Source organism: Hyla sarda, chromosome 7 (assembly GCF_029499605.1).
Source record: "Hyla sarda isolate aHylSar1 chromosome 7, aHylSar1.hap1, whole genome shotgun sequence".
Taxonomy (NCBI): domain Eukaryota; kingdom Metazoa; phylum Chordata; class Amphibia; order Anura; family Hylidae; genus Hyla; species Hyla sarda.
The window spans coordinates 75,411,694-75,897,590 of NC_079195.1; the positions used below are offsets into that span (position 1 = coordinate 75,411,694).

At 43.6% G+C, this 485,897-nt stretch overlaps 2 protein-coding genes, 1 long non-coding RNA gene, 1 other non-coding gene and 1 pseudogene across 7 annotated transcripts; 1 reads left to right on the forward strand and 4 right to left on the reverse strand.

Annotated features, from left to right (window-relative positions):
- Positions 1 to 70,198: 70,198 nt before the first annotated feature.
- CALHM3 (calcium homeostasis modulator 3) lies at positions 70,199 to 76,340 on the reverse strand. The gene is made up of 3 exons (XM_056532336.1): positions 76,054 to 76,340; positions 73,619 to 73,874; positions 70,199 to 70,630 (listed from the first exon to the last, which is right to left on the reverse strand). Exons 1-3 carry the CDS (start codon positions 76,338 to 76,340, stop codon positions 70,199 to 70,201), a joined length of 975 nt encoding a protein of 324 aa, XP_056388311.1.
- Positions 76,341 to 158,779: 82,439 nt separating this feature from the next.
- NEURL1 (neuralized E3 ubiquitin protein ligase 1) lies at positions 158,780 to 472,803 on the forward strand. 4 transcript variants are annotated; one of them, XM_056529693.1, is made up of 6 exons: positions 158,780 to 159,199; positions 408,761 to 409,002; positions 415,158 to 415,479; positions 456,358 to 457,038; positions 462,394 to 462,540; positions 467,307 to 472,803. In XM_056529693.1, the coding sequence occupies exons 1-6, from the start codon at positions 159,109 to 159,111 to the stop codon at positions 467,546 to 467,548; spliced, it is 1,725 nt and encodes a 574-aa protein (XP_056385668.1). In that variant the 5' UTR covers positions 158,780 to 159,108; the 3' UTR covers positions 467,549 to 472,803. The 4 variants fall into 4 exon arrangements, with proteins under 4 accessions (XP_056385668.1, XP_056385671.1, XP_056385669.1 ...); XM_056529696.1 differs by lacking the exon at positions 158,780 to 159,199 and adding an exon at positions 229,145 to 229,196; XM_056529694.1 differs by lacking the exon at positions 158,780 to 159,199 and adding an exon at positions 355,283 to 355,445.
- Positions 159,614 to 192,912, reverse strand: LOC130281931 (uncharacterized). The gene is made up of 3 exons (XR_008846168.1): positions 192,799 to 192,912; positions 185,360 to 185,502; positions 159,614 to 159,740 (listed from the first exon to the last, which is right to left on the reverse strand). It is a non-coding gene; the product is annotated as an uncharacterized LOC130281931 (long non-coding RNA).
- LOC130283539 (U2 spliceosomal RNA) lies at positions 351,195 to 351,328 on the reverse strand (annotated as a pseudogene).
- On the reverse strand, positions 352,475 to 352,664 carry LOC130283591 (U2 spliceosomal RNA). Its single transcript, XR_008846745.1, has one exon. It is a non-coding gene; the product is annotated as a U2 spliceosomal RNA (small nuclear RNA).
- Positions 472,804 to 485,897: the final 13,094 nt, after the last annotated feature.

The window sequence follows — 485,897 nt, forward strand, 5'->3', positions numbered from 1 at the left end:
AAAGAAGAAGTAGACAGAGGGGTCTGGGTGAGAGAGAGGGGTTAGGGGTCAAAGGATTGTGAAGAAGGAGGGGTCTGTGGAAGGACAGAAGAGTGCCAAGGAGTGGGGGCAGAGGGGTCTCTGAAGGGGCAAAGGAGTGTACAGGAGGAGGGGACAGAGGGGTCTGGGGGTGACAGAGGGGCAGAGGAGTGTGAAAGGGGAGGGGACAGAGGGGTCTGGGGGAAGCACAGAGCAGTGTGGAGAATGTGCTTCCCCCAGACCCCTTTGTCCCCTCCTCTTTGGAGGAGAAGGGGGACAGAGCAGTCTGAGGGGGACTTAGGGGTCTAAAGGGGGACTTAGGGGTCTGGAGAGCAGAGGGGTCTAAACGAGGAGTTAGGGGTCTGGAGGAGGCAGATGTGTCTGGGGGGATTTAAGGATCTGAAGAAAGAGGGTAGGGCTCATCCACACTGTGGACATTCCGCCAGCAAAATTCTGCTTGCAGCAGAGTCCCATTGTTTTATATGGGATACTTATGCACTGTGCACATTGCGGAATTACTACAGGGCAATTCTGCCATTGGAATGGATGTCCACCCAACCATAAGCATGTTCATTCTTTTGGCAGAATTCACCAAGAATGCATTGCCAGCAGCACCTGCAGAAAGTGGACATTCCACCGGCTGAATGTCCGCAGTGTGGACAAGCCCTTAGGGGTCTGTAGGAGGAGGGGAAAGATGGGTCTGGGTGAGGAAAGTACAGGGGTGGGATTCTGCCATACAGATGAAACAATGTGTGGCAGTATTATATTCAGGAGGTACAGTGTGTGGTCATATTATATTCTAGACTTGTTCAATTCGTTTCGGCACGTGTGCATACAGACTAAGTACAGGGGAGGGACGGCAGCCTCTATCTCTCTCTCTCCTGTGTCTCTCTGCACTAAAAGGTCAATGCTGAGAACCAGGGGTGGTGGGAGCAATTACAGAGGCAGTAATTAAGATGAATGTCGGGGGGGGGGGGGGGGCACAGAGCAGGGAGCGCAGTGAGATAATACAATGTATAAGATAACTTGTGGTGAGGGGCAGGGAGAACACAGGGGAAGGGGAGGTGACTGGCCTCTGTTATTTGAGAGGCATGTGCAGGCTTGTAGCTCACAGTGAGCTGAGAGTACTGAACTTCCTGTGGAAGGACCAGTGCCCTTTCAGCATTAGTCCTAAAAGCTGTACACTTACTATGAAAAGCATAGGAAGCAGCCTGCAGACCAGGCATAGAAGAGAGACCCCTAGTGGCCAAAAGTATAAAATGAAAAAACTGGTATAAATATTAATATTTTTTAATGAAGATATATTACAATATGTCTTCATTAATGATTATGAACAACATATTAAAAGTTTTTGTTGATGACAGGTACTCTTTAAATATCCCTCACTCTTTTCTGAACTGGGTTAGTATAGGTCAATGAAATGCATAGTATTTGCTGTGGGAAAAAATTTTATTCATAAAACTGCAGACTTAATTGGATAATTGCCTTTTAGAACGTTTGGGGTCCCAACGTTCTACACGGCAATTATCCAATTAAGTCTGCAGTTTTATGAATGAAAAATTTTCCCACGGCAATTACTATGCATGTCATTGACCTACTAATCCATTTCTGAAAAATGCGAGCGGAATTTGAAAATGAATTAAAAAGCTTTGCGCTTGTTTGCCAAAGTGTGCCTCCAGCTGTTGCAACACTGCAACTCCCAGCATGCCCAGACAGCCTTTGGCTGTCAGGGCATGCTGGGTGGGTGTTGTAGTTTTGCAACAGCTGGAGGCACCCTGGTAACAGTAACAGTGTTAGCATAAGTGACATGACATGTTATACATAAATCACCCGACAATCAAACACATTGATCAAACACATCAATCATTCATACAGCATTCATTCATTCATTCATTCATTTACTCATTCATTCAACATTACATTATGTATTAATAATAAATCACAAAAAATTATATTATCTTACCTGTCTTCCAATGTTCCGATCTCTGTGGCTGCCCTCTTTTCCTGCACACACACGCTCCCGATAATTGTCCTGCTTAAAAAAGATTTTCCCGAATGTTCCCGAATATCAAATGTATCCGAAAGAAAATAAAAACCGAATCCCGAATGTATCCGAAAAATCAAACCGGTAGGAGATATCTATAAAAAAGAAGAGATGCGGAGTTGTAGCTTTACAACAGCTGGAGAACAACTTGGACCAAGGTGATTTTGGACTATGCAGCCCATTTTATTTTGGTGGGGGTCCGACTGTTGGAACCCCCCCACCAAAAAATAAATGGGCTGCATAGTCTAGTATGCCCGGGCCTATTTTTGGTCCCAGTCTGGCCCTGTGACTGTGCGCAGGGGAAAGACCTACAAAAAAGATGGCGACTGAATAGAGGATTTGTTTTTTAAGTAAGTGTCCCTGCATATACATATTTGTGTGAGAATGGTTGGCACCAGGCCAATTAGGGATAGGGGCCACGGACTGTGGATATGGGGAGAGGTAGACATGGAAGGAAAGGTTTGCAGCAACACTATTGATAGGGAGCGCAAACCTTTTAATGACAAGGTTCCTGACTGACGGCCTTGGGTCACTAAATCGGTGGGTAATTGGCTGCAGGCATTTGCTGTCCTGGGCAGCATTATGGGTGAGAAGCATCTCGAGCACTGTTTGGAACTCTTCATTTGTATGGATTCCGTGTAGAACACCTTTAAGTCCCACAGTGGGAATGCGTGGTGGAGGTACAATGAAGAGTTCCGAATGCGCCTGGCGTTGCAGCCTGAGGTGGGTTGGGGTTGTAAGGCCACGGATGTCTGGCTTAGGCTTATGATGGCGGAATAGCAGAATCCCTTTCCCAGCAGGGCTGCTACCTCATCTACTGGTCAGCAGGAGTCAGTGGCCACGCGACAACCTGGTTTGTGTTGGCTCTTCAATGAAAGCCATTGTAAATTTTTTGGATTGTGCAAATTTAAGCATGGGTGCTCCTCCTGCGGGGGCACCCATGCTGCAGTCCGGTGTTCCCAATCTGCAAACCTGGTAGCAAAGGCACAGCGTCGGGCGCAACATCCTATGATGGGAAAGATCCTGGTGAGCGTGGCCGCGATGTTGCCATGGGTAGAACTTTACCACAATAGATCTGAGGGTGAAAAATTGCGCATTGGTTTTTTATATGTTTTTTTTTCATACCTTTTGTCCCTTCTGTTCCACCTCAGTTAGCGGACAACTTGCAATCGGCCAGGCTTTATACACAGGCTCTCCGGGAGAAGGTTGGTAAGGAGGTCAATCTCGGGAGGAGTTTTCTTCCCCCCCCCCCCTCTTTCTGATTTACATATTTCCCCCCTGGGGGTTGTTCCCAAGAAATACAGTGGTAAGTTCTGCTTGATTCACCACCTGTCCTATCCCAGGGGCGCATCGGTTAACGACGACATCTCGAAAGAGGAGGCGCTGGTTTCCTATGTATCCTTTGATAGAGCGGTTGTGTTGTTTAGGAAGGCATGTGGCAGAGCGTTCATGGCGAAGTAGGACATTGAATCCGCTTTCAGGCTATTGCCGGTCCATCTGGACTGTTATTACCTTCTGGGTTGCGGTGTTCATGGTCTGTATTATTTTGACAGCTGTCTGCCCATGGGCTATTCCATATCGTGCCACTATTTCGAGATGTTCAGCACATTCTTGGAATGGGTGGTGTGCTATGAAATGGGCTGTCAATCAATAATTCATTATTTGGATTATTTTTTGTTTGTTGCCCCGGGCGGGTCCCCCCTGCTGTCAATTTCTGTTGGACTAATTTTGTTCCTTAATGAGCAGATTTGGTGTCCCTATTTCCGTTGAGAAGATGGATGTTCCGGTCACTACGCTATCCTTCCTGGGAATCGAAATTGATTCTGTTCAGATGGTTTTCAGGTTGCCTTCCGCCAAATTAGAGACATTTTTGGGATTGATTGAAGGTTTTTGTTGGGCATCGAAGGTTACCCTACGTCAGTTGCAGTCCCTTTTGGGTCTTTTGGTGTTTGCCTGTCGTATTATGCCGATGGGTCAGGTTTTTTCCCGGCGGCTTTCATTGGCCACTAAGGGCACCAAGAGACCCGAGCTCCGGATTCGCTTGACATCCTCCCTTAAGGCGCACCTGTTGCGTGAATTTTTGCACCACTACAATGGTCGCACTTGTTTTCAGTCCCCTGAAGTCAGTAACTAAGTGTTGTCTCTGTTCACTGATGCTGCTGGATCAGTGGGCTATGGGGCCATTCTGGGTTGTGAGTGGAGTGCGGAAGCTTGGCAGCAGCGTTGTTGGGATGTTGGGTTATGTCGTAACCTTACCCTCCTTGAGCTTTTTCCCATAGTGGTGGAGTTGTGGGGGCCTAAGCTCAGGGACCGGAAAGTTTGTTTTTGGACGGATAACATAAGTGTTGTCCATTGTATTACTGCCCTTTCTTCAGCCTCCCTTCCGTTTTTAACTCTGCTTCGACACTTAGTTCTCAGATGTTTAGAGTATAACATGTGGTTTAAGTACCGCCACGTTCCTGGAGGTCAAAAATGTGCATGATTTATTGTCTCGTTTACGTTTTCAGGAGTTTGGCACATTGTATCCGGGGGCGGCCCTGGTGGGCCTGTCTTGCCCGTCGTACCTGTGGACCCTGGTGTCGTGAATTTGATTCCCTTGAATGCCTCCTCTGTGGCTACTTGGTCCGGTCATGGTAAGGCCTGGAGGGACTGGTTGTTAGCAGCAGATGACAGGGATTTTGCCTCTAGTAATTTGTTCTCTCCTTATGAGGGGCTTTTGTTTTCTACAGCTTTCTGTCTTGCCTTTTTTGGGGCCTTGCAGGTGGGGGAACTGGTGCCGGCCTTGGCTGGGGTTCCTGGGGGTCTTTTCCAGGATGATATTCTCCAAGCTACTAGGGTTGTCCAATTGAGGATTGAAAACTGATCACTTGGGCGAAGGTTGTTGGTTGCACCTGGGGGGCAGTTGGGGCTTCGGCTTGTCCTGTCTTTTTAGCGTCCGAATTCTTGAAGGTTAGGTCTGCCGGGGAGAAGTTTTTTGTTCACTTTTCTGGGGTTCCTCTTACTCAGTATCAGTTTAGTTCTGTTTTTAAGCACTGTTTGGTGTTGGTGGGGGTTCCTGATTATGGAACACACTGCTGTGGTGCTGCCACTGAGGTGGCTAGGGCCGGATTTCCAGCTAGTGATATCCAAAGGACTGGTAGGTGGAAATCCGGGTGTTATGCTGGTTATGTGTGGCCTAAGCTGCTTCTTTAATGTGTTTCTTTTCTGGTCCTCGCTCTCCGGTGGTACACATTATTGGTCACTCGTACATTTATCAGGCTGCTCAACGGGCTATCTGCGGCCAGGTGATAGGTCCCGGTAATTTCAGGTGGAAGTACATTGGCGCAGAATTGGTGGTCTCGCCTGGTCTCGTGTGTTGACGGAGTCCATCCAAATTGCTGGTATGTCCCGGTCCCCAGTAATCCTGGTTGTTGACACAGGGGGGACCACCTTTGTTCTCTGCGTGTTCCAGAGCTCATTGTTCTTATGTGGGTGGACTTGGAGAGGATAGTGTCTTTTTTCTCTGAAGTTTTGATCATGTGGTCTGAAATTGTCTACAGGGTCACATAACAGGGTTCCCGAGATGCAGCTGTAGTTGAGCAAGCATGTAGGACTGTTAATTCTCGTATGGCTCATTTTGTGCGTGCTAGATCTGTGGTAGTTGTCAGACACAGGCAACTTGAGGGGTATAACAGGTGGCTCATGAGCCAGGATGGTTTGCATCTTAACGATATTGGCTTGGATATATTTTTGTCGGGCCTACAGGATGGGATAGAGCAAGCCCTATGTATCTTGAGTGGGGGTCGTAGCTCAGTATGAGGATGCTGAGCTCCTCCTATGGCGGTACAGGAGAGGTATTCAATGGAAAATCATAGGTGGAAGGCTGATAGGCCCATCCACTGTGCCAAGTGCTGTACAAAGTGTGTATGTAATACAGGGGGTACTACTGTATACAGGGGGTACTACTGTATACAGGGGGGACTACTGTATATAGGGTAGATTACTGTAAACAGGGTGGGCTACTGAATACAGGGGGGGGGGGGCGCGCTAATGTATACAGGGAGAGCTACTTACTCTCTGCAGGGGGGGGGGGCTACTGTATAATGGGGGAACTGCTACAATATGCAGAGGGGGCAACCAGAGTGCCTCCAGCTGTTGCAAAACTACTACAACTCCCAGCATGCCTGGACAGCCTTTTTGCTGGGAGTTGTAGTTTTGCAATAGCTGGAGGCATCCTAGTTGGGAAATACTGGTATACAATATAGACACTAATGTAAACCCATGTACAGGGTAAGTAATGTACTCCACAGCTGTACTCACTATTCTGCTGGTGAGGTCACTGTGTACATACATTACATTACTTATCCTGTACTGATCCTGAGTTATATCCTGTATTATACTACACATCTCTACTAACTATTCTGCTGGTGAGGTCACTGGGGGACATGTATCAAAGATTTTACCCCTGGTTTGTGTGTATTTTTTTGCGACAAATTTTGCGCAAGCCCTTTTTTTTGCGCATTTTTTTTGCGCACGTTTTGGTAAAGCATGTCCTCCAGATGTGGCTGAATCGGGGTACCTTGGAGTGACATCTAAATTACACATGGATTTATTAACTGCGTACTTTTCCTTTACACCAAAAATTTTGCCGCAAGAGCTGTTTTTTTTCCGCAAATATAAGCCATCTTGCACTTAACGCAGCAAGATGCTCTAAATCATCAATTCTATTTTCCAAAGAGTGGATTGAGGAGATGACTATATTTACCCGCAATTTATGAAGCTCATTGCGCTTGATTGATAAATTTAGCGCTTCTGCACATAATTTAGAATTCGGGAAAAGGGGTAAACTGCTTCTACCATACACAAATAATGATACATGTCCCCCACTGTGTACATACATTACTTGTGGTCAGGGCAACTATCAGAAAGCCTCAAGCCTACCTACCTCTATACTACAATACAGCATAAATTGGGACCTGAGGTTGACCAAGCATGATCACTGAGTAAGATTTACCTTATTTATACAATAAGTGGTTTGAATTGTGCTCTAGCCACCAAATGAAAGTACGCCTATAAAGTGGGCATATCCTGTAAAAGGTAGGTATAAAAGAATAAATAAAAAAGGGTGGGTCGGGTGGGGCAAGCCGTGATGACGTCAGTGTAGAAGACAACCTGAGTGCTTTAAGTAGGGACAGTAGCCCCTCCAACAACAGGTGTGAAAGCCTAACACACCAGTGACACATTAGACATAATTGAAGATGATGTTGACTACTGCCTGTGAGTGCGGTGTGAATGAGTTGCCTTTCCCACAAATATGGCTAATTTAGCCTAATCAGAAAGCCTCAAGCCTAACTACCTCTTTACTACAATTCTCTAAAGTGAACGCCTGTTGCACCTCAAATAGCCTAAAATCTAAGTGGCAAAATACAACAGAGCGGGTAGGTGAACTGAATGCTTATATGAACACACGGTAACATCCTGAAATAGTGGCAACAATGACAGCATGAATTTGTGTTAAACAGATACCCTCCCAATTAATCTCAGTATACCCTGGAAGAAAGTAATACTCATACTACTCGATGAATGCTCTGTGAATCAGACTCTGATTAAGTATACATGCAGTCAGGATAGACTGCTTCAAACTCAACATGACCAATGGTAGCTGTATACATGACATATCTTTGTATAACGATTGAGCGTGTGGAAGTGGAAATCTTAACGTTAGCATTGTGCCTATACCATTGAGTAATCATCCTTCCTGTAGTTGTGACAGGGCCTTACTTACTATGGTGCCTGTGACAGGACATAGTGTAACCATCGTCTCTGCAGTCGTGACAAGACATTGCAAAACCATCGTGCCTGTAGTCGTGACACATTTTATTGCTATATGTCTTTTATAGCCTTACCTATGTTTTATCATCTTTACTGACTTCCGTCTCGCCCTCTGACATGTGGATCACATCCGCCCTTCTTCCTGGAGCTCCCGGTCTCATGGCGTGACGTAAGTCAATGCATGCTATACTGCCGTACTAGCGGTACCGCTATCTCCTTATCTGCGCCTGATGAGTCCCTTGTGCACTGTAGTCGTGACAGGACATTGCATAACCATTGTGCCTGTAGTCATGACAGGGCATTACTTACCATCCTGCCTGTAGTCATGACAGGGTATTACTTACCATCATGCATGTAGTCATGACCGGAGAATGGGTAACCATCATACCTGTAGTTGTGACAAGGCATTACTTACCATCTTGCCGGTAGTCGTGACCGAACAATGCGTAACCCTCATGCCTGTAGTCGTGACAGGACATAGCATGACCAACATGACTGTAGTCATGACAGCTCTTTGGAAAAACCATTGTGCCTGACAGGTCTTCACTTAAACATTGTGCCTGTAGGCGAAACAGACCTGAACAAATGAGACACGTAACAGTAATGACATCCCTGACAATCAAGTCAAGTGAAGACAAGACCCAACCAAAAGCTGTTATGACAGCCTAAAGACAACAGGCCTGAGTACCAGAACAACCACCATATGCAGCAGCCTAAACAAAATCGATCTGAAAACATAAATACAACAGAAATGCTAAAACAACCTCTAAAAATCATGGTGAACCTATGTGTAAAACAATGCCTGGTTGCTCTAACATGGACAGCTTAAGCCAGTGGACCTTGTCACGATTCGGCTGGCTGGAGGTGGATCCTCTGTGCCAGAGAGGGATTGGCGTGGACCGTGTCGGTGGACCGGTTCTAAGTTGCTACTGGTATTCACCAGAGCCCGCCGCAAAGCGGGATGGTCTTGCAGCGGCGGTAGCAACCAGGTCGTATCCACCGGCAACGGCTCAACCTCTCTGACTGCTGAGATAAGCGCAGTACAAGGGAGTAGACAAGAGCAAGGTCGGACGTAGCAGAAGGTCAGGGTAGGCAGCAAGGATCGTAGTCAGGGGCAACGGCAGGAGGTCTGGAACACAGGCTAGGAACACACAAGGAAACGCTTTCACTGGCACAATGGCAACAAGATCCGGCGAGGGAGTGCAGGGGAAGTGAGGTATAAGTAGGGAAGTGCACAGGTGAAGGTACTGATTAAAACTTAATGCGCCAATCAGTGGCGCACCGGCCCTTTAAATCGCAAAGACCCGGCGCGCGCGCGCCCTAAGGAGCGGGGCCGCGCGCGCCGGGACAGCACAGACGGGGAACGGGTCTGGTAAGGGAATCGAGATGCGCATCGCGAGCGGGCGCGTCCCGCATCGCGAATCGCATCCCGGCTGGGAACATTATCGCAGCGCACCCGGTCGGCAGGTCTGACCGGGGCGCTGTGAATAAGAGAACGCTGTGAGCGCTCCGGGGAGGAGCGGGGACCCGGAGCGCTCGGCGTAACAGACCTGAATATGAGAAAACAGTAATGATGCTACAAAGAGAGCTTAGAAAACGAGCAAGGCCTGAGTGTATCATATCTGAAAAGTACTGCGAATACCCACATCCTTGCACTCACACAGGTACCTACACAGTTTACGTGTGAATTGGTGGTGTGTACTTTATGAATTATGCGTAATGCAGTAACATGCATTCTAAGCACACAGCATTATAGTAAAACAACTGTGACAGCTTGAACTTAGACTAAGATACCTGAACAGACACAAAGCTATCGCGATAGTCTAGGCTTGACTGTTCTAAGAACATGAGAACCGTTAAAATTAAGCTAACGTAACATCCTGTTGTGGTGAGGAACTGTGTGGAAAAGCCGTGTGGGGTGTAGGTTAGTTGGGGTGTTGCTGTTCTAGATACTGAAAGGGCGCTGTTAACCCTTGTCACTCGTGACGCCAGGGTGACAAGGGTTAAATTCTGTAATGTTGCTGGGCCTATCGCCACCCTCCCCAAAAGCGATAGGTGTGTGCGTAATAATTAGATTGTCCACAACCACTGTTGAACTTAAAACTTGCAGGAACTTTTACTGAAGAATTTATAAAGCAGGCAATATCAATAACAGTCCAGATAACAAAGTCCATTTATAACTGGGCAGCAATTGACAGTTGTTTGGGATCAGATGAGCTCAATGTAGCTTCTCATAGATTCTGTAGCATAGATCCGCTGGATTTAGGGGTGCGTTTAGGTTCAGTGATCTTGCAGAGATAACGGGGAATTGTAAAATCTAATAGTCTCTAGAACAGGCCGCGGCCGCAAGGCTTTGGGCCTAGTTCTTGTTTTTGGAAGTTGCAGAGGTCCTGCCTCATCCATAGTCAGCAACCCAAGAGAGAGAATAATGCCAGCCGCTCCCTTATATGGGCAGGGGCTGGCCGATTTGGATTGGTCCATAACAACTGTCACTCACCGTTACATTGCATTGTGGGTGAACACGTGACATGAGAACCACCAAAGGTCCTTCAGCAAACCATAGAGTTCTGAAATAAGTCACATGACCCGCAGGTCCTGCGACGCGAACAAGGTAGGAATCTTTAATAGCCATATTTACATGTTTATTTACATAAATATTAACTAACTAAGGGGTGACAAGGGGCTAGCTAAGGTAGAGGACCCCCACTGTTCTAGGGACTCTGTCTTTGGGGACCTCACCACAAGGTAACGTATGAAATGCGGTACCGGGACACCACACTGTGTACATGAAAAACAGTGATACAAATATTATAGCCTGAAGATGTACTATACCTTATGGCTATACCTAGCTGAAAACATGACAGCAAATCTATTGTAACAGGCAAACAACAAGACGAATGAACAAAATAATCGTACTGACTGTAATGGCAGCCTGAATAGTGTGACAGACCTATAAGTGTGCCTAAAACCCAACCTTAGTACATGAGAATATTGGCGTAGATACTATCGGGGCAAGCTGAAACATGACTGACCCTAAGGATAGCAAACCTACACACAGGATAATGCAATAGCATTAAAATCATAGCCCCCTAAGAAAACAACCAGCACTGAATACATGAGTAATGTAGAAAGAAACACCAGCACTGCTATTCTACCCAGAGAGAGCAGCTTTGCATAAAAGCCGGCTCGGAAAAGTATACATGCCGAATAAACAGACGCATCCACTCATCCGGTGCTCAGTGAGTGCAGTGAAGTGCTCAGTCCCAAATAATAGTGACAGAAGGAAACTCACGGAACTCAGGCAGGATGCAGTCAAAAATCTTTAAAGGGGTACTCCGGTGCTTAGACATCTTATCCCCTATCCAAAGGATAGGGGATAAGATGCCTGATCGCGGGAGTCCCGCCGCTGGGGACCCCCGTGATCTTGCACGCGGCACCCCATTTGTAATCAGTCCCCGGAGCGTGTTCGCTCCGGGTCTGATTACCAGCGACTACAGGGCGGGCGGAGTGTGACGTCACGCCTCCGCCCCCGTGTGATGTCACACTCCGCCCCTCAATGCAAGTCTATGGGAGGGGGCGTGACAGCTATCACGCCCCCTCCCGTCCATCGGGCTATGCTCAAAATAAAAAATAAAACGTTTATCCTGAGAAGCTGTACTGCCCCGCTATGTCTTCCTTTTTACCAAAAGTTTATTTCGATCTTCTTATAAGCTTGCTGCAGCATGGCTTCCAGAAAATTTTTCTGCCGCAACCTTTCTGTTATGATTCGGCAAGCTGGAGGTGGATCCTCTGTGTCAGAGAGGGATTGGCGGACCGTGCCAGCGGACCGGTTCTAAGTTGCTACTGGTATTCACCAGAGCCCGCCGCAAAGCGGGATGGTCTTGCAGCGGCGGTAGCAACCAGGTCGTATCCACCGGCAACGGCTCAACCTCTCTGACTGCTGAGATAGGCGCGGTACAAAAGGACAAGGCAAGAGCAAGGTCGGACGTAGCAGAAGGTCAGGGCAGGCAGCAAGGGTCGTAGGCAGGGTCAATAGCAGAAGGTCTGGAACACAGGCTTTGGACATACACTAAACGCTTTCTCTGGCACAAGGCAACAAGATCCGGCAAGGAAGGGAAGGGGAAGTGAGGTTATATAGACAGGGAGCAGGTGGAAGCTAGTTAGACTGATTGGGCCAGGCACCAATCATTGGTGCACTGGCCCTTTAAATCTTAGAGAGCTGGCGCGCGCGCGTCCTAGAGAGCGGAGCCGCGCACGCCAGAACGTGACAGCCGGGGACCGGGATGGGTAAGTGGCTTGGGATGCGATTCGCGAGTGGGCGCGTCCCGCTATGCGAATCGCATCCCCATCGTGAATGTCAGTGCAGCGCTCCCGGTCAGCGGGTCTGACCGAGCCGCTGCAGAGAGGAGAACGCCGCGAGCGCTCCGGGGAGGAGCAGGGACCCGGAGCGCTCGGCGTAACACTTTCCATGAGTTCTTCTGCCTGGGAATCAAAATTCATAATATTAGAGTTAATACGTCTCAATAGAACCATCTGGCCAAATGGCAGTGAATTTTTCACATACATAGGATGATAGCTGTTGTGATTAAGTAGTGCATTAACTGCTGTCTGTTTATGGTACCCCTTAGTTAGCAACTGATCATTGGAAATATCCAATTTAACGTCCAGAAAATGTAACTTCTTATCTCCAAAAAGCTGGTGAACCGCATATTATAATCATTCATGTTCAGATAGGCTACAAATTTCTCGAACAGCTCGTGTACCGTCCCACATTATGATCACATCATCAATATATCTGTGATAGAATTTTATATTACAGACAAAAGGGTTATTGCTGGTGTAGATTTTATTTTCTTCAAACTTGGCAAGATACAAATTAGCAAAAGTCGGGGCGACCGGAGTCCCTATCGCCGTACCCGACGATTGCTTGTACCACCGTCGGTCAAATTGGAAGGAGTTACACTTTAACACCAAGGAGAGAAGTTCACAAATTAATTCTATCATGCCAGAACCCATTTCTGGGATATAACTCAGTTGTCTGTGGATCACCTGTACACCCGCATCCTATGCTGGCAAGATGGAACGTCTCCTCCCAAGTGATGTCCTCCAATTGCCGAAGGAGGTCCCCTGTATCTTGCAGGTGCAATGGAACATTTTCCAACAGGGGCCGTAAATACCAGTCAAGGTATTTAGATATCAATTCCGTCACCGACCCCTGTCCGGCCACAATGGGTCTGCCGGGCAGGCGGTTGAGAGATTTGTGGATTTTTGGCAACCAATATCAATAAGGACATTTTGGGTATTCCACTCTCAGTTTTTCTGCAAACTTCCCTGATATAAAACCCTGCTCAACTCCCCGTCTTAAGGCAGAGCGAATCTTAGTGGTATACTCGATAGTTGGGTCCCTAGTTAGTGGGATATAAGTATCTGTGTCTGGCAATTGTCGCATAGCCTCCTCAAAATAATAACCACGGGATAAAGCACAATGTGGCCCCCCTTGTCGGACGGTTTTGGTATAATATCGTGTCGGGATTGTAGCCATTTAAGAGCTTTTAGCTCATCTCTAGATAGATTGGGTTTATCTTTTGGATATACGAGGGATAATACCTCCCGCGTGACTGCTTCCATAAATTGATCCAATACACTAACGGCCTGCAAGGGGGAATTAAATTTAGAGGGGCTCCCATCTGGAAAAATCTCATCGGACACCTCCATATCCTGCTCATAGGGTCCTGCCAATTCACATAGTGTGGTCAGTACGATCCAGTCTTGTTTGTTCAAGCTTGGACTGAGACTAAAGCCTAATGGACCTAACTAAACACATGAGGAAGTGTGACCGTAAAGTGGAAGTGACAGCCCACACTCAAAACATTTGAAACTTGACGATGCTAACCTGTACGTATTACTAACAACATCGATATAGCAGCACTGAGTGTACGCCCACTAGACTCTTTGTGCATATGTGTAAAAAGAAGCAAAGTATAATACTGTACCCGACCTCTATTTGAATGGCGAGTTAGTGACATACACATAATATATGTGTGGTGTCTCACTACTGGTACATAGTCCTGTACTACCTGTAGGCCCTGTCAGGTTGAGTCCTTCAGTGACCTGGGGGCTCCCCTGCAGGGACTCCCTGTGTTATCTTGCTAATTTATTAAATGTGGTGTATGTTACCTTAAGAGCATAGACAGGATCCTTATGTCTAGATAGTATACAGGACCTTTGGAGGACTCAAGGACCCGTGTGAGTAATCCTGTCACATGTTATGTTATACTGTTATATGATTTGTTGCAACATGTACTCCCAGAGAGCACCAGCTTTAACCTATGACCCACAGCTTGACCAATGGACTTTAGTCCAGCCCCCTCACTATATAAAGGAGCAGCCATCTTTAATTCAGTCTCTTAGCTTTAACACCTGCTGCTGAGAACAAGTCTTTGCTGAAGCTGCTACCAGAGGCCTTAGAGACAAGTGTTCAGCATCTGGAGTACCACAAAGCTACAACTCTCCAGTAAGTCAAGTCTATGTCTACTGTCATTGAAGTTAGTCAAGTCCTGCACATAGTCAAGTCCAGTCTAATAACAGTCAAGTCTAAATTACAAGTCCAAGTCATGTTTATTACAAGTATTGGTCCAGCAAGCTGCGAGGTCCTTTGGGTACTAGTCACATCTCTGGGACAATCTGGCAATAGCTGTGAAGATAATTACACCGGTCTTCTATTCAGTAAAGCCTCTGTTTACCTGCAACTGGTTGTAGACTCTTTATTCACTACAAGCCTGTGGGATAGCAGAGAATCCGGGTGTGTGGTGGTCCGGAACCCGAAAAACCACACTGGCGTCACAAACACATAGGGGTTAATACCGTCCGACCCTCAGGATTAATAACATCTTATCCCACCACGCACTGCAACACCATGGCCCTGCCACTACCCACTGGCACACCACATATGTATATTGGCACTAAGTATATATATTTAGATGCTGCATATCTAGCATATATGTGATATGGCAACATGTATATGTTATAGTAACAAGTACATGAAAATTAGCTGTGGTAATATAAAAATGGTATATCGACTATAGTTAAGGAATGTGGTGAGAAATGCTATTGTGAAGGATGTCTGAAATATACACCAGTCATGAAATAAAACATGTGCACGAATGCCCACTATAGATATGCAAACATCTATTCTACACTTATGGAAACATACGCATAAATCCATGATACGGAAATACTCATAAAATATATACATATAAAACATATGTCTATAATACAATCTTAACCTGTTAAGGACCCAGGGTGTACCTGTACGTCCTGAGTCCGCTCCCATTCTATAACGGGGGGCCACGGCATGGCCCCATGTCATAGCGGGCCGGGACCCGTGGCTAATAGCGCGCGACATTGATCGCAGTGTAGCGCGCTATTAACCCTTTAGAAGCGCCGTTCAAAGTTGAATGCTGCATCTAAAATGAAAGTGAAACCATGCCGGTTAGCTCAGGGAGCTGTTCGGGATCGCCGCGGCGAAATCGCGGCATCCCGAACAGCTTACATGACAGCCAGAGGATCCCTACCTGCCTCCTCGCTGTCCGATCGCCGAATGACTGCTCAGTGCCTGAGAAACAGGCATGAGCAGTCAAGCGGCAGAATCATCGATCAGTGGTTTCTAATGAGAAACCAGTGATCAATGTAAAAGATCAATGTGGGCAGTGTTATAGGTCCCTATCAATGCAGAAATGGTACTGATAAAAACTTCAGACCACGGCGCAAAAAATTAGCCCTCATACCGCCCCATATGCGGAAAAATAAAAAAGTTATAGGGGTCAGAAGATGACAATTTTAAACGTATTAATTTTCCTGCATATAGTTATGATTTTTTCCAGAAGTACGACAAAATCAAACCTCTATAAGTAGGATAACATTTTAACCGTATGGACCTACAGAATAAATAGAAGTTGATATTTTTACCGAAAAATTTACTGTGTAGAAACGGAAGCCCACAAAAGTTTCAAAATGGCGTTTTTTTTTTTCAGTTTTGTCTCACAATAATTTTTTTTTCCGTTTCACCGTAGATGTTTGGGTAAAATGACTGATTACTTACAAAGTAAAATTGGTGTCGCAAAAAATAAGCCATCATATGGATTTTTAGGTGAAAAATTGAAAGAGTTATGATTTTTTAAAGGTTAGGAGGAAAAAACGAAAATGCAAAAATGGAAAAACCCCGGGTCCTTAAGAGGTGAATAACACATGCAAGGAACTCACGACATGACAAATCAAGCCTGAATATACGCTATTGTGACTTATACTACGTAAAGTGTGCAGGGTATTACAACATGTTCATTATACAGTAAACTATAAATGATGCAGTCTCGTATATATATAACGTTGGCAAGGTATGAAAAGAAAGGGCAACAAATGAAAGACATAACAACGCATGAAAAACATGCCAAGGTATGAAAAAGGCATGCCAAGGTATGAAGGGCATTGCAACGTATGAAAAGCATGGCAACGTGTGAAGGGCAAGGCAAAGTATGAAGGGCATGGCAACGTATGAAGGGCATGGCAACGCATGAAAAGCATGGCAATGTATGAAGGGCAAAGCAACGTATGAAGGGCAAGGCAACGCATGAAAGGCATGGCAATGTATGAAGGGCAAAGCAACCTATGAAGGGCAAGGCAACGCATAAAGGGCATGGCAACGCATGAAAGGCATGGCAATGTATGAAGGGCAAAGCAACCTATGAAGGGCAAGGCAACGCATAAAGGGCATGGCAACGCATGAAAGGCATGGCAATGTTTGAAGGGCAAAGCAAAGTATGAAGGGCAAGGCAACGCATGAAGGGCATGGCAACCTTTGAAAGGCATGGCAACGTATATGAAAGGCATGGCAGCATATGAAGGGCATGGCAGCGTATGAAAACATACCGAACAAAAACATGGCACTATATGAAGGATGTATAACAAACACGGTGAAGAATGCATATAACATAAATGGTATATAATGTACATATAGCATGGCAACTTATAAATGGCATAATAACGTATACCAAAGTCATAAAAACAAGGCAAGGAAACCTTGAAATGGCATGGTAACGCATGAACACCATGGCGATGCATGAGTTAGCATGGTGGTGCTTATAATAGCATTGCGACACATGATATAGCACAATGACACATGTAATAGCACCGTGACACATGTAATAGCATAGTGACGCATGTAATGCACATTGAAACATGATGTAGCACAGTGACGCATGTAACAGCATAGTGACACATGTAACAGCATAGTGACACATGTAACAGCATAGTGACACATGTATTAGCATAGTGACGCATGTACCAGCACAGTGACACATGTAATAGCATAGTGATGCATGTAATACACAGTGACACATGATGTAGCATAGTGACACATGTAAGAGCATAGTGACACATGTAACAGCATAGTGATGCATTTAATAGCATAGTGGCGCATGAAACAGCATAGTGACGCATGTAATGCACAGTGACACATGATGTAGCATCAGGCAATAGAGAAATACAGCTGGCACTAATACCGCTAATGAGCAGGGCAACTGTCATACAAACCTCCGCCAGCAGACGGCCGTCAGTCACACCCAGGGCCGGCCTTAGGTGTTCAGACGCCCTGTGCGAGCTAACCTTGTGCCCCCCCCCCCTATTACCCCATAAACATACACAAAGAGGAAAAAAATATTTGTAACAAATATATATATTTTTTATATTTAATCATTCCCCTGCCCCCTTAATCAGTCCCATGTCCCCCTTAATCAGATGCAGTATAGTTCCCCCACATTAGGTGCAGTATAGCTCCCCACAGTAGGTGCAGTATAGTTCCCCACATTAGGTGCAGTATAGCTCCCCACATTAGGTGCAGTATAGCTCTCCACATTAGGTGCAGTACAGTTCCCCCACATTAGGTGCAGCACAGTTCCCCTACATTGGGTGCAGTATAGTTCCCCCACATTAGGTGCAGTATAGTTCCCCACGTTAGGTGCAGTATAGTATCCCACGTTAGGTGCAGTATAGTTCCCCACATTAGGTGCAGTATAGCTCCCCACATTAGGTGCAGTATAGTTCCCCACATCAGGTGCAGTATAGCTCCCCACATTAGGTGCAGTATAGCTCCCCACATTAGGTGCAGTATAGCTCCCCACATTAGGTGCAGTATAGTCCCCCCACATTAGGTTGGCAGTATAGCTCCCCATATCAGGTGCAGTATAGCTCCCCACATTAGGTGCAGTATAGCTCCCCACATTAGGTGCAGTATAGCTCCCCACATTAGGTGCAGTATAGTTCCCCACATTAGGTGCAGTATAGTTCCCAACATTAGGTGCAGTATAGCTCCCCACATTAGGTGCAGTATAGCTCCCCACATTAGGTGCAGTATAGCTCCCCCACATTAGGTTGGCAGTATACCTCCCACATTAGGTGCAGTATAGCCCCACATTAGGAAGAAGCAGTTTCCCCACATTAAGTAGTAGCAGGTTCCCTAAATTCGGTAGCATTGTCGTTCCCCCCACCGACTCACACACACACACACACACAGGCAACCACACATGCACACACACAGACAGACAACCACACATGCGCACACACACACACAGACAACCACACATGCACACACACACAGACACCCACACATACACATAGACAACCTTACCTGACGTGCGCTTCTCTTCTCTCCGGCGGCCCTGACGAGTGAAGTCCTGTGCGGGCCTGCGGAGGTACGTCACATGTGCGACGTCTCTCTTCAGACTCGGGCCGCCAGCCAACCGGAGATGCGGAGGAGGTCGGGGTAAGTGAAGCCTTCTGGTGTAATGAAGAAAACTGTGCCCTGAAGCGGAATGTGACCCTCCGCATAGGGACACAGTTGAGGGAGGGTAGTGGGAATGTAATGAGAGGGAGCGACCTGCAAAGCAGAAAACTATGTCCCTGTGCGGAGGGTCATATTCCGCTACAGGGCACAGTTTTCTTCACTACACCAGCATTTAGCGCTGCTTGCACGAAGCAGGGCTAAATCCCGGGCGTCAGGCAATACAAATTATATATACTTGGTGCGAGCTGTGTCGGCCGCCCGGCGCCCCTGTTGCTATGGCGTCCTGTGCGGCCGCACAGCTCGCACACCCCTAAGGCCGGCCCTGGTCACGCCCCCTTCTCTTAGACTTTCGCTGAGGGGGCGGGCGTGACGTCACGAGGGGCAGCTCTTAACACCGAAGCCCGCACACAGCGTTCAGAACAATAAACTTCCGGACGCTGGGGAGCGGAGCTTCGGAAGCAGGGCAGCGGAGTACCCCTTTAACTGTCAGTATGAATATCCGTTGGCCAAATTTGTTTTTGGATGACTAATGTGTATAGCGAGCCTTAACTCTTGCTTTGTTCTTATTAAGAGGCACAAACACTTTCTCTATAGGTCTTTATTAAAAAATTTACTTAATTTCTACAGTTTACTGGGGGAAACTCTGCACTTTGCTTCTTCTCTGTAAACTACGGTAACGTTTTGTGCTTTCCTCTCTATCTATATAAATGTTTGCCGTCCTCCATGATTTCTCCCCATTCTGTCCATACTTTGAACTGGTGTGTAACTTCCTTCTCTCCCTGCTGCTATGTCCCTGCTGAGAGAACAGAAAGTCCCTCTGACATATTTATCTGATCTTTCTCTTTGCATGTAACATGTCAGCAAACAAACCTATTGTGTCCAGAGTGTTTATCAATCAGAAACATTAAGCTAAATTGTGTATTACAAGAGATCATATAACTGAAAATAATTATCTGCCCACATAAAAGCTTCTGCTGTTTACAGTAACTGTGTTTGAAGATTTTCTTTGGGTTGCGCCCATTAACAGCAAACATGGGCATTAGTGCTTCTTTGTCCCCTGATCCACTGTGATGTAAAGTTCGCTTAGTATATCAGCATCAATGTCTCCCTAATAACTTTAGGATGCAGCCAGTTTTTTTTATTTTTTATTTTTTGTTTATTCTCATATTCCAAGAGCTGTATTATTTTATTTTCATTGACATAGTTGTATGAGGTAGAGATGAGTGAATCGAAGCTGGCGAACCTGAATTCAATAAGAATTTCAGGAAATATTCAATTAGCAATGAATGCTAATATCACCGCGATTCTATTGCGCAAATCGCTTCATTAAACTCCGTTTACTGCGGTGCAGGCTCTAGGGCATCTAAAATCAGCAGCCAGTCACCCCTGTGATGTCACAGCCCTATATAATCGGCAGCCATAATTCCAGCTCCTCACTTCATTACAATACACTGCATAATGATCATAGGACGCAGAGCCTGTGTGTTACAGCAGAGAAAAGCGCAGTCCAGCAGCGTTTAACATCCTCCTAGTCACATTAGCGTTCTTGTGGATGGAGAGCATTGTTTTTTTCACTGAAAAGGATTTTTACAGCAGCTGCAGGCATTAACCTCTTAAGGACGGAGGGCATACCTGTACACCTGGTCCCAGAATTTAAAACGGGGTCACGCCATGACCCCGCGTCATACCGGGTTGGTCCCTGCGGCTAATGATAGCCGGGACCCTGGGCTTATAGCGCGGCACAGATCGTTGTGCCGCGCACTATTAACCCTTCAGATGCGGTGATCATAGTTGATCAACGAAATTAAAAGCTTCCCGGCAGCTCAGTCAGGTAAAATCGCGATCAGGTAGGACGCGAGCGGAGGCCCCATTACCTTGCTCCGTCGCGTCCGATCGGCATTTGATTGCTCAAAGCCTGAGCTACAGGCTTGAGCAATCGAGCCCCTATTACGTTGATCCATGCAAAGCTATGGCTTTGCAGGGATCAGGGTAAAAGATCAGTGTGCGCAGTGTTATAGCCCCCTATGGGAGCTATAACACTGCAAAAAAAAAGTGAAAAAAAAAAGTTAATAAAGGTTATTTAACCCCTTCCCTAATAAAAGTTTGAATCACCCCCCTTTTCCCATAAAAAAAAATAAAAATAAACATATGTGGTATCGCCATGTGTGGAAATGTCCAAAATATAAAAATATATCATTAATTAAACCGCACAATCAATGGCGTACGCACACAAAAAGTCCAAAATAGCGTTTTTTGGTCACTTTTTTTTATCATGAAAAAATTTATAAAAAGTGATCAAAAAGTCTGATCAATACAAAAATGGTACCGATAAAAACTTCAGAACACAGCGCAAAAAAAATGAGCCCTCATACTGGCCTGTTTGCGGAAAAATAAAAAAGTTATAGGGGTCAGAAGATGAGAATTTTTTACGTATAAATTTTCCTGCATGTAGTTATGATTTTTTCCGAAGTACGACAAAATCAAACCTATATAAGTAGGGTATCATTTTAACCGTATGGACCTACAGAATAAAGATAAGGTGTCATTTGTACTGAAAAATGCACTGCATAGAAACCCAAAGACCACAAAATGTACAAAATGAAATTTTTTCTTCAATTTTGTCGCACAATGAATTTTATTTTCCGTTTCACCTTGAATTTTTTGGTAAAATGACTAATGTTTCTGCAAAGTAGAATTGGTGGTGCAAAAAATAAACCATTATATGGAATTTTATGTGCAAAATTGAAAGCGTTACCATTTTTAGAAAGTGATGGGGTAAAAATGAAAATGCAAAAACGGAAAAACGCTGAGTCCTTAAAGGAGTAGTCCAGTGGTGACTCAGTGGTGAGCAATTTATCCCCTATCCTAAGGATAGGGGATAAGTTGCAGATCGCGGGGGGTCCGACCGCTGGGGCCCCCTGCGATCTCCTGTACGGAGCCCCGACAGCCCGCGGGAAGGGGGCGTGTCGACCTCCGCACGAGGCGGCGGCCGACACGCCCCCTCAATACAACTCTATGGCAGAGCCGAAGCGCTGCCTTCGGCAATCTCCGGCTCTGCCATTGAGATGTATTGAGGGGGCGTGTCGGCCACCGCCTCGTGCCGGGGCCCCGTACAGAGAGATCGCAGGGGGCCCCAGCGGTCGGACCCCCCGCGATCTCAAACTTATCCCCTATCCTTAGGATAGGGGATACGTTTTTCACCACTGGACTACCCCTTTAAGGGGTTAACCTCCCAGTCAGTTTCTTCGGCATAGTATTACAGAGAGAGGCAGATAGCTTTGTGTTGCCTCATACATTTCAACAAGCTGCCTCAACTTCATAAACATTATCAGAGGAGGCAGAAATAATTTTTTGTTCCACAAAAAATCATCTACTGGTTATACTAGTCTGTAGACAGTATAATACCCAGCAGTCAATTCCTAATAGTCTCTGACAGAGTGCAATTTTGTGTTTAGTACACAGCTTTTTTTTGGCTGCAGCACTGTTGTGTACTGCTGGTGTTTTACAAAAATATGTTTTTTTTTTTAGGTTACTGTAGCGTGTTTTTCTGCCCTCATAAGTGCATACCGCATACGTACATCTAAGTCAGTGTTTCCCAACCTTTTTCCGGTCGGGGCACACCTCGGGAAAAAATGTTTCCGTGGGGCACCCCTACCAAGGTTGACGAGCAAAAAAAAAAAAAAGCACAATGCACTATATCTATTTATCAGTGGGTATGTAGTTTAAAGTGCTGCTTTATACAGCAACTCACAAGTGACGTCTTCTCTAATTTGCATCGTTGCCTTCTTTTGTCCATCTGGTCCAGGTCATCATCACAATTTCTTCCACACACAATTCTTCACCGTTAAACCTGCAAAACCAGCCTACTAGGCTCCGCACTTTTCTTTACATGGGTGACAGAGGGGTGTAGAAGAGTGTACATGTGTGACAGAGGGGTGTACAGAGGGGTGTAGAGGAGTGTACATGGATGAAAGAGGGGTGTAAAGGAGTGTACAGAGGGCCGGACTGGCCATCGGCCACGCTGGGCAGGGACCGCTAGCTGCAGCTTTTAATGCAGGGAGCGCTGGCCGCGGCACTTAAAGTAGCCACAGGCGGCTGCAACTCTTAAGAGCTGCGGCCGCCTGTCGCCGCTTTAAGTGCCGCGGCCAGCACTCCCTGCTTTAAAAGCTGCCGCTGGCAGTCCCTGCTTTAAGTGCTGCGGCCGGTGGTCGCACGTCAGGCACGTCTCCTTATTCATGCCCCTGAGGTCGGCCATTGAGGAGCTGAGCAGAAGGTGCCACCACTGGTAATTTAGGGAATTGGGATCAAGAGGGGGCACAAGGCTTTGGAATCCTAAGGGATCTGAAGAATGATAGAGTGGAGGGGGTGGGGGTGTTGTACAGGGATCTTGTGGGGTCTAAAAGGATCACAGGGGGGTCTAAGGGGGGGGGATAGGGATCCTGAGCTGAAGGGTCTGGAGGAGAATGGAGGAGGGGGATAGGGATCCTGAGGGGTTTGAAGGATGAATGAGGGGTGCAGGGGGCATGGGAATCCTGAGGGGTCTGGGGAGAATAGGGATCACGAGGGGTCTGGAGGAGGATGGCAGAGGGGTCTTGGGGGGAAGGATAGGGATCATGGGGGGGGTAGGGATCCTTTGTGGTCTGCAGTGGATGGCAGAGAGGTCTGGGGGGGGGATAGGGATCCTAAGGGATCTGAAGGAGGATGGCAGAGGGGTCTGGGGGAATAGGGATCCTGAGGGGTCTGGAAGAGGATGAAAGAGGGGTGCGGGGGGGGGGATAGGAATCCTGAGGGTTCTGGGGAAGGATGTCATAGGTATCTGAGGAGAATAGGGATCCTTAGGGGTCTGGAGGAGGATGAAAGAGGGGCGCAGGGGGGAAATAGGAATCCTGAGGGGTATGGGGGAGGATGGCAGAGGGTTCTTGAAGGGGGAGGGATATAGATCCCAGGGGGGGGAGGGGGGCACGGGTAGGGATCCTGAGGGGCCTGGAGGGTGGAAAAGGGGTGCGGGTGGTTATTGGAATCCTGAGGAGTCTGGGAGAGGATGCCAGGGGGGAAATAGGCATCGTGAGGGGTCAAGAGAAGGATGGCAGAGGCGTCTGAGGGATGGGATAATGGGAACCAGAGGGGTCTGGAAAAGGATAACAGAGGGGTCTGGTGGGGAGTGATAGGGATCCTGAGGGGTCTGGAGGAGGATGGCAGAGGGGTCTTGGGGGGAGGCAATCCTGAGGAGTCTGGGGAGGGGGAAAGGCATCCTGAGGGGTCTGGAGGTGGATGCCAGAGGGATCTGAGGGGAACAGGGATCCTGAGGGGTCTGGAAGAGGATGACAGAGGGGTTTGGGGTTGGGTTGTAGGGATCCTGAGGGGCCTGAAGGAGGATGGCAGAGGGATCTGGGGGGGGGGAAGGGAAGGGATACTAAGGCGTATGGAGGAGGATTGCAGAGGGATACAGTGGGGTCTGGGGAGAATAGGGATCCTAAGTGATCTGAAGGAGGATGGCAGAGGGGTCTGTGGGGGAAGGGATAGAGATCTTGAGGGGTCTGGAGGAGGATATAACATGGGTTTGGGGGTGGGGGATAGGGATCCTTAGGGGTCGGGGGGATGAAAGTGGAGGGGGGGTAGGATGGGGCAGAGAGGTCTAGGAGGACAGGGAGGTCTGGAGGAGGAGGATGACAGAGGGGTGTGAAGAAGGAGGACATAGGAGTCTGGAGGAGGAGGACAGGGGAGTCTAAAGGAGGAGGAGGGTAGAGGAGTCTGGCGGAGGAGGAGGGCAGGAGAGTCTGCAGGAGGAGGACAGAGAGGTATGGGGGAGGAGAAGGACAGAGGGGTCTGGGGGAGGAGAACAGAGGGGTCTGGGGGAGGAAGACAGAAGGGTCTGGAGGAGGACAGAGGGGTCTGGGGGAGAAAGACAGAGGGGTCTGGGGGAGGAGGACAGAAGGGTCTGGAGGAGGACAGAGGGGTCTGTGGGAGGAGAACAGAGGGGTCTGGGGGTAGGAAGACAGAAGGGTCTGGAGGAGGACAGAGGGGTCTGGGGGAGAAAGACAGAGGGGTTTGGGGGAGGAGGACAGAAGGGTCTGAAGGAGGACAGAGGGGTCTGGGGAAGGAGAACAGAGGGGTCAGGGGGCATAGAGATCTGGAGGCAGAGAACAGGGGAATCTGGAGGAGGAGGAAGACATAGGGATCTGGAGGAGGAGGACAGAGGGGTATGGGGGAGGAGAAGGACAGAGGGGTCAGGGGGAGGAGAACAGAGGGGTCTGGGGGAGGAAGACAGAAGGGTCTGGAGGAGGACAGAGGCGTCTGGGGGAGAAAGACAGAGGGGTCTGGGGGAGGAGGACAGAAGTGTCTGGAGGAGGACAGAGGGGTCTGGGGGAGGAAAACAGAGGGGTCTGGGGGTAGGAAGACAGAAGGGTCTGGAGGAGGACATAGGGGTCTGGGGGAGAAAGACAGAGGGTTCTGGGGGAGGAGGACAGAAGGGTCTGGAGGAGGGCAGAGGGGTCTGGGGGAGGAGAACAGAGGGGTCAGGGGACATAGAGATCTGGAGGCAAAGAACAGGGGAATCTGGAGGAGGAGGAAGACATAGGGGTCTGGAGGAGGAGGACAGAGGGGTCTGGGGGAGGAGGACAGTTGGGTCTGAGGAGGAGGACAGTTGGGTCTGGAGGAGGAGGACAGAGTGGTCTGGAGGTGGAGGACAGAGGGGTCTGGAGGAGGAGGACAGAGGAGTCTGGAGGAGGAGGACAGAGGAGTCTGGAGGTGGAGGACAGAGGGGTCTGGAGGTGGAGGACAGAGGAGTCTGGAGGTGGAGGACAGAGGGGTCTGGAGGAGGAGGACAGAGGGGTCTGGAGGAGAAGGACAGAAGGGTCTGGAGGAGGAGGACAGAGGAGTCTGGAGGTGGAGGACAGAGGGGTCTGGATGAGGAGGACAGAGGGGTTTGGAGGACGTGGAGGAGTCTTAGGGGGCATAGGGGTCTGGATGAGGATATAGGTGTCTGGTAGGGAAAGAGGTGATGATGACAAGGGGTCTGGAGAAGGAAAATACAGGGGTGGCAGTATTATTTTCAGGGCACAGTGTGTGGCACGATTATAATAATTAATCTCTTTTTATAGAGCCAACACTGTCCAGGCTTCAATCTCTGCATAAGGAAGATGTAGCTCTGAAAGAAGTCCTGGTGCGTGGACAAGATGAAGACTACAGAGAAGACATCACTCAGGCCACTATATACCATTGTATAGTCTGCCCGCAAGTCATTCAATTAAAGAACGGCACGCAAGTCATTCATTTAAAGCACGGCCCGCAAGTCATTCATTAAAAGTGCAGTCCGCAAGTCATTCATTTAAAGCACCGACGCAACTCATCTGCGGCTGATAATTCATTCATTTGAGGGAGGGACGGGCCCGACTGGTATTGCAGTATGGGGAAAAATTCATATCGTGCAGGGAAAAAATGTCGGTATTCGGTATGAACCGGTATGCCGCCCAGCCCTACTGGAGAGCTGCTTTAACCAAGGTGATCAGTGAGGGTCCCAGCAGTCGGACCCCCACATAAAGTGTGTACATGGGTGACAGAGGGGTGTAGAGAAGTGTACATTGGTGACAGAGGGGTGTACAAAAGTGTACATGGGTGACAGAGGGGTGTAGAAAAGTGTACACGGGTGACAGATGGGTGTACATGGGTGACAGATGGGTATAGAGGAGTGTACATGGGTGACAGAGGGGTGTAGAGGAGTGTACATGGGTGATAGATGGGTGTACATGGGTAACAGAGGGGTGAAGAGGAGTGTACAGAGGGGTGTAGGGAGGTGTACAAGGGTGACAGATGGGTGTAGAAGAGTGAACATGGGTGATGGGGGCATAGGGGGGTGACAGAGGGGTGGACAGGGGTGACAAAGATGTGGGGTTCGGGCCAGATCCGGCTGGATCCGGCCGGATCCGGTTTTCGCCCCTCCCAACCGGATCCAGCAACCGTACACTACAAAAACAGAGGAGTGGAAAGGGTACGGTACTTTAAGCAAGCCGATCCGCACAGCTTGCAGTTCAACGGCAGGCATGGGAGTCTGGCGCAGATTCAGCTCGTTCCGCCCCAGGGCACCATTTTTGGCTCACTGCGCCGCAAGGGAGAGGGGGAAGCAGGGGACACAGGGGGACGCTGTGTGCACAGTGCGCACGCAGGCTTCCCTTCCCCCCTGCTCCATCAGTCATAAGTGCACAGGCCGGGGCGGGACATTTAAAAAAAAATAAAAAAATCACAGCAAAATCCTGTGGCACCACGGGGCACTGCGGTTGGGAATCACTGATCTAAGTAGTGTACTATTTTGTACCTGTTAATCTGTCAAGGGCCTACATACTGTGAAAGGAGAGACAAAAGTAATCACCGGCTGGTGTTTTACAAAAATATAGAGTTTTTAAGCATACTGTAGCGCATTTTCTGCCCTCATAAGTGCATACCGCATATGTACATCTAAGTAGTGTACTATCTTGTACCTGTTAATCTGTCAAGGGCCTACATACTGTGTGAAAGACAAAAGTAATCCAAATGTGCCCAGGGGAAACCACCTGGTTCGCGGCAGCCTACCTTCCCGGGAGGTAGTGGAACAGGGGTTCCTGGAGACGGTGGCAGTAGCAGTGCAGACTGTTGGTGGGAAAATCAGCTACTCGGCGGTTTGGCGGTTTTTCATCAAGCATCCGGAGGAGGTTCACATAGACACATGCAAGATATGTTGGCAGAAGGTGAAGCGTGGCCAGAGTCCCAATGTTGGCACCACGGCCCTGCGTCAACATATGCTTCTCCACCATAAAGCGGCCTGGGAGAACTGTGGCTCTGATGTAGTGGTCCATCCTGATGTATCACCCAGTGGCACACCGCTCCCTCTTTTAGCCAGCCAAGGCTCCACCACCTCAGCCGAAGGGAGCTGTGTGTCATACCCTCCTTCTGTCACTCCAGATGCTCCTGCTCCTCCTACTTTTAGTCAGCCATTCTGCCAACAATCCATCAGCGAAGCCATGTCCAAGAGACAACAGTACGCGCCCACTCATCCAGCGGAGCAGAAGCTGAATGTGCTCCTGTCTAAGTTGCTGGTGCTGCAGTCCCTTTTCAAGTGGTGGACTCTGCACCTTTCAGAGAACTGATGGCTTGTGCCGAGCCGAGGTGGAGAGTGCCAAGCCGTCATTTCTTTGCGAAGAAGGCAGTACCAGCCCTGCAGTTTTGTGGAAGAGAAGGTGGTCCAGTCCTTGAGCCTGTCTGTGTATACGAAATTGCACGGCAGCACCGACGTCTGGAGCTGTAACTACGGTCAGGGACAATGCATGTCCTTTACGGCTCACTGGGTGAATGTGGTTCCTGCACAGCCTCAACCTCAACTTGGACAGGTCACGCCTCTTCCTCCTCCACGCTCTCAGGCCATTGGTTCTGTGACAGTGTGCGACTCTGCCTCCTCATCTTCCACCGTGTCCTCAGCCTCCACTGCCCAGACAAGTCTCAGTGGCCCTTCAGCATACCATGTGTGCAGGGACGGGGGAGTCACACTGTTCTTCAGTCACACAAAGAGTCACACAGGGGAGGAACTGCTAAAAGTCATTCATAAAGAAATCAGAGCATGGCTTACTCCATGAAAACTGGAAATGGAACCATGGTGACTGACAACGGGAAGAACATCTTCCATGCACTGCGACTGGGAAGGCTGAGCCATGCGCCCTGCATGGCACACGTGTTCAATCTGGTTGTGAAGCAGTTGTGAAGTGTTCCCCCCATTGGCAAGACATTCTTACAATGGGAAGGAAACTTTGCATGCACTTCAGCCACTCGTACACCGCAAAGCACACCCTCCTTGAGCTGCAGCATCAGAACAGTTTCCCCCAATTTAGTCTGATTTGGGACGTTGCCATACATAGGAATTCCACCCTCCATATGTTAGACCAACTGTACGAACAGAGAAAAGCCATCACCAATTTCTTGATGATCCAAGCGGATAGGGGTACTCCCCTGTGTAACTTTAATGTCAACCAGTGGCAGCTCATAAGTGACACCTGCCGTTTGCTCAGGCCTTTTGAGTAAGCCACATTATTAGTAAGTCGCCAGGATTACGGGATGAACGACATCATTTTACTGCTTCATTTCTTACAACGCGTGTTGGAAACGGTGGTTGGTCAGGGCACTGGAAATATGGCACCTACATCTCACGGATACATGAGCCCTGTGGGGGCTGAACTTGAGGAGGAGGAGGAGGAGGGGGGAGGGGCACAGTGGAGCACAGTTTAGGTTTCGCCAAATGAGCGTTTTTTTCTAGTAATTTGACAGGAGAGAAGGAGCCGGAGCAGCCAGAGGAGCTAGAGGGTTATTAGGGAGGCGAGACAGAGGACCCAGACACACCGTGGCAGTATGCAGTGGAGATGGAGGCAGGGAGTCCCTCCGAGTCACTTGCACAAATGGCACGATGCCCCCTTCGCTCACTTTCCACTGCCATGGCTGCTGGGGAGGGGTGGGGTGGCAGGAGCAGTACCAGCTCTGTCAGCAGCAGCCTGAGTCTACAGTCCCTGATGAGTAGCTTTGTGAAGCAACTCATCAACAGCAGGTAAACCTGGAGCAGGACCTGAACAGCAGGTGGTGGCATACCTTGACATACCCATGCCAACACACCTTGAAGATCCGTTGGGCTTCTGGGCTGCCAAACTTGATTTGTGGCCGCAACTAGCAGAGTTTACCCTGGAAAAGCTGTCCTGCCCGGCCAGTAGTGTGCCATCAGAAGGAGTGTTTAGTGTGGCGAGGGGCCATAGTCATCCCAAGGCGAACTCATCTGTCCATGAAAAATGTGGGGAGACTGACCTTTGTGAAGATGAATCAGGCATGGATCAGCCAGGATTTCCAACCACCAATGCTTGATGCATGAGAGTAGATTGACCATGGTGCCGCACCAACACTTCACAAATATGGAGAGTGCCAAACTGATTTAAGGCACTGCTCCCCAGTTACAAACATTCCTCCGCATCAGGCCTTTTTTCACCAAACTTCGTCACCGGGTACTGGTATTGCCACCCACCGCACCACGTCACTTTCAGGATTCCTGATGCTGCTGCTGCCACCTCCAGGCTGTCTCATTCAGCCACTATACGGTCTCTTCTTATGCTTCAGCCACCTCCAGGCTGTGCCATTCAGCCACTATATGGTCTCTTCTCATGCTTCAGCCACCTCCAGGCTGTCCATTCATCCAATATATGTTTTACTGATACTTCAGCCAGCTCCAGTCTGTGTCATTCAGCAATTACATGGTTTAGTGATGCTGCTGGGCCTAGGACATAACCTATATATGTTTATGGTAGCACTAGGTACCATACAACTTCAATGGAAATTTCAAAATTCATCTATTGTCTCCTCATCTGCCGCCAACACCAGGCTGTGTCATTCAGCTACTATATGGTCTCCTCATACTGATGCCACCTCCATGCTGTCTCATTCAGCCACTATATGGTCTCATGCTTCAGCCAACTCCAGCCTGTGCCATTCAGGCACTATTTGGTCTTCTTCTACTGATGCCACTTACAGGCTCTGTCATTGTGCTGCCATGTGACATGTGACTCCTTGTTAGATTTTGTCCTTTGTACCCACACGGGAGACTAAAACTTGGGAGTTAAAAGTTCAATTTCAAAATCCTCAATTTCAGTTTAAAAATCTTACATTTCTATTTAAAATTCCTTTATTTCAATGGTCTCCTCATGCTTCTGCCAACTCTAGGCTGTGCCATTACGACACTATATGGTCTCTTCATACTGCCACAAACCCCAGGCTGTGCTATTCAGCCACTATATGGTTTCCTCCTACTGATGCCACCTCCAGGCTCTGTCATTGTGCTGTCATGTGACATGTCACTCCTTGTTAGATTTGGTCTTTTGTACCCACACGCCAGGGCCCGGGACACTAAAACTTGGGAGTTAAAAGTTCAATTTTAAAATCCTTAATTTCAATTTCAAAATCTTAAATTTCAATTTCAAAATCATAAATTTCAATGGTCTCCTCATGCTTCAGCCAACTCCAGGCTGTGTCATTCAGCCAATATATGGTATATATATATGCCAATATACTGATGCTGCTGGGCCTGGGTCTGGGAATAAAAATGTTATTATGGTAGCACTAGCTACCCAAAATCGTCAGTTTAAATTTCAGAATTCATTTCTTAATCTTAGAGATTGTGAAGCTTCTGCCAACTCCAGGCTGTGTCATTCAGGCAATATATGGTTTATTGATGCTGCTGGGCTTGGGTCTGGGCCTAAAAATTTTGTTATGGTAGCACTAGCTACCCTAAATCTTCAATTTAAATTTCAAAATGTGTCTTTTAATCTTAGGGATTGTGAAACCCTAGTGTCTTCTCATGCTGCTGCCAACTCCAGGCTGTGCTATTCAGCCAATATATTGTTTACTGTTGCTGCTGGGTCTGGGCCTAAACATTTTTCATGGTAGCACTAGCTACCATAAATCTTCAATTTAAATTTCAAAATTCATCTTTTGATATTAGGGATTGTGAAGCCCTAGTGTCTACTCATGCTTCTACCAGCTCCAGGCTGTGTCATTCAGCCACTATATGGTCTCCTCATGCTGCCAACACCTCCACACTGTGTCATTCAGCCACTATATAGTCTCCTCATGCTGCCAACACCTCCACGCTGTGTCATTTAGCCACTATATAGTCTCCTCATGCAGCCAACACCTCCACACTGTGTCATTCAGCCACTATATAGTCTCCTCATGCTGCCAACACCTCCACGCTGTGTCATCCAGCCACTGTATGGTGTCCTCATGCTTCCAACACCTCCACGCTGTGTCATCCAGCCACTATATGGTCTCCTCATACTGATGACACTTCCAGGCTCTGTTATTGTGCCACTCTGCGGCAGTGATTGTAAAAGCGATGCCTGTAATCTGCATGTCATACTGAATAACAGTATTATTTCACTACCCCAGCACACTCCATATGTGTGTTAGAACAAAGCAAAGTGTTCTACACCCCTATTGAGGCTCTCTGTAGTCAAGAAATAGTCATTTTTAATGTAGATTCACCGCGAATAGATACGGATTGAACCAAATTTTTTAGAAAAGTTCAGCGAATCGGCCGAATCGAACTTTTCAAAAGTTCGCTCATCTCTAGTATGAGGGATGTTTATTGCAGGATACGTTTTATTTATAATTGTACTCTTTATTTTACCATATACTGTAATGTACTGAGAAACAAAAAAAAAAGTCATAATAACAATAATAATATTTGAAGGGTGGCATGGAAAAAAAACAAATTTTTTTCCATTTCGTGGGAGTTTATTTTTATTAATACTATACCACATTTATTTTGTTTATATTTCACTGCTTTTCACAAATAAAATAAACCACCATATTCTGATCTGTATCCCTTTTTTTTATTATTTGATAACCATAAGATAAAACTGTTACCTATGTGATAAGATGCATTACTTACGATGTCTATTTTATGGTAACCATAGAATTTCCTAACACTGTACATGAAAATGGGTTTCCTAAACTAAAAAAAAATGTCATTAACTCTTTATGCATCTGGACAAAAGATCACACTTTCATTAGTTTCATAATGGACACAACAATAATAGCTTCATGTACCTATATGACCCCATAATTGATAGCAGGGCTTATGCTTTGCATTTATCTCAGTGCTGGACAACCTGTAATGTTGTACGGAGGATGCAAACAGATCATGCAAATGTTTCTGTTCATGGAAGATCTCCATAGGAGTGAAGGCCACAAGGAAAATCAGATTTTTGCATAATGTGTAGTTTGGAACCAAAGTGGCTCAAATATGGTAACTTTTGCATATGGCAGAATTCTTGAAGTATAAAAACATCCCTGTGTTTCACAAATACCCTTTCTCATGAACTATCCCAATGTTGTGTTTAGCAGGAGTTTAGCAGGAATTATGATCAGTTTCAGCTATCGCTTGTAAGCAATGTCATAGAAATAGACAGTAAAGTATTTGCTACTAAATCAAACTCATGAACCACTCTTAATCGTACTAACTTCTGAAATGCATTTCTATCTGCAGTTTCTACCTGAAGAGGCATTGTAGACACCTGCCTAGGGCACCATAGCTTATCTGAGGTATCAACTGCAGGCGATCATTGCCCTAGATTCCCAGGTTAGCAGGTGGGACTTTCAACTGCATGCTTGTCCTTAGATGTTCTTGCAGGTAAAAGCTGACTAACCAAAGAGCTATACAATACAAGAATTTAGGTGCACTACTGTGGTAGATGTAAATAATGACATTGGCGAACCTTCAACACTAATGTTAAAATTGAGACATTAGCCAGTATATTCTTAGATGAAGGACATACCAGAGCCCGCACACTAACGCCAAGGTTTCTCAAGTGGCACGGGACCTAACACTAACCTACCTGTGCGTGATAAGCAAAACCAGGGGCCAGTGGGCAATTACAGCAGCATTAGATCCAACTCACAGCCTGCTCCCAGTTAACCTCTAGTGTGGCTGGCCACACATACAATGGGAGGAGGGAGACAGACTATAACCCCCACCCAAGTTGGCCGATCATGCACAGGTAGGTTTAGTGTTAGGTCCCTTGCCACTTGAGAAACCTTGGCGTTGGTGTGCAGGCTCAGGTATGTCCTTCATATAAGGATATACTGGCAAATGTCTCAATTTTAACATCAGTGTTGAGGGTTAGTCAATGTCATTGTTTACATCTCCCACAGTAGTGCACCTAAATTCCTGTATTGTATTGTTCTAATTGTTACACATCTGGTGTAGGATACCATTGTGGCACTGGTAGTCTGCTGCAGGCATCCCCCATTGTATGCACAACTGCATTTGGGGTTGAGCACCTCCTGCCATTTGAGACCACATCTTTGTTGTTTAAATCTTATACTTGGAGGTGTATAAACTCCACATTTAATGCGCCTTGATCACTATTAAGGCAGCATTAAGGTCCACCTGTGAGGCTGGCAACCGTATCAGCCAACTTGGGTGGGGCTTATCTGTCTCCCTCCTCCCATTGTATGTGTGCTCAACCAAACTGGAGGTAACTGGGAGCAGGCTGTGAGTCAGACCTAATGCTGCTGTAATTGCTCACTGGCCCCTGGTTTTGCATATCATGCACAGGTAGGTTATTTTTAGTTCCTGTGCCCCTTGAGAAACCTTGGCGTTGGTGTGCAGGCTCAGGTACGTCCTTCATATAAGGATATACTGGCTAATGTCTCAATTTTAACATCAGTGTTGAGGGTTAGCCAATGTCATTGTATACATCTACCACAGTAGTGCACCTAAATTCATGTATTGTATTGTTCTAATTGTTACACATCCACACCGTTTATCTGGTGTAGGATGCCATTGTGGCACTTGTAGTCTGCTGCAGGCATCCCCCATTGTATGCATTTTTAGGCTGTGGATTGCCCTTAGCAGCAGATCACAAGGGCAGGATCTGCTCCCCCAGCATAAATGCACAACTGCATTTGGGGTTGAGCACCTCCTGCCATTTGAGACCACGTCTTTGTTGTTGTTTGAGCAAAGAGCTATCAGCATCTTTTCCTGTTGCTTACTCAAGTGGCAAGCTGCCTTAGGCCTGCAAACTACAGGAGTTACTCATCACATGCGGCCTTGTCTGGAGAAGTCCCTGTTGATATGGGAGCATGTAGTATGTAGGGAAGACCATTGTACTCTGAGGGGGGACTTATCTACCTATTGGGGGGATCTGTCTACACTTTGGGGCATCTACCCGCACTGGAGGGAAACTATCCACACTTAGGGTGCCTATCTATCTGTGATGTCCCAGTATAAGGTACACATTCCTGTACTACCTGTAGGCCCTGTCAGGTTGAGTCCCTCAGTGACCTGGTGGCTCCTCTGCAGGGACTCCCCTTGTTCTCTTGTTAATTTATTAAATATGGTATGTGTATATTTAAGAGCATAGACAGGATCCTAATGTCTAGATAGTATACAGGGCCTGTGGGAGACTCAAGCACCTGTGTGAGTAATCCTGTCACATGTTATGTTATGCAGTTATATGATTTGTTACAACATATACTCCCAGAGAGCACCAGCTTTATCCTATGACCCACAGCTTGACCAAAGGGTTTTAGTCCAGCCCCGACTATACAAAGGGGTGGCCATCTTTTTTTTAGCTCTCTTTCTTCAGACTCTTCTGAGAGTAACATCAAAGTCTTTGCTGAAGCTGCTACCAGAGAACCCAGGACAAGTGTTCAGCATCTGGAGTACCACAAAGCTACAACTCTCCAGTAAGTCAAGTCTATGTCTGCTGTCAATGAAGTTAGTCAAGTCCTGCACATAGTACCAGTCAAGTCTAAATTACAAGTCAAGTTTATTACAAGTATTGGTCCAGCAAGTTGCGAGGTCCTCTGGGTACTGGTCACCTCTCTGGGACAATCTGGCCATAGCTGTGAAGATAATTACACCTGTCTTCTATTCAGTAAAGCCTCCGTTTAGCCTAAACTGGTTGTGGACTCTTTATTCACTACCAGCCCGTGGGAGAGCAGAGAATCCGGGCATGTGGTGTTCCGGAACCCGAAAAACCACACTGGCGTCACAAACACATAGGGGTTAATACCATCCGACCCCCGGGGTTAATAACATCTGATCCCACCACTCATCATCGCAACACCCGTGGCCCTGCCACTCACCCTAGTGGCACACCACATATCTATCTTTCTATATCTATCTACTGGGTGAGACCTAAAAGTTCTATAAAAGCTATACTGTTATATATATATATATATATATATATATATATATATGTATTGAAGCACACAGTACAGGGTGTTGCATATTGTGATTAGGGATGAGCGAATCGAATCTGACGAATCCAAATTTGTTACGAATTTCATCGCTTCATTAAACTCCATTTACTGCGGTCCAGGCTCCAGGGCTTCTAAAATGGCAGATTCACATGTGAGGACATGGGGAAAGGAATCCTGGGAAAACGGGAACAAGGATAAGCGGGATGACCCTGAATCAAACGCAGCAAGTAGCCTATCAGCAGCCAGTGTTACACAGGGTGTTGCACAGAACAGCAGCGATTCACCTCAAGCCCAAATCCTGCCTAGAAGCACTGATAAGGAAGGGAGTGAGATTGAGAGTGCAATTTTGGGAGTAGTACACAGCGACTGTGTGCTGCAGCACTGGTGTGTATTGCTGGTGTTGTACACAAATACTTTTTTGAGCGTACTGGACTGCATTGTCCTCCCCTCATAAGTGCCTACCACATACGTACATCTAAGTGGTGTACTATTTTGTTCCTGTTAAAATCTTAAGGGCCTAGATACTGTGAAAGACCAGCCAAAAGAACAGACCTGCTGGTGTTGTAGACAAATACTGTTTTAAGTATACTGGAGTGCATTGTCCTCAGAGTTCCCCTCACTGCGGACTGTTGCAGAAATTTCTACAACTTAAACTGCCCCCCTTTCAAATCCACCCTTGATGACCTTGTCACTTACAATGCTACCTCTTTTTTTTATAGCACTTTTATCACAGGTTTTAGTGTTTTTTGAAGTTTGTGTTTTTCGCACTTGTATGTTCTGTAATCAGGGCTGTAGCTCTGATGAGGCAACTGAGGCGATCGCCTCAGGTGTGCTGTTGCACGCGGGCGCAAGTGTGGTCCAGCACACATTACACTGAGGCAATGGCATACCAAGGGGGGGGGGGGGCGATCCACCTCGGGTGCCACTCACAAGGGGGGGGGGTGCCATGATGGAGTCACCCCCATCTGGACTGACCAGCCGGTCCGATGGGACGTCATCTGAGGCCTGGCTGGGTTAGGGGCCCACCGCCACTGCTACTGAGGATCCCATACTCGTCCCAGATCCCCAGCGGAGCGGACAGCACTGCTTTCTCCGGTATGTGCAATACACGCACATACAGGAGAAGGCTTCCCCTCTGTCTGAGCCACATCTGTAGCTTACACAGAGGATACGTGACCTCCGCCCCCACGTAGCATGCAGAACAGGCTCCGATGATGTCACTCATTGGCCCCTGTACTGTGGAGGGGAGAAGACGCGGGCCCCTTCTGCTGAGGAGATCGCTGCGTAGGACATCAGGTGAGCATATTTTATTTTTAATTTTAAATGCTGCCTATACCTATGGGGAAGATGGGGTGGGCAACTCTGCCTATACTTATGGGGAAAGGGGAGAGGGGAAACTCTCCCTATACTTATGAAGAACGGGGGAGGGGGGAAACTCTGCCTATACCTATTTGGAAAGGGGGGGGTAACTCTGCCTATACCTATGGGGAAAGGGGGGGGGGGGTAACTCTGCCTATACCTATGTGGAAAGGGGGGGGGTAACTCTGCCTATACCTATGGGGAAGAGGGGAGTGGGGTGGGTAACTCTGCCGGGAAAGGGGCAGGGGTTGGGGGGGGGGGTAACTCTACCTGTGGGAAAAGGGGATAAAAAGTGGGGGTAACTCTACCTATGGAGAAGAGGGGGGGTAACTCTGCCTATACCTATGGGGAAGAGGGGGGGGTTAACTTTGCCTATACTTATGGTAAAAGGGGGAGGGGAGGGGGGTAACTCTGCCTATACCTATGGGAAAAGGGGAGGAAAGGAGGGGTAACTCTGCCTATACCTATGGGAAAGAGGGGGGGTAACTCTACTCTGCCTATACCTATGACGAAGAGGGGGGTAACTCTGCCTATACCTATGGGGAAGTAGGGGGGTAACTCTGCCTACACTTATTGGGTAAGGGGGAGGGGGTAACTCTGCCTATACCTATGGGGCAGAGGGGGGAGGGAAGAGTAACTCTGCCTATACCTATGGGAAAGAGGGGTGGGGTAACTCTGCCTATACCTATGGGGAAGAGGGGGGGTAACTCTGCCTATACTTATGGGGAAAGGGGGATTGGAGGGGGGTAACTCTGCCTACACCTATGGGGAAGAGGGGTGAGTGGGAAACTCTGCCTATACTTATGGGGAAGAGGATGGGTGGGTAACTTTGCCTATACCTATGGGAAAAAGGGGGTTTAACTCTGCCTATACCTATGGGGAATGGGGGGGTTAACTCTCCCTATACCTACGGGGAAAGGCGGGGGTACTCTGCTGCTTATACCTAAGGAGAAAGGGGGGTTAACTCTGTTTCTATACCTATTCGGAAGGGTGTTAACTCTGCTGCCTATACCAATGGGGAAGGGGGGTTAAGTCTGCTGCCTATACCTACGGGGAAGGGTGGTGGGCTAACTCTGCTGCCTATACTTTTGGGGAAGGGGGTTAACTCTGCTGCCTATACCTACAGGGAAGGGGGGTTAACTCTGTTGCCTATACCTGCAGGGAAGGGGGGGGGTTAACTCTACTGCCTATACCTACAGGGAAGTGGAGGCTACCTAACTTTATACCTGGATGCCTAACTACTTACCTACATACCAGGCTATCTAACTATCTACATACCCAGCTACTTAACTATGTACATACCTGGCCATCATACATGGCTGCCTAACTACCTAGCTAGCCCTCTACCTACCTGGCTTGTCACCTACCTACATATCTGGCTTCCTAATCTACCTACCTAGTTACCTATTTACCTGGCTAACTACCTACCTGCCCTAAGGAGGGCATTATTATAGTTTGTGGGCACATAGATGGAAAGATTTTGTAGAGGAGGGGAGGGCACTGGAAAAATGCAGAGTCTGACATGTTTGTCCTGCAGATGTTAAGAGATCCACATCGCGGTCTTATCCGGACGGAGTAGAAAAGGAAAGAGGACGCTGCTGATCAGAAAAGACGTAATTGTGAGTCCCAAAATTTAACTGTAATCACTTATATGGTGTATAGATCCTGTGTACAGCTGTTATCTACCACCGTATGGTCCTGTATATAATCACTTATATTGTATACAGATCCTTTATAGTATACTGCTCTGTGTATAGTGGTTTTATTCAGTACAGTATGGCGGGATTATCCGGCTGTTGTGTGGTGGTAAATATTTACTCCTTGTATACCAGTATTATTGGTCATGCAAATTTAAGGAGGGGGTGTAATTACGGGGGGGGGGGTGTAATTAGAGAAGGGGGAGGGGATAATTAAGGGGGAGGGAGGGGTGTAATTGGGGAGGGAGAGTGTGTAATTAAGGGGGGTGCAGGATTTGTTCATTTTATTGATGGGGATTTGGATTTGTTTCTATTTGGTGCAGATGGAACGTGATTTTTTTGTAAGGGGGTGCAGGGTTTAATTTTATTAAGAGGGGTTAAGGGGTTTTATTAAGGGGGGTTAAGGGGTTTTATTAAGGGGGGTTAAGGAGTTTTATTAAAGGGGTTAATGGGTTTTCTTAAGGGGGTGTGCATAGGTTTTACTTTATTAAGGGGGTGCAGGGTTTTATTTTATTAAGGGGGTGCAGGGTTTTATTAAGGGGGTGTGCTGGGTTTTATTTTATTAAAGGGGTGTGCAGGGGTTTATTTTCCTAAGGGGGGTACAGGGGATTCCAATTAATGAGGGTGTTCAGGTGTTTTTTTTTTTTTTTTTATTAAGGGGGTGTGCAGGTTTTTATGTGTAGGGGTGTATGAACTTTAAGTGATATGGTGGCAGTGCAGGGTTTTTATATGAAGGGGGAGGGTGTATGGCTTTGATGTGTAGGGTGGGTGCAGGGTTTTATGTGTGGGGGGTGTCGGAGCTGAGTTTTATGTAACAGGGGTGCAGGGTTTTTGTATAAGGGGAAAGAAAGGGCAAGGGTTTTCTAGAAAGGGGAAGACCAGGGATTTGTAGACAGGGGCGGGGCAGGAGTTTTCTAGAAGTTTTTCACCAGCCCCTTTCTACAAAACCCGTCCTGGCCCCTTTCTGCAAAACCCTTGTCCTGGCCCCCTTCTGCAAAACTCCTGGATTTGTGCAATAAATATTAATGAAAACATTGAAAAAAGTTTGTGTGTGTTTTCTTACTTTCTTGGGTTGGGGGGGATGGGTGCAAACACACGGTCCGCCCCGGGTGGGGGTGCCAAACAAAGGGTCCGCCCCGGGTGCTAAATGTTCTAGGTACGCTCCTGGACTGAGGCATTGATTCCCAACCAGGGTGCCAGGACACTATGGTGGGAAATATGACACTAACAGTTTTTTTATTTTTCTGCCCAGGCCTGCGTACCTGTTAGTCACAGACGTGCAGGCAGGAGGGAATTCTGTGTGCAGTGCAGGGACAGGTGATGCTGCAGCTCTAATCCTTGTGTATCCTCCCTCTCCTGTGGAGCAGCTCTGGACTCTGGATTGTCCCTGGTCCCTCAGCAGAATGATGTGGATGGAGGGAAGGAGCAGGGGCAGCACTGACAGAGGCCTACTTTGCTTCAGGTAGTGCACCCCCACCCTTCTTTCATGACTCTACACCTCTCTGTCACCCCTCTTCACCTCTCTGTAACCCCTCTTCACCCCTCTGTCTCCCCTATATGCCCCTCTGTCTCCCCTATATGCCCCTCTGTCACCCATGTACACCCCTCTACACCCCTATCTCCCATGTTCACCCCTCTGTCACAGTGTGGGGTAATGCAAGAGACATTGTGTGTGCTTGTGGGGGGGGGGGAGATTTCTTATTTAATTTTGCAAAGGCCTTATAAAAATGAAAGAAGCAAGCTGATTGGTTGCTATGGGCGACTGGGCAACTTTTCCTCTGCACAGGTTTTGATAAATCTCCCCCTTTATGCATTGTGGGAACGCTGGTGGCATTGTGTTTGGAGGAGGCTGGCTTAATTTGTAGGGTAAAGGGATTAATTTGTAGGGTAAAGTGCAGAGCCTAATACTTTTGTGTGTTTGTGTTGCAGGTTTCATGATGTCCTGTGCCAGATGAGGAAGAAAAGAAAAAGAGAATGATTGATTATTAGGTAAGGGTGTCCTGCTAATGTTTTTTTTTTTTTTTCAAGGGGTGCCCCAAGCCAAAATGGGGGGGGGGGGGAGGGAGGCACAATTTTCTGTTCTCGCCTCAGGAGCAAAAAGAGCTAGCTACAGCTCTGTCTGTAATGCACATCATGTAACAATGTTTAGCACTTATAAGATCACTGTTATTTTCTGTTCTTGCCTCAGGAGCAAAAAGAGCTATCTACAGCTCTGCCTGTAATGCACATCTTGTAACAATGTTTAGCACTTATAAGATCACTGTTAGGAGAGCCTTGTAGTTTGCAGACTTTGTTAAAAGACATTTTATAATTTATGAAAAGTGACTTGTAAATTTTTTTATAATATTTAATATCATTTTAATAAATAACTGCTATACATAAAAGTCAGGTAAGAAGTCCAGAATGGAAGGTAACTCTTATCACTACATTTCCGAAAGAATCTGCATGTCATACTAAATAACAGTATTATTTCACTAACCCAGCACACGTTACAGAAAGGCAAAGTGTTCTACACCCCTACACCCCTATCGAACCGAAACAAACATTTTTTGAAAATTTGGGGAATCGGTCAAATCAATTTTTCAGAAATTCGCTCATCTCTAATTATGATATCATAGCACAGAAATAATGAACACAAGACATGTCACAATGTTCACTGCAACAGGAGAAACACATTGTTTGAATGTGTTCCACATGTAGTGTGGTCAAATTTGCAATAAAAAAAAACATATAGTACAGTGTATCTTTTTCACCATGTTTTTTGTCAGTAGAACACACACCAGGACTTCCTTTGGCCAATCACATGACAGAACCAACTGCTCTCTGCTATGCCATGACATAGTGCTGGAGAAAGTGCAATGGATTGAACAGGCTGGCACTGAGCTGGGAGATGATTTACACAATACACTACTGTAGATGTAATATGATGTGGAGGAATTTATTGATGCACTAACCATGCAAGGAAAATATCACTAAAGCAGCCCTGGTCTAAGCAGTCACCTGCTGCAGTGATAATGACGAGCTAAAGTGAGAGGGAGAGGGGATAACAGCAAGGAAGGGGTTACATTTAGAAGAAGACCAGGACTAAGCAATCAATTGCTACTTCTGCTAATGATAATCTACACAAGGGACAGTTGCACAGAACTTTATGAATGATTAGAGATAATAGGGAAGCCTTGCTTTTACCTTTCAGGCACAGTGTGGACATTTTAAAAGAACCTGACAGTCTCTCTTTTAGCGGAGAAAAAAAAAAGTAAATTAAGTGATTTAAAAACATGTTAGAAATTACATAAGCTATAAAATGGAGTAAAATTGTTTGAAACAAGGCCATACAGGTTAGTACAGGTAACTATAGTAAATGGGCCTTACCAAGGCTAAATGTTTCTGCCTATTATCTGGTGTTATGCAATCCTACTCCACTCTCCTAGCATGATTAAAGGGGTACTCCAATCAAAATCAACTGGTGCCAGAAAGTTAAATAGATTTGTAAATTTCTTCTAATTAAAAATCTTAATCCTTCCAGTATTTATCAGCTGCTGTATGCTCCACAGGAACTTCTTTTCTTTTTTAATTTCTTTTCAGTCTCTGTCCATGTCATGAACTGTCCAGAGCAGGCGGAAACCCCCATAGTACACATATCCTGCTCTGAACAGTTCCTGACATAGACAGAGGTGTCAGCAGAGAGCACTGTGGTCAGACAGAAAAGGACAACTCAACTTCCTCTGTTTAACTTTCTGGCACAAGTCGATTAGAAAAAAAAAAGGGTTTTCACCGGAGTACCCCTTTAACCTCACTTATAGGCCAGATATATATAGTGCAGAGCCCAGTAGAGTCAGTTTCAGATAATCAGGGCTCCTATATCTCCAATTGTTGTTTACAAGGCTGCGGCAAATAAGAGGGATCTTGTTTTTAAAGGTTTTGTTTGGAGAAAAGCAAATGCAATATTTAATCCATGTAAATTCAGATTTCCTGTTACATAAAGCGTTGTGCACACACAACCCAGGATCTGGTAAATGTATAACAATCATTATTCTTTACATTAGTTTGGTTCCAATGGATAAATTAATTCTTAAAGGAAATGAGTCACATGTTTAATTTTAGTTTCCCTAATTATACTTAAATCTATAAGGAAAAGTAAATATTAAAGTATTTAGCCTTTTTTTTTTCCCCCTGAATATTGTAGCTACTTATTTTTATTTATGGAACCTTCCCTGGGGCAGCCATGTTATAGACTCACACTTCTTTCCTATATTTCCTGTGTAGTCAGTACAACTCTGCGATTCTACACTACCTTTCTCCCTCTAGGGGACTTGTACAGACGATCATTTCATTGCTTGTACAGTACTTAATCTATTGCCCAAACATGAAGCAGCCCTCCAGGAATAAAGAATCTGCTGTGTTTTATTCACCCAATTTGTCAATACACTGTTTAAACTTAGCAATAAGTCTTTTTTTTAAGACACTTTTGAGTTGAACTTCTGCATTGCCAAGTTGGATGAATAAAACACAGCAAATTCAATACACTGGGTTATAGTGTGGGTGAACAGGTGTCAGACGATGAGTCAATTACTAAAATTCATTCTGTAGGTCTAGAGATATGTCCCCTAAAATATCCTATTCTTTACTCCCTGAATTGCGCACATCTTAGTGCCTCCCATCGCTTGTCACGTGAGCGCTCAGTTGGCGCATGCGCTCAATGCAAAAAGCAGAATGCTCTCGTAACCAGCAACCTGTATATGGTGTAAAAAAATTGTAGCAAGAAGATAAAAAAAGGCAATGCCGCACTCACTGTTGGTAGTTGTTACGCCGAGCGCTCCGGGTCCCTGCTCCTCCCCGGAGCGCTCGCAGCATCCTCTCATTCGCAGCGCCCCGGTCAGACCTGCTGACCGGGTGCGCTGCAATATCTCTCCCAGCCGGGATGCGATTCGCGACGCGGGAGGCGCCCGCTCGCGATGCGCGTCCCGGCTCCCGTACCTGACCCGTTCCCCATCTGTCTTGTCCCGGCGCGTGCGGCCCCGCTCCTTAGGGCGCGCGCGCCGGGTCTCTGCAATTTAAAGGGCCACTGCGCCACTGATTGGCGCAGCAGGCCTAATCAGTGTTGTCACCTGTGCACTCCCTACTTATACCTCACTTCCCCTGCACTCCCTCGCCGGATCTTGTTGCCATTGTGCCAGTGAAAGCGTTCCCTTGTGTGTTCCTAGCCTGTGTTCCAGACCTCCTGCCGTTGCCCCTGACTACGATCCTTGCTGCCTGCCCTGACCTTCTGCTACGTCCGACCTTGCTCTTGTCTACTCCCTTGTACCGCGCCTATCTTCAGCAGTCAGAGAGGTTGAGCCGTTGCTGGTGGATACGACCTGGTTGCTACCGCCGCTGCAAGACCATCCCACTTTGCGGCGGGCTCTGGTGAATACCAGTAGCAACTTAGAACCGGTCCACCAACACTGTCCACGCCAATCCCTCTCTGGCACAGAGGATCCACCTCCAGCCAGCCGAATCATGACAGTAGTCAGACTTTATTAATCAACACTTAGCAGGCACTTAGGTCAGAAGAGCTGATGCTGAGGGAATGATAGGACTAAAATGGCACCGAGAGAGCTGTAGGACTGCCACTGATATAAACTGGCTAGTTCTATCAGTGTCAGTCTTACAGCTCTCTCTCTCTCAACCCCATTTAAGTCCTGTCAGTCCTTGGAGAAAAATCTGCTGTATTGTTCTGTTCAAGGACGGGAAGGCATTTGTTTGCTATATATATACAATTTCCCTTGTTGTACCTGGCCAGCACAACCAACTATGGTAAGCGACAAATCACAATTAGCATTTACCTGATTTGACATTATCACACCATGGAGAGCTTTTCATCTTCTTTGTAAAGAATATAATAAACCAACATACAAATATAAGGTTATTAGCCATAGTGCAGAGATTTTCCATAAAAGCAGAGCAATCTCCCTTGTAAGCTTTGATGTCATGTCCCAAGCTCTCAAAGTAGTCTGCTCTTTCTTTCCTCACCTTCCCCAACTGTCAGCACAGGACAAAACCAGTGATGTGACGGGAGGGGGTCATATTACTGCTCATTAGATTTTTGATTACATAAGGTAGCAATGAGCCTGTTCCGGCAGAAACTACTGTGACTGAGAACAGCTTTCTGCTGCCTCATCTAATGAGTCATCAATCTAATGAGCAATAATACTAGATCCCCCCCTTTACATCACTGGTCTTGTTCCATGCTGACAGGAGGGGAGGGGGGTGCAGGGACAGAGCAAACTGCTTTCATAGCCTGTGACATAATGTCACCGCTTTCAAGGGAGCAGCACAACTGATATGGAAGTTAGGCTATTAACATTATATTAATGAGTTTTTTTTATTTTATGTTTCAATACCATACATAGGTTGTTCCTGTGTTGCTCTACACTAGACACCTACAATACCAATGTAGTGCAGTGCATTTTAGTTTATCAAATCTCTTATTACAGCCTGCCTATAGACTACACATGAACAGCAAGTTGTTTTTCCTTTATCATCATGTGATGTGTTGTCTTAGGACATGTTTATATATATTATTTGTATAAACAACAAATTCAGATGTTAAAACCGGATATTTATACAGCGATAAATATACGTGGACGATTATCTCTTGCTGCAGAAGAAGCATGTCATAGTGCATTTATGGGAACTTCATTACCCAGACCAGTAATTTCTGTCATGTAGCCAGACAGAGCCTTTTTCTTTAAAAAGAAGTCCCTCAGCAGTTCCAGGGTATATTAAAGAACACCTGTGGCCAACCCCCTCCCAAAAATGTATGCTACTATCATTAAATAGCTTAGGGTGCCCTAATCACACACCCTTGTACAGTTAGTTGATCTGCCTTTCCTTCCCAAAATATGTGGGTTTATAGTTTGTCTGACAATTCAGGAAATCAGTCAGATGGGTGAGGACTTAATTTTAATAATAAGAGTGACTATCAGGGGATGGGCGGGATTATACAGTCAGGGGTGTGAATGTTGTACATTCAGAGCGGTAATACACACCCCTGACTGTATAACTCCACCCATCACATGATATTCTGGTCCTATTATTAAAATTGAGTTTACGCCCATCAGCCAATCTCCTAAATTGTTAGACAAACTATGAACCCACATATTTCGGGAGATGACAAATTATAAACTATTTAAAGGAGTACTCCACCCCTGGACACCTTATCCCCTATCCAAAGGATAGAATTTAAAAGGGTACTCCGCCCCTGGACACCTTATCCCCTATCCAAAGGATATGAAATAAGAAGTCTGATTGCAGGGAGTCTGACTGGTGGGACCCCCCATGATTTCTGGGCAGCACCCCGGCATTCTGAACATTTTTGTTCAGAATGCTGGGTTCGGGAAGTTGCGGTTGTGACATCACACCATACCCCTTCCATTCATGTCTTTGGGAGGGGACGGGATGAGCGACCACAGCCATCACCCCCACCTATACACATGAATGGAAGGGGCACGGCGTGACATCCTTTGGCTAGGGGATAAGAGGTCCCGGGGTGTTGTACCCCTTTAATGATAGGGAAAAAAAATTGGCTACCGGTTAGCAGGCTCCCTGCTGTGGCTGAGTTGCTCTGTGTGTCCGCTTGTAGTGGCCACTATAAGCAGACACAAAAAGCTACCCAGCCGCAGCAGGAAGCCCGCTCTTGTGACTGCCGTTGGCACATTCGCAGCGTATCTCACAATGCCTTCTGATCCTGGGACAGAAATGAAAAAAATTCCCTTTAAATTGAAATGGCAAGTTATGTGAAGATGTTATTGGTGATATGATTATATAGGTGAACTTTATGGGGGAGATTAAGCAAAACCAGTGTAGAAGGAAAGATTCCCAGTTGCCCAAAGCAACCAATCAGATGGCTTCTTTCATTTTTCAGAGGCATTTTAAAATTGAAAGAAGCGATCTGATTGGTTGCTATGGGCAGCTGGTCAACTTTTCCTCTGCACAGGTCTTGATAAATTTCCCCAATATATGTTTACCTATTGCAGACCTCTGCAGTCTGACCAGTGTTTCCTAAGAAATGTGTGTTTTTATGTTATTTTTGACTGAAAATGTCAGGTAGTAAGTACAGTAATAAGATCAGCATTAGTGGGGAATGTGAAACTCATTTCTCTAAACTGGTATGACAGCCCTACATTTAGTATCTTAGTATCTGTGAGCATTTTGTCATTTTGGACATTTTTTACACTTTCTGTTAAAAAAAACTCAGTGAACCATTCAATGTGGAAAAAGCCATAAGCCTAAAGGCAAGTTTAGTCGGGCATTTTTCTGCACTTTATTGGCCCAGATTTATCAAACTGTGTGAGAGAAAAAGTGGAGAGATTTCCCCACAGCAACCAATCACAGTTCAGCTTTCACTTTACCTCAGATCGTTAGCAGAGCTGTGATTGGTTGCTGTGGAAAAATCACTCCACTTTTTCTCTCACACACTTTGATAAATCTGGGCCATTGTCTTCAGTATTTTTTGGCAAAATAATTTCAATGAGCACTGTCAGAATCAAAAACATTTTCTATGTTGTACATCTTGGCAGCACATTAATCTTTCTAATATACTTCATAAAAAATGTATCTCCTTTTTATAGCAATCATGGCTAATTAAAGGGTACCTCTCATCAAATAAACTTTTGATATATTTTAGATTAATGAATGTTGAATAACTTTCCAATAGCATGTTAATGAAAAATATGCTTCTTTCTATTGTATTTTTCCCGCTCAGTCCTGTCAGCAAGCGTTTCTGACTCATGCTGGAGTCCTAAACACTCAGAGCTGCCAGCCTGCTTTGTTCACAGCCAAACAGGCTGTGAACAAAGCAGGCTGGCAGCTCTGAGTGTTCTCCTTTGTGAACAAAGCAGACTGGCAGCTCGTAGTGTTTAGGACTCCGGCATGAGTCTGAAATGCTTGCTGCCAGGACTGGTAGGGAGACCCCTAGTGGTAATTTCTTCAAAGTGGAAAATTAAATAGAAAGAAGCATATTTTTTAATAACATGCAATAGTAAAGTTATTCTGCATACATTAACCCCTTAACGACGCAGGACATATATTTACGTCCTGCGCCGGCTCCCGCGATATGAAGCGGGATCGCGCCGCGATCCTGCATCATATCGCTTCGGTCCCGGGACCCGCGGCTAATACCACACATCGCCGGTCGCGGCGATGTGCGGTATTAACCCTTTAGAAGCAGCGGTCAAAGCTGACCGCCGCTTCTAAAGTGAAACTGAAAGTATCCCGGCTGCTCAGTCGGGCTGTTCGGGACCGCCGCGGTAAAATCGCGGCGTCCCGAACAGCTGATCAGACACCAGGAGGGCCCTTACCTGCCTCCTCGGTGTCCGATCAACGAATGACTGCTCCGTGCCTGAGATCCAGACAGGAGCAGTCAAGCGCCGATAATGCTGATCACAGGCGTGTTAATACACGCCAGTGATCAGCATAGGAGATCAGTGTGTGCAGTGTTATAGGTCCCTATGGGACCTATAACACTGCAAAAAAAATGTAAAAAAAAAGTGTTAATAAAGATCATTTAACCCCTTCCCTAATAAAAGTTTGAATCACCCCCCTTTACCCATAAAAAAAAATAAAACAGTGTAAAAAAATAAATAAATAAACATATGTGGTATCGCCGCGTGCGTAAATGTCCGAACTATAAAAATATATCATTAATTAAACCGCACGGTCAATGGCGTACGCGTAAAAAAATTCCAAAGTCCACTTTTTATACCATTAAAAAATTGAATAAAAAGTGATCAAAAAGTCCGATCAAAACAAAAATCATACCGATAAAAACTTCAGATCACGGCGCAAAAAATGAGTCCCCATACCGCCCTGTATGTGGAAAAATAAAAAAGTTATAGGGGTCAGAAGATGACATTTTTAAACGTATAAATTTTCCTGCATGTAGTTATGATTTTTTCCAGAAGTGCGACAACATCAAACCTATATAAGTAGGGTATCATTTTAACCGTATGGACCTACAGAATAATGATAAGGTGTCTTTTTTACTGAAATATGCACTGCGTAGAAACGGAAGCCCCCAAAAGGTAACAAAATGGCGTTTTTTTCCGATTTTGTCGCACAATGATTTTTTTTTCCGTTTCGCCATGCATTTTTGGGTAAAATGACTAATGTCACTGCAAAGTAGAATTGGCGACGCAAAAAATAAGCCATAATATGGATTTTTAGGGGGAAAATTGAAAGGGTTATAATTTTTAAAAGGTAAGGAGGAAAAAACGAAAGTGCAAAAACGGAAAAACCCTGAGTCCTTAAGGGGTTAATCTATAATATATCAAAAGATTTTTTGATGAGAGGTACCCTTTAAAAAAAAGACCAGTAGGGGTCCCCATGCCATCCATAATCATGTCCAGCTGCAACCATCTTTGTCCAAGCTGAGGCACAGGCAGGGACAAAGTCAAGTAAGTGAGGGCGGGGCTAGCACTCCTCTGCGCTCACTCCTGTCCTATCAGATTACAGCATGAAAATAGAGAGAAGGAGGTTACAGAGCAGTGATTGGATGAAGAGACCCAGACCAGCACAGCAGACTCAGGGAGGAAGTGAATGCATGGTGAGTGAGGGTGGGCCCAGTGCTTCAAACAAGTGAGTGATCCAGCTCACCTTCCCTGATGTACGGTGCTCGGACCGGTGCCCGGCAAGGCATCCAATATTGATTAAAGAAAGAACGGAGGGTCCAGCACTTCGTTTCAAGCAGCTTTATTAAAGATACATCACACCATAAAAACGACAGTCAGTCAGACATGTTTTGAGCACAAACGCTCTTCCTCTGTGGGCCCAGTGCTTGCGTTGGACACATCCCTTCCTGAGCAGTGGATGTCAGAATGAATGAGCTGCAGAACAGAGGGATTTGTGAGCCAAATACAGAAGCTAGACACATTAAAAATATGTGCAAAGCATCTGTATGAGTAACAGTGAGTAACATATATAAGCCTTATATTTTTCCATAATAGAACAGGTACACTTTAAATGGAGCAAGACAGGGAATTTTTTTTTTCCAGTGGCAAATGGTACACTGCACTTTCTTATGCACTTGATTTTGGATGTTATGTAAAGATGAGCGAATCGAATCTGACAAAGTGGAATTTGTTCCGAATTTCATGAAAAATTCGATTAGGACCGAACTCGAACTTCGACTTGATTCTAAATAACAAATTTAATTAGCGACACCCCTGCGATCGTCCTGTATAATGTATAGATGGGAGCGGCTTTCTCCTGCTCTCGTGTCTCTGCAATTGATAGGAGGATCGCAGCGGGTGTCAGGAGTGATACCTGCTGTGATCTGTCCTTAACTGCAGGTACTACTACTCCCAACATGGACCACACTCTGCTCCATGCTGAGAGCTGTAGTACCTGCATTAATAGATAGATCGCAGCGAGTGTCACTTCTGACACCCAATGCGATTGTCCTGTATATAGATTCGGGCGGGCGGCCGCTCTTCTCTGGTCCCACTGTAGTAGGAGTATATGCTGTGTATATACCTATTATTCATATTTCCTGGACACAATCTGGTCAATCCCAACTCTCTGCGGGAAATATGAATAAGTGATGTGAATTCTATTCACATTACTGACCAGCCAGTGTATAGGGCAGAGATGCGAGCGCAGGAGAAAGCCGCTCCATCTCTGCAGTAGAAAGGAGAAACGCATCGGGTGTCAGGAGTGATACCTGCTGTGATCTGTCTATTAGTACAGGTTCTACAGCTCCCATTATGGAACAGTCTGTTCCGTGCTGGGAGTAGTAGTACTACCTACAAAAAAAAAAAAAGTGAAACACACACATACACACACACTTTATTAAACACAATATTAAAATACATTACTAATAAAAAAATAAAAAAATTATTATAAAAAATATATTGTTTTTACATTTAAATGGCCCCTTTGTACATTTTTATTATTGTTGACTACATTTTTAGGTCCTTGCCCGCCTACATAAATTAATCCCTGTTTAAAAATTAACATTAACCCCTTGGGGACGGAGCCCATTATGACCCTAAGGAAAGGAGCATTTTTTGCAAATCTGACCACTGTCACTTTAAGCATTAATAACTCTGGGATGCTTTTACTTATAAATTTGATTCCGATATTGTTTTTTTGTGACATATTCTAATTTATGAAAGTGGTAAATTTTCGTCGATACTTGCATCATTTCTTGGTGAAAAATTCAAAAAGTTTGTGAAAAATTTGAAAATTTAGCATTTTCTAACTTTGAAGCTCTCTGCTTGTAAGGAAAATAGACATTCCAAATAAATTATATATTGATTCACAAGTACGATATGTCTACTTTATTTTTGCATCATAAAGTTGACATGTTTTTACTTTTGGAAGACATCAGAGGGCTTTAAAGTTCAGCAGCAATTTTCCAATTTTTCACAAAATTTTCAAAATCTGAATTTTTCAGGGATCAGTTCAGTTTTGAAGTGGATTTGAAGGGCCTTCAAATTAGAAATACCCTACAAATGACCCCATTATAAAAACTGCACCCCTCAAAGTATCCAAAATGACATTCAGTAAGTTTGTTAACCCTTTAGGTGTTTCACAGGAATAGCAGCAAAGTGAAGGAGAAAATTCAAAATCGTAATTTTTTACACTCGCATGTTCTTGTAGACCCAGTTTTTTAATTTTTACAAGTGGCAATAGGAGAAAAATAAATAAAAAAATTTGTAACCCAATTTCTCTCGATTAAGGAAATACCTCATATGTGTGTGTCAAATGTTCGGTGGGCGCAGTAGAGGGCTCAGAAGGGAAGGAGCGACAATGGGATTTTGAAGAGTATACCGTATTTATCGGCGTATAACACGCACTTTTTAGGCTAAAATTTTTAGCCTAAAGTCTGTGTGCGTGTTATACGCCGATACACCCCCAGGAAAGGCAGGGGGAGAGAGGCCATCGCTGCCCGCTTCTCTCCCCCTGCCTTTCCTGGGGTCTAGAGCGCTGCTGTCGGCCCTTTTCACCCCCTGGTTATCGGCGCCGCTGCCCGTTCTGTCCCCCTGACTATCGGTGCCGGCGCCGATAGCCAGGGAGAGAGAAGCGGCGCCGACAGCCAGGGGGAGAGAAGGGGCAGCGGCACCCATTGCCGGCGCCGCTGCCCCGTTGCCTTCCCCCATCCCCGGTGGCATAATTACCTGAGTCGGGTCCGCGCTGCTCCAGGCCTCCGTCGTGCGTCCCCGGCGTCATTGCTATGCGCTGAACGGCGCGGCGCATGACGTCAGAGCGCCGCGCCGTGCATAGCAACGACGCTGGGGACGCACGACGGAGGCCTGGAGCAGCGCGGACCCGACTCAGGTAATTATGCCACCGGGGATGGGGGGAGGCAACGGGGCAGCGGCGCCGGCAATGGGTGCACCTGCCCTTTCTCTTCCCCTGGCTGTCGGCGCCGCTTCTCTCCCCCTGGCTATCGGCGCCGGCACCGATAGTCAGGGGGACAGAACGGGCAGCGGCGCCGATAACCAGGGGGTGAAAAGGGCCGACAGCAGCGCTCTAGACCCCAGGAAAGGCAGGGGGAGAGAAGCGGGCAGCGACGGCCTCTCTCCCCCTGCCTTTCCTGGGGGTATATCGGGGTATACACGCGCACACACGCACCCTCATTTTATCATGGATATTTGGGTAAAAAACTTTTTTTACCCAAATATCCTTGGTAAAATGAGGGTGCGTGTTATAGGCCGGTGCGTGGTATACCCCGATAAATACGGTATTTTACAGAAATGGTTTTTGGGGGGCATGTCACCTTTAGGAAGCCCCTATGGTGCCAGAACAGCAGAAAAACCCCACATAGCATACCATTTTGGAAACTACACCCCTCAAGGCACGTAACAAGGGGTCCAGTGAGCCTTAACACCTCCCAGGTGTTTGACGGCTTTTCGTTAAAATCAGATATGTAAATGAAAAAAAATATTTCACTGAAATGCAGATTTTTTTCCCCAAATTTACCATTTTTACAAAAGGTAATGGGAGAAAATGCCCCCCAAAATTTGTAACCCCATCTCTTCTGAGTATGGAAATACCCCATGTTAGGATGTAAAATGCTCTGCTGGTGCACTACAATGCTCAGAAGAGAAGGAGTGCCATTGGGCTTTTGGAAAGCGAATTTGTTTGGAATAGTAGTCAGGGGCCATGTGCGTTTACAAAGCCCCCCGTGGTGCCAGAACAGTGGACCCCCCACATGTGACCCCATTTTGGAAACTACACCCCTCACAGAAATTAATAACGGGTGCAGTGAGTATTTACACCCCACTGGCGTTTGACAGATCTTTGGAACGGTGGGTTGTGCAAATGAAAATAAAATTTTTCATTTTCACGGACCACTGTTCCAAAAATCTGTCAGACACCTGTGGGGCGTAAATGTTCACTGCACCCCTTAATACATTACATGAGGGGTGTAGTTTCCAAAATGGGGTCACATGTGGGGGGGTCCATTGTACTGGCACTATGGGGGCTTTGTAAACACACATGGCCTTCAATTCCAGACAAATTTTCTCTTCAATTCCCAATGGTGCTCCTTCTCTTCTGAGCATTGTAGTGCGCCCGTCGAGCACTTTACATCCACATATGGGGCATTTTCTTATTCAGAAGAAATGGGGTTACAAATTTTGGGGGGCTTTTTTTTCCTATTTTTCCTTGTGAAAATGAAAAATTTAGGGTAACACCAGCATTTTCGTGAAAACCTTTTTTTTTTCATTTTCCCATCCGAATGTAATGAAAATTTGTCAAACACCTGTGGGGTGTTAAGGCTCACTATACCCCTTGTCACGTTCAGTGAGGGGTGTAGTTTCCAAAATGGGGTCACATGTGGGTATTTATGTTTTTGCGTTTATGTCAGAACCGCTGTAAAATCAGCCACCCCTGTGCAAATCACCAATTTATGCCTCAAATGTACATGGTGCGCTCTCACTCCTTGTTGTGCGCCCACAGAGCATTTTACGCCCACATATGGGGTATTTCCGTACTCAGGAGAAATTGTGTTACAAATAAAAAACTTTTTTTTATTTTACTGCTTGTGAAAATAAAAAGTATGGGGCACCACCAGCATGCTAGTGTAAAAAAAAATTTTTTTTTACACTAACAGGCTGGTGTAGCCCCCAACTTTTCCTTTTCCTAAGGGGTAAAAGGAGAAAAAGCCCCCCAAAATTTGTAGTGCAATTTCTCCCGAGTACAGAAATACCCCATATGTGGCCCTAAACTGTTTCCTTGAAATATGACAGGGCTCTGAAGGGAGAGAGCACCATGCACATTTGAGGACTAAATTAGGGATGGCATAGAGGTGGACATAGGGGTATACTACGCCAGTGATTCCCAAACAGGGTGCCTCCAGCTGTTGCTAAATTCCTAGCATGCCTGGACAGTCAGTGGCTGTCCAGAAATGCTGGGAGTTGTTGTTTTGCAACAGCTGGAGGCTCAGTTTTGGAAACAATGCCGCACGATACGTTTTTCAGTTTTTAATTTTTATTGGGGGGGGGGACACAGTGTAAGGGGTGAATATGTAGTGTTTTACCCTTTATTACGTGTTAGTGTAGTGTTGTGTTTTTAGGGTACATTCGCACTGGCGGGTTATGGTGAGTTTCCCGCTAGGAGTTTGCGCTGCGGCGAAAAATTTACCACAGCCCAAACTTGAAGCAGGAAACTTACTGTAAATCTGCCCGTGTGAATGTACCCTGTACGTTCACATGGGGGCAAACCTCGAGCTGTTTCAAAACTACAACTCCCAGCATGTACTGACTGAGGAGTTGTACTTTTGCAACAGCTGGAGGCACACTGGTTGGAAAACCTTCAGTTAGGTTCTGTTACCTAACTCAGTATTTTCCAACCAGTGTGCCTCCAGCTGTTGCAAAACTACAACTCCCAGCATGTACTGATAGCCGAAGGGCATGCTGGGAGATGTAGTTATGCAATAGCTGGAGGTACGCAACTACAACTCCCAGTATGCCGAGACAGTTGTTTGCTCATGCTGGGATTTGCAGTTTTTCAACATCTGGAGGGCTACAGTTTATAGACCACTGCCCAGTGATCTCCAAACTGTGACCCTTCAGATGTTGCAAAACTACAAATCCCAGCATGCTCAGACAGCAAAGAGCTGTTTGGGCATGCTAGGAGTTGTAATTTTGCAAGATCTGGAGGGATACAGTTTAGAGACCACTGTATAGTGGTCTCAAACTGCAGTCCTCCAGCTGTTGTAAAACTACATATTCCAGCATGTCCAAACAGCAAATAGCTGTCTGGGCATGCTGGGAGTTGTAGTTTTGCAACATCTGGAGGGCTACAGGTTAGAGACCACTGTATAATGGTCTCAGACTGTAGTCCCCCAGATGTTGCTAGGCAACTTACCGGCTTCTGTCGCATCAAGGGAGCTGTCCTCTTCTGCCGCACGCCGATCGCCGTCACCGCCCACCGATCACCGTCGCTCCGCTGCCTCCTGACGGGTTTGTGGAAGTCGGCGCCCAATCCTCTTCATTTTCCCCGTTCTGCCCCGCCTATTGTGGGTGGGCAGGACGGGGTAAACGAAAGTAAACCCCCCCGGCCACCGATCTGCTATTGGTGGTCGCGTCTAGACCACCAATAGCAGGGATAGGATGGGTAGCACCCCTGCCATCTCACACCTATCCCTTCAGGGAGATCGTGGATGTCTTAGACAACCGCGATCCGCCTTATATTCCGGGTCACCGGGTCACCATAGACCCGTAATGACCCGGAATCGTCGCAAATCGCAAGTGTGAATTCACTTGTGATTTGTGCCGATCGCCGACATGGGGGGGTCTGATGACGCCCCTGGGCATTTGCGCGGGATGCCTGCTGATTGATATCAGCAGTCACCCCGGTCCGGTCCCCTCCCGATGCGTGGTGGGGACCGAAATTCCCACGGGCGTATGCATATGCCCTTTGTCCCCAACAGGTTAAAGGTTCGCTCACACGTCCGTCTGCCTCCGTAAGGCTGGGTTCACATATATCAGTCATCCGGCAAAGTTTCGCTCCGGCGTGCACTGGAGGGAAACTGATGCTAGAACTGATCCCATTAATTTGAATGGGACAGTTCACAATCATCCAGCGTCTCAATTTTGACGCCGGAAGGTTGGGCATGCCGGAGGGAGCCGGACAGGGGAACGCAGCTTGTCACAGCCCCTATATAATCGGCGGCCATCTTGCCTTTCTTCATTTCATCTATGCACTCAGATGGAGAGGACGGGACTGCGTGTGTGTGAATAGCTCATACCACAGCGTTACACTGCAACTGCTAGTCACATCAGCATTGGGGAAAGGCAAGGGTGCAGAGTACTTTGCTGTTACACTGAGAAGGATCATTGATTGCTAAACCTCCTATTCACGTTATTGAGCATTGCAGCAGAGAGGGGCAGATAGCTGTCAGCTGCCTCATACAGATCTCCAAGCTGTCTGAACTTTCTGAAGCATTTTATCTCCTCATTGTTCAGCACAATTGAGTTTAATTTTATTTTCTCCACAAATCTTCTGCTGCTCTGAATTGTGTGACAGAGTGCAATTTAGGGTTTAATCCCTGGATTTTTTTTTGTGGTGCTGCACTGTTGGGTCCTGCTGCTGTTCAGAAATAAGTCATATTAGTGTGGACTTTAGTGCCTTTTTACAATTTTTCACCTGTTACTCTGTCTCTGTGCTAAATTCACTGTTATACCACACGTTATACACCTGCCGGTCTTTGAAAGAAAAAAAAAAAAGTTTTTCCTGCGTACAAATACGCTTAACAGTGACCTTATCATTGCAAAGGGTCTACATACAAGCAAATAGCGTACCATATACCACCTTTTTTTCTGTCTCTGTGCTAAATTCAGTGTTATACCACACGTTATACACCTGCCGGTGTATTAAAGAAAGAAATAAGTTTTTCCTGCGTACAAATACGCATAACAGTGGCCTTATCATTGCAAAGGGCCTACATACAAGCAAATAGCGTACCATATACTAACTTTTTATCTGTCTCTTTGCTAAATTCAGTGTTATACCACACGTTATACACCTGCCGGTGTATTAATGAAAAAATAAAGTTTTTCCTGCGTACAAATACGTTTAACAGTGGCCTTATGATTGCAAAGGGCCTACATACAAGCAAATAGCGTACCATATACTACCTTTTTTTCTGTCTCTGCGCTAAATTCAGTGTTATACCACACGTTATATACCTGCCGGTGTATGAAAGAAAAAAAAGTTTTTCCTGCGTACAAATACGCTTAACAGTGGCCTTATGATTGCAAAGGGCCTACATACAACCAAGTAGTGTACTATTTAGTACCTGCATTTCTGTCTCGGTGCTAAATTCAGTGCTATTCCACACATTAGTATACACCGGCTGGTGTATACAACAAAAAAAATAGTTTTTTTCTGCGTATAAATACGCTTAACAGTGTGCTCATCATTGCAAAGGGCATACATAGAACCAAGTAGTGTACTATTTACTACCTGTTATTCTGTCTCTGCTAAATTCAGTGCTATTCCACACATTAGTATGCACCTGCTGGTGTATTTAAAAAAAAAGTGTTTTTTCTGTGTAGAAATACGCATACCAGTGCGCTCATCATTGCAAAGGGCATACATACAACAAAGGAGTGTACTATTTAGTAACTGTTATTCTGTCTAGGGCCTATATACTTTGAAAGGACAGCCATAAGTAATCGCCTGCTGCTGTTCTATACCCTCATAAACGCACTAAGTATGTCAGGCAGGGAAGTGACAGGACGTGCACAGAGAAGGGGCAGAGGCCTACATACGTCAGGCAGAGTTGGCAGCAGACTTGGGGCGAGTGGCAGCAGGAGTCGCAGCAATAGGCCTGAGCTCTCGTTAACACCCAGCAGTCGTGTCGTCGACCCATCTCTCCTCGTCAATTTGTTTGCACACTCATCCCCATCATCACAAGCGACATGTGACAACCCCAGTTAAGAGTCGGTGGGTTCCTCAGACACAACCCTCAGTTGCCATGGCCCGGGAGCAGTCCCCATAATCCCATCGCCTTTGTCCTATGCTGTTCCCTCTCCCAAAGAAGTATCTCATGATTTGGGTTCAGCTCCACTATTTACTGAGGATGATCCAATAGAGGACAGTCAGCAGCTAATGGGCAGCCAAGAATGTGAGGAGACATGCGTCGCTTGCTCCGCAAGGCGGGCAAGTAGTGATGCGGAGAGTGACGTGGGAGGCGGTGTTTCAATTGTTCAGGGTCCTGAGGCAGACACTGTTGTGGAACACGAGGAGGACATCAGTGACGTGCACACATCTTTTGATGATGATGAAGCCGATCGCAATTGGGAGCCAGGAGCAGAAGCCGGGGCTTCATCATCATCAGGAGAAGAGATTTGCTCTTTGTCTATGAGGCAGCAAGGCGGTAGCATGGTTGGCAATTAGCGTGGTGGTGGCAGTAGTGGAAATTCAGGAGCCAAACGTGCCAGGGGGAGACCACCTGCTTCGCGGCAAGCTACCATTCAGGGAGGTAGTGGAACAGGGGTTCCTGGAGACGGCGCCAATAGCAGTGAAATAGTGCAGACTGCGGGTGGGAAAATCAGCTACTGTGCGGTGTGGTTGTTCTTCATAAAGAATCTGGAGGACCTTAGCGTAGTCACATGCAAAATCTGTCGGCAGAAAGTGAAGTGTGGCCAGGGTCCCAATCTCGGCACCACGGCCCTGCGTCAACACATGATTCGCCACCATAAAGCGGCCTGGGATAACCGTGGCTCCGATGTAGTGGTAAAGCCTGCCGCATCACCCAGTGGCCATCCGCTCCCTCCGTCATCCAGCCAAGGCTCCACCACCTCAGCCGAAGGGAGCATTGTGTCAAACCCTCCTTCTTGCGCTCCTGCTTCCTCCGCTCATAGTCAGCCATTCCGCCAACAATCGATCGGTGAAGCCATGTCCAAGAGACAACAGTATGCGCCCACGGCGCAGAAGTTGAATATGCTCCTGTCCAAGTTGCTGGTGTTGCAGTCCCTCTCTTTCCAACTGGTGGACTCTGCAGCTTTCAGGGAATTGATGGCTTGTGCCGAGCCGAGGTGCAGAGTCCCAAGCCGTCATTTCTTTGCAAAGAAGGCAGTACCAACCCTGCATAAGTTTGTACAAGAGAAAGTGTTTCTGTCCTTGAGCCTGTCGGTGTGTTCAAAAGTGCACGGCAGCGCCGACGTGTGGAGCTGTAACTATGGGCAGGGACAATACATGTCTTTTACGGCCCACTGGGTAAATGTTGTTCCTGCACAGCCACAACAGCAACTTGGACAGGTCACACCGCTTCCTTCTCCACGCTCTCGCTCCCAGGCAGTTGGTCCTTTTACAGTGTGCGCCTCCTCCTCCTCACCCATGTCCTTGGCCTCCACTGCACGTCCAAATCTCGGTGGCCCTTCATCGTACCACGTGTGTAGGGCACAGCGGTGTCAAGCCGTCCTTCACATGGTTTGCCTTGGCGAACGGAGTCACACAGGGGAGGAACTGCTGAAGTTCATTAGGGAAGAAATCCGAGTATGGCTTACTCCACAAAATCTGAAAATGGGAACCATGGTGAGTGGCCACGCTGTGACAAGGAAGTGTGAACCATTCGCCCTGCATTGCACACGTGTTGAATTTGGTTGTCAAGAAGTTCATCAAGTCTTCACCCCATTTGCAAGACGTCCTGACAATGGCAAGGAAACTGTGCATGCACTTCAGCCACTCGTGCACCGCCAAGCACACTTTGCTTGAGCTGCAGCGTCAGAACGGTATCCCAAAACGTAGTCTCATTTGTGACGTTGCCACACGTTGGAATTCCACCCTCCATATGTTGGACAGACTATACGAACAAAGAAAAGCCATCACGGATTTTTTGATGATACAAGCAGATAGGAGTACTCCCCTGTGTAACTTCAATGTGAACGAGTGGCAGCTCATACGTGACGCCTGCCGTTTGCTGAGGCCCTTTGAGGAAGCCACATTTTTTGTTAGTTGCTCGAATTACGCCATGAACAACGTAATTCCACTTCTACATTTACTCCAAAAAATTATTGAAAACATGGCTGGTCACGGCAATGGAGACGTTGCGCCTACATCAGAAGGCTACATGAGTCCTGTGGGGGATGAACTGGAGGAGGATGATGAGGGGCAGAGCGGAGCACAGTTTACGGTGGATGAGATGGCCGGTGTTTCTGGTCATTGGACAGGAGAGGAGGAGCAGGAGCAGCCAGAGGAGCTGGAGGGTTATTACGAGGGAGGTGAGACAGAGGACCTAGACACACCGTGGCAGTATGCAGTGGAGATGGAGGCAGGTAGTCCCAGCGAGTCACTGTCACAAATGGCACGATGCATGTTGAGTTGCTTGCGTAGTGACCCCCGAATTGTCAAAATTCGTCAGCGCGATGACTTCTGGATCTCCACCTTATTAGACCCTCACTACCGGCCCAGAATGGGGGCCTTTTTTACACCCACTGAGAGGGAGGACAAACTGACCTACTTCAGGGAGCTTCTACGTAGTCAGTTGGCCGATGCCACACTGTCCATCCACTCGCAGGTCTGACTCGGGGGGCCCTCTGCGCTCACCTTCCACTGCCACGGCTGCTGGGGAGGGGAGGGGTGGCAGGAGCAGTACTGGCTCAAACAGCAGCCGCCTGAGTTTACAGTCGCTGATGAGTAGCTTCCTTCAGCCGCATAGTGAAGCTACTCATCAGCAGCAGGTGGACATGGAGCAGGACCTGAACCAGCAGGTGGTGGCTTACCTCGACATGACCCTGCCAACAACCGTTGAAGATCCGCTGGACTTCTGGGCAGCCAAACTCGATTTATGGCCGCAACTAGCGGAGTTTGCCCTGGAAAAACTGTCCTGCCCGACCAGTAGTGTGCCATCAGAGCGGGTGTTTAGTGCAGCCGGGGCCATAGTCACCCCAAGGCGAACTCGTCTGTCCACTAAAAATGTGGAGAGACTGACGTTTGTCAAGATGAATCAGGGATGGATCAGCCAAGATTTCAAGCCACCAATGACAGATGGGTCTGAGTAGATTGACAATGCTCCTACAACAAAATGTTCTCTATTGTGGTTGATTATGAAACCCTCTGGGGCAGACCTGGGCATTGTACGGCCCGCTTGCCGCATACGGCCCTTTGATTGGCTCTGACCGGCCCGCGCTCATTGGGGGACAACTATGCTGCCTAATCTGGGGGACAACTATGCTCCTAATCTGGGGGACATCTATGCTGTCAAATCTGGGGGACATCTATGCTGCCTAATCAGGGGGACATCTATGCTGCCTAATCTGGGTGACATCTATGCTGCCTAATCTGGGGGACAACTATGCTCCTTATCTGGGGGACAACTATGCTCCTAATCTGGGGGACAACTAAGATCCTAATCTGGTGGACATCTATGCTGCCTAATCTAGGGGACAAGTATGCTTCTAATCTGGGGGACATCCATGCTGCCTACTCTGGGGGACAAGTATTCTCCTAATCTGGGGGACATCTATGCTGCCTAATCTGGGTGACATCTATGCTGCCTAATCTGGGGGACAACTATGCTCCTAATCTGGGGGACATCTATGCTGCCTAATCTGGGGGACATCTATGCTGCCTAATCTGGGGGACATCTATGCTGCCTAATCTGGATGACATCTATGCTGCCTAATCTGGGGGACAACTATGCTCCTTATCTGGGGGACAACTATGCTCCTAATCTGGGGGACAACTAAAATCCTAATCTGGTGGACATCTATGCTGCCTAATCTGGGGGACAAGTATGCTCCTAATCTGGGGGACATCTATCCTGCCTACTCTGGGGGACAAGTATGCTCCTAATCTGGGGGACATCTGTGCTGCCTAATCTGGGGGACAAGTATGCTCCTAATCTGGGGGACATCTATGCTGCCTACTCTGGGGGACAAGTATGATCCTAATCTGGGGGACAACTATGCTTCTTGTCTGGGGGACAACTATGCTCCTAATCTGGGGGACATATATGCTGCCTAATCTGGGTGACATCTATGCTGCCTAATCTGGGGGACAACTATGCTCCTAATATGAGGAAAACTGATGCTTCTGGCCTTGGGCCTATAATTTTTTGAAGTTTAACAGTAGCTAAATACATGCTTAATGCAAATGTCAACATTGATCTTTAAATGTAAGGGGTTATGAAACCCTCTTGGGTACTGCGAATGACTGCTCCAGACTCATTCTGTGTCTTTCACAAACTACTTGACTCCCTGGTGCCTCAGGCCTTGGGCCTATAATTTTTTGAAGTTTAGCAGTAGCTAAATACATGCTTAATGCAAATGTAAACATTGATCTTTAAATGTAAAGGGTTATGAAAACCTCTTGGGTACTGCAAATGCATGATCCAGACTCATTCTGTGTCTTTCAGGAACTACTTGCCTCCCTTGTGCCTCTGGCCTTGGGCCTTACATTTTTGGATGTTTAGCAGTAGCTAAATACATGCTTAATGCAAATTTTAACAATGATCGTTAAATTCTCGGCGCTCTGCCAGGGCCTTCTCCTACCCCGCCTGGGCCGATCCGAGGACCTCACTAACCAACTCACTAACTAATCCAATAGCTTATAGCGACGGGCGGTGTGTACAAAGGGCAGGGACTTAATCAACGCCAGTTTATGACCCTCACTTACTGGTAATTCCTCGTTTTAAGGTTAGAAAATTGCAATCCCAGATCCCTATCACGAACTGGTTTCAGCGTGCAACACGCACCTGTCCTTGAAAGATAGAGATACGCTAATCCGTTCATTGGAGCGCGGCTGCGGCCCCGGAAATCTGAGGGCATAACACACCTGGTATTGCTCGATGTCGCAATTGATCGTGCAAAGGTAGGGGGTTGTTAAAGCCTCTTGGGTACTGCTGAGGCCTACTCCTGACTGCTCCTGGTGTAATGTATGTGGTAATTAAACACTCTTGGGTAGTGTTTTTTTTATTTTTATTTACTGATAATTTTATCGGTAATAAAATAGAATTTTCCAGAATGCTAATCGTTACACAACGGAACTCTTGTTGCGTGTGATTTTTTAATGAAAATGTAAAAAAAATAAAAAATACGGACAGGGATTAACTCTGCTTCATAATTTTGGGCGAAAAAAGTCCTTTGGTGATCTGATCTTTTGGAAACAGATGCGCTTACACACATATTGAATTAGTTTTTGTAAAAAAAATTTCAAACATCGTGTGGTTTATTATTTTTGAGAAGAATGTCTTTGGGTGGTCCACTGTTCTGCATTATAGAGTCTTGTGAACTGTTGGATATGCGCTTGTTCTTACACAAAGGTATTTCTTTAAAACATTTCTAAAATGTTGTTGTTTTTTGGAGGGGATTGTGAAGCCCGGGTGTGTACTGGTGCATCAGCCAACTCCAGGCTGTGTCCTTCAGGCAATATATGGGTTCCTGATGCCGCAGAGGTGGGGCCTGGGCCTGGGTCTGGAAATTTCTCATTTTTGGATAGTGGGTGCTACCTATGAGAAATCTTTGTCAAAAATGTCATATATTGTGTTTTTTTTTTTTTTTTGGGGGGGGATTGTGAAGTCCTGGTGTGTAGTGTACTAGTGCATCAGCCAACTCCACGCTGTGCCATTCAGCCACTAAATGGTCTCCTCTTGCTGCCAACATGTCCATGCTGGGTCATCCAGCCACTATATGGTGTCCTCATGCTGCCAACACCTCCACGCTGTGCGATTCAGCCACTATATGGTGTCCTCATGCTGCCAACACCTCCACGCTGTGCCATTCAGCCACTATATGGTGTCCTCATGCTGCCAACACCTCCACGCTGTGCGATTCAGCCACTATATGGTGTCCTCATGCTGCCAACACCTCCACGCTGTGCCATTCAGCCACTATATGGTGTCCTCATGCTGCCAACACCTCCACGCTGTGCCATTCAGCCACTAAATGGTCTCCTCTTGCTGCCAACATGTCCACACTGTGTCATTGAGCCACTATATGGTGTCCTCATGCTGCCAACACCTCCACGCTGTGCCATTCAGCCACTCTATGGTGTCCTCATGCTGCCAACACCTCCACGCTGTGCCATTCAGCCACTATATGGTGTCCTCATGCTGCCAACACCTCCACGCTGTGCCAGTCAGCCACTATATGGTGTCCTCATGCTACCAACACCTCCACGCTATGTCATTCAGTCACTATATGGTCTCCTGACACTGATGCCACCACCAGGCTCTGTCATTGTGCTGCTGTGCGGCAGTGATTCTAAGAGCGATGTCGGTAATCTGCATGCTATTCTGAATAACAGTATTATTTCACTACCCCAGCACACTCCATATGCGTTTTAGGACACAGCAAAGTGTTCTATACCCCTATAGAGGCTGTATGTAGGCTAGAAATAGTCTTTTTTAATATTGATTCGCCGCGAACAAATTCGGATCGAAACGAACTTTTCGGGAAAATTCGGCGAATCGGCCGAATCCAATTTTTGAAAAGTTCGCTCATCTCTAGTCTATGGCAAACAGATGAACCTTTAACCCCTTAAGGACCCGGGCTTTTTCCGTTTTTTCATTTTCAATTTTTCCTCCTTAACTTTAAAAAATCATAACTCTTATACATTTTCACCTAAAATTATATATAATGGCTTAATTTTTGCGTCACTAATTCTACTTTGTAATGACATTAGTCATTTTACCCAAAAATCAACGGTGAAACGGGAAAAAAAACCAATGTGCGACAAAATTTATGAAAAAACACTATTTTGTAAGTTTTGGGGGCTTCTGTTTTTACGCAGTACATTTTTTCTCAAAAATGATACCTTATCTTTATTCTGTAGGTCCATACGATTAAAATGATACCCTACTTGTATAGGTTTGAATTTGTATCACTTCCGAAAAAAATCATGAATACATGCAGGAAAATTTATACGTTTAAAATGGTCATCTTTTGACCCCTATAACTTTTTTTATTTTTCTGTGTTCAGGGCGCTTTGAGGACTAATTTTTTGCGCTGAAGTTTTTAGCGGTACCATTTTTGTTCTGATCAGACTTTTTGATCACTTTTTATTCACTTTTTTGTGGTATAAAAAGTTATCAAAAATGCGCTATTTTGGACTTTGGAATTTTTTTTTGCGCGTACGCCATTGAACGAGTGGTTTAAAAAGCGGTATATTTTTATAATTCGGACATTTCCGCACGCGGCCATACCACATATGTTTATTTTTATTATTATTTACATAATGTTTTTTTTATTTTTGGAAATGCCGGGTGATTCAAACTTTTATTAGGGGAAGGGATAATTGAAAGGGTTAATGATTATTTTTACACTTTTCCTATGCAATATTATAGCTCCTATAGGGGGCTATAACATTGCATTTACTGATCTTTTACACTGATCCATCTCCATAGGAATGGATCAATCAGTGTTTTCGGCGATTGAATGCTCAAGCCTGGATCTCAGGCTTGAAGCATTCATTCGGCGATCGGACAGCACAGGAGAAGGTAAGAAGACCTCCTCCTGTGCTATAGCTATTCGGGATGCCGCGATTATACCGCGGCGATCCCGAGCAGCTCCCTGAGCTAACCGGCACATTTTACTTTCATTTTTAGTCACGCGGCTCAGCTTTGAGCGCGCGGCTAAAGGGTTAATAGCGCGCGGCACAGCGATCAGTGCCGCGCGCTATTAGAGGCGGGTCCCGGCTTCACTCTGACGCCGGGCCCGCCGCGATATGATGCGGGGTCACCGTGTGACCCCGCGTTATATCGCAGGACCGGGACCCATGAGGTACCCATACGTCCTGGGTCCTTAAGAGGTTAATGTCATCCGTTTGCCCCCGGTTTATAAAATCCATTTCTGTACTGTTATTACTTCTGGGCATGCTCAGAAGAGGTGACATCAGCAGACTCGTGCAGTGCTGAGGAACTACCACTACTCCTATCACAGAACAGACTTCTTTCCATGATGGGAGTAGTAGTTCCCTGGCTGTGGGAGTCTGCCGGCGGCTGGGGAGGCTACATATGTATTTGTACTACTACCCCTATCATGGAACAGAGTCTATTCTATGTTGGGGTAGTAGCACAGTGAATACGGATTGATCTCACCAGGTCTCACTTCTGAGACCTGATGCGATCAGCAGCTATAAAGCAGGGGAGCGAGCAGCATGCTCCGCTCCCCTGCAATGTATATACTACTGTGTAAACTTTCATTTTTAAATCCCCCGCCGGGAGCCCTGAATGGCAGACACCGAGGAGCCATTCAGGGCTCCCAGCGGGGTTTTTAAACTACAACTTTGTCCCCCAAATTTATGCCCCCTTGTTTATAATAATTCATTGGCCCCAGTAGGTTTATAATATTTCATTGGCCCCAGTGTTTTTATAATAATAAATTGGCTCCAGTGTGCTTATAATAATTCATTGGTCCCAGTGTGCTTATTCCCCTTCCCACTGCCTCATTTTCTTGGAGCAGGGCAGCAGCAGAACATGTCGGGAACCGGTGGCGGTGAATGAATGAATGAATAAAGACAACATGTCCTGCATGTAGGCTTCATTCATACGCCTTTGCCGCCGCCACCCGACATGTCCCCGCTGCTGCCCTGCTCCTAGTGCAATCAGCGCACTGCCAGGACATGTCTATTCTCTGCTGCTCATTTCTGTACCCGACGGTGATGAGCAGCAGAGAACAGACATGTACCGGTGGTGCGCTGATTGTGCTAGGAGCAGGGCAGCAGCGGGGACATGTCGGGCGGCGGCGAATGAATGAAGCCTACATGTGGGACATGTTGGCTTCATTCATTCATTCACCGCCACCGCTTCCGACATGTTCCGCTGCGGTCCTGCTCCAAGAAGATGAGGAGTAGGCAGCTGGAGGGGGAATAAGCTCACTGGGGCCAATGCATTTTTATGAGCACACTGGGGCCAATGAATTATTATAAGCACACTGGGGCAATAAATTATTAAAAACACACTGGGGCCAATTAATTATTATAAACACACTGGGACAAATAAATTATTATAAACATGTATGGGGGCATAAATTTGGGGGACAAAGTAGTAGCTTAAAAACCCTGCCGGGAGCCCTGAATGGTGTTGAAAATGAATGTTTACACAGTATTATATACATCGCAGGGGAGCGGAGAATGCCGCTTGCTCCCCTGCCTTATAACTACTGATCGCATCGGGTCAAGCAGCCGCCGATCTGTACTAATTAACAGATCGCCCATTCTGACACCCGTCGTCCTTCGATATATACACCTATTCATATTTCCCGCAGAGCTGTGATTGGCCAGATGGTTCCAGCCAATCACAGCTCTATATGGCAAATATGAATAGGTGTACATATACGTCAGTGCAGGAGACCAGAGAAGAGCGGCCGCATCTATACATTATGCAGGAGGATCACAGCGGGAATCAGGAATGACACCCGCTGCGATCATCCTTCATCCCTGAGATGCAGAGCGGCTTTCTCCTGCGCTCGCATCTCTGCTCTGTACTCCTTCCGGCCACTCACCATTCATATTTCCTGCTGAGAGCAGTGATTGGCTGCCAATCCGGCCAATCCCTACTCTGGGCGGAAAATATGAATGAGTGATGTGAATTTCTATTCACATCACTGGCTGGCCCAGAGTATAGTGCAGAGATGCGAGCGCTGTGTAGAGCTGCTCCACATCTCTGCTATTTTATAGACGATCACATCGGGTGTCAGTAATGACTCCCGGGGTGATCTGTCTATTACTACAGGAACTACTACTTCCTTCATGGAACAGTGTGCTCCATGCTGGGAGTAGTAGTACTACCTAAAAAATATTTTTTTTAAAAAGTGAAAAACACACACGCACTACATTTTTATTATTGTCGGCTACATTTTTAGTGCCCTGCCCGCACACATAAATTGATCCCAGTTTAAAAATTAACATTAACATTTTTTTTTTGTCTTTCAATTTTCGGGAGCCAGCAGGGACCAGAAAATTCAGCGCTCAATATTAAAAATGGGGCTAAAAAAGTAAAGTGAAAATAAAAAAAAATTAAGATTTAGAACCAAAACTAGAAAAAAAATCTCTGCGGGAAATATAAATAATATGTATATATACGGCATATACCCATACTACAGTGGGACCAGAAAAGAGCGGCCGGCCGCCAGCATCTATACATTATACAGGGCGATCGCATCGGGTGTCGGAAGTGACACTCGCTGCGATCTGTCTATTAATGCAGGTACTACAGCTCCCAGCATGGAGCAGAGTGTTCTCCATGTTGGGAGCAATGGTAGGTACCTGCAGTTAAAGACAGATCACAGCAGGTATCACTCCTGACCCCCTATTCAATCGTCCTATCTAGATGCGATAAAGCCGCCTGCATCTATACAGTGACACTGAGGCGATTTGTCTATTAGCACAGGTACTACTACTCCCATCATGGAGTAGTAGTACTACCTAAAAATGTAAAAAAAAAAAAAGTGAAAAAAAGTGAAATACACACTCTTAATTAAACACATTATTAAAATAGATTAATAATAAAAATGTGCCGAGAATTTATTGGGATCGAATGGATTTTTTTTTTTATTCAAGCGAATCGGCCAAATAAAATATAAAAAAAAAAAATCACTCATCTCTAATGTTGAGGGCCGGGTGAGTTCTGAGTTGTTGTGTTGCTGTTGAAATAAGCTTGGTTAATGGAGTAACATACGGTAATCTAAATAACTGTATGAGATGGGTTAGGTCATGTTCACACAACGGAATTTCAGAGCGGAATCCTGCAGAAAAATTCCACTCTTAAATACGTTGCAGAAGAGTCCGATTGTTCACAATGGGATTCTGCTGCACCGTTCACACTGTGGACCGATTCTGGTGTCTGTCGAAAGAATGAAAATGTGTATTCTTTGGGCAGAAAGAATCCGCTTGGAAATGCATTGCCGTCTATGGAGATGGCCCATTTCCAAGCGGTGCTTGTGCCGACATGAATATAGGCTTATAAAGTTGTAGGATTGAGTCATTGGTCTCCGAACGGTGGCTTCTCAGATATTGCAAAACTACTACTCCCAGCATGCCTGAGAGTTGTGGTTTTGCAACATTTGGAGAGCCACAGCTTGGGCACTACTGGTTTAAGTTTAGGTTTTTGTTTTTAATAGCCGCCTGCTTAAGAAATACATCATACGGCTTTTACATCAACAGTAGGGAGTGTAGATGAGATCATCCCGATCTGCAGCGTCATTGGGTGTGAGGTTATTAGTGTCCATAGCTGAACACTGAGTAATACCAGAAAGTAAGAAGAAATCCTAGGGAGAAGACGCACTGGTTAGAAGTGGAAAGAAACCATAGGCCTATATGACATAAAGCAGTGTTTTCCAAGCAGCCTGTGGCTGTCCAGGCATGCTGGAGATAAAGGGGGAGATTTATCAAAACCTGTGCAAAGGAAAAGTTGCCCATAGCAACCAATCAGGTCGCTTCTTTGATTTTGCAGAGGCCTTGTTAAAAATGAAAGAAGTGATCTGATTGGTTGCTATGGGCAACTGAGCAAATTTTCCTCTGCACTGGTTTTGATAAATCTCCCCCACACTGTTTGGAAAACACTGCCTTAAAATGTTATAAAACTGGGATGAAAATGTACTGAGCAGAGAGAGCGTCTTCTTACATGTAGGGAAAAGCACAGTTTACGTGTATGTTCACGCATGAACACTTTAACGCTAGCTTCACACTGAGGAAGATGAAAAATTCCTTTTGAAGTTTCCAAGCGCGCCCAGCGCTGAATCAGTTGGCGTTAGGACTGCACAGACATCTGTGGTGCCGATTCCGTCTAAAGAATGAGCATGGTCATTCTTTTGAGGGCAGGATTTTGTCGGTAAAATATGCGCCAGCAATGGGATTCTGCTGCATCAGAAATTTCCAAGTGGAATTGAAAATTTAGTGTGAACCTAGCGTTACAGTTTAGCCAAAGATATAGACATAAACACAGAAGGAGACCTCTCTGGTGAGATCTGACCCTGACACAGTTTGCTTTGCCTCTTTTTTTCGGAAGTTGGTTTCCACATGATACCCATAGATATCATCCATAGAAAAAATTTTTTGCATAACTTTGTAAATATATTTTGCTTTACTTTTTTTTTTTTTAGTTACAACCTTTAAAATATATGGCCCCAATAACAATTTCTTTAACTTCAGATATAATATCTCCCAGATAGAGCTTGTTAGTGCTTTGTATTATAAAAAGGGTTACACCAGGCAATGTACATTAAAGAGTACCTGTCACCAAACTAAACATTCAATATATTGTTCCTTATGTAATTATAAGACACTTTTTTTTTTTTTTTACTTTCTGTTAAAATTCTCAACCTTTATATGTTTTTAATGTGATTGAAAAAACGGCCACTAAGTGGCTCTGTTCTGTTCCCTGCCACAAGTCAAGAAGTCAGTTTGGTCTCCTCCCGGGCCTTGCAGGAGACCAAACTCAGGAAGGGCTTGCGGGTCATGGCAAGACACAGCTCTCGCAGGCTTCAGTGACTGTGGAACGCCCACTAAAGACAATGAGAAATGTCCCCCTATGTACCACACTACAGTGCCAACTAGCAGAACTGTGAATGCCGCTCTAGAGTGTGATATAGGCTTGAAGTCAAAGTCAGTGCATAATGTATTACATTTTTTAAATGAATCTATATATAACCAGGAAAAAGTGTTCGAATAGATAGGCTTGGAGTGAAATGCTGGGATACAATTTTTGTGGGTTTTCAGATCTCTAGATTAATTTCATACATCTGTTTGTTTTCCATTGTTGTCATCCTGGCAGCAGCACTTGCTTTTTCCTTTAACATGTTGTCGATGAGTCGGGACATTTAGAGACAGTGGGGGTTTGCTTTGGTACCAAGACTTTAAGAGTTTGTTCACTTGCTCATGGTCAGTGATTCCATGAAGGTGGTCTTCCTCCTCTTCCTCTTCCTTCTTCATCATGCGGGCCACCTTCATCTCATTGTGCATGCTGTGGAAGAAATGAAGAATGCATTTGTGGGCAAAGTCTCTTGCATGTTCACAGCAAGTCTCATCGAAGATCTTCTGCTCAATATCAATGTAGTTACTCCAGTAGCGAGTTTGGAGAAATGACGTTTGGTCAAAGCAGGGCTTGAGGGTTCGGGCAAGGAATGCCAAGATAATAAGGCACAACAGAATACCCCATCCTAAAGCCTAGAAAGAAAGGAAAATTAAAAACACTATGAAACATTTTGTGGGATATGTGGATTAAAAAAAACAAAGTATTTAAAGTAGTACTGTAGTGGAATATAACTTATTCTCGTGGGGTGGTCCAACCGCTAGGACCCCCCGCGATCTTCTGTATGGGGCCGCGGCAGTATGCAGGAAGCGCCCCTGCTGTCCCGAGTAGGAAGCCGCAGCAGACATGCCCCATCTCTATGGAATATGTGGAGGTAGTGAGTCAGCTGCCGCATCATGCAGGGACGAAATGCCTCCTTCCTGCGGACTGCCGGGCCCCGTACAGGAGATCCTGGGGGGTCCCAGCGATCTATAACTTATCCCCTATCCTTCGGATAGGGGATGAGTTATATTCTACTACAGTATTCCTTTAAACTTTTCAGGATGCAGGGTGTATGCATACACCCTACATCCTGAGTTCTTAAGGACATAGGGCGTGTAGGTACGCCCGTGGGAATTCTGGTCCCCGCTACTAGCCGGTCGGGGATCAGACCGGGATGCCTGCTGAAATCATTCAGCAGGCATCCCGGCACATCGCTTTGTAACAGCTGGAGGGTTGCAGTTTGGAGATCACTGTGCAGTGGTCTCTAAACTGTGGCCCTCTGGTTCTTGCAAAACTACAGCAGTTTGCTGTCTGGGCATGCTGGGATTTGTAGTTTTGCAACATCTGGAGGGCCACAGTTTGGAGATTGTTCGGTGGTTTCTAAACCATGGCCCTCTAAATCTTGCAAAACTACAACTCCCAGCATGCACGAACAGCAAATGGCTTTCTCACCATGCTGGGAGTTGTAATTGCGTACCTCCAGCTGTTGTATAACTAAATCTCCATTGCATCTCTCTACATTGCAACAGCTGGAGGTACACTGGTTGGAAAATACTGAGTTAGGTAACAGAACCTAACTGAAGGTTTTCCAATCAGTGTGCCTCCAGCTGTTGCAAAAGTACAACTCCCACATGAACGGTCTGTCAGTGCATGCTGGGAGTTGTAGTTTTGCAACAGCTGGAGGTTTGACATGGGCAATCAAGTTAGAGCTGCGGCAAATTTTCCTCTGCAGCGCAAACTTCTAGCGGGTAACTCACCGTAAACCTGCCCGTGTGAATGTATCCCTAAAAACACTACACTACACTACCACATAATAAAGGGTAAAACACTACATATACTCCCCCTTACACTATCCCCCCCCCCCAATAAAAATGAAAAGGTATCGTGCGTCAGTTTCCAAAACAGCCTCCAGCTGTTGCAAAGCAACAACTCCCAGCATTTCCGGACAGCCACTGACTGTCCAGGCATGCTGGGAGTTTAGCACTGGCGTAGAATACCCCTATGTCTACCCCTATGCAATCCCTAATTTAGTCCTCAAATGTGCATGGTGCTCTCTCACTTCAGAGCCCTGTCGTATTTCAAGGAAACCGTTTAGGGCCACATATGGGGTATTTCCATACTCAGGAGCAATTGCGTTGCACATTTTGGGGGGCTTTTTCTCCTTTTACACCTTATGAAAAGGAAAAGTTGGGGTCTACACCAGCCTGTTAGTGTTAAAAAATAAAAAAAAATTACACTAACATGCTGGTGTTGCCCCATACTTTTTATTATCACAAGAGGTAAAAGGAAAAAAAGACCCCCAAAATTTGTAACGCAATTTCTCTTGAGTACGCACAACAAGGCTCAGGAGTGAGAGCGCACTATGTACATTTGAGGTCTAAATTGGTGATTTGCACAGGGGTGGCGGATTTTACATAAATGCAAAAAAAAATACCAATGTGTGACCCAATTTTGGAAACTTCACCCTCCACGTAATGTAATAAAGGGTACATTGAGCATTTACACCCCACAGGTGTCTGACAGATTTTTGGAACAGTGGTCCGTGAAAATGAAAAATGTAATTTTTCATTAGCACAGCCCACTGTTCCAAAGATCTGTCTAATGCCAGTGGGGTGTAAATTCTCACATCACCCCTCATTAAATTCTTTGAGGGGTGTAGTTTCCAAAATAGGGTAACATGTGGGGGGGGGTCCACAGTTCTGGCTCACGGGGGGGCTTTGTAAACGCACATGGCCCCCGACTTCTATTTCAACCAAATTCTCTCTCCAACAGCTCAATGGCGCTCCTTCTCTTCTGAGCATTGTAGTGCGCCGCAGAGCACTTAACGTCCACACATGGGGTATTTCCATACTCAGAAGAGATTCACACTTACTGAATGTCATTTTGAATACTTTGAGGGGTGTAGTTTTTATATTGAGGTCATTTATGGGGTATTTCTAATATGAAGGCCCCTCAAATCCACTTCAAAACTGAACTGGTACCTGAAAAATTCCAATTTTGAAAATGTTTTGAAATATTGGAAAATTGCTGCTGAACTTTGAAGCCCTCTGATGTCTTCCAAAAGTAAAAACTTGTCAATTTTATGATGCAAACATAAAGTAGACATATTGTATACATGAATCAATATATAATTTATTTGGGATGTCCATTTTTCTTATAAGCAGAGAGTTTCAAAGTTTTAAAAAGGCAACATTTTCCTGGGTTGGAAACATTGATAGCTTACTAATGATTAAATGTGGACTGAGTCCTGGAATCCTAAAAATGAAGCTAGGCAGTAATACCGGGCACAGCCAAACATGGATGTGTCACTGTACTTGAAAAATGTATGGAAGGGTCCTTTCATTCTTATGATCATTTGGGGTTACAGGGGGTCACAATGAATAACATTGAAGGTCTAAATCTTGAATGTTTAAATTCTAGAAATGCCTATTTATATGATGTTAATAATTTTTATCTATGTATTTACTATTATGTAAACTACACTATTGTGTAAAACATTTCCTGAATATTTTTCAGTGGTTGCATGAAAAGCAATAGGTTCTAAGTAAAGACTCCTCTCAGGTTATCTTGGTTCATCACTCAAACATTACATATAATTGTGCTGAGAGTAAAATGTGTTCTCTGAAAGGAAAATCATTTACCTGTGACCAGCATTTCAAGTATCTGGAAACAGCTTTTCTTGAAGTGTTATTTCGGATCATGATGTCCTCCTTACAAGGCACCTTGTAGAGCAGGATTTGCATTTCTGGTGAAGTGTTATTTGCAAAGCCTGGAAATTTGTCTGGGTCCACCGAACCACTAAAGGCACAAACAAAACAATTTCCATCCAAGAGTGTAGTCAGAATCCAGACCACTGGAGCAACCATGGCACGTGTGAAGACTGAGGTGCACATGTATCTGAAAGCACAAATTATATTATACAACTTTCATTCTTGCCTCAAGTACTGTAATAGGTCTTCCCTTCTCTAAATTCTCCGCTCTCCAGTCCATCCTAAATGCAGCAGCCAGACTTATCTTTCTCTCCAGTCGCCTCCCCTTGTGTCAGTCACAACACTGGTATAACATTCCCTCATCAGTCTCCCCTACTATCACTTTACCCCCTTTTAAAATCTCTGGGTATTGGAGACATAAGTGCCACACCCTACTTTCTATGCACTTTAGACATTCAGAGATTACAGTAGCTATTGACTGGTTTTGTTCACCCCCCCCCCCCCCCTTTATGTAACCTTTCCTATATATATAAAACATGGCTTGATTTAAACATCAATATGCAGGTACAACAGGTACAAAAAAGAATAACACACTGACATGTTTCACCAATAGGCGCTTGATCATAGGGTAACAAGAGATGATTGATGATAATAATAATAGACTACTATATATTTTGCATTGCACCATTAGTAAATTCCATAATTTTAATCTGTGTCACCATACGGTATTATTTGGCTATTCTCATTATTGTGGTCACCAAAACAAGCCGCTACTGTGGAACTATGAATACTCATGTTCCCTATTGCCTGTTCCCGGAGTGTGATCTATGCTGGCCTAGGCTCTTAGGAAAAGTCTTAAATCTATGAGATCTCTTATAGTCTAGTTGGGGACTACAAGTTTATTTTCAACTGTTGACTGTTCTCAGCTAAGATTTGCAGACAAGAAAACCTGGGAACAATATGAAAAAAAAACTCTTTTCCCCCAAAAAGTAGAAAACCTTTTAGCCGTCCAGACAAAAGTTAATATCAAACCAAGTCTCTGTCCTGAGACCTGATGCAATTGTGAGATTTAGCCAGGTGAAGCATGTACTTCGGCTACCAGATCCAACTAATGTGCTCCATTACATTCTATGGAGAGCATCATTGGGATCAGACAGCCAACTGTGCTATAGCCAACTATAACTCACAATCGCGGCAGGTCTCAGGACTGTGATCCAACTGACATGTCTGGATGACATGTTAAAAGTTTATGTAAATGACAGTAATGCTTCCAAAGCAGAGAGTCATATTTATTACATCAAGTATCTGTAGAAATTAGTTGGGCATTAGCAAACCAATGGACAAATTGAATGTGACCTCTGGGGCTGATCAGCATCAAGCAGAAAGTATGAGTAAAAAAATTGTTAAAATATGATGCATCAGATGGAATATCTAATGTTAGTGGACCAGAAATTAAGCTAACATTATCTTTTGAATAGAAGTAGCATTGACCTCAAGAATATGGGATCTACAACTAGTCACATCTAATGAAACATTGAGAAGATTGGATTATAAAAAAATTGGCTACATCTACTGTAGATTTATCATCATGTTAGTTGATGTAACGTTTTGTGCAAATTATACATTATACTGAGCACTTTGTCCCTTTATTGTATGAACGAGTTGCTTATAGTTGTAATACTTTGCCTAGGTCAGTCACTTAGATCCAATTTACCATTGAAACAGAACATGCACATTTAAAGGGGTACTCCGAGGAAGTTAACTTATCAGACACTTATCCCTAGGATAGGAAAAAACGCTGCTGGTGCCCCCCTGTATTCTCCTGTACAGGGCCCATCTAACTTATATGTCCTTGTTGCTCTCCAGCCCCCACCTTCCTGGATGTGAGGTGGGACATCACTGCAGCTGGTGATAGGCTAAGTAGGCTGTCACTTGCCCACGTCCAGGAAGGTGGGGGCCGGAGCATACTGAGGAGGGGTAAGTAGGATGAGCCCTGTACAGGAGATCATGAGGGTCCCCAGTGGTCGGGCCACCTGCAATCAGACACTTTAAATAGGGGATAAGTGTCTCATAAGTTTAGTTCAATGAAGCACCTCTTCTCCCTATTTCTATAATTTAATACAGTGTTTTTTTTTAAATGTTATGTATTTTTATTATATCTTAGGTATTTCTGACTTTATAGAACACTGAAAGGCTTAGAACCTTTCTTTAGGGCATATTCACACATGCCGTATCTGCTGAGGATTTGATGATGTTAGATCAATATAAATAAAAAGTTGAGCACAGCATCATATCTGCAGAATTAAATCTTGCGTGGATACGGTATGTGTGAATGTGCCCGTACACAATCGGACGTGATCACTTACTTTACAATGGCCAGGTTTTTCTTTCTTCTCCCAGCGGGTCTCATCCACTCTTCTATCATAATAACCGATTGTCTGTTCACTATAAGACCGCAGAGAAAAAGGGCAACTGGAGGCACAAACATAATCCCCATACCATAGATCATGTTGTATTTAGGAAGACACGGGCAGTTAAAATCAAAGGAATTGTAGATTTTAACACTGGCCAAAGCCAAAAGTCCACAAATCCCATTCATCACCGACTCAGAGTTTGACTGGAAGTACTGAAATACCATCTTAAACCGATCCATGGTGTTCCGACTTGTTCTCTATTCCAAAATAATGGATATTCAATCTGTAGACTTCTCTTTTTCTGCTTTGAAATGTATTGTTGGGGAGTATTTATTCCCTAGATGTGAAGGTCCGGGAGTAGTTCAGTCTACAGGATGAAGCTTCAGCAAATGTTCTCGTAGTCTGTGATGTAGACTCCAAAGACTTGTAGGTAAATGAGCTAGTCAAATGTTTGCTCTCATGAATGCATTGATGATTCCCTTGAAAGGGAATCATCTCTTTTTACAGAACAGATACATGCTAATACAAAATGAACACAAAACTATATCAATAAAAAACTATACTGCAACACCTTTTCAGTTGTTTTTATTGGACAATTGTTTTGTTATATTTTACATAAAGCCTAATAAACGTGATAAATTGTGAAAAGGTATAGAAATGCAGATTTTCTTTTTTTTTTGTTTACTATATTACATCTTCAGTATCTCAAAGAAAGTTAAAACAGCATCATAGATCTCTGCTCTGTAGACCCCTGTATGCCTTTAGCATTACTCTTTTTGACGTTTTCTCAAAACAGTTGGTGTTATATAATAAACTAATAGTAAACCCTTTCTCGTTGCTTGTCAAAGGTAAAATTGACAATTGACAAGCATCATTTTAGCTAATATATTAGGCTGGGTTCACACAATATTTTGTTCAGAATGTTTAGCCAAAAGCAGAAGTTGGTTCAAGACACACAAAAAACTATTATGGAAATTTTTTCACTTTTTTATTGTGTTTTAGACCCACTTTTGGCTTTGGCTAAAATAGCGAACAAAATATTATGAGTTAGTGTTAGGATTCGGCAGGCTGGATGTGGATCCTCTGTGTCAGCGAGGGATTGGCGTGGACCGTACCGGTGGACCGGGTCTAAGCTGCTACTGGTATTCACCAGAGCCCGCCGCAAAGCGGGATGGTCTTGCTGTGGCGGTAGCAACCAGGTCGTATCCACCGGTAACGGCTCAACCTCGCTGACTGCTGAGAAGACGTGGAACAGAAGGACTAGACAGAGGCGAGGTCAGACGTAGCAGCCGCGCGCGCCAGGACGTGACAGCTGGGGACCGGGACAAGTAAGTGTATTGGGATGCGATTCGCGAGCGGGCGCGTCCCGCTATGCGAATCGCATCCCCGTCGGCAGTGTCAGTGCAGCACTCCCGGTCAGCGGGTCTGACCAGGGTGCTGCAGAGAGGAGAACGCCGCGAGCGCTCCGGGGAGGAACAGGGACCAGGAGCGCTCGGCGTAACAGTTAGGCAATGAACACTTGAAAAAACATATCCGTACTCACCGCGGGGTACACAACTCAATGCTCCTCAGATCAGGACCGACCGGGGACTTCGCAACAGACATGCATGGCGCTCAGAGGCAAACAGCCGGCCTCAATGAGGCCGGATGAAGCATAAAGTTGTGCGAAGACACCAGTTGTTTGCCTCTGAGCAAAGTCTTCATTGCCTAGTTCATTGATTTGTTGCTATACATTATATCCTAGCACCCCCACCAACTCACACATTGGATTGGAAGACTGTTCGTCTAGCCCTGATCGACTCCACAACTGAAAATACTACTAAGTGATTCTGAGCAGTGCTGTCTCTTCACCTATGTTCTGTAAAAATAGTACGAGTGAACCCAGCCTTAATGAGAGGTACTAATACAGATACCTGACACAGCAGAAAACTATAATGGAAAAATGTGCACCTCTTCTGTTGTTGTCTAAAAATCCTGAGCAAAATAAGTTTGTCACTTTTTTCTGTGCCAGGCACGTTCTGAAGTTACTGGGGGGGGGGGGGGGGGGGGGGGGAAACCAGTCTAAATCCAAGTCAATCAGTAAGTCACACCAACTTTACACTCTATTGTTACAAACCGATATACAGTACATATCAAAAGTGGTCAACTTATTTGCTAAAATTCATTTTATTTTATTTACATGTGGCAAAGATTCTCTGTTTTGGTGTGTGTATACGTATGACACCAGTGGAGTAAAGTTGCGTAAAATATTGAACCTTTTTAACCCCTAGAGGACACAGCCAATTTTCATTTTTGCATTTTAATTGTTTCCTCCTCGCCTTTTAAGAGCCATAACTCTTGTTTTTCCAAATATAAGAGACATATAAGGGCTTGTTTTTTTTAGGGAACTTTGCAATATTCATTTTGTTCAGAATGTATGGCCAAACTTAAAAGCAATTATTTATTTGTAGGGTGAAATTGAAAGCAAAATAATTTATCAAATGTTGTGGGATTTTGTTTTTACACAGTGAGCTTTACCATGAAACATTAACTTATGCATAAAAAAAATTAAAACTAACATTTAAAAAAAGAAAAACTCCCTATCCTGCTATAACTTTTTTATTTGTACTGTGATCTGTAGTTTTCATGGTTTGGAGTTGATGGGGCTTTTTGATCATGTTTTAGATGGCTTATACTATTCAAAGCAATGCACTGCTATTGCATTGATCAGTTAGATTGACACTAGAATAATCTGCATGAGGCAAGCTGAAATAGCCGAGTTAGTGTGGAAGACACAGATGCATTTAGAAGGCCTCTGACAACCATGGTAACTGATTTGGCATCCCGTTATCATGGTGTGGGAATGCCGACTGGACACCTGAAAGAAGCAGGAGCTCTCATTTTGCTATTTAAATGCTGTGATTGCTATGGATCCCAATATTTAAGTGGTTAAGTGACTGACATCAATCTGATTGCTGATGTCGAGTTGAGAGTTGGCTGCTGATTGCAGCCGGCACCCTCATCTATGAAGCGAGCTCCAACTATGTCCTTTACTTAGACTGGCATAAGATATAACTGTAGGCCATGTAACTGTAAGGCCATGTTTTTGGACTATTGATACTCTATACCTTCAACTTCATGGACTATATGAATCTTATAATATATTTAGCTTTCATGATCTGGGATATCTGCTCCAAGTATTGGGGGGCGACATTTGTACCATTGGTCCACAAACACTAGTGTCTCCATTGGAACATCAGTGGGTTTTCTTCTACCATTATAAGCTTCCTCTTCCCTTTCCTTCGTTTTCCCTTCAAAGTAACCCTTCATGCACCCATCAGCAAGCTTATGGTTGTGCTCAATACACATCTCCTCAAAACATTTCTCCTCCATGTCTGAGTACTTGGTCCAGTAGCGGACTTGCAGAGTTTCTGGTGTGTGGAAAAGTGGGATCACAAAACGTGCGATAGCACCAACCAAGATCAGTGTCAGAACTGATATATAGCCAATACCCTGAAAGGAGAGAAGACAAAGTCACTTCTGCTACATCTACGGACAGTAAAACAAACAGAGGTTACAATTGAAATAAACTGGGTGAGTGAGATAGATATCTACAAAGGGATTGTATTCAAAGTTATGTCCAGCCTTATGTAAATACACTGACATTACAATTAAAAGTTGCACAATATTGTTATATACTTTGTGTTTACATTCTCTGCATTTCAAGGCTTGTTCTGATGTTTCATCCCTATAGCAAATATACACTTTTGTTTTTTTTACCTGTGATAAAAATTTGAGAAACCTAGACATTGCTTTCCTGGTTGAGGATTGACGGAGCAGGTCAAAGTTCTTACAGGGCACTTTAGCCAGAAGGACTGAAGGTTCGAACTCAGGGAAGTCATCAAATCCCCCAAACTGGTCAGGATCAAGCGTCTCACTGAACGCACAGACTATTAGCTTTCCATCTAATAAGCAGACAAGGATCCACATGACGGGCGCTGCCAGCGCTCTGCTCATCATTGCTATGAACATTTGCCTAAAATGAGAGATTGTTAGTCATTTCTGTAGTAGAAGTCTGCAATCTGTGGGGTGAATAGAATTGTAGGAATCTCTTGTTGTTGGGTACCAGGACAGTAGAATTGTAATTACTAGAATGGTTGTCCAAGCCCCCTGTTCTTTCTTGCTGCAGGGATTTAATGGGGAGGAGAGAATAGAACAATGGTCAAGCATTCTGCTCACACAGTCACTTCATTGAACTTTCCTAAGAGTTGCCTAAAAATTGGAGTAACCCTCATGAAAAAAATCACGGGTATTCCAGTGAAAATATTTTTTTTCATATCAACTGGCTTCAGAAAGTTAAACAGATTTGTAAATTACTTCTATTACAAAATCTTAATCCTTCCAGTACTTATCAGCTGCTGAAGTTGAGTTGTTCTTTTCGCTCTAACCACAGTGTTCTCTGCTGACACCTCTGTCTGTCTCTGGAACTGTCCAGAACAGGAGAGGTTTACTATGAAGATTTGCTCCTACTCTGGACACTTCCTGAGACAGACAGAGGTGTCAGTAGAGAGCACTGTGGTCAGACAGAAAAGAACAATTCAACTTCAGCAGCTGATAAGTACTGGAAGGAGTAAGATTTTTTAATAGAAGTCATTTACAAATCTGTTTAACTTTCTGGAGCCAGTTGATATGAAAAAAAATGTTTTTCACTGGAATACCCCTTTAAATTGTACATTTTAAATTTAATAGATGGCGCACAGCTTAGTTGTCTAAAAGTGTACCTGTCATTTGCAAAAACTGTCTAAATAATGTAGATAATAACATTATATGTATATTTGCAATATACATTGGTAAAACAAATGGGTGAAAAAATGCTGTCTTTCCCTGCAGCAGGGCTCTGTGCACTGAGGACAAATAGGGCTCTGTACACTGACGACAAGCAGGGTTCTGCACACTGAGGACAAGCAGGGCTCTGTACACTGAGGACAGGCAGGGCTCTGTACACTGAGGACAAGAAGGGCTCTGCACACTGAGGACAAGCTGGGCTCTGCACACTGAGGACAAGCAGGGCTCTGCACACTGAGGACAAGCAGGGCTCTGCACACTGAGGACAAGCAGGGCTCTGTACACTGAGGACAAGCAGGGCTCTGTGCACTCAGGACAAGCAGGGCTCTGTACAGTGAGAACAAGCAGGGCACTGTACACTGAGGACAAGCAGGGCTCTGTACACTGAGGACAAGCAGGGCTCTGTACACTGAGGACAAGCAGGGCTCTGTGCACTGAGGACAAGCAGGGCTCTGTACACTGAGGACAAGCAGGACTCTGTACACTGGGGACAAGCAGGTCTCTGTACACAGGGGACAAGCAGGACCCTGTACACTGAGGACAGGCAGGGCTCTGTACACTGAAGACAAGCAGGGCTCTGTACACTGAGGACAAGCAGGGCTCTGTACACTGAGGACAAGCAGGGCTCTGTACAGTGAGGACAAGCAGGGCTCTGTGTATTGAGGCTCTATGACATGCCTCCAGCAGCAGAATGATTGACAAGCCAAGAATCTGCACAGAGCCCTGCTTGTCCCATCTACATGTCCTGTATTTTGTCTCCTCATAGAGACACATAAAAAAAAAAGCTGCAGGAACAGCATTTTTCACCCAAAAAATATACACATTGTTTTAATCAATTTATATTACAACTATACATGTAATATTATTATCTTCATGATAAAAAAAAGTTTTTGTAAACAACAGGTACACTTTAAGTATTCCATTTCCATTTGCACAGTATATTTTTCCATCAATGTAGATGTATGACAGCCTGTCTTTTGTTGGATGAATTGTAGTTTTAATGAGAAGCGTAAAATTCATTGAATGGCATTTTTTTTTTTTTGGAGGGTGAAAAAGCAATTCCGCAATGTATTTTTTAATTTTATTTCTCTTTTACCTGCATTCTCAGTGCAATTCCAACGATGTTGACATATTAACCTCTATATGGGTTGTTATGACTGCATATATATGCATGTATGTTGTTGTTGCTGTTTCACACTTTTACAGAATAACACAACCTTTTATGGACTTTATTATTTACTGTCCACTTTATTTTATAAACTCCATTTTACCTCATTTATTTTTTTCTTCCTTCTAGGTGACATCATAATGTGATCTAATTGCTTGCATAAATTCAGTATACCAAAACCTCTTAAAAGCTGTGGCAGTCTTAGGGACCCAACAATTTCTCCCAGTTGCCATGTTATCCATCGAGGGTAACAGAGGGAGCCCAGTCCTTGTGTCAAGCTACTTTTACATGCCATTGTTGCTATTGACTGTAGCATCTAAGGGGTTAAACTACACCAAAGTTATCTCCAATTACACTCCTGGGTCCTGCTGCTGATTGAGCGGGCACAGTGACAGTTCCAACATGATCAGTCTGAGCTTTGTTAAACAGCATTGGCCTTAAAGGGGTACTCCGGCGCTTAGACATCTTATCCCCTATCCAAAGGATAGGGGATAAGATGCCTGATCGCGGGGATCCCGCCGCTGGGGACCCCTGTGATCTTGCACTCCATTAAAATCAGCCCCCGGAGCATGTTCGCTCCTGGTCTGATTACTGTCGATCACGGGGCCAGAGCATTGTGACGTCAAGGCTCCGCCCCCGTGCAACATCACGCTCCGCCCCCTCAATGCAAGCCTATGGGAGGGGGCGTGACAGGGGAAGTACCCCTTTAACCAGTAGTCAAAGCAGAGCTAAGGCAAAACTGTAAGGGGGGTAATTATTATGGGGCTGAGTCTCAACTCAGAGGCTAAATCGAAATCTCAACACACGTGTATAAAGCATATTAGGACCATTTTCATTGCCATTCAATTATCCCTATATGACTTGGTCATATTTGTATCCTAGTGCTACAAAACAGATCCCCTGCCATCAGCTGAGATCTCATGGTGCTAAAATGTGAGGATCACAATCTGTTTAGGGAGCGTTCACACAAGCATCACACAACTCGCAGCATGTTTGAAAGGGACAGTCTCTCTGCAGACTGTCCACAGTAAATGTTTGGCAGCAAAAACTCTGCTGCGGAAATTCCGCCCCAGAACCCACTGAAGTCAATGGGGCCTGTCGCGGATTTTCAACAACGGAGATTCTGTTGCCGAAAATCTGCTGCCAGTGCCGACAATATGCTCGTGTGAACACTCCCTTATAAGCTAATGTGAATTTATTTTTCCTGTATGTGTAGTCTGGGAAGCTGTAATAGTGAATAAAAAGTCTATGTGTCATGGATATTTATCATCAATTGGAACCCAAAACTGCAAAACCCACAAAGCAAGTCTATTTCTTTTATACACTGAACACAAAAAGAAAGGGTTCGAAAGACCACAATTTTTGGAGGTAGTCAATTTTTTTAGTAAATTTTATTTAAAACATTCATAGAAAAAAAAACACCTTGCGAATAGTGAAACTTCATTGTTATGGATAACTGCATCATTGCCAATAAGCTATACAAGATCCAGATTTCCTTGCAAGAAATTTTGAGCTACACAAACCTTATTGTATAAGGTATAAATGTATACTAACAACCTGTTAGCTTTTTAACCCCTTAAGGACCGAGCCCTTTTTCACCTTAAGGACCGGAGCGTTTTTTGCAATTCTGACCACTTTCACTTTAAACATTTATAACTCTGGAATGCTTTTAGTTATCATTCTGATTCTGAGACTGTTTTTTCGTGACATATTCTACTTTAACATAGTGGTAAAATTTTATGGTAACTTGCATCCTTTCTTGGTGAAAAATCCCCAAATTTGATGAAAAAAATGAAAATTTTGCATTTTTCTAACTTTGAAGCTCTCTGCTTGTAAGGAAAATGGATATTCAAAATATTTTTTTTTGGGTTCACATATACAATATGTCTACTTTATGTTTGCATCATAAAATGTATGAGTTTTTACTTTTGGAAGACACCAGAGGGCTTCAAAGTTCAGCAGCAATTTTGAAATTTTTCACAAAATTTTCAAACTCGCTATTTTTCATGGACCAGTTCAGGTTTGAAGTGGATTTGAAGGGTCTTCATATTAGAAATACCCCATAAAAGACCCCATTATAAAAACTACACCCCCCAAAGTATTCAAAATGACATTCAGTAAGTGTATTAACCCTTTAGGTGTTTCACAGGAATAGCAGCAAAGTGAAGGAGAAAATTCAAAATCTTAATTTTTTACACTCGAATGTTCTTGTAGACCCAATTTTTGAATTTTTGCAAGGGGTAAAAAGGAGAAAATTTTTACTTGTATTTGAAACCCAATTTCTCTCGAGTAAGCACATACCTCATATGTCTATGTAAAGTGTTCGGCGGGCGCAGTAGAGGGCTCAGAAGGGAAGGAGCGACAAATGGTTTTTGGGGGGCATGTCACCTTTAGGAAGCCCCTATGGTGCCAGGACAGCAAAAAAACACACATGGCATACCATTTTGGAAACTAGACCCATCAGGGAACGTAACAAGGGGTAAAGTGAACCTTAATACCCCACAGGTGTTTCACGACTTTTGCATATGTAAAAAAAATTATTTTTTTTTTACCTAAAATGCTTGGTTTCCCAAAAATTTTACATTTTTAAAAGGGTAATAGCAGAAAATACCCCCCAAAGTTTGAAGCCCAATTTCTCCCGATTCAGAAAACACCCCATATGGGGGTGAAAAGTGCTCTGCTGGCGCACTACAGGTCTCAGAAGAGAAGGAGTCACATTTGGCTTTTTGAAAGCAAATTTTGCTATGGGGGCATGCCGCATTTAGGAAGCCCCTATGGTGCCAGGACAGCAAAAAAAAAACCATGGCATACCATTTTGGAAACTAGACCCCTCGGGGAACGTAACAAGGGGTTAAGTGAACCTTTATACCCCACAGGTGTTTCATGACTTTTGTATATGTAAAAAAAAAATTTTTTTTTACCTAAAATGCTTGTTTTCCCCAAAATTTTACATTTTTAAAAAGGGTAATAGCAGAAAATATCCCCCAAAATTTGAAGCCCAATTTCTCCCGAGTACGGCGATACCCCATATGTGTCCCTAAACTGTTGTCTTGAAATACGACAGGGCTCCAAAGTGAGAGCGCCATGTGCATTTGAGGCCTAAATTAGGGATTGCATAGGGGTGGACATAGGGGAATTCTACGCCAGTGATTCCCAAACAGGGTGCCTCCAGCTGTTGTAAAACTCCCAGCATGCCTGGACAGTCAGTGGCTATCTGGCAATACTGGGAGTAGTTGTTTTGCAACAGCTGGAGGCTCCGTTCTGGAAACAGTGGCTTACCAGACGTTTTTCATTTTTATTGGGGAGGGGGGCTGTGTAGGGGTATGTGTATATGTAGTGTTTTTTACTTTTTATTTTATTTTGTGGTAGTGTAGTGTTTTTAGGGTACAGTCGCACGGGCGGGGGGTTCACAGTAGTTTCTCGCTGGCAGTTTGAGCAGTGGCAGAAAATTTGCTGCAGCTCAAACTTGCAGCCGGATACTTACTGTAAAGCTCCGCCCATGTGAGTGTACCCTGTACGTTCACATTGGGGGGGGGGAAACATCCAGCTGTTGCAAAACTACAACTCCCAGCATGTACGGTCTATCAGTGCATGCTGGGAGTTGTAGTTTTGCAACAGCTGGAGACACACAGGTTGTGAAACACCGAGTTTGGTAACAAACTCAGTGTTTTGCAACCAGTGTGCCTTCAGCTGTTGCAAAAGCTACAACCCCCAGCATGTACGGACAGCGGAAGGGCATGCTGGGTCTTGTAGTTATGCAACAGCCGGAGGCATACTACATTGGCTGGGGATGCTGGGGATTGTAGTTATGCAACAGCTGGAGACACACTGGTTTACTACTTAACTCAGTGTGCCTTCAGCTGTTGCAAAACTACAACTCTCAGCAGTCACCGACAGCCAACGGGCATGCTGGGAGTTGTAGTTATGCAACCACCAGATGCACCACTACAACTCCCAGCATGCACTTTAGCTGATTGTGCAAGCTGGGAGTTGTAGCTACACAACAGCTGAAGGTACACTTTTCCATAGAAAGAATGTGCCTCCAGCTGTTGCAAAACTACAAGTCCCAGCATGCCCATAAGGGCATGCTGGGAGTTGTGGTGGTCTGCCTCCTGCTGTTGCATAACTACAGCTCCCAGCATGCCCTTGTTGCATGCTGGGAGCTGTTGCTAAGCAACAGCAGGAGGCTGTCACTCACCTCCAACGATCCACACTGCAGGACTGTCCCTCGCCGCCGCCGTCGCTCCTGGGGCCCCGATCCCAACATGGACGCCGGGGATCGGGGTCCCCAGCACCCGGGGTCGTCTTCCCGCACCCGATCACGTCCTCCGGAAGAGGGGCGGAGTGGGTTGCGGGAGTGACACCCGCAGCAGGCGCCCTGATTGGTCGGCCGGTAATCCGGCCGACGAATCAGGGCGATCGTGAGGTGGCACCAGTGCCACCTCACTCCTGCAGGCTCTGGCTGTTCGGGGCCATCTCTGACGGCCCCGATCAGCCAGTAATTCCGGGTCATTGGGTCACTGGAGACCCGATTGACCCGGAATCCGCCGCAGATCGCTGGACTGAATTGTCCAGCGATCTGCGGCAATCGCCGACATGGGGGGACATAATGACCCCCCTGGGCGATATGCCGGGATGCCTGCTGAACGATTTCAGCAGGCATCCGGCCCCGGCTCCCCTCCGGCTAGCGGTGGGGGCCGGAAATGCTCAGGGCGTATCCATACGCCCTCGGTCCTTAAGGACTTGGAAACGGGGGCGTATGGATACGCCCTATGTCCTTAAGGGGTTAAATTATGCTGAGAAACAAGTAGATCAAAATACAAATGGTGGATGTGCGGCTATGTTTCTGTATTTGTGTTATACATTTGTAGTCTCTCCCCTCTTCCATGGGCAGCACTCCACTCCACCCATTCCGCCCAGGCATTTTTAATTAGCAGGAGACTGCATAAGGGTTTCCTCCTAACATTCTTCCAGCCCTCTGATAGGGAGCACATGGTAGGCTTCACACATGCGTCGTGCTCTATGGCGGAAATTGTTTCTGTGATGCTTTGTCTGTCGGGTGGTGCGGCCCAAAGCCAGGGGCTTGGTCGGGCAGCAGTGCGGCTGCCTGGCCACTGGGTTGTACCCCCTGTGGGTATGGTGTCTTGGAGGCAGTGGTCGCCGCCCGGCGCTACGTCAGTGGTAGTATAGTAACCCGCTCTGACTAGGTGGCCTTGACGTGGCAATTGGGCTTGTACTTTTTCATCAAAATGTATACTAACAACCTGTTAGTTTTTAAAATTATGCTGAGAAACAAGTAGATCAAAATACAAATGGTGGATGTGCGGTTATGTAAACCTTAATGTGTGTATTTGCTGGGAATCGATAACACGGCTTGCTCTGCTTATAGGCAAAATAGGTGGCCGTCTATAGTGCCGTCTTGATGGGGGGGGCACCGCTCTGCCTGTCGCAAGAAAGTTACAACCAGCATCTGAACCGCTCAGGCAGAATGGGGTGTGTCAAAGGGTGGGCCAGTGGGCAGAGTCAAGAGGGCAGCAAAACTAGCTTTTGCCTAGGGTGGCAAAAATCCTTGCACCAGCCGTGATCAGTAATCTTTCTTTATTCATGTTTCGTTATGTATTTATTTGTTTATTATATTTATTTATACAGAACATTTCAGATACTCTTGATTTATTTGGGGTTTGTATTTTGGGTTTATAGTGCACGTGTAGAATACAGCACGTGTTTGGTGTTTTGAAAAACTGATGTAACTTTTGTATTTTTCTACAGAGTTGGTGCTTATTCATGGCGAGTTCTATAGCAGAAAGATTGGGCTCAAGTTTCTTGTATATGAAACTGCATTAGGTAGCTATCATGAGACTCATATTCTCAGGTTTGATGTAACAATCCTGTATTGTGACCCCCCCGACCTACAATGGCCCTGACATATGATCAAATTGACATACGATGGCCTCTCAGAGGCCATCGCATGTCGATGTCAGCATCGACATACGATGATGCTTTTTTATGTCGGGGCCATCGCATTAAGTGCTATCCGGCAGCGCAAAATGCTTAAGCTGCTGCCGGATAGTAGCTTAATGTTCCCCGTGTGGTGCGGTAAGTATTACTTACCCCTCCACGATGCTCCGGGGTGCCCTCCGGGTCCAGCGCTGGTCTTCCGGTGTCTTCTCGGCCCTCTCCGATGACGTCAATAAGCTACTGTGCACGTCATCCAATAGGAATGGCGTATGCAGCGGCGTAATGACGTCGCTACGCAGGCCCAGTAAGGCCTTTGAGGAAGACTGCAGAGGACCGGAGAAGACAGCGGAGGACCGGAGAAGACCAGGAGAGCCCAGCGGAGGCCCGGGGTCACCATCGGGAGCGGCGGGGACACGATCGCAAGCAGCGGGGATAGGTGAGTACAGCTTCCTATACTTTACATTGCACGAATCCCTCAACATACGATGGATTTGACAAACGATGGCTCGTTTGGAACGAATTACCATCGTATGTTGAGGGACCACTGTACTATGGGTGTCGTCTGTAATTGCAATATCTTTTTTGACGATTTTTTTTTCTGTCTCATAAACAGCCAGCTTCTTGTATACTCTGGATAAGATAGGAGGAACGCGCATAAAGGGAGACATTCCAGCCCTGAGGTACACATACAAGTGCCTCAAAGACACCCAGGTTACCCATTGCCAGTTTCTTTGAAGTACAGTGTGTACACAGCTGCGCAGTGGTAATGGATTAACATATAAAAGGCATAAAAACCATGACACACAATACCATTTGGCATGTGGATCTGCCTGTCATATACACTATATAATGTACTCCACCCCTAGACATCTTATCCCCTATCCAAAGGATGTCTGATTGCGTGGGTCCAGCCGCAGGGGACCCCCATGATCTTGGCTGCGGCACCCCAGACATTCGGTGCAAGGAGCGAACTTCATTCCGTGCCGGATGACTGGCAATGCGGGGCGGAGGCTCGTGACGTCACGGCCTTGCCCCCTCAATGCAAGTCTATGGGAGGGGACATAACAGACGTCCCATAGACTTGCATTGAGGGGGCTTGGCCGTGACCTCACGAGCCTCCGGTGCTGCACCCGACGCTCCTTTGGATAGGGGATAAGATGTCTAGGGGGGGGAGTACCCCTTTAATGCTCTGCTAACTAAATGTAACACGCTGGGCTAATTCATTCCCGTATGTGGGTTTTATCATGGCGCAAGTAAGAAGGTAGGTGACCTACATAGCAGCGTTATTATAAGGCTGGAGAATGATCAATCATGTTCTTGACAGATATCCTGTCATAGTGATGAAGATTAATATTATGAAAATAAAACATTTTAACATGTTTTCAGTTTTTCCTGAAATATTGCCTTAAAAAATGTGTATGAGAAACACAAAAGTATGCATAACAAAGAGACAGACCATGCAGGCACTACGGGCCATTGAAAACAGGTGGCCTAGTCCTGGTTTCTTTCATCCCTATTGGTACTGGTTGGGTAGAAGCTGTTTAGGATTCCTCTCTCCAGAAGAACTATATTGTTAGCCTACAAGGATGTAGGATAACTGACCCAAGAACAGAGGCCAATAACTCATAACTTCTGGGTTCAAAATGGAAAATCTGTAACAGTGCCCACTATTTGCCATGTGCAATGATAATACTGGTGTCTGCTTATATGGCAAAGGACTGTTGGACCCTCTAAGGCACCAGGACCCAGATATAATAGCTACCTGCACCCCCATTATTTACTCCCCTGCCCAAGAGTAATGATGAATTTGTGAAGGGGATAAAACCCAGCACTATACTTAGTGGTCCACCTCTTTTTAATGTAGGCCGTGTCAAAGTAGTTTTTGCAGGCATGCTAACAAATAGCAAATGCTCAATAGCTGACTGATCACTGACCATTGGGCAATGTTCAGTTTAATAGAGCAGAAAATATTTTTTCCTAATGGTCATTTGGAAAGTGTTCATATGTTTAGACTTACTTTAAAACTTTTTTGTTTTTCACTCTGTTTCCTTCTGGTCTAGAATATTCTATAGTGATTGAACCACAATACTGACTGACAAGAATCCCAACAAAGAAGAAGATCAGTGGCGGTGCCAGCAAGACCATCAGAGCATAAGGCTTGTTGAAGCCTTGTATACAGGGGCACTTGAATTCATAGACCTTGTAGACAACCATGCTTGTCAGAACGATTAACCCACAAATTCCGTTCATCTTAGCCTCTGATCCTGACTTGAAGTATTTTATAACTTTTTCCATGATGGTTTCTACAACACAAACATAAAAGAGAATTACTTTTGTTGTGCCAAAACTTTATAAAAAGAAGAAAAGTGTTTTGAATGCATAGAAGAACTAATAAAGACTTTGCTTGCAATAGCTTCATGGCTTTACAATGCACAGGATCTGACAGATACGACTGATCTACCAAACAAATGGCATAGGCTTTAGTGAAAACAACAACTGTTTACCATTGTAGTGTATGATAAGGCCGTGTGCTGACCAAAACATCTCAGCCCTGTATTATCTATACATATCAGAGTTGTTCTTGCTGAAGCCTACACCTTATGGAAACATTTCCTTGGATTTGTTTGGTGGTTTGAGTGGCCATCTGCTCTCGGTTATCTGTGAAGGTGTAGGCTTTAGAGAGGGTGAGATCTGTTTTAATCAATTTGCATTATCTGTAAGAATTCATAAGGATCATTGCCTATTCTGCCCCATGGACAGGGGCTTTGCTAAGGGGGCTAAAGGGGCTGGAGCCCCAGGTCTCAGGCCCATAGCCCCAGGTCTCAGGCTGCCTCTGTGTTTTTTTTTAAATTATTGCCACCGCTGCTTTAAGGTTACGTGGTGACACAATGCAATTGTCTGTTGTCAGCCCCTCTGTTGTCCCGCTCTCCCTGCCTAGCAGCAGTCTCAACATTTCAGACTTTCTGGCTTGGCACGGAGAGCGGTAGAACAGCATCTCACCGCCACAGACGGACTGTGGAGCACAGGCAGAAGGAGCATGCTCCCTACCACCTGCACTGCTCACCACTCACATCGGCCTGCTGTACATATCCCTGTCCCCCCGCACCGTACATCTCCCTTTGCACATCTCCCGCCGCTCACATAGCCCCCGCGCTGCACATCTCCCCACCATCTCCTCCACACGCTACCATAAGCAAAACTACAACTCCCAGCATACCCTGACTGTGAAGACATGATGGGGGTTGTAGTTTTGCAACAGCGTGGCCAGCCCCTGTAACATCTCCCCTCCGCCTGCTAGCATTAGCAGCTGGAGAGTCATAGATTGGGGATTGCTGTTTTGGGGATGCTAGGAAGCACTCCCCTACCTGTGGCTTCCTAGCATTAGCAAAACTACAACTTCCAGTATGCCCTGATAGTGAGGACATGCTGGGGGTTGTAGTTTTGCAATAGCTGGGGAGCCTAAGGAGTTAACAAAGTAAAAATTGCATAAGCTCCCACCTTTTTGCTAACCAGCTCAGTAAAAACTGTAAAAATTTAACCCTCCCCTCCCCTCCCCCAATAAAAATTAAAATTGTCACCCTTTCCCATTAACAAAAAATAAAAAATGTAATAAATAAAAAAACACACCACATATCTGGTATCGCTGCGTGCATAAATCTCCGATCTTTGAAAATAGAATGTTTATTATCCACGTGGTAAATGGAGTAAACTTTGAAAAATTCCAAATGCCAAAATTGATGATTTATAGTCACATCATATTAAAAATGTAATAAAAAGTGGATCAAAAAGCCAGAACTGCACTGGTACCATTAAAAACTACAACTCATGGCGCAAATAATAAACCCTAACACAGCTCCGTAGATTGAAAAATAAAAGAGTTAAAGGGGTCAGAGCACAGCATTTTTTTTTTGTTTTCAATTTTTTTAATCCATAAAATGAAATAAAAATCATCTAAGTTTAGTATAATAAGAATCAAACTGACCCATTGAATGAAGTAAACATGTCAGTTTTACCATATTGTAAACTCTGAAAAAAATTAGCCCCACAAAATTGCGCAATTCCATATCTTGCCATACATAATGTTTTTTTCTCCCTTCGTAATGCATCATGTAATAAAGAACAATTTGTGCTGCAAAAAATAAGCCCTCACACAATGCAATCAGAGCAATAAAGTTATTGTTGGAACATCACTACACAAAAAAAAAGAGAAAAAAAAGGCTAAAAACATGAAAAACTGTAGAAATTGGGTATTGCATAATCGTAATAATTGCCATAATCATAGCGTCCCACAGAATGGTAACATTTCAAAGTTTGCTGGACTGGAGAAAGTGGAGTGTCCTAAGAACGGAGGTGATAGGCATAAAAAGCTGCTTCAATGCGAGGCACGCTGGATACTGAAGCTGGAAGCCCTGGGACCAGCCGGCCTGAATGACTGGAATGATCTCAGTCCATTCCTGTGATTGGTTTTTACTTCGTTTTGTACTGCCATTTGTATTTGTTTAGACATTTCCATGGTAACTCCGTGATTGTCTATTTAATATGCACAGATCGGCAGCCAGAAGAAGTGTGCCTTGTGCGCAGGAAACAGCCTGTCGCTGCGAGGTCACTCCTCTGCGCCTACCCGCCTGTGTGCTGTATTGATGCTTTAATAAAGCCTTCTGCCATCAAGAGTCCTGGGTGAGTGCATCCTTTCACTTCTGCCTTCCTATGGCGAACATTAAAAGAAATTCTGTGTGTTTGTGTATACAGTCATGGCCGTAAATGTTGGCACCCTTGAAATTTTTCAAGAAAATAAAGACGTATTTCTCACAGAAAGGGATTGCAGTAACACTTGTTTTGCTATACACGTTTATTCCCTTTGTGTGTATTGGAACTAAACCAAAAAAGGGAGGAAAAAAAAGCTAATTGGACATAATGTCACACCAAACTCCAAAAATGGGCTGGAAAAAATTATAGGCACCGTTAAATTAATATTTGGTTGCACACCCTTTGGAAAAAATAACTGAAATCAGTTGCTTCCTATAATCATCAATAAGCTTCCTATACCTCTCAGTCGGAATGTTGGACCACCTTCCATTGCAAACTGCTCCAGGTCTCTCTTATTGGAAGGTGCCTTTTCCTAACAGCAATTTTAAAATCTCTCCACAGGTGTTCAATTTGATTTAGATCTGGACTCATTGTTGGCCACTTCAGATCTCTCCAGCGCTTTGTTGCCATCCATTTCTGGGTGCCTTTTGACAAGTATTTGGGGTTATTGTCATTTCTGGAAGACCCATGATCTCGGACGCAAACCCAGCTTTCTGACACTGAGCTGTACAGTGCGACCCAAAATCCATTGGTAATCCTCAGATTCATGATGCCTTGCACACATTGAAGGCACCCAGTGCCAGAGGCAGCAAAACAACCCCAAAACATCATTGAACCTCCACCATATTTCACTGTAGTTACTGTGTTCTTTTCTTTGTAGGCCTCATTCCATTTTCGGTAAACAGTAGAATAATGTGCTTTACCAAAAAGCTCTATCTTGGTCTCATCTGTCCACAAGATGTTTTCCCAGAAGGATTTTGGCTTACTCAAGTTCATTTTGGCAAAATGTAGTCTTGCTTTTTAATGTCTCTGCATCAGCAGTGGGGTCCTCCTGGGTCTCCTGCCATAGCGTTTAATTTCATTTAAATGTCGACGGATAGTTCGCACTGACACTGATGCTCCCTGAGCCTGCAGGACAGCTTGAATGTCATTGGAACTTGTTTGGGGCTGCTTATCCACCATCGAGGCTATCCTGCGTTGACACCTTTCTTCAATTTTTCTCTTCTGTCCACACCCAGCGAGATTAGCTACAGTGCCATGGGTTGCAAACTTCTTGATAATGTTGTGCACTGTGGACAAAGGTAAATCTAGGTCTCTGGAGATGGAGTTGTACCTTGAGATTGTTGATATGTTTCCACAATTTTGGTTCTCAAGTCCTCAGACAGTTCTCTTCTCCTCTTCCTGTTGTCCATGCTTAGTGTGGCACACACAGACACACAATGCAAAGACTAAGTGAACTTCTCTCCTTTTTATCTGCTTTCAGGTGTGATTTTTATATTGCCCACACCTGTTACTTGCCCCAGGTGATTTTTTTTTTCTTTGCAAATTCGTTTTTATTAAAGTTTTCAAATAAACTGGGCATACCTAGTAGGTACAGGCAATAAACAATAGTAAGTAAACAACATAGGGTAATAACCAACAAAACAAACAGAAAGAAAAAAATGTCTGTCTTCAGCCATATCTTGCAGAGAAGCTCATTATGCTAATATAACAATGAAGCACAGTGGGAATGTAAATCCGTTGCCTATGGCTATAAGTAAATAACTTCAGAAATATATATGAACCTGAAGTATGTGCGTGAGACTAGTATGGTGTGGAAGGTGTTGGGCCTATAGGGGTGAAGGAGTCGATACCCTTAGGAAGTGATATATGTTATGGCACATTGGAGAGCAGCGACGTCAGCCACGACGACCACTTGTATATAAAATTTGGGTGAGTGGCATTCCGAGGGAAATTACTTTTTCATAGGAGCAAGTGAGGTTTATAGAAGCTACTACGTCTAGAATATCTGGGATGTTAGGGGACTTCCAATGCCTCAATAAAACAGTTTTTGTTATGACACAAATAGTGCAGATCAGGCCTCTAAATTTCTGTGGAAACTGGTCCAAGAGAAGTACAAGTTGTGGGGTCCAATTGAGAGAACAGGGTAAAATGTTTGTGAGGAGTTTCCAACATTTAGCCCAGTACTCCCACAACAAAGGGCAATTCCAGAGTATGTGAAATAAGGTACCCCTGCACCCGCAGCCCCGCCAGCACCGATTGGAAATGGAGGGGTATATAAAGGCCAATCTGTCTGGTGTCTAGTACCACCTCAACGTGGTCTTCGCTCCTGTCTCAATGTGGGAAGTGCATTTAAGATATCACTGGGACATTTTGAAAGCGGTGGTCTTCTCAAGGTCTTTTTCCCAACTTCTTAGAGAGTGGAATTTTTGGAAGTGTGCTGTGTGTTGGAGTACGTTGTATAATGCTTTTAAACTCTTTTTTTCTCACCAGATACACGTAGTAGTGTTACTTGATCCCCATTTTGGGCCAATTGCTTCAGATTTCCTACTAAGTGTGGTAATTGGAGATGTTTATAGAAGTCAGAAGTCGGAATAGAGTACTTGTCGCAAATAGTTTGAAATGGTTTAAAACCACTAGAGTCTAGAAGGTCCTCTAATTTGGAAATGCCTTGGGCTATCCAGTAACTAAAGTCAGTGTTAGGAAGCAAAGCCTGCATAAGGGAAAGGGGTAAAGCTTGTTTTGATGGTGGTGTGTCAGCATCTGCAATGTGGTGGAATCTAGACCATGCAGCTAAAGAGGCCGACACTATACGGCCCAGGTCTCTTGGCGCAGGTAGTTGCCAAAATGGTACTAGTAATAAGTCTTGCTGGGAAAACGGTCTTGCCATAACCCCTTCTAAGTATATCCAAGGAGTAGAGTCATCTAGGCGAAACCAGCCCTTCAGAGCAGATACCATAGACGCTAAGTAGTATCATTTTAAATCAGGCAAAAGTTTCTACAGGTGGGTATGGGACTGTGTCAGGGTCGTGCTGAGATATCTAACGCGTGTTTGATAACTTTTGATGGATAAATAGATAGATGTGTTTGCCAATGCAAGGAATAAGTATTTTTCAAGGTGGAGACCATTTGGGCTGGGATGTTTATGGGGAGGGCCTGAGGCTTAGAAGAGTTTAGATGGTATTATGATAGTGTACCGAAGTGTGTGATAAGATCCATCACCGCTCGCAAAGAGCTTTTCGGATTCCTGAGTGACAGGAACACATCATCCACGTATAGAGATATGGTGTGTGATTTGCCTCCTATTTTGACACCTGTGATTCGATCATCTTCCCTCACCGCTGGAGCTAGGGGCTCCATAGCAAGGATGAATATGAGAGGAGACAGGGGGCGAATTCAGGAGAAAGTGCTCCGTTTACATATGTCTTAGCCATGGGGTTGCTATAAAGGGCCCTAATAGCTGAGGCAATAGGTCCACTAAATTCCATACGTTGCAACACCGAGAAGAAGAACGACCATCTAAGGCGGTCGAACGCCTTCTCGACATCCAAAGCCAATGCCAGAACGGGCATCTTGAGAGAGTCTGCATAGTGGCGGACCACCAACATATGTCTTGTATTATACTATGCCTGCCTGGTAGGAACAAAACCTGCCTGGTCCACATTTATGAGGAAGGGTAAAAGGGTCGCTAATCTTGTGGCTATAATTTTGGCAAAAAGTCTAACATCTAGAGTTAATAAGGAAATGGGGCGGAAATTTTGAGGGCTGTTGGCCGGGTTTGGGGATGGTGACAATTAGTGCTTGCATATTCTCCTTAGGGAAGGTACCCAATTCTAAGGCACATTGGAAAAAATTACGCAGATTGGGGGAGAAAACTGATCTAAAGTGTCTAAAGTAGTGGTTGGCAAAGCCCTCCGGTCCAGGGGCCTTATCTCTCGTGAGGGCTTTAATAACAGATTCCACTTCATTAAAGGGGTATTCCAGGCAAAACCTTTTTTTTTATATATATCAACTGGCTCCGGAAAGTTAAACAGATTTGTAAATTACTTCTATTAAAAAATCTTAATCCTTCCAATAGTTATTAGCTTCTGAAGTTTTCTGTCTAACTGCTCAATGATGATGTCCCATTCCGGGAGCTGTGCATGATGGGAGAATATCCCCATAGGAACTGCACAGCTCCCGGGACGTGAGTCATCAGAGAGCAGTTAGACAGAAAACAACAACTCAACTTCAGAAGCTAATAACTATTGGAAGGATTAAGATTTTTTAATAGAAGTAATTTATACATCTGTTTAACTTTCCGGAGCCAGATGATATATAAAAAAAAGTTTTGGCGTGGAATACCCCTTTAAATGAAATAGGAGTGTTAATCTGGAGAAGCTGGTGAGGGGTAAGGGAGGGAAGAGTCATAGAATTTAAAAACTGGTACATCATAACTGCTAGGGGGGGAGGGGTTGGGGAGGAATCCTTTAAGTTATATAACCTCTCATAGTAACCACTAAACCCGGTGGCTTCCTCAGATGGAGTGTACAATTTAGCTTTGGTATGAGGGTGAAATAGGTATGGGATTCTGCTCTTGGCATATTGGGCTTTTAGGCGCGCAGCTAATATCTTGCCCGCTTTATTGCTTTGGGAGTAATTGGTCGCCTTGTTTTTACGGAGTGATTTTTCGTAGGAGGAAAGAAGAAGAGATCGGAGCTCCTGTCTGAGCTCCCTAAGTCGTTGTGCTAAAATCTTGGTAGGGTTCGACTTGCTCTCTAATTGTACTTGGCGTAGGTTAATGAGCATCTCTGTTAGCTGTCTTTCCTTCTGTTTCTTTAGAATTGCACCCTGTTTAATGAAGGATCCTCTAATGAACACTTTGTGTGTGTTCCACAGGGTGCTAGGTTGTACCTGGGAGATTCATTTAGGCTAAAGAATTCAGTCAAGTCATTTTCAATGTGAGTCCTAGAATTGGGGTGGGACAGGAGGAAGGAGTTACTGTGCCAAATGAAAGTGGGGGAGGAGTTTAAACGCTCATCTAGAGAGATAGTGATGGTGGGATGGTCAGACCATTGAATGCTCTAAATAGAGGAATCAGTGATGTGGGGAAGGTCAGTTCTATCTAGATGGAATAGATCAATGCGGGAATACCCATTGTGGACTCCAGAATGGAATGTATAATCTCGTTCTAGAGCATGTTGTGCCACACATCATATAACTCCTCCATCCATATAAAGTTTGCTAAAGAAACAGGATTTCTGGGTTGGGATCTCCACACAATATTAGTTTACCCTTACGGATGGGACTAATCTTGCGCATCAGAGAGTGGAAGAAGCGTACTTGAGAGGTGTTCGGGGCATACAAGGATACTAACATGTATATGTCATTTTTAAGCGTGCAAACCAATATAACGAATCGGCCCAGGGGATCACAATATGTTACAGCTGTTACAAAACTACAACTCCCATAATGCCTTAGGCTCTTCAGACATGATGGGAGTTTTAGCTTTCCAACAGCTGGAGAACCGCATCAACCAAGGTGATCGATGGAGTCTCAGCAGTAAAAACCCTAACCCCCCCCCGCAATCTCCTGCACAGGCCGGGCAGTTTGCTAGAAGCTGACGTCTGTACCCCGCAGGAAGCCGCGGCTAGCAACCCCCCCCGCTCCATGTATCTCTATGGGGTACATGGAGGGCCGTGTCGGCCGGCGCTCTGTGCGGGTACGGCATGCCCCCCCTTCCAGCCGACTGCCAGGACCCCCCCGCGATCTATAACCTATCCTTGAAATAATATTGTGGGCAGGCCACAGGGGAGGGGGGGGGGGGGCTGGCACAAGGGTAGCTTGCACAGGGCGCCTGAACACCTAAGGCCGGCCCTGGAAGAGACAATGCTGATCGCCCACACCTCAGACTTCTTTTTCAAGTATTGCAGCCACAGACCTACAAAGTAAAGGTACCCATGTTCTCTGTACTATCATCACAGTGTCAGCAGTTTTATAGGTTCCAGGTGACAGTTTCCCTTTAACAGTATTCTTCACACTACATGCACTTAACATCTGGACACCCATGCACTGGCTAAGTGACTGGCTCATGTAGATTATGGTACCCTGTTGTCCTTTAAAAAACATTTCTAAATCATTGTACAGAGTAAGCACTTTTAACCTCATAAGAAGATTGCAAGCTCTTGTGAGCAGGGCCCCCACTCCTCTGGTGTCAATTGTTCTATATTTTTTTTAATTCTGTAATGTACTCTGTAATGTAATGAACAGTTCATCTGTACATGTATCCTGTGTATTGTAAAATGCTGCAAAATATTGTGCTATATAAATATTATTAAATATAATAATAAAAATAAAAAGTATTATTATTGCTGTTATTATTAATAATAATACTTAACAATAATAGTGTTGTTGTAATCATTATTTTTATTATTATTGTTACTATTCTTCTTATTCTTATTCTTATTATTAATAATAATAATAATAATTCTCAAACAGAATGTTAGTGAAGGATTACATAACAGATAATCAATATGAAGAAGATTACAGTATAGTCAGAGACTCGGAGGTAAAGAATAAACATCTTAATAAAGGCAGATTCTCTGAAGAAATGTTGCACTTTAAGGTGAAATAAAATGTATGTTTTTTCTTGACCTCTGAGTTAAAGGTCTTCAGTGCAGGCTCTTTATTTGGATCCCATAATAGTATAGTTATCTCAAATATATATATATATATATATATATATATATATATATATATATATATATATGCACTCCTCTTACTTTACTGTATCACAGGTGACACATGAGCTTGAAAGAATAAGATAAACATACCTTAGTTGTGGAACACCGTGAAAAACTTGAAGAATATTTTCTTTTAATTCATTCTGATCACCCTATTATTCTGGATCTTTGTGATAGGAAAACAGATTTTTGCAAATCTTGCTTTAAAATGTTTCTCTGAATTTGCACTGAAAAAATGACATAGACATAATATCTGAGGGCACACCTTTTACCGGGACTGGAATAACTGGTTTCATAACATAAGCTGAAAAGGCACTTTTTACCTACCAGTATTGCATTTGTGGTGGCCCAGTACAGGAAATATGCCCCTGTACCCTTGCTGCCCTGTCCGGCAGCCTCCCTGCAGTGTCCCCTGGGCTCCAACACCTGTCCCCTTGTGCATATATTTTTTCTGCCATGTGTTATACTGTTAAATGTATATACAAGGCTGCCATCAGAAATTTCGGGGCCCCTTACACAAGTGAAGGTGGCCTGCCTCCAAGTCTTTTTCTTTTTTTTTCTAATTATGTATTTTTAATTAGATTACAGCAGAGGGCAGTACCGTAAAACACGGTGCTGCAAAGTATGTAACTGTGCACACTCTGCTATAATCAAATATATCCTATTCTGGTTACTGTAAAACTGACCTAAAAAATTGTGAATATTCCCACATACTGGGGGAAATTTATGAAAACCTGTGAGAGGAAAAGTGGAGAAGTTGTCCATAGCAACCAATCAGGTGGCTTCTTTAATTTTTAAGAACGCCTTTGAAAAATAAAGAGAAGCAATCTGATTGTTGTATGGGCACAGCAACCCTTTTCCTCTCTACAGGTTGTGATAAATCTCCCCCACTGACCATACAGAGGTGTAATCCAGGACGTGTCTGCTGACAGTATAGGTGATTACAATGACAGGACTCACAGGCAATGTCTTCTCTGATCGGAGTCGTTCAAGTTTCCTTTCCTAATCCATCTGGCCTGGACCTCCATGAAGACTTTTCTCAGCAGAACCTGATGAACACACAATTTAGGCTCCTTTCTAAAGCACCATCCCCACCTCTATACAAACTCCCCATCAATATTGCCTCACATAGTAATAGTGTTCACTTTGTACCCCCATACACAGATACAGCACCAACACATGTGCGCACAGCCCCTATACACCCCCCCACACACACATACATACACAGCCCCCAGAAACACATACACAGCCCCCCACCCATATACATAGCCCTATATATATATATATATATATATATATATATATACACAGCCCCCATATATATACTGTATATACACAGCCCCCACATACACATACTCAGTGTCCATATACACATACACTGCCCTTATGCACACATACACATAGGGTTGCCACCTTTCTTGCAAAAAAAAAATACCGGCCATGGGAATTTCCATAATGAATCATATATATGCGTGACATCACAGTAAGCTCCACTAAGGCCAATACACGTCACATAATGGCACAGAGGGATCAGAAGGGGATTAAAATGGAACAGGGTGGTTCAGATGGGGGGATTGAAATGATACAGGGGGATTAGAAGGGGGGGGGTGAAATGGCACAGAGGGATTAGAGGGGGGAATTAAAAAAAGGCACAGGATCAGAGGGGGGATAATTTCAGTCCCCTTCTGATTCTCCCATGCCATTTTAATTTGAATCCCCCTGGGGGTCCGAGCCCCTTACTGGGGTACTGGTTGTACTCCCCCGATGGCGGCCCTGTGTATATAAGAGTGTAAGTGCTTTAAGAGAGGTTAACATGTGATCACCAGTTGTCATGTGAGTTTAACCCAGTGAGGTATCAGTGACCATGTGCCCTAAGGATGACCTATGGGACCCCACCAGAGTCTCCCCTATATAAGCCCTGGGAGAAGTCAATTCACTCTCTTATGCTTGCTGCTGAGTTGCAGTGCAGTCAAGTCCTAGAGTGTGTCAGGAGTCCATAGGAGCCTCAAGTCAGTCCAGCAGCCACAATTCTACAAGTCTACAAGTAAGCTACAGTCACAGCTTAGTCAGTCTCAAGTCAAGTCAGTCACAGTCATCTATTGTCAAGTCAGAGTGGCCTGCACCAAAATTGTCCAAATCCACTGCAAGTCCCAGCAAGCCCTTAAGTCACTGGTCACCTCCGTGGGCCTGGGTGAACTGTTTAGACTGCTCCATTGTCTGTAACTTGGTGTCATTATTGCCCCCGTGCCTAGCCCAGGATCCAGTGGTATACTGAGGATAAACCACGTCCTGGCATCACGAATACAAGGGGTTAATGTCATCTGCCCCTAGGGTAATTCCATCTGCCCTTCATCACATCCCATACCACACATTTTTTCTAAACTAAAGGGGTATTCTGATGTCTAATGATCTCCATCGATAAACCGGTAACTTAAAGCATTTCTATCATGGCCTATGTACCTGCAATAACAGCTGATAACAGACTAAAGTAGATGAACAAGCAATAGTTGACAATGTCATATGGTAGTAATAAATAACAAAAAATGTAATAAAGCCCCGCTAAAGTGATGTAAATCTCAGTAGGCAACAATTACCTTTATGAACTTGAAGCAATGCTTTGATGACTGATGGTAACTTTTATAAGGAAACTAAGTCATATTTTCCAGTTTGATAAAACTCGTTTTTTTTTTTCCTAAATTTTCTCAGTGTTTTTCAGTTCTTTTGAAAGTTTTAAACCTGGTAGTTTATACTCTGATGATGAATTAATGAAAATATAAAGCTACTAGTAGGGTAAATAAGTATAAAGGAAAAAAGAACCAAGAGAACGCTTGGGCATCAAGTATATTTTTATAAGTGCATTAGACAGTGCCCTCTAGTGTTCTATACTGTATTTTACACACCAGAAAAAATGTCAGCACTGATCTGTTATCAAACAGTACAATATCATGTGTTGGATTGGTGCTACCATGTGTAGTGTCCAAGTACATCTTTTCCAGCTACTATTCTAAGATGTTGTGTGGCAAAGAATAAAGGTTTTGCATAATGCTTAATGGTGTATGAGGGACTGGAGAGTTATTGTGAATGTATTTACGTGCATTGCACCATGTTTATTACATACACTGAGGTCTAACAGAGTGTTAAGGCTAATGTGTCTACATTTACTGTACCCAGATAAAAGATGCTTTTGTCACATGATCCTCGGAACTAATGGTTGCCAGAAAAGTCTCTCAGAAACGGAATTATGTATATACCGCGCACAGATTCTACAGCGCTGTACACTCAAATTGGTCCCTGTCCCATTGGGACTCACAATCTAAGTTCATCTATCAGTATGGGAGGAAACCCACACAAACTGGTAGAACTTACAAACTCATTGCAGATGTTGTCCTTGCTGGGTTTTAACCTAGGACTCCATAGTTGTGCAACAGTGCTAATCCCTGAGCCGTGCTGCCCTAGTCCAACCTCCCTCTCCCAGTTTGGGATGGCTTTTGTCAGAGCAAAATCTCCTAGATCTGAATTTGCTGAGTAATCCAGTCAGTCAATAAAGTGAATATAGGAAAAAAAAAACTCTTAATCAGGCGCTGCCTAAAGGGGTTATCCACAATAAGGGGATTTTATTACGTACCTGCCAAACAGTAATGGACATGCTTAGGAAGCATCTGCGCTTGTCTTGGAGCTAAATGGCTATGCTGTGAGATTACCATAACGCTGTCACTATCTTTTTGTGAACTGGCTATTTCATGTTGAAGTTCATTCTCTCAAACTACAAATCCCATATTTCCTTGTTTGTAAGTGTCATTTTTCTTCCTCCCACACATCAGCCACCCCACCCATTGAAGCACAGGTGTGCTGCCTTTAGTGCAATAGACCAGTGTTGACACAGACGAATTGCGAGACCATCATAAAACACAGGTACAAACACTTTATTATGAACTTTACTAACTTTACATGTCCTGTAGCATTGTCAAATAAAAAAAAAAAAAAAAAAAAAAACAGAATACCCCTTTGAAGGAGTACTCCGGTCGAAATTTTTTTTTTTTTTTTTTTTTGTAATCAACTGGTGCCAGAAAGTTAAACAGATTTGTAAATGACTTCTATTAAAAAATCTAAATCCTTCCAGTACTTATTAACTGCTGAATACTACAGAGGAAATTATTTTCTTTTTGGAACACAGAGCTCTCTGTTGACATCTCTGTATATTTTAGGAACTGTCCAAAACAGCATGTGTTTGCTATGGGGATTTTCTACTACTCTGGACAGTTCTTAAAATGGACAGAGATGTCAGCAGAGAGCACTGTGCTCGTGATGTCAGCAGAGAGCTCTGTGTTCCAAAAAGTAAAGAATTTCCTCTGTAGTGTTCAGCAGCTAATAAGTACTGGAAGGATTAAGATTTTTTTAATCAAAGTAATTTACAAATCTGTTTAACTTTCTGACACCAGTTAATTAAAAAAAAAAAGTTTTCCACCGGAGTACCTCTTTAAGCCTGTAAAGAAAATCCCAAATATTGTTCAGGCACTTAACATTACAGTAATTATGTGTTTTGGGTGAGCTCTAAGTAAGCATGAGCCCTCACGTGACCAGTGATGCGCTGGCGCTTATGAATATTTTAATTTAGCCAGCAAGACCGCCTCAGAGCACAAGTGAGTGCAGGAAGAAGGGGGATCTTTGAAGGATCGGGGTTCCGGACTGCAGGTGGGTATAGCAGTTCGAGACCCTGCATCTGTCTCCTGTTCACCTGGTGTATCAGGTTATAGTGCGGGTGAACAGGTGACCATTTTCCTTTAAAGAGATAGCCCATGCACCTGAAACTGTTGTGGTTGGTGGTAGAAGCTTGCCTGACTGAAACACATTTGTGATGATACACTAATTTACCTGAACAAAAACATAGTTACAGCAGAAACAGTTGTGGTGTGACTGTATTTACCTGATAGAAACCCACCCTAAACTTACCCTAAATGTATGCATGATGTCACAGCCATTGGAATAATGTGTGGTTGGGGAAGGGGCATAACATTCTTAGGGGTGCAACATTTTGTAGCCCTAAAAATTTACATTGAGTAAAAATGTACCCATCCCCAGTCAGTTTTGTACAGCAGCAGGGAGTCTGCGGTAAACAAGGCAACTACTTAATGGCGGGAGGGGGGGGGGGATTACCTACCTACTGGGGCATCGGGGCATCTATGTAGTTGTGAGTTTATCTATCTATCTGGGGCTTCTATTTAATGTGGAGGATTCTCTACCTACAGGGGTCTTCTACCTAATAGGGTGATTACTTACCTACAGGGGGCCTCTACGTAATGCAGGAAATCATCTACCTACTGGAGGCTTCTACCTAAAGGGAGGGGAATTATCTACCTACTGGGGGCCTTCACCTAATAGGGAGAATAATCTACCTACTGGGGGCATCTACCTTATGGTAGGTAGAAAATATGTACCAACTTTGGGAATCTACCTAATAGCGATAATTTCTTACTTACAGGGGGCATCTACCTAATGGGGGGAAGTTACCAACCTGCCCCATACTCCTGATGACATCATGTAGCTGTTGGATGATGCGACCTTGCGCTCCCCTACTTTCCGTTTGAGGATGCCCCACAGATGCTCAATAGGGTTTGGGTCTGAAGACATGCTTGATCAGTCCATCACCTTTACCTTCAGCTTCTTTAGCAAAGCAGTGGTGGTCTTGGAGGTGTGTTTGGGGTCATTGGGGGAGATTTATCAATGTTGTCTGTGAGAAGCATTTTTTTTTATGTAGTTTTTTATTTTTATTTTTTGCGTTATTTTTGACTGCCATGTGCCTTATTTATCAAACAGGCGTTTGTCTTCTGAAACAGTATACTCAGCTAGGTGAGAGTTATTTTGCCAATTTTGACCTGAGGATTTTGACCTGAGCATAGGCGTGTGTGTTACGCCGAGCGCTCCGGGTCCCCGCTCCTCCCCGGAGCGCTCGCTTCACTCTCCCCGCGGCAGCGCTCCGGTCACGTCCTCTGACCCGGGGCTTGCGATTCCGCTGCCAGCCGGGATGCGATTCGCGATGCGGGTAGCGCCCGCTCGCGATGCGCACCCCGGCTCCCCTACCTGACTCGCTCTCCGTCTGTTCTGTCCCGGCGCGCGCGGCCCCGCTCCCTAGGGCGCGCGCGCGCCGGGTCTCTGCGATTTAAAGGGCCACTGCGCCGCTGATTGGCGCAGTGGTTCCAATCAGTGTGTTCACCTGTGCACTTCCCTATATCACCTCACTTCCCCTGCACTCCCTTGCCGGATCTTGTTGCCTTAGTGCCAGTGAAAGCGTTCCTTGTGTGTTCCTTGCCTGTGTTTCCAGACCTTCTGCCGTTGCCCCTGACTACGATCCTTGCTGCCTGCCCCGACCTTCTGCTACGTCCGACCTTGCTTTTGCCTACTCCCTTGTACCGCGCCTATCTTCAGCAGCCAGAGAGGTGAGCCGTTGCTAGTGGATACGACCTGGTCACTACCGCCGCAGCAAGACCATCCCGCTTTGCGGCGGGCTCTGGTGAAAACCAGTAGTGGCTTAGAACCGGTCCACTAGCACGGTCCACGCCAATCCCTCTCTGGCACAGAGGATCCACTACCTGCCAGCCGGCATCGTGACAGTAGATCCGGCCATGGATCCCGCTGAAGTTCCTCTGCCAGTTGTCGCTGACCTCACCACGGTGGTCGCCCAGCAGTCACAACAGATAGCGCAACAAGGCCAACAGCTGTCTCAACTGACCGTTATGCTACAACAGTTACTACCACAGCTTCAGCAGTCATCTCCTCCGCCAGCTCCTGCACCTCCTCCGCAGCGAGTGGCCGCTCCTGGGATACGCTTATCCTTGCCGGATAAATTTGATGGGGACTCTAAGTTTTGCCGTGGCTTTCTTTCCCAATGTTCCCTGCATCTGGAGATGATGTCGGACCTGTTTCCCACCGAAAGGTCTAAGGTGGCTTTCGTAGTCAGCCTTCTGTCCGGAAAAGCCCTGTCATGGGCCACACCGCTCTGGGACCGCAATGACCCCGTCACTGCCTCTGTACACTCCTTCTTCTCGGAAATCCGAAGTGTCTTTGAGGAACCTGCCCGAGCCTCTTCTGCTGAGACTGCCCTGTTGAACCTGGTCCAGGGTAATTCTTCCGTTGGCGAGTATGCCGTACAATTCCGTACTCTTGCTTCAGAATTGTCCTGGAATAATGAGGCCCTCTGCGCGACCTTCAAAAAAGGCCTATCCAGCAACATTAAAGATGTTCTGGCCGCACGAGAAATTCCTGCTAATCTACATGAACTTATTCACCTAGCCACTCGCATTGACATGCGTTTTTCCGAAAGGCGTCAGGAACTCCGCCAAGATATGGACTCTGTTCGCACGAGGCGTTTCTTCTCCTCGGCTCCTCTCTCCTCTGGTCCCCTGCAATCTGTTCCTGTGCCTCCCGCCGTGGAGGCTATGCAGGTCGACCGGTCTCGCCTGACACCTCAAGAGAGGACACGACGCCGTATGGAGAACCTCTGCCTGTACTGTGCTAGTACCGAACACTTCCTGAGAGATTGTCCTATCCGTCCTCCCCGCCTGGAAAGACGTACGCTGACTCCGCACAAAGATGAGACAGTCCTTGATGTCTACTCTGCTTCTCCACGTCTTACTGTGCCTGTGCGGATGTCTGCCTCTGCCTTCTCCTTCTCTACAGTGGCCTTCTTGGACTCTGGATCTGCAGGAAATTTTATTTTGGCCTCTCTCGTCAACAGGTTCAACATCCCGGTGACCAGTCTCGCCAGACCCCTCTACATCAATTGTGTAAATAATGAAAGATTGGACTGTACCATACGTTTCCGCACGGAGCCCCTTCTTATGAGCATCGGATCTCATCATGAGAGGATTGAACTTTTGGTCCTCCCCAATTGCACCTCGGAAATTCTCCTTGGACTTCCCTGGCTTCAACTTCATTCCCCTACCCTGGATTGGTCCACTGGGGAGATCAAGAGTTGGGGGTCCTCTTGTTCCAAGAACTGTCTAAAACCGGTTCCCAGTAACCCTTGCCGTAACTCTGTGGTTCCTCCAGTAACCGGTCTCCCTAAGGCCTATATGGACTTCGCGGATGTTTTCTGCAAAAAACAAGCTGAGACTCTACCTCCTCACAGGCCTTATGATTGCCCTATCGACCTCCTCCCGGGCACTACTCCACCCCGGGGCAGAATTTATCCTCTCTCTGCCCCAGAGACTCTTGCCATGTCCGAATATGTCCAGGAGAATCTAAAAAAGGGCTTTATCCGTAAATCCTCCTCTCCTGCCGGAGCCGGATTTTTCTTTGTGTCCAAAAAAGATGGCTCCCTACGTCCATGCATTGACTACCGCGGTCTTAATAAAATCACGGTTAAGAACCGCTACCCCTTACCCCTCATCTCTGAACTCTTTGATCGCCTCCAAGGTGCCCACATCTTCACTAAATTGGACTTAAGAGGCGCCTATAACCTCATCCGCATCAGAGAGGGGGACGAGTGGAAAACGGCATTTAACACCAGAGATGGACACTTTGAGTATCTGGTCATGCCCTTTGGACTGTGCAACGCCCCTGCCGTCTTCCAAGACTTTGTCAATGAAATTTTTCGTGATCTGTTATACTCCTGTGTTGTTGTATATCTGGACGATATCCTAATTTTTTCTGCCAATCTAGAAGAACACCGCCAGCATGTCCGTATGGTTCTTCAGAGACTTCGTGACAACCAACTCTATGCCAAAATTGAGAAATGTCTGTTTGAATGCCAATCTCTTCCTTTTCTAGGATATTTGGTCTCTGGCCAGGGACTACAGATGGATCCAGACAAACTCTCTGCCGTCTTAGATTGGCCACGCCCCTCCGGACTCCGTGCTATCCAACGCTTTTTGGGGTTCGCCAATTATTACAGGCAATTTATTCCACATTTTTCTACCATTGTGGCTCCTATCGTGGCTTTAACCAAAAAAAATGCTGATCCCAAGTCCTGGCCCCCTCAAGCAGAAGACGCCTTTAAACGACTCAAGTCTGCCTTTTCTTCGGCTCCCGTCCTCTCCAGACCTGACCCTTCCAAACCCTTCCTATTGGAGGTTGATGCCTCCTCAGTGGGAGCTGGAGCTGTTCTTCTACAAAAAAATTCTTCCGGGCATGCTGTCACTTGTGGTTTTTTCTCTAGGACCTTCTCTCCAGCGGAGAGGAACTACTCCATCGGGGATCGAGAGCTTCTAGCCATTAAATTAGCACTTGAGGAATGGAGGCATCTGCTGGAGGGATCAAGTTCTCCTGTTATTATCTACACCGACCACAAGAACCTCTCCTACCTCCAGTCTGCCCAACGGCTGAATCCTCGCCAGGCCCGGTGGTCTCTGTTCTTTGCCCGATTTAATTTTGAGATTCACTTTCGTCCTGCCGATAAGAACATTAGGGCCGATGCTCTCTCTCGTTCCTCGGATGCCTCAGAAGTTGAACTCTCTCCGCAACACATCATTCCACCTGACTGCCTGATCTCCACTTCTCCTGCCTCCATCAGGCAGACTCCTCCAGGAAAGACCTTTGTTTCTCCTCGCCAACGCCTCGGAATCCTCAAATGGGGTCACTCCTCCCATCTCGCAGGTCATGCGGGTATCAAGAAATCTGTGCAACTCATCTCCCGCTTCTATTGGTGGCCGACTCTGGAGACGGATGTTGTGGACTTTGTGCGAGCCTGCACTATCTGTGCCCGGGATAAGACTCCTCGCCAGAAGCCCGCTGGTTTTCTTCATCCTCTGCCTGTCCCCGAACAGCCTTGGTCTCTGATTGGTATGGATTTTATTACTGACTTACCCCCATCCCATGGCAACACTGTTATTTGGGTGGTCGTTGATCGATTCTCCAAAATGGCACATTTCATCCCTCTTCCTGGTCTTCCTTCTGCGCCTCAGTTGGCTAAACAATTTTTTGTACACATTTTTCGTCTTCACGGGTTGCCTACGCAGATTGTCTCGGATAGAGGCGTCCAATTCGTGTCTAAATTCTGGAGGGCTCTCTGTAAACAACTCAAGATTAAATTAAATTTTTCTTCTGCATATCATCCCCAGTCCAATGGACAAGTAGAAAGGATTAACCAGATCTTGGGTGATTATTTGCGACATTTTGTTTCCTCCCGCCAGGATGACTGGGCAGATCTCCTCCCATGGGCCGAATTCTCGTATAACTTCAGGGTCTCTGAGTCTTCCTCCAAATCCCCATTTTTCGTGGTGTACGGCCGTCACCCTCTTCCCCCCCTCCCTACTCCCTTGCCCTCTGGTCTGCCCGCTGTGGATGAAATTTCTCGTGACCTTTCCATCATATGGAGAGAGACCCAAAATTCTCTCTTACAGGCTTCATCACGCATGAAGAAGTTCGCGGATAAGAAAAGAAGAGCTCCCCCCGTTTTTTCCCCTGGAGACAAGGTATGGCTCTCCGCTAAATATGTCCGCTTCCGTGTCCCTAGCTACAAGTTGGGACCACGCTATCTTGGTCCTTTCAAAATTTTGTGTCAAATTAATCCTGTCTCTTATAAACTTCTTCTTCCTCCCTCTCTTCGTATCCCTAATGCCTTTCACGTCTCTCTTCTCAAACCACTCATCCTCAACCGTTTTTCTCCCAAATCTGTTCCTCCCACTCCTGTTTCCGGCTCCTCGGACATCTTCTCGGTCAAAGAAATTTTAGCTGCCAAAAAGGTCAGAGGGAAAAATTTTTTTTTAGTGGACTGGGAGGGTTGTGGTCCTGAAGAGAGATCCTGGGAACCTGAGGACAACATCCTAGACAAAAGTCTGCTCCTCAGGTTCTCAGGCTCTAAGAAGAGGGGGGGTACTGGGGGGGGTACTGTTACGCCGAGCGCTCCGGGTCCCCGCTCCTCCCCGGAGCGCTCGCTTCACTCTCCCCGCGGCAGCGCTCCGGTCACGTCCTCTGACCCGGGGCGCTGCGATTCCGCTGCCAGCCGGGATGCGATTCGCGATGCGGGTAGCGCCCGCTCGCGATGCGCACCCCGGCTCCCCTACCTGACTCGCTCTCCGTCTGTTCTGTCCCGGCGCGCGCGGCCCCGCTCCCTAGGGCGCGCGCGCGCCGGGTCTCTGCGATTTAAAGGGCCACTGCGCCGCTGATTGGCGCAGTGGTTCCAATCAGTGTGTTCACCTGTGCACTTCCCTATATCACCTCACTTCCCCTGCACTCCCTTGCCGGATCTTGTTGCCTTAGTGCCAGTGAAAGCGTTCCTTGTGTGTTCCTTGCCTGTGTTTCCAGACCTTCTGCCGTTGCCCCTGACTACGATCCTTGCTGCCTGCCCCGACCTTCTGCTACGTCCGACCTTGCTTTTGCCTACTCCCTTGTACCGCGCCTATCTTCAGCAGCCAGAGAGGTGAGCCGTTGCTAGTGGATACGACCTGGTCACTACCGCCGCAGCAAGACCATCCCGCTTTGCGGCGGGCTCTGGTGAAAACCAGTAGTGGCTTAGAACCGGTCCACTAGCACGGTCCACGCCAATCCCTCTCTGGCACAGAGGATCCACTACCTGCCAGCCGGCATCGTGACAGTGTGCAGCCTACTGCATTAGGGTGTGCACCCTAAAGCACAAACTCACTCCGCTCACGCGTGTTTATGTATATATATATATATATATATATATATATATATATATATATATACATATACACACACACTCCTGCTTGCATAGTGTAGGAGGATTGGATCCAGGGCCGGTTTTAGGCTTAGCGTGGCCCTGGGCAAAATCAGAAGTGGGGTCCCAAAAGTTGTAATAGTGCACTAATCAGATTAGCACATTTTTGGTCACTTCAAATACCATAAAAAATATCTAATAAGAAAAAAAAAAAAAATTGTACCGATAAAAACTACAAATCACAGCGCTAAAAATGACCCTCATACATCCCCATATACAGAAAAATAAAAGTGCTATAGGGATCAGAATAGTACAATTTTATATTTTTGTATAGTTCCCCCACATTAGGTTGGCAGTATAAATCTCCCACATTAGGATGGAAATATATTTCCCCCACATTAGGTTGGCAGTATAGTTCCCCCACATTAGGTTAGTAGTACAGTTCCCCCACATTAGGTTGGCAGTATAGTTCCCCCACATTAGGTGGTAGTATAGTTCCCCCACATTAGGTTAGTAGTATAGTTCCCCCACATTAGGTTAGTAGCACAGTTCCTCCACATTAGGTGCAGCACAGTTCCCCCACATTAGGTGCAGTATAGTTCCCCCACATTAGGTGCAATATAGTTCCCCCACATTAGGTGCAATATAGTTCCCCCACATTAGGTGCAATATAGTTCCCCCACATTAGGTGCAATATAGTTCCCCCACATTAGGTGCAATATAGTTCCCCACATTAGGTGCAGTACAGTTCCCCCACATTAGATGCAATATAGTTCCCCCACATTAGGTGCAGTACAGTTCCCCCACATTAGGTGCAATATAATTCCCCCACATTAGGTGCAGTATAGTTATAATTGTAGGGAGGAGGACAAGTCTAGAATTTACCATGAGGCTTACGGGACTAATTCTACCCCTGATCTTATATTTGCCAAGGGGTTCAATGGGCGGAGCCAAAGGGTTGTCAAAATTAGGTTTTGTCTAGAGTGTCAAAAATCCATGCACCAGCCCTGACTAGACCTCCCACTTGTGTGTATGTTTGCTGGTGTTTATAGGGAGGCATTTGATGTGGATTTGAAAAAAAATAGTAAGTTGAATGATAAAACTCGTGTTTTTCTTTACTTGGCAAACAGAAGAACGATTTTACTATAAGATGGGGGCACAGAGGGGGGGAATATTCCAAATATAATTTTTTTTTGCACCAGATTGGTTGAAAAAATGATGGGCACCCAGCAAGCTTGGAGCAGCGTGCACGTTGTAGTTTTGGGTCTGCAGCTGACCACAAACTAGGACTCCCAGGATGTTGCACCATAATCTAAATTGTACACCTATATAGTGCAAGATGTGTGGAGTTGTAGTTTTGGTCATCATAGATTGTATCAGGGCATGCTGGGAATTGTAGTTGGTAACTGCACCTCCCAGCATTGCATTCCTTCAAGGAATGCAATGCTGGGATTTTCAGTTACCAACTACAATTCCCAGCATGCCCTGATACAATATATGGTGACCAAAACTACAACTCCCATTATGTTGCACTGGGGTGCTGTGTGTGTGTGTGGGGGGGGGGGGGGGTGTTTGAGGGGTGCTGTGTGTTTGAGGGGTGCTATGGGTGCTGTGCGGGGGATTGGGCACATAATACATACATAATATAAAATATATACAAAATACATTAAAAACTTTTTATTTCAGCTACCAGGTCGGTGCTGTAGTCGTTTTTAGTACTTTTGCTGGTAGAAGAGCACGGACTGCAGAGAACAGGCCGTGTCCTGTGTATCAGAACAAAGGAAAAAAGAAAGTTGCCTCTTTCAAGGTGCTTGTAGTATTAAAACATCAAACCTTTAATCTGTATACATTAAAAATAGAAAAAGGTGGACATCAATCATAAAAGAGAAGCGAAACTCCAACACGTTTTGAGCAAAATGTCGCTCTTAATCATGGCTATATGTAGCCCAAACGCACTGGAGTTTCACTTTTCTTTTATGATGTCCACCTTTTTCTATTTATAATGTATACAGATTAAAGGTTTGATGGTTTAATACTACAAGCACCGTTATCCTCGGAAGAGCTGGAGGAAACTTTCTTTTTTCTTTTGTTCTAATTCATAATACATATATACATACACACATCATACATGCATAACCTACACACACATATATATATATATATATATATATATATATATACACACACACATACATACATAATGCATAAATACATACTATATGCATACAAACATCATACATATATAATACATACACACATCATACATGCATAACCTACACACACACACACACACACACACACACACATATATATATATATATATATACACACATACATACATCATACATATATAATACATGCATGCATCATACATACATACGCACACCATACATAATACATACACAAATCCATAATATATACATATACACATCATACATAAATACATCATACATACATAACATACAGTACATACATAACATATGTATATGGTATGTATGTACTGTATGTATGATGTATTTATGTATGATGTGTATATGTATATATTATGGATTTGTGTATGTATTATGTATGGTGTGCATATGTATTATGTATGTATTATATATGTATGATGTTGATGTGTGCATGTGTATATTATGTATGTATGTATTATATATGTATGATGTTTGTATTTATGCATTATGTGTGTATATATATATATATATATATATATATATATATTATACATACATAATGCATAAATACAAACATCATACATATATAATACATACATACATAATATACACATGCACACATCATACATATATAATACATACATAATACATACATAATACACACCATACATACATATTACACACCCCATACATATTACACACATCATACATACATATTACACACACCATACATATTACACACATCATACATACATATTACACACACCATACATATTACACACCATACATACATAATACACACATCATACATCCCACCCCCCTCCTGTCCTCGGTCTGTGCACTTTTCTTACCTGCGGCAGCCATGTTGGGGTCAGAGGCCGGGCACGTCCACTCCCATCTGCTGCACACTTTGCACCATCGCCCACTTCTTCATGCCGAGGAATGGACACTCGGTGCCAGGAGTTGCGGCCAGGATCATCCCAGGAATGGAAGGAGACGTGCGCAGCTGCGGGGCAGCCCCTGCGTCTGCAGTTAGCGCAGCAGTGTGCGCGGCCGGGGAAGGGGGAGGAGCGGCCCGGAGGAAGGGGAAAAGAGTGGCCCAGATGAAGGGGGATAGAGCGGCCCGGAGGACGGGGGATAGAGCGGCCCGGAGGACGGGGGATAGAGCGGCCCGGAGGAAGGGGATAGAGCGGCCCGGAGGACAGGGGATAGAGCGGCCCGGAGGACAGGGGATAGAGCGGCCCGGAGGACAGGGGATAGAGCAGCCCGGAGGACGGGGGATAGAGCCGCAAATTCTGCAAATTAAAAACAAATGCATTTTTAAACATCCGGTGTGCCCTGAAAGTCTTTCAGGGCACACCGGATGTTTAAAAATGCATTTTTTTTTTTTATTTGCGGCTCCGGCCGCTCTATCCCTGCTGCCTGCTGCCATACATGATGGGGACGTAGTCCTGAACTGTGAGCATACATTATGTAGGCTCACAGCTCAGGACTACATCCCCATCATGTATGATTGTGACTGTCGGGGATGTCCGGTGGGGCTGGGGTTTAGTAGGGAGAAAAAAAGAAAAAAAAGTCCAGCAGCAGCGGGCCGCGGCCACGGTGATTAGGGTGTGCCTGTGCACACCCGGCACACCCCGTGCGCACGCCTATGGACCTGAGCCAAAAATCATACTGCAAATTTTCTATTTTAACAAGACACCACAATCTAAAGTAACCAAACACAGCAATTTTTCATCGTCAAATGGTTAAATAATTGCTATTTACAGAACATAAATAGAGAAATGCAAACTTGAAATGACTGAAAAAATCTTAAAAAGGATTTGTATTTTTTTTTTTATGAAAAATTTTACACAATTCTAACAGCTGCGGGCAGGTGGAGATATTAAAGAAAAACTGTTCAATAGGAAAACGGCAGAGTTGTACATTAGAAAGAAATGAGATTTGGTACATAAAATTGGTTAAATATTTAAAACATGGATACATGCCATCTGTTTAATATTGTAAATGCAAGAGTGTGGGAGAAATAAATAGCGGTTGGGTTTAAATATGGACATTTATCCCTGAAGTATATTTTGAAAGAAAAAATTTACATTTAAAACATGTACAGTATATCTGTACATCATTTTAATTTTTGCAAATGAAAAAGAGGTAAATAAAAGTTAAAAAAAATTAGCAAACAAATATAGTTTTTTTTAAGCGGTACAATTATAGAAAAGCATATAACATTGGTATCATTTTAATCGTATTGACCCACATAATAAAGAAAACATGTCATTTTTACCGGAAAGTGCACAGCGTGAAAACAAAACCTTCCAAAATTTGCTAAATTGCCGTTTTCTTTTCAATTTTCCCACATAAATAATATTTGTTTGGTTGCGCCGTACATTTTATGGTAAAATAAGTGATGTTATTACAAGGTACAATTGGTGCCGCAAAAAACAAGCCCTCATATGGGTCTGTGGATGGAAATAGAGTTATGATTTTTAGAAGGCGAGGAGGAAAAAACCAAAATGCAAAAATAAAATTGGTCTGGTCCTTAAGGCCAAAATGGGCCTGGTCCTTAAGGGGTTAAATAAATAAAAACATTACTATATTTGACACACAGTGTTAATACACATAACCTTATGTAATTAGAGCAGTATAACAATGGACTAAACTGTACAAGGGTTCTGCCGATGTTTTTGGAAGGTTGCCTCCACCCTGGTTTATATTTGCGAATTTTTTCAATTATATGCGCCAATTGATGCACTTAAGTTAAAAAGGAGCATATAGTAAATATCTTCCACTGCCTAAGTCAAAATGGAATTCTGCTTCTCGCAGTCATTTATGTTAAAATTCTAAAAACAGGAGAGAAGGCCCTCCATAGGGTAATACCACCGGAGATATGGGGGAGGGGAGAGTAAAAGCAAATTTTAAACTGCTCACCCTGGGTGGTTGTGTAGCAACATACACAACAATGGAAATCGCTTAGATACAATGGTCTTTCTGCAGCCCTCCTGGTGTGGATTCCACAATGTGTAGATACGAGAGAAGGCTTCAATATAGAGTGCAGGAGTACATCGGCGCTGAACGGACCCAGGACACAGCAGGTAAGGAGATAAAATCCGATTTATTTGATGCAACGCGTTTCCCTGAGCAAGCGCAGATTCATCAGGCATGGCAAGTAGGGGAAAGGGGCAGGTATAAATAGGACCAAGTTAACCACTTGGTTACCAAACATTAACCCATAAGAGGTATACAATGTTCTCAATGTTAAAATATCCATATAATACATAAAAAAAATATATAAGATCTGGCTAATGGAGTATATAGCGTATACGATAAATACAATAAATATGAACAAAAGATATAAACAAAATATATCATATAACAAGACAATTTGACACAACAAAAATATTATACAAAATATACACAATATATAAAGTATATTTTACAAATAAAAATATAACAATATATGAAAATATATATATATATCTGATTTTCTTACATTTTCAATATTCTCATTTAAACCCTGTGGGGATAGTGTGGATAACTTAAAAATCCAAAGTGATTTGCGATTAAATACCGTATTTATCGGCGTATAACACGCACTTTTTAGGCTGAAATGTTTAGCCTAAAGTCTACCTGCGTGTTTTACGCCAATAAGCCGCTGCAGTTCAATGATTTAAAGCGGGCGCTTTAAATCAATGAACTGCAGCGGCTTTGCAGGTGCAGAGACCGCCAGCGCTGTCGGCTTCTCTGCCCCTGCCTGTCCTGGGGTCTAGAGCCCTGCTGCCGGCCCTTCTCTCCCCCTGGCTATCGGCGCCGCTGCCCGTTCTCTCCCCCTGACTATCGGTGCTGGCGCCCCATTTCCAGACAGGGGGAGAGAAGGGGCAGCGGCACCCATTGCCGGCGCCGCTGCCCCGTTGCCTCCCCCATCCCCGGTTGCATAATTACCTGTTGCCGGGGTCGGGTCCTCGCTGCTTCAGGCCTCCGGTGTGCGTCCCCTGCGTCTTTGCTATGCGCTGTACGGCGTGAAGCAGCGCGGACCCGACCCCGGCAACAGGTAATTATACAACCGGGGATGGGGGAGACAACGGGGCAGTGGCTCCGGCAATGGGTGCCGCTGCCCCTTCTCTCCCCCTGGCTATCGGCGCCGCTTCTCTCCCCCTGGCTATCGGCGACGGCAATCGGGCACCGGCACCAATAGTCAGGGGGAGAGAACGGCAGCGGCGCCGATAGCCAGCGGGAGAGAAGCGGCGGCAGCAGGGCTCTAGACCCCAGGAAAGGCAGGGGAAGAGAAGCGGGCAGCGACGGCCTCTCTCCCCCTGCCTTTCCTGGGGGTGTATCGAGGTATACGCATGCACACACACGCACCCTCATTTTACCAAGGATATTTGGGTAAAAAACTTTTTTACCCAAATATCCTTGGTAAAATGAGGGTGCGTGTTATAGGCCGGTGCGTGGTATACCCCGATAAATAAGGTAATTTTTTTTTACAATCATATGTTTTAAAACTCCCCTCATATCTCAAAGATTCTACACAGCTTATTCGTGAACTCAATAATTTAACCTTACCATCCCAATTTTTTTTTTGACCTTGGACGTGTGCTCCCTTTATTCTAATATAAATACTGAACTGGGAGTCCAGACTATTGGAGAATTCCTTCATGGTGACCCTACAATAGATAGGAATCAAGCAGATTTCCTGTTAGAATCCATTTCTTTTATTTTATTACACAATGCGTTTTCTTTCAACAAGACAGTATTCAGACAGGTCAAAGGCTGTGCCATGGGGACGCGCTTTGCCCCCAGTTATGCTAATTTATTCATGGGGGCATTTGAGCGCGTCCACATGGCACAGCATTCATTTTATTGACCATTTATTTTATTTTTCCGTAGATTTATAGATGATTTATTAATTATTTGGACTAGGTCAGAGAAACAAGCTACCGATTATGTGAATTAATTAAATAGGAATACTTGGGGTATTCAATTTACCCTTAATTTATCTGCTACCACCATACAATTTCTAGATTTAGAAGTTATGAATATTGATGGCCATATAGTTACTGTTACGCCGAGCGCTCCGGGTCCCCGTTCCTCCCCGGAGCGCTCGCCTCATCTTCGTTGTTGCAGCGCCCCGGTCAGATCCACTGACCGGGTGCGCTGCGGTCCCGCCTTCAGCCGGGATGCGATTCGCGATGCGGATAGCGCCCGCTCGCGATGCGCACCCCGGTCCCCGTACCTGACTCGCTCTCCCTCGGTCCTGTCCCGGCGCGCGCGGCCCCGCTCCCTAGGGCGCGCGCGCGCCGGGTCTCTGCGATTTAAAGGGCCAGTGCACCAATGATGGTGCCTGGTCCAATCTTCCCAATTAGCTTAATTGGCTCCCACCTGTGCACTTCCCTATATCACCTCACTTCCCCTGCACTCCCTCGCCGGATCTTGTTGCACTTGTGCCTAGTGAAAGCGTTCCCTTGTCTGTTCCTAGTCCGTGTTCCTGACCTCCTGCCGTTGCCCCTGACTACGAATCTTGCCGCCTGCCCCCGACCTTTTGCTACGTCCGACTTTGCTTCTGCCTACTCCCTTGTACCTCGCCTATCTTCAGTATCTTCAGCAGCCAGAGAGGTGAGCCGTTGCTAGTGGATACGACCTGGTCACTACCGCCGCAGCAAGACCATCCCGCTTTGCGGCGGGCTCTGGTGAAAACCTGTAGTGGCTTAGAACCGGTCCACTAGCGCGGTCCTCTCCATCCCTCTCTGGCACAGAGGATCCACTACCTGCCAGCCGGCATCGTGACAGTAGATCCGGCCATGGATCCCGCTGAGGTTCCCCTGCCAGTTGTCTCTGATATCGCCCGACAGATCGCCCATCTAACCCACCAGCTGTCGGAAGTGTCCACCATTGTGCACCAACATTCGCAACTTCTTCAGCAATCATCTCCTCCGCCAGCTCCTGCACCTCCTCCGCAGCGAGTGGCCACTCCTAGCCTCTGCCTGTCCTTGCCGGACAAATTTAATGGGGACTCTAAGTATTGCCGTGGCTTTCTTTCGCAATGTTCCCAGCACTTGGAGATGATGTCGGACCAGTTTCCTACTGAAAGGTCTAAGGTGGCTTTCGTGTTCTGCCTTCTGTCTGGAAAAGCCCTGTCATGGGCCGCACCGCTCTGGGACCGCAATGACCCCGTCACTGCCTCTGTACACTCCTTCTTCTCGGAAATTCGAAGTGTCTTTGAGGAACCTGCCCGAGCTTCTTCAGCCGAGATTGCCCTGCTGAACCTGGCCCAGGGTGTTTCTTCCGTTGGCGAGTACGCCATTCAGTTCCGTGCTCTTGCTTACGAGTTGTCCTGGAATAGTGAGACTCTCTGCGCGACCTTTAAAAAAGGCCTATCCAGCAACATTAAAGATGTTCTGGCCGCACGAGAGACTCCTGCTGACCTACATGAACTCATTCATCTAGCCACTCGCATTGACATGCGTTCTTCCGGATGGCGTCTGGAGCTCCGCCTGGATATGGACTTTGTTCGCACGAAGCGTTTTTTCTCTCCGGCTCCTCTCTCCTCTGGTCCTCTGCAATCTGTTCCTGTGCTTCCCGCCGCGGAGGCTATGCATGTTGACCGGTCTTGCTTGACACCTCAAGAGAGGACACGACGCCGCATGGAGAATCTTTGCCTGTACTATGCCGGTACCGAACACTTCCTGAAGGATTGTCCTATCCGTCCTCCCCGCCTGGGAAGACGTACGCTGACTCCGCACAAAGGTGACACAGTTCTTGATGTCAACTCTGCTTCTCCACGCCTTACTGTGCCTGTGCGGATATCTGCCTCTACCTTCTCCTTCTCTACTATGCTCTTCTTGGATTCCGGATCTGCAGGAAAATTTTTTTTGGCCTCTCTCATCAACAGGTTCTACGTTCCTGTGACCAGTCTCGCCAGACCCCTCTACATCTATTGTTTTTACAATAAAAGATTGGACTGTCTCGTACGTTTCCACACAGAACCCCTCCTAATTTGCATCGGACCTCATCACGGAAAAATTGAGTTTTTTTTCCTCAGGTTCTTTGGCCCCAAGAAGAGGGGGAGACCCAAGGGGGGGGGGGGTACTGTTACGCCGAGCGCTCCGGGTCCCCGTTCCTCCCCGGAGCGCTCGCCTCATCTTCGTTGTTGCAGCGCCCCGGTCAGATCCACTGACCGGGTGCGCTGCGGTCCCGCCTTCAGCCGGGATGCGATTCGCGATGCGGATAGCGCCCGCTCGCGATGCGCACCCCGGTCCCCGTACCTGACTCGCTCTCCCTCGGTCCTGTCCCGGCGCGCGCGGCCCCGCTCCCTAGGGCGCGCGCGCGCCGGGTCTCTGCGATTTAAAGGGCCAGTGCACCAATGATGGTGCCTGGTCCAATCTTCCCAATTAGCTTAATTGGCTCCCACCTGTGCACTTCCCTATATCACCTCACTTCCCCTGCACTCCCTCGCCGGATCTTGTTGCACTTGTGCCTAGTGAAAGCGTTCCCTTGTCTGTTCCTAGTCCGTGTTCCTGACCTCCTGCCGTTGCCCCTGACTACGAATCTTGCCGCCTGCCCCCGACCTTTTGCTACGTCCGACTTTGCTTCTGCCTACTCCCTTGTACCTCGCCTATCTTCAGTATCTTCAGCAGCCAGAGAGGTGAGCCGTTGCTAGTGGATACGACCTGGTCACTACCGCCGCAGCAAGACCATCCCGCTTTGCGGCGGGCTCTGGTGAAAACCTGTAGTGGCTTAGAACCGGTCCACTAGCGCGGTCCTCTCCATCCCTCTCTGGCACAGAGGATCCACTACCTGCCAGCCGGCATCGTGACAGTTACCAGAACTCATTTCAAACAGGTAGATGTTAACAGTTTTTTTAAATTTCAATAGCGCCCACTATCCAAAATGGCTCAAGGGGGTCCCATACGGACAATATTTACATATTAGAAAAAATTGTACATCTGACAAAGATTTTAAAGAACAAGCAAATATATTGAGAACAAGATTCTCTGCAAAGGGATATCCAAAAGGGCTGTTGACATCAGCTTATCACAAAGTCATTGATATGAAACAGAGCGATTTAATTATAAATAAATAATACATTTGAGGATAAGACATGTATGATAAATATAGGTTTCATTTCATTACTGATTATAATCATGAAGCTACCACCATAAAAAATATTTTAAAGAAAAACTGGTCTATTATTACAAGTGATCCCATCCTGAAAGACATGGCACCAAAGTGCCCCCAAATTACATTCAGAAGAGCAAAAAATCTGCAAAGTCTTATAGCTTCAAATAGAATAAAAACTAAAAATATTGAGTTGAATGCCAGTAAAATGTATTTACCTCATTTAGGCTGCTCTGCGTGTAAAAAAAACCTAAATGTTTATGTTGTAGAATGATAGGGAATAATTGAATTGTTTCCTTTCAGTCTACACAAACCTTGAAACAATTCCCCATTGTCCATACATTAAATTGTGAGACACAGTTTGCTATTTATCTACTCACTTGCAGTTGCGGTTTGCAGTACGTTGGCCGCACCATTCAGATGGTGCAGTCAGGTATGTGCAAACATCGCTCCAATATTAAGAATACATTTTTATTACATAGTGTGTCACGTCATCTCACAATTACTTACCCAGGTAATGTGGATTCATTATCTCTCATTATACTGGAAACTATACCGAGTGACTGTCGTAATCAATTTCAGCGATTAATTAATCGCGAATCGTTTTGGATTTTTAAGTTATCCACACTTTACCCGGAGGGTTTAAATGAGAATATTGAAAATGTACGATAATCAGATATATATATTTTCATATATTGTTATATTTTTATTTGTAAAATATACTTTATATATTGTGTATATTTTGTATAATATTTTTGTTGTGTCAAATTGTCTTGTTATATTATATATTTTGTTTATATCTTTTGTTCATATTTATTGTATTTATTGTATACTCTATATACTCCATTAGCCAGATCTTATATTTTTTTTTATTATATGGATATTTTAACATTGAGAACATTGTATACCTCTTATGGGTTAATGTTTGGTAACCAAGTGGTTAACTTGGTCCTATTTATACCTGCCCCTTTCCCCTACTTGCCATGCCTGATGAATCTGCGCTTGCGCAGGGAAACGCGTTGCATCAAATAAATCGGATTTTATCTCCTTACCTGCTGTGTCCTGGGTCCGTTCAGCGCCGATGTACTCCTGCACTCTATATTGAAGCCTTCTCTCGTATCTATTTATGTTACAATGGCATATAAGCAAAAGGCACCAAAAAATTTAGCAAATACCAAAAATTGCGCAATGATGTACCTTTTTACAGCAAAAAAAATGACGGAACAGCTTTATAAATCTCCCCCATTATTCTGTTGGAATACTGCCCTGGAGCTCAGTTTCTGAAGAGAGAGGATTATGCTCTGCTTTAGTATGTCACAATACATATTGGCATTTATGGTTCCCTCAAAAATCTGTAGCTCTTCAGTGCCGGCAGCACTCATGTAGCCCCAGACCATGACACTCCCACCAGCGCCTGGTCTTGGCAATCTTCTTATAGCCTAGAACATCATTATGTAGGACAACAATTCTTTTTGTCAGATAATTAAAGAGTTCTTTGCCATGAAATTGTCAGGATTCGGCAGGCTGGAGGTGGATCTTCTGTGTCAGAGAGGGATTGGCGTGGACCGTGTCGGTGGACCGGTTCTAAGTTGCTACTGGTTTTCACCAGAGCCCGCCGCAAAGCGGGATGGACTTGCAGCGGCGGTAGCAACCAGGTCGTATCCACCGGCAACGGCTCAACCTCTCTGACTGCTGAGATATGCGCGGTACAAGGGATTAGACAAGAGCAGGGTCGGACGTAGCAGAAGGTCAGGGCAGGCAGCAAGGATCGTAGTCAGGGGCAACGGCAAGGAGGTCTGGAACACAGGCTAGGAACACACAAGGAACGCTTTCACTGGCACAATGGCAACAAGATCCGGCAAGGAAGTGCAGGGGAAGTGAGGTAATATAGGGAAGTGCACAGGTGAAGAAACTAATTAAAACCCATGCGCCAATAAGTGGCGCATCGGCCCTTTAAATCGCAAAGACCCGGCGCGCGCCCTAGGGAGCGGGGCCGCGCACGCTGGGGAAGCACAGACGGGGAGCGAGTCTGGTAAGCGGGTGGGGATGCGCACCGTGAGCGGGCGCGTCCCGCATCGCGAATCGCATCCCGGCTGGGAACATTATCGCAGCGCACCCGGTCAGCGGGTCTGACCGGGGCGCTGCGAACAGGAGAACACTGTGAGCACTCCGGGGAGGAGCGGGGACCCAGAGCGCTCGGCGTAACAGAAATGCCATGATGAACTCCCACTGACTAGTATAAGAGAGCGTGAAAGCAATAACACCACATTTAAGACATCTGCTCCCTATTCACACCTGAGACCTTGTAACACTAATGAGTCACATAACACATGTCACAGGAGTAAGTGTATGTTTCCACTTGTAAGTTTCCACATTAGGTAGGCAGTATAGTTCCCCCACATTAGGTTGGCAGTACAGTTCCCCCACATTAGGTTGGCAGTACAGTTCCCCCACATTAGGTTGGCAGTTCAGTTCTCCCACATTAGGTGCAGTACAGTTCCCCCACATTAGGTGCAGTACAGTTCCCCCACATTAGGTGCAGTATAGTTCCCCACATTAGGTGCAGTATAGTTCCCCACATTAGGTGCAGTACAGTTCCTCCACATTAGGTGCAGTATAGTTCCCCACATTAGGTGCAGTACAGTTCCCCGACATTGGGTAAAGTACAGTTCCCCCAAATTAAGTTGGCAGTGCAGTTCCCCCACATTAGGTTGGCAGTACAGTTCCCCCACATTAGGTGTAGTACAGTTCCCCCATATTAGGTGCAGTACAGTTCCCCCACATTAGGTGCAGTACAATTCCTCCACATTAGGTGCAGTATAGTTCCCCACATTAGGTGCAGTATAGTTCCCCACATTAGGTGCAGTATAGTTACTCCACATTAGGTGCAGTATAGTTCCCCCACATTAGGTGTAGTATAGTTCCCCCCACATTAGGTGCAGTATAGTTCCTCCAAATTAGGTGCAGTATAGTTCCCCACATTAGGTGCAGCATAGTTCCCCCCATTAGGTGCAGTATAGTCCCCCCCCCCCACATTAGGTGCAACTAATGTTGAACGTCATCTTCAGTGTTCCGACCACCGCTCCTCCAGTCCCGGGACCTACTGCTATGGCTTCTAGGCCATAGCAGTAGATCGTGACCCCTGACCGGAGGAGCGGGGTCGAAACACTGAAGTGGGGCAGTACACAGATATACAGCCTCCAGCCATACACTGTATATAGCTGAAGGCTGTATGTCTGTGGGGAACTATACTGCACAGACATAGCAGTAGATCATGACCCCGGAATGGAGGAGCGGGGTCGGAACACTGAAGTGAGGCAGTACACAGACATACAGCCTCCAGCCATACACTGTATATGGCTGAAGGCTGTATGTCTGTGGGGAACTATACTGCACCTAATGTGGGGAATAGACTTGTGCACTAGAAAAATTTTTGTTTCGTTTTGTTTCATTTTTTAGCTTTGGAAAAAATTTTCGGTTCGGTAATATTTTCGGTTTTGATTTTTCAGATACATTCGGTATTCGGGTGTTCGGTCTTATTTTTCGGATACATTCGGTATTCGGGTACATTCGGTAAATCTTTTTATTCTTTTTTGGACTTTAGTGATCCTCAAAAATGATGGAGATACCTTTTTTATAAAAATTTCGCAGGGTACCATAAAAAAATCATAATAGTGATGGAAACAATTGTATCTAACAAAATGTATCTTTTTTATTATGAAATGTTTATTAATTTTTAAACAGGGATCAATTTATGTGAGCGGGTAAAGCACTAAAAATGTAGCCGACAATAATAAAAATGTAGTGTGTGCGTGTTTTTCACTTTAAAAAAAACATTTTTTAGGTAGTACTACTACTCCCAGCATGGAACACACTGTTCCATGATGGGAGTAGTAGTTACCTGTACTAATTGACAGATCGCCAGGGTCCCTTGCGATCCTCTTGTATAATGTATAGATGCGGCGGCAGCTCTTCTATGGTCCCCTGCACTCACGTATATATACACATATTCATATTTCCCGCAGAGCTGTGATTGGCCAGAAGGTATGTGTCAGGAGTGATACCCGCAGTGATCTTTCCTTTACTACAAGTACTACTACTCCCAACATGGAGCACACTCTGCTCCATGCTGGGAGCTGTAGTATCTGCATTAATAGACAGATCGCAGTGGGTGTCAGAAGTTACACTCGCTGCGATATGTCTTTTAATGCAGGTACTACAGCTCCCAGCATGGAGCAGAGTGTGCAGAGTGTGCTCCATGTTGGGAGTATCTGCAGTAAGGGACAGATCCCAGCGGATGTCACTCCTCCTGACACCCGCTGCGATCATGTCGGGATCAGCTGTTCTTAGGGCTACAGAGCCTGGGAGAACAGCTGACGCTGAGCCGTAGGTATACATCGTATATCTACTGCCCAGCAAGAAATTACAGTGAGCCTGCAATGTGTATACAGTATACACATTGCTGGCTCACTTAACCCCTTGCTGAGCTGGGCACTATGTGCAAGCCCAGCAAGGAAAGAGTTAACTTACACTGCTGGACAGTGTAGGTTAACCCTTTGGGTGGTATACACTATATACAGCTATCTATAGATAGCTGTATATATTGTATACAGAAGACGAAGTCCGCTTACTGGGGAACCCTATGCGTTTAAAAAAAAAATTATTTAAATAAAAAAAAAGAAAACACATAGGGTTCCCCGTATTTTCATTCTCAGCACAATACCAACCAAACAGCAACAGCCTGACGTTACCAGGGTGGGCGAGGACCATTGTTACTGGCCCTCCCCAGCCTAAATAACGCCATTCTGTTACCGCCTAGGCCCAGAAGCACCATTTTTGATGCTCTGGGCCTGTTGGTACCGGCTCTTCCTGGCACCCCTGTGGCGGTGGGTACCGGGGTAATAGCTGTTTTTGGGGTTAGCACTAAGCCCTGGCCTAGTAATGGATTCAGTCAATAAGACCAGCTTCCACTACTAAGCCTGAAAATTCAATAAAAAAAAAACACAACACATTGGAAAAATGATTTTATTTAAAAAAACACTGCCCCACAGCCCTCGTTAACCATTTTATTAAAAGAAAAAAAAATCCGCCGTAATCCATCGAATCCGCAGTAATCCTCTGCATACAAGGATCTGAAATGAGAAGAAAAAAAACACAAAAAATTGGTTATGACATTTTTGGCGCTGTCCGCTGGGGTGAGCACCCATGATGCAATGTCTACCCAAACAGGGAGCCACCAATTGGTGCAAAACTACAACTCCCAGCATGCCCAGACAGCCTTTGGCTGTCTTGGCATGCTGGGAGTTGTAGTTTAGCAACAGCTGGAGTCTCCCTGTCTGGGTAGACACTGGCAGAAGGGTCTGTTCACATTATACCAAACGGACAATGTGAACAGAGCTTCAGATTAACTAGCCTTGTTCCCTTCTGTAGCTCCACCCCCCGTCATCACTAGGGGGCAGAGCTACACGGACCTGCCCGGTTCTCGAGGGAAGTAAGCTGGACTTCTATATCTATAGATAGCTGTATATAGTGTATACCGCCCAAAGGGCTAACCTACACTGTCCAGCAGTGTAAGTTAACTCTTTCCTTGCTGGGCTTGCGCATAGCGCACAGCTCAGCAAGGGGTTAAGTGAGCCAGCAATGTGTATACTGTATACACATTGCAGGCTCACTGTAAGTTCTTGCTGGGCAGTAGATATACGATGTATACCTACGGCTCAGCGTCAGCTGTTCTCCCGGCTCTATAGCCCTGAGAACAGCTGATCCCGACATTCACATAAGGGCGATAGCAGCGGGTGTCAGGAGGAGTGACATCCGCTGGGATCTGTCCCTTACTGCAGGTGCTAATACTCCCAACATGGAGCACACTCTGCTCCATGCTGGGAGCTGTAGTACCTGCATTAATAGACATATCGCAGTGAGTGTAACTTCTGACACCCGCTGCGATCTGTCTATTAATGCAGGTACTACAGCTCCCAGCATGGAGCAGAGTGTACTCCATGTTGGGAGTAGTAGTACTTGTAGTAAAGGAAAGATCACTGCGGGTATCACTCCTGACACCCGCTGTGATGCTCCTGTATAATGTATAGATGCGGCCGCTCTCCTATGGTCCCCTGCACGGCCGTATATATACACATATTCCTATTTGTCACAGAGAGCTGTGATTGGCTGGAACCATCTGGCCAATCACAGCTCTGTGGGAAATATGAATATGTGTATATATACGTGAGTGCAGGGGACCATAGGAGAGCGGCCGCCGCATCTATACATTATACAAGAGGATCGCAAGGGACCCCGGCGATCTGTCAATTAGTACAGATAACTACTACTCCCCTCATGGAACAATGTATTCCATGCTGGGAGTAGTAGTACTACCTAAAAAATGTTAAAAAAAAAAAAAAAAAGGTGAAAAACACGCACACACTACATTTTTATTATTGTCGGCTACATTTTTAGTGCTTTACCCGCTCACATAAATTGATCCCTGTTTAAAAATTTATAAACTTTTCATAATAAAAAAGATACATTTCGTTAGATACAATTGTTTCCATCACTACAGTATCTTTTTTATTATTTTTTTGTTATTAGAATGAATTCTTTTTGTTCGTTTACAGATAACAAATGCATTCGTTATTGTGCTATTTGTATTATCGTGGCTATTCGGGAATGTTCAAAATATGTTTTCGTGCATTCGGTTCGGTCCAAATGCCCGAAAACGGTAAAATTTGGTAAATTAGACATTCGTGCCGAACCGAATTGCACATGTCTAGCACTATTAATGTGTGCATCCATACACATGAGGAGTCTGTAAAGAAGTGAGCATTGTGCTGAAAAAAAGCACCGAAAATGTTTGTCTGGCAGGTTCTTTGGAGACGAGTCTTCATGATGGCCTCTAATCAAAGAAGACGTAGCTTGTGAGTCAGTAAATGTAACCGTAAACCCTTATAATGGCGGCAGAGCCCTTGCTAGTATCTACCTCTGTATGATCAGCATTAGGGATCGACCGATATCGTTTTTTTAGGGCCAATACCGATACCGATAATCGGTGGAGGTTAGGGCCGATAGCCGATAACTTATACCGATATTCCGGTATAAGTTATCGGCTATTTATCCCCCCCCGACATCGCTGCAGATCATTGATTTAAAGCGGGCGCTTTAAATCAATGCACTGCAGTGGCTTTTGCGGTGCCATAGGCCGCCGCCACCACCCGCTTCTCTCCCCCTACCTGTCAGGGTGGTCCGGGCCATTCATCCTTTCTGTAGTGTCCGGCGGCATCCCGGATGGAGGGTGAACCGGTCCGGGCTGTCCTTCTTCTCCGGGGGTCATCTTCTCCTCTCCGGGCAGGCTTCGGCCTAGTAACGCAGCATAGACACCGCTGCGCAGTGACGCCCATGCACAGTGACGCACCTGACGTCACGGTGTAGCGGCGTCTATGCAGCGTACTAGGCCGGAGCCTGCCCGGAGTGGAGAAGATGACCCCCGGAGAAGGACAGCCCGGACCGGTTCACCCTCCACTCGGAATGCCGCCGGATACTACAGGAAGGATGGATGGCCCGGACCACCCCCATTACGGGTAAGTTTCATTTTTTTCTTGACTCGGAGGGTGGGGGAGGGGCCCGACCGGTATAGCGGTATGGGCAAAAATCCATACCGGTATACCGCCCAGCACTACGGTGGGTGGGCCGGGGGGGAGCGGTCGCGGTGTGGTGCGGCGGGTCGGGGGGGGGGGGCGGTCGCGGTGCGGTGGGTCGAGGGGGGCGGTGCGGGGGGCGGGGCATTATCGGCTTATCGGCAAGGTAATTGCCAATACCGATAATGCCCAAAATCGTGATTATCAGCCGATAATATCGGCCATACCGATAATCGATCGATCCCTAATCAGTATGTGGCACTATTGTTGAATTTTTAGGGAGGTTTCACAGATTAGGGTGTATTAGAATATAGCAGGGTGCAGTGCAGTAAAATACTGTGCAGCACAATGTCTTACTGCACTGCACTTTGCTTTAATCTAATTAGAAATATATAATTAGATAATAAAATAAGATTAGGGACAGGCCCTGGGGGCGGATTCGGGGAGCGGGCCACGTGGTGGAAGGGGAGCGGGGGGGAGGCCCAGGCCTTGAGCTGTGTAAGGGGCCCCGAAATTTCTGATGGCAGCCCTGAATGTACTGCCAACCTAATGTGGGGGAACTTGTACTGCCAACCTAATGTGGGGGAACTTGTACTGCCAACTTAATGTGGGGGAACTTGTACTGCCAACCTAATGTGGGGGAACTTGTACTGCCAACCTAATGTGGGGGAATTTGTACTGCCAACTTAATGTGGGGGAACTTGTACTGCCAAATTAATGTGCGGGGACTTGTACTGCCAACCTAATGTGTGTGGGGACTTATACTGCACCTAATGTGGGGGAACTATACTATGTGTGTGTGTGTATATATATATACTGTATATATATATATATATATATATATATATATAATAGGCTGCGCACGCCTATGGTGTAAATATGTATACCTTTAACTCTTTTTTTTATTCTGCCCTGTCCACTGGTTGGCACAGCACTATGACTGCAGCGGCTCTATACTGTAATGATCAGGACTTGTGACTTTAAACCCAGACGTCATGGATTAATCTTTGTAGCAAGAGATAATTTATTACTGGAGAAAAGCTCTTTCCCGTGGGAAGGCAAACCTGATTTATGAATGGTAACAGTACAGTGATAACCTCTGGTGAGTATCCGGTATAGTAGGTCATCTGCTGAGTGGACGGGTGTCAGGAGAGGAGATCAAGGTGCTGTTTCTCTATGGGATCCTACTCCTGAGTCCAATTACTGAAGGAGTTATTAATGAAGGCATAATAAAAAGCCAACATCCACTGAGTTCTCTGTGGGAGGATGAGAAGATTTGATTTAACTCATTTAGGTATAAGGATTAATGTCAGTGCAGATATCAGAGCCAACTGGCTTAAAATGTATTCCTAGTTAAAGCGCTACTGTTAATAATATAAACTTTTGACTGTTGAAAGTTCAGATAGTGAGTTAAAACCGTGCAAAGAGGCGGTAGAAAAAAGAAAAAAACGTATAACATCAATCGGATTGGGTGGTTGGCCGGGGAATAAAGCATGTTGCTGCGCTCTTCATCCAGTTATAACTCACAATCACAGAATTCTCAGGTCTGAGACCTGGCCTGATCTAAACTCAATGTCAAAAGATGATATAAATGACTGTAATGCTTCAAAGGGAATGTGTCACCTATATATATATATATATATATATATATATATATATATATATATATATATATATTTATAGAGAGATTTTTTTTCCCTAATACAAGATACTGAAACATTCTTTTTTCTGATTGCAAATTTGATATCTTTTTTTGTACATTATTATGGGGGCTGCCATCTTGCCTGAGCTGTATATAACTGCATTTAGTGATATGCTTTACAGCAGAACACAGGAAATAGACAACAATAGACAGGACCTGTCGTGTTCAGTTGAATTGTAGATGCTACTGGGCAAGCTCTGTGACCTTTTCAGAGGTCATTCTACGGGAAGGGGAATGCTTAGCTCTGCTGTGAATGGTGGTGGATCCAGTATTATCTATATTCTGTTACATTTCACTGTACTCCAGAGAAGAAAGGCATTACTGGGAAATTATCTGTACAGAACAGGAATTCTCAGGTTAGTTAACCCTAGTGGCAAGAATGGAAACTGCAAGATTTTGTGATTATTTTGAAATATAGGTGATAAAATGCAACATGAGAAAATCACCAAAATTCTTTAAAGAGTTCCTGTCACCAAATAAAACTTTTAATACAGTGTTCCTTGTGTAATTAGCAGACACTTTCCCATTCATTTGCTTTTAAAAATATCAACATAAATATGTTTAAAATGTAATATAAAAAATGGCCACTATGTGGCTCTGTTCTGTTCCCTGCCACAATAATACAGTGAGTTCAGTCTCCTCCCACCTTGGCAGGAGTCCAAACTCAGGAAGTGCTTCTCTGCACTGAGCTTGATTGACAGCTGCACAGAAAGTGAAAGTTCCACAGATTCTCACAGAAAGCTGCACAGACTGAAACCTGCAGGAGAGCCTGACTGATAGCAACACAGACTGAAACATGCACAGAGCCTGAGGTTTTCTATTCATCACAGCACTACAACCATGTGAGGGCAGAAGTGGTCCCCCAGCAGGCTTCTGTGATGTCATGCCTGCTGGGAAACACCCACTTTTTCCTGCTGGGAAATTGCAAATGTGAGCAAGAATAAAGGTATGATACAGAGCTTTTTAAAGCTCTGAATTTTTTTTTAAGGGCTGGAGGGGTGTTAGGAGTAGTTAGAAAACATAGCTGGAGTTAGGTTAGAAAAGTTTATTTGGTGACAGGTACTTTTTAATAATATCGTTAACATAAAAACATTTATACAACAGGTCATTTTTTTATGCCATGTTCCCTTTAAATAAAATGAAAACCATAAGCTACAGTTAAATGGGCACTGTCAGATATAAAAAAAATAAAAATTAATTGATATGTTGTAAAGCATACAAAACCAATAGGTTTTGCAATTGCTTTCATTAGAACATTTTCAGTGTTTAATACTGGCTTGTTAAAAAACTGGCCACTAGGGGTCCCCTTGCCTCCTGAGACACATACCAGCATGGCCTTGTCCAGCGGTCATCACCTACGTCATGGACCCACTTCATGATTGACAGGGCTGCATGCAGGTCCAGCTCTGCTGTGCTCACTCCCAGCCACCTCACCCTGCCTGTGTGGCCGTGTGGCCTCCGGCAGCGAGCACGCACGGACTTCAGTGATGGACCTCCGGCGCATCAGCAGCATGAGTTTTTATATGTTTATTTATACATATTAGGGGGGGGGGGTGTTCAAACAGAGGTAGATAAAAAAGGAATAATTAGGTAGGGTCAGATCAAGCCAGTGAGCCCTCTAGCCGCACCTGCGGTGCACAGCAGGTTACGGAGATTGAGTGCCGTACAGCCACATGTTATAGTTTCACAGTGATCTCTCTTTTGATAGCCACATATGAGCGGCTTGAGCATTTTTATGTGAGAGCCACTGTAATAGTGGCATCAATATTTGTAGGGGTTCTTTACCTTACTGTGATATATATAAAGCCAAAGATAGTGCCCACATTGCACAGCATATAAAAGAGGGTAATATAACCCCTGATCTAGTTATGTGGAAAGAGACACAGGGCTGCTGAGTGTGGCACTAGATCAGTTTATACAATAACTGTTGAAATGCCATGGTGGTTGCATTGGTGATGACCCACAGTGCTAGTTTTTATATACCTAACTGACATTAGTGGTACTGGAATTTTAAACGTGTGTTTCTCACCTTTTCTGTTATATTTATATAAGAGTAATAAAAGTTAGGTTTTAGTATTTGTAGCACATGTAATTTAGAGGATATTTAACCCCCTAGGGTTATTTTGTTGTGTTGGTTATTACCTCTACATGTGCTATTTGGCCTAATAGAGTTGCACCCCTGCCTCCTGGGACACATACGTCCAGCGGTCATCACCTACGTCATGGACCCACTTCATGATTGACAGGGCTGCATGCAGGTCCAGCTCTCTTTGCTCCTCCAATGTAAAATCTTGCAAAAGATTGTGGCCAGCTGCGCATGAGGAGGAGAGCGATTAAATGCAGAGTGGACCTCCATTCTGCACCATTGAAGGATCAAGCAAAGGGGAGGAGACATTTGCTATGAAGATTTAAGCTGACATCACTGGGGACTGTCACTGTGTGCGCTTCCCGAGTACCAAGCTCCTTCATTAGCATATTAAGTAAAAGAGAAATATCACCCGTGCCACCCGCACTACCATCCTATACGAAAAGGTTAGTGCGGGTAATACTGATGACATATTTAGGTGGAAGCATCTACACTTATGTGGTCTCAGATCAGTTCAATATATATTTCTCTCTTCCCCACAGGCTGCAAATGGGAAAAAGGTCTAATCTTCTCTAATTCTGACTTTTGAGAGAGATAAAGTGCACCATGAGGTCAGAGCTAAGAGATAACAGTGAGTTTCAGCAGAAAAAGATATGGGGGGGGTACTTTCCCTTATGGGAACTGTAGTGTTTGTAAATAGTTTCCAGGCGCTTTACACTTTTTATCAGAGAGATTGCTCACAATCCCTATTCTGCGAATGCACTTATGTACATATGAACATGCATGTTGTCTGCATGTACATGTTAACTTTGATCACCAGTTATTGGGCCGCTACCTAGGACCGTTTTTTTTTTTCAGGCTAAAACTGAACTTTGAATTTTTTGATCTTTGATGAAATTGCAAGCATATGTTATATATAAATGTAACTGTTTTTAGAATCATCATGGAAACTTTCCAGGGATTCCAAGCTTCCTGCTTTTGCCCTTTTAGGCCAAGTTCACACTACAAAGTTTCCACCCAGGAATTTTGTTCAAAAATTTTGCTGATTGAAATTTCGCTGCTTAATGGAAAGCCCATTCACCTGCATGCAGGTGAGGCTGGGTTCACACTATGATTTGCTGATACGGTCACCAGATCCAGCTGTAACCGGCATACCATGGTTTTAGGTCCGATCGCAAAACCGGATACGGGCAGAAATGAACCAACCGGAGTAACTATCTGACTCCGGTTGGCTCATTGAAATGAATGAGATACGGGCCGGGTAACCGTATTCGCAAATCGTAGTATGAACCCACCCTGAGTGAGTTTTCCATTAACCCACTCACACTGCAGAATTTTCTAGGTGAAATTTCAGTCAAAAAATTCTGATCAAAAAATGCCACCAGAACATTGAATCTGCTCAATATTCTGGCAGAATCTGTGCCGTAGACCCAGGACGGCAATGTCCGTACGGTCATAGCGCTGACTGATTCAGTCTACGCTGGGCGCACTCAGGATCTCCGTCTGGAAATATTCTGACCACGGATTCTGTAGTGTGAATCTGGCCTTAATCCTTCAGGAGGCCAAATATTCAACTTATAGTCTGTGAATGGGACACCAGATACAGTTTGTTCTTTGAACGGCCATTCTAAATGATTACTATTTTAGAACAATAGAATATGTTTTATAATTTGCTGTTTATATTCTCCTTAAACCCACAAATCAATTCTACAATGTTCATATTTAAATACTTAATTTGAGTGTTTATTTGAATATTCAGCTTTCTTTCACTGGTTTACTTAATGCAATAAACTGTGGATAATATGGCACCGAAAACCCCCAGCAATATGTCAGCACTGGCTAATATCTTAAATCATGGATGGATTGATGGAGTATGTTTCAATATTCAACCACAAAGGAAAACAAATTCCTGTAAAGAACGAGTCTATAATTTACAAGGGAATGTAATAATAAACATTATGTATGTGAAAATGTATTTGTTTTAAATAAGCATCGGGGCGGGCAGCCAATATTCTGAATATGCAGAGATAAATCTAATTGTGACGTTTTTTACATTTTCTATTTCCTGCTGACCAAGAGGCATTTCTGCCACAAAGTCAGGAGCTCTATATGCTCTCTGTCCACTGCTTAAAGGAGGTGTCCCACTAACCATATTAAAGGGGTCCTACCTCCATGTAATAAACGTATGACCACTGGGACATCCAGTAAGGGACCATTGCCAAATTGCAGTGATCTTTGGCTCGCTGCTCCATAGAATTATAATGGAGTAGTGAGATAAAGAGGACATTTTGCTGCAGATTTCCATTGCAAAATCACATAAAAATTATTTTGGGTGTTTTGTATGCATTTTTTTTTCTCTGAAACTTTTGTTGCACATGCAGTTTATGCTCAAAATTCATAAAATTGTGCAAGCTTCTTCATACACTTTACTTTTCCTACCTTTACCTTTAGGTTGAATGCATATAAACTGAGCCTGGTCTACACATGCTAATAAAAAACCAAACACAAAGAGGAGAAAAATCTTCTCTCTAGCACTGAGGGCTCAAAAACCAAATTTGCTAGTTAGGGTGCGTTCCCACAGGGTGTATACGCAGCGTATTTGACGCTGCGCAAATTTTACGGCAGCAGCGGGAAATACACTGCGTATCCCTTGCTCACTATACACACAGGGCTTTCCGGCGGCAGCCCTATGCGTGTAGTGAGTTTTGGAGGGGGGGCCGGCACATGGCCGGAAAGCCCTGTGTGTATAGTGAACAAGGGATATGCAGCACATTTCCCGCTGCAGCTGTAAAATTTGCGCAGCGTCAAATACGCTGCGTATACGCCCTGTGGGAACGCACCCTAATACACATTATAAATTCTGTGTAAACTTTTTAGACCATCAATAAGCACATTTTTTACCATATATAACAATTTGGCCCCAGATAGATCTCCCCATTGTGAATTTAGCTGCAGATGCACTGTGATTCCGAAGAAAGATCCACAAAACTGTAGATTAATGTAAATTTAGACTAAAGCCTACCATAATTTCACAGAAAAAAATACACTTATATATGTTACTCACTAGGTCATGCAGATTCTTTACATGTCATTTTAATATGTCTAGCTTCTGTATTTGGCTCACAAATCCCTCTGTTCTGCTGCTCACTCATTCTGACATCCACTGCTCAGGAAGAGGCGTGTCCAAGGCAAGCACTGAGCCCGCCCTCACTCACCATGCATTCACTTCTTTCCTGAGTCTGCTGTGCTGTGTTGGGTCTCTTTATCCAATTACTGCAGGCTGCTCTGTAACCCCCTCCTCTCTGTTTTCAGACAGGAGTCTGACAGGACAGGAGACAGCACAGAGGAATGCTAATCCCGCCCTCACTTACTGGACTTTGTTCCAGCCTGTGCTTCAGCTGGGACAAAGATGATGTTGTTGTCGGATAGGATTATGTTCTGGATGGTATGGGGACCCCTAGTGGTCTTTTTTTATGAGCCATGATTTTTATAAAAAGGAGATAACATTTTTTTTTTTTTTATGAATTATAATAGGCTGCAGTCACATATTAGGCTGCATGGACTTTCTGGTCACAGGGTCACATGCAACTTTGCCATCACAGACCACAATGTAAGTCATGTATGACTGTGACTTCCTTTTTTTCCGATGTCAAAATAAAGCTGGAAGTAATTCACCGAAATAAAGTTTCTAGGGAAAGCAGCATGACAGGTGCCAAGGCATTCTAGGAAAGCTGTCTAATTCTGTCAGGGCCAGCAGGGGGCAGCAGTCATCCTGGATTCCATGGACAAGATCAATTGCAAGTTTCTTATAAGGTATTGCTGCAATGTTTTATTTCAGATATTAGAATTTGTTATACATTTATTAAGTGGCAACATTTATTATATAAATAAATGTATTGACACCATAGATATCTATCCACGATTTCTTAAAAAATAAATAAATATATATTATTGAATAAATATGTACTCAATCTGTGTGGTGGTCCGAGAACTTTCACCTGGTGGTATCCTCAACCCACCTTAAATATTTGAAAAATAGGAAGTAAAGGATTGGAGAGGTTCTCAAGGACTGTGGATGAGTCTGTGTATAGTGTATGAGAATTAGAACATAGGGGTAGGGCCTAGAAGGTGATGTTTAATTGTGAAAAAATGGTTATAACAATGGGATGTTCAGATATAAAGCAAGTACTATGTAAAATGTGTAATGTCGCTGTGGGATATGGAATGTAACTGTGTCAGACTGAGCAAAATGTATCAGGTGTATAGATAACTGTGTGTTAAGCGCTGTGTGTTGTAGCTGATGGCAATGGATGTAAAATAGATGTAACTGAATGAAACTAAAACTAAAGGTCCAAGGTGCAAGAATATTTATTTGGATATATAATCAGAAAACAGTGTGGAGAGAGAGATGCAGGGCCCTTGCACTCTTCTCCTAAACACCATACAAATTAATAAGATAATAAAAAAATAAAATTTGCAAACAATATAAAATTGTGAATGATGCCACAAAAATGCCACAAAAAATGGTTCAAGAAGTATGGTATGCCTCAGTTCTTGAGTGAGAATGGTCTTAACGGTAGAACTACAATTTTCAACCTCTGGAGCTACATGAAAATAGCCCACTGTTGCTAGAGTGTCGCACGGCGGCGGTAGATAAGTGGAAAGATAGAACAGATAAATCCTCCAATGTGGTAACTGGGTTCAATGGTGGTGCAGTGGTACTTCCCCTTATAGTGACACAGCGGTCACACAAGTCAAACAGGGGAAAGTGCCAAGGAATATGCAGGGCGGCTTGGTGGCTGCGAATTATGAAGGCCGGCTCGGCGGCTGTGATCTAGTTAATAAGCCTTACGGTACTATGTACCGCTTACCCGACCATGGAGGGGCTGGGGTCTTACGTGTCCTGGTGGCTGCGGCGTAGTGGATTCTAACGGCGAGGTCCGTCTCTCAACAGACCGGTCACTGGCTGCGCTCGCTGCTTCCAAGGATGATTCACCGGTTTCCCTTCCTCGTGGTGGTGTCAGCCTGCGTGATGAGATGTCAGCATTTGGTGGAGGTCGGATAGTTGTAGGTAGGTTGATTGGCTGACAGCGATGTAGTTCTTTCAAAAGATAGATGATGTGTGTCTGTGGCAGTAACATCATCTATCTTTTGAAAGAACTACATCGCTGTCAGCCAATCAACCTACCTACAACTATCCGACCTCCACCAAATGCTGACATCTCATCACGCAGGCTGACACCACCACGAGGAAGGGAAACCGGTGAATCATCCTTGGAAGCAGCGAGCGCAGCCAGTGACCGGTCTGTTGGGAGACGGACCTCGCCGTTAGAATCCACTACGCCGCAGCCACCAGGACACGTAAGACCCCAGCCCCTCCATGGTCGGGTAAGCAGTACATAGTACCGTAAGGCTTATTAACTAGATCACGGCCGCCAAGCCGCCCTGCATATTCCTTGGCACTTTCCCCTGTTTGACTTGCGTGACCGCTGTGTCACTATAAGGGGAAGTACCACTGCACCACCATTGAACCCAGTTACCACATTGGAGGATTTATCTGTTCTATCTTTCCACTTATCTACCGCCGCCGTGCGACACTCTAGCAACAGTGGGCTATTTTCATGTAGCTCCAGAGGTTGCAAATTGTAGTTCTACCATTAAGACTTTATACCATTCTCTCTCAAGAACTGAGGCATACCATACTTATTGAACCATTTTTTGGGGCATTTTTGTGGCGTCATTCACAATTTTATATTGTTTGCAATTTTTTTTTAATTTTTTTAAATTATCTTAATAATTTGTATTGTGTTTAGGAGAAGAGTGCAAGGGCCCTGCATCTCTCTCTCCACACTGTTTTCTGATTATATATCCAAATAAATATTCTTGCACCTTGGACCTTTAGTTTTAGTTTCATTCAGTTACATCTATCGGACATCCATTGCCATCAGCTACAACACACAGCGCTTAACACACCGTTATCTATACACCTGATACATTTTGCTCAGTCTGACACAGTTACATTACATATCCCACAGCGACGTTACACATTTTACATAGTACTTGCTTTATATCTGAACATCCCATTGTTATAACCATTTTTTCACAATTAAACATCACCTTCTAGGCCCTACCCCTATGTACTAATTCTCATACACTATACACAGACTCATCCACAGTCCTTGAGAACCTCCCCAATCCTTTACTTACTATATATATATATATATATATATTTATATACTTGATAAAATAAACAGTTATACTATATACACATATATATATATATATATATATATATATATATATATATATATATATGGTGTCCTGGTACCGCATCTTATACGGTACCTATGTATGTTTGGGTCCCCATAGCCAGAGTCCCTAGGGATCCCTGTTGTGTAGCCTACCCCTTGTCGCCTCTATTCCAACCAATAGCCTAGTAATTTATGTAAGGTTGATGTAAGTATAGTAAAATATATGTAAATAAATGGTTAATTACCGATTCCATAGCGTTGCAGGACCTGCGGGTCACGTGACTAGGTAAACTCTATGGTATTCTGCTTAAGGACCTTTGGAGGCCCTGTGACGTATGCAATCCATGTAATGGTGAATGACAGATGTTCGGACCAATCGGATTCCCCCCGCCCCCTGCCCATATAAGGGAGCGGCGGCCATGTTTTCTCTCTCTTGTTCCTGGGCTGTGAAACGAGAAGGATATGCGCAGCAACTATCGCAGTGAGTTAGGCCCGAGCCTTGCGGCAACGGCTGAGTGATTCAGAATAGAGAGTATATCAATACACAGACACTCTGCAGCATCACCGGACCTAATATAACCCCTAAATCCGGACGGATCTGCAAATATCTAGCCTAAATTCAGAGACTTTCTAAATAGCTCAAGGTCCGCAACAACTGTCAGTCACTGAGCAATATAAGCACTGTTTGCATGAGACTGTTACTGTGCCTTGGATGTATCGCAAGCACTTAAGTAAAGTTGTTCAAGTTCAAGTTCAATCTCCTTGTGGACCTTCAGTCATTTCATGCACCTATCGTTACTGGGAAGGGCGGCGATAGGCCGGAGCATTACCTCAGCATACAAGGCCTCAGCCTGGCGTCACGAACTATAGGGTTAACATTAACCACCATATACCGATACCATACCACCACTACCATACACCCCCCAAGGGCTACCACATATATATATATATATATATATATATATATATATGTATATATATGGAATACTGAAGAAATTGAATTTGAATTAAACACAGAAAATCATTATAATGATTATAATTATGATTATAATGAATACACTTGTAGATTGATAGTTAAACATTTACTACTGGAATGTCCAAACATGTGACTGCATATAGGTTGACAGGAGTTTATTGTAGGATCATGAGATTTTTAATTCCTCCAGCCATCAGGATGTCAGTGCTTTCCAACCAGGGTGCCTCCAGCTGTTGCAAAACTACAACTCCCAGCATGCCCGGACTGCCAAAGGATGTCCGGGCATGCTGGGAGTGGTAGTTTTGCAACAGCTGGAGGCACCCTGGTTGGGAAAACACTGGCCTATGTAACAATCTGATCTAGCTGAAAATGCTGTATTATGTAATTACAAAGACCAAATAATATAACATTTCCTAAAAAGAACTGTTGATTTGTGCCCTGTTACTGTTTTGTCAAGGATGACTTACAGATGATTTTTTTTATCCAATAAGTTATTTTTCTATTGATGGACATTTTGGTTGTGATTTGATTACATGCTGAGACCATAGGGAACATGTATAAGGGCCCAATCACACTACAGAATTTCCAGGCGCAGAATTGCACCAGGGAATTCTGCTGTGTGAACCATAAAATTGGTGTGAATGGTCCTTCCATTTGGGAAGTGTTTTTCCTTCTGTAATTTTCTTATTTGTTCACTAAATTTCTTACATGAACCGAAAAATTGGGGAGAACTGATGACTTCCATCTTTTACTCATTCTTTAATATAGCTGTATTCCTGGTATGAATGCAGGGCTGGTGCAAGGATTTTTGCCACCCTTGACCCCTCCCCCCTCATTGGCTCCATCCTCTGACACACCCCACCTTGCTACTGGGGTGACACACTGTAACAAACCTCCTCATCATGTAAGATCCTTACTACTGGGGTGACACACTGTAACAAACCCCCTCCTCATGTAATCTCCTTACTTCTGGGGTAACACACAGCAACAAACCTCCTCCTCATGTAATCTCCTTACTACTGGGGTGACACACTGTAACAAATCCTTTCCTCATGTAATCTCCTTACTACTTGGGTGGCACACTGTCACAATCCCCCTCCTCATGTAATCACCTTACTACTGGAGTGACACACTGTAACAAACCTCCTCCTCATGTAATCTCCTTACTACTTGGGTGGCACACTGTAACAAACCCCTCCTCATGTAATCTCTAGTGTTGAGCGGCATAGGCCATATTCGAATTCGCGAATATTCGCGAATATATGGATGAATATTCGTCATATATTTGCGAATATTCGCATATTCGTTATATTCCAGTTTTATTTTCGCATATGCGTAAATTCGCGTATGCGAAAATTAACATATGTGAATATTAGCCCATACAAAATTAACATTCGCGAAAATTCGCATATGCGAAATTTGCATATGCTAATTTTCGTATATGCGAATTTTCGCACACCAGTCTCTCACAGTAGTATTAGAGCCTTCTTTACACCACACAAGCTGGAAGCAGAGAGGGATGATCACTGTGATGTGTACTGTGAAGAGAAAAAAAAAAAAAAAAAACGAATATTCGTAATTACGAATATATAGCGCTATATTCGCGGAATTCGCGAATTCGCGAATATGCGATATTCGCGAATAATATTCGAATTGCGAATATTCGTGAGCAACACTAGTAATCTCCTTACTACTGGAGTGACACACTGTAACAAACCTCCTCCTCATGTAATCTCCTTACTACAGGAGTGACACACTGTAACAAACCTCCCCCTCATGTAATCTCCTTACTACTGGGGTGACACACTGTAACAAACCTCATCCTCATGTAATCTCCTTACTACTGGGGTGACACACTATAACAAACCTCATCCTCATGTAATCTCCTTACTACTGGGGTGACACACTATAACATACCTCCTCCTCATTTAATCTCTCTACTACTGGGGTGACACATTGTAACAAACCTCCTCCTCATGTAATCTCCTTACTACTTGGGTGACACACTGTAACAAACCTCCTCCCATAGGCTTGCATTGAGGGGGCGGAGCGTGACGTCAGACCCGGAGCGAACATGCTCCGGGGACTGATTGTAACGGGGTGCTGCGTGCAAGATCATGGGGGTCCTCAGTGGTGGGACCCCCGCGATCAGGCATCTTATCCCCTATCCTTTGGATAGGGCATAAGATGTCTTAGTGCCGGAGTACCCCTTTAAAGGGTTTATCCACTATAAGGTGATTTTAGTATGTACCTGCCAGACAGTAATGGACATGCTTAGGAAGGATCCGTGCTTGTCTTGGAGTTAAATGGCTATGCTGTGTGATTAGCATACTGATGTGGCTATATATTTGGGAACTGCGTATTTCCTGTTGGTGTTAATCTACAAGTTCCATGATTCCTTGTTTGTAAGTGTGATATAATTTTTCTCTCCCTTACACATCAGCCACCCCACCATTTAAATACCCCTGTGATAATTTGCTTGCAATAGACCAGTTTTCTGGCCAGGGTGCCTCCAGATGTTGCAAAACTACAATTATTGCAAAATAATCTCTCTCCCACCCAGTGGTCTCTCCACCCATTGAAACAAAGACAGGCTCCCTCTAATCACCTGACTAGTGATGTAATGTCTCGGGCCGCATTGCAACCTGGGAAAACTCACACTAATTTTGTATGCTGTTAAAAATAAATATTGGGGCAAAAATCACAGAAGAATTGTGAGACCACCATGAAACAAAGGTTTAGACACTATATTATGAACTTCATAGCATGATAAAATAATAATAAATCTCAGAATACCTCTTTAATAGAGTTGCAGGTTGAATTGCTCATTTACTCTAGTAGGTACCTGGTGACAGCTGTAGTGAGAAGTTCTGTGGAACAGGCTTGAGAGTCACCGGGAGTCAGTATAGGAAGCGCACAGTGATTGTCAGGAACATCCAGCCGTTTTCTGTGCACACTTTAGACTTTGAAAGTTATCAGCCAATTGCACAAATCCCTAACTCACCACCAGCCAATCAGTGTTAATGTTTTACACTGAACATTGTTAATGCTGGTTGGCTGATAAGTCAAAGCATTAGGGATAAATCAAAACTGTAAAGTAAACAGCAGTCTAGGAGTACCACACGTGAATGGAGAGGTAGTACTCCTGCATAACCACCACTTCATACACTGTCTATGGGACTGATAGCGATAGCCAAGCACTTTGTATCCTTCAGTTCCATTGAAGGAAGTCTTGATAAAACAGGCATACTACCACTCCACAGGGCAAGAGAACAGCAGTTAAGGTGCACAATATGATTGGAGTGGTAGTACACCTGCATGATCAAAACTTCATTCACCGTCAGCAGCACTGAAGGAGGCACTGTTCTTGGCTTTCACCTTCAGGGCCATTCTAGAAAGTGATTTTCTAGTTTCCTGTTGCTCCTTCTGACCATTAACCCCTTAACAACACAGCCAAGTTTCATTTTTTTGCATTCTGTTTTTTTCTCCTTGTCTTCTAAGAGAGATAACTCTTTTATGTTAGGGCTGCGACAAGTTGCACTTTGTTTTTGACACCTTTTTTTTTTACCATAAAATGTACGGCAAAACAAAACAAAAAAAAAATACTATTTGTGGGGAAATCACAATTATGCAACTTTTACACTTTTACACTTTTTAAGTCCCCATAGGGGACTTTTAGAAGTGATCATCAGATTGCATTTACTGTATGACGCAATGCCTATGGCACAGCATTATACAATGTGATCGGCAATCCACTGATACAGTCTAGCTAAGCCAGGCGGCATCAGTGAATAGGTGATCGGCAGCAGGAGGCCGGTAAGGGTGCCTCCTCTGCCATCTTAGCCTATCATACCCCCACAATCACGTTGGGAGAGTACAATAAGCTCAACTGAGCTAACAGGCAACTTTCATTTTCAGTTTAGATGCCGTGATCAGCATTGATAACGACATCTAAAAGGTTAATGATGGGAAGCAGCAGGATCACTGCTGCCTGTCATTAGCAGTGAGTGTCTTGCTACTGACAGTGCTGACATTAACTGCTCTCAAGCAAGCACAACTCTTGCACACGCTTCAAAGCCAGCATACCTGTACACCCTGGTTCCTTAAGTCCCAGCCTGCAAGGGCGTACCTGCACGCCCTGCATCCAAAAGAGGTTAATAAAATAATATTTATTTGCACGATTTTTGTGCTTATTTTTCTTCAGTTTTCAGTAATGGACTCAACATACAATGGTTTTCCTGGAGCGTATTATATTGTATGTTGAGAAACCACTGTACAGTAATCAATTCTGATATGCCAGGCTAGACTAGGCACATGGGCCACAGGCCTAAAGGGCATTTGCTGCTCTGATGTCTACCCACATAGCTCTATGCTGTATCTAAGCTGGCTCTGTCTCTGTGACATTGACTGATCCGAATTTTAGAAAGCCTTTTGTACCTCCTACAATGTAAATCCAATACTTCAGTTTGTTCCCTTCTGTTTCTTCTCCTAATAACCTCTGAACAAGGCTCCTTATGCTGCCTGTAAATTGTTCCCATAACTGTAACAGGTAAGTATGTTACACTGTAATTCTGTAACCATACAGTTTCCCTTAGCAAATAGTACGAGAGATGAATAGGTACATTCCAGCAATTACCAATAACACGAGCAGCAATTTCCACAGCTCTCCTAAGAATTTTACATGCTTCACATCCAGCAGTCGTCAGCAATAACAGACCACAGACACCGATTCACAGCGCATCCTTAAGACCTTGGAATGATGTCCGGGTCTCCTACAACATCCAGCTAATAGCTACGCGATGACATGAGAGCCATTGTGGTTTTATAATGCCTTGCACATGACCTACCTCGTGTTTGTACAGCCCTTTATTGACATGCAGTTAGTTTAATGCGCAGCCTGGTCTAAGCGGACATCAGATTTAAATCAGGATCAAATTTAAGGAAAGTCCTCTGAGCATTGGTCTAATATAATGAATGTTCATTTTCACATAATAAAGCCTTTATGTTATGAGTATAAACAATGTGTACTGGAGCCCTGAGTACATTCTGGAGCAATCATAGTGGGGCCATATACCCTACTAGATCATTTATACAGTATAAACATCTAAACTCTGGGGGCTTTCTCTCTTCCACAGAGAGATTCCATTCTACCCACTTATTCTTGACACTTTATTAACTGTTTCACGTGCGAGTTATGGGAATGTAAACAGGTCGGCTCAGGGTCAATACTAATGAAGATTAGGATGAAGGCTCTGGTGGGCAATATTGTATGTTTGTTCAGCATATAGGGATTTTTTTATTTTTGCTTGAATAACTGCAAAGGATGTAACAGTCCTAACTTAGTTATTTACATATGTGTGGACTATTTTGATTATATATATGAACTGACTATGTGTGGTTCATAGCTTTACACATTATATTGTGAGCTAATCTTTGTACCTTGCAGGAATTTGTCCTTGTGTCGACCTTTGGGACCTATGCAACACCACTTTGGGGGGAATCTGGAACTCATTGCGTCTTCTGGAGCTCTTGGAAGAGTTGGGCCTCGCCTAGACCTTTCACTCTGAATGGAATAGAGGGGTGCTCTTGCGCCCTTTCATATTCTTGGTAATGTTACAGACTGCACACTCACTGCACCATTTCTCAATGTCGCTCCACATTCCGATCCAATAGAATCTTCACCTGACAGTAGCCTCAGTCTTGTGGACTCCAAAGTGACTGGTCATGGTATGCGTTGAGGACCATCGCCGCGTCTCTTCTGCCCTCATCAGTGCATACCGCATACGTACATCTAAGTAGTGTACTATTTTGTACCTATTTATCTGTCAAGGGCCTACATACTGTGAAAGGACAGACAAAAGTAATCTCTTCTGGTGTTTTGAAAAAATACAGAGATTTTAGGCGTATTGTAGCGCATTTTTTCTGCCCTCATTAGTGCATACCACATACGTACATTTATGTAGTGTATTCTTTTTTACCTGTTAATCTGTCAAGGGCCTACATACTGTGAAAATCCAGGCAAAAGTACTCACCTGCTGGTGTTGTACTCAGATACTTTTTTAGGTGTATTGTAGCGCATTTTTCTGCCCTCATCAGTGCATACTGCATACGTACATCTAAGTAGTGTACTATTTTGTACCTGTTAATCTGTCAAGGGACTACATACTGTGAAAGTACAGACAAAAGTAATCTCCTGGTGTTTTACAAAAATACAGAGTTTTTAGGCATATTGTATCGCCTTTTTCTGCCCTCATCAGTGCATACCACATACTTTCATCTAAGTAGCGTACTATTTTGGACCTGTTAATCTGTCAAGGGCCTACATACTGTGAAAGGACAGCCAAAAGTAATCAGGGGCTGGTGTTTTACAAAAATACAGAGTTTTTAGGCGTATTGTATCGCATTTTTCTGCCCTCATCAGTGCGTACCACCTACCTACATCTAAGTAGCGTACTATTTTGTACCTGTTAATCTGTCAAGGGCCTACATATTGTGAAAGGACAGCCACAAGTAATCACGGGCTGGTGTTTTACAAAAATACAGAGTTTTTAGGTGTATTGTAGCACATTTTTCTGCCCTCATAAGTGCATACCACATACGTACATCTAAGTAGTGTACTATTTTGTACCTGTTAATCTGTCAAGGGCCTACATACTGTAAAGGGACAGCTAATAGTACACACCTGCTGCTGTTCCAGGCAAATACTGTTTCGAGTTATCCACGCTTCTTCCGGTTCCGGAACCGGAAGAAGCGTGGATAACGCGAAACGGTGCTGTTGTTCCTGACAGCCGCTCCCAGTCTCCTTGCCAGGAGCAGCTCCCCCTCCCTGCACCCGGGTGAATTTTTATATTGTTTCTTATGGAACTCTGAAGACGCTAATAAAGCATATCCAATTTTCTACGGCACGGTGAGTGCGGACATCATTTCCTTCTTCTATTGCAATTTTATCAGGACTGTTACCTGTGTATGTCCAGCACCTTATCCAGCCACACCCGGGAATACTGATTAGATGTCTGCATAGTGGTTTTTCAGCAGTGCCCACCCACTCCTCTCTTACTACTATATATTTGTAAGTTACTTCTATTTTAAAATCTTAATCCTTCTAGTACCTATCAGCTGCTGTATGCTCCACAGGAAGTTCTGGAGCACAGTGCTCTCTGCTGACACCTCTGTCCATGTAAGGAACTGTCCAGAGCAGGATAAGTTTGCTATGGGGATTTGCTCCTACTTTGGACAGTTCCTGACATGGACAGAGGTGTCAACAGAGAGCACTGTGGTAGGACAGAAAAGAAATTAAAAAAGAAAATAACTTCCTCTGTAGTATACAGCAGCTGATAAGTACTGGAAGACTTAAGATTTTTAAATAAAATACATTTTTCAAATCTGTTTAACTTTCTGGCACCACTTGATAAAAAAAAAAAATCACTGGAGTACCCCTTTAATACATGACCCGATTAGGTGCAAAGAAAGGATTAGATGAGCAAGGGCTTATCTGTTCACTCCTATACTGGAAAAAGTGGCTCCACATATGAAATAGAAATATTTTATATTTGTTAAACTATGACTCCGAACATCCTTTACTGCAGTGTTTTCAAAACAGTGGACCTTATTTACTAAGGCTTTTCCAAGTAGATTTTGTGTTGTGCGCCATAAAAAAAAGAGTCTTACAAAAAAAAAATGTATATACCATGTATAAAAAGAGCAAAATGTAGGAAAAATCAAGAAAAATCAGCAATACAAGATACAATAGTAAATATCATGGAAAAATACCTGTCGGAAACAAAAACCCACAAAGAAAACTACACTTCACTGTTAGTAAATGAGGCACAGTGTGTCTCCAGCTGTTGCAAAACTACAACTCCCAGCATGCCCGGACAGCCAAAGGCTGTCCGGGCATGCTGGGAGTTGTAGTTTTGCAACAGCTGGAAATGCACAGTTTGGAGACCCCCGGTCGTAATATCCCCTGATGCAAAATCCTATATACTACTACTAAGTACCATTGTAATGTGGAATTCTGGAATCTGGAATTCAAGTTTACCATAATTGTTATTTTACCATCAAATGTTCTGTATATGTGTGTATATGATTTAATCAATTGTATCCTCCATGGTAAACATTCATTGTTTTTCCAGGGCTGAACTGGCATATAGAGAATTTAAGGAAACCGAACATGTATTTATTTATGCAGTTATTGTATATATGATGTAATGTTTATTAGACAGGATAAAACATTAGGATAATTAATAATGAGCACTCGCTGCTTGAAGGGAACATTTTTCAATGCACATAGTTGATTATGTGCCTCTCATATCGATTGTCCCTTCTTTGTCCCCAAACACTAGTGACAGGAAAGGGATATCTGCTGGGACTGGCTGGTGGTGTAAATTCTTTTCCTATTGACATTTGCTGATCAATTTTCAAACTTTAAATATAAATGTAGAGGGTATATATTCTTAAAGGGGTTCTGAAATCACTGGAAAAAGTTCGGTCTGGAGGTGTCTATTATTATGCTGGGGCTGCTTTAGGATAAAAGTAGCATATCAGGCTAGATACTAAAATCATGGGTTGTGGGCATGTGGCTGGTTGTGGGCATGCTCTGTGGCTGGTTGTGGGCATGCAGTGAGGTTGGTTGTGGGCATGCTCTTTGGCTGGTTGTGGGCATGCTCTGTGATTGTAGGCATGCAGTGTGGTTAGTTGTGGGAATGCTCTGTAGCTAGTTGTGGGCATGCTCTGTGGCTGGTTGTGGGCATGCTCTGTGATTGGTTGTGGGCATGCAGTGTGGTTGGTTGTGGGAATGCTCTATGGCTGGTTGTGGGCATACAATGTGGTTGGTTGTGGGAATGCCCTTTGGCTGGTTGTGGGTATGCTCTGTGGCTGGTTGTGGGCATGCTCTGTGGCTGGTTGAAGACATGCTATGTTGCAGGTTGTGGACATGCTCTGTGGCAGGTTGTGGGCATGCTCTATGGCTGGTTGTAGGCATGCTCTGTGATTGGTTATGGGCATGCGGTGTGGTTGGTTGTGGGAATGCTCCATGGCTGGTTGTAAGCATGCTCTGTGGCTGGCTGTGGGCATGCAGTGTGATTGGTTGCAGGATTTATTCGATTCGCAACAAATGTGAATATCACCACAATTCTATTGTTCAAATCGCTTCATTAAACTCCATTTTACAGCGTTCCAGGCTCAAAGACACCTAAAATGGCAGATCCACATGTCAGTACATGGGGCAGGGGATGCTGGGAAGGTGGGAAGGCAAGGCGGGAAGGGAGGTAAGCGGGATGACCCTGAATCACATACAGGATGCAGTCTATCAGCATTCATTGACCCCTGTGATGTCACAGCCCTATATAATCGGCAGCCATTTTGCGGCTGCTCATTTCATGCCATTCACTGCAGAGAGAGGACGGCTGCGTGTCTCTGTGTGTTACACAGACACGCTGAATTGATCATGCCGCAACGTTCCACTTCCAACTGCTAGTCACATCAGCGTCGTGGACAGAGAGCAGTGCAGTACTTTGCTTATTCTCACTGAGAAGGATATTTCCGCCAGCCATAAACCTCCCAGTCACTTTATTCAGCATTTTATCAGAGAGGGGCAGATAGCTTTTCGTTGCCTCATATCTATCAACAAGCTGCCTGAACTTCATGAACCGAATCACAGGAGGCAGGAATGATTTTTCAGCGCAATTCTGTGTATTTTTTCCACATGAAATCATCTGCTGCTTTTACTAGTCTGTGGACGGTACAATAACCAGCAGTTCACACCATTCTTAACACTCTGTGACAGAGTGCAATTTTTTTTTGTGATGCTGCACTGTTGTGCCCTGCTGCTGTGAAAAAATAAAAAAATTTCAGCGGACTGTAGTGCATTTTTCTGCCCTCATATGTGCGTACCACATACCTACATCAAAGCAGTCTACTATCTTGTATCTGTAAATCTGTAACAAGTCTAGATACTGGAAAAGTCCAGGCAAAAGTAATCTTCGGCTGGTGTTTTACGAAAATACGTTTTCCAAGTGTACTGTAGCGCATGTTAATCTGTTAAGGGCCTACATACTGTGAAAGTTCAAGCACTAGTACTCACCGGCTGGTATTTTACAAAAATACATAGTTTTTAATGCGTATTGCAGCGCATTTTTATGCCCTCATCATTTCATACCGCATACGTACAGTAGTGTACCATTTTGTACCTGTTAATCTGTCAAGGGCCTACATACTGTGAAAGTCCAAGCAATAGTACTCACAGGCTGGTGTCTTACAAAACTTAGAGTTTTTAGGCTCATTGTAGTGCATTTTTCTGCCCTCCTAAGTGCATACCGCATACATACATCTAAGTAGTGTACTATTTTGTACCTGTTAATCTGTCAAGGGCCTACATACTGTGAAAGAACAGCCAAAATTAATCACCTGCTGCTTTTCTAGACAAATACTGTTTTAAGCGTAGTGAAGTGTATTATACTACCCTCATATACGCACTAAGTATGTCAGGCAGAGAAGTGCCAGGACGTGCGCAGAGGAGGGGCAGAGGCCTAACTCCTTCAGGCAGAGGTCGCAGTAGACTAGGGGTGAGTGGCAGCAGGAGTCGCAGCAAGAGGCTTGAGCTCCCGTTATCAGCTAGCGATTGTGTCTCGACCAGCAACCCATCTGCTGTCGTCAATTGGTTAACACGGTCATCCACTTCATCAGAAGTGACATCTGACACCCCCAACAGTCGTTGGGTTCCTCTGACACAACCCTCAGTTGGCATGGCCTGGGAGCAGTCCCTGTCCTCCTATTGCCTCTGTCCTATGCTGTTCCCTATCCTACAGAAGTATCTTATGCTGTGGGTTCAGCTCCTCTACTCACTGAGGACGGTCTAATAGAGGACAGTCAGCAGCTACTGCCCAGCCAAGAAGGGGAGGAGACATGCGCCGCTTCCTCCACTAGGCGGGTAAGTAGTAATGAGGAGGTGTCATGGGAGGTGGTGTTGCCAGGGTTCAGGGTCCTGAAGCAGACACTGTTGAGGACCTGAGGAGGACATCAGTGACATGCAGACACAACTCGATGATGATGAAGCCGATCACAATTGGGAGCTAGGTGCAGAAAAGGGTTCATCATCATCAGGAGAAGAGAGTTGCAGGTTGCCCGTGAGGCAACAGCTGAGCCAGCAAGGTGGTAGCATGGTTGGCAGTCAGCATGGTGGCAGAAGTGGAAATTCTAAAGCCAAATGTGCCCAGGGGAGACCACCAGCTTCGCAGCAGCCTTTCTTTCCGGGAGGTAGTGGAACAGGGGTTCCTGGAGACGGGGCAGTAGCAGTCAATTAGTGCGGACTGTTGGTGGGAAAATCAGCTACTTGGTGGTGTGGCAGTATCAAGCATCCTGAGGAGGTTCACATAGCCACATGCAAGATATGTCGGCAGAAGGTGAAGCGTGGCCAGGGTCCCAATGTTGTCACCACGGCCCTGCGTCAACCCATGCTTCGCAACCATAAAGCGGCCTGGGAGAACCGTGGCTCCGTTGTAGTGGTCCAGCCTGCTGCATTACCCAGTGGCCAGCCGCTCCCTCCTTCAGCCAGCCAAGGCTCCACCACCTCAGCCAAAGGGAGCTGTGTGTCATACCCTCCTTCTGTCGCTCCAAATGCTCCGGCTTCTCCCACTTGTAGTCAGCCATTCCGCCAACAATCCATCCGCGAAGTCATGTCCAAGAGACAACAGTATGCACCCACTCATCCAACAGTGCAGAAGCTGAATGTGCTCCTGTCTAAGTTGCTGGTGCTGCAGTCCCTCCCTTTTCAAGTGGTGGGCTCTGCACCTTTCTGAGAACTCATGGCTTGTGCCGAGCCGAGGTGGAGAGTACCAAGCCGTCATTTCTTTGCGAAGAAGGCAGTACCAGCCATGCACAATTTTGTGGAAGAGAAGGTGGGCTAGTCCTTGAGCTTGTCGGTGTGTACCAAAGTGCTCGGCAGCGCCGACATCTGGAGCTGTAACTACGGTCAGGGACAATACATGTCCTTTACGGCTCACTGGGTGAATGTGGTTCCTGCACAGCCACAACCCCAACTTGGACAGGTCACGCCGCTTCCTCCTCCACGCTGTCAGCCCTTTGGTCCTGTGACAGTGAGGGCCTCCTCATCCTCCAATGTGTCCTCAGCCTCCACTGCCCGGACAAGTCTCAGAGGCCCTTCAGCATACCATGTATGCAGGGCACGGCGGTGTCAGGCTGTTCTTCACATGGTTTTCTTTGGCGAAAAGAGTCACACAGGGGATGAACTGCTAAAAGTCATTCGTAAAGAAATCGGAGTATGGCTTACTCCATGAAAACTGGAAATGGGAACCATGGTGACCGACAACGGGAAGAACATCTTGTCTGTGCTGAGACAAGGAAGGGTGACCCATGCGCCCTGCATGGCACATGTGTTAAATCTGGTTGTCAAGCAGTTCCTGAAGTATTCACCCCATTTGCAAGACATCCTAAGAATGGGAAGGAAACTTTGCATGCACTTCTGCCACTCGTACACAGCAAAGCACACCCTCCTTGAGCTGCAGCGTTAGAATGGTATCCCCCAACATAGTCTGATTTGTGACGTTGCCACACATTGGAATTCCACCCTGCATATGTTGGACTGACTGTACGAACAGAGAAAAGCCATCCCCGATGGCACCAGCTATCCAAAATCTTCATTTTAAATTTCACAAATTCTTGTGTTTTTTTCATGGGGTCTCCTCATGCTTCAGCCAACTCCAGGCTGTGCCATTCGGGCAATATATGGTTTACTGATACTGCTGCTGGGCCTGGGTCTGGGAATAAAATTTTTCTTATTGTAAGTAGCACTAGCTATCTAAAATCTTCATTTTAAATTTCACAAATTCTTGTGTTTTTTTGTGGGGGATTGTGAAGCCCTGCGGTCTCCTCATGCTTCAGCCAACTCCAGGCTGTATCATTCAGGCAATATGTGGTTTACAGATACTGCTGCTGGGCCTGGGAATAACATTTTTTTATGGTATGTAGCACTAGCTATCCAAAATCTTAATTTTAAATTTTAAAAATTGTGAAGCCCTGGTGTGTACTCATGCTTCAGCCAACTCCAGGCTGTGTCATTCAGGCAATATATAGTTTACTGATACTGCTGCTGGGCCTGGATATAAAAATGTTGTTATGGTAGATAGCACTAGCTATCCAAAATCTTCACTTTAAATTTCAAAAATTCTTGTGTTTTTTCTTGGATTGTGAAGCCTTGGGGTCTCCTCATGCTTCAGCAAACTCCAGGCTGTGTCATTCAGGAAATATATGGTTTACTGATAATGCTGCTGGGTCTGGGAATAAAAATTTTGTTATGATAGGTAGCAATAGCTATCCAAAATCTTCATTTTAAATTTCAAAAATTCTTTTGTTTTTTTTCTTGGGGATTGTGAAGCCCTGGGGTCTCCTCATACTGATGCCACCTCCAGGCTGTGTCATTGTGCCCCCCTGCGGCAGTGATTCTAAAAGCGATGGCAGTAATCTGCATGTTATTCTGAAGAACAGTATTATTTCACTACCCCAGCACACTCCATATGCATGTTAGAACACAGCAAAGTGTTCTACGCCCCTATTGAGTCTCTCTGTAGGCCAGAAATAGCCATTTTTAATATAGATTCGCCGCAAAATAAATTCAGATTGAAACAAATTTTTTCAAAAAATTCGGCAAATCGGCCGAATCGAATTTTTGAAAAGTTCGTACATCTCTAGTTGTGGGCATGCAGTGTGGTTGGTTGTGGGAAGGCTCTATGGCTTGTTGTGGGCATGCTCTGCGGTTGGTTGAAGACATGTTCTGTGACAGGTTGTGGTCATGCTCTATGGCTGGTTCTGGACATGCTCTTTGGCTGGTGGTGGGCATGCTCTGTGGTTGGTTGTGGGCATACAGTGTGGTTGGTTGTGGGAATGCTCTATGGCTGGTTGTGGGCATACTCCGTGGCTGGTTTTGGGCATGCTCTGTGGCTGGTTGTGGGCATGCTCTGTGGGTGGTTGTGGGCATGCTCTGTGATTGGTTGTGGGAATCCTCTATAGCTGATCGTGGGCATGTTCTGTGATTGGTTGTGGGAATGCTCTATAGCTGATTGTGGGCATGCTCTGTGGCTGGATGTGGGCATGCTCTTGTTAATAGCTTGAGCAAGTATTATCTGCCTCCACCTTTATAATAGAGGAATCACTTGTTATTGTATTCCTGCCAGTGATGAGAATGAGATGAACACTGAAAATAGATCTCTGAGGCTGCGCTCACTCATTGTAAAATAAAAATAAAAAACTACAGTAAAAAAAAAGTTATTAAAAACAGCCATTATGTTAAAGAGGTGCTCAGGTCAAAAACAAATGTTTTTCTTTTAAAATCATTTTTTGTTAAAATGTTCAAGTTAACAAGATAGTTTTGAATTGTAGGAATAGTCAGATCAATAATCAGTTCAATGTTTCAAAGTTTGAGTAAACATAGAAATGTCTATTACATTCTATATATAGCAGAACAGTGGTAGAAATGTTTTAATGGTAACACTATTAGCTACAGTGATGTTGTACATCAACAAAGAGAACAAATAGAGCTAAGGATAAATTATCATTGATGAAATGCATAGAAAAGCAGAAGGCACTCACGTTTCAAGGAGGGGCAGGATTCTTTTATCCAAGACCTGAATTAGAAAGGAGCCATGGTTTCTATCTCCAGGTCTGGCGTCCCACAAATGTCTGTTTTTATGCACCTTGAATAAAAGAATCCTGCACCTCCTGGAAAAGTGAGTGTCTTCTGCTTTTCTTTGTATTTCGTTTATGAACTGTTTACCTGTGGCTCATAGAAAGAGCACCACCGCCCAAACCTGCAGGTGTCTGTATCTCCATGCTCACCACATTCAGATTAATTGAAGTACAGCTGTAATGTGTCAGTGCCGATCTCTGTTTCTTTTGCTTGTCTTATATTATCTTTGATATCTGTCTGAATTGGGAAATTACTATATTTTAAGAGTAAAAGACTATGAATCCAGTGAGGTAGTATTTATTTATTTATTGATTTATTTATTGATTTATTTTATATAGCGCCTACAGATCCCGCAGCCAGTAGTGTATATCCAATCACTATTAATTGTAAATATAGTAATATTGTGGAAGTACTCACCTCTTCAATAATCGTGGCTGTTAGGAGCGTTGATGATGCTCCTTGCCTCGTGTTCCCTTCCTCCTCCTCTCTCTTTCCAATCAACTGGTGCCAGAAACTTAAACAGATTTGTAAATTACTTCTATTTTAAAATGTTAACCCTTCCAGTACTTATCAGCTGCTGTATGCCCCAGAGGAAGTTGTGTAATTCTTTCCAGTCTGACCACAGTGCTTTCTGCTGCCACCTCTGTCCGTGTCAGGAACTGTCCAGAGTAGGAGCAAATCTGCTGCTCTGGACAGTTCCTAAAATGGACAGAGGTGTCAGCAGAGAGCACTGTGGTCAGACTAGAAAGAACTACACAACCTCCTCTGGCGTATACATATTAAGATTTTTTAAATAGATGTAATTTGCAAATCTGTATAACTTTCTGGCACTAGTTGATTGGAAAACATTTGTTTTCCATGAGAGTACCCCTTTAAAATCTGCTAAAAAAATCCTCATTGTGTGCACTGATGGCCATTTTTCTACAGACCTTAATAGAACACATTGTTAGCTAAAACAAAAAGGCAGTTTTCAATACCTATTTTACTGCCATTGGTTGTTTTCATTTTACTATGAACAATACAATTTTTTTAATGTAAAATATCTCACAAATGCTAATGCCTATTTGACTGATCAGTAGTAAGATTTGCTCGGTGTATCAGGTTTCTGTATGTCAGGTACGCATTGGTATTACCAATTTCCAATTCCACAAAATTTACTACTGATCAGGTATTAACCCCTTAAGGCTATGTTCACACGGCAGCATTTTTTTGAGCAAAATCCCGCAAAAATATTCCATAGATGTTTCCCAAGCAGAAATCCTGATTCTGCGGCAGAATGAATAGACATGTCTATTATTTCAGAGGATTCCACTTGGAAATGCATTGCCGTCCATGAAACTGTGCATTTCCGAGTGGTCCTGGAGCTTGTCGGATAATTCAAATGTGAGGAATGTCCTCCTGTGTTTTCAGGGCAGATATTCCGCACTGAATCAGCCATGTGAACAAGACCTTAGGATGGAGAGGGCCCATGAGTCCAAACCCAAACAATGCATGGAATGAAACTATAGTAATGCTTTAATAATTCTTCAGACAATTTTTACGATGTTTTTCAACGCTTGTGATAAGCAACATAAATTTTAAGCATTTTTTTTTTAAACGTTGTTGATGTTATTCTTTATTTTTGTGCAGGAGCAGACACAAAAACAAAGGGCCCATGTGCTAAAGCAGTGTTTTCCAAACAGCATGTCTCTAGTCGTTACAAAACTACAACTCCCCCTAGCATGCCCGGACAGCCGAAGGCTGTCGAGGCATGCTGGGAGTTGTAGTTTTGCAACAGCTGGAGACACTGTTTGGAAAACAGAACATTGCGTAGGCTTCTTGATTTTTAGTTGCATATCTGATGTTACATATGTAGTGTCTCAGTACCTGTGCTCCAGCTAACATATATCAGTAGTCATGTGGCTGTGTCAAACTTTCTTTAAACTGCATAAATCTGTATATGGGATCTTCTGAGTAAACTTGCAAAACCGGTCTGCACATTGCATTACATTAATATCATACACTAAAGGTATAATTTGTGCATAGGGGTTAAGATTTTGCATGTGTCTTTGATCGGATGAATGATGCCTTGGTCACATGAAACTTCCTAGACAGTTTTCTATACAAAGGCTGTATGAAAAGTCCCTAGTCCAAATTCCTTTCCCCAGAAGGGTGCACCCATATCAGGCTTTTGCCAGAGCCATATCTCCTAGGTCTGCTTTTGCTATGCATAAACACACCTAGGCCAAAGTGTTATTTGAAGGTTTAATCCTGTCTTGTAAGTTGTTCAAGATGGCTAGAAGCGGGTCACTGTCCTGTTTCAGTTGGACGTTCCATCATCTGAGACTGATCCAGACCATGTCTATGGTGATCACAGCACTGTACAGAGTTTGGATAATTGTTTCCAAAAAATTGTCCCCAGTGCCCTCTGTGAAGGCAAAGTGCTCAAGTTTCCATCTCCTGGAAGGAATATTGTCTTAGCCAGAGGAGAATACATCTGAACAAGGTTTCCTCTGCTGTAATGTCCATTTTTGTGTTTTTGTATTTTTCTGTTTTGGTGTCTGTTCAGACACTGGGTTTGTGTCTAGGTAGATTTACGTGCTATTCTCCCTGGCTAGGGAATAGTTAATGCTCTGAGCTCTGATGGAACTCTGGGCTCTGATTAGTTCTTACTCTGACTATGACTGTTTTTTAGTCTGTCTGTTAATATCTGAGTTTTAACCATGGTTTGTTTCCTGTTATGATATAGATTTTAGTCTGCTTGGTTTTTTAGTACATCTGTCGGTTTTTAGGATTATGTATGTCCTTTCTGCTTAGTTTGTGTTCACACTGTTAGTCTTATGCTTGTACCTGTGCTCTGTATTTTATATTCCTGTATATCCTGACCCATATTCCTCCATGTTTTGGCGTTTGGAGTCTTCTCTGGAGACTGTTCAGACTCATCTGGTTTTCAGTCTAGTGTTCTGTGTATTATATTTCTGTTTTCTTCTAGGCCAGTATACTGATCAAAAGGTGGAGTGCGCCCCCTGGCTAGGAGTCTATTTGGCTTTGGTTCATGGAATACAGCAGATAGAAGAAATGATATTGCACTCACCGATACTGCAAACTTCTTTCTTATTTTTGGTTACTCACATGTAGGGAACAGGTAGAGAGACATACAGCGGCGGGGGTGTACAGAAATGAGGCAATCGTGATTGGCCTCGACACCTATTTGGCTTTGGTATTGATGTCCCTCCATGTTTGGAATGGGGAGTCGTGTTTGTTTCTTTGTTCAGTGTCCAGTGTGAACTGTGTTTTACTCTTTATTCTGCCTTGTTTGTATAGTAAGATCTGTTCTGGTTTTTGTATTCTCATTATGTGATGAGTGATTATGTGATTATTGTGTACCTTTATGCCCATTGCATAGGCAGGGAGAGTGTTTCTAGGGACAACTTAGGGATCACTCTCTCTGTCCACCCCTGGTCATGACATCTGCATACATGTCATGACATCTGCGTAATCTCTACGGTTAGAGTTAGTGCTGTGTTGCTGAACACAGAAGTTTCCTGGGAATGCCCTACATACCAGGTACCGTGCTGCAAAATCCAATAATAGCATTTGCACAACAGTAAACCAATCTGTGTAGGTTATGTCATAGCAGCTCACTTGTTAGAAAGAGATGATGTCATAGAAGCTCAATTGACAAAAAAAATGTTTTTATGTCATAGAACATAGATATATGTGATATATAAGATATATGTGATGTCACAGCAGCTTACTCGGCAGAGATACATTTCTTATAGCAGTATATTTTCTTGTTTAAGTATATATATCAATCAGAAATATTTTTTACTTTAAGCAAAAATAAAGCCATTGTCAGGTTACGTAGTTTTTAGGTTGTCCTGTTGATCAATGATAAATAAAGCGCTAATCTACTATCCTCAGATAAAGTGAGCTCCGAGGAAATCTTCGCATCTACTTAAGGCATCACTCAGAACAGCTTGAATTAAAGTAAGACGTATGATTCCTTCTGAATAATCCAAGAGATTCCTGGGGTGTCCTCTAGCACTTTGATGGTGAAGATGGTTTAGGAACAAGCATGATAAAGCACATTCAGGATTTGGGGAGCTTAAAGTTTGAAGCCCACATAGATGGGCGGGTGCAGACTAAGGATTGGCCAGATGATGTCTTCTTATTTATTCATAGGGAGCTCAGACAATGCCAGGTAGCCGGCAGAGATGCCAAGTATAGCAGAAAGCTCTTCTAGGTGAGGTCGCGGGGTGGTAAACATGGTGGAGAAGTCCCCTCAGCCCTTGGCAATAGGGGCATCTAAATAACAAAGACAAAGGATCTAAAGCAAATCACAGAGGAGAAACAGCAGCCAGCAATAACAGTCAAAGGGGAGGGGGAGTGAGGTCTCAAGTCCCTCTGTGGCAGAAAAGGAGATATTAGATGATACAAGGAGCTACTAACAGATTGTAAGCAGCAGATCTGCATTTCCCTGGGCACATTCTTCCCTCACTGAGCTCCGGCACTGCATTTGGATGCCATGGGTAACAGTTTGTCCAGCAGCATCCCTACATTCCCCAGAGGAGGTCAGACCAGAATCCACAGGGTCCATCAGCAGCACCACCTTAAAGGTAGGTCATATGACTGATGTTACTAATACAGGCACAGCATTGCTGAATTTGTCACTTAACTCTTTGGGATTTCATTTTGATAACTAATCAGTTACTTGGAATCCTACGTAATGCCACAGATAACATTATGATTAGCTCTGCTACATCTGTATGTCTCGATGCACACATGCACTTGCTTCTGTATACCCTTTCACGGCTAGAGAAGTGTAATGATCTCCGACTGCTGGAATTTGACATGAATAGAACCCTACAGGTGTACACTCCAGATGTGACCACCAGAGCAGCAGTTCTGTCTTCTCGCCATGTGAATTTCTTTGTCTAAATATAGTGCATTGGAAGGGCTGGACCTCGCTGGATAATTTACTGTGATGCTTCTTTGTTGAAGGATTGCTGATAAATTTGTCTGTGTATGTGTTACAGTATTTATTATACTTGCATGCAAAACTTCCTGTTTATCATTTGGCGTCTCAGCTTATATGAAACTTTTGTTCTCTTGGCAACGAGTCTCCGCTGATACAATCAAATGCTTCAATCTTGAACCCTATTGAAATCAAAATCATCTATTGATGGATCGGAATTAGCATTTTATATTAAGTCTAAAAAAACGGACATGACCGATGTTACATCTATACGTAAAAGTTGTGAATGATACTTGTAGTATGCATAGAGATGTCTATATGACAGTACGGCATACTTGTCTTAAAATTGCTGAACTACGTCATTGGATGCATTGGCCACCTAAACTATCTTCCTATATCCCCTTCCTTGACATCATTCTTTTAAGGTGTTCTGTATCCTAAATCATTCAGGTAACAGTATTGCAAAGCTGTATGTCATGACAATTATGCAATATTAAATTTTTTTATACAATACATTTAACCTGCAATCATCTGCCTATTTCTTACAAACCAAAATATGATCTATTGCTGTTATGGGTTTCAAGTCAGAAAGTGCTTAAAGGGGTACTCCACCCCTAGACATCTTATCCTCTATCTAAAAGATAGGGGATAAGATGTCTGATCGCGGGGCTCCCGCCGCTGGGGACCCCTGCTATCTCAGCTGCGGCACCCCAGACATCCGGTGCACAAGCGAACTTTACTTCTTGCCAGATGACTGGGGATGCGTGGCGGAGGCTTGTGACATCACAGTCCCGCCCACTCGTGTTGTCATGGCCATGCCCCCTCAATGCAAGTCTATGGGAGGGGGCGTGATGGTCGTCAGACCACGCCACGCTCGTGATGTCATGACCACGCCCCCGCAATGCAAGTCTATGGGAGGGGGCGTGGTCATGACATCACGAGCGTGGCGTGGCGTGACATCACAAGCCTCCGGCAGAGCGCCGGAGGCTTGTGACGTCACGCTGCGCCCCATTTATGATATCACAGCCACGCCCCCTCAATGCAAAAAAATTCTGAATGCAAATATCTTTATATGGAGCAGCAGCAGGACCCCCGCGATCAGACATCGTCTCCCTTATCTTTTGGATAGGGGATAAGATTTCTAGGGGTGGAGAACCCCTTTAATTAGACTAAGGATATGTTCACACGTGGCAGAAGTTTTCTGTAACTAAAAATACACTCCAGTGAAGGGATTTCAGCATATGCATATACAGATATTTGCATTCAGAATTTTGTTCAACAGATCTGCCACATATGAACAACTTTACTTAATTAATTCCATTGTAGCCAGTGGTATAAATCCCCTCCATGCACAGGAAATTGATGCATGTACAGGCCCAGTACAGTGGTCCATGGAGGTCCTACAGGTCTGTATTATGGGCCTGTAGGCACCCTATATGTTGTGATACAGTACCTCCTCAGTCAGATATAGTAGGGAACCTTACAGGCTAAAAATTATTATAGATCTGTATACCCCACGTCCATATTACTGAGCATTATTTTTATTTATAGTGTTGAATTGCTGTGTTCTTTATAAAAACAAGTAGGTATATGAAATGTGTGTGAAACATTGTTTATAAATTCATGACAGCCGCCTGGGGAATGACATCATCATATACAGAATTATAAACCCACACTATAAAAAAAATCTTGAAAGATGGGATTTACAGTAAGTCAAGCTTCACTGGAGCAGAATTCTCCAGCAGAACATTCCTTCAAAAAGACAGATCCCATGTCAGAGCTGTGATTTGAAGAATATTTATGCTTTTCCTCCTGTGTAGGGAATACTAATTCTGTGTTTCCATTGCTAAAGTATTCATTCTGATTATGTTACTGTTTATGAATCTGAAACGTATAAATCCTGAGTACTATAAACTATACTACTGAAAAGATGTCACATCCAGATAAAGTGTCTACTATTCATAGAGGATATGTCATCTCTCCTAATGTGTCCTTTTCAGTTCATACTTGTATTAAAATAATTCTGGAACATGTTTGTATCTTAGAAAACTATTCTTTATGGAAATATATCAATAAAAAGACAACTGGGAATAACAAGTTGGGATGTGTCCTTTCATACTATGACACTATCCAATCAGTGCTGGCAGTATTAGACTGGATGGACACACCCCTGGGACTGGAAGAATGGTATTGACCTGACCAGGCTCCAGCGCTGCATCCTCCATTAGTCCGGATCCATTGCAGCATCTCCAGTTGCAGTGACAACTGCTAGTGGCAGGGTCATTTACCAGTCTCTGATGCTCCTGTCCAGCAAATTGGAGGTTGCAGTTACTGGGCCAATCAGAGGAGGTGCTGCTGGCCAGAATATTTAAATCCCTACTTTACTTCTTGCTCATGATTGTTGCCCTCTTGATACTGAACTTGCTCTCTTTCTTTTTTTCTGACCCAGCTTGTTTCCTGGCTAACCCTTGACTTTCTCTATTGGTCCTGATGTTTCTCACAGTTGCCATTTTGCTAGATTGACCATGCTGACACCTTACCCTTATGTAGAGTAGAGACCGTCGCCCAGTTGAGGGTCTACTACCTAGGGAGGATTGTCCAGGAAGCAGGGACAGAGGTTGTGGGTAATATTAGGACTAAATTCTTAGCTGCCCAAATGTGACAAGTAACACTTAGTTGTCATTTTATTAAAAATATTCAGGAGGAGAAATAGAAGAATGAAACAACACATTTCATGGGGAATACAAGACATGTCAGAAGCAATGACAAGTTATGTTTCTTAAATATATAAGAGAGTTTTGCAATCAGTAATTCCCTAATAATTCTAAGTGTGGAAGAATGCTAAGAGTAATTTGTTAATATTTGCTTAATATCAGAATTGTTCTCTTCATTAGCAGGAGTGTTTTCATAACCACACACAGGTGTCCATTTCCATTTGTCTACAAATGTGACAAGAATTTCACATGATGTTGTAAAACAGTCCACAGACTACAAACTGCACTAAAATTCTCACTAAAGAGCATGTTTATATAGGCATTACTTGATGAAAACTGCACCAACGTCTGCTTTAAAAACCATTTGGTTTCCCTTATGCTTTCAACAGGCGACAGCGGCATGTCATTCCTTTCCATGAGGTTCCGCACTGAAGCTTTCTGTGCTGCTCATTTGCAAGTTGTGTGTTTATGTGCACATGGTCTTAGGGTAAAAAGACTTAATGTTTTAATGAACCATTAAATTTTGTAGGAGACTACTGTTGTGTCAGGGGCTTCTTTGTGTTTTGTTTGATGTTGCTTGATAAGGATGCAGTTTGTGTGTACATTGTAGATATGATGTTGTGTGCTGCGTATGCACCTAGGTCCTGGTTGCTGGAACTGATAGATGGTGCTGCTGTATGTTGTTGTACCTAACAGTAAGAGTGAATTGTTTATCAGGTGTCTGTTAGCTGGAAAAAAGTGCATACACCAATGTAGGGCCACAAAGAGCCTGATGCTGACATGGCTACTACTGCACTTTAATGCTGATGAGAGGGACAGAGATGAACTAATAAAATAATATGTTTTAGCAGTCTATGGGGTCTTAAGAAGACATGCGATTGGCCATTGTAAATTATTGGTCAGAGTAGGCTTATTTATTGTTTAAGAATCAGTCTGGCTAGTTGGCAATAGGGAGTATATGATGTGGGGTCTGTGAAAACACTGTCTAGTGGGTCTCACCTGACGGGCTTTTGGTGGACCCATCTAGTGGTCTCATCTAGCAAAGACTGGAGAACATTATTGAATGCTGACCTAAGAATTTGCTTGGGGCTGGGAAAATCTAAGCCATGGAAATGGACAACCTGCAGAGCTCTGTGTAGCTGTAGCTTAAGTGGCGCAAGATGGGTAAGCCTTGGAGTTATTTTTGGGGAGTCTCCTGGGGCTGTTTTAGGTGTCAGCATGCAGGAAGCCAAGGAGGGTTGGTGGTGCTGGGGAAGTCTGCTGCTCAGCCATAAAGGGGCTTTGTGGGATGTTAGCCAAGGAGAGATTGGTGATCAGCGTTAGATTGGCTGTCCTGAGGCCTGTAGTGTGGTCTGGTTGGTTTGGTCCTGAGATGTAGTGGACTGAACAGGAGAGGTAGAAAGGTTCCATTAAGAAAGGGCTCTTAAGGATATAGGTGGGAATAATGGTGGTCCTCCTCCCTTCATTCATAAAAGTGAACTGTAAAGTTAAACTATAAGTAAATAAATAACTCTGATAAGCTTCAGAGAGCCATGTATCTTTGTATATGAACATGCACATGCTATGATGTTACTGATTTGTCTATGTCTAGTACACCACTCAGTCTACTGTAAAGAGAGGCATGTCACTAAATAAAACTTTTAATATAGTGTTGCTTGTGTAATTAGCAGACACTTTCCCATTCACTTGTTTTCAAAATTATCGACATAAATATGTTTAAAATGTAATAGAAAAATGGCCACTAAGAGGTCTTCTATTCATCACAGAACTGCAACGATGTGAGGGCAGAAGTCGTCCCCCAGCAGGCTTCAGTGATGTCATGCCTGCTGGGAAAAGCCCACTTTCTCCTGCTGGGAGATTGCACTATGTGAGCAAGAATAAAGTTAAGATACATTGAGGGGGTAGGGTGTGACGTCACGAGGGGGGGGGGGGCGACATGTCACGATACATGCCCCTGTATCGTGAGTCATCAGACATGAAGCGATCTTCGCTCTGTGGAGCTGATGACAAGTGGGTGCTGCTGGAGAGATCCTTTGGATAGGGGATAAGATGTCTAGGGGTGGAGTACCCCTTTTAGGATTATGGATTATGTCCACTCTGCTGACACTCTTGTTTTAGTATATCATTGTATTCCCTTTAAAAGAAAATGGCTGCAGCTATCCCTCTGTTACTCCTCCTGGCACTGTATGATTAAGTTGAGAACTGTGTGTTACCAGAACGGTATAGAGGGCGGTGTATGTAGGGGGAATACAAGTCAGGAAAACTGGCAGATACTTGTTAAAGCTTAACTCCATTTAAACTAAGTATTCATATACCACATGACTTCACTATAACTCAATGTGCTATCATTTCAGGATAACATAGGCATTAAAGTACCTAATGACCCATGGAAATATGGCATGAAGAAGGGAGTCTTATCATACATGGTTTTTAAGTTTTGCCTGGTGAAAATCTTCAGAGAAGTATATATATATATATATATATTTTTTATATATATATATATATATATATATATATATATATATATATTTATTATATATATATATATATTTATAAGACAGATAGTACCTCCCTGGTTAAATATGCCACTTAAATAGTTTAGACACTTTGGGGGAGATTTAGACTGGTTTTTCCTGTCTACATTTGTTGCACAGAAAGTCGCAGTCTAAATATGTGCGACTTTTCTGCAACTTTTACTGGGGAGGATTTTTAGAACATGATGCATGCTAGTCTATTTTAGATGAAAATGCATTGGAAAATGCATTGGTGCTGAATTTATCAAGTGCGACTTTTGTGCGACAAGTCGCATCTGCCCCAAAATACGCTGAAATGTCAGACCATGTTGGAGCAGGTCTAAATGCAGTTAAAGCTGTAGACCCTGAAGTCTGAGCACAGAATTTATCAAGGGCTGTGAGACCTTTGATAAATTAGGAGCACAATAGACAGGAGACTACCACATACGCTGGTCTATAAGCATACCCAGAATAGACTAGATTAGTAAATGTCCCCCTTTGTCTCACAAGAGGTTCCTCAAAAGCAGTTGAATAGATCTATGTGGTGAATATTAAGCCTGGAGTAGCACAGATCACCAAAGTCTCGCTGTATTCCATGTTCCACCCCTTTGTTTCTGGTGCCGGCTAATGCCTGAGGTTTTACATTTACATGGGAAATAAACAAGGCTGATAAGATCTGACAGATTTCCTTAGGTTTAGAGGCAGAATATGCAAGCATATATGTCAAGGGGAAAGGCTTCCTTTTAAAGAAAAATACATACACAACACCACTCCGTTCCGTCAGAGCCATGGATGGATTTACACAATAGTCATAGCAATAGGAAACCTTTAACAGCAATATATAGAGAAGCAGTGGGACCCATTATTTAATTATCTAATTAAATCAAATGTCTGTGAAGGTTATGTCCGCCCCAGCAAGCTGTGTTGCCCTAGCCTTAAATGGGCGCTGTCAGAATAAAAAACTTTTTATATGTGGTATATCTTGGCAAAACATTAACCTATATGCTTTATAAAAATGTATTTCCTTTTAATAGAAATCATGGCTTTAAAAAAAAAAAAAAAAAAAAAAGACCACTAGAAGTCCCCATACCATCAGAACATAATCCTGTTTGGCTGCAGCATCTTCTTTCTCTCAGCTGATGCACAGGCAGGGACAAAGTTCAGTAATTTAGGGTACAACTAGCATGCCTTTGTGCTCACTCCTGTCCTATCAGACTGCAGCATGAAAACAGAGAGGAGGGGGTTACAGAGCAGCCTGGAGTGATTAGATGAAGAGGCCAAGCACATCACAGCAGACTCAGGAAGGAAGAGAATGCATGGTTAGTGTGGGCGGGCTTAGCACTTGCCTCAGACATGCCCCTTCCTGAGCATTGGATGTCAGAATCAGTGAGCAGCAGAACAGAAGTATTTGTGAGCCAAATAGAGAAGCTAGACACATAAAAAAGACATGTAAAGAATCTATAGGACCTAGCGAGTAAAACATTGCTTGATATGACAGGCACTCTTTAATGCCAATTAGCAGAGCATTGGATATAAAATCTAACACTCTTTTATATACCATATAGTTGTTAAAACTGCCACTTGTAATGGGACCACTTGTGGTGACATATGGATTCTTAAGAATGCAGTTCCCTTGACTCAAAGGTGGAACATGGCTATGCTGTTGCCAGATACAAAGCATTCATTTATTTCTGGTTGGGTAACTACTTGGAAGGTCACATTAAGCTCTCCTTGAATTTACATTGATAAGTTCTTTTGAGATCTACTCTACAGCTTTTATCAAAAATATACGATCTGATGCATAACGTAAAAGGGACATACAGTTGTCCATATATGTAGTAATGGCGCAAAAGTACTATATGAATAACATATTATTGTGGTGCATTTTTTTCTACACTGTATTGATTCAAAGTCCTAGAAGTTTAGTAATCTTAAAATCTGCTTAAAGCATACCTGTCATTTGCAAGCAGGGCGCTGTACACTAAGGACAAGCAGGGATCTGTACACTGAGGACAAGCAGGGCTCTGTACACTAAGGACAAGCAGGGCTCTGTACACTAAGGACAAGCAGGGCTCTGTACACTGAGGACAAGCAGGGCTCTGTACACTGAGGACAAGCAGGGCTCTGTACACTGAGGACAAGCAGGGCTCTGTGCAGTGAGGACAAGCAGGGCTCTGTACACTGAGGACAAGCAGGGCTCTGTACACTGAGGACAAGCAGGGCTCTGTACACTGAGGACAAGCAGGGCTCTGTACACTGAGGACAAGCATGGTTCTGTGCAGTGAGGACAAGCAAGGCTCTGTACACTGAGAACAAGCAGGGCTCTGTACATTGAAGACAAGCAGGGCTCTGTACACTGAGGACAAGCAGGTATCTGTACACTGAGGACAAGCAGGGCTCTGTACACTGAGGACAAGCAGGGCTTTGTGCACTGAGGACAAGCAGGGCTCTGTACACTGAGGACAAGCAGGGATCTGTACACTGAGGACAAGCAGGGCTCTGTACACTGAGGACAAGCAGGGCTCTGTGCACTGAGGACAAGCAGGGCTCTGTACACTGAGGACAAGCAGGGCTCTGTGCACTGAGGACAAGCAGGGCTCTGTACACTGAGGACAAGAAGCGCTCTGTACAATGAGGACAAGCAGGGCTCTGTACACTGAGGACAAGAAGCGCTCTGTACAATGAGGACAAGCAGGGCTCTGTACACTGAGGACAAGCAGGGCTCTGTACACTGAGGACAAGAAGCGCTCTATACAATGAGGACAAGCAGGGCTCTGAACAGTGAGGACAAGCAGGGTTCTGTAGACTGAGGACAAGAAGGGTTCTGTGCAGTGAGGACAAGCAAGGCTCTGTGCAGTGAGGACAAGCAGGGCTCTGTACACTGAGTACAAGCAGGGCTTTGTACACTGAGGACAAGCAGGGCTCTGTACACTGAGGACAAGCAGGGCTCTGTGCAGTGAGGACAAGCAGGGCTCTGTGCAGTGAGGACAAGCAGGGCTCTGTACACTGAGGACAAGCAGGGCTCTGTGCACTGAGGACGAGCAGGGCTCTGTACACTGAGGACAAGCAGGGCTCTGTTCACTGAGGACAAGCAGGGCTCTGTACACTGAGGACAAGCAGGGCTCTGTACACTGAGGACAAGCAGGGCTCTGTAGACTGAGGACAAGCAGGGCTCTGTGCACTGAGGACAAGCAGGGCTCTGTACACTGAGGACAAGCAGGGCTCTGTGCACTGAGGACAAGCAGGGCTCTGTACACTGAGGACAAGCAGGGTTCTGTGCAGTGAGGACAAGCAAGGCTCTGTACACTGAGGACAAGCAGGGTTCTGTGCAGTGAGGATATGCAGGACTCTGTGCAGTGAGGACAAGCAGGGCTCTGTACACTGAGGACAAGAAGCGCTCTGTACAATGAGGACAAGCAGGGCTCTGTACACTGAGGACAAGCAGGGCTCTGTTCACTGAGGACAAGCAGGGCTCTGTACACTGAGGACAAGCAGGGCTCTGTACACTGAGGACAAGCAGGGCTCTGTAGACTGAGGACAAGCAGGGCTCTGTGCACTGAGGACAAGCAGGGCTCTGTACACTGAGGACAAGCAGGGCTCTGTGCACTGAGGACAAGCAGGGCTCTGTACACTGAGGACAAGCAGGGTTCTGTGCAGTGAGGACAAGCAAGGCTCTGTACACTGAGGACAAGCAGGGTTCTGTGCAGTGAGGATATGCAGGACTCTGTGCAGTGAGGACAAGCAGGGCTCTGTACACTGAGGACAAGAAGCGCTCTGTACAATGAGGACAAGCAGGGCTCTGTACATTGAGGGCTCTGTGCAGTGAGGCTCCATGACACACCCCGGCTCACACAGCAGGATGACTGACAAGCCAGGAGTCTGCACAGAGCCCTCCTTGTCCTGCCCACACTTCCTGTATTTGGTCTCTTCACAGAGACAAACAGGAAATAGCTGCAGAGACAGTATTTTTTACCCAAAAATATTCAAGTTTTTTAACCAATGTACAGTACAGACCAAAAGTTTGGACACACCTTCTCATTCAGAGTTTTCTTTATTTTCATCACTATGAAAATTGTACATTCACACTGAAAGCATCAAAACTATGAATTAACACATGTGGAATTATAGAAATAACAAAAAAGTGTGAAACAACTGAAAATATGTCATATTCTAGGTTCTTCAAAGTAGCCACCTTTTGCTTTGATTACTGCTTTGCACACTCTTGGCATTCTCTTGTTGAGCTTCAAGAGGTAGTCACCTGAAATGGTTTTCACTTCACAGGTGTGCTGGTGTGGAGGAGGTGTGATGGTGTGGGGGTGCTTTGTTGGTGACACTGTTGGGGATTTATTCAAAATTGAAGGCATACTGAACCAGCATGGCTACCACAGCATCTTGCAGCGGCATGCTATTCCATCCGGTTCGTGTTTAGTTGGACCATCATTTATTTTTCAACAGGACAATGACCCCAAACACACCTCCAGGCTGTGTAAAGGCTATTTGAGTGATGGGGTGTATCGCCGAGCGCTCCGGTCCCCGCTCCAGGACCGGAGTGCGTACGGCGTGTGTCCCCAGGCAGCGCTCCCGCGTCTCAGCGTGTGCGACCCCGCTCTCTTGGGCCCGGGACTCTTAGATCTATAAATACCATCTCCTCCCACAGCCTCCTGCCGGATCTTTGTTGCCTTGTGCCTGAGAGAAAGTGTTCTTTGTTCCTTTGTTCCCTGCCTGTTGCCGACCCGTTGCTACTGACTCCCGCCTGTAAACTGTTGCTGCCTGCCCTGACCATTTGCTTCGTCCGACTACGCCTTTGCCTCATCCTCTTGTACCTTGCCTTATCTCAGCAGCCAGAGAGGTTGAGTCGCTACTGGGAGGAAGGACCTGGGGGTTACCTGCCGCAGCAAGTCCATCCCGCTTTGCGGCGGGCTCTGGTGAAAACCAGTAATTCCATAGACTCCGTTCCCCTGGTACGGCCCACGTCATCACCTCTCTGGCACAGCGGATCCACCACCAGCCTCCGCTACCTGCTACCAGCCCAGATCCTGACATGGGGTACTGCGCCAGATGACCTGGCCTCCACAGTCAGCGGACCTGAACCCAATCGAGATGGTTTGGGGTGAGCTGGACCGCAGAGTGGAGGCAAAAGGGCCAACAAGTGCTAAGCATCTCTGGGAACTCCTTCAAGACTATTTGAAGACCATTTCAGGTGACTACCTCTTGAAGATCATCAAGAGAATGAGTGTGCAAAGCATCAAAGCAAAAGGTGGCTAGAACCTAGAATATGACATATTTTCAGTTGTTTCACACTCTTTTGTTATGTATATAATTCCACATGTGTTAATTCATAGTTTTGATGCCTTCAGTGTGAATCTACAATTTTCATAGTCATGAAAATAAAGAAAACTCTGAAAGAGAAGGTGTTTCCAAACTTTTGGTCTGTACTGTATATTACAAATATACATTTAATGTTATTATCTACATTATTTAAAAAGTTTTTTCCAAATGACAGGTCTACTTTAAATTGTCATTATTGTATAAAAAAAAAAACAATTATCACGTGAATGAGGCTGAGTTGCAGTACCTGGCAGAGCCATGCCAAAGGCATAAATTTCGATGGTAGCTGGGCAGTTACCCAGCATGGTCATTACACAATGTATCGAGCAAAGGCTTCCTGCTAAATATGTAAACCTAGGTCAGTGTTTCATAATCAGTGTGCCTCCAGCTGTTGCAAATCTACAACACCCAGTATGCTGGGTGTTGTACTTTTGGGATAGCTGGAGGCACACTAGTTGAGAAACAATGACCTTGGCACTGCAGTGAAGGTGCCACGTGTTAGCATCAGCTATTGCTTACCCATTGGATTGGCCATCAATCGCTTTGGACCTTTAAGGCACTTGAATGTCAAGAGGGGATCCCCCTTGTAGGACCCCCATAATGGAGAGCCACTGGTTCCTTATACAACTTAACTAATGATTCATCGCAATGCTCAGCTTATCATCACTTCCCTCTCCAGCTTCCCAGGTATTAAACTCTCTCTTAGGACTACAAGAGAATTTTACCATTTCCCTGTATACCCATCAGTATACTGAAGCAGCAACATGCTAATATAAAGTGGCTTTTATTTGTTGGCTGGCCGACATGTAAGACGCAGGAGGATGATTCAATATTCGTTACTGTGATATTAGATCACTTCTGATTCTAAAGGGAATGATTCAGATCATCACTGTTTATACAATTCTCGAATATATTTATTCTTTAAAGGGAACAGAACACATTTAGAAGTTATATTTAGTACTGTGAAATGTAAGTTACAATGGCCTCAGATTACAGTATTTTCTACATACAATGGTCTTTTCTGGACCATTGTAACCTGAAGCCAGACTCAACATACAATGCTACAGACAGTCCAGATCTGTGAAACGTGTTAATGGCTGGAAGAACTGACCAATTAAAATGGGCATTTCATTGGTAAAACACCTGTATTATTGTAGTGTATGTACTGACTGGCTGTCTGGTTGCGCCCTCTACAGTACAGGGAGGTACTATATGTTTTACTCTACCTGTACCAGGATTAGCTGCTCTGATATATTGTGTATGCTATACAGGACAAATAAAAAAGCTCCTGCCCACTATGTATAAAGCAATTTATAGCTTTCAGCAGTGGCTATATCTGTTTTAGTTATCTTGTCATTTTTCTCTAAGCTACATTTTTTTCTTGTTCTGGGAGGACATTTTGGAACCAATTACCGGTATCTCCATAGAATTATACTCTTAACATACAATGGTTTAAACATACAATGTTCATCCTGAAACCAATTAAAGGAGCTCTTCAGGATGGATAAACTTATCTGTCAGAGCAAAGGGGGGGGGGGGTGTGTGCAACTGCTGGGACCCCCGCAAGCTCCTGTACTGGGCTCCGGATCTCCATCGGGTTGGATGAGTTTTTCTATCCTAGAGATCCCCTTTAATATTTTTACTTAAAGGGGTACTCCACCCTAGACATCTCATCCTCTATCCAAGGCATAGGGGATAAGATGTCTGATCGCAGGGGGATCCTGCTGCTGGGAACCCCCGCGATCTCTCCTGCAGTACCTGTGTTATCTGCTGCACAGAGTGAACTTCGCTTGAGTACGATCGCCGGAGTATGTCTTGAGCCGCCCCTTCACTGCAAGTCTATGGGAGGGGGCGTGGCGACCGTCATGCGGCCGTGATGTCACGATACTCCTAAATTAGAAATCCCCCCTAAAATATAGTGCTTTATTATATTCACTTAAAATTGTAGATAATGAGTGTAACTTGTGGTTTAAAAACACAGCCTGTGCTCAGGTTATTGTTTCAGTGCATCCACATGCATATAGATATCTCTATAGGTGTATGAGTTACTCAAACTGAGGATGCATAGTGACATGTATTCTCTGGCACTAACGGCTGCTGGTTAAAATAGATCACTCTCTAGCCACTGCACCCTGACGTTTCATCAGTCCACGCTGACTTTTTCAAGGGAGTGAGGCTAATGGCCGTATGATCGGGATTCCACCCTTATATGCACTATGTTGGGGACGTGTTTGTAAGAGCATCAACTTGCGCATCAGGTCTAACCAATCAGGGTTCAATTAATCTACGCTGTCATGTATTGATCAGCACTCATTACATCACCATGCTGTGATGTCACTACTCTGTGCATGTGTATCCTGTGCCACGCATGCCCGAAAACTTGTGTAGTGCTAATACTGACATAGATCTTCTGCGCATGTGCTGCGTTAGGCCTAGTATATCATGTAGCTCCCCATCCATTGGATACAACATGTTTCCATAGAACATAACAACACCTGTATGTCTTCTGAGTTCCATGACATTCGCATTAGAAGAAGAGAAAGGGGACCAATATGATGTCAAGGATAGTGATCTAAGCGCATGCGGCGTGAACAAGGAAGCTTGGAATACTTTGAGTTACCTGACAATCGCAGAAGACCACTACAAGTGGAGAATAACATAAATTCCCGATCATGCGCGACATAACGCAGTGCATGCGCAGAAGATCTATGTCAGTAATAGCACTACGCAAGTTTTCGGGCATGCGTGCGCAGAAGAGACACGCACAGAGTAGTGAGATCACAGCATGGTGATTGTTACGCCGAGCGCTCCGGGTCCCTGCTGACCGGGAGCGCTGCATTAATGTTACCGGCGGGGATGCGACCCGCGTAGCAGCCCGGTCTCCTCACCCGTCCTGTTCCCCGACGGCTCAGTCCCGGCACGCGCGGCCCCGCTCCCTAGGGCGCGCGCAGGCTCTCTGCGATTTAAAGGGCCAGTGCGCCACTGATTGGCGCCTGGCCCAATTAGTGCTCACACCTGCGCCCTCTCTATATAACCTCACTTCCCCTTCCCAGTATTGCCGGATCTCGTTGCCTTGTGCCAGTGAAAGCGTTTCCTTGTATGCCCCATGCCAGTGTTCCAGACCCTCTGCCGTTGCCCCTGACTACGATCCTTGCTGCCTGCCCTGACCTTCTGCTACGTCCGACCTTGCTCTTGCCTAATCCCTTGTACCGCGCCTGTCTCAGCCGTCAGTTGGGGTATAGTCGCTATCGGGTGGAACGACCTGGGGGCTACCTGCCGCTTTGCGGCGGGCTCTGGTGAAAACCAGTAACCCCTTAGACTCCGTTCCCCTGGTACGGCCCACGTCATCACCCCACTGACACAGAGGATAAGAGGTCTAGGAGCGGAGTACCTCTTTAACCGCTTAAGGACTCATGACGTACCGCTACGTCATGATGCAGCTCCTGATCTATAACGTGGGGCCAAGGCGTGGCCCCACATCATAGCGGGTCAGGCCCGGCCTCTAACAACAGCCAAAGTTGATTGCCGCATCTGAAAACGAAAGTAAACCGTTCCCGGCAGCTCAGTCGGGCTGATCGGGACATCGCTATAAAATCAGCTGGGACGCAGGCGGAGGTCTCCTTACCTCTCTCCGCAGCGTCCGACCGTCGATTGATTGCTCCAAGCCTGAGCTACAGGCTTGAGCAATCGACCACCTATCTGACTGATCCCTGCAAAGCTATGGCTTTGCAGGGATCAGCATAGGAGATCAGTGTGTGCAGTGTTATAGGTCCCTATGGGAGCTATAACACTGCAAAAAAAAAGTGAAAAAAAAAGTTAACAAAGGTCATTTAACCCCTTCCCTATTATAAGTTTGAATCACCCCCCTTTTCCCACAAAAAAAAAAACTGTGTAAATAAAAATAAACATATGTGGTATCGCCGCGTGCGAAAATGTCTGAACTATACAAATATATCGTTAATTAAATTGCACGATCAATGGCGTGTGCGCAAAAAAATTCCAAAGTCCAAAATAGTGTATTTTTGGTAACTTTTTATATCATGAAAAAATTCATAAAAAGCGATCAAAAAGTCTTATCAATACAAAAATGGTACTGATAAAAACTTCAGAACATGGCGCAAAAAATGAGTCCTCATACCGGCCCGTACGCAGAAAAAAAAATTATAGGGGTTAGAAGATGAGAATTTTTAACATATACATTTTCCTGCATGTAGTTATGATTTTTTTCGGAAGTACGGCAATATCCAACCTATATAAGTAGGATATCATTTTAACCATATGGACCTACAGAATAAAGATAAAGTGATATTTTTACCAAAACATGCACTGCGTAGAAACGGAAGCCCCCAAAAGTTACAAAATGAAAATTTTTCTTCAATTTTGTCGCACAATGATTTTTTTTCCCGTTTCGCCGTGGATTTTTTGGTAAAATGACTAATGTCACTGCCAAGTACAATTGGTGGCGCAAAGAATAAGCCATAATAAGGGGTTAAGGGATCCCTGTATAATTATTATCATTTATATTTTTATTATATAATATAAAATATTAAATCATTTTATAACTTTACCATTTATAATTTACCATGTTTAGAATCTATGACTACTTGATTTCACTGTAGGTTACATAAAAGCTCCATTTTGTGTAATATTGTGTATGCCAGTCAGGTCAGATATGTGTGATACCACTTCAGTAAACCTGTCTTCTTGTCCATCCTCATTTACCAAAGCAGAAATAGGTAATTGCCAAAGTGAGAAAATTAGGAATATTTTCATCCCTCCCAGCATTGGACATGTCTAGTCTTTGACCTGTAGTGATGAATAGGAGATCAAATCTTAAAATAACACATATTTTCAGCCCAAGTGCTTTATCTCCATCATTGCTCATCATTTAATTTCTTATAAATCTTTGCTGATTCATTTCTTATTGTATCTTTATAGGGGCCAGAAGTCGTTTCTCTAATATCAAGCGCCAAACCCACTGGATAGACATAGTCGAATGATAATATTCTGCAAACAAGAGAAGAGCTAGACACTATATAAGGATTGCACACCCAAACTCTAAAATATAGCAAATTGAACAATATTTTATTGGTCAAAATGTATACAAACAAGACATTTAAAATCAATGAAAATGATCCCACAAACAAAAGAGGGGCCCCAACCAAAAATGAGGGGGCAAGACGCTCTCCCTCCAGTAGCACATGAATAAATGTTAACAATCATGAATCCCACCACCAATATCAGTTGTGTATAACTCCCATATGCTGTGGAAATACCTAGGCATCCATAAGGAATTATCAACATCCAATGGTAAGTAAATCAATAATGTCACTTTGATAAGTATATGGACACAATAATGATGGAAAAATAAACATCCAACAGCAAATACCAATATGGAGATAACAAGCGATACAGACTGCGGCATGGTGCAAATATGTGTGCTCCTGACAGACCTCACGCGTTCCGTAGCTCTGGGCAACTTCCTGCAGTCTAGCTCTTCTCTTGTTTGTTCATGTCAGTATTCTGACACTTTATTGCACCCCGATTTATTCAGGGTTGAGCTCCCTTTTGTCTTGTAGAATGATAATATTTTGGCTGCCTTGAACTACTATTAGAGATAGAAAGAACTCCGTCCGGCACCAAGGTATGAGGAAAAAAAGGCTTGTCTTTATTTATTCCACTGCAGGATACATACAGATAAAGATGCCTGACGCGTTTCGCCCTTTGCAGGGCTTAATCGTAGACTGCGATTAAGCCCTGCAAAGGGCGAAACGCGTCAGGCATCTTTATCTGTATGTATCCTGCAGTGGAATAAATAAAGACAAGCCTTTTTTTCCTCATACCTTGGTGCCGGACCGAGTTCTTTCTAGCATAAGGAGTTGCCGGAGGTGGTGCCGGCAGTCCGCAGCACAGGTGCAAGAGGTGTCCGGCGCTGGTGAGAGCGGTATCCATATTCCTTTACCATTAGAGATAGTTGTTTAGAAGGAAGTTGTTCAAAGCATGTGCTTTCTTACCAATTTCTATTTTTGCTATGTAAATATGTTTATTATTCATAAATGTAATTTTTCTGTGTACTATGTTTATTTCTATTACATTGGTTACTACTGGGAGGTTAAACAACATGGTGCTGGGGAATTCCAGCCTCATGTACCATGATGCTGATAGGAGATAGCAGGAGCTTCGGGAACCCCTTATGTAGGAGATGATTGTTGTGTGAGAGCATGTAACTTTTATAGTAGAGTCCCCATGGTCTCAATATTTGAAACACAGAATGTGTCGGCAGATAAGAAACATCTGGCCCATCTAGTCAGACCAATATTCTATGCTAATTCTATGAATAGTCTTTGTCACTATCTTATATGAAAGATAGCCTTATGCCTATTCATGCACACTTAAACTCCTTCACTGTATTTGCATCTACCACTTGTGCAGGAAGGTTATTCCATTCATCCACTACTCTCTCAGTAAAGTAATACTTCCTGATATTACTTATAAACCTTTGCCCCTCTAATTTAAAACTATGTCCCCACTCTAATTTGGTAATGTAATGCTGATGTTTGACAAGAGAGAAGCTGTGCTGTGCTGAGCCAGGCTGAAGAAGTCTGTAAAAGAGAATACCCGCTGTAGGACCAAAGACATCAGCAATCGGAGTGTTAAGTCTATTTTCACAGTGGGGGAGATTTATCAAACCTGTCCAGAGGAAAAGTTGCCCAGTTGCCCATAGCAACCAATCAGATCGCTTTCATTTTGCAGAGGCCATGTTAAAAATGAAATAAGTGATCTGATTGGTTGCTATGGGCAACTTTTCCTCTGGACAGGTTTTAATAAATCTCCCCCAGTATGATTATCGGGTAAATGAGCGTTTGTAGGAGCACTTGTTCACAATAATCAGCTTGTGTAAAACGGGCAGTGACCAACTGACAAACCAAAAAACGCTCAATCGTTGGCTAAACGCATCTTTTGTGCGGCCAGTAAAATGATTATCGCCACACATTGTGGTAAACAGGATGTGTGGCTGATCCCGGTGATTGATCCGGCAGCCTGGCCTCACAACTGATAGAGCTGATCAAGGCTCGAGATGGGCGCTGATCACAGAGATTGGTGCTTGTTATCCTGCTATCCTGAGCTGTAGATTGCAGAGACAACATGCGATTCTTACTGTGTGTATCTCTGAGGCAGAGCGACAGCCCTTTTTGCCAGAATAAAGGGACTGTCTACAGGGAGCCCTAGTCACAAGGGTTAAATGTCTGAGTGATTGGGAGCCAATGTTATTGTGGTAGCTTTGGGGTGTAGGGTATATGGGGTGTAGCCGTGCGGTAACCAAAGGATGTCTGGTTAGCCCTTTCTATTCGTGACGCCAGAGTGAGGGGTATTCTCGGAATGCTTGTCCTACCGCCACCCGTCCCAAGAGCGACAGGGAGATAGGAAATAATTGATTGTCCACAACCGGAGATTTGCAGAAACTTGTCGGAACCTTTACCGAAGATTTTATGCAATAATGAAAAGGAACAGTCCATATAGCAAAGTCTATTAGAGGTTGACAAGTGGTTGGACCTCGTAAGTCTATTGAGCTTAGGAAGGTAATTGTTGCGCTGATCCACTGGTTTTAGGGATTTAGATTCCGTCCAGTAATCACGCTAGCTCACAGTTTAGTTTCAGGCTGAGGCCAGCAGGCTTCTGGCCTAGCTTATCTTTGTAAGTTGCACAGATCCTTCCTAATAGTCCGGCATCCACGAGAGCAGCAACCCAAGAGAGCGATCATTGGCTACAGCTCCCTTATTTGGGCAGGGGCTGGACTTAAGCTCACTGGTCCATAACAACTGTCAATCTTCTGTACAAAGAGTTATGGGTAAACATGTGACCCAAGGACCTCCAAAGGTCCTCCATCATACCATAGAGGAATTAACATAGTCACATGACCAAAGGTCCTGCGACGCTACCAAGGTAAGCCGACTAATATACATTATGTTAAATATATACATTTAGACATTACAAGACTAGAAAGAAAAGGCGACATGGGGCTACCTGAACGTAGTAACTCTGACTTTGGGGACCACTACACAAGGTACGGTATGCAATACGGGACCGGGACACCACATTGTAGATCCTTCGATTTTACTTCTAGCTGCAACAGAACCACTAGCTCACTCTTTATCTACGTTAGCGCCTCTTGGTGAGAACTTCCGAAATTACTGTGCTTTGTATATATGTTACTGTTACCACCATGCATCAGTACCTCTGGCAAGCAGAGCATTCATAGACTCTGCATTCAAAGAACTGTCTATGCCAATGTATCTTAACCAGGGTGCCTCCAGCTGTTGCCTTTGGCTGTCCGGGCATGCTAGGAGTTGTAGTTTTGCAACAGCAGGAGGCACTCTGGTTGGGAAACACTGGTCTAAACAAACAACAAAAAACTTGGCTGGAGGTGCTCAACCCCAAATGCGGTTGTGCATTTATACTGGGGGAGCATATCCTGCCCTTGTAGTCCGTTGCTAGGGGCGATCCCCAGCATAAAAATGCATACAATGGAGGATGCCTGCAGTGGACTACAAGTACCACAATAGAATCCTACACCAGATAGACGGTGTGGATGTGTAACAATTAGAATAATACAATACAGGAATTTAGGTGCACTACTGTGGTAGATGTATACAGTGACATTGGCTATCCCTCAACACTGATGTTAAAATTGAGACATTCGCCAGTAAATCCTTATATGAAGGACATACCAGAGCCCGCACACCAACGCCAAGGTTTCTCAAATGGCACGGGACCTAACGCTAAACCTACCTGTGCATGAAAAGCAAATACAAGGGGCCAGTGGGCAATTACGGCAGCATTCTGTCGACTCACTGGTCTATGCCCTTTATTGCTGAGCCATTTAATGCTGAGTATCTACTTATACCACCACAGGCCTGTAGGGGTGACTCTCAGCATCCCCACACCCCTTCTGCACCCCTCTTTCATGCTAATACCTTGAACCAATTTAGAATGGAGTATGCAGTAAGTGTTTGATCTCCCCCTGGTGGTGTTCACTGGCAGCCATCATTTTTATCATATAATTCAAAGCCTATGCAGGAAATTTGCAGCTTTGTATCCAAAATGATACTGTCACCACTGAGGAGAAATATTAAAATAAATCAGCTCAGAATATTGGCTCTAAAAATAACATGATGATAAAAAGCTGAAATTCATTTTAAATGACTTTTTTCTTCAGTGTACAAAACTGCTTCACGGGGTGCTGACGGTATCATTCCAACTACTGTATTTCCAAATTGCTCTGGAGAAAGAGAATATAAGTGGCATATGATTTCTATATTATTTGACAATGCTTTCTGCCACTGTTCTTTATAGTCAGTGTTAGCATTGTTCTTTTCGTGACTCAGTGCTGCAATCCTCAGCATCCCTATTCACTGAAACTGCTCTAGCAGAATGGGGATTGCATTATACTGAGAAGAATCTCTACCCTTAGTGTGGATGGAGTTCCAGTGAACATCCCACGCTTTGCCTCTTGTTCCTGTCCTTTGATATCAGCAATGTGTTCCTGACACATGTAGCCATGAAGTCCGGAGCATGAGTCATAAAAACTGCAGGATGATATCACCAGTTCATTTTATCATATTCTTCCCAGTTATGTCTATTCTTCTTTTACGAACAACCATTCTTTCATAACCCTGGAGCCATATAATGATATTATTGGTATGAGCTGACACAATTTTGATACCTGACATTTGCTAACATACTATAGTTGCCCCTCGACAACTACACGAAAACATGTATATCTAGGGACAGTGGTAACAGCAAACCTTGATGGAAGTATATCTGGTTTTCTCTACAGTACATCATTTCTGTCTGGACCATGTTTTATTTACACTGAACATTGTGTTATGCATATAGGTTATTTTCAGCTGTAGGATAGATCATACCTCACAACTTTTGGTAAGAATATAGAGGGACAAGGCACGCTCCTAACCACGTGCTAACTCATGGCTGCAAATGTGGAATGGGAATACTCCTTTTACAGCAATAATTGTCAGTCTGTCACCTGAGTTTAGAAGGACCTCCTATACAAAGGTGACAAAAACCGCCATCAATACTACAACAGACCATATAAAAGATTACAGACATCTTTTCTGATTCAAGTCATCCTCCTTCCTTTTTCTTCTCCATCCATGCTCAGACCATCGCGATGATTTCTTCCAGCCATGACACATCTCTGCAGAACCTGCTCTAAGAAATATTTTCGGCTCCTGTGGTGATGCCAAAGTTGTGGTGTGACCACGAGGTGTGTGTGGAGAGGTATGGGGCAGATGGTATAGCTCAGGGGCAAGGTGTTATTAACCCCTAATGTTCGTGATCCAGAGTGTTTTTTCTGGTAACCACCCGAACAGTAGCACTGCTATCCCAAGGTTAGGCAGGGCAATAATAGTCCAAGACCAGATAAGGGTTAACGGTAGCTTTACTGAGGTTAGACAGTTGTTAAAGTCTTTACAGCTAGGCCAGAATCCCAAAGAATCAACCAGTCACATGGAAAGGGCCTTGCAGCTTGCTGGGACCTGCAGTACTTTTGGGTCAGACTTCAATACAGTCACTCTGACTATAATTGACTTGACTAGTGTCTTGGCTTTGGTAGAGACAGCAGACATAGATGAGTTGACTTGCTAACAGTGGGGCTGGTGTGCAGGCTTTATGGCCTCCAGGTGCACTGGACACAGGATCTGTGATGTCTGTGCTTTGCTGTTGCTCAGCAGTAGTGATGGTGTAAGAGCTACGAGTTAAAGAGGCAGATTGTAATGGCTCCCCCTATGATAAAGGGGGGCTGAGCAAGAAGCCCATAGGTCAAGCTGCAGGTCAGGTGGTCAACTGGTGCTCTCTGGGTAACATAACACATCATGTGAACATAACAGAATATAACCTCCAAAGGTCCTTAAAGGTCCTTTATACTTTATATACCTATAAATAACTTTATGCACTATATTTACAACACTATACATAAAATTAGACTTACTACTATAGGGGAGACGCTGCAGTAGAGCCCCTAGGGCAATGAGGGACTCAAACTGACAGGGCCTAAGTACTGTACAGGAGTATATCCTGTACTGGGACATTACACTCCCCACTTTCCCAAGACCTACAGGGCCCCAAACAGTAATAATGCCCCCTTTGGTGTCCCAAAGAGTAGAATGGGTAGATAAGTGGGTTGGGAAAGAGTAGTTTGGTCCCTCTCTTTAGATAGGTCACTCCAGTAGGTAGACAGGTCTTGTCCCATAGTTTCCCCCATTATGTATATGCCCTGTGTAGGTTGACACCCTAGATGGCTACGCCCTGTAGGTAGACTGCAACTCTTGGGTATAGAACTATAGACACAGACCATCCAGCTGCTATGGAGCCCTTGGATAAAACGGGTCCCATCCTGGTTGATCCAATTCCTTTTTTCTTATTATAAACTGTGCAGGACTCATGCAGAACCTACATTGTATTATCAATAAAGAGATGGACATATTGATCAAAGAGTCGTGTAAAACAATGGGAAAGAAAATTTAACTTTGTCTCCTGGAAGGGGGAGGGGGATATAATCAGACACCATAATAGGAGACCCATTTTGATCTTTACTATAGGATCCCCTTTCTTCTGTGTAAGCCACGGTAGCCATAACCTACCTTTAATGCACATTAACCTTTTGCCTGGCAGGCATGTCTAGTGTTGAGCGGCATAGGCCATATTCGAATTCGCGAATATTCGCGAATATATGGACGAATATTCGTCATATATTCGCGAATATTCGCATATTCGTTATATTCTCGTTTTATTTTCGCATATGTGAAAATTCGCGTATGCGAAAATTAACATATGTGAAAATTCGCATGTGCGAAAATTAGCATATGCTAATTTTCGTATATGCGAATTTTCGCACGCCAGTCTCACACAGTAGTATTACAGCCTTCTTTACACCACACAAGCTGGAAGCAGAGAGGGGTGATCACTGTGATGTGTACTGTGAAGAAAAAAAAAAAAAAAAAAAAACGAATATTCGTAATTACGAATATATAGCGCTATATTCGCGAAATTCGCGAATTCGCGAATATGCGATATTCGCGAATAATATTCGAATTGCGAATATTCGCGAGCAACACTAATGTCTACATGTTATCTAATTTTCTCTTATTATAGCACCTGCCCCTATTCGTGAATCTTTGGTTTTAACTGTCTTCTAAGGCAAGGATCAGTATGTATCAGTACATTTACTGTATGTATCTGTCTACTATGGTCTATCATCCCCTGACAGATAGAGAGGCAGATGGTAGGCTTAGAAACAGCAATTACTTCCAAATGCCATTTGCAGCTTAGTTAAGTTCCTTCCTTATTATCTGGGTGACGTCAGTTCTCCATCAGCTTACAGTCCCTCTGTCTGGAATGAAGAATCCTCACACTAACTCTGGATACTGACAGCAAGACTACTACAATGATATCATTGATATTAAAACTGATTTCATAATCAAAAATGATACTGCTACAGAAAGACAATGCTAATGTGCATAATCCCCCAGTAGTTTTTGCGACTAATTTACATGTCAATACATGTGTCATGCTCAATTGTAATAATTTATAAAGCTAAAAAGAATAGCATGGTGTATGCGCACTGGGGCAAGTTCGTGTTGTAACCCATCTCACTATTTCGATGTAATCCAAAATACTGTATCTTCAGAAGGGAAATAAAAGTGGAACTCATAAACAGCGAACCACCTAGCCAGAGACAGGCATGCACTTGAACTTTCAGTACACTTCCACTCTACAAAGAGCATCTTAAACGGTAATACCACTAGGGTAACCAACTACAGCAGAGTTCTCTCACCTCTGTAGACCACCACAGCCGCTATAGCAACACAAATTAATTCAGACTCCAGACCAGACCTCCTCACCCTCCTTGTCCCCAGGTTCTTCAGCTTCAGTGCCAGCATATGAATAAACCTAACACCTCCAGTGTCAAAATGACATATACTGTATGTCACAGCCTGTATCTGAAAAGAGACCTGGAAGTGAATAATAGCAATAAAAGAAAAAAATACCATACTCATTTGTGTGTGTGGGGAGGGGGTATAAAGGTGTACTCCGTTGCTATCCAAAGGATAATGGATAAGATGTCTGATCGCGGGGGTCCGGCTGCTGGGCCCCCCTTGATCTCAGTTCAGACACTACATGAATGAAGGGGGTGTGACATCACGAGCGGGCATGGTGTGACGTCACGACTACGGCGGCCCAAACCCAGTGTTCTGAACATAGTGTTCAGAATGCTGGGTGTCTGCACGGATAGGGATAGGGGATAAGATGTCTATCAACAGAGTACCCCTTTAAAGTGTTTTTGTGAAATGTCAAGAGTGTTTTGAAATGACAGGTACACTTTTAATGCCTTCTCTCCTATTGTCATATCCTCCTGTTGTTATAGCCTCCATCTTCAGGAAAAGTTACCAACATTACGTGGTCGCTGTAATTTTAAACATCTTCCCTTTATCTTCACTTCATTTACAAAAAAATTAATCCTCACCCCAGAAAAACAGCTCTACTATTGTGGCAACTTGGAGTCTCACTTCCCTGCAATCTGCTGTCTACTGCCTGTTGCCGGGGAAATTTGTCTCTAGGAATAGCTAGATCAGGACAAATTACAGGAAGTAGGTGCAGGATTTACTTAGTGCTCTGTGCAGGAGAGACAGGAACAGAGTCAGAGACCCTGGGCTGCTAGATGTGAGCCAGTCTACTTGCTGAAGAAGATCTGCACTGTTTCTCAAAGGTAAGTCAAGAAATTCATCATCTCTCATACCACCCACAAAGCTCAGGGCAGCTGTCTCTTGTGTACATACCAGTGTACCTATTGCTGTGGGACCACAGTGCTGCATTGTAATCTCCCCATCCCCCTCCCTTTATCTTCTCAGCAGCAGCAACAGTAACAGCTCAGTGCTTAGACTTCTTTCACACGGCCGGTGCGCTCCGTCAAGAACGGTCATCAAACTCTCTCTTTTTTTTGTTTGAGTTTGACAGCCGTCATTTTGATGGGGCGCATCGTGCAACAGTGGTTCCTGATGGACCCCATTATAGTCAATGAGGTCCATCAGGCGCTGCTGTTTCTCAGCGGGAGTAGTGGGAGAAAAAGACAGCGCAAGCTGTATTTTTGCTCCCGCTATTTTCCCCCGTGGCCCAGACGGCCATCACCCTACCATGTGACAACGGTAGTGTGATTGAGGCCTTAGTGTTACCTTTTCCTTGCTATGATCCTGCTACTACTGTAAACTCATTGCATTAGAATTTTATTTATTTATTTATATAGCGCCTACAGATTCGGCAGCGCTAGAATCCACTCCTCGCACATCCCATCTAGTGTTGAACTGTGTGGATCATTCCTCAGCACAGTGCTGACCTGTTCAGTCCAGCGCACTTTTCACATCACTATGTCATGGCATAGTAGAGTAGAATATTTTTTGTTATGCTGTTATTGGCTAAATAAGTGGGAAACAAAGTCTTATAAGTGTAATACTGGCAATCAGCTAAGCTATTATCCTTTCCTGAAATGCACAGAATAAAAACTTACTGTGCACCATGGAGGGAACTCTCAGGGGCTCAATTGCAGCAGTAAGAAAATTAAAATCCCCTTGTTAGCACTCCGAAGGGTTAAAGGACATCTGCAGCGGAAAACACTTATCGCCTATCCACATGATAGGGGATAAGTGTGTAATCGCGGGGGGTCTGAACGCTGGGACCCCCCGCGATCTCCTGCACAGGGCCGTGGCTCTCCCGTGCAGGAGGTGTGGCGGCCGCAGCATGACGCGGCAGCCGACACGCCTCTTCCATGTAACTCTATGGGAGAGGCGGGGAGGCAGTGTTCCTGCCTCCCCGCCACTCCCATAGAACTGTATGGGTACGGGGGGGCATAACCGTCGACCTCTCAGGTTGACAATGCGCGCATTAGCGCTCACACTGAGTGCTAATGCTGGGGCCCCGTTTAGGAGATCGCAGGGGATCCCAGCAGTCGGACCCCCCCTCCCGCGATCAAACCCTTATCCCCTATCCTGTGAATGGGGGATAAGTGTTTTCCGCTGCAGTTGTCCTTTAATCTATCAAACCCATGCAAGTTTATAAAAATTATTTGAAACAACAAGTACACTTTAAACGTCATAGAAATGTTCTGCTACTGCACTGTACAGAAATATTAATGGATTATTTATAGAAAATGAGTTTCAGTCTTCCACTTGTTACCTCTTCATACTCGCAACATGTGGGATGTAAAGGTTGGTAGTGACGCGCATCCCATGGAGAAGTTCACTGACATCATCTGAATTAGACGTTGGATCTCCTTAGAATTTCTGATTTTACGTCAACTTGAGGACTCACTTGAGTCACTGTAAAAGGTTAAAAGAAGCTGTACTGTAATAATGATAGAGCAATAGGTTATTCATTTATTAATAGCAAGCATGAATAAAAACCTGCAGTCACTGTATAGTTAGTATTGCTTCCTTTAGATATCACTGCCCTCTCGCACAGACTACTCAGGTTAATCATATTCATTGTTTCACCTTTTCAACTGAATTTATTAAATATAAAAAGTGGATACATGCATGTGAGGGGGTCCCCCTCCCCCTGTGGCACCAGGAATGAGTCACACGTGCGCAGGCTGGGAGGGATTGAATGCAATGGGGATAGTGTACTGGATTTTTCCCAGCCACCCGGATTGTTCCTGGCCGGCCTGATGTTACCCGGCCCTCCCGCAGAAGGGCGGCTCAGCTTAATTAGGGCAGTGCACCCTCTCCCCCCTGTCACCCCTGTCCACCCCCGTTTGTAACTCCTCTGTTACCCCCTTTCACCCTTGTCCACTTTCCTGTCATCCTTGTTCATCACCCCTCTGACCACCCCCCAATCTACCCCCCTATCACCAATGTCCAACCCCCACTATTCACCCCTCTGTCCCTTTGTCACCCCTGTCCACCCCTCTGTTACCACCTTGTCACCCCTCTGTTACCCTTTTTCACCCTTGTCCATGGCGTCATCCATGTCCACCTTGTCCGCCCCTGTCACCCATGTTCACCACCCCTCTGACCACCCCTCATTGTACCCCTATCATCAATGTCCAATCCCCAATATTCACCCCTGTGTCCCTTTTCCACCCCTGTCCACCCCTCTGTTACCACCTTGTCACCCCTGTCCACCCCTCTGTTGCCACCTTGTCACTCCTGTCCACCCCTATTTTACCCCCCTGTCACCCATTTACACTCTTCTACACCCCTGTCACTCATGTGCAACCCTCTGTCACTCATGTACACTCCTCTACACCCCCAACACCCCTCTGTCACCCATGTAAACTCTTCTAAACCCCTCTGTCACCCATGTACACTCCTCTACACCCTCAACACCCCTCTGTCACCCATGAACACTCCTCTACACCCCTCTGTCACCCATGTACACCCCTCTGTCACCCATGTACACCCCTCTACACCCCCAACACCCCTCTGTCACCCATGTACACCCCTCTACCCCCCCCAACACCCTTCTGCCATGCATGTACACTCTTCTACACCCCTCTGTCACCCATGTGCCCTCCTCCACACCACAAACACCCTTCTGTCACCCATGTACACTCCTCTACACCCCTCTGTCACCCATGTACACCCCTCTGTGACCCATGTAAACCCCTCTGTCACCCCCTGTGCCCCATCACGATACACTCTTCTACAACCATCTGTCACCCTGTACCCCCCGTCACCCATGTACACTCCTCTACACCCCCAACACCCCTCTGTCACCGATGTACACTCCTCTACACCCCTCTGTCACCCATGTACACCCCTCTGTCACCCATGTAAATCCCTCTTTCACACCCTGTTCCCCCCATCACCCATACTCTTCTACAACCATCTGTCACCCTGTACCCCCCATCACCAATGTACACTCCTCTACACCCCCAACACCCCTCTGTCACCCATGTACACTCCTCTACACCCCTCTGTCACCCATGTACACCCCTCTGTCCCCCATGTAAATCCCTCTTTCACCCCCTGTTCCCCCCATCACCCATACACTCTTCTACAACCATCTGTCACCCTGTACCCCCCGTCCTCCATGTACACTCCTCTACACCCCTTAAACCCATGTACAGTCTGGCCTGGTACTCAGACACACATGGCAGGCCTTGGAGCCCTCACAAGGCCCCCACAGCTGCCATGGAAACCTCTGGTGATCAAAGCCGGCCGGGGGTAGCCGGGAAGCTGATGGGAGTGAAGGGCACAGAGAATCTTTACATGCAGAGTTTACGATCTGAGTGCGGCATGTAAAGGGTTACTCTACCAGGAACAGAGGTCTCACACTCCTGGTAGTTACAGTGAGAGCCCTGCTCTTATACTGACAGCTAAGCGTACACGATCCCGGCACAGGAGACCCGTGCCCTTAATGATAGCTGTAAAATGGCATATTGACAGTCATTAAGAGGTTAATATATGCAAAATATTATGCAGTAGTTTTTAATCACAGGGTGAGCGGGTGAGCTGGGTCCTTGCAAAAAATATAATATTTTGGCAAAGATTTACCAGTCTACCTGAAATCAGAACTGTCCGGTGTTACCCTAGCAACCTATCACAGCTCAGCTTTCATATCTTATCCTGCTCTGGTGAAATGAGCAAAACCAGTCAGTGTGGGCTTTAGGCGGATTGATGAATCTCTGCCTTTATGTGTGATTTTTCTTTGTTGTGAGCAGCTTATACGTGGGTGCCCCATAGTAAAGAATGAAATAGGCTTCTTGCTATGGCGTCAGATTTTGCCCTTGGCCTTCTTGCTTTCCTTGACCCTTATACCATTAACTCCATTGCTTTATTTACTGATGATTCAGTTCTCTAAGTAGTCCTGCACAGTGTTCTACCAATAGAAATTGGAATGGGACTAACTATTTCTGGGCCCCCTCTGTCCATGTGCCCCACAGCATATAGGAATACAGTATAGGAATGTACGTCCTCAAAGTCATTCACTAAAAATTACTTACATATCTATATACAACTACTGTGCCACAGTGTCTATGTCAGGGATACTCAACTGGCAGACTGCGGTCCAGATCCGGACAGTGGCCACCAGTCATGCAGACCGCCTGCTGCTCTCCCCTCATTCATTTGCATAGGTGTCTTAAGACACGGATACAAATGAATGGCCAGAGCGAGGGAACACTGTGCTCCTTGCTCGGCCGCCCGCCACTTTTCCTGTGATGCAGGCGACACGATTAGCCCTGCCTGCATCATCTCCTCTGGGACAGGCCTGACTAGAAGAGGCCAGAGCAGCGGAGCAGAGCGGGACCTGGGACGGGGAGCCTACGCTGTCAGGTGGGCAGTCATTCCCCCACCTGTGACTCTCCAGTTGTTACAGAACTACAACTCCCATCATAACCATGGTTTGTCTGTGCATGATGGGAGTTGTAGTTTGCAGCAGCTGAAGAGTCAGTGACAACGTTTATGTGGTAGCACAGTGACTTCATTTGTTCTGGGGGCACGATGGCATCATTTGTTCTGAAGGGCACAGTGGCATGATTTATTCTGGGGGGCACAGTGGCATCATTTATTCTGGGGGCACAGTGGCATCATTTATTCTGGGAGCATGGTGGCATCATTCATTCTGGGGCACGGTGGCATCATTTATTCTGGGGGGCACGGTGGCATCACTTGTTCTGAAGGGCACGGTGGCATCATTTATTCTGGGGGCACGGTGGTATCATTTATTCTGGGGGCACAGTGGCATCATTTATTCTGCGGGGCACGGTGACATCATTCATTCTGGGGGCATGATAGCATCATTTATTCTGGGGGGCACGGTGGCATCATTCATTGTTTTATGGTACAATTGGTCAGTACATGGCACAGAATGTGTTAAAATTATATTTGGGGGCATATTATGTGGCAGTAATATACCAGGGACATAGCATGTGGCAGTACTATACCAGGGATACAGCGTGTGGCAGTACAATACCAGGGGCATACCAAGTGGCAGAAATATACCAGGGGCACAGTGTGTGGCAGTAATATACCTGGAGTACAGGATGTGGCTTTAATATATTAGGGGCATAGCATGTGGTAGAACTATACAAGTGGCATAGCGTGTGGCAGTAATATATTCAGTGGCACAGCGTGCGGCAGTAATATATTTAGGGGCACAGAATGCTGCAGTAATAAATTCAGGGGCACAGGATGCGGTACAGTGGTACAGTGTGTGGCAGTATTATGTTCAGGGGTACAGCGTGTGGCAGTATTATATTCAGGGGTACAGTATGTGGCAGTATTATATTCAGGGGTACAATGTGTGGCAGTATTATATTCAGGGGTACAGAGTGTGATAGTATTATATTCAGGGGTACAGAGTAGAGATGAGCGAACTTACAGTAAATTCGATTCGTCATGAACTTCTCGGCTCGGCAGTTGATGACTTATCCTTCATAAATTAGTTCAGCTTTCAGGTGCTCCGGTGGGCTGGAAAAGGTGGCTACAGTCCTAGGAAAGAGTCTCCTAGGACTTTATCCACCTTTTCCAGCCCACGGGAGCACCTGAAAGCTGAACTAATTTATGCAGGATAAGTCATCAACTGCCGAGCCGAGAAGTTCGTGACGATTCGAATTTACTGTAAGTTTGCTCTTCTCTAGTACAGAGTGTGGCAGTATCATATTCAGTGGTACAGCGCGTGGCAGTATTATATTCAGCGGTACAGCATGTGGCAGTATTATATTCAGGGGTACAGCGTGTGGCAGTATTATAATCAGGGGTACAGTGTGTGATAGTATTATATTCAGGGGTACAGAGTGTGATAGTATTATATTCAGTGGTACAGCGTGTGGCAGTATTATATTCAGTGGTACAGCGTGTGGCAGTATTATATTCAGTGGTACATCGTGTGGCAGTATCATATTCAGTGGTACAGTGTGTGGCAGTATTATATTCAGGGGTACAGCATGTGGCAGTATTATATTCAGGGGTACAGTGTGTGGCTGTATTATATTCAGGGGTAGAGGGTGTGGCAGTATTATATTCAGGGGTACAGAGTGTGGCAGTATTATATTCAGGGGTACAGTGTGTGGCAGTATTATATTCAGGGGTACAGTGTGTGGCAGTATTATATTCAGCGGTACAGCATGTGGTAGTATTATATTCAGGGGGCAGCGTGTGGTAGTATTATATTCAGGGGTACAGCGTGTGGCAGTTTTATATTCAGGGGTACAGCGTGTGGTAGTATTATATTCAGGGGAACAGTGTGTGGCAGTATTATATTCAGGGGTACAGCGTGTGATAGCATTATATTCAGAGGTACAGCGTGTGGCAGTACCATATTCAGTGGTACAGCGTGTGGCAGTATTATATTCAGGGGGTACAGCGTGTGGCAGTATTATATTCAGGGGTACAGCGTGTGGCAGTATTATATTCAGGGGTACAGCATGTGGCAGTATTATATTCAGGGGTACAGCGTGTGGCAGTATTATATTCAGGGGTACAGCGTGTGGCAGTATTATATTCAGGGGTACAGCGTGTGGCAGTTTTATATTCAGGGGTACAGCGTGTGGTAGTATTATATTCAGGGGAACAGTGTGTGGCAGTATTATATTCAGGGGTACAGCGTGTGATAGTATTATATTCAGAGGTACAGCGTGTGGCAGTACCATATTCAGTGGTACAGCGTGTGGCAGTATTATATTCAGGGGTACAGAGTAGAGATGAGCGAACTTACAGTAAATTCGATTCGTCATGAACTTCTCGGCTCGGCAGTTGATGACTTATCCTTCATAAATTAGTTCAGCTTTCAGGTGCTCCGGTGGGCTGGAAAAGGTGGCTACAGTCCTAGGAAAGAGTCTCCTAGGACTTTATCCACCTTTTCCAGCCCACGGGAGCACCTGAAAGCTGAACTAATTTATGCAGGATAAGTCATCAACTGCCGAGCCGAGAAGTTCGTGACGATTCGAATTTACTGTAAGTTTGCTCTTCTCTAGTACAGAGTGTGGCAGTATCATATTCAGTGGTACAGCGCGTGGCAGTATTATATTCAGCGGTACAGCATGTGGCAGTATTATATTCAGGGGTACAGCGTGTGGCAGTATTATAATCAGGGGTACAGTGTGTGATAGTATTATATTCAGGGGTACAGAGTGTGATAGTATTATATTCAGTGGTACAGCGTGTGGCAGTATTATATTCAGTGGTACAGCGTGTGGCAGTATTATATTCAGTGGTACATCGTGTGGCAGTATCATATTCAGTGGTACAGTGTGTGGCAGTATTATATTCAGGGGTACAGCATGTGGCAGTATTATATTCAGGGGTACAGTGTGTGGCTGTATTATATTCAGGGGTAGAGGGTGTGGCAGTATTATATTCAGGGGTACAGAGTGTGGCAGTATTATATTCAGGGGTACAGTGTGTGGCAGTATTATATTCAGGGGTACAGTGTGTGGCAGTATTATATTCAGCGGTACAGCGTGTGGTAGTATTATATTCAGGGGGCAGCGTGTGGTAGTATTATATTCAGGGGTACAGCGTGTGGCAGTTTTATATTCAGGGGTACAGCGTGTGGTAGTATTATATTCAGGGGAACAGTGTGTGGCAGTATTATATTCAGGGGTACAGCGTGTGATAGCATTATATTCAGAGGTACAGCGTGTGGCAGTACCATATTCAGTGGTACAGCGTGTGGCAGTATTATATTCAGGGGGTACAGCGTGTGGCAGTATTATATTCAGGGGTACAGCGTGTGGCAGTATTATATTCAGGGGTACAGCATGTGGCAGTATTATATTCAGGGGTACAGCGTGTGGCAGTATTATATTCAGGGGTACAGCGTGTGGCAGTATTATATTCAGGGGTACAGCGTGTGGCAGTTTTATATTCAGGGGTACAGCGTGTGGTAGTATTATATTCAGGGGAACAGTGTGTGGCAGTATTATATTCAGGGGTACAGCGTGTGATAGTATTATATTCAGAGGTACAGCGTGTGGCAGTACCATATTCAGTGGTACAGCGTGTGGCAGTATTATATTCAGGGGGTACAGTGTGTGGCAGTATTATATTCAGGGGTACAGCGTGTGGCAGTATTATATTCAGGGGTACAGCATGTGGCAGTATTATATTCAGGGGTACAGCGTGTGGCAGTATTATATTCAGGGGTACAGCGTGTGGCAGTATTATATTCAGGGGTACAGTGTGTGGCAGTATTATATTCAGGGGTACAGCGTGTGGCAGTATTATATTCAGGGGTACAGCATGTGGCAGTATTATATTCAGGGGTACAGTGTGTGGCAGCATTATATTCAGGGGGTACAGCGTGTGGCAGTATTATATTCCGGGGGGTGCAGCGTGTGGCAGTATTATATTCAGGGGTACAGCGTGTGGCAGTATTATATTCAGGGGTACAGTGTGTGGCAGTATTATATTCAGGGGTACAGCGTGTGGCAGTATTATATTCAGGGGTACAGCATGTGGCAGTATTATATTCAGGGGTACAGCGTGTGGCAGTATTATATTCAGGGGTACAGCATATGGCAGTATTATATTCAGGGGTACAGCGTGTGGCAATATTATATTCAGGGGAACATGGTGTGGCAGTATTTTATTCAGGAGTATAGTCTCTGGCAGTATTCAGAAAATACAGGAAACAGTACATTTACATCCTCCAGACTTCAGTCGTTTTACCTATTCCCTTCATGGCCCTGCGGCCACTAGGTGTGAATCAGGCCTCAGTGCTCTGCTCGGACCTTTATCAGTGGCAGACCTGGATAAGTGGACCCTCACTAAGAATAGTTGAGTAACCCTGGTCTATTTTATAACATCACAAATCACACAGCTATGTCCAGACAGGTTTGTTGTGCTGCTCCACATAGATATTTGATAGCAAAAGTTCCACTTCCTAGAAAAAAAAATCCTTATATTGTATTTTTCCTAAATTGTACATTTTAGGAAACTATTATAACATTTTTAATTTCTCTCTAAAATTCCTATAAAGGGGTATTCTGGCTTTATTCCCTTAAAGGGGTATTCTGGTCCTGCTGCTGGGAACCCCCGGGATCTCGGTGCAGCCCCCGGCATTCTGTGTGGCATATGTGTTTTACCAAGCACTCCTGCCATTTCATATTGGTATCTAATGGGAGTCCCATTTTACAGGCCACAAACATTGCTGGATTAATGAGATTTTGTGGATTATAAAGCGCAGAAGTAAAGGAATTTGTCTGCCAATAAAATTTTAGCCAAGTACTAAAACTCCAAGAAATTCAAGTTAATGTATAGGGATAGCAAACCCTCAGTTGGATGGTAGTCAAGTTGCTTCTCCCAGATTAGGATAAACATCATTCTTTATTCCATAAAAACTATGCATTTTATACCCGCGCTGGGCTCTTTGTCAGGTAATAGATCCATTACCTAAGGAAAAGCTCAGTTTGGGTTTAAACCAGTTTCCAGCAGGGCATCTCACAGCATCAGCCATTTTTCCGTCTTCCTATATTGCATCCTGGTGCCATTTCTACCCCAGGAAAGCCGATGCATGCCACAGTCCACATGATGTAAAACAAAATGTACGGAAATTTATCAGACAAGGTTAAGCTCACTTTCAGAGCTCAGCATGGACACTGTGACCGTTCTGCTGCAGTTGTTTTTCAGTGGGATCTGACCAGTCCAGATACCTTGGGCACCCATGGATCTTTCTTAGGTTCACCGGTTGTCCTACTTTGGACCACTTTCCGTAAGTCTTTTTTGATTGCTTTTCCTAGCTACTAAACAATGCAAACCAACTAGTTGTGCTGTTTTGGAGATACTCTGACCCAACGTTCTACTCATCACAGTGGAGCCCTTCCATTGCCAGTGCCATTGTCAGAAGATAATTAATATTATTTACTCCACTAGCTTATCATTAGTCAGTGTCCTATAAAGCAGTGTTTCTCAAGCGTGGTCCTCAAGTACCCCTAAGCCAAAAGGTCATGTTTTCTGGATTTCCTTAGTGTTTCACAGGTGATATAATTGTGGTGATGCCTGATTTACTGACCATAGCTATATCATCAGTAAAAGACTAAGGAAATCCAGAAAACATGACCTGTTGGCGGTACATGAGGACCATGCTTGAGAAACACTGCTATAAAGTCTCTGTTTTAGTGTTCTCATAGTAGCATAGGTACAGTACCCTTGGCCCTTGTACCTATATCTATTTATGATATGTAATTTATAACTCTTTTAATGCCCAAAGTTACTTAAGTTAGTGCAATATATCAAAAATATTCTAACATTTAAAGGCCCTGGGTACCCAACGTGTCCAACCAATGACTAGATGGTGAACATTCCTTCTGATAAGACCTGCTGCCTTTTTTCACACATTAGTACATTATAGATATTACACTATTGTACACTCGTGTAAATGAAGGCTGTGTAATTCTTATAATACTTTTGTGGTGGCCCAGTACGGGATGGTGTTGCCCCGCACCTTTCCTGCCCTGTCAGGCAGTGTCCCTCAGTGTCCCAGGGCCCCCTACAGTTGTTTCCCCATTTGTGTACTGTATATGGTGTATATTAAAAGATGTGTTATGCCTTTAATAAAATGTACCATGTGATTGTTACTCTGAAGGTACCAGTGACCAGCTGACCCCAAAGGTGACCTATGGGCTCCCTGCTAGTCTCTACCATATAAGTCAAGTGCAAGTAAGGTAAAGTCATCATCCTGTCAGTCACAAGACATTCAAGTCATCAGTCTACCCAGCGTGGCCTGCACTAAATTCTCTGTCCAACTACAAGTCCCAGCAAGCCTGCGAGGTGTCTGTGTCACTGGTTACCTCCTTGGGCCCTGACTGTACTGCATAGACTGTTCCAACTGTCTACCCTCAGTAAAGCTACTGTTGTCCGTACTTGGCAACGGTTTCCCCATTGCCCCATGCCTAGCCCAGGATCCAGCGGTATACCTTCAGATGGTTAAGGCTAAACCACACCCTGGCGTCATGAAAACAAGGGGTTAATACCATTTGCCCCGAGGGTAACAACATCTGCCCTGCATCCACCATACCACACCTTCATTACAGGGAGGGTGTGATGGATCTTGGCTTATTTCAGATTGTTTAAACAAGGGATGCGCCATTCACATAGCTTCTCCTCTTTCACCTTGCCGGTGATTTGACATATTTAAATATGAAGAAAAGGTGACCATGCTTTTCTGCTGACTGCAATGCACAGATAACATAAACTAATATTACCTTAACGCTTCAGAACACTTTGCTAGCACAGGCAGGCTTCTTGTACAGCCACGGTGATGACTTTTTCCTGACATTCACTTTGTGTTAAATCTGGAAAATGGTGCAAGCTTCTAGATCACTGAAGTCAGTCAGTACTGTAAGTAGCATTATGGGGGAAATATTTATCATTCAACTTTTTTTGTAAGGGTGCTCTAAATTATATTGTTCATGTCAGAAATTATTAAAAATATTTTGAGATTAGAATTATAAAGAATGTGTTTTGGCAGAGGAATGGGTGTGCTTTCTGTTGAGCTGAAGAAGGGCACTTTATACTGTCTAATTTAGAGTTCCTCAACCTGTTGTTATGTTGAGTTATTGGAGACCAAACGGTCCATAATCTGTTCTTGCTAAGGGGATGTATGCTATTTGTGTCCACCTCTGTCCACTCCACCAGTGGTTTTATTGCCACTGGCGGGCCAATTTAACTATATACTGTATATATATATATATATATATATATATATATACACACAAGTCTGTCATATATGCTGACACTGTGACCAATTTCCCAGTGACAATTGGGTTTCTTTAAAACTAAAACCTAAACTTTATTAATTACAGAACCCAAAAAATTTACCCTATAGAGTCTTTAAAAATTCCACTACCCTGTCATCCCATAGCATCAGAAGGGTTATGTGCAAAACTATCATATAAGCGGGAGGGTCCCACATAGAATGACTTGTGCAGTAATAATATTGGACTGTACCACAATTTAATCACTAAACTAAAACAACCTGGGTCCCAATGTTGGTAACCTCCTCCCAATATACAAAGTCATGATAGCGGCTGTTACCCCATGACCAGCTTCTGACTGAAGAGGTATACACTAAATGTCTCGCCACTCAGTTCACATTCAGTGGGCACAGAGCGCCAAGCCCAGCAAATGTGTTGAGTCAACTGGAAGTAAGCAACAATGCTATATGCACCCCATTCAGAGAATGTTCACTGAGAAGCAAGACATACAGTTGTATGCTTTTCAGCTCACTGTACAGGAGCAGGAACTCCTGTATTTGACAGCAGGTGTGCCTGATCCTGTAGGTAGTTTCCATGGAATCCTACACAGAGCTCCCAGCCCAGAAAATGTGTTGGGCCACCCAGAGGTAGGCAGCGTTGCTGTATGTATTACTATGTACTCTGTACAAATTCTGGGCTTCAGCTCAGTGAATATTTACTGAGCAGTGAGGCTTACTGAGTAATCTTGTCTTTGACAGGAGTCTCTGTTTCTGTATAATGACCCAGAGGTAATAAGCAATGTACTGGTCAGGTACTCTGCACTTGGCCGAGTAGGGGGCAAAACCAAAATGGCTGCCAAATCCTAATCAAATTGCTATTTCACAGTGAATCCTCCTGAAAGAAATTTTGAGAGTTTTAATTGCTATTTCACAGTGAATCCTCCTGAAAGAAATGTTGAGAGTTTACTCAGTTTACTCAACGTCTCTGAGGACTTACTCTGTATCTCTTTCTATACAGAACATGTAGGCATCTGCCTTATTAAACCTATCTCTGGTACTCTGGTGGATCAGTCCAACCTTGCCAGTGAAATTTCGGGATGAGGTCAATATACATAGTGACATATTTGTAAAAGGCAAAAATCAATGATTAGGCCAGTTACTAGACCAAAAGGAGGGTACTTCAACAAAACAAGGAAGAGGTGACAATCCAGGTTTAAGGGAAAAAAAGAGACATAGCCGAGACTAGTAATGAGCGACAGGGGCCAGATTCGAATTCTCGATATTTCGCGAACATATGGACAAATGTCCTATGTTCACGAAATTTGCATATTCGCTATGTTCGTTCACTTTTTTCCCATGCGAAAATCATTATAAAATTCATATAGTGCGCATGCGCGATTAAATCATTGGCCCACAAGCTAAAAGAAGGGAGGGATCAGTGTCCTCTGGAAGTGCTGATATTCACAAATATTTGCATATCCGCATATACAAAATATTTGCGGTCCACACCGACTCACGCAGTACATAATATTGGAGCCTTCTTTGGACCACAAGCTGGAAGCAGGGAGATGATCACTTTTTTTTTACACAGCACACATCATTGTTGTCATGTGTACTGTGAAGGAAAAAAACCAAATATTCGTCATTACGAATATATAGCGCTATATTTTAAATATTCGCAAAATCGCAAAGTGACGATATTCGCTGTAAAAATCTGCATTTATTTCGAATATTCGCGCTCAACACTAGCCAAGACTAGTAGGAAGGGGCAATCAAAATCATGGAGACAAGACCAAGAAAGGCAAGGCAGGGATGGGGCTAGAGAGACAAAAGCTGGCACAATGAAGGGGAAAGAAGTGGCAGAATGTCAGCTATGAATAAAATCATTACCAGTCATGACTCACAGCTCATGTTTACCGGGCGATGCTTGCCAACTCTAATGAGTCTAAGAGAAATTCTAGAAGTGACTTGTTTTAGTTGGTTGGGAATGACTAGAATCACAAATTGGGATACACTGTGATTAGAGTGTGATGAGTGCTCGAACTAGATCCCGATGAAGTGTTCATGGTTGACAGCACGGCCTGCAGCAGGCTTAATCTGTTGAATGTAAAGATGTGACAATGATGGGGTGCTGCTGCAGTTTTATACTAAAATCAGTCTACACTGCAACAGTAATTGCAGAAAGCAGAGATTGTTTGAAATTAAGCTGGAACCTTTACAAAGGGGTTCTGTGACTGTTAAAATGTATTTTTAAAAGACAAGCCGGGTAATGCTCCCTGCTAACAGTGAATTTTGTGTGGTTTAATGATCATGGACTATGTGGATTAGGATCCATAGCACACATGAAGCACATTATGATACTGGATAGCAGGATAAATGATGTCACAAAGGAATGTAAACACCAGTTGTCTGACCTCCACCGCAAACTATGTGCTCTACAGGGACTTCATAATAGGACTTCTCTAAACAGGGAAATCTTATACACCACTTTACTGGATAGGCCTATCCTTATACAAGCCTGTCCCTGAACTTCAATTGCTGTCAAAAAAGAATAATATGTGTTACATGGACATGTGTAAAGGAGACCTGGTCTGTTTGTATAGGTTCCCCACTGAATAGACAATACTGTTTAATAAATATATGTATTTAGCATTCTTCATATGTTCTACAGATTGTGTTAGTATAGAGCAGGAGGGTAACATTAATGTGATAGGGATAATTAATGTGTACATGTAACTTTATACTGTTTACCTATCTCCTCCCCCAAATGCATATTGTATGTTTTATTTTATAATTATTTTTCACTTAATTACAAAAAAATCCATGACATGATGGGTGCCACCCCCTTACTTATACTGCAGTCAGTATTACATGGATAGCACTGGAACAGGTTGTCTATTCACGGCAATCCCATTAGAATGTATATGGGCTCTTTATTAGTTATAGTTGGGAACCTCTGGTGAAGTCATACATTCCTTCAATGGATGCCATGCAATACAACATACAATTGCTGGGGTCCAGCATCTTGACTACACGCCCTTATATTCAGCCCATATTAAAGGGGTACTCCCATGGAAAACTTGTGGAAAAATTTGTAAATTACTTCTATTAAAAAATCTTAATCTATCCAGTACTTTTTAGGGGCTATATACTACAGAGGAAATTCTTTACTTTTTAGATTTCTCTGATGTCATGACCACAGTGCTCTCTGCTAACATCTCTGTCCATTTTAGGAAGTGTCCAGAGCAGCATATATTTGCTATGGGGATTTTCTCCTGCTCTGGACAGTTCCTAAAATGGACAGCAGAGGTCAGCAGAGAGCACTGCGGTCATGAAATCTAAAAAGTAATGCATTTCCTCTCTAGTATATAGCCCCTAAAAAGTACTGTAAGGGTTAAGATTTTTTAATAGAAGTGATTTACAAATCGGTTTAACTTTCTGGCAGTACCCCTTTAAGGCTATTGCCACAACTCCAGATTAAAAGTGGACATATACCTAATAGCTATCAGCTGAACATTGGTCCAGATCTCCCCATACACATGATTATTTAGCATAGTTGAACAATCACGTTTTCTCAATGGAGAGAGGAGGGATAAGATTGAAATCCAATATTTAAAACCCCTATCTTGGCAGATTCAGCTGACATTTGACTTAAAGTAGCCATAGCCCTGCCCCCTCATGACATCACACCCCGCCCCCTCAATGCAAGTCAATGGGAGGGGGCGTAGCGGCTGTCACGCCCCCTCCCATAGACTTGCACTGTGGGGGCGGGGTGTGACATCATGAGGGGGCATGACTATGACATCACAAGCTCCCGGCTCCAGCGTTAGGAACAGTTTGTTCCAGATACTGAGCAGCGGAATACCCCTTTAAAGGGGTACTCTGGTGGAAAACATATATTTTTTTTCTATGTTAAATCAAACGGTGCCAGAAAGTAACAGATTTGTCATTTACTTCTATTTACAAAATCTTAATCCATCCAGCAGAAGCAAATCTCCATAGCAAACCTATCCTGCACTGAACAGTTCCTGACCTACTGTTGCACATGTAATCTCTGTGATTTTCCCACAGCAACCAATCACAGCCCAGCTTTCACTTTACCAGAGCTTGTTAGCTGAGCTGTGATTGGTTGCTATGGGAAAATCCCTCTATTTTTTCTGTCACACAGTTTGATGAATCTGGGCCATTGAGTTTACTGTGTGTTGTCCTTCACTTGCACCGCTCAATGAATACACATGCAGAATATCTGTATAACCTTCCTCCAGGCTGCACATTTCTGGGGTCAATGTTTAACAAGATGATTACCTATTGTTCTAAAAAAAAAAAAAAAAAAAAAAACCTAGCTAAATAAAGCTTACCTTGTTCTGCCTTCTCAGTACAGAATGTTATAAGCTTTTCCAACCATTAAGGTTAGATGCAGTCAGTGGAGGCTGCTGGGAAATGTGTGCGCACCCATCCTAATGGCGCCTAATAGTGCACAAATTGTTATGCCACAGAGTGCTTAGATTAAGGTAAAAGTACATTTCTGCTGCCCATTAGGCGAGAATGTTAGATGTCTCCAAATGTACGTAGGGGATGGGGGTAATTCTCTTGTGGAAAAGATGTCAAATTTACCAGCCACTGGTGTTTTGCTTCAGCCATGTTGGAATCATTTTTCTAGACAACTGCTGTCTTAGCAAATGGGAATTCAATAAACAAATCTTCAAACACTGTCAGCTGTATGATAAAAATATATAGGGGGAGATTTATCAAAACCTGTCCAGAGGAAAAGTTGCCCATAGCAACCAGTCAGCGCATTTCTTAAATTTTTAACAAGGCCTCTGCATAATGAAAGAAGCGATCTGATTGGTTACTATGGGCAACTGGGCAACTTTTCCTTTGAACAGCTTTTGAAAAATCTTCTTCAAAGAGTTTTCTTGTACCCGCTCTTTCATTTACAAGTAGTAGATATTTTAGGTTCCCTGCAGACACTGAAAAAGCATAAAAGTTAAAAAATAAATTATTCAATATATGGAATCTCATTAAAAGAAGGAACCTATCAATTATATTTTTTTCTCTTTAAAACTCTAAATTCATCAATGAGGGCACCGTATGTAAACGTGGAACTATCAATGATAAGATATTGAATTACCAAAATATTACCAATGACTCAGTTCTTATCCTTCAGCCATCTGTCGGTATATGTTAGAACTCCTTAGGTATTCCTCCAGTAGAGAATTCAGGTAGAAAAAACAGACATGGTGCACATCTACAATCTTGTATAATGATCTAGTTGCTTCTCAGCATAATATCAAAAACTAACAGGTTGTTAGTATACATTTTTGATCAAAAAGTACAAGCCCACTCGCCACGTCAAGGCCACCTATTTAGAGTGGGTCCCTAACGTCCCTAGCATAAAATGGCGTAGCACCGAGCGGCAACCACCACCGCCACGGCACCGGTGCCCACGGGGGGGGGGGGGGTTACGACGACCCACTGGCAGAGCGGCCCCAATGCCACTCAAACCAGTCTATGGGCCTCACCCCCCCACAGACACGGCGCCACGGCGGCAACGGATGCCGCACAGCACCACACCAGTGTGAACAAGGTGTTAAGCACACAATTCCTCCAGTAGAGAGCTACAGTGTTTCCCCCTTTAAAGGGGTACTCCGGCGCTTAGACATCTTATCCCCAAAGGATAGGGGATAAGATGTCTGATCGCCAGGGTCCCGCCGCTGGGGACCCCCGTGATCTTGCACGCCGCACCCCGTTTATAATCAGTCCCCGGAGCATGTTCGCTCCGGGTCTAATTACTGTCAATCACGGGGCCGGATCGGTGAGACGTCAAGGCTCCGCCCCGTGTGACGTCATGCTCCTCCCCACTCAATGCAAGCATAAGGGAGGGGGCGTGACAGCTAAGCGCCGGAGTACCCCTTTAAATTCAATTGGTCATGTTGCCCGCGTCTAGATGTAGCCCTAGGAAAACTCCAATAACGTAATGTGCCTATGTATGTTGACTGTCCATGTATAGACAGTAACATCATCAGAGCTTCCAGTTAGTCTTCCATCTCCCTCCCAGAGCTCCCTCCATGGTTATGGTCCTGTTGACTGCCACCCAACACACATACACCCTGTTCCAAATTATTATGCTAATTATATTTTTCTCATTTACCTAAATAATTGATGTAAATAACAGTCAGCATTATTCTCATGTTTCTCACTATTAAGAAGAGTACAATTCAAATTTTATTGAACAAACCTCCTAATGATAACAGTTTTTTGTTAAACATAAAAAACTTACAATGCACTGTTCCAAATTATTACGCAAAGTAAGTTTCAAAACATTTTATAGGTTGTAAAGAACTGAAAATTGTTATTTGTTGTGTTTGCAGCATATTTACTGAAATCCAAAGCTATTTCAATCACACTTTTAACAACATTTTAACTGGGGGATTTAAGGGGAGGATGGAGGCCATTACTTTTTTTCCTTTTATCCCCATAGCAGCCATTGATGCAGAGGTATTCTTTGCAGCATGAGATGGTGCATTGTCATGCATGAAGATGATTTTATTACGGAAAGCATAGTTCTTCCTTCTGTACCAGGGAAGAAAGTGGTCAGTCAAAAACTCCCCATACTTTGCAGAGGTCATCTTTACACCTTTGGGTCTCTTCCCATGATTCCAGCCCAAAACATGACTCCACCACCGCCTTGCTGACATCGCAGCCTTGTTGGAACAGGGGGGCCATCCACCAACCATCCACTACTCCATCCATCTGGACCATCCAGGGTTGCAAGGCACTCATCAGAGAACAGGACTGTTTGAAAATTAATCTTCATGCATTTTTCTCCCCAGTGCAGCCATTTCTGCTTGACAGCATTGGTTAGTGGTGGCCGAATAGAAGTTTTATTCACAGTTGCAAGTCACTGGAGGACTCTACACCTTGATGTCCGTGGGACTCCAGAGGCACCAGCAGCTTCAAATATCTGATTGCTGCTATTTAATGGTATCTTAGCAGCTGCTCTCTTGATCCGATGCATGGATCTGGCAGAAATCTTCCTCTATGTGCCTTTTACTGCACAAACCCGTCTGTGCACTGAATCAGCCACAAATCTCTTAATAGTGCGATGATCACGCTTAAGTTTTCATGAAATATCTAATGCTTTCATACCTCGTCCAAGGCATTGAACTATTTCACCCTTTTCGGCAGCAGAGAGATCCTTTTCTCTTCCCTATATTGCTTGAAAATGGTGCTCTGCTTAATAATGTGGAACACCCACCTTTAGTAGTGTTTCCTTAACTTCTTAACGACCAAGGACATAAATGTACGTCCGGGTGCGGCGGTACTTCGTGTACATGACCTCGAGCATCGGAGCGATGATCGGGTCATATGCAGCAGGTCCCGGCTTCTGATAGCAGCCAGGGACCTGCCGGTAATGGCCGACATCCATGATCGCACGATTGTCTGCCATTAGCCCCTCAGATGCCGTGATCAATACAGATCACGGCATCTGCGGCAGTGCAGCTACATTTTATGCTGATCTGATCGCCCGTGGCGTGACTGTGGCTATCAGATCAGCTAACATAGTGGATGGAGGTCCCTTCACCTGCCTCCGCCGCCTTCACGGCTTCTTCTGCTCTGGTCTGAGATCGAGCAGACCAGAGCAGAAGATCACCGATAACACTGATCAGTGCTATGCCCTATGCACAGCACTGAACAGTATTAGCAATCAAATGATTGCTATAAATAGTCCCCTATGGGGACATAAAAAGTGTAAAAAAAAAAGTAGTACAAAAAAGTATATAAAAAAATAATTTAAAATGTCCCTTTTTCTAATTTCCCCCCCAAAAAGTGTAAACAAAAATAATTAATAAACATATTTGGCATCACCACGTACGTAAGTGTATGAACTATTAAAATATAATGTTAATTATCCCGTAGGGTGAACGGCGTGAATGTAGAAAAAAAAGTCCAAAATTGCTGCTTTAAAAAAAAAATAATAATAATAATAAGTTTTATATACACAAATGTGCTATCAATAAAAAGTACTACTGCAGCAAAAAAATATATAAAGCTCAGTATTAATAATAAATGCCTATATTAACAAGTGTATACTGGCATAATGACCTAATGTATACTCCTACACAAAATTAAACATTAAAGAAATGAGATTGGAGACACTTGTTACAGGAATAAAATATATAATTTTATTAATATACATTAAAATATTTATTATAAAAAGTATATATGTGTATAGAGGGAAAACAAACACTTCCACTGGATGGAAAGTGAATAGACGTCACTCCAACACAGACCCACATAAGATTATTATAAATGAATAAAGGTAAGTATCCATACAAACATGCTGAGTATATAGTGGGGACCATGGATCCTTCCCATCACATAACTACAGTAGAGCTGGTACCGGGATACATATACATACCAAGTATAAAACAATCAGTACATTGAGGGTCTGCTGGAGCGACGCCACCCCAACGCACGTTTCGGGATGTCCTTCGTCCTGGGGGTCGGACGAAGGACATCCCGAAACGTGCGTTGGGGTGGCATCGCTCCAGCAGACCCTCAATGTACTGATTGTTTATACTTGGTATGTATATGTATCCCGGTACCAGCTCTACTGTAGTTATGTGATGGGAAGGATCCATGGTCCCCACTATATACTCAGCATGTTTGTATGGATACTTACCTTTATTCATTTATAATAATCTTATGTGGGTCTGTGTTGGAGTGACGTCTATTCACTCTCCATCCAGTGGAAGTGTTTGTTTTCCCTCTATACACATATATACTTTTTATAATAAATATTTTAATGTATATCAATAAAATTATATATTTTATTCTTGTAACAAGTATCTCCAATCTCATTTCTTTAATGTTTTATCAATAAAAAAGTACAGCTCACGGCGCAAAAAAATCAGCCCTCTTACCACCACTTATACGGAAAAATGAAAAAAGTTATAGGTTGTCAAAATAGAGGGATTTTAAACACACTAATTTGATTAAAAGGTTTGAGATTTTTTTAAAGCGGTACAATAATAGAAAAATATGTAATCATGGGTATCATTTTAATTGTATTGACCCACAGAATAAAGAACACATCATTTTTACCGTAAATTGTACGGCGTGAAAACGAAACCTTCCAAAATGAACAAAATTGCGGTTTTCTTTTTAATTTCCCCACACAAATAGAATTTTTTTGGTTGCGCCATACATTTTATGGTAAAATGAGTGATGTCATTACAAAGGACAACTGGTCACGCAAAAAACAAGCCCTCATACTAGTCTGTGGAAAATATAAAAGAGTTATGATTTTTAGAAGGAGAGGGGGGAAAAAACGAAAATGCTTAAATAAAATTGGCCTAGTCCTTAAAGGGGTACTCCACTGGAAAACATTTTCTTTTAAATCAACTGGTGCCAGAAAGTTAAGCAGATTTGTAAATTACTTCAATTAAAAAATCCCAATCCTTCCAGTCCTTATCAGCTGCTGATACACAGGAAGTTCTTTTCTTTTTGAATTTCCTTTCTGCCTGACCACAAGTGCTCTCTGCTGACACCTCTGTCCATGTCAGGAACTGTCCAGAGCAAAAGAGGTTTGCTATGGCGATTTGCTCCTGCTCTGGACAGTTTCTGACATGGACAGAGGTGTCAGCAGAGAGCACTTGTGGTCAGACAGAAAGTAAATAAAAAAAAAAGAACTTCCTGTGTATATACAGCAGCTTATAAGTACTGGAAGGATTGGGATTTTTTAAGTAATTTACAAATCTGTTTAACTTTCTGGCACCAGTTGATTTAAAAGAAAATGTTTTCCAGTGGAGTACCGTATATACTCGAGTATAAGCCGAGACCCCTAATTTCAACCCAAAATCCCAGGAAAAGTTATTGACTCGAATATAAGCCTAGGGTGGGAAATACATCATCCCCCCTGTCATCATCCAGACCTCCGTCATTAACATCCTCATCATCATCCCCTTGTCATCATCCCACACATGCCCCCTTCATCATCCCCTTGTCATCATCCCACACATCCCCCCTTCATCATCCCCTTGTCATCATCCCACACATCCCCCCTTAATCATCCCCTTGTCATCATCCCACACATCCCCCCTTCATCATCCCCTTGTCATCATCCCACACATCCCCCCTTCATCATCCCCTTGTCATCATCCCACACATCCCCCCTTCATCATCCCCTTGTCATCATCCCACACATCCCCCCTTCATCATCCCCTTGTCATCATCCCACACATCCCCCCTTCATCATCCCCTTGTCATCATCCCACACCCCCCCTTCATCATCCCACACCCCCCCCTTCATCATCCCACACACCCCCCTTCATCATCCCCACCCCCCTTCATCATCCCACCCCCCACCCCCCTTCATCATCCTCTTGTCATCATCCCACACCCCCCCCTTCATCATCCTCTTCTCATCATTCGCCCTCAGTGGTCTTCAACCTGCGGACCTCCAGAGGTTTCAAAACTACAGCTCCCAGCAAGCCCGGGCAGCCATCGGCTGTCCGGGCTTGCTGGGAGTTGTAGTTTTGAAACCTCCGGAGGTCCGCAGGTTGAAGACCACTGCGGCCTTCGACATCATCCAGCCCCCTCTCACCCCCTTTAGGTCTGAGTACTCACCTCCGCTCGGCGCTGGTCCGGTGCTGCAGGGCTGTCCGGAGAGGAGGTGGTCCGGTGGGATAGTGGTTCCGGGCTGCTATCTTCACCGGGGGCGCCTCTTCTCCGCGCTTCCGGCCCGGAATAGAGGCGTTGCCTTGACAATGACGCAGAAGTACGTTGGCAATGAACGCACCTCTGCGTCGTTGTCAAGGCAACGTGACTATTCTGAGGCCGGGCCCGAAGCGCTTAGAAGAGGCCTCCCCGGTGAAGATAGCAGCCCGGAACCACTATCCCACCGGACCACCTCCTCTCCGGACAGCCCTGCAGGACCGGACCAGCGCCGAGTGGAGGTGAGTACTGTACAGAACTAAAGGGGGGTGAGAGGGGGCTGGATGATGTCGAAGGCCGCAGTGGTCTTCAACCTGCGGACCTCCGGAGGTTTCAAAACTACAACTCCCAGCAAGCCCGGACAGCCGATGGCTGCCCGGGCTTGCTGGGAGTTGTAGTTTTGAAACCTCTGGAGGTCCGCAGGTTGAAGACCACTGCGGGTGGGGGAGTTCACTCGAGTATAAGCCGGGGGGGGGTGTTTTCAGCACGAAAAATCGTGCTGAAAAACTCGGCTTATACTCGAGTATATACGGTACCTCTTTAAGATCAAAATGGGCTTGGTCCTTAAGGGGTTAAATTGGGCTCACCTGGCAATCTAATTATCACAGGTGTCCAAGATTGTTTTCAGTGATCAAAAGAGCCCTGATACACAATGCCATCCATGAGTTAAACTGAAAAACAAAATATTTAATCTTTGTGACACTTAGAATTTGCATAATAATTTGGAACAGGGTGTAGTAATAGTTGCGGTTTTCAGTACCATCGCGCAGAGGAAGGAGTCTTTGCACTTCTGAATCAGGAATCTCCAGTGATAGCATGCATAAATGGAGTTTCTTAAAGGGGTATTCCAACCCTAGACATCTTATCCCCCAGCGGCGGGACCCCCATGATCTCTGTGCTGCAGCTGGCTTGTGATGCCATGGCCGCACCCCGCTTGGGATGCCATGGCCACGCCCCCTCAATGTGAGTCTATGACTTGCATTGGGGGGCATGGCTATGATGTGACGAGCCTCCGCCCCCGCATCAGCAGTCACCGGATGTATAGATGTATGGAATTGTGTTATCTACTACTCATATATATCAGGAAGCCATAAGGACACTCTTTTGATTCCTGTCAGACAATGAACATCCATGGACATATTTAGGGTACCGTATATACTCGAGTATAAGCCGACCCGAATATAAGCCGAGGCCCCTAGTTCCACCCCAAAAACCCAGGAAAAGTTATTGACTCAACTATAAGCCTAGGGTAGGAAATACATCATCCCCCAATGTCATCATCCCCCCTGTCATCATCCAGACCCCCGTCATTAACACCCTCATCATCATCAACCTGTCATCATCCTCCCTTCATCATCACAGCCTGTCATCATCCCCCTGTCATCATCCCACACCCCTTTCATCATCACCACCTGTCATCATCCCCCTGTCATCATCCCACACCCCCCCCCCTTCATCATCACCGCCTGTCAATGTCTGAACAGTGGTCTTCAACCTGCGGACCTCCAGATGTTTCAAAACTACAACTCCCAGCATGCTGAGAGTTGTAGTTTTGAAACATCTGGAGGTCCGCAGGCTGAAGACCACTGCGGCCTTCGTCATCATCCAGACCCCCCCCCCCCCTCCTTTTGTTTTGTACTCACCTCCCCTCGGCGGGAAGGAAGGATGAGCTGGTTCGGGCCATCTGTGCTGCAGGGACCGTCCGGTAGGGAGGGATAGTCGTTGCGGGCTGTCCATCTTCACCGGGGGGGGCTCTTCTCCGCGCTTCACGCCCAGAATAGTGACGTTGCCTTGACAATGACGCACAGGGACGTTGCGCATGTACGTCCCTGTGCGTCATCGTCAAGGCAACGTCACTATTCCGGGGCCGGGGCCGAAGCGCGGAGAAGAGGCCCCCCCCCCAGTGAAGATGGACAGCCCGCAACGACTATCCCTCCCCACCGGACGGTCCCTGCAGCACAGATGGCTCGGACCAGCTCACCCTAACGTCCTGCCGAGGGGAGGTGAGTACAAAACGAAAGGGGGGGTGGGGGGTCTGGATGATGACGAAGGCTGCAGTGTTCTTCAACCTGCGGACCTCCAGATGTTTCCAGATGCCTGGGCAGCTATCGGCTGGGAGTTGTAGTTTTGAAACATCTGGAGGTCCGCAGGTTGAAAACCACTGAGGGGGGAGAGTTCACTCGAGTATAAGCCGAGGGGGGTGTTTTCAGCACGAAAAATCTCAGAATGTCAGAAGTTTTTCCAACGTCCATACTAAACCTGAGGCATAAATGTGATGTGAACAACCTCAAATTGAGTTAAATTCCTTCTATACTGTATGACTATAACTATGCCATTTACAAGTCTGATAATGGAAGGACGTGTGCTCATTGGAACGTCAGACAGAAGCATTGTGGTTGTGAAGAACATAGAGAACAGAATTAATGTCCCTTAAAGGGGTACTCCGCCCCTAGACATCTTATCCCCTATCCAAAGGATAGGGGATAAGATGTCAGATCGCCGGGGTCCCGCTGCTGGGGACCCCGGGGATCTCCGCTGAGCGATCTCGCTCTGCGCAGTAATGATAGCGCGGTGCTGCAGCAGCGATCCCCGGGGTCCCCAGCAGCGGGACCCCAGCGATCTGACATCTTATCCCCTATCCTTTGGATACGGGATAAGATGTCTAGGGGCGGAGTAACCCTTTAAGTTGTTTTGACCAGAAGGTTCACAAGTTATCAAAGAATCCCAGACAGTCTTGTCTATGTGTCAGGGTTTTGATGCCAGGATACCCTCGCTGACCTTTAGTAGTGTCTGACTGGTGTATTTAGGGCAGAGTAGATTTAGTTGAATTATATGTTTCTCATTAGTCGCGTCTTAAAAGATCTAGACAAGGTGGTAAGTTTCGTCCATTCCTACATCATGCAACCAATGAAGGCTGAAGAGGATTAGATACTGATACACAGACTAGTACATAAATAGCAGAAGGTCTTCTTGTTTCCTTTATATCCAATATAACTACAGTCACCGTGTCCCTATTCTCCATTGTTGATGTGAAGAAGACAACCCCTGGACGCTGGTGATATCTAAAGATCAGCTATTATGGAAAGCTTCAACTAGGGACATAGGGGGGTATTTAGAAAAGGATTTATGTGTTTTTTTTCACGTAACTTTGGCGCAATACTTTGGCGCAGTGTCTTTTTGCGCCAAAGTTTGGCGCATCTTCTCCTCTGTCATTTTTACAACTTTCTCAAAATCACACGGTCCTGTGTGGGATTTTAACTTTAGTCAGTAATTCATCATTTGCGCCAATCGATCTTTGGCGCAAATCCCCGCCAAGAAATTTTGCACATGGAAAACACACTTAGCAATGTCAGAAAATGTAAAGGCGTCAAAATACATAAAAAAATTTTTTGGGGTGAAAGCAGTGACGCCTCCGCGGCTGCTCAATACTATCCTCCGACATAGTTGTCTCTGAGGGACCTTCACCCTCCGTTGAGCCAGCATTGGACATGGCCACACAGGTTCAGGAAAGGTAAGCACTAAAGCAGTGGTCTCCAACCTGCGGACCTCCAGATGTTGCAAAACTACAACTCCCAGCATGCCCGGACAGCCAATGGCTGTCCGGGCATGCTGGGAATTGTAGTTTTGCAACATCTGGAGGTCTGCAGGTTGAAGACCACTGCACTAAAGTAAAAAAAAAAACTACCTAAGTTGAAAATAAAATCCATTTCACATGGTGGCTATAAACCCCACAAAATAAAAATACCTCATGTCGCTTGCTGATATGCTGCAGGAGGGACTCCGAAATGGCTGCTCTACAGGGTAAAATACGCGTCCTCTGTGGCGGTAAGTTCTGTGTAAAAGGCGCTGTGAACAGCTGATTTCAACATTTGAGCCAAAATTACTAACAACTTGCACCAAATGATAAATTTGGTGCATGTCCACGAAAACCAAAGTGAAAAAAAAGGGCACAATTGATAAATACCCCCCATATTTTCTATAATGACTGCTTATCAGTGAAAATGGGGTACAGAGCCATGTTTGTGGAACTCAGCTTTATAATATCTAGATAGATACAGAACCATATGTCCAGCTCTTTCCTACTTGTCTCCCATGTTGACACAGGAGCTAATTTTTCAGTTGGTAGATGGGACCTACTGACTATGGATATACCTTAAAGGGGTACTCCGCCCCTAGACATCTTATCCCCTATCCAAAGGATAAGGGATAAGATGTCAGATCGCCGCGGTCCCGCTGCTGGGGAGCCCCGGGATCCCCGCTGCGGCACTGCGCTATCATTACAGCACAGAGCGAGTTCGCTCTGCACGTAATGACGGGCAGTACAGGGGCCGGAGCATCGTTACATCACGGCTCCGCCCCTCGTGACGTCACGGCCCGCCCCTTTCAATACAAGTCTATGGGAGGGGGCACAGCGGTCGTCACGCCCCCTCCCATAGACTTGCATTAAGGGGACGGGCCGTGATGTCACGAGGGGCGGAGCCATGACGTCACTCTGCTCCGTCCCCCGTATCGCCCGTCATTACGCACAGAGCGAACTCGCTCTGTGCTGTAATGATGGCGCAGTGCCGCAGCGGGGATCCCGGGGCTCCCCAGCAGTGGGACCGCGGCGATCTGACATCTTATCCCTTATCCTTTGGATAGGGGATAAGATGTCTAGGGGCGGAGTACCCCTTTAAATTTGGCATAGTTGTATTGGAAGTTTCACTACCAAAACTATGCCATCTGAAGGCCTGTCTATAATCTGCTATGATATTTTGTTAAGCATGGATCATGGATGGTGGAATGGCCTGAAGAATTCCCCTAAATTTCCCACAGCCTTATGATCAGAACTTTCCCATGTCCCTGATGTTTGGGATTTTTTTGGGGGCAGAAACAGACAAAGTTTTATTATTGTATTGTTTATTTTATAGATGGAAACATAACTTTTACTCCTGAATTTTCTTCTTACAGACTAATTACTGGTATAAAGTCTCATAGTGTATTAAATGAAAATGATATGAGATAAAACAATCTGACTCATACTTGGTCTGGGAAATCATCCTCCTACCTCATATATACCCTGCCTCACATATTAGGGCAGCTGTAGGAGGAAAACACCAAGGAACAAGGATGAGTCAGAAAAGAAATAATGAATTCAATGAGCAGATGCCTTCTCTTCTGTACAAAGCATTTCACTTTAAGGAAAAATATGTGGCCAATAAAAGAAGTTGGTGGCTTATGTGTGGTGACCCAGTAGAGAATATAGCATACTGCTCATCCTGTGTAGCAGATGTTGCCTTCAGTGTCCGTCTTGGACCCGCACTATTCAGGACTCTATGGGGGAGATTTATCATTACTTTTTAGAGCATTTTTTTTTTACTATGTTTTGGCGCAGTTCAGGCGCAAGCAGCATATTTAGCGACTTTTATGCGTCTTTTGATATAGACAGTTTCACTCTTTTTTCCTACCTGTAGAACTTTGTCTTTTTGACCATACAGTGATCACATATTTATCATTTGCGACTTTTGTCAAAAGTCACCATGTAGTGCGCAAAGGTACTTTTTTAGGCGCAAAGCTACACCACCTACCAGTAGGCATGAGAATCATTTCTACCTTCCACAATTCAACCTTTAACCTCTTGTGGACGACAGCGCCCCACTCCCCTTCTATGACACGCGCTCAGGAGCTGAGTGCAGGTCATAGCTGGGTGGTCCTGGTGGCGATCTGCCACCAGGACCCATCTCTAATGCCAGACATCACCGATCACAGTGATACCCGGCTTTAACCCCTAAGACACCGCAATCAAATTTGATTGTAGCGTCTAAAATGCAAGTAAAAATGTCCCGGCAGCTCTGTGAAAGTAAGTAAAAACCCCTAACCTGCCAAATTCAGGACCCGGGAAAGTGTCTACTTCCCTCCCTCACAAGCGTCTAGAAAAAGTGTATGTGGTAGATCTTTTCCCACCACAGCAAAGCTGCGCAAAATTCTTCATCCTGCTGCTCCTTCTTGATAAATAAGATGTACGCTAGTCAAACCCACCACCCAAATAAACGGGTACTGCGGTGGAAAACTTTTATTTTTTTTAATCAACTGGTGCCAGAAAGTTAAACACATTTGTAAATTACTTCTATTAAAAAATCTTAATCCTTCCAGTACTTATTAGCTGCTGAATACTACATAGGAAATTATTTTGTTTTTGGAGCACAGAGCTCTCTGCTGAATGATGAGCACAGTGCTCTCTGCTGACATCTCTGTCCATTTTAAGAACTGTCCAGAGTAGGAGAAAATCCCCATAGCAAACATATGCTGCTCTGGACAGTTCCTAAAATACGTGAGATGTCAGCAGAGAGCACTGTGTTCCAAAAACAAAAAAAATTCCTCTGTAGTATTCAACAGCTAATAAGTACTGGAAGGATTAAGATTTTTTAAGAGAAGTAATTTGCAAATCTAACACAGTCCACACAATAGATACCCGGCACTGCCCGGCTCAAGCGCTCCAATAGATCCGATCGATTCCAGCAGCAATTCCGTTCACACAGTAACTAGGTGGTTCTCACAGTGGAGTAAAAAAGCAGTCCACTTCAGACACAATATCCAGCAATAGAAAGAAATACACCGGGCAACTCACCATTTGATGCTTGTGTGTATTTATTGGATAAAACGGTACATCAGTGCGGCAGACACTCGGGCAGGGATGTTTCACAGGCTATGAAACATCCCTGCACGAGCGTCTGCCGCACTGATGTACCGTTTTATCCAATAAATACACACAGGCATCAAATGGAGAGTTGCCCGGTGTATTTCTTTCTATTGCTGGATAATTTGCAAATCTGTTTAACTTTCTGGCACCCGTTGATTTAAAAAAAAAAAAAGTTATCCACCGGAGTACCCCTTTAATGTATTGACATTTTTTTGGGTACCTGTTGCTTAAATCCCTGTTCTTAGAGACCTTGTTATTAGGGGAGTGTGTATGAGGTGAACCATGTGACATCTGCCCAATGGGAAAGCTCGAAATAAACCCTTATATAGTGGGTTTGAAGTTCAGAGTTCAGTTCAGAAGAGGAGAGAGATTCAGCTGTGGTACAGTTTGGAGAAAACCTGAAGTGAGTCTGTGAGAGGCCTCAAGTCTAATCCTGCAACCACGCATTTGCTAAGGAATAACCCCAGCACCCAGGTGAATGTCAAGCCTAGTGGTAACCACTTAACCTCTTAAGGACCAAAGATGTACCGGTACGTCCTGGGTCCTTTCCCTGTCTATAATTCGGGGCCACAGCCTTCATAGCGGGTCGGGCTCAGCCCGGGCCAGGACCCGTGTATAATAGATCACTGATCGCGGTGCTGTGCGCTATTAACCCTTTAGACGCGGCGTTCAAAGTTGATCTAAAGTGAAAGTAAACCAAAGCCGGTTAGCTCAGGTAGCTGTTCGGGATCCCCGCGGTGAAGGCAGCTTCTGATGAGGTACTTACAGAAGACTCCTCCATCGGGATCTCAGCCCACGAACCCCATGTCCAGTAATGAGGGGACAGTCTCCCCGGTGAAGATGTTACAGGTGTCCCAGCGAATACCCCTGGAGGGGTATCCGGCCAGTCATCGTCATCATCGGGCAGTGGGGGAAGATTGCAGGCCCCCTCTTCATCCATTGACAACCGCTGCAGACGGTCAGCAAGCTCGTGGAATAGTTGGGCTGTGACCGCCGCAACTTTCCTTTGCTCCAGCGCCATCTTGGTGCTCACGCCACGTGGAACGCTGCTCTCCGCCATGTCTGTACTCTCATATCTCCCTTGTGCAGACTGAAGAGGTCGCTGTGCAGGGCTCCTTTTATAATGGGCTTCTCCAAAATGGCTGCCGGTCGGAGGGATGTCACCGGTGCAGCCCTGACTTCCGTTCCCCCCGGAAACAACAGCAATGAATTTAAATTCCCTTTTGGCTGCGACACATTTACTTGGTAGCCATGCCCAGGGGCGGGTCATGGCGCAGCGCGGGCTTTCTTCGCGCGCTTTTCCGGCAGCAGGTTCACTCTTGCATTGCTGACCGGACCAGAGGATTGTAGCATATGTTCACTTCTCACTTTACACATTTCTGCAGCCAATACATTTTTGCCTCGCCCCTTACTTTTCGCATGTGCCCTTTGCACGCGGCACCATCCACATGATTCCGTACACTTAGATGGTGCTTCGTAACACATTAATAAAGTCCTTTATATAGGGGGAGTACAGCTGTAGGCACACACCCGTATCCTGTTCGTGACGCCAAAAAGCTATGTGATAGCTTGGGGGAGTAGGGTATATGGGGTGTAGCTGTGCGGTGACTAAAGGATGTCTGGTTAACCCTTTCTATTCATGACCCCAGGGGGAGGGCTCCTCTGTAATGCTTGTCCTACTGCCACCCTTACCCAGGAGCGATAGGGAGGTATAGAATAATTGAATGTCCATAACCGGAGAGTTTGCTGAAAACAGTTGGAACTTTACGGAAGATTTTATGCATAAATGGAACAGTCTCTATACATGCAAAGTCTCTTGGAGATTGACAGTGGTTGGGACCTTAAGCGTTCTAGAGTCTGTAGACTGATATGTGCTGCTCCACTGGATTTAGGGGATTTAGTTGAGGTCCAGTTGTCATGCTAGCTTTAGCGGGGATTAGTTTAGAACTCACGGTTTAGTTTAGGCTGAGGCCGGTAGGTTTTCTGGCCTAGCGTGTCTTTGAAAGTTGCGCAGATCTGTCCTGCTAGTCCGGCATTCCCGAGAGCAGCAACCCAAGAGAGCGATAATTGGCTATAGCTCCCTTATATGGGCAGGGGCTCGACTAGAGCTAATTGGTCCATTACTTCTGTCAATCACCTTCACATAGAATTATGGGTAGCATGTGACCCAAGGACCTCCAAAGGTCCTCTAACATACCATAGAGGAATCAACATGGTCACATGACCAAAGGTCCTGCGACGCCAACAAGGTAAGCACTAATATGCATTATATTAAATATATATTATTAAATAGAAACGCTACAAAATTAGAGTAGAAGAGAGGCGACTAGGGGCTGTCCCATCTGGGGGACCCTACCTGAGCATAGTAACTCTGACTTTGGGGACCACCATACAAGGTACGGTATGCAATATGGTACCGGGACACCACATATACACACACAGCTCTGCACAATATACAAAGAGCTCTGCACTTTACAGTATACACACACACAGCCTGCACTGTACACACACATATACATACACAGCTCTGCACTTTACCGACTCAATTAACTGCAACCACCATGTATGTTTTACATCCACAGAAGTGCATTAATACACATTTGCTCTCCATCACATTGTTGGGTCCCTGTATCCAGTATATGTTAGGATACCTTAAAAATTGTATTGTGTCATATACTGCGTTGTACCTACCCTGCTCCCGCTGACTTCAAGAGGCCACACGTTGTTGACAAGTGACTACATTTGGTCTGTTTTACATATGTGTGTGGGAGACCATGCTCCTGGGTTTTATAGACAAAACATATGCGTTTTAGAAGCAAGTAGAACTTTTGCATCAGGCCACCCCTGACTATTTCCTGTGCACTTTTCCCTCCCATGGAGACTCTACTGTGCCCCTATGGTGGCTTCAGTCTGCTGATTTCTTCAGAGGTTAGGAGGAGAAGAGTAAGTACAACCTAAACTGTGACATGGGCATCAGGGTAACATTCAGAACAGCAGCCTTAAAACAGCCCCCCATACTGTTAGCAACAACACCCTCACAATCCACCCCAATAAGTGTTCACAACAATGCTACTCTATTGTCAGCCAGAATGCCCCACCTTCATTTCCAAATACAATATCCACACAACCCACTCTAAACCACAATGCCCCCATATCTGCAGCAACACCACCAAGTGTCTGTTACATTGCCCCCATGTTCTCAATCTAATTCCCCCCCCCCCCAGCATGCCCCAAAACGCCTTCATAATTCCAGCCACAATATCCCTCTGTTTCCTGCTCATTGCCCACATATTGCAAGACACAATACCTCTTCAGTGCACACTGCTCCCACATTGCCCCATCAGACACAATAACCTCCACTGCCCACCACATTGTGCCATATTTTCTGCAGAATTCCAGCCACTTTACCAACTTAAAGTAATCTGCAGAATTCTAGCATAAAATTAACATTGCTAGCCTGTACTGCTGGGAGCAGGCCCTGGACAGAATCCGTCTCCTTCTCCCCCTGACAGCTGACAATATATTACCTTCTTACTTTCCATTCCAACGTTCCGATCCTAACAATATGTCCTCTCAGCTATATTGCCATGTCACTTCAGAGACTCTGCTCCTTCTTAAACAAGTAGATAGATATTTTCTCTTAACTTATCATGTGTATCCTTCAGCACTCCATTAGGGATGCATGCTTATTGCTAAACACTATGTACACAAGGTGGCACTATACTACACTGCTCAAAAAAATAAAGGGAACACTTAAACAACACAATGTAACTCCAAGTCAATCACACTTCTGTGAAATCACACTGTCCACTCAGGAAGCAACACTGACAATCAATTTCACATGCTGTTGTGCAAATGGAACAGACAACAGGTGGACATTATAGGCAATTAGCAAGACACCCCCAATAAAGGAGTGGTTCTGCAGGTGACCACATACCACTTCTCAGTTCCTATGCTTCCTTGCTGATGTTTTGGTAACTTTTGAATGCTGGTGGTGCTTTAACTCTAGTGGTAGAGAGACGGAGTCTACAACCCACACAAGTGGCTCAGGTAGTGCAGCTCATCCAGGATGGCAAATCAATGCGAGCTGTGGCGAGAAGGTTTCCTGTGTTGTCTAGAGCATGGAGGCACTACCAGGAGACAGACCAGTACATCAGGAGATGTGGAGGAGGCTGTAGGAGGGCAACAACCCAGCAGCAGGACCGCTACCTCCGCCTTTGTGCAAGGAGGAGCAAGGGGAGCACTGCCAGAGCCCTGCAAAATGACCTCCAGCAGGCAACAAATGTGCATGTGTCCACTCAAACAGTCAGAAACAGACTCAATGTGAGTGGTATGAGGGCCTGACGTCCACAGGTGGGGGTTGTGCTTAAATCCCAACACTGTGCAGGACTATTGGCATTTACCAGAGAACACCAAGATTGGCAATTTCGCCACTGGCACCCTGTGCTCTTCACAGTTGAAAGCAGGTTCACACTGAGCACATGTGACAGAGTCAGGAGACGCCATGGAGAACATTCTGCTGCCTGCAACATCCTCCAGCATGATCGGTTTGGTGGTGGGTAAGTAATGGTGTGGGGTGGCATTTCTTTGGGGGCCGCACAGTCCTCCATGTGCTTGCCAGACTGCCATTAGGTACTGAGATGAGATCCTTAGACCCCTTGTGAGACCATATGCTGGTGCGGTTGGCCCTGGGTTCCTCCTAATGCAAGACAATGCTAGACGTCATGTGGCTAGAGTGTGTCAGCAGTTCCTGCAAGAGGAAGGCATTGATGCTATGGACTGGCCCGCCCGTTCCCCAGACCTGAATCCGATTGAGCACATCTGGGACATCATGTCTCGCTCCATCCACCAACGCCACATTGCACCACAGACTGTCCAGGAGTTGGCGGATGCTTTAGTCAAGGTCTGGGAGGACATCCCTCAGGAGACCATCCGCCACCGAGCATGCCCAGGCATTGTAGGGAGGTCATACGGGCACGTGGAGGCCACACACACTACTGAGCCTCATTTTGACTTGTTTTAAGGACATTACATCAAAGTTGGATCAGCCTGTAGTGTGACTCCATATCCAGACCTCATGGGTTGATAAATTTGATTTCCATTGACAATTGTTGTGTGATTTTGTTGTCAGCACATTCAACAATGTAAAGATGAAAGTATTTCATACGATTAGTTCATTCATTCAGATCTAGGATGTGTTTTCTTAGTCTTCCCTTAATTTTTTTGAGCAGTGTACATAAGTAAATGTCATCACTCTTCACTGCTCATTTTTTAGTTTACATACACGATTCAGTTCAAAGTGACAAACTAATGTATCTCCAATGTAAGGGAAACAGAGCATTAACCCTTCTAATATGACCGTCCTAAACAGTTGTCATGATATGCACTTACTCGTGGTGTAGACTTTGCATACACTGGCATTTACTGTAAACTGTCTTTATTATGAGCTCCTAAGGTACCTGCAATAAAAAACCAATAAAGGTAAAAATTCCTATTTTGCGTGGTTAACAATAAACCCGTTCTCATTGGTCGTCTCATTCTCAGCTAACATTCTAGCTTTGGACTTGCACACTGACCCCATAAGAGCAGTCTGATCACATTACCCTAATCCCTTCTGATTTGTCTTGACTCCCCCATATGTCACGGTCTGCACCTGTCTCATTGTATACAACAGGTAGCATCACAATATGTTATCAGTTTTACGGACTTTGCATTCTAGATCATCTATACATTAGTATACAGATGTCCTGAATGTGACCTAACCTTTAGTAGGAACAGATGTTATGGAGTCATGCCCTCCTTACATTCTAGATTCCAACACTATTCATCCCAAGATCACTTCAAAGCTCAAGGAAATCTGATTAATTCTGCATTGTCATTTTAATCTGGGTTTTCCTTATTCTAGCAGCTGTCATCACTTTATATTTGCAGGATCCTCATGCTCAGATAAAACAACAGTTGGGTCAGTATTATTTGTGCACTTTCTATCACTCCTGATTATTCTATCCATCCCCTATTTCAGACTCTTCCTTGAGCCAACTGGAAACATAAGGAATAAAGTTTTGAATATAAATTGAGCATAGGGAAAATTTTCAGTTATGTAGTATGTGCACCTTTATAATAATTTAGATAACTACACCAATGTATGCCAAATAAAGGAATACAATTTTGTGCACACAGCTCCTATGGAAGTATCTCAGTGGTTATGGACTCATTCTACAGTCAGGTGTAATCCCTTGTTAATTTAAAGGGGTACTCAGCAGGAAAAAAAAATCTATTTTAAAATCAATTAATGCCAGAAAGTTAAACAGATTTGTAAATTACTTCTATTTAAAAATCTAAATCCTTCCAGTACTTATTAGCTGCTATATGCTCCAGAGGAAGTTGTGTCGTTTTTTCCAGTCTGATTACAGCGCTCTCTGCTGACCCCTCTGTACATGTCAGGAACTGTCAAGAGCAGGAGAGAATTGCTATAGGGATTTGTTTCTGCTCTGGACAGTTCTTGACATGAACAGAGATGGCAGCAGAGAGCACTGTGGTCAGACTGGAAAGAACTACACAACTTCCTCTGGAGCATACAGCAGCTGAAGAAGATTAAGAAGTTTAAATAGAAGTAATTTACAAATCTGTTTAACTTTCTGGCACCAATTGATTTGACTCTTTTTTTCTTTTTCTATGGAGTACCTCTTTAATGACTGTACAAAAATTGCATTTAATTGTACATTTGGTGGAAAATTTGCAATGATCCTTGCTTGTATAATGAATATATCCATAAGGGCCCTACTAACATGTTAAACAAGTGTCACTTCGGATCACCATACCGCATTGTTAACTGTATTAAATAGGGCCAGTGAAAATACAAAATTACAAAAGTACAGTGCAAAACCATATACTGTGTGGCATTTTTTTTTTTTTTTTTTTTTTTACAAAGCAGTTAATAGACTATTCTGATACATGCCATATTTCAAATATATTTAAATCTTCCCTTGGGGGTATATGTTTGAAGTATTTCCAATAACTGTTGGACACATTTTTTGCCCCAATTCCCCTATACAAATGTGCCCTGGGCTCAGCTGAGTGTTCATGGGGAGAGAAGAGTAAACCGCTGCCAAATTCTGGGGTGGCCTATCTCTAGAGAAAACCAAAGGATTGGGCATTGAAATTAAACAAGCCTGATCCTTCTCTTCCTTGGCTTAATATGTAAGTGGATAGTCAGGAGTAGTGTTGCTCGCGAATATTCGCAATTCGAATATTATTCGCGAATATCGCATATTCGCGAATTCGCGAATTTCGCGAATATAGCGCTATATATTCGTAATTACGAATATTCGGTATTTTTTTGTTTTTTTCTTCACAATACATATCACAGTGATCATCCCTCTCTGCTTCCAGCTTGTGTGGTGTAAAGAAGGTTCTAATACTACTGTGTGAGACTGGCGCGCGAAAATTCGCATATGCTAATTTTCGCATATGCGAATTTTCGCGTATGCCAATTTCGCATATGCTAATTTTCGCATATGCTAATTTTCGCATACGCGAAAATTCGCATATGCGAAAATAAAACGAGAATATAACGAATATGCGAATATTCGCGAATATATGACGAATATTCGTCCATATATTCGCGAATATTCGCGAATTCGAATATGGCCTATGCCGCTCAACACTAGTCAGGAGGCCACTATACTCTTCAGACATTCGTCCAGTCTAAGGGTGAAAGCACCCAATCCGGTTGTGTTATGTTACGGTATGGTTGTTTTGTATTACATTGTGGTTGTGTTGTGTTGCGGTATGGTTGCATTACACTGTGGCTGTGTTGCAGTTGTATTGATTTAATACTTTATAGTTTTAGTAATTACATCCTAATTGCTAAATAGAAAGAACTGGCAAGTATTAAAAATACAGGTTAATAGCAGAATTTCAAAAGCAGTTGTAGCCTACCAAATTGTGTGTTTTCACCTTAATGTGTATTGGCACCTTTTACATATGACTTTAGGATTAGACCATACATAAAGTGTATTTGTAGTCTGTAACCATGTAAATCAGCATAGGGCCTGTGTACACAAAATAGTAGATTAGTTTTAATCAAAACTAGTTGCAAAGGTGCTTGTGTTTATTTCCTATGCTTTCAAGCAGTAAAACAAGGGTTGTAGCTCTTAGGGGAGGATTGTTTACATTCTGTTTACATGTTCATACAGACAGGATGCTTGTAGATCCTCAGGGACATAATCCTATTGCTATGATTGACATGTATGTAGGTTACAGGTGACAGATGCAGTCTATGTACACAGTATATTTCTTGCATACTGTGTGTACTTTTGTCCTGTTTTTCTCCTGGATTGACAGATAATCTGCAAGGCCTGTATTTTCTTAGTTTCAGTTGATTCTGAACACTGGAAACAATAGTATTTGGAAATAATAATGTATTAACCTTTTAAGGACGGAGGGCGTACAGGTACACCCTTGTGTACTGGTACTTAAGGACCAATGGTGTACCTGTATGCCCTGGTCCCGTTACGGGGGTTTGAAGCGTGCTCACAAGCTATCAGAAGCTTGTGAGCATGCTCCAAACCCCTGTAACCAAGCTACCTTTTGCTATCAGCATTCAGGACTCACAGTTGATGCTGGAAATTGCCGATCGGACCGATGCCTGTCTAAATGGGGGAGTTAACTGTGTCGGTAGCCCAACAGAGCAGATAGGAACATCCACAGTGAAATCACATGTCCTGATCAGCTGAGTGGACAGTAGGAGGGCCCTTACCTGCTTCCTCACCGTCCGATCGGTACTCTGAAGCTCTGGCCAGGCTCTGCAGGCTAGAGCAGCAGAGCACCGATAACACTGATTAATGCTGAGCCAAAGCTCAGCATTAAACACTGTATGCACTTTATGCGTGATCGCTGATGTCCCCCATTATCGGCGGGTCCCTGGCTGCTTATAGCATCCGGGACCTGCCATGCATGATGCAAGCACCGGTCCACTGCTCATGTATAGGACGTAAATATATGTCCTGGTGCATTAAGTACCAGGGCATCAGGACATACATTTACATCCTGTTTTGTTAAGGGGTTAAATTTAATAAAAATCTTGTTCTGAGGAATGAATAAGCAGATGATTATTTTCACTGCTGCTTCCGTGTGTGCTTTGTTTCCGATTAGATTGGAGATAGCTATAAAATGAAAAATCACAATGGGAATAGCTTGTAAATAGTTAAACAAGTAAATTGCTGAAGAAAAATCATCTATAAATATAGTTAATTTTAAAATTTTTAGTTAAGCTCCAACTTTTAAAAACATTAGTATATAGTGGGGATCAAAAGTTTGGGCACCCCAGGTAAAAATTTGTATTAATGTGCATAAAGAACCCAAGGAAAGATGGAAAAATCTTCAAAAGGCACCAAATTACAGATTAGACATTCTTATAATATGTCAGCAAAAGTTTGATTTTATTTCCATCATTTACACTTTCAAAATAACAGAAACAAAAAAAATGGCGTCTGCAAAAGTTTGGACACCCTGCAGAATTTATAGCATGCACTGCCCCCTTTGCAAAGCTGAGACCTGCCAGTGTCATGGATTGTTCTCAACCATCATCTGGGAAGACCAGGTGATGTCAATCTCAAAGGTTTTAAATGTCCAGACTCATTTGACATTGCCCCAACAATCAGCACCATGGGTTCTTCTAAGCAGTTGTCTAGAAATCTGAAACTGGAAATAGTTGACGCTCACAAAGCTGGAGAAGGCTATAAGAAGATAGCAAAATGTTTTCAGATGTCAATATCCTCTGTTTGGAATGTATTTAAGAAATGGCAGTCATCAGGAACATTGGAAGTTAAAGCAAGATCTGGAAGACCAAGAAAAATATCAGACAGAACAGCTCGCAGGATTGTGAGAAAAACAATTCAAAACCCATGTTTGACTGCACAATCCCTCCAGAAAGATCTGGCAGACACTGGAGTTGTGGTACACTATTCCACTATAAAGAGATACTTGTACAAATATGGTCTTCATGGAAGAGTCATCAGAAGAAAGCCTCTTCTACATTCTCTCCACAAAAATCAGCGTTTGAACTTTGCAAATGAACATATAGACAAGCCTGATGCATTTTGGAAACAAGTTCTGTGCACCGATGAGGTTAAAATTGAAGAATTTTATGAAAATAACCTCTGTCCAACTGTTAAGCATGGGGGTGGATCAATCATGCTTTGGGGTTGTATTGCAGCCAGTGGCACAGAGAACATCTAAGGAGTAGAAGGAAAAATGTATTCAATAACATTTCAGCAAATTTTGGATGCTAACTTGATGCCATCTGTGAAAAAGCTGAAGATAAAGAGAGGAGGGCTTCTACAAATGGATGATGATCCTAAACACACCTCGAAATCCACAGGGGATTACATCAAGAGGTGTAAACTGAAGGTTTTGCCATGGCCTTCACAATCTCCTGACCTCAACAAAATTGAAAATCTATGGATAGACCTTAAGAGAGCAGTGCGTAACAGACAGCCTCGAAATCTCAAAGAACTGGAAGACTTTTGTAAGGAAGAATGGGCAAAGATACCGCAAACAAGAATTGAAAGTCTCTTAGCTGGCTACAAAAAGTGTTTACAAGCTCTGATACTTGCCAAAGGGGGCAGTACAAGATATTAACTCTGCAGGGTGCCCAAACTTTTGCAGACACCATTTTTTTGTTTTCTGTTATTTTGAAAGTGTAAATGATGGAAATAAAATCTAACTTTTGTTGACATATTATAAGAATGTCTAACCTGTAATTTGATGCCTTCTGGAGATTTTTCCATCTTTCCTTGGCTTCTTTATGCTCATTAATACAAATTTTTATCTGGGGTGCCCAAACTTTTGATCCCCACTGTATACTGTACTGTATAGTCATCAAATATAAATTATATTCTCTCTGTGATTCTATGAATCAGAACAGAGAGCTTATTTGAATTAACATTTGTAATATTACATTTACGGCCAGACTGTGACTAAAAAGCAGCCCTGGAACACAAACCAGCGCAAATACTATATTACCTTCCACTAGATATTGAAAAAAAAATATGCTGCAAATATGCTTTACTTTGGTCACTTTCTTTGTCCGTTCAAAATATTATAACTATGCACGAAAAAAAATAAACGTGGACTACAGAATAACCCAATTATACAGTCATTACCACACTAAGAGCAACACAAAAGAAATTGGACCTCAGAATAAAAAGTAAATTCCATCCCCAGACACCTAAATCAATTCATAAATGCATACCTCAGACCACTGAATAAATTCACGCCAAACACCGTTGAATAAATTAAAAGACATATATATATATCTATATATATATATATATATATATATATATATATATATATATGTATATATACAGGGTGGGCCATTTATATGGATACACCTTAATAAAATGGGAATGGTTGGTGATATTAACTTCCTGTTTGTGGCACATTAGTATATGTGAGGGGGTAAAATTTTCAAGATGGGTGGTGGCAAAAGTTGGATTCAAAATGGCCGACTTCAAAATGGCCGCCATGGCCATTTTGAAGTCGGCCATTTTGAATCCAACTTTTGTTTTTTCAATAGTAAGAGGGTCATGTGACACACCTATTGGAAATTTCACAAGAAAATCAATGATGTGCTTGGTTTTAACGTAACTTTATTCTTTCATGAGTTATTTGCAAGTTTCTGACCTGTTTTGGTTTGTCAATGCAACCCACTTCTCCCACTCTTCACACACTGATAGCAACACCGCAGGAGAAATGCTAGCACAGGCTTCCAGTATCCGTAGTTTCAGGTGCTGCAGAATGGGCAAAACAAGACTGTTGTAACACAAAGATTGATGGTATGGTGTGGTATATGGGGTACAAAGATAGTGGGGCCATTCTTCATCAATGTAAACCTCAAGGCCACTGGATATGTGAAATTGCTACATGATGATGTGTTTCCCTCTTTATGCACTGAAGCTGGCACGTTCCCTGAGTTTTTCCAGCAAATGGTGCACCACCACATTATGGGTGTCAGGTCCAAGCATTCCTAGATGAACAGTTTCCTGGAAAGTGGATTGGTCGTCGTGGGCCAGTTGAATGGCCCCCAAGGTCTCCCGATCTGACCCCCTTAGACTTTTATCTTTGGCTTCATCTGAAGGTAATTGTCTATGCTGTGAAGATACGAGATGTGCAGCACCTGAAACTATGGATACTGGAAGCCTGTGCTAGCATTTCTCCTGGGGTGTTGCTATCAGTGTGTGAAGAGGGTTGCATTGACAATCCAACACAATGGGCAGCACACTGAACACATTTTATAAGTGGTCAGAAACTTGTAAATAACTCATGAAAGAATAAAGTTATGTTAAAACCAAGCACATCATTGATTTTCTTGTGAAATTCCCAATGTGTCAGATGTGTTTGATGTGTCACATGACCCTCTTCCTATTGAAAAAACAAAAGTTGGATTCAAAATGGCCGACTTCAAAATGGCCACCATGGTCACCACCCATCTTGAAAAGTTTCCCCCCCCCTCACATATACTAATGTGCCACAAACAGGAAGTTAATATCACCAACCATTCCCTTTTTATTAAGGTGTATCCATATAAGTGGCCCACCCTATATATATATATATATATATATATATATATATATATATATATATATACATATATATATATATATATATATATATCATGGGGAAAAACTTACCCCCCATGATAGTGGGATAGGGGATAAGTTATAGATCACAGGGGGTTCAACGGCGGGGACCCCCCTGGATCTCCTGTACAGGGCCACGGCTCTCCCCAGGAGCGGCTCGTCACGACTCACATGAAGTCCCCCTCCATATATCTTTAAAGAGTGCTAGAGATGGCTCTCCCATAGAGATATATAGAAGGGGCGGGATGGCCGCCGCTTCGTTCGGTGTACTTCTCCTTAAATTTCACAGACCACTGAAATTTTTTTATTTCACAGTCCACTAAATAAATTCATACTGCAGACCCCTGATTAAATCTGTACCCCAGATCCTAAATAAATTGCTGATAGTAGTCATAGCAGGTCTTCAGACCCTTCTCCTACATAAAAGTATTGCTTTTCACCGGAGTACCCATTTAATGCTTTCCAGGTTGGAACAGGACATTTATTTTGTACACTACACAAAGTAAAATTAACTGAAGCATAATAATAAAAAGATAATAAAGACACATCAACAATAATGCTGATTTTTTTTTCTTTGTTGACTATATTATGATAATCCAAGATGGAGCCCACGATCTGAAGACATAACTGGAGCCTGAGAGATATATGATGACTGCCTCTAGATACTGGAGAATTGGGATTCATTAACCCCTTAAGTACCACAGGTTTTCTGTTTTTGCACTTTCGCTTTTTCCTTATCACCTTCTAAAAATCATAACACTTTCAATTTTGCACCTACTGACTCATATAAGGGCTTATTTATGACATCAATCATTTCACCGAAAATTTTACAGCGAACCCAGAAAAAAATATTTGTGGGACAAAATTGGAAAAAAACACCATTTTATAAATTTAGGCAGATTCCGATTCTACGCAGTGCACTTTTTAGTAAAAATGATACCATATATTTATTCTGTAGGTCCATATGGTTACAATGTTACCCAATTTATATAGGTTTTTCTTTATGATACCACTTTAAAAAAAAATTATAACTTCTTCTAGCACCAAAATTAGTATGTTTAAAATTGTCCTCTTCTGACCCCTATAACATTTTTATTTTTCAGCATACAGGGCGGTATGAGGGCTAATTTTTTTCGTGTACGCCATTGACCGTGCGGTTTAATTAACATTATATTTTTATAGTTCGAATATTTACGCACGTGGCGATACCAAATATGTTTATTTTCATTTTGTTCATTTTTTTTTTATTAAATAGGAAATAGGGAGTGATTCAAACTTTTATTTAGAAAGGGGTTAAATCGCAGGTATTCCCTTTTTTTTTTTTTAATTTTTACACTTTTTTTTGCTCCCAGAGGGGACTATTACTTGCAATACATTGACCAGTGTAATCTGCACTTGATAGCTCAGATTGCTCAGGTTGCGCTTGATTGCTTGGATCTCAGGCTTGTAGCACGGTAAGGCACCTCCCGCTGTCCTCTCAGCTGTTTGGAGCACGAACAAGTCCACTGAGCTAATCGGCAGTGATTTCTCCTGGTTTAGAAGCCACAATCAACTTTAATTGAGGCATCTAAAGGGTTAATACCGGACATCAACCCGATCGGCGATGTCCGGTATTAGCCGCGGGTACTGGTTGCTAATAGCAACCAGGACCAAGCAGCTACAATGCGCGCTCAGCTTCTGAGCGCACCTCACATTACAGGAGCTTTCCACAGACGTAAATATAAATATACATCCATGGTCGTTAAAGGCTTAAATTCAGTTCATTGCTTGCAGCACTGGAGGGAATGGGTATGCACATCGCTGTTCCTCTGTCGACTGCAGTTGGTCACAAGGGGCTTCTTAGCATGAGCTTTTCTCAGGGGGACCCTTGATTTAAAAACGTACCTCAAACCTGATAAAAGCCTTAAAGGGGTACGCCACCCCAGATATCTTATCCCTTATAAGATGTCTGATCCTGGCTGCGGCACCCCAGACATGCCTGAAGTGAACTTTGTTCGTTGCCGGATTACTGGCGATGCGGGGCGAAGGCTCGTGACATCACTGCCATGTCCGCTCTTGATGTCACGGCCATGCCCCCTCAATGCAAGTCTATGGGAAGGGCGTGATGGCCGCCACGCCCCCTTGCCATAGACTTGCATTGAGGGGGCGTGACCGTAACATCACGAGCCTCCGTCACTGCACCCGAAGCTCTAATCGCACGCCGGGTGCAGCAGGGAGATCACGGGGGTCCCCAGCAGCTGGACCTCAGCGGTCAGACATCTTATCCCCTATCCTTTGGATAGGGGATAAGATGTCTAGGGGCAGAGTACCCCTTTAAGTGACTTTGCTGGACAGCCTACAGCCAACATATAGCATTTAAATGAAGAGATTCCAAAATAAAATAAACTTTATTATAGAATTAAATGGAAATTATTTGAGATGTAGTTCTTTATGCTATTTCCATAAATATAATAAAAAGTTAAAGAATTACTAGCAAATATTCATTACCTTGGGTAATAGAGGTCAGTCTGCATGCGAGCTGCACTTGTAATTGTACCTCTTGGTGTTTTCAGTAATACCTTTCAGCTTCCAAAGGGACACAGAACAAGTCGTGGTCTATTAGTGGCTCCCTGAGGGCTGACCTGAGATGTAATGTTCCTTTTTCTTCTTGTTGTCACAGTGGAATATATCTAAAGATTTTGGTTTGAGTTTGGTTTGAGGAGAAGTGTTTAAATCACAAATTCCCAATCTTGTCATATTGTATTATTGGGGTCTCTTTAATGAACTGATTTGGGTAGGTGTGTGAGGTTGGTTGCCTGCAACCCAGGGTCACAGCCATTAAAACTGAAAGGAAGCTGATGGCGAGTTCTCATAAAGTTACAGAGTCATGTTCCATGCATCAGTTCTGTGCTTTGGCTAATATAAGAAGCCTGTGTTAGCCAAAACCCTCAAATAGCCGGCAATACATTATATGTGCTAATATTGATAGCCATTGACTATAGCATGCCCTTAATACTATATATTTATGTAGTTTTACCTTACACTGTAGATGTCAATATGGAATGCTAGCACAATGGTAGTCTGATATTTAGGGCTATGACTGTATTTCTTATTTTAAAGGAAATCTGTCATCATTGTCACCTGCACTAACCTGTCAGTCCAGACAGGTAGTGCAGATGACACTGATGACAACAATACTTACCCGGTCTAGTTCAGTGCTCTGGTTCTTCTGCAATCTTCCCCCCCGTATCTTCTGTTTCAGAACTGGCTTGGAGCATGGGTGGAGCTTCATGATGCAATTGCTGCTGGCAGAAGATTGCAGAGGAACCAGAGCACAGAACGAGACCAGGTAAGTATTGTTATCATCAGTGTCACCTGCACTGTCTGTCTGTACCTACAGGTTAGTGCACGTAAAACTGAGCACAGATTTGTGAAATTGAGAAATGGCTAGACATTGGTGGTTTGCATAAAAAACTTGCTCAATTAATACATTATAATTACTATAGTAAAAGGGACTCCCACTTACAATAAGCTGCACACAGGAAATCTCGAGCACTAAAGGACAGCACTCCATGTAACATGTAAAAAACTTATTGGGGTATTATCCATTTTCACAAAACATATATCATTCTGTGAATACATTATGATTTAATTAAATTGTAACAGAAATTGGAAAAAAATCTCTGGTCTTATTTGTGTCTCTAGAGCCATCAATATAGATAAGTGCTTTTCTGTTTTTAATTTCCCAGCTGTGCCTCCCCCCACCAGTTTAGTGCTCCTCTCAGTACAGTTCTCTGTTTAGCTTGAGCTGACTTACAGTGCATGCAACTTCAGATATCCTGTTTTTGGAGCTGAGGCACTTACAGTACACGAACTGAGACCCTGGGTGTAGGAGCAGACAGGAGCAGCTTGTGACAGACATTGCCCAACCCTCACTTCCGGAAGGTTCTTCATAGTGTCTCTCTTACGAAAGAGGTCTACACCTAACAAGGGACAGTGAACTACAAATTCCGTTTAAGGGAGACCTCTAGTGGGTTAAAGTAATAATAAGGAAGCATAAACTTTAAAGACATTGATTTGGAGAATTGCTTGTCAAATGCTTTTCAGAATGCATGGGCCTTGATGAAGGTGTCCCGTGATGTCTGGCACCAAGAATTAGCAGCATATCCTTTAAATCCTGTAAATTATAAGATTTGGCCTCCATGGATTAGATTTGATTATGGGGTGCCCATCATCCATCTTTGGACCACTTTCATTAGGTACAAACCTGGGACCCCCTCATAAGACCTGCCATTTTGTAGATGCTCTGACCCATTCATTTAGCAATCTTAATTGGCTTTTGTAGGAAGTGGCATGTCTGAGGCAAGCACTGAGCCTGCCCTCACTCACCATGCATTCACTTCCTCCTTATGTCTGCTGTGCTGTGCTGGGTCTCTACATTCAATCACTATATGCTGCTCTGTAACCCCCTCCTCTCTGTTTTCAGACAGAAGTCTAATAGAAAGGAGTGAGCACAGAGGAATGCCAGCCCCACCCTCACTTTCACAAAGATGATGCTGCAGCAGGACAGGATTATGTTCTGAGTGGTATGGGGAGCCCGAGTGGTCTTTTTTATAACCCAATGGCTGTCCGGACATTCTAGGAGTTGTCGTTTTGCAACATCTGGAGGGCCATAGTTTAAAAAGACCACTGATTTAGATCTGTTTTTCCCAAGCCTAATCTTCAAATATTACCCAACAGGTCATGATATGGATATGGGGATATTCCATACATAGAACACTTGTGGTGTAGCGTTATGCATGAACCATAATTATATCACCTGTAAAAGACTAAGGAAGTCCTAAAAATATGACATGTTGGGGGTACCTGAGGACTGCGTTTGGGAAACACTGATCCAGAAGATAGATAGATAGATAGATAGATAGATAGATGAAGTAGTAGAAGAACAGCACATCCAATTTAATAGAAGAAATAAAAATATCCAGGTACCCACTGATTCTGGAACCCTGGTCAGGGGGTCATCCTTAGAAAAAATATCTCTCCACGGCGCCATGTAGCAAAAAAGGGTAGATTTATTCCATAAAAAGTGTCATTACAAAAAGCAGCAACTGGTGCCGTGGAGAGATATTTTTTTCTGCTAGATAGATTGATAAATAGGTAGATATAGATAGATAGATTGATAAATAGGTAGATATAGATAGATAGATAGATAGATAGATAGAGAGATAGATAGATATGAGATAGATAGATATGAGATAGATAGATAGATAGATAGAGAGATAGAAATGTAGATAGATAGATAGATAAAATATATAAAATTGCATCTACTCTGAAGTGCTTTTTTTTGCTTTATATATTTATAAATATTGGTATGCAAGATTTACCATGGCCTGTTCACATGATGTCTACGGAAAATACATTAGGAGACGAGGAAATGGAATGACCTTTTGCCTAAGGCATCTACTATCCTTCATGCCATTTTCACAGTAACATTTTCAGAAACTTAAAGTAATGTGTCAAGACTTTGAGGCTGAAGTGATCTTTATGTATTTGTTTTTGTGGCTTGTAATTCACATTTTGTGTAAGCTGAATGAATGCAAAGTACCTTTTCTGTAAGTCATTGCTAAACCCTGTAAAAAAGAGCTTTAAGACATGACATGGGGTTACCAGTCGAACTAGAAGTGTTGCCCATCTGTAGACAGCTGTTATGCCATTTTCCCACTGTTGTAAAATCACCAACAGTTAACAGCCAACAGTAGGACAGGCCTATGCAAATTCAAAAAAATGACAAATTAATATATACCATCAGAAACTAAGGAATCATGGGTGAATTAAAGAATGTGTCTGTGTTTAGTCATAAGCTCCTTGTTTTGCCTGATTAACTGTTAAACGTCCCCAGAAATCTGAGCCAAAGAGGGTATAAAATATGGACAATTAAAATGGGTTCACATTTTGGGGGCCATATCCAAGTCTGAGGTGTGAATCCTTTGTTCTTCCTATCCTCAGGGAAGCAGAAGAAACTCCCAGAATTTGAATTTCTCCCTTTATTTATATCTGTTTTGCTTTTTTGTGTCTTCATATTTTTCTTTATTTCTATTTTTGTAAGAACTGACTTATTGTAAGCTACAGACTTATTAAATTCTGGTGGAAGTATATTGAACTGACAGCAGGTGGTGCTGTATTAACTATTAATGTTTATTAATGTGTGCAGTGGTTCATCTTGTGTAATGTTCTGTTCTCTCTTGTTATGAAGTAATTCCTCTTCTTGGTATCCTCCATCTTGTATTTTTTTTTTTTTTACTCATTAGAGCCAAATACTAAAATATGTTCTTTTTCTAAATCTATTTCTATTTTCTGATTAGGTCAAAGGGGCAAGATTTGACCTTGAGGGGAACACCATAGTGGTGTGTGAGGATTTGTAAGCTATTAGCACTCCACTGAGAATTCTGGCAATGTCCATGAACTTAAACAAAAATAGACTAAAGCTTTCCCATTGGCATGAATGAAAAAGGTGTCTAAAAATACTTGGTGCCTTCACAGAGTTCATACAATAGTGAGGGGGAGGCTGGGCTGTGAGCAACAGCTATTGTGTGTTTTTCTGTTATCTATCCACTGAAGTAACTTTTAACTGTAATCCTGTCTGTAATGCTGGGAAGTGATCTGTACAGAACTGTGAGTTTCAGTTTAGCTTTAGGCCTAGTGGCTAGAATGGAAACTGCTAAAAATCTAGGATTATTTTAAAATATAGATAGCAAAATAGAGAATTAGAAAAAACATCACCAAAAATGAAAAGAATGCTGTTGCAAGCTGACACATCTGTAACAGCGTCACCTATTAACCGCAAGACTAAGTGGACACAGGGCCGCCATCAGGGGGTACAGCCAGTACTTCAGTAGTAGGCCCAGGCCCCCCACTGCACCCCCTGCAGTTCCTGGAGCACAGAAGCAGGGGACCGCTGCTTCCAGGTCTGGCTGGTCCAGGAAGCACTAAACTTCTTAGCCTTCAACGACTTTGCAGAACACCACATGCTTTCCGTCAGCAATGCAGATAAAGAACTGGGAACCATTTGTGTTAGGTCCAGCATTGGCCATAGACAAGATACCAGGTCCGGTGTGCATCAGGGTGAAGTTCTCATCAGGAAACTTGGTTCAATACGTCGCTTGGGCTCGGCTGTTTGACAGAGCAAAGAGCCATTGGCTCCTCACCCTGTCGATCACTCTTGTGGCTGCTCACATTATGCAGGTGCTGGCAAGAGGCCCGGGCTTCCATCCTCTGAGCTCCGCCACATGAATGACATCATCATCATGCGCCAGAATACAGACCTGAGAAGAAGACAGATGAAAAGAGGTCATGGACCACGCAGGAGCCAGGTAAATATGTTTTTTTTCATTGATTACTACCTAAGGGGGCTACTGATTCCTATCTAAAGGGGCTACTTGTTCCTATCTAAGGGGGCTACTGATTCCTATATAAGGGGGCTATTGATTCCTACCTAAGGGGGCTACTGATAACTACCTAAGGGGGCTACTGATTACTAGCTATGGGGGCTACTACTATTAATACCTTACGGGGCTTCTGGCTATTACTACCTAAGTCAAAAATTTCCATTGCACAATGTGCAGTAAGGGTACGTTCACACGTACAGGTTTTTCTGTAAGTGTGGATGAATCCTAACTGTGAGAACTGAGCACATCCTGTTTTAAGGACAACCCGTTCCTTTTCAGAAGTATTGCTTGCTGCTTGGGACACTTTTATACTACAACTGATAATTGGGGGTCCAGCAACAGGACAAACTTATATTTTGACTTTTACATTCCAAAAAGTTGTTTGAGATGATCATAGAAACTGGAGCGTGAAAGTGTAAGTTATTTGTTTCCGCATATATTCACATGTTTATCTTTTTTGGTTACCAAATCCAGGAGCCCACTGTAGAAAGTGCATATCACAAGTCTATGAGGGGGTTACATACATTGAAGTTTATAGACATTGTATATCAATGGGCTTCCCAAACTACGTCACCAAATTACAGCAGGCAAATAAAGACGTTTAGCCATTTGCTATATTTCAACCCTGCAGAGCCCTTTTAACAATAAGAGAGGTTGGTTCCCCTACAGTAGTGCCCACACAGCCCCTCATGAATCAGCTCTTTTAAATTTGGATAACGCTTCCTTTATAAAGCATCAAGAGCTTAAAAAAGTAATTTTGCTTGACAGTCGCTGAATAATTTTGTGCTGAGCAAAATGTCCTGCAACAGCCTTGCCTTTTCTCAAGGTCATACCCAAGATATACACACATCAATTGAGTTTATTCAGTGCAGCACTGCACAAAATAGTTTTAAACAATCTTTATTTTATTTTTGTACTAATTGGATAGATTGATAGATAGATAGATAGATAGATAGATAGATACAGAAGTCCAGATTGAGCAACACATCAATATGGCAGGATGTTGGTGCAAGCGGCAGAAGCCCAGGTCAGGAGCTCACAGGTATCTACAAAAATAGAAAAGCTGCTGCAGCACACAGGAGTAGTGAATTCAAGTAGTTTTATTCCATTCCACAGCAACGTTTCAGCCGCCCATGCGGCCGCATGGGCGGCTGAAACATTGCTATGGAATGGAATAAAACTACTTGAATTCACTACTCCTGTGTGCTGTAGCAGCTTTTCTATTTTGGTAGATAGATAGATAGATATGGAAGCAAAGGAGAAGCAGCACTCCAATAGGAGTAAATAAAGTAGACATGCAGGCTGAAGCATCAGGTCGCAAATCCTCATACAATACAGCAATAGGAAAAACACTGCCGCACTCACAGGAAGCAATTGCTATTCCGTAGCAAACAGGTAACGTTTCGGCTGCGCAATTACAGCCTTCTTCAAGCAAGTAACAAGTGGAAATGACGTGGTATATATGTGAAGAACAAGTACAGAGTACATGCAATGATTGGTTAATTAGTTAAGTGTACAAAACATATCTCCGTATGGAGTATCAATTTCCAAAATACAGTGCAATAAAGATGATCGCATAATATAAATGCATCAGGTGTATATACATGTGGAACACGTGCACAACTTACAATTTAGACGGAGCAAAGGAGCAAATGGAGATATCGGCTTGTGCGCTGATCGGCGCCATTACTGGAAAACAATGGCACTATGTGCGCATGCATGCGCCGTGAAACTACAGATAAGCAGAGGAGCCGAAAGACCACAGCATAGTAGCGCACGCAGAGTGAGGACTGAAGCTGCGGTGGCCATAATGAATGAGGACAAATGGACTCGCTATAGTTGAAATACATTAATGAAAGTGGGTCCCACTCTAAGCAAGCATATTAATAGGGGGCCAAGGGCATCCCATGGAGTTAACCTAGCCACCAGTGGGACTCATATGAACCAGTCCCAGGGGGGGCAGGGAGGAGGCTGCAGAAGATCCCGAATAGGACTGCCCACAGTCACCGCCCAGGCACCCCAAGTGAACCCAAGCCCCCCCCCCACACACACACTCACTCGCAATAACATTCAAAATATGGATCCAAAAGCAATGGATATGTATGGAGTCCACCCAGAGATAGTATATATAGAAATGCATTGGGAACTTTTCCAAAGTATAATATCATGTAGTTTGGTGTAGTTTTCTCCGTGTCCAGATAAAGAAAATGTTGTGGCTCCAGTATTGAAGGGAAGGAAGGTAAAGCTCCAGCTCCGTCTCTAAAAAAATAAAAAGATAAAATAAATACAAATAGTAATACAAACAAGTGGTGCCAAGTGTATGTGCATATACATAAATAATTGTATTAATTTCCAAAATGCGGATACTCTACATAGAACTGGAAAATAGCCTGGAGAAATTTTAATGTACATAGTGAGTGATGGAAAAATGAACATTTAGGCCCCCCCGGACGTAATGATTGAAGTTTACAGATCCATTGGAGTTCGCTCCGCATTAATGAAGTAATAAAGTGGTGTGATCCCCTCCCCGTTATCGGGGATGGAATGTGATCAAAGTGAATTTCAAATCGTGTTCGTGATGTCCGGATTCGACAAAATGTTTAGGAAGATGCAGGAAAAGTGAAGATCCAGACTAGATATACGGATCATATAACGATGCTGATTAAAGCGAGTTTTGAATTCGCCAGTGGTTTCACCAATGTATAGTAACTTACAGAGGCAAATAAGAGCATAAACTACATAGGTGGAGGTACAAGTCAAGTAATGTTTTATTTTGTACTGTTTACCAGATGTGGGATGCACAAAAATGGGAGCTTTAATCATTTTAGAACAGTTTATACAATTGCAACAGCGAAAAGAGCCTTTTTGTTGAATTGTTAGGCACCTTTGTGTGGAAGTGGTTCTGGTGGAGATATCTGTAAAAATGTGTTGATCACGTAGATTCCGGGGTCGTTTATAAGACATGAGTGGGGGATTTTGGATTTCTGGAATCTTAGGGAAGGATTGAGACAGAATTATTTTTGAAATGGCAGGGGAATGACCATGATAGGTAGAAACAAAGACAGTACGACTAAGTGATGTGCATGGGCGGGATTGCATTAAGAGAATTGTGGTCCATAGCCAGGACACAGGACTTACAGCTGTTGACTAAGTCACATGGATACCCGCGTTGGGTGAATCTAGATGCCATATTATCTAGTGTAGGAGAAACTTGGTCTTCTAGACTCAATACATCTAGCCCTTAACATTTGGCTTAGCGGTAAAGATCTGAGCATAGGTTTGGGGTAGTTACTGGAAAAATGAAGGGTGGCATTACAATCCGTGGGTTTGGTGTAAAGGGTGGTGTGTAATATACCCGCTTGAATGAACACTTATGTGTCTAGAAAATGAATGGAATCTGTAGAGAAGTTGAGGTAAACTGAATGTGGGGACAGATAGAATTTAAAGATGAATGGAATTCTTGGAGCTGTTCGGATGAGCCAGACCAGCTCCATCAATGTATCTCCACCACCCCAGCACATGGCTGAAGTGGTGTGACACATAGATGTGCTCCTCCTCCAAAGTGGTGACATAGATGTTAGCATATGTAGGCACCACGTTGGTGCCCATCGCGGTTCCGGCAATCTGTGCATAGAACTGGTCATTGAAAGGAAAATAGTTGTTTTGAAGAAAGAAATCAAGAAGAGTCATTATCAAGGAAAGTTTGTATGGTAGTACGGACTGCATCCAAGTCTTGTGTGTGAGGAATCGAGGTATAAAGGCTCACAATATCTATGGTGGCTACAATGGTATCCTCGGGTACTGTAATGGTGGCAAGTTTATTCAAAAAGTCAGCGATGTCACTTAAAAAAGAGCAGGTTCCAGTGGCATACTTGCGTAGAACTTGATCCAAAAAGATAGAGGCATGGCTTGTGACTGAATCCCTCCTGGAGACAATCAGTCGACCTGGAGGGTTTTCAAGATTTTTATGGATTTTAGGCAGCAAATAAAGCATAGGAGTGATTGGGTGTTTAACCCAAAGATTGACGTATAATGCCTGGTCAATAGTAGAGGTTGCCAATGTCTGATCAATAATGGATCTAAGTTTGCTTTCAATTTGTTTCCGGGGATCTCTCACTAACAGTTGGTAAGTGTTTGTATCCTGAAGTTGTCTGTCAGCCTCACGTATATATTGGGTCCTGTCCATAACTACTATTGCTCCCCCTTTATCACCTGGTTTGAGAACTAAATTGCAATCTTTAATTTAAGCTATGTAATGCTGTTATCTGTAGGGAAGTAAGATTAGGGTGCATGAGACTACATGAGTCGGACCTGATAGCCTCTATATCTTTGTGAACAAGTTAGCAAAAGTGCACATGAATCTACAGTGGGAGAAAAACTACTAAGTACAGGTAGATCAAAATCAGATGCTTTGAAAGAGTCAGAGTCATGACATGGGTCTGATGGTTTGGGTTTGATAGATAGGTAGATATGAGATAGATCAGGAATTTTGAAATCCTACATTCTTTCCTCCAACATCTTCCATCAGGCAATGTTGGGATATCTTCACTCACAATAGATGGTCAGATGGTCCTGCCAAAATCCCTAAGTTCAAACAACGCTCATCTACTATGTATGACCAGCTTCAGTGTTTTATTTACATTTTTCCCCTTTTTGGAAGAAACTCCTTTATACCTCATTGCATGATAGAACCAAGTGCAGAAGGCTATACAAATGTACACAGAATTACTCTGTACTCAATGGCTGATCTCTTATTAGGCAAGTTATGCAGCTGCCTAACCCTCGCTCTTGAGGGGGCCTTGTTGCCACCTAACAATGTAAAATCAATGGCGATGTGTACAGTATGCAATTTATACCATTCATTTTTATTATCGCTTCCATATCTTTTCAATTTATGAGTATCAGTGAGGGTCTCATGTTTGGTCTAAGGCCTCACAAAGTCTAGAGCCATCTCTGTCTGTACTCCTGAGCTGTTGCCTTTTCCATGCATCTCTGTATTAAGACATACGCTGAAGCAGGTCATTATTTACTTTTCCATATAAATCTAAAAAACGCACAAGGCGATACAGCGGGCTGTGTATAATTCTGAACTTAAATAAAAAGACATGTATTTGTGTGCATGAGCCCTTTTCATGACCTCCTTTGCTTGTTAAAAAAGCAGCGCCCAGATGTTTGTGAGTAGTCCATAGGAAAATAGGAAATTCTCTATAGACAATTCAGTTCCACAGCTGCTTTACACTGATAAATCTTCCCTATTGTGTCTATGCGTAAGTGTCAGAGACCTTTTTGTATCTGTTTTTACTATTTTAGAATCACTGAATGTGTTAACACTGGGTAATTCTACAAAACAAGATTCCCTATGAATTACTAATTTTACAGCAATGATCTCATACAACTTGGATGAGTCACCGATGCGACGGCAATTTGTTTCGCTGAATTGTTATTGTTGATGTAGATGAATTATTATTGTTTCGCTGAATTATTATAGTTGATGTAGATGAATTATTATTGTTTAGATTCATTATTATTGTTGATGTAGATTCATTATTATTGTTTAGATTAATTATTATTGTTGATGTAGATTAATTATTATTGTTTAGATTAATTATTATTGTTGATGTAGATTAATTATTATTGTTTAGATTAATTATTATTGTTGATGTAGATTAATTATTATTGTTTAGATTACTTATTATTCACCAGATCCTTCACCCCTGTGCTGTTTGCGTTGGATGACTGACACCTGTTACAATCCCGGAGTCATCTTCTTTAGCGTCCCCCAGCGAGCCGTGTCCCTTGTTAATTCTTCCCCTTATCTTCTCATCACACTGTTGATTCTAGATGACATCCAGTGCTTTTATTTCCCGTCGGAGACAGATGCATTTCTTTTTAAGTCATCACACGACAACAAGTGAACATCTGAGCATCTGATGTAAAAAAAAAAAAAAACAACTCAAACGCAAATTAAATTAATTAAAGTAAATGAGCAGCCGTACACATTACGTTCCGTCTAATAACACAGATAAATGTCGGCTGCTAAAGTTAGCTACAAAGTCTTTTTCTCTGATGTACCAATTCGACTACTTTATTTTTAGGATCAAGTAATAATCTTATTTCCTAAGAAATGCAAATTTTGTACCAGAGCCCAATAGCAATGCATCTAATTTGTCCCGGTTGCCTAGACAACAGTCTGCGGAAAGCATACAGTTTCCCCAGCAACACATCCCAGAGGTTTGGGATAAAAAAGACCATATAACAGGTGGAGGGGGATCACAATAAGTGCCAATTACGTCTTCCTTTCATATCGTGACTCACTGATTAGGAATATAATTGAAGAAGAGGGGAAACTGACACTTTAAAGTGCGTATTTTTCTTCTTCTTTCATTTCATCTCTTGCCCTGATCGCCTACGCAAGCGAAACTAAATATTTTCGGGCAGACATGCAACAGTCGGAGGAGAAACAGAATATTCCTGCATCTATTATTCATAATAAACTGGTTACAAGAGAATTAGGGTGTGTCCTTATGTTCCATACATGTGAAGGGGGTGTGTATTTAGATGTCGGGAGCGGATGTTCGGTTCCAAAAGATTCTACAACATAGATCAACTTACCATTGTTAGCACAGTTTTAAATGCATGCATGTGTTTTTCAGCTTTCAACTTTCCAGGCATGCTGGGAGTTATAGTTTTGCAACAGCTGGAGGCACCCTGGATGGGAAACACTGGTGTATTCAAACTCACACATGCTCCTCATACTCATTTGGCTAATGTCACACAAAGTGATACTAAAGGAATAGAAAATATGCAGAAAGGAATTAAACTTCCGACTGGATCAAAGGGAGCTTCCTGCTGCCTTATCTAATGAGTCATAAATATAATACGCAGTAATATGAGCTCCCCCTTCACATTACTGGTCTCATCCCCATTCTGACAGGGAAGGAGGGATAGAGCAGACTGCTTTCAGAGCCTTTGATGTAATGTTACAGCTTACAAAGGAGAGGACACTCCAAGATGCCACCAGCTGTTGCCAAACTACAACTCCCAGCATGCACGGACAGCGAAAGGCTGTCCGGACATGCTGGGAGTTGTAGTTTGGCAACACTTGGAGGCATCCTGGTTGGGAAACACTGGTATATTCCCATGATTTTTCAGTCTTGTGGGTGGTCAGACATACACACACTCCTCATCCTTAGTTTGATGTCACGCACAGCATTTTGTTGCAGTTTTTGTTAGTTTTTTTTTTTTTAACCCAAAGCCAGGAGTGGATTCAAAAAGAATAGGAAACATAAAGAAACAAAATTTACTTCTCCTTCCTGCTGGATCCACTTCTGGCTTTGGCTCAAAAAAAACTCCATCAAAAACAGCAGTGGCAATCTTCCACAAAAATGCATTGTTACGCCGAGCGCTCCGGGTCCCCGCTCCTCCCCGGAGCGCTCGCTTCACTCCCTCCGCTGCAGCGCTCCGGTCACGTCCTCTGACCCGGGGCGCTGCGATCCTGCTGCCAGCCGGGATGCGATTCGCGATGCGGGTAGCGCCCACTCGCGATGCGCACCCCGGCTCCCCTACCTGACTCGCTCCCCGTCTGTTCTGTCCCGGCGCGCGCGGCCCCGCTCCCTAGGGCGCGCGCGCGCCGGGTCTCTGCGATTTAAAGGGCCACTGCGCCGCTGATTGGCGCAGTGGTTCCAATTAGGGTTTTCACCTGTGCACTTCCCTATATTACCTCACTTCCCTTGCACTCCCTTGCCGGATCTTGTTGCCTTAGTGCCAGTGAAAGCGTTCCTTGTGTGTTCCTTGCCAGTGTTTCCAGACCTTCTGCCGTTGCCCCTGACTACGATCCTTGCTGCCTGCCCCGACCTTCTGCTACGTCCGACCTTGCTTCTGCCTACTCCCTTGTACCGCGCCTATCTTCAGCAGCCAGAGAGGTGAGCCGTTGCTAGTGGATACGACCTGGTCACTACCGCCGCAGCAAGACCATCCCGCTTTGCGGCGGGCTCTGGTGAAAACCAGTAGTGGCTTAGAACCGGTCCACTAGCACGGTCCACGCCAATCCCTCTCTGGCACAGAGGGTCCACTACCTGCCAGCCGGCATCGTGACAGTAGATCCGGCCATGGATCCCGCTGAAGTTCCTCTGCCAGTTGTCGCTGACCTCACCACGGTGGTCGCCCAGCAGTCACAACAGATAGCGCAACAAGGCCAACAGCTGTCTCAACTGACCATTATGCTACAACAGTTGCTACCACAGCTTCAGCAGTCATCTCCTCCGCCAGCTCCTGCACCTCCTCCGCAGCGAGTGGCCGCTCCTGGGATACGCTTATCCTTGCCGGATAAATTTGATGGGGACTCTAAGTTTTGCCGTGGCTTTCTTTCCCAATGTTCCCTGCATCTGGAGATGATGTCGGACCTGTTTCCCACTGAAAGGTCTAAGGTGGCTTTCGTAGTCAGTCTTCTGTCCGGAAAAGCCCTGTCATGGGCCACACCGCTCTGGGACCGCAATGACCCCGTCACTGCCTCTGTACACTCCTTCTTCTCGGAAATCCGAAGTGTCTTTGAGGAACCTGCCCGAGCCTCTTCTGCTGAGACTGCCCTGTTGAACCTGGTCCAGGGTAATTCTTCCGTTGGCGAGTATGCCGTACAATTCCGTACACTTGCTTCAGAATTGTCCTGGAATAATGAGGCCCTCTGCGCGACCTTCAAAAAAGGCCTATCCAGCAACATTAAAGATGTTCTGGCCGCACGAGAAATTCCTGCTAATCTACATGAACTTATTCACCTAGCCACTCGCATTGACATGCGTTTTTCTGAAAGGCGTCAGGAACTCCGCCAAGATATGGACTCTGTTCGCACGAGGCGTTTCGTCTCCTCGGCTCCTCTCTCCTCTGGTCCCCTGCAATCTGTTCCTGTGCCTCCCGCCGTGGAGGCTATGCAGGTCGACCGGTCTCGCCTGACACCTCAAGAGAGGACACGACGCCGTATGGAGAACCTCTGCCTGTACTGTGCTAGTACCGAACACTTCCTGAGGGATTGTCCTATCCGTCCTCCCCGCCTGGAAAGACGTACGCGGACTCCGCACAAAGGTGAGACAGTCCTTGATGTCTACTCTGCTTCTCCACGTCTTACTGTGCCTGTGCGGATGTCTGCCTCTGCCTTCTCCTTCTCTACAGTGGCCTTCTTGGACTCTGGATCTGCAGGAAATTTTATTTTGGCCTCTCTCGTCAACAGGTTCAACATCCCAGTAACCAGTCTCGCCAGACCCCTCTACATCAATTGTGTAAATAATGAAAGATTGGACTGTACCATACGTTTCCGCACGGAGCCCCTTCTTATGAGCATCGGATCTCATCATGAGAGGATTGAACTTTTGGTCCTTCCCAATTGCACCTCGGAGATTCTCCTTGGACTTCCCTGGCTTCAACTTCATTCCCCAACCCTGGATTGGTCCACTGGGGAGATCAAGAGTTGGGGGTCCTCTTGTTCCAAGAACTGTCTAAAACCGGTTCCCAGTAACCCTTGCCGTAACTCTGTGGTTCCTCCAGTAACCGGTCTCCCTAAGGCCTATATGGACTTCGCGGATGTTTTCTGCAAAAAACAAGCTGAGACTCTACCTCCTCACAGGCCTTATGATTGCCCTATCGACCTCCTCCCGGGTACTACTCCACCCCGGGGCAGAATTTATCCTCTCTCTGCCCCAGAGACTCTTGCCATGTCCGAATACGTCCAGGAGAATCTAAAAAAGGGCTTTATCCGTAAATCCTCCTCTCCTGCCGGAGCCGGATTTTTCTTTGTGTCCAAAAAAGATGGCTCCCTACGTCCTTGCATTGACTACCGCGGTCTTAATAAAATCACGGTTAAGAACCGCTACCCCTTACCCCTCATCTCTGAACTCTTTGATCGCCTCCAAGGTGCCCACATCTTCACTAAATTGGACTTAAGAGGCGCCTATAACCTCATCCGCATCAGAGAGGGGGACGAGTGGAAAACGGCATTTAACACCAGAGATGGACACTTTGAGTATCTGGTCATGCCCTTTGGACTGTGCAATGCCCCTGCCGTCTTCCAAGACTTTGTCAATGAAATTTTTCGTGATCTGTTATACTCCTGTGTTGTGGTATATCTGGACGATATCCTAATTTTTTCTGCCAATCTAGAAGAACACCGCCAACATGTCCGTATGGTTCTTCAGAGACTTCGTGACAACCAACTCTATGCCAAAATTGAGAAATGTCTGTTTGAATGCCAATCTCTTCCTTTTCTAGGATATTTGGTCTCTGGCCAGGGACTACAGATGGATCCAGACAAACTCTCTGCCGTCTTAAATTGGCCACGCCCCTCCGGACTCCGTGCTATCCAACGCTTTTTGGGGTTCGCCAATTATTACAGGCAATTTATTCCACATTTTTCTACCATTGTGGCTCCTATCGTGGCTTTAACCAAAAAAAATGCTGATCCCAAGTCCTGGCCTCCTCAAGCAGAAGACTCCTTTAAACGACTCAAGTCTGCCTTTTCTTCGGCTCCCGTGCTCTCCAGACCTGACCCTTCCAAACCCTTCCTATTGGAGGTTGATGCCTCCTCAGTAGGAGCTGGAGCTGTTCTTCTACAAAAAAATTCTTCCGGGCATGCTGTCACTTGTGGTTTTTTCTCTAGGACCTTCTCTCCAGCGGAGAGGAACTACTCCATCGGGGATCGAGAGCTTCTAGCCATTAAATTAGCACTTGAGGAATGGAGGCATCTGCTGGAGGGATCAAGATTTCCTGTTATTATCTACACCGACCACAAGAACCTCTCCTACCTCCAGTCGGCCCAACGGCTGAATCCTCGCCAGGCCCGGTGGTCTCTGTTCTTTGCCCGATTTAATTTTGAGATTCACTTTCGTCCTGCCGATAAGAACATTAGGGCCGATGCTCTCTCTCGTTCCTCGGATGCCTCAGAAGTTGATCTCCCTCCGCAACACATCATTCCACCTGACTGCCTGATCTCCACTTCTCCTGCCTCCATCAGGCAGACTCCTCCAGGAAAGACCTTTGTTTCTCCACGCCAACGCCTCGGAATCCTCAAATGGGGTCACTCCTCCCATCTCGCAGGTCATGCGGGCATCAAGAAATCTGTGCAACTCATCTCCCGCTTCTATTGGTGGCCGACTCTGGAGACGGATGTTGGGGACTTTGTGCGAGCCTGCACTATCTGTGCCCGGGATAAGACTCCTCGCCAGAAGCCCGCTGGTTTTCTTCATCCTCTGCCTGTCCCCGAACAGCCTTGGTCTCTGATTGGTATGGATTTTATTACTGATTTACCCCCTTCCCGTGGCAACACCGTTATTTGGGTGGTCGTTGATCGATTCTCCAAAATGGCACATTTCATCCCTCTTCCTGGTCTTCCTTCTGCGCCTCAGTTGGCTAAACAATTTTTTGTACACATTTTTCGTCTTCACGGGTTGCCTACGCAGATTGTCTCGGATAGAGGGGTCCAATTCGTGTCTAAATTCTGGAGAGCTCTCTGTAAACAACTCAAGATTAAATTAAATTTTTCCTCTGCATATCATCCCCAGTCCAATGGACAAGTAGAAAGAATTAACCAGATCCTGGGTGATTATTTGCGACATTTTGTTTCCTCCCGCCAGGATGACTGGGCAGATCTCCTTCCATGGGCCGAATTCTCGTATAACTTCAGGGTCTCTGAATCTTCCTCCAAATCCCCATTTTTCGTGGTGTACGGCCGTCACCCTCTTCCCCCCCTCCCTACCCCCTTGCCCTCTGGTCTGCCCGCTGTGGATGAAATTTCTCGTGACCTTTCCATTATATGGAGAGAGACCCAAAATTCTCTCTTACAGGCTTCTTCACGCATGAAGAGGTTCGCGGATAAGAAAAGAAGAGCTCCCCCCGTTTTTTCCCCTGGAGACAAGGTATGGCTCTCCGCTAAATATGTCCGCTTCCGTGTCCCTAGCTACAAGTTGGGACCACGCTATCTTGGTCCTTTCAAAATTTTGTGTCAAATTAATCCTGTCTCTTATAAACTTCTTCTTCCTCCTTCTCTTCGTATCCCTAATGCCTTTCACGTCTCTCTTCTCAAACCACTCATCCTCAACCGTTTTTCTCCCAAATCTGTTCCTCCCACTCCTGTTTCCGGCTCCTCGGACGTCTTCTCGGTCAAGGAGATTTTGGCTGCCAAAAAGGTCAGAGGGAAAAATTTTTTTTTAGTAGACTGGGAGGGTTGTGGTCCTGAAGAGAGATCCTGGGAACCTGAGGACAACATCCTTGACAAAAGTCTGCTCCTCAGGTTCTCAGGCTCCAAGAAGAGGGGGAGACCCAAGGGGGGGGGTACTGTTACGCCGAGCGCTCCGGGTCCCCGCTCCTCCCCGGAGCGCTCGCTTCACTCCCTCCGCTGCAGCGCTCCGGTCACGTCCTCTGACCCGGGGCGCTGCGATCCTGCTGCCAGCCGGGATGCGATTCGCGATGCGGGTAGCGCCCGCTCGCGATGCGCACCCCGGCTCCCCTACCTGACTCGCTCCCCGTCTGTTCTGTCCCGGCGCGCGCGGCCCCGCTCCCTAGGGCGCGCGCGCGCCGGGTCTCTGCGATTTAAAGGGCCACTGCGCCGCTGATTGGCGCAGTGGTTCCAATTAGGGTTTTCACCTGTGCACTTCCCTATATTACCTCACTTCCCTTGCACTCCCTTGCCGGATCTTGTTGCCTTAGTGCCAGTGAAAGCGTTCCTTGTGTGTTCCTTGCCAGTGTTTCCAGACCTTCTGCCGTTGCCCCTGACTACGATCCTTGCTGCCTGCCCCGACCTTCTGCTACGTCCGACCTTGCTTCTGCCTACTCCCTTGTACCGCGCCTATCTTCAGCAGCCAGAGAGGTGAGCCGTTGCTAGTGGATACGACCTGGTCACTACCGCCGCAGCAAGACCATCCCGCTTTGCGGCGGGCTCTGGTGAAAACCAGTAGTGGCTTAGAACCGGTCCACTAGCATGGTCCACGCCAATCCCTCTCTGGCACAGAGGGTCCACTACCTGCCAGCCGGCATCGTGACATGCATGTGACATCAGCCTAAAGGAATTTTTCTGGCCACAAAAGCCCACACATGCTGCGCTCCATTTATTCAGGGGACAATTGATTTCCTTTTTTTCTCAGGATTGGTGAGAACCAAAGGTTCCTTGAGGATAGGGAACAACTTTTAAAATTAGCAATATTCATTTACCCTTTTATCTGTCATTGCTGCACCCTTGACTGATTTGTTTAGCCAATCCCTCCTAATGGCTGATGTTTGGAGAACAGTCAATGTTGTATCAATCTACAATAATGATAGTAGAGAGGAATTCGGTAACTACAGGACAGGTAGCTTAAAGGGGTTGTCTGACAAAAGAAACAACCTGTTTATGGTGTCACTGGTCTTGCCCTGTTCTGACAGGCGAGGCGGACAGAGCAGAGTGCTTTCAGAGCCTGTGACTTGATGTTACAGCTTACAAGAAATGTGCAGCTGATATGAAAGATCTCTGCACTATGGCTAATAACATTATATTAGTAAGTTGCTTAATTATCTTTTTTTACACCATACACAGGATGTTTAGTTCACTGGACAAACAGACAACAGTTTAAACATCTGTAGTAGAAAAAGGTAATGAAAACTTCTGAAAAAGAAGATAACTGACCACCTAAAAATCTGCAACTTGTTGGACCTAAAACAATGTGGCTTTACTGAGGGCACATGACCTAAATAACCTCATTAATTTCTTCGACTATACCAGACTATGCACAGCTTGTGGTGCATTTTATCATAAATTGTAGAAAATTGTTTTTGAAGTTGGCTGTAGGTTAAATAGCAGTGTTGTTGTTAATGGTGTGCATTATAAGCAGACACTGATTACAAGTGGTGTGCCACAGGGTTCTTTCGTATCTGCAGTTCGGTGTTAGTGAAGACTTCATAAGAGAAGGCTTTAAACGGGTACTCCACTGCCCCAGCGTTTGAAACATTTAGTCCTGAACACTGGTTGCGGGCTGCGGGGGTTGTGACTTCACGGCCATGCCCCTCGTGATGTCACACTACACCCCCTCAATGCAAGTCTATGGGAGGGGGCGTGGCAGCCACCATGCCCCCTCCCATAGACTTGCATTGAGGGGCTGTGGCGTGACGTCATGACCCCCGCAGCTCACACCCATCGTTCGGAACAAAATGTTCTGAACGCTGGGGCAGTGGAGTACCCCTTTAAGAGTAGTGATTTGTAAGAAGTTCAAAAGGAGCCGACAATGTATTTTATCAGAAATTCTTGTTATTTTGCAACATGTGCAGGCACAGGCGAATCACAGTGAATCTGTGGCAATTTATGATAAACTGTGTGCAGTTTTACCACGTGGTTCGTGGCTGTGCAGCACACTACCACCCTCTGACCACATCATCTCAGCCCAGTCATGAAGTCATGAACCAAGCTTTATAGTCAACGTATGACAAATAATGTGCAAATGTATGATAAAAAGACAAAAGTAATAAAATGATTACTAAGTAATGACTAGCAGCTGAAGACCTCAAGAAGAACCTTTGTTTGCTGACACAGGGTTCTTTGTTGGTGATAAATGGCATCTCTTGTCTGGCATTATACGCCTAAGTTATTGATTTGAATAAGGTTAGTTACAGGCTAAAATTGCTTTCTACGATTGGCATATTTTGGCACACCCGCTATAAACAAAAAGAGAAATCTAAATATCAAACTTTCTGCAAAGTTTGCAACCTGCATAGATCTATAGTTTGGATTCTCAAGTCCAATCGAATCCAGTTTTCCTATGAGACCAGCGTGAATGTTGAATGATATGCCCCAGCGCGGTCTTGGAGGGTAATTCTATAGAACGCAATTAATGTTATCATAGGGCTGGAGATCACCTCAGTCATGTAACCTACTATGACTTTTGGATTATCGCCAACGCGCTTCATCAAAGTTTCAGCAAAAAATAATTAGTTTGGAATGTTTTCAGCCTTATCTTATCTGTATATTATTCCTCAAACATTGTATGTCAGCAACAGAGTATTTAAATGTGTCCTTCAACCTAGCAGAAAGAAATCATTTTCTAAGGTATGTTCCAGGAGACGTGTGGATTTAACGTGATTATTTGAGGATAGAATGAATTAGTAAAATGTATAAAACAAATTATATATTTTGTTCTAAATCTAGTCAGTGAATAGTGTAATGGCGTCTAGGGGCTAAAGCTTAATCATTAATAAGGGTCAGAGGATGACCCACATCTGGATCATCATCTTAAACGTCATGATAAGTATGATTTATTATGCTATACTAGACTCACTAGAGTATGTGTTTAGACTTTTTATACTGTTCTGAAGAATCAAAGAATCAAATGGACAGCACAAGTCACCTAAAACACCAACCATGACTACGAGTTTAGTGACAGTCAATTTACTTGGATGGTTCTTGGGTGGTGATAGGCCATGCAGACTGTGCAACCGGATAGACTTGAGAACTGTCAAAAAAGCTAAATGTCCGGTAGCAGAATCAGATGAAATAAAAAATGCAAGCAAAAACAGCAGAAAAAACACCAATGCATTTTCCTGCATTTTGGCGTTTTTCTTGCATTAAATTAGTTAACGAATTGGTAACAAAATAAATATTTTTTAGAACAAAATTTTTATTAATTTTCAAACAGGGTCCAATTTATGTGAGTGGGCAGGGACATAAAAATGTAGCCGACAATATAAAAAATGTATAAAGGGGCCTTTTAATTGTAAAAATAATATCTTTTTGAATTTATTTTGTAAACCTGTATATTAATAATGTATTTTAATTATGTATTTTATCAAGTGTGTTTTAAAAAAAAAAAAAAAAATTTTAACGTTGTTCTCTTTATTTTATTCATTGAGACTGTTCCATGCTGGGAGCTGTAGTACCTGTACTAATAGACAAATCTCCCCAGGTGTCACTCTTGACACCCATTGCAATCGTCCTTTATATTGCAGAGATGCGGAGCGGCTTTCTACAGCACTAGCATCTCTGCTCTGAACTCCGGGCCAACCAAGTGATGTGTATAGAAATTCACATTATTCATTCCTATTTGCCGCTCAGAGCAGTGATTTGCCAGATGGTGCCGGCAAATCACTGCTCTGAGCGGCATATATGAATCAGTGATGTGAATTCCTATACTCATCACTGGCCGGCCGTATACAGTAGAGAGATGCAGAGCTCAGAAGAGAGCCGCTCCTCATCTCAGCAATATAGAGGACAATCACAATGGGTGTCAGGAGTGACACCTGCTGCGATCTGCACTTACTGCTGGTACTGCTGCCCATTCTGCTCCATGCTGGGAGCTGTAGTACCTGCATTCATAGACAGATCGCAGCAGGTGTCACTCCGACTCTACAGAAGTGGACTGCATGACCACACTTCTCTGCTCCCCTGCCCAGCACTGTACTCTGTGATGTGAAGTTCTCTTCACATCACACGTTCATATCTGCCGCTGAGAGTTGTGATTGGCCGGAACCATCCGGCCAATCACAACTCTCAGCACCAAATATGAATCTGTGATGTGAAGAGAGTACAATGTCTGGCAGGAAGATGGAGAAGTGCGGCCGTGCCACAAGCTTCTGTAGATTATACGGGAGGATCACAACAGGTGTCAGAAGTGACACCTGCTGCAATCTGTCTATAAGTACAGGTACTACAGCTCCCAGCATGGAACAGTCTGTTCCATGCTGTGAGTAGTAGTACCTAAATAATGTATAAAATAAAGAGAATAAAGTAAAAAAAAACACACACTTTGTAAAATACATAATTAAAATAAATTAATAAAAAGTTTCACAAAATTAATTTTAAAAGTATACTATTTTTACAATTACATGGCCCTTTTATCCATTTTTAATATTGTCAGCTACATTTTTATGTCCCTGTCCAATCACATTAATTTATTAAACCCACATGGCGTTTTTCACTCCCATAGACTTCTGTGGTAGAAAAACGCCATGATTTCTGTGAAAAAGCGCCATAGTCTCAACATGCTGCAATTTTGAAAAACTGCCAAGGAGCAGGAAAACCCCAAAGAGGAGTGAAAAAATTCCAAAAGGATAAAACAATAGTCAAACTGAAAAACGCCATATGTGGATATGGCTTTTTGCAGTTCCCAATTGACTTGCAGCTAACATCTGGCCACAGCAATTTTTCACCCAAAAAAAAAAAAAAAGCCTTGCGGCAGAAAGGGCGTTTTTTTGGGGCATTTTTGCAAAGAAAAACCAAGTGTAAACTTAGTCTTATGGAGTGGATATGAAAATAGTCAGAAAAAAAAACATCAAGCCAAAACAGAGTACAGAAGCTTATGTGTTACACTGAGGTCATTGATAAGCTGATATCTCCTCTTCCTCCTCTGAATAGTCCTCCTCTTGTTTTGATGTAGAGGGATGGAGGAGAAGAAGTGATGGCACTGGAAAGGTAAAAACATTACACTTTAATTTTAGTAAAGTGAAATATACACAATAGACATGTGTCAGCCAAATCCCCTGATTTCGGCAGGGTCAGATGACCATCTAATGGATATGGAAGCTTCCTGGCTTCCCCAAGCAGATGATATTGGATGAGAGAATGAGTGGAATTGTTAAATTTCAACTGCCCGATCCTTATGTTCTTGGGGAGCTGCCACTAGAGCCGTCTGTCAGTGCCTTACACCATCCACCCTGCGCCACTCCCCTGAGCAGAGTGTTCATGTGTATGGGGTGACCAGGAAAGATCGCTGTCAGAACAGGTGTTTAGCTGACACGTTATGTGTACGGTGACCTTTACTTGTTATGCTAGAAGAACACACCCTCTGCGGGCATCCATTTCCATATATGATTTATGGGAAGACACCAAGTTTGACTGAAGCATGAATAAGCCCTTAAAGGGGTACTCCGGTGCTTAAACATCTTATCCCCTATCCAAAGGATAGGAGATAAGATGCCTGATCGCGGGAGTCCCGCAGCTGGGGACCCCCGGGATCATGCACGCGGCACCCCGTTTGTAATCAGTGCCCGGAGCGTGTTCGCTCCGGGTCTGATTATGGTCGACCGCAGGGTGGGCGGCGTGTGACGTCACGCCTCCGCCCCCGTGTGACGTCACGCTCCGCCCCTCAATGCAAGCCTACGGGAGGGGGCGTGATCGCTATCACGCCCCCTCCCATTGGCTTGCATTGAGGGGGGGAGCGTGACATCACACGGGGGCGGAGGCGTGACGTCACACGCCGCCGGCCCTGCGGTCGCCGGTAATCAGTCCCGGAGCGAACACACTCCGGGCACTGATTACAAACGGGGTGCCGCGTGCATGATCCTGGGGGTCCCCAGCTGCGGGACTCCCGCGATCAGGCATCTTATCCCCTATCCTTTGGATAGGGGATAAGATGTTTAACCTCACAAGGACTCAGGGTTTTTCTGTTATTGCACTTTTGTTTTTTCTTCCTTACCTTTTAAAAATCATAACCCTTTCAATTTTCCACCTAAAAATCCATATTATTCCTTATTTTTTGCGTTGCCAATTCTACTTTGCAGTGACATTAGTCATTTTACCCAAAAATGCACGTTGAAACGGAAAAAAAAATCATTGTGCGACAAAATCGAAGAAAAAACACCATTTTGTAACTTTTGGGGGCTTCCGTTTCTACGCAGTGCATATTTCTGTAAAAATTACACCTTATCATTATTCTGTAGGTCCATATGGTTAAAATGATACCCTACTTATATAGGTTTGATTTTGTCGCACTTCTGGAAAAAATCATAACTACATGCAGGAAAATTTCTACGTTTAAAAATGTCATCTTCTGACCCCTATAACTTTTTTATTTTTCCACATACAGGGCGGTATGAGGACTCAATTTTTGCGCCGTGATCTGAAGTTTTTATCGGTATGATTTTTGTTTTGATCGGACTTTTTGATCACTTTTTAATGGTATAAAAAGTGACCAAAAATGCGCTTTTTTTATTTTGGATTTTTTTGGCGCGTACGCCATTGACCGTGCGGTTTAATTAATGATATATTTTTATAGTTCGGACATTTACGCACGCGGCGATACCACATATGTTTTTTTTTTTTTTTTTTTTTTTTACACTGTTATTTTTTTTATGGGAAAAGGGGGGTGATTCAAACTTTTATTAGGGAAGGGGTTAAATGACCTTTATTAACCCTTTTTTTTGAAACTTTTTTTTGCAGTTTTATAGGTCCCATAGGGACCTATAACACTGCACACACTGATCTTTTACACAGATCACAGGCGTGTATTAACACGCCTGTGATCAGTGTTATCGGCGCTTGACTGCTCCTGCCTGGATCTCAGGCACGGAGCAGTCATTCGCCGATCGGACACAGAGGAGGCAGGTAAGGGCCCTCCCGGTGACCTGTCAGCTGCAATTTCACCGCGGCGGTCCCGAACAGCCCGATTGAGCAGCCGGGTCACTTTCACTTTAGAAGTGGCGGTCAGCTTTGACTGCCGCTTCTAAAGGGGTTAATACCGCACATCGCCGCGATCGGCGATGTGTGGTATTAGCCGCGGGTCCCAGCCGTTGATGAGCGCCGGGACCGCCGCGATATGATGCGGGATCGCAGCTGGATCCCGCTTCATATTGCGGAAGCCGGCGCAGGACGTAAATATACGTCCTGCGTCATTAAGGGGTTAAGCACTGGAGTACCTCTTTAATGCCAAAAGACTACAACCTGTTGTAGTTGTTTTATGGCTAAACAGCAGAAAATATATTAAAGAGGTACCCCACTGGCCAATATTCAGAAATAAATGTTCCGAATGCTGTTTTTGCACTGCAGTGATCGGTCACGACCCTCGTGATGTCATGGCCACGCCCCCTCAATGCAAGTCTATGGGAGGGGGTATGATGACTGTCATGCTACCTCATAGACTTGCATTGAGGGGGCGTGGCCGTGATGTCACGAGGGGCATGGCCAACCACCGCAGCGTGAAAACAGCATTTGGAACATTTAGTTCAGAATACTGTGGAGTACCCCTTTAAAGACAACAACATGGCTCTGCAGCAAAGGTTATCTTCATGTTTATTTGTCTACCATTCTTGGTTGCATGACATATAAATAGCCTATGTGGTGGCCCAGTATGGGAAATGTTGCCCCGTACACTTGCTGCCCTGTCAGACAGCCTCCTTCAGTGTCCCCAGGGCCCCTTGCACCTGTTTCCCCCCTGTACATATGTTCTGCAGTGTATTGCATTATAAAATGTGTTGTATCTTTGACCTGTTGGGGACAAAGGGCGTACCTGTCCACTCCCTTTCTATAATGCGGGTCGGGCGCGCTATGTTCTATTTGTATATAGGAAGAGATGCATCACTCAGGGCTGGTTGGGCAGAAAGCAGCTACCAAAAACTGTCGCAATGACTAGTTACCCAACTCCTGGCAGCTTTTTTAAAACTATGCATTGAAATGTCACAGAAACCAGAATGATGAGTGGGGACTGGGATTGTCCGACTGGCAGCTGCAGGAGAGTGTGACTTCATTTTTATGTCACCCTCAGTTTACTATGTTTTTTTCTGGGGCTGGACAACCCTTTTTAACCATGGCCAAGCAGGTCCTGTAGTCAGCATAAAGAGGTGAGATTGCAATGAGTTGCCCTGTGCAGGTTATTACCGCTGTAGTAATGGACCCTATTAAAGGGGTACTCTGGGGAACTAAACTCATAGCCCATCATTTTCTCTTTCCAACCTATTTGATTGTTTAACTATCATTTATTAGATATATAGCACAGTGTCCTCTGTTTCATTTATCACTTATATGCAGGCATCCAGCCATCCTCTGTGTCTCTGTCCAAGTCCCTCTCTGAAAGAAGCCCCCACCCTCCTGAGAGACACATAACATGTGGTTTCTGCCATGCACTGATGAGTCATGCTTCCTTTAGCTGGGAGGTGTGTGCAGCCTTGGCCAATCAGACACTATATATCTCTGCTCACAAAATAGGAGGGTGGGGCTGCTCTCAGAGAGGGAGCTGTGAGGAGCTGGATGACAGTGAGAACAGAGCTGCAATGACCGCAGGGAAATTTAGTGTTCATGTGTAAGAGGAGGGAAGGATGACAAAGAATATCAAGCAGCCAGAGAAGTCAACACAGGCCACAGGAGTCATGCATATCAGTCCAGATCATTTACAGGGAACATATCTAGGTAGTATGGAGGTTTTGGATCTGTTTTTATATATGTACTTTCCTGGAGCACCCTTTATCTAGATTTCTAGAACCTTTATTATGCATATTGCCATAAGTGCATGTTTTTTTTCCTGTTTAATCAAGTACAAGTTTTAGACACTGCAAAAGCTTTCAGTCTACAATCATTTATCCATCATCATTTGGAAATAATAAACTGCCTGTGTTTATATTGGCCGTCCTATGTGACTTCTCTCCTGACAGTAATCTGCAATGTGATAAAGGAATTCTACCATCTGACACACAGGGAGCAGAACGATAAATACTTAATATTCCCATTCACCATTTCATACTGTTTTGGATAAACTATAGGTCATCATGCGCCTGCATCTTTTGTATCCAGACAGCTCTCCAACAGGAAAAATAAACTGTAATGGAAATATGTATGGGGCTTACATAATATTAACAGATCAGGGAAACCATCGCTCACATCAACAAGTTACATAGCTATAGCTTCTGGCTCAGCTATGCTGCACATTGGTGCCTGAGCATTCTCACCTTAAAGTCATTTACACATGAATGCAAAGAGAGGTCACATTTAATATGAACACTTTCCATGGTTCTGTATGTGATAGCCTGGGGGAGTAGGGTATGGGGAGTGTAGCTGTGCGGTGACTAAAGGTTGCTTGATAACCCTTGCTATTCGTGACGCCAGAGTGAGGGCTCCTCAGTAATGCTTGTCCTACCGCCACCCTTCCCAAGAGCGATAGGGAGGTAGATAATAATGGAATGTCCACAACCGGAGAGTTTGCTGAAACAGTTGTAACTTTTACTGAAGATTTTATGCACGCTTAATAACCGGAACAGTTGCTATACATGCAAGCTTTCTTGGGAGATTGACAAAGGTTGGGACTTTAGCAATTTAGAGTCTTTAGGATATGTGCTGTTCCACTGGATTTAGAGGATTTAGTTGCGGTCCAGTAGTCACGCTAGCTTTAGCGGGGGTAGTTTAGAACTCACGGTTTACGTTCCGCTGAGGCTGGTAGGTTTTCAGGCCTAGCGTGTCTTTGCAAGTTGCGCAGATCCGTCCTGCTAGTCCGGCATCCACGAGAGCAGCAACCCAAGTGAGTGATAATTGGCTACAGCTCCCTTATATGGGCAGGGGCTGGACTAGTGCTAATTGGTCCAATACTTGTGTCAATCATCATTACAAAGGATTATATTATATACCATAGAGGATATTAACATGGTCACATGACCGAAGGTCCTGCAATGCTAAACAAGGTAAGTACTATCCATTATATTAAATATACATTATTGCCAAATATGTACATGTATTAACAGTATGGAATTAGAGTAGAGAAGAGGCGACTAGGGGCTGTCGCACCTGGGGGATCCTACCTGAGCGTAGTTACTCTGACTTTGGGGACCACCACACTAAGTACGATATGCAATACGGTACCGGGATACCACATGTAATTTTAGACCCTTGCTGTGATGAGGTGACTAGTTCTACCTTTAAAGGGGTAATCCGGTAAAAAAACATTTTTTTTTTTTTAAATCAACTGGCGCCAAAAAGTTAAACAGATTTGTAAATTATAACACAGTAGTAAAGGAAGAAAATAGCCATCAGGCACTGCCAGTGCAACAAATTGTACCAGTCCTTATAATCAAATAGTGTCAGCTGCCTCCTGTAGTAACATACTGCTGAAATGGACCTAGTGAGTGGTGCGGCTTCAATGGTAGTAGTATAATCCAAGCAAACAGGATAACAAAAAGGCAAAAAATGAATCACACTCACCAGGCTTGATGTCCCAGGTAAGATAATCTTTTATTCCATGAGATATGATGCAGTTGTTACAGAAACAAGAAATTCATGGAGCAGGGAGTGAGATCAGCCACTCTCAGACACAGGGGCACACCACAGGTGGCAACTAGTTTCGCGTCAGCCGACGCTTCTTCCGGCCAGGTGTGTGGCACACATCTGGCTGGACATTATCCCATTTTATATTGTTAAGGGCTTCTCTGAGTTGATCGAACTTTGCCTTCCTGAAGTTCATTGTTTTTGTGGCCCCTCGAGAGATTCCCTTATTGAACAACAAATTATAATGTATTATATTATGATCACAATTTACTAGATATCCTTCTACTTGCACATTAGTTACTCTGTCAGGTCTGTTGATTAATATTAAGTCCAGTAGGGTGCCGCCCCCCCCCCCCCCCCCCCCGACTGTTCAGCGATCCCAGTCTTTGTGACAGATCGCCCTGTCCCCCCAATAATTGAGTCTCCTACTACCAGTACCTATCTGGCCTGCCCTGCACTCCTCCCTCCCTCCTTACTGGAGCAGACCCCCCCTGGTGGTCAGAGGCAGAGTCCTGCTGCAGTATTGCTAGCTCTGAAATGGCACCCCCCCCTCATCTGCCAATCGGGCAAACTTGTTGGGGTGTGCCAGTTCAGGACTAGCCTCCCTGACACTTTTCCCTCTACCCCGTTTTCTAACTGTAACCCAGCTAACTGCCTGACTGTCCTGCACCTCCGTCCCACTATCCTCCCCCACCCCTACCCCAGAGAGTGCTTGCTCACTCTCCAGGTTGTCAATGCATCTCAGTGTTGCCAGCTGCTCCTCTAGAGCCAGGATCTGGGCTTCCAAATGAACAACTCGCACAACAATATGCACCCTCAAACTGCTGTTCAAGGATTGCATACATTGTTCAAGATGTACACTGGACTGCATTTTCCAACATGGAGGCCATACTAGATTTGGGGATTGCAAAAATGAACAGTTAAAAAAAAAAAATCAAATATTTCAATTAAACTCCGTGAATTTAAAGTCCCTTAATTTAAAGTCCCTCTCCCTTTTATACTTACATTTACTTGTATACATCACACTCTTATATACAGACACACAATTGCAAGTGTACTTGCTTTTATATTTACCACAATCCACCTCTCCCTTCCACTGCCTGGAAGTGAATGCAAAGGATAGCTGGCTGTTAGAAGCTGCAATTTATTAGCTGATAATGAATTAACTACTCCACCCCTCTCCACCTGTATTCCTCCCAGACAGAGAAAGAGAAGGAAAAAAAAAACACAGAAATGCACTTAACAATGTTCACAATACTTCTTACAGTATTCCTTTAATTTTAAGTCCCTCTCACTTTTATACTTACACTCACTGTTATACGTCACACTCTTGTATACAGACACACAATCGCTAGCTCAAACAATTGCTAGTGTACTTGCTTTTATATTTACCACAATCCATCTCTCTCTTCCACTGCCTGGAAGTGAATGCAAAAGGTTAAAATATAAGGTTAGCTAAATCACACGGTCAATGGCATACAAGTAAAAAAATACCAAAGTCCAAAATTGTGAATTTTTGGTCACTTCATATACCATATTGGGTATCCCTGTAACAGTATGGACCTACAGAATAAAGATAATGGGCCTCATTTACTTAGCTGAAACCGACCAGTTTTTGTCAGGTTATTTTGGTGCAGAGTGTCTGCGATATGTCTGTGCCAGTGTGCACCAGTGTGCGACATTGTGCGCAAAATCTGACAAACCCGACATTGCACTGTGAAAAGCAAAAATGGGCGTGGTCTTCCATAAAGGGGGCATGGCCAGACAAAAAAAGGGGACGTGGTTTCACAATCCAACGTATTTACTATTGAATTCACAAAAAATCATGTGGATAAATGGCTGGAAATTTCCACCTAGGAAAAGCTGGTCAAAAAACCTGTGATCCCCATAGTAAATAAGGTGGAGTCCTGCAAGTCTGAAACAAGATTTTCCACTAGTAAAAACACAACACTCTTAGTAAATGAGGCCCAATGGGTCCTTTTTACCAAAAAGTGCACTGCGTAGAAACGGAAGCCCCAAAAAGTTGCAAAATGGCGGGGGGGTTTCATTTCACCCCACAAATAATTTATTTTTTGTTTCGCCGCAGATTATGTTATAAATTAAGAATGTCATTACAAAGTACAATTGGTGATGCAAAAAACAAGCCCTTATATGGCTCTGCAGGTTCAAAATTGAATACGTTATGATTTTTAAAAGTGAGGAGGAAAAAACAAAAGTGTAAAAACGAAGATTGTTTTGAGTCCTTAAAGTGTACCTGTCAGATCCAAAAAAAAAAAACATTTTTTATATACCACTCAGTTCCTAATCCTGACCATGTACATCTAATTTTTATGTGTCTAGCACCTTTATTTATTTTTTTATTACACTTTTAATTTAGCTCACTAGTCTGAATTCCTCTCAAAGGGAGGGGCGTGGCCTCACTGTGCAGGTCTCCGCCCCCTCTCTCAGTATGGTGTCTGCTAACATCTCCCCTAGCATTAGCAAAACTACAACTCCCAGCTTGTCCTCACTGACAGTAGCGGGACACAAGCTGAGAGTGGGAGGATTTTTCCTCCAGCTGTGAGCCCTGCACTCACAGCTGTCAATCAAGGAAGTGTGTCCATGACATAGGTGATGACGCATGGACACAGCAGGACTAGTATGTGTCCAAGCAGGCAGGGGGGACAGTTGTTTGACTGGCTTTTTCAGTATGAAATACAGAAAATTTTCTAATGACAGCAATTGCAAAACCTATTGGTTATACATGCTTTACAACATATCAATCTGACTGTGCCCATTTAAGGTGAAAATGGGCTGAGTCCTTGAGGGGTTAAAGCACATGTTTTAATATCTGCTTTTGACCCCCAATCTAGCCAACACCCCCCGAAAGTAATAGTCAAAAAAGAGGATACTGTATATCTAGGGTCCTTACAAAGAAGAGCTGTTTCAGATTCAGAAGACATCTGACGTACCAAGGGGTATTAGCAGAATTGGATGACATTTGTACAACTGAATGTGAGGATGGCTGGTGCCAAGGTCCAAGGGTTTTTGAGCAAAACACTCAGTATGTGTGAAGTATATGGCATAGAGCCCGGACTGTATATGGCATAGAGCCAAAGGCTGCCTGGGCATGCTGAGAGTTGTAGTTTTGCAACAGCTTATGACACACTGTTTGGAAAACAATGGCGTAGAGGCATCCCATGTGTCTGCCTCTGGGGCCCCTGGAGATAACAACTTTCTTACGTGGACTTTTCCCACGATTTAATTTCACTATACACACACACATATATATATATATATATATATATATATATATACACATATACATATATATATATATATATATATATATATATATATATATATACATACACACACACACACAATAAAGTATTACAGGGAGGGTGTTAAATCAAACAGACCATAAAGTAGTGCATTTTTCTTCTAGCAAATGGATAACTGTAGTATCCATTGATGTCTATAATGCAGAGTGGAAAAATTTACGTGATCTTTGAAATTTCACATTTTTAGAATTAATTATTGAAAAGGCATCTGTCCCCTACATCATGCTAAAACATAAGCTTGGCGCCAAACTACAGCGTATTCATACATAACAGACAAATTGTGTGTAGAAACTGGAATGCCTACAACTATGACATACTGCACTTGGGGGGCAGCATGGAGTGGGTCACAGGTTCCCTTTAAATTCTCACTGGGTAGTCAATGGTTAGTATTGTGAATGTACATTTACAAACACAATTTATTTATTCACATTCGTTTTTGTGCCACCTAGTGGTAGGATCTGGTACTTCACTACGTTTATTCAGATTTTAATATGGTTTTAATGTACAAATAAAAAGTGCTGCAATAGAATATTTTATAAAACATACTCATATTTGATATATTTGTATGTACTAACAATTTTCAAATAATAATTTAAATTGTAATTTTATAATTGTAATTTGAATTTTAACAATCATAACATTTTTTGAGTAATCAAAATATCTAGAATCAAATAACCTTTATTAAAGCGCAACAGTCCTGAGACATTACCCCCTTTATCTAATAGCAGTATGTCAAAGGTATTTACAATTGTAAACCTACCTTTAGCAACTTTATGGCAGTTTTTGGGCATCGGGAGCCAACACTAGCTCAGATGTCACAGTGGGCACGTACAACAGATGGAGGGCGCATGCACTGAGGAGCTGTGTGTCAATCACACAGAGGTCCCAGCGCTGACTTGAAGGAGATAGACATAGTGGCACGGGGGCATTGCCAACCCCTGGCCACACCTATCCCTCTTTTCAAGGGATTACCTTATTTCTGCATTGACTACTAATAAAATATGGTCTGATTGTCATTTAAGACCAAATTCTAACTAGACTAATGTATGTCTTTTATTGAGCACATTGGGAAAACATCCACAGTGCAGGGAGAAAAGCTTTGTTTTAAATAATCCAGAAACAATTGTGTATAGATGTTTTATTTTGGCTAATATTCCTAGTCATGTTTCAAGGCCCTTTTATGTGTCAGACACTGACTTACAGGGTGGCTACCTAGTAGAAAGACAGTTTTCCTCCTTCTGAAGGAAAGATGGGTTATTCAGCCTGGTTTGGGAAACAATTTGGGAGGCAATTTTGTTCTCTGTCACTAAAGCCAACGGTATACGTAAATGTCAGAATTCTCATAGTCTTACATTGCAAGTCTAGAAGACTTCCAGCAATTCTGTATACCGCTGGCTTTAGCCGTAGAGAATGGACTTGCTGGTGTTTTGAGTTGGGATCCTGCCACCTGCCTCAACTGTGAGGTACCATTTAAATATATTAAGATTCTGTGGCATGACTTGAAGTGGGCCGTGCACACAAGAAATGTGGATGGACTGAAACATCTTTCCATGAAATTCCTACCTAAGGGTGCGTTCACACATAAGCAGATTTGATGCGCAGGATTTGATGCACAGGATTTTCTGCTGCAGATTTCATTGTAAACTAAATGACTGAACACAACTTCTAATCTGCATTTACAAATCCTGCGCATCAAATCTGCGCAGGATCATGTATGTGTGAACGTACCCTAAAGATGTTTACATTCTGTTTACAAATACAGGAATATTTGATGAAGGTGATAATTACTAAAGGCGATCTATAGCCTAATAAAGGGACTTACTAACTTTTTCTCCTTGCACTCTAGGTGTTTACTAAACATGCTTAAAGGGGCTATACCCCATAAGGTGATTTTAGTACTCACCTGCCAGACAATAAAGGACATGCTTAGGAAGGATCAGTACTTGTCTTGGGGCTTAATGGCTGTGTTTTGAGTCCCCTTTAATGCTGCTGCTGCTTTCTTTCTTTCCAATTATAAGTCCCAGGATCCCTTGTTTGTAAGTGTGAGGTCACTTTGTTTCCTTCTACACATCTTCCACCTCACCCATTGCAGCACACCTGAGCTATGACTGCTGTTCATGAAACTGCAATTTCCTGCAGCCCTGTGGAGAATGATCCCTCTCCCACCCAGCGGTCGCTCCACCCATTGAAGCAGACAGGCTCCCTTTCAACACCTGACTAGTGATGTCACAGGCTGCACTGTAACCTTAGAAAAGCTGAGGCAGCATCCATTTTGTATGCTGCTAAAAATAAACATTGGGGCAAAGATCACATAAGAATTGCAAAACCTGCCATCAAACACAGGTACAGAGACTATATTATGAACTACAGTTATTTTTCCCCTGTAGCACAGTCAAATAAAAAAATATCCTTTAATAAAAGATATAAATGGTACAACTGTTAGTGTGTCATTAATTAAGTTACATTGTGTTTGTCTTTTTATATACATTTTATAATTATATCCAGATATCCAGGTAATTACACTTACTTTTTTTCCACTGTAACCATACAATAAGATGCCATAAGTATAGAATTGCCTTGCTCTTTCCTCCAGAAGCTGCTGTATTTCAGAGGCCTTTCTTTCCTCTATGAGAGTAAACAATCAATTTTTCATTTTTAGTAGTTAATACTGAAAATATGAAGGTCTGTTTAGTCTTTGTCCTACTAACATAAAACAGTCCAAACCGCGCGGCTCAAGAAACTGAGCAATAAACTTCCTTTTTAGGAATAATGTTCATTGTTTTCAATCCATCTGCGAGCCTTTCTTTCCTGGGTGATTTGCTAGAGCTGCGTTTATCTGCTATATCATTAGTGATTGTCCTGTACCGTATATTCTTAATTTACTCCACCCCACGACACCTCGACACAAGAAACAGCTGCTCTGAGATGAAGAAGTGCTCCTCAAGTGAGAGAAAACTGTCTAAATGTCTCATACTGTTAACACTAGAGATTGTGCCAGCCTCCGGCTTTAGGGACTGCACGTGACTCTAGGCAGCCATATGCTAGTCTAGTGCCTCTCCAGCTTCATAGCAAATAGATGCAATGGATAGGTGGTAAAAATTATTTTAGGTGCTAAGTATAACACGAAATTAAGTCTACAAAAAATGATATACTCTAATTTTCTGGTTATCTACTTTTGACTTGTGCCAGACAAAATACTCCAATCTACATAACTGGTCCAATGTTCAGCTATAGCCCTTTCCTTTTATAAACCAAGTTTGACAGCACGCCAAGGATGTACAAGACATATTAATAAATATTTATTGGTACCAAAATTAATAAACCCAACAGGTTTTGTGAGCGGAAGAGAGGGGAGGCACAGCGTTATTAGGGTTCTTAATACTATCCAACATGCACACAATACCAACACCCCAATGCTTTTACTGGGTACCGATGCCGGAAAAGGCTTTTGACGTGGGATTTTATGGAACATACCTTGATTAAATTTAATTTCCCTCCGCAGTTAATAACGGCAATTTTCTCTCTCTACACTACCCAGTACATTTGGGTTAAGGTCAATGGCACTCTCTCTCCCCCTTTTTCTAAGAACAAACGGGACACGTCAGGGCTGCCCCCTGTCGCCATCTTTATTTGTCTTGACTATAGAGACACTCCTCCAGAGCTTTAGACAGGACCCTGAGATTTCAGGCTTAAAGGTAGGCTCTCATGTCCACTTAACCTCTGCATTTGCAGATGATCTTCTGCTACTGCTTACAAACCCCAGATAGTTCTCTGCCAGGGGTTCTACAGGTTCTGTCATTGTTCAGAGAGGTATTGAACTTCAGGGTAAATTATACAAAGTCAGAGGTACTAAACATCTCTTTGCCTATCAATGCCACCCCAGACATTAAAAAAAACTAACCCCCTTCATATGGCCCTCAGTCTCCATGAAATATTTAGGTATACGAGTCCCCAAAGAACTTCCCAAGCTTTTTGAATCCAACAATGTCCCTCTTCTATGGGAATTGACCGAAACACTACGTTCTTACAACCCACCCTACCTTTAGTGGATGGGCCAGAAGAATATTTTACAGACGTATATCCTCCCCTTATATCTTTATACCCTATCCCTCATCCCTATTTACCTCTCTAAATCCTTTTTCCTTAAGATCAGATGTCCCTTTTCCACTTTTCTGTGGAAAAATGGTAAACCACGGCTGGCACACTCTGTTCTGATCCATAAGAAAAACCTTGGACTTCCAGATATAGAACAATACTATAAGGCCACCCACTTGAAATGATGGGTGGAACTGGTTTCAAATAGGGGTATCATCCAGGGCCCGGACTTGGAGACTGCCCAACTAGGTGACATTAAAACACGCCTCTTATGGCTACCCCAGAAGAAGGAGATTGCATCCTTGAGAAACCCACTTTTAAAAGGTACCTTGTTGGTCAAATGTGGCCTCCACCATCCTTCTCCAAACCATCAGTTTGTCTGCCCATTAGCACCAGCTACCCTGATCCCTCAAGTGTTCAATGCACCAGTAGCCAACACCAACCCGATCTGGCCTTTATTAGCTCAAACAACTCTCAAAGACCGCCCAAGGTTGAGGTGCTCCAGTCACTGGTGGGTTCTCACCCTTCCGCCACACTCCATGTTTTCATTGCAAGACAAATTTACCTCACATTCCAAAAAAACTTTTCAATTGCTAACTCTCTGACATGGCTAGAGGAGCTGTATGTCCATAGTTCCAAATATAAACTCAAACTCTCAGTATTTTACAACCATTTGATACCGGATATTACTCCCTCCCCTCCTCAATACCTACTTTCCTGGGAGAAGGAGTTTGGGGTTACCCTAATGGACGACCTCCACCGTCATGTGCCTCGAATGTCCCACGGGTTCTCTCGCTGCATCAAAATACAGGAAAACCACTTTAAACTACTCTCAAGATGGTATATGGATCTCTTACAAATGCCCTACACCCACATGACGTCTTTATGCTGTACCGCCTTGCCTTTACGTAGATGCTTATGGAGTGCCCTACTTCTCCCCCCCCCTACATTTACCAACTCCCACTTACGCATTCACTGCCTTCCCCCCCCCCTTCCTCTCCCCCTTCTCTTTCCTACGGTTCCCTGTAAAAGCAGAGCTTATTGTACAATTTTCAATATGCAGTAGGTGAATTACACTGAATGTACACTTATACATGGTCTCTTCTACTTTTTCTGTACCATGACAATGTACTGTTTATTGTTCATTGCTTGTTTATATTTGTTTCTTGATACGCTGTTATTACTGTGGCAATGTATAGTCCAACCGAGGTGACTACCATACGCATTTTTCTTAATATGTTCTTTCGCCTGAGAAAACCTAATTTTCGAATCGTGACTGAACCGTACTGTATATTGATGCGATACTGTTCTCATTCTGTTTGTTCATATTTTTTTTTACTGCTTTTCAATAAAAACAGATTTGTGAAAGCAAATAAATATTAATTTGCCATAGCTTGTACTTTCATCAAAACGAAGCTGAGAAGGGGTCAAAACTGAGACAGTAGTTGGCACATCATATCCTAAAGCAACATTTTCAGTACTTGTTTGGCCTCTACATTCTATCTTTAGCCACATTTTCCCATTTAGCCTTGTTTGCTAAAGGCTACATGTACCAGCTGGATCTCCTCAATGACAAAGAGTACCTCTAGAACTGCATCAAAGGCTTCTCATCCAGCCAACCAGTACCCTATTCCATACTAAGAAGGGAGACAAACCTTAAACAGCTATCTACAGATGGTTGTTTACTTTGGCTAATACTCCTAGTTAGGTTTCAAGACACATTTATGGTTCTGGCACTGTCTTACATTGTAGATACTTATAAATAACGTAAGAAAGTGTTCTTTCTTCTGTTGGAAAGCTGGTTTGCATACTTTAGTCCTATTGTACAACACAGTTCCTTGATTCCGGAAATAACTTTTAATATATACTGTCATTTGAACAAACTTTGCATATATCAATAGTACAGGGGAATATAAGAAACTATGTAATATATCTTATCAGACAAAAAGACATCTTTCTCTTGTTTTCAAACTAGCCCACCCCCATCCTGCTGATCAAATCTTCTATTTTTAAAATCAGCTCAGCTTTGTCCCCAGTCTGCAAGACAAGCAATACAAGAGGTAGCTCCTCCCACCAGCTCTGAGAGAACTGAAATATATAGAGGAAGCCTGCAGAGCAGAAATCTGCTAAAGAATACCATACATAAATTATATGATGGCCAGAAATAGCGCTGCTCCTCATGTACTCACACAGAGTGGCTTATCCTGAAAAGTCCCTTGAAATGACAGGTACATTTTACTTATCCAGTTGCTGCCCCATAAGTTCTCCCCTCCAGAATATTCTAGTTTACAAGTTCTGTAATGGTTACTACACCATCTTAACCCCTTAAGGACTCAGGGTTTTTCCGTTTTTGCACTTTCGTTTTTTCCTCCTTACCTTTAAAAAATCATAACCCTTTCAATTTTCCACCTAAAAATCCATATTATGGCTTATTTTTTGCGTCGCCAATTCTACTTTGCAGTGACATTAGTCATTTTACCCAAAAATGCACGGCGAAACGGAAAAAAAATCATTGTGCGACAAAATCGAAAAAAAAACGCCATTTTGTAACTTTTGGGGGCTTCCGTTTCTACGCAGTGCATATTTCGGTAAAAATTACACCTTATCATTATTCTGTAGGTCAATACGGTTAAAATGATACCCTACTTATATAGGTTTGATTTTGTCGCACTTCTGGAAAAAATCATAACTACATGCAGGAAAATTTATATGTTTAAAAATGTCATCTTCTGACCCCTATAACTTTTTTATTTTTCCACGTACGGGGCGGTATGAGGACTCATTTTTTGCGCCGTGATCTGAAGTTTTTATTGGTATGATTTTTGTTTTGATCTGACTTTTTGATCACTTTTTATTCATTTTTTAATGTTATAAAAAGTTACCAAAATACGCTTTTTTGGACTTTGGAATTTTTTTGCGCGTACGCCATTGACAGTATGGCTTAATTAATGATATATTTTTATAGTTCGGACATTTACGCACGCGGCGATACCACATATGTTTATTTTTATTTTTTTTTACACTGTTTTATTTTTCTTATGGGAAAAGGGGGGTGATTCAAACTTTTATTAGGGAAGGGGTTAAATGACCTTTATTAACACTTTTTTTTAACTTTTTTTTGCAGTGTTATAGGTCCCATAGGGACCTATAACACTGCACACACTGATCTTTCATCCTGATCACAGGCGTGTATTAACACGCCTGTGATCAGCATTATCGACGCTTGACTGCTCCTGCCTGGATCTCAGGCACGGAGCAGTCATTCGTCGATCGGACACCGAGGAGGCAGGTAAGAGCCCTCCCGGTGTCCGATCAGCTGTTCGGGACGCCGCGATTTCACCGCGGCGGTCCCGAACAGCCCGACTGAGCAGCCGGGATACTTTCAGTTTCACTTTAGAAGCGGCGGTCAGCTTTGACCGCCGCTTCTAAAGGGTTAATACCGCACATCGCCGCGATCGGCGATGTGTGGTATTAGCCGCGGGTCCCGGCCGTTGATTAGCGCCGGGACCCACGCGATATGATGCGGGATCGCGGCGCGATCCCGCTTCATATCGCGGGAGCCGGCGCAGGACGTAAATATACGTCCTGCGTCGTTAAGGGGTTAAAGGGGTATTCCAGGAAAAAAAAATTGTTTTTTATATATCAACTGGCTCCAGAAAGTTAAACAGATTTGTAAATGACTTCTATTAAAAAATCTTAATCCTTTCAGTACTTATGAGCTTCTGAAGTTAAGGTTGTTCTTTTCTGTCTAAATCCTCTCTGATGACACCTGTCTCGGGAAACGCCCAGTTTAGAAGCAAATCCCCAGAACAAACCTCTCCTAAACTGGGCGTTTCCCGAGACAGGTGTCATCAGAGAGGTTTAAGACAGAAAAGAACAACCTTAACTTCAGAAGCTCATAAGTACTGAAAGGATTAAGATTTTTTAATAGAAGTAATTTACAAATCTGTTTAACTTTCTGGAGCCAGTTGAAATATATATAAAAAAATTTTTTTCCTGGAATACCCCTTTAATTCTCATGGCATGCTATAAATAAGGTCAGCTGGGTGCAATTTTGCTCTCACTGCCGTTCTGCACTGCCAAAGCTTCTGCTGCTACTTTCTCCTTCTGGTGATATGACCCTTTTGCTACCAACTTGCTCCCTTAGGTTCTCCAAGGCTTATGCCACCATTGACCCTGCTGACTCCTTGCTATTTTTCCCAGGTGTGTGTTCCCTACTGTTAATGGTGTGTCATAAGCTATAGACTCATAATATAGAGCTTTGGGCCCATAAAACAGTTTTTTTTTCTTATTGATTCAGCATCAACTTGTAACAAGAAATAAATTGTTATTAAATCCATAGTATTTTGTATGACAAAAGTATTCTGCCCTAGTAGCATTTTGTCTATAGGGGAAAATATTGTGTGCATGGGTAGAGGAGTAACAAAGACAACATTTCTGGGCGCAAATGCAAATTTTGTAAAGAAAGAAAAAACATGAAAATGTTGTATGCATATGATGCTGCAAGAAATACATTTGTGATGTAAGCAAAATGAATAAAGACATAAAATAACATTAAAGGGGTCATCCAGCATAAGGTGATTTTAGTACGTACCTGGCAGACAGTAATGGACATGCTTAGGAAGGATCTGCACTTGTCTTGGGCTAAATGGCTATGCTGTGAGATTTCCATAACACTGTGGGTATCTTTCTGTGAACTTGTATTTCCTGTTTTCAGTTTTCTTGTTTGCCTACAGATCCCATGATACCATTTTCCTCCTTCCCACACATCAGCCACCCCACACATTGAAACATAAATGAGCTGCAGACCTGTGGTTTTCAATCAGGGTGCCTCCAGCTGTTGCATTAGTTGCAGATTGCTCTCTCCACCCATTGAAGAAGACAGGCTCCCTATCATCAGCTGACTAGTGAGTCAGGTCTCGACCGCATTGCAAGCTGGGAAAATTCCGAGACAGCAGTCATTTTGTATGCTGTTAAAAATAAATATTGGGATGAAAATCACATAAGAATTGGGAGAAAACCGTCACACACAGGTACAGACACTATATTATGAACTAAACTAACTTTACAGCCCCTGTAGCATAGTCAAATAAAAAAAAAATCCCGGAATACCCCTTTAATGCATGTATGATAATGTGTATAGGATCCAACTTGTTTTATAATGTGTAATTTCCCTTTTACCAATGGCAGACAGGGCAGAACTTTCTATCCATGATCTCATATGATCTCTTCTTTTGATGTCTGCCCTTTTGCAATATAAAACCCAGGCCTCTCCTCTGCTCATGCATGATCATCAGCACTAGGACAGCTGGCAAATGCATAAAAGATGAGGCTGAGAGAAAACATTGGCGTAAGGTGTAGTGGTGGCTGAAAACAGACATTGTACTGTGCAAACACTGTAAAAGAAGGTTAAATGACCAACAAATCCAGTCAAGGTGAACCCTGATCTTAACATATTAAAGGAGTCCATAACTCACCTAATCCAAACTGATGAGCGGTGCCAGTTATTATTGGGGTCCCCGGTCGCCAACATGTATCTGGAAGACCACAAATCTAATTCTAGCACGTGAAAGTGTTTTTTTGAAGGTCTATAAGATTTACTTAATTTTAAGGATTTTATATTTTCTAAATACAGTTTCATTAGGCTTAACGTATATCCCGGCGAATAAGATGACTTGGCGTATAAGATGACCCACAACTTTTACAGTAAAAATATAGAGTTTGGGATATACTCGCCATATAAGACTACCCCTCCTACCGCGATGTACGGTACCTTGTAGTTCCCCCCACATTAGGTAGGCATCATGTTCCCCCACATTAGGTAGGCAGTATAGTTCCCCCCACATTAGCTAGGCAGTATAGTTCCCCCCACATTAGGTAGGCAGTATAGTTCCCCCCACATTAAGTTGGCAGTTCCCCCACATTAGGTTGCCAGTTCCCCCACATTATGTCGGCAGTTCCCCCACATTATGTCAACAGTTCCCCCACATTAGGTCGGCAGTTCCCCCACATTAGGCCGGCAGTTCCCCCACAATAGTAGGCAGCTCCCTCACATTTGTAGGCAGCTTCCCCCACATTTGTAGGCAGCTCCCCCCACATTAGGTCAGCAGTTCCCCCACAATAGTAGGCAGCTCCCCCCACATTTGTAGGCAATTCCCCGACATTAGGTCAGCATTTCCCCCACAATAGTAGGCAGTTCCCCCACAATAGTAGGCAGCTCCCCCCACATTTGTAGGAGGCTCCCCCACAATAGTAGGCAGCTCCCCCCATATTTGTAGGCAGCTCCCCCACAATAGTAGGCAGCTCCCTCCACATTAGGTCAGCAGTTCCCCCACAATAGTAGGCAGCTCCCCCCACATTAGATTGATAGCTCCCCAACAGACATACAGCTTCCAGCCATATAGAGTGTATGGCTGCAGGCTGTATGTCTGTACTGGTCTGCCCCCACAGTGTTCCGATCACCGCTACTCCGGCCCGGGTCACCATCTACTGCTATGGCCTATGAACCATAGCAGTAGGTGCCAGGACCGGGGAGCGTTGACCGGATCACTTAAGATAGCACGGCCGGTCACTCACCAGGCCCCGGTTGGCGCGCGTCCTCCTGCGGTCCTCCTGGTCCTGTGCTCCTCTGCCTCTATGGTTGTAGGCACGTGATGTCACTGACCGGACCGGACCGCAGGAGGACCGAAGGAGGATCGCAGGAGGACGCCGGGGAATGGTAAGTGACTGGCGGACATCCTTATGTCCCGAAAACATTTTTCGGGACACAGGGATGTCCGGCATAGGAATACCTATGATTATCTGCCCGGGCCAGCTCCCGTGTGTGGCTGCAGGCGGGGGCCGGCCAGAGCAGGTAAAAACTAACACTGTATACTAAAAACCACGGTTCCTCCAGCTGTTGTAAAACTACAACTCCCAGCATGCCCGGAGAGCCTTTGCCTTGCTGGGAGTTGTCGTTTCACAACAGCTGGAGGCACCCTGGTTTTTAGTATACAGTATAAGTTTTTACTTGCTCTGGCCGGCCCCCGCCTGCAGCCACACACGGGAGGCGGCCCGGGCAGATAATCAGAAGTTTTCCTATCCCGGACCTCAATACCCGGCGTATAAGACGACCCCCGACTTTTCAGAAGAAAATTCAGGGTTAAAAAGTCGCCTTATACGCCGCAATATACGGTATATGAACTTCAACATTATTGAGTTTAATTGAAACAAAATATTTTCATATTTTGGAATTTGTTGGCAGCATTAACCCACTGTGCAAATATTACATGCCTACTGCAGCTGTAACTCTTCCTTTAATGTAACAAGTATCAATTATTAATACTAGCCAGACATTTCAATACACTCATTTTTCTTGTGGCGTTGTTAGATTTGTTCTATATGAATCTCTATTTGGGCACTGTATGCAGCACTATACAGCAAATACCCCCCTAATTCTATTGATTACACAATGTTATTTGGACACTTTATGGTTATGTTATTTCTATACTGTATGATTATGTTATTTAACTCCTTAACAACTCATGACGTATATTTACGTCCTGCGCTGGCTCTCACGATATAACGCAGGGTAACGTGGTGACCATGCATCAGATCGGGTCGGTCGCGGTGGCTATCAACCGCTGGGATTAACCCTTGATACGTGGCGATCAAAGTTGTCCGCCGCGTCTGAAGTGAAACTGAAAGCATCCCGGCAGCTCAGTCGGGCTGTTTGGGACCGCCACGGTGAAATTGCGGCGTCCCGAACAACTTGCAGGACACTAGGAGGATCCCTACCTGCCTCCTGCGTGTCGGATCGCCGAATGACTGCTGCGTGCCTGAGATCCAGACAGGAGCAGTCAAGCGCCGATAACACTGTTCAATGCCAGGCTATTGCATGGCAGTGAACAGTGTAAGAGATCAATGTATGCAATGTTATAGCCCCCTATGGGGGCTATAACATTGCAAAAAAAAAGGTGAAAAAAAGTGTTCATAAATATGATTTAACCCGTTCCCTAATAAAAGTCAGAATCACCCCCCTTTCCCCATAAAAAAAAGCAAAAAAAAAAAAATCATAAACATATATGTAAATAAAAATAAACATATGTGGTATCGTCTCATGCGGAAATGTCCGAACTATAAAAATATATTGTTAATTAAACCGCACGGTCAATGGTGTACACGTAAAAAAATTCAAAAGTCCAAAATAGCGTATTTTTGGTAATTTTTTATAACATTAAAAAATGAATAAAGAGCAATCAAAAAAAGTTATAGGGGTCAGATGAGGACATTTTTAAACGTATACATTTTCCTACCTGTAGTTATCATTTTTTCCAGAAGTATGACAAAATCAAACCTATATAAGTAGGGTAACATTTTTACCATATGAACCTACATAATGATAACGTGTAATTTTTACCAAAAAATGTACTGCGCAGAAACGGAAGCACCCAAAATTTACAAAATGGCATTTTTCTTCAATTTTGTTGCACAATGATTTTTTTTTCTGTTTTGCCGACGATTTTTGGGTAAAATGACTAATGTCACTGCAAAGTAGAATTGGTGGCGCAAAAAATAAGCCATAATATGGATTCTTAGGTGGAAAATTGAAAGGGTTATGATTTTTTATAGGTAAGGAGGAAAAAACGAAAATGCAAAAACTGAAAAATGCTGAGTCCTTAAGGGGTTAAAGCATTGCTGTTGTTAGAAACAACTTTTTCCCCTTTAATACTTCTATAAAAACAAAGCATTTTCCTATTATACTTCATAAAAAAAATTTGATTGCTAAAGATGTGAAAAAAGGGTTTAAAAAATGGCCACTAGGGGTCTCTATCTTTTTAAATTTGCAAACGAACCCTGAAATTCCAGCCCAAAAAAAGGACCAAAATATCTGAGGGAAGGGGGAGGGAAGTGTGGTTATCTCCATTCTGTTCCTCAGAGCATAGACAAGATAAAGACAGCCTGCAGTCTTTAAGAAGAGCATTTCCATGCACAGTGACAAGCAATACACGGCGCTATAACTGCTATAACTAAGTCATATGCAAAATGGTTTCTCTTTGGTCCTTTTTTGAACTTATTTCTTGTGTATTTGCACCATATAGGTTCCACATGGCTGCATCCAAAAAGCATGCATTTTGGTTACAAAGCTGTTAAAATTTAGCACAAAATGCAGGTTTTTCTTCTGTCCTTGTATCACATAGTTTCACATAGCTGCATTAGAGTTATATAGAGCATGCATTTAGGTAGAAAGTTTTGCAAATGTAAAAATGTCAGTGCAGACCTCATGACAGAGGAGGAGGAGGGAGGAGGAGAGGAGGGACGGGGAGGAGAGGAGCTCTTCATAAAGGAATGCAGAAAGACTCATCACTGTAATACATAGATCAAAAGGTATTTAACATATTAACACATGTATACCAGTCTTAGGGTACATTACTACACTAATTTAAATGGGTACTCTCATTAAAACTAATTTTTGCTATTGAACTCCTTATGGTAAATAAAAAACCTTTCCAATGTACTTTGCTGAAAAAAAAAGTTTTCTATGTTCTATTTGTGTTTAAAAAAGCTGTCACTAGATGTCTCACTACTTGTCCAGAGATTTACCCCCATCTCTTGCACAGACTTTGGACTCCTGCTGGCCTGGCAGAAGTCCAAACTCAGGAAATGCTGAGGAGTGTGTGTGCAGCCTTATCCATTCAGAGCTCATCTCACACTGAACTGCTATGGGCTGTGTGTAGCAGAGTGAGTGAGGGAGGAAGTTCTCCCCTGTTTGGCTTCAGATGATGTCACGCCTGCTGGGTTAGGCCCCTTCCCATTCTGTGAATATGACTGAGCCTGAGCAGAAAATACAGAGCAATATCAAGGTAGAAAACTAAAAAATAATAACAAATAAAGGCAGGGGTGGTTTATCATGATGGGAGCAGTGAACTTGGAGGATTATAAAATTTAACAAGATCATGAGAGGTACTCTTTAACCCCTTAAGGACCACGGGTGTATGGGTATGCTCTTGCTCGCTGGTACTTAAGGACCAAAGGCGTACCTGGATGCCCGTGGGATTTTCCGTCCCTACCACGCGCCGGGCGAGGACCAGTATGACTGCAGGCATCCCGTGGCAATGGGACCCCCCCCCCCCCCCCCCCATGTTGGTGAATTCACACCGGCGATTTGCGGTGATTCCGGGTCATACGGGTCTCCGGTGACCCAGTGACCAGGAAAATAAGGGGGATTGGGGGTGTCCAAGACAACCCCGGTCCCCCTGTATGGGACAGTAGTTAGGTGGCAGGGGTGCCACCCCTCCTATCCCTGCTATTGGTCAGTCAGAAGCGACCAACCAATAGCAGATCGGGGGCAACGGGTTAAAGTTCAGTTCTGCCTACCCACTGATGTCCAGGCAGAGCGGGGGAACCGTCGGTGACCGGCGCCAGAGGTCACTCACCAACGGAGGCAGCGGCAGCGGGCATAGATCGGCGGCGATCGGTGGCGGCAGCGTGCAGCGATGATGTGCAGCCAGCTCCCTGGTGCAGACAACGGAAGCCAGTGAGTTGCCTAGCAGCATCTGGAGGGCTACAGTTTGAGACCACTAGACAGTAGTCTCTAAACTGAAGCCACCAGATGTTGCAAAACTACAACTCCCATCATGCCAAAACAGCTGTTTGGGCATTCTGGGATTTGTAGTTTTGCAACAGCTGGAGGGCTACAGTTTGGATATCACTGTGCAGTGGTCTCTAAACTGTGGCCCTCTAGATCTTGCAAAACTACAACTCCCCGTATGCCCATACAGCAGTTTGCTGTCTGGGCATGCTGGGATTTGTAGTTTTTCAACATCTGGAGGGCAACAGTTTGGAAAACACTGTGCAGTGGTCTCTAAATTGTGGCCCTTCATGTGTTACAAAACTACAACTCCCAGCATGCCCAAACAGCTGTCTTGGCATGCTGGGAGTTGGAGTTGCGTACCTCCAGCTGTTGCATAACTTCCTCTCCCAGCATGCCCTTCGGCGATCAGTACATGCTGGGAGTTGTAGTTTTGCAACAGCTGGAGGCACACTCGTTGGAAAATACTGAGTTAGGTAACAGGATCTAACTGAAGGTTTTCCAAACAGTGTGCCACCAGCTGTTGCAAAACTACAACACCCAGCAAGCACGGACTGTCAGTGCATGCTGGGAGTTGTAGTTTTGCAACAGCTGGAGACTTGCCCCTCCCCCCCCATGTGAATGTACAGGGTAAATTCACAGAGGGTGGGTTTACAGTGAGTTTCCTGCTTCAAGTTTGAGCTGCGGCAAAGTTTCCGCCACATCACAAACTCCTAGCGGGAAACTCAACGTAAACCCCCGCCAGTGCAAATGTACCCTAAAAACACTACACTACACTAACACAAAATAAAGGATAAAACACTACATATACACCCCCTTAAACTGCACCCCCCCCCCCCAATAAAAAAAGAATAAGAAAACGTATCGTACGGCAGTGTTTCCAAAACGGAGCCTCTGGCTGTTGCAAAACAACAACTCCCTGCATTTCCGGACAGCCACTGACTGTCCAGGCATGCTGGGAGTTTAGCAACAGCTGGAGGCACCCTGTTTGGGAATCACTGGTGTAGAATACCCCTATGTCCACCCCTATGCAATCTCTCATTTCGGCGCCCTGTCGTATTTCAAGGAAACAGTTTAGGGCCACAAGTGGGGTATTTCCATACTCGGGAGCAATTGCACTACAAATTTTGGGGGGCTTTTTCTCCTTTTACCCCTTGAGAAAATGAAAATTTTGGGTCTAAACCAGCCTGTTAGTGTAAATTTTTTTAAATGTTTACACTAACATGCTGGTGTTGCCCCATACTTTTTATTTTCACAAGAGGTAAAAGGAAAAAAAGACCCCCAAAATTGGTAACACAATTTCTCCTGAGTACGGAAATACCCCATTTGTGGGCGTAAAATGCTCTGCGGGCGCACAACAAGGCTCAGGATTGAGAGCGCACTATGTACAGTTGAGGCCTAAATTGGTGATTTGCACAGGGGTGGCTGATTTTACAGTGGTTCTGACATAAACGCAAAAAAATAAATACCCACGTGTGACCCCATTTTGGAAACTACACCACTCATGGAACATAACAAGGGGTATAGTGAGCCTTAACACCCCACAGGTGTTTGACGAATTTTTGTGAAAGTTGGATGGGAAAATGAAGAAAACATTTTTTTTGTCTAAAATGCTGGTCTTACCCTAAATTTTTCATTTTTACAAGGGAAAATAGGAAAAAGCCACCCAACATTTGTAACCCCATCTCTTCTGAGTAAGAACATACTCCATATGTTGATGTAAAGTGCTCTGCTGGTGCACTACAATGCTCAGAAGAGAAGGAGCACCATTGGGATTTTGGAGAGAAAATTTGTCTGGAATTGAAGGCCATGTGTGTTTACTAAACCCCATAGTACTAGAACAATGGACACCCCCCCCCCCATCATGTGACCCATTTTGGAAACTACACCCCTCACGGAATGTAATAAGGGGTGCAGTGAGCATTTACGCCCCACAAGTGTCTGACAGATTTTTGGAACAGTGGTCCGTGATGATGTTATTTTTCATTTGCACTGCCCACTGTTCCAAAGATCTGTCAAATGCCCAGTGGTGTGTAAATACTCACTGCACCCCTTCTGAAATTCTGTGAGGGGTGTAGTTTCCAAAAGGGGGTCACATGTGGGGGGGTCCACTGTTCTGTCACCACGGGGGGCTTTGTAAATGCACATGTCCCCTGACTTCCATTCCAAACAAATTCTCTCTACAAAAGCTCAATGGCGCTCCTTCTCTTCTGAGCATTGTAGTGCGCCAGCAGAGCACCTGACGTCCACACATGGTTTCCATACTCAGAAGAAATAGGGTTACAGATTTAAGTGGGCATTTTCTCCTATTACCCATTGTAAAAATGGAAAATTGGGGTGAAAAATGCATTTTAGTGAATTTTTTTTTTCATTTACACATCCGAATTTAACAAAAAGTCGTCAAACACCTGTGGGGTGTTAAGGCTCACTGGACCCCTTGTTACGTGCCTTTAGGGGTGTAGTTTTGTAAATAGTATGCAATGTCATTTTTTTTTTTTTTTTTGCCGTTCTGGCACAATAGGGGCTTCCTAAATGCGACATGCCCCCCCCCAAAAACCATCTCCAAAATCTCATTGTCGCTCCTTCCCTTCTGAGCCCTCTACTGCGCTCGCCAAACACTTCACATACACATATGAGGTATTTCCTTTCTCAAGAGAAATTGGGTTACAAGTTTTATTTTTTTTCTCCTATTACCCCTTGTAAAAATTCAAAAACTGGGTCTACAAGAACATGCAAGTGTAAAAAATGAAGATTTTGAATTTTCTCCTTCACTTTGTTGCTATTCCTATGAAATGCCTAAAGGGTTTAACAAACTTTCTGAATGTAATTTTGGATACTTTAGGGGGTGCAGTTTTTATAATGGGGTAATTTTTGGGGTATTTCTATTATGAAGGCCCTTCAAATCCACTTCAAAACTGAACTGGTCCCTGAAAAATTCCGATTTTGAAAATTTCGTGAAAAATTTGAAAATTGCTGCAGAATTTTGAAGCCCTCTGATGTCTTCCAAAAGTAAAAACATGTCAACTTTATGATGCAAACATAAAGTAGACATATTGTATACGTGAATCAATTTAAAATTTATTTGGAATGTCTATTTTCCTTACAAGCAGAGAGCTTCAAATTTAGAAAAATGCTAAATTTTTTCATGTAGTAAATTTGAGTAGCTGTATTAGTCCAGTGATGCAGATGCAAATCAAAAAATTTTGCAGTATCTTGTAATACCTTTTTTTATTGGACTAACAGCATTTTGTAGAGAAGCTTTCGCGATTCCTCCCTTTACCAAGTCCAAAGCAAATCTAAGCTCACAAGCAGAAGACACAGGTTACATCTCACAAATATGCAGGGGTTAAGACAATAGATGTGGAGAATTCACACTAAGATGGGCCATAAATTGTCCTGTTATGTGTGGATGAACCTACACAGACATTCCATCAACCACCATAAAGAAAAGGACTACTACACCCCAGTTGGACATCATTTTACCCAATCAGGCCACTGCATACATGACCTTACAATCAGGATACTGAGAGGGAACTTCAAAAACACACAAGAGAGAAAGACATTTGAAGCCAAAATGATACTGTTTTTTCACTCGAAAAACAGGGGACTCAATGTGGATTTGAGCTTCTTATCTCATTATCAAAATTTCTTATAACCTTTACTGTCTTCTCTTTTGCATCTCACTTTGTCCTGCTTAATTACATTCTCTCCCCAGCTCCCCCCTCCCTCCCCCCTTTTTCTCATTCTTATCTATTTAGTCTATGTTCCCATAGCAGGACAATTTATGGCCCATCTTAGTGTGAATTCTCCACATCTATTGTCTTAACCCCTGCACATTTGTGAGATGTAACCTGTGTCTTCTGCTTGTGAGCTTAGATTTGCTTTGAACTTGATAAAGGGAGGAATCCCGAAAGCTTGTCTCTACAAAATTCTGTTAGTTCAATAAAAAAGATATTACAAGATACTGCAACATTTTTTGCAGTGGGTGGATGAAGGTTTTATTTTATTTGACTACTTTAAATAAAAATCCTAACTACATGCATAAAAATTAGTAGGTTTAAAATTGTGATCTTCTGACCCCTATAACTTTATAATTTTTTTCGCATACAGAGCAGTATGAGGACTCAGTTTTTGCACCGTGGTCTTTAGTTTTTATCGGTACCATTTTTGTTTTAATGGGGCTTTTTGATCGCTTTTTATTAAAATTGTTATGGCATATGAAGTGACCAAAAATGCACAATTTTGGTATTTTTTTACGTGTACGCCATCGACCGTGCGGTTTAGCTAACCTTATATTTTAATATTTCTGACATTTACGCACGCGGCGGTACCACATATGATTATTTTTATTTTTTATTATATTATTTTATTTAAAAAATGGGAAAAGGGGGGTGATTTAAATGTTTAATAGGGAAGGGGTTAATCACTTTTATAAATGTAAGTTTTTTTTACACTTTATTTTTTTAATCAGCCCCCAAAAGGAGATAAAGCATGCAATCTTCTGATTGCATATACTGATCTATGCTATGCCATAGCATAGCATTGATCAGTGTAACTAGCGCTCTGCTGCTGTAGCCTGCTACGCAGGCATGGAGCAGTAGATCGCCAATTGGACGACGGAGAGGCAGGTGAGGACCCTCTCGTCGTCTGGTAAGCTGATCGGGACATCGCGATTATGTTGCCATGGTCTCGATCAGCTCGGCTGAGCTGCCAGGACAGTTTCACTTTCATTTTGGACCTAAAGGGTTAATGCCAGGCATCAGCCCGATCGGCATTAGCCATGGGTCCTGGCTGCCCGTAGCAACTGGGACCCATGGGGTTTAACCCATTCTCCACTGGTGAGAACAGTTTAAACACCGTTAGTGGGACCACGACGTACAGGTACGCCCTTGGTCCTGAAAGGGATACTCAATGGGTTATGGGCAAAGCATAATGTTGTAATGCTGCTGTCTAAAGTCCATTCAGGTAGCCTGAAACTAAGTATTTTACTTATCAAAATGACAATAGTCTTGCGTAACTTAGATTTATATTTATGTAGTAATCCTGTAATCTCATTATGTCATTTACAATATGTCAGAAAACCGATGTTAGACTTCAAGCACACAAGTCTAAGATCTCAATGTGCAATGCCAAGAGTCAGCTGGGGTCAGAGTGAGGTAAAAGCTGCAGCCACTGGACTCTGGAGCAGTGGAGACATTCTCAGGAGTGATAGATCACATTTCATTATTTGGCAGTCTGATGAGATGAATTTGGCTTAAACAGACAACTAGGGAACATAGCCTACTGGAATGCAAAGTGCCTATTATAATGTGTGATGGAGGAGGGAAAATATTATGGGGTTGTTTTCCTGGAGTTAGTTTTACTAAAGGGATATCTTAATGTTTCAGCCTACCATGCCATAATGGACAACTGTATACTTCTAACTTTGAGGAAACAGTCTTGAGAAGTCCTTTTACTGTTCAAACATGACTGTTCCTATTTCTCAAAGATTCTTGAAGAAAAATGTATTTGTTAGGGTGTGTGGCATTGGAGGCATGCTTCATCATTCTACTTGCTTTACAATGGTGGCAGAAATGTTGTTCCTGACAGTCACTGTGGTATATTCCTTCTTCATGGGTTGAAAACAAGTTGCCTGTTGTAGCTGTGCTCCATGAAAACTATTGAAGGGAGTAGAGAGGCCTATAGAAAGCCTTGCTTTGGGCACCATTGGAAGACAGCAATAGCATGGCAGTGCTGGAGAAGAAGACTAGTGGCATTTGCTGCCATGTAGAGCAGAGACAGGTGTCCACATACCTAGAGGGCTCTGTTACAAGGGATATTATGGGTCATTGCACTATATGGGCATTAAAGACGTCAAGGAAGGAAAGAACATAAATACCCCCGCCTCCTATCGTTGTCAGATATTGCCATCACTACTTCTTGATAACTCTATTATTACAGGAAAACATGTTGAGAAGGGCATGAAAGTTACATTTTAAACATCATACTGTGATACTCTAAAGGCGGTATGCTGCAGTGGCCGCAAACTGTTTACACATTTAGGGATTAAACCTTGTTCATTACCAATTGGTATAATTCCCCTGAGTTCTGGTTATACCTGCTTATCACAATATTAGTTTTATTCTATACAATACAAAAATAAAAGTAATTTTTTTAGGAGTAGGATTCAAAGAGGTTCTTTTTTTTTTTTAAGTCTGGGCTTCGGCCCAGAAATTATTGGGCTTGTTTTATATATCTTGTTAGAAATATTTTGGGACAGTGACTCAGGAATGGTAGTCGGGGTTCACTATATTTCCATGAGGTACCTGTCATATGTAGCAACCAAGTTTCAGGAGGCACACATCTCATACAGGGAAAGCTGGATGAAGTATGGAAAATGTAAGAATGGCAAATCGGGACTTTTGGTCATTCCTATTTTCAGGCCTGGATTTTTATGGAATGAAAGGCACAATTGGCAGTGGAGCCTTTCATTCTATTTCCTTGGCCACACCAGGTTTTCAGATGAGCCCTGATCAACACAAGTGCTGCATTCAGCTGGGTGTTAAAACTAGACTTTGTTACAAGTGGCAATGGTGTGAGAAAACACCTGTAAGGCTTGTTTTATTAAGTGGCTGGTAGTAAGCCACCTGTATAGTAAGAGCCACTTAAACTGTTTTGCTAGTGCCTGACAAGCATGTTTTGTTTTGTTTTATGCCAATGTAACTTTGACAGTAGTTTTGTTTTTAGACAATAAACTGCACAGGAAGCCCTGTATTTAAACAACATCACTGTCTATGACTGGAGTTTTATGCTGTTTGCTCATCTCTATGGAGCTAAACTCCCACTACAGATAGATAGATAGATAGATAGATAGATAGATAGATAGATGCAACATACCACAATGGTAGAATTAACATGGGTAGTTTATTCCATGATGTGTCACAGACGACGTTTCACCAGCCTCACGCTGGCTTTCTCAGGTGACAATGAATGATAAGTGCTGGGCTTTTATACACCGCCCACAATCATCATCAATCAGTAACTTTGCATACTTAAACAAAACCAAAATAGTGTAGAAACATGTATACTAGATAGATAGATAGATAGAATAGTGGTTTTTGAGTTCTGGAAATATATTATGCAATCTGTTATAACTGCTTTTGAATTATATCACATCCAATTCCCATACTAAAGAGTTAATCTCTCATACAGAACTGTAACCTCTCATAGAAGAGGATTAGGCATTTGTATTTTGTATTTTCTGTTTAAGCCACACATGGTGGGGCTGGCGCAACCATCTGTCACACATGGGATGTGATTGTGAACATAGACATTAGAAAGGCCCTTTCTGTATACGGTATCGATGTTTACATAAGCAGCACACGTCTCAGCCACATGTGCCAGACATGCAATGACCTGCACCAGTTATTGGGAAACAGATACATCAGCCAATGTAATTGAAATGTCAACAGGAGCTTTGTGTTTCTACAAAAGGCACAGGGAAACTTGCAATATGCCATGATTAAATGGGACTATAATTCAGATTGACTATACATACACTGGGTGCTGGAAAAAAAACTTGGTGAAAAACAGACTAGTGGGAGAAATCTAACTTTCAAATGACAGAATTTATTTCCACTACAATTTGTTTTTGCAATGTTACTGCATCCTTCCAGATTTAGAGAAGGTAGGGAATGAGTTAAATGCGTCACTTGAACAGGATTTTTATTCAACATTTATGTGAATATTTAAGTGAAAATAAACATCTAAATCAGAAGTTATGACCACATCCAAATTTTGGTAAATGTGTCCTATCTACCTGCAGAGCTATTGGCAATTACATCAGGAAGTAGAGCAATATTGGATGTCAACTTTGGATTAACCTCTGGGAAAATAATAGTAACACTTCGACCAGTCACTATGTTATTGACTGCCCATGGCCACAGAATTACAGTTGTAACATAAGTTTCTGAGGGACTTATTCAAAGGTGGTTAAAAATTGTAGCTATACTTCTTGTCTGTTTTGAAAAAATGTCTGCCGCCAGTAAAAAGAGCAATGCCAACTTCTCTTTAAGTAGGTTAAACTTAAACCTAAACGGGCACTGCTTATTTAATAGCCTATGTGATCTGCAACATATTTGTAAATCACTTAATTTAACATATTCAGGGACATTTATCATCGTTGCTTTGGTAAGCAAGTTCTGTTGTCATTTTTTTCTTGCTATTTTTTTGCTTATGTATGACATATTTATCATACTATCACAGGGGGTTGATAAATTTGGCTTACATGAGCAAAAACCAAGAAATCACTTTTAAATACCATTTTTTTAGCACACATAAGCAAAAAACAAATAATGACTACAGAACACCACAATGCAGCTTTGAAAAAAATGTGTGTGTGTGTATATATACATATATATATATATATATATATATATATATATATATAATGTGTGTTTATTACATTTTTTAACACTGTTTTTTCTCCCTAAATGTACTTACTCATTTATTTATTTTTTGTTACTTCTTCTACAGATCCGTGTATCCTGTGGACTCCTTCGGATTCGGTGGACAACTTCGACGAACAGCGTTTTTCTTTGCTTGATGTTAATAAAATGGTTAACGAGGGCTTGTAGGGGAGTGTTTTTTTGTAATAAAATTTTTTTAAACCTGTTGTGTTTTTTTTTAAACTTACTGGACAGGCTTAGTAGTGGAAGCTGTCTTACAGACAGAGTCCATTACTAAGCCGGGCTTAGCATTAGCCACAAAAACAGCTAGCGCTAACCCCCAATTATTACCCCGGTACTCAACACCACAGGGGTGCCAGGAAGAGCCGGTACCAACAGGCCAGGAGCATCAAAAAAGGCACTCCTGGGCCTAAGCGGTAACAGGCTGGCGTTATTTAGGCTGGGGAGGGCCAGTAACTATGGTCCTCGCCCACCCTGGTAACGTCAGGCTGCTACTGTTTGGTTGGTATTTGGCTGAGAATAAAAATAGGGGGGACCCTATGTGTTTTTTTTTATATTTAATTATTTATTAAAAAAAAAACACATAGGGTCCCCCCTATTTTTATTCTCAGCCAAATACCAACCAAACAGTAACAGCCTGACATTACCAGGGTGGGCGAGGACCATTGTTACTGGCCCTCCCCAGCCTAAATAACACCAGCCTGTTACCGCCTAGGCCCAGGAGCGCCATTTTTGACGCTCCAGGCCTGTTGGTACTGGCTCTTCCCGGCACCCCTGTGGCGTTGGGTACCGGGGTAATAAATTGGGGGTTAGCGCTAGCTGTTTTTGTGGCTAACGCTAAGCCCAGCTTATTAATGGACTCCATCTATAAGACAGCTTCCACAACTAAGCCTGTCAAGTAAAGTAAGGAAAAAACACAACCGGTTTAAAAAAAAATTTATTACAAAAAACACTCCCCCAAAAGCCCTCATTAACCATTTTATTAACATCAAGCAAAGAAAAACGCTGGTCATCGAAGTAGTCCACCGAATCCGAAGGAGTCCACAGGAGACACGGATCTGAAATGAGAAAAAAAAAAAAAAAGGTTAGTACATTTATTATCACCTGCTCGCACATCTCCCGCCCCGCACGACTACAACTCCCAGCATGCCCTTACAGTAAGGACATGCTGGGAGTTGTAGTTGTGTGGTGCAGGAGATGTGTGGGCAAGTGGCAAGCGTGTCCCCTGCCCCCAGCTGCAGGACTACAACTCCCAGCATGCCCTTACAGTAAGGACATGCTGGGAGTTGTAGTCCTGCAGCTGAGGGCAGGGGACAAGCTTGTCATTCGCCTGCACTGCACAACTATAACTCCGAGCATGTCCTTACCATAAGGGCATGCTGGGAGTTGTAGTCCTGCAAAGGGAGCCCGGGCACACACACACAGAGAGTTACATACAGTCACACAGTCACACACAAACACACACAGAGTCACACACAGACAGTCACACACAGACAGAGATAGAGACAGACAGAGCCGGCGCAACCGAAGAAGTGGGAGCGGAGGACGGGCACAGTGCAGGTAAAGGCCAGGGGGGCTGGGGGGAGTAGAGGGGTGCTGGTGGGGGCGGAGGCCGGGAACAGTGCAGGTGAAGGTCGGGCGGTTTACGGACGGGCACAGCGTAGGTGAAGGCCGGGGGGGGGGGGGGGGGATGATGACGGACCCCCCCTGACAGACTCCTATATCCCCTAATCATGTCACTGTTCCGGTAGGGTCCTGTGATTGGCTGCTGGTCCTGGCCAATCACAGGACCCAGCGGGAAATATGAAATGACAGCAGGGGATTTAGGAGTCTGCGGCGCCGGTATAGGTTATAAGGAGCCCGGGCTGACATTACAGTGCAGCCGCCCGGGCTCCTCATACTGCCTCCCCGCTACCCTCACTTAATAATGATGGGGACACTGATATACATCCCCCCCTTGTCTCCCGCCCGCGCTGCTCAGCTCCCGCTGCTACAAGACTACAACTCCCAGCGTGTCCTCACTGTAAGGGCATGCTGGGACTTGCAGTCTTGCAACAGTTAGCAGACAGATGGGAGTTGTGTGGCGCTGGCAGGTGAGAGGGGTGGGATGTAAATCACTGCAGTGTCCCTGTAGCGAAGTGAGGGTAGCGGGGAGAAAGTATGTCGGAGCCCGAGCGGTAGTAGCTTTTCCTGCTCCATCTTGGAGCTGGAGTAAATATAGTCAATTTTTACGGCCGTTGCGACATTTTATTGCGCAGCTGACTAAAGCAAATCCATTTTGAAACACTAACTACGTAAGCAAGTTTGAATTTTCTTGCTTTTCTTGTTCTTCACGCAAATTGTCGCACGAAAACACACGTAGTGGCAGTTGCGACAATTTTGCGACAATTATAGTAAATAAAACCTGACTAAACCCCTTAATAAATGTCTGTCATTGTTCTTTTCCCAAGAAAAAGGAGCTCTAAAGTTTTGGCGACAAGGTGTCAAACTTTCCATGCTGTTTTATTCCTGTTTCAGGGGAAATCTTTTTCTACTAACACCTAGATCAGGACATTTTACAGGAAGTGTGGGTGGGGTTTACAATACTATTTACAGGCAAAAAGGAGAAAGCCTATAAATGCCGCGGGGATCCGAGGATCTAAAAATGGCGGCCGGAGGTCCCCTCACCTGCCTCCAGTCATGTCCTGGGATCTTCTGCTCTGGTCTGAGATGAGCAGACCAAAGCAGAAGATCGCCTAGAATACTGATCAGTGCTATGTCCTATGCATAGCGCTGAACAGTATTAGCAGAAGTGATTGCTATAGATAGTCCCCTAAGTAAAAAAATGTATAAAAATCCCCTCCCTAATAAAAATGGAAATTGTCCTTTTCTTCCATTTTACTCCCAAAAAGCGTAACAAAATATTAATAAACATATTTGGTATGGCCGCATGCATAAATGTCCGAACTATCAAAATATAATGTTTTTGAACCAGTAAGGTGAATGGCGTAAACGTAAAAAATAAAAAAAAATAAAAAAATTTATGCTTTTTTTGTCACATTTTATTCAAATGTCTTTTTTTATAAAAAGTGATTTAAAAGTTTCATATATGTAAATAGGGTATCAATAAAAAGTACAGATCACGGTGCAAAAAATTAGATCTCATACCACCCCATATACCGAAAAATGTAAAAGTTATAAGTAGTCAAAATAGGACGATTTTTAGACATACTGATTTTGTACAAAAAGTTTAAAGGAGAACTACGGGATTGAAAAATGTATCCCCTATCCTAAGGATAGGTTATAAGTTTCAGATCGCGGGTGGTCCGACCGCTGGGGCCCCCCGCGATCTCCCGTACGGGGCCCCAGCTCTCTGGTTAGAGAGGGTGTGTTGACCACCGCACGAAGCAGCGGCCCACACGCCCCCTCCATACACTGCTATGGGAGAGCCGGAAATTGCCAAAGGCACCGCTTCGGCTCTCCCGTAGCAGTAAATGGAGGGCACGTGTCAACCGCCGCCTCGTGCGGTGGTCGACGCGCGCTCTCTATGCAGAGAGCTGCGGCCCCGTACAGGAGATCGTGGGGGGCCCCAGTGGTCGGACCCCCCGTGATCTGAAACTTATCCCCTATGTTTAGGATAGGGGATAAAATTTTCATTTCCATAGTTCTCCTTTAAGGCTTTTTTAAGTGGTACAATAATAGAAAAGTATGTAACCATGGGTATCATTTTAATTGTATTGACCCACAGAATAAAGAATACATGTCATTTTTTACCGTAAAGTGTACAATGGGAAAACGAAGCCCTCCAAAATTAGCAAAATTGTGGTTTTCATTTAAATTTCCTCCCTAATAAAATCATTTTTTTAAGTTCGCCGTACATTTTATGGTAAAATGAGAGGGGTCATTACAAAGTACAACTGGCCATGAAAAAATCAAGCCCTTATATGGGTCTGTAGATGGAAACATAAAAGTGTTATGAATTTTAGAAGGCGAGGAGGAAAAAACGAAAATGCAGAAATAAAATTGGCCTGGTCCTTAAAGGGGTACTCCGGCCCTAAGACATCTTTTCCACTATCCAAAGGATAGGGGATGAGATGTCTTATCGCGGGGGTCCTACTGCTGGGGGTCCCGCAGTGCTGGAGGCTCTGTGTCAGAAGCCTCACGACCATGGTGCAGGAGTATCGTGACGGCACATCTCCGCCCCCTTGTGATGTCACGCCCCCTCCCATAGACTTGCATTGAGAGGCCGAGATGTTATGTCACAAGGGGGCAGAGTCGTGACGTCACGATACTCTGGACCCGTGGTCGTGAGGCTTCAGACACGGAGCCTTCAGCATGCATGAGAGATTGCGGGGGTCCCCAGCGACAGGACCCCCGCGGTCAGACATCTTATCCCCTACCCATTGGCTAGGGGATAAGATGTCTTAGGGCTGGAGTATTCCTAATGGGCTTGGTCCTTAAGGGGTTAAAAAAACATTGTTTTCCAGTGAAGTACCCCTTCAACTATCAGGTTGCTCTATTCCTTACAGATATTGCACATCCCTTGTTCACAAATGCAATACCCTTATATGAAATGCAAAAGAACACAAATGTCTTAGCATACTGTTATCCTAGACATACAGTAGAAAAGGCTAGATGTCAGGGAGTCACACAGAATAGAAGAACGCCAGACCCAGACCTGGGCAGTAAACTTGAGAACTGTGTACAAGCTTTAAAATATGTGAATGTCCAGAAGGTGTTTTACTTGCTATTGATATAACCATGACAAGAGATGAGCAAATCAAATCCGACGAATCTGAATTCGTTACAAATTTCCTGGAACATTCGATCTGTAACAAATCCGAATATCGCCACAATTCGATAAAATAAATTGCTTCATTAAACTCCATTATGTGCGGTCCAGGAGATCTAAAATGGCAGCTACACGTGTGAGGACATGGGGCAAGGAATCTGGGAAGGTGGGTAGGAGTGATCACCCTGAATCACATGGTGACATGCAACCTATCAGCAACCAGCCAGCCTGATGATGTCACAGCCCTATATATTCGGAAGCCATTGCTGAACACAGGCATTTCTGGGACTTGTAGCACAGAGTGAATCTATTCACCTTAAAGGAGTACTCCGGTGAAAAACTTTTTTTTTTTTTTAAATCAACTGGTGCCAGAAAGTTAAACAGATTTGTAACTTAATAAATAGGTATAGTTGAAAAACAACTAAGGACCAGTCCTCAAGGTGTATCAGAAATATTAGCATATGATCCAGATAGTAAATATAATATTTTTAATGATATAAGTCACAGGTATATAAATGTCACTAATACCTGTCCCTGCAGGGCCCTTGCAAGGGACATAGAAATCAGTGCATGTAATTCAGTGCATAAGTATAATACAAATACTCATAAAAAAAAAATAGATATATATATTAAAAAATATTAAAAAATATATTAAAAACTTGCATCCATATGAAAAAATATTAAAAATATTGTGCTAACAGTAGTTCAATGTTCTCATGATAGAGTTCCAGTAGCTAAGTACACAGTTCAATTGTTTGCGATCCTTGTGTGGAATAGACAATAGCAACCGTTGGTGGTACAGTATGTATCACATTTATAAGAATAACGATACGAGGTCTGGTGCACGGCACCACTCACCACTCCTGAAGCCGTCTATGGGGCTGGTTGTACGGGCTGACACGGAGATGTCAGGTCTCCGGAGGTGCCCGGTGTCTTAGTAGCAGCGCAGATCTCCTTCTCCTGTAGTCCTCGGCTGGCACGGGTGGCACCGGCCTCTCTGGTGTGCCGTGGATTGCTGGTTGGTCCAAGGAGACGGTGACAATGGCAATAGTTTAGCAGCAATGATAGTGTAGTAGCAGCGGTGGGAGTAGGTGCGGCGTGCCTCGTGTGGACTGAGCGCTGTGCGCGCGTAGTAGAGCAGTGGTCCCGATAATGAGGACTTCCAGCAGTTGCAAATGGTAAGTTGGAATATCGCTATATTGGAGATGAATTTATATGTATGATGGTAGATGCAAGTCTGTGGTAAGTTTCTAGACGCGTTTCAAGGCCTCGGGCCTTTTCCTCAGTAGAAATATATGTATACAGTACGTGTCAGGAACATTTTATAGTGTGGCTAGTGATTAGAGGAAAACTTGGAAAACCTGGAATTTGCGGGATAAAAGTAAAATAAGGTACTGGATCATATGAGGTAGAGAAATAGAGAAAATATAGAAAAGTGGGTAAGGAAAAGGAAGATATTAGAAATAGATAATCAAATAGGTATGGCATGAATACAAAACAAATGGGATAAAATATGATTGTCCCATGTGGCTGATAAAAATAAAGAATTAGATAAATGTTGATAAAAAATAAATAAAAATAAAATGTTGTTGTGAAAATGGAAGTGAACAGACAAGTATGTATGTGTAATGGAAAAATGGAATATGAGAGGGTGACAATAAATTGGATGAGTGTATCTAAAATATATAGATATAAATGTACATGGTCGTGCGCACATATGGAAATAAATGGATATAAAAGTGTGCAGGAGTAATGTATGCATACAATTATTATATAGGGTACCTTTTTATTTAATATAAAAAAAAAATATATATAAAAAAAATAAATAAAATAAAAAAAAAAATAAAAAAAAATATAAAGATAAAAATGGTTAGAGCACAGTATCGGGCTGGAGAAGGAAAATTACAATAAACGACGCGGAGGTGTAGTCAATCTTGGATAGGCTAAACCTCAGGAACCGTCGCCGAGTCGATAAGCGACCAGTCGGCGACAGATCATGAGGAAGAGCCCAATCTCAAGTGATTATAAGAATCCAAAGATCTCCAGCTCGGCATTGAGACCCCTTGGAATCAATGTATCAAACTCGAAGATCTTGCGAGATTCAGCCTTGGACATACGGGTGATGTAATCGCCACCTCTCCAACAATTTTTGACCTTTAGGAGAGCTGTAAAGAAGAGTTGAGATTTGTAACTTACTTCTATTAAAAAATCTTAATCCTTCCTATACTTATTAGTTGCTAAATACTACAGCGGAAATTCTTTTCTTTTTGAAACACAGAGCGAGCTGTCTGCTGACATCATGAGCACAGTGCTCTCTGCTGACATCTCTGTCCATTTTAGGAACTGTCCAGAACAGTATATGTTTGCTTTGGGGATTTCCTTTTACCCTGGACAGTTCCTAAAATGGACAGAGATGTCAGCAGAGAGCACTGTGCTCATGATGTCAGCAGACAGCTCTGTGTTTCAAACGGAAAATAATTTCCACTGTAGTATTCAGCAGCTAATAAGTACAGGAAGAATTAAGATTTTTTAATAGAAGTCATTTAAAAATCTGTTTAACTTTCTGGCACCAGTTGATTTAAAAAAAAAAAAAAAAAGTTTTTCACCGGAGTACCCCTTTAACCCCTTAACCCCTTAAGGACTGAGCCCTTTTTCACCTTAAGGACTTTAAGGCCATTTTTTGCAAATCTGACCACTGTCACTTTAAACATTAATAACTCTGGAATGCTTTTAGTTATCATTCTGATTCCGAGATTGTTTTTTTTGTGACATATTCTACTTTAACTTAGTGGTAAAAATTTTTGTTAACTTGCATCCTTTCTTGGTGAAAAATCCCAAAATTTGATGAAAAATTTGAAAATTTTGCATTTTTCTAACTTTGAAGCTCTCTGCTTGTAAGGAAAATGTATATTCCAAATAATTTTTTTTATTCACATATACAATATGTCTACTTTATGTTTGCATCATAAAATTGATGAGTTTTTGCTTTTGGAAGACACCAGAGGGCTTCAAAGTTCCGCAGCAATTTTCCAATTTTTCACAAAATTTTGAAACTCGCTTTTTTTCAGGGACCAGTTCAGGTTTGAAGTGGATTTGAAGGGTCTTCATATTAGAATTACCACATTATAAAAAACTGCACCCCCCAAAGTATTCAAAATGACATTCAGTAAGCGTTTTAACCCTTTAGGGGTTTCACAGGAATAGCAGCAAAGTGAAGGAGAAAATTCACAATCTTCAAGAACATGCGAGTGTAAAAAATGTAGACCCAATTTTTGAATTTTTGCAAGGGGTAAAAAGGAGAACATTTTTACATGTATTTGAAACACAATTTCTCTCGAGTAGGCACATACCTCATATGTCTATGTTAATTGTTCGGCGGGCGCAGTAGAGGGCTCAGAAGCGAAGGAGCGTCAAATGTTTTTTTGCGGGCATGTCACCTTTAGGAAGCCCCTATGGTGCCAGAACAGCAAAAAAAAAACACATGGCATACCATTTTGGAAACTAGACCCCTCGGGGAACGTAACAAGGGGTAATATGAATCTTAATACCCCACAGGTGATTCACGACCTTTGCATATGTAAAAAAAAAGAAAATTTTTTTTTACCTAAAATGCTTGGTTTCCCAAAAGTTTTACATTTTTAAAAAGGGTAATAGCAGAAAATACCCCCCAAAATTTGAAGCCCAATTTCTTCCGATTCAGAAAACACCCCATATGGGGGTGAAAAGTGCTCTGCTGGCGCACTACAGGTCTCAGAAGAGAAGGAGTCACATTTGGCTTTTTGAAAGAAAATTTTGCTCTGGGGGCATGCCGCATTTAGGAAGCCCCTATGGTGCCAGGACAGCAAAAAAAAAAACACATGGCATACCATTTTGGAAACTAGACCCCTCGGGGAATGTAACAAGGGGTTAAGTGAACCTTAATACCCCACAGGCGTTTCACGACTATTGCAAATGTAAAAAAAAAAAAAAATGTTACATTTAACATTTTTAAAAAGGGTAAAAGCAGAAAATACCCCCCAAAATTTGTAACACAATTTCTCCCGAGTACGGCGATACCCCATATGTGACCCTTAACTGTTGCCTTGAAATACGACAGGGCTCCAAAGTGAGAGCGCCATGGCCATTTGAGGCCTAAATTAGGGATTGCATAGGGGTGGACATAGGGGAATTCTACGCCAGTGATTCCCAAACAGGGTGCCTCCAGCTGTTGTAAAACTCCCAGCATGCCTGGACAGTCAGTGGCTATCTGGCAATACTGGGAGTAGTTGTTTTGCAACAGCTGGAGGCTCCGTTTTGGAAACCGTGACGTACCAGACGTTTTTCATTTTTATTGGGGAGGGGAGGGGGGCTGTGTAGGGGTATGTGTATATGTAGTGTTTTTTACTTTTTATTTTATTTTTTGTGGTAGTGTAGTGTAGTGTTTTTAGGGTACAGTCGCACGGGCAGGGGTTCACAGTAGTTTCTCGCTGGCAGTTTGAGCTGTTGCAGAAAATTTGCTGCAGCTCAAACTTGCAGCCCGATACTTACTGTAAACCTCCGCCCATGTGAGTGTAACCTGTACATTCACATTGGGGGGGGGGGGGGGGGGGGACATCCAGCTGTTGCAAAACTACAACTCCCAGCATGCGCTGACAGACTGTACATGCTGAGAGTTTTAGTTTTGCAACAGCTGTAGGCACACTGGTTATGTATCACTGAGTTTGTGACCTTACTCAGTGTTTCAAAACCAGTGTGCCTCCAGCTGTTGCAAAACTACAACTCCCAGCATGTACGGTGCATGGTGTAAGGTGACTGCTGGGAGTTGTAATTTGCAACAGCTGGAGGCACACCGGTCGTGAAACACTGAGTTAGGTAAAAAAAAAATGGGTTTCACAACCAGTGTGCCTTCAGCTGTTGCAAACTACAACTCTCAGAAGTCACCGACAGCCAACGGGCATGCTGGGAGTTGTAGTTATGCAACCAGCAGATGCACCACTACAACTCCCAGCATGCACTTTAGCTGTTTGTGCAAGCTGGGAGTTGTAGTTATACAACAGCTGAAGGTACACTTTTCCATAGAAAAAATGTGCCTCCAGCTGTTGCAAAACCATAAGTCCCATCATGCCCATAAGGGAATGCTGGGAGTTTTGGTGGTCTGCCTCCTGCTGTTGCATAACTACAGCTCCCAGCATGGCCTTTTTGCATGCTGGGAGCTATTGCTAAGCAACAGCAGGAGACTGTAACTCACCTCCTGCTGCTGCTCCATCGCAGGACTGTCCCTCGCCGCCGCCGTCGCTCCTGGGGCCCCGATCCCAACATTCACGCCGGGGATCGGGGTCCCCAGCTCCCGGGGTGCACGTCCCGCAACCGCTCACGTCCTCCGGAAGAGGGGCGGAGCGGGTGCGGGAGTGACACCCGCAGCAGGCGCCCTGATTGGTCGGCCGGTAATCCGGCCGACGAATCAGGGCGATCGTGAGGTGGCACCAGTGCCACCTCACCCCTGCAGGCTCTGGCTGTTCGGTCAGCCAGTAATTCCGGGTCACCGGGTCACTGGAGACTCGATTGACCCGTAATCGCCGCAGATCGCTGGACTGAATTGTCCAGCGATCTGCGGCCATCGCCGACATGGGGGGGGCAAGAGGACCCCCTTGGGCGATATGCCTGGATGCCTGCTGAACGATTTCAGCAAGCATCCGGCTCCGGTCCCCAACCGGCTAGCGGTGGGGACCGGAATTCCCACGGGCGTAAGGACTCGGAATGCAGGGCGTATCCATACGCCCTGCGTCCTTAAGAGGTTAAGGACAATGGACGTAATCCTACGCCCCCGTTTCCGAGTCCTTAAGGTCCGAGGACGTAGGAGTACGTCCTGTCCATTCCAGGCCCCCTGCCGCTAGCCGGAGGGGAGCCGGTGCCCGATGCCTGCTGAAATCGTTCAGCAGGCATCGTGGCATATCGCCCAGGGGGGTCATTATGCCCCCCATGTCGGCAATGGCCGCAGATCGCTGGGCAATTCAGTCCAGCGATCTGCGGCGATTCCGGGTCAATCAGGTCTCCAGTGACCCGGTGACCCGGAACTACTGGCTGATCGGGGCCGTCAGAGACTGGTGCCACCTCACGATCGCCCTAATTCATCGGCCGGTTAACCGGCCGACCAATCAGGGCGCCTGCTGCGGGTGTCACTCCCACAACCTGCTCCGCCCCTCTTCCGGAGGACGTGAGCAGGTGCGGAAAGAAGACCCCGGGAGCTGGGGACCCCGATCCCCGGCGTCAATGTTGGGATCGGGGCCCTAGGAGCAGCGGCGGCGGGACTGACCTGCAGCGGAGTAGCAGCAGGAGGTGAGTGACAGCCTCCTGCTGTTGCTTAGCAACAGCTCGCAACATGCTCGCAAAGGGCATGCTGGGAGCTGTAGTTATGCAACAGCAGGAGGCAGACCACCACAACTCCCAGCATTCCCTTATGGGCCTGCTGGGACTTGTAGTTTTGCAACAGCTGGAGGCACATTTTTTCTATGGAAAAGTGTACCTCCAGCTGTTGTATAACTACAACTCCCAGCTTGCACAATCAGCTAAAGTGCATGCTGGGAGTTGTAGTGGTGCATCTGCTGGTTGCTCCCAGCATGCCCGTTGGCTGTCGGTGACTGATGAGAGTTGTAGTTTTGCAACAGCTGAAGGCACACTGAGTTAAGTAGCAAACCAGTGTGTTTCCAGCTGTTGCATAACTACAATCCCCAGCATCCCCAGCCAAAGTAGTATGCCTCCAGCTATTGCATAACTACAAGACCCAGCATGCCCTTCCGCTGTCCGTACATGCTCGGTGTTTCACAACCAGTGTGCCTCCAGCTGTTGCAAAAGTACAACTCCCAGCATGCACTGATAGACCGTACATGCTGGGAGTTGTAGTTTTGCAACAGCTGGATGTCCCCCCCCCCCAATGTGAATGTACAGGGTACACTCACATGGGCGGAGGTTTACAGTAGGTATCCGGCTGCAAGTTTGAGCTGCGGCAAATTTTCTGCCGCGGCTCAAACTGCCAGCGAGAAACTACTGTGAACCCCCGCCCGTGCGACTGTACCCTAAAAACACTACACTACACTAACACAAAATAAAATAAAAAGTAAAAAACACTATATATACACATACCCCTACACAGCCCGCCTCCCCTCCCCAATAAAAATGAAAAACGTCTGGTACGCCACTGTTTCCAAAATGGAGCCTCCAGCTGTTGCAAAACAACTACTCCCAGTATTGCCAGATAGCCACTGACTGTCTAGGCATGCTGGGAGTTTTACAACAGCTGGAGGCACCCTGTTTGTGAATCACTGGCGTAGAATACCCCTATGTCCACCCCTATGCAAGTCCCTAATTTAGGCCTCAAATGCGCATGGCGCTCTCACTTTGGAGCCCTGTCGTATTTCAAGGCAACAGTTTAGGGCCACATATGGGGTATCGCCGTACTCGGGATAAATTGTGTTACAAATTTTGGGGGGTATTTTCTGCTATTACCCTTTTTAAAAATGTAAAATTTTTGGGAAAACAAGCATTTTAGGTAAAAAAATAAAAACATTTTTTTACATTTGCAAAAGTCGTGAAACACCTGTGGGGTATAAAGGTTCACATTACCACTTGTTACGTTCCCCGAGGGTTCTAGTTTCCAAAATGGTATGCCATGTGTTTTTTTTTTTTGCTGTTCTGGCACCATAGGGGCTTCCTAAATGCGGCATGCCCCCAGAGCAAAATTTGCTTTCCAAAAGCCAAATGTGACTCCTTCTCTTCTGAGACCTGTAGTGCGCCAGCAGAGCACTTTTCACCCCCCATATGGGGTGTTTTCTGAATCGGGAGAAATTGGACTTCAAATTTTGGGGGGGTTTTTTCTGCCATTACCCTTTTTAAAAATGTAAAATTTTTGGGAAACCAAGCATTTTAGGTAACATTTTTTTTTTACATATGCAAAAGTCGTGAAACACCTATAGGGTATTTAGGTTCACATTACCCCTTGTTACGTTCCCCGAGGGGTCTTGTTTCCAAAATGTTATGCCATGTGTTTTTTTTTTTTTTTGCTGTTCTGGCACCATAGGGGCTTCCTAAATGCGGCATGCCCCCAGAGCAAAATTTGCTTTCAAAAAGCCAAATGTGACTCCTTCTCTTCTGAGACCTGTAGTGCGCCAGCAGAGCACTTTTCACCCCCATATGGGGTGTTTTCTGAATCGGGAGAAATTGGGCTTCAAATTTTGGGGGGTATTTTCTGCTATTACCCTTTTTAAAAAATGTAAAGATTTTGGGAAACCAAGCATTTTAGGTAAAAAAAATTTTTTTTTACATATGCAAAAGTCGGGAAACACCTGTAGGGTATTAAGGTTCACATTACCCCTTTTTACGTTCCCCGAGGGGTCTAGTTTCCAAAATGGTATGCCATGTGTTTTTTTTTGCTTTTCTGGCACCATAGGGGCTTCCTAAATTGGGCATGCCCCCAAAAAACCATTTGTCGCTCCTTTCCTTCTGAGCCCTCTACTGCGCCCGCTGAACAATTAACATAGACATATGAGGTATGTGCTTACTCTAGAGAAATTTGTTTTCAAATACAAGTAAAAATTTTCTCCTTTTTACCCCTTGCAAAAATTCAAAAATTGGGTCTACATGAACATGCGAGTGTAAAAAATGAAGATTTTGAATTTTCTCCTTCACTTTGCTGCTATTCCTGTGAAACACCTAAAGGGTTAATACATTTACTGAATGTCATTTTGAATACTTTTGGGGGTGTAGTTTTTATAATGGGGTCTTTATGGGGTATTTCTAATATGAAGACCCTTCAAATCCACTTCAAAACTGAACTGGTCCCTGAAAATTAGTGAGTTTGAAAATTTTGTGAAAAATTTCAAAATTGCTGCTGAACTTTGAAGCCCTCTGGTGTCTTCCAAAAGTAAAAACTCATAAATTTTATGATGCAAACATAAAGTAGACATATTGTATATGTGAACCAAAAAAATAATTATTTTGAATATCCATTTTCCTTACAAGCAGAGAGCTTCAAAGTTAGAAAAATGGGGATTTTTCACCAAGTAAGGATGCAAGTTACCATAAAATTTTACCACTAATTTAAAGTAGAATATGTCACGAAAAAACTATCTTGGAATCAGAATGATAACTAAAAGCATTCGAGAGTTATTAATGTTTAAAGTGACAGTGGTCAGATTTGCAAAAAACGCTCTGGTCCTTAAGGTGTAAAATGGCCTGGTCCTTAAGGGGTTAAGCCTGCATCACTGCAGACAGGCAGGGACAGTGCAGAGTCTGAGAGCACTAAAGCACTAAAAGACTTCCACACTAGATTGTTACGCTTATTTCTAGTGCAACCTTTTTGGGGCATATTATCTGCAAATAAGTGAAATATATGCGCACTCAGCAGTTCCACGTTTTTTTCTGGTGCTTCAGCCACTGGTACACCACAAAGCACACCCTCCTTATGCTGCCCGTCGACGTATAACCATAACTGATTAAATGACACATTTGCAGTTTCATACGCAGTTTCACAGTGCCAGCCGTGTTAACTTACACGTGCATGGCTTAATATTTTAGACAAGCATATGATACAGGCCTGCACCACTGAGAGGGAGTACAAACTGACACACTCTGCAGTCTACCTAGGCTGCCGACACCTCCAGACTGTGTCATTGTGCCACCATATGGTCTCCTCATACTGCTGCCACATCTAAGCTCTATGATAGTGCCGCCCTATGGTCTTGTCATGCTGCTGCCACCTCCAGGCTCTGTTACTGTGCCGCTATGTGATCTCCTTGTTATATTTCTTTGGTTTTCATACAGTATTTTTTTAAAGTAACCGCTTCGGGCACTCAAGACACTCAATCATGAGCATCGGGGGGAGGGGGCTGAGAGGCAAAGGCTGGAGCAGGAGGTAGCTCGCCTCACGGCAGACCGCCAGCTCGGTTTTAAGATACAAGTACGAGCTTTTCCATAGTTTAAACTGCAGCAATTATACACTATTGGAGCTGGAATTACCGTGGCTGCTGGCACCAGACTTGCCCTCCAATGGGTCCTCAAAAAAGGATTTAAAGTTTGCTCATTCCAATTACCAGGCCCTATCATTGGGCCGCCATGAGATCACCTTGTTATATTGGTTTTGTAACAAGACAGTGTATTTATTCAAAGTAAACGCTTCGGGCACTCGGCACACACAATCTTGGGCATTGGGGGGGGGGGGCGCACTGAAAGGCAGGGGCCTGAACAGGTGGTAGCTCGCCTCGTGGCGGACCGCCAACTCAATCCTTACCAGACTTGCCCTCCAATGGGTCCTCAAAAAAGGATTTAAAAATTTAATTAACTAAAAATTTTATTTAAAAAATCACTTTAATCTCTTCAATTGTGACGCTATATGGTCTCCCGATCCTGCTGCCACATCCAGACGCTCTGCGGCAGTGATTCTAATAGCAACGCCTGTAAGATGCCTGTAATACAGTGTTATTTCACTAACCCAGCATGCTCCATATGTGCGTTATGGCATATGTCCCTTGGACGCAATACTTCAAGAACCGGTTTCATGCGGCCCTCTGTGCAAGAATTTGTCTGGACAAGTCCGGAAACAGTTGGACCGGGACATCCTTGTATAGAATCTGGCGACGGGTGCGAGCCTGTCTGAGGATGTCCTCCTTGATGGCGTAGAAGTGAACTCTACAAATGACATCCCTAGGAGGGAGGTCGGAGAGCTCTGTGAGCCCTGTCCAGCTTGATGTGGGTGCCAGGAGGGTGATCCAGGAGGTCGTTAAAGATGGCTAGCAAGGCTGGTGTCAGTTCTTCAGGGCCCACCATTTCCGGAAGGCCGCGGACGCGGATGTTGTTCCATCGGTTGCGGTTCTCCACATCGTCCAAATGCTGCTGGAGGGTGAAGAGCTGATCAGAATGTTGTTGGACCACCTTCTGCAGTGCCTGGAGAGATACTGCAGTCGAGTTCTGTGCCACCTCCACAGTCTCCACTCTGGTAGATAAAGCCGAGAGAACAGAACAGAGTGAAGCGAATTCCTGCTTGCACTCAGCAACCACCTGCTTAGCCAATAGAGAAAAGTCCTCCTTTGTGGGCAGAGAGAGAACCAGGGAGCGCAGGTCGGCCAGGGTCACCAGGCGACTGTCAGAGAGAGGCGGAGGGGTGCCCAGAGAAGAAGTGCAAGGAGAGTCGCCAGCCAGGCCATGTAGGGATGGACCCACAGGTTGAGAATGCTGTTTGAGCACTAGCGGGGTGCCCATTAGGCTGGGTGGGCAGGCAGGAGAGGCAGAGGGTGAGAGGTGCTGGTCAGGGGGGGACCCTGGGGCTGCCAGCATGAAGGTAGACCCTTGAGCTTGCTGGAAAGTCATTGAGTGGTGAGGGCTGTGTGCCCGGGAGGATCCAGGCACCCATGATTGAGAGGTGGACAAAGGAGGGGGCCCCACAGGTGGCCGTGGACCATAAATGAAGCCTGGGTAGGCTGGATGCCCCTGCAGGGGAGGCCTGCACCAGGCCAGCAAGGAGGGAGGAAATGATGTCCATGCACTGACAGGGTGCATAGGGGGCTGCCCAGATGGTATAGAGGGGTGGGGGTTAGAGGAAGTTCATGGCAGGAAGTTCATGGTTCATAGCAGGAGGTCCAGCATAGAGGACTGTGGACATTTTGGGCCTTTTCCACCGTTGTTCCCCTTCTCCAGTGGCTCAGCAGCAGGGCTAGCAGGGGTTAGGGAGAGATCCTGGGATGGATGGCCCAGCTGCGTCCCAGAGCTCACCTCAAGAATCAGTGGTGGTGGAAGGGATCCAGTACCAGACAGCTGGGGGAGGTCAGCAGGTGCAGGCAGATCGCTACAGAGCGCTCCCAGTGCCTGGCAGGGAGGATCAGCAGAGCGTGCGGTGAAGTAGGAGAGCTGGTGACCACCAGGGGCCTGTGCCGGCAGCCCGAAGGAGCGGAGACTGAGGAGCCAGGTTGTGGCAGCGATGAGGGAGCTGCGGGCGGTGAGTGTGCGGCTGTCAGCTTAGAAGCAGCAGGGATTCAGTCATGGCGGCGGCCTTGGGAGCCTGTTGCAGGGAGCTGCTTCTTGCGGGCTGGGAGCGGGTGAAATAGGTGGTCAGGGCCCGCTGAGGGGATGAGGGACCTAGCTTTTTTATTAGATTTCCCCATCGATAGGTGCCTATATTCGCCTGAATAAAACGTGCCAGCCGGGAGCTCACTCCAGGTGCGTCTTCACAGCTCCATGGTCAAGCCACGACCCCCCCCCCCCCCCGGAAATAGCCATTTTAATAGCGATTAGCCGCAAATAAATTTGGATCGAAACAAACTTTTCAGAAAAAATGGCAATCGGCCGAATCTAATTTTTCAAAAATTCACTCATCTCTAATCATGACCTTACTGTATCATTGTAGGTTGTAACATTGTTGTCAGTTTCCACATTTTTTTCAATGAAGTCTAAGAACACCTGTTACACCTGTAAGTCTACGCAGTGCAACAAATCATCTGATAAAATGGATTTTAGGGCCTGACTGATAAATATTGTGAGCCCTGACATCTTTGGATGGTCTTCTTCAACTGACCCCATGTCTCAGGCTTGGGAATCGCAGTTTTTGGCATCAGACAGCTGTTGACTATGTACAACCTGTATCCAGGTGTATTAGAAAAGTACAAGAAACATGAGGAGTTAAAGAGATTAAAGATCTTAGAGACTGTCTTACATTCTTTGCAGAGGCACAATAGGATTTTGTTTCACCTCTTTACCAGAGATAATAAAGCTATCATTACTTTGGTATTATTTATACAATAGTCAGGAGTCACTTTATTCCTTACTTATTACGTATTAAGGTAAATGTAAACTCCTCTTAACTATAGTGCAAACAGGGAAGCATTTAGACTCTTCGCTTTTTCTTTGCAACTTTCCCCCATGATTCTGCACTCAATACCTCATAATACCCCATAAAGTGAAATCAACATATTGAAAAGTAAAAGCTAAAATATTGCAAGTCTAAGTATTTAGACCAGGGGTCCTTAAACTTTTTAAACGGGGGGCCAGTTCAAGGTCCCTCAGACCTTTGGAGGGCCGGACTATAGATAACAAAACATGAACAAATTCCTATGCACACTTATATATTAGTGGACTACCACTTTAAGTACGCAGCACAGTTCCTCCCACATTAGGTTGGCAGTATAGATCCCCCCACATTAGGTTGTAGTTTCCACACATTAGGTTTGGCAGTACAGTTCCCCCACATTAGGGTTGGTAGTACAGTTCCCCCACATTAGGTGCAGTACAGTTCCTTCACATTAGGTGCAGTACAATTCCCCCACATTAGGTGCGGTACAATTCCCCCACATTAGGTGCAGTACAATTCCCCCACATTAGGTGCAGTACAATTCCCCAACATTAGGTGTGGTACAATTCCCCCACATTAGGTGCAGTACAATTCCCCCACATTAGGTGCAGTACAGTTCCCCCACATTAGGTGCAGTACAAGTCCCCCACATTAGGCGCAGTACAATTCCCCCTCATTAGGTGCAGTACAATTCCCCCACATTAGATGCAGTACAATTCCCCCTCATTAGGTGCAGTACAATTCCCCCACATTAGGTGCAGTACAGTTCCCCCACATTAGGTGCAGTACAGTTCCCCTACATTAGGTGCAGTACAGTTACCTCAAATTAGGTGCAGTATAGTTCCCCCACATAAGGTGCAGTACAGTTCCCCACATTAGGTTCAATACAGTTCCCCCACATTAGGTGCAGTACAGTTCCCCCACATTAGGTACAGTGCAGCTCCCCACATTAGGTGCAGCATGTTCCCCCACATTAGGTGCAGTATAGATCTCCCACATTAGGTGAAGTATAGATCCCCAAATTACGTGCAGTATAGCTCCCCACATTAGGTGCAGTATAGCTCCCCACATTAGGTCCAGCATGTTCCCCCACATTAGGTGCAGTGTAGATCCCCCAAATTAGGTGCAGTATAGATCCCCCAAATTAGGTGCAGTATGTTCCCCCACATTAGGTGCAGTATGTTCCCCCACAGACATACAGCCTCCAGCCATACAGTGTATGGCTGGAGGCTGTATGCCTGTGTTCTGCCCCACTTCAGTGCTCCGACTACCGCTCCTCCAGTTCGGACATGGCAGTAAGTCCCGGGACCGAAGGAGCGGTGGTCGGAGCAACGAAGCTGACGTGCTGCTGGTAACACTTATCTAGCTGGCCAGCACACGTCCTCATCGCTGCCCCGCTCCTCCGCGCTCCGTTGCTATGGGCGCACGCATGGCGTCAGTGACGTCCCTGCGTGCGCCACCTTCCCGGTGGCCCCTGCGTTTTTAAAGTAAAATCGGGGTCTCCAAGAGCGCATCCCTGTGTCCCGAAAACATCTTTACGGACACAGGGTTGTCCCAGGCAGCGGCGGGCCGGATAAATGTCCTCGGCGGGCGGCATGTGGCCCACGGGCCGTAGTTTGAGGACCCCTGAGTTACACCCTTTGCTCAGCTCTTCACTGGAGCACCTATGGCAGTGATTCAAGCCTCCAGTCTTCTTGGGGAGGACGCCACAAGGTTTGCACACCTGGATTTGGAGATTTTCTTTCATTCTTCTCTGCACATCCTCTCAGGCTCTGTCAGGTTGTATGGAGACTATCGGTGGAAGCCATTTTGAGGTCTCTCTGTAGATGTTTTATCACTTAAGGACATTTAAAGAGTTGTCCCTAAGCCACTCCTGTGTTGTCTTGGCTGTGTGCTTAGGGTCATTGGGGACATTATTCAAAACCTGTCCAGAGGAAAGTTCACTAGTTGCCCATATCAAATTGCTTCTTTCATTTTTCAGAGACCTTTTAAAAAAAAAAAATGAAAGAAGCCATCTGATTGGTTGCTATTGGGAACTGGTGGACTTTCCCTCTGCACAAGTTTTGATGAATTTCCCCCATTGTCTTGTTGAAAGGTGAATCCTCTCCCCAGGCTGAGGTCCAGAACACTCTAGATCACGACCAGTCACCCTGTCTCAACCACTTAGAAACCCCCCCACATCATGAGCCTGCCATGACAATGCTTTACTGTAGTGATGGTACTAGTTAGGTGACACGCAGTGGCTGGTTTCCTCCAGGCTTGACACTTAGAATTGAGGCCAAAGCTTCAATCTTGTTTTCATCAGGCCAGAGTATCTTGTTTCTTACAGTCTGAGAGTCCTTTAGGTGCTTTTTTGTAAACTCCAGGTGGCTGCCCACAGGTTATTTGGAGCTCAGCCACAGTGTCCATTTTGGTTCTTAGTAATTTCTCTTACCAAGGCGCTCATCCCCCCCTTCCTCGATTACTAGGTTTGGTGGGCCAGCCAGCTCAAGGAAGAGTTTTGATTGTTCCAAAACATCTTCCATTTAAGCCTCCAATTATGGAGGCCACTGTGTTCTTGGGAGCTTTCAGTCCTGCAGAAATGTTCCACCCTTCTTCATATCTTTGGCTCCACACAATCTTGTCTCTGAGCTCTGCAGGCAGTTGTTCCTACCTCATGGCTTGTTTTTTGCACTGATATGCATTGTCAGAGGTGAGACCTTATATAGACAAGGATGTGTCAGAGAATGTGCACATACTCTGAGGACACGTATACAGGAGAAATATGTAGGTTAGTGTGGGAGGTATATTGGTCACCTACAGCCTGTGCCTCAGGGTTTAGTTAGAATGTTGTTATTCATTACACTTGAATGCTTTGTGGTTAGGAAGTATGATAGTTATTGCATCCTGGACTCATATATATGGGTGTAATGTTCATATTTGTTGGTGCTGCATTTCCTGACCACAACATATTGGCATGCATTGTTATATTGTTTTTATTGAGACATTGTATATCTTATCAGCTGCTGTATGCTACAGAGGAAGATGTATTTCTTTCTGAAAGTTCTTTTCAGTTTGACCACAGTGCTCTCTGCTGACATCTCCATCTGTTTTAGGGACTGTCCAGAGAAGGGGAGGTTTGTTATGGGGATTTGCTTGTACTCTGGACAGTTCCTGGCATGGACAGAGGTTTCAGCAGAGAGCACTGTGGACAGACAGAAGAGAAATGCAAAAATAACTTCCTCTGTAGCATACAGCAGCTGATAAGTACTGGAAGAATTACAATTTAAAAAAAAAAGTAATTTACAAATCTGTTTATCTTTCTGGCACCAGTAGATTTGAAAAAAAAAAAATCCACTGGAGTACCCCTTGAACTGGATGAACATATGTATTTTCTCAGCCTTACAAACAATATAACAATGCAACCTTGATGAGACTTTTTCAATTGAACACAACACTATAGATAAGTGTTTTCTAACCAGGGTACCTCCAGCTGTTTTAAAACTTCAACTCCCAGCATGCTCGGACAGCTTTTAGCTGTCTGGGCATGCTGGAAGTTGTAGTTTTGCAACAGCTGGAGGCACTATGGTTGGAAAACATTGCCATAGATGATTCAAAGGAAATGACTGGATAAGCTTCGACTTTATTGGACTAGTAGTTTAACCCCTTAAGGACTCAGCCCATTTTGGCCTTAAGGACTCAGACAATTTAATTTTTACGTTTTCATTTTTTCCTCCTCGCCTTCTAAAAATCATAACTCTTTTATATTTTCATCCACAGACTAGTATGAGGGCTTGTTTTTTGCGCGACCAGTTGTCCTTTGTAATGACATCACTCATTATATCATAAAATGTATGGCGCAACCAAAAAACACTATTTTTGTGGGGAAATTAAAACGAAAAACGCAATTTTGCTAATTTTGGAAGGTTTTGTTTTCACGCCGTACAATTTATGGTAAAAATGACATGTGTTCTTTATTCTGAGGGTCAATACGATTAAAATGATACCCATTATTATATACTTTTATATTATTGTTGCGCTTAAAAAAAATCACAAACTTTTTAACCAAATTAGTACGTTTATAATCCCTTTATTCAGCACGTTGCTGATCGCACGATAAAACTATTTTCCTGCTGATAAAATGTGATAAAGAGCAGCCAAAAGCATAGCTGCATTACACGTATCATCATCTATACTATCATGTTATTAGTCTGGGGGGTATAACTTCCATGACAGTTGCGCTTTAAGATTTTTACATAGAAGGAATTTACAAATCTGTCCAACTTTCTGGCACCAGTTGATATTAAAAAATGTTTTGCCCCTTTAACTTCCACATGTCATACAGCAGTGATTTCTAATCTATGGGTCTCAAGTTGTTAGGAAACCTCATAGTATGTTGAGTGTTGTGGTTTTGCATCAAGGAGTGTTGCATCAAGGAGCATGCTGGGTGTTGTAGTCTGACATCTAGACAGTTGCTAATTGTGTGATAAGTTCAGTGAAAGTTCAGCTAAGTTAATGCATAAACATGAAATGAAGGCAAGTTTCCATGTTATTTACAATAAATGACACAAGTGATTGTTATTTGGCGCGGGTTTGCTGAATGTTAATCCGATGTATTTTTTGACAAATTCTGCTTTGTAGTTATGCGACTGCTTTACAGCATTCATAATATCTTGCATATGGCTACAAGGAAGAAAGCCAATAATTTTTAGTTTTTACATGGATATGGCATTGGATGAAATGTCATTTATAAAAAAAAAAGTATATGTCAGATTAAAGCCATGTTCACACACCATAAAAACACATCAGTTTGGAAATAGTAAAAAGAAGAGCTTGGTTACAAAAATGCAGCTATGTATTCCTGTCAGGTTAGGTTACAGCTAGGACATGCCGTAAGTCTTTGAGGGTCGGAGAGGGCACTTTGGAGGCCTTTAGTAGGGTTGTCCATGCAGAACCACCAACATCTTGAGAGTCCACAGAAGTCCCATATCCCAGTAAAAAAGCTCAGTAACATGGCACGACATGGATTTAAGGATCTCAACTCGGCAGGATTTTCTCATAGTAGGGGGGTAAAAAAATAATAATATTATAACTCCACACCAGAATCACACTTTACCACCACATATATACTGGATCATACCACCACATTGGGGGAGATTTATCAAAACCTATGCAAAATCAGAACGCTTCTTTTATTTTGCATAGGCTTCATAAAAATGAAAGAAGCAATCTGATTGGTTGTTATGGGAAACTGATCATCACCACTAGGTTTGATAAATCTCCCCTTTTGTTACTAAGTAAAACACACTGGAAGATTTATCAAAACCTGTCCAGAGGAAAAGTTGCTAAGTTGCCCATAGCAACCAATCAGATTACTTCTTTCATTTTTTAAAAAGACCTCTGAAAAATGAAAGAAGCTGGAATCTGGTTGGTTGCTATGGGCAACTCAGCAACTTTTCCTCTAGACAGGTTTTGATAAATCTCCCCCACTAGGGTATAATTATAAAACTGTCTAAAAGAAAAACCAACCAATCACTACGCAGCTTTTATGAAAGTTGCATTTTTTAAAAAACTTTTATACAGTTTTATAAATCTCCCTGCCATATAAAGACCACTATTACCACCATACAGTGCTAGATACAAGTTCTACGCAGAGTCTATATAGTGACCTATAAGTGATTACATAAAGGGGGAGATTTATCAAAACATGTCTAGAGGAAGAGTGGTGCAGTTGCTAATAGCAACCAATCAGATTTCTTCTTTCATTTTTCCCAGGTCGCTTTAAAAATGAAAGAAGCAATCTGATTGGTTGCTATGGGCAACTGTACCATTCTTGCTCGGCACAGGCTTTGATAAATCTCCCCCAAAGTGTCTATATCTTGTAGATACCAGTACTATACAAGCTTTGTAGACCATATAAGTGATTACCTCTGATCAGATTTTTTCATTTTCCTCTTTCATACTTCCCAGACCTCCATAATGCAAAAACTTCTTCCAGCTCATCCCTGCAGAATCTACAAGACAAATATTTTAGGCTTCTTGCATTTTCAGCACCGTCTCCACTTTCTCCTCATCTATACTGCCCCAAACAGTATTAATGCACAGTAAGAGTAGGTAGGTAAGTGGATTGGGGAAGGTTTGCCCCCCCCCCCCCATTAGGTAAGTAAGTTCCCATGGTAAGTAGGTCCTCCCATTATAAAGGTATGTACCCAGTAATTAGGTAGGTCCCTCTAGAAGAAAAGTGGGTCCCCCAGCAGGTAGACAGCTTTCCGATTAGGTAGATCCCCCCAGTAGTACACACAGAAGATAGGTCGATAGGTTGATATCCCTGTTTCTCCCTTTTGGGTACGTTCACACATACAGGATCCTGTGAAGATTTGATGCGCAGGATTTATTACTGCAGATAAGAAGTTGTGCTCAGTCATTTAGTTTACATTGAAATCTGTTGCAGAAAATCCTGTGCATCAAATCTGCGTACATGTGAACGTACCCTTAGGTAGATTTTCCTTGCAGTGCCCCAGTTGTAAGTTTACCCCATCAGGCAGGTTCCTCCCAGTTAGTAGTTAAGTTTCGCAATAAGGTGGGTGCCCCCTGCTAACATAAAAAACTCACCTTTTTTTCTGTTGGTGATGGGGCAAGGAGATCATGGCTCCCTGGCCATTCACAGCTTTTATTTGCTTGATCATTTTAAAGTTATCCATATAGTTGGGGCAGGGGTGCAAGGGGAAGTTTAAACCATAAAACCACCTCCTTGCACACGCCACTGGGTTCTGGTGGTGTACGACCATCCATGACTGCCTGTAAGATCACTGCTCATTGTTAAATGAAAAGAAGGGAAAGGCAATCTTTGCCAGAAGTGGTTAAGCAGGCCCAATTGGAGGGCAAGGAGGCACAGCACATTGTAGATGCACTTGGATTTTCTCTGCATGAGGCAAAACTAAAATATAACTGTCCACTCCATAATGCAAAGTGTACTGTCCACTGTAAAGTCCAAGGCTCAGCTGTGAACCTACCAAAATCTTATTTGACAAATGAACAATTTTGACACGTCACAAACATCTGCCACTATCGGGATAGCACACCACAGTTGTTAGTTTAACACCTACGATACATATGTATTCATAATTCTAACACTGAAGACAAAGCCTTCAGAAATGGTTCTCTGTCCTCTAACCAGAATGTATAATGAACATTTTAACCTAGTCTTGAATAAATTGTCTTTTTAGTCCATTTGAACTTGTGCTACAAAAATTTGCCACTCTATCAATAGATGAGTAGTGTACGTATATGATTAAACAACAAAGCCTTCCAGCCACAGCCTTTGAGTGCCCTGCAATTCAGTCTTCACCCATTTGTATAATGGCTTATTCACTCTTAAATTGAATATGTGGGGATTACATGTCCCCAGAGGAATCTTTCCTAGGAGATAATCTATACAGAGAAATCAAAAAACATTGACACAAAGGATCTCTGTGTTGTTCGGTATTTATACAGTCACATGATTGAACTGCATCCAATCACACAGTTGAAAAAACATTAAGAACATTATAAAACAGATAAATAGCAATAGTCGACTTATTTTAGATATCACATCTGGAGTGGCAGCTCTTTTGTCATATCAGCATTTCCAGTTGACGTAGCTGTATGGTGGCTTGTTTTTTGTGGGATTGGTTGTATCTCGCAATGGGATGTCCTAATAGACAGATATCAATGGCAGACCTGGGGGGGGGGGGGGCTTAGTTAGGCTAATAATCACATCAATAATAATTATAATCACATTGCATAGAGGTGATGCCACATGTAGCCCCCTCGTATTATCAAACACTTTAGATGCCAAAGTTACTATTGGCTGTGGCATCTAAGGGGTTAAATGCTCAAAGGAATAAAACAGAAATTATACTAAATCGTTTCCCATAAAGCTATATATCAATCTGCTCAGCTCATCTTGCTCTATAACATATTACCTACAGATTGGACACTATGATCAGTGTGAAAGGATCATCTTAAAAAGAACTAGGAAGAGAATTTACATTCCTATTAATCAACATAATATTATGTGATGACTCTGGACCATATTACATGCTGTAGGTGTCAACAAAACTAGATGAAAAAGGGGGCAATTTCAGCTCTTTTATGTTAGCTTAATGTATAGGAAATGACCCCAATACATCATTTCTTTTGGAAATATGCCAAGGTGTCATGAAAAAAGGCCAATGAAAACAAGCTGCTGAAATTTACATAACCCGGATTCTACAATCCTGGCAACGTCCAACTCTTCAAGAGATTCACTTTCTGCAGCGGTTGGAAAGAAGAATGAAGCATCAGTATGTTTCTCATCATTTGTTCTCTTTTAAAAGTATCAAGCTTGGACGCGATCCATGGATTCGATCCACAAAATCGTTTCTAAATGACCCCCAAAGGGTAATGCGCAAAGTCAGAATAGTTTGTTGTTCATGCTACTAGTAATTCAGGCCAGCACTATCTTGGTTGCTGTTTCAGCAGGTTTCTTGTAAGGAGATCCAACAATGCAGTTTTGTTTTGCATATATTGACTAATGGCTACCTGTACTGAGGTGCATCATGTGTATTGAATAACTGTAAACCTTGGGTCGTCTTGTCTGTACTCTCTTTAACAATACAACAGCAGTAAGACAATTAGAGACGGCACTCACCAAACTCTTCTTTATTACTTCAAGACATCAGACAAATTTCAGCATTCATAGCAGGTAAGAGCAGGAATGGCCATTCCTGCAACGGGGTAAGTATAACGCCGTTGTATACTTACCTGCTTTGACTGAGCACCACCAGTCCCAACATCCCTTATCCGGACCATAACGTAGCGGACCAATCCGCTGTATGTGAATTTAACCCTTGTGATCGCAGTGCCAGACTGACGTATTTGTGCCTCCCCTGATTGCTATATTTTACAATGCTCTCTGATTCAGGTTACTAACAGGGAAATCCAAAAACCTTTTGTGTGCTGCATTTATGGATTTTATTAGTATGTTGTCATTCCTTGGCACAAAGATTTGCGCCTTTCACTAAACAGGAGATCAAAGGAAATTTAACATTTCAAAAGAAATGCATCATTCCCAACACTCTAATCCCTCTTTCGAGCTTCCTTAAACAATTTATCTAACAGAAGCCGAGACATCATATTTCTATAAACACTGTACAGGAAGGGTTGTTGTGCATTGTCATCACATTTGAAACAAACAGCAATAAGCAGCCATTTTTTATGTACCACCAGTTGTACCACCATACCATCTTGTAACATGAGAGAATTACAATGCCTTTAAGTGGGCTATGACATACAGTATCATCAGGGCTGGTTCTGCCTATAGGCAAAATAGGCAGCCGCCTAGAGCTCCCTCTTGATGGCTGCAATAAATTTAGCCAGCATCCGAAGCACCCGCCCATCTGAAGCACCTGCCCATCAAGCAAAATGCCGCCACGCTACCCCCACCCCACCCTTACTGTAATAATCAGCATTTTTCAGTCTGTTGGAGGAGCGCAGCGCCACCTTTGAGGCAGACAGGGGCAATAACTGAGGTCAGAGGTGTGGCTGTGAAGCCAGAAATCATGTGTTGTTTGTCTTCCAGGAGGGTGGGGGCTATTCTCAGTGAGGACTTTGCCGAAAGACAAGGTGGATCTGAGAATTACAGGTTTTACATGTATTGTGGAGATGAATGTAGTCTTCTCTAGGCTAAAGCCTCTCCTTCCATTACTTGTAAAATGCTATGTCTATTTTCTTATATGCTGTATTTGATCTCAACTCTCACTCATTCTTTACTTCCATAAGAGTAAAGGAACCTTAGGGCCCCACTCACATCAAGTTTTGGGCATACCACAGGCAACCTGTCAAAATGGGTTGAACATAGTCCAAACTGTCTATGTCTAGTCTAGTCTATGTCTAGTCCATTTCACAAATATTTACCGTTTCTTTGAGGGAATCAATAACTTGGTCTACTGATCGGACAATTCCAGAACAAATGTTTTAGGGAATCTTGGTCTCCACAATTTTTCCAACACAAAGGCACTTGGTGTAAGAATATAAGTGCTAGTTTCTTTGGCGTGAAGTACCATCTATTTACCATCATGCACTGTTGTTCCCAAAATGTTGCACATACTATTGTTTAATTTTGAATAGTAATATAGTTATATGAAAAATAAAGAAATATAACAATAAAGCCTATTAATGGAATATTTCTAAATCTCTCTCTCTCTCTCTCTCTCTCTCTCTCTCTCCTCTCTCTCTCTCTCCTCTCTCTCTCTCTCTCTCTCTCTCTCTCTCTCTCTCTCTCCTCTCTCTCTCTCTCTCTCTCTCTCTCTCTCTCCCCCCCCCCCCCCCCCCCCCCCCCTACTCCTTGTTCGATCTTTTTTCCCTATATATTACTATTGATTTCTTAATTAAAGTTAAAGGGGGTACTCCAGGAAACTAAACCCATAGTCCATTCTTTCCATCTCACCAACCTATGTATTTGTCTAAATATCATTCATTAGTTATATAGAACAGTTTATCTCTTTCAGCAGTCACTTACATGCAAGGAGTGAGAGAAAGACGGGATTCTCAGATCCACCTTGTCTTTCTGCAAAGCCCCCACTGAGACTAGCCCCCACCCTCCTGGAAGACAAACAACACGTGATTTCTGGCTTCAAAGACATGTAAAGTGTTTGCTGCTGATAACAACACAGCATGCACACAGATAGTAAAAGCCATTGGCTGGCAGCCGTTACACAGAGCTGCACTGACTGCTGGGAGTTGTAGTCTGGGCTGCAAGCAAGAAAATAGAATATTTAGGAGACAACAGAAGCCCCAGGAGCTGACAAAATCACATGGATAACTACAGGGAACACAGAACAGGTGTTGTGGTGGCTTTGGGGCATTTTTCTTCACTTCTTTGGATGCACCCCTTTAAGGAAGGTTCTTTGTAGAAAATAATGTAATTTTCTATCAATAACTTGGTCCAAGTGGGTCCAAAACACAGAAGAGGCGCAAATCTAACCATTGTAGTTTATCTCTGTCAATTTCACTCCTGGTTTTGGCTAAAAATTCTGATCAAAATACTGACCAAAATATAATGTGTGAACATAGTCTGATATTAAATGGGAGAGATTCCAGACAATTGGAAGAGGATTTCACAAGGCTTTCATGTGTATTCAATGTGGAATCCACATCAGCATCTACCAGATGAAAAAACTCAGAATGAGCAAGGCCTAAATGTCAAGTAAAAGTTGGCTATATCCATATGTAGTACATATTTTACAATTTTCATATTGGTGAAAGGTCCTTTATTTCTCTTCCGTTTGGTTTGTGCTTACACAGTCACTGCTTACCTCAGTCTTCATCATAGTACAATATCTGCCATTAAGCTGAAAAGAACTCATTCTGTCCTAAAGCCGTACATCTCCAGAGGTCTTTTAGCCACAATGTGTGAGATTACAAACACACAAAGATACATTAGAAGAGCTTTCCTACAGGATTTATGCAACAGAAGAATCCCCGTAGTTCTGCATTTGAAGGATTTTTAGAAATTCCACATTGGGTTCTGCTAAGGATATATATCCATTAGAAATTCAAATGAAATCAAGATAAACAAATGGAATGCTCTTGGCAAAAATGACATGTATTGTATGCAGTATTGGATTCAGAAAGAACACATGCACACGTTTTACCAGAAATATATTTGCATTTTAATATAATTAGTAACATTTCATGTGTGGAGCGATTGAGTATCATTTCTTCTCTGCAGAAAACATCAAAGAAAGGCATACAAGCAAAGTCAGATCAGTAGGACGAACAAAGGGGAGATTAAAATTGTATATGGGGGTCTGCAATCTCAATGCATTCCATCATAACCCAAGGCAATGACCGTTCTTAACCTGTGTAAAGTATTACTACTGCCTCACCACGAAACTATTGTCCTGTTCAGGGCACTATTTCACAAGAAGGATACCCTGGATCTGGAAACAATGCTGAAAAAATAAATATTAGTGACAAAAGGCATGGAGAACCCTAGTTGTCAGGGATATTGGTTACATTTATACAGTCTTTCCAAGAGGCAATTGAAGGGATTGATAAGAGCAGACAAAAAATGAAATTATCTTATTTGGGAATTCCACCTCAATAAAGTGGGGTCCGGATCTAAGCATTAGTGTTGAGCTGCATAGGCCATATTCGTCATATATTCGCTAAATTCGCATATTCATAATATTCACGTTTTATTTTCCGCATGTGCGAAAATTTGCATGTGCGAAAATCCACACGCCAGTCTCACACAGTAGTATTAGAGCCTTCTTTACACCACACAAGCTGGAAGCAGAGAGGGGTGATCACTGTGATGTGTACTGTGAAAAAAAAACCGAATATTCGTAATTGCGAATATATAGTGCTATATTCGCGAATTTGCGAATATGCGATATTCGCAAATCAAATTTGTATTGCGAATATTTGCGAGCAACACTACTAAGCATCTGCATCTAGTAGTCAGGGCTGAGAATGGCTAGTAAAAGCCAGCAGTTCAGATGGTACTTGCTGGTGGTAGCAGGGAAAAGTGGCAAGAGGCTTAGTCAGCAGGCTGGGTCATACACTGGAGAGACAGTATGACACCAAGAATGAGGAGGAGGTATAGTGTAGAAAAGACAGAGGGTCAAGGCAGGAGGCACAGGTTAAGGTCAGAAAACTGAGTCGGCATCAGGAAAGTCAGTACGATACAGGAGTCAGGCAGAATCGGAGGGCAAGAAGCAGGCAAAGGTCAAGATATACAGGATATATAGGATAACAGAATAGGAATAGCACGCACAGCACTAAGGGTAGTGCGCACCCTTAAAACTAGAGAAGGTGGCTACATGCAGCCCCTTTAGGCTAGGACATAAGGTGCAGGCAGCAAGAGGTATGGTGGCACTCAAGAGAGCAGGGTACGAAGCATGGGAGTGCAGCATGACACCGGGTCCACACAGAATACAACGGCGGGAAGCGAGGGGAGCCAGGGTCCCATGTCAGAGCCACTTGCCAGAGTTCCAAGAACTTGCTGCTGGGTTTCTCTACAGTTTGCAGTTGGTTGTAGTGATCCAAACTGTGAGATATTCTGTGATCAATTTATATTCAGAGAACTGAATGCAGTTTGTAACCCCATTAGAAAGGTTATTCAGTCACCCACATTCAAGATATTTTTCCACCTGGCTGAGTGCTATTATACAGTAAAATGACTTTACCATGTAGACTGGAGTCTGCTTTATTAGCCAGAACAGAATATCCTGTACCTCTCCAGACGGCATTGTCCAGAATTAGATGTAAAGCATTATGTGAAACGCCAGGCTTTATTATTTGTGTAGGAAATGTTTGTTCATCTATTCATATATGTAGCAAGCAAGAATAAAAAAAAACCTTTAAGTATAATGCCCTGTATAGGTACGTGGAAAAGAATCCACATGGATGATACATTTGCTCATGTGCGGTTAGTAATGACTGTACCAGCACTGATGTCATACTGTACACATATGCCAGTCAAACACTCTACATACACATTTGTGGGCTAAAATCCATATTGTTCCAATCTTCATTGTATATCCAGTATGTTTACACTTACATTATAGTATTACTCTGTAATTTTTCACACATGGCTAGGAGGAAGCTAGTCCAATTACTTCATGAATAGATGCTTGTCCTCCTGCCGAATGTTTTATAGCAGCGCGGTTTGCAGAGAACACTCATATAATGCAGCACATTAACATGAATTGCAAGAAGAACGTTGAGATAGGGATCTGCTAGAGGTGCAGCCTAACCTGATAACTATTGTAAAATAGCATTGTAAATTGTCTGGCTCTCAACATTCTTACATCTGGGTAATTCATCCTGATTTCATTACCAATGGACATATATTGTTCAGATTGGGTCGGGTCGCTTCCAGAGGAGGCCTGACTTGGATTATATGGATTACCATATACAATTATCTTGAACCAGACCCCCCCCCCCCCCAACCACCCCCTACCATAGAAGAACACATTTCCAGTTGGAAAACACATGTGCACATAAACAATCGTAACCACCTATTAAATATTCTATAGTGGAACGGTGTTGATGTTTTTCTATTGTCATGGCATATGTGAAGGAAACCTTTCATCAAGAACATAAGAAACATATCCTAAACATTTCATCCGGTTGCTAACTGTATGATAATCTTTAGTTATATAGCACCAACCTATTCTGTAGCAAATTACAATAGCCGGGTTAGTGCTTACAGGACACCGGGAGGGACCTTACCTGCCTCCTCGGTGTCTTCTCCGTTCAGGGATCCCCTGTGTGGCCGGCGCTCTCCTTCCTCGTCATCACGTCGTCGCGTACGTGCGTAACGACGTGATGACGGCGACGGAGAGCGAGGATACCCGGCCGGCAGCAGAGACGTTCCGGAGCGACGGGGACACGGTGACAGCGATGGAGCGATATCCAGGGCAGCGGTGACGGGTCCGGAGCGGCGGGGACACGTGAGTATTACCTCCTATGCAGTGGTCTTCAATCTGCGGACCTCCAGATGTTGCAAAACTACAACTCCCAGCATGCCCGGACAGCCAACGGCTGTCCGGGCATGCTGGGAGTTGTAGTTTTGCAACATCTGGAGTTCTGCATGTTGAAGACCACTATTGGGTTCAAAATCTTCAATTTTTCAGATTTTGCACCTAAAAATTGGGTGCGGCTTATACTCCGGTGTGTCCTATAGGGCGAAAAATACTTTACAGTACATGATCTACTTCAAATGGAAGCACTCCGACTAAATTGTCTACTCTGATGTCCATAGTGGTATGTCAGATGTTTGCTATCAATGGACTCACAAAAGATGTCCCTGCAATGTCTTTTATCGGACCACTTGTTTCAGAACTGCTCGATGCCTAGAATTCTAGAATGTTCTCACTCCCATGTGATACAGCAGCTGGCACATTCCATGCTCATCTAATATATTTTAATCTATGTAAACTATTACTTCATTGTTTATTGTTATCCACAAAATTTTCTTGATGTACCATCTGTTTCTTTGGGGACCTTCAAGCTCATAGGTCATTATAGTTGTACTGGCTATTTACAGTAGACATAGACTTCACCCTTCCTAAAATTAAAGAACAATGTTGACTCATCTGGGGTGAGATAAGCCTAGCTGTAGTAATGCTGAGAGGGTATCCCTCAAAGGTACTAACTTTGGCCATGATTTGGATTGATCCATAGCAGACAGGCCTGATGCTGTTCAATGACCTCCGCCATTAAAGGGGTACTCCCTTGGAAAACACTTTTTAAATCAACTGGTGCCAGAACGTTAAACAGATTTGTAAATTACTTCTATTTAAAAATCGTAATCCTTCCAGGACTTATAAGCTGCTGTATGCTTCACAGGAAGTTCTGTTCTTTTTGAATTTCTTTTCTGTCTGACCACAGTGCTCTCTGCTGACACCTCTGTCCATGTCAGGAACTGTGAAGCGCAGGATAGGTTTGCTATGGGGATTTGTTCCTACTCTGGACAGTTCTTGACATGGACAGAGTTGTGAGCAGAGAGCACTGTGCTCAAACAGAAAGCAAATTCAAAAAGAAAGGAACTTCCTCTGGAACATACATCAGCTGATAAGTACTGGAAGGCTTTTGTGACAATTCCAGGGGCACGTTCTTGTTCGATAAGGAGGCTAACCTTTGTTTGGAGGGAGCTTTCATAGGGTATAGTGAAGAGTCAGAAGGCCCCTGAACTACATTGTGATGCCAGGTTTTGCACTGATTAAGAAATACCTGCTACTAGTGAGGTGCTCATGAATGTGGTAGTGTAAGTGGGCACAGGGGGTAGAGTGCACAGGAGCTGGGAGACCAGAGTCGTGGCCTGAGAGGAGATTGCCCCACTACCGTTTCCTGTGTTAGTTGGCCACAGTGGAAGTCGGCTTGTCATCTGCCTGAGTTAAATGGTTCCTTTTCCTGCAATGTTTAAGCACCAGCACCTTTTCCTGCATATAGATGACCAGCATTGTCAGTGCCAGTATGTCTGACTTTTATTTCAAATGAACAAAAGGTGCAGATGCTCCAGCTCCCAAAAATAAATATTATTTAAAAGTCCAAAATTGTTAATCCATATTAAAAATAGGGAACAACAAAAATCCACGTGAGGTTAAAAACAAAGCTGAAACGCTGATGCGTTTCGAACCGTGTGGTTCTTAGTCATGGCACAGTATCCAGAGTGAAGGTGAGCTGTGCCATGACTAAGAACCGCACGGTTTGAAACGCGTCGGCGTTTCAGCTTTGTTTTCAACCTCACGTGGATTTTTGTTGTTCCCTATTTTTAATATGGATTAACAATTTTGGACTTAAATAAATAATAATAATAAATAATATTTATTTTTGGGAGCTGGAGCATCTGCACCTTTTCTTCATTTGATATTGTTCATACCAAGATGCGGCTTGGACTGCCGCTCCCTGCTCCCAGACTTTTCCTGATCCTCCTGTTAAGATGAAATCTTCAAGGCGGGGAGCTGGTTGCTTTTTGCATTTACATATTTTTTGACTTTTATTTCTACTGAACTACTCAAGACTAGTGTTGCTCGCGAATATTTGCAATGCAAATTTTATTCGCGAATTCGCGAATATTTGCGAATATAGCGCTATATATTCGTAATTCCGAATATTCGGTTTTTTTTTGGGGGGGGGGTTTCACAGTACACATCACAGTGATCACCCCTCTCTGCTTCCAGCTTGTGTGGTGTAAAGAAGGCTGTAATACTACTGTGTGAGACTGATGTGCGAATTTTCACATATGCGAAAATTAGCATATGCTAATTTTCGCATACGCGAATTTGCGCTTATGCTAATTTTTGTATATGCGAATTTCCGCGTATGTTAATTTTCGCATGCGCGACTTTTCGCATATGCGAAAATAAAACGAGAATATGCGAATATTCGCGAATATTTAACGAATATTCGTCCATATATTCGCGAATATTCGCAAATTCGAATATGGCCTATGCCGCTCAACACTACTCAAGACTGGGTCATCCATCCTATACCCAGCAGAGCCTGTCAGCCTTACCTAAACACTACACCTATAGGCCCTCCTTACACCCTCACTGTATGCCTATACTGGACTAGCACTAATCCTGCACATAATGTAGGATTGAGTTACTATTTTTGTATTGTATCTGGGGGGAGTGGCCGTAGGGGCATAATCCATAGTGGAGGGTCCATCCTGATGAGGTCACCTTACTGCGTTGGTATGGTACACACTATGTTAGTACTTGTAGTGTGCTGATGTCATTTTGTGTTTATACTCCAGAGTCCAGACCAATATATCCCATGGATTTAACTGGTAAACAAAGGATATTGCAATCCCAAGTAGCAAGGCATTGTGCACTATGACAGCTCATTGTGCTATTACTGTTAAAGGGGTGCAGGCTGGGAAAATTTGTGTAAATGTTTAGGATATATGCTGAGTAGACCCCCTTGAATAACATACCAGGAGAGGATTGCTAAGAGGTCACAGCTTAAAGCAGCTGTCATCCAGTATGGCCGGCCATCATGTTATGTAAACCCCTATGTTACTAAGAAGAGTTTTTATGGAGACAGATTGTTCATAACTTGTCCAGCAGCCAAATAATTGTGTTAAGCAATCGTGGCCCATTGTGCATTCATAATACCAGAAGACAACAAAATGTTTAGAGCTTCAGTGGACATGAATTTTGTGTTGAATGTAATAACTGGAACCACTTGACCGGGGCAGATTGTATTTTACGTGATGCTGTTTGTAGCTATTAGCTCGCTCCTGATTTCCCAGCCATCCGCAATGACATTTTAATAATTGTTAATGCTTCCAGTTTAATATCCGCTATTGTTGCGGAGGGATAATGCCATACATTACCATGGAAATTAAAATGTCTGACCGCACTCATTAATGCGCGACAACGCAGCTTCTTTAGGGAGAAATGGCTGGGATTTCACAGATAGGAATAGTTCTCAAGTTTTATTGGCACTTAATAATTTGCTTTTAACCTGTTTTACTTTTCTAGAGTTAATTTGCAGTTTTATCTGCTGTGTTGCAGGGACAATTTTGCCGTTATCAACATAAGAATTCATTCCAGTGCCAGCTTAAGGGCTTGTGTATCCTTTTAATGGGCATCTATCTCACGCTTGAAAGAGTCAATTGTTTTCCTAAATATTTCACTGTAATTTTTGAGTGAAGAATAAAGTGGGCATTTTTTACATATTTAAGGCTCTGTGGATACTGTGGTCTCCAACATTTTTGTTGCTGTTTGAGTTTCAAAAACTCAGCTCTATCCTTAAAGGGGTTGTCCAGTCAAAACTAACTTATCCCCTACAGGAGCTGATCGTTGGGGGTCTGACTGCTGGAACCCTGTGATCTCCAGAATGGGACCCCGACTCTCAGTATGGAGCTCGTGCAGTAGACGCCACATGCTCAATTCATTCTCTATGGGAGCGCCGGAGAGACCCAATTACAGCACTCAGCATCTCCAGCACTCCAATAGAAATGAATGGAGCACATGCCGTCTACCACACGCACTTTTCAAGAGCCAGGGTCCTGTTACGGAGATCATGGGGTGCTGCAATCAACTACTTATTCCCATCCTGTGTATAATGGATAAATTAGTTTTTGCTGGACAACCAATTTAAAATGGTCTTCATGTGAATTTTTGATGGCCTATGTTCAGGATAATGAAGACTTGGCACTCAGTGAGTCTTCATTATAAGTGAATAAGGATTGGGATCCTACTTGAGCACCGGACTAAGATGGGAGTGCTGTATTTACTGTCTATGCAGAAAATGGAGTATAAAAAGGTTTAACTGGGATCCAATGGAGCAAAAGAGTTAAACATTAAGAGATAGCACAGCTAATGCTAAAAATTGTGTGTTTATTCAATCATAAAAAGCCACATACATGATGCATAACTGAGTGGAAAACACCATTTCGGCAATGGCTGACCGAGGGAGATAGGAAACAGTCTGTTTATTCTAGCTAGTTGGTGGTATTAGTAGCTAGATGCATATTAAAGCCATCTAGAGTTCCTTTTAAATCTCCATATACAGTCATGGCCGTAAATGTTGGCACCCCTGAAAGTATTTCTCACAGAAAAGGATTGCAGTAACACATGTTTTGCTATACACATGTTTATTCCCAAAGTGTGTATTGGAACTAAATAAAAAAAGGGAGGAAAAAAAGCAAATTGCACATAATGTCACACCAAACTACAAAAATGGTCTGGACAAAATTATTGGCACCCTTTCAAAATTGTGGAAAAATAAGATTGTTTCAAGCACGTGATGCTCCTTTAAACTCACCTGGGGCAAGTAACAGGTGTGGGCAATATAAAAATCACACCTGAAAGTAGATAAAAAGGAGGACCCCACTGCTGACACAGACACATAAAAAGCAAGACTACATTTTGTCAAAATGAACCTGAGTAAGCCAAAATCCTTCTGGGAAAATGTCTTGTGGACAGATGAGACCAAGATAGAACTTTTTGGTAAAGCACATCATTCTACGGTTTTCCGAAAACGGAATGAGGCCTAGAAAGAAAAGAACACAGTACCTACAGTGAAATATGGTGGAGGTTCAATGATATTTTGGGGTTGTTTTTCTGCCTCTGGCACTGGGTGCCTTGAATGTGTACAAGGCATCATGAAATCTGAGGATTACCAACGGATTTTGGGTCGCACTGTACAGCCCAGTGTCGGAAAGCTGGGTTTGTGTCCGAGATCTTGGGTCTTCCAGCAGGACAATGACCCCAAACATATGTCAAAAAGCACCAAGAAATGGATGGCAGGAAAGCGCTGGAGAGTTCTGAAGTGGCAGCAACGAGTCCAGATCTAAATCCCATTGAACACCTGCGGAGAGATCTTAAAATTGCTGTAGGGAAAAGGCGCCTTCCAATAAGAGAGACCTGGAGCAGTTTGCAAAGGAAGCAACTGATTTCAGTTATTTTTTCCAAAGGGTGTGCAACCAAATATTAAGTTAAAGATGCCAATAATTTTGTCCAGCCCATTTTTGGAGTTTGGTGTGACATTATGTCCCATTTTCTTTTTTTCCAAGCGGCAGAATCATCAATCAATGGTTTCCTATGAGAAACCATTGATCAATGTAAAATATCGGTGTGTGTAGTGTTATAGCCCCCTATGGGAGCTATAACATTGCAAAGAAAATATGAGAAAAAAAGTGAATAAAGATCATTTAACCCCTTCCCTACTAAAAGTTTGAATCACCCTCCCCCTTTTCCCATAAAAAAAACCTGTAAAAATAAACAAATGTGGTATCGCCACGTGCAGAAATCTCAGAATTATAAAAATATATCGTTAATTAAACCGCACGGTCAATGGCGTATTTTGGTTCCCTTTTTACATCATGAAAAAATGAATTAAAAGTGATCAATAAGTCAGATCAATACAAAAATTATACCGCTAAAAACTTCAGATTATGGCGCAAAAAATTAGCCCTCATATCACCCCGTATGCGGAGAAATTAAAATGTTATAGGGGTCAGAATTTGACAATTTTAAACGTATACATTTTCCTGCATGTATTATGATTTTTTTTTTGAAGTCCGACAAAATCAAACCTACATAAATAGGGTATCATTTTAATCGAATGGACCTACAGAAGAAAGAGAAGGAGTCATTTTTACTGAAAAATTTACTGTGTAGAAACGGAAGCCTCCAAAAGTTACAAAATTTTGTTTTTCTTCAATTTTGTTGCACGATGATTTTTTTTTGTTTCGCCGTAGATTTTTGGGTAAAATGACTGATGTCACTACAAAGTAGAATTGGTGGCGCAAAAAATAAGCCATCATATGGATTTTTAGTTGTAAAATTTAAAGAATTATGATTTTTTTTAAGGTAAGTGCAAACGAATGTGCAAAAACGGAAAAACCCCGTGTCCATAAGGGGTTAAAATAGAACTTGGATAGTACTAGGTATTTAGCAATAAAACTGTGGGGAGTCTTCACATTTCACTTGGTAACTTCTATTCCTCCTGTTTTTCTATAAGACCTATGTTTGCTTTGTGTACATTGCTTACAGCCTGTAAGTTTGCTGTAAATATAGTAAATGTGGCTGTATTTATATGTACACCTGGGTGAGTCCATTTACTAGTCCCCAGTCATTGTGTATATACTTGTAAAATTAGGATACCATATTGTAGATGTTGTTTCTTTTATATAAACACAGCAGGGTATAGTGATCAACTGCAGCCATCTTGGATTTTTTTTTTTATCTCAATATCTTATAGATAAATGTTGAAGTTACAGTAGCTACTGTATATACTCGAGTGAACTCTCCACCCGCAGTGGTCTTCAACCTGCGGACCTCCAGAGGTTTCAAAACTACAACTCCCAGCAAGCCCGGGCAGCCATCGGCTGTCCGGGCTTGCTGGGAGTTGTAGTTTTGAAACCTCCGGAGGTCCGCAGGTTGAAGACCACTGCGGCCTTCGACATCATCCAGCCCCCTCTCACCCTCTTTAGTTCTGTACAGTACTCACCTCCGCTCGGCGCTGGTCCGGTGCTGGGTCGTCCGGTGGGATAGTGGTTCCGGGCTGCTATCTTCACCGGGGAGGCCTCTTCTAAGCGCTTCGGGCCCGGCCCCAGAATAGTCACGTTGCCTTGACAACGACGCAGAGGTACGTTCATTGACAACGTACTTCTGCGTCATTGTCAAGGCAACGCCTCTATTTCGGGCCGGAAGCGCGGAGAAGAGGCGCCCCCAGTGAAGATAGCAGCCCGGAACCACTATCCCACCGGACGACCTCCTCACCGGACAGTCCTGCAGCACCGGACCAGCGCCGAGCGGAGGTGAGTACTGTACAGAACTAAAGGGGGGTGAGAGGGGGCTGGATGATGTCGAAGGCCGCAGTGGTCTTCAACCTGCGGACCTCCGGAGGTTTCAAAACTACAACTCCCAGCTGCTGGGAGTTGTAGTTTTGAAACCTCTGGAGGTCCGCAGGTTGAAGACCACTGAGGGCGGATGATGAAGGGCGGGTGTGGGATGATGAAGGGGGGTGGGGATGATGACAAGGGGATGATGAAGGGGGGGATGTGGGATGATTACAAGGGGATGATGAAGGGGGGTGGGGATGATGACAAGGGGATGATGAAGGGGGGTGGGGATGATGACAAGGGGATGATGAAGGGGGGTGGGGATGATGACAAGGGGAAGATGAAGGGGGGATGTGTGGGATGATGACAAGGGTATGATGAAGGGGGGTGGGGATGATGACAAGGGGATGATGAAGGGGGGTGGGGATGATGACAAGGGGATGATGAAGGGGGCATGTGTGGGATGATGACAAGGGGATGATGACAGGTGATGATGAGGGTATGGATGATGACAGGCGGTGATGATGATGAAGATGTTAATGTCTGGATGATGACAGGGGGGGATGATGTATTTCCCACCCTAGGCTTATACTCGAGTCAATAACTTTTCCTGGGATTTTGGGTTGAAATTAGGGGTCTCGGCTTATACTCGGGTCGGCTTATACTCGAGTATATACGGTACCTGCTAATTCAGTGCTCTCCAAATTGTGTCCCTCCGGCTACTGCAAAACTACAGCTGCCAGCATGCTGGCAGTTGTATTTTTGCAACAGTGGGAGGGCCATAGTGTACAAACTGATACTATGATCATAAAGTTATTATTATGTTATTATTTAGTTATAATTCAGTGTGTATTAGTATACAGCTAAGGCTACATTCACACTACCATTGCACCCCATCAAGAACAGCCGTCAAACTCTTCTTTTTTTTTGGGGGAGTTTGACGTGGCGCAATGAGCAACAGTGGGTCCCAATGGACCCCATTATAGTCAATGGGGTCCATCGGGCGCCGCTGTTTTTCAGTGAGAATAGCGGGAGAAAAAGACGGCACAAGCAGTATTTTTTTCTCCCACTATTCTCCCCGGCGGTCCCGATGGCCGTCACACTACCAAGTCATAACAGTAGCATGAAAGGGGCCTTAAACCTTATAAATTGTTCCGTTTTGCTGCCATAACATAGATATAAATGTATAGGCCACTACTAACAGTAGGTTTTACTGTTTTAGCAGAGATAACATATTCTAGTCCTGCTGTTATTCTGCTATTTTAAAATGCCTGGAAGAAGTCTTCATGGTGGTTTTGGCCGACTGCAGAGACTTATGACCCTGTTGACCCACAAAATTGTTACCCCCTCCCCCCTTAAATAAATACACAGACAACAATTTTTACTTTTTAATGTGGGTGGAGTTGGCCACAGATTTATTTTAATAAATACAAAATTTAAGACACTTAACTTGGGATGGTCACGGTCATTTGGTACTGCATTATCAACTCTGGTGAGAAGGTGCAGCTCTGGACCGGACACCTACTTACATTGGTACCTGCCCGCTGTGACTTAGAAACACAACAACAGATCAAGAAAAAAAACATAAAACAACAAAACCCAGGAAGGGAGGGTGGGACTAGCCTCTAGGACCCAATTAAATACTGGCGGGAGCAGGGGGGAAGGATGGGAAACTGGAGAGGCCGTGATTGGCCAGCTCCTGGCCCCCACCATTGGAGTGCCCTAAGAGTGACCCCAGAGACACAGGAGGGAGGGGGGAAGGTGCCAGTCTCTCTGCACTATGGGCTCAGCAGTCGGGGCAATGCCATTAAGCACGGCTCACCCCTTCATTTTCGCATTTACCTATGTCATCTTCAGAGTAACCTATAGTATGTACCCTAGAACTGTCTGGTGGTAATATTCATCTTTGTACAGTTGGTTTTATTTAATAACAGTATGGTAATAAAATAAGTCACACTGTGCTAGTCATACATGATCATGATATGACAATATTATTGGTACTGTTGGTATTTGCATAGTACATTTTGTTTAATAATAATACGGAACTAATATTTCATCACTTTATGGCGGTAATAATTAGTTCTTGTACAGTGGCAACAATTTTATATAGTCGCTATATCTATCTATTTATCTATCTTTCAATTTTTTATTTATTTGAGCTCTTTGCAATGTTCCTGGTCTCCGTACTAGACAATACAATGTATAGTAGTCCTTTAATACCTGTACGTAGGTACACGCATATTAAACAACCGTATATATGTGTATATATATTTTTTCAACTATACATTTTTCAGCCATTTAATCAGACTTATTTGTATGGTAATATAAGATAGAATACAATGAGAAAGGAGATGAATACGTATAACCTGGAGGATTGCCATCAGCTATTGTATAATAAGCTATGTGATGGATTTGCACTATTTGCTGCTACAAGCACAATGTATATTACCTACTGATCATAGTCACCATAATATCTCATTTGTCTGAATTAATATTTTATTGTGTCTATATTGTTGTGGATGTCTACAAGGCACGAAGAGTTAACCCAGTGGGTTTATTGTGCTCATATTGGAATCAATATTGCAGAAAGCCTCATTTTTATTGAATCACCCTTTGTACCAGGCCTGAATTCTAAATATTAGCAAAATCGCAAATTGCCAATATTCCCGGTAAAAATTTCCATTTCGAATATTCGCGCTCAACACTATTGGTTATTATTATTATTATTGGTTGGGGCCCTGAAAATTCTTGCAGTTAGTATAGCTGTCCAATCGTCTTTACAGAGACAGATTCCGCGCCATGCTGGACTCCTGCACACGCTGACCACCAATCCACCTAATTGCAGGTACCTAGCATCCATATGGCCCTATAAACCATCCTAAAGACGCCATATGATACGGCCCCAAGTGGTATGTAGGACCATCATCCTGTGGGTGTATATTCTGTGCCCCCCCCCCCCCCCCCCCCGCATAATGTTTATTGTATCAACCTAATAATCTAAATGAGTATTTGTATCCGTGTATCTATCACTCTGCACCTATACACTCATCATATAAACTTAATTACGGTATTTATCAAAATACAAGAGGGAACATAAACCTTGGACCATTACCTACATAACCCCATCTGGGCCTTTCTACCTAAGCATACCAGAATACTTATCTATACCTATATATGTCGTATCACGATCATACTACTATTCAGTGAGGTAGGCTATGTGAGAAAATATACTCCTACCCTCTACACACTTGTCCCTGAAGAGTTGGGCCGCTTGAAAATGCGCCACAATGAAACGCGTTGTATTTATGTGGCTTAAGCTGTACAATATTTGTATGCAATCCTATAATTGATGTGCCTACAATTTGTATACTCACCAAATAATTAGGTTGAGGTTTTTACAAACCAGCTGAGTTTTTGCTGGTGACGTGCTATACTCACTGCACCCGGCGCCTCCATTCCCTCCAGAACCATGGAGAGACAGGAGGTTCCTGTTGCAGGTTGGCATTTTCTAGGAAGTCCTCCCTGCAGTAACAGGTAGGGGGTCCTATGCGACTAAGCAGGGTTAGTATAGCCTCTACTCCAGCAATATATCCAATACTAGGATAAGCTGGGTTGCTATCTGTATACTGTTTTGTATATCTTTTTGTTTTTGTGTGCCTATATTTTAATTGTACACCAATAAAAGTATGTTTTATGATCTTAGTGTTTTTCCTATTACATTTCAAAACTACACATAGGTCTACACGCATCATTTGCTCCTTCCTATTCTATAAACAATCGTCTTTACAAAATGCCCCCAGGTCATGCCAAGTCTTTGGTCTTCTTGCATGAACTACATGTTTGAGATATTCCCAGAGATTATATTAAGGTCAGGAGACTGCGATGGCTGCTCCAGAACCTTCACCTCTTTCTGCTGTAACCACTGAAGGGTCAGAATGAAGTTGGTCCTACCTTTATAGTAATAACAGTTTTACTCATCATGGAAGATTTTCTCCAAGATTTTCGAGGGGTCAGTGGGGATTTTTGCCCATTCATTAAAAAGAGAATTTGTGAAATCAGACACTGATGTTGGGTGAGAGGACCTGGCTCACATTCTCACTTTTACCACTTTAATGACATTAAGGTCAGTACTCTGTGTAGGCCAGTCAAGTTCTTCCACACCAGACTCCCCATGCCTTTTTGGACCTTGCTTTGTGTACTGGGGCATAGTCATGTTGGATGTGAGAACAGTGGAACCCAAATTGTCCCTAACAAGTTGGAAGCAAACTGTTCAAATTGTCTTGGTATGCTGAAGGGTTATGATTTCCCATTACTGGAGCTAAGGGGCCTAGGCCAAATCCTGAAATACAACCCCATAGTATTATCCTTCCTCCACCAAATCTTACAACTAGCACAATGCAGTTAGCAGGCAATGTTCTCCTGCCAATCACCAAACCAAGACTTCTCCATCAGACTGTCAGATCACCAAATTTAAGACTTATCCATCAGACTGTCAGATCACCAAACCAAGACTTATCCATCAGATTGTCAGATCACCAAACCAAGACCTATTCATCAGACTGACAGATGAAGAGATGGGTTCCATGTTTCCACTGCTCCAGAGTCCAGTTGCCACATGCTTTACACCACTTCATCTGATGCTTGGCATTGTACTTGGTGATGTAAAGTTTACATGCACATTTTCTGCTATGGGAACCTATGCCAAGAGCCTGCTATGCACAATTTTTCTTGCAGATTTTAATGTCAGATGAGGTTTGGTTATTGAGTCAGCAGAGTGTTGGCAACTCTGGAACTATGCGCCACAACACTGTTCTGTGGTCTCCACTTCATGGCCGAGATGCTAAATGCTTCCATTTCTAATAATACCACTTACGGTTCATCTTGGATTATCAAGGATAGAAGACATTTCCTGACCTGACTTGTTTACTATTACAGTACCATGCAAGAATTCAGTGAGCTCTTTAGAATGACCCATTCTTTCACAAAAGTGTTTGTAAAGGTGACTGCATTGGTAGGGGCTGGATTTTATACACTTGTGACCATAAGACTAAATGAAAATCCTGAATTAAATGATAAAGGTGGAGTCCAACCCGTTTGTCCATATGGAGTATATAGTGTGTAGACAGCTGTGATCTGTAAATGATTTAACTTGCATTCACCAAATGATGTTCTACTTTCCACAGGACAGTTTGTTCTTTTGTGTAATGGATGGACTACCACATGTTTTTATGGGAGGAGAACTTTGTTAAGAACAAAGCAACTGCTTCTATGTTTACACTAAACTGTACCATGGATTTCTGTAAAGATAAAGGCCAACCTAGACCTGCATCTCTGGTGAGAGACTAAAACACCTGGAAACCTATATGGACACCCCTTCTCGGAATAGATTTAAAGAGTGATACTGAGATCAGACCAATTTGAGTGTAGAACGCTGCTGAATTTGTGTGCGCCATATAAATAAAGAGCTATTTGTCAATTATACAGATATATTGAAGTTGGCCTAATATGGTACACATCTCTAGTTTTGTGAAACCAACTGGCTTAAATATGGACTAGCATAGATGGACAATCAATTGGCAGAATTTGGCATATCCCCAAGGGATGCAGATTTTAGAGTGGACTTTTTATTGATTTCACTCTAAATATGGAGCAGAATATATATATATATATATATATATATATATATATATATATATATATATATATATATATATATATATATATATATATTTTACACTTTGCATATGCATTTTATGATGATTTTAATATCCTTAAGAGACACCTGAAATTAAAATGACAGAAAGAAAGCATCAAACTTCCCCCTCAATAAAAGAAAAAATGCCACACACTAAAACTATATGTATTTAGAATATACAACTTGCTGTAAAATTTAGAGTAACCTCTGAAAGCGAATAAGTAATTAAATAAAAGCTGTAAAAAACAAACAAAAAAAAAAAAACAGAAAAACATTTTTTGTCTCTAAAAACTAGACAACGGGTATGTTTACATGGGCAGATTACCTGCAGAATGTCCATGGCGTATTTGCTGTGAAAGATTCGCAACAGATTATGCTACCATTGATTCCAATGGATCAGCAGAACATCCGCAATAGAAGCAGAATTGCATATTTTCCTCCAGACCTGTTGAAGTCAATAGTAGCAAAATCCACTGCGGACTTGCCGCAGCAAACACGCTTCGGAAGTTCACCTGTCTGAACGTCACTTGAAGGGGTTTTTCGGGGCTGAAACATTGATAGTCTGTCCTTTGTTTGATCGTTTATAGCATTGCCCATGGGGTTCTCCGCTTTATTATTTACAACAGGTGCCCTGTACAATAGCTCAAAGAAGAAATGGGCTCATTGTTTTAATACTGTTCCACTTCTTATTTGACGACGTTACCAGGTTCAGTCACATAAATATATATATATATATATATATCTCATGTGGTGTCCTTCCACTTGTCAGAAAGTGAAAAGCATGTAAAAAATAGTCCATACATCTTACCCTTATCACAGGGACGGTTTTAGGCTTGGCGTGGCCCTGGGCAAAATCAAAAGTTGGCCCCAAAGTCATAATAGTGCACTAACCAGATTTGCACATTTTTGGCCACTTCAAATACCATAAAAAATATCTAAAAAGCAATTGAAATGTCCCATCAAAACAAAAATGGTACCGATAAAAACTACAAATCACAACGCAAAAAAGGACCCTCATACATCCCTATATACAGAAAAATTGTAGAGTTATAGGGATCAGAATAGTACAATTTTAAACATACTAATTTTTGTGCAAAAACGAAAGTAGTAAAAAAAAAAACTATATAAATTGGGTATTGTTGTAGCCGTATGGACCTACAAAATAGAGATAGTGTGTCGTTTCTACCGAAGGGTGCACTTCGTAGAAACAGATGCCCCAAACTTTTACAAAATGGCGTTGTAATATTGAGGTTCTGAACCAGTGCGGGGTATGACACGGCATGCCTGCTACCCATCACCACTACAAGCAGCCACTGCTCTTTGTGGCAGAGGGCACCACCACCACCATCGCGCCTTATCCTAAGGTGGTGAGGGTGGTGTGATGAAGTCCCATGCGCCCCAGAAAAATTTGTGTCCACTCCTCCCCTCAGGTCTCCGGACATTTCCAAACCGGCTCTTCAATATACATTTCTTGCCTTCACCTCCCCGCTCTGTATTACTGGCTACTGCGTGTGTGCTGCTGCGGCCTCTGATCCTCCCACCTGACTTCCATCATCCTGACAGTTTTCTCACTTCCATAATCCTCACACTGAGGCCCCTTACACACTGCCGTTGCTACCCATCAAGAACGGACGTTAAAGTCTCTTTTTTTTTCTGATGAATTTAATGGTCGTTCTTGTGACAGGGAGCAATGGGCAACAACGGGTTCCGGCGGCTTCCATTTACTATTATGGGGGCCACCGTTATTTTTAGATGGGATTAGCGGGAGAAAAAGACAGAACAAGCAGTAATTTTCCTCCCGCTATTTCCCCGTGCTCCCCCAGCAGCCATCACACTGCCGTGTGCTAACGGCAGTGTGAAAGAAGCCTAACCTCACTCCCATCATCCTCCCACTGTCCCCAAACACACAGAGACATATACAGTGGTCCCTCAACATATGATATTAATTGGTTCCAGGAGAACCATCATATGTTGAAACCATCATATGTCGAGTATATATGTCTATGTAAAAATGGTAATTGGTTCTGGGGCCTTGGAACCATTGTATGTTGAATACATATCTCTATGGGAAACTGCTAATTGGTTCTGGGATGACTATTGTATGTGGAGTGTATGGGGAGTGTTTAACAAACCAGGGTGCCTCCAGCTGTTGCACAACTACAACTCCCAGCATGCATGTACAGCCATTGACTGTCTGGGCATGCTGGGAGTTATAGTTTTGCAACAGCTGGAGGCACACTGATAGGGAAACATTGATGTATGGGGTGTATAGTGAGTGTATGTATTGTATGTGATGTGTGACATCCTGTACAGTACTGTACAGTTCTTTAAATACCTTCAGTCCTGCCGACTACAGCTCTATAGGAAAGGAAGGGGAGGGCAGCTAGCAGCTCATTGGATGCCTGCAGCAAGATGCTGCAGGCTATTGGCTATGGCTGCACTGGGGGGGCGGGGCTTACACGGAGCTCACAGTGGAAGCCTACATGAGTTAGCAGGACAGCATGTGAGTAACAGGAGGCAGAACGGGGCACACGGGGACATTAAACAATTATCTGTCAGTTTCTGAAGTTGTCAGCGCTGTCAGATAGCTGTTTGTATGATGGCCCCGACACACAACAGCATCATATGTCGATGCTGCCTTCAACATACGATGGGCTCTGAGAGGCCATCATATGTTGAAATGATCATATGTCGGGGCCATCATAAGTCGGAGGGTCACTGTACGCATTTATATCCAAGAGTATACCTTGATAGCAATTGCATACTATACTTATACACACATACACAGATACCGTATTTATCGGGGTATACCACGCACTGGCCTATAACACGCACCCTCATTTTACCAAGGATATTTGGGTAAAAATTTTTTACCCAAATATCCATGGTAAAATGAGGGTGCGTGTAAGCGCGTGGATACCCCGATACACCCCCAGGAAAGGCAGGGGGATAGAGGCCGTCGCTGCCCGCTTCTCTACCCCTGCCTTTCCTGGGGTCTAGAGCGCTGCTGCCGGCCCTTCTCTCCCCCTGGCTATCGGCGCCGCTGCTCGTTCTGTCCCCCTGACTATCGGTGCCGGTGCCCGATTGCCCAATGGGGCGTCGATAGCCAGGGGTAGAGAAGCGGCGCCGACAGCCAGGGGGAGAGAAGGGGCAGCGGCACCCATTGCCGGCGCCGCTGCCCCGTTGCCTCCCCCCATCCCCGGTGGCATAATTACCTGTTGCCGGGGTCGGGTCCGCACTGCTGCAGGCCTCCGGCGTGTGTCCCCTGCGTCGTTGCTATGTGCTGCACGGCGCGGCGCATGACGTCAGTGCGCCGCGCCGTGCATAGCAACGACGCAGGGGACGCACGCCGAAGGCCTGCAGCAGCGCGGACCCGACCCCGGCAACAGGTAATTATGCCACCGGGGATAGTTACATAGTTACATAGTTAGTACGGTCGAAAAAAGACATATGTCCATCAAGTTCAACCAGGGAATTAAGGGGTAGGGGGGAGGCAACGCTGTTTTCCAAGCAGTGTGTTCCAGCTGTTTCAAAACTACAACTCCCAGCATGCCCAGACATCCATATCCTGTCCAGGCCCGCTGGGAGTTGTAATTTTGCACTGTTATATATCTGTGTTTATCAATATTGTAATTTTGCAAAATCTATCTAAACACTGTTTTGTAAACACTGATCCTATCTCAACCCCATATTCCGTCCCCATATCCCGTCTTCATATCTCAACCTCATATCCCGTCTTCATATCTCAACCACATATCCCATCCTCATATCCCGACCTCATATCCCATTTTCATATCCCGTCCTCATATCTCAACCTCATATCCCGACCTCACATCTCGACCTCCTATCCCGCCCTCTTAGCCCATCCTCATATCTCGACCTCATATCCCGTCTTCATATCCCATCCTCATATCCCGACCTCCTATCTTGACCTTATATCCCATCCTCATATCCCGACCTCCTATCTCGTCCTCATATCCCGTCCTCATATCCTGTTCTGATATTGCAACCTCATATGCTGTCCTCATATCCCGTCCTTATGCCCCATCCTCATATCCTGTCCTTAGGTGGGGCTGAGTTGTGATGAAGATATTGTAAGCTGAAAATAGAAGGGGACGTGGCTTTGTGGGACTGGGCATGATTTGCAAGCCAGACCGATGCACAAAAGGGATAGATAATAAAAGGGTGGGGCTTAAACAGTGGGTGTGTCTTTGTGAGATGGAGTGTGGCTTGCAAGTCAGACTGACACATTCACCTGGAGATACAGAGCGGAGCTTGTGGAGTAAGGTACTGGAAGTCCCATATACTTGCATGGAACTTGAAACAAAAATACATCTTTTATATAAGGGTGTAGGTAAGGGTTAATTTAACTATCATATATTTTTATTTGACATATAAGTAATATGTGTACCAGGTATTATTGAAATATCTCCAGCCGTACGGGAGTTATGTGAGATCATACATTTCCCATAGATTTGCATGGGACTTTAAACAAAAACCCTTACCCTCACAAATGGTGGTAGTTAAAGGTTAAATTAACTATCCTATATTTTAAGTGGACATATAAACAACATGTGACCAAGTATTATCGAAATATCTCCAGCTGTTTTGAAGTTATGCAGTAACATATATTTCCTATAGACTTGTATGGGACTTTAAACAAAAACCCTGACCCTGGCAAATGGGAGTGAGTAACCTATCCTATGTTTGTTGTTGAAATATTAGTAACATGTGAGCCAAGTTTCATGTTAATATCTTTAGCCGTTTGGACGTGATGCTGGAACATACACACACACACACACACACACACACACACATTGGGGGACGTGTATCATTATTTGTGTAGGGTAGAAGCAGTTTACCCCTTTTGCCGAATTCTAAATTATGCGCAGAAGCACATAAAAATATGGTCATTGCGCAAGACTTCTGCGGGTAAATGAAATGTACACAGTTAATGAATCCGTGCCTACTAAATATGTCACTCCAAGGTACACCGAAACCTACACATCTGGAGAAAATACTCCACCCGAATGTACGCAAAAAAAAAAAGACGCAAAAAAACAGCTTGCGCAAAATTTAGCGCAAAAGTTTTAACACACGACAGAGGTAAAAAATCTTTAATACATGTCTCCCATTGAGTTTTATATATATAGATGTAATGCACAGTGTTTGTACCGCACTCTCTTCCAACCAATTTCTGTATCACCTGTGCAGGGATGTGCCGGTCCCACCCTCGGATTGTTGCACACACTAGTAAAAAGAAGATCGTCCAGCGCAAAGTGTGCATGTAAAATCTTGCTTTTATTATAATATTCCAACAGAAATCACATACAAAGGGTAGTGTCTGACGCGTTTTGCACCTAGGTGCTTAATCGTAGACTGACCAGTCTACGATAAAGCACCTAGGTGCAAAACGTGTTAGGTTGCAGTTCCCCCACATTAGGTTGGCAGTATAGTTCCCCCACATTAGGTTGGCAGTAAAGTTCCCCCACATTAGGTTATAGTTCCCCCACAGTAGGTAGGCAGTATAGTTACCCCACATTAGGTTGTAGTTTACCCACATTAGGTAGGCAGTATAGTTCCCCCACATTAGGTTGCAGTTCCCCCACATTAGGTTGTAGTTCCCCCACATTAGGCTGGCAGTATAGTTCCCCCACATTAGGTTGGCAGTATAGTTCCCCCACATTAGGTTCACAGTATAGTTCCCCCACAGACATACAGCCTTCAGCCATATACAGTGTATGGCTGGAGGCTGTATGTCTCTGTACTGCCCCACTTCAGTGCTCTGTTCACCGCTTCTCCGGTCAGGAGTCATGATCTACGGTGGGGATCAAAAGTTTGGGCACCCCAGGTAAATGTGCATAAAGAAGCCAAGGAAAGATGGAAAAATCTCCAAAAGGCATCAAATTACAGATGATACATTCTTACAATATCTCAACAAAAGTTAGATTTTATTTCCATCATTCACACTTTCAAAATAACAGAAAACAAAAAAATTGCATCTGCAAAAGTTTGGGCACCCTGCAGAATTTATAGCATGCACTGCCCCCTTTGCAAAGCTGAGACCTGCCAGTGTCATGGATTGTTCTCAATCACCATCTGGGAAGACCAGGTGATGTCAATCTCAAAGGTTTTAATAGGACACAGGTGTATAGGGCAAACAACCGTCACGCTATCATCAAGTTAGCAACGATATTTCATTAGTAGCAGCATAGATGATAACATGCTCCGTGCTCCTTTCAGTCTAGCCCAACGTTTCGGGGGCACGCCCCCTTAGTCATGCGCCTAAGTTGGCGCATGACTAAGGGGGCATGCCCCCGAAACGTTGGGCCAGACTGAAAGGAGCACGGAGCATGTTATCATCTATGCTGCTACTAATGAAATATCGTTGCTAACTTGATGTCCTGTGAGACAACGTACCTGGAAATACTTGAATAAATGAAACAAAGTCTTTTTGCTAAACCGTGAGTCACTACTATTCCTGTGTACTCTCACCTAACTTCAGTTGCCGGCGTGACCATTGTTTGCCCTATACACCTGTGTCCTATTAAGATTGTTGAGCAGAGTTACTGGAACTCTGTTGTATGGGCCGTGTTCATATACACAAGTTTCGTACATAACTCGGTTATATGTTGATGTGGAATCTCAAAGGTTTTACATGCCCAGACTCATCTGACCTTGCCCCAACAATCAGCACCATGGGTTCTTCTAAGCAGTTGTCTAGAAATCTGAAACTTAAAATAATTGACGCTCACAAAGCTGGAGAAGGCTATAAGAAGATAGCAAAACGTTTTCAGATGTCACTATCCTCTGTTCGGAATGTAATTAAGAAATGGCAGTCTTCAGGAACAGTGGAAGTTAAAGCAAGATCTGGAAGACCAAGAAAAATATCAGACAGAATAGCTCGCAGGATTGTGAGAAAAACAATTCAAAACCCACGTTTGACTGCACAATCCCTCCAGAAAGATCTGGCAGACATTGGAATTGTGGTACACTATTCCACTATAAAGAGATACTTGTACAAATATGGTCTTCATGGAAGAGTCATCAGAAGAAAACCTCTTCCACGTCCTCACCGCAAAAGTCAGCGTTTGAACTTTGCAAATGAACATACAGACAAGCCTGATGCATTTTGGAAAAAAGTTCTGTGGACCGATGAGGTTAAAATTGAACTTTTTGGCTGGAATGAGCAAAGGCACGTTTGGAGAAGAAGGGGAACAGAATTTAATGAAAATAACCTCTGTCCAACTGTTAAGCATGGGGGTGGATCAATCATGCTTTGGGGTTGTATTGCAGCCAGTGGCATAGGGAACATCTCACGAGTAGAAGGAAAAATGGATTCAATAAAATTTCAGCAAATTGTGGATGCTAACTTGATGCCATCTGTGAAAAAGCTGAAATTAAAGAGAGGATGGCTTCTACAAATGGATAATGATCCCAAACACACCTCGAAATCCACGGGGGGATTACATCAAGAGGCATAAACTGAAAGTTTTGCCATGGCCTTCACTATCTCCTGACCTCAACATGATTGAAAATCTATGGATAGACCTTAAAAGAGCAGTGCGTGACAGACAGCCCAGAAATCTCGAAGAACTGGAAGACTTTTGTAAGGAAGAATTGGCAAAGATACCTCAAACAAGAATTGAAAGACTCTTGGCTGGCTACAAAAAGCATTTACAAGCTGTGATACTTGCCAAAGGGGGCAGTACAACATATTAACTCTGCAGGGTGCTCAAACTTTTGCAGACGACTTTTTTTGTTTTCTGTTATTTTGAAAGTGTAAATGATGGAAATAAAATCTAACTTTTGTTGACAAAATGTCTAATCTGTAATTTGATGCCTTTTGGAGGTGTTTCCATCTTTCCTTGGCTTCTTTATGCACATTAATACAAATTTTTACCTGGGGTGCCCAAGCTTTTGATCCCCACTGTACTGCTATGGCCTTTTGGCCATAGCAGTAGGTCCCGAGACTCGAGGAGCGGTGGTCGGAGCACTGAAGATGACATGCCGCTGGTAACTTACCATGTGCGTCCTTGCTGCTCCAGTCCGCTCTGCTCCTATGGGCGCATGCACGGGAAGTCTTTTAAAGTTAATGCGGGGCAGCAGAAAGGTAACTGGGATATCCTTGTGTCCCTAAAAGATCTTTCGGGACACAGGGATGTCCTGAATGTGAGGGGGGAAATGAATCTCGAGAGGAAATTGCCCCGTTGTCCCCCCCCCCCCAATCCGGCACTGAGCAGCCCGTAGGGGGCCCCCTGGTTTGCCTCGCCTTAACGCCGGCCCTGCCTTATCAGAAGGAACAAAGTCCTCTCTCCTTTTACACAATATTGCAGAAACATTGTAAAACGCTGACTATAACATCTGGCAGGGAGTATGAGGAACAGCAGTATGTACACAAAAGTCATAATAGAGTTCCTCAAATGGACTTCCTCTTTTACCAATAGATAACAGCACAACAATCAATTTCAGTTACAGTATATGATCTTTACAACATGGCATCTGTCAGGTAATGCTGGATAACAAAAAGCCTGTATATAGCATCCTATGTGCATCCCATACAATTACATTACATGCAATCAATATCCAGCTAGACAAGAATATAGATTTGCCAAAAATATAATACAAATAATATAATAAAATATAAATACAAAAATATATATTTACATACATATATATATTTACATACATATATATATTTACATACACATATATATATTTACATACACATATATATATTTACATATATATATACATACATACATATATATACATACATATATATACATACATATATATACATACATATATATACATACATATATACATATACACACATATATATACATACATACATATACATACATATACATACATACACACATATACATACATACACATACATACACACATACATATACACATACATATACACATACATACACACATACATACATACATACATACATACATATATATATATATATATATATATATATCGTATTTATCGGGGTATACCACGCACCGGCCTATAACAAGCACCCTCATTTTACCAAGGATATTTGGGTAAAAAAAGTTTTTTACCCAAATATCCATGGTAAAATGAGGGTGCGTGTGTGCGCGTGTATACCCCGATACAGCCCCAGGAAAGGCAGGGGGAGAGAGGCCGTCACTGCCCGCTTATCTCCCCCTGCCTTTCCTGGGGTCTAGAGCCCTGCTGCCGGCTCCTTTTCTCCCCCTGGCTATCGGTGCCGCTGCCCGTTCTCTCCCCCTGACTTTCGGTGCCGGCACCCATTGCCGGCGCCGATAGTCAGGGGGAGAGAAGGGCCGGCAGCAGGGCTCTAGACCCCAGGGCAGGCAGGGGCAGAGAAGCCGGCAGTGCTGGCTGTCTCTGCACCTGCAAAGCCGCTGCAGTTCATTGATTTAAAGCGCCCGCTTTAAATCATTGAACTGCATCGGCTTATCGGCGTATAACACGCACATAGACTTTAGGCTCAAAATTTTAACCTAAAAAGTGCGTGTTATACGCCGATAAATACGGTATATATATAACATTTGTTACTTGTATACTGGTATTAATTGGTACCTTAACCCCTTAAGGACCGGAGGTTTTTCCATTTTTGCATTTTCGTTTTTTGCTCCTTGCCTTTAAAAAATCATAACTCTTTCAAATTTACACCTAAAAATCCATATGGTGGCTTATTTTTTGCGCCACCAATTCTACTTTGTAATGACGTCAGTCATTTTGCCCAAAAATCTATGGTGAAGCGGGAAAAAAAATCATTGTGCGACAAAATTGAAAAAAAAACGCTGTTTTGTAATTTTTGAGGGCTTCCGTTTCTACGTAGTACATTTTTCGGTAAAAATGACACCTGATATGTATTCTGTAGGTCCATACGATTAAAATGATACCCTACTTATATAGGTTTGATTTTGTCGGACTTCTGGAAAAAATCATAACTACATGCAGGAAAATTAATACGTTTAAAATTGTCATCTTCTGACCCCTATAACTTTTTTATTTTTCCGTGTATGGGGCGGTATGAGGGCTCATTTTTTGCGCCGTGATCTGAAGTTTTTAACGGTACCATTTTTGCATTGATAGGACTTATTTATCAAGTGATTACTTATTAAGTGACCAAAAATGCACTATTTTGGACTTTGGAATTTTTTTGCGCGCACGCCATTGACCGAGCGGTTTAATTAATGATATATTTTTATAATTCGGACATTTCCGCACGCGGTGATACCACATATTTTTATTTTTATTTACACTGTGTTTTTTTTTTTTTATTGGAAAAGGGGGGTGATTCAAACTTTTAATAGGGGAGGAGTTAAATGATCTTTATTCACTTTTTTTTTCACTTTTTTTTTTGCAGTGTTATAGGTCCCATAGGGGCCTATAACACTGCACACACTGATCTTCTATGTTGATCACTGGTTTCTCATAAGAAACCAGTGATCAACGATTCTGCCGGATGACTGCTCATGCCTGGATCTCAGGCACTGAGCAGTCATTCGGCGATCGGACAGCGAGGAGGCAGGAAGGGGCCCTCCCGCTGTCCTGTCAGCTGTTCGGGATGCCGCGATTAGCCGCGGCTATCCCGAACAGCCCGACTGAGCTAGCCGGGAACTTTCACTTTCACTTTTAGCCGCGCGGCTCAGCTTTGAGCACGCGGCTAAAGGGTTAATAGCGCGCGGCGCCGCGAACGGCGCTGCGCGCTATTAGAGGCGGGTCCCGGCTTCACTATGACGCCAGGCCCGCCATGATATGACGCGGGGTTACTGTGTAACCCCGCGTTATATCAGAAGAGCAGGACCAAGGACGTACCGGTACGTCCTTGGTCCTTAAGGGGTTAAAGGGGTACTCCGGTAGAAATTTTTTTTTTTTTTTTTTATAAACTGATACCAGAAAGTTAAACAGGGTTAAAGAAAAATAAGTAGAGAACTAACTTTTTAAAAATGAAAGAAGCGATCTGATTGGTTGCTTTGGGCAACTGGACAACTTTTTCTCTGCACAAATTTTGATAAATCTCCAACAGTGTCCCAAAAAAGTTAAATGGAGCCATTCTGACCTGGTGTCCACAGGAGCAGCTAACTCTGGCACAGGTAAAGAGTAGTACAGAACATGTAATACCTTCCTGTACTGTAGGGGGCGCTACCAGACACCAGTCAGTGCATACACTTCAGAAATACAGGGGTTTTACCAGTGAAATGCACATTTTTATTGGTCAGTTCTTCCAGCCATTGACACGTTTCACAGATCTGGACTGTCCGTAGCATTGTATGTTGAGTCTGGTTTCAAGTTACAATGGGTGAGAAAAGACCATTATATATTAGAAATATTATAACCTGAGGCCATTGTAAGTTGACAGACCGCTGTGCTTACTTTTGTTAAAAAATAAATAAAAATTTCTCATACTTTGGAAGACTATGACATGTAGCACAGGTTCCCTCATTTATTGGAATGGGCACTGGATATATTAGCTAGGTTTTCAGTATCCAGACCCCCAAGTAATAACAGTAATATTACTATTATTATTTCTTAGAAGGACTCTGGTTCTAGTGATGGACTGAGGTTCCCACGTCTTAAAGATCTGGTGGCATAGATTAATAAAGCTGTAAGGCCCCATTCCCATTGTAAAATTTCCAGCCAGAAAAATTCCTGCTGGACATTCCGCAGGCATCGGCAGAACAAGTTGGCACTAGGACCGCTCAGAAATATACTGTCTCCATAAACAGCAATGCTGTTCATTCTTTCTGCGGAGTCCGGAATTTGAATTTCTACCATATGAACAGTACAGCAGAGTCCCATATATAATGAGTCCCATTACCGGATTCCTCTCGGCAATTCTGTCATGTGAATAGGGCCTAAAGGGGCTGACAATAGAAAATCATAGACATATTGCTGTTCCCTTACCTACAGGGACATTACTACAGGGTTATTCTGTGTTCTACTTCTATAGCTGCATTATACACCTCTGCATGTCGTAGGAAGGGGATCAGTTTTGTTTGCTCCTCATGAAAGGTCTGTCACCTGTGATAATGAAGTCAGAGGGATTAAACAGGATGTTGGGTGAATAAGTAGCTCAGGGTTATTATGTTCTAGTGATATGAACCAGTAATTTTATTATACTATATGTAAGGTTGGGAAAATTAAACACTGAATAAACAAAGCTTATGTACCACACTTCGTACTCTTATAATACTGTACTATAATTTTGATTGTTTATAAAGACAACAGAGCTCTTGTACCAGCTATTTGTGGCTGAGTAGACTCCATTGTAAAGTATGGTCAGAGAGAGCTCATAGATAGAGATGTCGCTAATTGTTCGCCGGCGAACAGTTCCGGCCGAATTTAGCATGTTAGCGTTCGCATCGCCGGGCAAACATATGTGAAGTTCTATCTGCCCCCTATAATTTAACATTGCAGTAAATTTTGACCCTGTGAGTCAGAGTCAGCAGACACATTACAGCCAATCAGCAGCAGTCCCTCCCTTCCAGACCCTCCTACCTCTTGCACGGACGCCATTTTAGCCTCATTCAGCATGCTGCAGGCTTAGGAAGTGGAGGGTCAGAGAAGCTGCTCCTGCTGTATAGGGAAAACGATAGCTAGGTTGCTGCTAGGTGGTGTATTCAGGGTCCAGTTTACTTCTAAAGCACTAGTGTAACATCTGCTTTAAGGACAGCAGCCAAAAAAAACCTTTTTAGGGCTGAAAGATATCAGTCCGTGTGTCTTGCAACAGCTGGAGGCACCCTGGTTGGGAGGGAACCGCTGGTTAAAAGCGGTACTCCAGTATAAAACTTAAGTTCCTTCAAGCAACTAACTACTACAGTATTCAAAGGGCTGAAAGATATCAGTCCATGTGTCTTGCAACAGCTGGAGGCACCCTGGTTGGGAGGGAACCGCTGGTTAAAAGCGGTACTCCAGTATAAAACTTAAGTTCCTTCAAGCAACTAACTACTACAGTATTCAAAGGGCTGAAAGATATCAGTCCGTGTGTTTTGCAACAGCTGGAGGCACCCTGGTTGGGGACCACTGCTTAAAAGGGGAACTCCTCTGGCAAGCTTTTTTTCTTTAAAACAACTAACTACTACAATATTCAAAGGGCTGAAATATATCAGTCCGTGTGTTTTGCAACAGCTGGAGGCACCCTGGTTGGGGACCACTGCTTAAAAGGGGAACTCCGCTGGCAAGCTTTTTTGCTCATTGTCACACTAGTGCAAATCACATTTGGTGTGACAGTTGTGCTAAATAAAACCAGTAGTCACTGTCAGTTCACGTCACAGTTGCCAGTTTTTTTGCCTGCAGGGCAAATTGTGTCACCCTAGTGCAAATCACATTAGGTGTGACAGTTGTGCAAATTTAAAAAAAAAATTCCTTTTTTGGCTGTTAAATAAAACCAGTCGTCACTGTCAGTTCACGTCAAAGTTACCAGTTTTTTTGCCTGCAGGGCAAATTGTGTCACCCTAGTGCAAATCACATTTGGTGTGACACTTGTGCAAATTTAACCAAAAAAATGACAGGCAGAGGAAGGCTACCCCGCAGGGGCCATCGTGGTGCTGGGATTCCCTTTGGCCCTAGAATGGCCAGTGTCCAGAGGCCACATACCCTGAACCCCCAAAGTTCTGAGGACTTAGTTAAATGGCTATCACAAGACACCCAATCAACTACAGCTTCCGCTCGGAACCTTGACGCACCATTTTTCTCCTCCTCTAGCTTAGCTTCGGGCACCTCTCATGCTACCATTTGCCCGCCTGCTGCCACCACCAACACTAGCACCACATCAGCTTTACTTGATCCGTCAGAGGAGTTATTTATACAACAGTTTGAAGACATGAGTGATGTGCAACCATTATTGCCAGAGGATGTAGTTAACAGGGATATGTCTCAGTCAGGCAGCATTACACACATGGACGTACGGTGTGATGATGTTGTGCCCGCTGCTGCTTCCTTTCTTGAGGTGTCAGATAGCAGTGAAGGTGTTGATGATGATGATGTGTCCGTGGATGCCACGTGGGTGCCCGCTAGAAGAGAAGAAGAGGGGGAAAGTTCAGATGGGGAGACAGAGAGGAGGAGGAGGTTATCGCAAGGAGCTAGTGGCACAGTCAGACAGCATGCATCGGCACCCGGGGTCAGCCAGACGGGACGTCAATCAACGCATGCTGTTGCCACCACCTTTTGTGTGTGTCTGCCTCTGACAACAGCGAGGCCATTTGCAACCTGTGCCAGAAGAAACTGAGTCATGGGAAGTCCAACACCCACCTAGGCACAACTGCTTTGCGAAGGCACAGGATGTCACATCACAAACGCCTATGGGATCAACATGTCAGTACAAGCAGCACACAAAGTCAAAGCCGCCATCCTCCTCCTGGTCCAGCATCTTCAGCCAGGTCAACCACTGCTGCCCTCCTTGCCCCCTCTCAACCATCCACCTCTCCGTCTCTCGCCTTGAGCAGTTCCTGCTCATCTGCCCACAGTCAGGTGTCTGTCAAGGAGATGTTTGAGCGCAAGAAGACAATGTCTCAAAGTCACCCCCTAGCCCGGCATCTGACAGCTGGCTTATCGGAACTGCTAGCCCGCCAGCTTTTACCATACAAGCTGGTGGAGTCTGAGGCCTTTAAAAAATTTGTAGCCATTGGGACACCGCAGTGGAAGGTACCCGGCCGAAATTTTTTTGCACAAAAGGCAATCCCCAACCTTTACTCCATTGTGCAAAAGGAAATTATGGCATGTCTGGCACACAGTGTAGGGGCAAGGATCCATCTGACCACTGATACCTGGTCTGCAAAGCGTGGTCAGGGCAGGTATATCACCTACACTGCGCATTGGGTAAACCTGGTGACGGTTGCTAAGCATGGAATGCATGGCTCTGCAGAGGAGTTAATGACACCACCACGACTTGCAGGCAGGCCTGCTGCCACCTCCTCTACTCCTCCTACTCCATCCTCTTCCATAACCCATCGGCCGAGTCCTCTTTCACTGCTGCGTCTTGCTCCACATAACCGACACCCCCCCCAGCTCCTCAGGTGCTATTCCACATCCCGGATACGGCAGTGTCACGCCATCTTGGGGTTGACTTGCCTCAAAGTGGAGAGTCACACCGCACCAGCGCTCCTGTCGGCCCTGAACGCACAGGTGGACCAGTGGCTGACTCCGCACCAACTGGAGATCGGCAAGGTGGTTTGTGACAACGGAACAAATTTGTTGGCGGCATTGAGGTTGGGCAAGTTGACACATGTGCCGTGCATGGCACATGTGTGTAATCTGATTGTACAACGCTTTATGCTCAAGTACCCAGGCTTACAGGATGTCCTGAAGCAGTCCAGGAAGGTGTGTGGCCATTTCAAGCGTTCCTACATGGCCATGGCGCACTTTTGAAAAGGATTTCTTTGTGTTTTTCATCGTCCTGCATTATAGAGTCTTCTGGACTTTCTGATAATTTAAACTTGAATTTTAAAGAGTACTAACCATTACACCAAGGAACGCTTGTTGCGTGTGATTTTTAAACTTAAATTTTCAAAAATAAATTACAGAGAGGGATGAAAATTTCTTAATAATGTTTCTCCGTCCTGCATTATAGAGTCTAATAGACTCTTGGATATGCGCTTGTTCTTATATTTCAGCCATGTGTACATGCTTAATTTTTCTGGCCTCTGGTGCTGCACTTTTTATGCTGCCGCAATTTTTCCGGGCGCTGCTACAGCTGCGGCTGCAACAATACCAAATTTTTTAGCCATATGTACATGCCTAATTTTTCTGGTACTCTCCGCTGACATCTCTGTCCATTTTAGCAACCGTGCATATTAGATGTATGGTAAGGGTAGCATGGTGGCTCAGAGGTTAGACTTGCAGCGCTGGGGCCTTGGGTTCAAATCCCACTATGTGCTGCCTAAAGGGGGGCTCTAACTATGTGCTGCCTAATATGGGGGAATCTATGTGCTGCCTAAAGGGGGGATCTAAATATGTGCTGCCTAAATGGGGCTCTATGTGCTGCCTAAAGGGAGGCTTTAACTATGTGCTGCCTAATATGGGGGAATCTATGTGCTGCCTAAAGGGGGGCTCTAACTATGTGCTGCCTAACATGGGGGAATCTATGTGCTGCCTAAAGGGGGGATCTAACTATGTGATGCCTAAAGGGGGGATCTAACTATGTGCTGCCTAAAGGGGGCTCTATGTGCTGCCTAAAGGGAGGCTCTAACTATGTGCTGCCTAACATGGGGGAATCTATGTGCTGCCTAAAGGGGTGATCTAACTATGTGCTGCCTAAAAGGGGGGAATCTATGTGCTGTCTAAATGGGAGATCGAACTATGTGATGCCTAAAGGGGGGCTCCATGTGCTGCCAAAAGGGGGCTAAAGCACGTTATTCCAAACCATTTAGGAATGTTAGGTGATTTATGCCCTTTATGGATTAAAACCAGACTCTGCATCAACTATGTAATTTTCCATGGGAGTTTTGCCATGGATCCCCCTCCAGCACGCCACAGTCCAGGTGTTAGTCCCCTTGAAACAACTTTTAAATCACTATTGTGCCCAGAAAGAGTCCCTGTGGGTTTTAAAATTTGCCTGCCCATTGAAGTCAATGGCGGTTCACCCGATTCGTCGGTTCGCGAACTTTTGCGGAAGTTCGCGGTCCGCGAACCGAAAATGTTATGTTCGCGACATCACTACTCAGACAGTAATGAAGATACTGTACACACATTCGAGTGCTGGGAGCTGTTCAATGGGTGCAGACGTTATAGAAATGATAAGGTTGTTTACCAATGGACACCTATGGTTACTGGGGCAGACATCTTCTCAGTGCTAATGTCCTGAGCTGTGACCAGCCATTGAGAGCTGCAGAGCACCGATGCTAGGACTGCTTAGAAATGAGCCATCTAATAGACTGCAATGCGTTTACGAGTAGAATCCGCAAAAGCTTTGAACAAGTTTAGGGTAGGGTCACTTGTAGCGCATCCGCAGCATATTTGACTCTGTGGATGCGCTACTGACAGTCCCAAGAATGTGCCTCCTGTTGCTCATGCGTCGTCCTGCTTTGTCTGCTTGTAGCCGCAATCCGCCACTATGAGCAGACACACAGCGATCTGCAAATCGCCACGCACATGCGCAGTGTACTCACAGGGGAAGATTTATCAAAACCTGCCCAGAGGAAAAGTTGCTGAGTTGCCCATAGGAACCAATCATATTGCTCATTTAATTTCTGAAAAGGCCTTTGAAAAATGAAAGAAGCAATCTGATTGGTTGCTGTTGGCAGCTCAGCAATTTTTTCTCTGAACAGGGTTTGATAAATCTCCCCCACAGACACTAGCTCAAGGAGCAGGGGGAGTGACAGCGATGTCTGTGAGTACACTACACATGCGCGCGACAACTAGTAGATCACTGTGTGTGTGCTCTTGGCGGCGGATTGCGGCTAGAAGCAGACAAAGCAGGACGCATGGGCACAGCAGGAGGCATACTCCAGGGATGGTCACTAGCTCATCCGCAGTGTCAATCCTACCCTTAATTATTTTGTGGACACCGGAATCAGGATTTTCATGCAGCGGAAATTCTGCCATGCGAACAGAGCGGCAGAATCCCATTGACATTGAAATGTCCTTGCAAATTTTTATGCAGAATTGCCGTGTGAACATACCCTGATGGTCATGCTCTGTGACCTGTTTAGAGGTCATTGTGCAGGGAAGGAGAGCTGTTACCATCACCTACCATCAATATGATAATAGCTATGGGAAGATGATAAATTAAAGAAAAACTCTACAATTTGACATAAAAATTTTATTTCAACAATGGGGGAGATCAATTGCACTGCCTTATAGTAAGATTCTCTTTGTTGCCCATAGTAACCAATCACAGCTCAGCTTTTCTTTTTTAACAGAGCAATATGAGAAGTGAACGCTGCACGCTGATTGGTGCTACGGGCAACAAAAAGAATCTTCCTATAAGGCAGCACCATAAATTTCCCCCAACATGATGACAATACATTACTGGAAGGTTGACAATGCAGGACGAGAATGCTGGTCCAAATAGCAGACAGTTGTCACACATGTCACCTCAGGATGAAAGTACTTATTCATTGGGTCAGGAGTAGGGCAATGGCTGCCATACACAGACGTAATCTCTGCTCTGATAGCTTAGATCAGAGATTCAAAGTGCTGATCAATGGAGATCAGAGGGATCTCCATTGATAAGCACTTTTTATGCCATATTTAAGTTTGCAGCCTTCAAACTGAGACTAAGACTGAGGTGGGACACCCTTTTATTGTTTAGTAGGGAATCTCTGTGACACGGTGTATCCCTAATCAACGCCATTGAAAGGACTACAGTCCACAGCCAATCAGTATAGATCCACATCAATAGATATGTATAGTTCAGTTCACTATAACAGCACCTCACATATAGTGTACACCATAGTACAGCAACACAGTCCTTTATACATATATGGGGACAGTTATTGAAACCTGTATAGGGAAGTCGACTAGTTGTCCATAGCAACCAATTAGGTTGCTCCTTTTATTTAAAAAGGCCTCTGAAGGATAAAAGACTTAATTGGTTCCTATGGGCAACTTGTCAACTTTCCCTCTACACAGGTTTTGCAAAATCTCCCTCAGAGAGTACACTGTATAGTATTGTGGTAAATAATATAAAGAACCCCATATAGATACTGTATTGTGCAGCACATCACCTCAAATAATGTAAAATACAGCCCTATAAGAGTTCAGACAGCAGATACAAAAAGTACAGTATAAAGGAGCAGAGGACTGCAGATAATGAAAAGTACCTCCCGATTTTGCAAATATTTAGAATGTAGTGATATATCTTCGTAATGACGAATATTCATTTTTTTTTATTAATATGCACGAATATATGCGAATATGCAAATATTTGAGAATATCGGCACTTCCAGTCAGAGGACACTGATTCCTCCCTTCTTTTAGGTGAGATATAATCGCAATGTAAATTTCATTACAAATTTTCGCATAAAAAAAAAAAAGGGAACAAACATCCATATTACAGCACACTATGGCAGCACATATAATATCCATATATATACATATATTACAGCACACTATAGCAGCACATATAATATCCATATATTACAGCACACTATAGCAGCACATATAATATCCATATATTACAGCACACTATATCAGCACATAATATCCATATATTACAGCACACTATGGCAGCACATATAATATCCATATATATACATATATTACAGCACACTATAGCAGCACATATAATATCCATATATATCCATATATTACAGCACACTATAGCAGCACATATAATATCCATATATTACAGCACACTATAGCAGCACATAATATCCATATATCCATATTACAGCACACTATAGCAGCACATATAATATCCATATATATCCATATATTACAGCACACTATAGCAGCACATAATATCCATATAATACAGCACACTATAGCAGCACATATTATCCATATTACAGCACACTATAGCAGCACATAATATCCATATATTACAGCACACTATAGCAGCACATAATATCCATATAATAAGGCACACTATAGCAGCACATAATATCCATATATTACAGCACACTATAGCAGCACATATTATCCATATAATACAGCACACTATAGCAGCACATAATATCCATATATCCATATTACAGCACACTATAGCAGCACATATAATATCCATATATTACAGCACACTATAGCAGCACATAATATCCATATATCCATATATTACAGCACACTATAGCAGCACATATAATATCCATATATTACAGCACACTATAGCAGCACATATAATATCCATATATATCCATATTACAGCACACTATAGCAGCACATATAATATCCATATATATATCCATATATTACAGCACACTATAGCAGCACATAATATCCATATAATACAGCACACTATAGCAGCACATAATATCCATATATCCATATTACAGCACACTATAGCAGCACATAATATCCATATATTACAGCACACTATAGCAGCACATATAATATCCATATATATCCATATATTACAGCACACTATAGCAGCACATATAATATCCATATATTACAGCACACTATAGGCAGCACATAATATCCATATATTACAGCACACTATAGCAGCACATAATATCCATATAATACAGCACACTATAGCAGCAAATAATATCCATATATTACAGCACACTATAGCAGCACATAATATCCATATATATATCCATATATTACAGCACACTATAGCAGCACATAATATCCATATATCCATATTACAGCACACTATAGCAGCACATAATATCCATATATTACAGCACACTATAGCAGCACATATAATATCCATATATATCCATATATTACAGCACACTATAGCAGCACATATAATATCCATATATTACAGCACACTATAGGCAGCACATAATATCCATATATTACAGCACACTATAGGCAGCACATAATATCCATATATTACAGCACACTATAGCAGCACATAATATCCATATATTACAGCACACTATAGCAGCACATAATATCCATATAATACAGGACACTATATCAGCACATAATATCCATATAATGCAGCACACTATAGCAGCACATAATATGCATATAATGCAGCACACTATAGCAGCAAATAATATCCATATATTACAGCACACTATAGCAGCACATAATATCCATATATATCCATATATTACAGCACACTATAGTAGCACATAATATCCATATAATACAGAACACTATAGCAGCACATAATATCCATATAATGCAGGACACTATAGCAGCACATAATATCCATATAATACAGCACACTATAGCAGCACATAATATCCATATATTACAGCACACTATAGCAGCACATAATATCCATATATCCATATTACAGCACACTATAGCAGCACATATAATATCCATATATTACAGCACACTATAGCAGCACATAATATCCATATATCCATATTACAGCACACTATAGCAGCACATATAATATCCATATATTACAGCACACTATAGCAGCACATAATATCCATATATCCATATTACAGCACACTATAGCAGCACATATAATATCCATATATTACAGCACACTATAGCAGCACATAATATCCATATATCCATATTACAGCACACTATAGCAGCACATATAATATCCATATATTACAGCACACTATAGCAGCACATAATATCCATATATCCATATTACAGCACACTATAGCAGCACATAATATCCATATAATACAGCACACTATAGCAGCACATAATATCCATATTACAGCACACTATAGCAGCACATATAATATCCATATATATCCATATTTTACAGCACACTATAGCAGCACATAATATCCATATATTGCAGCACATTATAGCAGCACATAATATCCATATAATACAGCACACTATAGCAGCACATAATATCCATATATATCCATATAATACAGCACACTATAGCAGCACATAATATCCATATATTACAGCACACTATAGCAGCACATAATATCCATATATTACAGCACACTATAGCAGCACATAATATCCATATATTACAGCACACTATAGCAGCACATAATATCCATATATTACAGCACACTATAGCAACACATAATATCCATATATCCATATTACAGCACACTATAGCAGCATATAATATCCATATAATGCAGGACACTATAGCAGCACATAATATCCATATAATGCAGGACACTATAGCAGCACATAATATCCATATATTACAGCACACTATAGCAGCACATAATATCCATATATTACAGCACACTATAGCAGCACATATTATCCATATAATACAGCACACTATAGCAGCACATAATATCCATATATCCATATTACAGCACACTATAGCAGCACATATAATATCCATATAGATCCATATATTACAGCACACTATCAGCACATATAATATCCATATATATCCATATTACAGCACACTATAGCAGCACATATAATATCCATATATATATCCATATATTACAGCACACTATAGCAGCACATAATATCCATATAATACAGCACACTATAGCAGCACATAATATCCATATATCCATATTACAGCACACTATAGCAACACATATAATATCCATATATATCCATATTACAGCACACTATAGCAGCACATATAATATCCATATATATCCATATAATACAGCACACTATAGCAGCACATATAATATCCATATATATCCATATAATACAGCACACTATAGCAGCACATATAATATCCATATATATCCATATATTACAGCACACTATAGCAGCACATATAATATCCATATATTACAGCACACTATAGCAGCACATAATATCCATATATTACAGCACACTATAGCAGCACATAATATCCATATAATGCAGGACACTATAGCAGCACATAATATCCATATAATGCAGCACACTATAGCAGCACATAATATCCATATAATACAGAACACTGTAGCAGCACATAATATCCATATAATGCAGGACACAATAGCAGCACATTATATCCATATAATGCAGGACACTATAGCAGCACATAATATCCATGTAATACAGCACACTATAGCAGCACATAATATCCATATATTACAGCACACTATAGCCATATAATACAGCACACTATAGCAGCACATATAATATCCATATATTACAGCACACTATAGCAGCACATAATATCCATATAATGCAGGACACTATAGCAGCACATCATATCCATATATTACAGCACACTATAGCAGCACATAATATCCATATATTACAGCACACTATAGCAGCACATAATATCCATATATATCCATATATTACAGCACATAATATCCATATAATACAGAACACTATAGCAGCACATAATATCCATATTACAGCACACTATAGCAGCACATAATATCCATATAATGCAGGACACTATAGCAGCACATAATATCCAGATAATACAGCACACTATAGCAGCACGATAACGGTAGGTACCCTGCCAAAGCAGGAGTACCCGGGGTGTTTGCAGGGAGGTGCGGAACCTAATGGCCACACACCCCTAGACCACCAGGAGGGACACCCAGAAGGGCTACCGCATCCTGACAAATCCTGTGAACACACAACACGCAAAAAGTGACACAGTGAGACAAAAAAGAAATAAATAAGTGAATGTGTGCAGATATACTGCCCGGACATCCGGCCGGATCTATAAAAATTTCTCTGATCCTAGCCAGAACCCCGGGAATCAAGAGGTGAGTGCCACAAGGTGAAGAGATTATGGTGCCCGTGCTTCAACTCAGTGAGCCCATCCTCCCAGTGAGTTTCGGCACCTCGGGGTCACCACTCCTCGAGGCACAAAAGTACCTCGGCTCTAGACCCTCTCAGCCTCATGGCGAGACCCGGAGGGAACAAGTCACATCGGGGCAGCCGTCGAGCTGATGCCTCAGAACCAGCCTCGGGAAGCCCTGGTACACCTGCATCCTCCATGCAGCACCCATCCCTACCAGCCCCATACCGGCATAGTGTACCACTGGCATGAAAACTGATAAGAACAGATACTACACTTGATCTTAGCCAAAAGGCCGAGAAGCGATATACTATAGCACTATAGCAGCACATAATATCCATATAATACAGCACACTATAGCAGCACATAATATCCATATATTACAGCACACTATAGCAGCACATAATATCCATATAATGCAGGACACTATAGCAGCACATAATATCCATATAATACAGCACACTATAGCAGCACATAATATCCATATAATGCAGGACACTAGAGCAGCACATTATATCCATATAATGCAGGACACTACAGCAGCACATAATTTCCATATAATGCAGCACACAATATCCATATATCCATATTACAGCACACTATAGTAGCACATAATATCCATATAATACAGAACACTATAGCAGCACATAATATCCATATAATGCAGGACACTATAGCAGCACATAATATCCATATAATGCAGCACACTATAGCAGCACATAATATCCATATAATGCAGGACACTATAGCAGCACATATAATATCCATATATATCCATATATTACAGCACACTATAGCAGCACATAATATCCATATAATGCAGGACACTATAGCAGCACATCATATCCATATATTACAGCACACTATAGCAGCACATAATATCCATATATTACAGCACACTATAGCAGCACATAATTTCCATATATATCCATATATTACAGCACACTATAGTAGCACATAATATCCATATAATGCAGGACACTATAGCAGCACATAATATCCAGATAATACAGCACACTATAGCAGCACGATAACGGTAGGTACCCTGCCAAAGCAGGAGTACCCGGGGTGTTTGCAGGGAGGTGCGGAACCTAATGGCCACACACCCCTAGACCGCCAGGAGGGACACCCAGAAGGGCTACCGCATCCTGACAAATCCTGTGAACACACAACACGCAAAAAGTGACACAGTGAGACAAAAAAGAAATAAATAAGTGAATGTGTGCAGATATACTGCCCGGACATCCGGCCGGATCTATAAAAATTTCTCTGATCCTAGCCAGAACCCCGGGAATCAAGAGGTGAGTGCCACAAGGTGAAGAGATTATGGTGCCCGTGCATCAACTCAGTGAGCCCATCCTCCCAGTGAGTTTCGGCACCTCGGGGTCACCACTCCTCGAGGCACAAAAGTACCTCGGCTCTAGACCCTCTCAGCCTCATGGCGAGACCCGGAGGGAACAGGTCACATCGGGGCAGCCGTCGAGCTGATGCCTCAGAACCAGCCCCGGGAAGCCCTGGTACACCTGCATCCTCCATGCAGCACCCATCCCCACCAGCCCCATACCGGCATAGTGTACCACTGGCATGAAAACTAATAAGAACAGATACTACACTTCATCTTAGCCAAAAGGCCGAGAAGCGATATACTATAGCACTATAGCAGCACATAATATCCATATAATACAGCACACTATAGCAGCACATAATATCCATATATTACAGCACACTATAGCAGCACATATTATCCATATTACAGCACACTATAGCAGCACATAATATCCATATAATACAGCACACTATAGCAGCACATAATATCCATATATTACAGCACACTATAGCAGCACATAATATCCATATAATACAGCACACTATAGCAGCACATAATATCCATATAATGCAGGACACTATAGCAGCACATAATATCCATATAATACAGCACACTATAGCAGCACATAATATCCATATAATGCAGGACACTATAGCAGCACATAATATCCATATAATACAGCACACTATAGCAGCACATAATATCCATATAATACAGCACACTATAGCAGCACATAATATCCATATAATACAGCACACTATAGCAGCACATAATATCCATATAATGCAGGACACTATAGCAGCACATAATATCCATATAATACAGCACACTATAGCAGCACATAATATCCATATAATACAGCACACTATAGCAGCACATAATATCCATATAATGCAGGACACTATAGCAGCACATATAATATCCCTATATATCTATATATTACAGCACACTATAGCAGCACATATAATATCCATATATATCCATATATTACAGCACACTATATCAGCACATAATATCCATATAATGCAGGACACTATAGCAGCACATATAATATCCCTATATATTACAGCACACTATAGCAGCACATAATATCCATATATTACAGCACACTATAGCAGCACATAATATCCATATAATGCAGCACACTATAGCAGCACATATTATCCATATATTACAGCACACTATAGCAGCACATATTATCCATATATTACAGCACACTATAGCAGCACATAATATCCATATATTACAGCACACTATAGCAGCACATAATATCCATATATTACAGCACACTATAGCAGCACATAATATCCATATAATGCAGCACACTATAGCAGCACATAATATCCATATATTACAGCACTGTCACGATTCGGCTTACGGGTAGTGGATCCGCTGTGTCAGCGAGGGATTGGCGTGGACCGTGCTAGTGGACCGGTTCTAAGAGGCTACTGGTTTTCACCAGAGCCCGCCGCAAAGCGGAATGGTCTTGCTGCGGCAGTAGCAACCAGGTCGTATCCACTAGCAACGGCTCAACCTCACTGACTGCTGAGAAGGCGTGGGACAGAAGGACAAGGCAGAGGCAAGGTCAGACGTAGCAGAAGGTCGGGGGCAGGCGGCAAGGTTCGTAGTCAGGATGGATAGCAGAAGTTCAGGTACACAGGCTTTGGACACACTAAACGCTTTCACTGGCACAAGGCAACAAGATCCAGCAAGGGAGTGCATGGGAGGAGGTCAGATATAGTCTGGGAGCAGGTGGGAGCCAATTAAGCTAATTGGGCCAGGCACCAATCATTGGTGCACTGGCCCTTTAAGTCTCAGAGAGCTGGCGCGCGCGCGCCCTAGAGAGCGGAGCCGCGCGCGCCAGCACATGACAGCAGGGGACCGGGACGGGTAAGTGACCTGGGATGCGATTCGCGAGCGGGCGCGTCCCGCTGTGCGAATCGCATCCCCGACGGCCATGACAGTGCAGCGCTCCCGGTCAGCGGGACTGACCGGGGAGCTGCAGGGAGAAAGACGCCGTGAGCGCTCCGGGGAGGAGCGGGGACCCGGAGCGCTAGTCGTAACAAGCACACTATAGCAGCACATAATATCCATATATTACAGCACACTATAGCAGCACATAATATCCATATAATGCAGCACACTATAGCAGCACATAATATCCATATAATGCAGCACACTATATCAGCACATAATATCCATATAATGCAGGACACTATAGCAGCACATAATATCCATATAATGCAGGACACTATAGCAGCACATAATATCCATATATTACAGCACACTATATCAGCACATAATATCCATATAATGCAGCACACTATAGCAGCACATAATATCCATATAATGCAGCACACTATATCAGCACATAATATCCATATAATGCAGGACACTATAGCAGCACATAATATCCATATAATGCAGCACACTATAGCAGCACATAATATCCATATATTACAGCACACTATATCAGCACATAATATCCATATAATGCAGCACACTATAGCAGCACATAATATGCATATAATGCAGCACACTATAGCAGCACATAATATCCATATATTACAGCACACTATATCAGCACATAATATCCATATAATGCAGCACACTATAGCAGCACATAATATCCATATAATGCAGGACACTATATCAGCACATAATATCCATATAATGCAGCACACTATAGCAGCACATAATATGCATATATTACAGCACACTATAGCAGCAGATCACTGCAGGGACTGTACAATGCAGTGCAGCCCTCTATGGTGAGAACATACAATGCATGGGAGATCCCCAGTATTACTACTAAGCCTGTGCTATCTGCTATTTCAGGCAGGCAGCAGTCCCCGCCCTCTTATGTAAATATACATGACATTGCTGCCTGGAGAGGGAGGGCTCGGGGTGGGTGTCAGCTCCTTGGAGCATCGTTGCTTGTATGAGTATTATTAGTAATCACTCAGCTGGCTGTATATACATGTGCAACATGATCCCGGCTGCTGTGTGTGAGAGGTGCCCCTGCACTGCACTGTGATGTGACAGCAGCCACTCATCTCTACTATGGGGGGACAGGTCACCAGGAGCACTCTGTATGGTAAGGATACATGTCGCCATTGGTGATATCGTCACTGCCTGTCAGTACTTGGTGTGTGGAGGTAGTAGCCTCTGTGTGCTGTAGAGCTGATGATATGAATGACCTGCAGGATATATTGTAGCTTTATATTATTATGTCCTTTGTAATGTCATCATGGATGGGCTGTGGGTTTCCCTTAGTTGTGCTGTGTCTGCTGGATTTGCTGCATTTCCCCATTGAAGTGCTTTAAATAATTGATTATCCTCAAGAGTCACCCATGGGAGAGGATCCAGAATCTATTGCATCTGCTTATACATTGCTCATTGAGGATTTTTGTCACTATTTTCCTTATATCTCTACAATCTGCTTATACATTGCTCAATGAGGATTTTTGTCACTATTTTCCTTATATCTCTACAATCTGCTTATACATTGCTCATTGAGGATTTTTTGTTATTTGTTATTTCTCCTACCATCCCTTTAATCATTATGATTTTACTACAGTTTCAATAAATATTTTATATTTATTGTATATAACTCTTTTGCTCCTATAGCCATAGTTTATGAAAATAGAATAGATTTAATTTATTAGTAGATGTAGTCAATAGGAAAGGTGCTTTACGCCTATAGTCATGGACAGCAAGCTATGGTGAGGTCAGGCATGGAACACATCCTGGCTTCTTGCAATGGCTTCATCAGGGGGATGTTTTATGGTACTTTGTGTTTGTTTTTTTTGTTTGTTTGTTTTGCTTTTTAGCATGATACAATTAGTATTGATCAATAATAAATATTTATCGACATGACTGTTAGATCTTATTACCCATCTGCAGCTTCTGTTTTCTGGTTAAAAGTACAATATACCCTGGGTATACAGGTCAAATGTATTTCAGAATTCTAATTTATTGATATACAGATGTAGACGAGCTGTGTTTGTCAGAGTACTCTTGGCTGTGGTGTTTCTGAATGGTGATGACAATAGGACGTTATGACACTGCAGTAGATTTACCTGCTGGCTTATATAAAACTGCAGATGAACATAATGGTGGAGATAACTGATACTGTCATACTTACCTATGGCGTGTCCAGGCATGCTGAGAGTTGTAGTTCTGCAACAGCTGGAGGAGCATTGGTTGGTACACATTGGCTTACACCACTGTGGTGTGAGCCACAGTCCCCTACATCAATGTTTTCCAAACAGCGTGCCTCCGGCTGTTGCAAAACTGCAACTCCCAGCATGCGCGAACAGCCAAAGGCTGACAATAGGACATTATGACACTGCAGTAGATTAACCTTGCCTTTAGCTGTTTGGGCATGCTGGGAGTTGTAGTTATGCAACAGCTGGAGGCACACTGGTTAGTAAACATTGGCTCACACCAATGTGGTGTGATCCATAGTCCTCTGTATCAGTGTTTTCCTTACAGTGTGTGTTGCAAAACTACAACTCCCAGCATGCCCGGACAGCCAAAGGCTGTCCGGGCCTGCTGGGGGTTGTAGTTTTACAACAGCTGGAGGCTGGAGGCACACTGTTTGGGAAAAATTTACTTGGTGTGAGCCATAGTTCTCTACATCAGTGTTATCTAAACAGTGTGACTCCAGCTGTTGCAAAACTAGAACACCCAGAATGCTGGGAGTTCTAGTTTTGCAACAGCTGGAGACACACTGTTTCAAAAACCCTACTCTACATGGTGCATACTGTACCTTGTCCTTGTTAGGAAAATGGTACCCGTTAGAAATATGCTCCTACCCATGTTTACTGAAGTCAGGCTGACCGCTATACTTCTGATATCCTAGCCACATTTAATTTAATTTATTTTATTTTTTTTCATTTGAAACATTTATTCCTGAAAATACATTACCATCCTTGTCCCCCAAGTTGTGCCACCTACCCAGCTCAGTTGTCCATCAGTATGTAGCTGTGATACTCTTGTATACATTGTTTGTGTGTTCTGTGATATCTCCAGATTCTATTTTTAATAATAATTATGTTGAGTTTGTGGAAATTTAAAGATACAGATCACTAATCTGATTTCTGAGGATCAGTCAGGGGCAATTTCATGTCTACTATTACTTGCTGTAATAATGTAATATTATGCAATAATCTGGAAGAGCTCAATCCATTTTTACTTTAAATCGAAGATTACGTTTTTTTTTTATTTTCTTTGTTTTATTTTTAAATATAGAAAATGCCTATTTTAGATATGTATATATACTTCATACAATAACAATGCTGCCTAAATATCAGGTGTACACTATGAAGAATAAACAAGTTGATAACACTATTTGGCAACTAACCAATATATATATATATATATTAAAGTGTACCTGTTGCTGTTAAGATTTGTCAAATGTTTTTATTGGTTAGGGTCTGAGTGCTAAAGAGTACCTGTCATGATCTTGTTAAATTTTATAATCCTCCCAGTTCATTGCCCCCATCATGAAAAACCACCCCCTGCCTTTATTTTTATAATTTTTTTAGTTTTCTACTTTGATATAGCTCTGTATTTTCTGCTCAGTCTCTGTCAGATTCACAGAAAGGGGCATTCCCCAGCAGACTTGACGTCATCTGAAGCCATACAGGGGAGAACTTCCTCACTCATTCTGCTACACATAGCCCAGAACAGTTGGGTGAGATGAGCTATGATTGGCTAAGGCTGCACACACCCCTCAGCACTCCAGACTGCATTTCCTGATTTTGGACTTCTGCCAGGCCAGCAGGAGTCCAAAGTGCATGAGATGGGGGTAAAGGTGCTCAGGACTTCATTTTAAAAACTTCATTTTTTCTAAACAAAGTACATTAGAAAGATTTTTTATTTACCATAAGGAGTACAATAGCAAAACTTAGTTCTAAAGGGTTATTCCAGGAATAAATTCTTTCAAAGACAGGGCCCTCCTTGTCTCCACTTTGGGTGTGGTATTACAACTTGGCTCCATTCACTTCAGTGGAACTGAGCTGCGGAACCACACCCAAACTGGAGACACACAGGGAGAGGTCTTTGAAAAAAAAGGCCTATTTTTTATTCCTGGAATACCCCTTTAATGACAGTGCCCATTTAAGACCCCCACCAATTGTTAGAACAAGCAGGGAGAAAAGTGCAACTGATCCAGACAATCCCATATACTTACACTGTAAGCTTGACTCGCTTAGCGCACTGTTCTTCCAGCTAGTTCTAAATACTCAGACCCCGACCGATCAAAACAATTGACTCTACAAGTCAAAAGTTTTTATTAAAGTAAAAGTGCTCATTTAAAGACCCGTAATAAAGGTCCTTAGGAGTAATTATATGTAGAACAGAGGTAGCAGGTGGACTCTGGTCCAGGTGCCTGGGGCCCCTAAGGCTCCTCTGCCATATAGGAAGACACTGTTGGGCTTATTGTAGATGGTGAGGCATTGCTTCAGATTTAGTATTCAAGCTGAGGAGCTTCAAGTTACCCCGCTGTGTTGGACAATTACTGCAGTATAGCATACCTCTTAAGTGTTCCTCTTTTGGAGGGACAGTTTCTACTTTTAACGCAAGTCCTGTGTCCTTCTTTTGCTCTTTAGAGGTTCCTTTTTTTTCCTGGAAATTGATCTGCATTAATAAACTGTATACATTGCTTCAGAAACTATCTGTATTTGTTCCTAACTGTATCTTAGACCCCAACGTACATATTGTTCCATCATCTTAAAATTGTTATATTCAGAAAAATTGTGCAGAAATACATTGATAAGTGCATGTCCACCTTCTGCCTCTAAAATCATATGGCTGGGGGAATGAAGTGTTCTCTAACCTTATGGACGGTCATGTTGGTAAGACTACATATTACATACTATACAATTTCAGTTTGTTTTCACGTATCATGGATTAGGCAATCCATCTTCCCCTCCAGGCCTACACTATATACATTGCTCAAAAAAATAAAGGGAACACTAAGATAACACATCCTAGATCTGAATGAATGGACTAAGCGTATGAAATTCTTTCATCTTTACATAGTTGAATCTGCTGACAACAAAATCACACAACATTATCAATAGAAATCAAATTTATCAACCCATGGAGGTCTGGATATGGAGTCACACTCAAAATCAAAGTGGAAAACCACAGTACAGACTGATCCAACTTTGATGTAATGTCCTTAAAGCAAGTCAAAATGAGGCTCAGTAGTGTGTGTGGCCTCCACGTGCCCGTATGACCTCCCAACAATGCCTGGGCATGCTCCTTATGATGTGGCCGATGGTCTACTTAGGCATGTCCTCCCAGACTTGGGCTAAAGCATCTGCCAACTTCTGGACAGTCTGTGGTACAACGTGGCGTTGGTGGATGGAGCGAGACATGATGTCCCAGATGTGCTCAATCGGATTCAGGTCTGGGGAGCGGGCGGGTCAGTCCATAGCATCAATGCCTTCCTCTTGCAGGAACTGCTGACACACTCCAGCCACATGAGGTCTAGCATTGTCTTGCATTAGGAAGAACCCAGGGCCAACCGCACCAGCATATGGTCTCACAGGGGTCTGAGGATCTCATCTTGGTACCTAATGGCACTCAGGTTACCTCTGGCCAGCACATGGAGGGCTGTGCGACCCCCCCAAAGAAATGCCACCCTACACCATTACTGACCCACCGCCAAACCCCGTCATGCTGGAGGATGTTGCAGGCAGCAGAATGTTCTCCACGGTGTCTCCAGACTCTGTCACATGTGCTCAGTGTGAACCTGCTTTCATCTGTGAAGAACACAGGGCGCCTGTCACGATGCCGGCTGGCAGGTAGTGGATCCTCTGTGCCAGAGAGGGATTGGCGTGGACCGTGCTAGTGGACCGGTTCTAAGCCACTACTGGTTTTCACCAGAGCCCGCCGCAAAGCGGGTTGGTCTTGCTGCGGCGGTAGTGACCAGGTCGTATCCACTAGCAACGGCTCACCTCTCTGGCTGCTGAAGATAGGCGCGGTACGAGGGAGTAGGCAGAAGCAAGGTCGGACGTAGCAGAAGGTCGGGGCAGGCAGCAAGGATCGTAGTCAGGGGCAACGGCAGAAGGTCTGGAAACACAGGCAAGGAACACACAAGGAACGCTTTCACTGGCACTAAGGCAACAAGATCCGGCAAGGGAGTGCAGGGGAAGTGAGGTGATATAGGGAAGTGCACAGGTGATTACCCTAATTGGAACCACTGCGCCAATCAGCGGCGCAGTGGCCCTTTAAATCGCAGAGACCCGGCGCGCGCGCGCCCTAGGGAGCGGGGCCGCGCGCGCCGGGACAGAACAGACGGGGAGCGAGTCAGGTAGGGGAGCCGGGGTGCGCATCGCGAGCGGGCGCTACCCGCATCGCGAATCGCATCCCGGCTGGCAGCGGGATCGCAGCGCCCCGGGTCAGAGGACGTGACCGGAGCGCTGCAGCGGAGAGAGTGAAGTGAGCGCTCCGGGGAGGAGCGGGGACCCGGAGCGCTCGGCGTAACAGTACCCCCCCCCTTGGGTCTCCCCCTCTTCTTGGAGCCTGAGAACCTGAGGAGCAGACTTTTGTCAAGGATGTTGTCCTCAGGTTCCCAGGATCTCTCTTCAGGACCACAACCCTCCCAGTCTACTAAAAAAAAATTTTTCCCTCTGACCTTTTTGGCAGCCAAAATTTCCTTGACCGAGAAGACGTCCGAGGAGCCGGAAACAGGAGTGGGAGGAACAGATTTGGGAGAAAAACGGTTGAGGATGAGTGGTTTGAGAAGAGAGACGTGAAAGGCATTAGGGATACGAAGAGAAGGAGGAAGAAGAAGTTTATAAGAGACAGGATTAATTTGAGACAAAATTTTGAAAGGACCAAGATAGCGTGGTCCCAACTTGTAGCTAGGGACACGGAAGCGGACATATTTAGCGGAGAGCCATACCTTGTCTCCAGGGGAAAAAACGGGGGGAGCTCTTCTTTTCTTATCCGCGAACCTCTTCATGCGTGAAGAAGCCTGTAAGAGAGAATTTTGGGTCTCTCTCCATATAATGGAAAGGTCACGAGAAATTTCATCCACAGCGGGCAGACCAGAGGGCAAGGGGGTAGGGAGGGGGGGAAGAGGGTGACGGCCGTACACCACGAAAAATGGGGATTTGGAGGAAGATTCAGAGACCCTGAAGTTATACGAGAATTCGGCCCATGGAAGGAGATCTGCCCAGTCATCCTGGCGGGAGGAAACAAAATGTCGCAAATAATCACCCAAGATCTGGTTAATTCTTTCTACTTGTCCATTGGACTGGGGATGATATGCAGAGGAAAAATTTAATTTAATCTTGAGTTGTTTACAGAGAGCCCTCCAGAATTTAGACACGAATTGGACACCTCTATCCGAGACAATCTGCGTAGGCAACCCGTGAAGACGAAAAATGTGTACAAAAAATTGTTTAGCCAACTGAGGCGCAGAAGGAAGACCAGGAAGAGGGATGAAATGTGCCATTTTGGAGAATCGATCAACGACCACCCAAATAACAGTGTTGCCACGGGAAGGGGGTAAATCAGTAATAAAATCCATACCAATCAGAGACCAAGGCTGTTCGGGGACAGGCAGAGGATGAAGAAAACCAGCGGGCTTCTGGCGAGGAGTCTTATCCCGGGCACAGATAGTGCAGGCTCGCACAAAGTCCCCAACATCCGTCTCCAGAGTCGGCCACCAATAGAAGCGGGAGATGAGTTGCACAGATTTCTTGATGCCCGCATGACCTGCGAGATGGGAGGAGTGACCCCATTTGAGGATTCCGAGGCGTTGGCGTGGAGAAACAAAGGTCTTTCCTGGAGGAGTCTGCCTGATGGAGGCAGGAGAAGTAGAGATCAGGCAGTCAGGTGGAATGATGTGTTGCGGAGGGAGATCAACTTCTGAGACATCCGAGGAACGAGAGAGAGCATCGGCCCTAATGTTCTTATCGGCAGGACGAAAGTGAATCTCAAAATTAAATCGGGCAAAGAACAGAGACCACCGGGCCTGGCGAGGATTCAGCCGTTGGGCAGACTGGAGGTAGGAGAGGTTCTTGTGGTCGGTGTAGATAATAACAGGAAATCTTGATCCCTCCAGCAGATGCCTCCATTCCTCAAGTGCTAACTTAATGGCTAGAAGCTCTCGATCCCCGATGGAGTAGTTCCTCTCCGCTGGAGAGAAGGTCCTAGAGAAAAAACCACAAGTGACAGCATGCCCGGAAGAATTTTTTTGTAGAAGAACAGCTCCAGCTCCCACTGAGGAGGCATCAACCTCCAATAGGAAGGGTTTGGAAGGGTCAGGTCTGGAGAGCACGGGAGCCGAAGAAAAGGCAGACTTGAGTCGTTTAAAGGCGTCTTCTGCTTGAGGAGGCCAGGACTTGGGATCAGCATTTTTTTTGGTTAAAGCCACGATAGGAGCCACAATGGTAGAAAAATGTGGAATAAATTGCCTGTAATAATTGGCGAACCCCAAAAAGCGTTGGATAGCACGGAGTCCGGAGGGGCGTGGCCAATCTAAGACGGCAGAGAGTTTGTCTGGATCCATCTGTAGTCCCTGGCCAGAGACCAAATATCCTAGAAAAGGAAGAGATTGGCATTCAAACAGACATTTCTCAATCTTGGCATAGAGTTGGTTGTCACGAAGTCTCTGAAGAACCATACGGACATGCTGGCGGTGTTCTTCTAGATTGGCAGAAAAAATTAGGATATCGTCCAGATATACAACAACACAGGAGTATAACAGATCACGAAAAATTTCATTGACAAAGTCTTGGAAGACGGCAGGGGCATTGCACAGTCCAAAGGGCATGACCAGATACTCAAAGTGTCCATCTCTGGTGTTAAATGCCGTTTTCCACTCGTCCCCCTCTCTGATGCGGATGAGGTTATAGGCGCCTCTTAAGTCCAATTTAGTGAAGATGTGGGCACCTTGGAGGCGATCAAAGAGTTCAGAGATGAGGGGTAAGGGGTAGCGGTTCTTAACCGTGATTTTATTAAGACCGCGGTAGTCAATGCAAGGACGTAGGGAGCCATCTTTTTTGGACACAAAGAAAAATCCGGCTCCGGCAGGAGAGGAGGATTTACGGATAAAGCCCTTTTTTAGATTCTCCTGGACGTATTCGGACATGGCAAGAGTCTCTGGGGCAGAGAGAGGATAAATTCTGCCCCGGGGTGGAGTAGTGCCCGGGAGGAGGTCGATAGGGCAATCATAAGGCCTGTGAGGAGGTAGAGTCTCAGCTTGTTTTTTGCAGAAAACATCCGCGAAGTCCATATAGGCCTTAGGGAGACCGGTTACAGGAGGAACCACAGAGTTACGGCAAGGGTTACTGGGAACCGGTTTTAGACAGTTCTTGGAACAAGAGGACCCCCAACTCTTGATCTCCCCAGTGGACCAATCCAGGGTTGGGGAATGAAGTTGAAGCCAGGGAAGTCCAAGGAGAATTTCTGAGGTGCAATTGGGGAGGACCAAAAGTTCAATCCTCTCATGATGAGATCCGATGCTCATAAGAAGGGGCTCCGTGCGGAAACGTATGGTACAGTCCAATCTTTCATTATTTACACAATTGATGTAGAGGGGTCTGGCGAGACTGGTCACCGGGATGTTGAACCTGTTGACGAGAGAGGCCAAAATAAAATTTCCTGCAGATCCAGAGTCCAAGAAGGCCACAGCAGGGAAGGAGAAGGCAGAGGCAGACATCCGCACAGGCACTGTAAGACGTGGAGAAGCAGAGTAGACATCAAGGACTGTCTCACCTTTGTGCGGAGTCAGCGTACGTCTTTCCAGGCGGGGAGGACGGATAGGACAATCCCTCAGGAAGTGTTCGGTACTAGCACAGTACAGGCAGAGGTTCTCCATACGGCGTCGTGTCCTCTCTTGAGGTGTCAGGCGAGACCGGTCGACCTGCATAGCCTCCACGGCGGAAGGCACAAGAACAGATTGCAGGGGACCAGAGGAGAGAGGAGCCGAGGAGGAGAAACGCCTCGTGCGAACAGAGTCCATATCTTGGCGGAGTTCCTGACGCCTTTCGGAAAAACGCATGTCAATGCGAGTGGCTAGGTGAATAAGTTCATGTAGATTAGCAGGAATTTCTCGTGCGGCCAGAACATCTTTAATGTTGCTGGATAGGCCTTTTTTGAAGGTCGCGCAGAGGGCCTCATTATTCCAGGACAATTCTGAAGCAAGTGTACGGAACTGTACGGCATACTCGCCAACGGAAGAATTACCCTGGACCAGGTTCAACAGGGCAGTCTCAGCAGAAGAGGCTCGGGCAGGTTCCTCAAAGACACTTCGGATTTCCGAGAAGAAGGAGTGTACAGAGGCAGTGACGGGGTCATTGCGGTCCCAGAGCGGTGTGGCCCATGACAGGGCTTTTCCGGACAGAAGACTGACTACGAAAGCCACCTTAGACCTTTCAGTGGGAAACAGGTCCGACATCATCTCCAGATGCAGGGAACATTGGGAAAGAAAGCCACGGCAAAACTTAGAGTCCCCATCAAATTTATCCGGCAAGGATAAGCGTATCCCAGGAGCGGCCACTCGCTGCGGAGGAGGTGCAGGAGCTGGCGGAGGAGATGACTGCTGAAGCTGTGGTAGTAACTGTTGTAGCATAACGGTCAGTTGAGACAGCTGTTGGCCTTGTTGCGCTATCTGTTGTGACTGCTGGGCGACCACCGTGGTGAGGTCAGCGACAACTGGCAGAGGAACTTCAGCGGGATCCATGGCCGGATCTACTGTCACGATGCCGGCTGGCAGGTAGTGGATCCTCTGTGCCAGAGAGGGATTGGCGTGGACCGTGCTAGTGGACCGGTTCTAAGCCACTACTGGTTTTCACCAGAGCCCGCCGCAAAGCAGGTTGGTCTTGCTGCGGCGGTAGTGACCAGGTCGTATCCACTAGCAACGGCTCACCTCTCTGGCTGCTGAAGATAGGCGCGGTACGAGGGAGTAGGCAGAAGCAAGGTCGGACGTAGCAGAAGGTCGGGGCAGGCAGCAAGGATCGTAGTCAGGGGCAACGGCAGAAGGTCTGGAAACACAGGCAAGGAACACACAAGGAACGCTTTCACTGGCACTAAGGCAACAAGATCCGGCAAGGGAGTGCAGGGGAAGTGAGGTGATATAGGGAAGTGCACAGGTGATTACCCTAATTGGAACCACTGCGCCAATCAGCGGCGCAGTGGCCCTTTAAATCGCAGAGACCCGGCGCGCGCGCGCCCTAGGGAGCGGGGCCGCGCGCGCCGGGACAGAACAGACGGGGAGCGAGTCAGGTAGGGGAGCCGGGGTGCGCATCGCGAGCGGGCGCTACCCGCATCGCGAATCGCATCCCGGCTGGCAGCGGGATCGCAGCGCCCCGGGTCAGAGGACGTGACCGGAGCGCTGCAGCGGAGAGAGTGAAGTGAGCGCTCCGGGGAGGAGCGGGGACCCGGAGCGCTCGGCGTAACAGCGCCAGTGGCAAATTTGCCAATCTTGGTGTTCTCTGGCAAATACCAAACATCCTGCACAGTGTTGGGCTGTAAGCACAACCCCCACCCTCATGCAGTCTGTTTCTGATGGTTTGAGTGGACACATGCACATTTGTGGCCTGCTGGAGGTCATTTTGCAGGGCTCTGGCCGTGCTCCTCCTGCTCCTCCTTGCACCAAGGCAAAGGTAGCGGTCCTGCTGCTGGGTTGTTGCCCTTCTACAGCCTCCTCCTTGTCTCCTGATGTACTGGCCTGTCTCCTGGTAGTGCCTCCATGCTCTGGACACTACGCTGACTGACACAGCAAACCTTCTTGCCACAACTCGCATTGATGGGCCATCCTGGATGAGCTGCACTACCTGAGCCACTTGTGTGGGTTGTAGACTCCGTCTTATGCTACCACTAGAGTGAAAGCACCACCAGCATTCAAAGGTGACCAAAACCTCAACCAGGAAGCATAGGAACTGAGAAGTGGTCTGTGGTCACCACCTGCAGAACCACTCCTTTATTGGGGTGTCTTGCTAATTGCCTATAATTTTCACCTGTTGTCTGTTGCATTTGCACAACAGCATGTGAAATTGATTGCCAATCAGTGTTGCTTCCTGAGTGGACAGTGTGATTTCACAGCAGTGGGATTGACTTGGAGTCACATTGTGTTGTTTAAGTGTTCCCTTTATTTTTTTGAGCAGTGTAGAATGTCACATATGTACATACATGCCTGAGTATACAAGTCAGATCTGGGAGAGGTTTCCCTAGGCTGAGAGCACGGCCATCACATGCATATCTCATGTGGGAAGGAAAGAGAGAGAGGACCCTGTGTAAGGACGTGCAGAGATTAATGATTAAAATGTGCAAATCTCCTCCGGGGGCTTTGTTCTAGCTGGAATATAGAGACAGTGTTAATTTGGATTGGTAGCAGGGCAGCAAAGGAGTGTTCAATATCACCAGATTGCTTTAACCCTGTCACTAAGAAAGCCTTGAAATGGTTAATCTCACAGATGAAGAAGCATCATTCATAATAAGGTTCTGTTATGTAATAGCATTGGAATTAGTTGTTAAGCTGTGTCCTGTTTTGTATTGCAGGCATCCAATAAAGAGTCTTTTGTGTGATAGGTGATGAAATCTTATAGTTCCCACTATCTGTAATAAAATTGTCTTTGTCCTAAGACGCGGGTGAATTTGTGTTATAGTGAAGATTTGTTCGTAAAGGTGTATCATATCCAAAGAATAGGGTATAAGATGTCTGATCACGGGGGTCCCGCCGCTGGAAACCCCCACGATCTCGGCTGCGGCACCCCAGACACCCGGAGCGCATGGAGTGAACGGATGACTGGCGATGCGGGGCGGAGGCTCGTGACGTCACGGCCGCGCCCCCTCAATTCAAGTCTATGGGAGAGGGCATGACGGCCATCAAGCCCCCTCCCATAGACTTGCATTGAGGGGGCGCGGCCATGACGTCACGAGCCTCTCCAAACGAACGCTGGGTGCACCAGGGGGACCCCAGCGGCAGGGGTCCCCAGCAACGGGACCCCATTGATCAGACATCTTATTCCCTATCCTTTGGATAGGGGGTAAGATGTCTAGGGGTGGAGTACCCCTTTAAGGCAGCAGAACCACAACAACTTTCGGACTTGTAGAAGAAAGAGTTTCTTTTCATAGTACTTGACTTGTTGCCATGTATGTCGCTAGAATGCAGAGTGTCTGGGCTGTCTATTGAGCTTTACATGGTGGTCCACATTGCAAGATTTGAAGCTTTTTCTTCAAATTGTAAAGCATTTGGTAATGTTGATGGGTTGTGTCTCATAAAATGCTGAAACAAAAAAATATTTCTTACAGATTGGTTTTACCTCGATCAGATCTTTCTACAGACTATACAGTAGATGAGGACATCTCATGAGCTCTCTTGGCCTCCTTCTTGTAGAACATGACATGTGATCTGTGCGCTGAATGACCATGTATACCATCAAAAGAAATATGGTGAACCTTCTTTAAAGTGATACTCTAAATGTGCAGTGAGCAATGGTCTTCTAGAACAGTGGTCCTTTCAAAAGAAAAGGCTCATACACATAAGATATAATAATACTGGAAATCTATTGCAGAAATATCTGGTCTAGATTGAAAGTGTTCTTCTCAAATACTAATGATTCACAGCACTGTTTGTGAGAGATATTACTGAATGCTCAATAGGGAGTACTAATATGTCTGGATGCTGAGACCCCCACTGATCTGTAAAATAAATGGCCAAAAACATTAACCCGAGTGCTGTTCCCCTTTGTTTCTGCTTGACAGAACACTTTCTATGAATCCATACACTGCTCAATTCGCTCTCCCAGGAGATCTCTGGATGCCCTTAGGATCCATTTTTTTATTAGATTGCATGTAAAAAAAAACATTTGCATTGTATTAAAATGTTTGCACCATTTGTCTCCTGTCATTTGCATGGATTACAATACATATCAAGCTACTCAGTGCCGTTCAGTGTAACTTCCATCAGACATCTCTTGGCCCGGTCTCTATTCCCTACTGTCTTTTCCCTAATACTTATCTAAATGCACAACTTGTGTGGTATAGTGCTCTATACAGCAGTATCTTATCTTATTGTGTATCCTACTTATTTTATTTAGGTATCCTTCATTGCATCTGACGGATCATGGACTGTACAACAAATAAAATCCATAAAAATCAGAGACATACGGAACTATAATAGGTCCCTATGCTACTCTATAAGTGTCATATTATGATCAGTACAACTCAGAAAGTTATGTAAAACCATAATATGGTTGTTTGCAGGAGCCCTGTAACTGGGATTATACATATAGATTTTGGCCTCCAGTTACAGATCAGGACAATATCATCTGTACGGTTCAACTGAATTGACCATTTAGAATAATACATGTATTCCTTTGCAGTGGTTACAATCTTAAAGGAAATTTGTCAACAGTGTCACCTGCACTAACCTGTTGGTACATACAGGTGGTGCAGATGACACTGATGACAACAATACTTACCTTGTCCCATTCCGTGCCGTGGTTCTCCGGCAATCCTCTTCTGTATCTTCAGCTCCGGGCCTGACTTGGAGCATGGGCGAAGCTTAGTGTCATCACTGCTGCTGTTCTCTGCTGGGTCCTGGTGCTGGAAAACAGTAGCAGTCACTAAGCTCCGCCCATGCTTCAAGTCTGGCCTGGAGCTGAAGATACCGAAAAAGATTGCCAGAGAACCACAGCACGAAATGGGACCAGGTAAGTATTGTTGTTATCGGTGTCATCTGCACTACCTTCCTGTACGAAGAGGTTAGTGCAGATGACAATGATGACAAATTTCCTTTAAAATCTTCCCTTAGATCAGTGTTTACATGGAAAAATTGTATAAAGTCATAAAAAGTTCTCAATGATCATTTGATGGTTAGAACAAGCACACTATAACTAGATGAATCTACAAATGGGCAGCTGCGGATAGCTGGGGTCACGGGTGGTATTTTGTCACTGTATATTACTAAACCTCGCGGGAGGCAGATCACACTGGTACTCAACTTGTAGACATGCAGTTAGAACTAGTTGCATATTTATACAAACACAATGGAATTATTTGTCTTGTATTAGTAACATCAATAACTAGAAGTAATGTAATATTTTGGAAGAGGGTTATTGTTTTCTCTGGGTCACCTGATCTAGGCTTTCCTATAGGTGTGGTTACACTTTGTAGAGGGTTCTTTTTTTGGCACCTTGTTTATTTACTATAAGCAGATGAATTGAAGATCTAAGGAATCTTGAAGCAGACAGAAAAAGTTCCATCAAAAAATGTAGTAGTAGAATATATTAGTAGAATAGCAGAATGTATTCTATATAATATTTCTCTACTGCAGCAAAAGTAAAAACTTTGATTACAAATGCTGATGTGTCTCCATATTTACAGACTAAAACAAGCTCTTTGTAGTCTTATGCATACTTCTTTTGATTTGTTCCTTGCAAATAAAGGGAAAGGAAGTCTAATTGATTTGTTGTCTTGTCCCATGGAAACACATAGACCTGCAAAGGAGCTGTACACCCAAAAATAGTTGGACAATTTGAATATGGTTGAAAAATGGTTGAAAAGATGTCCGTCACCCTTATAGCCTATGTCTGTTGAAAAGCCTTACTGTAATTTAAATAACCCTTTGAGGTGCTGCACAGTCAAAGGCATAGATTGGTCGGGGTCCTGGTGCTGGGACCCCCTCTGATTGTATGATATCGGGTAACATTTGAAAAATTATTTTTAATGACAGTAATGCTTTATTGGCAAATGGCACCAAAATTGTTGCACCAAAATTTCAGTTATGGAAGAACCCCACCGTAGTAGCATTATTATAAAAGGACCATAAAAGGACCATTATTATAAAAGGACCATAATTATAAAAGGACCATAAATACCGTATTTTTCACCATATAAGACGCTCCGGCACATAAGACGCACCCAATTTTAAAGGATGAAAATGTAGAAAAAAATATTCTGAACCAAATACAATGTAAAGTATAGGACAGTGATTTTCAACCTGCGGACCTCCAGATGTTGCAAAACTACAACTCCCGTCATGCCCGGACAGCCGTTGGCTGTCCGGGCATGCCAGGAGTTGTAGTTTTGCAACATCTGGAGGTCCGCAGGTTGAAGACCACTGGTATAGGAGGTAATACTCACGTGTCTCACTGCCCGGTTATATAAACCAATGTTTGGTGGAGGTCTCCCAGTGTTTAGATTTCAAGTTAGAGCATGAGGGAACCTTTTAAAACTCAACTTTTATTATGTTACTTTATAAAAATGTTAGAAATTGCACGATATAATAATGAGTTCTCGATATAGTCTTTTGTTATGCACCATATATCTCTTGTCTCCTTTTATGTGCGTTTATTAATCATAAATCAATGTGCATTATAATTTATCCAAGTATTCCTCAAATTGGATATGGGTGTCCATATATTTTTTAGAAAAAATTTCACCATAAGCTTAGGGTGTGCTACTATTTCTGGTCACAACTGGCCTTGTATGTCCAGATAGTTATTGCATATAGTCCCGCATATTATGTGCAATAGTGCTATGCCTGCCTTATACTACTGCTGACTTTTTACATGCGTTATTCAAACAATGTTTCTGTTCGTATTTCTCATAGTCCGCTCAGCATATAAAGTCCATTCTATATTTCAATTCATTCATATTCCATATAGATAAGCCAAAAATAATATATATATATATTGCACTTTTGATATTGCACTTGTATTATTGCACTTTAGACATATATTGCACTTCCTCTATTGCACAGATTCATGTATTGCACATATTCCACATTATATTGCACATTTTGCACTTAGCTTTCCAAATTAAGGTGCTTGTGTTTAGTAGTCCTGGTCGTGTTCACATGGTACGCTGCCGTCCTACGTGTTTCCTCCATTTAGGATTCTTCAGGGACTTGTACGAGCTGATTGTCAATCCATTAGGTGCGTGTGGCTCTGATGGCGGCCATCAAGGCCAGTTGTGACCAGAAATAGTAGCACACCCTAAGCTTATGGTGACATTTTCATATCCATATTCAATTTCAGGAATACTTGGATAAATTATAATGCACATTGGCACATCCATTTATGATTAATAAACGCACATAAAAGGAGACAAGAGATATATGGTGCATAACAAATGACTATATCAAGAACTCTGGCGGTTTTTCTTCACTAATTATTATATCGTGCAATTCCTAACATTTTTATAAAGTAACATAATAAAAGTTGAGTTTTAAAAGGTTCCCTCATGCTCTAACTTGACTACTCACGTGTCCCCGCAGCTCCGGACCCGTCACCACTCGTCGCCGCTGCCCTGGATGTCGCCCTCCATCACTGTCGCCGCGTCCCCAGGGTGTCCCCGTCGCTCCGGAACGTCTCTGCAGCCCGGTATCCTCGTTCACCATCGCCGCCATCACGTCGCTAAGCACGCCGCTCCTATTGGATGATGGGACCGTGTGCGCGACGACGTGATGAGCGCTGGCCATGTAGGGGATCCCGGCACCGAGCAGACACCGAGGAGGCAGGTAAGGTCCCTCCTGGTGTCCTGTAAGCTGTTCGGGTGAAATCGGTCCCGAACAGCCCGACTGAGCAGCCGGATTAGTGTCACTTTCGTTTCAGACGCGGCGGTTAGCTTTGATCGCCGCGTCTGAAGGGTTAATACAGGGGATCACCGTGATCGGTGATGTCCTGTATTAGACGCGGGTCCCGGCTGTTGATGGCCGCAGGGATCGACCCGATAGGACAGGGTTTTAATGTGTATTTTTGCCGTAAAAGACGCACCAACTTTCCCCCCCCCCCCCCCCAAAAAAGAAGAAGAAGAAGTGTGTCTTATACGTTGAAAAATACGGTAATCATACAATATGTAGACAGGTCACCCAAACTGTGATAAGGTTCTAACATCTTAGATATGGTTTACTGCTAGCATGTGGCTTCTGTACTCGTACTAGTACAGAAGAGGGAGAATTGTGTGTGGCTGAAGGATACATCAAGGTCTTAGTTGGTCAGTCACTCAATGATCACCTAGCATAGTTCTAATGAAGTAATAAGATCTACTGACAGGGAAGGCAACAATTTGGCACCAACGTGAAGCTGGGGATCATCTTTCCTCAAGCTGCTTTTAATCTGATTGAACGTCAGTTTTTATTTTGTAGAAGTTCTACTGCACATACATTGTACAAATTATTTTGTTACAAGAGAGGCGCCTCATTCATTATGAATACTTATGAGAGAGAACAGAAGGGAACGCTAAACTGACACTTAACATTACATAAGTGGGACGTTTTATTATTTACATAACAAAGGACGACAAGCGCTATCACACAATAAAGTATATGCTGCTTCTGCTCTTCATCTTATCACAGTTAGAAGCAATTATCACCTTCATATTCCGTGGCCGCGAGACCATGCCTAGGAAGAGCTTGAATAGAGCAGCGCTCAAACATGTGCCCAGCCACTCCACTCATTTTCAGTCATACTGTCAAAATGATTCCAAAACTTACACTGTGAGACAAGTAAAATCATTGTTTTCGGCCACACATCGCAAACAGGTATGTGTGGCGGATAGTGATGTATTTAAATGGCTGCATGATTGTTAGAGCCTTGTGATGGCTCAGCAGATATGCACCGATCAGCGAGGTCAGTGCTTGTTTGCTGCTTCTTTTCAGACCAAAAGTGCCCTAAGATGGTGTACTAGTGTCTTTTTCTGTTGGCTTTTAATGTAAATACATTTTTGACTCTTATAAATGCTGTTAAAAGGATTAGTATAGGGGATAGGTGTCTGATCGTTGGAGGTTTAACCACTTGGTTCCCTGCCCCCCATCTTCCAAACAGGGCCTATCCCTCCCCGCTGAGTGCTCCTGCTTCCACCTTCCAAGACGTATCAGTCTCAGCAGTGTAGGCCAGCTCAGGCAATCACCGACCATAGCGATGTCTCCCCTAAGTCTCTGTAACTCTCTACCAGTGATTGTAATTCTCTTGAATTTTCAGATGTTGAGTGGAGTTAAAATTTTAAGAAGTCATCACTAGGATTAACAGGCTCCATCTATTGTCTCCCCACCAGTTGTAAGAACACAATGTCAGCATTTCTAAGAAAATACCTTGCCACTGAGTCCTCTCAGATCTGCTTGGGCCTTTACAGAGATAGCATGTTCAGCCTATTATAGTTAACGACTGAACAATTGTACTACTATTTGGAAGGAGTCACAGTGGTTTGATCATCAAAACTGGACATCCCCTTTAACAAAGGCTACTTTCACACGGCATCGTGCCCAGGTCCTAAACAGCCGTTATGCTCTTTTTTTTCCCAGCCTTTAACGGCCATATTATCGGGACGGGGCACAACGGGCAATAACGGGTCCCGATGGATCCCTGTTATGTCGAGCGCTCCGGGTTCCCGCTCCTCCCCGGAGCGCTCGCTACACTCTCGCTCCCGCAGCGCCCCGGTCAGATCCACTGACCGGGTGCGCTGCGATACCGCCTCCAGCCGGGATGCGATTCGCGATGCGGGTGGCGCCCGCTCGCGATGCGCACCCCGGCTCCCGTACCTGACTCGCTCTCCGTCGGTCCTGTCCCGGCGCGCGCGGCCCCGCTCCCTAGGGCGCGCGCGCGCCGGGTCTCTGCGATTTAAAGGGCCACTGCGCCGCTGATTGGCGCAGTGGTTCTAATCAGTGTGTTCACCTGTGCACTCCCTATGTATACCTCACTTCCCCTGCACTCCCTCGCCGGATCTTGTTGCCATTGTGCCAGTGAAAGCGTTCCCTTGTGTGTTCCTAGCCTGTGTTCCAGACCTCCTGCCGTTGCCCCTGACTACGATCCTTGCTGCCTGCCCCGACCTTCTGCTACGTCCGACCTTGCTTCTGTCTACTCCCTTGTACCGCGCCTATCTTCAGCAGTCAGAGAGGTTGAGCCGTTGCTAGTGGATACGACCTGGTCACTACCGCCGCAGCAAGACCATCCCGCTTTGCGGCGGGCTCTGGTGAATACCAGTAGTGACTTAGAACCGGTCCACTGGCACGGTCCACGCCAATCCCTCTCTGGCACAGAGGATCCACCTCCTGCCAGCCGGCATCGTGACAGTAGATCCGGCCATGGATCCCGCTGAAGTACCTCTGCCAGATGTCGCTGACCTCACCACGGTGGTCGCCCAGCACTCACAACAGATAGCGCAACAAGGCCACGAGCTGTCTCAACTGACCGTGATGCTACAGCAGCTACTACCACAGCTTCAGCAATCATCTCCTCCGCCAGCTCCTGCACCTCCTCCGCAGCGAGTGGCCGCCTCAAGCCTACGACTATCCTTGCCGGATAAATTTGATGGGGACTCTAAGTTTTGCCGTGGCTTTCTTTCACAATGTTCCCTGCACTTGGAGATGATGTCCGACCAGTTTCCTACTGAAAGGTCTAAGGTGGCTTTCGTAGTCAGCCTTCTGTCTGGAAAAGCTCTGTCATGGGCCACACCGCTCTGGGACCGCAATGACCCCGTCACTGCCTCTGTACACTCCTTCTCGGAAATTCGAAGTGTCTTTGAGGATCCTGCCCGAGCCTCTTCTGCTGAGACTGCCCTGCTGAACCTGGTCCAGGGTAATTCTTCCGTTGGCGAGTACGCCGTGCAATTCCGTACTCTTGCTTCAGAACTTTCCTGGAATAATGAGGCCCTCTGCGCGACCTTTAAAAAAGGCCTATCCAGCAACATTAAAGATGTTCTGGCCGCACGAGAAATTCCTGCTAACCTACATGAACTCATTCATCTAGCCACTCGCATTGACATGCGTTTTTCCGAAAGGCGTCAGGAGCTCCGCCAGGATATGGACTTTGTTCGCACGAGGCGTTTTTTCTCCCCGGCTCCTCTCTCCTCTGGTCCTCTGCAATCCGTTCCTGTGCCTTCCGCCGTGGAGGCTATGCAAGTTGACCGGTCTCGCCTGACACCTCAAGAGAGGACACGACGCCGCATGGAGAATCTTTGCCTGTACTGTGCCGGTACCGAACACTTCCTGAAGGATTGTCCTATCCGTCCTCCCCGCCTGGAAAGACGTACACTGACTCCGCACAAAGGTGAAACAGTCCTTGATGTCAACTCTGCTTCTCCACGTCTTACTGTGCCTGTGCGGATATCTGCCTCTACCTTCTCCTTCTCCACTAAGGCCTTCTTGGACTCCGGATCTGCAGGAAACTTTATTCTGGCCTCTCTCATCAACAGGTTCAACATCCCAGTGACCAGTCTCGCCAGACCTCTCTACATCAATTGCGTTAACAATGAAAGATTGGACTGTGCCGTGCGTTACCGCACGGAACCCCTCCTAATGTGCATCGGACCTCACCACGAAAAAGTGAGTTTTTGGTCCTCTCCAATTGCACTTCCGAAATTCTCCTTGGACTACCCTGGCTTCAACACCATTCCCCAACCCTGGATTGGTCCACAGGGGAGATCAAGAGTTGGGGTCCCTCTTGTTTCAAGGACTGCCTTAAACCGGTTACCAGTACTCCTTGCCGTGACCCTGTGGTTCCCCCTGTAACCGGTCTCCCTAAGGCCTATATGGACTTTGCGGATGTTTTTTGCAAAAAACAAGCTGAGACTCTACCTCCTCACAGGCCTTATGACTGTCCTATTGACCTCCTCCCGGGCACTACTCCACCCCGGGGCAGAATTTATCCTCTCTCTGCCCCAGAGACTCTTGCTATGTCTGAGTACATCCAGGAAAATTTAAAAAAAGGGCTTTATCCGCAAATCCTCCTCTCCTGCCGGAGCCGGATTTTTCTTTGTGTCCAAAAAAGATGGCTCCCTACGTCCTTGCATTGACTACCGCGGTCTTAATAAAATCACGGCAAAGAACCGCTACCCTCTACCTCTCATCTCTGAACTCTTTGATCGCCTCCAAGGTGCTCACATCTTTACCAAACTGGACTTAAGAGGTGCTTATAATCTCATCCGCATCAGAGAGGGGGATGAATGGAAAACGGCATTTAACACTAGAGATGGACACTTTGAGTATCTGGTCATGCCCTTTGGCCTGTGCAACGCCCCTGCCGTCTTCCAAGACTTTGTTAATGAAATTTTTCGTGATCTCTTATATTCCTGTGTTGTTGTGTATCTGGACGATATCCTGATTTTTTCTGCCAACCTAGAAGAACACCGCCAGCATGTCCGCATGGTTCTTCAGAGACTTCGTGACAATCAACTTTATGCCAAAATGGAGAAATGTCTGTTTGAATGTCAATCTCTTCCTTTCCTAGGATACTTGGTCTCTGGCCAGGGACTACAAATGGATCCAGACAAACTCTCTGCCGTCTTAGATTGGCCACGCCCCTCCGGACTCCGTGCTATCCAAAGTTTTTTGGGGTTCGCCAATTATTACAGACAATTTATTCCACATTTTTCCACCATTGTGGCTCCTATCGTGGCTTTAACCAAAAAGAATGCCAATCCTAAGTCATGGCCTCCTCAAGCGGAAGACGCCTTTAAACAGCTCAAGTCTGCCTTTTCTTCAGCTCCCGTGCTCTCCAGACCTGACCCATCTAAACCCTTCCTATTGGAGGTTGATGCCTCCTTAGTAGGAGCTGGAGCGGTCCTTCTACAAAAAAATTCTTCCGGGCATGCTGTTACTTGTGGTTTTTTTTCTAAGACCTTCTCTCCGGCGGAGAGGAACTACTCCATCGGGGATCGAGAGCTACTAGCCATTAAATTAGCACTTGAGGAATGGAGGCATCTGCTGGAGGGATCAAGATTTCCAGTTATTATTTACACCGATCACAAGAACCTCTCCTATCTCCAGTCTGCCCAACGGCTGAATCCTCGCCAGGCCAGGTGGTCTCTGTTCTTTGCCCGATTTAATTTTGAAATTCACTTTCGGCCTGCCGATAAGAACATTAGGGCCGATGCTCTCTCTCGTTCCTCGGATGCCTCGGAAGTAGAGCTCTCTCCGCAACACATCATTCCTCCTGACTGCCTGATCTCCACTTCTCCAGCCTCCATCAGGCAAACTCCTCCAGGGAAGACCTTCGTCTCCCCACGCCAACGCCTCGGAATCCTCAAATGGGGTCACTCCTCCCATCTCGCAGGTCATGCGGGCATCAAGAAATCCGTGCAACTCATCTCTCGTTTCTATTGGTGGCCGACTCTGGAGACGGATGTTGTGGATTTTGTGCGAGCCTGCACTGTCTGTGCCCGGGATAAGACTCCTCGCCAGAAGCCCGCTGGTCTTCTTCATCCTCTGCCTGTTCCCGAACAGCCTTGGTCTCTGATTGGTATGGACTTTATTACAGACTTACCCTCATCCCGTGGCAACACTGTTGTTTGGGTGGTCGTTGATCGATTCTCCAAGATGGCACATTTCATCCCTCTTCCTGGTCTTCCTTCTGCGCCTCAGTTGGCAAAACAATTTTTTGTACACATTTTTCGTCTTCACGGGTTGCCCACGCAGATCGTCTCGGATAGAGGCGTCCAATTCGTGTCTAAATTCTGGAGGGCTCTCTGTAAACAACTCAAGATTAAATTAAACTTTTCTTCTGCTTATCATCCTCAATCCAATGGGCAAGTAGAAAGAATTAACCAGGTCCTGGGTGATTATTTACGGCATTTTGTTTCCTCCCGCCAGGATGACTGGGCAGATCTTCTACCATGGGCCGAATTCTCGTATAACTTCAGAGTTTCTGAATCTTCTTCCAAATCCCCATTTTTCGTGGTGTACGGCCGTCACCCTCTTCCCCCCCTCCCTACTCCCTTGCCCTCTGGTGTACCCGCTGTGGATGAAATATCTCGTGATCTTTCCACCATATGGAAAGAGACCCAAAATTCTCTCTTACAGGCTTCATCACGCATGAAGAAGTTTGCTGATAAGAAAAGAAGAGCTCCCCCCATTTTTTCTCCCGGAGACAAGGTATGGCTCTCCGCTAAATATGTCCGCTTCCGTGTTCCCAGCTACAAATTGGGACCACGCTATCTTGGTCCTTTCAAAATTCTGTGCCAGATTAATCCTGTCTCTTATAAACTTCTTCTCCCTCCTTCTCTTCGTATTCCTAATGCCTTTCACGTTTCTCTTCTTAAACCACTCATCATCAACCGTTTCTCTCCTAAACTTATCTCTCCCACTCCTGTCTCCGGTTCTTCAGACATCTTTCCCGTAAAGGAGATTCTGGCCTCCAAAAAGGTCAGAGGAAAAACCTTCTTTTTGGTTGACTGGGAGGGCTGTGGTCCTGAAGAGAGATCCTGGGAACCTGAGGACAATATCCTAGATAAAAATCTGGTCCTCAGGTTCTCAGGCTCCAAGAAGAGGGGGAGACCCAAGGGGGAGGGTACTGTTATGCCGAGCGCTCCGGGTTCCCGCTCCTCCCCGGAGCGCTCGCTACACTCTCGCTCCCGCAGCGCCCCGGTCAGATCCACTGACCGGGTGCGCTGCGATACCGCCTCCAGCCGAGATGCGATTCGCGATGCGGGTGGCGCCCGCTCGCGATGCGCACCCCGGCTCCCGTACCTGACTCGCTCTCCGTCGGTCCTGTCCCGGCGCGCGCGGCCCCGCTCCCTAGGGCGCGCGCGCGCCGGGTCTCTGCGATTTAAAGGGCCACTGCGCCGCTGATTGGCGCAGTGGTTCTAATCAGTGTGTTCACCTGTGCACTCCCTATGTATACCTCACTTCCCCTGCACTCCCTCGCCGGATCTTGTTGCCATTGTGCCAGTGAAAGCGTTCCCTTGTGTGTTCCTAGCCTGTGTTCCAGACCTCCTGCCGTTGCCCCTGACTACGATCCTTGCTGCCTGCCCCGACCTTCTGCTACGTCCGACCTTGCTTCTGTCTACTCCCTTGTACCGCGCCTATCTTCAGCAGTCAGAGAGGTTGAGCCGTTGCTAGTGGATACGACCTGGTCACTACCGCCGCAGCAAGACCATCCCGCTTTGCGGCGGGCTCTGGTGAATACCAGTAGTGACTTAGAACCGGTCCACTGGCACGGTCCACGCCAATCCCTCTCTGGCACAGAGGATCCACCTCCTGCCAGCCGGCATCGTGACAATCCCATTTACTGTAATGGAGTCTGTCGGGCGCTGTTATTTTGTAGCGGGGGTAGCAGGAGAAAAAGACAGCACATGCAGTAATTTTTCTTTTGCTATTCTCCCCGGCTCCCCTGACGGCCGTCACACTACCGTGTCCTAACGGCGGTGTGAAAGAAGCCTAAGTTTCTTTACAAATGTACCTGAAGTAAGATATAGCTCTATTTCCCTTACTCTACTTCTTAACTAATGTCTGCCCATTATTTATGTATCATCTGCCCTTATAAGTTATACCAATGCCCGATTCAAGAACTGATTAACTGATCGGCAATGTATTAATGAGCTCAATGAATTTGCAGCCAGAGCCGCATGTATGATCAGTGATCACTCGTGAACCCTTCACTTACCTCAGTGACAACCACTGGTCCCCTGTTTATAGGAGATGTGCAGCTGGCCAGCAGGGATTTATAGGACTGCAGAATCCCAGCAGACAAATAAGCGATCACTGGGTCTGATCGCCCTTGTTAAGGCCCTTTGCACTTGTAAACCTTGTATTTTTGGACAAAATATGCAACACCCTAATAAATAAATAATCATATACTGTAACTCCAACATAATACAGTTTTGGAAATCCCAAGGGAGACAATTAAAGAAAAATGAAGAACCTGAAGATTAGATAATTACAAGTAATCTCATTGTGAAGAAAATTGTTAACAAAAATTGTGTCAAATTTCAACTTTCCCAGCAGACAAGCAGTCATTGCCGCAGGCAGATTGCCTACCTACTTGTGGACATAGCATATCAAGGGAATGTACACTGACGTCCAATGCAGCTGCTCACTGAGAAATCACAATACACCACGACAGCTGTCTCTCTATTAATGATTATGGTAGAACCACACGCCACGTAGAGGAAATTGTCATTTGGGCTTAGGAGAACACTTGGATTTGATATATAAAGTGAATATAATCCTTTCCACATATTGTACTGCAGTGCACCTTCTGTCACATGCCGGGATATCATATGGAAGCTGGTGGTTCATTAAAGGGGTACTCCGCCCCTAGACATCTTATCCCCTATCCAAAGGATCGGGATAAGATGTCTGATCGCGGTGGACCAGCCGGTGGGGACCCCCGGCATCTCTCCTGCAGCACCCCCTGTCATCTAGTGCATGGAGCGATATAGGACTGTATTTGCAAAAATATTTATCTTGACATGCCCTACAAGTTTAACTATGTTAGTTGAGATGGTAATACCCCTTAAAGGTGACCACACACCTTCAATAGCCACCAGCTGCACATTCATTTGGCTAAAACTACAGATTTCCTCCTACACAGAAACGTTTGGCACAGCAGAATGCTCATGTGTTCTCAAAGGAGAAAGGAGGGGTAGGCCACTGCCAGACAGCTCTGGCTCAGCTTAAATCCAACATGTCTGATGCTTCTCTCCCCATACATCATCTGTCAGTCAGTGGGTTCAGACGACTTTTGACTAAAGTGTATGGGGGCCTTTATACCCTAGACCAGTATTTCTCAACCAGTATGCCTCCAGCTGTTGCAAAACTACAACTCCCTGCAACTCCCTGCACAGCCAATGGCTGTTTGGGCATGCTGGGAGTTGTAGTTTTGCAACAGCTGGAGGCACTCTGGTATGAAAACACTGCCATAGACAATAAAAATATACCTTGGGGGCTACAGCATACTAGGCGGCTTTGTTTCTCATATAACCACATGCAAGGTGACTTAAACTAAATACAAACACCCTGCAATGCCTGTTTAATGCCTTATCATTAAATAATAGGCTGTATGAGATACATTCAGGTGCCCAATCAGATAAAATCCTAAATCTTTTAATGGGGTCAATTGATTCCCTGTATTTTCCCCTTTTTAATCTTTATGCTTACATAAAGGGGCTATGTGGTTTCAGCAAGTACTTTTCTCAATTGTCTATTGAAAAACTTTCCAGATCAGTGCTTTCAGTCTCTGAATGGAATGAGGATGAGAAGTTGACCTGATCTGCAGCAGAACATATCTTTTCTCCCATGTCTGGGGCCCATTCAGCCACTGCGGCGCCGCCCCCTATAAAGTGCTGCCCTAGGCCTGGGCCTTGATGGCCTAATGAAAAATACATCCCTGCCTGATCATGTATTATTACAAGACATCAATCTGATAAGTGTACTGTGATGGTAACAAGCTGTACACCCTACAACATCACATAACCCATTCAATGTCTACTGCCGGGATCTTTGATATGGTAAAGAACTGATACCATTAGTATGAACCTTTATTTTGTCTTGTACTGCTCCGTTTAAAAAAAATAAAAAATTCTTTAGACTGTTTGTTTTTGTTTTCTTTTATTCCGCCACGCTAATATTCTCCCGGACCTGAAGGTAAATCCAGGTTGAACTGGAACTACCTGCAATGCGGAGGCTTTAGCAGATTTTATGTAATCTGCCAAACACAAGCATCACTCACTACAGCTGGAGTTTATAGTACGGATTATGTCATTGTTGGAGATTATAGTCATACTATCGTGATGCGTTCGTATACGCACATGCACAGGTTGTTTTTTGTAGCTTATAGATATGTTACATGTCATTATATGTGTCATAGACATTTTGTATGTGGGCAGGCAGTGTGCTGTGTATTATCCATTGTTCTGTGCGCTCATGAATGGTGTCTGGATTGAGAGTGAATGGAGCTGATGCCGTTTTACAGTTTCCATAGTGACCATTTATCATTGATAATTCTTTGCACTTGGAGTTTCATTGCTTATTTTTCTTACTGCGTATAACAAAAAGAAAAGAAAGAGAGCAAGATGGAAAGACTGCATTTAATGCAATTGTTTACTAAAAAGTAGATCAAATGTATATATAGTGAAGACTACTCATAATTGTAATAAAAGTGGGATGTTTTGGTCACAATCATTATATATAATGTATAGGGGGATGAAGAACCATCACATGGTCAGGATAAGGGGGGGGGGATCTTCTCAAAGAAGTGGTCTTTTGCAGAGGTTTCTCTGTGTATGAAATCCTATGTACAAAAGGTTAACAATAGGTTAATTTTTTTCTGCTCCGAATCTTCTCAGTACTGTGAGACGCTGACAGATATGGTTTTGTCAGGTTTCCCGATCCAGCTTGCTATATTGATTGTTAAGCAAATTTGCAGTACTGTCCCCCTAAACTTTGGCTGGAGGAGCTGTACTAATGGCGCCGTCAGTCAGCGCCCGCTTTTGAAACCCCTTATAGGTATCTTTTATAACATGCACTTAAAAGCAAGTAAAAGAAAAGGCTTTGGACCAGCACTGCCATGAAAGTCTCTGAAATCGCCATACCACACTTATTTATCAAATTAATTAGCTGGGTAGTTTAATTTTATTAATTTAAGTGCATAAATAAAATTAAAATAAATTCAATAATGTTCTGATGAAGAGGGATAAGACCCTGAAATGTGTTGTATGCACTTTATTGGCCAAAATAAAACTAACCGACTAAACCATCTGCTAAAGAATTGCTTGGCAAATTTCTACAATACCTCACTTGAGAGTCCACCTGCTACAGTACAACTAGAGGATTGGAGTCTTCCTCTAATGGTACCTGGCTTGGGGGGGGGGGGCTTTGGGGGTGGGGGATTATGAATGGAATGCATTGCTGCCTATGGTGACCAGCAGTGTTGACTGGTACTAGCACCGACTGACTCAATGCCGGCTGCCCTCGGAATTTCTTTGGTTGTAAATTCTGTAAGGTGCATAGAACCTAATAGTCTTTTCTGGGCTGGACACTTTAAAATTCCAAAATTAATCACTATGCACAATGTAACTATGCACATTTGCAGTTTCACTCTAGTCTGTCTGAAACTTTTAAGGAACTCGAAACAAACTATATTGCGAAATGGTAAAAAGGGCAGATTTTGTAATATTGGAAACTGCTGATTTTCATAAAAAATCATATTTGAAGAGAAGTAAATGTAGAATCCTCCTGAAGTCTACTGTATAATGGGACACACAAAGCTATCTCATCATTGAATTTAATCAGTCAGTGAATGCGGCTTTACATGTCACAATGAGAGGATTAGAGAACTGCCCTAAAGATAAACCATTAGATAGCGGTGTCCTGCAAAAAATTGGTTTTCCCTGACTAATATATCATTTAAAAAAAAAAATTGGGAACAAACATGACAAAAAACTCCTGGCCCAGAACCCAAAATAGGTCTTGGAGGTGTCAGGGTTTCCTTAGTATTACACAAGTGATATTAATGGGGTCAGGGATCAGGATATTTTGATCCATTGGGTCCAGATCCAGGAACATGCTTCTCTTTTACAATTTAATATAAACAAGGGGGTGTATAGTATATAGCATATTTCCCAAAGTGTCCTGGCCCCTTTAGTTAGTTACCATTGTCTGTACAGTATGTTGGGTTACTAAGTTTAGAACAATGGGGGGAATGTTTTCAAGGTGCTGTCCACTGAATGATATCTTTCTACAGAATCGAATTGCGGGGAGGACCCTTGCAACCTCCAGAATGGGGCCCTGGCTCTTAGAGAAATCCTATGCTGCAGACTCATGTGCTCCAATGACTTCTATGGGAGCACTGAAGATACCCCAGTACAGCACTCACTCACAAATGAATGAGAATTGGGGCCTTGTTCTGGAGATCATGGAGGAGTCCCAGCTGTCGGACCCCCACGATCCCATACTTCCCCTTTAAAAGATATTTTCACTGGAAACCTTGTACACCTGTTTATTGATGTAACCAGGTCACACATTTGTGTGGAAGCCTTGATATGTAGGACTTTTCCCCATTCTTCACCCTTTTGTTGAGCTTGACATTAGGGGACAGGGCTGCACAGGTCTGGCAGATATACTATTATTAACTCTAGGAATTGGAATAAGTTATGGCTTAAATCTACCCCAGCTCAAAGCTCGTCTGTCATTTAGAACTTTCACGACTGTCTTTTAGATTTGGCAAGAAGGCAAGCACCCCCCCTCAAGCGCTCGCTCAGGCAGTCTCATTCATATTCATGGGCAGGTTTGTCCTTCTTGATCTTTGCATGAATTTTGTTAAGGACTCCAGTATCTCCCTATACAAATTCAATACAATATTAGAACATACCAGCAAAACTCTTTACAGGCTGTAAACTACATCACAACCACTTGGTGGCCACACAATACACAATAAACATCTTCCTACAGAATATTGGGGAATCATGGAAACCATTCTAAATCCATCTCTCAAAATTGCCTATCCATTATCTTGCCCCCCTTCTAATATACCTTTAACATATGGTGCCCATACACCTTAGATAAAAGGGGTACTCCACTGGCCAGTGTGGAACTAAATCTTCCGATCGCTGTTTTTGCGCTGCGGGGGTCGACCATGCCCCCTCGTAACAGCTCGGCCATGCCCCCTCAATGCAAGTCTATGGGAGGTTCACGCCCCCACCCATAGACTTACATACAGGGGCATGGCTGTGATGTCACGAGGGGGCGTGGCCAACCCCTGCAACAGCGTTCAGAACATTTAGTTTCACGCTGGCCAGTGGAGTACCCCTTTAAAGTCAGCTGAACATGACAGTTATTGGTTACATAGTATCTATAATTTCTTGCTCAACCTAAATCTTTTAATATGTTTTTAAAAGTGAGTATAGATATTAAAGGCAACTGAGGTATATAGAATTTTAGTCCCCGTGTACTTTACCTGGCACAGCTTCTCTTTACCGTCTGGAGTATACAGACATCAAAAAATGCTTTTGAAATTCCTTTGAGCAGCAATGGACTCTCTTCACTTGTAATTCATGGAGATGTAAGCCGATCCCTGTTCATGTAAATAACATGGTGGTTGTAATTTGTCTTCCATGTCTAGGGTGTTTCTTAAGGGTGTTGCTTAAGGTAAACTAAAATTTCTTCTTTGAATAAACAAAGTATAGGAAAAGGTAAATGTTATATTTTACTGGTGGATTCTATGCATGGTAATGACTCTACAGGATTTACACTGTTTGGCTACAAAGGCGGATGGCCAATTGGATTAGGCTTTAGACCATGTCCTACAATACACATGTGCTTCATAGATCTGAGTATTTATTGGAGCAAGTGAGTTTATTTTATCCACCTTTTTGTATATCTTAATTGTGAAGGCTCCTTATTTTACACATGTCAGTCAGAGATCTGTGCTGGAGGGTGACTGTTGTAGAACATCTTGCAAGGAGGACATCAGTGCCTTTCAAGTTAGACCACAGCAAAAAACGATGCACTGTAATACCTAGTGCAGAGCCTGAAGAGGTGCAGCATAACCAGAGGGATTGGAAGAAAAGATAAACTATTGACCATGGTCTAGGTAGTTTTGCTTTGCTCCCCCCCCCCCCCCCCTCCTCCCAATTATTGTGTATTGGCTTAGGCAGGCATACAAGTGAAGACAAAAATAGGTATACTTACCTGCTTCCAATCTTCCACCATATCTGTCCCAACAGTGCAGGTACCAGCTGAGCAGTGTTGCATCTCAACACACAGGAAAAGCCCATTAAGCCAAGAACAGTCCTTAGTGTTGACCTACTTCAGCTTCTGATTGGCTGAGCCGGTACAACCTGTGTAGTTTTTAGGAAAAAAAGAAAGAAGTCCACTCACCTCTCCATGCCATGATTCCTGGCATGGCAAAGAACAAAGACCGACGTGTTTCGGCTATGTAGCCTTTTTCAAGGTCCTTGAAAACGGCTGCAGAGCCGAAACACGTCGGTCTTTGCTCTTATCAATTTTTGCCACTTTGATGTTTTTAATAAGGAAGAAATAAACATTTGTGTTTTACACATATTTGTGTCTGGAAGTGCTGGGAGGCCATCGCTTCTAGTGAGTAGCTTCTTCTTCCTGTGTAGTGTTGCTCAGGTGGGATCACACAGTGTAAGGATAGTCATGTCAGGGATATAGCAGCATTAGACCAAACAAGCTCTTTATGCCATAGTAAGAATGTATACTTCCTGTTGGGTCCCCATCAGTACTATCTGAGGTGTGGGTATTCCACAGGCAGGGCTCGAGTCCTGCAGGAACGCACAGGAACGGTATTCCTTTGCTTTTTCCAGAGGAGGAACGCCGTCCCAGTTACATTAGTCCCGCAGGACCGACCTCTGGATTATTCTTACCCTCCCTCCGTCTCCTCCCCCGGCCCAGACTGCTAGATGCTGGAGATATGGGACCTGTGATGACGTCACCATCACATGTTGGGGGCGGAGCTTAGCTGTGGAGGAGAGGAAAGATCGTGGTTGAAGGACCTGTGTGGTGCTGTGGAGGAGGCGGGGCTGAGGTGGAGGAGAGGTCACATGTCACCCCAGTAAGGTAATTACATGTAAGGAGATTTGTTACAGTTTGTCACCCCAGTAGTAAGGAGATTACATGAGGAGGAGGTTTGTTACAGTGTGTCACCACAGTAGTAAGGAGATTACATGAGGAGGAGGTTTGTTACAGTGTGTCACCCCAGTAGTAAGGAGATTACATGAGGAGGAGGTTTGTTACAGTGTGTCACCACAGTAGTAAGGAGATTACATGAGGAGATTTGTTACAGTGTGTCACCCCAGTAGTAAGGAGATTACATGAGGAGGAGGTTTGTTGCAGTGTGTCACCCCAGTAGTAAGGAGATTACATGAGGAGGAGGTTTGTTACAGTGTGTCACCCCAGTAGTAAGGAGATTACATGAGGAGAAGGTTTGTTACAGTGTGTCACCCCAGTAGTAAGGAGATTACATGAGGAGAAGGTTTGTTACAGTGTGTCACCACAGTAGTAAGGAGATTACATGAGGACGTTTGTTACAGTGTTTCACTCTTATACTCCGGAGGCAGCTGTATGCCTATGGCCTGTAAGAATCCTGGAACTGTGCATGATGTCAAGTTTTAGCTTGGACATTTTCATTAGTTTTTTATTTTGCGCAAACTGGGGGGGGGGGGTGTATTAGAAATCTTGGGTGAGTTCCCACACTTTTTTTTCCAGGACTTGACCCCTGTCCACAGGTCTACGCCAATAGCTGGGGATGACAATTTTGTGCTCCTAAAGTGGTGGAAGGCTGTGAAAAGAAATGAATATTAAAGTTGTGTAAAATGTTTTCCTCTTTCCAAGGTTAGGAGTAGTTTCAGGTTGTGGTAAATTGCGGTATGGTAGTGAGCGGAGACCATGGGAATCACCTGTAGATAGGGGATAAGATGTCTGATCGTGGGGTCCCACCGCTGGAACCCCCGCAATCTCCCTGCTGCACCCGGCGTTCAGCCATCACGCCCCTTCCCATAGACTTGCATTGAGGGGGCGTGGCCGTGACATCACAAGCGAGGCGTGACCGTGACGTCACGGGCCTCTGCCCCGCATCACCAGTCTTCCGGCACGGAGCGCCGAGATCCCAGGGGTCCTTTGGATATGGGATAAGATGTCTAGGGGTGGAGTAACCCTTTAAGGAAAATCCAAGCATGGTAGATGATATAAAAACATTATCCTCCTAGTGTAGGTGTTACAGAAAATAACTTGTAAAGGGACGGCATGTCAGAGTTGCTGCCATTATCTATGCTGTGCTTCTAGAATAAAAGAAGTAGATATCACCATATCCTGTCACTCCATGATCAATTAAATACATACTAGCAGGCTGATATTAATGGTAGACTAAGCCCAGGTAACCTATGTAAATAAGGACATTGGACATACGCTAGGTTCCCTTCCTGCAGTTTGGAAAGGCCAATGGCGCTCATCCTCCAAACTCTTTGAAATCCTACCAAATATTAGTAGGAACAATTTCAGATGATATCTCTGTACACAATACAGGATTAATTTTGCTGTTCGAAGTCTCTTTCCCCCCGTTCACCTATAAATATTCACAGCAGTGCACAGTGTGAACTGTATAATTTTATGCTATTGCAAAGTTACATAATATAATGAGTGATGGCAAAAATAATAATAACGTTTTTATTATAGTGGTTTTCTCCCTAAGGACTCAGAATTGCATGGTATCTATTAAAGGCGGCACAGTGACACAATAGGTGTGTTGACTAAGAAGCAGGAAACAAAAGCATTTTATTATTTGTTTAGTATACAGTATTTTTGTTTTCTATTACTTTATTCTTAGTCAGGGGATCAGAGGATTCTATAGTGGTCCAATCTGGCCCTTTGAAGGTGTATTATCTGTCTTCTCAGTACACCACTAGTCTAGGAGGTGATGGAATATTGTTTCATTTCAACCACTTGTCCATAATGTTTCTCTTTTAAAGGGGTTATCCAGGAAAAAAAAACCTTTTTTTTTATATATCAACTGGCTCCAGAAAGTTAAACAGATTTGTAAATTACTTCTGGCAAAAAAATCTTAATCCTTCCAGTAGTTATCAGCTGCTGAAGTTGAGTTATTTTCTGTCTGACAACAGTGCTCTCTGCTGACACCTCTGCTTCTCTCAGGAACTGTCCGAAGCATTAGAGGTTTGCTATGGGGATTTGCTCCTACTCTGGACAGTTCCTGAGACAAGCAAAGGTGTCAGCAGAGAGCACTGTTGTCAGACAGAAAAGAACAACTCAACTTTAGCAACTGATAACTACTGGAAGGATAAGAATTTTTAATATAAGTAATTTACAAATCTGTTTAACTTTCTGGAGCCAGTTGATTAAGCCCTTTCAATTTTCTTATTTTGTTTATTTATTTGCATACATTTTTGTATGGGCATTAAAAAAAATCATCACCTTAGTGGCAAAAAGAAGAGGAATATGAATGTAGTGTGAACAGCTGGCAAATGAGAAAGTATTTTTTTCACAAGTTAAAGGGGTACTCTAAAAACTATAGTAAAACCTTTTTTTTAATCAACTGGTGCCAGAATGTTAAACAGATTTGTAAATTACTTCTATTTAAAAAACCTTAATCCTTCCAGTACTTATCAGCTGTTGTATACTGAGGACGTTCTTTTCTTTTTAAATTACTTTTCTGTCTGACCACAGTGCTCTCTGCTGACACCTCTGTCTGTCTCAGGAACTGTCAAGAGTAGGAGAGGCTTGCTATGGGGATTTTCTCCTATTCTTGACAGTTCCAGAGATAGACAGAGGTGTCAGCAGAGAGCACTGTGGTCAGACAGAAATTACATTTTAAAAGAAAAGAACTTCCTGTGGAGCATACAGCAGCTGATAAGTACTGGAAGGGTTAAGATTTTTTTTAAATAGGGTTAAGATTTTTAAACGTTCTGGCGCCAATTGATTAAAAAAATGAGTTTTTCACCGGAGTACCCCTTTATTTTTTTTTTGGAACATTATCACTGACCATATGTACCAATTTATGTAATGATACAACTATTGTTCACTGTTGGCCCAAATGGTGTTGTAATTTTACCTACGTTGTAAGCAAAATTTATTGCAACCTTGTTATCACAGTCTTGATCTATTTCCATTGTTTTGTTAGTTTGTTTACATTGTGCTTTATTTAGCCTTTCTTCTTATTATAATCTTACTTTGTTTCCTAAATACCCTTTTATTGTTTGTGTACACTGCTCCCTCACCTGCTGACCATATGACTGCGGCAAGCGACTTCATTTTGCAGGGCGTGTGATGTTTTGGAAAGGACGGAAGGCTATTTACATGTATTTAATAGACACATTACACATATTTTTTTATTTTCGAAGCATTAAGAAAACCAGACATTATAATGTTTTGTCCAAAAACAGATGGAAGGAGGTATTTGGACTGGAGAAAAACATCTCAGATATGCGAGAAAAAGCTGCCCTGACATTATGTATTACATTATCCCATAGATATAGCTGTACAGAAAAACTGAGGAGTCACTCTAATGTATTTCATTACAGTAAAATGTTGAAATTAGAGAAAAAAAATTCCACATATTGAATTATTTATTCAACATTCTTTTTTTTTAATAACCACAGAGGAGAGGGAAATCCGGAACTGACACTTAATAAAACAATGGTAATTCAGTAAAATAGCAATAGGTGTTCCAACGGTCTGGGTTTCTACGGGTGGTGCTAAACGCTATAGAGGTAAGCAAAGAAAATGTAATCACAGGAAGATTAGCGTAGCATCCAATGACCCAATCAAGGTAAAAGCGGGGAGGCAGAAGATGTTACGGCAGAATCAGGCGTCGGGCAACAGCTGTATCGCACCGTTTGGTGCTTCGTCACGCCTGATTCTGCCGTAACATCTTCTGCCTCCCGGCTTTTACCTTGATTGGGTCATCGGAGGCTACCGGAGCTACATATCTGCAGTTGACAACTTTCTACAAAGGGGTGAGTCGCTACGCTTATCTTCCTATGATTACACTTTTTTTTTTTTATTGTTCAATTTTTTTTTTAAAGGGATACTCCGCCCCTAGACATCTTATCCCCTATCCAAAGGATAGGGGATAAGATGTCAGATCGCCGCAGTCCCGCTGCTGGGGAGCCCTGGGATCCCGCTGCGGCACCCCGCTATCCTTGCTGCACAGAGCGAGTTCGCTCTGCACGTAATGACGGGCGATACAGGGGACGGAGCATCGTTACGTCACGGCTCTGCCCCTTGTGACGTCACGGCCCGCCCCTTTCAATCCAAGTCTATGGGAGGGGGCGTGGCGGTCGTCACGCCCCCTCCTATAGACTTGCATTAAGGGGACGGGCCGTGATGTCACGAGGGGCAGAGCCATGACGTCACGCTGCTCCGTCCCCTGTATCGCCCGTCATTACGCATAGAGTGAACTCGCTCTGTGCTGTAATGAGAGCGGGGTGCCGCAGCGGGGATCCCAGGGCTCCCCAGCAGCGGGACCGTGGCGATCTGACATCTTATCCCCTATCCTTTGGATAGGGGATAAGATGTCTAGGGGCGGAGTACCCCTTTAAGGACTAGTACAATGATTTCTCACTACAAGTGAATCCTAACTATTTAGCTACATTCCCACTATGATTTGGGCATATGGCTGCCGGATCCAGTGGAGCAATTTTTAAAACAGCCACTGCCATATCCCCGCCAGACCCGCGCCACATCTCTTTCATTTAAATGAGCCAAATTGAGTCAGATAGTGACGGTATTCATGCCAGACTAAAAACTGTGGTCTGCCATGGTTTTAAGTCCAGCAATAAAACTGATACAGTTTAAAAATGAGCCAATGGGAGTCACTATCTGACTCAGTTTGGCTCATTTAATTTAATGTGATGCGGCGCAGGTTTGGCAGGGATACGGCAGTGGACAGTTTTTAAATTTCCCCGCCAGATCTGGCAGCCGTATGACACAATCGTTGTGGGAATGCATCTATATATGAGCTGGAAAAATGAACTGGAGACAGCTCTGTGGTGTGATCCAGCAAAAAAACTGTTCTCTTTCCAGTACGGGTAATGAAACAATATTAAGCAACATGTAATGGACACATTAAAGGGGTTGTCGTCTATGTGTTATAGCGGAGGGGGCTAACCAGAAATGGCTCCTGCTCTGGCAAACTCTAAATGTCTATGTCTTATAGTAACAGTACAGAAAAAAGTGTTGAGATAGTACGCATGCCTAAAACGTACCACCAGTATATCTGGCAGTCATGTTTACTACAAAAAGATGAGTGTGATTAGTGGGAGAACAGGTAATACTGTTGCCAATGAATGAAGAGAACACTGGTCCGGCACTGCAAGACTAAGGTGTACGGCAACAAATGGATAATGTGGGTAGCTCGGAATTCCTGGTTCATGAACGTTGGGTGCGGTGGTGCATATATCCAATAGCGTGCATAGACAATAATGAAAAGAAGACAGGGATTGCACTCACCATCCAGACGGCTTTTATTAATAGGTGTCAGGCATAGCAAGCTGGTGCAGTGGTGGAGGCCAGGAACGTAACCGGGACAGTCTGTTTCACGCTACTGAGGCGCTTCTTCCAGCTGGTGTAACCGGCTGGAAGAAGCGCCTTAGTAGCGTGAAACAGACTGTCCCGGTTACGTTCCCCGCCTCTACCACTGCACCAGCTTGCTATGCCTGACACCTTTTAATAAAAGCCGCCTGGATGGTGAGTGCAATCCCTGTCTTCTTTTCATTATTGATAATACTGTTGCCAAGGCAAGTGTATGATGACCAAAGCTTCCCCTACATTGGAGCTTTCTAAAGGAGATTCTGAAGTTGCACTTGTTGTCTGGTTAAGCAGCAGGACTGCTGGATTTTCCGATGTCAGATTCAAATTGCTTGCAAGAGATGAAAAATTCATCCACATTGGAAGTTCTCATTTAAGGGGCCCTTCTATGTTGGAAAACAGGTAGCTTGGCTGTTCATGTACTTCCATAAAGTCGTTTAGAACACCAGCATACGTGGCTAATGCTAGTCTTGTTGAGAAGAGATGAGGATCCCCCTTAGAGTCAGTAGGGGTCTCAGTGGTCAGAGCACAGTGACCTTACATTATCCATCTTGTAGTAGATCAGAGACATTCATAGCTTTTCAAATTTAGCAAAACTTTGACATGTAGAAAGAGCAGGGAGAAGCATACGGCTATGTGCTTCACTTCCAGCTTGCTGCAATCTTTATCCCAAGGGGCTCCATTATAAGTCTATGAAACTCTGCAGCCGGACTACAATTGCAGTAAGCCGGGGAGTGAAGCGCAAAGCCTCGTGCTTCTCCCCACTTGTTCTTAACATTGGTCGGGCGTCAGAAAACTCAGACTCCAACCGACCAAAATGTTAACATGTCTATGTGACATGTTAAGCATCTTGTCAAATGACAGGGACATGTTAAAAGATAGCATTCTGAAGGATCTCTGCATTTATCATTTCATAAAAAGGGCATAAGCTGCATTAGCAGACACAGCTCATGGGCAAGGGGGGCTCTATTTATTTAAAAAAAATCTATTTTTAATTTTTAAGAAACCCCTTCAGCTCTTTAAATTTAAAAACATCAGTCCTATTTTTTTTATTTTTTTTTGTAGCTTTGCTTTTGTCGGCCATATAGCTGGGTTCCGGGGAGCTTTTTTCCCCACAAAAGCTACATGGCATTGGAGTTGATGATAAGGGACTGTCTCTTCAATTATGCTTAAAGGGGTACTCCCGTGGAAAACTTTTTTTTTTTTTAATCAACTGGTGCCAGAAAGTTAAACAGATTTGTAAATTACTTCTATTAAAACATCTTAATCCTTCCAGTACTTAGTAGCTGCTGAATACTACAGAGGAAATGGTTTTCTTTTTGGAACACAGAGCTCTCTGCTGACATTATGACCACAGTGCTCTCTGCTGACATCTTTGTCCATTTTAGGAACTGTCTAGAACAGCATATGTTTGCTATGGGGATTTTCTCTTACTAAATCTGTTTAACTTTCTGGCACCAGTTGATTTAAAAAAAAAAAAAAGTTTTCCATGGGAGTACCCCTTTAAAATAGGATGTACTTTATTAAAGTGGAGGCGTAAAAATAAACAATCTGTGTAAGCAAACAAAGTGAAGTGTTTGTCCAGCTCACCCCGCTCTCAATTTTCACTGACTCTTATGTGGATCCCATGTCCTAAATCCTAAACACCAGTAGACTTCCAAAACAAACCATGATTGGATTACATAAAAAAATCGCATAGAAGCCAGAACGCCGACACATTTCTGGCATCTAGGCACTCCTAATCATGCCCATGGGTAAGGATGCCTAGGATCAAAAACCCGTCGGTGTTACGGCTCCTATGTGACTTTTTTTCTGTAATGCACGAAAACTTTAAATTTACTTTTTAAACTTCATATGCCGGATCCAATTGTGGTTTGTTTTGAAGAACCCTTGTTAGCAGGATGGAAGACAATGTTTCTCAGAGGCTTTTTAAGGGAACCATAAATTCTGATGGATGCTGTATGTTTAACTCATGTCTGAAGCCCTCTAGTTTGTCTTAGTGAATTATGTTCTGCGTTATTGCCTATATGCACTAGCGCATTATTTTTAATCACTGCCATTCTCCCCTGGGCTGTAAATGATGCCTTTATCTGAATGACTGAGTTTTCTGTATTTTTCTTTATTGATTTGACTCTATTGCCATCAATCTGGATTGATATAAATGCTAAAGGCATGTGTAAGGTTCCTTGAATAAACAATGAGTACGTATACAAACAATATGGAGTTAATCTTGTGGGAATGTGAAATAGGTAATGTCAGTGAGTTGATAATTACACATATATTATACATTTATTTATTTTATTTCATTGCATACCGAATATAGTCGCAACATTTTCTGGTGTGCGGGTCACAGATAGAGCAGTGTTACCCAACCAGTGTGCCTACAGCTGTTGCAAAACTACAACTCCCAGCATGCCCGGACAGCCTTTGGCTGTCCGGGCATGCTGAGAGTTGTAGTTATGCAAAAGCCAGACACATACTGGTTAGGAAACTCTGGCATAGAGAACCTTATCTTTGTGTCTATTGTTACCATGCTACCTAATCTAGGCCTCTAGCATCACAACAGAGTAATCATTAAAGGGGTACTCCAGTGAAAAACTAATTTTTTTAAATCACCTGGTGCCAGAAAGTTAAACAGATTTGTAAATTAATTATTTTTAAAAATCGTAACCCTTCAGCTGCTGTATGCTCTACAGGAAGTTTTTTTTTTTTCTTTTTTTCTGTCCAGTCTGACCATAGTGCTCTCTGCTGACACCTCTGTCCATTTCAGGAACTGTCCAGAGCAGAAGCAAATCCCCATAGCAAACCTCTCCTGCTCTGGACAGTTCCTGGCATGGACAGAGGTGTCAGCAGAGAGCACTGTGGTAAGACTGAAAAGAAATTCAAAAAAGAAAAGAACTTCCTGTGGAGCATACAGCAGTTGATAAGTACTGGAAGGTTTAATATTTTTAATCTCTTTCCCCTGACTCTTCTGTCCCAGTCTATACAGCAAAGTTGACTAGTGAGCTGCAGAAAACAGGACATGTCCACCTATTGTGTATTCTCTGATGGCCAGTATGCAAACTGAAATATTTCACACATTTGTACATGGATGATCACAAAAATAATACTCTGAGCTATAACAATAGGTGTCCTATGCAACTTCGTTGCTTGGCCACCTAAAAAGTAGCACTGAAAATGACATAAATATTTAAATAATGCGGCGTTTCCTTCATTCATTATTTATGTGGCAGTGTATTAATAGCAAATGATGACTGTCAAACGTTCTAACAAAAAAGCTGGGAAAGCTCAGTCAAGGTCTCTGTGCTGCACAGGGAGCATTATTATGTGGTTACACAGGGGTGCAGGGAATTCTTATCACTTTGTGACGCCAGGGCTCCGTTAGCCTATACACCGTCCGAGGTGGAGACAGCTTCTCCTGGGCCAGACACGGGGAGGGAAAGAAACACACTGACGTTGGGTTACGGACAACTGCCTTTTACTGAGCAGGTGCACATGGTATTACACACAGTACCGAGCAGAGTAGAAGAGATGCAGTGTAACCCTTGGGAGCCCTGTTGCCTTGATGGGACTTATGGTGCTTTTCACCCACTTGATTGATATAGACTTTAGACTTGTGACTGAAAGATGTCCCACACTAACTAGGGTTATGACAAGGTCCTATGACTATCACCGCCAGGGCTTGACTCACCGCTGTATAGGGGAACACTTGCAGAATGGCAGGGCTGACTTGAGATGATATTTTCTTAGGCTTCCCTGTAGATTCACCACACACGACTTCCACCTCCTTTCCACACTGTACTCAGCACAAGATCTAGGCTCTAAACTTCACAGTGCTCAGCACTGAACTTGGGCAACTCCTCCCCCACTACACTATATACTACAGAATTTGGGGGTTCCCATTGGGCAGACAGGGTCACCTGGTTAACCTGGTTGGCATTTCATATGTGCTTTTACCCAATGTTATTTTTTAATTATTTTTCCCCCTGTATGGTTTTAACTAATTTTCATTAAAGTTGGATTTTATTTATCTATTGGGAGCGGGATATCCGTTCTTTTCTTGGAGTCACCTGGTTAACACTGCTCCTCTCTCTCTTAAAGACATCATGCATAAATTACATAATACACAATGAATACAGTGGATGTTAAAAAGTGCATGTTAAAAAGCATGATGAACCTTTTTACAGTGGGCCTAAAACATGTGCAGAAGGCATGCCCGAGGAGTTCCTCAGCCCAAAGGACAACCTTTTGTGCTAGGCCACCACAATTAAAGTATGGGGCCATGGGCGGAATAATTACATTATGGGAGCACAGGGGGCATAATACTGCATGAAGGACACATGGGTTATTTTTACTGCTTGGGGTTACAGTGGTGTCATTTGTATTGTTTGGGGGCATAGAGGGCATTATTAGGGTGTGGGGACATTATTACATTGGGAACAAGGGCCATTATTAGATAGTGAGTGGAAATTATTACATGGTGGACCGTGGACATTAAAGCATGGGGGTATCGGGACATTATTAGAGGTAGAATTTTTACTGTTTGAACGCCCTGTAGGGAATCATTAGTATAAACATAAATACAGAGAGTACAAGAGGGACAGCAAACTCTGAAGAGGCAAGAGTCAGATGGAGAAGAAAAGGCAAAGTGAGCAAATTCCATCAGAGAAGACGCCACCTATCAGGCACTGGTTGTAACTGTAATTACTTTTATAGGCTGCAGAATTCCTATATACCACTGGTACCTACCATTATATGGACACTGTATGTGCTAAATATTAATGATATCAGTCTTTTCAGTAGATACATTATATGTCACGGTGTGGAGAGGTTATTTGTAAAGTGGTAGAACTTTTTTTATGGCGAGATACGCTGTTATACAAAGTATTTGAGGACAATGCTGATGTACCTACAGGTTTAATCATGAAGTAATATCCAGATAGTAATGAGAGGATGTACAGTGTCTACATCTGTGTTTTTACAGGTTGTTTTATAGTGATATATATGTGTGTATAGATAATTTCATTTTTTTTGGGGGGGGGGGGGGTGGGAAGATTGATAAAACATATTTCTTGGGGCTCATGTCCAAGATCTTTTTAGATCCACGCAACGCCCCTGGTCTCATATCTGATGATAACCTTGTGAATTATAGTCCTACCTGGACAATCATGAATTAGGATAATGCTAAAGTACCCCTATCTGGGCAGCATGATCATTGAGATGTGTAATAGGCTCCTTAAAGGGGTACTCCACCCCTAGACATCTTATCCCCTATCTTTTGGGGATAAGATAGGGGATAAGATTTCTAGGGGCGGAGTACCCCTTTAATCGATCACTGATCTGCTACATCAATACTGCTATCGGATATAGGTCTGCCTTTCTTAGCTTCTTTGTTTGAATTAATCTAAACCTTTCATATTTTACTAAATTTTCTACATGTAATTCAATATAATATGATTTTAATTATAGTTTGGTTTTGATCAACACAGCTATAAGCTAGTGAGTTCCATATGTGACAGTGATATATCTATCTGCCTGTATTTTTTATACACACCCGGCCATCATGGGCCAATACATTTTTCTAGGCAGTCGTGCGGGAGACCTCCAGAGCCTGTTTGATTACTATCTGTTTTGGGCACCATATTTTAGTAACAAAGAGTAATGAGGGGCAGACCTATTGAATGAACAGATGTTATATGTTAAGCACATGGCGGAAAGTCACTGTCTGAAGTTATGGTAATAATACTGTATGTACGCATTCCGCTCATGCCGCAATAAAACCTACATAATCAATGTAATACGTGAAAGGTTAAGAGTGGTGTATAGGAACATAGACCTTGTAACTAAGATACATTTAGGTGAGCTGCAACTTAGTATAAGGAATAATGTGACTAATGGATTGTAATATTATTATCATCACTTAGTATTTTATATTAAACACAGAAATAGGCAAAAAAAAATAAAAAAAATGCAAGGATTCATGCCGCTATGGCAAATACAAAATACAGCCTCATTTTACTTTTGTGATCAAATATAGGCCCTGATTTACTATTGTAAACCCGACCTTTTCTTTCTCAGGCTGTGCATCTGACACTAAAGTTAGTGTAATTCATAATATAGTGTCTGTACATGCGTTTGGTGGCTGGTCTTGCAATTCTTATGTGATCTTTACTTTATATCAGCATACAAAATGAGTTTTGTCTCAGGTTTTCCCTGGTAGAGGTGCAGCCCAAGACATTACATCACTAGTCAGGTGTTCAGAGGGAGCCTGTCTTTGCTTTAATGGGTGGAGCAACAGCTGAGTTGGGGGGGGGATCATTCTTCAAAGGGCTGCAGGGAATTGTCCCAGGTGTGCATCAGTGGCTGGGGTGTCTGATGTGTGGGAGGGAGAAAAGTGACCTCACACTTACAAAAGGGATCCTGGGACATGTAGTTGGAGAGAGGAAACTCCAACAGGAAATATCCTTTTCACAAAAAGAAAGCAACACTGTTATAGTGGTCTCACAACATAGCCATTTAGCACCAAGACAAGCACAAATCCTTCCTATGCATGTCCATTACTGTCTGGCAGGTGAGTACTAAAATCACCTAATGGTGCATAACCCTATGTCTAGCCACTTTTAGGCTAGCGCTACATAGCAGTTTTGGTCATACGACCAAAAAAATCTCTGTGTTTCACTGCAGTGATCACGCTTTCATTGCAGCTAAGGTCAGTGTATGTATTGTATGGCATTGCAAACCAACAGTTGCAAGAAATCCATCTTGGATAGATCTCTTGTAACTGGTTGGATGTTATTACAGCCACTTGTGGGATGCAGTGCACTTGACTGGAACATTTTTCCCATGTGTCTTTCTACAGAAGTGCGTAGCTTCCTTGAAACACAACTTTTACGGTTACGAATAGAAGCACTTATGCCCAACATGTCACCATTTTTTTGGTGATCTAGGGCTCCCCAATGATCTTCTTATAGGTGGCTGCCACGTCCTACACACCAACTCAAGTCCATGGAAGCAATTGCCATGAACTGTCCAGGAACAGAGATGTCTGGATAGGGAGGGAACAGGTATGTAAAGCTTTAGGGAAAAATATGGACTTTCAGCATTTATTTATTTCATGACCTCCTTATTACTTATAAAAATAATACATCCACATGAATGTGATACAGAAGACTCCTGGGTGGCACCACTAATAGATATACCAGTCAAAATATCCTAGTATTAGAAACTTGCTTCACAGGTAATGGCGGTGAATCCATGCACTGGAGTAGTCCGGAGGTGCTAGGACAATAGTATACAATAGACTCAAAGTATGAAGAAACTGAAATCCAAAATGCATCCTGCCCTCACTGCTCGGACTGTGACTCTACACTCCATCCATGGAGAAACCGGAGTACAGGGCTGTCAGAACTGTATGGGGTGGTCAGAGGCGACTGCTGGCGATCTCGCACATGTGCTCTTCTTCCCGCCTCGATCGAGGCGGGAAGAAGCGCACATGCGCAAAATCGCCGGCAGTTACCCATCAGCACCCCACGCAGTTCTGACAGCCCTGTCCTCTGGGTTTTCCACTGTTGGAGCTTAGAGTCACATCCACATGAATGTATATGGTCATGGGCAGGACTAAAGATCCATATAGTAACATTGTGTATTGAGTTGTAACTTACTCTCTGGCCATCATAATGTGGTATACACCTGCTGATTAGCACTCAAGCCTCTCTGGAAGATTTCACATTGGCCTTTCTTATTAGATCTATTGACCTGCCTTTGGCACTTTTCCTCTCCCAATGAAGTGTATTGTCTATCATGATGGAGCACAGACAGAGCACAATGTTTCCGAACACTGCAAGCAGAATGTCAAGCAAATTGGTTTTATGCTGATAAAAGTTGAGTCATGAGATCCATACAGTGTCTCTTCTCTGTCCATTGTAATGGTCTTCCACTTTCTCTAAATCCACCATACATCTCTGGACTTTCTGCTGTAAAGTGACCACAAGTGACCAGAATTGGCTAAAACCCACCAGTGACATCATTGGAAATATTTTCTTCAGATATTATTGCAATGAATTACTTCCCTTATTTGTTCTCGGGAAGTGACATTATCTGCCATGGAATTATTTGGAACATGTGATGTTTACATGATGTTTGCATTTATAAACCAGTCGGGGATGTCAACAGAAGGAACACAGAGGATGAAGGAAGTGGCAGTGTTCAGTAGCAGACAGTACACACAAATAGGGCCTTTCATGTTTCCATCACTGTTTTTATAACAGATATGTAGATCTATGTTGTAGAATGTGTTGTGTATTAGTTACTTTGTTGTGCAGCTTTGACTGTTACTGCATTTTATATACACAATAGGAATGTAGCCCTAGTGACCAGTCAGATTATATATTACATATGAGCCACGCATTCATGTTACAGTTATATCTATGCTTCCAATTTTCCTTTTTGACTTCTTAGAATATATGTTCTCCACTATAGTGTTGGTAATCTTCTACTTTTCAATAGGATAAAGGAGAACGGCTCAAAACAGGATTGCAGATGAAAGAATCCAAGATTTATCCCATATAAAGTGCAGGATACAACAAGAGTAGACAAGTGAGGTGTTTGACGTGCATATGGCACTCTATGAGTAAGGATGTCATGTGCACTCAAAACGCGTCACTTGTCATTGTTGTATCCTGTGCGTTTATATGGGATTGATCTTGGATTCTTTTATCTGCAATCCTGCGCTGGACTGTTCTCCTTTATCCTATTTTGAATGCTGGTGTTGTCCTGCACCGTTCGAGCACAAAGCGTGCTACTCCAGGTGGGCTGAGAACTCTCTCTAGCTTTATATTTTACAAAATACAATATTTTTATCTATATCATTTCACATAAAATAGTTACTAGAGTCCATCAAGTTCAACCTATATTCTTATTGTGTCCCTACTGTGTTGATCCAGAGGAAGACAGAAAAAAACCCTGTAAGGCTGATGCCAAATGTCCAATACCAGGGGGGAAAATTCCATCCCGACTCCAATTAGGCAATTAGAATAAATCCCTGGATCAATGTTCTTTCCATATAAATCTAGTATCCATAACTTGTAATGTTATTATTTTCCAGAAATGCCTCCAGGCCCCTTTGAACTGTTTTGAGATCACCATAATAACTTCCATAGTCTCACTGCTCTTACAGTAAAGAACCCTCGTCTGTGCTGGTGAAGAAACCTCTAGACGTAGAGGATGCCCCCTTTTTATAGATACAGTTCTGGGTATAAATAGGTCATGGGAGAGATCTCTGTACTGTCCCTGTTATATTTATAAAATAATATATTGTTTTTAAGGCATGAATTGATTTACAACTGGATGCTACTAATCCCCATGTCAATGACGTGTGTGTATATGTATATGAGTCCTTATAAATATATGTATATATATATATATATATATATATATATTAATTTTGTGTAAGACATGAAAACTGGAGAGATTGGTGATTTATTTTTTAGAGCACTGGTGATGTCATCATATAGTTGCATTTGGTATGTATTGCTGGTGTTTCTTGACAATGTTTTCTACATTTATTAAATGATCAGTGGTCTGCTTAATCCAACATAATCGCCAGGATGGATAATAGGGAGATGTGAATAATACCATGTCACCAAGATTGCAACATTTCTTTCCTTACACGTTGTTATGTAAATAAGGTGTCGTGGTTATTACTTCATTTGCCGGTGAGTCCAGATAAGCTATCCACAGCTACATGCTGAATACACATTGATATGGAAAGACCTTAGTTACATAGTCCATTACATTAGTGTTGTGTACTTAAATTAAAGGAGTACCCATAAACAGTAAAATCCTTTTGAGACTGTGGTCTTCTATAGGGATGGTCTTCTCAAAGAAAATATCCACTGTGCATAATGGTGGACTGAAAAATATGGATAAGGGGGTCATTCTTAAAGATGTGGTCTTTTGGAGTGGTTTTATTATATAAGAGTTATATGATATATCCGCAAGCTGCGCAACTCTAAGACCTGCACCTATGTTTACAACCCTGGATCCCCATCTGGTGAGGTGCCCTCTGCATCTAGGTGGAGAATAAATATAGATGTGGCAGTGTATGCAACTCCCTTAAAACAGAATTGACCCCCTCAATGCAAGTCTATAGAAGTGTGCGTGACAACCCCTCCCATGGTCTTGCATTAAAGGGGCGTGACTGTGACATAACAAGGGGGTGTGGCCAACCACCACAGCGCGAAAACAGCGTTCCGAACATTTAGTCCTGAACGCTGGCAAATGGAGTACCCCTTTAATACCGCAGCCATTCCTAAAGCTACACCGATCAGGCATTTATGTAGCTTTAATCCATGTTTGGTTGTAATGAACAATTTTTATGTGATCATTGGATGAACTTTACAAATTGGTAACGGCAGGAGTGACCAAATAGCAGTGTAATACATACATTGAGCAAAATAGCACTTTTATACTGTTACCTACATAACCATACTCTGTGCAATGTCTAAGTAGCAAATTCCCCCACCCTGTGCTCAAATAATACCATTATATAGAGATCTAGTAAAGTACTGCTGTCTCTTCATACTTTTTACCTGGCTCAGCAATGAAGGAACTACAGTATTGCACAAACCACTTGAATGGAGCTGAGCAGCATCTCATTGTGCAGTGGGTGGCCAAGAGAAATGTACATTCGAGGTACGTGCTCTCAAATCACCCAAGTGCAAGTAAAAAGTGCAAGTGTTCACACAAAAAAAAACATGCACGAGGATGCGGTATATTGCAAGCCCTTCTCCGAAAAGAGAGAGGCCCCCAGGCCAAAAGGCACCTGCAAGGTTCCAGGTTCAATGTCCCCTTTCGCCGAAGCTATTCGGGGACCAAAAGTTTTCCTGGTGGACAACTAGGAGTTAATCAGGTTGTCACCAAGGAACCAGTAATACCGGTTCTGCATCCTGCCAAAGCAGGGATGCCACGGGGTATAGCAGGGAGGTCAGGAACCTCATGGCCACACACCTCCCCTAGACCGGCATGAGGGACACCCAGAAGGGCTACCGCACCCTGACCAATCCTAGTGAACAAACAGAACACAAAACTTTGACACAGTGACAAAAATAAATAAATAAGTGAATGTGCGCAGTGAAATACTGCCCAGACATCCGACCGGATCTATAAAAATTCCTCGCTCCTAGCCGGAAGTGGGCTTGCCAAGTGGGCTTGCCAATCCCAAGTAAGTTCCGGCACCCTGGGGTTACCATTCCCAGGGCAGTTTTGCACCCCGGTCTTCACTCTACCCAGACCTTAGGGCCAGATTCAGAAAGAACAGGTCTCATAAGGGATGACTGCCACTGTATACAGCCATCCCTGGTACACCTGCCTTGGTGGTCTTCCACACCGCCAACTAACAGGAATGGTACTACACTTGATCTTAGCCAAAAGGCCGAGAAGCGAAATGTACAGTAGACAAGCTTAAGGGACCTCTGCTTCTTCATTCCCATGAATGGTGAGGTCCCAGAGGTCCTACACTGGCCAAACTAATGTCCTGATAATATTATGGCATGTTGCTAGGATATTATATAATGGGAATACTCTATTAAAGTGTACAGTAAACTAAATATGTATCTGCAGTATTAGAAGCTAAATAAAGCAAAATATCAAAGTCCAAGGCCTGTCACATGGCTGTTGTTATATATGGCAGAATGTTTGGTTAAAGGAGGCAGGCAAGGAGATGAGAAATGTGTGTAGGAAATATTTACATAGTGAGCAACATGCACATGGGGAAACCGGGGCAGAACATATTTGAAGGAAGACACAGGATCTTCCTGTCATTCTTTCAGAAAGTACAGCTCCGGAGATTAATTTTCCATTTTTTCTATACCCTGTATGACTTGTGTTTTTAAGTGCATAAGGTGTGAAGGGATCTATTGTTGGGCTTCTTCTATTCTTGAAATATAAAATGGAAAACAGGGATAACCCAGGATACTAAATATGCTATATATCATGCCCGCACACTCCTGTCTTGTTTCACTGCTCATCAAACTGTATACAAAGGCATCCGGACTCCTCTGATTTCTGGCGTTATGATTTAAGTACGTTACTATGCCGCAGGGAAACAATGGTAGCCAATGTATTGCTCTCATCTCTCCATTGTGTCTCTAGGCAACTCGTATCAGTAACATATGTTTATGAATTGTATAGGGAAAGACTTCTGTAGCAAATATCCTGGTTTACACAGCTACTCCACCTAGACACCAGTTCAGATGAGTAAAAACAGGTGCTTGTGACCCCTCTATCCTGTCCTTGGTGGATGCAGCTCTTTTTGGTTTCACCACTAATGTAGAAAGAAATGACATCTCTTCAAGGCCATAGCTGCAATCCATAATTATAATTTTAAATAAAAAACTTCAAGGTTTCATATAAAGTCATTAAAGGGGTACTCTGGCACTTAGGCATCTTATCACCTATCCAAAGGATAGGGGATAAGATGCTTGATCGCAGGGGTCTCGCCGCTGGGGACCCCTGTGATCTTGCATGCTGCACCCCATTAAAATCAGTCCCCGGAGCGTGTTCGCTCTGGGTCTGATTACTGTCGATCACGGGGCCGGAGCGTTGTGACGTCAAGGCTCTGCCCCATGTGATGTCACTACTGTCACGCCCCCTCCCATAGGCTTGCATTAAGGGGGTTGAGCTTGATGTCACACGGGGCGGAGCCTTGACGTCACAACGCTCTGGCCCCGTGATCGACAGTAATCAGACCCGGAGCGTACATGCTCCGGGGACTGATTTTAATGGGGTGCGGCGTCCAAGATCACGGGGGTCCCCAGCGGCAAGATCCCCATGATCAGGCATCTTAACCCCTATCCTTTGGATAGGGGATAAGATGTCTAAGCGCCGGAGTACCCCTTTAAGGTACCTCCAAGGTCTATCCTTAATACATGAACCTTAAAGAGAAACTGTCACCATGAAAAGTTATATCATCTATCAGCATCCTGTTATGAGCAGGAGATGTAAGAGAAAGTATTCAGTATAACTTGTAATTTAAAGATTAAAATCCCAGCTCTTTCTATTCTCTGTAGTTAAGTGGACAGTGTCACTTAATTATAGGATTTAATAGGATTTAAGACCTTTTTTTTTCCAACCATCAAAACACTCCAAAAAGTCACGTTCTAGAAGGCTTGAAGTGGTGCAAATAGAAGTATACGCAGAGTGCCCCCAGATATCCTAAATAAGTCATTCAACTTCCCTCAGAGTATGTACCGTATTTTTTGCCGTATAAGACGCACTTTTTCTTCACCAAAACTGGGGGGGAAAAGTTGGTGCGTCTTATACGGCGAATACCTGCGGCCATCAATGGCCGGGACCCACCGTTAATACAGGACATCACCGATCACGGTGATGCCCTGTATTAACCCTTCAGACGCGGCGATCAAAGCTGACCGCTGCGTCTGAAGCGAAAATAACACTAACCCGGCTGCTCAGTCGGGCTGTTCGGGACCGCCGCGGTGAAATCTCGGCGTCCCGAACAGCTTACAGGACACCGGGAGGGACCTTACCTGCCTCCTCGGTGTCTTCTTCGTCCGGGATCCCCTGCGCTCTCCTTCGTCGTCATCACATTGTCGCGCACGCTGTCATCCAATAGGAGCGGCGTGCATAGCGGCGTGATGACGGCGACGGAGAGCGTGGATCCCGGAGAAGAAGAAGTCCGGAGCGTCGGGCACACCACGGGGACGCGGCAACAGCGATGGAGCGGCATCCAGGGCACCGGTGATGGGTCCGGAGCGGCGGGGACACGTGAGTACTACCTCCTATACCAGTGATCTTCAACCTGCGGACCTCCAGATGTTGCAAATTTAGATTTGGCACCTATAAATTGGGTGCGTCTTATACGCCGGTGCGTCCCATAGGGCGAAAAATACGGTATATGAGCTGCAAAATGGGAAGGTGTTCTGCATTAGGAGAGATCTTTAAATAGTTCTTTAGAAATATCCAACTAGTATCGGCCCCATCATATTTCCAAATTCCTTTGAAATGTTACATCTGGTAAGCTGGAAAGTATATAGGTGGACTGGTGACCTCATGTTAGACTCAACTGAGATACCGAAGTCCCTTTAACCTACAAATCATTCTGTTTTTTCCCTCCCTGGATACATATGGCTCAATAACGCTTTCATCTGGCGGTAAGATGTGAACACGACGTGCTGCCTGACAACTTATTCTACTCGCAGTGGGAGCGTTATTGCTGGGTGCAGAGTCAATTTGGAGTGATTTACAGCTTTAACTCTCTGCCCACTTTCTGCCCGGAACATTATCACCCGATGTGTTTTTTTCTGTTTACCTTGTATTTTACACATTTTTACGCAGCTGTTTTAAAGAACAACTGCAACTCTTTTACGATATAGAAATACTTTAACATCATGTTGGTAGCAAGCGACATCCCAAGAATACAGAAAACAACATATTTCCCTTGGTCGATTACTGTTATTCCTATAAATATTTTATCATAAAGTCTAAAGAGTTAAAGTAACATTTCTTCTGAGAAAGTCAAAGCATCTTCTATGTATATAAATATTACAAATATCTCCAATAGGACAACATCCATAGCTGCACAGCGGGAGGTTAGGTAGATGATTTGGTCACAGCGTCCCAATAATTCCAAATACACTTCAAAATGTCTGATGCAATGAAATTCCATATTCCCTCTTTAAATGGTCGCACATTGATTTGAGAAATATTACAATGTTTTGCAATGTGTATGATGAAATATAGATGAAAGAAATCCGCCTGTTTATGCCATGGAATAGTGATTATGTCCAAATATAAAATGTCAAACGCTTTTTGCATTGCATGTTAAAATTAGTTGAATTGATAAGTAAGAGTTATTTTTCCTTATAATGTATTGGAGCATTTATGGAAAATTAAAGGGATATTCCCATAATTGAATCATGTGTCATATTGCTAGGAAGTACCATAATCAGAGCATGCACTCATCTGACGGCCCATGTGCAGAGTAAGCATGTGGGCCACCTTCCTCCATTATACCTGCAACTTACATCATGTCTTATTAAAAATAATGATTGTAAAAAAAAAGAATGAATTCATATCAGAGTAGAATGGAAAAGTGGCACTCACCCTGATTTGCAGTGCTTCTTTTTTGAAGCCACAGACGCCACAGAGGAAAAGTGCCACTTTTCCATTCTACCCTCAAATGGTTTTACAAGGACTTATTTTTTAAGTCCTGTTGCTTTTAAGTGTCTTATTTTTTTATTGGGATTCTTCAGCAAAAAGGAACGTCTGGCACTTCCTTCCCAATAAGACACTGCGCACACTTATGGCGGGGTAAGCTGCGGCAGCAAGACTTGCACTCTCCACCTTGTGGTGATACTCACATATAGTAGTAGCAGTCCATAACATCCAAAAAAGAATTGAAAGACGGCACTCACCCAATTAGCATTCTGGTTCTGTGAACTTTATTCATACTCTCTCTTTAGTGCATGAGACAAACAAGCATCGGGGAGCTGCACATAGACAAACAGGGAAAGGACAAATCAGCGACAGCTGTTTCCTGCGTAGGCAATCACTTTTTCAAGCACAAGAAAGTGCGTGCCTATGCAGAAAACAGCTGTTGCTGATTGATCCGTTCCCTGTTTGTCTATGTGCAGCTCCCCGATGCTTGTTTGTCTCATGAACTGACTGAATATGAATAAAGTTCACAGAACCAGAGCGCAATTTGGGTGACCTTTTTTTTATTTTTTTTTGGATGTTATTGACTGCTACTACTATATGTGAGTATCACCACGAAGCGGAGAGTGCGAGCCTCCATAAGTGTGCACAGTGTCTTATTGGGAAGGGAGTGCCAGATGTTCCCTTTTGCTGAAGAATCCCATCAAAAAGCTAATTCTTTTTTGGATGTTTTTTTATTGGGACATTATATAAGTTGTAGTGCTTGATAACTGCTTCTGCATATCATGAAAACAAATAATACTGGAAAACATTCAGTCTCTAATCTGTAGTGAAGAGTTTAACTGTGACATCCCTGGTGGTCTAGGGTAATAAAGGTATAATAGTTTCCTCCATGGTTGTTTTGGCTAGTGAATGGATAATAGTAACTTCTATACACTGGCCCATCAACATCATGTGAACTCCCTGTGCAGAGCTTTGCAAAACATCTTCCTCACTCTCTCATCTATGGCTGTAAATGGATCAGACCTGTAAATGATGCATTATCAACTACTAGTCAGTCATGAAGCAGCTTATTTTAATAATTTCTATGTTACTGTATAAAATATATCACAGTGGTAGTCCATGCAGCTTCCATGGGGCACTTAAAGAAGGGGCGTCAGTTTACAACCTGGGAAGAAATCCCTTTTCCAGAACAACTACATTGTTTGCTACAGAATTGCTTCATGAAAAAGTCATAAAATTTAAGAAACCCAGAAATGAGTGTGACAAAACCCAGCACCATAATGGGAACATATTTTGGTCCTCACTTTGTGGCCCCCTTTCTTCTATGTACACCACTGATTTTAGACACATTTTGGGCCCATTTTTGTATATCAAAGGCACCTGTGAAAAATATAGTATCAATTTTAGCCAATTCTATTCTTGGATTTAATGTGTTGGGAGATTTTGGATATTCTTATCCTTCTAAAACTCTTTCTTTTTGTTTTCAGATTCTATAGGTGGAACATTTCCAGCCTCCTCGCATCGATGTCATCACAAGCAGAAGCATTGCATGCCTATGCCACAATGTGGGGGCTTAGTGATCAGTCCTCTCCTTTTCCATCCCCATGCCAAGGGGTCCCAGATCATGATGGACACCGCACATAAAGCAGTCAAGAGGCAGGCGAGTTTCTGTAATGCCATCACCTTCAGCAACAGGCCAGTAGTCATACACGAACAAGTGCGGCTTAAGGTTGGTTCTTTTTCTCCCTTACATTTTGCTTGATGACGAGCTGCAGTATGCATTGCAAATGTCCGACTGGTGGCTCTAGTATAGTGCACCTGAACTTATCCCATTGAACCTATAATTGGTATTTATTTATCCTAAGCCAATGAGAAAGGAATTTACTTTATAGACATTCTATAACATTTAGTAAGATTGTACATATTGGTCCAGATATATCACCTGCTTGAAACCAAAACTGTCTAATTTGCCCAAAACAACCAATCACAGTTCAGCATGTATGTTACCGGAGCTCCAGCTGTGATTGATTGTTATGGTCAAAACATGACAGTTTTGGTTTCAGGGGGATGATAAATTTGGAACAATATGTAGTTTTGGAATCTTGTATCGTTGAACTACTGTTATTCTATTAACCTAGTAAAACAATTTCATCTGGATTAAACAGAGGTTTCACAATGCAAAAGGGTAGACTCAACAACTTGCTCTTTCAAGAAAGAACATGCAGCTTCAATCAGAATGACAGAACAAACATGGAGGAATAAAGTGGAATTCTTGGTGCTTGATTTACGATAAGACATTAAGGAAAAGTACAGACACTGACGGAGCATGACTGACCCTTTGTATTATCTGCAACATATGAATCCAATGGTTTTGTCAGTAAATTAGCCTGACCAAAAAAATATACACATTATTTTCCTTGTGACCTCATAATTCTGACTGTAGCTGATCCCAAATCCCTCTCATTTCTTTATCCTCTTCTATGTCATACATTAAATCAGTGATCCCCACCAGCTGTGTGATTTACAAGGAGTGCCGAGTCGATAACCTCATAAAACTTTAAGCCAACACACAATGGATTTTCACTTAATTATTACATTCCACTTAATAATTCAGTTGCAGCAGAGTCCTCTTGTTTTTAATGGGATTCTGCTGCATCAAGCACATTGCAGAAATCCTGATCCCGGCTCCTGCTGAAAGAATTGACATGTGAATTCGCACAGAAATGCATTGCCGTCTAGAGTCAGTGCATTTCTGACCAGTCCTAGCGCTGGCATGTTTTACCAGCGTCTGCTATTTGCGGAATGTCTACCTGTGTTATCTGGGCTGATATCCTGAAAAAATTTCCCTGTGTGAAAATAACCTAAAGCCTGTTGACATTGCGAAACTCAGTGAGGAAAAGTTCCTTGCTGAATTCCATGCCCTTTCTGCTCCATGGTAAATGCAGTAGAAATTAGGTTGTATTAGCACTTGTTGTCCATTAAACTTGCCATGGAAATAAACTCTGAAATTCATTACCTCACAGAATTTTCTTGACGGACTCCAGTGTGAGGCCAAGAAAAGTCCATTGTAGTTAAAGGGGCATTCCGCCCCTAGACATCTTATCCCCGATCTCGGCTGCGGCACCGCAGACATCTGGTGCATGGAGCGAACTTCGCTCCGTGCCGGATGACTGTCGATGCGGGGCGGAGGCTCGTGATGTCACAGCCATGCTTCCTCAATGCAAGTCTATGGCAGGGGGCGTGATGGCCATCACGCCCCCTCCCATAGACTTGCATTGAGGGGGCATGGTCATGACATCATGAGCTGGCGCAGTTGTGACATCACGAGCCTCCAGCGCTCCGGAGCTGAACCTGATGCTCTAAATCAATCGGCAGGTGAAGGAGGGAGATCACAGGGGTCCCCAGCAGCGGGACCCCCGCGATCAGACATCTTATCCCCTATTCTTTGTATAGGGGATAAGATGTCTAGTGGCGGAGTACCTGTTTAATGGGAGGGTGCTGCAAGGCAGAATCCCCATAGACATTCTACTTTAAGAATCTGTAGTGTGAACATACTCTAACAGGTGGCACTTTTACTGTGCAAAGCTCGAAATCTGCAACACAGTGTGTCACAATGCAAGTTGCAGAAAACGTGTGTGTGTAATATGTATGTAATGTGTATTTATTTAAGTCCTGTCTTACAAAAGCATTTTGATAAATGTCATTAAAAAGGATCTGACATATGAACATGTGATGGATGAAATGGAATAATCATGTCATTAGTATTTCGGTATAGTAAACACTGATGGATAGTCTTCTAGAAAGGAAATTGAAGTACTCTCATACAATAAGGATCAAATAATGGACACATACAGATGTATCCATATATTGAACCCTCTTTATAGACTTCAATGGGCAGTTGCCAAATGCAAAGTAAAAGAAAGTAGCACTTTGTATATAAGACATCTACATGAATAACCCCATATATAGTACAAGTACACATGATGCACGCACAGCAAACGGCGAGAAAAATAATTGATTTATGCATACAATAATAAATTCCCCCCAAAGTATGTTATTTGCATGACTTTACTACAGGTATAATCTATATAACCTGAAACCGAAAAATCCCTTACAGATATTAAAGGGGTACTCTGCCCCTAAACATCTTATGCCCTATGCAAGGGATAGGAGATAAAATGTCTGATCGCGGGGGTCCCGCCACTGGGGACCCCCGTGATCTCGTCTGCAGCACCTCAAACATCTAATGCCGGATGACTAGCGATGCTGGCGGAGACTCGAAACATCACGGTTACGCCCCGCCCATGACATCACGGCCACGCCTCCTCAATGCAAGTCTATGGGAGGGGGCGTGATGGCCATAGACTTGCATTGAGTGGGTATGGCCATGATGTCACGAGCAAGGCGTGACCGTGGCATTACGAGCCTCTGGAGCTGCACCCGAAGCTCTAAACGAACGACAGGTGCAACAGGGAGATTGCAGGGGTCCCCAGTGGCGGGAGCCCCATGATCAGACATCTTATCCCCTATCCTTTGCATAGGGGATAAGATGTCTAGGGGCAGATAACCTTTTAAGTGGGAAACTTTCCATACAGTCCTGAGTGTCTGCATTGCGATATGGTTCCTCAAGGTTTTTCACATATTAGTAAAGTATAAAGAAACTTTACAAGAATCATTTCCCCCAGACCTGACTGTCATGCGCCTTTCCACCTCATCTAGCAATGACATGGGGTCAAGCCATCACAGAGCCTCCAGGCAAATTACCATTTGCGGCAGAAATATTCTGGCAGCGTTGGCTTGTCAATCTGGTTTGGGATATGTTAATTTTTTTTTGTTGCTAAATTGGCATGAAGAAGGAAAACACATCTGGCCTTTACTGTTTTTAAAGTCAACCAGAGAGGGGAAAATAGTATACACAGTTTAATTTGTGAGAGAAACCACACTTATAGACAGCTTACGGTTTTGAAACTTCACGCCTGGCTTCCTTCATTTAAATTGAAGGAAAAGATACGTATCGAACAAGCATATTTGGACCAGCTGGGGCTATTGTCTGTCAAGTCCGATTACATGCAAACTCTTTGTCTTGGCTGGCTATCCTACAAAAATAAACTACATTTCAAAAGTAGATGGTGTATCTGTATTGTTATACGGGATAGCGTACGGTATTTGACATAGCAGCAAAATAAGCAATCAGATGACTTTTTATATATATTTCACCCATGTACATTCACTCATTTTATATAGATGAACATCTGGCAAGGGAACTATATGCAGCTCAAATCCCCTAGGCATGGACTGTTGTAACATGCATCAAAAATAGTAGAAATGTGCAGGGTTATGATTATTTTAACGCAATTCCAGTTTAAAGGGGTTGTCCATGGAAAACAACTTATCTCCTATTCACAGCATAGCGGATAAGTTCATAAGGCCAGTGTGCCGGCAAAAATGTCAGCTGTATTATTTTAACAGTATTATTTTAGCGGTATTATTTTAGCAGTATTATTTTGATATCTAGTAGATAGTCACAAGTTTAAGTGATGTAGTGAATATAAGAAAAGTGATTTTAAGGAACGGGGCACTTTAGTTTAGGGCTTTTCCTGCAGGGGGGCATCCCCTAAAGGGTTGCTGTATATTTTGGTTTAGCCCTGAAACTTTTCAGGGAAATTGGTTATTTTGCTCAGGGATATTCGGTGACCCCATATAAATAAATGGATGATGTGGGGTCTGCAGCTCTAGGACACAGAAATAGTAGGGGCCTGTAGTTGGATCCCTCTGCTATTAGACACTTATCCCCTATGCTGTGGATAGGAGATTTCCTTTTTTTTTTTTTTTTTTATTAAAATAATGTGTCTTTCTTTTGTGGAAGAATTACAATAGGACCTTAGAATAATTAGTTATTGTTTAAAGTGAGTGTCCATCAAGTTCACCATCCCGTGTGCATTAAATTCTTAGCAATATGAATGGAAGATGGCCCTAGATGGCCCCTTCATTTACCCAACCCTTCCTAACAGGAATATTCTAAAAAATTTAATGTATTAATTATTCTTGTCACTGCAATGTGAGTCAACAAAAAGCCATTTAAATTGTGTTTCAATCCCCTGAGGAAGCCACACATCTAACAAGACATGTTGGGGGGGGGGGGGGGGCACTGATTTTGGATGTTGTTAAAATCTTTTTAAATAATTAGTGGCAGTTATTTTATGACCTAGATGGGTGGAAATCCAGATACCAACACTCAAAGCCACTCAAATTGGGAGGTGGCTTCTTATTTCCTTAGCATGTATGACAAATTAGATCCTCTTTCAGTATCAATGAAAGATTCCATGCCAAGTGATGGTTTACTAAATAAGGCTGTGGGTTATCCATGTTAGTTATACCACAGCAGACCATTAAACATGCATATTCACAGTTTTGTGCACTCTTCTCCAATAATACAATAAATTTACCATAAAATGTATATCAGCAGGCAGTCAGGTTCTTGAGTAGATGAAATATTTCAAAAACAGACACAAAGTGATCACCTAAGCTTTAGTCCAGCCAACTGTATTACAAGTTATCCTACAAGTTATCCCTTATCCTCATTCATTCTCTATGGGAGCTGTGGACTTATTTTGCGGATGTCAGAAAACACTGCCCCTAAATCCTTCTCTTCTCAAGTCATCGCTAACATAGAACTGCCAATACGATACTCAGATACAGGATTCTTTCTCCTCAAGTGAATTATTGCACATTTGGAAACATTGAACTGCAGTTTCCATTGTTTTTAACACTTATCTAGAAAAGCGCCATCATTTTCCATATTACAGACACCTCCTGGAACATCAACCCTATTGCTCACTATTGTGTCATCAGCAAACAGGCAAACATCACCATCTAAATCTTTTTCTAAGTTACAATCAAACATGTTAAAAAGAATAGGACCCAAAACATACCCTTGTGGCACATCACTTATAACCAGTCTCTGCTCAAAACACACACCATTAAAGGGGTACTCTGCCCCTAGACATCTTATCCCCTATCCAAAGGATAGGGGATAAGATGTCTGATTGCTGCTGGGACCCCCTCTCTGTGCAGCACCCGACGTTCGTTTAGAATGCTGGGTGTGTGCAACGGGATTGTGCCATCACAGCCACGCCCCTCGTACCATCACGCCACATCCCCTCAATGTAAGTCTATGGGAGGCAGCCACTATGTCCCCTTCCATAGACTTACATTGAGGGGGCATGGTGTGACACCACAAGGGATGTGGCTGTGACGGCACGACCCCACCGCCCTCTCCAAGCATTCGGAACAAAATGTTCCGAATGCTGGGGCAGTGGACTATCCCTTTAACAACAACCCTCTGATATGTATACTTCAGCCAATTGCAAATTCACTGAACTATCTAGAGATAAAGTTTAATTTTCACTAACTTTTCTATTAGCTCCATATGTGGAACTGTATGAAAGGCTTTGCTGGACTTCAGATAGAGTAGGTGATATCTACAGCACCACCTTCATCCAGCAATAAACTGACTGTAGGTACCTAAAGTGCAGAGAAAAGCTGACCAGAACTGCTTTGAAATCTCTAGGAGTAAACAGTGCTGGTGAAAATGCTCTCCATCAAAGGTAGACAGGTGCAATCCAAATTAGAAGAATAAAGAGAAGGCACTCACCAGGCTTGTCTGAACAGGGCCCAACAGTTATTTCTTTGAAGTGTTACCACATTCAGGCCCGGTGCTTTGCACAGCACAACTGACTTACAGTCGTTTCACGTAACGTGAAACTGCCACAGGCCAGTTGTGTTGTGCAAAGCACCTAGCCTGCATGTACTGACATTCTAGAAACATCTCCAGAACGCAAGGTTTTTACTATACGCTTATATGTGTTGTTGTGTCTTTTATAGATCACGAAGAAGCAGTGTTGCTGGAGTGGAGCTCTCAGACTTGGGTTTACATCAAAAGATCCTTCAAGGATTAACCCTGACACCTTACCCAAATATGCCTGTCCTGACCTTGTGTCTCAGAGTGGGTTCTGGGCCAAGGCACTGCCAGAAGAATTTGCAAATGAAGGAAACATCATAGCTTTCTGGGTGGATAAAAAGGGCCGAGTATTTTATAGGGTCAATGATTCTGGTGCAATGCTCTTCTTCAGTGGAGTGCGGACCACAGAACCGCTCTGGGCTTTGATTGACGTTTATGGGTTGACACGAGGTGTAGAATTACTGGGTAAGTACTATTTATGTTAATATACTGTATATGTTACATTGCTGTATTCTTCAATTGTAGAAAAGTGCACTGTATAAATATGGTAATTTCAAGAAATTGTGTATCCCATACAATTTTCCTATATTGTATACATGTACATGTAACCGTGGATGTACAATATACACTGCAAACTTTGGGAAATATCATTGGACTTCATATAAACACCAGATTTACAGTACATTTGTAGACCATTAGACACACAAATAGTCTTAGCAGAAGGAGAACTCTTCAGATTATTGCATTATTCTTTAAAGGGGTATTCCAGCCATAGGCACCTTTTCCCCAATCCAAGGCGAAAAGATGTCTAATCACACGTGGGGGTGGGGTATTTGGAATGAGGTGGGAGGCAGCTGGGACCCCCCACGATCTCTGTGCAGCACCCGCATTTGCTACGGTCTCGGAAACCTCTGCGTTTCCGGGACTTCACGCCCCCTCCATTCATGACATGAATGGAGGGGGGCATGAATGGATAGGAGATACGATGTCTATGACCAGAATTCCCCTTTAAGCTCTACTCCAGGAACAATTTAGGGAAATTAAAGCAAGTAGATCCAATACACCGAGTCATATACAGAGGAAGAATTGGGATTTCCACTAGAATTGTTGTAATCTAAGGTCACTATTTAAAGGGGTACTCCGTTGCTAGACATCTTATCCCTCATGTCGGACTGTGAGAGGCCAACCCCTAGGACCCCTGCGATCTCCGGCCTGAGACCCCGGCGTTCTGAACATTTATATTCAGAATGCAGGCAGTGCTAGACTTTGGAGCGCCCGTGGTTGTCATACCATCTCCATTTAAGTCTATGGGAGAGACAGAGATACTGCGCTCATGTATCTCCATATCTCCAATAGAGATATATAGAGGGGGTGTGCCAGCCACAGATTCAAGCTTTGGTTGCTTGTAATCAGGCATGGAGCGAAGATTGCTCTGTGCATGAGGATTACTAGGGCATCATGCAAGAGATCACGGAGGGTCCTAGCAGCTGTAGGAAAGAAATCCCAGCACTCACTCCGTCTTCTGCCAAGTGTTATGTGTTTATTGAAACACAGTGCAAGTACAAATTGACGCGTTTCGGCCAAAGCCTTTATCAGACTGACATACTATGTATGTCAGTCTGATAAAGGCTTTGGCCGAAACGCGTCAACTTGTATTTGCACTGTGTTTCAATAAACACATAACACTTGGCAGAAGACGGAGTGAGTGCTGGGATTTCTTTTCTACATTGCTATTCAATTCCACATGCACCACCGAGGGACCCGAGTGCCGCCCTTTTTGTTTGCTCTTGGTCCTAGCAGCTGGACCCCCTATGATCAGACACTTATCCCCTATCCTGTGGATAGAGGATAAGATGCCTAGGGGCCGAGTACCCCTTTTATGGAAAGCTCTGAATTGGGAAACAAGCAATATATATGCAATTTATTTTGATCCCAGGATAATCTTAATCTAGTAACACTCTTGAAAAGTAAACTCACTATACATCCTTTAATCGGGGGATTTACAATGTATCAGCTGATAATAAAATCCAAATTCAGATAGATCCAAGACAGATTGTTTTTTATTTACACAGGTTATCTTAGTAATATAAGAAACAACAAAGGATTAGAGTTGTAAATATGGTTTCACTAAAGTTGGTTTGGCACTACACGTGATCTATGCTCACAGAAAACTTTTACGATATGTTCACACAGGACTGAAATGCTGCAAATTTGTTGCAAATTTTCCCAATTATCATCTTCAATTGCAAAGTCAAAATCTGAAAGATATATGTGGCAAATCCTCAAAAAACTGGAGCAAATCCACTAAAAGACTGCAGCACTTCACTCCTTTTTGAACAAACACTAAGGAGGACAACTTTATTATTATATATATATTTTTTTTTTAAAAACATTTTACTTTATGTTATAAAACTAGAAGTCTTCACTTACTGGAATTGTGCAACCTAAACCTAGAAAAATTGAATAAATCCATTCAATAAGGAATTAGAGGTACAAATCACTTCAATAAATTATTCCTTTTCCTCCCATCTCGCCCATCTCTCACTTCTCGAATAATTGAATTTTTTGTCACCCGGATAGATGCAGTTCTTTGTAGTTCATGTTTCATTGGTAAGAACACTGTTCAATGAGAACACCTGCCTTAGTCCCAGAGCAGCCAAATCCAGAGCTGCAAATGGCACAGGCACCACCTCCTAACATAAGCCAATTAGAACATTTGCAGGCAGAGGGTATTGTGCCAGGATTGTGTTATGGGGCTGGTTGCTGGCCATAAACCAGACACTACGGGTCCTTCTACCAGAATTGGAACATTTGTGCTATGCAAAATGCATCATGACAGCAGAGAATACTAACCTGTCTCTACACATATTATATGTGATATGTTGTATCTGAGAAACAAATACTTATATTTAAAGGGGGAACTCGAGTGGAAAATTTTATTTTATTTTTTTGGTAAATCAACTGGTGCCAGAAAGTTAAACAGATTTGTAAATTACTTCTATTAAAAAATCTTAATCCTTTCAGTAATTATCAGCTACTGTATAATACAGGGGAAGTTCTTTTCTTTTTGAATTTCTTTTCTCTCTGACCACAGTGCTCTCTGCTGTCCATGTCAGGAGCTGTCCAGAGCAGGAGAGGTTTGCTATGGGGAATTGTGTCTGCTCTGGACAGTTCCTGACATGGACAGAGGTGTCAGCAGAGAGCACTGTGGTCAGACAGAAAGGGAATTCAAAAAGAAAAGAACTTCCTCTGTATTATACAGCAGCTGATAAGTACTGGAAGGATTGAGATTTTTTAATAGAAGTAATTTACAAATCTGTTTAACTTTCTAGCACCAGTTGATAAAAAAAAAAAAAAATGTTTTCCACCAGAGTAACCCTTTAAGCATTGGAGTTGAATCTACCTCTGTGGCAGCTTTCATGGGACCAGCCATCAAAGCTATTATCAAACAGTAAGAGCTAAGCTGGCCATTAGTTTCCCCTGTTACATTACATGACGACTATTGGCAATGCTATTATGGAAAGGCAACTGTAGGTCCAGCAGAGCTGTTATTTTTGGGGCCTATCAGTTCTGGCAAAAAGAATGGGGTCCCAAGTTGGAGCCCTCTCTATATTCCCTAATAGTGCATATGAAAAAGGGCTGTCTTCTTGGTGCAACTTCTTTAACTTCTTGTTTATTGAGGGGATTCAGAGATATCTATCTATATATATAAAACTCTGTATGTGTGTGTATGTATGTATGTATGTATGTGTGTATGTATGTATGTTCCAGCATCACGTCCAAACAGCTAAAGATATTAACATGAAACTTGGCACACATGTTACTTATATGTCAACAACAAACATAGGATAGGTGATTTAATCCTTACCCACCCCCATTTGCCAGGGGCAGGGTTTATGTTTAAAGTCCCATACAAGTCTATGGGAAATATATGTTACTGCATAACTTCCAAACGGCTGGAGATATTTCGATAATACTTGGTCACATGTTACTTATATGTCCACTTAAAATATACGATAGTTAATTTAACCTTTAACTACCACAATTTGTGAGGGTGGGGTTTTTTGTTTAAAGTCCCATGCAAATCACTGGGAAATGTATGTTCCCGCATAACTTCTGTACGGCTGGAGATATTTCAATAATACCTGGTACACATATTACTTATATGTCAAATTAAAATATATGATAGTTAAATTAACCCTTTCCTAACCCTAATATAAAAGATGGGTTTTTGTTCAATGTATATATGACGTCCAGTACCTTACTCCAAAAGCTCCGCTCTGCATCTCCTGGTGAATGTGTCAGTCCGGCTTGCAAGCCACACCCCATCTCACAAAGACACACCCACATTATAAGCACCACCCCTTTTATTATCTACCCTTTTTGTGCATCGGTCTGGCTTGCAAATCATGCCCAGTCTCACAAAGCCACGTCTCCTTCTATTTTCAGCTTACAATATCTTCATCACAAATCAGTCGCACCTGAGAACAGGATATGAGGATGGGACATAAGGACGGGATATGAAGACGGGATATGAGGATGGGATATGAGGACGGGATATGAGGACGGGATATGAGGTCAGAATATGAGGACAAGATATGAGGACGGGATATGAGGATGGGATATAAGGACAGTATATAAGGTCGGGATATGAAGACAGGATATGAGGTCGGGATATGAGGACGGGACATGAGGTCGAGATAGGAGGACAGGAAATGAGGTTGAGATAGGAGGTCGGGATATGAGGACGGGATATGAAGATGGAATATGAGGTTGAGATATGAGGATGGAATATGAGGATGGGATAAGAGGTCAGGATAGGAGGTCGAGATATGAGGTTGGGATATGAGGACAGGATATGAGGTCAAGATAGGAGGACAGGATAGAAGGTCAGTATATGAGTTCGGGATAGGAGGTCTGGATAGGAGGTCGGGATATGAGGACTGGATATGAGGACAGGCTATGAGGACGATATATGAAGACGAGATAGGAGGTCGGAATATGAGGACAGGATATGAGGTCGAGATGTGAGGACGGGATAGGAGGTCAGGATATGAGGTTGAGATATGATGACAGGATATGAGGTTGAGATATGAGGATGAGATATGAGGACGGGATATGGGGTTGGGATATGACAACAATACATGAGGACGGGATATGAAGGCAAAAGCTTCCTCCTTTGTTGATTTTCCTCCCCAGCAAGGATTAGGAAGGAAAAAGCGGGCAACGCCGGGTACTCAGCAAGTTGAAATATATATTAAGAAATGAATCAGCACAATTTTAGACAATCCCTTACCTAATCCCTCATGTTGCCCTTGTACTAAAATGTTTTTTGTTTTTTTTTGTTTTCTCTGACTGACACATACTATCGTCATACTATCGTCATCTCAGGGGGCTGACCTGATTGAGGAGACAGGAGTTGGCCAAACAACCTGAGGTGCCAATAGTATGTGATGTATTGTCATGAAATGGTGCCGGCAATCCTAAATGTGGGGTCGACAGTAAAGAAAAAAGATAGAAAACTAGTAACTTCAACAGGGGGGATTTGATCATGAAAAAAAGTACATGGAGCCAAAATGTTAAATGAGCACATTGCATATCTATGGAGCTGCTATTGGTTATGGGTTATTTTAAAGTGGCGGAATACCCCTTTAAGTATTTCTTATTTCTTAAATTCTTAAAAAAATTAGTCTATTAACTAGAAGTGAAAAGCAATGTTTTCTGAAGTCAGCTCTTACATCCATCATGTCTGTAATACGTCAATGGCATGGTTGTAGTGACCTCCATATGTTGAGTGTTGATGTACATTCCGGCGGTAAAGAATTGGTTACATTCCATAAATCATCTTCTCAGCAGTTTGATTGTCAGTGGAAATAAGTTTTTTTTTTTTATTCTGGAGCTGTGACTTCATTTTTTAAGCAAACAGTGCATGAAAATACAGGCTTCTATGTGATTGAACTGCTATTTTACTGCCAAGTCAGACGTGAGCTGGCTTCTTAACCTTCTTGTTGTCAGAAGTGATGGCGGCGAGTCACAAATTGGAGTCTTACTGCCAAATTAGACATGAATTGGCTTTTAAGTAGGAGTCTACAGCTGGCAGTGAGGCTCTTGCCTGGTAGGTCACAATGCATATATTTTGTGCTGGAACAAGCTTTTCTTTTCAAAAGATGGCCATTTGCAAACCGTAATGTCAGAAGGAACAAATGTAGAAATATACGTCATCTGCAAAGTCTCCAGAACAATGGACACAGTTGCTTCTTGCATTAAAGTTATATAAAAAACATTCTATCCATCTACTGTATCTATCTATCTCTTATCTATTTTTTTATTTATCTATCTATCTAATAACTATCTATCTATCTAATATCTATCTACTGTTACGCCGAGCGCTCCGGGTCCCCGTTCCTCCCCGGAGCGCTCGCCTCATCCTCGTTGTTGCAGCGCCCCGGTCAGATCCACTGACCGGGTGCGCTGCGGTCCTGCCTCCAGCCGGGATGCGATTCGCGATGCGGGTGGCGCCCGCTCGCGATGCGCACCCCGGTCCCCGTACTTATACCTCACTTCCCATGCACTCCCTTGTTTGTTCCTAGCCCGTGTTCCAGACCTCCTGCTGTTGCCCTTGTGCCTAGTGAAAGCGTTCCCTTGTTTGTTCCTAGCCCGTGTTCCAGACCTCCTGCTGTTGCCCTTGTGCCTAGTGAAAGCGTTTTGTGTGTCTAAAGCCTGTGTACCAGAACTTCTGCTATCCACCCTGACTACGAACCTAGCCGCCTGCCCCCGACCTTCTGCTACGTCCGACCTTGCTTCTGTCTACTCCCTTGTACCTCGCCTATCATCAGCAGTCAGAGAGGTGAGCCGTTGCTAGTGGATACGACCTGGTCACTACCGCCGCAGCAAGACCATCCCGCTTTGCGGCGGGCTCTGGTGAAAACCAGTAGTGACTTAGAACCGGTCCACTAGCGCGGTCCTCGCCAATCCCTCTCTGGCACAGAGGATCCACCTCCTACCAGCCAGGATCGTGACAGTAGATCCGGCCATGGATTCCGCTGAGGTGCCGCTGTCAAGTCTTGCCGACATTTTCACGATGATCACCCAACAAAATCACCAGCTGGCATACTTGTCCTCCGTGAAACAGCAACTGAAGTCACAGTTACAGCAGCTGCTGTCACTGACACAGCAGCTGCAACTGCAACAACCATCTCCTCCGCCGTCTCCTGCAACTCCTCCGCAGCGTCCGGCCATGGATTCCGCTGAGGTGCCGCTGTCAAGTCTTGCCGACATTTCCACGATGATCACCCAACAAAATCACCAGCTGGCATACTTGTCCTCCGTGACACAGCAACTGAAGTCACAGTTACAGCAGCTGCTGTCACTGTCACAGCAGCTGCAACTGCAACAACCATCTCCTCCGCCGGCTCCTGCAACTCCTCCGCAGCAACCGGCCGCTCCTAACCTCTGCTTGTCCCTGCCGGACAAATTTGATGAGGACTCTAGACTCTGCCGTGGTCTCCTTTCTGGAAAGGCCTTGTCTGGGGCCACACCACTCTGGGACCGCAATGATCCTGCCACAGCCACAGTCCAGTCCTTCTTCGCTGAGGTCCGTGGTATCTTCGAGGAGCCTGCCCGAGCTTCTTCTGCCGAGACTGCCCTGCTGAACCTGGCCCAGGGTGTTTCTTCCGTTGGCGAGTACGCCATTCAGTTCCGTGCTCTTGCTTCCGAGTTGTCCTGGAATAGTGAGGCTCTCTGCGCGACCTTTAAAAAAGGCCTATCCAGCAACATTAAAGATGTTCTGGCCGCACGAGAGACTCCTGCTAACCTACATGAACTCATTCATCTTGCCACTCGCATTGACATGCGTTTTTCCGGATGGCGTCTGGAGCTCCGCCTGGATATGGACTTTGTTCGCACGAGGCGTTTTTTCTCCCCGGCTCCTCTCTCCTCTGGTCCTCTGCAAACCGTTCCTGTGCCTCCCGCCGTGGAGGCTATGCAAGTTGACCGGTCTCGCTTGACACCTCAAGAGAGGACACGACGCCGCATGGAGAATCTTTGCCTGTACTATGCCGGTACCGAACACTTCCTGAAGGATTGTCCTATCCGTCCTCCCCGCCTGGAAAGACGTACGCTGACTCCGCACAAAGGTGACACAGTTCTTGATGTCAACTCTGCTTCTCCACGCCTTACTGTGCCTGTGCGGATATCTGCCTCTACCTTCTCTACTATGGCCTTCTTGGATTCCGGATCTGCAGGAAATTTTTTTTTGGCCTCTCTTATCAACAGGTTCAACGTCCCTGTGACCAGTCTCGCCAGACCCCTCTACATCAATTGTGTTTACAATGAAAGATTGGACTGTCTCATGCGTTACCGCACGGAACCCCTCCTAATGTGCATCGGACCTCATCACGGAAAAATTGAGTTTTTTTTCCTCAGGTTCTTTGGCCCCAAGAAGAGGGGGAGACCCAAGGGGGGGGGTACTGTTACGCCGAGCGCTCCGGGTCCCCGTTCCTCCCCGGAGCGCTCGCCTCATCCTCGTTGTTGCAGCGCCCCGGTCAGATCCACTGACCGGGTGCGCTGCGGTCCCGCCTCCAGCCGGGATGCGATTCGCGATGCGGGTGGCGCCCGCTCGCGATGCGCACCCCGGTCCCCGTACTTATACCTCACTTCCCATGCACTCCCTTGTTTGTTCCTAGCCCGTGTTCCAGACCTCCTGCTGTTGCCCTTGTGCCTAGTGAAAGCGTTCCCTTGTTTGTTCCTAGCCCGTGTTCCAGACCTCCTGCTGTTGCCCTTGTGCCTAGTGAAAGCGTTTTGTGTGTCTAAAGCCTGTGTACCAGAACTTCTGCTATCCACCCTGACTACGAACCTTGCCGCCTGCCCCCGACCTTCTGCTACGTCCGACCTTGCTTCTGTCTACTCCCTTGTACCTCGCCTATCATCAGCAGTCAGAGAGGTGAGCCGTTGCTAGTGGATACGACCTGGTCACTACCGCCGCAGCAAGACCATCCCGCTTTGCGGCGGGCTCTGGTGAAAACCAGTAGTGACTTAGAACCGGTCCACTAGCGCGGTCCTCGCCAATCCCTCTCTGGCACAGAGGATCCACCTCCTACCAGCCAGGATCGTGACATCTACTGTATCTATCTATCTATCTATCTCATATCTATCTAAAAATAGAGCAAATAGAGGCAGCACAACCAAAGAGAAAAGCATACCAGGGTGCCGTCAGGCAAGAAAACAGACCCATTCGCAGACTGTATTGATAAATCCAAAGCAAAGAGGATCCAGCAGCACTCCCGGAAGATTAAAGCAACAGGCTTTATTGACTCATGTTCAAATCAGACACAACGTTTCAACGGCATCACAGTGTGATGCTGTTGAAACGTTGTGTCTGATTTGAACATGGGTCAATAAAGCCAGTTGCTTTAATTTTCAGGGAGTGCTGCTGGATCCTCTTTGCTTTGGATCTATCTATCTATCTATCTATCTATCAATCAATCAAGACAGGAAAGCAACGCAGCCAGACAGGGTAGAGGTGGTGCTAAGCTTTTTTCCCAGGTTAGAAGTCCCACAAACAAAAAACAAGTAAAGGCCCACAGCACACAGCAGGTTCAGTGAAAATAAAATAGATTTTATTTTCCAGTAGAAAGTGTGAAATACAGCTACATTTTGGCAACCTCCCACTGCCTCCTCCGGTTACTTCAGTTGGCTCATATCAATTGGTTAACTGGCTTCCTATAAAAATTGACCTTGTGATAAAAGAGACCAGTGATGAAATTGGTTTCCTATACTGCTCTATAGAATATGTTGGGAATATGTAAACAGGAGTAGTAAACAATTGTTTACTACAGTCACTTATGTGTTCTACAATGTTTACATGTAAGACGGTAGGTAGGTAAGTATAATTTGTTTTTTCACCAGCCCCAGATATATAGCAATCATTTTAGAATCCCAGAATATCCCTTTAAGATCCTCTGGCTTTAGTCAAAAGTCAACCAAACCCACCAAATTTAATGGGACCGGACAAATTTATACTTTATTTATGCTTTTCCCTATCAGAGTCCAAAGGATCGGGCATGTTGTTCTTAAAAAATAGCAGCCACCGGAGTTGTCTGGAAGCAGCTTTTCCATCATCTCTTCTTAGAGAACACATAAACCTTTGGCTGTGTCAAATGTTCATGTGTTTGGGGAAATCTGGAGAGATAGTGGTCATCGCAATATCTTTAGGCATACAGTGAAATAAACAATGGGTGTATTAAAGCTTACAACAAATATTTTCAGTAAACAAGTCCTATCACAGAACACATCGTCTTATCCCTTGTGTTACTTTGTTTCCTGTTTATCTTTCACATGATTTTCTTGTTTACTTTAAACATGAACCTAAGAAATTTCCCAAACCGGTGCAGACTACATATCTGAAACGTACTAACACATTTTGTTTGTTGACAAAACCTATGTGCACGTGCAGAATTCCATATTTTATCTTCAATAAAAATATCATCTGAAGTACCACACAGCATGTGAGAGGGCACATGAAAGCGCTAACATAGTGCAGTGTTTACCAAACATTGGTTAATGCCTCATGTGAGTTAGTGCTCACCAGAAAAGGTTGTGCACACCATGCACAACAATGGGTTAGCTATATAGAAAAAAGGTAGTTGTCCATCTGCAGCCTTCATGCACTAAAACTTGACAACACACAGGCTGACATTTATCATTGTCTTTAGACTGTTTTTTGTGTTTTTAGGTTTTATGAAGTACGCCTTTTTGTGAAAAGGTGCAAAAAAGGCGCAAAGCAACTAAAAAGTCTCTAAAAGGACACCAGCCCAGACTTAGCTTAGCTTTTTGGTGTATGTGAAGAGAGAAATTTCTGAAAATGTGACATGCACAAAATCTATCAAATGCTCTGTGACCATTTAATAAATTTGGCGCTCCTACACATTACCAGCACACAAAAAAAGGTGTAAAAAAAATCCTTCACTTCCGAGACGGGGACGTGACATCAAGCCATGCCCCCTCCATTCATTTCTATGGGAGGGTGCGTAACGGCTGCAACGCTCCCTCCCATAGAAATGAATGGAGGGGGGGCGTGACGTCACGTCCCCGTCTCGGAAGCCCGTCGGTTTCCGAAACTGCAGACGCAGCTACGCATAGAATGCAGGCTACTGCAGGGAGATCGCAGGGAGTCCCAGCGGCGGGCCTCCCGCGAACAGACATCTTATCCACTATCCTTTTGATAGGGGATAAGATGTTTTTGCTCGTAATACCCCTTTAAGGAAAAGTCTGTGTGTTTTCTATTCTTTTTCCAGTATGTTCAAATAACAGGTATTTGCTGTGAGATAGTTGGGTGTTGTTGCTAGGGCCATCTGGTAGTTGTAGTCCCACACTCAGGAGGAGATCTTGTTTACAGCATTTGCAGGGGCAAAGCCTGCTAATTGATATCCTGGCTGGTGGTAACTGGAATGCCCTTGATGGTACACATGCAGTTAGAAACCCAGACTCAAGGACTAGAGGATTGACTTCACAGGGGGTAACTTTACTTAAACATGAAAACTTCATCCACAGGGGGGAGATACCCAGCTTAAAGGAGATATCCATCGGAAAATAACTTATCTCCTATCCACAGGATTGGGAAAAAATAACTGATCGTGGGGGGTCTGACACCCAGGACCCCTCTGCAATCTTCTAAGTGGGCCCCACGCTCAGTAAGGAGCACGTGCTGCAGACACCACAAGCTAAATAAATTTCTATGGGAGTGCCGAAAAGACCCAAGTACAGCACTTGGGCATGCATTAACAGTGCTCTCATAGAAATGGAGTGGAGCGTGTGCTGTCTACCGGTAGACAACACGCACTCCTCATTGACATAGGCAAGGTCCTGTCCCAGAGATTGCGGGGGTCCCAGCGGTGGAACCCCCCATGATCGGATACATATCAGATACTATTCCCTATTTTTCTGGTGTTCTCCTTTGGACAATCCCAGGCAGAAGCTGGAAACAAGGAGTTAACTCATGTTGATTAAGTGGGTTAGTTCCTGAGATGAAGGATTCTCTGAGAGAACTAGGATGAAGTCACCAGTTGGCTCCTTACAGTAGAGGGGGAATAGCCTGACCACAGTTCCACCAATTCACATACAGCTAAGGTACGCTTAAAATTGTTAAAACCCCTAGACTTAAAGAAACTGGCAGAAAATGTCCCTCAGGCCATGGCAAAACTGGAATACAGGATTTCATCAGTAAGTCCAAGTTGTTAGCCAGGCTTGGTTCCTTGCGATCCTTAAAACTCTTAACTGGAGAACCAATACCTTGTGGTCAGGAAAAACTGGGTATAGCTAATTCTGCTGTGCATTGACATTGATGGGCCCACAGCAAATATGCAAAAGTAGTGGAGGATTTGCAGATTTGCTGTGGACCCACTGAAGTCAAAGGGTAGCAACAAAAACTGCTAGTGATTGTGTACATAAAAACGTACCCTATAGATGTATAAGGTGTGGTGTATGGTTTTTTAATATGGGTGCCTATGTATAATGGACAAACTTGTCTGGTATATGCTAAGGGATCCCCTTACAGACGTACAGTAAAACAAAGTGTGAAAATAGTCTTATAGGGAAGATTAAATGGTATGAATGCCCCAGGGAATCCACAATCCCCTCAGGGTTTACAGCAGAGTCTAAGAACCAGTCTCTGGTGCTTGTCTTGGAAACCTAAGGGCTTTTTAAAATTATCGACCAAATAGACTGATATAGCCCCGTGTAATAGGGTCAGATATCAGTAGAAAATGCTGTTTCATCGTCTGACCGCTTCATTCTGACCTGCCTAAAAAAGGGACATGTGGGGCCAATATATGCAGAGGGGCCATGCAAATGATCCATCTTTCATTTATAGCCTGTTTTGTCCATTGGCTTTCACGGACCTTCACCTTATTTACAAAGATTATGACTCCCTATGATAGTAATTCTCATTTTTCCCAGAATAGCCCTGGTTTTTTGTGTTCCAGAATGGTTTAGAACTATCCCTTGGATCACAGCTATAATGAGAACACATTCCGCTTTGGCAAGTACACGGGATTCTGTCTTGTAAAAATGGCATAAAGTGCTTAACAGAACCATTTATTGGAAATCTGATTACTTTTACAATCTGTTTAGAGTGAACAACATTATAATTCAGGTCTTTCCTTTCTGTAATTCATTTTATTGAAAGTGACGTTCTGTTCCATTTGCTTAGACGGCCAATAGAAAGACTTTAGAACATCTTCGGGATCACATTTCTATTTCACAAGAGGACATTCCTTTTAGGGTAAATAGTATTTTGTCTTTCCTATGATCAGTGGGAAAAAGTCCTGAGAGGTCAGCAATTTTATTGGGTACCAGGAACATGTAAAATGTTTGGATATTTGACTGGGATAACATTTTATTGCATGTTTATCTGTAACAAGTTTTTACAAACTTTTAAGATTCATTATTGAATGTCCAATCATGTGTCAGATTTAAGGGCCTATACACAGACCCACATGTGGGCATTTGTTCAAGTTTCCCCATAGATTCTGACCAGTGCATTGGAATTTTTCCGTCATTGTATATTTTACAATTGCGCTGTTGTTGATCTGAAGGAGTAGTCATGTTTAAGCATAAACATCTGACCACATAAGAACTAGTTAAGATCATTATGCTACAGGACTATGGAGTTTGGAATAATTGAGGAGAAAGGTTGTAGTAGAATATAATACACATGACATAAGGACTGGGGAAAAAATAAGTTGCTTGGACCTATTATCTCATCTTTTCCAGTTCACAGTTCTTAAAGGTTCTTCCCTACCAAAAGCAGTTTCATTGCCTAATGCATCTAAAATAAAAAAAAATCTCTATGGTTTTGTTTCTACAGGTCCTTTATAGATTGTGTTGCTAGAGTAACAAACAAACCCCATGTAGCCAGATCCTGCCATGATACTTCCATTTGTCCCCTACCACTTGCTAATCTTTTGCATGTATGTTAGCAAAAAATAGGGGAAAGATCAAACTTAATATAATTGTCGAGTCTGACTACGCTGAGTTTTGTTTGTAGTCTGTAACCATGGAAACAAATGGATCTTCGTAGAAGTTGTAAAAACAAAATGATAGGTATTCTTATAATAAAGACCTGTTGCAAAGTTTCTTGTTTTTATTTAGATGCATTGGGAATAGTGAACAAAAACAATGCAATGCTTGAAATAGCCTTTAATAGTCTATTATTACAGCCTAGGGATAGCAAACATTATATTGAATATCATAGAAACAAACATAAATAGCAATCCCCAACAAATACATTTGGTAACAATGAAGCCACAAACTCTGGGATATTGGAGCAATTGCTGATCTCTTGAATGATGTTGCTAATCATATAGGTAGAAATAATCTACAATATACCAACAAATGATATAAGGCTTTCCTTGCAAGCACCAATGCATAATAGAATGTGTCAGCAGATAAGACCCATTTGGCCCATCTAGTCTGCCTAATAGTGAATGTCTGTATTTGCTTATTCCATTTTGACTATGAATAAAAAAGTATGCATGCGATCGGTGATGTCCTGTATTAGCCGCGGGTCCCAGCCGTTGATGGCCGCCGGGACCGCCATGATATGACAGGATTTTAATGTGTATTTTCCGTATAAGACGCACCAATTTTGGGGAAGAAAAAGTGAGTCTTATATGGTGAAAAATACGGTAGGCAGCATCCAGGGTCCGCTATGCTCTTGAGCCGCAACGCCTCTCTGTTCTTACGTCATGCACACTCTTCCTCTGGATTGACACACAAGGCTTAGAGTGGCCCTGTGTAGTGTTGTCCCACATGTGCACCATAATATACATTGATGGTGCATGTACAGGACAAGACTACACAGGGCCACTGCAAGCCCTGTGTCATGTCAATCAATAAAACAAAAGAAGAACAGGCGCTCCCTTGTGGAGAATCAACGGGATCACAGGTGTGTGGGGAGGAAGGATAAAATGAAGGCTCACCCTGCCAAGTTGTGCAAATTCCCACACAACAAGGATATGCGTTTAGCGTAGTAATATCGGTCTGCAGCCTTCCTGAAGACAATAGGGATAAATGTAGCAAACGTCAAGGGTAACGGAATAAAGGCGCTGACCAAGAAGGGAACCAGTGAAGCCAGGTAAGTAACGAACAGCTTTAATCCAATGCGACGCGTTTCACCGCGCTTGCACGGTTTCATTAGGCACCTGCACCTGCCTGATGAAACCGCGCAAGCGCGGTGAGATGCGTCACATTGGATTAAAGCTGTTCGTTACTTACCTGGCTTCACTGGTTCCCTTCTTGGTCAGCGCCTGTATTCCTGTACCCTTGAAGTTTGCTACATTTATCCCTAATGTAATCAATAGGAAGAGCGGTCATGACATAAGCGCAGACTCCAGCTCTCCTAGACGCTCTATAAAGCCATCTTTTCAGTAATATTAAGCACCCTACAGCAAGATATCAAAGGTATGCCTGGGTTATACTTGTGAAGTCCTATTGCAGTGTGTGGGTAGTTATTTAGTGTGTGACAGCATCATTACAATATAGATGCTTGGCAATATGTCATATTATATCCTCTTCATCCAAACTTAAAGCAGCTTAGATACAGTAATAATTTAATGTTATAGTAGTATGTATGTAAAAAGTCATGTTACACATATTCTCCTTGTGTCCACCAACAAAAAAGGACCAATTGTGTAAAAATATATAGCTTTATTCAACATATATCAAAAAAAGACATACATTTAAAAGTAGAGAAAATTTTAAAATCAAGGCACATACAGCAACAGGAACAGATGACTGGAGGTGGTAGAGGAGGTTCAACATTACATGGAATACGGAAGAAGGACATATCAATTAGTAAACTCTCTGAGCAAGTATTACAGTATCTAGATGCATGGAAAGAAAGCAGACTATATCAAGAGTCAGAGATCATTGTAAACGGAAAATAGGTCCTACAGATACACAGGCTGTAAAAGAGTGAAAAAACAGCAATAATAGGAAACTATCCACCATGCATGCTACCACCTACCAACTCCAACCCCAACGTACGTTTCGCATTGTGCTTCGTCAGGGGGTGTGTCTAAACCCCCAAACAGTTGGGTATATATATCTCCATAGTCAGCCAATCAGTACACCTTTACATATCACATACATACCAAAAGATGCCCAATCACAGACCCTAAAACAAAGTATGTATAATTGAATGCAGCATAGCTGGAAGCATGTATACAGGTCAGCGTGTGATGCGCACGGCTGCGCCCGTCGCTCTGGAAGCGGTCATAACTGGCCACAGCATAGCGAGAAAGATGCTCTGCAGGGAGAGAATCCGGAAGTGATCCGGCCTTGTCACATGACCGGAGCGAGTCACCTGATCTGCCGACAGCCCTGTCAGAGACCGGGGCGGGGCATGGCTGCTCCGTCTCGATTGCTGAGAGGAAACGGCATAGGATGGAGTAAAGCTGCCGGTTCGCAAACAGTAAGAGAACTAAGGAAATAAATGGGGTACTGATTGGCTGACTATACCCACCTGTTTGGGGATTTAGACATGCCCCCTGATGAAGCACAACGCAAAACGTACGTTGGGGTTGGAGTTGGTAGGTGGTAGCATGCATGGCGGATAGTTTCCTATTATTGCTGTTTTTTCACTCTTTTACAGCCTGTGTATCTGTAGGACCTATTTTCCGTTTACAATGATCTCTGACTCTTGATATAGTCTGCTTTCTTTCCATGCATCTAGATACTGTAATATTTGCTCAGAGAGTTTACTAATTGATATGTCCTTCTTCCGTATTCCATGTAATGTTGAACCTCCTCTACCATCTCCAGTCATCTGTTCCTGTTGCTGTATGTGCCTTGATTTTAACATTTTCTCTACTTTTAAATGTATGTATTTTTTTTATATATGTTGAATAAAGCTATATATTTTACACAATTGGTCCTTTTTTGCTGGTGGACATTTGGTTTTGTGGACCAACTGTGGTAACTCCGAGATGAGTATTATTTGTTGGTGTTACATATTCTCCTTGCAAGTAACTTCCACTTGTACTTTATATTTCCAATTGCATGTTTCGAAAATAATAAAGTTAACCATGGCAAGATATACTGATTTAAACAATAAATTTTCCAAGTTTGTATTTATACACCAAGTCCTTTAACTATATGATGTTTGAATCTTTTATACTTTTATCGTTTTTTAGCCCTATACCCAGCATTTATGTTATGCTTCAGTCTACTCTGTGCTGACAGGAGACATCCTAAGGGAGATGGGAGGATTGTGAAATGTGATTGTGAAATATGTTATCTATCCATCATGTTCTGAATACTGATTTAACCAATGCAATGTTCTCTTTGGTAACAACTTAAAAAGACCTGTGATCATTTCTAAAATCGCTATGTACTGGTATGTATAGATTCCTTAAGGAGGGCTGATCACCAACCTTTTTATGGTTTGTCAATCTCCCCCATCCCCCTTCCTGTTCCAAAGTTATGCAGTGTTTTATTTCTGACAGATTCCTGAATCCATCAGATAGGCGTGCAATAATGCTGTGGTGATAGGCGGTATGGGTCGTCTTATCTGGGCCAGGGGCGTAAATAACGTAAATCTGTGTAGTGCACACTCCCATCACTTTCTTCTGACGTAGTCAGTCTCGCAAGATCCTGCTGACTACATCAGAAGGAAGCGAGGGAAGTGCGTTCTCTACACAGATGTAAGTTATTCATGCCCCAGGCCCTAATAAGCCCACCCATTCCTCCAGTGCATCATAATTATGCACGCCTATCTGATGGATTCAGGAATCTGTCAGATGGAAATAAGACACTGCATAACTTCAAAATGGGGAGGGGCGGGGGACTGTATCAACAAGCCATAAAAAGTTATGTGATCACCCCCCCTAAGGAATCTGTACTCAGCAGACATTAAGTATGGAGTATTCATAAGAAATATACTTTGGGGCCAATTTATTTTCCTCTAAACAACAACAACAACAACATTTGTTTATAGCAAATGTGGTAATTGAAGGAGTATTCCAATTTAAAGGTACTTATTCCCTATCCACAGGTTACTTGTGGGCTTACCAGTGGGACTCCTTTTAAGGGCAACTGCAACCTTTGCATGCATGCAACCACTCCTTTAATTTTCTAAGGGAGCCAAGAATCTAGTCGAACTCTGTACTTGGCGATTTCCAGCTCCTACATTACAGAATTCTCATTACAATAGTTATACTGTGTTCACTCTAATGTGCAGGGGTAGATACACATGCTTAGTCTTGGTTCTCTCTTCTCATTTATTTATTTTATTTATTTATTTATTTTATTTATTTATATAGCGCCTACAGATTCCGCAGCGCTTAGGGTATGTGGAGAAATTCTTGGTGTGGCGAGCTGGCTGTTTCTTAAAGGGGTTATGCAGAAAAATGTTTTAAAATTTAAAAATGCTTAGTGTGGCAGGAATAAACCATTGCAAGAGGTGAAGATCCCCGGGGCTCCGGTTCACGTGTAAAAAAGGTGTGTTCGAGCGCTCGCTCCTGTAGAATAGCTTGGCTGGGATCGTGGCAGTAAGAAGTAGCCGGACACGGTTAAGGATATAATAACCGGATTTTATTTGTATAGATCACAGATAACGCGTTTCGAGGGGTGGGACCCCCTCTTCATCAGATCAACGATCATTGATCTGATGAAGAGGGGGTCCCACCCCTCGAAACGCGTTATCTGTGATCTATACAAATAAAATCCGGTTATTATATCCTTAACCGTGTCCGGCTACTTCTTACTGCCACGATCCCAGCCAAGCTATTCTACAGGAGCGAGCGCTCGAACACACCTTTTTTACACGTGAACCGGAGCCCCGGGGATCTTCACCTCTTGCATTCTCCAGACGTCCAGGAATCCCAGGACGCCACGGTGTGAGCTGCACCCCCTGATTTCACTATTCCCTTTGCAACGGGATACAAGCGCGATATGGTGTTGTGCCCACTGCACAACACCAGAAGGTGAGCAAGTTTTTTTCACCTCTTTGTCTTTGTTATATCTGAAAACTTTTACGGCACATTGTTGCGCTTCCCTTTTGTGTTTCCAATCTTTTCTGCATATCGAGGAATAAACCATTGTGATGGTGATAGTCCTGCTGCTTAGAGCTTCTTATCGTTCGTCCAAACAGATTTACACCCATTTAGCCAGTCACTGGCCACAGTGATTCCCCGCCTCAGCCACTGATTAAGTGGGCTTTTCCTATGGATCAGAACAGAGCACAGGAATCTCTTTTTGGTAAGACTAACACCATCAGAAATGGTTTGCTCCTCCCACCCTGAGCAGTTTTACATATCATTATTTATATATGTATTTTGTTTGTTTGTTTTTTGCATAACCCCTTTAAAGGGAATCTGACATCAATGTCAACCGTACATAACTATTGGTACAGGCTTTTAGTACAGATGATCCTGATTACAATTTATTTTTCTGTGTCTCTGTTCTTTTACTGTGTCTCTGTTCCTTGTCTTGTCTACTATATAACTCCCCACATTTACTAGTAGATACAGTAATTCTATCATGTTATTATAATGAATGAAAGTATATAAAAGTTATAATTTGAAGGAGTAGACTCATGGAATAACAGCGCATAGGGGATAAGTTTTAGATTGCGGGGGGTCCGAGTGCTGGGAGGGATTTCAGATATCTTCAGCTCTCCCATAGAGATATATGGAGGGGGTGTGGCGGCCCCCGCTTCAGACAGGGGTCGTGACTCGTGATGTGCAGCTCCACAGGAGAGAGATGGCTCCATACAGGAGATTGTGGGGGTCCGAGCGCTGTCCATAGGGTATAAGTTTTATTTCATGATATATCTCCTTCAACACTTCTCACTAAGCATTCACCATAGTTAATAAGTTGTTACATGGATATTGAAAAAGCAGTAAATCTACAGGCAGTAACCAGTGTGGGATAGAGATGGGCTGAACATCTAACAGATTGTGACATCTTCTTGTTTATGGAACATTATCATCTGGTTAAGCCATTATCTACAGTAAGTAATGATTTATTCTGGGTCGTATAATGGAAGTTTTTCCTCCACTGTTTTATACGACATTTAAGTTAGTACACAGTGAATTAATAAATCATCCTATTTAAGCATATAATGCATACATTAGTGAAAGTCATATACGTATGGAGAGTGACCTCCAAATCAGCCGGACACTCAAAGACATCTTCTGACCAACAATAATCTATTTTATTGCACAGAAAACAATGGCTGAAAAGCATGCTAGGCCACTAACTATATTTATAATTTTTATATCTGCATGACTTTTACAACAGTCAATATAATCTGCCTGTGGTAAAATCTCATTGTTGCTCTGTTTGGTTTACACATAAAGGTTCTAACAGAAAGTTTTTTCTGGCAACGAACTTGTGTTTTTGACCATCAATGGAGGTGATAGTTATACATGAGATTTTGTCTAATGGTTCTTATATGAGGTGCATAAAAAGGTATTAATTCTGTAGCTATACATGACTCTTTAGAACAAGGATCTCCAACAATATTACAATGGAATATGTATTTATTTAGTGTTGATTGTGCATAATAACTTTTTATAGATTTAAAGGGAACCTGTCACATTGAAAATACAGTCCAATCTGCTTTCAGTATGTCATAGAGCTGGAGGAGCTGAGTACATTGATATATAGTTTTGTGGTTAGTTTCAGAATAACTTGTCATTTAATAAAGTAAATCTCTGCTCGTTTGGGCTAAGTTGTCAAGTGGGTGGTCCAGTTTAGTGTTCAAGCAGCACTGCCCAAAGTGATTAACAATAATAAATAAATAACATGTCATACTGGAACTTTTCCCATAAGCTATATATCAATCTGCTTAGCTCTCCCTGCTCTATAACATGTTGAACGCAGAATGGACAGCACTTCAACATGACAGGTTCTCTATAATTTACACTAAACAACATATAATCCAGTAAAAAAAAGTACATAGAAATAGGGAGAAAGATACAAAGATACATTATTTAAAAAAAAATTACATCAAGAGAAGGCAGGGCCTTCTATATGAGTCTGTCATTTACTCTGTGTTATGTTCATGGTATGTATGTTAACTCTTTATCATATGTATGATGCTCTGATCCCAAAGGCACTATAAAAATAAATAATAAGAATAATCCCTGTTCTTATCTTAAAGAAGCATGGTGTAGAAACAAAAAAAATGTTGTCTGGGGTTATCCAGGAATAGAAAAACAGAGCTACTTTCTATCAAAAACTGCTCCCAGTCTGTCTCCAGGTTGGGGGTGGTTCTGCAGCTCAGTTCCATTGAAGTGAAAGGAGCCAAGTTGTAAAACCGCACCCAACCTGGAGACAGACGCGGAGCTGCTTTTGAAAGAAATTAGCTGTGGTTTTCTATTCCTGGATAACCCCCTTAAGGTAGACAAAAAGCATACCGGCCATATTACAGGAAAATAAAAATGATGCTTTTATATGTTATTCACTAGGTCATGCAGATGCTTCACATGTCTTTGTTATGTGTCTAGCTTCTGTATTTGGTTCACAAATCCCTCTGTATTACTGCTCACTCATTCTGACGTCACTCATTCGGACATTGATGGGACATGTCCAGGTCAACAAAATAATCAGGATATATTGGTCTACCAACAAGTATATGATCTGAAATTGTAGACTAAAACTGTCCTCAAAAACCTGAACAGAAAAACACCACACGTGCAATGATGAAGAATTAAATGGAGGTTCTGCTCCAAATTCAAAAATTCAAAAAGACAGCTCAGTCGCTGCGCTCAGATAATTAGATGTATTTAGAACCATATAGTACCAGCCTAGCTGATTCTGTCCCTTTCCCCATGGTTCGGGAGGGGTCTCAGGGTGGGACAACAGGAGGGGGTTGGAAGGGAGCCTATTATACACTATGCTACCCCTAGATAACCTACCCCTAGGCGGGGTGGGCGTCCTAAGAAGGACGGTCCCGCACAGGAACCTATTCCCTGTTGTACTATCACCACCCTACAATAAACTCACTTGCTAACTATTCAAAGTATACTGACTGCCTGCGGGGCCAATACCCTATTGCTGATCTAAATATAGTGTTTTTCTGTCCAGGTTTTTGAGGACAGTTTTAGTCGTACCTATTAAAGGTTAAGTTTTAGTCTACAATTTCAGATCACATGTCCAGGGCAAGCAATATGCCCGCCCTCACTCACCATGCATTCACTTCCTCCCTGAGTCTGCTGTGCCGGATCTCTTCATCCAATCCCTGCAGGCTGCTCGGTACACCCTCCTCTTTGTTTTCATGTTGCAGTCTGATTGGACAGGAGTGAGCACAGAAGTGTGCTAGTCCTATCCTCACCTACTGAACTTTGTCCCAGCCTGTGCTGCAGCCGAACATTATTATGTTTCGAATGATATGGGGACCCCTGAAGGTCCTTTCTTTATAAGCCATGCTTTCTTTAGAAAGGAGAAAACATTTTTTTATGACATATATTAGAAAGCTTAATATTTAGCAAAGATGTACAACATATAAAAAGTTTCTGATTCTTTCAGTGCCCATTTAAATCTCTCCCTACTGTAAAATAGATAGGTCATGTTCTTTCTAAGGCTGGGTTCACATATGTCCGGTATCGGGCATAGGTGAACTCAGCCTAAATTTAGATGCAACTGATGCCACAAAGTTGTCATCAGTTGTATTGCATCTGGCATCCATTGTTTCTACACAGTGGACAGGGGAATGCAGCAAGCTTCATTTTATTGTCCGGAAATTGTGCCGATGCCTCACATATGTGAACCCAGCCTAAGAAACCCCTGAACTGGTTGTCGGATACCTAATTGGGAATCAATGCTGTAAAAGGATGTCACCATCTCTTTTTTTATATATATATATATATATTTATTTCTTTCAAAACATGATTTCAGATGCAAAATAAGAATAAAACAAAAAAAAATCAAATGTCATACACAGCATTTTATGGCTGTCATTTATAATCCCTTATTTCATGCACCACTGTATGAATGGCCCCGGATGTGTTTTTTTTTTTTGGGTTATTATTATTAATTTTTTTTTTGTGCCACATAAATATCATGGGCGTGTGCCATTGTGTGTTTTGATATGAAATATCACTCATGTTGTGGCAAAAACATCAAAACACAGGATTACTAGGTAAACAGTCTTTCAAATCCAGTTTGCACCTGTGATCTCGGGGACAGCAGATGCTGCCAGCGCTGGTATTAGAGAGTCCATTCACGCAGACCAAGCACATGGCTCCCCAGAACGACAGTGGAAAATTTAGAGCGGCGGATGGGAGGGATAAAAAAAATCTCAATCTCATCATGTGCGTGCATAGCCATGGAAACAGCCGTCCTTACGTGTTTGTTAGTGACAAAGGTGGTGGGAGCCTGTCTCTTAGAAACCACTTAAATGCCAACAAAAGGTACATTTTATCTTCCTGGCCTAACCCCCAGCTGCAGAGCCTTTGTCTCCTCATTTAAAGCATTGCCTTCTCTCTGTATGTGTGGACACTGGCGAGGAGAACAGATGTTTCCAATGAACAGAAAATAATTTGTATTGCCAGGATTATCTGCAGAGACACACGTTTTATTTTCTAATGGTTTTCCTGTAAAAAAAAAAAAGTCTTCTTGATGTTTAATGACTATTTTGGCTTATCAGATGTAGTAAAAATGATATAAAAAGGATCAAAAAGTGGACACGCACATGGCTGTCACAGTCATGACATACTACAGACACACAGAAAACAATACATCCATTCAATTATATATATATTTTTTTGTAATATTAAAAATGTAAGGTCTAGAAAAAGCCTAAAGCATTCTTAAAAGTCTATGAATGGTATCACAGTATTATGGGATATTAGCTAGTATTTCGGCATTTCTTCTTATCATGGGAATCATTTCCTTAACCCCTTAAGGACCGGGCCATTTTACACCTTAGGACCGGAGCGTTTTTTGCAATTCTGACCACTGTCACTTTAAACATTAATAACTCTGGAATGGTTTTAGTTATCATTCTGATTCTGAGATTGTTTTTTCGTGACATATTCTACTTTAACTTAGTGGTAAAATTTTACGGTAACTTGCATCCTTTCATGGTGAAAAATCCCAAAATTTGATGAAAAAAATGAAAATTTTGCATTTTTCTAACTTTGAAGCTCTCTGCTTGTAAGGAAAATGGATATTCAAAATAAAAAAAAATTTGGATCACATATACAATATGTCTACTTTATGTTTGCATCATAAAATTGACGTGTTTTTACTTTTGGAAGACACCAGAGGGCTTCAAAGTTCAGCAGCAATTTTCAAATTTTTCACAAAATTTTCAAACTCACTTTTTTTCAGTGACCAGTTCAGTTTTGAAGTGGATTTGAAGGGTCTTCATATTAGAAATACCCCACAAATGACCCCATTATAAAAACTACACCCCCCAAAGTATTCAAAATGACATTCAGTAAGTGTTTTAACCCTTTAGGTGTTTCACAGGAATAGCAGTAAAGTGAAGGAGAAAATTTAAAATCTTCATTTTTTACACTCGCATTTTCTTGCAGACCCAATTTTAGAATTTTTGCAAGGGGTAAAAGGAGAAAATTTTTACTGGTTTTTGTAGCCCAATTTCTTTCGAGTAAGCACATACCTCATATGTCTATGTAAAGTGTTCGGCGGGCGCAGTAGAGGGCTCAGAAGGAAAGGAGCGACAAGGGGATTTTGGAGAGAACATTTTTCTGAAATGGTTTTTGGGGGGCATGTTACCTTTAGGAAGCCCCTAGGGTGCCAGGACAGCAAAAAAAAACCACATGGCATTATATTTTGGAAACTAGACCCCTTGGGGAACGTAACAAGGGGTAAAGTGAACCTTAATACCCCACAGGGGTTTCACGACTTTTGCATATGTAAAAAAAAATAAAAAAATGTACCTAAAATGCTTGTTTTTGCAAAAATGTAACATTTTTACAAAGGGTTAAAGCAGAAAATACCCCCCAAAATTTGAAGCCCAATTTCTCCTGATTCAGAAAACACCCCATATGGGGGTGAAAAGTGCTCTGCTGGCGCACTACAGGTCTCAGAAGAGGAGTAGTCACATTTGGCTTTTTGGAAGCAAATTTTGCTCTGGGGTCATGCTTCATTTAGGAAGCCCCTATTGTGCCAGAAAAGCAAAAAAAAACCACATGGCATTATATTTTTGAAACTAGACCCCTTGGGGAACATAACAAGGGGTAAAGTGAACCTTAATACCCCACAGGGTTTTCACAACTTTTGCATATGTAAAAAAAAACTAAAAAATTTTACCTAAAATGCTTGTTTTTGCAAAAATTTTACATTTTTACAAAGGGTTAAAGCAGAAAATACCCCCCAAAATTTGAAGCCCAATTTCTCCCGATTCAGAAAACACCCCATATGGGGGTGAAAAGTGCTCTGCTGGCGCACTACAGGTCTCAGAAGAGGAGTAGTCACATTTGGCTTTTTGGAAGCAAATTTTGCTCTGGGGGAATGCTTCATTTAGGAAGCCCCTATTGTGCCAGAAAAGAAAAAAAAACCCACATGGCATACCATTTTGGAAACTAGACCCCTTGGGGAACATAACAAGGGGTAAAGTGAACCTTAATACCCCACAGGGTTTTCACAACTTTTGCATATGTAAAACAAAACTAAAAAATGTTACCTAAAATGCTTGTTTTTGCAAAAATTTTACATTTTTACAAAGGGTTAAAGCAGAAAATACCCCCCAAAATTTGAAGCCCAATTTCTCCCGATTCAGAAAACACCCCATATGGGGGTGAAAAGTGCTCTGCTGGCGCACTACAGGTCTCAGAAGAGGAGTAGTCACATTTGGCTTTTTGGAAGCAAATTTTGCTCTGGGGTCATGCTTCATTTAGGAAGCCCCTATTGTGCCAGAAAAGCAAAAAAAAACCACATGGCATTATATTTTTGAAACTAGACCCCTTGGGGAACATAACAAGGGGTAAAGTGAACCTTAATACCCCACAGGGTTTTCACAACTTTTGCATATGTAAAAAAAAACCTAAAAAATTTTACCTAAAATGCTTGTTTTTGCAAAAATTTTACATTTTTACAAAGGGTTAAAGCAGAAAATACCCCCCAAAATTTGAAGCCCAATTTCTCCCGATTCAGAAAACACCCCATATGGGGGTGAAAAGTGCTCTGCTGGCGCACTACAGGTCTCAGAAGAGGAGTAGTCACATTTGGCTTTTTGGAAGCAAATTTTGCTCTGGGGGCATGCTTCATTTAGGAAGCCCCTATTGTGCCAGAAAAGCAAAAAAAACCCACATGGCATACCATTTTGGAAACTAGACCCCTTGGGGAACATAACAAGGGGTAAAGTGAACCTTAATACCCCACAGGGTTTTCACAACTTTTGCATATGTAAAAAAAAACTAAAAATTTTTACCTAAAATGCTTGTTTTTGCAAAAATTTTACATTTTTACAAAGGGTTAAAGCAGAAAATACCCCCCAAAATGTGAAGCCCAATTTCTCCCGATTCAGAAAACACCCCATATGGGGGTGAAAAGTGCTCTGCTGGCGCACTACAGGTCTCAGAAGAGGAGTAGTCACATTTGGCTTTTTGGAAGCAAATTTTGCTCTGGGGGCATGCCGCATTTAGGAAGCCCCTATGGTGCCAGAACAGCAAAAAAAAAAACACATGGCATACCATTTTGGAAACTAGACCCCTCGGGGAACGTAACAAGGGGTAAAGTGAACCTTAATACCCCACAGGGATTTCACGACTTTTGCATATATAAAAAATATATTTTTTTTTCCACTAAAATGTGGGTTTCCCCACAAATTTCCCATTTTTGCAAGGGTTAATAGTAGAAAAGACCCCCCAAAATTTGTAACCCCATCTCTTCTGAGTATGTAGGTACCCTATAAGTGGGCGTCAAGTGCACTACGGACGAACTACAATGCTCAGAAGAGAAGGAGTCACATTTGCAAACTTTGCTGAAATGGGGGGGACATGTCGCATTTAGGAAGCCCCTATGGTGCCAGGACAGCAAAATACCCCCCACATGTCATACCATTTTGGAAACTAGACTCCTTGAGGAATGTAAAAAGGGGTAAAGTGAGCCTTAATACCCCACAGGGGTTTTACAACTTTTGCATATGTAAAAAAAAACTAAAATGTGCTTCCCCCCAAATTTTACATTTTTACAAGGGTTAATAGCAGAAAATACCCCCCAAAATTTGTAAATACATTTCTTTGGAGTAAGGACATACCTTAATTTTTGATGATTTTCGCTCCGCTGGTGCACACCAGGTCTTGGAGTAGGAGGTCAGTCAGGGGCCTTGAGCTTATTATAGCAGCCAGGATGTGGGACCCCCCCTCAAGGAGCGTTAATGGGTGGGGAGCACTGAGCCCTAAAATAGGGGAACACTATGGGGGACAACAGGCCATAACTGGGGTAGACAGGTGAGGTACAGTAGCCCGTAATATGGGGTACAGTGGGCCAGAAAATAATATAATAATAAAATATGATATGTTCCCAGAATGATGACCCAGAGCACAGCCAAAACTAAAAAAAATATGCCCGCCCCAAACCCTATGCTCTGAGTAATCATTCTGGGAATGTGAGGTGTGAGGCCGTCCCTAACCTGTTGCCTCAAATGCGCACCCGCTCAGGTGGAGAGAGAGCGCTGCGCATTTGAGGCAACATAAAAAGTCCCCGATGATAGTGACTCAGTGACCTATGACCCATTTTTGAAAAAACACCCCCAGAGGTCTTATCAGGTTTTTTTTTTTTTCAGTTTTTTTTGGGCAATTTAGTGATTTATGGGGGTAAAATTTTGGAATGTACTCTGGACTTGGTACATTGGTCAAATTATGGAAAATTAAACTGAAAAGGGAAAATTTAGGGCTCCATGGAAGTATGATACTCCCTGAAGCAGCCTATGCAGAGGCCCGGATTATCTGGGCAAGTGTCACACTGAATGGTGGTGTCCCTCCGTCTCCCCTTCCTGTAACACACTCTGCATTTTTTCTGGGATCGTCCCTTCTTTCCACTGGGGGGGGGGGGACCTCACCTGGAAAGTGTTGGCCTGGGACGATCCTGGCGCCTATAACTCCAGACCCTTGGGAAGTCCGGCCTGATCTTTCCCGGTCAGCAAAGATCAGGAACCTTAGGACTTCTTCTTGGTACTGAAGGAATGTCCCTGTGTTGCCAGCGTACTGGGATAGTACAAAAGCGTTGTACATGGCAACCTGTACCATGTAGACCGCAACTTTTTTGTACCATGCCCGTGTTTTCCGCATGGCGTTGTATGGCTTGAGGACTTGATCTGAGAGATCAACTCCCCCCATATACCGATTGTAGTCCAGAATACAATCGGGCTTGAGGACCGGTCCCACGGTACCTCGCACAGGGACAGGGGTGCTGCCGTTCCCATGAATAGTGGTGAGTATAAGGACATCCCTCTTATCCTTATACTTCACCAACAACAGGTTATCATGGGTGAGGGCACGGGACTCACCCTTGGGAATAGGCGTCTTGACCAAATTTAGAGGGAGGCCTCTCTGGTTTTTCCGCACGGTCCCACAAGCGGACGTCGATCTGGCGGAAAGGGATGTGAAGAGAGGGATGCTGGTATAAAAGTTGTCCACGTACACGTGGTAACCCTTATCCAGCAATGGGTACATAAGGTCCCAAACGATTTTCCCGCTAACACCCAGAGTGGGGGAACAATCTGGGGGTTCAATACGGGAATCTCGTCCCTCATACACTCTAAACTTGAGAGTGTACCCGGAGGTACTCTCGCAAAGTTTATAGAGCTTCACGCCATATCGCGCCCGCTTCGAGGGAATATACTGGCGGAAGATGAGTCTCCCCTTAAAACTGATGAGAGACTCATCTACCGAGAGGTCCCTGAGCGGTACATAGGCCTCCAAAAATTTGGCCCCAAAGTGATCGATGACCGGCCTCACTTTGTAAAGCCGGTCATGGGCGGGATCACCTTGGGGCGGACATGCCTCATTATCTGCATAATGCAGGCATTTCCGAATGGCCTCATACCGGTTCCGTGTCATCGCCATACTGTAAAGCGGGGTCTGGTAGAGGACGTCCCCGCTCCAGTAATGACGAGCACTTGGTTTTTTGACCAGGCCCATATGCAGCGTGAGGCCCCAAAATGTCCTCATTTCCGCTGCATCAATGGCGCGCCATTCATTGGGCCTGGCCAAAAACGAATTGGGGTGGTGGGCAATGAACTGCTGGGCGTACAAGTTCGTTTGCTCCACCATTAGATTGACCAGGCTGTCACTGAAAAAAAACTTTAAAAAGTCCAGATCAGTGAACCCAGCCGTGTCAATCCGAATTCCTGAGTCGCCAACAAACTCAGGAACCCGTGGCTGATAATCCTCTGGGGGGCTCCAGACAGGGTCATCGGAAGGGGGCTCCGGTGCACTTGTCTGGGGGGCCGGACTCCTATTACGAGCGGCATTGCCACCCGTACTAGTGTCGGCCACTGGGTCACTCTCATGGGGGGTGCGTGGCCTCGCCTGGCGGCGTCTCCGCCGCCGTACAGGGGACTCATCATCACTACTAGATGATGAGGAGGGCGATGAAGAACACAAAAATGTTGGATCTTCATCGTCCTCACTGGCAGATTCGGAGTCTGAGGCTAAAAAAGCGTAAGCCTCCACTGCCGAAAATGCCCGGCGGGCCATCGCCTTTATTGTACGGTGGGGGGGAAGTATGTAGTGTGTGGTGCTTGGTGTACAAAGTGTAGAAAAGTATTAGAAAGAGAAAAAAAAAGCTGTGGCCAAAAAAAAAAAAAAAGGGGTGGCAAACGCAGCTCCCTGAACCCCTAATAGGACCCTGGGTAACGGATCAGAAGCTAATAGGACCCTGGGGGACCTATTAGGGGGTCAGGGGGGGGATTTTTTTTTTTAAATAAAAAAATAAAAATAAAAAAAGCTGCGCCGAAAAAAAAAAAGGGGTGGCACACGCAGCTCCCTGAACCCCTAATAGGACCAGGGGTCAGGGATCAGACCCTAATAGGACCCTGGGGGACCTATTAGGGGGTCAGGGGGGGAGGGGGGGTACTTTTTTTTTTACTTTTTTTAACTTTTATTTAACTTTTTAACTATTTATACTCCTACCTGTCCCTAAAATGATCTCACCCTATTCTAAGGCTCCTGAGGGGGCTCCGGAGCTCTGAGGGGGGATCAACGGTCCTCTTCCTGCTGCTGCACCCACTGACTGAACCAAAACAGCGGGTCCAGCAGCGGGAAGGAGCCGTTAACCCCTCCTCTGCCGCTCTGCTATTGGCTGGACGATCGCCAGCCAATAGCAGCGTTGCTGGGGCGGTGACAGTATTGTCACTGCTCCCCAGCAACGGTAGGTGATTGGCGGTGTAATTGTACACCGCCGATCACCATTTATTTCCAGGTCATCAGGTCACAAGTGACCCGAATGACCTGAATCGCTGAAGATCGCTTGCGTTATTTCGCAAGCGATCTCCGGCGATCGCCGACATGCGGGGGTCCCGGGACCCCCCTCGGCATTTGCACGGCATGCCTGCTGAAAGATTTCAGCAGACATGCCGTTCCGATCTCTGCCCGGCGAGCGGCAGAGACCGGAAATACAACAGGACGTTCTCTAACGTCCTTGGGCATTAAAGCCCAGGTAGCGGGGACGTTAGAGAACGTCCTATGTCCTTAACAGGTTAAAGGGGTTATCCAGGAAAAAAACTTTTTTTTTATATATCAACTGGCTCCAGAAAGTTAAACAGATTTGTAAATTACTTCTATTAAAAAAGATTAATCCTTTCAGTACTTGTGAGCTTCTGAAGTTAAGGTTGTTCTTATCTGTCTAAGTGCTCTCTGATGACCCGTGTCTCGGAAAACACCCAGTTTAGAAGCAAATCCCCATAGCAAACCTCTTCTAAACTGGGCGTTTCCTGAGACACGTGTCATCAGAGAGCACTTAGACAGAAAAGAACAACCTTAACTTCAGAAGCTCATAAGTACTGAAAGGATTAAGATTTTTTTTAATAGAAGTAATTTACAAATCTGTTTAACTTTCCGGAGCCAGTTGATATAGAAAAAAAGTTTTTTCCTGGAATACCCCTTTAAATCTGTGTTTCCCAACCAGGGTGCCTCCTCCCATGCTAGGAGTTATAATTTTGCAACAGCTGGATGCACCATAGTTGGAAATCACTGGGTTTGATTTACTTAGAGTGGAGTGGAGTTTTCTTTGTGGCTTTTCCCGTCAGATATTTTTCCACTGTATTTACAAATTTTTCCCTACATTTTGCTTCTCTTAACATTTTGCTTTTTTTTTTTTTACAACTGTTCATAGATGTCAGGTTTTCCAGAGCTCAAATCCACCACATTTTATGTGGGAACCTTAGACAATATGTCCGAGATACAACCCTTTAGTCAAGGTCACGCCCTTTTCCCCTGGTAGACATACCCCTTTTTGGATTTCCCCCCAAAAAGTGGAGAGTAGGTCAGATGATTGCATTTTTTGGGTGTAAAATCTGGCGCATGTAAATGCACCAAAATTCAGCCGCCAAACCAAGTAACAAAACCTTCCCAAACGCAATAGTTAATAACCCCTACTGCCTTTAACCCCTTAAGGGTTATAACTTTTTTATTTTTCTGTATAAGCGGCGGTATGAGGGCTCTTTTTTTGCACCATGATCTGTAATTTTTATTGTACCACATTTGCATATGTAAAACTTTTAATACATTTTTAATCAATTTTTTTAATAAAATGTTATAAATGGGTTTTTTTTACGCCGTTCACCGTACAGAATCATTAACATTATATTTTAATAGTTTGGATATTTACGCATGTGGCGATACCAAATATGTTTATAAAAAAAAAAATGTTTACACTTTTTGGGGGTAAAATGGGGAAAAAGGGACAGTTTACATTTTTATTGAGGGAGGGGATTTTTCATATTTTTTTCACTTTTTTTTATTCATTTTTATTTTATTTTTACTCTTTAATAGTCACCATAGGGGATTATTTATAGCAATCATTTGATTGCTAATACACTACTGTTCAGTGCTATGCATAGGGCATTTTAACTGAACAAACTACCCAAGGGTAGTAAGGGGCCAAATAAACAATTGATTACTAAACCTCAAGGCCTAAGCCCGGGGTGTGAAACCCCTATTTCTTACCCCTAAAACGTAACTTTTACTTCTTTTTATTAAAATATATATGTAATCCCAACAACAAATGTTTAAAACTGATAGCCAAAAGATCTTGTATGAGTGTAGCTCGTATTGGGAGATCAATCTCCACTGGATAATCACATAGCCCTGCAGTGGCTACTAAATCTATGATCCTTCTGGTATCGCTTAAAATATACACTATTGCCGCCTCTACATGTTTCGCCACAGCACTGGTCAGTATTATAGGCTATCTACTGCTCTGGTCTGCTCGATCTCAGACCAAAGCAGAAGATGCCGGGAGACTGACAGAGGCAGGTGAAGAGACCTTCGTTCGCCATTATTAATAATCGGATCCCCGTGGCAGCGCTGTGAGCGATCCGATCACCCATTTTAGTGACAGCACTGCTGCAGATGCTGTGATCTGTATCGATCACGACATCTGAGGGGTTAATGGTGGACATCTGCGCAATCGCGGATGTCGCCCATTACTGGCGGTTCCCTGGCTGCTATCAGCAGCCGAGAGTGGCCAAGCATTACCCGAGCATCGCTCCGATGCGCGCGGTCATGTACAGGACATAAAAATACATCCTGGTGTGTTAAGTACCACCGCACCAGGAAGTACATTTATGTCCTGCGTCATTAAGGGGTTATGGACCACTAAACCTAGAAAGTAATGATGAATACAAACAGTACATAAACATGCATTACATGGACAGCCCATTCAGTTGACACACGCGTAATACTTTTTTTTCCCTCTGTGGTGGCCGAAGCACGTGCACTCACCCAAGAAAAAGTGCAAATGTGTCACACAAAAACAACGTGCACAAAGGATGTGGTCTATCTCAAAGCCTTTCTCCAACAGGAGAGAGGCCCCGCAACAAACCTACTCCTCACCTCTGGGCCAAAAGGCACCTGCAAGGGTCCAGTTTCGATGTCCCTTTTCGCCGAAGCTACTAAGGGACCACAAATGCACCTGGCATCAACCTAGGCGTTAACAAAGGTATCAGCCAAGGAGCCGTATACTGATGGCATCTCGGCTGAAGCCAAGATGACCGGGGTTGCTGGGAGGTGAGGAATCTGATGGCCGCACACACCTCCCCTAGACCGCCCGGAGGGACACCCAGAAGGGCTACCGCACCCTGACAAATCCTGTGGACACACACAAACATGTATAGTGGCACAGTGACAAACTGATAAAAATAAATAATTGGATGAGTGCAGATATATTGCCCGGACAAACCATGAGTTTTGGCACCTCACGGTCACCACTCCTGAGGCTCAAAAGTATCTTGGCTCTAGACTTTCCCAGCCTCATGGCAAGACCCGTAGTGAACAGGTCACATCAGGGCGGCCATTGAGCTGATTCCGCCGAAATCAATTCCAGAACGCCTCGGTACACTTGCCCCCTCCATGCAGCACCCATCCCCACCAGTCCCACTTCAGTGGTGCCTGATCCACTCATAAGAACTGATAAGAACAGATAATACACTTTAGCTTAGTCAAAAGACCGAGAAGTCCCTGTGGTTGCACTATGGATCACAGTTGATCACTCTGTTGAGCTTAGAGCTTATTTTAGAGGAGATTATCCCCCTCCACCCCCCCCCCCCCCCAAATATACAAGGTGTGCAAAATGGACAACCACTTAAATCCGGAAGCTGAGTGTAATAGTGAGGGAAATAGTTAATTTGAAAATATTCAAATTCTTATTCGAAGATCGACCATGTAAATCATATAAGAAACATGTATAGACCGAGGTGGCTATTCTTAGTGTCCATAAATAATATATGAAGGTATCTCAGATCTTTTATAAATCAGGCCGCTTTGATGGATTGTCCAAATGACCTTTTTCCCATTGTCCAAGCAATGAAGTACCTTTCTCCTAGTGAGAGGATAAACACTGAAAGGCTGCATCTTATTTCTGGTGCTGGTCTTTCTGTAGCGTGGTGTCTGACATTTCATGGATAATAATAGAAGCAGTTCAGAGTAATATAGCTCCATGGATCTCCATGTAATAAATAGCCTCTTTATTCAGCTTTGAAGACGGTGCATGATTAAATGGAGTTAAATAGCCCCCGACTGAGAGCTTTTTATAGCCACTATGACTACAGTTTGCACTCATTCTAGCAAGTAAACAAATTAACAAGACATTTCACTGCCAGTCGGTATCTATTATAGCCAACTGTTATAGCCAACCATTGCAGGAACAGATGCAGATCTCTGATAGATTACAGACCGAGGTCTAAATGTGTGACATATAGTTATCATTATTTCATTTTAGGAAATTCAGAAATATTCGATATTCTCTTGCGTGAGTGAATACAATGTTCTAAATAGCATTACGACAGAAGGGACTACAAAAGAGAGAGGGTGGAAAAGACTGTGACCACTTAACCCCTTAAGGACTCATCCCTTTTTCACCTTAAGGACATGTTTGCTATTCTGACCACTGTCATTTTAATATTTTTTTGGGTGACATATTCTACTTTAACGTAGTGATACATTTTTTTTTTTTTTTACATTAACGTTTTATTAAAAGTACAAAGTTCAAGTAAATTACAAAAACACCATCAATAAACAGGCATCGTAGGAAACGCGGTTGTCGATAGGGTACACACATATGATGCGTACCATCACTATATAAATTCAGGTATTCAGTAACAAGACAGGATGTTGAATACATTAAAGTGAATAGTTAAAGACATGACAATTCAAACATCAACTAGTCAACTCAAGGTACATGGTCCAAGCTTCTATGTGATCAGGGTAGGTACAATCAACAACAATGTGGTTGGTGTAAGCAACATATGGGAAGAAGAGGAGATGAGGACAGAAAGAAGGAGGAAGAAGAGACAGGAAGGGGTTCCAAAGGGACAGAAGGGAATGGGAACAAGGAAGACTACTAGGTTCGTAAGAAAGAGGTTGTTAGACTTACCCAGCGGGTCAGGAGGGCTTCAGAACAACATGGCAAAGCAATGAGGCATGGTGGCTATTTGTGAAAAATGGGCTGTTTAGGTAGAGGGAGCACCAGAAACCGGGCGTGCTGTAGGGCTTGGGGGACATATGTTTCCGAGTGAAAGTAGTGATACATTTTTGTTGTTACTTGCATCCTTTCTTGGTGAAAAATCCCAAAATGTCATGAAAATTTAGAAAATTTTAAATTTTTCTAAATTTGAAACTCTCTGCGTGTAAGGAAAATAGACATTCCAAATAAATTTTATATTGATTCACAAATACAACATGTCTACTTTATGTTGACATCAGAAAGTTGACATGTTTTTACTTTTTGAAGACATTAGAGGGCTTCAAAGTATAGCAGCAATTTTCTAAATTTTCACAAATGTCAAAATCTGAATTTTTCAGGGATCAGTTAAGTTTGAAGTGGATTTGAGGGGCCATTGTGTGAGAAATACCCTATAAATGACCCCATTGTAGAAACTACACCCCTCAAAGTATTCAAAATGACATTCAGAAAGTTTATTAACCCTTTAGGTGTTTAACATGAATAGCAGTAATGTGGAGGAGAAAAATCTAAATCTGCATTTTTTACACTAACATGTTCTTGTAGCCCCATTGTTTTCATTTTTAAAAGTGGTATAAGGAATAAGGAAAAAAAGCTCCCCAAAATTTGTAGCCCAATTTATCTTGAGTATGGAAATACCTCATAAGTTGACATAAAGTGCTCTGCGGGCTCACAACATGGCTCAAGGGGGAAAGAGAAACTGTGGTATTTTTGAAACCCAATTTTGCTGTCATTGCTGCATTTAGGAAGCCCCCATGGTGCCAGAATAGCAAAAATCCCCACATGGTATACTATTTTTGGAAACTACACCCCTCAAGGAACGTAACAAGGGATATAGTGAGCCTTAACACCTCACAGGTGTTTGATGACTTTGCGTTGAATTTGGTCGTGAAAATGGAGAAATGGATTTTTAACACTAAAATGATGGTGTTACCCCAATTTTTTCTTTTTCACAAGGGGTAATAGGGGAAAATGGACCCCAAAATTTGAAGCCCAATTTCTTCCGATTAAGAAAACGCCCCATATGTGGACGTTAAGTACTCTGCTGGCGAACTACAATGCTCAGATGAGAAGGAGCAAAATTTGGCTTTTTGAAAGAGAAATGTTTTCTGCTTTGTTTTTTTTTTTTTTTTTTGGGGGGGGGGGGGGGGTGGGGGGCTGGCGGCATGTTGCATTTAGCAAGTCCCCAGGGTGCCAGAACAGCAAAAAAAAAAAAAAACACATGGTAAACTATTTGGGAAACTACACCCCTCAAGGTAAGTAACAAGGGGTATAGTAAGCCTTAAAGGGGTATTCCAGGGATTTTTTGGATTTGACTATGCTACAGGCGCTGTAAAGTTAGTGTAGTTCATAATATAGTGTCCGTACCTGTGTGTGACGGTTTTCTCAGAATTTTTCTGTGATTTTTCACTCCAATATTTATTTTTACCAGCACATAAAATTTTTCCCAGGTTGCAATGCGGCCTAACTCACTAGTCAGCTGATGACAGGGAACCTGTCTGCTTCAATGGGTGGAGCGCTGGCTTGGTGTGGGAGAGATGAATCTGCAACTAATGCAACAGCTGTAGGCACCAAAGGTTTTTTTTAATGGATGCAGCTCATTTATGTTTCAATGGGTGGGGTGGCTGATGTGTGGGAGAGAGGAAAATGGAATTGTGGGATTTGTAGTCAAAAAAAGAAAAAGCAAACAGAAAATACCAGGTCACAAAAAGCATGCCACAGTGTTATGGTAATCTCACAACATTTAGTCCCAAGACAAGCGCATATCCTTCCTAAGCATGTCCATTACTGCCAGCCAGGTATGTACTAAAATCACCTTATGGTGGAGAACTCCTTTAACACCTCACAGGTGTTTGACGACTTTGTGTTGAAGTTAGACAAGAAAATGGAAAATTAGATTTTTAACACAAAAATGTTGGTGTTACCTCAAATTTTTTTTCACAAGTGGGTGTTTATTTTATTTTTTTGTGTTTATGTCAGAACCGCTGTAACAATCAGCCACCCCTGTGCAAAACACCTCGAATGTACATGGCGCTCTCACTCCTGAGCCTTGTTGTGAACCCGCAGAGCATTTTACGTCCAAATAATGGGTATTTCCGTACTCATAAGAAACCGCGTTACAAATTTTGGGAGTCTCTTGTTCCTTTTACTTCTTGATAAAATGAAAAATATGGGGCAACGCCAGTATGTTAGTGTAAAATGTGGCCCTAAACTGTTGCCTTGAAATATGACAGAGCTTCAAAGTGAGAGAGCGCCATGCGCATTTGAGGCCTAAATTAGGGATTTGCATAGAGACGGACCCGGATGCAAGAATTACACTTGCCTCCCACACCAAAATTACCCTACGGCAGTGTTTCCCAAACAGAGTGCCTCCAGCTGTTGCAAAACTCCCAGCATGCCTGGACAGTCAATGGCTGTCCGGCAACACTGGAAGTTGTTGTTTTACAACAGCTGGAGGCTCCTTTTGGAAACAGTGCTGTACCAGACGTTTCTCATTTTTATTGGGGGGGGGGGGGTGAATGTGTAGGGGTATGTGTATATATGTAGTGTGTTACTTTTTATTTTGTGTAGTGTAGTGTAGTGTTTTTAGTGTACATTCACACTGGCAGGGGTTCACAGCGAGTTTCCTGCTGGGAGTTTGAGCTGCAGCGGAAAATTAGCTGTGTCTAAGAGTGTCTAAAGTATGGAGAAAGGAGTTGAGTAAGTTATTGTTCTACCAGCAAGTAAAGAAGATCCAGTGAATCCAGAAAACATGATTAAAGAGGTTAAAAGAGCAAGACAACCAATGGTCAGGATTTTGGGTCTTTATGACCCTTATTCAGTTGTTCTACCAGAGCCACAGGTTGTCTATTTCAGCACTAGCCACACATGGTTCCTACATTTCCTACCTTAGGTAAACATGTTTTAAAAGCACAAAGGGTTGTCCAGTACAACCCCTTTAAATCTGTGTGGTCCAGAAGAAGACAACCCCTTTAGACATGCGTAACCGGCTACAATGATGGGTGTTGTAGTTCAGCATCTGGGCTGTCTCCATTTTTACTTTTGTTTATGTTACAGTTGCTTCACTGCTTAGTCATCAGTAAAAATATGAGGTTCTCAAGATGAAAATGGAGGAGGAGATCCCAGGGACAGAGTGAGAAGCCTGCCAGGCACTAATAAATCAGAACATTGTGAGATTTAAGATTACATTCTAGGAACATTCTTATATCCAAGCTGCAAGGCTCATGTTCAGTTCCACATTAAACAAACGGCATTTAATTGAGCATGTAACATACCTGGCCCTTATCTGGATATTGTCCTGTAATAAGAGACCAGCTTCCATTCTCCAATTTCAGTTGAATATCTGCCATTTTCTTTTCAAGGTTAATATTGTAACTCTGCATGTTCCCTGTTAAATTCATAAGCAGTCAGCATTTTAGTAAAAATATCAGTAGTATAGAAGAAGTTTCTAAAAACAATATAGGTATTCACATCTATGAAATATTGTGCAAACTACTCACCCATAAAGGATTTATAGGGGAGATTTATCAAATCCAGTGTAGAGGGAAAGTTGACCATAGAAACGAATCAGATTGCTTCTTTTATTTTTCACAGGCTTTTTTAAAAATGAAAAAAGCAATCCAAATGGTTGGTATTTGCAACTGCACCTCTCTTCCTCTACACAGGTTTTGATAAATCTCCCCAATAATGCTTACACTTTTAGCGTAAGGTCACATGTGCCATATTTCGCTGCATATTTGCTGCTGCCTATTGTCCTACTCATTAAAGCCAATGGGTAGCTAAATCAGCTTTGTATTTTGCTACCGACTTCAATGGGTAGGAAAATAAGCAGCAGCAAATATGCAGCAAAATACAGCACGTGAGACCCTACCCTAAAAATGTCTATACTTTAAATCTACAGTAAGAACAATGATTGGATTTCTGGAAATACAATACTGGTCAACAATATTGGTGGGCAACCTTGCTATACAAAGAGCAAGTGTCTTTAGAAATAAGTGGATGTATACCAATCCCTAGAATTTAACAGAGAACTGCAATGTTAGACACTTATCCCCTATCCGCAGGGCTCTGTGCACTGAGGACAAGCAGGGCTCTGTACACTGAGGCCAAGCAGGGCTCTGTACACTGGGGACAAGCAGGGCTCTGTACACTGGGGACAAGCAGGACTCTGTACACTGAGGACAAGCAGGGCTCTGTACACTGAGAACAAGCAGGGCTCTGTACACTGGGGACAAGCAGGACTCTGTACACTGAGGACAAGAGGGCTCTGTACACTGAGGACAAGCAGGGCTCTGTACACTGAGGACAAGCAGGGCTCTGTACACTGGGGACAAGCAGGACTCGGTACACTGAGGACAAGAGGGCTCTGTACACTGAGGACAAGCAGGGCTCTGTACACTGAGGACAAGCAGGGCTCTGTACACTAAGGACAATCAGGGCTCTGTGCACTGAGGACAATCAGGGCTCTGTGCAGTGAGGACAAGCCGGGCTCTGTGCAGTGAGGACAAGCAGGGCCTTGTGGACTGAGGACAAGCAGGGATCTCTACACTGAGGACAAGCAGGGCTCTGTACACTGAGGACAAGCAGGGCTCTGTGCACTGAGGACAATCAGGGCTCTGTACACTGAGGACAATCAGGGCTCTGTGCACTGAGGACAATCAGGGCTCTGTGCAGTGAGGACAAGCAGGGCTCTGTACACTGAGGACAAGCAGGGCTCCGTGCAGTGAGGACAAGCAGGGTTCTGTACACTAAGGACAATCAGGGCTCTGTGCACTGAGAACAATCAGGGCTCTGTGCAGTGAGGACACGCAGGGATCTGTACACTGAGGACAAGCAGGGCTCTGTACACTGAGGACAAGCAGGGCTCTGTACACTGAGGACAATCAGGGCTCTGTGCACTGAGGACAATCAGGGCTCTGTGCAGTGAGGACACGCAGGGCTCTGTACACTGAGGACAAGCAGGGCTCTGTACACTGAGGACAAGCAGGGCTCTGTACACTGAGGACAATCAGGGCTCTGTGCAGTGAGGACAAGCAGGGTTCTGCGCACTGAGGACAAGCAGGGCTCTGTACACTGAGGACAAGCAGGGCTCCATGCAGTGAGGACAAGCAGGGTTCTGTACACTGAGGACAAGCAGGGCTCTGTACACTGAGGACAAGCAGGGCTCTGTACACTGAGGACAATCAGGGCTCTGTGCACTGAGGACAATCAGGGCTCTGTGCAGTGAGGACACGCAGGGATCTGTACACTGAGGACAAGCAGGGCTCTGTTCACTGAGGACAAGCAGGGGTCTGTACACTGAGGACAAGCAGGGCTCTGTTCAGTGTGGACAAGCAGGGCTTTGTGCACTGAGGATAAGCAGGGCTCTGTGACACACTCCTGGCTCATACAGCAGGATAAATGACAAGCCAGGAGCCTGCACAGAGCCCTACTTATCCGCCCACACTTCATGTAATATGTCATTGCACAGAGAAACACAGGCAATAACTGTAGGGACAAGCCAGGATTTTTTCAGCCAAAAGTATACACATTTTTTGTATAACTTCTTTTTTATTGAAATATAAAAGTGATCATAAATAGTTCATACATCAAGATGCCAAGAAAACAAACAAGTACAAAAGGTAGTATACACACCGTTATAGTTACATGAGAAAAACATGTAAGGTGGCAGTTGCAGAGGGAGTGTGATGAACTGTTACAATATAATATATGAGATACTCAGTGATAAAGAAAGTATATCAAAGGAATACACCAAAAAGGCAACATCGACCTGACGGTCATCCTTTGAACAACATAAGTAACCAAAAACAATAGGCTCCTGGGATAGAAATTCTTTCTAGTTATTACACTAAGTAAGGCATAGGAATGGCATGATAAAAAAAACTCATGTTTTTAACCAATGCATTTTACTAATATAAATATAGTGGTATTATCTAAATTATATTAAAAAGTTTTTCAAACGACAGGTACATTTTAAAGATGTTCACAGTTGCAAACCATGACAATACGTCGGTTGACTTGAAGAAAAATAAAGGTTAAAAAAAAATCAAGCATATGTATTACAGTATGTGTTTTTTTACTTTCTCTACAGATATGCCGTTCAATATATTCAATATACAAATCATGCATTTATAGTAAATAAAAATACTTTTTGCTAATTCAGATTTTTTTATTTTAAATCCACAGAGAGCGAGATTATTCCACCTGACTGTGTACGGCCAAGATCTTTCACCTCTATCCCCCGTCCATCCCTACGAAGAGAAACAGAAGATACCCGCTTGTCCGTCAGCTTGTGTGACCTGAATTTACAGGAAGAAAACTTTCAGTCTATGACAGCAATGTGTCCTATTCCACAGAACTCTCTCAACTCACAGCATTCCCATCTATTACCATCACAGTTGGAGAGTGATCTCCGGTTTCATCAGCTCCGAGGGGCCCATATCAAGACTTTAGATGACCAAACGGTGGCCAGGCTGGAGCATGCCCGAGAAGAGAGGACTTTAGTCTTCACCAATAGATCACTTAGAATAAATGAAACCATCTTTGTCAAGATAAACAAATCGAATTCCTCGAGGTCCGGTAGTCTGTCTTATGGAGTGACATCTTGTGATCCCAGCACTTTGAGACCAAGTGACCTTCCATATAATCCAGAGTCATTGGTCGACAGAAAGGAATTCTGGGCTGTCTGTCGAGTGCTGGTTCCTCTTCAGAGTGGGGACATCTTGGGGTTTGTGATAAACGCAGAGGGTGAACTACATTTGAGTCATAATGGTGTCAGTACTGGAATGCAAGTATGTGTGGACTGTTCTCAGCCTTTGTGGATGTTCTTTGGTCTACATGGAGCCATCATGCAAATACGCATATTGGGTAAGAGTTTTATTTTTTAAAGTTTTGAAATCTGAAATCAGATAAAACTCTTTGGTATTACATGTTATATTTTGATATAATAGTATAATTATATAGACCTTCCCAAGATCCCAAGGCTTTACTTAATATACTTGAAAAATGGCAACATGGACTTTTAAAACCGGCTTCCAAAGGAGTTATTTCCACAAAGAAGCTTATGACCAGCCCCTTTAACTCTTTGCCATGCTTCCAGCAGTAGGAACTCAGTGTCCTATCTACCATAGAGGCAGGGCATACAACTACTATGAAGCCTTTAGTGCCTGCCATGAGTTTGGCAACTGCCACATGAGAGATCTTAATGCAGGCAGATTTACATAGCTCCCGTCTAGTTCAGTATCAGCTCTATTAATACATATGTAGTTAGTTCCCTCTGGGGGCCAGAGCGGGCCACCATAGTTGTATATTTTATTTAGTCAGTAATAGAAAGCTGTCAGCAAGAGAACAGTCAGTTCTTGAAATTGATGTTTCGAAGCAAGAAAAAACTGCAAACGTACAGAGCATCTCGAAATAGCAGGTTTTGTGAAATGTTTCCAATATGTAGTGGTCAGTACCTACACCTACTGGTGAATGGTGTCGAAACACATAGGGCATCACAGTGTCCTGTATATGGGGCTGTATAACCACAGACTGGTCAAAGTCCCCATGATGGTCACTGTCCACTACTACTGAAAGTGCTTACAATGTGCACATGAGCATCATGATGCAGTCTGCGCTGATAAATCATGTTCTCATAACATCACTTGGATAGCCGGGTGTGTAGCAGTTGTTTACCTGGGGAACAGATGACACAAGCAGAGGTGTAAATTGTAGCTTCTGTTCCCTGATGCAAAATCTGCAACAGGGCCCAATGTGTCAATTTTAATACTGGATTCTTATGGGGCAGAAGTGCTTTGGGGCACCCATAGGCACCTGGGGTGACTGCTACCTCTGCACCCCGTATAGCTAGGCCTCTGGACAGCAGGGTGCATTATGGGAAGAGGACAAGATGGAGAAGGCAGTGTGTTGCTCTGGGTAATTTTCTGCTGGGAAACCTTGGGTCCCGACCTTCATGTGGATGTTACTGTGACACATAGATAAGTTACAGACCCTTCATGGAAATGGTATTCCCCAATGGCAGTGGCTTCTTTCAAGAGCAAAATGTGCCACACTGCAAAAATTGTTCAAGAAGGGTTTAATGGGACATGACAAAAGGTTTTTCACCTGGCCTCTAATCACATTGAGATGCATCTTGGGTATGTCCTGCAAAAATAAGCCTGATTTAAGAAGACTCCACCTTGCAACTTATAGGTGTTACAGAATATAATGCTAACGTCTTGGTACCAGATGCCACTGGACACCTTTAGAGTTCTTGCAGGGTCCATGCCTTGAGTGGTCCTTGAGGTGAACCTACACCATATTAGATTTGGTTTTAAAGTTATGGCTTATTGGTGTATATTGCAAAATCAGTCATTTGTATGCATCCACTATTTGTGACTAGGTATGAGATAAGTCAGTAAGTCCTGACACTTAAAGGGATACTCTGCCGTAGACATCTTATCCCCTATCCAAAGGATAGGGGATAAGATGTCTGATCACAGGGGGCCTGCCGCTGGGGACCCCCGCAATCTTGGCTGTGGCACCCCAGACATCCAGTGCACAGAGCGAACTTCGCTCTGTGCCGGATGACTGTCGATGTGGGGCGGAGGCTTGTGACGCCCTGGGCACACCCGCTCATGATGTCACAGCCACTCCCCCTCAATGCAAGTTTATGGGACATCACGCCCCCTCCCATAGACTTGCATTGAGGGGGCGTGACTGTGATGTCAATAATGGGCGGGGCCATGCCATCACGAGTCTCAGGCGCTGCACTTGACACTCTAAACAAATGCTGGGTGCAGCAGAGAGATCGCGGGGGGTCCCCAGCGGCGGGACCCCCGCGATCAAACATCTTATCCCCTATCCTTTGGATAGGGGATAAGATGTCTATGGGCAGAGTAACAACAAGCAGCATGGAGCATTGTGTGAGATCGCTGTAGCATCACTTTAATAATTCCTTCTTATATATTATTTAGAGGAGATGTTAAAGACATTAGTGGATGAAAATGAAGGGTGTAATCATTACAATATTGAAAAACTCACAAATAAAAGCAGGGAAATGGAAATCACAGGCAGGAGCATGCAGCGAATAAACAGAATTTATTGAGGAATGTTGTAGAAGAAAGACATGTACAGTACATGAGACAGCATGTGATAGCACTCACCTGGACAGCAACAAAGATAAAGGATCTGGACTTTACATTGACATTTCTGAGAACTGGGCAACCATTACTGCAAAGACAAAATGATGCTACCCAGTGCCACAAGAACGGGGCTAAGGCTTGGGCAACCTTAGTGTTACCGGTACTACACCTGTCCTAGCACCTATATCTTTTATGACACATGTATTGAATGTCAAGAACAATACAAATGTTTAGGTTTCCTCTTATATGAAATGGAAACTATAAGGGCGCTTTCACACCGGACTGAAATTCTGCAGATGTTTTTGTTGGTGTCTTTACTGTAGTTTTTGACTTCCTTATTGAACATACAATAAATGGGGGGGGGGGGGGGGACACAAAAAATCAGCAGTTTTGCAGTCCAGAGTACAAACATTCACACTCCTTTTTTTTGTGTGTAAAATTGTCCGTAAAAAGGCGCAGCAAGCTGTGCTGCTTTTTTTTTTTTTTTTGCAACTTTTCACATAGAGCAGTTTTTATAAACCACTGCATTTGTGTGTACATAGAAGTTATTGTTGCAGTGGTCATTGATTAAACATTTGCGACTTTTGTAAAAAAAAATCACAAATAAATCCGGGTGCCTAGAAACAAGGGCATTTGCATTGTAGCACTGCAGTATTTATATTTTTAGCCAGGGATAATATGATTTAGGATAAGCCTGAACACACTTGTCATGGTCTGTTACGGGTACTAGTTGCTATTTTCACGTATATCGGTCTATAATAATTGATTCTGGGGATATGGCAGATGCTGTCTGTGTAGTCATCTCTAATATAATCTGTTTGTCCTAAATGCATTTTCAGTGGACCAATTGCCTTGGGGATTACTCACAATTATATAATAATATAATTGTGTATATATATATATATATATTTATATATATATATATACATACTCCGGAGAACTCCGGAATATAAAAATTGTCACCCATACTGCCGGCAGTAAAAAATAAAGATTGTACATACCTTCCTCCGCTCCAGTCTCTGGTCTACGCCGCTATCCACTTCCTGGTTGCGGGGGTCGGATGAATCATACTGCGCTCAGCCAATCACCAGCCGCAGCGAAGTCAGACTCGGCCGGTGATAGGCTGAGCGGCAGTGTGAAAACGCTTCAGGTCACAACCTCCTTCACCAGCACCTGCCGCCGGGGACGAAAACGTCACACTGCCGCTCAACCTGTCGCCGGCCGAGTCGGGACTTCACTGTGGCAGGTGATTGGCTGAGCGCAGTAAGACTCTCCGACCACCGGCAACCAGGAAGTGGATCACGGCGGAGGTCGGTGTGAGGTGAGATTTCCGAACCCATGCAGAAAACGAAGAGGAGGAGCGAGGGCAGAGGCCAAGATCGCACGTCTGCAGGACATAAACCTCACACTGGAGCCGGTTACCGAAGGCCCCGGGGGAGCGGAGGAAGGTATGTACATCTTTATTTTTTTACTGCCGGCAGTATGGCTGACAATTTTTATGTTCTGGAGTTCCTTTTAATGCATACTGAAGGTGAGGCTGGAAACCTAACACTACTTGCCCAAACCACATAGTTATCTCTTCTATCTTACACTATAGAGTATGCTATTCTTCCTGCCTCTGATGACCTTTGGATCCAGTGTTTTATGCTCATATAGAATGTACTATTACACTCATGAGGCTTAAAGGGGTACTCTGCCCCTAGACATCTTATCCCCTATCCAAAGGATAGGGGATAATATGTGTGATCGTGGGGGTCCCCCCGCTGGGACCCCCACGATCTCTTTGCAGAACCCGACTTTTGTTTAGAACACTGGGTGCGGGCGGTGGGGTCGTGACAGCTTTGCCACTCCCCTTGTGACGTCACGCCACTGGGCCTCAATTAAAAAGTTTATGGGAGGGAGCGGCCATCACACCATGACATCACAACCCTGCTGCCCGCTCAAAGTGTTCAGAACAAAATGTTCTGAATGCTGGGGCAACTGAGTACCCCTTTAAAGGGGTTCTCAAGTTTTATTTAACATTTGCCCAAAACGCTCTTTAAAGCATACCTGTCATATCACAGAAAAAATTATGCTTCTATTTGTCCCTCACTAGGTCATGCAGATGCTTTACATGTGTCTAGCATCTATATTTGATTTATAAGTCCCTCAGTTCTGCTGCTCGCTCATTCTGACATCCACTGCTCATTAAATACATCAGTAATACATTAAAGGGGCAGACTTGAGACAAGGGGCAGACTTTAATACATTAAAGGGGCAGACTTGAGACAGAGCTGGAGGCCATTGAGGCTACAACCACCTGAACAGTGTTCAGAGTAGCAAAAAGTGACCCTGCTCTGTGACACCACACGAAGTGTACCAGGAATCAGGGCTGGGGAAATGGATGTTGCCAGGGGTCATATAGGTATTTACACGGCACAGATGTGCTGGTGCCAGTGTTACATTTGTAGGCATTTGCATATAGCTGTGTACATGACTGGCAATGCATACATTTGCCAGTCACATACACAGTAGTTTCTGTGGCACCACTATGCCACCAGGGTTGAGTGTTGCTGAAAAGTCCATATATGAAGAAGAGATACTGTAGCCCCTATTTTAGGCTACTTATTTTATGCTGTGTTAATCACCTGTGAATATGGAGAACATGAGAGATAGGGTGTGTCTGCATGTTTACACCTGATATAGATGTAAATCCTTATGGGTAGTATAGGCAGATAGGAAGCAGACATGAAGAGTTGCTAAACATCACACTTGCTGAGACACACCCACTAAACCTGGTTTACCAAGAAGGAGTCAGTCTCAGTGAGGTGCATTCATGGCCAAATTACAAGGATATAAAGGTTTGTATGAGAATGACCTGGTGACATTGCTGGCAACCAAAGATGTATGTACCATAGTGTCAGAGCAAGTGGCATCTATGGGACTCCTAGAGAGAGGGAGTCCTGTCCTGGTTGATCCAATTCCCTTTTCGATTGGTAAGAAACTGCATTGTCAGCAAATTAATGGATTCAATATAATGGGGCCCCCTTTTTTCTATGTACATCACTGTTGAAAAATGTAAAATATTAAACAATAATTCCATTGCCTTCTTTTTCAGGGTCCACACTAGCAACTGATCTCAGAGAGCCATCGACTCCAAGTTCTCCTACATCTGTACCAAACAGTCCTACAGCTCTGTGCAGTGGCAGTTCTGATCCTGTACTCAACAATAGTGGCCCAGGACCCCTGTGTAACTCCATAAATGGTGAGTGCAGAATCTTTAAAGTTAGCTCTTAAATCTGACAACTACTGCCTTTTCTATAGAGACATTCTGAAATGTATGGAACTGTATTTGAACTTGTTATGAAATTTTGTAAGTTTCCATATCATCTCTAATCATAGGGCAATGGAGGTCATGTTTCAGCTTAAGGAGAACATCATTAATGGTGTGTGGAGATATGAGAGTATGTCTATACAGTAAATAAGTAAAATAAGGGATCCTCTATTTATCACCCCACTGTTTTTTTATATTTTTATTTATTTATTTTTTTAGAATTGAGATTTTAGCAGCTGGGAATATAAGTTTTTTTTTTTTTTTTTTTTTGTGTTTTGGACCTTTACTTAACTGCAGAACATGTATACACTTAGCTTCAGATTAATGAATTTGAGGTATAGTGATACCAAATAAATGACAAATCACCCAGCAGAAAATATATACAAATAAGACTCTTAATGGCAAGAAAAATCGTCTACAAAAATAACTTTCCAACAAATATCCCAAAGGATTTCAGGGCAAAAATGCATTCAACAACCTTTAGGAGTCACCTCCCAAGGGGCTAGGCCTTAACTAGAAATCCCCCTTTAAAACTACAATCTTTATTATGATAGTTTAGGGCTAGCCCCTTTGGGGGGATACCCCTGAAGGTTGTTCAATGCATTTTTGCCCTGAAATCCTTTGGGATATTTGTTGGATGGTTATAAATTGTGGGGAGATCCCACAGTTATTCCTGTGATTACCTGAAAAGTTCGGGGTTTTGTCTCAACCAATGAACGCAGGCAACTTTACCTCTGAAGCTTCACATGTTTTCTCTATGGTCAATCTACCCCTAAATCAGATGGACATCCAGCAGGCATTTAAAACACTAAATAAAACTGACAAGTCCTTTATCCTATCCTGATGGGAATTAGCAAGCCTAGAAATCTATTCACAGCAAAAGCTGGTGTATAGGGGGCTGAGATCCCCATCAGTTCCAAACGCACATAGGGACGACGACACATTTTTATGTGGTTGGGAACAAATCAAAACTGAAAATTCTTTGAGACTCATTAACTATCTTCTTGAGTACGAGAGAGGTTATTTACAGAAGGTTACCAGTCAACTTGATCTGGAAATTAAACAAATACAGACACTGGCTACTAACCTTGAATTTAACGTTCTTGAATTTAACGTTCTTTTAACGAATTAAAAGAATTCAAGCATAACAAATACATTAGAGATTATACTGATTTCTCTACCGATAGAGTCTATACTTATAAAGAGAGGAACCCACAGAATAGTGACTCAATTTAGACCAGCACAACAGAGGGCTTCTGATTCTGAAACATTGGGTACTGAATACTATTCAGATTCTAGCAATCAGTCTGGCTTGGGTACAAAAAGGAAGTTCAAGACTGCAAATAATAAACCGAGAGGCAGGAAAAAAACATATTACAAAACATCAGAGACTCGTTATAGATCTCAAAAAAATATAACATGTGATACTCAGTGTCCTTACCCTGTAACGTGCATTAACAGCTCCCCCTCTTCTCAATCCTCGAGGAGATATGGGGATACAACACGCATCATGCCCTATGTCGAACATGCCAATTATGCAGCCTCAGCCACATACCAATACAGTTTTTTTTAGGACCAGAGCAGAAGACCCCGGGAGACGGCCGGAGCCAGGTGAGGGGACCTCCGGTCGCCATTACAGATGATCGGATCACCGCGGCAGCGCTGCGGGCGATCCGATCATCCAATCAAAGTACCGCAATGCCGCAGATTACATGATCTGTATTAATCACGGCATCTGAGGGGTTAATGGCAGACATCCGGGCGATCGCGGATGTCGGCCATTACAGGTGGGTCCCGGCTGCTGCTAGCAGCCGGAACCTGCTGTGTATGACGCGAGCACCGTTCTGATGCTCGCGGTCATACACAGGACGTAAATGTACTTCCTGGTGCTGGAAGTCCCGCCAAGCCAGGACGTACATTTACGTCCGTGGTCGTGAAGGGGTTAAAGGGGTAGTACCGTGGAAAACTTTTTTTTTTAATCAACTGGTGCCAGAAAGTTAAACAGATTTGTAAATTACTTCTATTAAAAAATCTTAATCCTTCCAGTACTTTGTAGGTGCTGTATACTACAGAGGAAATGTTAATTTTTTTGGATTTCTCTTATGTCACAACCGCAGTGATCTCTAATGACCTCTGCTGTTCATTTTAGGAACTGTCCAGAGCAGGAGAAAATCCCCAAAGCAAACATATGCTGCTCTGGACAGTTCCCTAAAATGAACAGCAGAGGTCAACAGAGAGCACTGCGGTTGTGACATAAGAGAAATACAAAAAGATAAACATTTCATCTGTAGTATACGGCCCCTAAAAAGTACTGGAAGGATTACGATTTTTTAATAGAAGTAATTTACAAATCTGTTTAACTTTCTGGCATCAGTTGATAAAAAAAAAAAAAAAAAAAAAGTTTTCCACGGTAACACCCCTTTAAAGGACACAAAGTCACTTTATAGCACCATTCGGTGCGATTTGGAGATCACTGCAGTAAGCACATTTTTGGACAGAAAACGTAGATTATTTAGTAATAACAATAAATTTGTAATTCAGTTATTGCACTTTATTAATTTCTTTCTTTTTGGCAGTATCCTATACCGGCAGGTTAAGGGTACCACTATGGGGACTACTTGCGCACCCATGTATGCAAATCTGTTTTTTAGGGGTGCTGGGAGAGCACGATTGTTTTTGGTGATGATTTAAGTTTGTACATCCAGCACATTTTATTATGGGGAAGATACATCGATTACATTTAGATTTTTTGGGATGGGAATGTATGTTTATTTAGAGAATTTGTAATAAGATTGAACAACAATGATTTAGGCATGAGATTCACTCCAGAGGAAGGTGGAAAATCTATTAACTTCTTAGACTTGAATATATACATCTTCCGCAAACCAACATCTACCAATAGTCTATTACATTGGTATAGCTGGCATTCGACATCACTGTGTAGAAGTATTCCTATAGGGCAATATCTCAGTGCAAGGAACATAGCTTCAATGCTGAGAGTAACAAACTAATGTCCAGATTCCAAAAAAGAGGATATCCAGCAAAATGCATGCGGAAAGCTTTCAATCGGGCAAGACAGAGTAATAGCACCACATTGTTGTGGTCCTACCAATTCAAAAAGTGCAGATACCTCGATTGTCAGACTTGTGGGCTCTTACGATGCCTATACCCCACAGATCAATAAGATCCTTGCAACACACTGGCATATATTTCAATCGGACACAGATCATATTAATAAGATAGGACCAAGGCCTGGCATTACCTTTAGAAGGGGACGACATTTGCGAGAACTATTGGTCCACAGCCATTTTGAGGAACAAGCACTAACTAATCAGACTTGGTTGCCTAATCCTCCACCGGGTTCCTATTCCTGTGGGCACTGTTCTACGTGAAAAGTTCTACCTAAAACAAAGCAATTCACTAATCCTGTGGATGGGAGAGTCTATAAGATCTTGGTCTTCATAAATTGCAGTAGCAAGAATGTACTGTATGTGGCAAGTTGCTCATGTCCCAAACTGTATGTAGGCAAAACTACTCAAGAGCTAAGGCGAAGGGAGATGTTGATAGGATATTACTGAAAGAGGAGGCTAAATGGATTTACTGTCTGCATAGCAGAAGTCCACATAGACTCAATGAAGGATTCTCTTTACTGCATTCTTGGATTGACAAAATGTATATTGTCAATAATGACATGCGCAGCGTAATCGCAGTAAACAGAAAGCGGACATTAAGGAATGTAAGTTCCCTGGCATGCGTGGCCCATTGTTTATTCGTATAGAGGATGAATATGACGAGGATTGGGACAATAAGCTAACTGATTGGTTTGCTCTCTGCATGCGATGACGTTTTGTGTTGTGATAGGTCACACTTGATGCGCACATTGATGTTTCAGATCAATACGTCACCAACAGAGTATATATAAGGAAGGAGTTCTGTTCACTCGGCCATTAGCCTCACTCCCTTAAAAAAGCCAGCAGGGGCTGACGAAACGTTGGGATGTGAGTGAAAAGTTTTAACCAGCAGCCATAAGTGTCAGTGTACTAGACAGACAGCACCTCTTCATGTTGTGGATTAGAACACTCTCCACAACTACACAATAGAATGGGGAGGTGCTGAATTGATATTCTGAACACAGGCTGTGCCATTAAAGAAAGTATTACACCTGGGAATTATATTACATTTTAAGTGATCATAATAAAGATTATAGTTTTAAGGGGGGATTTCTAGTTTAGGGCTAACCCCTTGGAGGCTGACCCCTAAAGGTTGCTGAATACAAAAATAACTTAACTAGAAAAGTCCAAGAAGTCCATGCATGCTTCTTCTTAAAAAGACCAACCCTGTTCTAAACAGGATTGGTTTTGTGTTATCCTTGCCTATATTCTATTCAGTAATGAAAAAACCTTAAATTCAAGCTCCTCTTTGTTCCTACTCCGGCAATAAATGAAAATTTAAAGGGGTACTCCAGTGGAAAACTTTTTTTTTTTTTTTTTTAAACAACTGGTGCCATAAAGTAAATTTTTAATAGAAGTCATTTATAAATCTGTCTAACTTTCTGGCATCAGTTGATTTAAAAAAATAAAGTTTTCCACCGGAGTAAGGTTATTATATGGATTTTTCCTTTTTGATCTAAGCCAACTTTTTCTCCAGTTCTAAATAATGTAACCTCCATATTGTTTCTCTACTTCATTTCCATGTAGGAACAGCTCCAAACTCTCCAGTGAGCATGCCCGAATCACCAATCTCACCATCCGTCTCAGGATCCTGGAGCGATGAGTGTACCATCTGTTACGAGAACCTGGTAGACACGGTCATCTACTCCTGTGGACATATGTGTTTGTGCTACACATGTGGCCTGAAACTCAAGAAGATGAACAATGCCTGTTGTCCTATTTGCAGACGTCTAATCAAAGATATCATCAAGACGTATCGCAGCAGTTAGGGTTTCGAATAAGTTGTTTTCGTCAACATTAAGGCAACATTTTAAAATTTTTAAGATAATCTTGAAGAATTCAGAGGCACTTAAATCTCACAGTGTCCATAACGTTTCAACTCTGAAGTCAGCGATTCTGGAAAATAAGATATCAGGGAAGCATAATCTCGTGATCATCCATCATCCTATTTAATAAAAAAAACTTTGTACGGAGGTTTGATATGGATCACTGGAGCTTTTGGATTTTTTAAATCATCTGAATTTAGATCTGGCTGTTTTATCTTATTTTAAAGGAGTTGGAGATCATGTTGGAGGCCAACTATTTCCACCAAGAATATCGAGCAATAGTTGCTTAGAATGCCAGTTTTTTTCCTTGAGACGCTGACCTTTTTATGGTGTGTAAGTGTAGATATTGGAAACTTTTTGTGTTGCAAATTACCGCCTAGAAAGATTTGAGCCATAGTAGGTTAACCAATGTTTTTTATGTCAACAAAAATAAGTAACAGGTACACAACTAGATAATATATGTGATAGCTTTGGCCCATTACAATGTTTATTGTGCTGCTCATGTAACGTGTATTAGCCATTTTTATAAACAGTGAAAGGTAGATGAACATTTGAGTAGTTATCACTAACAACATATGTTTTGCGCCCAATTCCATCACATTACTTATATTACAAATCTCTGAAGTGCTGATGATAACTCTTTTTTTAATGTTACATAGACAATGGGGAATTTATTATAAAATACAAATAAAATAGAAATCAAAAACACAAGGTGCTTTTCCCAAAAAATATTTCACTGACCAAATCATTTTAGTTAGTAATTGTTTTAAGTGCTGTTCTAGGATGGTGTATGGGATTTATAATCATTGTTTTATTTCTAATTTTCAGTATTGTTGGCCTCAAAACATTTTTATGGTCTAATGTTTTTGTAGTACATAATAAGCTGATCCAAAGATCAGTTGGTATATGGGTATGTAATACAAACATTTTTGAGCTGGTGCTGAATAGGAATTTGGCATGGCTAAGTAGATCAACCAAGTTTGCACAGATATCATGGTAACATAGATGATAAGGTAGAAAACCTATAATCCTATCGTGTTGATCCAGAGGAAGCAGAAACCCCTCATTAGGCAATGTCAATTGCTCTGTGCTTGAGGAAAAAAAGTCCTTCCTGACTCCAAATTTGACAATCAAAATAACCAGTGTAGTATTATATTTTTAAGGAAATACATCCAGACCTCTCTGGATGACTCAACCCTCCCCATATTGTTTCAAAGGCTTCCTCTTATGTAAAAAAACAAAACAGGACCAACATATGCACATAGGGAAGGCAGTCAATTTCCTCAATTTCGGCAGTTGATGGCAACCTTAAAGGAGTACTCAGGGACATAAAAACATATCCCCCCCCCCCCCCCGCCCCCGCTGAAACTCATCACGGCCCCGGCATGGAACATGTTGACCACCACAGAAAGCAGCAGCCAACACGACCCCTCTATGTAGCTTTATGGGAGGGCTGGAGATTCCCAAGTGCAGCGCTCCGGCTCTCCCATAGAGATTCATGGCGGGGACGTGTTGGCCGCTGCTTTGTGTGGTGGTCAACAAGCTCCATTTAGAAGGAGAGCCAGGGCACTGGGTGGGAGATTGAGGGGGGTACCAGCTGTCAAACACCTGGCGATCTGATACTCATCCCCTATCCTCAGGATATAGGAATACGTTTTTATATAGCGGAGTCCTCCTTTAAATTGTCAAGATAATACTCCTGTGATGTCAATGTTGTTGATGGAATGAGAGGGTGAATAGTAAATCCTTCAGCTAGTAGTTTCACAGAAAAGGTTCAAGTAGTTAAGGTTTTCTAGAAACTTAATAAATGTGGAATAAGGTTCTTCTTTATTAAGTTCCAAGGAAAATGCATGTGGCCAAGGATGCATGCAGGAGGACCAAGGAAAATGCATGTGGCCTATTTGGGCATATTTACTGGTGCATCCCTCTCTGAGAGTAGCGTAGCCTACACCTTAACATGGCTTCACCTTGCGTTGTTATCTGAAACGTTTATAATAAGAAAAGCCATGGAAATTTGTTGTATGGCTTTCCCCTTTCCTTGATACAATTTTAAGTGTCCTAGAAAGTGGCTTTATAAATATGTATCCCAAACATCATCTTGCATAAAAGCATCAATGCAAAAAACTGGCATTAATGTCTTGATAGAGCTCTCCTATTACAGATTCTAATTCGTGGCTTTCATGTGGTTACACTTTTGTGTACTATTATACATTGTAATTCAGGCAGCACATTTTGAGACATCAAAGTTCTGATAATATCATGCAAAACAAAGGGATATTTTAGGGTAACACGGCAAGGAGACATAATTGGTAATCCCAGACAGCCATGAGTCTGGTATGTTTTTACTAGACAATTCAAGAGGCTGTCGTCTTGATTTTTTTCTTTTCTCCAAAAGTAGTTTTTATTTAAATCTGTGGATTTATTTGTTCTCTAAGGAGGACGCTTTGCCAATAGCCTTGAGCAGAGTGGTTACTGTAATGCATTGTATGCCGGTTTTCATCGCAGAATGCTTTTAAGCAAAGGCTTTATTTAACCCCAGACATCACTTACTATTATTTTCTGAAATTCATTTAGAGAAGCGGAATATAAATGCACTATTTTAATTTAGAACACAGAGATCCAAACATTTTGACCAAACACAAGCTGAACTATCTCCTCCTCCTGACCTTAGATCCCCCTCACGTTCCCTTTCATACTGTTTCGGACAGATAATCTTATTCCTGTAGTCATTGGTTTCAGCAGACAATTGCCTCCATTATTTTAATCTTTTCAATCTTAACTACTGAAGATGCTTGTAATTTGAAGAATGCATTTTAAAAAAATGCAGCTGGTCTAGTTATAGTTTCAAAAGAATTGCGTGTAATACAATGTACCTGGAAATAAGCCAGAACCTGGTGACACCTTAAACTTGGTTCATATTTAAATTAAGGATTTTATATTAACTAGTAAAAAGTTATGTGGTGAAGAATAGGCAACAAGCTAAGGATATTTTCCTTTAGAACCCTTAGTCCTTAATCCCATAGACTAAGGATAAGATAAAAAAAAATTCACAGGGACAATTTGGACTTGTTAGCCAAAGATCATGAAGACCACCATGTGTGCGAAGGCAATGATTGTAATATGCCTAACAGTAATATATTTCTATTAATAAACTGGACAACAATCCCAATAAAAAATAGTGCCTTTGTAGCTGGTTCTTCTGTGGGCAGATGGTGATTACAAGTACAAGTTCTCTACAGTCTATGGTAAACCTTTTGACAAGCTGTTCCAAAATTCCAACTACCAGCATAACCTATGGGTAATGTAAAGTCCCAGAAAGATTAGGTTTCCACACAGGTTTTTTCTGTTTCTTTTGTTTTGTTTTTTTAAACTGTCACTGCCGTTTTTGAGCCAAAGTCAAAAGTTGATCAAAAGTTGATCCAGTAGGAAGAAGACCTATAAATCCTTCCTTTATATTTCCCATTCCTTTTTGCATAGACTTCTGGCTTTGGCTCAGAAACTGCAGTGGCAGTTTTCCAAAAAATAAAAATGAAACACCAGAAATAAACCTGTGTGGAAACCTAGGCTAAAGAGGATAGAACATTATATATTTCATTGGATCTTATCACTTATGGGCAAACCACTCTATCTTTACTTCTGCTATTGCAGTGGAGATAGTAGGTATTAATTTTCTTGCTCAGATTTTTGCAGAATAATTTTAGTGTTCTTGCTCTTGGACAAGAAAACATAATGATATGCATAAAGATCTGATGTATTCTAGTACACAAATGGCTCTCTTTGTCAGTCAGCATTTAAAAATATTTAGAATTCATGACCATTGTCATTTGGAATTTGCCCAAGTGAGAAACTAATAATATCAGATGTAATAGATGTATAACTGGCTTTACAAATTTTATAAATACTAGGCTGCCGGCATCACTTGACTGTTCCAGTAAGGGTTTTAGAGCCATAGTGAACTTTGGAAAACCCCACCTGGGATCAGTGCAATCCTTTCATTTTCATCAATGAATGTACTACGGTATTAGTTACCTATTTACTAGCATCCAGTGACATAATTGATGACATGAGTCCTAAAAGACATCAGCAAACCTGTAGCAGTGATGTCACTTTAAATTTAAAATTATATCATGAATGAGCCTTCTTATTGATAATTCATCATTTTCATCGGTAAATATTGATCAGATTATCAAATTAATTATCTTTGGCCACAACCGCTACTAGATTTGGCGCCAAGTGCACTAGTCAGTTACCTAGAACCCCAAAGTAATTGCTTGTAACTGCTAAAAACTTTGAATCTGGCTACAAAAAAATTGTAAAAATAGAAGTATATGTGTAAAAGGCAAAAATGTGTAAGTGGTCAAATTCCACTTTTATTCATACATTTCTAGAAATGATTAAAAAAAATTCTGTTTTTTTGTTATCCGTAATTTATTATTTTTGTCCAACTATGGACTTAGTTCATTTCTTCAACATTTCTTCTATTTGTTTATAAATGGTTGGATGCATTTTCCTTCTTGGCACAGTCCTCAAAAGTGCCCGTATGATAATTCTGGTCATTTTAATATGAATGAAGAATGCTTTACCTTGTTAAACTGACCACTAGTTGCCCAGCACCACCAACCAGTGTAAGGTTCTCATTTTAAAGGGTTCTATGGTTTTATATATGAAAAAATTACTTCTTGACATGAAAACTGTATGGTTTCAAACTCAGAAGCATATTTCATGCAGTAATTTTGCCCTTCAGACCAGATTTTAGTAAGTCCTCATGCAGTTAGTGAGGCCTCATGCACACGTAGGCTTTAAAAAGTACCTGTCACCAAATAAACTTTTGTAAACTAACTCAGCCTATGTTCCCTAACTACTCCTAACACTCCTTCCACCCTTAAAAAAAGTTTAGTTGAGCTTTAAAAAGCTTTGTATCATACCTTTATTCTTGCTCATATAGTGCAATCTCTCAGCAGCAATAAGTGGGCATTTCCCAGCAGGCATGATATCACTGAAGCCTGCTGGGGGACCACTTCTACCCTCACATGCTTGCAATGCTGTGATAAATAGAAGACCTCAGGCTCTGTGCATGTTTCAGTGAGGCTCTGTGCAGCTTTAAATGAGGCTCTGTGTAGCTTTCAGTGAGGCTCTGTGCAGCTTTAAAGGGGTTATCCAGGAAAAAACTTTTTTTATATATCAACTGGCTCCAGAAAGTTAAACAGATTTGCAAATTACTTCTATTAAAAAATCTTAATCCTTTCAGTACTTATGAGCTTCTGAAGTTAAGATTGTTCTTTTCTGTCTAAGTCCTCTCTGATGACACGTGTCTCAGGAAACGCCCAGTTTAGAAGCAAATCCCCATAGTAAACCTCTTCTAAACTGGGCGTTTCCCGAGACAGGTGTCATCAGAGAGCACTTAGACAGAAAAGAACAACCTTAACTTCAGAAGCTCATAAGTACTGAAAGGATTAAGATTTTTTAATAGAAGTAATTTAGAAATCTGTTTAACTTTCTGGAGCCAGTTGATGTATATCAAAAAGTTTTTTCCTGGAATACCCCTTTAATCTGTGCAGCTTTCAGTGAGGCTCTGTGCAGCTGTCAATCAAGCTCAGTGCAGAGAAGCACTTCCTGAGTTTGGTCTCCTGCCAGGCTGGTATTAATGTATCAATTGTGGCGGGGAACACAACAGAGCCACCTAGTGGCCATTTATTCTATTTCATTTTAAACATATTTGTGTTGATAATTTTAAAAGCAAGTGAATGGCAAAGTGTCTCCTAATTACACAAGGAACAGTATATTAAAAGTATTATTTGGTGACAGGTACTCTTTAAGAAGGTACACATGGATTTATTGGTAAGAATGTGTTGGGAAAAGATAGGACTTCACAAAAAGGCACAAGTGTTATTTAGAAGTTGGTAATTTGATATATAGTGAGTATTACGTCAGCCCTTATTGTAGATAGACTAAATTTATTGAATGATTAATATTGTTCTAGTCAAATTCATCTCATTGTAAACATGGCTACGTGTTTGTGGGTAGAACTCTTATGTCTACTACATGAATATTAATGACAGTGCTGCGTACTACGGTTCTATGAGCTAGTAACATCTGACACATAAGACACTTCGGGGGAGATTTATCAAAACCAGTGTAGAGGAAAAGTTAACCAGTTGCCCATAGCAACCAATCAAATTTCTTCTTTCATTTTTGAGAGGCCCTTTAAAAAAAGAAACAATCTGATTGGTTGCTATGGGCAAATGGTCAACTTTTCCTCTGCACAGGTTTTAATAAATCTCCCCCTTCATGTTTCTGTGATGTAAGGAACCACATGAAGTGCCATGATATAATGTAGAATATGCTCAGAGGACAGTTTCTCTTCATATAATGTTTAACCTTGATCTAGTTCTCAGTGCTGGAGAAAAAAAGTGTATTCATTATAAATGAAAAATAAATTCTACTTGGGAAAACTCAGCAATACATATATTAAGAAGAAGCTTTGGTCCATCCAAGACTTCTGTCATTGCATCTTCGGGAACCTATTCAGACAACACATTTCACTCTGCTACATTTATATCCGAAACAAATACTTTTCAGTTTATAAATATTGGTAATGTTGGTAATATTGATAAGTTGTTAAAGGGATACTCCAGTGGAAAACTTTTTATTTTTATTTTTTTTATCAACTGGTGCCAGAAAGTTGAACAGATTTGTAAATGACTTCTATTAAAAATGTTAATCCTTCCAGTACTAAATTAGCTGCTGAATACTACAGAGGAAATTCTTTTCTTTTTGGAATACAGAGCTCTCTGCTGACATCACGAGCACAGTGCTCTCTGCTGCCATCTCTGCCCATTTTAGGAACTGTCCAGAGCAGCATATGTTTGCTATGGAGATTTTCTCCTACTCTGGACAGTTCTTAAAATGGACAGAGATGTCAGCAGAGAGCACTGTGCTCGTGATTCAGCGGAGAGCTCTGTGTACCAAAAAGAAAATAATTTCCTCTGTAGTATTCAGCAGCTAGTAAGTACTGGGAGGATGAAGATTTTTTAATAGAAGTAATTTACTAATCTGTTTAACTTTCTGGCACCAGTTGATTTAAAAAAAAATGTTTTCCACTGGAATACCCCTTTAAGGCATATGCTCACCTTTGAACACCAGTTTACAAAGTTTCATATGTACACTGGTGTTGAAAGGTGAGCATAAGGAGTACTCTTAGATTAGAAAACGTATCCTCTATCCTTAAGATAATGTATAATTGTCAGATCACAGAGGGGTCAGACCACTAAGACCCCTGTGATCTCCCGCACAGCGCCACAGCTCTCCTTCTAAATGGAGCGTGTCAACCACATGCACAAAGCGATGCTCCGGCTCTCCCATAGAGATGCATTGAGAGGGTGTGTTGGCCATCACTTTGTGCTGTGGTTGACACCATCTATTCAGGAGAAGAGCCAGGGCATCGGGTGTGAGATCACGGGGGTCCCATCGGTTGGATCCCCACGATCTGACACTTATCCCCTATGGATAGAGGATAAGGCTGGGTTCACACTACGATTTGTAACTATGGTTCCCGTATACGGCTGGGAGGAGGGGGGTCGGGGCGAGGCATAATCGCGGCGCCTGCACTCAGCCGTATAGGGGAACCGTATTTAATGCATGTCTATGAGCCGACCGGAGTGAACCACACCCCCCGGTCGACTGCGTTTTTGCCTACGGTCAGGAAACCGCATACGGACGAAAAAGCAGCCGACCGGAGGCTGCGGTTCACTCCGGTCGGCTCATAGACATGCATTAAATACGGTTCCCCTATACGGCTGAGTGCAGGTGCCGCGATTAAGCCCCGCCCCCCTCCTCCCAGCCGTATACGGGAACCGTAGTTACAAATCGTAGTGTGAACACAGCCTAACTTTTTCTTTCAGATCTCCTTTAACAACTTATTATCAATATTTATTGAATGAATTTTTTTTGTTTCAGAAATAGATGCAGCAGAGCAGTGTGTGCTGTCTGGATAGGTTTCCAGAGACGCAATGAGGGAAGTCATACAAGACGAGTTGGCACTTCATATACAGGCTATAACCTGAATATATCACAGAATGGCACAGTGGTGGATGGTCACCTACATATTTGTGCCAATTCTCCATTATTGTCTTTGGGTTAATCTTGGTGACTAGATGGTGTGCCAGCCAGGTCTATCACCCTTACACAGCTCTCAAAGTGCTACCTGGACTCCTATCCTAAATTCTGACCATTTTATATACTGATATACTTATGTACTGTACTGCAGCATTAGTGTTGCTCGCGAATATTCGCAATGCAAATTTTATTCGCGAATATCGCATATTTGCGAATTCGCGAATATTCGCAAATATAGCGCTATATATTCGTAATTACGAATATTCATTTTTTTTTCACAGTACACATCACAGTGATCATCCCTCTCTGCTTCCAGCTTGTGTGATGTAAAGAAGGCTCTAATACTACTGTTTGAGACTGGCGTGCGAATTTCCGAACATACGAAAATTTGCATATGCGAAAATAAAACTCGAATATTATGAATATGCAAATTTAGCGAATATATGACGAATATTCGTCCATATATTCGCAAAATATCGCGAATTCGAATATGGCCTATGCCGCTCAACACTATGCAGCATATTGGTACAAATACATATCATTAAATTAATTGTACAGTTATTGACTCATAGCATATATTATAAATGAAAGCCGCATTTACAATGCTGCAGATTTCAGAGCCGTAATCTCCCAGTATTCGATATCTGCACAGAATTTCTGCTGCTGACTTTCTAGTCTATGGCCGGCGTTTATCATTGTAAGTGTAAGTGAACCATTTTTCTACGCCTTTTTTTTTTGTGTGTGCTGGTAATGTGTAGGAGCACAAAATATATTAAATTGTCACAGAGCAGATCATATATTTTGTGCAGGTCACATTTTCTGAAATTTCTCTCTTCACATACACCAAAAAGCTAAGCTAAGTCCGGGCTCTTGTAGTTTTAGGCTGGGTTCACATCATGTTTTATGCAATAAGGGACCACATACGGCTAGGGGGAGCTAAAACCGTATGCTCCCGTATCCCTGCGGTATGCGGCCCATTTGTAATGTATTTCAATGAGCCCACCGGAGCGAAGCGCTGACTCCGGTCGGTTCATTTTTTAACTGCATACGGGACAAAAATGAGCTGACCGGAGTCAGCGCTTCACTCCGGCCGGCTCATTGAAATACATTACAAACAGGCCGCATACAGCAGGGATACGGGAGTGCACAGTTTTAGCTCCCCCCAGCCGTATGCGATCCCGTATGGCTGAAAATGTGATGTGAACCCAGCCTTCGCGCCGTGCACCAGATGACTGGGGTGCTACAGTAGAGATTGCGAGGGTCCCCAGCAGCAGGACCCCCGCGATCAGACATCTTATCCCCTATCCTTTGAATAGGGGATAAGATGTCTAGGGGCGGAGTACCCCTTTAAGCTGGCTATACACATAAAATAGTGTTGGCCCAACAACTATCTCTTCCAATGTCCTATACAAATGCATGCTCAGCTTGACCAAAAAGGGGAGTAGGCGCTGCCAGCTTCCTCCTCTGGCAGCTCTTCTTTCTGAGGACAAAAATCCAACTGCCCAACCCTTATATCAATCAAATTTTGTCATCGGGGAAGAGTCGGAAAGTCACCAGATGATCAAAATTGTCGGGTTTAGTTGAAGCTTATATGTAACGCCAGCATTAGTTTATGTATTCACATAAAATTTCGATAAGTCAATGTTTACTAACACTACCACTAAAAAGAAGGAGTAGCTCTATGACAATAACAGTGGAAGGTATTTAGCAGATATGCAGCGGTGACAATAGGTGGCACCAAAGAGCTTTTTCTTTCTTTCTTTCTTTCTTTCTTTGAGAGAGAGCTACTTAGCAATTTTTTCCTTAAAATGCCAAAGGAGCAAGTATGGCCTATAAGTCTCCACTCACCTTTTCGGCGCACTGCTTAAGGAGAATTCTTACTCCAGATGTCCCGAAGTAGTATCAGTGAGTATACACAACAACATTAACATCCAGATAGGCTGTACAGCTGTAGATCAATGCATAAGAGCCTATTCTAATTAGTAGTAGAAGGAATTCTGGGATCTTGCTGCTTCTCATTAACCCTATGTTGTTGACTCAGTATGGTTACCAGCCATGCAGTATTTCTCACATCTGGGTCTACTGGATATACTAACATTTCATTAATACAGCACTAAGTAATCCCATATGGGAAAAAATGAAATAAAAAAAAGTGCTCAATGAAAACAAGGCTTTACAGCTCCTGCCAGAGGTTTATTTTCACAGGGTGATACATTGAAGTGTACATTAAACCAACATGTGACTTTGTCCTAGAAGTTTATTATGGAAAAGCGTAATTGATTAAATTCAGCCTGGATTGGTCAGTGACGGAATCCCTGGAGCATTCATTAATGATAAGTGGAGGATATAGATACTGAACCTATAAAAAAAAAAAAAGGGGGGGGCTGTGGAGTAAGACGAATGAGCGGATGCTTTGATTCAATGAGAACACATCCGATCATTTCATGTAAATACGTTGCGATCTAGTTTCTAGCTGTGGACCAATCTTTAGTCGCTATCCAGTGTTCAGATCTTTTACTGTGTGGACTGGACATTCTTTTCTGTGATGTAATTAAAGCGTACAGAATATAGCCATAATCCCAGATGCCCCCCACCCCTCTCCCTGACCCTTCTTTCAGTTCCTGTTGAATAAATGTATATGAATGTCTTTTTACTTTGTTCCATCTATTTATTACTATTTTTGTGGTTTTGTTTAAGAATTATAATTCATTGTATGGTTTTAGATGAAAATGTGATTGTGAATAAAAATGATTTAAATAATTCTGGTTTCTGCATCTTTAATTTTTCACTATATGTTTATTTACAGTGAGCTCGGACATAGCGTATGCGTGAAATACACTGTGTATTCTCCTATAACCAGACACACAGGGCTACTGTGAGGTTTTGAGGCCAATTTTGCGCATACGCTATGTGTGATCCTACCCTTGAGTACATTGTGGGAAATTATGATAAATATTCTTAGGGTGAGCTATTACACAACATAGCATGATGGGATGTCAAGTACTTTACAAGCATGCGACAAGCTAGAGATAAAAAAAAAAAAAACTAGTATCTTATATGAACCAACACATTTAAACAGATTTGTAAATTATGTCTATTTAAAAAAAAAAAATGTTTATTATTTATTTAAAGTTTTCAATACATACGAACATGTACATGCAACATAATTAAGGGTAGAACATACATGAACAATTCTTCTATGGACATACTTATATCAAAGATGGTAAGTGTGAGGCAAAAGCAATAATGCCCCGTCTGGGCATGGTCTTCAGATAAGTATATCAGTGTTGCACCTCTGAGTCGCAGAGAATGAATTTCATGCATAGAAAACATTGACAGACATTTATCAAGGGATTTAGTTAATTTTTTTTTACTAAAAATGTCACACAAATGTAGCACCTGCGACTACGCGATTTTTCATGAGACATTTTGACTGGAAAGCGAGAAAAGCAAGTTTTTCAAAACTTAACTACGTAGTAATAATTTTAAAATGGACTACGGGTAGTCAGGTATTCATTAACTGCGACAGTCGCAACTGCGCAAAAAAAAGTCGCAACAAGGTTAAAAATTTACTAAATTTACTCCAGCTCAAACATGGAGCAGAAAAAGCTACTACCAAAGTAAAAAAGAAAAAATTGCTTACGTGAAAGAAATTTAGCAACAGTCTGAAACCAGTTGATAAATAAGTCACACATAAGCAAAAAAAAAGTAAGGAAAAAATTACTAAAAAAAGGAATACATAAGCAAACATTGATAAATGTCCCCCATTGTCGCAAAACAAAGTGGAAGGACAATTCTAACAGTGCCCTGTCTCATGTTAACATCTTTACTACAAAGTACCTAATCCAGGTACTCTGTTCTAGTAAAGAAAACAATCTGAGAAGGAATAAGTGAAGAAGACAGGTCAAGTAAGAAAAGGAGAACACTAAATAGAGAAGAAACAAGAAGAGGTGGTGAGTATGAAATGAGAGTGAGATAAAGATGTAGAGAATGGCAAAGTGGAAGAAAGGAAGAAAGTAAGTAAGGACAGGTAGGGTAGAGTTAGAATAAAGAAGGGGGAAGAAGATTGAAGAAGACATGAATAGGTTGGTGGGAGGGGAGGAAGGGGGTAAGGTAGAATCAGGGTGGGAGGATGCAGAAGTTCTGGTGTCCTATACCATCTGGAGATCAATTTAAAATGATTTTTTTGTAACTTGATTGCGAAAAGCCGTGGGAATGTTTTAATATCATGGTACGCTCACTCTCAGTGAAAGTCAAGTGCAACTCTTTCTCCTAAGAAAGCAAGTATGTTGGGATATTACTATCTGGATCATCCATAGGGTGAGATTTGACCACTGACAACTGGACAGGCATCTGCAAGGAGGTTAACAGTAGCCAATCGATCCACGAGGGGCTTGAGACAATGATATACACCTAGGGTATAACTCAATGACAGATGGAGCCATTTAGGAAAATATAAAATAAACTTTATTCAATACATCATAAGTACATAAAAGCTGAGGACTCCCACACAGGTGGGGAACAAAAACAGCAAGGGTGACCCCCTCAGGTCACAACAGTAGCTAAATGAAAAAATACAAAAGCAAAGAAGGTACAAATACACTGAAAAAACATCAAAGTGTCCAATATTGGACTACACATAAACAATGTACCAGCATACTTAGTCAAGGAGCTTCAAGAGGACCTGGGGGGATACCACCCAGTGCTGCGTTTCGGGACCAAAGCCTTTCTCAAGCAGGGAGATAGTATTACCCAAATAGGTAATACTATGGGATGGCCACTTATAGGGGGAGTGTCATTGCAGGTCAGCTAGAACATCTGATGAGATGGACATGTTAAGAACTTCTGACTTTGTGTAGTTAACCCTAAAGTTTGATAAGGACCATATAGGTCCAATACAGATTGGATTCGTGGGAGTGCTTCAACAGGGTTGGTGACAAAAATCAAAAGGTCATCCGCAAAGGCAGCCGTAAGATGTTCATGGCCCCCTACAGAGAGTCCCTTGATCATGTCATCTTGGCTCAACTTTTGCAATAATGATTCCATAACTAGAATGTAGAGGGAGAGAGAGAAAGGGCAGCCTTGTCGTGTGTCGTTACCTATGTGGAATGAAGAAGAAAGTGTTCCATTGACACATATATGTGCACTTGGTGCCCCATATAAAGACATAATAGCTGATATGTAAGGTACAGGGAAACCAAACTTACGAATAACCGATGTCCTGTAATCCCACACTACTCTATCGAATGCCTTTTCAGCGTCTGTACCTAGAAGGAGTAATGGACAGTTTGTGGTCTTAGCATAATGTATAGCGTGCATGACCCGAAGAGCACTGTGTCTATCCTCTCTCCCCCTCACAAAACCCGTCTGATCTGGGTGTATAAGCCTGGGTAGCAATCTGTCCATGCGGATGGCTAGCAGTTTCGCCCATATCTTCACGTCCAAATTAAGGAGTCAGATCGGTCTGTAACTGGGGCAGAAAGACAGGTCTTTCCCTTCCTTAGGAAGGATTTTGATATGCGCCTCCAGTGCCTGCAGGGGCAAGTGGGGGCCCATTAAAAGTGCATTGCACCATTTAGTAAGGTGTGGAAGGAGGACCTGCTGGAATTTCTTGTAGTAGGAAAGGGTTAGGCCATTGGGGCCTGGGCTTTTCCCAATCTGGAAAGAATTAAAGTACATCTGTAGTGCAATATAACTTATCTCTGCTGGGGACGAAACGGCAGTTCCTGTAGACTGCTGCGGCCCCGTCCAGGAGATCCTGGGGGGCCCCAGCGCTCGGACCCCCCGCGATCTATAACTTATCCCCTATTCTTTGCGCTGGAGTACTCCTTTAAAGGGGTACTACCATGCTGACAACTTATCCCCTATCTAATGGATAGGGGATAAGTTGCCTGATCGCGCGGGGTCCTGCCGCTGGGGACCCCCGTGATCTCACATGCAGCAACCCGCTCTCATCAGACCCCAGAGCGAACATCGCTCCGGGTCTGATGACTGCCGATCACTGGGCCGGAGTATCGTGGCATCATGGCTCCGCCCCCATGTGATGTCATGCTCCACCCCTATGAGGTCTATGGCAGGGGGCGAGACAGCTGTCACCGGCCCCATCATCAGACCCAGGGCCTGATGAGAGCGGGGTGCCGCGCGCGAGATCGCGGGGGTCCCCAGTGGCGGGACCCCGCACGATCAGACAACTTATCCCCTATCCTTTAGATAGGGGATAAGTTGTCAGCACGGTAGTACTCCTTTAAGCACATGGAGTACTTCCTCCTCTGTACAATAGCTTAGCAACTCCTGACCTTCCTCAACGGAGACAGTTGGCAGGTTTACAGAATCTAGAAAAGCTCTGATTGCTTGTTGTCTAACTGTGTGATCATCATCAGTAGTAGTAAGGTTGTAGATGGATTGGTAATACGTGCAAAAAGCTTTTGCTATCTTACCAGTGTCTGTATGTCTATTACCTTCTCTGTCCACTACCATGGGGATAGATGCTTTTTCTCTTTTCTTTCTCACCATTGCTATCATGAGACGATCACCTTTGTCACCATGCATGAAAAGTTTTTGCTTAAACCGTATGACAGTTTAGGCATGTTTCTTGTTTAGGATATCTTTAAGGTGATCCCTTAAAAAGGACAACTCATTTTCCTGTTCTGCCCCCAGGTGACATAGACTGGTGCCTCTCGAGAGACACTATGGCAGCCAAGAGTTCAGAGACTTCTCTCTGTCCACAAATGTACGCCTTATGCGTTTTTTCCAGACTACCGGGAATGGTATGCCAGGAGTCAAATTGATAGTTAAAAATGATGTCAAATGAGCCAAAAGTTTAGACACCTCTAAGGCATCTGTCAGCAGTGACTCATTGAGACGCCATGTCCAGTCACCAGTAGGCAGGTGTGACAAAGAGAAGATCGAAGGTACAGGCGAATGGTCAGAAAGCGTGCGTGTGTCAATATCAGATTCAAGCAATGTGGGAAGTTCACTCTCATGGCATAGGATGTAGTCTAAGCAGTGATTAGATCTATGAGGTGCGAAGTAAAATGACATCAGTGACATCTTTGGGGTGGAGGGATCTCTAAGTATCTATAAGGCCTAGCTCCTAGAGTTTATTTTTCAAAGTGTGTAAAGCCAGTGGCGATACAGAGGACCTCTTAGTGGAGGAGTCCCTAGTAGGGTCTAGTCCTAAGTTAAGGTCTGACCCTAGAATGATGGGGCCCTCGGCAAAAGCCCTCAGCTTCTCCAGTGTCTTCAGTAACCATGGGACTTGGCATGTATTGGGTGCATATAGGGAAGGAAAGGTGCATGTCATGGAACCCACTTTACCTTTAAGAAATAAGGCCCTTCCATCACCACTGTCATGGCTTTCACCGAGAGCGAACAGCACGTCTTTGTGAATTGCAGTCTATTTAAAAATCTTAAGCCTTCTAGAAATTATCAGCTGCTGTATACTCCAGAGGAAGTTGTGCATTTCTTTCCAGTCTGACCACAGTGCTCTCTGCTGACACCTCTGTCCATGTCAGGAACTGTCCAGAGCAGGAGCAAAACCCCATAGCAAACATGCTGCTCTGCAAAGTTCCTGACATGGACAGAGGTGTCAGCAGAGAGCACTGTGGTCACTGTGGAAGGATTAAGATTTTTAAATAGAAGTCATTTACAAATCTGTTTAACTTTCTGGCACAAAGTGGATTTGAAATTTTTATTTTCAACTGGAGTACCCCTTTAAGGAAATGAAATGTAGTCAATGATTGGAGAAGTCAATGTCAGCTACATAGTCAAGTCACTTGCAAAAGCACTACAACCCAATGTTCTACTGCTCAGGGCTCGTGCTCTCTATGACGTGACAGAAGATAGGAGTTTGTGCACGGAGGTGAACATTATCTTCATACAACACACAAATAATGCCACATGATCAGTGGGAATTTACAACAGTGGAAAAATTGTCACAGCCCCTAGGATATGGTCCCACTTTCCTCTCCTGGGGACCAAAATGTGCTCTAGAAAGTTGAGACCTGAGTTTAGCCCAAGCCACAAGTGTGTCCCTCAGCTCTGCTCTTCCTGAGGACAAGTCTAGTGAACCTTGGTTTGCACAAAGGTCCCCCCAGTCACGTCACAAGTCTAATCTACAATCGAGCTGTACCTCAATTCTGTCCACGCTGAAAGGATACATTCTACTACATTTTAGCCACAAGAGGCAAACTCTTGTCTTTCAAGAGAAAAATTGTTCAAGGGTTTTTCTGTTTTACAGATGAATTTTGGGCTTATAGTCATGTCAGTGCTGTCTACCAAGGCAAAAGGACTTCCCTGGATACGCTCTTCTGAGTGCCATGTCACAGATTACTGCCAAATAGTGAGTGAAGTGGAGTTCTATTGTGCACGTTGCATCACAGTAAACTGTGAAGATCATTATTTAGTAGTTTGGACTGTGAACTAGAAAGACAGTGAACTACAACCCATGTACATAGATCTGCTGTAGACATTTCACGCATAGTACTAAAACCACCTAAAGATAAATAAATAAAGCTATAAACACACAAATAAAAGGGACAGTGACTATATTTCTACTCTCCTTGAAAGCTCTATTACCTAAAGCTGTTTTCAGTCAACTGTATTTCTCTGGATATTCAGACGGAGTTCAGTAAAGTTTACAGGTTATTTCAGAGCACTCACTCCTGTGCTTTGTATGTGGAAACAGCTTCACTGACAAAAAGATATTTGTGGGGTTCACAGAGGAACATTGGGTTAGTACCACACTGCCATTATATGTAAGTGCTGAATCTCCGGTTTCGGAAACCTCTGGGTTTACGGGACTGGGGACGTGACGTCACGCCACGCCCCCTCCATTTATGTCTATGGGAGGGGGCGTGACGACTGTCATGCCCCCTCCCATAGACATGAATGGAGGGGGCATGGCGTGACGTCACATCCCCAGTCCCGGAAATCCAGAGGTTTCCGAAACCGGAGATTCAGCACCCGCATAGAATGCGGGTGCTGCAGGGAGATCACAGGGGGTCATAGCAGTGGGCCCCCCACGATCAGACATCTTATCCCCTATCCATTGGATAGGGGATAAAATGTTTGTGCCTGGAATACCCCTTTAAGACCATGTGTGCAGCTGAAAAGAACCCAGGAAAAAAGTGTAAATATATAGAGGGATCTGGTCTGATATCAGAATTTAGGGGTCTGTTCTGAGGGGGTCTGTATTTACTAATCTGTCTTGACTGGGGTCTGCACTGGAGGGGTCTGGGATTTGGATGAAGGCATCTAGTCTGTGGTTTGCATTCATTTAGGGGTTTACTCTGGGATCTGATTTTATTAAGAGATTCGGTCTGAGGTTGAAATTTATTTAGGAGTCTGGTCTGGGGTCTGAATTCATTTTAGTGTCTGGTCCGAATATATTTGTGTGTCTGGGGAAGTTTTAAATTGCTATAAAAGTGAGGAGCCAAAGATTCCACAGTAGGAAACTCTGCAGTCAGAATAAGTTGTCATAGCAGTCTAGGCCAGATGATAGAATAGAAATGAGAATGTCTATAATAAGAGAAGACATCACCAGTTAGTACAGGATTTATAGAGGATCTGTCACCTCTCCTGACAGGTCTGTTACAGAACAAATCTTTGTATTACCCATGAGATCAGAATTCTGGAACATCTTTACTAAGAACTCTATGTTGCAACATTCCTTTATTATCCCTACTGAAAATGTAAAATATGGCATTATCTTCATGGAAACCTTTTGTAACAGATTTTTTTGCATTTAACTATAGAACTACTGCTGCAGCACAACACAATACATTGATGAGGGGAATGATAATACTCAGTTGTCAATTTATTCCTACATTTCCAGGAGAAAAAACAGAGGAACAGCACACTTCTAGGAAATGATGCTCTACAATTGTCAATATGACATTTCAGGAGAGTTTTTGGCTGTCTAGGCATGCTGGAAGTTGTAGGTTTGTAACAGCTGGAGGTACCCTGATTAGCAAACACTGCTCTAGTATAGTCTGCATTATTGTTATTATTAGCTATATTGCCACTTGTTATACTGATAGTGTACACCTGTTCATGACTGTATTTTTAAGTATTTCTGTATTTTTATGTTACATTTTTTTTTCATTATGTGTTAATCTGAGGTTTACATATTTAAAGTTTTACTGTCATTAGAAACAACTTTTTTCCATTTAATACT

What these genes read in the sequence shown, in the direction of transcription:
- CALHM3 (XM_056532336.1), bottom strand. Translation starts at nt 76,340, where the DNA reads ATGGATCGGTTTAAGATGGTATTTCAGTACTTCCAGTCAAACTCTGAG. An exon ending in AAAAACCTGGCCATTGTAAA is followed by an intron (nt 73,875 to 76,053) that starts GTAAGTGATCAC and finishes TTGTGCTTTCAG; the next exon opens with ATACATGTGCACCTCAGTCT. An exon ending in ACTTGAAATGCTGGTCACAG is followed by an intron (nt 70,631 to 73,618) that starts GTAAATGATTTT and finishes CTTTCTTTCTAG; the next exon opens with GCTTTAGGATGGGGTATTCT.
- NEURL1 (XM_056529693.1), top strand. Translation starts at nt 159,109, where the DNA reads ATGGGTAACAGTTTGTCCAGCAGCATCCCTACATTCCCCAGAGGAGGT. An exon ending in CATGCAAATACGCATATTGG is followed by an intron (nt 457,039 to 462,393) that starts GTAAGAGTTTTA and finishes CTTCTTTTTCAG; the next exon opens with GGTCCACACTAGCAACTGAT. An exon ending in CCTGTGTAACTCCATAAATG is followed by an intron (nt 462,541 to 467,306) that starts GTGAGTGCAGAA and finishes ATTTCCATGTAG; the next exon opens with GAACAGCTCCAAACTCTCCA.